This window comes from Delphinapterus leucas, unplaced genomic scaffold, assembly GCF_059928025.1.
Source record: "Delphinapterus leucas isolate spDelLeu-1000000601 "Yukka" unplaced genomic scaffold, BTC_Dleu_Yukka2 spDelLeu_asBTCV2_sq25, whole genome shotgun sequence".
Taxonomy (NCBI): domain Eukaryota; kingdom Metazoa; phylum Chordata; class Mammalia; order Artiodactyla; family Monodontidae; genus Delphinapterus; species Delphinapterus leucas.
In genome coordinates, this window is record NW_028322234.1 from 8,140,027 (window position 1) to 8,702,944 (window position 562,918).

General features: G+C 49.3%; 21 protein-coding genes, 1 non-coding gene and 5 pseudogenes across 54 annotated transcripts; 9 read left to right on the forward strand and 18 right to left on the reverse strand.

The window, feature by feature from the left end:
* Positions 1-2,370: 2,370 nt before the first annotated feature.
* MEF2B (myocyte enhancer factor 2B) lies at positions 2,371-25,941 on the reverse strand. Of its 2 annotated transcripts, XM_022558324.3 has the most exons (10): positions 25,866-25,941; positions 11,734-13,376; positions 6,807-6,889; positions 6,069-6,272; positions 4,716-4,850; positions 3,760-3,907; positions 3,455-3,588; positions 3,273-3,366; positions 3,002-3,113; positions 2,371-2,702 (listed from the first exon to the last, which is right to left on the reverse strand). In XM_022558324.3, exons 2-10 carry the CDS (start codon positions 12,095-12,097, stop codon positions 2,477-2,479), a joined length of 1,500 nt encoding a protein of 499 aa, XP_022414032.1. In that variant the 5' UTR covers positions 12,098-13,376; positions 25,866-25,941; the 3' UTR covers positions 2,371-2,476. The 2 variants fall into 2 exon arrangements, with proteins under 2 accessions (XP_022414032.1, XP_089761449.1); XM_089905323.1 differs by lacking the exons at positions 11,734-13,376; positions 25,866-25,941 and having other exon boundaries at positions 6,807-6,879.
* On the reverse strand, positions 25,038-36,767 carry BORCS8 (BLOC-1 related complex subunit 8). Of its 2 annotated transcripts, none has more exons than XM_022558332.2 (6): positions 36,639-36,767; positions 33,051-33,163; positions 32,524-32,588; positions 29,476-29,586; positions 27,916-27,991; positions 25,038-26,152 (listed from the first exon to the last, which is right to left on the reverse strand). In XM_022558332.2, the coding sequence occupies exons 1-5, from the start codon at positions 36,673-36,675 to the stop codon at positions 27,958-27,960; spliced, it is 360 nt and encodes a 119-aa protein (XP_022414040.1). In that variant the 5' UTR covers positions 36,676-36,767; the 3' UTR covers positions 25,038-26,152; positions 27,916-27,957. The 2 variants fall into 2 exon arrangements, with proteins under 2 accessions (XP_022414040.1, XP_022414039.1); XM_022558331.2 differs by having other exon boundaries at positions 25,038-26,025; positions 36,639-36,766.
* RFXANK (regulatory factor X associated ankyrin containing protein) lies at positions 36,768-42,627 on the forward strand. 4 transcript variants are annotated; one of them, XM_022558327.2, is made up of 10 exons: positions 36,768-36,870; positions 37,462-37,601; positions 38,118-38,311; positions 39,551-39,631; positions 39,772-39,837; positions 40,100-40,200; positions 40,381-40,506; positions 40,909-40,975; positions 41,387-41,467; positions 42,101-42,627. In XM_022558327.2, exons 3-10 carry the CDS (start codon positions 38,125-38,127, stop codon positions 42,169-42,171), a joined length of 780 nt encoding a protein of 259 aa, XP_022414035.1. In that variant the 5' UTR covers positions 36,768-36,870; positions 37,462-37,601; positions 38,118-38,124; the 3' UTR covers positions 42,172-42,627. The 4 variants fall into 4 exon arrangements, with proteins under 4 accessions (XP_022414035.1, XP_089761451.1, XP_089761452.1 ...); XM_089905325.1 differs by having other exon boundaries at positions 36,770-36,870; positions 39,548-39,631; positions 42,101-42,623; XM_089905326.1 differs by lacking the exon at positions 41,387-41,467 and having other exon boundaries at positions 36,771-36,870; positions 39,548-39,631; positions 42,101-42,623.
* On the reverse strand, positions 40,354-43,652 carry NR2C2AP (nuclear receptor 2C2 associated protein). The gene is made up of 5 exons (XM_089905324.1): positions 43,508-43,652; positions 43,224-43,314; positions 42,895-43,000; positions 42,754-42,822; positions 40,354-42,499 (listed from the first exon to the last, which is right to left on the reverse strand). The coding sequence occupies exons 1-5, from the start codon at positions 43,543-43,545 to the stop codon at positions 42,381-42,383; spliced, it is 423 nt and encodes a 140-aa protein (XP_089761450.1). The 5' UTR covers positions 43,546-43,652; the 3' UTR covers positions 40,354-42,380.
* A 9,940-nt stretch (positions 43,653-53,592) lies between these two features.
* Positions 53,593-72,306, forward strand: NCAN (neurocan). Its single transcript, XM_022558322.3, has 14 exons — positions 53,593-53,875; positions 54,743-55,150; positions 57,660-57,834; positions 57,945-58,072; positions 58,621-58,914; positions 59,812-60,408; positions 60,606-62,066; positions 66,165-66,281; positions 67,273-67,386; positions 68,724-68,882; positions 70,009-70,091; positions 70,818-70,962; positions 71,639-71,821; positions 72,074-72,306. The coding sequence occupies exons 1-14, from the start codon at positions 53,803-53,805 to the stop codon at positions 72,217-72,219; spliced, it is 4,083 nt and encodes a 1,360-aa protein (XP_022414030.1). The 5' UTR covers positions 53,593-53,802; the 3' UTR covers positions 72,220-72,306.
* Positions 72,307-77,829: 5,523 nt separating this feature from the next.
* Positions 77,830-85,193, reverse strand: HAPLN4 (hyaluronan and proteoglycan link protein 4). Its single transcript, XM_089905883.1, has 6 exons — positions 85,189-85,193; positions 84,666-84,778; positions 83,534-83,740; positions 82,894-83,256; positions 80,974-81,306; positions 77,830-80,585 (listed from the first exon to the last, which is right to left on the reverse strand). The coding sequence occupies exons 1-6, from the start codon at positions 85,191-85,193 to the stop codon at positions 80,194-80,196; spliced, it is 1,413 nt and encodes a 470-aa protein (XP_089762009.1). The 3' UTR covers positions 77,830-80,193.
* On the reverse strand, positions 84,678-95,287 carry TM6SF2 (transmembrane 6 superfamily member 2). The gene is made up of 10 exons (XM_022558661.2): positions 94,104-95,287; positions 92,370-92,473; positions 91,870-91,967; positions 91,697-91,800; positions 91,211-91,293; positions 90,444-90,568; positions 90,159-90,260; positions 89,736-89,828; positions 88,963-89,082; positions 84,678-86,424 (listed from the first exon to the last, which is right to left on the reverse strand). The coding sequence occupies exons 1-10, from the start codon at positions 94,196-94,198 to the stop codon at positions 86,218-86,220; spliced, it is 1,131 nt and encodes a 376-aa protein (XP_022414369.2). The 5' UTR covers positions 94,199-95,287; the 3' UTR covers positions 84,678-86,217.
* Positions 95,288-97,198: 1,911 nt separating this feature from the next.
* Positions 97,199-127,143, reverse strand: SUGP1 (SURP and G-patch domain containing 1). Of its 3 annotated transcripts, none has more exons than XM_022558497.2 (14): positions 127,036-127,143; positions 125,179-125,350; positions 121,088-121,188; positions 119,868-120,068; positions 117,441-117,552; positions 117,012-117,112; positions 115,932-116,055; positions 107,214-107,569; positions 100,813-100,919; positions 99,808-99,985; positions 99,318-99,424; positions 98,142-98,287; positions 97,667-97,796; positions 97,199-97,368 (listed from the first exon to the last, which is right to left on the reverse strand). In XM_022558497.2, the coding sequence occupies exons 1-14, from the start codon at positions 127,067-127,069 to the stop codon at positions 97,342-97,344; spliced, it is 1,896 nt and encodes a 631-aa protein (XP_022414205.1). In that variant the 5' UTR covers positions 127,070-127,143; the 3' UTR covers positions 97,199-97,341. The 3 variants fall into 3 exon arrangements, with proteins under 3 accessions (XP_022414205.1, XP_022414204.1, XP_022414206.2); XM_022558496.2 differs by having other exon boundaries at positions 117,441-117,564; XM_022558498.2 differs by lacking the exons at positions 121,088-121,188; positions 125,179-125,350; positions 127,036-127,143 and having other exon boundaries at positions 117,441-117,760; positions 119,868-120,011.
* Positions 127,144-127,429: 286 nt separating this feature from the next.
* MAU2 (MAU2 sister chromatid cohesion factor) lies at positions 127,430-161,720 on the forward strand. Of its 4 annotated transcripts, none has more exons than XM_022558367.3 (19): positions 127,431-127,726; positions 141,475-141,492; positions 142,077-142,142; positions 142,783-142,878; positions 144,381-144,475; positions 146,594-146,621; positions 146,990-147,145; positions 148,248-148,394; positions 148,482-148,572; positions 149,691-149,794; positions 150,386-150,463; positions 150,769-150,834; positions 152,182-152,268; positions 153,643-153,692; positions 153,893-153,970; positions 154,184-154,295; positions 157,175-157,265; positions 158,144-158,271; positions 158,649-161,720. In XM_022558367.3, exons 1-19 carry the CDS (start codon positions 127,448-127,450, stop codon positions 158,721-158,723), a joined length of 1,845 nt encoding a protein of 614 aa, XP_022414075.1. In that variant the 5' UTR covers positions 127,431-127,447; the 3' UTR covers positions 158,724-161,720. The 4 variants fall into 4 exon arrangements, 3 of the variants coding, with proteins under 3 accessions (XP_089761454.1, XP_022414075.1, XP_022414076.1); XM_022558368.2 differs by having other exon boundaries at positions 152,182-152,265; XR_002642648.2 differs by lacking the exon at positions 158,649-161,720 and having other exon boundaries at positions 127,430-127,726; positions 152,182-152,272; positions 158,144-158,166.
* Positions 161,721-177,126: 15,406 nt separating this feature from the next.
* Positions 177,127-275,587, forward strand: GATAD2A (GATA zinc finger domain containing 2A). 9 transcript variants are annotated; one of them, XM_022558255.3, is made up of 13 exons: positions 177,127-177,456; positions 214,565-214,652; positions 238,162-238,430; positions 261,849-261,981; positions 262,084-262,215; positions 264,062-264,151; positions 265,168-265,299; positions 265,449-265,616; positions 267,665-267,944; positions 270,611-270,909; positions 271,576-271,758; positions 271,954-272,149; positions 274,623-275,587. In XM_022558255.3, exons 2-13 carry the CDS (start codon positions 214,638-214,640, stop codon positions 274,751-274,753), a joined length of 2,028 nt encoding a protein of 675 aa, XP_022413963.1. In that variant the 5' UTR covers positions 177,127-177,456; positions 214,565-214,637; the 3' UTR covers positions 274,754-275,587. The 9 variants fall into 9 exon arrangements, with proteins under 9 accessions (XP_022413963.1, XP_089761455.1, XP_089761457.1 ...); XM_089905329.1 differs by lacking the exon at positions 177,127-177,456 and adding an exon at positions 190,080-190,388 and having other exon boundaries at positions 265,452-265,616; XM_089905331.1 differs by lacking the exon at positions 177,127-177,456 and adding an exon at positions 190,082-190,388 and having other exon boundaries at positions 274,993-275,587.
* On the reverse strand, positions 263,802-263,874 carry TRNAW-CCA (transfer RNA tryptophan (anticodon CCA)). Its single transcript has one exon. It is a non-coding gene; the product is annotated as a tRNA-Trp (tRNA).
* A 2,742-nt stretch (positions 275,588-278,329) lies between the features above and the next one.
* Positions 278,330-282,364, reverse strand: TSSK6 (testis specific serine kinase 6). Its single transcript, XM_089905335.1, has one exon. It carries the CDS (start codon positions 282,159-282,161, stop codon positions 281,340-281,342), a length of 822 nt encoding a protein of 273 aa, XP_089761461.1. The 5' UTR covers positions 282,162-282,364; the 3' UTR covers positions 278,330-281,339.
* Positions 282,365-282,987: 623 nt separating this feature from the next.
* On the forward strand, positions 282,988-290,679 carry NDUFA13 (NADH:ubiquinone oxidoreductase subunit A13). 2 transcript variants are annotated; one of them, XM_022558565.3, is made up of 5 exons: positions 282,989-283,116; positions 288,296-288,374; positions 289,731-289,802; positions 290,199-290,268; positions 290,486-290,679. In XM_022558565.3, exons 1-5 carry the CDS (start codon positions 283,023-283,025, stop codon positions 290,603-290,605), a joined length of 435 nt encoding a protein of 144 aa, XP_022414273.2. In that variant the 5' UTR covers positions 282,989-283,022; the 3' UTR covers positions 290,606-290,679. The 2 variants fall into 2 exon arrangements, with proteins under 2 accessions (XP_030618168.1, XP_022414273.2); XM_030762308.2 differs by lacking the exon at positions 289,731-289,802 and having other exon boundaries at positions 282,988-283,116.
* A 77-nt stretch (positions 290,680-290,756) lies between these two features.
* On the forward strand, positions 290,757-299,878 carry YJEFN3 (YjeF N-terminal domain containing 3). The gene is given in 9 exon segments (XM_089905337.1): positions 290,757-291,311; positions 295,279-295,387; positions 297,466-297,576; positions 297,813-297,926; positions 298,006-298,419; positions 298,421-298,507; positions 298,509-298,562; positions 298,565-298,628; positions 299,628-299,878. Coding segments are annotated over 9 exon segments (1,275 nt in total). The 5' UTR covers positions 290,757-291,195; the 3' UTR covers positions 299,834-299,878.
* Positions 299,879-300,139: 261 nt separating this feature from the next.
* On the forward strand, positions 300,140-309,308 carry CILP2 (cartilage intermediate layer protein 2). The gene is made up of 8 exons (XM_089905336.1): positions 300,140-300,576; positions 301,557-301,655; positions 302,530-302,802; positions 303,335-303,490; positions 304,563-304,841; positions 305,429-305,537; positions 305,731-305,888; positions 306,137-309,308. Exons 1-8 carry the CDS (start codon positions 300,513-300,515, stop codon positions 308,470-308,472), a joined length of 3,474 nt encoding a protein of 1,157 aa, XP_089761462.1. The 5' UTR covers positions 300,140-300,512; the 3' UTR covers positions 308,473-309,308.
* Positions 309,309-318,110: 8,802 nt separating this feature from the next.
* LOC111166514 (cytochrome b-c1 complex subunit 10 pseudogene) lies at positions 318,111-318,507 on the reverse strand (annotated as a pseudogene).
* A 1,764-nt stretch (positions 318,508-320,271) lies between these two features.
* Positions 320,272-352,045, reverse strand: PBX4 (PBX homeobox 4). The gene is made up of 4 exons (XM_089905343.1): positions 350,862-352,045; positions 331,397-332,755; positions 328,639-328,720; positions 320,272-325,617 (listed from the first exon to the last, which is right to left on the reverse strand). Exons 2-4 carry the CDS (start codon positions 331,505-331,507, stop codon positions 325,535-325,537), a joined length of 276 nt encoding a protein of 91 aa, XP_089761469.1. The 5' UTR covers positions 331,508-332,755; positions 350,862-352,045; the 3' UTR covers positions 320,272-325,534.
* An 11,899-nt stretch (positions 352,046-363,944) lies between these two features.
* On the reverse strand, positions 363,945-368,389 carry LPAR2 (lysophosphatidic acid receptor 2). The gene is made up of 2 exons (XM_022558699.3): positions 367,648-368,389; positions 363,945-366,951 (listed from the first exon to the last, which is right to left on the reverse strand). Exons 1-2 carry the CDS (start codon positions 368,387-368,389, stop codon positions 366,638-366,640), a joined length of 1,056 nt encoding a protein of 351 aa, XP_022414407.1. The 3' UTR covers positions 363,945-366,637.
* A 1,781-nt stretch (positions 368,390-370,170) lies between these two features.
* Positions 370,171-379,596, reverse strand: GMIP (GEM interacting protein). Of its 6 annotated transcripts, none has more exons than XM_089905341.1 (21): positions 379,466-379,596; positions 378,404-378,542; positions 377,865-377,940; positions 377,696-377,753; positions 377,271-377,396; positions 377,115-377,179; positions 376,899-377,006; positions 376,374-376,454; positions 376,120-376,290; positions 375,893-376,030; positions 375,346-375,533; positions 375,012-375,118; positions 374,848-374,937; positions 374,452-374,529; positions 374,229-374,383; positions 373,819-374,007; positions 373,580-373,717; positions 373,281-373,477; positions 372,569-372,956; positions 371,114-371,180; positions 370,171-370,977 (listed from the first exon to the last, which is right to left on the reverse strand). In XM_089905341.1, the coding sequence occupies exons 1-21, from the start codon at positions 379,482-379,484 to the stop codon at positions 370,604-370,606; spliced, it is 2,952 nt and encodes a 983-aa protein (XP_089761467.1). In that variant the 5' UTR covers positions 379,485-379,596; the 3' UTR covers positions 370,171-370,603. The 6 variants fall into 6 exon arrangements, with proteins under 6 accessions (XP_089761467.1, XP_022414285.2, XP_022414288.2 ...); XM_022558577.2 differs by having other exon boundaries at positions 375,322-375,533; XM_022558580.3 differs by having other exon boundaries at positions 378,402-378,486; positions 379,466-379,595.
* A 1,584-nt stretch (positions 379,597-381,180) lies between these two features.
* Positions 381,181-397,003, reverse strand: ATP13A1 (ATPase 13A1). Of its 4 annotated transcripts, none has more exons than XM_022558543.3 (26): positions 396,590-397,003; positions 394,207-394,296; positions 393,921-394,111; positions 392,384-392,456; positions 392,039-392,194; positions 391,865-391,934; positions 391,680-391,786; positions 391,048-391,177; positions 390,868-390,923; positions 390,165-390,291; positions 389,938-390,075; positions 389,738-389,858; positions 389,226-389,383; positions 388,737-388,912; positions 388,553-388,663; positions 387,332-387,457; positions 386,363-386,471; positions 384,641-384,840; positions 384,464-384,560; positions 383,600-383,760; positions 383,415-383,529; positions 383,131-383,327; positions 382,140-382,282; positions 381,825-381,936; positions 381,596-381,739; positions 381,181-381,510 (listed from the first exon to the last, which is right to left on the reverse strand). In XM_022558543.3, the coding sequence occupies exons 1-26, from the start codon at positions 396,986-396,988 to the stop codon at positions 381,400-381,402; spliced, it is 3,618 nt and encodes a 1,205-aa protein (XP_022414251.1). In that variant the 5' UTR covers positions 396,989-397,003; the 3' UTR covers positions 381,181-381,399. The 4 variants fall into 4 exon arrangements, 3 of the variants coding, with proteins under 3 accessions (XP_022414251.1, XP_089761465.1, XP_089761464.1); XM_089905339.1 differs by having other exon boundaries at positions 390,866-390,923; positions 391,044-391,177; XM_089905338.1 differs by lacking the exon at positions 394,207-394,296.
* A 29,878-nt stretch (positions 397,004-426,881) lies between these two features.
* LOC149744066 (intraflagellar transport protein 20 homolog pseudogene) lies at positions 426,882-431,192 on the reverse strand (annotated as a pseudogene).
* A 20,366-nt stretch (positions 431,193-451,558) lies between these two features.
* LOC149744067 (olfactory receptor 2G6-like) lies at positions 451,559-454,471 on the reverse strand (annotated as a pseudogene).
* A 5,319-nt stretch (positions 454,472-459,790) lies between these two features.
* ZNF14 (zinc finger protein 14) lies at positions 459,791-461,310 on the reverse strand. Its single transcript, XM_089905346.1, has one exon. It carries the CDS (start codon positions 461,305-461,307, stop codon positions 459,835-459,837), a length of 1,473 nt encoding a protein of 490 aa, XP_089761472.1. The 5' UTR covers positions 461,308-461,310; the 3' UTR covers positions 459,791-459,834.
* A 997-nt stretch (positions 461,311-462,307) lies between these two features.
* LOC111166735 (zinc finger protein 124-like) lies at positions 462,308-486,011 on the reverse strand. Its single transcript, XM_030762310.2, has 2 exons — positions 485,973-486,011; positions 462,308-462,807 (listed from the first exon to the last, which is right to left on the reverse strand). The coding sequence occupies exons 1-2, from the start codon at positions 486,009-486,011 to the stop codon at positions 462,487-462,489; spliced, it is 360 nt and encodes a 119-aa protein (XP_030618170.2). The 3' UTR covers positions 462,308-462,486.
* Positions 486,012-506,563: 20,552 nt separating this feature from the next.
* On the forward strand, positions 506,564-508,135 carry LOC115803094 (heterogeneous nuclear ribonucleoproteins A2/B1 pseudogene; annotated as a pseudogene).
* A 13,676-nt stretch (positions 508,136-521,811) lies between these two features.
* On the forward strand, positions 521,812-523,732 carry LOC111166740 (olfactory receptor 7D2-like; annotated as a pseudogene).
* Positions 523,733-525,316: 1,584 nt separating this feature from the next.
* Positions 525,317-560,737, reverse strand: LOC111166736 (uncharacterized). Of its 6 annotated transcripts, XR_016391484.1 has the most exons (8): positions 541,797-557,386; positions 541,072-541,211; positions 540,477-540,603; positions 539,809-539,904; positions 539,238-539,320; positions 536,257-538,747; positions 531,128-531,201; positions 525,317-525,651 (listed from the first exon to the last, which is right to left on the reverse strand). XR_016391484.1 is itself a non-coding variant. In XM_022558756.3 (7 exons), the coding sequence occupies exons 2-7, from the start codon at positions 541,825-541,827 to the stop codon at positions 537,428-537,430; spliced, it is 1,797 nt and encodes a 598-aa protein (XP_022414464.1). In that variant the 5' UTR covers positions 541,828-541,922; positions 560,547-560,737; the 3' UTR covers positions 525,317-537,427. The 6 variants fall into 6 exon arrangements, 3 of the variants coding, with proteins under 3 accessions (XP_022414464.1, XP_089761470.1, XP_089761471.1); XR_016391483.1 differs by having other exon boundaries at positions 525,317-531,201; XR_016391482.1 differs by having other exon boundaries at positions 531,128-538,747.
* Positions 560,738-562,918: the final 2,181 nt, after the last annotated feature.

Below are 562,918 nucleotides of genomic sequence, written 5' to 3' on the forward strand. Positions count from 1 at the left end.
CTGGCCCACCTTCTTATCCACAATGTGGGTAAGATCCAGAGGCTGAAAAAGGGGCCCTTTCTGGACATGCCTCAGTTTCCCCCAGAGGACCTGCTGCCTTGGCCTCTCTCCTCCTCCCAAGTCCCTGGTCCTGCGTCTGGTTGTATGGGGAGCTGTGACTGCGACACTGCGGGGGACCACCAGGTTGACGGTTCATCCACCCCATGTGCCTGGCAGGGTCCTTGTGACCTGAGGAAGGGGATCCCCAGAAGGGTAACCCAGTTGGAGAAAGTTGCACCTGCGTGGTGACCGTGGTGCATGTGGCAATGGTGCTGCTGGGGTGGCAGGGGCTGTGTGTTCAGCTGGATCCCCAGAGGCTACTGTCATAGGCTGGGGTGGAGACAATGCCTCACCCCTCCTCTGAGGGTGGGAAGGGACAGAAGGCAGCAGGTGGGGAGGATTTAGAACCTGAATCTGAGTTGGGTGAGAGAGCTGTCCAGCCTAACTTAAACACTCCACAGAGGCCTTGAGCTCACCCTACACACTCTGTATTCTCCGCAAGTTTCCCCTAAGAGGGGGCTGCGAGTTGCCCATGAAACCCTTTACCCCACATCCGAGCCATCTGCAGGTCCTGGTAGCTCTACCTCCAAACACACCCTGGAGTGTCCCTCCACTGTCCCTCGGCCTCCTGCCTCTTTTGTTCCTGGACCCCACCTCCACCTCACGCCACAGAAGCCCCAGGAAGGGAGGCTTTCACAAACCTTGATCGTGCCATGTTTCTCCCCTGGAAACTAGGGCTCCAAAGCCCCAACTTCACGGGGGATGAAGGTGTCGAGGACCAGGAAGATTGGAGGACAAAGTCCAGGCTGGATCTGGCATAGGAATGGTGCTATATATATGGCTGTTCAAGCAAGTGCGCTCACGTCACAAAAAATGGTCTGGCACTGTACACATTTTCCCCTCTCTCCCTACCCGTCAAAGGAGTCCACCGAAAGTCTTGGCTGGGAAGGGGGACTATAGGAGAAAGGGAGGCGACTGTTTGCGAAGGCTGCACACATTTTTGCCTCTGTATCCACATCCAGGTCTGTGTGCGCTAATGGTGGAATGCAAGGCATTGAATTTTACTGAAAAAGTCCTCTGTGGAGGGCTGGGGTGACAGGGGACAAGGGTCTTGAAATTATTGGTCAAGCTGACTCGCCCACAGCCAAGCTGGAGCAATCAGCTTTGGACCTTTGTAGAATGATGGTGGGGTAGGGGCATACAAATCTTATAAACACTGATACCAACACCGTGTGTTTTTCACATTCTCGTCCAGATCGGTGATCTCCACTAAGCAGACCCTTTGAGAATTGTCAGAGCCATTTCTCAGCTTGGGGCAGTGAGAGGGCTTCCTGCAGGAGGGGTCATGGAGCTAGGCCTTGGAGGGTAGGAAGCAGTCTAAAAAGGAGGCCAGTTGGGGGTTGCAGGAGGTGGCCCAGGAGGAAGGACCAGCATGGCCCTAGCTTGGAAGAGCAAGTATTTCTAAGGGCCTCAGGGCAGGAGACAGAGTGGGTGAGGGCAGCTGAGGAGCTCAGGAAGGTCAGGGGACAGATCTGAGTGTTATAAAGATCCCACTGAGACCACCTGGGGGGTGGTTGGAGGGGAGGAACAAATGGAGCTCCCTCTGGCTCCCTCCTGGACCCCCAAGTCTGCCCTTACACAGGACAGGCCGAAGTGGACGGCGTTTGCACCACCCCAAAGTGGGTGGATAAACGCCTGGCTCCCTCCTCCCTCCGGTGGAAATCGTTGGGTCAAGAGATCAAGGGATATGCCCATTTAAAAGATGAAGAGTGCAGTGGCCGCTCCAGCGCTCCCATAGCCCAACATTCACGGTTCCCCACTGCCTCTTGCTGCAAGCGATTGCAACCCAGCCTGAGCCCTTGACCCAACACCCTCAGGAGCTGGAGCGTAAATAGCCCAGCCCATCACCACTGGGGTGGAACCACTCTAGGTGCCCACTCTATGCGGTGCCCTAGGGCCCCCAGCGGGCTGAGCACGGCGTCACCTGCTCGTTGGCGCCCCCTCCAGGGCTCCTCCCCTTACGTCCCCGTCCCCCCCAACTCCGACCCCGCTTCTCCCCCCCACCCCCTTTCCCAAGCAGCACTGGAGTCCTCCTCTCAGGGTCAGGTTCTGGAGTGGTTATCCAAGACACGACAAGGCAAGATTGAGGCCGCTGGGGAAGAGATGGGAGGACCCGGGAGGGGGTGTGGCTCTGAGCAGCGACGGTTTCGTTCACGGATGCCCCGTGTGTTTTATTGATGGATACACACACACGGGAAGGGGGAAAGGAGCACCCCAACCTTGGATCCGAACAAGGCTTTCCCCCCTCCAGGCCCCTGCCGCGGAGAGGGTCGTAACTGCTAGGTCTTCTCCAAGGACACAGGGAGGGAGGTTGGAACCCCACGTGCCCTCACCTCGCCTGGTGTGAGGGGCAGAATCGGTGCCACCCCCGGGCCTACTACCGGGGCCAGCCGTCGGTAGTGGGCAGCCGGCGCAGGGGGGGCCCAGGCCGTAGGGGCTCTGCCAGGGGCCGGGCCAGGAGCAAGGGGTAGGGGAAGGCCTTTGGAAAGTCGCCGGGGCCTCCAGGGGCCGGCGAGAGGCGCTCGGACTTGATGCTGACTGGTGGGGTGGGCGAGGAGGCGCCGCGGGCTGGAGGGCCTTCCTCGCCCAGGCTGCGGCCCCCACTGCAGGGAGAGAGAGAGAGAGGAGCGGTGCCGTGAGCTCAGCGAGGGAAGCCATGGAAGTGGCATGGCTTGGGCAAAGATTGGGCAGGAGGACCTTGGGAAAGGAGGGGGTGGCGATCCCTCTTGGGGCCTCCAAAATAGCCGCCCATCCCCACCAGGACCAGTAGGGAGGGGCTAAGTGCAGAACCGGGAGTGGCCACCAGGGGTCAGCAGTGGCTGGGGCTTGGAAGACTTGGGGGAGCCCCACCCGTGAACCCGGGGTGGGTGGGAGCGTGCAAGGAGGCAGTCGGGGCACTTACCTGGGCTGGGCGGGGGTGACCGGGGGCCCATCACCCCTGGAGGGCTGCCAGGGGGCCAGGGTGGGGGGCTGCAGCAAGCCTGGGGGCGGAGGGGGGTCTCCCAGGCCATATTCTGGGGGGGGGGCAGGAAGAGTAAACTGAGGCCCTGACCTCAGGGAGCCCCTTGCCCAAGCCTGACCCACCCCACAGGCCAGTTTTCAGTTCTGGAGGGCGGGGGAGTGTGGACCCCCGGCAGGCAGGTGTGTGGACACCTCCCACAGCGGGTGCATACCTGGGGGACCTGCAGGGAGGAAGGGGAAGCTCCCTAGTGGGGGTCCTGGGGTGGCAGTGGAGCACGGACTCTGCAGGCTACCATAGAGGCCTCTCTGTGGAGAGACAGGGGAAAGGGGAAACTGAGGCCCACACCCAGGCCACCCTGCCCCCACAGCCCTTCCACACCTTCCCCTCACTCACCGAGGTGCTCAGTCCCCCTCGGGCCCCAGCCAGGCCACCAGGCAGGTCTGGCCTCCTCCCATCCACTGCCAGGTACAGGGGCGGTGGTGTCTTGCTGCCAAGGTGGCTTGCTGAGAAGAGAGGGTGCGCAAGGCCTGGGGAGCAGGAGACCCCCAGAGAGAGGGCAGGTGGCCATGTCATCTAATGGAGTCTGAGGTCCAGAGTGATGCCCACAGCCAAGCAGGGCCAGAGCCAACATTCCCACCTTGCACAGCCCCCCTGGGACCACCACCCCTCCTCCCCCAGGGCCTATGCCCCATGCTCACCTGGGGGGCCAGCTTTAGGGGCTCCTGGACGGAAGGGGGATGGGCGGCTCTGGGCAGGCAGGGCCTCCCCAAGCCCACTGGGGTCGCAGCCTGGTGGGGGCAGGGCCCCATATGCCATGTCAGGGCTGGGCATAGTGGGAGCTGCTGGCTGAGGGCAGAGAGGACAGGATTGGCTGAGGAATGTGGAAATGAGGGCATCAAGTCCAAGACAGAAAATCCCAATGAGTTCAGTCGCCAGCCTCCACCTTCTGTAAGTCCTCACTACTCCTCCCTCTGGCCTAACGCCACATGGCTGGGGGAGCCTGTGTCTGCCTCTGTCGCTCCTTGACAGCTAGGCCCAGAGCTGAGGCTTCTTAATCAGCATAGGGTTGACCCTGAGGGGGCTTCCCAGGGTGTTTGATGAATCAAAGAAAGGAAGGAACTGGGACTTCCCTGGTGGTGCAGTGGTTAAGAATCCGCCTACTAGTGCAGGGGACACGGGTTCAAGCCCTGGTCCCCGAAGATCCCACATGCCACGGAGCAACTAAGCCCGTGTGCCGCAACTACTGAGTCTGCATGCTGCAACTACTGAAGCCTACGTGCCTAGAGCCTGAGCTCTGCCTCAAGAGAAGCCACTGCAATGAGAAGCCCATGCACCACAACGAAGAGTAGCTGCCGCTCACAACTAGAGAAAGCCCACGCACAGCAACGAAGACCCAATGCAGCCAAAAATTAAAATTAAAATTAAAAAAAAAAAAGGAAGGAACTGTCTGCCTGTTGAACTCTTTTCCATCCTTCAAAGCCCCTGCTATAATGCCCACTTCTCCAGGAAGCCTTCTCTGCCCACCCAGGCAGAAACCTGACCCCAAATTCTAGGATTCCTGGTCTTAAGTCTCTCTCTCAATCTCGGCCTCAGCCATTTGGACCTCAGAAGTGGGGGAAGGGCCCCATTCATGGCGGGGCAGGGAGTCACTTACGTAGAGCCGGGGCCGGGGCAAGGCTGGGTCACCCCCATCACCTGCCAGCCTCCGCAGCTTCTCTCCTGGCCCCTCAATCACCTCCTCTGGCTCCAGCTCTTGTCCATCAAGGCCCACGCCCCTCCGCTTCAGTGTCTGTGGAAGGGGGAGACAATAGGGTGACACTCCCCCCATCCTGGCCAAGGAACCTGGTTCTACGGGAGAGGGGAGGACCTATCCCATTCAGCTCTGTGGGCAGGCAGGGTGCAAGCACAGCCTGCTCCAGCCAAATCCTATTAACCAAAAACCCCAGTGAGTTATCACCTAGTAAGTTCCAACTGTGTGTGAGAGAGGGACTGTCCTGCCCTGGGACCAGAGAGGCCCGGGTCACACAGTAGAGGCCGAGATGCACCCAGGCCTGCTGGGATTATCCTAACACTGCTTCTGAGTGTGATTCAGTTCCTCCATTCTGCACCCATGTGCAGCCTCGGAGCCTGGCGTGCAGTAGGTGCTTAATAAATGTCAGCTGACTGAGCACCTGAGGACAACTTTATAGGTTCTCCTAAGCTGCCACCCACATAGGAGCAGTGACCAGCACACTCCTGAACCCCTGCCTCTCCTGTGCCAGCTTCTCCCCACCCTCTGCCACATTGGGGCTTCCTGGATGCAGTCCTAGCCCGCTGCTCTCTCCAGCCCAGTGGCTTTAGCTTCCCGCCCTGGGTAAAGATGCCCACATCCAAAGTGACAGTGATCTTGCCCATCCTGGGTCGTGGGTGTGAGGGCTGCCCAGCTAATGCAGGGGCTGCTCCTGCCTCTTTCTCCTGAGGATACAGCAGCTCAAGCAAAAACATTCCTGGGGCTTCCCTGGTGGCGCAGTGGTTGAGAGTCTGCCTGCCGACGCAGGGGACACGGGTTTGTGCCCCGGTCCGGGAAGATCCCACATGCCGTGGAGCGGCTAGGGCCCGTGAGCCATGGCTGCTGAGCCTGCGCGTCCGGAGCCTGTGCTCCGCAACGGGAGAGGCCACAGCAGTGAGAGGCCCGCGTACCACACAAAAAAAAACATTCCTGGACCTCAGTGAGGTCTGTTTGCTTTGTGGTACCTTTTCTTCTCTGTGTCTGTACTCACCAAATGGGTAACAGGAGCAAATGAGATGATGTGTGTGAGGGGCACATAGTGGGGCCCTCGATGTTTTTTATTTCCACTATCCAGGAAGTTGCCCCTAAAAGGGACACTCTATTACCCCAAACCTGCTTTGACTAGCAGCAAAGCCAAATTGCAACGCTCATCTTTTGTGCAAACCAAGAGTCCCTAGGCTCTGAGTGAGCAGAGTGTGCTGGGCTTCATGAGGCCAGGGAGGTGGGTCCCAGGGGTACCTCGAGGATGTCGGTGTTGGTGCGGCTCTCGTGAGGCTCACTGTACTCTGTGTACTTCAGTAGCACATGGTCCATGTCCGTGCTGGCGTACTGGAAGAGGCGGTTGGCGCTATTGAAGATGATGAGGGCGATCTCACAGTCGCAGAGTACACTTAGCTCATAGGCCTTCTTCATCAGCCCAAACTTCCGCTTGGTAAATGTCACCTGGACCCAGGACCCACAGGCGGGGCAGGAGAAGACAAAGATTTGGGATGGTGAGAGGGGAGGTGGAGGGGCCTAATTGTTGCCTGAACATGCCTCGTGATTCCATGCCTTTGCATGTGCTGTTCTTTCTGGCTATACTACTCCTTCTCACTTCTTAACATGGCAAACTCCTATCGATGCTTCAAAACCCAGCCCAAATGTCCTCTCCTTTGGTAAGTTTACCTTGGCCTCCAGGCAGAGCCCACACTCCCTCTCTGAGCTTCCCCAGTTCTGTGTCTCTCTCTGGTCCAGCGCTTTGAGTTGGGTGTATTTGTATTGAGTTCCATCTCCCCTGTGACTGGGGCTCCAGTCATCAAGGGGAATCAGTGAATTAATCATCATGAGAATGAGTAAAGGCTACATCTCAAACTCCTGACATTGCATCAAGTCTCCTTATTCCCTTGCAGTTCTCCCAGATGGCCAGACCTTTGCCCAGGCCATGTCCCCTGCCAGGAATGCCTTTCCCCGAACCACTGGCCCACCCACTGAACTCACCTGCCGATTCCTTTGGTCCAGAATGCGTGAGATCTGAATTTTCTTCCTCCCCATTGTCCCAGGCTGGGTGGAGTGTCCTTGGTCTGGGGGTTGGGGGGGGGAGGAGAAGAGGACAGAGTAGGTAGGTGGAGAGTGGGGACAGGCACCCCAGTCTACCCCCATCTTCCTCCTGCCCCTGCCAGGTGCTGAAAGGGAGATGATGGGGGAGATCAAGGCAGGCTGGGTCATCCCCACAGCCCACACCCTCGACCAGCCCAGGATGCAGCAAATGCTCATTGAACACCTTCAGACCAATGTTTTATAAGGAGAAGGCTGACCAAGGGGGAAAGATTGAGAAGTATGGGTGCCCCCACCTGAAGCTTTAAAGCAAAACAAGCTGGTAACTGTGGGACCTAGAGGGAGACTGACCCCGTGTCTGTGCAGCGGGGATAACAGTGTGGTGCATTGCCCAGTGCTGCTGGAGCATAAAATGAGCTAACCCACAAAGGGCATTCAGATCTGCCTTGCAGACGGCAGGTGCTGTGTATGCACTGCTGTTACAAATACTGGCGACAGCTTAAAAGTTCTCGATAGGCCAGGTTGGAGGGCCATCCAGTGCTGGTACCCAGCGGTGCTCAGTGATCCTGAGCCTCTGAAAGTAAGCCTGGTCCACACAGCAGACACTTTTGAACTCATTCAGTCCCACAATAGCCCTTCGATGAGCAAGGTTGAGGGCTGTGGTTACCAGAAAACATATATTAAAAATATATAAAACATATATTTAAAAACTGTATTGAGGGGCTTCCCTGGTGGCGCAGTGGTTGAGAGTCCCCCTGCCGATGCAGGGGACGCACGTGCCCCGGTCCGGGAAGATCCCACATGCCCCGGAGCGGCTGGGCCCGTGAGCCATGGTCACTGAGCCTGCGCGTCTGGAGCCTGTGCTCCGCAGCGGGAAAGGCCACAACAGTGAGAGGCCCGCGTACCGCAAAAACAACAACAAAAGAAAAACTGTACTGAGAGTGGAAAAAAGACTAGAAGGAAATGCTCAATCTGGGAGTCAACGCTGGGTGGAAATTTATGGGTGAGTTTTTTCCCGATTTTAAAAATTGAGATGCAATTCACATAACATAAAACTCGCCATTTTAACGTGTGCAATTCAGTGGCATTTAGAGCATCCACGACGTTGTACAACCATCACATCTATCTACTTCCAGAAAATTTTCATCCTCCCAAAAAGAGACCCCAGCCCCATTAGCAGCCACTCCCCATTCCCCTCCCCCCAGCCCCTGGCAACCACTAATCTATGTTCTCTCTCTATGGATTTGCCTGTTCTGGACACTTCTTATAAATGGAATCATACAATGTGTAGGCTTTTTGTCTTTTTTTTTTTCCTTTTTGATCTTTTGAATTTTCTAACGTTTCTCCCTCAGTGATTATAGATTTCTATTTTAAAAATGGTGTGTGTGGGGACTTCCCTGGTGGTCCAGTGGTTCAGACTCCACGCTTCCAGTGCAGCGGGCGCGGGTTCGATCCCTGGTCGGGAAACTAAGATCCCACATGCTGCGTGGCGTGGCCAAAAAATAAAAATAAAAATAAAATAAAAAGTTGGCGGGAAGCATAAGAGAAACCCTATCCCTGCCCCACCATCCAGCGGGAGGAGGGGGGAATGCCCTGGAAAGACTTAAGCTTGGAACCCTCAGACTGGGGGATGGGGTGGGCCCAGGCAAACTGGAGAGAAACTCTGGAATCCTCCTCATGGGGATCTTGGATCTCCCTGGTGGGGGCCCCAAGGGTGAGAATGGGCAGCTCAGTGAGGGCAGCATGTACCCAAGACACGGTCCAGGACTTTCCCAGCAGCCCTCATGCAGGACTCCTTGGAATCAAGGAATCATGTTGCCTGTTCAGCGGCACCCACCCCACTGTACAGACAGCCACTCCATGGCCCCCGAGATCCCCTCTGCCAACTCTATGACCACACTCCACTCCCCCCGGCCTCCCATGTCATAGGTGGTTGAGGCCTGCCCAGGGTGAAGTGGGCCTGCTCTCAGGTCTCAGCCAGCCCCTGAACAGAAGAGCGGTCTTTAGCAAGGGAGGCCTCTCCCTCGGCCTCAGTTTACTGTTCTGTGAATGGGGTGGGTATGAAATACAGCATACCTGGCACAAGGCCTGGGAATGAGCTCTTGGCAAGTATAGGGAAATGTAGGCCTGTCTCTGGGAGTAGCCATACCTGCTTCCCACACCCCAGCCCGAGGGGTCTGAGCAGGGTACCTCATCTTCCCACAGACCCAGGGCTGGAAGTATGAAATGCCCCAGTCTGTCATATGCGGCTCGCTGTGTGACCCCAGACACACCCTCCACCTTCTCTGGGTTGGGTCTCTGAGCGGTCACAGCTATGCAAATCCCAGGCCAACGAAAGCCCCCATCTCAGCCCCCCAGCTCCAGCTTGACTTGCTAAATTTAACCTCTGAGGCTAATTTTAATCGCCGGCTGGAATCAGGCTAGTTCCCACGGCTGGGGTGCGTTATCCCCGCCCTGACAGGTCCCTGGGGACAGAAGGAGGGCACTGGCCGGGAGGTCTCGGTGCCAAGATGATTCAGGAAATGCCCCCCACGCCTGGGGTCCCATGGGAACATGGGACTTGGACATGAGTCTCTGGGCCTGGAAGATCAACTCTGGCCTCTTCTCAATCTGTCCCCATTTTAGACAAGGACATCCTGGTTAGGGCAGGGTTCACATAATGGGGGAGCCCCAAGAGTCAGAAGGTCAGGGGGGGTTTCTCTGAACTGAGACCCAAGAACCAGACAGGAAGTAAGTTCCAGGCAGGAGTGGCAGGTGCAAAGGCCCTCAGGAGGGAGGAGATGCACCAGTAAGACTGGAGTGAGGGGAGGGTGGGAGGGAGGGAGACGCAAGAAGGAAGAGATATGGGAACATATGTATATGTATAACTGATTCACTTTGTTATAAAGCAGAAACTAACACACCACTGTAAAGCAATTATACCCCAATAAAGATGTTAAAAAAAATAAAAAAATTTAAAAAAACATGCTATCTGAACAAAAAAAAAATACTGGAGTGAGGAGGCCAGCAGGACAGGCTGCAGAGGCAGGGCCACTCCGGGTCCTCTGAGCTGCAGGGAGGCCTGTGGGTTTTGGTCTAAGAGCAGTATACAGCCGTGGGAGGGCTTTGAGCAAGAAGGCACACGACTTTTGGGGCTTCCCTGGTGGCGCAGTGGTTGAGAGTCTGCCTGCCGATGCAGGGGACACGGGTTCGTGCCCCGGTCCGGGAAGATCCCACATGCCGCGGAGCGGCTGGGCCCGTGAGCCATGGCCGCTGAGCCTGCGCGTCCGGAGCTGTGCTCCACAACGGGAGAGGCCACAACAGTGAGAGGCCCGCGTACCGCAAAAAAAAAAAAAAAAAGGCACAGGACTTTAAAAACTTGGCCATGGCTGCCATGGGGAGCAGGACAGTTGGGGGCAGGGGTAGAGATGACAGGAAACTACCGGGAGGCCAGGGCTGTGTCCATCTGGGCAGAGACTGGGGGTGAGGCCCCCTCTGTGCTATGCCTGAATCTTGCACTTTAAGTCACTGTACTCTAGGGCTCTTTGGGTCCTCTAGAAGCCACTAGGTCCTCTGCCATCTCTGGAGCCAGGCCGGACAGGTGAAGATGGACTTACACAGGGGTTTGAGTCTTCTGAACTTTGATGACCTTGGAGCCCCCAATCCTCACCCAGGAACCAAAGTCATCCCCTGCCCTGGTCCTTGAGGGATCTACCCAGCACAGAGCTGACCGCGTCCCTTCACTGTTCAAGCACTCCTCATGGCCCCTCACTGCCCTCAGGAAGAAGGAAGCTCCAGTCGTCAGCCTGCCATTCAAGGCCCTGCCCCAGGGGCTCCCCTGGTGGTCCAGCGCTTAAGACTTCGCGCTCCCCAGTGGTTAAGAATCCGCCTGCCAATGCAGGGGACAAGGGTTTGAGCCCTGGTCTGGAAGATCCCATGTGCCGTGGAGCAACTAAGCCTGTGCGCCACAACTACTGAGCCTGCGCTCTAGAGCCCGTGAGCCACAGCAACTGAGCCCGAGTGCTACACCTACTGAAGCCCACATACCTAGAGCCTGTGCTCCGCAACAAGAGAAGCCACTGCAATGAGAAGGTCGCGCACCGCAATGAAGAGTAGCCCCCGCTCGCCGCAACTAGAGAAGGCCCATGCGCGGCAATGAAGACCCCACACGGCCAAAAATAAATAAATAAAAAGAAAGAAAAATATTAAAAAAAAAAAAAAAAAAGACTCTGCGCTCCCAATGCAGGGGGCCTGGGTTCAATCCCTGGCCAGGGAATTAGATCTTGCACACTGAAACGAAGATCCCACATGCTGCAACTAAGACCCGGCGCAGCCAAATAAACAAAATAAATTTTTTAAAAAGTAAGAAAGGCCCTGCCCCAATCAGCTCCTGCCCATCGTCCTCTACCTTCAACAAAATATCTCTGCCTGAAAAGCCCTTGTTGCCCCTTCTGCACCTGGCCAACTCCGATTCACATTTCAGAAACCTAGCTCAAAAAAATCCATTCCTCTGTGAAGCCCTCCCTGCCCTCACTCTGGTCTCCCAGAGCCTCCATCCATCCCCTCCAGTTCTGACTCTGTGGGGCTAAGGGGGTCGTATATCCAGCTCTCTCCCTCTCCCCAAGACTGGAAGACCCTCAGGACAAGTCAGAGGGGTGACTGGGAAGATTTGGTGAAGGGAGCAGGTCAACAGGGACACATCTGAACTCCCCCCAGCTTCCCTCAACAACTTCCTCTCAGACTCCCCCAGCTGACTCCCTACCCAGAAATACACAGGCATGCAAATCCAGCCACTCAGCGTTGACCTGCCTCAGGCCCAGGTGTGAAGGGCCAGCCAAGGAATGCGGAGGCAGGCGGAAGGCCCAGGGTGTGCATATATATTTGTACTCACATGCAAATCCCCACCCCAAGCAGCAGACAGACCTGGCGGCCCCTTCTCCAGATGTTGGCGTGACCAGAACTGCTGGGGGGAGGTGGTGGTGCGTGCTGAATCTGCAGGGCACGAGGGGGGAGGCTGAGGTTAGGGGAGTACTCTTCTGTGCGCATGTCCCCCCCACCCCCACCAATGTCCAGCTAGAAAGCAGAGAGCTTATGGCATCTGCCCAGCAGAGAGGCACAGGTGGATTCATCGACCCAGGAAAGGGAAGAAGAGTCAGGAGAAATCCAAGAGGACGTCTCAAAGGAGGAAGCATGTAGTTGGGCCTCAGTGGAAGGGCTGGATGGGGCCCTGAGCAGATGGACAAGGGAGTGGGCATTTGAAGTCAAGAGTCCAATACCTCCCACCCCTTTCTTTGCCCCCCATACTTGGCATTTATCAAGTGCCAACCATTGTGATAAACTGACCTCAAAAGTAGAAAGCTTAAGTAGACCAATGACCACAGAAGATTAGAAAAGTGACTTGAGACCTACCATTAAAAGGACAACAGGCCCCGACAGTTTTATGGTTATTTTATCAAGTCTTAAAGGACAGGAAAGTGAAATGTTCTTTAAACTACCTCAGACTTTTGAAAACAATGGGAACTGCCCAAGTCATTTTATGAAGCTCTTGTAGGTCAGAACCTAAGTCTAAAAAGAGAGAAGTATTGACCACGAAAGGGGCAATGTTAGAAGCCAGGGATTTCAAGGAAGATCTCTCTGAAGAGGTGACATCTGAACTGAGACCCAAAGCCCAAGAAAGACACAGCCAAGCAAAGGAAGAGTCAGTTGTGGGGAGATCTGGTGCAAGGGTGTTCCTGGCAGGGGGAACTGCAAGGGCAAAGGCTCAGAGTGATCATGAGTTTGGCATTTTGAAAAAAAGCAAAGAAATCTCTATGACTGGACAGTGCGAGCAAGGGAGAGAGGGGAGGGGACTGGTGGTGGGGAGAGTTGCGGCGCTTGGATCACATAGGTCCTTGTGGGCCACAGTGATGAGTGTGGGTTTTACTCTGAGGGCATTAGGGAGCCACAGAGAGAGTCTGGAGGCAGGGGAGGGTCAGGATACGATTTTACAGTTTAAATAATCCCCTTGTACTTCCATGCATTGCTGGTGGAAAAAGAAAGAAGTAGAGCCACTCTGGAAAACTGTCTGGCACCTACTAAAGCTGAACACGCATCTACCCTTTGACCCAGCGATGCTTCTCTTCAACATTCACCTAAGAGAAAAGTGTCCATGTTTTACCAAAGGACACAGACAAGAATGTTCTCAGCAGCCTCATTTGTCATAGCCCCAAATTGGAAACCACTCAAATGCCCTCAATGGGAGAACTGGTAAATGATTTTTGGTAGATTCTATGCAAGACTACTATACAGCACAGAAAAAAGGATGCATTCCACCTCCATGCCACCACACAGGTGAATCTCCCAGACCATGTGCCAGTTCAGCAATACTGGGCTCCATAGAGAGGACACACCATGTGATTCCATTTATATGAAGTTCCAGAACAGGCAAAACTCACCTACAGTGATGGATATGAGCACAGTGGCCACCTGGAGCAGGGACTGTGACAGGACAGAGGGAGTCCGGGGACTGGGGTGTCCTGTTCCCCGGGCCAGGACCTGGATACATAGGTGTGTTCAGTTTGTGAAAATTTTTTAGCCCTACTCCAATGATTTTTGCATTTTTCTCTATGTGATTTATCTCAACCAAAAGATATTTTTAAAAACCTCGTCCCTGGGGACTTCCCTGACCGTCCAGCGGTTAAGACTCCATGTTTCCATTATAGGGGTCATGGGTTCGATCCCTGGTCTGGGAACTAAGATCTCACATGCTGTGCGGCGCGGCCAAAAAAACAAAAACCAAAACAAAACCCAAAACAAAACCCAAAACAAACCTTGTCCCTAGCCATGGCTGCCATGAGAAACAGCATCTGTCTGCGCAGGAGCAAGGTGGCCGGGAGAGGCTGGGGCAGGTGTCTAGGTGGGAGATGTGGGGCCTGAACTGGGACGGGGGCTGCAGGTAGGCAGAAGAGGATGGATTGTTTGGCGACCAAGGGGACAGGACGTGCTGGTGGCATATGCCTGGGGTTGGGAGGGGGCCTGGGGTCCCAGGCCTGAGCGTTGTTCTGGAGGGGGGAACTAGGGGTACAAAGGAAGATTTCATGAGTGCCTGGAGCATCGTAAACTCTCTAAGGTGATACCTGTGGTCACTAAGTCCATCAACAAACACCACTGCAGTCCTTCAGGCTATGACTGTCATCTCTCTCTACGAGGTCTCTTAGCCCCCTGGTGATGGAGATGGGGGTCTGGAAGGAATCCCACCCTCCCACTGACCCTTCACTGCTGGCCTCTCCCTGTGGAAGGACTCAGTTTTCTCACCTGTAAATGGGAGCGAGAATCCTTCTCCCAACAGCTGGGGAGGAGGGGGCAGTGGAGGGATCTATCAACCTTGGCTTCTGGCCTCCCAGAAGCCAGAAGGGAGAGGGGCCTTGGAACTGAGGATGCTGAGTCAGCGTGCCATCTTGCAAGACCACAGTGACACTTACTGTGACACGCTGGGCAACATCAGACCCCTACTTCCTCCCCCACAAAATGGGTCACAGAATCCTGATATAAAAGGCTTTGCAGTGAGGTTTGAGAAAAGATCAGGAAGAGTCAAGTTCCCCTTCTTGCCTCCCAGTGGGGCTTTAATGGAGGGACAAGTGGCAAAGTCACGCTGCCAGACCCTTGAGCTCAGAGGCCTCAGTCTGGTGGGGGACCCAGGCCGGCGAGGAAAGGAGAGGAGGAAAGGAGAAGTGAGAGGCAGGTGGGTGGCCTGGGGGAGATGAGGGCCCGCGGGACGCGGCGAAGCGGGGAGGGGGCGCTGCTCCTGGGCCCTGCAGCAAATCAGGCCGGTGGCCCCGACTCATGCAACCCAGGCGGTGGTTTCATCACCTGCTCCCCAAGTACCTCATTACAGGCGACAGGAAGAGCCCCTTGGAAAGTCGGGACCCCCCCTCCCCTCTCTTGAGGGCTCCAGCGGCTCCCACCCCAGCTGCTGGCGACACCCCTCCTCCCCGAGCCGGGGCCCTGGGCCGCCTTCTCCCCTGGGAGCCTGGGGAGATGGTGGCCCAGGTAGCGGCGGCGGGGCGGGGGGGGGGGGCGCACTGTGGGTGACCTAGGGGCTGGCTCAGCCCACAACAGCCCCTGGAGTCCCTCACCTGCCCTGGGGAGAAGGCGGGCTGTAGCAGTGACTACTGTGCAACTAAACTTCTCTGGGCCTCAGCTTCCTACCCCAGAAGATGGGGAGGGTCGGCGACACCTCCCTGAGTTGGGGGGCTCTCTGGAGATAATATCGCCCTCTTTCTCTATGCAGGCAGCTTTTGCCATCACTGGGCCTGACCCCTCCCAGAAGGCCTTGGGGTCACCTCTCCTCAGCCCTGGGGTGCCCAGCTCAGAGTGAGGGCCCCGGGCAGACCCAGGAAGGGTGCTGGGGACAGGGGGTCAGGGAGAAAGCTCTTTCCTCCTACGTACACATGGGGGGGTTGGGAGATTCCCCTCGCAGGGAGACCCCCCCAAACACATGCATCACCCCCAACACCCACATACATAAGTCCCCAAAACACATGCGGTCCACAATACATGCAGACCCCTCAGACACACACAGAGTCCCCCAACACCGGCCGATCCCTCGAATGTACACAAACCCCCAATATATGCAGATGCCCCCAAACACACGACCCCCAACATGCAACCCTCCTAGACACACACAGAGCTCCCCAAACACATGTAGACTCCCCAAATCCATGCTAGTCCCCCATTATAAGCAGGCCCCCAGACACAGATAGGGCCTCTATCCCCTGCAGGGGTATCGCCCACCCTCTGGCTTCCTGAGGCAGGGTGGGAGCACCCCCCAGGGGAGAGATGTGGGTTCGGGGCTGGGGGTTCTGAGGGTGGGGTGTGAAGATCTCAGGGATCGCACGTACGGACACTGCATGGGGAACACAAGCTATGCTGGTGCAGGTGGCAGGGGGTTGAGGGGATCTTCGGGGTATTCCTGGGGACTGTGGGGGCCTGAGGGTGGGGTGTGTTACCCACGTGTGGCTCTGAATCCCAGAAACCCAGAATGTTCCAGCTGGAGGAGGCCCTTTGCGGGGGTCCCTTTGTTTATAGACCTCTCTGGCACTCATGGGGAAATGGAGGCCCAGTGGGGGACCCTCAGACCCACCTCCACAGACCCCTCCCCAGGCCTGCTCCATGAGCTGAAAGGTATGATGGCCTGGCTGTGGCTATGGGCACAGCCAGATGGGGGTATCCACTCCACTGTACACTCATTGCCTGACATGCTCCAAGCCTCAGTTTCCCCATTTGTACAATGGGCCCTGGGGGCGCCTCAGGCACTCACCCACCTGTTCCTCTACTTTAGACAGGCCTCATCTACCAGCAGATTCCCAGCTCACCTTCCGCCTCTTTCCAGGCACCTGAAACACCAGCCCCAGACAGACCTGCCACTTTCCCATTGCCAGGCTTTTGCCCCCGCTGTGCCCTCTCCCTGGAACGCCCTTCTCAGACTCACCCAGGTCTGAGACGCTGCTACATGTCCTTCAAGCCTGGGCAGAAATCTCTCTTTCTAGAGGTGCTAATTTCCCCAGGCCAGATTTCTCTTTCCCTGTGTCACTTAGTCCTACCAGATATTTTTGGTGCTTCTTTGTTACTTTCTTTGATGATCCTGTTGCCCCACTAAGATGTCCGTTCCACGAGGGCAAGGATGGAGCCTTCCCAATGCCCGGCACACAGTAGGTCCGCAATCACCCTTCCTTGAATGAATGAGCAAACAACTGCTTAACAAACGGAAGAAACATCGGCAACGGGTTCCGTTTTCTTTTAAATACCTCATGGTTCACAAAACAAACTTGAGGTCCCATCTGGCCCACAGGCCGCCAGTTTGAGGGGGCCCCTGCTCCCCCACCCCTCTCTAAACAGCGCACAGCACGACAGCCCACCGGATGGTGCTCATGCTTCTCTCAGGCCAAGGGGCTGACCCTCTGAAGGTTCCAGTGCCCGCCGTGGAAGGAAACTATGTCCCGGGGTCATGCAGGACCTGGCTGCCCTCACTGTCCACTGAAGGTCCTGCCAGGAAGGCCATTTTCTCTGTCATGGCCACTGCAAATGGCCTCCCATGGGGCTTGGGACTCCTACCCCTGGCGCTGAGAGAGACCGTACATTCAGAACCCAACTCTGCTATCTCACACAGGTCAGAGCCCTCGGCCACTGAAGGCCCCCAACGATGTCCCCTAAGCTGCAGTGGCAGCTGCAGGAACGACCCAAGGCTTCTCTCTCTCTTTGTTCCAAAGAAAGATCTCCCCATAGGGCCCCAGAAATTCATCCCCAGAGGCCCAGGCCTCCCAGCTTGGGGAATTAGCACATCTGTCAGAGCTGAGAGGAAGACACTCAGCCCATAGCCCAGCAGACCCAAGACGCAGCAGGTGGGGAACCCAAGATAGGGCCTTTGAGGCATCCCTGGTCCCCACTTTCTTCCCCAAGAAATGTCTGGGAGCTGACCAAGGTGCCAGGGACGCAAGGGCAGGGAGTGGACAGACCCGTCTGACCTTTCCCATTGCCCAGTCTGGTGGGGGAGACGGCAGACACGTAAACTGTCAGGGACAGAGCCCTCACCAATGAAATTCTATAGGGCAGGGGTCCCCAACTCCCGGGCTGCGGACCGCTACCGTCTGCAGCCTCTTAGGAACCTTGCTGCACAGCAGGAGGAGAGTGGAGGGCGAACAAACGAAGCTTCATCTGCCGCTCCCCATCTCTCACATTACCACCTGAACCATCCCCCCTGCCCCCAGTCTGTGGAAAAACTGTCTTCCAGGAAACCGGCCCCTGATGCCAAAAAGGTTGGGGACCACAGCTATAGGGGGAGGCAGTGGGGGAGGTGGCAGGGGAGGGAGCTGCTTTGGAAAGATGGGCCAGAAGGGACTTTTTGAAAAGGGGACCTCAAGGACACCAGCCATGAAGGGGTGTGGGTGAGAGACTGCCTGGTGGAAGGAATGGCAGGTGCAAAGGCCCTGAGGTGGGAATGTGCTGGGTGGGTTCCAGGTGCAGGCGTGGCTGGTATTGCCAGGTATGGGTGAACAAGGGGCATCTGGAGACAGAAGAGGGCAGGGAGGCTGCAAGGGGCCTTGGGGATCAGGGTGAAAGAGTGGGCTGTACAGCAATGGAGAATCATGGAGGGTGTATGAACGGGGGTGGGGGGGGTGGCTGTGGTGCAATTCAGGATTTTCAGCAGACTCCGTGGCTGCTGTGGTGAGAAGTCCTTTGGGAGCAGGAGGCCAGGACAGCGTCCAGTGGGAGAGGGTCGGGGCTCTGATTGTGGAAACTGGACAGAGGCAGGCCTGTGCCCACAGCAGTGACTCATTATCACAACTTGCCTGGATTGTTCCCTTCCGAGGACCCCACCTCAACCTCTGGTGAACCTGAACCTGGAGGAGATCAGGACAGGAAAGCTGACAGGCCTGAGGCTTGCTTGGCCCCTGGTGGAGGGTGGGGTGAGGGTGGACCTGGATGGGGCTCACAGGCACGTCCACTCGGTCATAGTTCAGATGGCACCTCCTGTTACTGAGTGCCTGCTGTCTTCCCGGGCCCATGCTCCACCTCATTTACACACAGGACCAGCTTGACTCAGATAGCCCAGTGAAGCGGAGACGGCTGCCCTGTTTTATACAGGAGGAAGCAGGCTCCTTCCCAGGGCCACACGGTGGGACCCCAGATCCTCGCTCAAGCATGGGCTTATACCACAGGGTTGTTCGGCCGTGCCCCAAACTCACCCCCGCCGACCCAGTCTGGGAAGTGGGCCTGGGCACCAGTGGGATCTGAGACACTCATTCCTGAGTTCCCTGGGGCCAGTGGGCAGCCTCACAAGCCCCCCCAAGATGCAGACTCAGAGAGGACCTTTGGGAGGCTGAGAAATGGGACCCAACCACTGTGTACACCCCACTCGGATTCATGGGCCTGGGCTGGGGTGACCTCTCCAACCCCACATGGGATCCCAGGACTGTGATAAATACTCTCTGACAAATGACATCTGTCTCCAGGTGCATATGTGCCTCTAATATTCCAGAAGGTCAGACCCCCAACGTGTCTATACTCATTCCATCTGAGTTGGGGTGACAAATGATTTTAATTCCCTTTCTCCTCTAATTTGCATTTTCTAGATGTCTGCCTGGTTGGGTAATGATTTAATGAAATCAATCATTAGTTGGAGATGGGAAGTAAGATCGGGCTCAAATTGCTCAGGTCACAGGGTCAGAAAGGGGTAGCGATTTGTCTGAGGTCACACAGAGAGGAGAGAGGAAGCTGGGGCCCCTCACTCCTGGCTTTAGTTCTCCTAGGGGCTGAGGGGCAGCCTTGAGCCCGTCCTTTCTCTGAGGGGCCTGCGTGTTTCCACCTGGCCTCAGTCTTCCCTCCTGCAAAGTGGCAGCTTCAGACCAGATAGCGAGTTCCCAGCTCTCGCAGGTGAGACCCCAGGACTCTAAATGTCCCAAAATTCCATTCCCTGGAGGCCAAGATTCACTCCTGGACTCAGACAGGTAGTGGAAGGCAGGTATGGGGACAGGAGGGCGCAAGGCTGACTTCTCCCAAAGCTCCTTTGACCTTGGAAATCAAACCCCATACACTTGTCCTTCCAAGTCTAAATACTTTTTTGAACCCCGTTTCCTTCACCCCAAGAGCCTGAAAGTTCTCATCCCCGACGCCAAAGATCCAGAGGTCCTGACCTTTCCCAGTGAGGATTCTCAGCTGGTCAGGCAGAAGGCCTCAGCTATTTCTGACTTCTTGGGTCTGCAGCTTGGGGACTGGGAATAGCCAGGGACCCCAGTTGGCAACGTCTGCTGCCCTGGACCCTGAGAGGCAGAGGGTGGGGATCATGACCATGAAAGTAACGCAGCCACGGGCTTGTCATGTGCTGACAACCTCGGAGGGCTGTGACTATCCTTCCTATACCCATGGCCCAGATGGGACACTGAGGCACGGGGAGGAAGTGGCCCAGGCAGCTGTGGTGCCCCACTCAGGGCTCTGTGCCCACCATCCTGCCCTCAGCCACAAAGTCATCCTGTGGGCCCAGATGAGGCCCCACGTTCACTGCACGGGGTGGATGAGGGTCATGGCGGTCACAGGCACACGTGGATGTCATGCCACTTGCAGGTCTGGGGCCACGACACACAAGGGCACACCAACAGCAGGAAGGCATGGGGTCATGGTTGTGCACAGGGGGCTCCAGGATGCACAAAGGGATGTGACCCAGGAAAGGGGACCACTGTAACTCACAGTCGCATACCAGGGGCTCATGGCACTACAACTTTGGACTCACAATTCCCCAACTGACACAACCCTCAGACACATGCCCTTTGGACACACAACCCCTCAGACATGACACACATTCCTTCAGACATAACTCCTGGACATGCAACCCCTGGGACACTCACCCTTTCGGACACACAACCACTCAGAACCACAACCCTTGAAACACCCCCCCCCCGAACACAACCCTCAGACTCACACCCCTTGGACACATACCCTTTGGACACACAAACCCAGGACACATAACCTCTCAAACTCACAATCCTAGGACTGCACACCTCTTAGACAAAACTCTCCCTCGTACAGCAGGACATTCGGACTTTCAAACTCAACCCAGCCCACAGATGCCATTCAAAGGACACCGCAAAAACCTCGGCCCGACGCAACACGCACCTGCTACACCTGGGCCCTTGGACGCTCGCGCACCAACCTGGAGGAAGCGGCTCAGAACCCCGAGCGCCCGGCAGCCGCAGGGGCCTTCAGAGCGGGCGGCCCCGCCCCCGGGAGATGATTGGGCGGGGCGTAAATTTGCATAGAGGGCGTGTCCGCGGGCTGCGACGGGCGGGCACTCGGGCGTCGCCGGGTCCCGGGAGTTCTGGAGCCCGGGACTCGGACGCGGGAAGACTCTGAGGTGGGGAATAGTATAATGAGGGAGGGGGGCCCGGGAGGGAGCTGGATCAGACCTGCCAGGCTTCCCCCGATGTCAGTGGGCGACCCTGACCTGCTGAGCCTGACCCTAATTCGGACCCTGTCTGTAACCCCCTGCTATCTCCTACTCTGGACTAACTCCAACCTGAGTGAAATGTAACTCCGACCCGGGACCTGAGGCCCCAGGCACCGAGACTTTCTCGAAGCCAACCCTGACCCTTGCTCTCACCCAAATGGAGGGACTGAAGAGAGGGGCTCTGGGGTCGCTGAGGGACCTCGCAGCTGTGTGCCTCCTGCAGCTGAATGTGTGACCCACGTGCTTCGACAGGAGGGTAACAGACCCCTCGGTGGCTGGGCGCCCTCCTCCACTTCAAAGGTCAGCTTCCAGGACTGGACCCGCTCCCTGGGATCCCAGCACCACCCAGCACAGGTCCAGGCCCAGAGGGGGATCAGAGCAGGATTAATGAGTGAATCAAGGTGGAAAGAATTACAGGATGAAGATGACTTTTGACTGGGCAATCCTGGAGAAGCCCCCAGTCTGAAGGAGGCAGAGCTACCACATACTCCCTATCTCTGTGGGATCAGAACTGGGCCAGAGGTGTCAGGGAGGGCTTCCCCCAAAGAGGGGTGGAGCATTTATACTGGACCTTGAAGCATGAGTAGGAGTTTGCCACTGGAGAAGAAGAGGGAACAGGACTTGCAAAGGTTCAGAGAAAGAGTGCAGAACATTCTTTCGTGGGGGAAGATGAAGCCAGAGCAGGGAGTGGAAGTAGATTGAGCTGGGCACCCAAAGAGAGGCTTGGAGATAGGGGGAGGGGGTCCACTGGGGCAGATGAAAGGGGAGAGCAGGTGGGTTGCAATGGCTGCTTGGTGTCCACCTTCTAAGAAGACAACAGGAGGTGATTGGACCCGTGGACTCAGGGGGGAACATGTGGAGATATTAGTATGTGGGGGACACTGAGGAAGGGAACAGAGACCCTGCCTCTCCCCACACCTCAGTTTCCCCATCTGTGACATGGGCAGTTTGGACCCCCAGCCTGGGCATAGATTTCTCTTTGGACCAAAAAAACTAGGGTTCACACTGTCATAAAGGTGGGGATCAGGGTTCCTGCCTCTCCCACCCCGTCTTTGCTGCCCTTCAGTGTCCAACACCAGACACTCAGGTGTCCCAAGAACACACCAGGGCCTAGGCCAGGTTGGGGGCTTCTGCCTGGGCTCAAAGGCACAGAACAAGGCTTGGGGAGTGTGGAGGTGGCTGGGGAGCCCTGGGGCCCTCGAGAGCTGCTTTGTTTACCCAAGACCGCCTGCCTGCCTCTGATGCAACAAGCAGGCTCTGGTTATGTGAGGGCGGCAGCTGGAGCAGCTCTGGGAGCAGCCTGGACTGGGCCAGCTGGGGCTGCCCACTATGGGCCACACCTCTTGCCCCCTCACCACTGGGGCTTGCTCCTGTGTTCTTGCCCCTGCCACGTTGTCCCCTTCCACCACTCATGTTCCCAAACACCCTTCCCATTCCGGTCCATACCATCTTCTATCATTCACACCGTTTCCTATAATGGCTCCTTCTTTCTGCCTTTACCCCTGTTCCTGTCCTATACCCTCCCCCATCGCTGGCTGTGTTACCCCGTGTGGACCCACACCCCCCACTGGGCCAATCAAGAGTCTCGACCTCAGTCTTCTCAGATGAGGGGACACTCTTAGGTGCTGGAGTAAGAGGTTGGGGGGTTGAAAGGGAGATTTTGGGGGAGAAGGGAATGGAAAAGGCCAGAGAGGAAGATCTGGGAAAGGGGCCTGGAAGATGGGGAAGGTGGAGACAGGGATGGGAAGGTGAGGAGGTGTAGAAGCTGCTCGCCCCAAGTCTCCCTCTCCAGATCCTCTCCCAGAATGTCAGCAGGGGAAGCCTTTGAAGGATCCTCCATGGCAAGGACAGTGTGGTCCAGTGGGTAGGGCTTCAGGGTTCGAGGACCCTGGGTTCCCATTCCAGCTCTGACTCCCACTCGCTGTGTGACCTCAGGCCAGTCACTTCACCCCTCTGAGCCTGTTTGCTCATGTGAAAAGTGGGGACAATAGTAGTCTCTCCTCTGGCAGGGGAGAAGTGTTTCAAGGTCGGCCTCCAATGCCCCCTCCTCCTCCAAAAGCCTTACCTATCCCCCCTCCCATCTGGTGTTCTGACACCCCCATCCCTCCTTCTACCTGAGCGCTGACCCCATGGTTTAGAAATGTCTGTGTCCAGCTCTGTCTCCCGGAGCCTGGGCCGTGTGTTGTGGTAGCACAAAAGGGGTGTTTCCATGGGTTTCTTGAAGAACTGGAGTCCTGGAGAGGGTCTGAGTGGCATAGGAGCATGCGGACCAATCTTGGGGCATCCAGAGGCCTTGCTGGGGGATGAGGCAGGGGCCAGGAAGGGGCTTCCCAGGGGCAGGACCCTCAGAGTACAGAGCAGGCCTGAAATAAAAACTAGGACTTGGGGCTTCCCTGGTGGCACAGTGTTTGAGAGTCCGCCTGCCGATGCAGGGGACACGGGTTCGTGCCCCGGTCCGGGAAGATCCCACATGCCGCGGAGCGGCTGGGCCCGTGAGCCATGGCCACTAAGCCTGCACGTCCGGAGCCTGTACTCCGCAACGGGAGAGGCCACAACAGTGAGAGGCCCGCGTACCGCAAAAACAAAACAAAAACAAAAAACCAGGGGCTAAGAACAAAAAGCCAAAACTCAAGTCTGATTCCCATCCTGACCACTGTGGACCAACTGGAGACAAGTCACCGCCCTCCCGGGCCTCCTTTTACTCCATCCACAAATTTGAAGGAGACTGGTGGAGGGTGGGGGGGACAGTTCCAACGCTTAACCCAGGGAGCCCTTCCAGGTTACCCCCACCCGTGGGTGCTAGGCTCCCTACTTGAATGCCCCGTGGCACGGAGAGTTCCCTGTCACTCTCCTGGCTGCCCACCTATTTCTGGGAGCAAGTCTTAGTGAGCTAGATCTGGGCATGCCCACACCCTTCACTCCGGGCGGGCGGGGGGGGGGGGGGGGGGAAGGGGGTAAGTCGGCCAGAGCGTCGAGGCAGATGCGAGGTGTTGCTGGGTAATCTGGCCTTGCGGAGCCTTAGTTCGCTTTCTAGAAAATGGAAGCAAGAACGTATGAAGTGAAAAAGGGCGGAGGGTCACGATGCACCCTTCAGGATCGGCCAAGACTGGGGACTGGGGCTTGAATCAGGGGCTAAGAACAGCTTGGAGGCGGAGTGCCCGGCCAAAGCTTTGCCTCTTGCGCCCCCTTGCGGCCGGCAGGGGAGGACGTTCGCCAGGCATGAAAGGCGAGCCGGCCACGCAAAGAGCAAATAACCAGCACCTCCGTGAGCCCCAGGATTTGGGGTGGTGGGGCATCTAACAACCCACAGTCCTGCACAGACCTCTTTGAGAGTACTATTAATCCCTGGCTAAGGTCATGTTCAGGGGCCGTGGGTGACAGGGAGCCCTCGGAAGGTCTAGGGCACCTCATGACTGCCCCTCACTAGCTCACAGCAGCGCCTGAGCCATCCAAGGCTGCCTCTGGGATACATGCAGTTACCTCACTTAGCTGCCTGTCTGTCCAGCGGGTCTGAGCCCTGGAGCCAGGGTTGGTCTGTCTGGCTCACCAGGGCATCCCCTGGGCAGGCAGGGCCTAGCTCAGAGAGAACGGTCAATGTTTGATGGATACATGGCTGCATGGTAGAAGGAAAGATGGACGAGAGGTGCCTTCAGAGTGGGCGAAGAGAGGGAGAGTGACTCTGTGGGGGTTACACACCAGGCAGGGCCTAAAACACTGTGAACCTGAGGCTCTTCCCTCCCCCTCAACTGAGCTGGGGCAGGGGGAAGGCAGGATGGTGGCACACAGGCCCCCAGTACACCCTAGGAGAGGTGAGAGAGGGCTGACCCTGTTTCCTGGTGGTGGGAGGCAATTATTAATACCTCCTGTGTTCCTGAACCTCCTCACAGGCCCTCAGGCCCCTCCACAGCCCTGATACCCCACCAGGACCCTCTCTGTCTCCCCTAGGGCGCCCTTGGCCTTTGCCACCCCTCTCGCCCAACCACTTCTCTGGGCCAAGCTGGGGGATCCTCCCAGAGCAGTGAGCCTGGGACCCACCCTGGCTCTACCCTCGACAACTCAATTCTGCTCTTCCTTATACATTTTGCTGGGCATTTTGTTGGCACACAGCTGGCCTCCGAGGTGTACAAACCATGGGCCATGATGTCCCAGGCTTGGAATTCGCAGGGATCAGATCAGCGTGGGCTCTTCTCAAGTCAGCAGAAACAGACTCAAAGCAATTTTGGCAAATACAGTAATTTTAGGGACTCATGAAACTGAAGAATTGAGATTTTCTAGTGTCAGGTACAGCTGGATCCAGGGCCCCAGGCAATGTTCTCAGGTCCCCTGGTCCATCTGCCGAGCTCACCAACCCCAGAAGGAAGATGGTACTTTTCCAGCAAAATCCTCAGGGAAGACCTCTCGTTGGATCACATGCCCATCTCAAACCAATCACTGTGACCTGGGAGATGGGGAGCTCTGACTAGCCAGGCCAGGGTCCCACATCCACCCCTGGAGTTAGGGTGGCTTCTCCTTATGGTCTGAGCCTGAGGTGGGCATTTCTGCTCAAGGCAGAATGCAGTCCAGGCAGGCAGGTACACGACTGCCTGCCTCAGCCTGTAGAGAAGGTCCAGTCCAGCCTTCCTTGTTGAGATGGAGAAAGGCAGCACCAGGGAGGGTCGGTGCCAGACCCATGTCCCACAGCATGTCAGAGGCAGGGCTGGGACCAAACTAGGCCAGGGTCTACTCTTCTCTGTGTGATCGCACACAAATAATGCCACCTCTCAGAGCCTCTCTTTTCCCATCTGCATTTGGGTGACATCTGCCTGATAGGGCTGTCTGAGGATGAAAGATGACCCTTGTGAAGCCCCCAGCACAGATCTGGGCACACAGCAGGTGCATGGTCAGGACTGTCATGGTGGCAGTTACTGGTCCGAGGGGCCATGGCCGTGTCCATGGCCAGTGGGGGCGGGTAAGAATCCAGAGGCAGCAAAGCCTCGTCTCAGGGCATTCATGGCTGGCCCAGAGGTTCCAGGCAAGAGCAAGAGAAATGCGCCGGCCACACTTACTTGGTCTTCTGTCCCTGCCAAGTCCCACAAGGCTGTGTCCAAGGGTCCAAGCTTTGGTCGGGCTGGGGGGCAAGAGGTGAGTCAAGGCGAGGTCTGAGAGACCCCTAGGGCTGCAGGGTAGCCCTGATGAGGTGGCGTCTGAGGAAAATCCTGGGCGAGGCTGAGGGAAGAGGTGAAGCACTGGGAGTTAGAGGGTCTGGATGTGAATCCTGGCATTTCCGGTCACTCGCCTCTCTGAGCCTCAGTTTCCTCTTCTGTAAAATGAGGCTGTGTGTAGAACCCGGGGCCTGGAGAAGCAGGGGAGGCCAGGACTTGATCCTGTGAAAGTCACCTACAACCCTTGGGGGGGGCAGTCTGGGGAGAAGTGGGAGTGGAGGCTCCGAGGTAGGGAGTGGGGCGGCAATTCTGGGGAGCAGAGCAGGGTCTGTAGGTACACAGGTGGGATCGGGCGGAGGCACAGAGCAGTTTGTTCTGAGGGGGCGCGGCAGTAGCAGTAAAGGGACGGCAGATGACCCAGGATGTTCACACCTTGCCTGGAGGCTCCAGGCAGGAGCAGGAGAAACACACTGACTGTGGACGGGTGGAGAGGGCAGCATCTTCGAGGCTTGAGGGTGAGGCACCAGGGCACAGGGGATAGGATGGGGGAGATTTTGGGGTGTGGGTCCAGGCTGGTGGGCAACAATGGGTGGGGAAATGGGGTGGGTTGCTGACCCCCTTGGCAGCCCCTCTTGCTCCAGGCCCTCCCAGATGTCCCCCAAGTGACCCCACAGTCTGTGGGATTCCTCATCACCCCGATGCCCAGAGTTAAGCCCATCACATAGCAAGTGCCCGATAAGAACTCTGACTGCACACCCATGAACTCTGCTGCCTCTTGGCTCTCGGGGCTGCTGCTCTAGGAGCTGTGGGGGCCCTGTCCCCTCCCACGCCTCCCTTGACCCTCTGAGAAGACCTCCACAGCACAGAGCACAATCACAGCAAATGAGCAGGGGGTTGTGAGAGCTACACAAGCTGCGGGCACAGTCAGTCCCTTGGGTACCTCCAATCTGCCTGTGTCTGCCCTGCATGAGCACAGAATAACAAGACACCAGGCCTTTCTTGGTGCCACGCTCTCCTCAGATGGTCAACCACACCTTCCAGTACTGCAGTCCTCGCCCATCTGGTCCTGGTCACGTGACTGGCCTTGACCAATGGGACAGCCATAACTGAAGCAAGGGAAGGCTGGATGAACACGTGCACACCGGGCACCCAACCACCAGGAGAAGCTTGGGCTGTCCTGCTGGAGAGGCCACGTGGAGGACCAGACACCCCCCTCCCCACCAGCAGCAGACAGCACTGGTCAAGGGCCAGATGTGAGGCTACTTCTGACTCTCTGGCCCCATCAAGCTCCCACAAGAGCCACAAGTAGCACCCAGGTGAGCCCAGCAAAACTGCCCGGCTGAGTCCAACCCAAACTGCACGACCGTAAGCAGGCAAATGATTGGTGTCATAAGCCACTAAGTTTTGGGATAGTTTGTCATGCAGCAGTAGCTGACTGCTACAATGCACATCACTGTATGCAGATGCGCCTAATGAAGCACTCTGACAGAAGGGAAAAGCAGAGACCAGAGTGGGGAGGGACTTGCTCAGGGTCACACAGCAGGTCAGCAGTAGAATGAAGATTCCAGAGTTGGGTGGATAACAGTCCTGCTGGGCTCTGCCTGAGACAATGTGTTTGGGTAAAGCAAGCAGCTGGCATGTGGAAGGGTATGGAAAATGGGGCTCCCCTCTGTCTTGGGGGGCAGGGGTCCTTGGGATCAGGACAGGGCCTGTGGCCTGGATAAGGGGCAGGAAGATGACAGAGAAAGCACAAGGGAGATGGGCTGACAACGGCCCTGAGCAGCAGAGGGCACAGGTGCCCCTACCCTCTAGCCTCCCACGGATGAAACCATCCTACAAACCTAGGGAGAAAACTCGAGTGGTTAGTCAAGTAGGTCTGTCCTTGGATGCCGAGAACGTGGGTTAGTTCAGAGCAAGGAGCACAGAGAGGCTTATGGCCCCACTTGGCACTGACCTGAGTCAGAGGGGCCAAAGCACCTCCAAGTCTCTTCTGGGATCAGGCTGAAGAGGGCAGGGGCGGTTCCTCGGGGCTGGAACAAAACATGTGCAGCGTCCATGAGGCTGAGGTCAGAGGCCATGAGGCCTGCTCGGCTAGGCTGGATTGTGCATTGGGGTCACACTCCAGTCCCCCAAGACCCCTGGCCTGAGCCTTCAGGGCATCCTCTGTAAAAATGGGACCAGCCACCCACTTCAGAGGTCATGCCTGGGTCTCACGTAGGACTGGGAGCTTCAAACCCCCAGGGCTTGCAAAGAGATGCAATAGCAGGTGAGTAGCTACTACGCAAGCTGCTACTGGTGCCTTTCAGAAGCACGGTGCATTTTCGCAACAGCAGGCAGAAGCAGGGCTTCTGGAAGCAGCTGGGAAACTGAGTTAAAAGTAAAAGCTATGGTTTTTGAGGCCCTACTGTGTGTATGGCACTGTGGAAGGCTTGATGCAGTGAACTCGAGTCCCAATGGCTGTCACCCACCCGGGGCAGAGCAGCCAGAGCCAGATGGTTATTTAGTGCAGGTGAACCATCATGAACCCCTCCCACGCTACCCTCAGAGGGCAGGTTGCTGCACATCCCTTCTTACACATTTGCAAGGCCTTTTTGGTTTTTGTTGTTGTTTTTTGTTTTTAAGGCTTTTTTGGTTTTGACAGTTCTTTTGTCTCAATTATCACAGGAAGCAACACAGTTTTTTTTTCTTTCTAAGTGCCTGGTCGAGGACAGGCATACCAGAACCCCATACTGCAGGAGCCAGACACATCCCAAGGTTGAGCCATGGCTTATAGCACGTATGCATGTGTTTACATGTGTGTTTATTAAGTTATAATGAAAACCAAAACAAAAAGAGCTACTTCTCCAAAAACTCTCTCCCCGGTATGTAAGAACTGTAAGTAGTTTTCATTTTTAGACCATCTGGTCATTGGCTCAAAGCCTCTTTCAGCTCCGGGCGCCCTCCCAGCTGCCCTCGAGGCCCCTGCCCACCCCCTGAACCCGTCTCCCTTTCGCTCACCCACTGCAGCCACACCCGCCTCAGATGTTCCTCCAATACACCCAGCTCACCAGGCCCCGGGCCTCTGCCCTGCCACCGACGTGCCTGGAGCACTGACTCCGGGTCATCTCTGTCTGCAGGTTGTTCAAGCCTCTGCTCACACCTCTGTCGTCTCCCCAGAGAGGCCCCCCACAGTCCTTTTCCTCCTTCACATGTGTCTGAAACGTTCTTGTGTGTTCCGTGTTTACCTGGTTGCTGTGTGTCTCCCCGTGAGGCCATGAGCACACCTGTCTTGGTCACTACCGTGTCCCCAGCACCCAGCCCAGGGCCAGGCACACAGCAGAGCTCAGGAGCTGGGTGCTGAGTGACTGAACTCTCCCACTACAGACGCCAAAGGATGAAAGGAAGTCACCGGCCACCATGAGATGAAGAGAGGGAGTTGTCTAAGGAGCGAGAAGTGGCAGTTCCTGGCTGAGCAGCGAAGGTCCTTACAGCAAGGAGGCTGAGAGCAGCAGGGGCGGGCGGTCCCGGGAACTACCTGTGGCCCTGGGCTGTGGCGTTCATGTGGTCTCGGATGCTGATGGCCTGTTTGAGGAGGCCTTCCACGCTGCGGAAGTAGACGCTGCTGTCGACAAGGTTCTTCACGGCGCTGAAATGGGAGGATGGAGCCAGTCAGCGGCACCACGCTCTTTTCGCCCCCCAACCAGAGCTCAGCGGATGCCTGTGCGGGCCAGCACTCATCAGGCACCTGGAGGATTCCATGGGCCTCCCTGAGGGCTCACTGTGGGCTTAAAGTTTAGATTTCCCTATGCAACAGAGCACTGGATGGCAACATGCAACTTTCGCTTAACGGCTGCTAGACTATCTAATGCTTTGAAGGAGCTATAAGCATGCAAAAGTGACCTCAAAAATATCTTTCTTTCCTCTTAGGTAACCTATTCCTGCCTCTGAAGGAAGCTTGTCAACTGGACTGTGAAAAGCTCTAGAGGTGAGTTTAGACTCATCGCCATTAGAGGGCACTACTGCAAAGCTGTGCTAAGCTCTGGTGTTGAAGCCACATTGCTGGATGTCTAATGAAAATGTCCCTTCCAACAGCACTACAGGAACATATTCACCAAGCTGCGTGGGGCCTTGCTAATGCCAGAAAGTTGCCTGTGCAACGACACCTGCAGTAAAAATAAGAGGGTCGTTTTAAAGTCCTTCTGTTAAAGACAAAGAAACCACTCCCATTTATTATCAGCCAGGGACCTGCTTATGGCTATGAGATCAAAAGGTGGGAGCATTGGCTGTTGCCCGCTCCGTTAACTTGCTCATCTGACACCACCAAATGTAGTCAGCTTTCCTAGTGCCCGTCCACCTTGATAAAAAGCTATCTAGGGCTTCCCTGGTGGCGCAGTGGTTGAGAGTCCGCCTGCCGATGTGGGGGACGCGGGTTCGTGCCCCGGTCCGGGAGGATCCCACATGCCGCGGAGTGGCTGGGCCCGTGAGCCATGGCCGCTGGGCCTGCGCGTCCGGGGCCTGTGCTCCGCAGCAGGAGAGGCCGCAGCAGTGAGAGGCCCGCGTACCGCAAAAAAAAAAAAAAAAAAAGCTATCTAGGGCTTCCCTGGTGGTGCAGTGGTTGAGAGTCCGCCTGCCGATGCAGGTGACACGGGTTTGTGCCCCAGTCCGGGAGCATCCCACATGCCGCGGAACGGCTGGGCCCGTGAGCCATGGCCGCTGAGCCTGTGCTCCGCAACGGGAGAGGCCACAACAGTGAGAGGCCCGCATACCGCAAAAAAAAAAAACAGAAAAAAAGAAAAAAAAAAAAGCTATCTAACATAAGCTCACTACTGAATAGTTTACCCCAACCAATATACCATTTTAATATCTTTCAGTTTTACACCAACCGTTAACGCTGCCTAAAGCATTTTGACAACTAAAAGGGCACTTTCATGTCCATAAAGGAAACAGTCTTTCAGCATTAGAGAAATTCACATCTCACTAAAGAGAAGTGCTCAGAGCTCGGAGCAGACTGGCCCCCTGCCTAGCCTAGGGCTGCTAAGCACTTGAAATATGGTTCATGAGACTGGGGAGCTGAATCTTGCATTTTATTTCATTAAAATTTAAGTGTAAACAGCCACCTGGGATCCGGGCTCCTGCACTGGCTAGCACGGCTAGAGGAACTGGGAGAAAGTACAGACTGATTTGTTCTTCCTTGAACCTGGACCTTTCTGATGAACTCTGGGCTGTCTGGGAACTATTCAGCAGCTGCGAGAAAAACTCCCATTTCTTTTCCTGGGGCTGAGGAGGGTGTCTGTGACCACTATCCTCAGGAAGATGCCATCTGTCTGGGTCACCCTCCCGTCCCAGCGGAAGGGCCAAGGCTGGTGAAGGCAGAACTCCCAGCAGCACGACTTCCTGTCAAGGAACCTTCGACCACACAACAGAAACAGGCAGGCAAACCACACAGTGCCACGGATGAGAGCTGCTGGGGAGTATCCAGCCTCCACCAAAACAACCCACAGCCCAAGCCAGGGGCAAACAGCACTCCTAATTAAAGTCGCCAACTCCTAAAGCAAACGGAACAAGCCAGGTCATGAAATACAGTCATGGGGAACAGAACCAACAGGAGCACAGGAGGCAAGGCTGGCAAAGCTGCAACAATGGGAAGAAACACCTACTACTGCTTTTTATTCTCAGGCACTTCTTTCACTTGGGGTTAAAAAATCTGGATATTTAGAGAAAGTTAAACAAACAAAAATAATAAATGGTATATCCACGGTCACAGAAGCTTTATTCATAGTAGCCAAAACATGGAAGCAACCCAGATGTCCATCAACAGATGAATGGATAAACAAAATGTGGTCCATCCATATGGAATATTATTCAGCCCTGAAAAAGGAAGGAACTTCTGACACATGCTACAACTTGGATGAACCTTGAAGACATTACGGTAAGTGAAAGAAGTTGGTCTCAGAAAGACAAATACTGTATGATTCCACCTATGTGAGGTTCCTAGAATAGTCAGATTCTTAGACAGAAAGCAGAAGGGTGGGTGCCAGGAATGAGGGGCGGGGAATAGGGAGTGAGTGTTTCATGGGGACAGAGTTGCAGTTTTGCAAGATGAAAAGAGTTCTGGAGATGGATGGTGGGGACAGTTGCACGGCATTATGAGTGTATTTAATACCACTGAACTGTACACTTAAAAATGGTTAAGATGATGAATTTGCATCTTAACCACAAGATAAAAAATTGGAAAGAAATAAACATTAAAAAATAAACAGTCATGTTCATGTTTTGGCCCTCCCCCCCACCAGCCAGTCTGTGGTCCCAACCGTGGGTGGGAAACATTGGCCCCTTGAGGCACCTCCTGGAGTCCTTATCAGCCCCTCCTGTGACAGATGGGGAGGGGCTGAGGGCCAGGAAGAAGCCAGCAAATAGCGAGAAGCACAGGTCTGGGCTGGAATTTTGCCCTGTGGCCAGGTGAGTCCAGATCCGCATGCCTCTACTCAGGCAGGGCAAGGCTCATGGGCAGCCGGCTGAGATGCCCCTGAACACCCGGGGCATAACAGGGCGACCGTGGCAGCGCAGAGGCTGTGGCGCTCACCTGCAGGCGTACTCCACCGTGTAGATGGCTCCCTGGCTTTGCTCCTCCCACCGTTGCATGTCAGCCTGCAGGAGGTTGGGGGCTGTTAGCAGGGGTGGCTGCTACCTCCATCCTCCCAGCTCTCTGGGATGGAGCACCCGAACACCAATCCCCATGGCTGTAGAGAACAGCCCCCTCCAGCCCCTGATCTTTCCTCCTGCCACTCCCACCCCTCATCAGTCTGGGCTTTCTGTGAACACATGGCGACTATGGCTCAGGGCCTTTGAGCAGGCTGTTCTCTCTGCCTGGCATATCCTTCCCTCACATGGCTGCCTCCTTCTCACCACACAGGTCACAACTAATGCAGACCCTGCTGTCCCATTCTTCCAAATCTGCCCCAGATCTGTCCACCCAGCCCCTATCTGGGCTGGTGACCATGTGCCTCCTTGCTGGTGTCCCAGCCTTGACCCCTGCACCAACAGAGTAGGCCCCAGCTCACAAGGTGCAGACCCTGGGAGAGGTCGGTGGCTGGGGTGGGGACGGCTCACCTTATGCTGGGCCAGCTCGGGCAGAGAACGGCGCACGTGCTCCTGCAGCCGGTACAGGGCCACGGATGGCTCGTTGGCCAGGACGTAGACACTCTCAGTAAACTTGTCTGTTACTGGGTCCAGGATCGACAGTCGGCAAAGTGGGACGGGAGGGTAGGGTGGACAGGGGGTCAAGGAGACAAAGCATCAGACCCCTGGTTGCTCAACCCGTGAGTCCAGTCAGAGTAAAGAGGAGTATCCAGTGTCCCTCCCAGTGGCTGGGTCACCTGTGGCCCCGGTGATGGGTTGCAGGAGATGGTCACAGCAGGGCCGAACAACTCCATCTGGGAGTCACAAAAGGGCCTTAATCTTTTTTTTTTAAATAAATGCATGTATGTATGTATTTATGGCTGCGTTGGGTCTTCGTTGCTGCGTGCGGGCTTTCTCTAGTTGTGGTAAGCAGGGGCTACTCTTCGTTGTGGTGCGCGGGCTTCTCATTGAGGTGGCTTCTCTTGTTGTGGAGCACGGGCTCTAGGCGCACGGGCTTCAGTAGTTGTGGCACGTGGGCTCAGTAGTTGTGGCTCGTGGGCTCTAGAGCGCAGGGCTTCAATCTTGATGACATTAATGTGTCCAGTGAATTCATGATCTTTCCCTTCCCAAACCCACTTACAGTGGACACTGCTACCACCTGCTCAGATCTACTCACATTCCTTTTACCCCAGTGACAAAATCCAAGATTCTTCTTCAGATGCCCACTGGCTACCGGACCCAAAAGTGCCTGGAAGTTTACATGGATGGATGGCTCTCAGCCATGACTGACCACCGAGGGGTAGGAAAGCCCATGTCCTGTGCTGTGTGTCGAAACAACTCAGAGGTGTGACCCATCCCTGTGAGCTCCCCTGTGGGAACAGACTGTGGCTTCTTTCTGCAGGATTTTACCTGAGGTCACTCCTTGCTCAGCTTCCTCCCCGGCCCTGTCCTGTTTGCCCCCTCTCCTCTGTGGGGTTCTCTTGGTAAGTTGACTACACACAAATCCTCATCCCAGGGTCTGCTTCAACAAACAGCAGCCAGCTGGTTGTCCCTGACCTTCCTACCCCATCAATGAGCAGACCCTGCTTGTTCTGTCGCAAAACAAAACCCAGAACCCACCCATTCTTTTTTTTTTTTTCTGTAAGTGGGCCTCTCACTGTTGTGGCCTCTCCCATTGCGGAGCACAGGCTCTGGACGCGCAGGCTCAGTGGCCATGGCTCACGGGCCCAGCCGCTCCACGGCATGTGGGATCTTCCCGGACCAGGGCACGAACCCGTGTCCCCTGCATCGGCAGGCGGACTCTCAACCACTGAGCCCCCAGGGAAGCCCCAGAACTCACCCATTCTTAACACTGTACTGCCCTCACTGGTCCAGACATAGCTGTCTCCCACCTGGATGCCAAACTCAGCTGCTCTCTGGTCTCCCCGCGCCCACTCCTGCCAACAATCCAATCCCCACAAAACAGATGGCATGAACTCCTAAAGAACATATCAGATATGTCTTTCCCTTGGTTGAAACACTCCCATCAGCCAGAAATTAAATCTGCCTTCCTTAACATGGCCCTTAAGGCCCTGTATGTTCTACCTGCTGTTACCCGCCTCTGCCCTCCTCAGCCACTGCCCCAGGCACAATGGCCTCCTAGCTGGTCCTTGGACACTCTCGGCACTGTCGAAAAGAACTTTCTGTGATGATGGAAAGTTTCTATAGTCTATACTGCCCAATATGGTAGCCACTAGTCACATATGGCTACTGAGCACTTGAAATGTGACTGATGTGACTCAGAAACTGAATTTTAAATTTTATCTAACTTTAATTAATTTCAATATGCATAAGTACTGTGACCAGTAGCTACTGTATTGCAGCACAGCTCTGAATACTTTGCCACCTCAGGGCCTTCATACCTGTTGATCCCACCACTGACACTGCCTCCCTCCCCCCGCAACCATCATTTCTCTTAATCCCTCATGTCTCAGCTCAAATGTCACCTCCTGGGCAAGGCCTTCCCTAATCACCAAGCTTAATCAGATGTCCCTTCACCTTCATTCTCAGGCTCAGCACTTTGTTCATTTCCCTTATACTTAAAATCTCACTCTACTTTTTTCTTAAATTTTATATTAGAGTACAGTTGATTTACAATGTTGTGTTAGTTTCAGGTGTAAAAATTCTCATTCTTTATTAGGTTACATGTTTACCTAAAATTTGATTTGTGAGGGTGTGGGCTTCTCTGAGCCTGTTTCCTCATACGCAAAAATGGAATGATAAAGGTACCCACCTCAAGGTTTGTTACAGAGATGGACCCTATGTTATTGTGCAGGGCAGTGTAGTTTATGAGGGAGAGAACCCACGTGTGTCTGGGAGTCAAGGGAGGATGTCTATGAGTCTGTCCAGTTTGGGTTTGTCTAGCTCACCACGGTGTCCTGACTCAGGCAGAGCCCAGCCTGCCACCTCCAAACTATGTGTCCTCTTACCTTCTTAGGCCTCCTTGTTTTGAAAAGGAGCACAGCAGCTTACACCTCACAGTGCTAATATGAAGGATATGGAATTACATGTACTTGCGACTTCTAAATAATTAACTAGTGGGAGTTGCCTGGTAGCCTAGTGGTTAGATTCCGGGCTTTCACTGCTGTGGCCAGGGGTTCAATCCCTGGTGGGGGAACTGAGATTTCACAAACTGGGTAGCGCAGCCAAAAACAAACAAACTATAAACAAATAAATTTGTAAAAAAAAAAAAAGAAAAGAAAAAATTAACTAGTAATAACATATATAATAAAGTAACAAAGACATTTATACTTTAAAAATAACTTGTGGCATTTTGTAATTTGTAACTATGTGATTTACATATATTTGATAAGTCGATGTAAACGTATGCAAATGCATAAATACAAAAGAAACAATACGCACAGCAACTGCCACGCCCCAAGCGTTCTTCCAATGCTTTACAGATATCAGATTACTGGGGGCTTCCCTGGGGGGCTTCCCTGGTGGTGCAGTGGTTAAGAATCCCCCTGCCAATGCAGGAGACACGGGTCCCAGCCCTGGTCGGAGGAGATCCCACACGCCGCGGAGCAACTAAGCACGGGTTTTACAACTACTGAGCCTGCGCTCTACAGCCCGTGAGCCACAACTACTGAGCCTGTGTGCCACAACTACTGAAGCCCGCGCGCCTAGAGCCCGTGCTCCGCAACAAGAGAAGCCACCGCAGTGAGAAGCCTCCGCACCGCAAGTAAGAGTAGTCCCCACTCACCGCAACTAGAGAAAGCCCGCACAGCAACCAAGACACAACACAGACAAAAATAAATAAAATTTAAAAATATTTATCAAGTTACTGAATTATCACAACAATTTTACGGGGGGAGGGAGGGAGGGAGTCTATTATACTCTCCATTCTACAGATGACAAAATCGAGGCACAGAGACTTTCTAAAGGTTTCAAAACTAGTCAGCGGCCGAGCCGCGATTTCGTGGCAGTTCAATCACACCTCCCAAACGCTCCCTCCGCGCCTTGGCCCCCTCCCGCCCCCAGTCTGGTCGCCCTTTTGCGAGTTCCTGACCCCTCCGCCCGCCCGGGGCCCCACACCACCTTTCTTCCCCTTGAGCTGCATCTCCGGTTCCTCCATGGTGGCTGCGGCCCTATTTCGAGGACAGGAACCGGAAGTCTGGGGTGGAGACAGCTGCCTAAACCATCCCTGGGAAACTGGGGCACCGCATTTCTCCAGTTCCGCTACTCATTCATTGGCCTGCCCTCCTCGATCTTTAGTCTACCCAGACAGAAGGGCTGTGAGTTAGAGACTGGGGAAAGAGGCAATCGGCAGGTGGGTGAAGAGGGGCCGGGAACCCCTTGAAGCTCCAGGAGGGACACTCAGGCAGGGGAAGGGGAAGGGCGCCCCCCTTTACCGAACCCCTTTTCCGGGGGCATATTGGGGGAATACTCCACGCAGTGCCCACTTCGGGCCGTATAAACTCCCTTCTTGTACCCCTCTGCTGCCACCAAATCCCTGCACATACTCCTGAGCCCCCAGGACCGCACAGGAGACATTGTTATGGACCGGGACGCCGTCTGTCCGAAGGTGGAGCCACTTGGCTCCGTCTGGGAAAACCTGTGGGTGGTATTGGGAGTGAGGGAGGAGAAGGTCAGGGAACTCTTGAGAGCCCTCTGAGGCCCCGCCCACCCCTCCCGTTCCCACTAGGCTCCCTCCCGAGCGGCGGGGACGGGGAAGCGCAGGCGCAATTCCATAGCTCTTGCCCCAGCGGAAGCCACGCCCCCCAAGCCTTAAAGGGCCAGAAACAGCTCATACAGCTCCAGCCCTTCCGCACTTTCGGGGGGGCGGGGGCGCGCAGGCGCAGTGGAGGCACTCTGCGGTGTGGGTAGCGGTCGCGTATCAAGTTGCTCTCTGTCCCGGCAGAAGAAGCCAGGGCGCAGAGGGTCCAGGCTCCATTTTGCTACCCATTACATCAATTGGAAGAGAAAAGTTTGTGAGTTGGGCCCCCAAGTTTGGGGGGACCCGGGCTTGCGGTGTGGAGTGACAGAGGAGGCTCGTTGGAGGTGAGTGGACCTCCTGGATTGACTTGGGAGGGGCGGGTGGGATGCAACCAATCACATCTTTGTTGAGCCCTCACTCATTCTAGGGATTCCCCCCCCTCAAAAAAAAAAAAAACAAAAAAAACCACAGCGGACGTTTAAGATCTGCCCGTGTATCAGGCCTCCTGCTTAGATATTTACAGACATGATTTTTTTAGTCCTCCTTTCCCCCATTTTACTAATGAAGACACTGAGGTTTAGAGAAATTAAGTAATGTGCCCAAGTTTTCACAGCCTATAAGTGGAGGGATTCAAACCCAGATGGCTGACCCCAGAGCCAGGGCTTTTAAGCAATGCATATTGTATGTGCTCTGGTGTTGGGAAGGAGTGGGCCTGAGAAGCAGTTGGACTCTGGTTTTAATTTCCTGGCTGAGTCTTAGTTTACCCACCCTCACTGTGTGAGGCCAGGTATGCAGTCAGTGCCTATTTAATGAGTTGTCAATAATTATTGCCACCTCTCCCTGTTTGGCCTTTCCATCAGCTTCCCCATGGAGCCCACCCAGCCTGCAGAGGATCTCAGCCTGACCCAGCAGCCTTCTACCCCAGAATTTGGGGACCCCGAAGACCCCAGGGGTGAGGCCCCTGATGGCTCAGACACTGTGGTTCTCAGTCTCTTCCCCTGCACCCCGGAGCCTGGGAATCCTGAACCAGATTCTGGTACCTCCTCACCTCAAGGTAGGATACTTACCCTGGACTCCTGCTTCTGGGATGCAAGAATGGTGGAATGTCAGGCCCAAGATGGGACTTCTGTCTTTGTGTCCTTGGATGTGTCTTGCATCTCCACCCTGTGAGGGGTTGCTTATTATTTTTTTAAATTGTGGTAAAATTCACGTAACATAAAAGTTACCATTTTAACCAGAATTGCTTACAATTCAGTGGCAGTAAGGACATTCACAATGGTGTATAACTTCCACCTCTATGTAGTCCTAGAACATTTCCATCACCCCCAGAGGAAACCCCAGACCCATTAGCAGTCACTCCCCATTCCCTTCCTCCAGCCCTTGGGAAGCAAAAATCTGCTTTCTGTTTCTATGGATTTGCCTGTTCCGGACATTTCATATAAACGGGTTCATACAACACGTGGCCCTTCCCGTTCTGGCTCCTTTCACTCAGCAAGATGTTTTCAAGGTTCATCCACATTGTATGGTGTGTCAGTGCTTCATCCCTTTTATAGCTGAATGACATTCCACAGTATGGCTGGACCACATTTAGTTTATTCATTTATGCATTGATGGACATTTGGGTTGATCCCCTTTTAGTGACTGAATAGTGCTGTTGTGAACATGCGTGTACAAGTTTTTGTCTGAACACATGATTTCAACTCTTTGGGGTAGATACCTAGGAGTGGAATTGCTGGGTCAGATGATAATTCTGTTTGACTTATCAAGGACCCAAGGGTTTCTTTTGACTGGAATCCTTGAACATGTCTAACTCAGTTGCCCTGGGGCCTTTGTCCCTACCATTCCCTGTGTGAAATGCTCTTCCCACACCCTCCCCAAGTTTCTTCAACTGGCCAAGCTCTAGGCTGGTGTTACCTCCTTGGAGTGACGCTCCCTGACCATTTTCTTTAAAAGGGACTCACCCTCTGCCCTCCCTTCTTTCCACCCCCTTCCACCTGCTTTTCATTTCTCCTGAACACGTATTTTAACTTAAGCTCTCATTTTATTTCTCCATTTCTGTCTGACTCCCCAACTTGTCCATGGGCCCCTTGAGGGCAGGGACTGTCTCTTTTGTGCGGAATCTTGCCAGGGGCGGAGGAGAAATCCACACCCTGGGTATCTGGGAGGATGGAGTGAGTGAACAGTGGAGCCACGCACTGTCTCTGGTAGTTCCAAGCCCCCAGGGTCTGGTCTGAAGCCCAAGACATACTGGAGAATGAGGGGAAACTGAGGCCCTTTCTCTCTCTCCCAGCAGGCAGCTCCCTAAAGCACTCCACGACCCTCACCAACCGGCAGCGGGGGAATGAGGTATCAGCCCTGCCGGCCACCTTGGACTGTGAGTGGGACCCCGGTCCCCACGGGGGAGAGAAGTAGCGGGCTGGCAGGGGCTAAGAGGAGCAACTTTGGACAAGGAATAAACTGGGGCATGGAGCTCAGATGGGACAGGTGAGGACTCTACCTCTCTCTGCCCCCCAGCCCTGTCCATCCACCAGCTCGCGGCCCAGGGGGAGCTGAGCCAACTGAAGGAGCATCTGAGGAAAGGTGTGTGCCCACGCTCGTGTGCCGGTGTGTCCGTGCCTGTGTGACCTCACATGCTAGTGGGTGCATGTGGCTGCTGACATGACCTGAGTCTCCACGTGTGTACCTATGTCTGTACGTGTGTCTGAGCATGTCCGTGTGTGCATCCACATGTATGCTTCCCCGCCCCACATCTGACCCCAGCTGCCTGCCCTGCCCCCAATTCTGCAGCATTGGGGAGAGTGGGCAGGGGTGCATCCCAGTGGTACCACCCCCCTCCTGCCAGGAGACAACCTCATCAACAAGCCGGACGAGCGAGGCTTCACCCCCCTCATCTGGGCCTCCGCCTTTGGAGAGATTGAGACCGTCCGCTTCTTGCTTGAATGGGTGCGTCCCAGCCCGGCTGGGGGCTTCCTGGGGACTCGAGGGCGGGGCAGGGTCTCAGCTGAGTCTGCTGGTGCTGTGTCTGTAAGATGGAGCTAACATGGAGACCCCAAGATTGCAGGGGATGCACCCACTCCTCCTTTTGCCCCCCCTTCTGTCACTGTCCCCCTCTGTTCCCCCCAGGGTGCCGACCCCCACATCCTGGCCAAAGAGCGGGAGAGCGCCCTGTCACTGGCCAGCACAGGTGGCTACACAGACATTGTAGGGCTGCTGCTGGAGCGTGACGTGGACATCAACATCTATGACTGGGTAAGGTGCCACCCACTGGCCCTTGGGCACCTCACAGGGTACCAGGCTGGCTCTGGGCGCTAAGAACGCAAGACAGACCCATCCCCAAGCCTCATAGAGCTCCCAGTTTTTTTGGGGGGGGGTGGGGATAGCCGACACATAAACAGCTCAGGTATAGTGAATAACACTATGTTGGCAGATACACAGACAGCTAGCTGCAAGAGCCCAGAGGCTGCCTGTAGAGCCAAGGGAAGTCAGGATGGGCTTCCTGGAAGAAGGGGCATCTAAGCTGAGGCCCAAAGGAGAAACTAGATGGGCCTAGTGACAAGCAGAAGGAGGAACGATATTAAATTGGTGGGTGTGGGGTGTCGTGAGAATCTGGAAAAGATAGTGTTGCTTGCCCCCTACCCCTGTCCCTGACAGAATGGAGGGACACCACTTCTGTATGCCGTGCGTGGGAACCATGTGAAGTGCGTGGAGGCCTTGCTGGGTGAGTAGGAGTAGAGGCTAGCCTGAGGGGCCCTAGAGCCCCACGTGGCTCTGCAGGAATCCTGAGGGCCTGGGAAGGGTCTGAGCTCTGCTTGAACAGCTCTTGGGATGGGTGGCTGCTGCCTGCTTTGCCCAGAGGATTGATGTGGGGACAGGAAGTAGCAGGAATAGCACAGGGATCTGGCCGACTGGGTTGAGAACCCACACCCTGCGTGCCTCAGAGACCCTGGAGGTGGAGATTCTATTGGCCACATTCATCAGAGAGGCCAGGCTCTTGTCCAAGACCACACAGCAACCAGCAGACCTGTGGCTGCACAGTGGGTAGTCACTGGACCTCCCGAGTCCCCGTGCCCGACCCGGGCTCCCGTCCCCCAGGCCCAGCCCTCTCTGCAGTGTCTGCTCTGCTTTGCAGCCCGAGGAGCTGATCTCACCACTGAGGCAGACTCTGGCTACACCCCAATGGACCTCGCCGTGGCCCTGGGATATAGGAAAGGTCAGCCCGAGGCACATGGGGCTAGTGACAGGGGCCATAATGGGGGGACATGTAGGCACTGAGAGGCCCAAAGGAGGCCCTGGCAGGGTGAGGATACCAGGAGGGCCACAGTTCACATGGCCATGGAGCCTAGCCCCCTCCACGGCGAGAGGTGGGTGTGAGTAGGGGCTGTAGGCAGACCCCAGTTTGACTCCCCACTTCAGAAAATGGGGGGATCCTAACAGAACTGACCCCCTGGGGTCATGTGGGGGTGTGTGGGAAATATCCCACTCCTTCCTTGAAGGAGTTTTATTCCATTTGAGACAAGTAATTCCTCACAGTCCCTCTCATCTTTTCATAAAAGTTCCAATTTGACAATTTTGTTTGGTAAGGAATATTTTTATAATTCTGAAAAGCCTCCAAAAATGCATCTTTACAAACTCAGGGGAAATAGAGGCTCCTATGAGGGGGGCTTCTGTCTTCCCAGCTGTGCTCTGGCAAGGGCTTGGATTTCCCTGTGTATGAAATGGGTCCTCCATCCAGGTCCCAGGGCTGAGGCCCCTGTTCTTACCCTGAAGGGAAGGTACAGGTTGGCCTGTGCCTCTGCAGCCGCTGTTAAGTTCATGGCCCACCTTTTCCCTGTTCTGTTTCCAGTGCAACAGGTGATCGAGAACCACATCCTTAAACTCTTCCAGAGCAACCTGGTGCCCGCCACCCCTGAGTGAACACCGTCTGCCAGGGACTCAGACACTCAGGGAACAAAATGGTCGACCCAGAGCTGGGGGAACCCAGAACTGGCTTCAAAGGCAGCTCCTGGACAGACGGTGGGAGGGAGCCCTTTCCAAGAGGAACCAATAAACCTTCTGTGCAGAACTTGAAGGACTTCACTGTGCTTCCCAGAGAACTTCCTGGAGGAGGCAGCCACCCAGCGGCCTCATACCTTCTTCTCCCCTAGCACCCGCAGGTGGTAGATGACCACTCGGCCAAAGAAATCAGTGGCGTCCTCAAATGTCACTTTCAGCCGGTCCACCTCAGCAGATGGCACAGGGAAAGTGTAAGCAGGGCAGTCAAGGGAAACAGATGCCTTATCTTTTCCCACCCACCAGCCCCAGCTCAGGTACTACAAATGTGCTGGGTGACCCAGCACGCTGTGGGTCCCTCTGAAACTCTAACACAGAACAGATTATCAACAGCCCATTTCACAGGTGAAGCAATGGAGACCCAGAGGCCAGTTGCTCGAGGTCACATGCCAGGGCCCACAGCTTTCAGAGGCACAGACCGCCCCACCCAGAGGCTGAGGCAGGATATCTGAAGTGAGTTGTTGTCCTCAGGATAAAAGTCCACAATCTTGCTAAGAGCCTCACTCCCCTGAGAACCTGCAGCAGAGAAAGGAGCAGTGAGGCCAGCATACCCCCTCTAATCCCCCATCTTCCAGGGCCTTCCAGTACCTTCGAGGCGGCCCTGGCGACTGGAAAAGCCCCCCTGGAACTGGATCTGCAGCTGGGAGACACAGATGCGCTGGGGAAACTCCAGTATTACCCACTGGGAGGGGCCCTGGAAGCAGAGAAATAGAGGTCCATGGTCACTCCAGACTCAGAGCCCAGCTGTGCCTCTCTCAGTCACAGAGTCCATGGTGGGTGGGGAGCACAGTGAACACGGGTTCCCTCCCTGGCCAACCTAACTGCCCAGCTGGGGTGCACCCAAATTCTCAGGGTGCCCCAGACCCCTGATTCTGATTCACACTAGGGGTGGAGGATCCAGGGAGAGGGTGCCTCACCTGGTCCGAGTTCCAGCAGGTCTCCTCGTCCTGGTCAAACAGGTGCTTCTTTCCAAACTGCCGAGTGTTACGATTCAGCACCGAACTCACCCTAGAGGCAACCAGAATCGGCGTGTGGAGAGGTGCTGAGCCCTGCGGCGAGGGCCCGCCCACTACTGGGCCCACCCCTCCCTCGCCACCGGTTCCCCCATTTCTGTCCACTAGGGAGGGACTATACCAGGCCAACGGCCCCGTCCGCTACTGCCCGCCGCCATTCACACCCCACCCCCGCCCGGGGCTCTCACCTGCTCACTGTCTCTGGACAAACCAAAGAGTGGGTCATCTCGGTTCCACAAAGCCTCGCAGGACTAAGAGCTGAGCTCAGTCCGGGTTCAAATCCCGGCCGCCAAAGCGCGACCTTGTTCACGCTCAGAGTCTTCACGTCCTCACCTGTAGCACGGCACCAGAACAGTCACTGCCCCGTCACTCCAGTCCTAAATGTCGCCTTGACCACCCCCTTGCCAGAAAAATTTGGAGTTTCGGGGACACTGCCGATGACCCGAGGCCAAGCCTTTCACAGTGGGTCCAAGGAAGGGAAACGGGTTTCCTGTGGGTTTCGGGAGCAGTCGCTCCCTCTCGGTGCCTCAGTTTCTCTGCAAACAGCTTGGGAAGCCAACATCAGTACCCGGAACCGCGTGAACACCGCGCAGGCGCAGAGTGCCCCAGGCTCGCCCAGCCCCCGCTCCCGGGGCGCGGTTTAGTTTAAGCCCCGCCCCCTCAACGCCCGCCTCTTAAAAGGTCCTCGTCCAGTGATTGCCTATCCCTCGGAGCTGGAGGAAAAAGGCCGGCATCTAAAGCAATTGTATGTCCACTGTGTGCGGGGAGCTGTCCTTTGGTGCCCGCGGGTATAGAGCCCTAGTTTTGGTGTCCGAGAGCCTTCTTATAATGATGTCATCCTACCGGCAGAATGAACTCGGCCGAATTCATTCTCTGATTGCAGTTGCCGCCTGGGAACCCCTGCATTTCACTGCCTCCCAGAGGCCAAAGGAAGAGTTGAGGAAGAGGCTACGATGGTGCGAGTACTGTACTGGAAGTCTTTATCAGCCTCGCGTGTCCCCACTGGGACACAGGAGGCCCGGTTTCCAAATCTGTCTTCTTAGTAAGTGCTGCCTGGGACAGGCTTCTTGGAGGAGGGGTAATGTGAGGTGGGTTTTGAAGAATGAAGAGGAGTTTGTCAAACCGGATTATACAGAACCTCAGATACACAGCTAAAGGTTTGGTTCTCTGATTCACTAAACAACTGCCACTCCCTACTGCCCAACCCTGTGCTGAGTGATTCTGAGGACTGTGAGAGGCCTCAGTTCCAGCCCCATATCTGAAGATCTCCCAATCTGGGGAAGACAGAACTAGACACATACACTCAGAGACCCATGGGGCCAGGGCTGAGCCAGGGGGAGAGATAAGGCTAGGGAAGCAGGGGTTCTACCTGGAGGGAGGGCTTCCTGCGAGAGGGGATATTGTCCTGCACTTTAATGGGTGGGCAGGAATTCACCAGGGTGAGAAAAATTGGGGGGCGGGGGTGGCAGACAGGGTGAACAGCATAAGTAAAGGCCTAGTTGAATGAAAGACCATGAATTTGAATAAAATATGTGGAGCCAGATCCTGCTGGGCCTAAAGCAGTCACGGAAGGTGTTTGAGAAAGGGCAGCACACCCATCCAATTTGCATGAATGGAGCGTTCTGAGACACAGCAGCCACTGGCAGGAGGCTGCAGTTCCTGGCTTTAACTGAATGGTCTGGGATCCAGTCCCTTTCTTCAAGGGCTAGGGGAATGGTTCTCCTGGCATCCTACTAGTGTCTGCCCAAGTCCACACCAGGAGTGGAGGCTGGCTGGGAAACTGGGACACCAGCGGAAGGGCCGCCCCATCAGCCCCTGCCTGCCAGGACTTCCTGCATTCAGTCATGGCCTGGTGCCATCCAGACCTGGCTCTACTGGTCTAAGGGCTGGGGCTGGGGTGTCAAAAAACACCTCCCTACCCCTAAAGGAATTTAGGAAGAGCATGGACCCTGGAGGGCCCAGATCCTGTTCTAATCCTGGTTGGGCCACTCACTCATTGGCTGTGTGATCTTGGACAAATATGTTGACCTCTCTGAGCCTCAGTTTCCTCATCTGTGAAATGGAGGGAAATCTATAGGACTGCTGGAGAATTCAGTGGGCTCTTCAGGCTGACACATAACAACAGTGGCTGACATTTGTTGAGATCCTACCCTGTGTTTAACTTGAAGCCATGTTTGTCTCCATCCACAGGATCATTAAATCTGCTGTTCTGGTCTCTGTCACTCCCATTTTACAGCTGAGGATACGGCCACTCAGCCACTTGGCTGCCAAGGTTCCCCAGGGAGGATATGCATGGCCCCAGGGCCCCCCTTGCCACTCCTGGTCTTGGCATGGAGCCACCTTGCCCACTGGGATAAAGCCAGCTTGTACCCCCTTCCCGCCTCCTCACCCCACCGGTGCCTGGTCATGAAAGAGCCTCCTGTTTCTCCAGGGAATTAGCAACTCTAAGCTCCCAGCAGGGCAGCCAAAAGTGGTCCATTCATTTGCCTTAGTGAGAAGAGACTAGGCACTCCCTCCTCCCTCACCCCAGGGGATGGGGCAGAGGGAGGTCTAGAAGAGCCAGGAGCTGTAACTCTGGTTGGCTGAGGGAAACTGAAGCAAAGAAGTCATTTGGCTAAGGTCACCAAGGGGAACCGGGATACAAACCCCAGTCTGACTCTGGAGCTCTCTCCAGAGCTCACTCTCTCCACTGAGCTGAGCTCTGCATTTTTCAGGAGAGGACTTGGACGCTCAGAGAGGGTCAGGGATTTGCTGAAGTCACACAGCAAGTATGGGTCAGCAGGGACTCTCTCTGGGGAGGCAGCCACACTCATGGCAGAAAACAGGTCCCACTTCCCATGAGTTTGTCATCCCGGAGTAGGGCAGGGAAAAGCCCTCAGATTGCTTCAGGCCTCAGTTCCCCCTGGGGAATAAGTGTAATGGTTGCCCCAAGACTCCAGCCTGGAGGGTCTGTGGGGTGGGGGTGATGGAGTCCCCTGGGCTGGCAGCCCCTCTATGGGGCAGGTCCGGGTCTGATTTATCCACCGAGGCCTGCATGAGTACCACAGGGCCCAGCTCAGAGTAAACGGATGCTCACTTGTTTCCAACTGGACTTGTTGGTCCTGGCAGGGGGCAAGCCTGGGAGCCTGGAAGCCTGGGGAAGTGGAGATGACAATAGGCATGAGAGAGGTCGGCCAAGCATGAAGGGATTGAGCTGAGTTTACGTGAGAACACCTAGGGCCACGACTGGCCGACTGGCCGTGCTGAGCATTGAGTATGAGTGGCTGTGCTGTGAGCATGGCCCCGGGGGGACTGTCTCCCTGTTGGTAACTTGGTGTCAAGTGATCATGGTTGGGTGCTGGCTGTCTGTAGGTAATGCCATGGCTGTAAACATAGTAGGGTGTAAACAACATGGGGCAAATGTGGGCTGTTTGTGGCTGCCAGGAAGGCTAAGTTCCGATGGGTGTGCACAGCAATGGGTGTGTTTGAGTGTGAAGGGACTAGGTGCAGCTGGGCTCACAGCTGTGAGTTTGGTTGTGCAGCAGACATGACTTATGTATGGCCAGTGTGACTTATATGTGGCCTGGCTCGTTACGGTTGTATATGAGCTGCCTGTGCTGTCACTGTGTCTCTGGCATATGGCTTTGTATCAGTGGTTATTGGTAACATTGTATGTGACAGGAGTGAATATGGTTGCATGTGCCCTGTCAGTACGTCACCTTGGGTGTGTGAAAAGCACTTCGGGGGACACTGTCCACCCCTGATGCCCAGATGTCCTGGAGGGTCTTGCCTCCTTGCTCCGGTTCTGGCTCACAAGCCCCCTCCCCTGCTCCCTCCCCGCACTCGCAGCAGCCCCTGGCCCAGGCCCCAGTGTAGAGGAGACAGAGAGAGCACTCAAGGCTGGAGGAGGGGGGTGGTTGGCCCATTCCCAGTGCCGGCCTATAAATAGCTCTTTGAGCCCGGCAGATTCCCAGGCAAGGTTGCCTCATTCAAGCCCCCAGCAACAGCCTGCTCCCGGGCTCCAGGCCAGCCCCTCTAAGCTCAGCCCTGGCACCAGCCAGGGGAGCCAGGGGGTGGGGGAGTGAAAGGGTGGGGGGAGTCAGGATGGGGATCAACTTGGTTCTGAAGCCACAGACCTGGACTCCCACTTGGCCCCTACCCATACTCTGCAACCTCAAGTGCATGTCCTACCTCCCCGAGCCTCAGTTTTCCCATCTGGAAAATGGGCAGCAGTACGATAGCAGCCCCCAGCTTGTGTGTTTACTTCCCATTTCATTCTCCCAGCAACCCTGTAAGGTGGTTACTCTTTTTTTTTTTTTTTTTTTTTTTTTAAGGTGGTTACTCTTAATTGTCCCTGTTTTCGACACGGAAACTGAGGCACAGAAAGACGAAATGGCTGGCCCAGAGCTACACCACTGTTAGGAGTTGCAGAGAGGGTTCTGGTTTTTTGGGGTTTTTTGTTTGTTTGTTTTTGCCATGCCGCACGGCTTGCAGGATCTCAGTTCCCCAACCAGGGATTGAATCCTGGCCACAGCAGTGAAAGTGCCGAATCCTAATCACTAGACCCCCAGGGAACTCCCCAGAGAGGGGTTTTGAACTGTGGACTTGTGAGGCCAAGCTGCAGCTCCCACACATGTCACCCAGATCCCTGTCTCCACCGCCTGTCACCTGCAGACACTCATATCAGTGTGATCCCCGACCTCCATCCCTCCTCTGTGATGAGAAGTTGGACAGTGAGCATAGTTCCCCACTGTGTCACTTTGACCCCTAGGGCCACCACTAGCCCACCCCCGGAACAGCAGTCTGACACTTACAGACCTTCCAGGGCAACCTTGCTCCCCTGGGGTCTTCGTCCTTCACTCATTCTCACCCCTTTTTTGGTAACCTTGCCGAAATCATCTAGTTCCCTGTTTGTCTGTCCCCCCCCACCAGACTGAAACCCACCCTCAGAGATGCACACACACACATACACACAGATGCAGGACACTGGTGGAGTGAACAGACCCTCCAACCACCACAGCCCATTCTCAGTGCTGAGAAACTAAGACCCTGGGAAGGAAGGCCAGCTGGGTAGAGGGCTGATTTTTTTAAGTATCTGTTCTCCTTCATTTCCATTTTTCATTGTGGTAAAATACACGGGACATAAAATCTACCATTTGAAAGTGTGCGATTAGTGGCATTAACTATACTCACATTATCGTGCAGCCATCACCACTGTCTAGTTCTAGAACATTTCCATCACCCTAAAAGGAAACCCTGTACCCATTTGCAGTCACTCCCTGTTCCCCCTCCCCCAAGCCCCTGGTAATCACTAATTTACTCTCTGCCTCTGTATTTGTCTGTTCTGAACACTTCATGTAAATGGACTCATACTGTGACTTTTTGTGTCTGGCTTCTTTCATTCAGCAAAACGTTTTCAAAATTCATCTATGTTGTAACATATATTAGTACTTCATTCCTTTTAATGGCTGAATAATATTCTATTGTAGACCTTTTGAGATCAGGGGTCTCCCTGCAAAGACACGCACATGCTGCCTGCTCAAAGCAAAAGTATTTCTGTAACAACAGTACCCGGTCCACAGCAGGTGCTCCATAGAAGTTGACTAGATAAGGGAATGAATGAATTAATGAATGATAGTTCTAGGTGGCGCGGGCAGAAACAGCTCTGGGTGTGACACACCTGGGCTCTGACTCTGCAAGTCTCTTACCAGCTGTGTGAACCAGGGAGCTTTCTGTCCTCTCTGAGCCTCAGCTTCCTCTCTATACATGGTGTAAAACAGTAACTGTTAGCCAAAACTGCTTCCAGTGTGAACCTGCCGAGTCAGGCAGGCCAGGGTTGGAATCCCAGCTCAGTCCTTCCCCTCTGCGTGACCTTGGGAGAGACTTCATCTCCCTGGGGTCTCAGTTTCCCCATCTGTAAGATGGAGCAGGCCCCACTGCGGGGCGTCTGGGGACCCTTAACGTGGCACCTGGGGCGAAGTGAATGGGAGGAAGTCAGGAACAGTCTTCCCCGGGGTGGGGTGAGTGGTCGTAGGAATAGGGAGGGGGTTTTAGGCAGAGGGAACACCCTCCCTCGCGCAGTTGGAGGCGTCGGGCTGACGGGAGCGCATGCGCAGAGCAGCCCCGCAGCCCCTTTATAAGCGCTGAGGCGGCGCTGGGGCGAGCGGAGCACAGGGCTCAAGGGTGGACCCGGCGCGGATTGAGCGCAGCCACAGCGTCCTTTGTGCCGGTTGACCGCCCCGGGATGCGTCCGAGCTAGGAGCCAGGTGGGGGTCCGTCGTGGGGAGGGGGCCGCGTTGAGGGAGAGGTCCTTGAAAATAGAAACGGAGCCCGAGATTGGGGAGGGGGGATCAGAGAGAAGCCCCCAGAATGGGGAGGGGGTTTAGAGGGGGAGGGAAGCCCCGGGCTGGGGAGGGAACCCACACTGGGAGAAGGCTTGGGAATGTTAAGGGGATTCGGATTTGGGGGCAAGGTTGTCTGGGGAATTCGGAGACGACCCCGCGATGGGGAAGGGGCCGGGCTGGGGGTGGGTCTTAGAATTGGGGAGGCACTGGGAACCAAGGCTAGGGAAGGGGCACCCCGAGTTTAGGGAGAAAAGAGGGACATCCACACGTTGTGTGGGGGACTCTGGAACAGGGCACCCCGTGTCTGAGCTGAGACACCCCAAGATTTTAAGTGGGGATTCCCAATTTGCAGATGAATGCAGGATTCCAGGCTGGACTGCAGCGGGGAGGAGGCCCCCAGACCAGCCTGAGCCCAATGGACGGGGTCTGCCCTGAGAGTAAACCCCAACAGGGAAGGGGTGCCCTGCAGTCTCCCTGTCTTTTTGGCTCAAGTCTTGTCACCACATCTTGACTCAGGGAGGAGGCTCTGGGGGCTCCATCCCAAGGTGGTCCCTGTTGTTCCCTGGGACTTGGAGTTGGGGTGCTGTCCCTTCTCCCAGGGAGCACGTTGTGTCTCCGAGGTTAATGCTAGTTGAGAGCCTCTTAAAGCCCCCAGTTATGGATCCCACGGACCCGTAAAGAGCACCCAGTCTCTAGGGGGGAGCCACCCCAGTACTTCCACATCTGGCTACATTCTCACAGCTAGACACAGATCCTTGCCTCACGCCTTCCGTTCCATCTGGCCACATGGATGCATGTGGAAGTCCTGGCTTGGCTTGGGAGCACAGGCACTGGGAAGGAGGGGGCTGGGACCCCAGGCCCAGCCTCGGCAGGAGCAATCCCCATCCCTGTTCCTCTTTGTTCCTCTCAGCAGCATTAATGGGAGACAGCCAGGCTGAGGAGAGGGTTGGCGCTGGGCCCCAGCGGGGGATGTGGGGCAAGGGCCGGGAGTGAGGGCTGGGCAAACCATGGGACCCCAGACCCCAGCAGCCTCGTTGGCTTGTGGACATTTCCAAACAGAAGGCATCCCCCAGGAGGTAGGGACTCGCGTGTGTGTGTGTGTGTGTGTGTGTGTGTGTGTGTGTGTGTGTCTACCCCGTACTGGGAGAAGGCGTGTGCTTATGGGGGGACCCGGGGTCCTCTGTGACTCTAATGTGACCAAGGTTGTGTCTTTGTCAGGAAACTTGTGCTGGGGGCCACTTCACCAGGCAAAATGATGTGTGCCCACCAGTCACCAAAGCCACAATTTATCCAGCCTGGTCTGTGCCAGGGGCTGGCAGCTACGTGAGTGAGTGTGTGTGAGGAGCTATGTCTGACAGAGTGGCCTCATCGAGGGGTTTATGTGGGGAGCCTGAGACTGTGGGTGTGCGTCTTTGTGCAGAAGACGTGCTGCCTGGCTTGTAAGTGCCCATATTGTCTCTCTTTGTTAATGTCACTGTGAATCTGTGAGTGTGTGTGTCTCCTAGGCTCTGAGCCTAGAGTGTGTGGCTGTGTATGTGTCCCGTGTGTGCAGCAAGGGTCCTCTCCATGTGATTGGCAGCGTGGACCCTGAGTGGGTGAGTGTGAGATGTGGTCTGTGTACAGAGTTGGGGAGCTAATGGGAGAGACATTGACTGGGGTTCAGGTCTCCAAGGGACAACCTGGGATGATTTACGGAGCCCAGTTTCCTTTCTTCTCCAAGGAGCACACAAATACGCTCTGACTCCCAGGCCAGTAACACATACACACGTGTGCTCATAGCCCTTGCTGAGGGGTACTTGAACCCACATATCCAGAGACTACACTGGGTCCCCTACGCCCCACCCAGTGCATATTGCTGCTGTGGACCCTCGTACATGTTCACACACCACAGGGGGCAACCTCATGGACATCCTTGCCTGGACACACACCCAGGCACAAACACACAAAAATGCCTACTGGCAAACTCACCCTCACTCAGTGGCTTGAGACAGGAGGTGGATGTGAGGGAGGAGGAGACACACGCGTGCTCACGCGCACGCGCGCGCGCACACACACACACTCCTCTCTCTCTCTCTCTCTCTCTCTCTCTCTCTCTCTCTCTCCCCCCTCCTGGGCCACCCCTCCCACAAAGCCCCACAGGCCCCTACTTGCATATGTATGAGGCTCATGCATTATTAATGAGGGGACAAGCCCCAGACAGCTGTGTAAATGCTCACCTCTTGTGGCCCTGGGGAAGAGGTATTTTAAGAGAAGGGGTGTGGGTGTGTGAGGTGCAACTGGAGGGGATGGAGTGTGTGCGGGAGGGCATGGGGGGGAGTGCAACTGAACCTTTGTGTGTCACCTTGTCGGACCACCAGTGCATATTTGAGTGTGTACATCAGGCTTTGTGTATAAGAAGCTGTTGTTTAAGTGAACATTTCTTGGACTCGACAAGTCTTAGCTCATTCCATTCTCACAATAACACTCTGAAGTATGTGCTGGTTGATCCCCATTTTACAGGTGGGAAAACTGAGGCACGGAGTGATGAAGCAGCTGTCTAGGATCATGCAACATGTAGGGAGTAGAGGCAGGGTTTGAAGCCAAGTCATGTGGATATAGTCTGAGCTCTTAACCGTACAGAGTATGTGTGTGTGTGCACGTGCATGAGAATTCTCTGAACTTGCCCCCTCCTAAAACTCTCTTGGGGTAGGCGCAGCCCAGAGTCCTGCCCCACCCTCTAATACCCATCCAGGCCTTGGACAGCCATCAGGGGATCCTACCCCGCTCAGGGTTCCGAGGGGGAGAAATGAGGACAGCCCGGGATGGAGGCAGAGGTTGCTGAGGTTTACAGGTCGGTAGTTAGGGGCACCGTCCCAGAAGCTGGCCTCTGCCCTGCCGTGCAGTCCCAGGAAAACCGCTCACCCTCTCTGGACCCCGAGATGCTGCCCTAAGAAGGCAAGGAGACCAAGGGGGTGGGTAGTGCCACTGCGTTGCTGCCCCAGAGTTCAGCACCACGGACAGGTCCCTGGCCTGCCTCCCTAAGGTGGGGCCAGCTGTCCCCCACAGGACCCTATTCTGGACTCCATCCACACTGGCTATTCTTTTATCAGGAGGAGGGTGCAAGGGCTGGGTTTGTAGGTGATGTTCTAACTTCCCATCTGCCCCCACCTTCTGAGCCCCCCCGGGGGGGGAAGGGGAAGGGGGTTCCAGAGGGGTGGGACGCACCACCACCCCAGGGTTTCTAGTCTCTGGAAGAATGTGAGGTTTGGGAGGGCACTGCTGTATCCCAGTGTTTGGAATGGGCCTTGCTTACAGGTAGTGCTCACTATTTGTCCACTTTATGCTCGTGTGCCACAACCCCTATAGGAGTCTAGACCCACAACTGGAGTTTCTCTGTGGACCTAGAAGGCATCTTCGCCAGTCAGTATGAATTCAGGGGGAGGATGGGGTGGGCGAGGGCGAGGTCCCTTCCTCCAGCTGGGACTTGGCAGCTCTTCAAAAATCCCAGAAACCAGGAATAGAATCTTGGCGACAACCAAATCCTGGAATTGAAGCTGAGAATCGTGTCAGTCAGCAAACCCAGATTACAGGCTGGCTTGGAGTCCAGTCTGCTGCCAGAACTGGGGACCCCAGGCAGACTAGGACTGGCTGCTGCTCTCTAAGAGCCCCCAATTTGATTTGGGAGGCTGACTTGAAAAATGGGACTTTGATCTTGGCTATGTTAAAGTCAATAATAGTAATAGCAGCTGAAATTTACTCCTTCATGCCAGGCAGTTCTAAGCATTTTATATGTATTGACTATATTGACTCATCTATCCCTTCCAACTACCTCATATTATCCCCATCTGACCTGCAAAGAAACTGAGGCACAGAGAAGCTAAGCTACTTGCTCAAGGTCATCCAGCAAGGAACAGGCAAAAGACAACCCCAGGTTTGATTCCCTCCAGAACCCATGCTCTGACCATAGGACTTCACTGCTCGGATTCTGAAGTCAGTTGGTCCTGGGTTCGGATTCTGGCTCAGCTCTGGCTTGCTGACTGTGTGACCTTGAGTGACACACTGGCCTCTCTGAGCCCCAGTTTCCAGATCCGTAGAGTGGGAGGAATTGGTCCTTTCATGCCAAATGTCTAGGAGGGTTGTACTCACCCCTTCCTTCCTCTCCATCTTGTTTCAGGTCCAGGATGGGGGCCATGTCTGTCTGGGTCTCAGGCCTCCTGATTCTCCAGATGCTGCTCTTTGTGGCTGGGGAACAGGGTGAGTTGGCTTGTGGGTTGGGAGAGGTTGGGGTCTGGAGAATTGACAAGATGGGGCAGCTTTTTAACTTGAGAGCCTTCTCCTGCTGGTTCTCTGGCTTGGTCTGGAGAATAAAATGAGAATAGATGAAAAAAGTCTTTGAACAGTCAAAAGCGAACAAGACACCTGAGAGGTTATTTTTAGTCATTGCCAGAGGAGGCTAGAGTTTCCCGCCTCTCACTGTTTTGCTGAGATGAGCTGAAGAGAGAGAGAAAAAAAAGAGGGAGAGAGAATAGTATGAAGATTGATTAGTGATGCCTGCCATGGGTGGGACAAGAGAAATAAAGGTCTGTGTGCCTCTCCCTGGCATCTCCCCAGTAGCGGTCAAAAGCCCAGACTTTAGCAATGCCTCCTGATTTGCTCTGTGGCCTTACGCAATTATAATGATGTCTCTGAGCCTCAATTTCCTCAACTCCCCCAAAAGAGGATGAGACATGGCTACCTCTGCAGATGGTTATGAAAATCAAATGAGCTGATTGCTATTTATAAAGTGCCTGTTATATAGAAGGTACTCTCTTCCAATGGCTGCCTATCGCTTAACTTTTGGAGAAACCATGGCTCAGAGCAGAATAGTGACTTTCCCATGGACACACAGTGAGTCAGTGACACTGAGAGTTAAATCCCTGGCCTCCAGGGTCTGGACTTTGAGAGGAGGCAGAACTATGAAGGGATTCGGCCCCATTACCCCTCTTCTGCTCACAGATTGGGTTGCAGGTCACAGATCTGTGTACGACACTGTGATGTTGTGTAGGCAACCTAACCTCTCTGGCCTCAGTCAGAGGGTCCTTGCTTCTCAGCCAGGCCCTCTCTCCACCTTCTCCACCCCAGGCACACAGGACGCCACTGCTGCTGCCACTGCCGAGAAGGGGCTCCACATGCAGAAGGTGGGGTCTGGGTCGGTGCGGGCTGCGCTGGCAGAGCTGGTGGCCCTGCCCTGTCTCTTCACCCTGTGGCCACGGCCAGGTGCAGCCCGAGAAGCTCCTCGGATCAAGTGGACCAAGGTGCGGACTGCATCAGGCCAACGGCAGGACTTGCCCATCCTAGTGGCCAAGGACAATGTGGTTCGAGTGGCCAAGGGCTGGCAGGGACGCGTGTCACTACCTGCCTACCCCCGGCACCGGGTCAACGCCACGTTGCTACTGGGGCCACTGAGGGCCAGCGACTCCGGGCTCTACCGCTGCCAGGTGGTGAGGGGCATCGAGGATGAGCAGGACCTGGTGCCCCTGGAAGTGACGGGTCAGTTGGGGGAAGGGGAGGGGCCGAGGCTGGGATGGGGAAGCCCATCCACTGAATGTCACCTTAGAAATTACTCCCTGGGGAATTCCCTGGTGGTCCAGTGGTTAGGACTCTGCAGTTTTACTGCCGAGGGCCCAGGTTGGATCCCTGGTCAAGGAGCTAAGATCCCACAAGCAAAAAAATAAAATAAAATAAAGAAAAGAAAAGAAAAAAAAAGAAATCACTCCCTGAACAGTGATTTGCTTTCAGTTCTTCTGATGAAGTCAGGAACAAAGTCTCCATGGGTATACCTCTCTCTTTAACATCTCCCTCTTTCTCTTTTAGCTAAGAGAGAGCAGCCTCTGGCTCAGTCTCTTATGGACCACAGCATTTCATAGGATTTCATAACCTTGTTTTAAGTCCATTTCATGGTTACCTACTTTCACATAAGGCAAAGGATATTGGCTTTCTATTTAAAATAGGAATACAAATTTCCTTTTAAAATAAATATATGTTTTTAAAAAGTGAAGTTCTTTTTAAAAAGTGGATTGAAAATATAGATTAAGTAAATAAGTCATCAATGTAACCAATTCCTATATTAAATTGTTTCTGTTGAAATAGTCAGTGTAGTTTCTGTTTTCCTAACCAATCAAGATGAACAAGGCCAAAAAACAATTTTTTTTAAATTATTAAACAAAGTCCTAGGACAGGGCATGGCACACAGAAGATGATCAATTGATATTTGACGAATGAATCAATGAAAGGATTTGTGGGGTTTTTTGGCTGCGTTTTGGGTCTTCATTGCTGCGCGTGGGCTCTCTCTAGTTGCAGCGAGCGGGGGTTACTCTTAGTTGCAGTGTGCAGGCTTCTCATTGCAGTGGCCTCTCTTGTTGCAGAGCATGGGCTCCAGTAGTTGTGCCCGTGGGCTCAGTAGTTGTGGCTCGCAGGCTCCAGAGCACAGGCTCAGTAGTTGTGGCACACAGGCTTGGTTGCTCCAACGCATGTGGGATCTTCCTGCACCAGGGCTTGAACCCGTGTCCCCTCCATTGGCAGGCGTATTCTTAACCACTGCACCACCAGGGAAGCCCAACGAATGGATTGTTGTGTGGAGAATATCCTGTGGACTCCTACTGGGAAGTCAATTTCCCTTAACCTATGTTGGCCATGAGCAAAGTCCCTGCACCCTCTGTTCTGGAGCACAGTCTTTGCCCAGCCAACAGTGTCTCACTGCATATTTTATGGGGTCAACCAATCATCCCCTTTCCAAGGCATTGTTCTCAAAACTGATAAACCTCAAAGAAAACTGATAAGTCGTGAAAGAAGAGAATTCCACCTCTGGGTTTGGTTAGTTCGTTCATTCAGCCAAACATTTATTGAGTAGCTACCACATGCCAGCCTGGTGCTGGAGACACAGCCATGAGTGAGACACAGCTGCTGCCTTCTGGGAGCTCTCAGTTTGATAAAATGGAGCAAAATGTTTAATACCTTTGTTTTGCTCAGCCATTTCTCTCATCCCTAAATCAGAATTTGAGTCACAGTGAGCTTATTGATGCTTCATGTCCTGGCTTACATGTCACCTCCTCCAGGAAGCCTTCGGTGACTCCATTTCTAAGCTGAGCAAGAACCACATTTGGCGGCTTCCCTGGTGGCGCAGTGGTTAAGAATCTGCCTGCCAATGCAGGGGACACGGGTTTGAGCCCTGGTCTGGGAAGATCCCACATGCCACGGAGCAACTAAGCCTGTGTGCTACAATTACTGAGCCTGTGCTCTAGACCCCACGTGCCACAACTACTGAAGCCTGCGCACCTAGAGCCCATGCTCCACAACAACAGAAGCCACTGCAATGAGAAGCCCGTGCACCGCAACGAAGAGTAGCCCCTGCTCGCCACGGCTAGAGAAAGCCCGCGTACAGCAACGAAGACCCAATGCAGCCATAAATAAATAAATAAAAATTTTTTAAAAAACCCACCACATTTGATCACCCATTGCTGCCTTTGCTTCCCCTCTGTATGCATGTACTTAATTCCTAAGAGGCAGAATCTCTCACTCTTCTCCATGCCTCCTGTCACCTCCAGAGCCTAACCTTAGGCATGAAGAGTGCTATCTTTGGAGTCAGATCTTTCTGGATATAACTTCTGGCTCTCCCTTACACAGGTTATGTGGCCTTAGACCTGTCCCTCAACCTTTCTGAGCCTTAGTTTGCTCCTCTGGAAATGGGGATAATCATAGGGTTGTTGTAAGATTTCAATGAGATAATGCTTATAAATGCTTTTTACATAGCAAATATTTAACAAATTCTAGCCCTTTATGGCCATTGCTATCATTTCCTCGTCTGTAAAATGGGGGCATATCTGTCTCACCCCCCATCATCACCCTAGCACTATGCCTGTTGCTGAGTGAACAGACATGGTACAGGGCAGTGTAGGGCAGCAGGTCTGTTATTATCAGACTGGGGGGGGGCGCTATTCTGCAAGAGCGAGGTCTGTTCTTGAAGATTACAGCATAAATCATCCTGGATATTTCCCCATAGGTGTTGTGTTCCACTACCGAGCAGCCCAGGATCGCTACTCGCTGACCTTCGCTGAGGCCCAGGAGGCCTGCCGTCTCAACTCAGCCACCATTGCAGCTCCGCGGCACCTGCAGGCTGCCTTCGAGGATGGCTTTGACAACTGTGATGCCGGGTGGCTCTCTGACCGCACTGTTCGGTGAGGGGGTACACAGGGTAGGGAGATGGAGAGCTAGCCCCTGGAGAAAGATGGTCCTTGGGGGCCCCAGGAGCACACATCTGAGAGGGACCCCCACCTTGTCTTGTCAGGTATCCTATCACCCAGTCCCGTCCTGGTTGCTATGGTGACCGTAGCAGCCTTCCAGGGGTGAGGAACTATGGGAGGCGAGACCCACGGGAACTCTACGATGTGTATTGCTTTGCCCGTGAGCTGGGGGGTAAGTCTGGGGCTGGCAGAACACCCCCTTCCCTGAGCCCCATTACCCTCCCTAACCCCCATCCTTCCCTAAGTCCTTCCTAGCTCTCCTAAGTTTCATCCCTCTCTAAACCTGCAGCCAAGATCTGAGCCCACCGGTTCCCTGAGCCTTCCTCCACTCCTTGAGCCCCTCTCCTCTGTGCCCCTTCCCTCTCTCTGAGCCTCTTCCCTCTCTGAAGCCTTGTCCCCTTCTCTGAGTCTCTCCCCCTTCCTGCCCCCCCTCTTCCTACTTCCCTCCTCACTGAGCCCCCCCTCATCAAGGCCCTCCCTCTCTCTGAAGCTCAACTCGTTAAGGGGCCTGAGTTACCTCACTTGAAAAGGAAAGTGAAGCCCCCTCTTAGCACTGCATGAGAGGTAACGACAGTGATGTTCTGGCGATGGGGGCACGCAGCTGCGGCTGCTGCAACCCAGATCTAGCCAGATCAGGGCTATTTGGGGTGGGACCCCCTTCCCGGGCTCCGTGGGAGGGTTCTTGGGGCCCCTCTGACCTTCTCCCGCGCCTTCCCGCAGGCGAGGTCTTCTACGTAGGTCTGGCCCGCCGCCTGACACTGGCCGGTGCGCGTGCCCAGTGCCGCCGCCAGGGCGCTGTGCTGGCCTCGGTAGGACAGCTGCACCTGGCCTGGCATGAGGGCCTGGACCAGTGCGACCCGGGCTGGCTGGCCGACGGCAGCGTGCGCTATCCTATCCAGACGCCGCGCCGGCGCTGCGGGGGCCCAGTCCCGGGCGTGCGCACCGTCTATAGCTTCGCCAACCGCACCCGCTTCCCGTCGCCGGGAGAGCGCTACGACGCCTACTGCTTCCGAGGTGAGGCCACGCCCTTTGAGTGTGCGTCCCCGGGTGGCCACGCCCCAAGGGCATGCACCTTGATACCGGCCGCGCCCCCGGGAGTTTGGCTTTCTAGTAGAGGTGGAGACCAGGCAGGGGAGAGGCACAAGAAAACTTGCTGCGCGGTGAGCCGCGCCCCCAGGGAAAGGTCGTACCTCTGAGACAAGCTTTCCGTAGGAGCCCCGCCTTAGAGAAGGACGAGCCCCAGAGAAGACCAAGCTCTGGGGGGAAGTCCTGTTTAGTGGGTGGGCTATGTCTCCTGGGATCTCTGAGAGACACGCCGCTGGATGGAGCAGTTCTCACCTGGAGCCTTGCCCATGAGCACCCACTGGGGAGGAAGTGATGCCTCAACTAGCCATGATCCCTGAGCAAGGCCACACCCCCAGGGATGGGACCAGGGATGGCCTTCACCCTTGGGGTGGGACCACACCCTCAGAAGCTGCAAACCTCAAGTCCAAGGAGCTGAGTCATGTGTAAGCTGGGGGGGGGAAAGAATCTCTTCCTAGAAAGGCCATGCCCATTAGGCGCTTTCTTTTCCATGGGAGGAGCCACGGCCCAGGTCTGACCTGCCCCCCTGAGAGCTGGCCACTGCTCAGCTTCACCCACCAGCCAAGCTGTCTCTTGACCCTTTACTGTGACCAGTTGATTCTGACCTTGACAGTGGACCCCAGCCTGAACAGTGAGGATGATAACTTTGTGCCTCTGTCTCTCAGTCAGGGGGGATCCCAGAAACAACCCAGAGAGACAGAGGGGCTCAGAGAGACAGAGGTACATAGAAGATCTCTGCTGTAGCATGCTGGAATGTGGGTAGACTTCAGGCAGAACTTCCCAGCCAGCCCCTGGGCCTAACACAGCCTCTTCTGCTTTCTCCCACAGCTCATCACCCTACATCACAACATGGAAACCCAGAGACCCCGTCGTCTGGGGATGAGGGGGAGATTCTGTCAGCAGAAGGGCCCCCCGCCCAAGAACTGGAGCCCAGCCTGGAGGAGGAGGAGGTAGTCACCCCAGACTTCCAGGAGCCTCTGGTGTCCAGTGGGGAAGAAGAGCCTCTGATCTTGGCAGAGAAGCAGGAGTCTCGAGAGACCCCCAGTCCTGCCACTGGGGGCCTCACACTAGCCTCAAGGCCTGCTCTGGAGGCTGAGGAGGTGTGGCTGAGCACGGTGTCCCCCGCCCCCAGCAACGTGGAGGCAGGCACTGCGGTGGGCAGGCACACAGAGGCAACCCCAGCCAGCCCCATGCCCAGGAGGAGGGGGCGCTTTAAAGGGTTGAACGGGCGCCACTTCCAGCAACAGGAACCCCAGCGAGGGCTGAAGGGCGTGCTCCAGGCCAGCGTCAAGCCCCCCACCCCAGAGGTTGCTGGGAATTACGTGGAGCCTCCCCTGGCCACAGGAGCCACTGACGCCTTGGGGAGTGGCCGGAGCCAAAGCCCCTGGGCTGTGCTGACCAATGAGGTGGATGTGCCTGGAGCTGGTGAGTGGGGTCCAAGGGGGAGATGGGACCTGCCTGGGGATGCAAGGGGGACAGGGGAGGAGGCTCCGAATCACAGTTGGGTCCCCTGGCCTCACCAAGCCTCAGAAGACCCCTCTTCCTCAGGCCTGGAGCCAAGGAGACAATCAGCAGAAGAAGCTGCTGAGAGATAATTATAATTACTGTTGATATTGTTTCAGGTTCCCCTGGTGGCAGGAGCCCCCCAGAGCCCTGGCTGTGGCCCCCAACCATGGTCCCACCTATCACCCTTGGCCTGGAACTAGAGGAAGCCAAGGGCCCCAGTGTGAGGCCAGCCACCCCCGACCTGCCCTGGTCCTCCTCGGAGGCCACTGCCTTGGCTCCCAACCCCTTAAAGGGCCCCAGCACTGCCCGCTGGGAGGCTTCTCCCACAGTCATTTCTCCAGACCTCCCTGTCATGGCCATGCTTCGTGGCCCCAAACTGTGGCTCCTGTCACACCCTACGCCCCTCCCCACCGATGCCAGTGAGGTAAAGGGGTATAGTGAAGCCATGGCCGCTGCCCCACCCCCCCCTGCCTCAGAGATCGAGGCCAGCCCCCAGGATCCCATCCATCCAGAAGTATATTCCCTGCCCTCCTCCTCGGGCCTGATGGGACAAGGTGGAGAGGCCACATCCCTGGCACTCAGCAGCCATGGAGAAGGAAGTCCTACGGCTCCTTTGCAGGCAGCTACAGACACACAAGCTGGAGCCGGTCCTAACTCCTTCAGAGCAGACTTCGGAAAAACTGGGGGGACCAGCCCTACTGGGCTCAGCTTTGCTGAGCCCCCCAGATCCAACCCACAGGCTTCTGTGGATGGGAATGTGGTGGCAGCCGTCACTCCCACTGAGACTGCCACTGAGCCCATGGTAGCCAGAGGCGTCTTGGGGTCTGAGTCTGCGGTCTTCAACACAGCAGAGACCCCCACTTCCAGCTTGCAGGCCAACATGGATGAGGCACAGGGCATGTGGCTGTCACTGCACAGTGAAGGGCTAGACCCCCATTCCCCATCTGTGCCCTTGGGGGTCCCTAGGGTCTCCTTGATGCTCAAGGTCACCCCGCGTTTGGAGCCTTCGGCTGCTACAGATGGAGGAGCCACAGTGGCTCCCATGAATTCCATGGTCACACTAGACACCAGTGGTGCTGGTGGGAATTGGGAACCTGGATCCCACGTGGTTGAGGGAGCTGAAAGCCCCACCTTGAACCCTCAAATGGCTGTGGATACAAGTGTGGTGATGTCCCTCATGTCCCTGGACCTGGGGGACAAGGTTGGGGTCCTGGCCATGTCCACAATGGCCTCCTCAAACTCCCAACCCCATCCAGAGCCGGAGGGCCAGATGGTGACCCAGGGCACCCTGAGAGGCTTGGAGCCTCCACATGAGGGCAGCCCCTCAGGGGAGCCCGCTCTTCCTCCTTGGACACCGACAGCAGCCAGCAAGGACAAGCCCATTTCAGTTTCCTCGGGGGAGCCTATAGTGCCGTGGGACTCCCCCAGCACCCTGCTGCCTGCCTCCCTGGGCCCAGAGGAGTTTGAGCTGGAGGTCCTGGCGGGGAGCCCAGGTGTGGAGAGCTTCTGGGCGGAGGCAGCAAGTGGAGAGGAGCCAGCCCTGCCAGGAACCCCTGCAAATGGGAGTGCAGAGGAGGGTGAGTTGGAAGCTCGTGGTCTCATCCAGGTCACTGTGTTTGTGCTCAGGAACCAGGGGCTGGGGTAGGCCAGAGCTGGGAGGAAGGATTGTTCTTGGGTGCCTGGGAAGGTTTCTAGCAGGGGATGATGTTGAAGGCGGGAGCTCATTAGGCAGAGTTGAATTACAGAAAGCGTATTCCTGGCAGAGGCACTAGCCTGGGCAAAGGCCAGGAGGTGAAGCTGCATTTGATGTGTTTTGTGCACAGCGAGTAATGAGGCAATGATGAGGTGTGGGGCGGAGTTTGGTTTTGGGGATGAGTACAATCAGCAAATCATGTTCATGACCGCTCTCAGCTGACAGTGTTGTGTGATGCTGGGGTCCTGCCTTCAGCGATGCCTCAGTCTGAGGAAGACAGAGCTGGTTACAGGCAACCCCCCTGGGGTGGGGCCGGAGGGAGGAGGCCTTCCTGGACAAGTGTTGAATCGCAGCTGGAATTCAGTGGTGCAAAACGTGGGGGGCCTCAAGCCACAGATAAAGTGGGTGCTGGGAAGGGGTGGGAGTGGTGGGCATCACCCCCATTTAATAGACAGCAAACTGAGGCTCAGGGAGGTATGTCGCTACCAGCTAGTCAGTGGTCAAACCTCAACTGGCACCCAAATCCACATGTGCCTTGGTTGCTCTATGCCCAGCGGAGTCCAGAGAAAGCCATCACCCTGTTCTCCTGGGGCCAGGTCTGCCCGTTATGGGCAGCCTGCAAATTCCAGCCCTTTAGTTTTTAGGTCCTGCCATATTGAGCTATTCTTTCGGTCAAGTGAGCGTTAAAAAAAACAAAAACAAAAACAAAGAAGAAGAAGAAGCTAATTAAAAGGCACACTTTTTCCGAGTTGCAAAACACTCTTATTAACACGATTGGTTTTACAATCAATCAATAACACTTGCTCCTTTTTTTGAAGGCAAAGTGTCGTGGTGATGGAAACAGCGGATGCAGGGTTTTATCACCCACCCTGTCATCTCTGGGTTGTGTCTGGGGCTGCATCTTCTTTTCTTAGATGCCCAGGAGGCAGGTGGACCCTGGGAAGGGGCACTTGCATCAATAAAGGCTTATGCTTATTGGTGACTGCCTTTGTGCTTGGGTTGGTCTGAGCACTTTACTGGAATCATCTTGGTTAATCTTTTTAATATCCTTGAGGAACAAGTTCTAGTACGATCCTAACTTTACAGATGGGGATACTGAGGCACAGGGAAGTCAAGTGACTTGTGCAGAGTCATGCAGCTGGGGAGTGTCAAGGATAAGTTTGAATCCAGGCTGTCTGACAACAGTCTCTGTCTCAATCACTGGGCTCTAAGATGCTTATTTCATTGACATAAAACAAAATAAAACGCCCTGAGGTCTTGGGGGGGGGGTAAGCTTGCCCAAGGCCAAAGGAACTAGAGAAGGAATGGTCAGGTGGGAGGGAAACCACGAAGAAGTGTGCTAAGGAAAGTGTGTTGAGAGGAGCCCCCAGGGCCACGGCTGGATCTGTCTTGGACTTTGTTGGTTTTTCGGCTCCAGACTCAAGCCATGGGCAGCCGGGGTGGAGGGAGGCAGCCAGTGCTGGGGGAGACCTGGGCGCCTACTCACCTACTGCTTGCAGCAGAAATGCTAATGAAGCCAAAAATAAATGCAGCACCAGCAAGCGACTGAGTCACCGCCAGTCCGTGGGCAGGTGTCAGCAGCTTGGGGCACCTGGTGGGGCTTACACGTCCTGGCGCCTGGCAGCCCCACGCATGTGCCCGCACGTGCCAGGGTGGCACCAGGCACAGAAATAGCCACAGGCCTCTCTGGCCATCCGTGGTGGTACACGCCACTGCCCCAGGGACCGGCTTCAGTCACTGCGGGCAGGCCAGCAGCTACCTTTATGCAGTTAGCAAGCAACAATTGAGTGCTTGCTGTATTCCAGGCACCATGTTGAGACCGAGTCCCTTGTCCTCTGGCAGCTGACATTCTAGAACAATGCTCTAGAACTTTCCCAGTGATGGAAATGTTCTCGAGCTACGCAGTCTAATACAATAGCTACGAGCCACTGGTGGCTACTGGGCCCTTGAAATGTGGCTAGTGTGACTGAGGAACTGCGTTTTAACTTTTATTCCATTTTAATTAATTTAAACTTAAATAGCTGTGCGTGGCTGCCATGTGGAACATCACCGCTCTGGGGGGAGGCATGGATAAGAAATGATGGTCCTAATAAATTATATTGGAGGTTAGAAAGTAATAAAGACAAAAGAGAAAAGTAAAGCAAGGGATGAGGGATGCCAGTGGGTGGGTTTTGGCTTTGGAAGGGGGGTTAGGATGAATTTGAGCAAGCCTGAAGGAGGTGAGAGTGGAGCCAGGCAGAGATCTGGGGGAAAAGCAGTTCAGGCAGGTGGAATAACCTGTACAAAGGCCCTGAGGCAGGACCGTGTTTGGTGTGTAGGAGGAACAGCAGGGTCAGTGTGGCTGGAGCGGAGTAAGTGAAGGAGGGAGAGGAAGATCAGGCAGGGAGATATTGGGGAAGATTGCACCGGGCCCTGTGGGCTGAGGTAAGGATTTTGGCTTTTCCTATGAGGGCAATGGGGAGCCATGGAGGATTCTAGGCAGAGGAGGGACATGACCTGACTCAGGTTTACATGGGCTCCCTCTGGCAGCTATGGGGAGAACAACCTGTTAAGGGTGAAGGCGGAGTCCAGAAGATCAGGGAGGAGGTGACTGCTTGTCATCGTCTCAGTTTCTTGTGGGCCTCCAGACCAGGACAAAACAGAAACAAATTCTAGGTTATAGGGCCTGGAGAGAGGGCCTTAAACGGCTTCCAGATCCCCGTAGGCCAGTTTTGGCTCTTGTACTGTCCTGCTGAGTGGCCTTGAGCTAGACCCTGCCCTCCTCTGGGTCTCATTTCTGGTATCTTGCAGTGGAAGACTTGACACTGTCCTGACAAGGGATAGGGGTCATCTGGGGTATATGGGGGTTCTTGCTCTGCACCTCCAAGACTCCAGGGTGGTCCAGAGACCACTCACCAAGGCCTCTGAGGCCCTGAGATGGGGAGGGGTGACCCTCCTGCCTCCAGAGAAACCCAGCTGAGGGATGAGAGAGGTGGACAGGGCCTCACATTCAACTCCCCCTGGATGCCCTGTCCATGTTAAGCAATGTTGAGACCCCTCAAGAGGCCCCAGGCTGATATACAGAGAGCCAGTCATGGCATTATGGTCAGGACTGGGAGAGCAGGATGAGCTACTTTTTTTTTTTTTTTTTTTTTTTTTTGCGGTACTTGGGCCTCTCACTGTTGTGGCTTCTCCCGTTGCGGAGCACAGGCTCCCGACGCGCAGGCTCAGCGACCATGGCTCACGGGCCCAGTCGCTCCACAGCATGTGGGATCTTCCTGGACCGGGGCACGAACCCATGTCCCCTGCATCGGCAGGCGTACTCTCAACCACTGCGCCACCACGGAAGCCCAGGATGAGCTATTTTTATTTTCATTTTGTAAATGAGGCAACTGAAATTCACAGAAGTAATTTGCCCAGGGTTCCCTAGTGAGTGGCAGAGGCAGGAATTGAACCAGCCTCTCTGACTGCACAGCCTATGGTTATTACTGCTATAATCCACCACTTCTCCACACTGTAACCACTGAGGTTGCATCAGAAGAGGTTGAGCCACAAGGACGAAGGAAGTGATGGCTCCCACTGGTCCCAGTGCCGTTCATACCCCATCTAGAACCTATGTCCACGTCTTTGCTCCAAAGTATGAGAAGCACAATGACCAGTTGGGTATTTCTAGAAAAATGGGGATAAGTCAAGGAGGGCACTTAAACCATGTTCTATGAGAAGACTTCCTAAGAGAAGCTGCAGGGATCCCATTCTAGTTCAGTCCAAGGAAGGACTTTGCCATAGCCAGGGCATCCCACAGGTGCTTTGGCCAGTTCCTGGAAGGAGTAAGCTCATCACAGGGACATGTGAGAGGAAGTTGGCAATCAATTATTGGGAAGTTATAGAGGGGACTCCACAGAGAGGGGTGGAACGAGAGGGCCTTTAGGGGTCTGAGGTCTGGATTCCCTGGGAGGCAGACTTGGTGGTCTGACTCCTTCCTGTACTCCTGTCCATCCTGCAGTTCCCTCGGATCCCTGTGAGAACAACCCTTGCCTGCATGGGGGCACGTGTAAAGCCAATGGCACCATGTATGGCTGTAGCTGTGACCAGGGCTTTGCTGGAGAGAACTGTGAGATCGGTGAGTACGCCAGACTCAGGATCTGAACACAGACTTGTCTGACTCAGAGCCCTGGGGTCTATCCCAGCAGCCATCCCCATGAGGATCAGGGATCACAAAATGCTGGCTTCAGATGCTCCCTTCCCCTCCCTCACTCCTTGGTTCCAGTAAATCAGCCTCAGCAACAACCATCTGAGGTTTTATCCTCAGGGCTGAGGCTCTGGTGTGCTGCCTCCCATTACTACCAGGCAGGGGTGGGGAAGGGGAAGATAAAAGGATGGTGAGGCTCATACTCCCACCAGCAAAGGGCCCCAGGGGATCGCCTACCCTCTCCTGGGTAGGCAGGGGTATAGGCACCACCACCAGAACTGTTGGAAGCTAGCTCCAAAGCCCAACACAAGACATATGAAAAAATTATGAAATTATAACAATAATTATAAATGATATAATTTCTTGAGCTCTTCCATTGACTCTACTCACAACCACTGCTGTGGAGGTGCTATTGTTATCACCACTTTGCAAAAAAAAGAAACTGAGTCTCAGAGAGGGCAAGTGACTTGCCTGGCATCGTACATGCTTCAGGCACTATCTACACAGGGATTGGGAGAAGAGGTGCTCAACTGATTGCTCCCTGTACCTACAAACAACTTCGTGATTCTGTGCAAATCCTTTTAAGTGCTCCACATTCTGAAGACCCTTCAGCTTCGACATCCTATGTGTCTGTTTACCAGACCCACCTTCACTGTTCTGGAGTCAGGGGGAACGTCCTGCACACTCTGGCTTTCAGCCAGCCCAGTGGCATCTCCTCTCATTGATGCTAATTCACATCAGTTGTGTGAGGTTCCACCCCCTTGACCTCCAGAGTCATTGGGCCATCAGTGCAGACCATCGCTGTTGTACTCAGGTCTGGGATAGATGGTAGGGTCATGAACGCATCTTCTGCCTGGTTCTCCGTGGGGACTGGGAGCCACAGGGAAGCTGACCTCTGACTCAGCCCCACCTTCCCCTCCAGATATAGATGACTGCATCTCCAGCCCCTGTGAGAATGGAGGCACCTGCATCGACGAGGTCAACGCCTTTGTCTGCCTTTGCCTCCCCAGCTATGGGGGCAGCCTCTGTGAGAAAGGTGAGTCTCTGCCGAGACCCCAGAAACAGTACCAGGAACAGGGTTGGGTGCTGGACCACAAGCTTCCCACACATGGAGCTCCAGGTCTTTGCCTCTGGTTCCATGGCCGTGAGTCAGACAGGCAGGAGGCGAATAATTTTCTTGAGATAAAATTCACATAACGTAGAATTAACCTTTTTAGAGTGAACAATTCAGTGGCATTCAGTACAGTCACAGTGTTGTGCAACAACCACCTCTGTCTAGTTCCAGAACATTTCCATCAGCCCCAAAGGAAATCCTGTCCCCATGAGCCATCACTCCCCATTCCTCCCCTCCAGCCCCTGGCAACCACTCATCTACTTTCTGTCTCTATGGATTTGCCTGTTTTATATGTTTCATATAAATGTAGTCATACGCTCTGTGTCTTTTTCTGTCTGGCTTCTTTCACTCAGCATGATGTTTTTCAGGGTTCATCCACATTGTAGGACGTGTCAGTGCTTCATTCCTTTTTATGGCTGAATCGTATTCCATTGAACGGTCCACATTTTGTTTATCCGTTCATCACTTGATGGACCTTCGGGTTGTTTCCCCCTTGTGGCTAATGTGAATAGTGCGGCTATGAATGTTCATGTACACGTTTTTGTTTCAATACCTGTTTTGCATTCTTTTTGATGTTTCCCCCATTCTTTTTGGTGTACCCAGGAGTAGAATGGCTGGGTCATATGGTAATTCCGTGTTTAACTTTTTGAGGAGCTGCCAGACTGTTTTCCACAGGGGCTACACCATTTTACATTCCCCCCAGCAATGCAAGATGGTTCCAATTTCTCCATATCCTTGCCAGCGCTTATTATTTTCCTTTAAAAAAAAATTATAGCCATCCTAGTGGGTATGAGGTGGTATCCCATTGTGATTCTGATTTGTTTTTCCTAATGATTCACGTTGTTGAGCATCTTTTCATGTGCTTGTAGGCCATTTGTATATCTTTTTGGGAGAAATGTCTATTTGAGTTTTTTCCCAGGAGGGAAATTTTAGGCCTTCCTGAGACCATTTCCTGAGGTCCCAGGATGCGGCCAGATCAGAGAATGAGACATGAGAGTTGGGATAAGAGGGAATGTGTGTAATGGTCTTCCAGTTGAATCTCTTCCTGCAACAGAGAAAAGAAGTGAATATGGGAGGAGGGAGGTGAAAAGGTGGGGGGACAGAGTGGGGGCTGGGGGATGGGCCCAGGGAGAGGGTTGATTTAGCCCCACAGTGACCTTGGATTGGGCCCTCTATCTGGTGGGCTGGTGTGCTCACGGCTGGCAAGGCAGGCCTCGGCTTGAGGCCAGCCCCCTTCATGCTCCCTTTCCACCTCCCAGACACAGAGGGCTGTGACCATGGCTGGCACAAGTTTCAGGGCCACTGCTACCGCTACTTCGCCCATCGGCGGGCATGGGAGGATGCCGAGAGGGACTGCCGCCGTCGAGCCGGCCACCTGACCAGCATCCACTCACCCGAAGAACACGGCTTCATTAACAGTAGGGACTCTGGGGTGGGCAGGGGTGGCCTTTACAGTCCCTTTGTCAGGGGATCCCCCCAGGGTCCTGAAGACGCTACCTTTCTGAAGCTATGTTCATTAATGCAAGCCCTGACCACTTATTAATTCAAGTGTCTATTCACTTGTCAGTTCATTCATTCACTTCATTCATTCTCTGACTATTTACTGAGCACCTGCTATGTGCCAGGCACTGTTCCAGGCACAGAGACACACATTGTCCTGTCCTTAGGGAGTGACGTTCTTGAAGAGCATATAGTCAAACAAGTAAATATCTAATTAAATAAGTCTATCCTAAAATTTAGCTGGTTCTCAGAGCACTGATGACAGTTAAAACAGGGCCAGGGGACAGAGGGTGATGGAGAAGCATCTGTGGTGCGGGGGATGAAATGAGGGAGGAGCAGAGATTTAGAGAAAGAGGGGTGTCCCATAAATTAAATCCAGCATTTATTGATTTACTCATTATTCCTTCTACCCTTTTTCATCCATTTATTTATTCACATTTTCCCCATCCCATCCCCTGTTAATTCTTTAATTTGTTCATTCCCTGGTTCACTGGCTTTTTTCCTCTATGTAATCAAACACACATGCATCCAGCTGCTTCCTCCTCAGTGACTGATTGGCTCATTTAGATTCACCTGCCTGCCCTGTCAGCCTTGCTCGCTGGCTCTCTTAGCCCGTGCTCTCTCATTTCTGCAAAGATCTGACTTGTTTTTATCGTTTTCTCTGGCCTTTTGTTTAAGCCACAAATTGTGACAAGGCCAGGAGCCTAATTCCAGCCCTTTCCATGCCCCAACCCCACTCCCCAAGTATGAGGCCAGCCAGAGCCTCATCCTGCTAGGAAATGGGGGGACGTGGCCTCCAGCCCATGCCCCCCAGGCTGGCAGAGGGGCTGGGGTCCTCCCCTCCAGCTCAAACCCAAAACTGGGGGAGGGGCTCTGGGTACCCCCCCTCCATTCTCATCTTCATCCACTTCCCCTTCCAGCCCACCTTCAGGCTGGGGAGGGGGCTGAGTCTCCCCTCCCACACCCCCCACCTGGCCTCCAGCCAGCAACCTAGGCTGGGGGAGGTGCAAGTACCCAGCCCTCACGACACCCCACACCCCACAGGTTTTGGGCGTGAAAACACGTGGATCGGCCTAAACGACAGGATCGTGGAGAGGGATTTCCAGTGGACGGACAACACGGGGCTGGTGAGTGGTGGCAGCCTGAGGGCCTGGGTCCCTGCAGTCAGACTGTTGACTTGGGCCCTGCCTAGAATGGAGAGTTCTGGGTAAGCTACAATGACCCGGCCCCCTGGCTTCACTTTAGTAAACCTTATATTATATCTTTTTCACCACAATTAGAAAAGAAATCCACCTCCTCTCCTCTGCCATGAGAACTGGCCCCGGCCCACTCTCTGACTACACTTGAACTGGATCAAGCAGCCCCGGCCCTCCTGGCCTCTGTTCTGTTCCTCAGACAGGACAAGCTCAGTCCTGCCTCAGGGCCTTTGCATTAGCTATTCCCTCTGCTTAGAACTCTGTTCCCTGCCTGCGTTGTTCTTATCCTTGAGTCTTCCTTCAGCTCTCCTGTTGCCTCCTCAGGGAAGCTCTCCTGGACCTCCAGTCTGAGGTCACCTTTTGTTCAACTATTTATCTAACAATGAGTGACCCATGTGGAAAACAGACTGTCAGGGAGTGAGCCGGGGCAGGAGGACCAGGGAAGAGGGCACCACAGCCTCGCAGCTAGAGGAGGGTTGACTTGGACTGTAGTGGCAGCCACCCTCAGGGCAGGCAGAACAGTGCTCATTGTAGAGATGGAAGCACTGAGTCCCTAAGAGTTTGAGTGGTCTGGCCAGGGGAATCCCACAGTACCAGTGCCAGAGCCTGGGACAGGCTGCATGTCCCCTGAGCACCCCCTGCTCCCCATTCTTACAGCAATATGAGAACTGGAGGGAGAACCAGCCCGACAATTTCTTCGCGGGTGGGGAGGACTGTGTGGTGATGGTGTCACATGAGAGTGGGCACTGGAATGATGTCCCCTGCAACTACAACCTCCCCTATGTCTGTAAGAAGGGCACAGGTATGCTGCTACTCTCCCTCCCACCCCTTCTCCCCCAACCTTCCCTCCTGCCTGTCACTGGCTCGTTGTTTTATTTAAGTTTGTAAATGTAGGAGTCAGTCCAGCCCAGTTTTCACTCTTTAGAACTATGTGAGGGTACCCATTTTTCCCCCACCCTTGCCAACTCTGTGTTACCAAACTTTTTGTTCTTTGTTCATCTAAGTCCTGAAAAACAGTGTCTCATTGTTATCATAGTTTGCACGTCTTCGAGGATGAGAATAACCAGCTCTTCATATGTTGATAAGCTGTTTATACGTATTTGATTTCCTGTGACCTACCAGTTCATTTCCTTTGCCTAATTTTCTATCGGTTCATTGGTCTTATTGATTTGTAAGAGCTCTTTACATATTAAGGAAACATATATATGTATAGGTATATTCTCAAGTCCACCTTTCTTATACTTTTCTTCATTCTTGCTTCTGTTTCTTTGCCAATTTTCATATCCTTTTTGCCATTCATTTGCTCAGATTATTCTTGCCTCCCATCTCCTTCATTCCCATCATGCACAAGAATTAGGGGGTGGGAGGTCACAGCTGGATAAAGGTGGGACCAGCTGAGGGTTCATCTCAACAAGAGATGAAACCAGTTCAGCCCCAGTCCCATCCACTTCTTTAACTGGAGGTTCCTCTGTCCTCAGTGCTGTGTGGTCCCCCTCCAGCAGTGGAGAACGCCTTGCCCATCGGTGCCCGCAAGGCCAAGTATAATGTCCACGCCACTGTACGCTACCAGTGCGACGAAGGATTTGCCCAGCACCACGTGGCCATCATCCGATGCCGGAGCAATGGCAAATGGGACCGGCCCCAAATCGTCTGCACCAAACGTAAGTGGCTTCCGCCAGACACCCCAACAAAAGTTTCCAGCTACTGGTAGTCTCCAATTAAGCATCTCATGACTACACACATTGATCTGGTTGAATGTCTGCCTGATAATATGGCCTGGCAGATAAGTGAGAACTTACTAGCTTGCCTGGTGTTCCCTCCATTTCCCCCTCCCCCGAGGAAGCCTGTTCCAGCAGGCCACCCACCTCTCATCAGCTTTTGCCACGTCCCTGTCGTCCCTCACTTCCCCGCAGCCAGACGATCCCATCGGATGCGGCGACACCATCACCACCACCAACACCACCACCAGCATCACCACCACAAATCGCGCAAGGAGCGCAGAAAACACAAGAAACACCCAGCAGAGGACTGGGAGAAGGAAGAAGGGAATTTCTGCTGAAGAACCAGGCAAAAGAAAGCACAATCCCCTTCCCACACCTCCCCTGGAGCCTTCACCTGGGGAGGCAGAGCCCAGAGAGAAACAAGAGGGTCCGGAAGCCCCTGAGTCCCAAACCGCATCCCCCCATACATAACCATTTGTAAAAAGCTCCTCTCTCCTTTTTCTTACATATACAAGGTCCTCCTGGCAGGTGTAGCCATGTGTCTGAAAAGTCAGCTCTAGTCAGGCTGAACTCTGGGAGCATCTCTCAGTGGAGGGAAGCACAATCGGCAAAGATTATTCTTTGCACTGGTTTAGTCTTTTGTTGGCAAGGCTGACTGCCAGTTGTGGAAATAAGCCTGTGATAAGGGTGCAAGAATGTGTGTTTGGATTCGCACTAAGGAATTGCTTTTACCACCAGAGATTCAGATTTAGTAAACTGTCGGATGTCCTAAATGCAGGCTGAAGCCTATAGTGAAGGTCACTGACTTTGGGAGTAGAAACTTACATGGACACACACGGCTTGAACTTGATGACAGCTCTTCCTTCACCTTGGACTTCAGCCTACGTCAGTCCTTAGTCTTGGTGGATGAACTGAGTGTGGAATTCCTATGTATTGAATTTTCGGAATGTTTTTAGAACAACATCCCTCTGTGCCCTCAGAGTTAGGGGTCAGAATAGTCAGAGGAATTTGTGGGCAATGAGGGGAAGCTGTGTTGCTTGCCCTCCCAGGTCTAGTCCAGTGCTGAGATTTGGTGGTTCTGCATGTGTGGTGAATTTTATACACACACACACACACACGCACACACACACGCACACACACACACACACACGCACACACACACAGATGAGAGGATGTTTAGGGCTCAACGAACCCAGATTTCTTCCCCCTCCATCTCTCAGGGAGACAAAAGAACCTCCTTCCTGGGCCAAGGAGGTGCCAAGTTTTCTAGCTCGTTGCCCATATCCATCCCTCAAGCAGACATTGGTAGTGCCCCTGCCATGGGTCCCACCCCTACCCCTACTCTATTCCTGTCTCCTCCATTCATCGCCTGGTGGACTAGAAATGCTTAAAACTTGAAGTAGTGACATCTACCTGCGGTCACGTAGAGAGCTGTGCAGAGTTAAAACTGAAACACACACACACACACACACACATTTTTCTCTTAGTTTTTAAATTTTTTAAGCAGTAAAGAACTCACCTTGCCTTCCTCCCCAGAATCTGAAACCTGTAAAAACTTTCCCCAAGCCAGAAGTCGGGATTCAGCTTCCTGATCTCTGGCAGGAAAGATCCACAGCTTTTCCTCCATGTCCTTTGTCCACTCTCAACCTCTCTAGTCTGGGTAACATCTGTGGACTAGTGTTAAAAACCACAGTGGAGAATGGCCCTCTGCAGGAAAGAAAAATAAGCAAATATACAGTCCATCTAAGGGTTCAGTAGAGAAAGAAATGTGTTGGCTGAGCCTATATCCCTCCTGGGAAGTACTAATCATAATTGACAACTATGGAGTAGGTACCATGCTAAGGACTTACACACACTGCCTCCGTGAATCTTCTCAACAGCCCAGTGACTTAGGAACCATTACTTTCCCATTTTACACAAGACAAAACTGAGGCTCAGATAAGAGAAAGGCACTGGCTTGCAAGACAGGAATAAGGATTCGGTCCTGCCTCTGGCTGACTCCTAACCCTGCTCTCTATTTTGGGGGGAAGGAATTGAAACATAATCATGCTCTAACACACAGGAAGATTTAGGAAAAGATTGAGAAGTGCAAACTAGACCTGCATCCTTGACCATGGTCTTTAGTGTCCCCTGCTATAGACATTATCCACTGTCCCATGTTATGGTTATTGTTGAGAAAACCCAGGGATATAGGTTTGCCTTCTAGGTTTGATAATTCCTCTTGGTTTAAGAAATATAAAAACAATAACACATCTTCAGTCATCCATGTCACAAAAGAATTTTCCTTTGTTTGGAGTGGGGGGCTCTGGGGATGCAACTTTTTTGGGGGTGTCTTGGTTTATGCTCCTTACCCTTGACCACCTCAGCCCCTTGCCCTGCCCCCACCCCAGCTCCGTGGTGGGAGGGGGCTCTGATATTTTCTAAGGTGGGTGGTTTTTCTCTTGGTCTTTCCCTTTGAGATGTGCGTGTGTGTTTGCGTGTGCCGCGTGTGTGGCATGCGTGTGAGTGTGTGTGCGCGTGAACAGCTTTGGATTCTGTTGGTTATGCTGTCAGCTGCAGTGTTCCGTGGGTCTGTGGTATCTGACACTATGGACATTAATGTACTCCTTGGACATTTTAATAAAATTTTTTAACAGTTCAACCTGCCTCCTGACACCTTCCTTCATTCATTTACTCAGCAAGGACTTACTGGGCAGCTATTATATGCCGTGTACTGTGCTGGGTGCTGGGGAGATAGTGGTGGACAGAACAGATGTGACCCCTGGGAGGTGGTCAGGGGAGGCTTCTTAGAGGAGGTGAATGGAATCTAAAGGATGAATAGCATTAACTAGGCAAAGAAGGGAAGAAAGGAAGAGAGTTTCAGGGAGAGGGAAGAGTAAAAGTGAAAATCTTCTTGCAGAAGGGAACATGGTTCATTTGAGAAACAGCAAAGAGTCCATAGCGGCTGGAGCGGAGTGACAGAGGTAGACAGTGGAGGGAGATGAGGTCAGAGAGGCAGAGGATGGATCACTCAGGGCAATATGGGCTGTAATGAGAAGTTTGGGCTTTATTCTAAAGCAATAGTGGCAACAAACAACATAAACAAGGACAAAAGGTGAATGCCAAGCTTGGAAACAATTCTTCAAATCAGAGATAAAGGAATTTTGCCACTTTATTTATAATATATAAAGAGCTCCTACAAATCAATACGAAAAAACCCCAATAATCCAATAGCCAAATGGGCACAGGATATGAACAAAAAGCTCAAAGAAAAGGAAATACAGATGGCTCTTAAACTACAACATATGCTCAGCAAAATAATACACAATTTTCAGATCACCAAGATACACAAATAAGGACATATAAATAAAAGGGAATAAACAAATAAATCTCACAAGAGAGGGGCCTTGCATATTTCAATGATGACAATGTACCTGGACTCAGAATGATTTATGATTTACTCAACTTCCTGCATCTAAAGTCAAAGTGGAGGATAGTCAGCTTCATATAACAGGTGAATTGCAAGTGACAACCACAATGAGATATTATTTTTCACCTATCAGGTTGGCTAAGGTAACAAGTGATAACACATGATGCTACTGAGGACATATGGAAATAGGTAAGTACATCTGTTACTGATGGGCTATAAATTGGCCTCACCTCTAAGAAGAGTTGGAGATCACTAACAAAACGGCAAGTTTTGACCCCTTGATCAAACAATTCCTGCTATCATCCTCCAGTTATACTTGCACTTATGTGATGACCATGGTACTTGTTACTAACAGCAAAATATGGGAAACAATGTAAATGTCCACCATTAGGAGACTGATTACGAAGATTATGGTGCATCCAAACAGGGACTACTTTGCCAACCTTCAAAAGAATGCTGGTTGGGCTTCCCTGATGGCGCAGTGGTTGAGAGTCCGCCTGCCGTTGCAGGGGACACGGGTTCGTGCCCTGGTCCGGGAGGATCCCACGTGCCGTGGAGCGGCTGGGCCCGTGAGCCATGGCCGCTGAGCCTGTGCGTCTGGAGCCTGTGCTCCGCAACGGGAGAGGCCACAACAGGGAGAGGCCCGCGTAACGCACAAAAAAAAAAAAAAAAGAATGCTGGTGGGGGAAGGGGGTGGATTTTTACATGCTGAAGGAAACCAGTCCCCAAATATATTGTTAGATAAGAGTTACTTCAAAAGTGTATATGAGGGCTTCCCTGGTGGCGCAGTGCTTAAGAATCCACCTGCCAATGCAGGAGACACGGGTTCGAGCCCTGGTCCGGGAAGATCTCGCATGCCACGGAGCAACTAAGCCTGTGCGCCACAACTACTGAGCCTGCGCTCTAGAGACCGCAAGCCACAACTACTGAAGCCCGTGCACCTAGAGCCCACGCTCCCCAACAAGAGAAGCCACTGCAATGAGAAGCCCGCGCACCGCAACAAGAGTAGCCCCCGCTCACCACAACTAGAGAAAAGCCCGAGCGCAGCAACGAAGACCCAATGCAGCCAAAAATAAATAAATAAATTTATAAAATAAAGTATATATGGCACACAAATGTTCATAGCAGCATTATTCACAATAGCCAAAAGGTGGAAACAACCCAAACGTCCATTAACTGATAAAAGAATAAACAAAATGTGATATATATACATATATATGAACATTATTCAGCCATAAATATTATACTGAGTGAAAGAAGCTAGACACAAAAGGACACATACTGTAGGATTCCACTTATACAAAATGTCAAGACGAGGCAAATCCACAGAGATGAGAAGTAGATTAACAGTTTTCAGGGCATGGAGTGGGGAGGGAGGAATGGAGAGTGATTGCTTAATGAGTATGAGATTTTCTTTGGGGTGATGAAAATGATAGGGGTGATGGTTGAACAACACTGGGAATGTACTAAATGCCACTAAATTGAAGACTTTAAAATGTTTACAATGGTGAATTTCATATTATGTGAAGTTTTACAACATAAAAAATATATGTTGCATATTTTCATTTGTGTAGAAGTGGGGGGAAAACAATATATGCATGTTTGATTGAATGAATATAAAACATCTTTTGAAGGACATGTAAGAAATTTTAGATGTCTCTGAGAAGTGCACTGGGTGCTGGAAGACAGGAGTGAGACATTTTTCTGAATAACTAGCTTCAGGAGTGGCTCTACCCTGGTTGCCATCCTTAGGTCTCCTCCAGGTGGACCCTCAGAGACCTGCAATCCAACAGTGCAGAGACCCAGCAGAAAGAGGGTTCCCTTGGTCCTATTGGTCCGTCAAAATCCCAGGCAGTCTCATTGGTCTGCCTGGGTCCATGTCCACCCCTGGACCAATTAGGGTTGCTCAGGAAGATGAGCCACAGCACTCGTTGCCCAGTGGAGTCAGCCCCTCTGACTCACAGAATGAGAGGAGGGAAACTTACATACCCGAGGCAAAATCAGGATGCTGGAACCCATGGAAGGGAGAAAGGATGTCAGCAGGGAAAAGGCAGAATGAAAGAAATCTCATGCACTCATCTCCAGAAAAATGCCCCTACCATTCCTCTAGTCAAGGAAGCTAAGGCACAGCTGGAGTCCAAGGCAGTCTAACCAAGGGACTGGACCCTGGCTTCAGATGAGTGGTTGGAATCTCTAGGAGTTCTGTCCCATCTGACATTGAAGCATGAGCAGTTAACGACCACCCCACTTCTACAACCATATCAGACATTTATACTTTTTTCCTCTTCTCTCTTTCTTTGTATGCCCGAAACAAAACTTTCAATACTCCTCGGCCCACACTCTCCCTACCCCCACCTCCACACCCACCCCAGGGAAAATTTGCAACTTCTCTGCCTTCCTGATGCAGGAACTCAACACCCAGTTTCACACACTTCATTCCCAGGGGACTGAGAGGAATCGCTGGATTGGTTAGTGACCCAATTAGGACAGGGCTGAGAAGGGCCAGACCCATGGGAGGTGGCTCAAGAGACAGAGTGAGGGAACGACGATGGGGCGGGGGGGAAGGGAGGGGAGAGAGATTGGGGATAGGGAATGGTCCTGAGGAATGAGAGGAGACGCTTCCCAACTGAATCATCACCAAGCACCCCCAGCTGAAAAACATTTTGTCCACCAAAGTGCATTTTTGAAGTAACTACCCATGAGCTGTCTCATTTTCTCATTCATCAAAAAAAAAAAATTTATTGAGCCCCTGCTGTACACTTCACACTCACTGGGATCTTAGAACAGCCTTGATACAGAGGAGGAAATAGGATCAGGGGTTTTGTCACTTGGTCATAGAGGCAGGATTCGAACCCAGGCACACCTGGTTCCAAAACCCACAGATGGGTTTCCTGGAGATGGATGTGACAATATGGAGGGCTCCAGGAGGGACCCCAGTGCCACTCCAGGCAAGACCTCGAAACTGGGGTCTCCAAAAGCTGGGGTGGCCTTGTTCATGGACAGTCTCCCTGAGCTAGCTGTTAACACAGGGGAGTTTGGGTCCTGACTTCTTAGCACAAATTACCCTTTAGAACATGGAGCTCAGAGAGGATTTTGAGGTTTAAAGACAATTCAACCTCTCCTGGACCTCTAAGAAGGAAAATGTGGGGGGAGGGAGGTTAGAAAAGGAGAGAGGAACTCAGTGAGAATGGGGATGTGGTCTCAGAGAGGAAGCAGGAGCCTAGTGCTTGCATCGCACAAAGGGTAGGGGCACGCCAGAGCCTCAGTTTGTTCATCTGGGTGCTGCAAGGGTGTCTCGTGAACAGCTGTTGTCTGGGATATAGTTAGCGTGCAAACGGAGGATATCCAGCAGCTCCAGAAGTCCACCTGGGTCTGAGATGCTGCCTGGAGCTGGGCCCATCTGGTGAAGGGGCAGCCATTAAGCCCTATGGGGCACACAGTTCGGGCCCATGGTAAGAAGTTCCTGAGAACTGGGAAGTCAGTTGTCCTGGGGACGACGTTGACAGTCTCTATGGTGACAGTTTGGAGGGGCGGGCCCTACCGACAAGGGAAAGCCTAGGGGGACAGGTGTTCTGTAACCTCAGACACTGGAGTGTGGTCTCCATGGCAACAGCTGCCGGGGGCGGGGGGGTGGGTCCAAGCCGCTTGGGGGCGGAGCTTGGAGGGTAGCAAGGACCTGGGGCACCCCGCGGAAAGGAGCAGCCTGTTTCCATGGTGAGAGCTGGAGAACCGAATGTTGGGTCACTCTCAGGACAGTTAGGGGAGGGGGTGGTCTCCATGGCTGTTGGTCAGGGTGAGGACAGTGGGAGTGAAGTTGTAGGTCTCTGGGGTGAATGTGGGTGAGATAGTAAACGTGCGGTGTCCATGGTTACAGCTGGAGGAGGGAGGTACTAACTCCATGGGTGTGACTGATGAAGGAAGGGCTGTGTGACTCTAGGTGACAGGTAGAAGCTGGGCTGGTCGCCTTGGTAACAATGGGAAGTGGGGCAGCTTCTCTCTGTAGTGAATGACATAGATTTTATGGGTCTCTGGGCCTGGGAGATGGTCTCTTAGGCGACAGCCAGGAAAGGGGCCGTCAGGTGAAGACGAATTTGCTCCCTCAGAGAGATACCTAAGGGATGGGCCACGCCTGCCAGTAATGCGAGCCAGCTGGGGCGTGTCGATCTGTCTTAACAGTGACAGACAAGGGTGGTGTCCCCTGAAACTGGAGGGGTGGAGCTGTTCTCCACAGTGACCTGGGGACACGGCCTGTTACTATGGAAACTGGGGGACTCTTGGGAGAAGGGGGGAGAATGGGAGTAACCAATCTCCAGGTCACCCTAGAGGAGAGGACAGGAGCCCACAGTCTTCATGTGACCATGGTGGCATGGTCAACTGACGAACTCTGAGGTTTCTGGTTTCTCTACAGGTGATAGGGAGGAGGGTTCAGTGTCCCGGTGACCTTAGGGGACCAGTCTTCAGTCTCCAGGGAGATGCATAGGACGTGTGCCCAGTCTCCTGATAATCCCAGGGGTCCAGCCTCCAGGCGACCTTGGGGGTAGTTCCAGAAGACCTCGCGAGACGTTTCCAGTGTTCAGGAGACCTCGGGTTCTGTTGGTCTCCAGTGGTTCTCAGAGGGTGTGCCCTGTCTCCTGGAGAAAGTTGGGAGAGGAGAGGAATCCACTGTCCAGGAGAGGCGGGGCTTGGTCGATTTCCAGGGGACTCCAGGGGACTTGGCTTCCGGGACTGGCCAGACTCTGGGGACCTCAGAGGGTGTGGCCAGGGTTTAAGGACCGCAGGAGGCCTGGTCAACTTGCAGGGCACCGCAGGGTGCATGGCCAGTCTCCAGGGGTGTGGTCCATCTCCAAGTGGCCGTAGGGCACTCGGCCAGCCGACAAGCGCCCCAGTGGTCCACGGCCCGGGCCTAGACGCGCAGCGGGGTCCAGGCGGCGGGGTCTCGCGCGCCTCCAGCCCACCCGCCGCCTCCGGCCCAGCCCCAGCCCCAGCCACCAGGTGCGGGGTCCGGTGCACCAGGCGCGCGGTAGCAGTAGACGCCGAAGAGGCGGCGCGTGGCGTCAGGAAAGCCGAGGCTGCGCACACCTGGCCGGCGGCCGCCGCAGCGCGCGCGCGGGTTCACGATGGGGTAGCGTGCGCTCCCGTCCGCCAGCCAGCCTGCGGTGCAGCGGTCCAGCAGCTGCAGCTTCCACGCAGCGAACAACTGCCCCACCTTGGCCACGGCCGCTCCGCGCGCCGCGCAGGCGCGCGCTGCTCCCGCGAAGGGCACGGGCCGCAGCGGCTTCAGGAAGAACACGCGGCCTGCAGGGGGGTGGGGAGGAGTGGTTAGGGCCGCTCTTGGGACCCGGCTTCCTCGGGATTCAGGACACCCTCCCGCTTGCAGCCTAGGACCTCAGCCTCAGGGCTCAGATACACCCCCTCCCCTGAAGCCCGGGACCACAGCCTCGGCTAGAGCAGTGCTGGTGCCAGGCGATGTTTGATTGCCGTGCCTAGGCAGTACTAGGGAAGGGATCTCCTGGTTCGGACCCCCGAGGGCGGGTGTGGAGAGGAAGGACAGGGAGGGAGACCTGGGCGGAGTGGTAAAGACTGAGAGGGAGGGGTACCTGTGTGTGGGTGGGGTCTCATGCGCGGGGCGGGGCCCGGGCCAGCGGAGGGCAGGACCATCCTCCCAGGGGTGGAGCCTACGCACCCGGGAGGTTGGATGTGAAGCAGAAGGCGTCGTAGAGTTCCTCGGCGTTCTGGCGGTAGCCGTAGTTGCGCACACCCCCCGAGGCTCCGCCGCCAGCCCCGGCGCTCCCGGCCCCGCCCAGGCCGCCGCAGGGCTCCCGGGGCTGGCTCACCGGGTACTGCACCGAGCCGTCGCGCAGCCAGCCCGCGTTGCACCAGTCCAGGCCGTCGCGCCAGGCCGCGTGCAGCTGCTCAGCCGACGCCAAGATGCCGTCCTGTTCAGCGCACGCGCGTTGCGCCTCCGTGAAGGTCAGCTTGTAGCGGCCTCCACGCGGGTGGTAAGGGAAGACTACGCCTGAGACGATACACGAGGGTCAGCTCGGACCCCCCAACTCTCACCCACCTACCTGACATCTGTGGTGCCGTGTGACTCTTCAACCTAGACCTTTCAGGCCATCCCTCACTATGGCCTCAGAGCTGACCATGCCTTTCCCCAGTTCACACCCCTCATACTCGCTGTGCCTTAAGCTTAGGATTCACTTGACCCTCCCCCTTGACATCCTTAATCATGTCCACCTCCTTTCCACCACTGGAGACCTTTGTTCATGTTCTTTCCACCTTTCCACCTGTCGAACTACTATTCATCCTTCAAAACCCAGCTCCCACAACCCTCCTCCATTCAGTTCTACGTGCTTCTGACATTCTTCCAGCATTGGGACCTTCCTTCTTGTCAAATCCTGAGCCCACAAAACTGACTCCCTCACACTGGGAGCCCACGAAAGTTTGACCCGGGGCAAAGACCTCTTTGATCTCCAGCATTGTCCAGGACAATTCCCATTGGTTTCCCTTCTACCTTCAGTTCTTATAACTTGTCCCTCATCAGAATCACAGTCATCTCAGCTCGCTAGCGTTCTGTGTGTCTGTGTTTGTGGGCTGGACCTTGGGGGTGCAGGTGCAAATGCTTCTCTCAGCAGATGCAGGAAGGATCAAACAGGAGCCAGAGAGAAGAGCTGGAGCCTGACAGACTAGAGTTCCAGTCCTGGCTCTGCCACTCACTGGTATGTGCCCTGGTCAAGGCTCTAACCTCTCTGAGCCAGTTGCCCCTCTGTGAGTAATACCGTCTCCCTCAGCGTTTTTGGGAAAATTAAATGAAAGCTCAGAGAGCTCTTCAGCCAAGCTCCTGGCACATAGAAAACACCCAATAAAGGAGAGCTGCTTCTATTATTGTTGTTGTTTTTCCCTATTGTTGAGAAGTTCAGCGAGTGAGGGCTCTGAAATCTCTCTAGCATCTTCTGAGGTGGAGTGAAGAAGGCAAACCACATGGGAGGGAATTCTTCAGAGAAACCCTACTTCCCAGCTTCACAGTCAGCCAATCAGAGCATCCCATCTCCCAGGCACAGTGATTGGCCCATGGATAGGCAAATGACTCAAGCTGGGCCAATGAAGGACAACTCTGGGACTCTAGCTAGCACTCCTAGGAAATCAATTGCCAAGCTGGGACGGTGGAAGCCTGGCACTACTTTTTGGTTCCATCAGGGGAAACTTGTCCAAGGAAAGCCCACCCAGGGAAACAGAGCTGAAGGAAGGATTTCTGACATGATGTGAATGTCTGGATCTCACTGTGCTTGGATCCTACCAAAGGGTTTCCCGGTGTCTTCACTATGACATTTTGGACTGGATTATTCTTTGCTGTGGGGAGACTGTCCTGTGTGTTGTGGGCTGTTTACAGCATCCGTGGTCTCTACCCACTATATCACCACAACCTACTTCTAGATCTTGCCAATATCCCCGGGTAGCAAAATCACCCCAGATCAGAACCATTATCCTACCCCACCAAGCCGCTGAATTCCTTCAGGCCAACTTGATTTGATTTCTGTCCTTTGCAATACCCTCCTCTCTTCTCCCTTAGAAATGAGCCTCATCCTGCCCACAGGCTAGTCACCTTCCAGGTCCAGCTTGACCATGCCAGTGTCATCCTCCAGCTCGTTGGTGACCTCGCACTCATAGCGCCCATAATCCTGCAGCGTGACGTTTCGGAGAACCAGGGAGGCATCCCCGGGCCCATCGCCCTGCAGCTCAGCCCGCCCGCGGTAGCTGCCAAACGCCCGGTGCTGGGCACCCAGCGCCACGAAGACATCGGCAAAGGCCAGCGGGTCCACCACCTTGGTCCACTTGAGGCGGACGCTGTCGTGGCCGTGGGCGGCTGCCTCGTAGTGGTAGCGGCAGGGCAAGACGATGGTGCCACCCCGGTGGCTGACCACCTGTCCCGGCGCTGTCTGCACCACCACCGAGCCCGACTCCCCTTCTATGGGCAACCAAAGAGGGTTAAGAAGAGGTTCTAGGGGCGGGGCAGGGGAATCTGGGGAGGGGGACCCAGGGAAAGGGATGTGGGAAGAAAACTTGGGTGCGGATCAGGAGATCAGAAGGGTAAAGGGGCTCCGTAAGGGGACCAGGGAGGGGGCGGAGACTGTGGCCATCAGGACCGCCCAGCACCCTCCGTCCTCCCCGCTCCATGCACCCTGGTGATCCTACTTGGCCACGGCTTCTGCGGGGCAAGATCCGCTTCCACGGCCCTGACTCACCCAGCACGTGCACGACCTTCTTCCGGCCGTGCTCCGCTTCCGCGGCGCCGGTGAGCAGCAGGACTCCCCATGCAGCTGCCCAGAGCGCCCCGCGACCGAGGGCCGCCGCCGGAGCACACACCTGGGGGCACGGTGCGCTCAGTGCAGCCTCCTGGCCTTTGTCTTTCAGAAGACTAACTCCCTGGCCTTCCTTTCCCGCGGCGAGGACTTCTTACATGCCCAGGTCCCCAGCCCAGCCAGGATCCCAGAGGACTCCCCCAAGGAGAAGGCTAGAAGACCCTCCCACCCACAGACCCTCCCACTCTCCCAGGATCTCACACACTTGCCCTTGGGCAAAGCGCACGCCCCTGGACTCACTCTCCCTTAGTTCTGCACGGGCAACCCACCTGACCCCCTGACCCCAACACCAGAGCCTCGGAGCCCCGCACCCTTCTCTCTCTCTTTTCTGGCCCAGGCCAAGGATTGGGGAGGAGGGAGGAGGGAGGAGGGAGGAGGGGCTGGAGCAGCGGCAGCAGCAAGGTTATCCGTGCGCCAGGAGACTGCAGCAAACCCGTGCAGGTGGGGGTGGTAGAGGCAGAGAGGGGGAGACACACAGAAAGAAGGTGAGAACGGGGAAAGAGACTGAGACAGAGAGAAAGGCAGGGAGAGATGGAGACAGAAGGAAAGTGTCACAGACAGAGGAAGGAAAGATGGAGAGGGACAGAGATACAAAGGGAGAGAGAGAAGAGAGTGCCAGAGGGAGACACGGAGAAGAGTAAGGAAAGATGGAGAGAGACAGAGATAGAGAGGGAGAGACAGAGACTGAAAGAGAGAAAGGAGAGAGAGCAACAGGGAAAGAGACACAAAGAAGAGGGAGATGGGGGGGGTAGGGAAAGACAGAGAGACTCAGAGAGAGGGAGAGTAAAGGGACCCCCCCCAAAAAAAGGAAAGAAAAGTAGGAAGAGACATAGAATAAGAGAAGGAGAAGCAGAGAGGGAGAGAGTGGGAGGGAAAGAGATACAGGTGAGAGACAGAGAGATGGGAGAGGTGAGAAGGAGAGAGGGACTGAAGAGAGAAACACTGAGGGATGTAGATCAGAGACACAGAGACAGAATCCCAGAGAAGGACCTACCGAACCCACAGCCCCACTCACCATTCTGCCGGTGCGGCCCCCGACCAGCGGCCCCTATGTGCCGGGACTGCGCTCCCTGCACACGCAGGAAGGACTGGGCAGGTCCCTGCAGGCGGCGCAATCCCGGCGTCTGCCTGCAAGGGGAGGAGGGAGGTGGATTGGGGGGGGCGTTAAAGGGGACGTGGTGGCGCCTGCTGGGGGAGAGGTGATGATGGGCACAGACGGAGGAAGGACTGCCCTGAACAGTGAGTTCAGAGCCAGGTACCAGCCTCCCTGCTGGCTGACTTTGGGCCACTGGAGGAAACTTTCTGGGTCTCAGTTTAACGCTCTTTAAAATGGAGGAGGGGGGAGCCTGATGATGCCCTGCGTGGGCAGGGGGGCTGACTCACCTGGGAAAGGGGCTTGGCTTGCACGCCTCAGTTTTCCCATCTGTCACTGGGTGACCATCAAAGGGTCCTGGGCCCCAGCAGCCAAAGGGTGCTCACTCTGCGGGATGCGGGCCCTACAACAATCACACACTCTGCAGAGGGACTCTGCCCCTCACTCCATGCCTCGGTTTCCACATCTGAGATATGGAGTGCTGGGTCTTTCGTGAAGATCTAATGGCTAGACATAGGTGCCTAATAAGTGTTGGTAAGGGCAGGGAGCAGGGGGATCAACCCCCTGACCCAGAGTGGTCTGGGCAGGAGTTACCCCTGAACCTGAACCTGCACTCAAGTTCAAAAATCAAACCAGGAGGCAATGAGCCCTTCTCCCAGCTTCTTGGCTGCCTCCCCAGCTTCAGTTTCCCCCAAATATAAGCCCGTCAGCCAGCAGAGGCAGGGTTATGGGCTCTGTGGTTGAAGGGGCTGGGGCTCGTTGCCTAACTCAGCTGCATCCAGGAGGCGTGACTTGGGACCAGGACATTCACCTCCTGCAGGCTCAGTTTCCCCATCTGGAATATGCGGTGAGATCCAGCATGTAGCATGTGAGGTTAGCCATTGGCCTGGTATATGGTAGGTGCTTAATAACTGTGCCACACTGTTCGTTATTATAATTTATTGGTGGAGCTTAGACTTTGGACCCTTCTCTCCTGATTGTGCCCTCAGGCAGGTCTCTGGTCCTCTTTGAGCCTCAGTTTTCCCTACCTGGAAGATGGGGCTGGGCACACCAACCAGAGGTAGACTTCTGCTGTCCGGCACCTCCAGCTCCTGATGACTATTCTGGCAGTGATGAGTGGGCCCTCGTGGGTTCGGAGGAGAGGGTCCCTTGCCCCTGCCCCCTGAAACACTCAGAGCAACATTTTATGCATCAAAAGGAATTTTACTGAAAGGATCCATGGGGGGATGATGGATAAATTCCAGGAGGGTGCCAGTGTGGAGTCTGGGTGAGGTGACAGCTGAGCATGGCCGTGGCCTTCTCTGCTGGAACACCTGGACCTTGGGCCCCCCCACCATCCCACCCTGAAATCACCATAGCCAGGACTGAAGGCACCCAGAGACACACCTCTTGCCTCTAAAAAACCCAACCCCCCCTTCCAGGGGCAGGGCCAGCTGGGTATGTAAACAGGATCTTGGGGAGTCCCACAGCCCCCTCAGTGCTGCTTCTCATGGTGAGCTGGGGGGCCAGGAAGCGGGCGTAGGAAGAAGGCAGGGCTCCACAGGCAGCGGTAGGCCAGCAAGTGAGGCCCCAGAGCATACAGTAGGTTGCACACGAAGAAGCTGGCCCAGGCATCCTCAGGCACACGGTAGGTGAAGGGCGTGCGCAGGTGTATGGAAGCACCCATGTGTGAGAACTGTGCCTGGTGGCCAAAAAGGGAGGATGGATGTCACAGACCAGAAGAGAACAAGTCCCAGCATCACCAGCATCCCATCCTGGGGAGCTCAAAATGTCCGCATCCCTATCTCGCTGGCTCTGCTGACCTACCTGTCTCCCCTCTTCAATCCATCTGTCTCTAAATAGCCCTGTCCCCACATGTCCTGTCTATCCTCATCCATCTATCTGTAATCCTCTCCCCAGCTGTCTCACTAGAACGATCTTCAGGGTCTGCTGGACCCTGAACCCTATTTCTCTGCCCTGAGTCCAGCTCCTCCCCCTGGTCTTCCCCACCCCAGGCAGCCTTGATACAAATCCTCTCAATTCTACCCCTAATTGATAAAATAATAATATATCTAATGGATGTCCTCCTGGTCCCACTGCCCTGGCCAGGACCCAGCCTTTATCACTTCCCATCAGAAACCCAGAAACATGCCCCCAGCTCTGACTGGGCCCTCCACTGCTCAGACACCTTCTACAGCTCCCCATTGTACTCAGCACAAGCCCCCAAGCCCAGAGTTCAAAGCCCTTAGCGTCTAGCTGTCAATTTATCTTGTCTCTGCCTTTACCCACGTTATGGGACTCTAAATCACTGTCCCCCTCTGTGCATATCCTTATGCTGTTACCATTCCTGGAATGCCCTTCCCTGCCTGAAGAACTCATACCCATACATCAAAGCCTATGCCCCCGGGGGTGTGTGTGATGAATTGGGAGATTGGGATTGACATTTATACACTAATATGTACAAAATGGATAACTAATAAGAACTTACTGTATAACAAAATAAATAAAATAAAATTCAAAAAAAAAAAAGTAATATATTTCCAGAGCTCAAAAAAAAAAAAAAAAAAAGAAACATTTATTTGAAAAAAAAAGAAATGGAAAATTACAAAAAGAGTAAGTGGAAAAATTACTGAAAATGGTTTGGCAAGGTGGGTTAGACAATGTATGTACATTTTGTGGTTTGGCAGGATCACATTTTCTTGAGCGAAGACTCAGCATGAGGGCTGGGGTCATCTTTATGGACACAAACTACAACCTAGTTCAAGTGGAAGCCAAATTGAAGTTTGGTCAACTCTCTTAGCACAGTGTTAGCCAAGCCCTTTTTTTTTTTTTTTTTTGCGGTACGCGGGCCTCTCACTGTTGTGGCCTCTCCCGTTGCGGAGCACAGGTTCCGGACGCGCAGGCTCAGCGGCCATGGCTCACGGGCCCAGCCGCTCCGCGGCATGTGGGATCTTCCCGGACCGGGGCACGAACCCGTGTCCCCTGCATTGGCAGGCGGACTCTCAACCACTGCGCCACCAGGGAAGCCCAGCCAAGCCCTTTTTTCTGTATAGGGGTTTAGAGTTCAGAAACCTCATGAAACCCAAAACATTCCTTCATGGAAATTTTCTTTGCTTCAGAAATTCTGAACAGTCCTAACTGGCTTGCTACCTAAAACTATGCAAAAAGTAAAATCTATGTTTAAAAGGAGTAAAGAAATTTTCTACACAAAGCCTTGAATATGCTTGAATGACTATTCTCCCTTAATAATAACCCTTTATAATTAGATAGTAATACACAAAATAAAAACAGAGAGTAGGATGATAGCTGGGGCTCAGCAAGATCAATCCAGTCCTTCTGGTTTACAATTTTAGAAGATTTCCCTCCTCCTGAAATAAGGTTTCCAATTTCTTGAACTTGTCAAGTTATATACTTCCAACTTCTTTAATACCTCGGATACTGAGTATCATTGAGTATCATAAGGAGAAACATATAATTTTCAGATTCTTCCTTCACATCACATAGAAAAATAAATTACAGATGGAATAAAGAGGCAAATATTGTGTGTAAGAATTTTTAAAGCCTATGCATGAGAAAGCTTTTGAAATAGCAAAAATATCTCCAAAGCTTGACTTTAAATGTTGGTAATCAGAGCCTTCGGACTCAGAACACAGCTTCCAAAGCAAAATAGAGAGAAGAAAGAAACCAAGTTAAGAGTAGTTCTTCTGCCTTTAAAGAGCTGGATGGAAATGAGACGTTCTTAGCAATTTTGATAGATGGCTGAGATTTTTACAGCACTCTTCTGTACAACAAAATTATTTTTGGCAGTCATCGTTAATGAAACAACTAATAATAATAACAATGATAATAATATCCAGAAGAGAAATAGACAATGAGTATTCTTTTATTGTACTTTGAATATACAATCATGACGCAACAAAGCAAAAAATAAATAGTAAAGTACAATAGAGAAAAAAAAAAAAAAGCCTATGCCCCCTTTTCTAAGAAATCTGCCCCCTCTGGAATCCCTCTCAGACTCTCTACCTCCCTCTATTCAGTTCTAACGTCATGGGGTTTGGGGTGTCTGTGTCTGGCTCTTTCTCCCCCACATTAGGGAATCCTGGGGTACTGAGCTGGGGGTGGAGCCTGTCAGGGGCCTAGTATCACCCTGCTCAGGGTGAGCACAAAAGCAATTGATGAGCAGGCAGAAACTTTCTTCCCTATGCACTGGCCCACCCCACCCCATTCCACCCCACCTCACCTGGCCAATGGCTCCAGCAAATACCAAGGTCCAGTCAGGCAGCCAGGAGCAGCCAGGAAAGATGAGGGCATAGATGGCCAGGCCATAGAAGGGCAGCACGTAGAACATATTCACCAGCATCTGGGGGGCACACAGCTGATGGATTGAGCGGCTGCCCCAGTTGAGTCTCCTGATACCCCTCAGGTGGTGGACCCAAGGAGAATCTGGCCAGCCTCAGACCCCACCCAAGACTGGGGCTCTCTGCACATCCTACCCTGTGCAAATTGCTCCTTTATTTCCCTTGGGTTTCCCCACCCATCCCACTCCCACACACTGAGCCCCCCCACCTTACTCCAGAAATAGCATGTGACCCTGGCCTGGCCAATCAGAACACCATAGTAATCAGCTATGAGCATGTGATTTAAACTTGGCCAATCAGAGCCTGCCTGAGACTTATACTTAAGCTGAGGAATTAAGGGCTCACACTCCTCTGTGGTGGCTAAGTAGAAAGAATGGAAGCCTAGAGCTACCCAAGGCTGTCTCTGCCATACCACAAAGGCACTACCTGGGAGTGGAGCACATGTAAAGAAAACACAGTCTAGAGACAGAGCTATCCTTGAGCTCCTGGATCCAGCCATACCTGAAGAGAATGTCTATACTTTTTTGGTAGGAGAGTAAATTCCATTTGTGCTTCCACCAGTTTGACTTGTGTTTTTGGCACCTGCTTCAAAGGGGCCCAGTAGACCCCTAACCACGGCAGGACTGCGGCCCTCTCCTCCCATCTGCCCTCTCACCTGCACCTTCGGATAGGCCACGGGGTCCCTCAGGTATGGCTCATACTGATAGATGTAGACAAAGCAGGCATCCATGGGGCAGTCAAGCACCACCTGGGGCCCAGAGACAAACCAACAGCCTCAAATATCCCTCCCAGAGGAAGCCTTCCCTGGCCTCCCAGGAGGGGCCCATACCCCTTGCTCTGGCCTGCCCCAGCTTTGGTTCTCTCCTCTGGCTGAGAATCCACAGATATTTGAGCTGGGGAGAAGGCTACAGGGAATGGGGCTTTGTGATGGAACACTCAGGTTAGACTCGATGAACTTCCCTGGATGATCAGATAGGAGAGCAGTGGGCTTTTTGCACTGGATAATGAAGATAAAGGAGGGAGGGATGGGCTGGGGACGGGGAGTTGGAGGCAGGTAGGCTGGCCAGTGCAGACTCACCAGGCCCCGAAAGAGGGTGAAGAACGCAGCAAAGATGAGGTAGATGATGAGGGCCAGGTCAACTGGGCGCCGCAGAAGGCCCTTTCTTTGTTCCTCCTCCGCCTGCCCCATGAGAAACAGCATGAGAAGTCTGGTATCCAACAGGCACTCAATGAAGGCTCATCCCTTCTTCCCTAATGACCAAGGAGATCTTTCCAAGGAGATAACATCTTTGACCAGAAGCAACTCAAATGGGGGACATTCAGGCATTTGGCACAGGGCCTATCTGGGGGGCAAGGGACTCACCATGTTGGGAGTGCAGCAGCTTGGTGCCTGGGTCTGGTTGAAGACCCTCAAGCCAGCCCAGCAGGGGACCAGCAAGTAGGGGATGGTGAGGAAAAAGGAAGGCCTGATCTCTGAGTTGTATTTGCCTGCCATGGTAGGAGAGACAGGGTGTCACGCAGCGAGGATCCCCCAGGCCCGGCCAGACCCTTTAGCTGGGCCATGTCAGAGCACCTGGCTGGAAGCTGTGATTCACAAATGCCATCCTAGCTCAGCCCTAACACGTCTGACTCCCGAGTGCCCATAAGGTGATGTCCATGCTCCTCAGCCTGGCCTGCCTCAATTTACCTTCTGGACATGGCTCTTACACTTCAGCTGTTCTTTGCTCCCCCTAGAAACACTCTGGATATTCCTCTTGCACAGCCATCCCCACATCCCTGGCTGCCTTCTCTGCTCCGCCTCCTAAGACCTACCTACAAAGGTTTCACTCTGCCCTCTGGATCCACCTTAAAATTCCCTTCTTGTGTCAAGAGCATGCTGGGCCAAGCCCCTGGGGTCAGGAACCAGCTAGCTGGGGAGGAAATGGAATGTGCTTCCGCTCCTCCAAGAGGAAAATGGGGGGGAGGTGGGGAAAGGCTGCTGGCTTAGGCTCTGAATGGAGAGGCATGTGGTGGGGAGGAGGATGCCCTCTGCAGACATTGGAGAGGGTATGCAGGATCCACTGGGAACTTCCAGACACAGGGCAGTGACCCAGCCCAGGGAGACACAACTCCTCAGAGCCAAGTCCTTACCAAGGATGTTTCCTGGGAGGAACACCAGGATGCTCATGACGAAGGATCCCAGCCAGTAGAGTGCAAGGTTCCGGTACCTCTTCCTGGGCAGGGGATGGAGGGGTGACAAGTAGATCCCTGTCCCCCAGTCTCAGAGCCCCCAACAGGGTCCAGAGACCAATCTGGGATCCCCAGCTCTGGATCCCTTCAGTGTCACCCAGAACAGAAGGGACAACAGGAAGTTGAATGAGGGAATGAACAGTCAGATGCTCTGTCCAAGGACAGTAGTGTCTGCCCAGGCACAGGGTGGGAGAGAAGAGAACCGACCATCACTCACACCTGTGATGTTCCCTGGATCCTTCTCCTGGCCACTCCTGTCTAGAGCCCTAGAGAGGCTTCCTGATTTCCCCTACAGATACTTCTGGCTTCATCCTGACCTGGGACCTCCCACCTAAGGACTCCACCTCCTTCCCAGGGTCCAGGTGCCACCCTGCCCACCCCACGCACCTTTTACGGATGGCACCAGCCATGGCCAGGTAGAGGAGGTAGTGAACAGTGCCATCCCAGTAGCAGATGAAGACCCCGTGTGCCGTGCGCAGGTACGGTTCACCCTGCAGGGGCAGGTGCAGGGCTCAGACGGGCAGTAGGGCTGCGGGCATCCCAGACAGCTCCCTACATACCTCCTTGGTGTAGAACGCCATGAAGCTCCCCATGTAGCCATCTTCCCCGAGAGCGATAAGGAGGTCCACCACGGAGGTGAAAGAGAAGACTGCGAACACTACAGGGAGAGTAGCAGGGCATGGGCAGGGTGTGGGCGGGGCACAGACCACGTGTGGGCGGGGCCTGAGACTGCAGGTCGGTGACTGGCCACCCAGTTTCCGGGCAAAGCCTCTGCACAAACCTGCTCCCAGGCCCCACCCCACAAGTCACATGACCCACAGCCCGCCTCAGAGGGAGGCACAGTCCCTGCCTTTAGGGGTCCCCAGGCTGATGGGAAGGCGCTGTCCCTGCACTCAGGAGTCCCAAGTCAGAAGGGGGAGGCCCCTTGAGGTTCCCCAATCAGTAGGGGTTCTCCAGTCTCTGAGGTTCTCCAGTCTGATGAAGGCCCTTCAAGGGCTGCCAGTCTGATGGAGGAGGCCCTTGCCCAGTTCTCTTCCCTAAGACCCTCCCACCAACTCACCGGCAAAGAGTGGGTCATAGTAGATGTCACTTCGGGACAAGCTGTATATAGCCAAGAAGAGCAGACCCAGGATCAGGGCGCTCATCCACACCACACCCAGGGGGCTGTGGAGAGGAAAACCAAGTCAGGGAGGCCAGGCCCATTCTGAGGTCCTGCCCCACCCTAGGGCAAGAGCAGACTCCAGGAAGCTCCAGGTGAGGAGGCTGAAGCATCTGTCCATCCAGGAAAGCCATTCCCTGAAACTCCCCTTTCCTAGCACCAGGCTCTTGCCCCAGCTGTTTCCCTCTTCTGGAAACTCCTTCCAAAAGTCTCCTTTCCACTTGACAAACTCCTACTCATCCTTCATGGCCCATCTACATTGCTCCTCCTCCAGGGAAGCCCTCCCTGACTCCTCAGAAAGGATCATTGCCTGACTTGGGCCAGGCATAGAGAGAGCATCTGTCAACACTTCTGACTATATGATTTATCCAGTCACTTGCTGATGTGTGTGACAGTTTGCTTGCTTTGTCATTCAACAGCTCCAAGACCCTCTGTGGCCAGTCCCAGTGCCCACACCTGCCAGAGGGTCTCTAGTGCTCAGCTCTGTACACATCATGGTCTGAAGCTCCTGACTCCTCAGGTAAAGTCCAAATATTTCCATCAACTCCACCCCACCCCTGCCCTGATCTGTTCCCATCAACCTGATAAGGCAAGTCAACCAGCTGCAGAGATAACAGAAGCCAGGTCTCTGGGCAGCCCCCAACTCTTGGCAAACCAAGGCCAAGGGGGGGAGGGTGGGAGACATATCCAAGGTCACACATTCCCCCCCACACTCTCTCCAGGCCCCGACCTTCTCCTGAACCCCTCTAACCCCTAGGATCCCCATTCCTAGCCCCACCTAACCAACATGACAATTATAGTAATCACATGAGACCACACCAGCGTCTTGGCACACAATTTGTAATCCCAAACTGTAACTATGGGATGAGCTCTAGAATTACGTTCATTACACAGTGAAGAAACTGAGGCTCCCGGGGCAACCTGGCTCACTCAGGGTCCAGGGGGATGGAGCCAGGAATTTGTACCCAAGGAACCAACTCCACAGTCAAGACTCCCTCTACCCCATGTCTTGGGTTGCACTGGGTTTGGGAGTGTGAGGGGCTTGTGGTTGCCTGGTACCCAGTAGCTGGATCCAGAGGGTTGAGGCCTAGGGTTAGGAGATAGGGACAGGGGAGGTCGAGGTACATAGGGGAAACTGAGGCTAGGGACAGGGTGGGCCAGCCCTGAAGAGAAGAAAGTCCCAGGCCTGAGACAGGCAATGGAGGGACAGTCTGGCAGGGGTGGTGCAGCAGAGCGTGTGTGTGGCAAGAGCCGGGTCACTGGGGCATTATCTGGGGCAATACTTTGACCCTTGGGGACTCTGGAACCTGTGCTGGGCACATCCCTGGGAAAACACCAGAAACCCTCCAAAACCCTGCCTTGTTAGGGGCTCTGCTTCTCAAAGTCCCTCCTCCCCAGGCCCCAAACGTCCCAGGAGCGCCCCCAGCTCCACCACACAGCTCCGGGCCTGCTGGAAGGCGATTTCCGGTCGGAGGTGGGGGGGTTCTTCTGACCCAGCCCCTGTCCTCGCGGGCCGGAGCGGCGCGGGGCCGCTGGGCTCGGGGGAGCCCGCGCATCCTCCATCCCGCCCCCTCCACACCCCAGCCCAGCCCCGCAACCCCCGAGGAGGCCGCCCCGGCCCCTCCCCGCACGCACTACGAGATCGCCGAGACGTGGTTGAGGGCGTAGGACAACGGGAGAGCGCCCAGCGACAGAACTGCGACCTTGCCCGCCAGCGGCGGGATGTCCATAGCGGCGGTGCCGGGACCCCGGCTTGGTTTCTGCGCGGCGATGCCTCCGGGCGCGGAGTTGCCAGGGACCCAGCCCGGCTCTGCCCCGCCTTGCGCAAAGGTCGCCCCCGCGCTGTGACTGCCCTGCGAGGCCCCCCCTGTCGCAGTGGCCCCTCCCCGCCTTGATAGCCTCGCCGGACTCTGCGCTGTCCCCAGTGGCAGTCCCCGTCGCCCAGCCTCTCTACTAATGCTAGAATACGATGCCTCAAGGATACTTCCGCTTCTGCGTCCTGGAGGCCACTTCAGTCTAAGGGAATTCGTTCCCCGGGCCTCGTTCTGCACTTCTTTCTTCACCCTAAGGCACAGGCATCCTAGCCTCGACCTCGACCCCGAAGGGGGACCCTTTTAACTCTTCACATTCCACAGACCTCCCTCCAGCCCAGGATCAAGTGGGCATTGTATGTGCGCGCTTGGCAGAGGAACCTCATCCGCTTGGGTGCAGTTCCCTTTAGTGCCCTTGGATTTGAGTTTTCATGCGGTGGCCACAGACAAATTTAAATGTGTCCAGGTGTGAAGTTTTAACTGGTCCCGGGGGCCAACTCAAGGCAGACGGTCATGGACCAGGGTTGGGGACACCTTGAAGGACTCCATGATTCTCTGCTGTGTTCCTTCCGTGTAGCCTGAACCCCTTCTCACGTGGGTGAGGTCCAAGGGATGGGGTCCAAGGGGTGGCTGAGATTATAAAGTGGGGATGGAGTCAGTTTGGTGAGGAGTTTCGTAATGGTGCTCCTGGCAGGAAAAAATAGCTCAAGCTTGGGGATGAGCAGCAGAACGGAGGCACTGAAGGCTGGGGTTGGTGGTGGGGTCATGCAGCAAGGTGGGGTGGGCTTGGGAGCGCTCTGAACAGCCTGGAGGAGGCTGGGCTCCATTCGGGGGCATATGCAAGGGGGCAGGGCTGGACCAGGGAGGGGGCTGCAGGGTGGAGAATTAGGCGGCAACTTTTTGTCAACCCCTCCAAGGAGCCTCGGATTCTTGCCCACATGGTACTTGTGGGTGCAGGAAACAGGGTGAGCGGTGCCCACCTGTTTCCTGCCCTAGGGGGCCCAGTTTTTTTTTCTGGCCGTGCCACGTGGCTTGCGGGATCTTAGTTCCGGGGATTGAACCTGGGCCACAGCACTGGACCACCAGGGAATCCCCTGGGGGGAAATTCTAACCCTCACATCCCCCCAGGGCCCAGCCACCGCCTTCTCCATGGGGCAGTTGGGTCCCATCTCTGAGCCTGGGTGACAAGATGATCTTCTGGCCACTGACCTGAGAGTCTCCTTCCCCAGGTGCCTGTTGCTCATGTGTGAAGCTCAGGTTTCTCTGGGCTGATCTGAATCTCCAGCCTCATTTCTTGACTTTTCTCAATTCTTGTGGTGCCAATACGCTACATGCCTCTCTCCTATCTGCAATATGGACCCTCTCGTATTTCCTCACCCCTTAAAGCAGGCCCCAGTGTCCCCTCCTCCAGGGAGGTCTCCCTGCCACTCCAGCCCCACTTCTCCCCCTGGAGGGCCAGGGGTGTTTGGTGCAGCTCTGTCTACGGGTCTGGCCTCGCATCTTGTATCTGGGAGATACCTGCACACCCACACAGCATTTGGAAGCCTCCTCTTCCAACTGTCCCCGTGGCTGGGGCTAAAGTCCGTCGTCTGAGTCTGGCGAGCCTTCTGGTCACTGAGAATTAAATGGAGGGGTGACCTTGACTTAGTGAGGTGTTTGGGACCGAGGCCCAGGGTCCCCATCACTGGGACCTCTGGCTGCCCAGACCTATACACTTGTGCTCAGGACTCTGGCTCCCCAGGGCAGGCTCCACCTCACCCCCTTGCCCTGCCCTGGGTACAGCGTCCATGGTGGGGAAACAGGGTAGTACGTGTCATGCCAGCCAGGGGTTTGCTGCTGAGACTTCCAGACCCTGAACTCCCTCACTGAGACACCCCCCAGGCCACCTCCACCATAGGTCCCACTTCCTCTTTATGGCATTTATCAGTCTCAGATTGTTAGGGGTTAATGGCCACAGCCCCAGCAGACTGTGGGTGCCCAGGGGCAAATCCCATCCTTGTGATTCACAGTCAGTGCTCAGTGTTTGCTGAATGACTGTGTGAACTGCGGGCTGGCCCAGGAGCCTGACGCCAGCTTGAGTCCTCAGACCCCATAAGCTCACAGGGGTTGAGCAGGACCTACTGGGTACGTGTATGAGGCAGGGGGATGAGAGGTAGGGGCTCCTCAGTTTGCCAGGCCCTGATACTCCAAGCATGGCTCGCAGATTCCCGAGACCCTGCCCAATCTGCGCACTCAGCAGCTGAAGTTGCACAAGACCCCCAGGTGGTTCCTGCACAAGTGTGGCGCACAGGCTCTGGAGACGGGGCAAGCTCTCCTTGGTCTGGGCTACCCACTAGGCTCCCCTCCTCCAGGAGGCGTGTGATGTCTCAGTACAGTGTATCCGTCCTTGAAGCTGTCCCCCAAAGGCACGAGCCCTAGGGACTCGTGTGTCCACTATACCTGTAGGACCCAGGGCAGCTAGGGTAGCCTGGGCTGCAGCCATCACTAGCCAGGTTTGTTGTGCGTGTGTGTGTGTGGGGCCCTGTCAATGCCACCTGTCAAGAGAGGTTGAGGGGCACAGGTGTGCCCTGGGTCCACCTGCCTTGTGGGTCTGAGGGAGGAATGGGCCCTGCCTGGAGACCCCTCCCCAGCCTCCTTCTGCAGTGCAGTGCGCTAGGCTAGGAGGGGAGTCCCTGATGCCCCTGGCCCAGGTGCAGCCAGGTCTTGGCCAGCTGGCCGCCCCTCCCCTCTCCAAAGGTCCTCCTCTCAACTCCAACCCAGGCCGATGGGGTACCCCACGAGCAGACAAAAGGTCCAGGTGGTTTTCCAGGATTCCTTGGTGCTGGGCAGCCTTCAGAGCAGCATCCTGTCCCCACCTGTCCAGCCTGGCCCTGCTAAGGAACAGGAGGGGTTTCTGGTGATGGCAAGACCAGGCTGCCGTGGCAGGCAAGCACCGGGATTTTAATACACAGCACGACACTCGCAACAATGGGAAGGACGGGCAGAAAAGCAGGCCGGAACATTCCACAGTCCAGGAATGGTCGGTCTTTTGGAAAGTACATTTGTGCATTTTTCCAGAATACTCAGTAGTAAGGCCGTCTGGGGTTGTTCTGTGGGAAGCAAGAAAGATAAAAGGGGAGGTGGTTATGCTGTGCTAAAGGGAGCTAGCAGTTCCTCCCGTCTAGAACCTAGCGGGGGCAGCTAGCCCACATCCTCTAGAAGGGAGGGCAGGCTTTGGGGAGGCGAGGCAGGCTCGAACAAGGTGGAGAGGTGGGGTGGGTCTGCTGGAGAGCCTAGCCGGACTGCGGAAGGAGGGACACTTCTGTGACCAGCACCACCACCCGCCTACAGCGGAGGAACTGCGGCAGCCCGGCCACGAGCAATATAGGGGGATAGGGACACACGCACCAGGGGGTTGGGCCGGAAGCGGTAGGCCAGCATCATCCTCTTGCGGAAGGCCTCGTACTCGTCATCTTCCTTGGAGAGCTCGGCTGGCCGGTCAATGCCAAAGCCAGCACCATCTACCGTGGTGGTGCCCCTGCATTGGGGCAACGGGTGGTGTGAGCCGGGGAGCAGGCTGGTGCCGGCAAGAGGGGGGGTGAGGGACCTGAGCTTGGGGCAGGGAGGCTTCACCCGCCCTGGCTGGGCTCAGCAGCAGCACCCCAATGCAGCTCAATGTGGGGGCTATGCTGGGCTGGGTGACATCTGTCTGGGACACTCCTGGCACTGTGGGAAGGTGGAGAGCCGAAGACGGCCCAGCCACCAGAGTCCAAATCCCTGACCCCCAGCCCAGTGACAGGGCTGGACCCAGGCCCTGGGCCTATGTCTCCGTGTGGGACTTCTCCTCTCCCCCCTCCCCCCTGGCATTGGAGGCCACACTCACTTATTGACTGGGTTCTTGATGCCCTGGCCTTCTGAGCCCAGGCCATCGCCCTCCTTCCAGCCCATCTTCATCAGCATCTGGTAGCCGATGTTCTCTATTGTCAGCTTGAACTCCTTGTACTCTGAGTAGTCAGGCTCACGGCCCTCCTGCAGTGGGAGGAGGTAGCCGTCATCCACCAGGGCTGCAGCCATCCCCAGTCCCAGCTCTGGCCTGAAACCCCACCCCCACATGGCTTCATTGGCCGCTGGGACCACCTGCCCACCTGCCTCCCCACCACTAAGTCAGACTCCTCGAGAAGAGATCAAGCTGCCCCTTCTCAGAGGCCCCAGGGCCAGAAGCAGTACTGAGCTCCCTGGTGGCCAAGTCAAAGAGGGCAAGGTGACAGGTCACACAGGCCTTGTCTACCATGAGAAAGATTAATGGTTCACCAGTGAAGAAAAATCCCATGTTCCAAGAGCAATTTGTTACACAGAGTGCTAAAAAGAGTCCTGTGGTCACATGAGGTGACCATCACATTGGTGAGATTATGTGGTACAAAGCAGTTTTAAAAAAACCCTCAAGGGGCTTCCCTGGTGGCGCAGTGGTTGAGAGTCCGCCTGCCGATGCAGGGGACGCGGGTTCGTGCCCCGGTCCGGGAAGACCCCACATGCCGCGGAGCGGCTGGGCCCGTGAGCCATGGCTGCTGAGCCTGCGCGTCCGGAGCCTGTGCTCCGCAACGGGAGAGGCCACAAAAGTGAGAAAAAAAAAAAAAAAAACCCTCAAAAGACTATGTGGAATGTTCTGTCAGCCCTCTCCTCTTGAGCATGAAAGCAGCATGGGAAGAACAATTTCACTCTGGAGAGCCCAACACATGGGGGCGTCTGCCTGAGAAATGCTTTGCCTGTAAACTGCATTTAATTGGCTCCACTGGAAGCAGAATTTCCCTAAAGCCCCAGCAAATGTCTCTAAAGCGGCAGTTGAGATGCTATTTGCTAATTCCCTACACAGATGGCACCTGTCATAAGCAGGTGCCACCCGTGGCAAGAGGGTCCTACCCCTCTTGTGAGCGAGCGGGCCCAAGGCCACCGCAGGTGCCTGCCACCTGAGGAGGCTGCAGGAGGGGCTGGGACACTGTGCAGGCTGCCTGCTAGACAGGCTCAGAGCAGGGGCTGGTGTCTGGGGCCTCTCCCAGCCTACCTTCAGGGCCTTGAAGGTCTCCATGAACTTCTCCAGCTCATCGGGTGGCAGGAAGTCTCCGATGAAGTGTTTGCCCCGGCCCATCTTCGTCAGCTGCTCCGCCCATTCTGCCCAGAGATGGGGTAAAGGTGAGAGGAGGAAGGAGGGTGTGGCAGCCCCACAGCAGAAGTATGAGTCCTGGGGGGAGTCTGGGGCCATGGGGAACGAGGTAGCTGGTTGAGACCTCGAGCCCTGCTCTCCCATGCAGCCCTTGTGTACCGTGTTCAAACGCCAGTGAACACTCAGCGGACCATCCTTTTGCCACTGAAGAAACAGGCACAAAGAGGCCAAGTCTCTTGCTCAAGGCCTTACAGGCTGGATAGGTGGCTTAAGACCCCAATGTGGTGTCTCCAGGCACTTCCTGGGCCGGTGAGTGGGCTTCCTGAGCCCACAGCACCCTGAAGAAAAGGGCACCCTCCACCCCACCCCTGTAACTTGCTCCTTGGCCCACCCCGAGTCTTGTCCATCTCCATGCGCCGCAGCTGGTGCTCCCAGGTGCCCAGCTCGCTGTCCACCTCCTCGTCGCTGTCGTAGCCATGCTGGTGCTGCTGCAGCGCCTTCTCCCACAGCAGCTGCATGTCCTGCATTGCTCGCTTGTGCTGCATGATCATGTCGTACATCTGTTGCATCTGTGGGCGGCACACGCCAGTGAGCAAGGCCGTGCACTGTGCGTGCAGGAAGCTAGCCCCCTCGCCTCCCCTGTGCATGCTGGGCACCCCTTTTCCCCCCTCCCTGGAGCAGGCACAAGAGCAGGGCTCAGAGCAAGTGTTCAGGAAGGCACCGAGTCCTGTGTCAGGACATGCCCTGGGTTCCCTGAATCTCTGTTTTGAGCAGGGAGGACCCCGGCCTGGAATCTGGAATATCCTGGGCACCATCACTGTGGACCAAATGAGGGCGACGTGGGCTCCTGACCACTGGGAGGGTCGAGGGTGATGTGATGGGGCTGCCAGCCTGGAGGAGGTGGCCCAGGTAAGCTGTCCCAGCTGTCCATACCCTGGCCACAGAGCTCCCTGCTGAGCCAGCCCTCACTCCCAAACTGCCCAACACCAACTGAACAGCTGTCGCATCGTTCAGGGCACCCAGTGCCAGACAGGCTTATCCTGTACTGAGTGCTGCAGGGAACTGTAAGGAAAACTTAAATGGAGACTATCCAGTCAGGACCAGCCCACGAGCGCAGTGGGAAGTAGCTGCGGAGCATCAGCTGAGAAGGCTGCCCAGGCAGCATGAGAAGGCCTGGGCTCTGGGCCCAACTGTGGGCTTGGGAGGGCCCTCAGGGGGTGGCTTGCCATTGATGGGGGACCCACCTGCCCAAGAGCCTCTCCCCTGACTGTGGGATTCACCCGGCACCGGGAGGCTCAGAAAGAATACACCGTGACCACTGCACCACAGGGCAGGGTGGGAGACGATACTGCACCAGCCCCTTGGAGCCTGCCTGCCCTGCCCCCCAGGGCCTTACCTCCTGCTGCTCCTTCAGCTGCTTCTTCTGGGCATCCGAAAGCTCTGTGACACCCACCAGACCCACGGGCTTCCCCTTCTCGTAGCCTAGACCCTTGAGGTCCTGAACTAGAAACAAGACACAGGCTGGTCAGCAACAGACACGTGGGCTTAGCCATGCATCTGTGTCCCAGGCAGGGTCCCTGTGCTGACGACACCTGACGCACTTGGCCCATGTGGCAGGACACATAAGTCGGAACAGTTAGTACGCATGCCACTTGATGACCTCCGGGGGCTTTGCTCCGCTCTCTCGTGTGTACTCAGTTCCATCCCCACATGACTGCTCCAGGCAGGCTCTATGACCCCACACTGCAAATGCTGACACCAAAACTCAGGAGGTCTGGGGCCTCGCTCAAGGTCACACAGCTAATGGGTGACAAGGCAGGGAATCTGCAAAGCCAGAAATGCTTGCACACAGGCTCTTGGAAGTAAGCCCCACGGTGAGCAGATACCTTATGTAGACACACAGGTCTGGAGTCTGGCAGAAGACTCAGCTGCGTGGTTCTGTTAGCTCCTTCTGGGGAAGCAGCCAACCATCTTTAAAGCAACTGACATTTAAGCTGGCATCCCCTTTGGAGCTTGGCTGGAGCCTGCAACGCTAACTCACATCAAGATGCTGCAATGGCCCCATCTGGGTGGTGGAAACAACCACCCCTCAGGTGGTGGCTTCCTGGGGAAGAAGCCAGGCAGAACGGGGTGCAGAGGCCCCTCTGGGGGGATGGAAAGAGCCAGGTCTTCCCAGCTCAACGGGGCTGGGTCGTTGCCTGCAAGAACCACCCGCAGGTGCTCCTGGACCCTAAGATTGCACACCAATCCCTCCTCGGTCTATGGGGGCTCTGAAAGATGTTGGAGAGCCCCATGGAGAGAGCAAGGGAGCCAAGGTCTGAGCAGCCTGCTGTGTGCCTGGATCACGTCCACAGTCCCTTTCCTCCTTGGGCGACTTCACCAGTGAGCAGGCAGGTGGGGGCTGCCCACGCTCCCCTGGGGACAATGTGGGCCAGTGGGGCTTGAATCTGAACCTGAGACTTCGGAGCCTGTACTTGTCCCCTAGAATGTGAAGGACCTGGCAGCTGGGGCTGGACCTTGCGGACATGATCTCAGAGGCGGGGGTGTGCGTGCGTCAGAAGAGCCCTCACATCTGAGCACCCTCCTTTACAGCGGGCACCAGGTTTGGCACTTGAGCAGCAATCCGACCCTAGGCACCCTCAACCCTGGGTAGAAGTGCTATCTAGAGCCCCAGGGAGTACCAGACTTTTCAGTCAGTAGCTTTTCTCTTTGGCCAAGGGAGGCACTCAGCCAGAGACCACTCTCAGAGCTGGGCGGGCAGGGCCAACAGGCCAGGCCGGCCCTGTGACCTGGGGGAGATGCCTTCCCCCTCAGCCCGTCCTGGTGTGGCAAATGTGGGTGTTGGCGCCAGGGCATGTATGGCTCTTCTTTGTGCCTGTGTGTCCAGCTCCAGTGAAGTCAGGGGTGAGGGAGGTTGAGAGAGCTCTGCCCACGGCGCAGGCTGCGTGGTGAGGGAGTCAGACAGACGACATGAGACGGCCAATTAACAGTCACCAACATCTGCAACATGTGATGACAACAGACCCCCACCCTTATGGGTTTGTGGCAGAAAACGAGAACTGAGGCCACACGTTGGCTGTCCCTGAAGCTGCTGTCAAGGAGGGAGAAGCTGGAGATCACTGTGCAAAATTGACCGTAGCAATAATTGTTCTTATCACTGTGCGTGTCCTGAGCTTTCTATGACAAAACTGAATCCAAGTACTTTAAAGCTTAAGGGAGAAAACGGGACTATCTATATGCTGTCTGTAAGAGACTTACTTTAGATACAAAGACACAAGTAGGTTGAAAGTCAAAGGAAGGAAAAAGAAATTTCAAGCAAAGAGTAACCAAGACAGAGCTGCACTAGCCATACTAGTATCAGACAAAATATACTTTAAATCAAAAAAGGTTTATGAGAGACAAAGAAGGATGTTATATATTTACAAAGATTTGATACAGAAAGAAGATATAACAATTAAATATATACACAGACTTAACAACAGAGCCCCAAATGAAGCAAAAATTGACAAAACTGAAGGGAGAAATAAACAGTTCCATAGTAATTGTTAGAGATTTCAATACCCTATTTTAAATAAGGGACAGAAAATCAGTGAGGATATAGAGGACTGAACAACACTATAAACCAACCAGACCTAATAGATATCTATAGAACATGCAATCCAACAACACCAGAATACACAGTATTCTCAAGTACACATGCAACATTCTCCAGGATAGATCATTTGTTAGGCTACAAAACAAATTTTAATAAATTTTAAAAGACAAATCATACCAGGTGTCTTTTCTGATCACAATGGAATAAAGCCAGAAATCAGTAATAGAAGGAAAACTGGAAAACTCACAAACGTGGATATTAAACACTCTCCTAAACAACAAATGGGTCAAAGAAGAAATCACAGGAGATCAGAAAATGCTTAGAGATGAATGAACACAACAGCGCAGCACACACCAAAACTTCTGGGGTGTAGCAAAAGCAGTGCCAAGAGGGAAATGTATAGCTGTAGATGCTCACGTTAAAGAAGAAGATAGGGCTTCCCTGGTGGTGCAGTGGCTAAGAATCCGCCTGCCAATGCAGGGGACACGGGTTCGAGACCTGCTCTGGGAAGACCCCACAGGCTGCGGAGCAACTAAGCCCGTGCACACAACCACTGAACCTGTGCTCTAGAGCCCAGGTGCCACAACTACTGAGCCCGTGTGCTACAACTACTGAAGCTCGCATGCCTAGAGCCCGAGGTCCAGGACAAGAGAAGCCACCGCAATGAGAAGCCCGTGCACCGCAACAAAGAGTAGCCCCAGCTCGCCGCAACTAAAGAAAGCCCGCGTGCAGCAACGAAAACCCAATGCAGCCATAAATAAATAAATAGATAGATAGTTAAATAAATAAATAAAGACCTCTGATCAATACCTAACTGTACATCTTAAGGAACTAGAAAAAGAAGAGCAAACTAATTCCAGAGTTAGCAGAATGAAGGAAATAACGATTAGAATGGAGATAAAAGAAACAGGAAACACAAAATACGAGAGAAAAATCAATGAAACCAAAAGTTGGTTTCTTGAAAAGACCAACGAAATGGACAAATCTTTAGTTAGACTGCCTAAGAAAAAAACAGAAAAGACTCAACTACTAAAACAACAGGAGGATACAGCAGTCCTCTTTATCTGCAGGGGATACATTCCAAGATCCCTCTAGTAGAAGCCTGAAACCACACATAGTACTGAACCCCATGTATACTATATATACATACATACGTATGATAAAGTTTAATTTATAAGTTAGGCACAGTAAGAAATTAATGACAATAGCTAATAATAAAATAGAACAGTTATAACAACATACTATTATAAAAGTTATGTGAATGTGGTTTTTCTCTCCCTCTCAAAATATCTTATCGCAAATGTAATGCCTTTTCCATTTTAACTAAGTACTCAGCACACACTGTGGCCATAACTTTCGCAGTTTGAGGTACGACAGCAAAACTAGCACAAACTTCTTTTTCCTTCTTCACAATTTCATGGATAGATGATTTGTTCTTACCATAGATCTTGGAGACCTCAGCTTAAGTCAAGAACTTTTACCCTTTCACTTAAAGGAAATACTTGACGGCTTCTCTTTGGAATGTCTACATTGCCAGCATCACCACTCTGTGCTGTGAGGCCATTATTAAGTAAAATAATAAAATAAGGATTATTTGAACATAAACACTGCAATACCATGACAGTCAACCTGATAACCGAGTGACTACTGGTGACTAATGGGTGGGATATGCTGGTCAAAGGGATGATTCACATCCCAGGCAGGGTGGAACAGACAGCACAAGATTTCATCACAATACTCAGAATGGCACAAACTGGATCACCTAGAACGGCACAAACTACCAAAACTAACTCAAGAAGTAACAGAAAACTTGAATTGACCTATAACAAGTAAGGGGACTGAATCAATAATCAACTCTCCCCTCCAGCCCACCAAAGAAAAGCCCAGAACCAGATAAATGCACTGGTAAATTCTACCCAAGATTTAAAAGAAGAGTTAACACCAATTCTTCTCAAATTCCTCCAAAAAGTTAAAGCAGGACACACTTCCTAACTCATTCTATGAGGTCAGCATTATCCTGATACCAAAAGCAGACAAAGACAATACAAGAAAACTACAGACCAATAATCCTTATGAGTATAAATGCAGACAGAAATCTGCAACAAAATATTAGCAAACCAAATCCATCAGCATGTAAATAATTAGTAAACTAATTATTTACTACAACAGAGGGGGATTTATTCCAGGAATGCAAGGGTGGTTTCATCATACAAAAATCAATCAATGTAATACTCCACATTAATAGAATGAAGGGAAAAACCCACATGATCATTTCAATTGATGTAGAAAAAGCACTTGACAAAATGTAACACTTTTTCATGATAAAAACACTCAAACTAGGAACAGAAGGGAACTTCTTCAACATGACAAAGGTCATCTATTAAAAACATACAACATCATACTCAATGGTGAAAGAACAAAAGCTTTCCCCCTAAGATCAGGAACAAGGCAGGGATGCCTGCTTTCACCACTTCTGTTCAGCACAGTACTGCAAATCCTAGCCAGAGCAATTAGGCAAGAAAAAGAAATAAGAGGCATCCAAGTTGGAAAGGAAGAAGTAAAACTATCCTTATCTGCAGATGACATGATCTTATGTGTAGAAAACCCTAAAGACTGTTACCCTAATAAATGAATTTAGCAAAAGATAAAAGATACATAATCAACACACAAAAAATCAGTTGTATTTCTTATACTAACAACAAATAATCCAAAAAGGAAATTAAAAAAAAATTCCATTTGCAACAGCATCATAAAGAGTAAATCACTTAGGAATAAACTTAACAGAGGTATAAGACTTGTACAACAGAAAGACAAAACACATTGAAAGAAATTAAAGAAAACCCAAGTAAATGGAAAGCTATCCAATGTTCTCAGATTGGAAGACTTAAAATGTTAACATGTCAATACCTCCCAAAGCAATCTATAGATGAATACAATCCCTATCAAAACCCAACAATGATTTCTGCAGAAATGGAAAAGCCCATCTGAAAATTCATACAAAATTTCAAAGGACCTCGAATAGCCAAAGCGTGAGAAAGATGAACAAAGTTGGAAGACTGACACTCCCGATTTCAAAATTTCCCACAGAGCTACAGTAATCAAAACAGTGTGCTACTGGCATGAGGACAGATATATAAACCAGTGTAATAGAGCAGACAGCCCCAAAATAAACTTTTACATCTATGGGATTTTTGACAAGGGTGTCAAGAGACCATTCAATGGAGAAAGAACAATAGTCTCTTCAACAAATGGTGCTGGGAAAATTGGATCTCCACATTTAAAGAAATGAAGTTGGACGCTTACCTTATAACATATAAAAATTAATTCAATTTAAGAGCTAAAACTATAAAACTCTTAGAAGAAAACATAGGGGCATATCTTCAAGACTTTGGATGTGGCTATGGTTTCTTAAGACCAAAATCACAGGCAACAAAAGAAAAAATAAATTGCACTTCATTAAAATTTAAAACTTCTGTGTATCAAAGGACATTAAGGGGATGAAAATACAGCCCATAAAACTAGAGAAAATTTTTGCAAATCATGTATCTGAATGGGGGTTAATATCTAAAACATTTAGAGAACTCCTACAACTCAATAACAAAAAGACATACAACCCAATTAAAAAATGGGTAAAGGGCTAAAACAGACATTTCTCCAACTAAACTATACACTGACCAATAACACATGAAAAGATGCTCAACACCATTAGTCATTAGGGAAATGCAAATCAAAACCACAATTTGATTTCACTTTACACTTATTAGAATAGCTATATAAGGCGAGAATGAGAGGAAACTGGAACCCTTGTGCACTGCTGACAGGAATGTAAAATGGTGCAGCTGCTGCAGGATGCAGTTTGGCAATTCCTCAATAAGTGAAAACAGAATTACCGTAAGACCCAGTGATTCCACTCCTAGGTATATACAAAAAAGAATCAAAATCAGGGGTCCGAGCGGTATTTGTAGGCCAGTGTTCACAGCAGCACTACTCACAATCGCCAAAAAGTGAAAACAACCCAAGCTTCTCAACAACTGATGAATGGATAAACAAAATGCTGTCTATCCGTACACTGGAATTCTATTCAGCTGTGGAAATAAATGAAATTCTGACATGTGCTTCAACACAGATGAACCTTGAAAACATTACGCTCAGTGAAAGATGCCAGACCCTCCCCCGGAGGCTGAGGGAGGGGGTCGGCCCACCTGACAGAGGTGAGGGAGAAGCATCCACGTCCCTCTGCACCAGCTCGGCAGGCGGGAGCTCCACCTTGTCCTCTTCAGGACCCCACCGGCTCTTTCGCTTCCTCTTCATGTTGGCTGTGGTGGCCGGCTTCCCTGGGGCAGCTGAAGATGGGTTGACATTGGGCAAGGGGGCAGATGAGGTAGGGCAGGCAGTGGCGGTGGGCATGGACCCCAACGGGGTCTCAGGAGGAGATCTGCGCTTCAGTCCGAGGTCAGGTGCCATGGGGGTGCCCGTGGGACCAGCCTTGGCTTTCCTGAACTCCTCCAGCTTCTGGCGGTAGTACTTGTACCCTTGGCTGTTGGGTTCATACAGAAAGCTGCAAAAGAGAGTGGGGGGCACACCGTCATTGGGCCTCAGCCCCCTACCCCTGATTTAGGGCAGAAGAAGCTCGGGCCTTGTGTAGGCACACTGGGGCCAGCTAGGTCACTTCAGGGTCATGTCAAGATGGAGGTCTCTATCGTGACCCTGCCCTGCCAGGCCTCAGTGGCTGCTGGTGCTGGTGGCCCAAACTAGAGGAACAGTGTGACATGGCCACAGCCTGTCATGATGCTGTTCCTGTGAGCTGAGGGCCACTGCAAGCCCCTACCCCATCTTTACTGGATGCCCGTCACAATATCACTGATCCCCTGCTTCGAAGGAAAAGGTGCGGGCTCTCTCAGACCTTCCCCAGGCTCTGCCAGGCTTCTTCCCCTGCTGTCCTAGATGAGTGCACCAGTGCCTACAAACCAAGAAATCCTGAGTTGCGAGAGACACTTGGTGCCAAAAGGGGCAGGATTTGTCCCAAACCTGACAGCTGGGCGTATTTGTGCTCCTTTCTGATGCACCCTTGAGAGGCATCAACAGTGGACAGAGACAAAACAAAGACACTAAACATCAGAACAGACAGGGAGCTCACTAGCAGCCTTGCTGGTACCTGTTGGTCCCCAAGTGCAGAGCAGGAGGTGCTGGGTTCAGAGCCAGCAGAGGCTGCAGCTCCTTCTGCACCTGCCCAGCATCTCTCAGACTATGCATGTACTGAGCCAACAGTCCCACTTCTAGAGTCCACACCAGAGGGAAGAGTCACAGCCCAGTTCCACATAGCAAAACCTGTGCACAGCAGAGATTACAAAGCCCTTGACAAGAAGGGGCTAGACTTGCACTCATGAACCTGGAAAGACAGTCACGGCACGATGCTGTAATACAAAAGCAAAATGCAGGCTCGAGGATGCTGTAAATTCCTTTTGTATAAAAGGAAGTTAGCAGAAAACAAATCCACATACTATTTCTACATGTCTACGCCAGAGATGGGAGAGGGATGGAGGACTCCCAATCCCGCTAACATCCTAGGGTGGGATGGGGAGACTGTGTCATTTTCTTTGTATTCCTGGGTCATGGTACAAGCATGTACACCCCTTCAGAAAACCCAGTGTGGAACATTTGTAAAAGTTAAAAGAAACAAAGATCAACAAAATCGTTAAGCCTCTAGCCAAGCTAAGAAAAAAAGAGAGAGGACACCAACTACTAACAACAGAAAAGAAAGAGGGGACATCACTACAGATCCCACGGACGTTAAAATTACTACAGATTACTATGAACAACTCTATGCCCACAAATTTGATAACCCAGATGAAAGGGGCCAATTCTTTGAAAGGTACAATCTGCCAAAACTCACACAAGAAGAACTAGACAATCTGAACAGGCCTGTTTTTATTAAATAAATTGAATCAGTAATTAATAACCTTCCAAAAGTTCACTGGTGAATTTCACCAAACATTTAGGGTAGAAATTATACCAATTCTGTACAATCCCTTTCAGAGAATAGAAGCAGAGAGAATACTTCCTAACTTACTCAGTTACCCTCATACCAAAACCAGACAAAAACATTACAAGAAAAGAAAACTATAGACCAACATCTCTCATGAACACAGATGTAAAAATCCTCAACAAAATATTAGCAAACCTAATCCACTAATGTATAAAAAGAATAGACACCACAACCAAGTGGGATTCATTCTAGGCAGGCAAGACTGGTTCAACATTTGAAAATCAAGTAATGTGGGCTTCCCTGGTGGCGCAGTGGTTAAGAATCCGCCTGCCAATGCAGGGAACGTGGGTTCGAGCCCTGGTCCGGGAAGATCCCACATGCCGCGGAGCAATTAAGCCCGTGCGCCACAACTACTGAGCCTGCGCTCTAGAGTCTGCGAGCCACAACTACTGAAGCCCATGTGCCACAACTACTGAAGCCCGCGTGCCTAGAGCCTGTGCTCCGCAACAAGAGCAGCCACTGCAATGAGAAGCCCGCATACTGCAACGAAGAGTAGCCCCTGCTCGCCGCAACTAAAGAAAGCCCACGTGCTGCAGTGAAGATCCAATGCAGCCAAAAACTATAAACAAATGAATAAAAGAAAAGAAAAGAAAATCAAGTAATGTAATCCATCAGGTCAGCAGGCTAAAAAAGAAAAATCACATGATCATATCAATCACTGTGGAAAAAGCGTTTAATGAAATCTAATACCCATTCATGAGAAAAACTCTCAGTAAACTAGGAGTACAGGGGAACTTCCTCCACTTGATAAAGAATATCTACAAAGAACCTACAGCTAACATCATACTTAATGATGAGAAACCTCAAGCTTTTCCACTAAGAACAGAAACAAGCCAAGAATAATATCCCACCTCCCCAATGCTTTTCATCATCATTCTGGAAGTTCTAACTAATGAAATAAGATGAGAAAAGGAAGTAGAAGGTATACTGAGAAGAAGGAAATATAACATGATCGTTTTACATAGAAAAAACAGATGAAGGACTTCCCTGGTGGTCCAGTGGTTAGGACTCTGCACTCTCACTGCTGAGAGCCCAGGTTCAATCCCTGATTGGGGAACTAAGATCCTGCAAGCCACGCGGCGCGACAAAAAATAAAAATAAAAAACACAGATGGGAGAATAGACCAAAAAACCCTGGAACTTAATAAGGTATTATAGCAAGGTTGCAGGATACAAGGTTAAAATACAGAAGTCAATCACTCTCCTATATACCACCAATGAACAAGTAGAACTTGAAACTAAAAACACAATACCATTTACATTAGCATTCCCCCATATAAAATACTTAGGTAAAGGGTAACAAAATATGTACAAGATCTATATGAGGAAAACTAAAAAACTCTGATGAATGAATTCAAAGAAGAACTAAATAAATGAAGAGCTATTCCTTGTTCAAAGATAGGAAGGCTCAATGTTATCAAGATGTCAGTTATTCCCAACTTGATTTCTAGATTCAATGCAATTCCAGTCAAAATCATTTATTCTGTGGATACTGACAAACTCATTCTAGAGCTTATATAAAGAGACAAACAACCCACAATAGCCAACACAATACTGAAGAACAAAGTTGGAGGACTGATACTACCTGACTTCGGGACTTACTGTAAAGCTACAGTAATCAAGGCAGTGGGGTATTAGTGAAAGAATGGACAAAGAGATCAACAGAACAGAACAAAGAGCCCAGAAACAGATCCACATACATATAGTCTGTTCTTTGACAAAGGAGCAAAAGCAATACAATGGAGCAAAGACAGTCTTTTCAACAAATGGTGCTGAAACTGGACATCCACATGCAAAAAAAACACAAACAAACAAAGAATCTCGAAACAGACCTCATAACCTTCACAAAAATTAACTAAAAATGTATCACTGACCTAAACGTAAAACATAAAACTATAAAACATAGGAGAATACCTACATAACCTTGGGTATGGCAATAACTTTTTAGATACAACACCAAAGGCATGATCCATGAAAGCAACTGATAAGCTGGACTTCATTAAAATGAAAAACTTCTGCTCTGCAAAGGACAACATCAAGAGAATGAGGAGAAAAAGCCACAGACTGGGAGAAATATTTGCAAAAGACACATCTGATAAAGACTGTTATCCAAAATATACAAAGGAGACTTCCCTGGTGGTGCTGTGTTTAAAAATCCGCCTGCCAATGCAGGGGACACGGGTTTGATCCCTGGTCCGGGAAGATCCCACGTGCCATGGAGCAACTAAGCCCGTGCGCCACAACTACTGAGCCCATGCACTGCAACTACTGAAGCCCGCAGGCTTAGAGCCCATGTCCCGCAGCAAGAGAAGCCACTGCAATGAGAAGCCCACGTACTGCAATGAAGAGTAGCCCCCGCTTACCACAACTAGAGAAAGTCCACGCGCAGCAATGAAGACCCAACACAGCCAGAAAAAAACAAACAAAAAAAAAAACAAAAAAATCCAAAATATACAAAGAACTCTTAACACCCAACAATAAAAAAAAACAAGCCAATTAAAAAATGGGGGCTTCCCTGGTGGTGCAGTGGTTGGGAGTCCACCTGCTGATGCAGGGGACACGGGTTTGTGCCCCGGTCAGGGAAGATCCCACATGCCGTGGAGTGGCTGGGCCCGTGAGCCACGGCCACTGAGCCTGCGCGTCTGGAGCCTGTGCTCCGCAACGGGAGAGACCACAACAGTGAGAGGCCCATGTACCACCAAAAAAAAAAAAATGGGCCAATGACCTTAACACATGAGACTCACCAAAGATTTACAGATGGCAAGTAAGCATTATGAAAAGATACTTCCCTTCATGTCATCAGGAAAATGCAAATCAAAACAATGAATATCACTACACATCTATAAGAACGGCCAAAATCCAAAACACTGACAACATCAAATGTTGATACAGAGCTACTGAAACTCTCATTCGTTGCTGCGGGGAATGCAGATGGTACAAGCCATTTTGGAAGACAGTTAGGCTGTTTCTTACAAAACTAAATATACCATACAATCCAGCAATCACACTTCTTGGTATAAAAGAGTTGAAAATTTATGTCCACACAAAGACCCTGCACACTGATGTTTACAACAACTTTGTTCATAATTGCCAAAACTTGGGAGCGACCGAGATGTCCTGCAGGAGGTGAATAGGTAAATAAACTGCGGTACATCCAGACAATGGAAAATTATTAAGTGCTAAAAAGAAATGAGCTATCAAGCCAAAAAAAGACTCAGAGGGCTTCCCTGGTGGCGCAGTGGTTGAGAGTCCGCCTGCCGATGCAGGGGAAATGGGTTTGTGCCCCGGTCTGGAAAGATCCCACATGCTGTGGAGTGGCTGGGCCCGTGAGCCATGGCCACTGAGCCTGTGCGTCCGGAGCCTGTGCTCCACGACGGGAGAGGCCACAACAGTGAGAGGCCCGCGTACCGCAAAACAAAACAAAACAAAAACAAAAACAAAAAGACTCAGAGCAACCCTAAATACGTATTACTAAGTGGAGGAAGCTAATCTGAAAAAGCAACATACTATGATTCCAATTATATGACATTCTGGAAAAGACAAAACTACGTGGTTGCCAGGGGTTAGGGAGGAAAAAGGGATGAACAGGCAGAACACAGGGAATATTAGGGCAGTGAGAATACTCTGTATGATATCATAATGATGGATACATGTCATTACGCATTTGTCCAAACCCATAGAATACGCAACACCAAGAGTGAACCCTAACTATAGACTTTGCGTGATCATGATGTGTCAACGTAGGTTCATCAATTGTAACAAATATACTATTCTGGTGGGCGATGTTGATAATGGGGGAGGCTGTGCATGTTTCGGGGAAGGGGGCACATGGGAAGTCTCTGTAGCTTCCCCTCAATTCTGCTGCGAACCTAAAACTGCTCAAAAAATAACATCTGAAAAAAAATTAAGAGACGAAAGCAAGAAGTCGTTCAAAGAGGGAAGGGAGCAGATGGCTGAATTTAAAAAAGACTTGTAGCAACCAGGACATGGATTTAAAGTGATTTGGTTCCTCCAAGAAAAGCAGACTGGGGAATTCGCCCACTGGGGCAGGGGGGCAGCTCCTAACGGGGTGGGTCTCCTCTAGGCTCACAAGCTTGCCTCTTCCTGGCCTCAGCTGCTGATTCATGCTGATTCTCCTCCGAGATGCTCTGAGAGGCAGCACCCAGGAGCCCCCCATGGGTATGCCTGTCTGCGAGGAGCATAACAGCTCACTATGGGCCCCGGGCACAGGTGCAGGGGATTCTACAACGAAGACCCCCTCTGACTGGTGTAATCCCACCCACAGAGTTAACCAAAGTTATCACTTTAGTGTCTTTTCCTTCCAGACTTTTCCCACTGCAGATTTATTTGAACAGAGCTGTGATTCTATTTTCCATATCCTGATATTTTAAGAATTTCTTAACCCGGCAACATAAGGCTTTCCTGTCAGAATGCAGTGTAGCATGGTGGTGAAGGCATCTCCACCAACTGGCCTCCTTGCCTTGCTCACCTGTTAAAGGCCAACACACCAGGCTGTTGTAAAGAACAACATGGTTCACCCGGGTGATGTGTTAGAGTCACACGTGGCTTGAGGTGTGCTGGCTGCTACCACCTTCAACAACTTGCCTTCCGATGGCCACGATTCCACTGGGGAGATGCAGTTATAGGAGTTTAGCCCACTGGGGCTGGACTTTCATTGTGTTACTAATTTTTCAAGACTATGACAGTGCTATATATATAACATTATTTCTGGGGATGGCATCTCAGAAGTAGAATGACTGGTCAAAGGGACAGACATTTCCAGCTTCTTTACAGATGAGCACAGCTATTACAATTGTTTCCCAAAACTCATAGCTGCTGGGAAATCAGAAGGGAAGGGCCCAGAGCGGCAGGAACACGGGTGGCTGTTAGATTTGGGGTGAGAGGAGCTGCCTTGCACCTGACCCCATGTGAAGATGAAAGTCTGCTTGGTATGAACCTGCATGCCTTGCCCAGGTCCAATGTGTGGAGTGCCAACTGTAGTTCAGCTCTGGTGTTGAAATGAGCTCCCCCAGACCACGCTGGTCACCTTCAGCTACTTCTCTGCCAGACACCCCCAGGCTCTGTCCTCATCCGTGGCAGTCACCCTCTAGCCTCCATCAAAGCCACACCCAACAAGCTGGATGCCTGCCAGTAATGCCCCCACAAGGCACAAGAGCTGCAGGGAGGGCCTGGAGTCACTTGTGGTGATAATGTCTCTTCGCTTTGACCCCAGGGAAAAGGCTCGGCTGGAGCTGCTGAGCCCTGGAACCCTGTGACCAGGGAGAGCCACCTGCGCTGGGGGTTTTGTACAGAGTTCCACTACCTCGCCCACTTCGCCTGAGATAGATTTTTTGTCAGCTCTTGTCACGCTAAGTGACAGTACACTAAGTTTCCTGTTTAAATAAACTTACTTAGGTAAATGAAGAAGAAAAAAAAAAGACGTAGTGACTTATACCGTAACACTGCAACACTGGTTTGGGTAGTGCAGAGTGGTGGCCAATATCACTACTTTGTGAGGAGATCCTGGGTCTTCTGCACTCTAGACCCAAACACCCCACAGCCCCCATGAAAGCTCCTAGCTGCCCAGGTACCAGACACAGGGACACCTGAAACCCTCAGCAGCCCTTCCCCACCCCCGGCCCCACGCGATGGTTCCCTTCTGCCCCCATGTGCCTCAACCTGGTGTGCCTGACCACCCTTCACAACTGTGGCCAGATGATCCTGGAAGAACAGTTGACCCTGTCACTCCCTATGCAGACCCTCCAAAGGCTCTCAGTGGATACCTGAGCCCTCTGGGACCCAGCCCGGCCGGGCTCCAAGGCCCATCTGCACTGCGTCAACGCTCACCCTGCTCCCCCGCCACGGTGGCACAGCGCCCGCCATCTCTGCCACTTCACTCCTGTGTGGCAGTCCCTCCAGACGCCCTTCACTTTGTTCCATGTCTAGCTCACGCTGGCTCACATGTAGTAGATGCGACTGGCTGCCTGCCCAGCATCCACACCTTCTTCTTTCTTCCTGAGTCCCTGATGGTGTCTAGAGCTGCAGAATCGACCAGCCCAGATGGCTGCTGCTCTAGCACATTCGTTAAAAGCGCCATCGCATCTCCTCACTGACTGAATGGGGACTTGTGTTACTCGTGGCCAAGCGTCCTCATGGGTGCATCACCTCCACAACAGGTTCAGCGTCCACCTCACAAACCTCTGCCGGCCCCCGCCCTGCAGCAGTGACCACCCCCCCCCACACCAACATCCAGCCCCCCGACCCGCCTTCCCCCACAAAGAGCTGGGGCTGAACCCACCCAACGAATGACAGAGCGGGGGGAGCACAGACCCAGCCTGAGGGAGTGGTGTGTGACTTTGTGGCTGGGGACAGCAGGGAGGCCAGGATGCTTGTCCCACCCACTCTGTGGAACCTGCACACAGGCTGTGGGTTCCCCCTCCCCAGAGCCTGAGGTATTACATTCCCTGCTTTCCTGCCATTTCCCTTGTCGTAAAGATGAGACCCTCAGGATGCAAACAGTGAACAACAATTCTGTGAGTTTCTGCTCGAGAGCCTGGCCTATTCTGTTACAAGGGAGCAAGGCAAGTGCTAGAGACTTTCTCCATGAGGCACCTGGAAAACACAAGGCCCCAAAGGTCCCCACACACCTGCCTCAGAGATGATTCAGGGCACCGATGTGCACTTGGGGAATGCCTATGCGGTGGCACGCCTAAACTCTGTGGTCAGAAACTCCTGGACCTGAGTCCTGGCCCTGCCAACTTCTTGCCATGGGACCCTAGCAGGTCTCAATACCACACCAAGCCCATTTTCTCAGCGGGGGAGCTGTGACTAGGGTGAGAGGTTACCTCTCCAGTGGGTTCCCCCCCACCGCTTACCTGAATGCCTGGTTCTCGCGGTTGTTCTGGAGGGCAATGGTTTCCACCTCGGGACCCCCATCCGCTATGAACCTGGCCAACTTTTCTGCGAGGTTCTTGACCTCTTCATCCTCTGGGGGTGAAACTTTAAGCAGGCTGTCAGTACTGAGCTCAACTCACCACACCCAACAGCCTAATTTCTGCTAAGAACCCCGGGCAACAAGAGGGGTTTATTTTAGGAACAATACAAAGAAAAACAGGCAAATGGGAATCAGATTACTGCACTGGAACCAAACACCTGAATTAATATAATAATATATCTTGAGCTTCTGCCCCCCACACCCGACCCCTTCCCACCCCATATGTCTGGGGGTTTTGGACCCACACTGGGACATGGGAACAGAATGTGAGGGAGAGTCTGGGTCCAGGCTGGAGGAGAGATAGGAATCCCCACGTCAGTCTTTCTGCTGGCAGCTGTCCCCCCAGGTCACATGGGGGGATGGGCCTGGCCCACCTCTCCTGGGAAGAAGGTCAGGGCACAGGACTGCGAGTGACAGACATGATGAACCAACGTCTGTGGCCCACATTTGGCTTAAACATCAATCCCCCTGCTGCCAACCAGTACCTGGCTGGGGTTTCACTTCATTACAGCTGGAGACCAGGCAGCATCTCACCCTCCCGACACTCATCCCACCAGCTGACCGTTTTTGTCTCCTGGCCCCCCTCGACAAGTGTCAGTCACTGCATTTGTCTCTAGGTGTCCTCAGTGCCCAGCACGCATCAGGTGCTCATTAGCACTTGTGAAAACGACCATGAACCAAGGGGCAAATGTTCCTCCCCTGTGCCCCATTAACATGCACAGGGCTGAGCTCCTGGACATGACCTTGACCTTTACCTTGACCCTTAGATTTCGTCTCAGAGCACTGGCAGGGAGGGCAGTGCTGGTCCCAGCATGACCCCAGCTCCCTGGGAGGGCATAGACCTGCACTGTCAACGCCACCCCACACCACGACGGGTTCCAGGTAAGGAACCCCGATTCCACCTGGGGCGTGGTTTGTCCACACGCCTCCCTAGAACCTCCCACCCCCTTCAGCCACCTACCTTTCTGAGAGGCTGCCTGCAACTTCTGTGCTTCCTTTCTTATCTCAGCCACCTTCTTTCTGTAGTAGAGGAATTCCCTGCTATTCTTATCATGCAAAAACCTGGAGAGTTTTGTAAAACAAAGAGTGGAAAATGAGCAACGGGGATGGGTGGACCCATGCAGCTTCTGAAGACATACTGTGCAAAAGCAAGCTGGTGAGCAGAGACACCTCGATGGGGCCCAAAAATAAGTCTCCACACCACACTGGGGCCCCTTGCTACCTCTGGTGTGAATTAGAAAGCTCTCAGAACAGTATCTGGCCCACACAAGTAAGCACCCAGCCCCGGCCAGCTTCAGTCACCACCAGGGTTTTACAAGAACATTTGCATGTACTAACATGTGGCAAGAACATCAAGTAGCAGTGGCCTTCCCCTCCCAGAAGTACTTACGAAAATGCTGGGTTATCCTTGTAGTTCTCCATAGCTACTTTTTCTAACTCGGGGCCTCCTTCTGCCACAAAGCGGGCCAATTTCTCTATCACTTTCCGAGTCTCGGCTCCCTCTGGGGGTGAAACTTTAAGGAGGCTGTCAGTACTGGGGTTCAACTCACACACCCCACAGTCAACAGGCACACTCTCTCTACGGACCACAAGGACAGAGGGGTCGGGGGAGAAGAGGGTGAAATGCGGGAGGTTGTCGGGCGTCCCGGGTCCATGCACAAAGCACCATGATGAGGGGTGAGTCGGTCTAGACAGCCTTTGCGAGACATGCTGGAGGGAGAAAAGTGTGTGAGCCTCCCAAAGGCCAAGCCAGTCCCCAGGCTGGCAGGGAGATGTTGGAAAACATAGCCACCCTCCCCCTCCTTTTGCGGAATGCTCAATCCCTTTCTTTACCAGTGTTCAGTACAATAAATCAAGTCCCTTTCATCCTTCAAAGACAAATTCTTTTTTTTAAAATATCATTACAAACTCTGATTTTAAGATGTCAGTGGGTTTCAATCCAACACAATTAATATCATCACAGAAGCTCAATCACCCCCTCTGTGGCCAGTGGAGCCTCTTCAAGCTGACTCCCGAAGCCTTTGGACATGACCCCAGTCTCTGATGGCCTCCTCGATACCTGCTGGGACAGGGCACTTCAGGATCATCTCAGACGCTTCCTGCCCAGACCTAGAGCCAGCCATTTCTCCAAGAAGTCCTGGTTTCCATGAGTGAGAACATGTGCTTCCAGACCAACATCTGGGAGCTAGGGACACTCATTGCAACGGGTTTAATTGTTACCTCAGAGCACTTTCAGTGAACACCACTAAAAAATGTATTTTGGGGGCTTCCCTGGTGGCGCAGTGGTTGAGAGTCCGCCTGCCAATGCAGGGGACACGGGTTCGTGCCCCGGTCCGGGAAGATCCCACATGCTGCGGAGCGGCTGGGCCCGTGAGCCATGGCCGCTGAGCCTGCACGTCCGGAGCCTGTGCTCCGCAACGGGAGAGGCCACAACAGTGGGAGGCCCGCGTACCGACAAAAAAAACAAAACAAACAAAACATATATATGTATATATATACACACACACACATATATATTTATATATATATATTTTTGTATTAGCCTCCACTTTGAGCCACATGGAACTTGCTTTTGTATTTACTGCTGGCCTGTTTCTGAGACTGTCAGCCACCATACAGCTCACATCCCTCACATGAAAACTCCCAGAAGAAATTTCTTGATGTCAGTCAGTGCTTAGGAATGTTTGCTCCTCCTGGCAATGGGGCCAGACACTGAGCCTGTGGCCACTCTTATTCCCCCTGCTGCTTGTACTGCCAGGAAGCTCGCAGGGTTGGGGTGGCGGGGTACAACATGTGGCCTAAGGAGGACCTATAAGAGGTCTCAGAGACATTCTGTGTCTACCTTTTCCCTAAGCCTCATCCTCCTCCCACATGCCTGGCAACAACCCTGACCTGATCACTTTACAAGCACAGGTGCTTTTCTGAGGTTGTATCAACAGCAGGCCATAAAAGCCTCAAGGGCCTTGAGACACCCACTGCCCCTCATAAAGTAGCAGTTCCCAGCAGGGTACCATTGAACTGCCAGGGCCCCTCTCTGAGGGAACACCACACTCACTGACTCCATTCTGACTAATGCTCCAAGCTTCGAGGTTTGCCCCTGATGTGTTTAGATGCACGGCCTGAAGCCGGCACCCTCATCCAGAACAAGAGGCCTAGAGGCTGTCATGGCATGATTATATGGTCGCTTCAGTCTGTCCTGTCAGGGAGACATGACTGTGCTAGCCATCCTGGAGCAGAGGTGGCCTAGGGCCAGGACTTCACACAGCTTGTTCTCCACACAGCACCGACGTCTCGTTCTGAATATGGTCATGGCTGGATGCACTAGGAGTGCCACCATCATCACCCTCCTCCGCCCTCCTCCACCATGGGGCTGGAACTGGCTCACCCAAGGCCAATGACTGTCCTTCCCTGGGCAGGAGAGCACGCCCTCCAACCGGCACGCTCATACCTCTGGCCCAAACTCGTGGAGACAAGTACCCGCACTGAGGAGCTCCTCTTCTAGTACTGGATGAGGAGGGCACAAGTGAATGCTCCCCTGAGAACGCCCCCCCGGAGGCCAGCCCCCACACAAGTGGACAGTGGGTCCCACAGCTCCCAGGATGAAGCCCACACTCTGCGGCCCCTCCATGCTCCCCATGCTCTGCTCCCCACCCCTTCCTTCACCTCGCTCATCCTGAAGGCTCAGCCTGGAGGCACCCCCTGACCACAGCCCCAAGCACCCCACAGCCCTGGCTGCGCTGTCCCTGGTGCCCGTGGACCCTGCTGGAGCAGCTGGAGGGGCAGCCGTGGAAGGGGGGCAGCAGCCCCGGCCCCTCACCTTTGATCTCCAGCCACTGTTCATAGTCCTCCTCGTCGTCCTCGTCAGGAGACTGGAAGACGCTCGGGCGGCTGGCCACGGGCAGCTGCTTGGCGTGCACGTAGTTCTTCATCTGGCCCGGCGGGCTACTGATGAGGGGGGGCCTCTTCCCGGTGCGCGGGAGTACACGAGGCGGGGCAGCGGGCGCGCTCGGGCGGGCATCTTGGGATACAAGGAAGGATACCCACACTCAAGGTCTGTGGTGCAGGTTTCCTATCTTCCTGCCTAACCTGCACACCCTGAGCCCCAGGTGGCTGGGTTCTTAACTTCTCGCATAGCACTGGTAGGCAGTGGGTGACCAGAAATGCTCAGGGAGGACGCCACCCCCATTTTACAGATGAGGACCCCTGAGGCGCAGAGAAGAACCTACTGTGGTCACCCTGCTCGGGTCTCTGCAGGCGGCAACTCTGGCAGTAGGTGCCTCTGATGCCTATATCCATAGACTAGGGATGCTGCAGCTCTTCCGGATGAGACCTGAACCCCCACGTCCAGCTTACACTCACTGCCTCTGCTTGTCAGTAGAGGGCTGGAGCCAGTCTATTTGGGACTTTTCAAACACGACTCATGGCATGAGACCCTGCAGTGAAGAGCTCATATAGCCCTTTCTCCCTCTCTGTGGGAAAACTTGGCCTTGGGTTAACTGTCTTCACTGTTACCTGGGAAACCTGACAAAGGTTGAAGGTCAGCTGTTTCACCAGTAACTTTCTTACAGTAAAAATGAGACTGGTAAACTGCACAACCACAGATACAGGTGGGCTTCCCACAGGTGGTGATTCTCACACCTGGCGTGTCCCATGGGGCTCCTGTGGGCCAAGCGCACCCGTCCCCCGCCCCCGCCCGAAGAGGGTCCTGTTCCTTGCACCTGGGCTGCCACTCTGACTCAAGCCTCAGTCCCACAACCCTGGGGCATGCTTAGTCCTGGCCCCTACCCCCTGGATCAAAACCTGGCTTCTTTGTCTCCACTTCTTGCGGGTAAGCATCTAGAGGGCAAGGTCTGCACTCTCCCCTTGGGCGTTTAGCGTGAGGACGAGTAGAATGAGGGCGCTCAATGAACGAGGGGTGAGAGGAACAAGTCTAAGGTAGGACCTGCCATTTCTGAGGTGTTGAGGGACCCTTGGGAGAGAAAGCCAGCAGAGGGAGCTCTAGGAGGAGGTGAGATGGGAGGGGGAGACTGCACTCACCTGTGCTGGTCTGTGCCTTCTGCAACTTCAGAAACTGCTGCAAGAAGCTGCCGTCGTTGGCAAACTTGTTGGAAACATTAGAGTTGTGTGCATTTGCAATTCTAGACCCGAGACAGAGGACAGACAGGGTAAGCCTTGAGAAGAGGGGAGGGAGCACGCCTTGCCGGCCTCAGTCCCACCCCCACCCCTGTGTTCTCACCTAAGGGGACCCAAAACAGGCCCCCAAAGATGCCAGGGAACAACTGAGTGCACAGAGCAGTCTTCAGAGTAGTAAGATGGAACAATCTTGTTCTAGTCAAAGCAATCCCATCTGTGCTGGTGTTCTCTCTACCCGCATGTTGACCTTCCAGGTCCAAAGGGCCTCCCCAAGAAGATGGCTCAGAACCACCTGCCATACTTATTGTTAACAAATCATCTGGGTTATCACTGACTCTTACGTCTGTTTTCCCAGCTAGACTGCAGAGTTCTCAAAGGCAGGGCCTATGTCTGTACCTGCGTGTGACCGCAGTTCCATGCCTGGGTCAGCCAGCGCTTCTGTGGGTTTCACATGTTCAGAGGAAAATACCCAAAGCAATTTCTTGGTGGGAGAATTACAGGGGAATTTTATATTTTTATTACTTTCTCTTTTTGAAAAGAATATGTTTTATTTTGAAATAAGAAAAATTTATTTTTAACGAACACAAAAGCAAACCCAGGGGCCTAAATGTTTAATTCAAATTCATCTTTCCTTATCAAAAAAGTGATAGAGGCTCATTATGAGCAAATGGGAATGTGGAAAAAAACAGAAATGTAGAAAGCAAGGAGAAAACCCTAAAAAAGTCTCCTCACCTCACAAGAGCCACAATTAATACTTTGATATACTTCTTTGATTTGCCCCTTAGATTAGAAATAGAGGAAATAAGGCTGTGATCATAGCATATATTCTACTTCTTTCATCTTTTCCTACAGCATACTATCTTGCTCTAACCTCAGAAACTCCTCGTATGTGCTGCTTTTAGGGGCACATCCATCATACAGACACACCCAATAACTGAAAAAGCTCAGGGAGCCCACAGGTCTGAACTTTTTCCTTTAAAGTAAAGTTTTATCTTCCTAGAAATCCGTTCTAATGAAGTAAAAGTGGAAAAAAACCTAAGTAGTCAACAAGGGGCACTGGTTAAATAAATTACGAGACATCCATAAGGCAGATGGAGTGGCCCTGAAAAGTTAAATTCTTATGAATAAAGCAACCAAGCACAACGTTAAATGAAAAACAAAAAGGCAGGATATAAAACAGTATCTACAGGGTGGTCCTACTTATGTAAAAATATATTTGACTGAAAAATTGTTACAAAAATCCATCAAATGCAACCAGCACTTGCCTCTGGGTTGCAGGATTACAAGTGATTTTATTTCTTCCTCATTTTCTTCTCCTCTACTTCCCAGGTTTTCTACCACATATATGAATTATCTTTAAAGTTAAAAAACAAAAGAGAGAGAGAAGGCAGTAAAAGTTATTTTATATGAAAGAGAAAGTTCTGCTGATAACCAGCCTTGGCATTAAACAAGCAGGGCCTTCTAGTGACCCTGGCCCTGTCCTCATGCTGTGTGCACCTCCCTCAGGAGGGACAGAAAGAAGGCAGGGACAATGAAGGACAAGAAAATACTTCGGGGGGAATTCTCTGGCGGTCCAGTGATTAGGACTCCGCACTTTCACTGCCAAGGGCCTGGGTTCAATCCCTGGTCAGGGAACTAAGACCCCGCAAGCCATACGGTGCGGCCAAAAAAAAACCCCCAAAAAACACTTCGGGTCAGCAGCATGTCAGCACACGAATCCCACTTGAAAACCACCCATAACAAATGGCAGAGGCTTCCCTGGTGGTGCAGTGGTTAAGAATCCGCATGCCAACACAGGGGACATGGGGCCCTGGTCCGGGAAGATCCCACATGCCGCGGAGCAACGAAGCCCATGCGCCACAACTACTGAGCCTGTGCTCTGGAGCCCGGCCACAACTAATGAAGCCTGCGCCTGGAGCCTATGCTCTGCAACAAGAGAAGCCACTGCAATAAGAAGCCCTCAGCAACTAGAGAGAGCCCACGCACAGCCACGGAAGACCCAATGCAGCCAATAAATAAGTAAATAAATAAATAAAATCTATTTTTTAAAAAATGGCAGGGGTTATCACACAGCTGTTAAATGATGGCTTTTGATGAACAGATAAACAAAACATGGTCCATCCACACAATGGAATATTATTCAGCCACCAAAAAAAGGAATGAAGTACTGACACATGCTACAAAGTGATGAACCTTGAAAACATCACGTCCAGTGAAAAGAGCCAGACAGAAAAGGCCGCGTATTACATGAAATATCTAGAGTAGGTAAATCCACACAGACAGAAAGTAGATTAGTCGTTGTCAGGGGCTGAGGGAAGAGGGAATGGGGAGTGATTGCTAATGGGCAAGGGGTTTCTTTCTGGAGTGACAAAATGTTCTGGAATTAGTGGTAATAGTTGCACAATGCTGTGAATATACTGAAAACCACTAGGTTGTATAGTTTAAAAAGTCAATTTTATGGCATGTAAGTCATATCTTAATATGAATAAATAAAACTTTAACACTGTAGCGGTTCTAAAGAGTTGTAACGCGGGGGTTGGGGGGAAGCTTTTCCTTTAAAAAGTGGGGGGCGGGGCGGGGCTTCCCTGGTGGCGCAGTGGTTGAGAGTCTGCCTGCCGATGCAGGGGACGCGGGTTCGTGCCCCGGTCCGGGAGGACCCCGCATGCCGCGGAGCCGCTGGGCCCGTGAGCCATGGCCGCTGAGCCTGCACGTCCGGAGCCTGTGCTCCTCAGCGGGAGAGGCCACAACAGTGAGAGGCCCGCGTATCACAAAAAAAAAAAAAAGTGGGGGGTGGGGGAAGCGACATATGAAACTGACCACAATTTAGTGAAACAAAGCAATGACATGGGAAGGGAATATATCAAAATGGTTCTCTTGAGGCAACCTGAATGTTTCTTATTTCTGCAGCACGAAATTCTGAGGTGTTCTAAGCTTTTACAATGGGGAAAACAACCTTATTTTCAGAGCTACCTGTACTCTGCACCCACCCACCTGATGTTCCTTTTTGGCTGCCTGATCCTGGCGCTGAGATCCAGCAGCCTCCAGGGGTCCCTCTTGGAAGCAGTCCTACAGGCCTTTCCCATCTTTGTGCAAGTCCTTCCATAACCCCAGGGGTGACAGTCCACAAGCCCACCCACAGATCATTCAACATCCAGTCCCCACGTTCCTGAACACCCTGGAGGTTCCAACAAGAATAAAGTCTAAGTTCCGCCCTCAAGGAGAAGCCACAGACTCTTAGAAAAGGTGGGAGCTGGAACAGAGCCTTAGTGGAGGGCTAACATGCTCCACACTTCAGACCGCAGAGGAAGGGGCTTGTCTCTGTCAACCTCCAGCCTGAAATTCTTGGATCTTGTCACCCTGATCACACCACCCCTGCTCAAAACTCTTGGGTACCCTCATGATCACACCACCCCTGCTCAAAACTCTTGGGTGCCCTCAGAGCCTCTCAGGACAGTCAGGAGGAAACCCTCTCTCCTGGCTCAGAAACAGCCCCTTTGGTGCAGCAGCTCGAGCTGCCTGACACACAGGGGCTCGCCTCCCTTCTGCCCTTTGCAGTCCTTTCCTGCTTCCTCAAAGGGCTGGCTCTGCCTGGGGCCTTCAGAACGCAGAGCCTCTTCTGCATCCCTACGGCAGCTGCTGCATCTGGGAGCACACTGCCTCATGTTACCTACCAGAGCATCCCTTCACAAGTAGACTGTGAGCCCCATAAAGGCAGAGATGGAATCTGGGTTTTTGCTCCGTGCTGTATTCTTGGCCCCTGGCCCACAACAGGTCAGCAGTAAATAACCACTGAGTGAAAGAGTTGGCAGCCATCCTCTGGGCTCCCATACACCCCTTGTTTCTCTCCTGCCACACAGCCTCCTGGAAGTGCACCTGCGTTCCTCCTTGCACCATCAGGCTGTGGCTAGATGCAGAAACACCTCAACTACTCTCGCAAGCAAAACCCTCTGTTGGTGACCCTCGAAGACCCTAATCCAGCCTCAGGGTAGACTTACTCGCCAGGATGCCGGGGCTGAGGGCTGGCCACCTGATTCTGCTTGGCTTTCTGCTCCATTTTGGCTTCAATTTCCCGTTTCTTCTGAGCAATGAGCTCCTCCTGGTGAAGGATGTTCATGTTCATTTTTCCAGACTTGGGAGGAGCAACCCCAAACCACCGGTTAGCCTTTCCTGGGGAGGAAAAAGAAGTACAACAGAAATCACCTTTGCTCCAAAAACATGCCCAGCAGCTGCTATGGGAGCAGCCCAGATGCTGCTGCCCGCAGCAACTGACATTCAGATGGACATTCACACATCTGTTCCTTCATTTATTTAGCAAACATTTACTGAGTTATGCACCAGATGCTGTACTTGGTGCTAATCAAGACAGAAGGGGCCTCTGCCCATGTGGGATTCACCTCTGGCTGAGGAGACAAAAGACTTGTAACAAAAAAGTAGTTGCAAAATCATGATAAGAGCTCTCTGCTGGAAACAAAAAAAGAGATGAGAAAGCATAACAGAGGACCACCTATACAGCCAGCCAGAAAATAACCTTTAAAAAAGGGGACATTTAAGCTAAAACCAGAAAGATAAAGAGGTGGCTTTCTGAAAAGCCACATGGGGAGTGATCTGGGCAGAGTAAGAAGCAGAGGTCCAATGTAGTCAGAGCAGGCGGTTCCAGGGGTGGGGCTAGCGGGGGTAGGGCAAGATAGGGAGTCTGAGTTTTACTTAAAGGGTTTTAGGAAGTGACTGGGGAGTATTAAGCTGATAAGATCTAACTGGTATTTTTATTTTTAAGATCACTCTGTCTACTGATTGGACAGAGTGCATAGGCAGCAAGGAGACCAACGAGGAGGCTTACTGGCTCCAAGCAAAAGATGATGGTGTCTTCAGACAAGGGTGGTAGTTGTGGAGATGGAGAAGACGCCTCGAACGTTCCCCACGGGACTCAAAATAAAATCCAAATTCTGAAAGCCGATTTTCAAGACGCTGCCAGAGATGGCTCCCCTCCCCACTTCCACTTCATCCCTGACATTCTTCAAAATGACAAGCTCTCAAGGCCTTTGCACTTGCTGTCCCCCTCTGCATAGAAGGCTCTGCCTTCCAGGCCTTCCAATAGTTGGCATCTTCTCATCTCAAATATCTTCTGCTCAAAAAGGCTTTCCTTGACCACCCAATATCAGCAACCTGCACCTCCACTCTCTCATATCATTATAACTCACTCTCTGTAAAGATTTCCTTTTTTGTGCATTGTGATGCCCCAGTAGAAAGTAGCCTTCAGGAAGGCATGGCCCCGTTTTGGTTACACTAACATGCTCAGCAACTAGCACAGTGCCTAGCACACAATGAATATTTCTTCCACGTATCCCAGTCTGGGTGGAGGGCTAGGGCTGGGGTGGGGGAAGAATAAGGCTTGTGCTAAAGTAGGGGCTCTAAAGACCCAGGAAAATGTGTACAGGGAGGCCAAGTGCAGTTCGGAAAAACAGCTTTTCCAGAAAGCGGGATACAGGCCAGTCAGGAGCTGCCACGAAGAGAGGCGCAGGACAGCCCAAGGTTGCCACTGGCTCGGGGAGCGGAGCTCTGAGCAGCCCTGAAGGCGGTTATTTCGGAAAGCAGGCGCAGGGCAGATCCCGGTGGCGGCCTTTAAGGAAAGCCTGGCGTCCTCAGCAAACCAGCGGTTGGGGGGGGTGGGCGGGGACGGGGTAACTGGGTCTGGGGTCTCGGGAGACGGGGGTGGTGCAGAAGCCGCCTCTTCCAGCCACCGAGAAGCTGAGGCTAAGGGCCGGCGGGTTGCGGTAGGCCCGACGGTAGGGCTAAGCAAAGACTCATAGCCCGAACACCCAGGCAGACGCTTGCGGGGAGGCGGGGGCTGTTACCTGCAACATCCCGGTTGTCCATCTTGAGACTCATCCAATCCCACAATGCTCCGGCGCCACCGGGGGCGGAGGGGTGGTGGTGGCGGGGGGCGCTTGTTATAGTACGCATGGCCTGATGGGAGATGTAGTCCGCATCGCCAAGCCACGCCCTGCCATTGCTTGGACACCTGGGGTCTTCACCCTAGGAATGCAAACCTCAGCCCATCGGAAATCTCCGGTCACAGTCCCGCGGACCAGAGGGTGTCGCCTTTTCTCAGACCTTCCCGGAGCCGCGGCCACTCCAAATACAAACTACATGTTCCAGGATGCTTTGTACAGAAGCTCTCGCGAGAAACGCGAGGCGCTCCCGGCCCCGCCCCGTGCGCCTGCTTCCGCCTCCCTGTGGCTGCAGCTTGTTGTTGGGGAGGCCAAAATGGCGGCTCAGGCGGCGGCGGCGGCGGCTCAGGCGGCGGCGGCCCAGGCAGCGCAGGCCGAGGCGGCTGAGTCGTGGTACCTGGCGCTCCTGGGCTTTGCCGAACACTTCCGCACTTCCAGCCCGCCCAAGATCCGCCTGTGTGTGCACTGCTTGCAGGCCGTGTTCCCCTTCAAGCCGCCGCAGCGCATTGAGGCCCGAACACACCTGCAGCTCGGTTCCGTGCTCTACCACCACACCAAGAACAGCGAGCAGGCGCGCAGCCACCTGGAGAAGGCGGTGAGCGCGGGCCGGGCCGCAAGGGTGGAGGTGCAGGCTCTTTTCCGAGCTTGGGCTGAGGGGTCGCGACCCTGGCGGGCGGGGGCCGCCGGCGCCGCTCCTCCGGGACCTGGGGCGTGACTTCCGCACCAGCAGCAAGACCCCGAAGACGCGAGCCTCTCAGGGGACCCGAGGAAACTCGCCCCGTACCGTACTTAATGTTTCTGGTGACAGGCAGAGGCCTAGGACTCCGGTCCGGGTACTCCGACAGTTGCGTCTTTCAGGAGCAGCAGGGTTGTGCCCCCATCAGTGATGAGGGGAGTCATAGGTGAGAGACAGAGGCCCAGAGCCTAGAGGCAGTCGTTTTAAGTCCTGTAAAAGGCAGAACTGGGCGGGGGGTGGGGGGGTGTCTGGATTCCAGGGCTTAGGGCTCCTGCTTTCTCCGTATCTACCTGTGACTTCTCTTCCTCCCACCATCCACTCAACCGTCCCCTTCAGAGGGCAGGCCCTATCTTCCCATGTTGACCTGTGGGATCTTGGTGCCTCAAAAAATGTGGGAAAGTGGCCATCATTCTTCCCTTTCTGGCTGTGCAGTTGTTTCTACTAAGAGCAACACTGCGCTCCTGTCATACGGTGTCTCCATTTGCCGTTTACCCAGCTTTATTCTGCTTAGAGGAGGGATTTCTTTTTTTTTCTTTTTTTTTTTAATGGTTACTTTCTTCCTGCCAGAGGTATGAGGTGAGTTTTTTTCTTGTTTTTTTTTTTTTTTGATGTTGGGAGTAGGAGTTTATTAATTTATTCATGTATTTTTGCTATGTTGGGTCTTCGTTTCTGTGCGAGGGCTTTCTCTAGCTGTGGCAAGTGGGGGCCACTCACTATCGCGGCTTCTCGTTGCAGAGCACAGGCTCCAGACGCGCAGGCTCAGTAGTTGTGGCTCACGGGCCTAGTTGCTCCGCGGCATGTGGGATCCTCCCAGACCGGGGCTCGAACCCATGTCCCCTGCATTAGCAGGCAGATTCTCAACCACTGCGCCACCAGGGAAGCCCAAGACTTCTTGAATACAGTCAACTTCGATTTTAAAAATGTGTTGATCCTGGGCTTCCCTGGTGGCGCAGTGGTTGGGAGTCCGCCTGCCGATGCAGGGGACACGGGTTCGTGCCCCGGTCTGGGAGGATCCCGCGTGCCGCGGAGCGGCTGGGCCTGCGCGTCCAGAGCCTGTGCTCCGCGGCGGGAGAGGCCACAGCGGTGAGAGGCCTGCGTAATGCAAAAAAAAAAAAAAAAAAAAAAGTGTTGATCCTGTGGTAAATCTGAACCCACCGGTGGCTAGTAACAAATTGCCTTTGGTAGGATAATCAGATCTTTGTTTTGCAGACTGTAAAGAGTTGGAAGGGGACTTTAGTTCTTTCTTGATCCACTTCCTTGTTTCACGAATGAGGCAGTATGGGCCCAAAGAGGTAAAGTGATTTGCCCAAAGCCGCACAGCAACTATTAACAAAATTGAGCTCAAACCTAGGCTCAAGGGCTTCTTTGGTGGCGCTGTGGTTAAGAATCCGTCTGCCAATGCAGGGGACACGGGTTCAAGCCCTGGTCCGGGAAGATCCCACGTGCCGCGGAGCACCGAAGCCGGTGCGCCACAACTACTGAGCCTGCGCTCTAGAGCTCCCGTGCCACAACTACTGAAGCCCGTGCACCTAGAGCCCGTGCTCCGCAATGAGAAGCCACTGCAATGAGAAGCCCGCGCACCGCAACAAAGAGTAGCCCCCTCTCGCCGCGACCAGAGAAATCCCGTGCACAGCAATGAAGACCCAACGCAACCAAAAATTAAAAATAAATAAATAAATAAATTTACAACAACAACAAAAAATCTAAGGTCAAGATCGCCAGGGTCCATGCCAAGACGATAAGTCATGGGTTGTTGTTGTTTTTTTTAATTAATTAATTTATTTATTTATTTTTGGCTGTGTTGGGCCTTCATTGCTGCCGCGGGCTTTCTCTAGGAGCAGTGTGCGGGGGCTACTCTTCGTTACGGTGCATGGGCTTCTCGTTGCAGTGTCTTTTTTTTTTTTTTTTTTTTTTGCGGAATGCGGGCCTCTTACTGTTGTGGCCTCTCCCATTGCGGAGCACAGGCTCCAACGCGCAGGGTCAGCGGCCATGGCTCACAGGCCCAGCTGTTCCGTGGCATGTGGGATCTTCCCGGACCGGGGCACGAACCCGTGTCCCCTGCATCGGCAGGTGGACTCTCAACCACTGCGCCACCAGGGAAGCCCCGCAATGTCTTCTCTTGTTGTGGAGCACAGGCTCTAGGCGCGTGGGTTTCAGTAGCTGTAGCACGTGGGCTCAGTAGTTGTGGCTCACAGGCTCTAGAGCGCAGGCTCAGTAGTTGTGGCGCACGGGCTTCATTGCTCTGCAGCATGTGGGATCTCTCTGGACCAGGGCTTGAACCCGCGTCCCCTGCGCTGGCAGGCAGATTCTTAACCGCTGCGCCACCGGGGAAGTCCAAGTCGTTGTTTTTGTGAAGTTCTTTTCTTTCATTCATTCAGCAGATATTTAATCAGCTCACACTGGGTGCCAAGACCTATTCTAGGTGCTGGGGATCAACAGTGACTAAAGCAGTCCCTGCCCACAGAAGCTTATGTTTTTGTAAGGGAGACAAACAATGAATATATAGTAAAAGGTTAGGCAGCGTTAGAAGAAACATGAAAACCAGGGTGAGGGTTGGAGTTGACAGGGAGCTATTTTTAGCAAAGGTAATGAGGGAGTCTCTATTTGTGGGAGTCACATTTGAACAGAGTCCTGAATGAGGTGGGGGAGCAAGCCTTGAGAAGCGCTCAGAGTTTCAGGTCAATCCCTAGGAGTGCCTGAGCTGTTGGTGACTGGTTGATATCAGGGTCTCTCCTGAGCAGTGATGAGGCTGAGATCAAACGAAGTGTCAAGCTTCCTTGGGTGTGGGAAGGGTGGAGGCTGTGACTGCCCGGGCCTGACTCCCAGTGCCTTTAGTGGATGTGCTGGTTCTGAAGCTCTCTCTTCTCTCAGTTAACAAGAAATCCTGCCACCTCCTTTGCCTTGTCTTCAGGCCATTCAGCCTGTTTCTTTTTAGTTTTCTTTTTTTAATTTGAAATATTGTAGGGTTTTTTAAAATTTTTATTTAATTAATTAATTTATTTTTGGCTGCATTGGGTCTTTGTTGCTGTGCGCGGGCTTTCTCTAGTTGTGGCAAGCGGGGGCTACTATCGTTGCAGTGCATGGGCTTCTCATTGCGGTGGCTTCTCTTGTTGTGGAGCACAGGCTCAGTAGTTGTCATGCACGGGCTTAGTTGCTCCACGGCATGTGGGATCTTCCGGACCAGGGCTCGAACCTGTGTCCCCTGCATTAGCAGGCGGATTCTTAACCACTGCATCACCAGGGAAGCCTTATGGTAGTTCTATTTTTAATTTTTTGAGGAACCTCCATACTGTTTTCCATAGTGGCTGCACCAATTTACAGTCCAACAGGGCACAAGGGCCCCCTTTTCAGGGCTTCCCTGGTGGCACAGTGGTTAAGAATCCGCCTGCCAATGCAGGGGACATGGGTTCGAGCCCTGGTCCGGGAAGATCCCACATGCCACGGAGCAACTAAGCCCGTGTGCCACAACTACTGAGCCCACAAGCCACAACCAGTGAAGCCCACGTGCCTAGAGTCCATGCACCACAACGAAGAGTAGCCCCCGCTTGCCACGACTAGAAAAAGCTCATGTGCAGCAACGAAGACCCAACACAGCCAAAAATAAAATAAATGAAATAAATAAAATTATTTTTTTTAAAAAAAGGGACTTGAACTTAAATAGACGTTTCTCCAAAGAAGATAGCCAATAGGCACATGAAAAGATGCTCAGCATTGCTAGTTATTAGAGAAATGCAAATCAGAACTACATTGAGGTATCACCTCACACCGGTCAGAATGGCCATCATCAAAAAGTCTACAAATAATAAATGCTAGAGAGTGTGTAAAGGAAAGGAAACCCTCCTGCACTGTTGGTGGGAATGTAAATTGGTGCAGCCACTATGGGGAACAGTATGGAGGTTCCTTAAAATAGAGTTGTTGGGCTTCCCTGGTGATGCAGTGGCTAAGAATTCACCCACCAATGCAGGGGACACGGGTTGGAGCCCTGGTCCGGGAGGATCCCACATGCCTCGGAGCAACTAAGCCCTTGCGCCACAACTGCTGAGCCTGTGCTCTAGAGCCCGCGAGACACAACTGTTGATCCCACGCGCCACAACTACTGAAGCCTGTGTGCCTAGAACCCATGCTCTGCAACAAGAGAAGGCACCGCAATGAGAAGCCCGCACACTGCAACAAAGAGTAGCCCCCACCTGCTGCACCTAGAGAAAGCCCATGGGCAGCAACGGAGACCCAGTGCAGCCAAAAATAAAATAAATAAAATAAATAAAAATTTTTTTTAAATCTAAAAAAAAAAACCAAAAGATGCCGGCAGCAATGTATATATTAAACAACAAAAAAAAGTGGAGTTGTCATATGATCCAGCAATCCCACTCCTGGACATATATCGGGAAAAGATGAAAACTCATTCAAAAAGCTACATGTGCTGAAATGTTCATAGCAGCACTGTTTATAATAGCCACAACATGGAAGCAACTTAAATGTCCATCAATGGATGAATGGATAAAGAAATGTGGTATATGTATACATAATAGACTACTTATCCATAAAAAAGAATGAAATAATGCCATTTGCAGCAACATGGATGGACCTAGAGATTATCATACTAAGTGAAGTAAGTCAGACAGAGAAAGACAAATAGCATATGAGATCACTTATATGTGGAATTTAAAATATGATACAAATGAACTTATTTTAAACAGAAAACAGACTCACAGACATAGAAGACAATCTTATAGTTACCAGGGGGAAAAGCGGTAGGGGAAGGATAAATTAGGAGTTTGGGATTATCAGATACAAAGTACTATATATGAAACAGATAAACAACAAGGTATAGCACAGGGAATTACATTCAGTATCTTGAAATAAGCCATAATGAAAAAGAATATGAAAAAGTATATGTATGAATATATGTAACTTAATCACTTTGATGTACACCAGAAACTAACACAGCAGTGTAAATGAACTATACTTCAGTTAAAAGATAAAAATATATAAGCGCTTGAGCATTTGTGGATTTTGGCATCCTCAAGGGCTCCTGGAACCAATCCCCTGAGGATACTGAGGGACAATTGTCTCTTCTCCCATTCTCTCCATTCTGCCTTTTTTGTTTTGTTAATAGTTTCCTTCCTGTGCAAAAGCTTTTTAGCTGGGTGTAGTCCCATTTGTTTATTTATTTTTTAAATTTATTTATTTAATTTTGGTTGCATTGGGTCTTCGTTGCTGCGTGGGCTTTCTCTAGTTGCGGCAAGCGGGGGCTACTCTTCATTGCGGTGCGCAGGCTTCTCATTGCGGTTGCTTCTCTTGTTATGGAGCACAGGCTCTAGGTGCGCGGGCTTCAATAGTTGTGGCTCGCAGGCTCTAGAGCGCAGGCTCAGTAGTTGTGGCACACGGGCTTAGTTGATCCGCGGCATGTGGTATCTTCCCGGACCAGGGCTTGAACCTGTGTCCCCTGCATTGGCAGGCGGATTCTTAACCACTGCGGCACCAGGGAAGCCCCCATTTGTTTATTTTTGCTTTTGTTTCCCTTGCCTGAGGAAACATCCAGAAAAATATTGCTAAGGTTGATATCAAAGAGTACACTGCTCATGTTTTCTTCTAGGAGCTTTATGGTTTCAGGTCTTTAAGTCTTTCATCCATTTTAAGTTTATTTTTTTATATAGAGTGAGAAAGTAATCCAGTTTGATTCTTTTGCATGTGGCTGTCCAGTTTTCCCAGCACCATTTTTAAAAAATATTTATTTATTTATTTTTGGCTTAGTTGGGTCTTCATTGCAGCACGCGGGATCTTTCATTGCAGTGTGTGGGCTTCTCTCTATCTGTGGTGCGTGGGCTCAGTTGCCCCACAACATGTGGGATCTTAGTTCCCCGGCCAGGGATCGAACCCACGTACCCTGCATTGGAAGGCTGATTCTTAACCACTGGACCACCAGGGAAGTGCCCCAACACCATTTATTGAAGAGGCTGTCTTTTCCCCATTATGTATTCTTGCCTCTTTTGTCGTAGATTAATTGGCTGTATAAGTATGGGTTTATTTCTGGGCTGTCTATTCTCCATTGATCTATGTGTCTGTTTTTGTGCCATTACCATACTGTTTTTATTGCTGTAGGTTTGTAGCATAGTTTGAAATCAGGAAACATGATACCTCCGGCTTTGTTCTTTTTTCTCAAGATTGCTTTGGCTACTCACGGTCCTTTGTGTTTTCATAAAATTTTTAGAATTATTTGTTCTAGTTCTGTGAAAAATACTATTGGTATTTTGAGAGGGATTGCATTGGATCTGCAGATTGCCTTGTGTAGTATGGTCATTTTAACAATATTAATTCTCCCAATCCATGAGCACAGTACAGCTTCCATTCGTTTCTGTAGTCTTCATTTTCTTTCATTGATGTCTTAGAGTTTTCAGAGTATAAGACTTTTACTTCCTTGGTTAGATTTATTCTTAGCTACTTTACTCTTTTTGATACAGTTGTCAATGGGATTGTTTTCTTAATTTTTTTTCCTGATAGTTCATTATTAGTGTATGGAAACACAACAGATTTCTGTATATTCTGTATCCTGCAACTTTATTGAATTCATTTATAAATTATATTTTTTGGTGACATCTCTAGGATTTTCTGTATATGGTATCATGTCATGTGCAAACAGTGATAGTTTTACTTTTTCCTTTCCATTCAGCCTGTTTCTAGCAGTGGTTCATAGTCACTGTATATATATATATATTTTTTTTTTATAAACTTATTTAATTATCTTTGGCTGCGTTGGGTTTTCATTGCTGTACGCAGGCTTTCTCTAGTTGTGGTGAGCGGGGGCTCCTCTTCGTTGCAGTGCATGGGCTTCTCATTACAGTGGCTTCTCTTGTTGCGGAGCACGGGCTCTTGGTATGCAGGCTTCAGTAGTTGTGGCTCACAGGCTCAGTAGTTGTGGCCTATGGGCTTAGTTGCTCTGAGGCATGTGGGATCTTCCCGGACCAGAGCTCGAACCTGTGTCCCCTGCATTGGCAGGTGGATTCTTAACCACTTCGCCACCGGGGAAGTCCAGTCACTGTGTATATTGTCCTTATCATATTTTGCCCACTCAGTGCTGTCAAGGAGAAGCAGCCATGCCTCAGATTGCTTCCTTGTAGCTGCTTGGCTTTTGGACCCATAATTTAAATCCTTATCATCGTGGAGAGTTTTCCCTCGATTTTACAGAACCCTAAATCTTGTGGGGTCTTCCATAGAGCCACAGGGTACCCTCTGTAGGTCACATTGTCGGTACACCTGGAAATACCTTTCTTTCTGTCAGGTGCATCCCCACGTGAAAGTTTGTCCAGATTTCAGTTAAAGTGCCATTCTTTGTAATGTTTTCCTTCTTTGGTTGTTTCTGATCTCCTTTTGCGTTGCAATGCAAGCATGCTTTTTTTAAACTTCATTCTTTATTAGCTGTGCATTTTTTCCAAATCACGGAGCTGTCAACTTTTATTCTTTCCTTTCCTTTCCTTTCATTCTTTACTAGGTAAAGAATCATATAAGTGCTATAGATAAAACTTTTAATTGACTTCTGAACTTAGTATATTACATTCATCTTCCTTAACTGTTATTTTCATCATCTTTTGCTTTCCCTATGAGAGATCCTAACCTCGTTTGTAATCACTTTTTTATATATATAAGGGTAGATTATTATTTCTGTTTCCTCAACTGTATTTGTAAGCTTTCCAGAAGGAATGTGTAATATACTCACCCATCTGCTTCATCAGTTCATTTGTTAAGGGTTCCCATCAGAGGGACGGAGGGTATTTCTCCCTTTCCTCAGCAGCTTTATCCAAGTTGCAGCCATTGGTCTCTCAGTCATACCTGCCTCTGCAGGCCTTCGGAGTACCTGCTGGCTGCCTCATTCCCTGGATCTGTTCAGCAGGTCCTGTAACTATTACAGTGCATGACAAGACACTTCACCAGAGAGCCTTCTCTTTTTGCTTATGGTTTTGGCAGGGATGGGGATGTATCTACAGAATTCTTTTTTTTTTTTTAATTTATTTATTTTTGATTGTGTCAGGTCTTCATTGCTACACACGGGCTTTCTCTCGTTACGGCAAGCAGAGGCTACTCTTTGTTGCGGTGCAAGGGCTTCTCACTGCGGTGGCTTGTCTTGTGGAGCACAGGCTCTAGGCATGTGGGCTCAGTAGTTGTGGCTCACGGGCTCTAGAGCGCAGGCTCAGTAGTCGTGGCGCACGGCCTTAGTTGCTCCACGGCATGTGGGATCTTCCCGGACCAAGACTGGAACCCGTGTCCCTTGCATTGCACGCAGATTCTTAATCACTGCACCACCAGGGAAGTCCCCTCAACAGAATTCTTGACTCCTTTGGGACTCTGACTAAATCATTCATGATTATAAGGAATGTCACTTTACATCAAAATCTCTTGGCTAGATACTTTGTGAAGCTATTTCTACAGGTTTTGTCAGATTGTGCTCTTTTTCATTTCATTTTTGCCTTGTTTTCTTTCCTCTTGCTACATACTATTCCTGTGTAAATTTTCAGTCTTCTCTTATATTTTACTGTTTTTCAAACAGTTCCATTTCAGTCATTTGTGCTTCCACTGTGGAACTGAGAATCTTTATATCTGTACTTAGATGTGTATTTATTTCCCCCTTAACTTTCTTAATTTATCTGGAAAGTGCATCATCATCCTTAGATTTTGCTGATTTGAAAGCCACAGAGGAATAAATGCTACTTCTCTGGAATGGATTGTTCGTTATTTGCTATAATCCAGGCAGTCATTCTTTGGACAGTGGTCTTTAGTGACTGCAGCACCTGTGTTGATGCCATGTTTGCTTTCTCTGTGTGTTTGCAATGGGGCTACTTTTTAGTGGTTGTTCGTCTGACTTAGAAAGCAGCTCCAAACTGCCAGTCAGATACTCCTTAATTGTGCTTCCAGGTTTAGCCCGAGAGTCTATGGCTACCTTCCCAGCAAGTGATTAAAAGCTTCCCTTTCTTATTTTAAGGCCTAAAAGGGCTCAATTCTGGGCCTTTCATCATCAGGCACAGATGGAGCATATCTTTCATCCTTTAGGATCATGGCTGTGTCCTGGTAAATTCCATGCCACATCAGCTGGGAGCAGAACGTGGTACAGAAGCTGCATTTGCAGAACTTGCTGTCAAGCATTTTCATGGAAGAATATCTGTGCTTCCTCCTGTTCGCATTTCCATTTTCTTCACTCATTCTCTGAGTCTCCCCTGACTTCAGGAATTGAAATGTGTTTAGGAACCTTTACTTCATGATGCTACCAACTTGCCCCCTGTCTCCCCTGCAACCCCTACTTCTTCCGGTTCCTGCCTAGGAATTATTACAGTATTCTTGGTGCTTTCCACATGCCAGGCCCTGCGTTCACGGTTCTTGGAGCATTGTCTCTTTGGATCCTCACCAAACCCACAAGGTAGAGACCACTTCCGACTTGCCGATGGCAGTACTGACCGGGATGCTTGTAGCCGTGGTCACATGGCAGAGAGAGGCAAGGCTGGCTCCTAAATGTTGTGCTTCCATCCCAGAGGAGTTGCAGTTGATAACTATTTCTACACATTTTGGTGACTTAAAAAAACCTGATTTTTAAGAAAAACTTACCTTGGTTATGAGGTACAAGAAGCCTTGAAACACTCAGCCCTGAACTGAATGCCCTAGGAATGAGAAGTGTGCTGATCCCAGCCCTTCCACCCCTCAGGGTGCATGCTAGCCCTGTGGTGACCCTTGCTTTTCCTGAGAACCCCAAGGTGACCCCAGAGGCTTCTGGTAGGGTCATTCACATCTCTGCCTCACACCTGCAGGCTTCCTGGCAGTGACGGGACTCTCACTTTGGCTGCTTTCGCATGACAGGAAGAAGACATAAAAGTTATATTTTAGTGTTACAAAGTAAAACATAGGTTGAGGTAGCAACCTTGGATAATTTGTGAGATGGACGTATTTTCTAATATCTAGATTTCTGATTATGAATTTATGTTGCAAGTTAAAAAAGGTACAAAAGCAAAGTGATTTGATTGGCTTCTGACTGACAATCCTGGGGAAGTGACTGGCTCTCCATGACATGGAGCTAGTCCTACAGCTTCAGAAATGGGTCATCTTGGGGACGGCTCAGGTGTCACTGACACTGATGCCTGAGCAAGAAACAGTGACGTTTAAAGACAAGGAGATGTCTGATGCCACTTAGGAATTAGAATTTGTGTTTAAAAGGCATAAGCCTGGGCTTCCCTGGTGGCGCAGTGGTTGAGAATCCTCCTGCCAATGCAGGGGACACGGGTTCTATCCCTGGTCTGGGAAGATCGCACATGCCACAGAGCAACTAAGCCTGTGCGCCACAACTACTGAGCCCACATGCTGCAACTGCTGAAGCCCGAGCGCCTAGAGTCCGTGCTCTGCAACAAGAGAAACCACCACAATGAGAAGCCCACACATCACAAGGAAGAGTAGCCCCCACTTGCTGCAACTAGAGAAAGCCCTCGCGCAGCAACGAAGACCCAATGCAGCCAAAAAAAAAGGGCATAAGCCTCAGTTCTGTGGCCATTTGTGCATGAGGAAGCCCTCATTTCCTTGTGATGATAAAGTCATCATTCATGCAACAAATGTTTCCTGAGAGCCTCCCGTGTGTCAGCCCCTTCTAGGCACTGGGGACACAGAATCATGATGAGGCACATTTTGGGGCTTTATCCAACATCCCCAGTTTGTGTGTGTGTTGAGGGCTGGTGGCTCACAGTGCATGCATGAGAGAATGGTGGCAGATCATGGCTCTGGGAAATGGATGCTAAGGACCACTAGGATCCAGCTCCTCCAGGAGTTGGAGTGTTGCTAACTCCCATGTGGGTCCACACCTCAAACTTTGTCCGCTGGCCCCTAGAGCAGCGCTCCTGACAGCCTCTCACACTGACAGACAAGGCCTTCCAGAAGGTTTGAGTCTTCAAACTTTACACATTACTTTTCAGCTCTCCCCGTGGTCACGAAAGGCCCCAGGGGGATGTGATGCTCTTTCTCCAGCCCGCAGGTCAGAAAACAGAACTGTCAGAGATAGAAACTGATCATTAACAGACACATCTGACTTATAGAAAAGAGATGTTAGTGGGGTCCAGCCCAAATGTCTACTGAATAGATGTTAACCACATAAAATCCCCAAATGAAGAGACATTTGATGGGCCCATGTGGGCCTGGGCCCAGCAGCACAGGCCAAGGCGCTGGAGAAGTCGGCATAGTGGGGCCCTCCCCAGGCAGTAGGCAAATGGCTGTGTCCCCTCACAGTCTGCCCACCATGGACATACTTCTGTGGACTGTCCTCACGTGAATTTGGAGTATGCCTTGTGCAGTGGGGAGAGCATCCCTGGGGCACAGACTCATAAGGAAGGCTTCTTCGCCCCACTGGAGGAGTTTCACCTCTTGTTGCCTTCTTCACCTCTGTTGGGGAACAGTGACACACAGATGTAGTCAGCTTTACGCCAGGTCCTGAGGCATGGCCAAGCTTGACTTGGAAACTCAGCTGTAGGTGGTGGCTTTACTGAGCCCACTCCGCCCTGGCTGCCAGGCTGGGTTGTTGAGAGCAAGCCACACGGCGTTCCGAGTGGAAGGCAAATGCTTCTCATGTGTGTCTGTATCCATCCTGTACTCTCTCTAAAGGGCTCCCCTTGAGTATGGAGGCCTTGCCTGAGATATGTCTTGCATGTGGAGATTAAGTTATGGAATTACAGAATCTTGAGGTGGGACCAGGTCTTACCGTGTCCCTAACCAAGCTTTTTAGTCACAGAGTTTCCTACACGGTGTCTTTGTCCCTCCTCCCAGTTGGTGGCCTTCAGGAGTGTCTCTAGCTCGACTGCCCTTCCCAGTGAGGAGGAGTGGCTTCTGTAGAAAGCTGTGTTTACCAGCTTCATGATGTCACACAAGGCTGGAGCTAGGCCTGTCCCCACTGTCCATGTAGGTGGTATTCAGCCAAGGAGCCTCACTTGGGGCCACACTCCTGGCAGCAGGCACTGGCCGTGTCCCTCTTGGGACCCTGAGCTCCTCCTGACCCTGTTGCAGGGGAGCCTTGGGAGGGGACACCCGGGCTGGCTGCGGAGTGCCTTTTGCCTGGGCTCTATGTGCACGTGCACTTGTATGTGTGTGTGACAGACACAGGAGCCTGGTGGCTCTCCATGTTCCCTCTTTCTCTCTGTTCTGTCCCTCTCCTCTACTCCCATAGCTCCCTCTCCTGGCCCACCTGTGTCTCTGAGGCAGCTGGTCTCCAGACCAGCTCCAAGTCTTGCCGAGCCTCTTTGGTGACTTCCCTGGCCACCACTCAGCCTCAGAGACATCTCGAGCTCCAAGGCTGTCCCGCTGGCGTCACTGGCCTTTCTCCCTGGCGGCCAGCAGACCCATGGGCCTTCAGCCTCTTTCCTCTTTCTCCTCCTCCCTCTGCGTCCTTTACTGCATCTAAGATGCTCTTAAAACTTGGATCTGATTGGGTGCTTTTGTTTTATGCGTCTGACTGGGTCAGGCTCCAGGGGTGACATCAGGGCATTCTTACCCACAGTCACATGAGTGGCACAGAGACCAAATGGGCCTTCCAGCCTCACCTCCCTGGCCCTCTGCTCTTCTTTGCCTGGAGCACCTCCCCTTCCTTCTTTGCCTGGTAACACCCATACTTACATCCTCATCCTTCAAGGCCCAGCCCCAGACACCCCAACCCCCACCACCTCCCTCCACATGCGCGCGCGTGCACACACACACACCACACACCATACACACACACCACACACACGTACACACCACACACACTGTTCTCCCACAGAGCATGGCAAGTAAGAGTCTTCTGTTGGGCTCTGGATCTGCCTTCCAGCAACTTCTGAGGCTCTGAGAATGTTTGCAGGATGAGTGGGTCAGCAGGAACAGCGTCAGGTATATGCTTGAGTCCTTGATAGTCTGACAGACTGTGGTCAGTGTGGTGGTGTGGCGGACTGTCCTGGGACCTCACCGCCTCCTGTTGGAATGTGAAACTCCAGGACACAGTTATGGCCAAGTGGGAGCATGTCGTTATCTGAACCACGTCCCAGCCTGTGTACTAGCAGAGAGGGATGGTGAGCTCAGAACTCAGAATCATCCCTGCTACCCCTGGCCAGGTGCTGCCCACACCAGTCCTTCCTGGAGTACTCTTCCCTCCCCTCTGAGGCTAACTTTGCTCATTTCCAAACATCTTTTAAATGTCACTTCTCCAGGAAGGACTGACACCCACAGACCGACTCTCTAATTGTAATTAATTCCTCACGTCATGATTTGCTCTTGGCGTACTACAGTGAGTGTCATGTGGTGGCCCCTCTGTGCTCCTTCCCCTTGTGAAGCATTGCTGCTGTAGTGAGAGAGGGCTCCAATTCTGACTCCGGAGCCTGGCAGGATGGGAAGCCCGTGAGTGGGGGAGCAAGTTCATGTTCCCTTTCCCCCAGACACGCCCTGGTTGCTGGACTAGAGGAAAAGCAAGCCCACCCTCTTAGGCTGAGCAGTCCATCTTCCCACTTAACCGAACACCTGCAGCCTTTGGTGACAAGACAACCTGTGTAAACCCCAAAGTGGAGCCAGTTAAGCAGGTGCAAAGAGTATGGTTGAGAATTAATGCTTTTTTCTTTCTCTTTCAGTGGTTGATATCACAGCAAGTATCCTTTTCTTGGTACTGTTCCCTTTAAGGAAAACTCTTTCTAAATAAAAAAAATGTGTTATAAACTTGAATCCTACCTATAATGCACACCTTGGGTTTGGGCTTTGCCCCACAGATTACCTGGAGCATCCCTTCAGACCAGTAGCTTCTCCCTGGGTGCTGTGCTCCTCTTCATGCCCCAGCCTCTAGCTCCACACCCAGCCAGCAGCAAGCTCAGGGATTACTGGGGGAATATGTGAACTAGGGGTTTTAGAGCGGGTGGGGATATGCCCGTCCGGCCAGTCTCTGCAGTGCAAGAACGCTGAGCTGTGGCCCTTTTTTTTTTTTTTTGCGGTATGCGGGCCTCTCACTGTTGTGGCCTCTCCCGTTGCGGAGCCCAGGCTCCGGACGCGCAGGCTCAGCGGCCATGGCTCACGGGCGCAGCCGCTCCGTGGCATGTGGGATCCTCCCGGACCGGGGCACGAACCCGTGTCCCTGCATCGGCAGGCGGACTCCCAACCGCTGCGCCACCAGGGAAGCCCTGTGGCCCTTTTAAACTGACCATTTTGCAGTGTCTCTACTTCCTTAACTGGACATCATTAGATCCCGCAGTTTGAAGATGTTAAATTTGAAGCAGCAAGTCTTTTGTCTGAATTATACTGTCAAGAGGTAAGAACATATGAAGGTTTCTGAAAGCAAACTCTCTCTCCCTGTAGCAAAGCACAGTGGCAAACTGGGACTCTCAGGAGTGGATTCCCTTCCGGCTTTTAAGACTTCTCATAATTTTCTTATCTCCCACGCCTGGCATGGGGCAGCCATGGGTGATCACTTGCTAACAAAGGCTAGCAGAATCTTTTTCTACCGAGGACTGTTGGAAAACAGCCTTGTTCCTAGGCTAAAGGTGATTAGTTCCTGAACAAGTTTATATAGTTTACCTTAAGCTGGTTCCTGATGTCAGATGTAGCTGAAAATTGCCCTTCCCACCGTTGAGCAGTGACCCCTTTTCATGCCCCTGACCCCTCTCTCTGGTTGCAGAACAGGAAAGACAGCAATTGTTATCAATTTGACTGTTCAGGATTTTGAACTAAAGCTAGTTTCCGTTTAGTTGAGTGGGGAGTTATTTTAAGGTCAATACAAAAACTTCCCAGCCAGTGAGTCTAATAAAATATCTTTTCTTCTTTAATCAAGCACATTGGCAACCCACAAATCCTTTGGTAAGTGTGAACAGGAATGGCCTTCTGGCTCCGCAGCTGCTGCATAAGGAATCCAGCTTGCTTTTTCCTCCCCAAACTTCACTGTTTCCTTTCAGAATTCCGTTGATGCAGCAAAGCCACTGCTGCGGAAAGCAATCCAGATCTCACAGCAGACCCCGTACTGGCACTGCCGCCTGCTCTTCCAGCTTGCTGTGAGTACTGCGGGCCTGGCCGAGATGCGTGGGTGCCTGTTGGGGGCCGTGACCTTGGGGCACAGCTGCCTCAAGTACAAATAAGCAGACTCTGGGACACACGGGTCTTCCTCAGGCTGCGGTACTGAGCGGATGGGGACACAGGAACGTTTCTTTGACCTGCTCACAAGTCCCCTCCAGACTGTTGCCAGGAGGCGGTACTCCCAGGGTGGGCCTCTCACTCAGCAGCACCTGGGGTGATTGGTGGGAGTGTCCTTCCCCTGGAGCTGACTTGGGGCCTAGTCTTCATGTTTCTCTCCCTCCTGTTGCTCCCTTTGGCCTGCATTCATCAAAATTTAGGGAGCATTTCTTGCCAGAGGTCAACTCTGTTTTCTGAGAGCTGTGCAGAGATTCCAAGGGACTGCCTATTGAGCAAGAAACGCTGGAGTCAAGCCTTTTCTCCTAGAGCCCACTTTTGGGGCCTGCTGGGGTATAGCCTCACCCTGGTCTCCACACAGCCCCTCTGCCCTCAGCCTCCCTTAAGCTCCTCAGATGTAGGTGGTGCCTGGTCCCTGCACTCTGAGATGCTCAGCTGGTGAGGGGCTCTCTACGCTGGGCTTTCCTGGCTACAGTGGAGGAGTCTGCAGGCCGGGGGCTGGGTAGACTCCTTCATGAAGAGTGCCTCTTCATCCTGGGGTCTGCCCACACTTCCCCAGCACTGGCCATCCTCTATCCTCTCCTGACCTTGACACAGCCTACCCACCAGGCCATCTCTCGCCCACCCTTCACGATAAAGCTCCATCACCTGCCTGAACACACAGTGGGTGCTGGGCTGCAAGTGTCCCCTGCTCCCTGGGGGAGCATTAATGCCAGGAGGATTTGGCTCAGAGGGTCCCCTGCTGAGAAGAGCTCACCTAGCCTGGGCCCCTGCCTTCCCTCCAGGCTTTTTTCTGCCCTGCACGTGCACTGTCCTCCTTTTATCCTCCATGTGCTTTTGTGCCTGCTGGCAGAGGAGGAAGCAGGCCAGGCGGTGAGTCACCTGCCTCAGGTCACAGTATTGGTTTGTGCTGTGAGCATGGATCCCAAGATCTCAACCAAGGCCCCACAGGTGTCCCTGCCTTTCAGCCTATCAAAGCTTCTGGGTTTGAAACTCCCATAGGTACTTACCCCTGAAAGAGTCCCTCCTTGTTTGAGGCTCCTCTGGCTGCTCCCCTAGTGACCACCCCCTGAAGGTGACCTGGGAAGCATTCAAACATACTCGCACAGCCTTGGAGGGGTCTGCACCTGTGAGTGTTAACTGCTGGCTGTATGCACCATTAAGCTTAGATGATGTACACTATAAACAAAGTGGAGTTCTGTACCCAAACACTGTTGATGAGATAATATGCTTAGTTTAGCTGAAAACTGACACTGAGGCAATTTCGTTGATGTAGGGAGGTTCAGTTTAACTCGCCAGCCATAAGGTCAGGTACTGTAAAGCAAGTGGTTTGGAAATGAGGGTCATTGTTCTTTCTTCTTTTCAGCAACTGCACACACTTGAGAAGGACCTGGTGTCAGCCTGTGACCTCCTGGGTGTGGGAGCCGAGTACGCCCGGGTGGTGGGATCTGAGTACACACGGTAGGCACCCTCTCCCTGGGCCCCTCCTCCTCTTACTTGGAAAGAATTTGGCCACCTTGATCCTGGACAACAAATAGAAATGGCATTTCAGCATGAAACGATGGCCACCCTTATACATAGTAAGAGACATGCAAATTAAGGCAGCACCGAGATGCTGTTGCCCCATCGATTCATGAAGTAAGGAGTTGTTGAGTTGACCGTGAGGGTGAGGGGCAGCTGGCATTCTCAGTACCATCAGCACTTGCACGTTTCTAGGATCTCTTGAAATAAAAAGGGCTCGTATGATTTTCTGGGTTGATCCCCTTCCTGGTGCAGTGCGAGAGTGGTGCTTGTAGAGAGTGTGGGCAGCATGCTTGGCAACCAGTGTCCCCACTCAGGGGACACCCAGGAGTTTTTAGATACATAACAGGAGACAGAGTAAGTGGACATTTGTGTAAAAGAAGGGACATAGGTTCATGTTATGCGTGAAACTGCTTAGACTACCTGGAGGCTAATGCCCTGGGGTTGGGGTCAGGGGTCAGAGGCCACCAGTGCTTCACTGTGTGCCCTCTAAGAGAGCCTCCAGTCTGTCTCTTTTTCCCCTAAAGAGAAGAATCCTCTGTAGTAGGATTCCAGACTCCAGGTAGCAGCGCTCTTATTCTGTTGTGTGCATTGGGATTCTGGAAACACAAAATCTAAGCTTGTCCCATGGGGTTATTGGGACAGAACAGTCCCTAACTCCATTCTCTAAGCTCTGGACTTGCAAGTGCTCACAGCGGTCCACACAGTTCCCCACAGGCTGTCATCCCTCAACCAACCTGCCCTGGGATGGACACTGTCACACAGTCTGGTCTGTGTTCCTGGCCCATCTTATCCTCCTCGTGCTGTGGCCATCACTGGATTCTGGGTGACACTCATGCCTTGCAGGGCATGGGGATGGCCACACACTGCACATGTTCAGTCACAAGTGTCCTCTAACAGGTCTCTGTACCACTGTGGGCGGGGGACCTGGGTGGGCCTCACTAGGGCATGATGCCTACAGGTCGCCTGCCACAGAACTTCTGATCTCGGGCATATGGCCTAGTGATGTGACAATATGGGAACCTTGACGTGAAGTTCGAGGCCTTAGATTTCAGCAGTCAGACAGTAGACCTTAGAGTGTCCACACCGTGAGGTAACAACAAGGAATGGCGAGGTGGCTGGGAGTATAGACATCTCTCACTGTGTGACTGGGACCCCCCTCCACCTCAGTCTACTCACCTGGAATGATGCCCATTTGATGGGGTGTCAGCTGCAGCACATGGGGACTCTGCACAGACTGGCGGGACAAAGACTTAGATGTTAAACAAACTGTGACGACAGCCCAACAGCCGATCCTAAAAGCCTGTCCCAACGCCAGTGCCGTGAGCAGCCCCTAGGCACTGGGGTGAGGCTGGGCTGCCCTCCTCTGTCTTTTGGCAGTCTCATAAACCTTTTAATGTGTTCATTTTATTATTTTTCTTGCTGATGACAGCAGTACGTGCTTGTTTATTAGAAAGTGCAGAAAGATTTAAGAGAGACAGTAGAAATCTCCTGGCCACGCCACCCTTGAGGGTGGGGACAGCGGGCAGCGAAGCTGCTGACATGCCTAGGCTTCCTGAGTTTCATCCCCTTAACCCTCAGGAGAGCCCAAGGGGGCTTGGCTGGTTATAGGCAAGGAAGCGGGGGGCACAGAGGGGCCACGGTGAGGTGCAGATTTCGGTTCGGACACCTGAGGCTGATTACTTACCCCCCTTCTCTCCTTGCCTCACCCTGTGCTGTCCCCAGACATGGAACCTGTGATCTGCTGTGTCAGCGAGAGTAAGGTTATGGTGGATGTGCTGTCCTGTACCCTGCCCCTCTGTGCTTTCTGAGCACATGTTTCTGCTTTCTGAGCTTTTGAACCACATGAGTGTCTAAACAGGAAAAAGCTAAAGACAAATAGAATAGAACAAAATAGAGCTCTCTTATAAATAAAACAGACCTAATTGGCCAGGGTCCATTGTCATCCATTTAACTGTCCCAGAGGTGGCTCGTTAGGTTCCTGTGAATGTTGAGATGGCACAGTCATCCCAAGGGGTGCCTGAGTCTCCCAGACCTGACTACCCCTCTCTTTTCCAGGGCACTGTTCCTGCTCAGCAAAGGGATGGTAAGTGGAGCCTGGATGGGATGGGACTGGTATGGTGGACGTGAGGCCGGGTCCCCACGAGGTCTGCCAAAGCCTCGCCTGCTTGCCATGTTGTGGCCCCTCAGGCGCCCAGACCCTCACGCATGGCAGGCAGACACGAGGGGCAGGCCCATGTCCCCCAGCTGGATTCAGAGGTAAAACTCAGGTTCCAGGTTGTGGGATCTGTGCTGATGGAAGAGCAGCCTGGGTTGGAGCTGCCTAGACCTGGGTTCCAGCCCGGCTATGCACCCTCCCTTCGTGGTGCCAGCAGTCCCACAGCGCGTGGGCAGGTGGGTGGCAGTCCTCTGTACCAGGAGGGTCTCCCAGCACGTGCATCTCTCCCTCCCCAGCTATTGTTGATGGAGCGCAAGTTGCAGGAAGTCCACCCACTACTGACCCTCTGTGGACAGATAGTTGAGAACTGGCAAGGGAACCCCATCCAGAAAGAGTCTCTGCGTGTCTTCTTCCTGGTGCTCCAGGTGACCCACTACTTGGATGCTGGGCAGGTATGTAGTGCCTCTCACCTGAGGGCTGCTGGGGAGGAGGCAGGTGGTGGGTGGGCCTGTAAGCTAAGACATCTGCTCTGTGATTTCCTCCTGTCCCTCACCACTGGGCACGTCTGTCATTCGGGGCTCGATTCCCCCACAGCCCTGTCGTACTCTGGCATGAGTACTGTGCCTTTGTGGACAGAGGGCACTCCAGGAATGGGTCTGTCCCATTTCTGCCCTTATAGCGGGAATAGCTGTGGCCTCACACACATCTACTCAGTGTGTGAATGGTCAAATGACCTTGAGGGCAGTTTGGGGAATCCAAGAAAATACACTGGGGATTCTGGCATGGTGCCTGGCATACAGCAGGTGCTCAAGCAGTGTCCATCCCCCACCCCGCCCCCAGTTAATGACAGCTTTGTGGGAGTTGAGTAGGGACTAACAAAATCAGCTGTGTTTGAGGCACATACACAAAATGCCCATAACCCTCATATGGTTGAGGAGCAGCTGTACCTGTACGTGGGGGAACGTCTCAGCCTTTTGGACAGGTGCTGCTCCACACACCCTCCCCACCCTGTCACGCTTCCTCGGTTCCCCCACGTGCATCCACCTTTGCTTGTTGGGCCGAGCACTTCAGTCAACACATAGGAGCACAGTGCAAATTCTCACAGGGTGCTGATGGCTGTGGAGATGGCCTGTAGGGCCTCGGGATGGGGCTTCCTGGTGCAGAAAGGCCAGTCTGTATAAACCACAGCACCTGCAGGACTCCGAGTGGCCACTTCACACCCCCCAGGATAACCAGCCGTGTCCTCCTCTCTTGGGGTCACTGCAGGAAGGAGAAAATGTGGCTGGAGCAGGGTCTTTGAACAGGCCTTTCCCAGGCCTTGGTGTTGGGCCCTGCGCTGGGTGGTGGTGGAGCCTCAGTGCCACAGATGACCCTCCTGGCCCTGCCCTGTGCCTTGAAAGCTGGCTGACCCATCTGTGGGGATGGGCTTCCTGCAAGTGGTAGGTGTGGTAGGAGTTCCCGGGAAGGAAGGGCTGAGGGGCCGATGGGCAGGCAGTTGGCACCTGATAGGAGCAGACGGGTGCTCAGGTGTGCATTGCTGTCTGCCTGCTGCAGGTAAAGAGCGTGAAGCCATGCCTGAAGCAGCTGCAGCAGTGCATCCAGACCATCTCCACACTGCACGATGATGAGATCCTGCCCAGCAACCCCGCTGACCTCTTCCACTGGCTGCCCAAGGAGCACATGTGCGTGCTTGTCTACCTGGTGAGTCCCTGGAGGGGCCGGGGCCTGGTGGCCCAGGTGAGAGAGGAGAGGGCCCCAGTGACCACCACCATCTGATCTTGTCACCAGGTGACTGTGATGCACTCCATGCAAGCCGGCTACCTAGAGAAGGCACAGAAGTACACAGACAAGGCCCTCATGCAGCTGGAGAAGCTCAAGAGTAAGTCAGGCTCTGTGGGGCTCAGTGGGTCAAGTAGCCCCCGGTGGGTGGCCCGATCACCACCTCCTATGCTGGGCCTGAAGGACCTTTAAAGACTGCAACACGGGTCCCTGCCCCATGGGTCTTGTTACCCCAGTTGGCAGATGAGGACGATCCAGGTTCGGGCAGAGCAGGCCAGGCCTGGACTGGATCCTTGATCCCCAAGGGGTTGTGTTGTGGGATGGTTGTGCCGTCTCTGTCCTGTCCCCCTCACTGCGCAAGATAGCTATGAGGGTTAGCGGGACTCCACTGGGGGCTGCTGGGGCGGCAGTGCTCAGTTGAAACAGGTGTTGGCTGCTTTTGCTGTCTATTATCAGTATCGTGATGTGGATTGTGTTCAGGGTGAGGTTGGGATTGGAACTGACTGACAGCAGGTCCTCTGGAGGCCCTGGGTTCTTCCTGGATGCTTGACTAATCCATCCTGTGAGATCAAGGACCTTTGACTAGTAGGAACCCAGGGCCCCACACATCCCTGGCTGGCTTGTGCGCCTGTTAACCTCATTCATTCCCTGTGCCCTTGTCAGTGCTGCTGGGGAAGAGCCTTAGAGCCAGAGAACCAACGACGCCCGCGGGGGCTGCGGTTCTTTCCCTTCAGATGAGTTGGGAAAGTGCTGTCTGGTTCCAATGTGAGGACAGCTGCTTGGGGCAGCCAGAAGCTAGGGTCCCCCCACTGTTGCCTGAGGCCTATCACGTCGTCTCAGTCTCCCAGACAACTTCAGCATTTCTAGAATGTGTTGTGTCCAGAGTGCCCTTGAGCACTCAGCTGGGTCGGGGTGTGGTGAGGATGAAAGACAGATCCCTCCAGAATTTCTTGCTCTTACAATACTCTGGTCACCAAAGCCTGCTATGAGCCTGTTTCCTCACCTAGACAGGGAGATGCAGCCCCTCGCTTGAGGGTGCTGTGGACAACGAGCAAGGTGACAGACTGGGTGCTGGGCCAGTGTCCAGCGGAGCAAGTGGGCTCAGACCCAGGTAGCTATGGGGCCGGTGTGGCCGGAGGGCTCGAAGCCCCTAGGAGGCAGGGGTCAGCGCCTCCTCCGCCCATGCTTCGAATGCTCACCCCTGCCTCTCGCCCCCAGTGCTCGACTGCAGCCCCATTCTGTCCTCCTTCCAAGTAATCCTGCTCGAGCACATCATCATGTGCAGGCTCGTCACAGGACACAAGGCCACAGCGCTGCAGGAGGTGAGGCCACTGGGGGCTGCACACACACAGGGTGGGAAGGCTGAGGGGTAGAGTGGTTTGAGTTTGCTGGGTCTCGGAGGGTGTCATGTGGGAGAATGTAAATGTGTCGCCAGTGCGTGTCAGCAGGACGTCATCTGTCATATGAATATAACTTGGCAGTCCATGACCCTGCGTGGACACAACTGATCAGAGGCTTTTACCTAAAAGTTGGCATGCCCAAGGAACATGGGGTCTGGGGTTTTAGGGTCCCCTGACGGCAGTTCTAGCACTCCTCCTGCCCTGTGATCTGTAATCCCTTATGCCCACCTTCCTGAAAGGGCACGGGGGCCTTGATAAGGGTGAAGGTACTGTACAGCTGAGACACAAGTTGGAAAGGGAGAAAGTGGGTAATGGACAAGGGTCACCATCCTCAAAGAGGTCAAGGCTGTGCCTAATCCTCACAATGGGCACATCCGCTGGGACTTTGTGCCCAAGTTAAAGTGGGCACGACATGGGCACACCCACTGGCTTTGGGGTCTCTCCTCAATGCTGCCAGGACACTGGGTTCCACATTACAGGCCAAGTGATGTCAGACATGCTCTCTCCCGGCAGATCTCCCAGGTCTGTCAGCTGTGCCAGCAATCCCCCCGGCTCTTCTCCAACCACGCAGCACAGCTGCATACACTGCTGGTGAGTGCATGAGGGCTGCCCGCCTCCAGCCCCACCCCTGCGAGTAACCCCCTGACCACCACCCCCGGCAGAATTCAGAACCTTCCCTGTGGACTTCACTCTGACAAGCATGTCATCAAGTCCAAGTTGACTTAGGTCCCGGGAGGCAGGAATAATTAAGCATGCCATCTTTCTCCCTGTTTGTCAGGGTAAAGCTCAGATATAGCTAGCTCAGTAGAGTCACTTGTCAGGCTCGCCTGGGTGCAGCTGTGCAGCCCCGGGCAAGCTGCATGTGGCTCTGAGCCCTCAGCAACTTCTTCTTCCAGGGCCTGTATTGTGTCTCTGTCAACTGCATGGACAACGCTGAAGCCCAGTTCACCACAGCTTTGCGGGTAAGGTGCCGGCCCTCGCTTTATGGGGCAGGCAGTGCTTCTCAGTAAGGAGTCAGGCGTGGTCTGTGATGAGGACAACAGCCATACAAAACCATGGTCAGCGGGTGACTCCACCAGCATTCAGCCTGATGCCAGTGGTGACAGTGATACACCACTTATCCAGGGCTTTCTGTGTCACGTCTTGTGCTGCTCAGCTGCAGACAAGGCCAGCACCCACAGCACAGCTTAATGAGGGATAGCTGTGGGCAAGGGGGCTACTGGCTAGCCTGTAGTGGGGCTTCCCCAGCTAACTCAGGGCTGGTGCCATGGCCTGTTCAGCCACTTTCGCTCACGATTCCCAGTCTTCCTGATAGCCTGCCAGGTGGCGTTGACTTGTGTCACAGCTACTTTGGGCCCTGGTCGGCTGGTGCTGCTCACTACGGTGGTGCCAGGACCACCCCACCTTGCCCGTGGCCCTATGGAGGTCTCTTGGACCCTCCTTCCCCATCTTAGTTCCTACACAAGTGGCTGCTGCTTGTTTGGTTCAACATCAAAATTCCCAACGGATGGTGTGTTGTCCCAGGAAGTCCTCCCCACTGGCTGGGGGAGGGGGGGTGCAGCCAGGACTTGGGCCCAAACCCTGCGTGACCCTCAACCACACGCTGTTTCTGCGGTCCCATGACAAACATATTGGAGCATCTTTGCTCAGATCAGATGACCCTCTGGACCTCCTTGGCACCTGCCAGGGGCCTCCAGGTGGAGTTTGTGCTTCCCAGGCACCCTTGGCCTCCTTCACAGCTGCGCTCCCTCAGCCCCATTGGGAATGCTCAGCCCGCTCAGCTTGGTCCCTCTCGTGGCCGTTCTTGTCCCCCCAGAAGAACTGGGGATCAGGATCTGTCCACCACCAGCCGTTAGAAGCATTTCTGGTCTCTAACAGCTTCGGCTTCTTCCAGGCAGGACCCCTGCCTCCCCGAGGATCAGCGTACTCCTCTGCTGTGTCAGCGCACGGGTCCTGGGGTCACCACCTGTGGCGTAGAGGGAGGGCCCAGCCAGGCCTCAGACCGAGAGACAGCAGAGAATAGACCAAGCTGTGCTGTGTTCTGAGGGCAGGGTCAGGGTGGCTGGCTTTTCTTTTCTGTTTCCGGAATTTCCCATAACGTGGGTGATCGTTTTATAATGAAAAGAACTAACAGTTTTGTTGTCCTTGGGTTTAGGAGGCAAGGGGGGTGTGTTTGAATGAAAATAATAAGGAGATTCCGAGGTAGCCACTGTGGAGCGTTTTGGGTGGCTCTGATGCCACCAAGCGGCCCCTATGTGACATGACTGTGCCCAGCCCAGCCCCCTAATGCCCTGTGTCTCCCATTCCAGCTCACCAATCACCAGGAGCTGTGGGCCTTCATCGTGACCAATCTGGCGAGTGTGTATATACGGGAAGGAAATAGACACCAAGAGGTAGTAGGTGACATGCTTCATGTTTGGTATCCTTTGTTTCAACTCTTACTTGGAGGGGGGCATGGGGGGAGTGTTGTCCTGGGCACCAGCAAATCTCAGCAGCCCTGGCGTATTTGCCCTCCAACAAGGTGTCCCACGCAGCGGAGCGTAGGCATGGCTGGGGGAAGGCCAAGTCTAGGACAGAAACGTTCCCATAGCCAGTCAGCACTTTCCCCTACTGAAAATGAGCCAAGCTTTACTGAATCCCTCAGGAAAAAAACCCAATTTCTTCTACCCTGAGATGTCTGTTCTAGAACATTGGTGAGGCCTCATGGCTCAGTTATGAGGAGCAACAGCTTGGGCAGCTGTCTGCACTAGGCCCCTAGGTTGTTCTGGTGCCCCAACCTGCTGAGGCGGGGAGGTGGGCCAGAGCTTGACCTCGCAGGATAAGTCCCTCCCACTAGGTTCCCCTTGCAACACCCCCTTATCCCTGCAACCCCCCCCAGCCCTGACCCCTCTAGAGTATCTCAGATTCAGCCACTTGTCTCCACCCCTGTGGCCTTCATTTCTTAGTTCAGGCCACTATCACCTCTTGGCTACAAAAAGCCTAGCTGACTTCCCAGGTGATTAGTTAGCTTGAATGCTCTGGGTAGAAAGCCCAGTGCAGGACTTCCCTGGTGGCACAGTGGTTGAGAATCCGCCTGCCGATGCAGGGGACATGGGTTCAATCCCTGGTCTGGGAAGATCCCACACGCCACAGAGCAACTGAGCCCATGTGCCACAACTACTGAGCCCACCCGCCTAGAGCCCATGCTCCGCAACAAGAGAAGCCACAGCAATGAGAAGCCAACGCACCACAACGAAGAGTAGGCCCCACTCGACACAACTAGAGAAAGCCCACGTGCAGCACCGAAGACGCAACGCAGCCAAAAAAATAATTAATTAATTTTTTTAAGACACCTCATTTATTAAAAAAAGAAAGAAAGCCCAGTGCAGTTGCTCCAGTAGTCAGGAAGCACAGTGGGCAGCGTCATGAGGGCCTAGTGTGGTCTTGGTGGTCTCAGAGGAGTTTGATTCCCTTGTGTCTCCTCCCCACCCCCACCCCATTGTCTGCCTCCTGAAGGGACTGTGTGGGTACTGGGTGAAGCCTCAGCCCACTTCAGCCCTCATCCACCAGCACACCCTCCATATGACAGCCAAAGGGCACCTAAGATGTCAGTGATGTTGCAGGTCCTGCCCCTTCTCCCGGCAGGTTGCTTACAGGCATGGGATTTGGGGTACGGGCACATTCCTCAGGAAGTTGCAGGCAGCCCTAGTCAATTTACTAGCATATCTGGGGCCGAGTTCTCATATTTAGAAATGTGGAATTATCCTAACTTGCAGACATTTCTTTCACAGCTGTACAGTTTGTTGGAGAGGATCAATCCGGACCACAGCTTCCCTGTCAGGTAGGCTGCCCCAGGCCCTGAGTTCTACTTTACTAGCTATCTTATGTTTTCTCTGCTCTTTGGGGTGGTGTGAGCACCTGTGGGGCCCTAGACTGCCCCATGTACCCCAACACCTCATACACCCCCACCCACTCCCCTTTTGTAAATCTGCTGCTTTCACGAAAACCCCACCAAGGTGTGACGCTCCGCTCTCCCCTCAGCTCGCACTGCCTCCGAGCAGCAGCTTTCTACGTGCGTGGGCTCTTCTCCTTCTTCCAGGGACGCTACAACGAGGCCAAGTGAGTACTGGGAGAGGGCAGGTGGCCTCGTGCCCGGCACCTCCCGGTGTTCCTCTTCCCCCAGCAGCATGTGCCCAGGTCCCCTGTCCCTGCCCTTCCCACCCACTGCCCGATGGGGTGGGTGGCCCTCTGCTCAGGACCTCAAGGCCACTGCTGCTGTTTCTTCCCCAGAGGCCTCCCGACGGGGCCTCATCACCTGTTCTTCTCATGAAGGCGATTTCTGCGGGAGACCCTGAAGATGTCCAATGCAGAGGACCTGAACCGGCTTACAGCCTGCTCCCTTGTGCTCCTGGGCCACATCTTCTATGTGTTGGGAAACCATAGGGTGAGTGTCAGGGCTCAGGCTGAGGGGCATGGGGCCAGGGTGGTGCTTAGTGGGGGGAACCTAGCAAGGAGGTGCCTCCCATTCTGTGCCCCACAGTGATCGCGTCTCACTGACCCACCATTGCTCCGTGAGGCTCAGCCAGCCTGGGCAGGCAGGGCTGGGGGAGCTTTGGATCCCTCGAGGATGCATCTGTGGGGCAGACAGGGCCAGTGTTGGTCATGGGCAGTCGTCAGGCAAAGCCCCAGGGCTCAGTGGAGCTAGAGCTGGTCAGGCTGCCCAAAACTGGCAAGGCTGAGGGCAGGTTCCCTTTCCTGTTAATACTTGGAGAGAAGGAGTGTGTCCTCTCAGTCACAATCCCAAGGATTCCATCTCTGCCCATCACACATGGTGTCTTCAGTGCACTCTGTGTTTTTACCCTCACCAACAGTGTCCCCCTAGGCCTGGTCCCCACCCATGCCAGCTGGTCTCTGGTGGGATCAGTTGGCTCCGAGTCTCCCCATCTGGGGGTGTATGTATATCTCACCTGCTCTAACCCATCGACCATACAGCGTCTTTAAGTTTTTAAAGAAAATATTTGTCGATATAAAATACGGCATGTATTTTATTTCTCATAGAAAGTCTGAGAAGCAAAGGAGAAAGTCGTCGCATGTCTTGTGTCTTCCAGCTCTTTCCATTGCCTGCCTCTGCCCATGCATAGGTTTTGTTTATCAGGCTGTTTTATAATTTTATGTCTGGTCTTTCTGTGCACCACTGTGTTGGAGCTTTTTTCTAATGGCAGTGAGAATTTTTAAGCTGCATCAACTCCGTAGTTTAGCCAAATGCACTTCAGCTGTTTTTTGGGGACAGATAGTGCAGGGTACTTGTCTTGGCCCATAAAGTTCTATCTGATCAAGCCCCGGGGCTTCTGAAGGGTGAGTGCTTTTAAGGAGCCTGGTGCATCCCCTTCCCCACAGTCATGTGGTAAGCATTTGCCAGGCCAACATGCCCTGTAGCTGTGGCCTGAACCCTGTGGGGTATCATCACCCTGAAAGGAGGAGGACCAGTACTAAGTTCTCCCTTCTGAGTGTAGCTCCACTCCTCCTACAATACCTGTCACACTACTCACTGAGCACAGTGAGGGCAGTGGCCTCAGTGTGTATCTGGGGGTTAGGCAGGGACAAGGTGCTCAACGTGAGGCTCCACTGAGTGTAGGCCAGGTGCCTTGTGTCCTGCTGCAGTGGCTGTGATTACCTCGTTGCCAGATGGGGAGACTGAAGGCACACAGCCCCAAATTTTAAAAAAATAATAAAAATTTTTAAAAAGGGACTTCCCTGGCAGTCCAGTGGTTAAGACTCCGCTCTTCCACTGCAGGGGGCACAGGTTCAGTCCCTAGTTGGGGAACTAAGATCCCGAACGCCGCACGGCGTGGCCAAAAAATAAATAAAGTTTAAAAAAAAAAAAAGTGACACAGCCCCAAACTGCAAACCTAGGCTTAGAACCCAGACCTTGTTGGCTCTTGTTTGTCCAGAAGCCACCTTTAGGATTGGCAGAGCAGCTCTTCAGCTGCAGCTTCTGGTTCATGTTTGGGACAGTCCCGGAGGAAATTATAGAGCTTATTTGGGAACCTCTGCTGCTCCCTTTGTGCCTGGGCCCACATGGGGTAACATGGGGCCACCAAGAGTCCTCAAACCCAGGTCCCGCCTCAAGCAGCTCCAGGTCTGGGGGAGACACTGCCTGCCCCGGGCCTGCCAGGCCAGAGTGTCCTTGGGCATTACAAGTTTGCGGGTGGTGTCATACAGGACTGCTCTCAGGATCACACCACTCTTCAAACCCAGGTTTTGTGGGGCAGCCCCAAGCTGTCATGGGGGAACCTGAGCCAAGGGGGACTCTCCCTCCTGGAAGCTCCCTCCCAGCCCCAGGCCTAGAGAGGAGAGTAGTTTTTCCTGTTCTGCTGTGCATTCTGAGGTCTCGGAAGGGCTTGGTTCAATTTTGAAAAGCTTTGAGACCCACCTGGAGCTTATCTTCAAGGTGCTGGCCACAGGGCAGCATAAAGTCACTGGGCTTTTGTGTCTGTGTGGTGGCATGTCCTGCACAACTGTGGCCATGTTGAATCTGGGCCTCAGGAGTTGGTTTTGAGGATTTGTACGTCTCTGGGCTACATGCCAAGTGTCCCCCAGGCTGCAAGGTATTGCCGCATTGGGAGTTTTCCCAGTGTCACCCTGAACCCAACATTCAGGCCAGCAGGCTGTGGTCTCTGGACTGGGTGGAGTCAGGGCAGTGCTGCTGGTCACTGTGGGGTCAAGGATGGGTGTTTACAGCCCCCAGCGGCTCTCACTCAGCTCCTCCTGGGGATTAGGGGCTGGGGGCGCTGTTGCAGTCACGTGGTGGAGTCAGGGTTGGAGGGTTCAAACGTCCTGCTGCCTCAACAGCCCTGTGTGTCCCAGGTGGCATCGCACAAGAGCAGGCTCGTACGTAGAAGAGAAACTTCTCTTCCTCTCTCTTCTGTCCGTTCAGCCCTTGTTGCTCCTGCCAGGACAGACTGCTGCCTTTGCCCAGCCCTGGGACCCCTGAATCTGTATTTCTAATCAGCTTCTGATATGGGTCCAGGGCTGACTGCCACCAGTGCCTTTTCCTCTGGCTAGAAAGACAAAGGCACAGAGAGTTGCCCATGGCCGTACCCCAGGGAGGAGGCACATGCAGAGCTGAGGCGTGGGGGCAGTTTATTTTTCCAAGGTGGTTGAGGAGTACTTCGGAGAGGGTCATTTGAGATAGGCTCTGAAGTAGCAGTGGGTATATGCCAAGCAGTAGGAGGTCACAGGTGGGGCCCACGCTGTCCCTGCCACCAGCCCTTTCTACCACCAACCCCCACCCTTGACTCCTCTACTGCTCTCGATCGACAGGAGAGTAACAACATGGTGGTGCCAGCCATGCAGCTAGCCAGCAAGATCCCAGACATGTCAGTGCAGCTGTGGTCATCGGCCCTGCTAAGAGGTGAGTAAGAGATTGGGGCTTCTGAGCAGAGCCAAAGGCTAGAGGATCCTAGGTAAGCCTTGCTAAGCCTCTGCTTCAGACTGGGCCTCTGCAGGCCATAGCCCCAGTTCTAGCACATTCTCAGGCTTCTCAGGAGGCCCTGTTTGAGGGCAGTGGGCTCGTTCACATAGTGAGATCTATGCAGAATCTGATTCTGTCTCTCTGGGACCCACAAGGCTAGTTCTTGGCATCTGAGTGAAGAATTGAGCTATGAGCCCTGGCATTTGGCCTCAGTTTCTTTCCCATGAATGGGGATGGCAGTCATTTCTGTCAGGCAGGACGAGCCAGGGTGCTCAGCAGGTGTCATTGTTGTTACTGCTGCTCTCCCATTTACAGGTTGTGAAACTGAGGTCCATAGACTCACCCAGGGACCTGGGGAGGAGGTAGAGGGCAGTGGACTATCCTATCTGCAGTGGACTTCATGCACCCATTCAGTCCTCCTGCCTCAGAAGTGAGCATTGGGTGCCTTGCTCCCGGTTGGCTCCTGGGTGCCCAAGAGCTAGCTGGCCGGGAAATCCCTGGGAGTGCTGAGTGCTGCATCCACAGGGAGCCCCAGGGACTTTCAGTGCCCTACTAGCCCTTATATCTGCCCCTATGGGCCTTGTTGCTCATCCACCTCCAAGGACAAAGGACTCAGGAACATAGGAGGGCACATGTGAGGGCTGCTGGCAAGTGGGCTTTGCTGACCTTGACACAGGGCTCAGGGCAGGTGATGTGCCAGGCACACAGCAACCCACTGGCAGAGCTGGGGTTTGACTTTAGGGCTCCACCCAAGGGGAGGATGTGGGGGCAGTGGCAGGCCAAAGCAGGCCCATCCTTTGTGCGTATGCCACCCTCAGACCTGAACAAAGCCTGCGGGAATGCCATGGATGCCCATGAAGCCGCCCAGATGCACCAGAACTTCTCGCAGCAGCTGCTCCAGGACCACATCGAGGCATGCAGCCTCCCTGAGCACAACCTCATTACGGTACGGGCATAGGGTGGGAGAGACAAAATGAGGGTGCTGGTTTGCTCCTTGGGGCCAGCTCACCTGGTCTGTAGCCCCTGGGGGACACGCTTCCTGAGGAGGGAAGTACACACTTGGCTACCATTTCCTTCCATCTCTCCAACAATCCCTAACTCAGCCTGGCCTCAGGAGCCCCCTTGGATGGGCAAGATAGCACCAACCCAAGTGGGTGATGCAGGCTGCTTCCTGGGGGCCCATCTGACTCAAGTGTGGAAGATGCAGGGTCCTCGCTGGTGACCAGCCCGAGGAGGGCAGCATTCCAGGTGCAGACATGTGGCCCAGCACACCCCTGCTTCTCTCTAAGAAGGACCTCACTTGTGTGTCCTCTTCCCCAACAGTGGACAGACGGCCCGCCTCCTGTGCAGTTCCAAGCTCAGAATGGACCCAACACCAGCCTGGCCAGCCTCCTGTGAGACCCCTGGACAGGGCCACTCAGCTTCTTTGGGCCTCTGTGGGGCCTGGTTTGTCCCCGACTTCCACCCAGATGGCACTTGAGCTTTCCTTAGAGACGTGCTGGCGTGGCTGTCCCCAGGCTTCTTTCCCAACTGTCTCCAGAGCTTCCAAGTCCCTGGGGAGTGTGGAGGGCCAATTCCCATCTTCCCAGGAAGGGCCGGCTGGCCGTTCTTGCCGAGTACCAGGAGTCCAGGTGCTGAGGCTCACAGGTGGGATTTTGGAGCCAACTTTCCAGAGCCATCCTTCAAAGTGGACTTGAGCTGCCAGTCCTGCTTCCACGACTGAGTCACATCTTCAAGAGAGTGTGTCTGGGCGGGGAGTGGAGTGCCAGCCACCGGCCAGCTCCTGATCCTGCATGCAGGGGTGGTCCTTACCACCGAGGTGCCACATGACTTCCATCTCCTGGGCCTCTGTGCTGCGCTGGAGTGTTTCCTCTGCTCATGGCAGCTTCCAGTGCCCAGAGGCAAGACACCAGTTTCTGGCCCAAAATTAGAGGGAAGAAGTCATTGCTCATGTCAGGGACAAAAAATGTACATCCTGCCACAATGCTTTTCTCAGCTTGCCTTTCTGTCCAGCATCCATCCTTTTGGCAGCTGGGGCCTCTAGCTAGGGGCCCTGGGGGACCCAGGAACTTGGCTTCCAAACATCTGCGCCTTGACTGGATTCACTGTCCAGCCGTGGGGGTGCACGTGTGTGCGTGCGCGTGTGTGCGTGTGTGTGTGTGTGTGTGTGTGTGTGTGGCTTCACAGAGCTGGCGCCCAGAGCAGAAACTCCTGTGTTTGCACCAGCCACCCTCCCCCTGTCAGCGTCCATAGTGCGGGGCAAGAAGCAGGGGAGAGGGACCTTCCTCAGCCCAACTCAGGGTGCCGGATCATAGGGGCTTGCTTTCTGGCAGCTCTGCAGCCTCCTTTGCGGAGAATGTTTGCAGACACCTGAAGCTCCACCAGCCTGCAGGCAGCCACTCCCTTGGCCCCCTGCCCTGTTTTCAGAGGGAGGGAGGAGGAAACCTACCTGCCTTGGCTCTCAGAACAGCATTGAAAACTTTTCCGGAGCTGGACCCCAGGAGGCTCTGCCAGGCCCAGCCAGCCGTTCTCGGCTCTGTGCTCCTCTTGGATAGTTGAGGAGGTGCCCCAGGTGACGGTGACGTTGGGGGTAGTCAAAGCCGCTGCCGTCTTTAGCTCCCAGCACCTGGGGTCATTTCCCTGATGAGGGGTGGTGAGTGGTTTTGCTAGTCACACCTGCTTGCTGGTTCACGTCTAGTCACCCAGCACCGTGAAGGCTGTTTCTAGAAGCCTCGGTGTCCGTGAAGGAAGGAATGTTGGGATCGCTCAGGTCAGCTGCCTGGGCCCTGAGGCCTGGGTGTGCCTTAGCCATAAGCAGGCCTGTCAGCAGACCTCCCTGCTGTGGGCCACTGCCCTCTTGGGGGCCCGCAACAGGCATGCAGGTGAGCTGCTGGTTGAAGGGACAGGCTGGTTGAAGGGACGGGCTGGCAGAGTTTTGTCCTAAGAGGACCCGTCCTCTCTGTGTCATCCTGGGTCACTCGAAAGAGTCTGGTCCTCTCCCATGCTCCCTGGGGCTGCCCCCTTGATGACACCACTGGGCCTGTGAGGTCTGCAAATGTGGGTCTGACATCTGGTCATGAGCTGTCCACATCCTGTCTTCCTCCCCCCTCAAGGGTGCTCCCCAGGTCCTCCCCTCCACCCGAGGGACAGAGCACCTGTCTTGCTACAAGCTGCGCCTGCAGGCCAGGACTCCACACTGTCGAACCTCTCCAGACCCACATTTCTTCAATCACACTTTACATCATGCTTGTCTCTGTGTATTTATTTAAACCTTTCTTTGCTTCTAGGACATTTTGTATGTAGAGTAGTTGAAATAAGAACCTCAAGACTTAACATCTGTCCTGATGTTAAAGTGCTTTTAGTGACCACTTTGTTATCTATGTATATGTAAAGTTAAGGTTAAGTTCTTAAGTTTACAGTTAAGAATTCAGTACTCGATGTTTAATATTCCACTCTAGCTTTATGGAAGCCAACCCGCCTGTACTGCTTGAGTGCGTGTGTGTGAGCTTTGAATGTCCCCTTCACTGCAGCACCTTTCAATTACATAAAGCTGTCATAAATACCTTCCTGTGAGTCCAAATTCAGTGCCTCACAGTTTCTCAATCATAAGAATTTAAGACAGTGCAAACAAGCCCCCAGGGAGACATTACAGCTAGTGTCGTATAGCTAAGTGTTCAGGAAAAAACAGATAAATAAAACTCCAGGACTTCCCTGGTGGCGCAGTGGTTGAGAGTCCGCCTGTCGATGCAGGGGTCACGGGTTCGTGCCCCAGTCCGGGAAGATCCCACATGCCACGGAGCGGCTAGGCCCGTGAGCCATGGCCCCTGAGCCTGCGCATCCGGCGCCTGTGCTCCGCAACGGGAGAGGCCACAACAGTGAGAGGCACGCGTACCGCAAAAAAAAAAAAAAAGGCTGGTCAGACCCCTTGTGTGCGCCTCTCACTTCCTCCTGTGAGCAGTGGTGGCCCTCAGGGCCTACGGTTCTGGGGACATTGGTCCAGGAGGTGCCAGCTGCCTTCCCCTGTTGGATCCCCCCAGTCGCCCGTGGGTGAGGCCAGGGTCCTCCCCCTTGGGTAAGCACTCCCCGTCCCATTTATTGGGAGCACAGGCAGGGAAATCGGAAAGGGCTGCCTGGCACAGTTGGTAAATTTGTTGGTTGCATTGTCTTTGTTTCCTTAAAGGGTTTTCAGTAAGTATGTTTGGCATACGGTCTTTTAATGGGTTTGCAGTGTCTTATGTTTTTAGCAGCCTGTATCTTCAACTGGTGCTTTTAATCAGGAAAAACAATTCTGTAAATACAAGAATTGTTTAAAAGACATAACCGTAGAACATAGCTTCTCATTTGTAAATTTCTTTTCCTATATATTCAAAGTAAAATAACTTGCGGGAGCCATCACTCACTGTGTCTTTGTTGTGCCGTCTGCCCCTCACATGTGCCATCCCAAAGACTAACCTTCCCCGCCCAGCCAGTGGGGCCACAGAGACTTCTGCTATAAACTACAGAGTGTGAGGATGGAGAACCCGATGTCCTGGACTGGAGGACCTGGTGGAAACCTGCATCTTTTCCCCTCTAATGATGATGTTCCTCAGTCCAGCCCTGCCTAGAGGGGAGAAAACCCCTGAGACATGGCATGCGAGGCCCACAGCACTGTCTGTCCTGGCCCTCGCCACAGACAGACTTTCTTGCTTGCCTGGTGTTCTATTCCCTGTGTTCTTAGAAAACTCATGGGTCAGCCTTCATGTGCCTAGGTTGTTTTTTTTTTCTTCCTTTTTGAGGTGAAAGTCACATAACATAAAATTAACATTTAAACATCTACAATTCAGTGGCACTAAATACATTTACTATGTACAGTCAGCACCTCTGTCTAGTTCCAGAACATTTTCATCACCCCAGAAGGAGACCCCATCTCCATTAGCAGTCACTCCCCATTCCCATTACCCCAGCCCCAGAAAACCACTAATCTACTTTCTGTCACTCTTGGATTTACCTCTTCTGGGTATTTCATATAAATGGAATCATGTATCATGTGTCCTTTTGTGTCTGGTTTCTTTCACTCATCCTGACGTCTTCAAGGTTTTCCCACGTTGTAGCGTGTATCAGTGCTTCATTTTTATGGCTAAATAATGTTCTGTTGGATAATGGATGGACCACATTTTATCTAGTCATCCATTGACGGGCTTTGGGTTGCTTCTCCCTTGTGGCTATCGTGAGTAGTGCTGTTATGGATGTGCCTGTGCATTTTGTTTGAACACGTGTTTTCAATTCTCTTGGGTTGTGCCGTGCTTTTAAGGTGCACGTATCGTGCCAGGTTGCCACTCATGCTGCATCAAGGCCCTCGTGTTGCTCTTGTCCCTGTGCCCCGAGATGATGCCCATGTAGCCTTGACTGCTCCCTTCCAGGGGCACTTCTGAAGGCTCCTTTGGGCCGTCATCCCAGGGCAGAACTGCTGGCCACTGGATGTGTGAGCGATTCCACACAGTGACACAGTGCAGAGAACATACTTGGGAAGTAGATGACAGGAACTTAGCCAGGAGGCAGCCACAGGACTGAGGGGAAGACAGGAATGGGCCTCACAGAGGCTAGCAGGTGGCCAGGACAGCTGGCCCGAGCATCAAATGCTTGGGGAAGGGGTTGTTACTAGCCTTTGACACCTACATCCCCAATCCTCAGAAATCCTGCCGGTCACTCTGCCTATTCCTGGCCATCTTCTCCGTCTGTCTGAGGCCCAGTCATGTCTCCCACTTGGCTGCTGCCCAGCCTCCTCCCTGAACGGTCTCAGAACATTCTGTGCTCACTCCCACCTGTCCCCCTGCCAGGGGCACTCTCCTTGTGGCTGCTGGGTTTCACTGGGGAAACGTCCTGGCCCAAGCCTGACATAGGGTGTGTAGGTCCATGGGGCATCCCAGAGGGAAGAGCGCATGGGCCAACCCCAGACAGGTCCAGCAGATGCCACTGTGGACACCTGCCCACAATGTGCCTGTGTCAGAACACCCAGTCCCACCCCTCCGCCACCAAAATGCCAACAGCGGGTCCCTGCTGTCCTGCAGGGGAGCCTGGACCCTACACCCCCAGGCTGATGGGCTCCTGGGGGCCTGGGAATTTAAAGTATTCCCCATGTGTATTGGCTTCCCCCTTGGCTTCCTTGAGCTCTTTGGGTTTACAATTCCCCACAAAGAAAGCTATTCAGGGAGATTCCTGCCATGTTTAGTCTGTGCAGCACCTCGCATCGCTTCTTCCATTTGAACCACGGTGGCTTCTTCCCCTAATAAAATCCCAGTCAGCTCAGAGGTGCCCAGTGGAGGCTGACCCCAGGTCAAAGGAGGCCCCTCCCCCCCAACCCTCTCCACTCCCCACCGCCCTCTCTACTGGTCCTCAGAGGGTCTGAGAGGGGAAGGGGGGATTGCTGACAATTTAAAAAGTATTTTACCACAAATTCATGCTCACTTGGTGAGATTACAATGCAGTTCGTTGGGGAAAAAAAGGAAACGATTTGTTTCTATGTGAATTTGATTTTCTTAGCACTTTGATATTTTTTGATACTTTTTTCAAGGGATATTTTTTGATACTTTTTTCAAGGACTCGAAAATAAAGGGACTATTACAGTCCCTTTGTGAAAAATATGATACTCTCAATGCATTATGGCTGCTACAACAAATGTCTTTTTTTTTTTATTGGGGGCTTGATGTTTTTAAATTAATTTATATATTTATTTTTGGCTGCGTTGGGTCTTCGTTGCTGCACGCAGGCTTTCTCTAGTTGAAGCGAGCGGGGGCTGCTCTTCGTTGTGGTGCGCAGGCTGTAGAGTGCAGGCTCAGTAGTTGTGGCTCACGGGCTTAGTTGCTCCGCGGCATGTGGGATCTTCCTGGGTCAGGGCCCGAACCCGTGTCCCCTGCATCGACAGGAGGATTCTTAACCACTGCACCACCAGGGAAGTCCAACAAATGTCATTTTAAAAATCACAACATTCTTACCCTAAATTAGGAGTTTGTGGGAGAGATCAGCACTCGTTCGTCCTATCCCTGTTGTGTATGCAGAAAAGCTCTCTAAGGCGGATCCTTAGAAGAAGACCACTTTGTCAACATGTGTTTGTTTTGCTTTGCGTGTTGTTTCTAACCACAATTCTGAGCATCATGTGTCCGTGCAGCTTGGAGTTCAGGCTCCATCTGCAGTTAGGCATGCTCCGCCCAGAGCGAGTGTCTCTGTGGCCCTTGGAGGATGTCCTGCTACTGCAGGGTTCTGAACACAAACGCTCCCCTAAAGGGTTAAGTACAAACTGCTCAGAAGTAACGTGAACCGGAAGTAAATCTCCCACTCTGTCATCTGTGTGTCACCAGCGGCTGCCGGTGGCCCAGCCTGCTCCTCAGCCGCCAGGGGGCGCGGACACCCTGGGCAGTGTCCCCATCAGGCAGGGCAAGCAGGCTGGGAGGGCTGGACTGGATGTCACCAGACCCCAGTGTACCCTGGCTCTGTCCTTATCTGCAAGTATGTGGGCTGACCTTTACCTCAGGGCCTCTCAATTCCCCTCCCGTAACATGTAGGTCAGAGACGCTGATCCCCATGGTTCTCTAGGTGTCAGGGCTGCACCATTCATTCCCTCATTTACTTGCCAGACATTTATTTGGCACGTACTGGGTACTGGGAACACAGCAGGAACCACACCAGATAAAGTCCCTGCCCTCAGGGAGTGGACATTGTACCAGGAGCTCTATGATGGACCTCAAATAGGAGTGAGTGCTGTCCTGCCTGTGAGAGAGGAGTAGTGCACTGTAGGATGGGACAACCAGGGGACCTGGGGGGTGGGGGAGATCTGTGACAGGACAGAGGGGAGAACTCCCTCAGCCAAGCCAGTCAAAGCTGGGCAGCTAGACGGCGTTTCCAACTTCTGCTTATGTGGCCACCAAGACTGTGGGAAGGGAATGGGCAGCCCTCATGTCTGGCCACCCCAGAGAGGATGCTGGATGGGCATCTGGGCTGCCTGTGGCATTCTGGAGGGCAGGGGCTGCCACCTGTGCCCACCACCACCTCAAGCACAGCTGACACCTGGGTCATGTCCAGGAGGACATTGATGGATGGGAAAAGTGACTGAGCCCCCTTGTCCAGGGGAAGGATCAAAGTCTCCCGGTCTCCTCAGGTTCTTCTCCCCCTACCACACTTAGGCCTACATCCCAGAAGTGAACTCGGGTGGCGGTGATGCAGGCAGGGCTGAAGTGAGGCAAGGGCACGGGTCAGAAGGTGACAATGACAGAGGTGGGGTCACTAACCCCCTTGGATAACATGGACTCCAACAGCAGGTGACCAAGGGCCAGATCCCTCCTGACACCACCACGAACTAACCAGAGTAGATCCCTCAGAGCTGGGTCCCCAGTCCTAGTACTGTACCCCTAACACCCTGCCCAGCAGCCACCACGATGTTTCCTGAGGCGCCCCCACCCCAGGAAAAGGGACTTCATCTCTCCAAGAAGTCCTTCCTGCCTCCAGAAAGTTCTGTCTTCTGGCGCCAACAGAAGGAAGTCCCCGCAGGACCAGGGCCACACCTGAAACCCTCATTCACAGGATCTGTTTTTCTCACAGCATCTAGCTTTCCTGAGACCCAAAACCTTGACTTAGGAAGGTTGTTTTCCAGGGATTATTTGCCCCTGCCTGACTGTGTTCTGGAAAGGCCAAAGGCCATGCCCGGGGTTGCCCTGTGGAAACACCCACATGCCTTGTCTGCAGAGTACAGGGCCAGGTGGGCTTTGCACACCGACAGACCCCATGGCAGTGTCAACTCAGTCCCCGTGATGGGACGAGGAGCCCATGGCCACATCATCTCTCTCTGGATCCTTCCAACGTTCAAATTTTACCTCAGGTCTCTCACAGCCACACCCTCGGTGAGGATAATGGGTGAGTGCCGAACACGTTACCCTCTCTTCTCATAATTCTCATGAAAGAGGCCAGAACCTATATCTGGCCACCCAAATAACCTCCCCACACAACACAATACATGTTTGTGATGCAGGGGACGTCGAAAAGGCATTTTAATCAATGCCATGTGAGCATCTAACAGGAGTTGGGGCACCCAAAGGAATCGCCAGTTCAAGGTCACAATTTGGGGCCAAGGTGGATTTTTGAAGCCGGTTAATCTCTCTCTCCCAAGTCACACCAGACTCTAGCCTCATGTCTGACCAGTTCCTCCGAAGGCAGTAGGCTGTGGGGTTGTGTGAAGAAAATCGTTCAAAGCTGAGCTGACTCCTAGTGGGGCCGTGGCACATGGAAGATACTCTGACGCTGTGGGATAGGCTTATACTACATGAGAATTGGTCATTAATATGAAATTCACCCTAACTGGGCATCCTAGGTTTTCTTTTTGTTAATAAATTTTATTTTATTTATTTTATTTTTGGCTGAGTTGGGTCTTCATTGCTGCGCATGGGCTTTCCCTAGTGCAGCGAGCGGGGGCTACTCCTTGTTGTGGTGCACAGGCTTCTCATTGCAGTGGCTTCTTGTTGCGGAGCACGGACTCTAGGCACGAGGGCTTCAGTAGTTGTGGCACGCAGGCTCAGTAGTTGTGGTTCGCGGGCTCTAGAACGCAGGCTCAGTAGTTGTGGCGCGCGGGCTTAGTTGCTCCGCAGCATGTGGGATCTTCCCAGCCCAGGGCTCAAACCCGTTTCCCCTGCATTGGCAGGCGGATTCTTAACCACTGCGCCACCGGGGAAGCCCCATCCTTTGTTTTCATTTGCTAAATCTGGCCACCCTGGAGGCTCAATAACATCTTTGAATAAAAGAACACAGGCATGAAACCAGAGAGCTGGAAGATTACCGAATCCAAACAAGGAATTTTACCAGTGGGAAACAGAGCTCACAGAGCTTTGTAGCGTGCTTACCTCTTCCCATTAGAATAAAATCCAGCTTCCTCCCAGGCCTGCAACATCAGCTCTCCCACTTCATCCTTGCCCACCAGCTCTCCAGTTGCTCTCTGCCCCATGGTCAGTGCCCTCAGGGCTGTGGCATCCACTGCTCCCCTCTGCCCAGAATGCTCATTCCCAGGCCGAGTCCTTGTTAAGATTCAGTTCTCTCCTCAAATCCACCTGCTCACAAGCTGCCAACTCCTGCCCTGGCCGGAGTCCTTTCCAGTCACTGTGTCACATCCCTGGTTACTTTTCTTCATCAACATCACCAGGGGTTGAAATCACCTTGTTCACTTTGTTGTCAGTCTGTCCCTCCCCATTCGACTTGCTCACCACAGCATCCAGAACGGTCACTATGACCACAGGTCTCTGACGGCTCCAGTGGAGAACCTGGGCCCTTGCACTGAAATTCCCGCGACAGCCCCATCTCCCCCTAAGCTGCAGGCCCCTAGCTCTCAGCATCATTTGGAGCAGGAGTGAAGGTTTCCAGACCCAGGGGCACTAGTGACTCCTGCACTAGGAAGAAGATAAGTCAGTTTCCAGATCTAAGCAAAAGTAGCGATTCAGCCTTTCCTAACCCAAGACACGTAGAAATATGCCTACTCCAAGGATCCAAGGACCTTTTCCCCTCAGGCCCCAATGCAGGTGTTTCTAGGGCTTTCTATACCAAACAGCCATGTTGGGCTAAGGGTGCTCCATTCTTAGGAACATTCTAGAACAGTCCCGGTCACTGATTGTGGGTGGCAACTTGCCTCCATGGTGAGAATTGCCCACCAGAACATTTGCTTTCAGTTTAAAAGATCAGAGCACGTGCGCCATGACGCTGTGTGTGCACAAAATCAAAGTGGACCCCATGCATCTGCACATGGAATAGAACCTCTCTGGAGGGACATTTGAGAGTCTGGTGATGGTGGCTGCCTGTGGGGAAGGGAACAGCAGACCTGAGGGTCAAGGTGAGAGAGAGATGCCTCATCCCCGGCACCTTCGCCAGCGGCGCTCTACCCCACAGTGCCCAGCCCTCCTTAGAGGCCCATTAAATATTTGTGGAATAAATGAATATATCAATGAATGAGGGAAGTTTTGAAAGTTTACTCGTACAAAAGAACAAAATAAGATGGAAGCACTAAGTATCCTCTTTCATTCCATCCTCACCACTCACCCTGCTACCCACCCAGTGCCAGCCCCATGCCCACCACAGGGGAGGAAGAAGGGAGAATGATGCTGATCAGACACATTTCTATAGTTTCTATATGTCTGGGGGGATGTCTTTCTCTCCTGGCTCGCTTGTCTATGCTTTGGCAACAATCCAGGAGAAAATTCTCATAAAGAGGACCAGGGTCTTGGTGAGCAGATGTGTGAGAGGTTGAACAGCAGCAGGAAGGACGAGCCTGGTCTGGTCTGGGTGGAAGGCAAAGGCAGAGAGCCCTGATGGCTGCTTCCCCACAGACTGGCCTGGAGGCCTTAACATGGAGGCAGGAAGCATCTGGGCAGTGACAAGGAAACTGCCCTCACAAAGGCACACGAGTGACCCACGGGGCGCGGCCCGTGACTGCCCAGAGCTCCCTGGGGACTCCTGAATTCCACTCAAGACAGGAGACAGGATGCCGCCTGCTCTGCCACTGGGGTTTAACAACCACGAAAGTGCAATGAGTCTCTGTGGCCTTTGAGATTCGGGCTGGCTTTGCCAACAGACCAGCTCGGCTCTCGCCTTGATGCTGGGCTTGCTCAGTCACACCCTCTCTGCATTTGGGAAATGCTGAAGATGGACTAGCTGATTGCTTAACTTCCTCTCGCTTCTGACAGTCCTTAACACGCTATTATCTAAAAGAAGAGGGGATGTGAAGGGGAGAGATGAGCAGGCATTCAGAAAAGGCGGACGACCCAGGCATTTATGGTTTAAATGTAGTCCGCTGTGTATATATTGAATGTGTGTGTGTATCTACTATTTGTATATTGAAGAATGCAGTTCTATCCTCTGGGAGTGTATTATCTAGTGGAGGGACAGGGGAGGAAGGGAGGGAGAAAGGAAGGAAGGAAGAAAGTAAGAAAAGACGGAAGGAAGGGAAAGAAAGAAAGAGAGGAAAGAAAGAAAGAAAGGAAGGAAGGAAGGAAGAGAAAGAAAGAAAAAGAAAGAAAAGGAAGAGAAGGAGGGAGGGAGGAAGAGGGAAAGGAAAGGAGGAAGGGAAGAAGGGAAGAAGGAAAGAAAAACAATGCAGCCTACCCACTTTGTGTGGTGACTTAAGACAAAATGCACAAAAATGAGGATTATAAACAGAAAATGTTAGTTACCAACATGCTCGTGGGCCCAGCAGGTGGAAAGGCTGTACGGGAGTCGGATTTTGTTCAGAATTGGAATTGAAACCTAGGTTCTGGTTTTATTCATTTGTGACCCTAGCTGAATAAAACACCCTGAGCCTCGACTGTCTCCCCTCCAAAATGGGGCAATGTACCTTGATCTCATAGAACTCCCGAGAGAGGGAGATGCAATAAGGGAGGCAGAAGCTGGCTTAGACAAGGGCAACATGCCAAGCCAGCCCCAATCAAGCCATGAACCACATTCTACTGAATGTGAGTTCACCAGGGTTTTTTCTTTTTAACTAATTTTTATTGGAATACAATTGCTTTACAATGTTGTGTTAGTTTCCACTGTACAGCAAAGTGAATCAGTTTTATGTATACATATATCCCCTCTTTTTTGGATTTCCTTCCCATTTAGGTCACCACAGAGAATTGAGTAGAGTTCCCTGTGCTATACAGTAGTGCCAGGATATTGATGGGTGTTCTTAGAAAAAAAGGAGACATCATGTGCTCGAGGGAGGGGGATTGTAATATTACATAACAACATGTATTATCAATATTAAAGGTTTAGCAAAATCTTCTGGTTGAAAACTTTTTTTTTTGGCCATGCCATGTGGCATGTGGGATCTTAGTTTCCTGACCAGGGATCGAAACTGCACCCCCTGCACTGGAAGTACGGAGTCTTAACCACTGGACCACCAGGGAAGTCCTGAAAAACAATTTTTTTAAGCAGGGAAACTCATCACAGAATCTCTACTGATATCTTGAGTCATTCTGATGCCTTGTGGAATTCAGTGTAGGAAATTTTGCACTAATCAACATAAGGTATCATTCCTGAAGAAAGCATCCCAGGAAGAAACTGTAGCGAAGGGAGGGGCAAGGAGAAGGCTTCAAACGTTAGGCCAAGATTCAGTCTTTACATTTTGGTGATGGAATTCTTTTTTTTTTTTTTCTTCCTGATTACAAAAGCAATACAATACAGCCTCCATAAAAATTGAAGTTTTTTGTGTAGGGGTGTCACATTGTCCATGATTTAAGAGAAATCAGTCTGATATTTGCACATAATAGTCCAGGCATGGGTGGTAGCAATGGAAATTGAAAAGAGTAGATAGAAAAGTGAGCAGGCGAATCACAGCATTTAGCAACTAAGTTTGAGCTTGAAGAATGATGTTAAAACTTCCAAAGATTTAAGAGCTTTCATCCTGGAACATTGGGAAAGTGACATTGGTGCAAGAAAAAAAATAAAAGAAAGAAAGAAAATGACAAAGAGCAGCTAGTTTAAAGAATGGGAGATGGATCAAAGAGAGAGCTACCAAATTTGGTCCGATATTTGGTCAGGTTTGAGTCACATCTTCGTGGAGCCATCTGGAGGCAAAGGAGACCCTGGATAAGGAACTCCAGAAGACTGGAAATACAGATCTTAGAGTTCTTATATAGTCCCACTCCACAAAGGGATTTATTCTCTGATGACACATAGAGGGCAAAGAGTGGCAAGAGATGAGCAGCCTGGCAGAATTTCCGGGTAGAAGTTGCACAGAGACTGAACAGGATACCAGAAAAGTCAAGTTCCCTGAAAGCCAATGGAAGATATTTCAAGGAGGAGGGAGTGTCCTCTAGATGCTAGAGGTTAGAGAAAATACACACCAAGAAGAGTTCCTGGAATGGGAATCGTTAAGTTCTCAGAGAGAACTTAAGTTGAGAGAGAGATTTTAGTGGCAGGATTAGACACCAGCCTGACGAGGAGGAGAGAATGGTGAGGGAATGAAAGCAGTGGGCTGTGACCACAGGCATGACACACATGCCACTTGGAGTCACTTAAGTGTCTGGGCACAGGGCCGTTGTCTCAAGGCAGAGAAAGATCGAGGGAAGGATACGAAATGCAGCAGGATGAAAGCCCTGACCTGGGTTTTAGGCTCAGGTGTAAATGCATGTCTGGGATGCTAAAGGCCTTCAGATCCAACAGAATCTCAAGGTGAATTCTCTGAAGGCAGCAGTAAGTCTGCGTTCAGCTCCTCCTTTCTGCATACAGAGTGTCTAAGATGAACTCTCTCCTATTCAGAAATGCTTTCCTTCCTGGTTGGGGAAGTCACCGTTTTGATTTAGAAGTCTTCTAGGCTGTAGGCATGTAGGTGTAGATAACACTTTTTGTCTCAGAAAAGGGTTATCACTAATTTCACTTAATTGTGTCAGTACAAACTGGGTAAGATTTGTTACTAGAGTCCAGCTTTTTGACCCAGAGATCTATAAAAAAAAGTCTGCCTGAAAGGACTCCTGAACTCCATCTGGACTTGATTCTAGACTTTCTAGCCAACCAACACCAATAAAGCTACACCCTGGATAATTCAGGTGTTATATGAGGACATTATATGAGGACGTATAGGCCAACCTCCTGATTTGGTGGTGTCTATTTCTCTCTGGAAACGGGCACTGAATTTTTTTTTTTTAATTGAAGTATAGTTGATTTACAATGTTGTGTTAGTTTCAGGTATACAGGAAAGTTATCAAAGTGATTCAGTTATACATACATATATATCAGGTTTTTTTCAGATTCTTTTCCCTTAAAGGTTATTACTATATACATATATTTAAATATTTAAATACTTATTTATTTATTTGGCTGCACTGGGTCTTAGTTGCGGCATGTGGGATGTTTAGTTGTGGCATGTGGGATCTAGTTCCCCGACCAGGGATCGAACCCGGACCCCGTGCATTGGGAGTGGAGTCTTAGCCACTGGACCGCCAGGGAAGCCCCCACAAAATATTGAGTATAGTTCCCTGTGCTATACAGTAAGTCCTTGTTATTTATCTATTTTATATATAGTAGTGTTAAATTAGGAGTTTGGGATTAACATACTCCTAATTTATCCCTCCCCCCAGGCACTGAGCTTTTACCACTGACAAAGGATGCAAATTTCAGTAGGCTAGCAATTCACATATGTGAACCTCACAGTGCTTGTCAAACACAAATGAATTAGGCAGTCCAAGAATCTCAGGAGGCAATGATGGAGGGGCACTTTACTGTTTGTACCTGAACTTCAACTATCATTGAGTGACACTAGTGGGCTTTAATATTTGTGCTTAGTATCCTTTCCACTGGTATTAACAAGCTGTCATTCTTCATTGTCAGTGGGCACTCTTCCTTGTCCGAAGCCAAAACACCAAGAGAATGTCTCTGCAGGCTAGCACCCACCAGGTCATCATTTTTCTAACTACTGTTGAGGCCCTGCCTTCCTTGCTGCCTGTGCATTCACCTGGCTCAGTTCCCATTTCCCTATTTGGATGTGAATGTCACTTAGCCAGTTTGCCCACATGATTTCCCAGACCAGGAAGGGACATGCCTTGATGCAGAAAGATGCAATCGCTGCTACCACCATGGAAAGGGAAGCCCATCCTTGGAATGGGTCATGTGCTCTTCTTTCCTTTTGTTTCTTTTTTTTTTTTAATGTCAGAAGCTGTGCTCCTGTCATCCATTTTGGTGGGGTATTTCACTCTCTCTGACAAATGCCCATTTGCCTTTGATTCTTCAAGGATACAATTTTCCAGCCAAATGGGACTTCTGTTTATGCTTAGGATTCCAGACTTCATGGACATCGCTTAATCCAACATCTCTGCCTCCAGGCAATGCTTTTTTTCCAGAGAATCAGAGAAATTCTGTGCATTCTTAAAATAAAAAGTGAGGTCTAATTATAGGTCCTGACATTTCCAGGGATCAGTCTGGAAATTACATAGAGTAGCTCTGAAATAACCTCACTTCATTTGCAATTTCCCTTTGATAAAGTTAATTTAGGTGGCCTTGACCCTGGTCAGGGACCCCACTTGCCCTTTGCTCTTGAGTTTGGGGACTCTATTAGAGCTGTATCCAGAACCTTCTCCCAGCTTGCCTGAAAGAGACATAAGTAAGGCTCAGGGAATTTGGGGTTCTTACATGACTCTGCTCTGCATGACTCAAGGGCACAGGTCTCCTTCCTTCTTATCTTTCCTGCACAGAGGCCAAAAGTGAGATTAAGACAATGCAAGTTTAGGATCCAGCCATAAAGTAGCAGTAGGATGTGAACAAGTCACAGTTGCCCTCTGGGCCCCTCAGTTTCTCATGTATAAAATGAAGGGGTTGGACAACAAGCTGCTCTTTGATCCCAGTCCAATTCAGAACTATAAAAGCACTGAGGGATTACTTAAATGAATAAGGCTGGATTCTTTTTTTTTTTTTTTTTTTTTTTGCGGTACACGGGCCTCTCACTGTCGCGGCCTCTCCCGCTGCGGAGCACAGGCTCCGGACGTGCAGGCTCAGCGGCCATGGCTCACGGGCCCAGCCGCTCCGTGGCATGTGGGATCTTCCCGGACCGGGGCACGAACCCGTGTCCCCTGCATCGGCAGGTGGACTCTCAACCACTGCGCCACCAGGGAAGCCCTAAGGCTGGATTCTTGCTCTCAGAAAGCAACCTAGTTAGTGACTGGAATGAAACTAAAAACTCCTGAGTCCTAATGTGTACCAGGTACCATGCAAGGCACTTTGAGCTCACAATCCTCAGTGCAACCTTTAGAGACTGGTGCTCTCACTCCTGATATGGCTAAGGAAAGTAACTGGCCTAGTTAGGGAGTGGCAGGCATGTGTTTGATCCCAGTTCTGCCAGTCACCAAAAGTCCAAGGGTTTATTGTCCACCCAGACTGCCTCAGACACTTGCAGAATGTGGTAAGTGCTACAACAGAGGTACAAACAAGGCACTCTGGGAACACAGTGTCTTTATGTTTCCAGCGGCTTCTTTCCCTATCCAAGGACTCCGTGAGCCTTGCCACTTGGGTCTGGGCTGAGCTCACTCAGGGAGTCAGGCCCCACAGGGCTCTCTGCCAACCTCCCATCACTCTGACTCTCAGAATTTATTTTTTACTTTTCTTCCAGGAATGTCAGCCCACTTGTAACAATAACAATAATCCTTTCTACACAGGAACACTGCTTCAAGGTTTATGAAGCACCATCACATCCATTACCTCAATTAAAAAAAAATATTTATTTATATTTTTGGCTGCGTCGGGTCTGTTGCTGCACGCGGGTTTTCTCTAGTTGCGGCAAATGGGGGCTACTCTTCGTTGCGGTGCACAGGCTTCTCATCGTGGTGGCTTCTCTTGTGGAGCACGGGTTTTAGAGTACAGGCTCAGTAGCAGTGGCTCACGGGCTCTAGAGCGTAGGCTCAGTAGTTGTGGCACACGGGCTTAGTTGCTCCGTGGCATGGGGGATCTTCCTGGACCAGGGCTCGAACCCGTGTCCCCTGCATTGGCAGGCGGATTCTTAACCACTGCACCACCAGGGAAGCCCGCATCCATTATTTCATTTAATCACTTCCTCCTCTACATTCCTACAACATATTTTGGGTATCTCTTTAGTATAACAGTCTGCCTTGTCTAATAGGCCTATTTCCCTTTATTGTGTTCATCTTGGTTCACAAGTTCCATCCTATAATTCAGGTATCTCAGCAACTTGCACACTTCTGTGCACAAAGTGGGGGGAGATAAAAGTTTGCCATATTGAATCCTCAGAGTGTTATGGCTCTTTCTCATTGCTGCCTTCTTCACGCCTTCAATTCAGTGGATGTCTGGTTGCCTGTGAAGGGTATAACTGGGTTCTTCGCGGGTAAATCATGGGAGCAGTTCAGACCAGCTGGGGGAAGACAGAGGTGAAAGCCTCTGATGCCTGGTAGGCCATGGTGGATGCTACAGCAGAGTTTGGTGACTACTTAGTTTTGTCTCGGGACAGGTGGGAAGCAGGGCTGCTTCTTGGAAGGGCCCCACTCAGAGAAGAAAAGTGGGACTGAAGAGCCCAACAGGGGACAGAATTAGGAAGGGCCACGGATTTGACCCTTGGGAAAGAGTGGACAGCTGCTTGGAAAAATTCTCCTCAAAACAAACAAACAAACAAAAAACAAAAACAAGGAAGGAGAGCTAAATGGGTAACTTTTCTGGGGCACAGGAGTTAAATGGTTGCCGTTCTTAGGAAAAGAGGAACTCTTCCTGCAACACTCAAACACTGCTTAGAAAAAGCGCAGGGAGCGTAACTCCCTGGCAGTTCTTGACTAAGAAGGGTGAGGGGCCATCAGTTTCCTGCAATTCCTCTCTGGAGAGAGGAGAGGTGCTTTATTGTTTTTTTGGGGGTTTTTTTTGTTTTTTTTTTGGAGAGGTGCTTTAAATCCCAAATTTCTCCTCTGGTTGGAGGAGGTACATGCAACTTAGAAATTTCCCAAGTTATCTTTAGAAATGAAGGCTAGGGCTTCCCTGGTGGCACAGTGGTTAAGAATCCGCCTGCCAATGCAGGGCACACGGGTTTGAGCCCTGGTGGGGGAAGATCCCACATGCCGCGGAGCAGCTAAGCCCGTGCGCCGCCACTACTGAGCCTGCGCTCTAGAGCCCGCGAGCCACAATTACTGAGCCTGTGAAGCCCGTGCTCCTAGACCCCGTGCTCTGCAACGAGAAGCCACCGCAGTGAGAAGCCCGTGCACCCGCAAGGAAGAGTAGCCCCTGCTCGCTGCAATTAGAGAAAGCCCACGCCGCAAGGAAGACCCAACGCAAACAAAAATTAATTAAATAAATAAATATTTTAAAAAAAAAGAAACATAGGCCGGGGACATGCAGCCCCCACTGCCCCCCAGATCAGGGAGGAACAAGGCCAGTGGCTCCCACTAGGGCTCAGAAAACAGGCAGGGTATGTTCTCTAAATACTCTCCAGGAAAGGCAGTGGACCCTGAGCTCCCCAAATTCTCCTTAGTAAAGCGGACAGGGGCCCGAATCCCGTCAAGTCTTCTTTGAACAGAGAGCGGTGGTGGAGGGTGGTCCTGAACATACAAAATCATTCTTTTCCTGGCAATTCTCAGAAAAGTGGGCAGGGCAAGAATAGCTAAAACTCTTCTCAGAAGAGGGGTCAGGGGCAAGATTCCTCAAGGTTTTCCTTAGAACGGGGGCCGGAGGCAAGAAACCCAAGATTCTCCTCAGAAGAGAGTCGAACCCGTGACTCTAGTCAGAAGAGAGCCCAGGGCCAACGAAACCCCTCGGAAACAAGGCCGCGCCGCAGCTCGCCCAGTGTCCTTAGAGCGCGCCTCATCAGGCCCCGCCCACTGCCCGGCGTAACCGCCCCACGCCCGCCGGGCCCAGGCCACCTCCGATGCATTGTGGGTGGGGCGCCCCTGCTGAGCACTGCGGGGAACCCCCTGCCCATCCAGTTGTTGGCCGCCGGGCAGCCCGGCGTAACCCCCCGCCAATGTCCGAGCGAGCCGGCCACGGATTAACGCGTCCTCATGCCCCACCCCTCGCGGTGTTCCTGCCCTGAAGCTAAAGCCCCGCCCCCACAGCACCCTGACTGGACCTGAGGCCCGCTACACTCTCCCATTGGCAGGCCGTCTGTCAGTCACCTCATCCCGCCTCCTTGGGCCCGCCCAGGCCCTCAGCCTGATCCCGAGGGCCAGCCGGCCAGCGCGCTCATTGGCCTCCGGCTGCTGTCCGTCATGAGTCTGGCCACGCCCTCTTCGGGGCGCGGATCCCGGGAACCCTGGCTGGACCTCATTGGCCTGCGGCGCCGCCACTCAGTGAGACGCGCCTCAACCCGGAAGTGTGCGAGGCGAAATCTGCCTAGCAACCGGGGAAGCCGGGCTGCGAAGCGGGCAATTTCAGTGTGAGACGGAGCGACGAGACCGAGCGGCGGCTTCGAGCGCTGTGCGGCGGCTCCTCCCGCCCGGGGTCAGCGCCCCAGCGCGCGCACGCGCACCCCCGCCGCCCGAACGCGCTCCGCGCCACCCGCTCAGTTAGTCCGTCGATAGTCCGTCGTCCTGTCGCCGCGCCGCCGCCACCGCGGGCGCCACCTGAAGGAGCTGCCGCCGCGGAACCCGAGCGGACTGGATACGACCCTGCCACCCGAGGCCGCCCAGGGCCCAACAGCCGCCCGCGGAGGCGCCGAGCAACTTCGGTGAGTGAGGGGCGGGCGCCGCTGGTGGCGGGTCCCCGGCTTCCGGTGTCCCGGGCTTCTCTGGGGCTTCCGCTTCTCTGAGGGGGCCGCTTCCATGCGTGGACCCCCTTGTCTGAGGAGACCTGCTTCCCTAAACCCCGCCTCTCTGATAGGAGCCTCCCTTCCCTGAGGGTGCCCCATCTCTTTGAGGGACCGCCTGCCTCCCTGAGGGGCGCCTTCTCCGAGGGCCCCCGTCTCTTTGAGACTACCCCTCCCAACTTCTCTAAGGGGATCCCTGCTTCTCCGAGGGATTGCTTTTTGAGGGATCCCCTGCGTTTCTGGGACCCCCATGTCTTCCCTGAGGGACCCCAACTTCTCTCAGGGAGATATCCCTGCTTCTAGGGCACCCCTCCCCTCACTTCTCTGGGGGACCCCCACCTCTGCGAGGAGATCCCTGCTTCTCTGAGCTGTTGTCCCACTGTTCTGTGTTCCTTTTTGGCCCTTGCCTTTTTAAGGTGTCCCCCCCTTTTCACAGGTCTCCCTTTCCCCCTACCTTTCTGCGTTGCTCTCCCTGCTTTTCTGTCCCCACTTCTTTGGGTGACTTCCTCCTTTTCCCAAGTGTCCCCCAACTAATCTGAGGTGTTCCTGCTTCTGTCAGAATCCTTGTTGGAGGTGTTCCCCACTTTTCTGATTTGACCCCACTTTTGATGGGACCCGCTACTTTTTGATGAGTACCTCCATTTTACTGAGGGGGCCCACTACTCTGAAATGCCCATACGTCTGACTGGATCCTTATTTACTTGAGGAAATGTTCCCCACTTTTCCAAAAAAGTTCCCATTCTGGGGGGGACTCCTACTAATCTGTGGATGCTGCAGTGTTTGGAGGGGTCCCTGGCTTCTCCAGAGGTCCTCCCCGTAATACGTGATGTCCCACTTCTGTTAGGCTCCTCACATCTCTGAAATGTGCCTGCACTCTTTCAAGATACCTCCTCTTTGATGGAGGACACAGTGGATTTCTTCACTTCTCTAAAGGGTCCCCCTGAATTCCCAGGGGTTCCCCTTCCACTTGCCTGAGGACATGCCCCCTTTCCTGAGGTTTCCCTCCTGATTTGCTAAGGGAGAAACTCTTCCCTCATTTTTCCTTCGAGCCCTCAACTTCAGGGTTCCCGTATTTCTGTTTGTGGTACCCACTTCTCTCTATTCTGGAAGGAGAGATCAGAAATATACCCCTCCCATCTTCAGTCTTCTTTCTTGCCGGATTAGGAGTATTCTCTGAACTTTTACCTCAGCTTCCAGGGACCTGGAGGAATTTATGATTGGAAGGGAAATTGGGAGACAGGCAAAAATAATGCTGTTTTCTTTCATCCTTTAAGACCTGCTAGATTTGGGGGAGCAGGAGCTGTTGTCGAAGGACAGTCTTGGTTGCTCCATTTTTGAGTCATGGGGCCACCACAGTGTTGTCAGGCCAGTGCAGAGGCAGGAGGGACAGGGCTGGAGCATTGTACCCCATTATCACACTTTCAGCTTCCTGTCCCATCCCTCAGTCCTCCCTCTGCATAGTATAACTCACCCCCCAAAAAAAAGAAAAAAAAAAAAAGAGAAGAAAAATGCTCTTTCAGTTCTTCCAGCTGTGTTTTCTCTCCCTAGGCCCTCTGATTTACCCCTTGATCTCCAGTGGATCCTCAATTTGTGGGCCACTCAGGTTTGAAAGGCACAGCAAGAAGCAGGAAATGGGTCACCTTAGATCCAGGAAGGGTGGAAGGGAGGCAAGGAACAGGGGATTTGAATTCATTTCTCTAAGTTTTAGGTGACTTCAGCTTGGCTCAAAGGAAGTTTTTACGTGGCTTTTACAAATCTCATGTGTACCTTTTTTTTTTAATGGCCCACCCTGGATTCCAAGTTCACTCCAGTAGCTAATTTTATCTGTTTTGCCAAACGCAGAGCTCTCTGGAGCCCAAGTAGATGAATGCTGGCATTGAGAGATGGTCCAAAGGACAGGAATGAACTCAGTTTGAAACCTGAGTAACTTGTAACCACTTCGTGTCCATGCACAAGTCTCAGGCTAAAAATGTGGGGAAAATGTTCCTGAAGTGGAGTTCTGAAATATAGGCTGAACTTGGTTGGTTTAGCATTTCAACCAGTTCTTCCCTCTGATTCTGCTAGAACTGCAGTTCACTTTACAAGTTTGACTTAAGACCGTCTCTCTCCTGTTCATTTCCATCTGGGTCTTGCTTAATTTGAGTCCTTTGTGAAGACTCCTGCCGAGGCTATAATTTGAGTTCTAAATCTGTCGGTGGACCATGTGGACACAAGTTTCAACTCGAGCTATTTTCTTCTGTGGAGAAGCGCTTGGAGAGTTTCCTGGGCCCTCTGCTCCTGGGGTAGTCAAGTCCAGGCAGGAAGCTGCTACAGACCTGGTTGCTCCTCTACTGCCTCTTCCTGGTCAGCTTGCCCTGAGGGGAAGAGGAAATTTGGTGGGGAGCTCGGGGCTTAAGGTGTCCTGAGACAGGGCAGAGAAGTGCTGGCACATGTTTATTATTTGAAAATGAAGCCCATAGGACCAGCAAGGTGAGGTGTTAGGGAAGAGGGAACTTTGAAGTCAGAAGGACCTGATTCAGATTCTGGGTCTGTCCTTCCTAGCTGTGTGGCCTCGGATAAGTTATGGCACAAGATCAGCACGTTACTAAATATTTGAGGGGGTCACATCTCTGTGAATGTGTGTAAAGGCGCCTACAAATGGGAAGTGCTTCCTAGATGTGTGAATGAATGAATCTGAGATAACAAACAGGAGGCAGCCAGCACAGCGCCTAGCACATGGTTGTTGTGCAATAGGTTGGTTGTTGTGCTCAGGAGATTATGGTTCTGGTCTGGACTCCCAGACAGGAAGCACTTGACATTTTGCCAAGGCCAAATATGCCCACGGAGCAAAGAGAAAGAAACTCGGAGTGTCTCGTGCAAAACCCACTGCCCATCTGGGTCTAGTAGCGTTTTTCTGTGTTCAGATAGCAGACGTGAGATGGATTTGCTGTGTGACAGGGGTTTGTGTTTGCCTTCGCCTTGCTTTCTCCCTCTGTAAAATGGGGTAATTTGTGAGTTAAGGCCATGGAGATGTATTACTATAATTAGACCACAGGCAAGATAGAAGATTATTACTAGCTTGAATTGTGGGAAGAAAAAGAAGGTGAACCATAAAGGATCACGGCCATATTTTGGGACTGCTTGACTGAGTGATATGCAGCAGTTACCTGATGAGTGATCTCTTCTTACACGTTAGAACCTTGGAAGAAGAACCGTTCTTTTAGGGTAATGGATCAGATTTGGGGACAAAAGACTGGAAAAGTGATGTACAAAGGCATTTATTGGCACACAAGAATAGTACATTGAGTGTGTGGCTTAGTGCCCGTGAGGAGATCAGGATTCACCTTGAGTTCCCAAGGATTCAGAGAGCTGTGAAGATGCTAACTCAAACTCTGGGGATGGAGGCTGGGGTGGGCAGGACACTTTTTTTTTTTTTTTTGAGAGGGTTTTGTCTTAGCAATTAGTGAAAGCCTTAAAATCATGGCTGCTGAGTTGGGTCCAGCCTTTTTCACTTATTCATGTGAGGACAGATGGCACTTGCCCTTGATAGCTAAAACCCGGGTTGCGGGTGAATAGTGGGTGAAAAATCTGAGCTAGGCCCCCACTGCACCGCTTCCAAGTTTGAAGAAAAGGGTTTTTTCCCCTCTCTTGAAATATCCCCTTTCCCTCCCACTGCCCCCATCCCCCCCCCCACAGAGTGAATTTACTATTGAAGCCAGGAAATATCTGCCAGTCTTAAATTTCTCTTAATTCTTTTAAGGATATTTATTCCATTATATGGGAAAGGAGCAAAGTTTATTATTTTTAAAATATAAAACATAGGGTAAACAACTTTAAGGGGATTATTATCCCTTTTGAAATTATGATGTCCCTTGTGTGCCACAGACTTCACTCTGGTGGATGGTGGCGCCACCACCAAGTCCCTTTTATCTAACGGGAAGTTTTTTAAACTGTTTTTTGAATTGAAAGATCCTTACAGCAATAAAAAACCCTCGGATAGTTAGAAACGATATTGATCTAGGTACATTTATTAGATGTAATGTAACGTGGTTATCCGTTGGTGGGCAGCTCTAAAAGGTATGTGGGTCGCAACACTGCCTAGCTTCTAACTGGACAATAAACTGTTGATTTATGTAACTGAAATAGCTGGGGAAGTCAGGGTTTCCTTCCTGTTGGAGACAGCACTGGGGGCATTAAATCCCTGTGGGATTTTGATGATAAGAAAGAAGCTGACCTCCCTCGGAATTGGGGAATAACTACCGTATGGAGTCGTTCCATCTAAATGAATGGATGTTGTTATTTTGAATTTCTAGTATTAATTTTGGCTTTATCCTCTCTGCAACCTGGCTGCCTTTGTTTACACTGGTGCATTGTTTGAATATGAATTTATCCCTCCAAACTGTCCTATAAGGGACGTTTAAACACTCAAGTAAGGGCTTAACTTGGCACAAGTTTTCCTGTGTGGCCATAAGGTAGGGATTTTTTGTTTTTTAATACAACTAAAATTGGATTGAAAAATAGAAAGTGTTAGATTTTCTGGCTCATGTAACTTCCTATGCCAGCAAATAATTCAGCAATAAATGTGTGCCAGTGATGTGCTAGGCATACCATGCTGGGTGCTGGGGGCCTAGCAGTGAGCTGGGCCCCCAGGGACAGATGCAGTCAGCCCTCAAGGATCTTAACATCCCAGTCACAGACAAGTAAACAAATGAATGAAAGAATATCTCAGGGCTTCTTTGGGCATATTCCTGGATGTTGGGAGTTTGGGGTGGAGTTTCTTGGAGGTTTGGAAGTGAAACCTTACTACCCTTCTAATTTCCTCACTGGACTCCTTGCTTCTGTTTCCTCCTTCTGAAAGGAAGCAGAAATTATGGTGTTTTCCCGGTTGATTGTTGGCTTTTGGCACTAGTTGATCCAGGATGACTGTGGCTGTAGTCTTGGAGAAACAAAAGAGAGTCTGGAATGGTTATTGCCAGGAGCATTTTCAGCTTTACTTTTCTTGAAGTTGGTAGCAGTATGTTTTTGGAATCCTGTGGCATTTCTTCATGGCAGTGCATATTATGCAAAGAGGTAAACAGCTATTAAAGCCCTTCTTGCCTTGTTTTAAATCTTAAAAAAAAAAAAAATCAGACAAGGGTAGTGCTTGGCTGTTGTTTATGGCATAGGAAAAGTGAGATTTCAAATAGGTGGACTGCTTTGTCATGTATTAGTAGGTTCTTGGTGCACAGAGTTCCCTCTGCCCTAGGGTTCCCTCTTGTATTGGGACTGGGGAAGCACTATTTTGATCTTCCTATGTTGTGGCCCGGATTTGATGTTAGTCCACATAGATCAATTATGTGACAGGTGCTTTTCTTAAGTAGGTGTATTTTTGAGGGGTGGAGCCAGAGAGCCGGGGTGGATATTCATTCAGGGCCCAGGGCCCAGCAGGGGAGAGAGAGCATATTACAAGGAGAGTTTCTGGTAGTCTGTCTTCTTTTCCTTTCCCTTCACCCAAGTACTGACTCATGAGGTGAAGAGGAAGGCCCAGGCCGGAAGTGGGCGTGGACAAGCAATGCAACTGTGCACATGACCAGACTCCCACCTCTGGGCTCTGTTGCCCTTGGGAAGTGGATGCTTGCTCTCTCTTCATTTCCTGTTCCCCACACTCCAGGCTGAGTTCTTGGGCTCCAATTTGAGCGTAGAAAACGTGTTCAGGTTATCACTTTTTGCTCAGTAAGCTGCTTTGTCAGAACTGGGAGCCACCAGTGGACCTGCACCTAGCAGTTCTAGGGGCTCAGCTAATGTACCCACAAACTCAGGACTATCTGGCAGGGTGGTTAACAGGATGGTTTCCTATTGCATTATCACAGTGTTCCCTGCAGGAGCTTGCCTGCAGAGGGCTGCTCTGGAGATGTGTATAGAACTAAAGGAAGCAGACAGTAGATAGATCCTTCTGCAAGAGTGTGCTCTTGAAGAATTAATTTGTCTTTGTTGCTTTGTAAAAGTGCCCTGTGTGCAGTAGAAACTTTGGAGCCAGAAAGCCAGATTCTGCCACTTGCTGGCTCTGTGACCTCAGGAAGGTGGCCTAACTGCAAGTGGCCTAACCTCTTTGAGCCTCAGTTTCTTCATTTGTTGGGTGGGGATGGTAAGCACGAAGCAAGCAGCTGGATTGTTGTAGGTGCCTAGTAAAGGTAGTTGTTAGCAGAATCATACCAAGGCTGACTATTCCTCTTGAGGTTGGCCCCCAAGTTTGGATAGCTATCTATGGCAGTTAATACTGCCCAAGAGCAAACCAGTCCATGTTGGGGCCACAGGCTGCTGCGTATGACTGAGGGCTGATGATCTAGAGGTTCCTGGATTGGCTGATTTTTGACAGTGGGTTCCCTTAGTTCATCATAGCCTTACACTGCTGCTGCTGCCGCCGCCACCGCACCACCTTGGTGTACCATATGGACTTGCAGTGCCTCCTGAAGCATGACAGGGTAACTAGGAAAAAGGCTCAAACCTAGACTCTATGTGGCTATAGTATGTTGTAGGAAAAGCCTTACTTTTGAGTGTGATGGAAATATTCATTTAACTTGCTAAGAGTCAGGCACCTGGCTGGACACAGGAGCTCATATGCTACTAGGAAAAAACAAGTTCATGAACTGATAACTGCAGCAAAATGCTGCAGTTGGATTGTGGAAGGAGAGCCTGCAAAGGAAGGGGCGATGGGGAGGGCTGCTTTTTAGGTGGCTACTCATTCCCAGGAGAGGAACAGCATGGGCACCGTCAGGGACCTGGAGGTAAAGAAACAATCTGGTGAGTTCCCTTGACCTGAGGAGGTTATGCTCATCTAAAAATCAGAGTTTGAACTGATCACCTTTGGCAAGAAAAGCCCAGAGTTACCTTCAAAGGTAGAGAGTCTTATAAAATGTGCCATAGTAGGATTCAAGATTGAACTCTAAAATAATATTTAAATTGAGCTCTGAATAAGTATTTTCAATCAGAAACCAATGATGGCCAGTGAAATCAGACCATGCAGACTCTATTTATAATAGTATGCAGTCTACATGGAGTTTCAGGAGGACAGATAATGGGGGCTGCTTCTGAATTTTTTTCCTTTGAGAATTGTCATTTAAGCTGGTCTAAAACTCAATACAGCAGAACAGTTTTGTTTTGGCTGCGTTGGGTCTTCGTTGCTGCGCACAGGCTTTCTTTGCTCTCTGTGGCAAGTGGGGGCTACTCTTCGTTGCAGTGCACGGGCTTCTTATTGCGGTGGCTTCTCTTGTTGCAGAGCATGGGCTCTAGGCGCGTGGGCTTCAGTAGTTGCAGCACGCGAGCTCAGTAGTTGTGGTGCACGGGCTTAGTTGCTCCGCGGCATATGTGATCTTCCCGGGCCAGGGATCGAACCCGTGTCCCCTGCATTGGCAGGCGGATTCTTAACCACTGTGCCACTAGGGAAGTCCCCAGAACAGTTTTTTAACTTGCATGACATTTTCAAGGTTTAGGCTTTATATTTATACTTAACCTCTTAAAGTATCTCTATTGAAGGTTGATTTTTGACCCAAATTTGAAAAAAAGATTTTACTGCTCCCAAACCAGGAGTTGGTAAAATTATAGGCCTGACTAGGTCAACATGCAAGAGGACATGGTGTTTGTTATCAAGCTGTGAAGGAAAAAACTAGAAAGACCCGCCTCCTGAATTTCCTATAGAGAAATGCTGGGCACCAGTGGAGGAGGGGAGTATTCATCCTATTAGGAAAACTTTGGGGAGGAATGTTTTCCTCTTTCCTATGTTAGGTTGGAAGATCTGCCACTTAATAACTGGGGAGGGGGGTGTGAACTGGATACCAAGTTTTTAAAACATGTTTTTCTTCATGTCTAAACCAAGGATGTTTATTAGCAGGCCACTGATGTGATTAATACTCTTTCTTTGTTAAGCAGGTTTGAATAGGTTGATCTCTAGACTTAAGACTGTCATATAGCATTTTTTTTTTTCTGGTAGTTTTCTGATTTTTTTTCCTGTTAATTCTTTAATTCATAGAAAACATGGTTCACTTACTAACTTTTCAAAGACTTAAAATTGACCTAAATTAGATATGCTTTTTTTTTTTTGTAAGCCATATATAGACACAAAAGAGATATTCCTTGCCAACTGGTGACACATGCAGATGAAGACAGAGTGGGAGATACACTTCCGGTTCACAATGATACTTCTGAGCAGTTTGTATTTAACCCTTTAGGGAAGCATTTGTGCTCAGAGCCCTGTAACAGTGGGATATCGTCAGGGCCACACAGAGACTAACTGCAGATGGAGCCTGAACTCCATGTTGCATCTACACTAAGCGTTCAGAATTGTGGTTAGAAACGACACTCAAAACAAACACATGTTGACAAAGTGGCTCATCTCTAGAGAGCTGTGCTTCAGAGAGCTTTTCTGCATACACGACAGGGATGGGGCAGATGGGTGCTTATCTGTCTCCCACAAACTCCTAATCTAGTGTAAAAGTGTTGTGATTTAAAAAATGACATTTGTTGTAGAAGCTGTAATGTGTTGGGAGTATTGTATTTTTCATAAAGCATAGTCCCTTTAACTATTTTCTGGTCCTTGAAAAAAGTACCAAAAATATCAAAGTACTAGGGAAATCAAATTCACATAGAAATGAATCTTTTCCTTTCCTTTCCCAACCAATTGCTTTGCAATCTCACCATCTGAGAGTGAATTTGGGGTGAAATAAGAAACTTTAAAATAATCCTCTTAGAGATTGTGGTTATATTGTCCCTAAACTCAATGAAAATAGTTTTAGACTTTAGAGTACTAAAAGTGCAAAGTGTGGAAAGTAGTGCTCTTTTTCATAAAGGTACTTTTTTTTTAAACTTGGTACACTTTTGTAAATTAATTAATTAATTTATATTTTAAATTTTTGGCTGCACTGGGTCTTTGTTGCTGTGCGCGGGCTTTCTCTAGCTGCGGTGCACGGGCTTCTCATTGTGGTGGCTTCTCTTGTTGAGGAGCACGGGCTCTAGGTGCACGGGCTTCAGCAGTTGTGGCTTGTGAGCTCTAGAGCGCAGGCTCAGTAGTTGTGGCACACAGGCATAGTTCCTCCGCGGCACGTGGGAATCTTCCCGGGCCAGCGCTCGAACCCATGTCCCCTGCATTGGCATGCGGATTCTTAACCACTGTGCCAGCAGGGAAGTCCGAAACTTGGTACACTTTTGAATGAACAACCTGTTTATTCTTTGGAAAGCTTCTCAGAAAACAAGAGGGAGCCTAGTGTCACTGTTTGATAGCAGTAATCTAAAAATTGGTTAAAGTCTACATAACTAGGTCTGCTTAGCTTGTGAATTGAAGTGGTCCACAGTTCATTCCGTGTTCTGAGAGAGAAAGCCACCTAGAAAGTTTAAAGGTTAATGAATCCATCCCTTTGCAGCCCTGTCTGCCCCAAAGCCCTCACACTCCAGGAGTAGCCAGCTCTGGCCCTTGCCTGTGCTGTTCTGGATGCCTGGGATGTTCATCCATTAAGAGCTAGCTCAAATGTCACATCCATAAAGATCTCCCAGACCCCTCTCCAGGGAGGGGAGCAGCCTCTTCCTTTGTGATTCCTGTCTTTTCTATGAATGCAGTTTCTGCATTGAAAGCATTCTATGTCTTTCTGTGCCACCAGCCTGTGAACTTCTGGAGCTGGTGCCTACAGGCTCCCCAGCCTACAAAACCCTTGTGATGAGAGGTCTCTTAGATGGTTCTTGTTGACCGGTGTTTATAATGTAGGATATCTTAAATTTTGTCCACCAGGAACTTTAAAGACATTTTCTGATTAAAACCCCAAAAGTACAGTACCTTAAACATTTAGTAGGTGATGCTATTCCTTTTCAGTCGGTTTCACACTACTGTTGAGCCTTTGACCAATTTCTACTTTATAAAAGGGGACACGAACATGGATTTGGCCCAAATTTCTTTTCTTCAGTCCCTTTGTTGTACAGGAATTAGCTCAGTTGGTTTTTGGAAGTTTATCTAATAGTACATTAGAAAGATAATTAGAATATTTCTGCAGTGGTTAGGGTGGAAGGAGGCTTGGCTATTATTAGCAAGGATCTGGTCTGAAGGATATGAAGTGAATTCGGCAGAAATTTTTGTTTAACTTAATAACAGAAGTGTTTTTAGAGTATCATGTTAACTGGTACCCATAACTATTAATTGACTGCCTTGTTCTTAGGGCAGAGGGGAAAAACTTCAGGAGAAACATGGTTCTAGCCCTAGTTGTCTCTTAAATTAGGGTTTCTTCAGTTTTAGAATGGCATCTGAAGGTGATTGCATCATATTTCATAATCACCCAGCTGAACTATTTGCTGTTTAGTCCAGTACTATAGGCACAAGGTCTTTAGGCCAAGCAGTCTCAGCATTCACCCGCCTGAGCATCTGGTACCCCAAACAGGTCTGGATTCACTATCACTTTTTCCATCTACACACTTGGCCCTTTCTTCCTATCACAGAAGTAAACTCTATTTCACCCTTTCCCAGCTGGAGAAGTTGGCACTGTCCCCTGGAGCAGCCCACCTGTCAGCAGTGCACACCTCAGTCCATAGGGGTGTGTCATTAATATGTCACAGCTGATGCCTCCCTCTTTATTTTTTTTAATAAATTTATTTATTTATTTTTGGCTGCGTTGGGTCTTAATTGCTACGCGCGGGCTTTCTCTAGTTGTGAAGAGTGGTGGCTTCTCTTGTTGCGGAGTGCGGGCTTCTCACTGTGGTGGCTTCTCTTGTTGCAGAGCATGGGCTCTAGGGGAGCTGGCTTCAGTAGTTGTGGCGTGCGGGCTCAGTAGTCATGGCTTGCGGGCTCTAGAGCACAGGCTCACATGTGGCGCATGGGCTTAGTTGCTCTGCGGCATGTGGGATCTTCCCGGACCAGGGCTCGAACCCGTGTCCCCTGCATTGGCAGGCAGATTCTTAACCACTGCACCACCAGGGAAGTCCCCTGCCTCCCTCTTTAAAACAGGATGGTTGTCACCTTGGTGACTCGTACGGGGGTTTGCCAGCTCAGATTCTGGAATCCCTGTGTCAATCTCAAGTCTTGGGTCTCCCACCTGACCACACTTTGCTCTGTTTATAGTTAATTAAGTTGGCATTAATCAAGAGCCAGGTGAGGAGCAGTGAGGTAATATTTTGCTTATATTGCTTTAATATGCATCATCTGATTAATCGTTGAGTAAAGCAGTTCTCAAAATAAACAGCTGCCGAATTAGAGTGAAAATCATTTGCTTTAAACTATCTTTGCATATGGGATTAGGGAGTTTCCTGCATTCCTATACCAAGTTACCTGTTTAAGAATAAACTGTTTTTGTTTGGTTTTTGAATTTGAACATTCGAATTTCTTAGTAGCAAAGCAAAGTGCTGACAAATCTGGGTCAGGGAAGGTGTTTGGGGGTCAACAACTTGTATTTTGTATCATTTTTAGTTTAAGGAATGCTTCTTTTTTGGCCCTGGGGAAGTTGTGCCAGACGTTGGCATTAAGCCCTTGGAAGATTTTGGGGGTAGGATTGATTGGGGGTGGAATCAGCAACAAAAAGTTGCCAATTAGGTGAGGAACTCAACACAATTAAAATGGGCTTTTTTTAACTTCTTATTGTGGTGGGGGCACATAGCAGAAAATTTTACTTGTAAAACTTATTCTGCATTAAGTGTTTTTAAAGTTTGGGGTCAAGACTAACAGTGGGTTAGAATTACATTGATTCTTTTTAAAAAATGAAATAGAAAATATCAGTACATTGCAAGGTATGTTTGGTGAAACTTTTGTTTCACTTGTATTAGGATATGTTATCTAGGTGTCTCATCATGAATTATTTGTTTTAACGCTGTAAAAAGAACATGGAAAGGGCCTTTTCTGGTGATTCTTCAGAACCTAATCTTGATATTGAGAGCTTCTTGTGATACTAGATATTTTATTTTCCCTATTAAAACTGTGTTTGTTTTATGTAGTCGAACATCTCCAAAGCCCATCCTCTCTCAGGTTAGACTGTTTCCCGTGTTTCCTCCAAGTCACTGGAGAGGGAAGGGTGCAGATTTGCTTTCTTGGGGGGTTTCACCTTCTCCCAGAGGTACGGGGGCAGATTGGGAGGTAACTGGAGAGGGAGAGCAGTCATCCCTGAAGTGTCTTTGAAGTGGGTGGGTCTGGAGCTTACTTTGTAGAACTCTCTTTACTGCGCTGTAAGAATTACGGTTTCGCCTATCCCCTGGAGGGGAACTTCTGTGTGACGACCCCGCCGGGGGTGGCATTCTAACCTTGGTTTTCAGAAGCAGTTGCCTGAGGTCTCGCAGCTCAGTTGGAGCGAGGTCAGCAGTGAGCGCCTCGTGAGTCAGCCCTGGGCGCGGCCCGCCCGGCTCTGCCGCGGGTGAGCTGGCGACGACCCCCCTAACCCTGAGGCAGGAGCCCGCCCGAGCCCTCGTGGGAAACCGGCGCGCGGGGCCGGGCGTCCAGTGGAGTGCGGCCAGGAGGGGCGGTGCTTCCGGGGCGGTGTCGGTCTGCCTGACCCCGCCCACCACTATCAGGCCCCGCCCCAACCGACTGGCCCCGCCCATCCGGGCGCGGGCGGGCGGCGTCGCCTTTAAGAGCTCCCCGGTGTTTTGGGGGCCGCGGGCCGGGCGCGCTGACCTGGTGCGCATGTCCCGGGCGGTGACGCCGGCGCCGGGCTCCATGTGTGCGGCCGAGGGGCGCATTATCTGGCCGGCGGCGCGGGCGGGCGGGCGGACCGGCGGAGCGAGCGCCGCGGGCCCGGGCGGCCCCACAGGCGGAGCGAGCGCGCGCGGCCCGGCGCCCCCAGCCCCTCGGCCGCCCGGCCCCGCAGGCGACCCCGACCCCGGCCCCGCGGCCCCTTGAACCTGCGCGCTGTCCTAGGGCCCGGCCGGCCCGCGGCCCGGTAAGTTCCGGACCAAACTTGGCGGGGGGCGGGGGCTGGGGTCGGGGCTGAGGTCTTGCGAGGGAGACTGGAGCGGCAGGGGCGGTGTGGGTTGGTCAGGGTCGGAGGGTCGGGGGGCTGTGAGGGACCCCCTGTGTGAGCATGGAAAAGTGAGAGCGAGCGAGTACTGCTTTTATTCTGGGAGCGTCTTTCTTGCGCTGCCCTGGAAAGTTCCGCGCTCTGACGCCGCCCGGGCACGTGGGGGCCGGGCCGGGCGGGGGTCCTGGAAAGTCGCGTCGTCGCCCCTCTTCCTCCTGCGCTTCCTCTGGGGTCGGGGGAGGGGTCGGGCCGAGAGGCGCAGCTTCCCAGAGGCCGGGACGGGCTGGGGGGCGGTGGCACGTGGGCGCGCCGGGCGAGGGTCCCGGGCGGGGGTCGCGGGCTGGCCGGGCCGCGGCGCTGAACCCCGCGGCGACGGCGACGGCGGCTGCGGATCCCGTGTCAGAATAAGAGTCCCCGCGCGCCCACGCCTGCAGGGCTGGCCCTCCCCCCGCTCGCGCCCTTCCTGCCTGACCCCCCGGGAGCCGCGGGACCCTTCCCCCTCTGTGGGTTCCGGCCTTTCACAGGGCTTTATACTTTAAATTTGCCTCCCCATCTAGGCGTTGGCTGTACTGATTTCTTTTTTCCCACCTGGAAAGGGTCGGCATCAGTGACTAGACAGCAGCAGCTGGCCTTTTAAAGGGATTATTGCCAAGAATCGGAATTGATCACTTCAACAAGGAAGAGCTTATGGGCAGGGCCCTAGCCTAGAGCGTGATTGACACTTGGTGTGTGCGCAAACACTGGGACCCAGAAATGAATGGGGATCCCTCCCTTAGGAACTCAATGACACATTGGGTGCACGTTTCTGCCCTGCCCTGGGAATTTTGCAGGGACTGCTTAATTTTGTGTATCTGATCCTATGCCTTTAGGTGTGTAGTTCATCCTTATCCTTAGAGCTTTGGATTTTTTAGATCAAAGTCCGAGTGAGTCACTTGCGACTTTAATTTCCTCTTCCTTACCCTTTTACTTCTTTCAGTTTTCTTGGAGTGCACAGTACTGGTTAAGTCTCTGGTTCCGTATGTCCATTTCACACAGTGACACCTTCTGGCTGTGGTAGCGCAGAGAAACTGAGGGACAGACAGCCTTCTGTGCAGTTGCTTTAGTCTTGGACCCACTGTCCTGTTGATGTTTTTATTTCTTCTGGTAGTGGTTACAAGTTTTCTTTTAAGATAGATTATGTGCAGTGTTTGCTGGCACCAGATCAGTATGCTGAGTAGCGTGTTAGACCTGACAGCAAGCTGTGGAGGAAGGCTAAAAGATCACACCGGCCCCGATTTGAATGCCCACTGTGTGCTAAGCTCAGTGCACAGACATATTTCAGTGCCCTTAACAATCCGATGGAGGAAGAGAGAGTATGGTCCCCACTTTACAGGTGAGGAAACTGGGGCTTCTGGAGGTCAGGCTGCTTGCCCAAGACTGCTTAGTAGAGAGGCAGAGCTGGGCTTGCGCCTGCCCTGTGGGGCACCAGAGCCTAGGAGCTCCTGTTTGCAAGCCCAGTATGTGAGTATTTTCTGGGAGCTCCTAAAACACAAGGCCATTTATTTGTCCAGGCTCCAGTACACCTCTGCTTGGAGTTGGGGGATGACCTGGTGACACCATTTCTAGCCCTGCTTTGTCCTCGGAGAGCAGAGTTACCAGCTGGCTTTTAAGAACCAAGCCACAGAGTCACCCCTTTGCCTTGCTTCCATAGCCTGTAACTCAGAAAAGTTGGTCCTTTTCTAGAGGAAGCAGTTTAGGTTGGGGATTTTGAGAGTAATTTGCTAGACCCTTTCCTCAGTTACTCCCCCACCCTTCATCTTTCATCCCCTATTTCTCCCCTAAAATTCTGAAGCTGGGTTTTGCAGAGGATTGCCTCTCATCTTGGATGTGGTGTAGAGAATGGGATTAATGTATTAATGATTTGAATGCATTGTTATTTTCATTCAGATGACATCATTTTTTTTTTTAATGTCAAGTCATCTCTATTAATGCAGTATCATTTGGCGGATCCTACAATTTTATATTTTGATAGAGAGGAAAGAAATAATGCTGCTTTTGGTAAAAACAAAAAAAAAAGTCCTGGAAGGATTTGTACCAAGATTAGGGGTAGCAGTAGTTTGTTTGTTTTCTTCACTTTTTGATACTTGTGTTTTATGATTTTTTTTTTTAAAAGAAGGAACATTTTATTTATTTATTTTTGCAGTACGAGGGCCTCTCACTGTTGCGGCCTCTCCCGTTGCGGAGCACAGGCTCCGGACGCGCAGGCTCAGCGGCCATGGCTCACGGGCCCAGCCGCTCCGTGGTATGTGGGATCTTCCCGGGCCGGGGCACGAACCCGTGTCCCCTGCATCGGCAGGCAGACTGTCAACCACTGCACCACCAGGGAAGCCCAAAAGAAGGAACATTTTAAATTTAAGTAAAAAATGACTCCAATTCTCAACTGTTTAGTAGTTCTCACTTGTTTTGTATCACTTATTTTGTGACTTTGTGGCACTGCGAGTAGTGATTTCTGTATTGATTTATTCAATAAATATCAATGTGCTTACTGTGCCTCCGGCACCATGCTAGGAATCCCTGCTCAGTGGAGTTTACTGTGAGATTAATGGGAGAGAAATCGTAACTAATCTCATAAACTTGGGGAAACTTACAAGGGCCAAGGAGAGAAGGATGCTGTGACATGGTGAGCAAGACTTGAGAGGGTCTTTTTTCAGCTGGGATCAGAGGACATGTAGGAGCTAAATAGGTAAAGTGAAAAAGGGAGAGCATTTCTGGCAGAGAGAGTGCTTGGGACTGAAGGAAGATCAGTATGGTTGGAGCAGAGAGAGACAAATGCGCAGGCTCCAGGGCTGAGGCATCTGGAATTTACCTTGAGAACAGTAGGACCTCACTGAAGAGGATAATACAGGGACCCATGTGTTGAGGGTGCATTGGGCCTTAGATAGCAGAAGACTGGAAGGTGGCGCCTGAAGGACATGAGGGGGAGAGTAGCGAAGCCATTCTGAAATGTTGGCATTTTCTTGTGTTCTGTTGGGAGAAAATCAAGAATGACCTTCAGAGTCTTGAATGTGTCTGTTTCCAAGAGACAGAAATGTAATGCCCTTACCACTGAATCCAGTTAAGGACTCTTGGTGTGGGTGTGTTAACCTCTGAAAGCATAGGCAACTCAGATGCTTACCTGGAGAACTACCTGTTTGGACTTGGTAGTGCAAACTACCAAGTTTGGACTTTGGGTGTTTCTGTGCCATCAAATGGAATGGAAAAGATTATTTTCCCTAGGCTTATTTTTTTCTCCCTGATGATTGAGTTAATTTATGCTCATTGTAGAAAACTAGGAGGATTATGAAACAGGTGAGTAGGTGAGGTCTTCATGAGCAGTCGTCCTGGGGTAATAGAGTATCATTGGGATTTCCTTGTAATAGTTGTCGGGTTAGGAAGTGCAGCAGAACCAGAAGAACGAGTTGGCAGTGTCATAGATTGAGGCTTACAGAACTGTGCAGCCTGCCAAGTGTGGTTGTTTGTTAGAATGGATGCTCTTGAGTTATTTGAACTGTTTTAGGAGGTGAGTTGGACAGCCTGGCCTCAGATTGCTTTTCTTTCAGGTAATGAAACTTACTTTATGTGCTAACTGTGCAAAGCTACATCTTTGCCTTGAATTAGGAAGGCAACGTGTTAAGAAGGTTGACGTAAAAAAATACAGGGGACCTGAAGTGGTGGCAGTGAGATGGAAGTAGTGAGACTGGTGTTATGAGAAACAAAAGTACCAGCTGGGGACAGATCTTACATACTTGTGGATTCCGGCAAACAGGATCCAGGACTTCTTAGTCAAGAGGAATGTTAGACCACGGCCTTCTTGCCCCTCCTCTTGCTTTCTAGGCTGTATTTATGACCTCTTTTTGTGTGTGATGAGAATGTAGGTTAGTCTTTTAGAAGACAGAGAAACTTACTCTAATTGAATACCTGAAAGTAGCCGTAGGAAGTGACTTGAAATCCTCTGGAACCCTCCAGGGTATGTGGGAAAGGGTCTTTGCGGCTTCAGTGCACTGCACTCTCTCTCTCTTGATTTTCACAGAGGTACTTGAATCCTTCAGCCATTCCTTCTGCATCTCCATCTCTAGCCTTGAAACCACTTGACCTGCCTTGCTAGTCAGGTCTTTTGGTTTGAACCTTCAAAGCTAATTCATCCTAAATGAGGTAATGCCTTTGAGTACACTTTTAATAAATAGTGTTGCATTATAGTGGCCAGCCAGATCCTCCTGGTGCCAGGGAGGTTGTTCCACATCCAGTACCGCCTGCTCTTTACCATGTGAGGCCGTGGGCCTGTTCCCAGGTAGCAGGTCCCTGTAATGGTGTCATGGGTCAGCCCTGGCTTTGCCTTAGGTTGTGTGTGAGCTCCACCCGGCCACTTCCCTGTGGCTTGACCTTGGTGAACCTTGTCCTCTGTTTCCCATTTCTAAAAAGGGGGTACTAATGTCTGCCTTAAATGGCTGAGTTGGGAGTGAGATAATAAATGCCAGTGGCATAGCACAGCACCTAGTATGTGTACCTGCTCAATAAATTGGAGTTCAGTGAGTGTACCATCATGACTAGAGCAGATGAGGCAGAGCCCCAAAGCATTAATGACTGTTCTGCTTCTCATGTGTGGAGCACCTCTATGTTTGTGGGACAAACCATCAACTGTCTCTGCCCCTTGGAACCACAACCTTGTTCCCACATTTCAGATGGAAGAAGGTGAAGTCCCTACAGAGGGTGATACTTGCCAGAGTCACCTTGCTGATTTTTCTACAGCTGGGACTGGGCCCCAACCTTTCCGATTTCAGACTATGAATGTTTTTCCCACCAGCCTTAGTGCCTCCCTGGTGATACAGAATGGCTAGGTTGGTGGTGCCTCATCAGGGCAAAGGAGACACAGCCCCTTTTCCTGATCCCGAGCTTGCTGAACCCCACATTCTGATTTTCAGGGTCAGCCCTTCCATTTGTAAGGTGTTTGCCAGGCAGATTCTCATGGGGTCCTGCCTTTGAGAACCCAGAGGCGCCCCTGTACCTCTGGCCTTATCACTGAGTGGACTCTGCTCAGGGATGAGAAGTAGGTTGCTTGATGGTGCTTGCAGTGGCAAACAGGAGAGTTTGTTCCCGAATCCTGTCCTCCTTCCGCACTTACAGCTCTCTAGCCAGTTTGGGAATTTGACAGATCTGACTACAGCTTACCACTCTTCAGCATTGGGCAGGTTTTCTGGCCACCTGGCCTCAGCTTTCCCATCCATAGACAGGGACTATATCTTAATCTCATGGGATGGCTGTGAGGGCAATTGGGAAATGTTTAAAAGTAGTCAGGGATATCCTAGCCCTTGATCCTCCATTTACCTCTGAGACAGAAATCCTTCTCTGGGGAAATTCCCTGGCAGTCTAGTGGTTAAGACTCCTAGCTTCCACTGCAGGGGGCACAGTTCGATCCCTGGTCGAGGAACTAAGATCCCGCGTGTCTCTAGGTGGGGCCAAAAAAAGAAAAGTAACCAAAAAACAAAATGCTTCTCTGCCCAGAGGACAGCTACATGATGATCCCCCTGGGTCTTACATCTCAGTTATCACACACAATGAAACACTCAGATTGAGGAGCTAGATTTTCTTTATAACAAAATTCCACCACAACCTAACAGTTTGGAGGTCTTCAGAACTTATTGTAAGGAGATCTCACCTAAAAGGTCAGTCAGGTTATCCGGAAGGGAAGTGAAAAAACCTTGTGGTCTTAAATCTGCATATAATCCCAATATAACATTTCCTACAATCGCAGTTGTTCTGTGCAATTAGCCTTTGAGTCAGTAGCTGTTAAACTTGACTCAACACATTCTTACCTTAGAGGCAGCTGCTCCCCATGACCTTGGAGGTGAGCAGGTTTCAGGCCAGTATCTTCGTCACTTGCGTTTCCATTTGGTGGACTTTGTGGCAGTGACAGCATATTTTTAGCTTTCTTGTGTGTTTTTGGCAGGCTCACTCTGCCAGCCAGTTCTGAAAACTTTGCTGCTACAATCTTCATTCATCCACGGAGGAAACACATTTTTTTCGCAATTGCTCAGTGGTGTGGGGAAAGTAGGAGCATGGCAAACTGAATCCTTGGTTTGAAGGTGTTGATTGAATTGGTTGAGTCACTCCAGACCTGTGATATTCTCAGGGCTTGCATATCATTGACAACACCTGAACCTCATTTTGTCTTCTCTCCTGCGTGTAAAGGGTTAATGCCCACCCCCTTCAATGGCGGGCAGTTCTTTCAGAGGATTCTGGAGTCAGATCCCTCCCTGGGACTCTCTTACACCCACCTGAACCTGGGGAGATTTCGAGGGTTTGATTAGTATTTTCTTTAACACTTTTGTTTGATTAGCTGACCTCAGCAGTTTGTATGTTGGTCATCTGTCTCTTGCCTCTCTCCGCAAACCTTTAAAGTTTTTATTATTGAGGCTTTTTGTTTGTTTCAACCTTACAAGTGACATTTCCTGATGCCAAAGACTGGGGAGGTGGTGGGAGCCTCAGGTGTCAGTAGTAGGCGTTTGAAGTTTTTGAAGTTTGCTTTTGAAGTTTTCTTGGTTAAGGATATTAAGGGGCTGAGTCTGGATTAAAATGTAATTGTAGCCTTACTGTCAATTTATATTTGTCAGGCAGAGCATTAGAAATGTAACTATTTTTGGTCCTTGGGCAGCAGACAAATGTAACATTCACCTGGGACTAGCTTGCTTCTGTGTGTTGTTTTGCTGAACCCAGCAAGGCAGCATACAGACTTCCAGACGAACAGGACAGCCCTTGATGTTGCAAACTGGAAACTGAGGCCTGAGAGGAGGAGTGGCCTGCCCTGGGTTGACTTGCAGAAGAGAGAACATAGATCTCTGTTCCCTTCTAGTGCTTCCTGGTCTGATCTCTGTTATCCTTATTTCTTTATGGCCTGGTTAGTTTAGAATTTTTTGTTTTGTTTTAGGTTTCTCTTTTATTTATGTAGTGTAGGTCCATTGGCAGGTTTCCTTCCTCAGGGCTTTGTTTTTTGAGGTCATCATGGTATATCTGGTGTGAGGATGGGACAGGACCCAGGGAAGAAGAACTCAGGGCTGCTTCTGGAGTCTCAGGGCTGCCTTCAAAACAAAACAAAACAAAATAAAAACTCTAGCTGTGTTTCCTGTTCTGGAATTGAGTGGTTGATGGCTTTCAATTTTAAGAGCATTAAACTGCTTTTCCCCATCTATTAATAAAAAGTAATGACACTTATTATTTAGTCATCCTTCGGGTGATCCATTTTGGGTGTCCATTTCAAGATTCAAAAAAGCTAGCCATCAGATCCTATACGAGGCTCTGATGGTCAGCTGTGCTAGTCTGGGGCAAGAGTGAAGGACCTTAACACTCCGATAAGGATGAGTCTAGGATAGCACAAGCTGGCTGCTAAAAAGCTTCGAGGGAGGTTATTTTTTGCATATCCTTTATATTTGGGGAAGTCCATTCTGCCTGCTGAAGTAGTCTTTAAACCATTTCATAGGAGAACTGGTTAGAGGGATTGATCATGTTCTTGGAAGGGAGAAGATTGGGTGGGGGGGGGTGGCGAGGGGTTCCAGGAGACCCATTGGTGAGTTGGGATCTCAGCTCAGGATTGGACAGTTGGCCTTTCCTGCTGTTGGTGCCATCAGGTACCCACTCACCCCCCTCAGGGAGGATGGAAGGGGTTCCTCTTACTTTCCAGAGATGAGATCAGGTGACCCTGACACAAAAGGCAGCAAGAGTGGACAGGTCGCCACCTGGGGAAGGTACTTAGCATTGGGTGAGCAGATGAGAAACATGCACCTTCTGTGAAGTTTAAGATGGTGGGAGCATGCCCACTTCGTTACCTTGGTTTCTTGCAGAAGGGAGAAATTAACTTAAATTGCTTAGAAAAATTAGGGTCACTTTGAACCAGTTTAACCAGTCTTCTAAGTCTATGAACTAGGGTTGGCTAATTTTTCTTTTAAGTTATTTTAAAAAGTTAACCCATTGACATAGAAGAGCCTAAGCTACTCCAGTAGGTGGCCTATGGAGTGAAATGCAGTACAGGTGTCTCAGGCCCTGAGATAGTGGGTCTTCGGTTTTAGGGGTGCTGAGTATGAGCAAAGGTGAGGTGAGCTGGGCCCTAGAGAAGGGTGGTCTGAGATCGTGTTTACTGCCTGGGAGAAGGTGGGCATTGGTGAGACCCAGGGCGCAGCCTGTGACCCTGGATGGCCACTTTCTGCTTCACTAGGAGAACGTAGTGTGTTGAGGTGTGGCGGTCCTGTGTGACCATCAGGGCTCAGGACCCTCATGAACAGGAGGCACGTGTCTTTGACCCTGACAGATCTCGGCTGGCTCTGGGGGCTGGGTACGGAACTTGATTTGTCCTTGTGTCTCTTCCTCCCCAAAGAAATAGTGCTTTGTGTTAGATGAAAGTGTGATAAATAATGGGTGAAAGAATAAAATATCTGAGGGACTGTCTTGTATATACTAGTTTGTTCTGCTCTGTTCCCAAGAGTGAAGTAGTGATGGATAGGTGGAAATTAGAAGGACGTGGCCCTTAACTTAGCCTGAAAAAGAGCTTTGTAGCAATTAGAGGGACCAGGAAGAGGCTCCATGTGATTCCTGTGCCCTAGGAGCTGGCTGGTAATCAGCATTTTTTTTTTTTTTTTGATGTGGACCATTTTTAAAGTCTGTATTCGATTTGTTACAGTATTGCTTCTGTTTTATGTTTTGGTTTTTTGGCCCTGAGGTATGTGGGATCTTAGCTCCCTGACCAGGGATCGAACCCACACCCCCTGCATTGGAAGGCGAAGTCAACCACTGGGCCACCAGGGAAGTCCCGGTAATCAGCATTTTCTGGATTCTGAGAATTTTCCAGCTTGAGGTTTTGGACACTTTTCCAAACAGACCTAGGGCGATTAAGACACTTCTCTGAAACATCACATGAATTTTTCCAACAGCTGCGGCTTCCTAGTTTGAGAATGTTTCCCTGTTTCATGCATTGCTCAAATGTTTCCAAATCCTGACTCTTCTTGTAGAGTTCAGGGGAGAAGACAGGTGGGTGTCTTACCCAATGACAATACTGGTTTTGAGAGTAGGGAGAGGGGTTGTGGACACAGGAAGGAAAGGGGCCGTGGGGACCTGGCACTTGGAAAAAAAATGACTTGGGTCTGAGAGTGACATCTGCCTGATGATGACCAAGACACCATCAGGGTCCTGATTTTGAGGTCATGGGTGGGAGTGAGGAATCAGGTGAGTTGGGTGAGGGCAGCAGCCTGGTGCCTCATATGCAGAGCTGGGAGGGCCAGCACATGGCCCTGGCCACCACCCACCTTAGGAAGCGCTCCCACAGGGCCTGGGCTGTCCCCCAGCTCCATGTCCCTTGGCCATGTGTCTTCTGCTGTCCTTGCACTCTCCTTGCTGTCTTTGGCCAGAGGACCTGTCTCCTTCCCAACGGTCTGTGTCTGCTCTGTTCCCTACCTCATGCGTGAGTGCTGTGCTGTTCTGATGGAAGGAAAGAAGATAATTCTGCATATCTGTTCCTTGCCAGGGACCCCTGGTCTGCTCTGTGGAGTGCTAAGAGTGGTTGGCTTGTGTGTACATCTCACACAATGGAAAAGAAGATGAAGAGGTCCTAGTTTATGACCTAGGCTGGCAGTGGTTTTTTTTTCCCTTAGTTTTTTGCTGCGCCCCACAGCATGAGGGATCTTCATTTCCAACCAGCATCAAACCCACGCCCCCGACAGTGGAAGTGCAGAGTCTTAACCACTGGACTACCAGGGAAGTCCCTGGTAGTGTTGATCAAGTCCTTTAAGCCCCTTCCCTTGGCTTGTATGTACCCTAGCAGGTAGGGGCTCAGAAATATGTGCTTCGTCAACCTCTGAGGGTTTTAGTGCCTTTTGCAGAAGGTGAAGATGCACACGAGTTACTGAATTTGCTGTATGGTCCATGGAACAAGGGTTTGCACAACAAGGCTCATTCCTCCAGGAGGTTTCTAGCAATTCAGTAAAGGGCTAAGTTAGTGTGCTCTTGTAGAGGGAATCGAGGGTGTGCTGATTTTTGCTTTAGGAAGTCTTCCCGTAGCCTTGGGAAGGATCCAGCCTTAGGATGGCCTTAGGAGTCCGACTTCCCTCGAAGGTGTGGTGGTTCAGATTTGAGCCTGGGTCTGGGAGATGGCTGACCTGCATCTGGATCCCCATTTAACTTCTTAATCCTGTGACCCTGGCCAATCACCTTGACTTATCTTAGCCTCTGTTTTTTTCACCTGTCAAGTGTGGGCATCAATGGCAGTCCCCTTTGTGAAGTGTGGGTGACAGTGACAGTCTCCCAGTGTGAAGTGTGGTTAGTGTTGGTAGTACCTCATCTGTGGTTATGAGGATTAAATGAAATCAGGTATGTAAAGTACTGGCACCATGCCTGGCACCAGATAAAGAATTTAATAATCATTATCCACTGTTACACTTTTCTTTTCCTCCTTTAGTAACAAAATCTCTTGTCAACGTGTTAAAGGTGATTCTTTGGATGTTCCTGCCTTTGTCAGCAGTGAGCTTTTTTTTCTGCAGCAGTTTGAATCTGTGTGCCCAATGGTAGCTTTCTCAGTGGAGAATCAGGCCCTCCCCTTTCTGTGCCACCAAAGTCCGATGAACACTGATGAGTCCTGGACCATGGGGGACAGTGGAGCCCCCACTCTAGCAGTAGCGTGACTGGGGTCTTGGGGACAGACCTGCAGTGCCTGGGGCTCAGGCTGGATCTTGGTGCTGGATGGTTAGGTAGGACCTAGGTCTGTGTGAGGTGGCTGGTGACAGAGCATGGCAGTGGGATAGGCCTCGGAGGAGGACAGAGGGTCCCTGCAAGGCTGGCCCAGTAAAGGTGAGGTGAGTGAACACCCCTACCCTTGCCCCTGTGGCACTACTCCTCTCTCCTCCTCGCCCCTTTTGGTCTGGGAGGGCTAGGGCTGGGACTCGAGGCGACTTCCCAGGGGATTTCTTGCTTTGGGTTGGGTTGTATTGGCAGGACTGTGCTTTGAGAATATTGGAATGAGGTGGACTTTGTGGGCTACTTGGGAGCCTGACCCTACTTAGGACAGTGTTTCTCTGGCATGTGTGGTCTACGTTCTCAACAACTGACAGCTTAGAAGTATACCTTTGCCTGGAAGATAAAGTGTGTGCTGGCCTCGTGTGTGCCCATGTGGTGTCCTGTATATATTGGTTTTGTGTGCACCCTTGTGTGTGCTTGTGCACATGTGCTTATGCACGTGTGTGATGGCTCTATATGTGCTTGTGCGTGTGTGTATGTGTGCAAATGGAGGAAAGACATTTCAGTCCGTGTTGGACATGGGCTCCGTGTGGCAGAGTCCTGCCTTTTGTGGGGTCCCCAGCCCACTCTGGGGTGAGTCTCAGGTAGAGACAAAGTCCCACTGAGGGCACAGCCCACAGGTTTCTTTGGGCTTCTTATTTTAAGTCAGAGATTCACATGACATTCGCATTGTACCTCATAGCACATCAGGTTTAGTACTAAAATCTGCTACCAGCAAGGAAATCTCCAACTTGCAGCGGAAGCCAAAACAAAGTGTATTTCAAAATTCTGGTGTCCTCGCCGTTGCACCCCAGGAAGCAGGCCTTTCACTCTTCTAAAGCTTTGGTAGGGCCCGGGGATTTGGTCTTTGCTGCCTCTCTCCTCCAGTAGCGGGCTTCTCTATGTGTCTGACTGTCTAGCACGGTTTCCTTCCTGCTTGCTCCCTAGATGCTGGCTCTTCGGCTGAGTCAAGCAGAACTCTTCCCAGCCAGCAAGGCCCTGTGTCTGCCCAGCACCTCTTCTCCCCAGTGGGCCTTCTGTGAGGATAGAGTGATGGGAAGTGTCTGTGCAAGGTGCTGGGAAGCTCTGATGGCCAAGAGAAGCCTGGTGTAGCCCACCCTCCCCTCTTCCCTACCTCCTCTGAGACCTTGGGAAGGCTCTGCTTCTTCCATCTTGGGCTCATTTTACCTTATAAGGGCTGGGGGCAGTGAGGACAGTCCGATGGTTCTCTGAAACACCCTCCCTGAGGAGCCCCTCTGTTCCTGACCTCCTCTGATCATACTTTTATCGTTGGGTACGTTGTCAGGAAGATGTGGTGTCTGTTCATGTCATTTCTCAATTTGTTCTTTTCTTTTTTTTTAAAAAAAAAATTTATTTATTTGGCTGCACCGGGTCTTAGTTGAGGCACATGGGATCTTCGTCGTGGCATGCAGGATCTTTTTTTAGTTGAGGCATGCGAACTCTTAGTTGTGGCATGTGGTATCTAGTTCCCTGACCAGGGATCGAACCTGGGCCCCTACATTGGGAACGTGGAGTCTTAGCCACTGAATCACCACGGAAGTCCCTCTTAATTTGTTCTTAATTGGCTTATGTAGTGTAAGCCACAATTTACTGATAAGTGTTGCCATCGTTGTAGTTTCTTCCTTGGAACTTTGCAGCATTTTAATCATTCATGCAGTTTTTGTGATCCTTGTGATACATCATCAGAGTTTGTGGCAATGATGAAGTGTCTGGGGCTGGGAACTGGCTTGTTGGCCTGGACCTTGCCATGAGGCCTCGGGACTCCTGGGCTGAACACGTGGCCTCAGTCACGGCCATCAGTGCTGTGATGTGGTTGTTGGATGGCTCCAGCCACGTGTCAGAAGTTACTAGATGGTTTTGACTGTTTGACCTGGTTCCTGACAGATAGAGAAACTGAATTCTGCCTCTTAGGAAAGCTTGGTTGCTCAGATGGTTGTAGCTTGTTTTGTATTTGAAGACCCAGCATCAGACTGGATTTCCAGAATTCTACCAAGGCCACCCTTCTGTCCAAAACTCAGCTAGGGGGCATCTGGAGGTTTGTGTGTGAACGATGCTGACCTTGCCGTCTGCCTGGGTACTCACTAGCTGCTCTGGATTTGGATCTAGGCGGACCCTTTGGTGTTCTGGAAAGTACCACCTTACATAGACCTCAGTCACTTGTTCTCAGTCTCCTGTTGCCTGCCTGGAGGATGGGACCCTTCATGAGGATCAAGGTGGCAGAGGCCAGCTGAGGCTCCAGGTCCGTCCAGCAGTAGTGGGACAGCTGGTGGGTGCTTTCCTTGGTAGTGAGCAGACAGTAGCCCTGCCTCCCAGGAAGTGCCCAAGTGCCACAGGGGCCCTTCTGGGCAGGGGTGAGGGGATGGGGGAGTAGGGGAGTGCGTTTTAGAAGTGAAAACTGGAGGTCCTCTCCTGGACTGTGTGGTCTGCCAAATTTACATTTCTTTTTTTATTTTCTTAATTATTTTATTTTTGGCTGTGTTGGGTCTTCGTTGCTGCACACAGGCTTTCTCTAGTTGCGGCGAGCGAGGGCTACTCGTGGGATTCTCATTGCAGTGGTTTCTCTTGTTGTGGAGCACGGGGTCTAGGCACGTGGGCTTCAGTAGTTGTGGCACTCAGGCTCAGTAGTTGTGGCTCGCAGGCTCTAGAGCGCAGGCTCAGTACTTGTGGCACACGGACTTAGTTGCTCCTCGGCATGTGGGATCTTCCCGGACCAGGGCTTGAACCCGTGTCCCCTGCATTGGCAGGCAGATTCTTAACCACTGCACCACCAGAGAAGTCCCCCCAGTTTACATTTCTTTGGTGATATTTCTGCCATCCTACCTGCTGCTACCTGACCAAAATAGTCTTATCTTGGACCTTACAGGGATAAGCTTTGTGAACTACTTTTAGATTTTGTTTGGATTTCAAGACCATGAAGTTTTTTCCTTTAGGCCCAGGTAGGTCTTCATTTATATACAGTGGGGCCAGCGCAGAACACTGCTCCCTCCGTGCTCTTGAACAGGTTTTCCCTTCTCTATTCCAGTTCTGGAAAGTGAGATACCGGTTCTTAAACTTGTGGGGAGCACCTGCCCTAGTTACCAGCTTGCGCCAGATTGCTGCTTGTTCACCAAGACTGCCTGTTTGAAGATGGCCGGTGAGGAAGTATAAACTCTGGGCTCAGCCTATGGCCTTCATGTTGCTCCTCAGAGAGACTTGGGGTGATGTGCAGGTCTTTGCCCTGTCCATGAATATGCAGGTCATGGTTGGTGCCCGTATCATCACAGAGTTGGGGCCTGTCTTTACGGCATGGAGAAGGTGCTCAGCTGGTGGCTTCTTTGCTTCTGCTTTCTCAGCACACACAGGCCCACGGCCACAGGACCTGGGTTGAGGTAGCACATGGCGCCTGTGGCCAGGGCCGGGACCCCTCAGAGGCAGTGGAGGACACCTAGTCCTCCACTTGGTGAAAAAAGGATTCTTGCTTTTCCGGGAGATTGTGTGATAAATAAGGTGTTGCTTCTTTAAAAACAAACTCAAGAAAACTTGCCACAAGAATGGAATGGCTGGAGGTTTTATTTCTTGACATGAAAATAAATACTGATACAGCTGGTTGACATGCTGTGTGACGTGGAGGCCACCTGGATGGTGCCTTCTTGGCAGTGAGGCCCACTGCTTTGGGAACCTCCTGTTCAGGCCACCTGCTGTAATGGAGATCTTCTGTGGTTGGGGCTCTTTGTGATCCTCACTCTCAAATTTTTCTGTTCCGAGTGGTCCTGGAGACTCAGTTACCTCCTCAGCCTCCCCCTTGTTAGTCGTCCCAGGAGGACACTATATTTTGCAGTCACAGGCCACACAGGGACATGTCTGTTTGGAAAGGAGACTGCCTGCTTGCCCAAGCCAAACGAGGTGGGGAACCCCAGAAAATCATTTTTGCCCTTCTTATTCTGGAGCAGTTAACCAAAGTGATAATTGAGGTGCTATGGGCGTTTCTATCTGAAATTATTGGTAATGAACCAAATGTCCTCCTCCTGTTGGAGTTGGGTACCTCATGTGGGGTCATTTGGTGTCACTGTTTTCCCACATATCATCCATGGACTTGGCCAGTGTGGTGACTGACTCCCCTGGGCCTGGCTTTGTGTCAGCCTCACAAGATAAGTGGGTTTGGTACTCAGACCTTCAGGAGGGGATGCAGCGTTTTCCTCTTCAGTGACATTGATTGCTGAGTGCATTGTTGGGGCTAGTTGTCTGTGTCTCTGTTGTCTTGAGTTTGACGTGTCTGGAACTCAGGGCTCACACCGCCAGTGGGCCTGCGTAAGGGTTTCTGAGTCTGACTCAGGTGCTCCAAGGAATAGGTTTGGGTTGTGCTGTGATATCTCTGGCTTCCACATATAGGAAAAGATTGTGCCCAAGACGAGTTAGTTATCTTTATCATTCATCTAACAGGGATTTCTTGACTCCCTTGGTTCATGGCTGTGAGATGGGGCTGGAATAGGTGTGTCCTGGGGAGACAGAGTGCTCAGGAAGGCAGGAACTGGGGTGATGAGACTTGGCATACTTGAAGTCCATCTGAGGTATAACATTAGATGCTGCTTTCATCTCACTATTCTAAGTCTTTCCAGTATCTTTTTGTGCAATTTATTTGGGGAGGGGAGGGAAGGACTGGTTGATAGAACATGTCAGGGACATGGCTGGTCTGGGAAACAGGGTTCTAGAGCCATGCTTTTTGGCTGTGGGTGTACCAGACCCATGGGCCTTGTTCTGTACACACTAAGGCCTCGAAAGGTTAAAATGATTTGTTGTTCTACCTCAAAGAGACATTGTACTGAGTGAAATACGCCAGACAGAAAAGGACAAATACTGCATGATTCTATTTATATGAGGCACCTAGAGTAGTCAAATTCATAGAGACAGAAAGTAGGATGGTGGTTGCCTGGATGGGCATGGGAGGGAGGGAAAAATGGGTCGTTAGTGGGTAGTTAATGGGGACAGAGTTTCAGTTTTGCAAGGTGAAAAAGTTCTGGAGGTGGATGATGGTGATGGCTGTACAACAGTGTGAATGTACTTAATGGCACTGAACTGTACACTTAAAAATGACTAAGACCAAAATATGGTTAAGACAGTAAATTTTATGTTATGTGTATTTTAGCACAGTAAAAAAAAAAGAAAAAAACCCAGAACCTTTCTGAATTCAGAAATAGCCTGCATCCTTATGAGAGCATGCATGCATTTTTAAAAATAAATAAATTTATTTATTTATTTATGGCTGCATTGGGTCTTCGTTGCTGCATGCGGGCTTCTCATTGTGGTGGCTTCTCTTGTTGCAGAGCACGGGCTCTAGACACGTGGGCTGCACTAGTTGTGGCATGCAGGCTCAGCAGTTGTGGCCCACAGGCTCTAGAGTGCAGGCTCAGTGGTTGTGGTGCATGGGTTTAGTTGCTCCGCGGTATGTGGGATCCTCCCTGACCAGGGATCGAACCCGTGTCCCCTGCATTGGCAGGTGGACTCCCAAGCACTGCACCACCAGGGAAGCCTAGAGCATGCATTTTTATCCTCCAAGAGTTAGCTTAGGGAGAAATGAACAGAGACACTCACATTTTGATGGTCTACCTTATGCCAGATACTAGGGGCTTTTAAAAAAAAAAAAAGATATACATGGTTCTAGAAGGCTCATTTTAACATCATCTTGGGAGCGTGATTCCATGGGTGTTCTTTGGTCCCTAGAGCAGTGGGGCCTGGATGCACTTCCTCCCCTCAGTAGAGTCACACAGAACTGGAGTCTGCAGGAGATTTAGGAGGACAGTCGAGGAACATTTGAGATCTTCTCTCCTCCAGTGCTCAGCACAGAGATTGAAGGTGTTCCTTGGTTTTCTGTGGCTCTTTGTTAGAGAATTCCCTTAGTGTGGCACATATTAATGTGTATGCACAGAAGGGGAGACTCTAGTTCGTAGTTACTCGTTACTAACACAGAAGTTATTTCCTCTTTTGTTCTTGTGACATTTTCTTCAGGGTATCATTTAATATCATAATGCCCTAATGCTAGACATTTCAAACACCTACCAAAGTCTCAGACTTGTCTAGATGTGAACATTTGATCCCTGGGCTTTTTAAAATTTTATTTTTTTTATTTTATTCATTTATTTTGTTTTATTTTATTTATTTATTATTTTTGGCTGTGTTGGGTCAGTTGTGGCACGTGGGATCTTTGATGAGGCATGCAGGATCTTTCGTTGCGGTACGCGTGCTTCTCTCTGGTTGTGGCGTGCGGGTTTTCTCTTCTCTAATTGTTGTGTGCCTGCTCCAGAGTGCGTTGGCTCTATAGTTTGAGGCATGCGGGCTCTGTTGTTGAGGCGCACGAGCTCAGTAGTTGTGGCGCACGGGCTTAGTTGCCCTGTGGGATCTTAGTTCCCTGACCAGGGATCAAACCCGCGTTCCCTGCATTGGAGGGCGGATTCTTTACCACTGGGCCACCAGGGAAGTTCCTGATCCCTGGGCATTTTAAGTATGGGGGTTTATCTGAAGTTCTGAACTGCCGAGTGGACTGCCTGGGCAGCTGCTAGGGAGCGAGGGTGGAAACACTGAAAGGAACCTTATTATAAGGAATCAAAATATTTTGAGGAACAACATTAATCATAGTAGTCAAAGTAAGAACTGGTTGCTTCTCTTTGAGAGCCTTCCTGGAGCCAGGGCCTGCCACTTGGTCCTCAGGATGGTCTTGAGTCCTAAGGGGCTAGGTGGGCTCCCAGGGACACAGTTGGATTTGGCCCCAGGCTGGACAGACTGTTTAATTATCAGGAGGGTTGTGGCTGGGCAGCTAGCTGTATGATTCATCAGTAGGATTCTGTTCATTATTATCAGGATGGTCTGGTAGTGTGAAAGGGAGGGATGCTCAGAAGAAAGGGTCGTGTTGGAGTTAGGTCTTCGAGAGGGCAGGGCCTTCTGTTGGAAGGATTGTTGATGGGTCTTTTAGGGAGGGATATGGAATCTTGGCAATAGAAATGGGGAGGGGAGTGCAGGGTGTGGGTGAATGGGTGCTGGGGTAGGTCACACTTCTTAATGGTGATAGGGGAGGCCCTTCCAGACACAAGGCCATTGAGGCCTGTGGGAATCTCCAGGCGTCTTTCTCCAAACAGCCATGTGAGGGAGTTGGGGAGAGCTCCCCCCACCCCAAGAAGCTCTGGGCTCCGCAGGGGCTGTGGCGACGCTGTGGCCTTGCCTATCTCCATATTGTTTATTCCTGATGTTATATTTATATTGTTATGTTTTTGCATCAAGTTGGTGGTGAAAACATAGTGATTGAGTATTTATAACTCACAGAGGATGCCATTTTGTCATTTCTTCTCCATGCCTCCTTGGGCCTTGGATAAAGAGATGAGCAAGCGCCCTTTCTCTTGTGGAGTGTAGAGCGTTTGGGGGAGAGAACCTAGTGGGATGCTTGATGTCAGATGTCAAGATCAGCCGTGCCACGTGATGGGGCTGTAGTTCTCGGGGATGGAAGCAAGGAGAGGGTGCCTGAGTAACACATGTTTTGAGTTTGAAAGGTGAGTGGGGGGAAGGAAGGACTTTCATGGCGGTGAGAACAGCATGTGCAAAGGCCCAGTGGTGGAGGAAGGCAGATATGATGGGTAAGATGAATCGAAACAAGGCCTGTGTGGTTGGAGCCAGGAGCATGGTGTGTGTACACGTACTGTGTGCGTCCCAGATGACTTCATAGGGTCACCTGCGCCTAAACAGTCAGGGCCTTAAAGGCTGTGGTGAGGTGTTGGGGGGTTTTAACGAGCTTTAGGAACAGCTGCATTGGCATAGTGTGGGGAGTGGACAGTCTGTCTCTTGGTGAGGCCATGGTTACTGTGGCTGAGGGAGGAGAGTCAGGGGCAGACTGGGGGTCTGGAGGGCACATACTGGTTGTTACCTTGGTAGATGCTTTGGCTTGACAGTGGAGACCGGCCAGCTCTGGTTGCCAAGGATAGGCTTGTGCAGCTGGCCTCACTGTCGGCTCCTTGGCCCTCATGGGGTTGGTTCTTTGCCTCTCGAGTCTGCCTAGTCATACTCTCCCTCACTCTGTGGGGATATAGGATTAATGAGGCTCTTTGCCTTGGGGAGAGCAGGTACTGCTTGGTCCCCTGGGGCTGACGTGGAGCTGAAGCACCCCCTTGCTGTGCCTCTGCCTTGACTTCTTGTCTTAGGCATGCTGCTCTGCCTGAGTCATCTCTGTCCCTTTAATGCTCAGCAGAGCCTGTTAGGGCCATGGTTCCCTCCTGCTCTCAAGGATCAGGTAGTCGGTATTTTCCACCATTACTGTCTTTGTCATTACTACTCAGCTCTGCCCTGTAGGTGAAAGCAGCTGGAGACAGTGCAAACTTGAGTGGGCGTGGCTGTGTCCCAGGAAAGCCATTCGCCAGAACAGGCCCAGGCAGTAGTTTGCCGACCCTTGGATTAGGGAATTGACTCTGACCCAAGTTAATCTTTCCCTAACCAGCCAGCGCATGTTGGAGCAGTGTGACCTCTGGGCTTCCTTGAGATGATCCACTGTTGCCCTGCCTCAGTTTCTCCCTTTCTCATAGAGCTAGCTGGGGACTTCCTCTCCTTGACAGTTAGCAGTACAGTCGCTAAGACTGTTGGCAGAGAGGGTCTGGGTGGGGTGCTCATTTTGTGTGGAACAAGTGGACTTTGTGGACCTAGGGGTAGGAGAAGGTGAATAGTATTATTGCTGGGTTTCATCTTGGAGGTTTTTTGGCTTAATATGTTCCCGGGATTGGATTAGAGCCAGAGTGGTAAAACACTGGGCAAGCGTTTGGTGAGTGCAGACGGTGGTAGGAGGATATCAGAAGTGTGCAGCTTCCATAGGGCCAGGCCTCGGAAGGGATGATGGGGCCCTCTGGGGGGCACCTCGGAGAGCCCAGGCTTCCCCATCAGGTGCCCATGGCCTCTGAGAGCTGTCCCTGGGCTGGCCATGGGCATTGCAGCTGAAGCGTCTCTAAGGAACTGGAGCTCCCTAGACAGCAGCCCGTGTCTGGCCGGGGGCTCCTCCCCTCAAGTTAAAAGGGAGTGGACCTCTCTTGCCTGAGCTGGAGAGGATGAAGTGGCAACAGTGGACTTTCGTTGCCCAAAGTGCAGTGACTTGATTTCATGTAAACCACCAATCACTGCCTCCTTACCAAGTGTGATCTCCTTCAGATTGGGAAATTGTTGTTTGGGTAGGTCGAAGATTCGGGGTGTTGTGTGTGTATGCATGTAAGTGGAGTACCCAGGTGCAGGGTCAAAGCCAAACCATAATGATTTATCAAGGGAGTGGAAGAGTCTCTTATGAGTTGGTAATTGTGTACTTAAGGGTTACTTGATACTGTTTTAAATATATGGGTTGGAAATAAAAACAGTAAAAGCTGTCTAAACCCAGCCAGTGTGGGGTAGATGGCACAGCAACCGAAATGATATACCAGTGGAAAGTGATTACAGTTTATTTTAGAGAAATGCTCCCAATCCTGATGGTGCTAAGTGGTCTCTGCTTGGTTTCTGCTCCTTTGTGAATTTTGCTCTAATTGTATCAAGGGGTTGTTGGTGTGTGAACTCTTCAGATTGGTTCTTTCTCCCTCAATGTTAAACCATCTGCTCATTCATTCTATAAATATTTATTGAGCACCGGACACTGTTGGAGGTGCTTGAAATGATATCAGGCACCAGGCAGACACCCTTTTCCTTGTGGCATTTATGTTCTTGCCAGGTGAGAAAGTCCATAGATACAGTAGCTGTGTTGTGTGGAGTTTGAGGAGGGGCCAGGGCTGTGGCAGAGAAAGGGCAGGGTGAGCAGGGTGGGCCTCTTTGAGGGAGACATTTGAGCAGTGACTTGGGGGTACACGGAGGAGACAGCCATGGTGGGGGAGAGTGATGGAGGCAGAGAGCAGCTAGCACAAATGCTAGCACAAAGGCTAGCAACTACTGTTAGAACAGGCTGTGTACAGACGTTTTTGGGAAATTGTGTGAAGCTGAATATGAACTGGGCATTTGTTGACATTTAGAGATTATTGTATGGTAGTTATGTTTTCAAAGGTCATTTTCAACTTGGGATGCAAATTGAAGAATCGATTGTTAAAATTACAAAGTATCGGGGATTTTGTTGAAAACCTTGAAGAACCCCAAGGTGGGAGGGTGCCTGGTGTGTTGGAGGCCAGCATGGCTGGAGGAGGGTGGACATGTCAAGAGAGGATGGGGCTTCACTCTGAGCGATTGCAGGGCCTTTGGAAGGTTTCGAGCTGAGGAATGAAAGCAGGGGGTCCAGTTTGCAGACCTCTGTCGTATTAAGGGAGGATAGTGTGGCAAGTGGAGGTGTGAGAAGTGGTGGGACCCCAGATGTGTTTGATGGCAAAATCAGTAGGATTTCCTGGCAGACTGGATGATGGGTAGTCCTATCAAGAAGGCAAGTGCAGCCAAAAAAAAAAGGGACTTTCCGGCGGTCCAGTGGTTAAGACTTCTCGCTCCCAATGCAGGGGGCACAGGTTTGATCCCTGATCGGGGAACTAAGATCCCGCATGCCTCATGGCGCACACAAAATAGAAAAAAAAAGGCAACTCCAGATTTTAATCTGAGCATCTTGAAAGACTGAATTTACCATGAGCTGAGGTGGGGAAAGCTGTGGTGGAGGGTGAAAGTCTGAGGTGACCTTAAAACTTCTTGTATGTTGCATACTGCCCCATGATGCACTGTATGCATTATGATAACAGATTAAGGTCACCTTCCTCGCAGGTTAACCCTTCAGGAGAATGTCCAGTGTGTCTTGTGGTCTCACGGAATTAGGGTACTTGGATCTTTGTTGAAAATCATTTGTCCACATGTGCATGGGTGTTTTCTGTTCCATCTGTCTACTTGTCTGTCTTTATGTTCATATCATACTCTCTTGGCTACTGTTAACTTTACATACAGTATGTCTTGAAGTCAGGTTAGGTAAGTCTTCCAAATTTGTTTCTCTTTTTCAGTATTTCACTAGTCTAAGTCCTTTGCATTTCCATATAAATTTTGGAATCAGTCTGTTTTTTCCGGCAAAACATGCCTGCAGGTTTTTTTCTTAATAAATAAATTTATTTTTGGCTGCGTTGGGTCATCGTTGCTGCACATGGGCTTTCTCTAATTGTGGCAAGTGGGGGCTACTCTTTGATGTGGTGCGCAGGCTTCTCATTGTGGTGGTTTCTCTTGTTGTGGAGCAAGGGCTCTACACGCGTGGGCTTCAGTATTTGTGGCACGTGGGCTCAGCAGTTGTGGCTCGCGGCTCTAGAGCGCAGGCTCAGTGGTTGTGGCGCACGGGCTTAGTTGCTCCGCGGCATGTGGGATCTTCCCGGACCAGGGCTCGAACCTGTGTCCCCTGCATTGTCAGGCAGAGTCTTAACCACTGCACCACCAGGGAAGTCCCATGCTGGCAATTTTTGATTGGGGCTTTGAATCTATGAATCAATTTAGGGGAGAATTGACACCTTCTGACCCATGGAAAAGTCATATCTCTCTGTTTATTTAGGTTTTCTTTCATTTCTCTTAGCGACGTCTTACTGTAGTTTCAGCTTACAGGTCTTGCACATTTTTTTAAAAGATCAGATTTATCCTTAAGTAGTTCACATTTATGGTAGTATTAATTGATTTTTTTTTTAAGAGCTTTGAGTTTTGGTTGGTTGTTGCCATTGTGTGGAAATACCACTGACTTTTGTATATTGCCCTTGATCCTGAAGAGAGTAGGTGCTTGGAAAAGCCCAGGACCCCTACTTTCTGAGGTTTCCCCCTCCATGGCAGAGAGAGGCCTTGGCTTGGGAGGTAAAAGAACTCTGATTGCAACTTCCCTGGTGGTCCAGTGGGTAAGACTCTGTGCTCCCAATGCAGGGGGCCTGGGTTTGATCCCTGGTTGGGGAATTAGATCTGACACGCATGCCGCAACTAAGAGCCCGCGTGCTGCAGCTAAACGTGCTGCAATGAAGATCCCATGTGCTGCAACTGAGACCCGGCGCAGCCTTACTAAGTAAATATTAAAAAAAAAAAAAAAGAGAGAGAGAGAGAGAACTAAGATTCATGGCATCTACTGCATTTCCCAGCCTGAATGGGGCCAAAAAGAGTGGCAGAAAGGGCCCCTCTCCCTAGGAGATAGCCCTGGTGATGGCTGTAGCAGCCCTGGCCCTCACTGAGGAGGATGCTGTGTGCTCCTTGGTTCCCAAAGGTCTTTGCATAGGGTTCACTGATATTTGCTTATTTTGCAAGTTCTCCTGTGGGAGTGTTTCTCGCCATCCATGAGCTGTGAATTGCTGTGAACCCAGCTTAAAAATAAAGTTTTCATATCAGAGCAAGCTCCTGGTAGTCATGTGGGTGCAAAGAATGACAACAGAGGTGATATTGACAATATTTGGCAAGCTACAACTGACAACTGCCTGGGAGTCTGAGATTTGGCTGGTTCACTGGGTTCAGTCTCTGTGCCCAGAGGCCTGGACATCTGATGTCACAAAGGAGGGGAAGTTCTGGGACCATGCTATCTCTGGGACCTTGGGAGAGTTCCTAAACATTCTTGAGCCTTAGTTTTCCTATCTGTGAAACAGGCAGACTCTTTCTGCCTGGGCAGTGTAAGACCTTTGGAGTTGATCCCTGGGTGAAACTTCTAGTTGCCCTATGGCGGTGAAGCCGCCTCCATGTGGGAGATGAATTTTGTCCATCCCTGGGCACCTCATGCCCTCAGCTTCTTGAGGGCAAACTCTGTACTGCCTGTAATGGTGGGTGGTTTCCTTGGGGTCTATGTTGGGGAGTGGGCACTGGGGAGGGGAGAGGTCATCTCTGGAGAGGGAGACCTGGGTGGCCCTGGGCAAGTTCCTGAATATCAGACATGTCAGATCCCTTATGTGTAAAATGAGGGTGATTGTGTAACTTATCCCTAAGATTGTCCTGGGGATTCAAAGAGATGCTGAATCGTATCATAGTACCTGGAACTCACTACTAAACATCTATTAAATGCTAGTATTTCTATTTCTGCTGTTAATGTCATTACCATTATCATCAAAACCTTGAAGTGTTTTCTATGTGTTCAGTATGTTGGCTTGTGGTTGTGTACCACCTCTTCATCCATATTGCTAAAGATGAGATCTGTAGTGTTTGAGATGTTAGTATTTATTGGTTAGTGCACCTTATTGGGTCATACATCAGAGACTGATAGAAATTGATTTCCTCAGCTTGCCCTCCCTTGGAAGGTAGCAGACACAGAGCTCTGTTTGAAATCTAGAATTTTGCAATTCCAGGGATTGGAGACATTTAAAACTGTCTGTACATTCCAGAAATTTTCCTTGGAAACTCAGTGTTTCTTCCTCTGTTCTTTGCTTTAGGTTGGCCAGCACGTTGACGGAGTTGCCTTTTGACATAGCTCCCACCATGGCCGGCTGGTAGGACCACCGTCCCATGCCCAGAAGCCAGGTGAGTATGTAGTATCTAGTATCTGTGGAATGGAGGCACTAACTTACCCAATAGGCCTTATTCAGGTCCTTGGACATTTGAAACAGAACACTGCTTTAAAAGCTGATGGCCACCTCCTAGAGGAGGAGGAGGAAGACAGGTACCTCTGGGATTGCACATTGGGCCATCTCCACAGGGCTGCCCAGGCCCTGCCTCCTCCAGGATGGCCGTTTGCTCTCCTGTTGCATCTCAGGGGTCGCTCGTTTGAAAAGGCCAGGCCCAAGTAGGATGAACTGTCCTCCGTGAGCATCAGGGGCAGAGGATAATCCTGGCCAAGTGACCTTTGCCCTCTGGCCATTCCTGTGATTTCCCAATGCTGACAGAAACCGTTAGAATTTATCCTTAACCATCAGTGCTTGGAGCTCATTGCCCTTACCGCACCCCGTGCCTATGGGGAAACTGAGCCATCCCCTACTGCTTAGGGCTCTCAGGTGGAGACTCTGTCCAGGGCTTTCGGGACCCAGCATGACAGAGCCCAAAACCCAGGTGGGATTTTGTCTGTTACTATCAGGCCAGTGATGTTTTGGGCCAGGGCTGCCTACCTGGAGAAGAATGTAGGACTGAGAGACGTCTTAGAATACGGAGATAGCTTAGAGACCTCCTGGGTTGGTTAGCTGCTTCCTCTTATAGGCCAGCTGGCTGGTTACTTTCCAAGGGGTGTATGCCCTTCAAACAGTGTCACAGCTGCACAGGGTAAGAACTGGCTGCTGGGCTGAGCAAGGTATGTGACAAGGGTTGGGGGTCGGTTTGTGAGGTTTCAGCTCTTATCTGCATTTAGCGAGATGATAGTATGGGCATGGTCAGGTAATCCTGGTGTCAGGAAAACATTTCCAGAATGTTTACCCAGCAAAAACAAACTTTACTGGTATTAAAAAAAATAATAATTTTTTTTTTAATTGAGATAATTTGCATACCATATAATTCACCCATTTGTAGTATACAGTTTAGTGATGTTTTTGTATATTCAGGAGTTGTACAAATATCACGTCTATCTAGTTCCAGAACACTTTCATCACCTTCAAAAGAAACCCCACACCCATTAGCAGTCCCTCTCCAATCTCCCTTCCTTAGCCCCTGGCAACCACTAATCTACTTTCTATCTCTATGGATTTGCCTGTTCTGGACATTTCATATCAATGGAATCACATAATATCTATGACCTTGTGTGTTTAACTTCTCATACTCAGCAAGTTTTCAGGGTTCATCCACTCTGTAGCATGAGTCAGTGCTTCATCCATTTTTGTGGCTGAGTATATTCCATCGAATGGATAGACCACATTTTGTTTATCCATTCATCTGGGATAGATTTGGGCTATTCCCACCTTTCGGTAATTATGAATAGTGCTGTGAACATTTATGTACACAAATTTGTGTGGACTTGTTTTCACTTCCTTTGGATATATACCTAGGAGTGGAATGGTTGGGTCATGAGTCTTTAATATTCTGAGGAACTGCCAGACTGTTGTTATTGTGGCTGCACCATTTTACATCCCCCCCCAGCCCTGCCCCAGGCCCCCAGAGCTCTCTGGAGACAAAAAATGACTCAAAGTCTGTGCCGGTTTCCTAGGCTAGTTGAGGATCATCGGTGTTGACAGTGCTCGTTACCTGGTGCTGGTGGCAGCATGCAGTGAGCCAGCCACCTAGAAAGTGGGTTTGGCGCTTGGTTGTCAACAGGCTCTCTTTGGACGTTAGTGTTGGAAAATTGTGGTACTTTACGTCTTGACAAGGTCTTACCTGCAGCACAGAGGGGTGAGTGATCATCCCTTATCCTATAGCCCAGGGCATTGTCTGAAGGCCGCGGGCTGGCTTAGGGTTCTCTGAGGTCCTCGGCTGGGTGACCCCACCTCTGCCGGGCCCTTTGTTAACTAGGAAGTACATAGTCCGAGCAGTAAGTACTTGCTGAGTGAATGAATGAATGAATGAAAGAAAACTGCTCCTTTCCTATCACAGGGTCAACAAGGAAGACACAGCCAGAGCATTACAAAGCAGTTAGTTTGGTGATTCCGGAGGGAATTTCTGGAAGCCCCCTCAGGTGTTCCCTCTGGCCCTGCCTCTCTGTACCCGGTGAGTGAAGGGGCTTGACGGGAAAGGATGGTCTGTGAATGGTTGTGGCAGATGGTGATCGATGTCAAACAGGCAAAAACACCCTTGAGCAATTTTTTTTTTTTGGCTGCGTTGTGGGATCTCAGTTCCCTGACCAGGGGTCGAACCTGGGCTCTTGGCAGTGAGAGCACAGAGTCATAACCCCTGGACCACCAGGAAATTCCCTGAGCAGTTATTTTTAAGAGATGTATAAATATGTCAGCTTGTGTACTTTTTGTTGTGGGTGTAAGTCAGCTCAGCAGATTGATTGTTCCACTTTCAGTTGAACCATGGCCTAAAGTCAGCTGAGGCCTCCCCATTCCTGCTGCCCAGGACTCCCGGCACAGAGGAAGAGCAAGGCAGGAGGAGGGCTGGGTCCTGGGGAGTCTTGAGGCGCATACACAGCCCCCACACGATGCCCTCACAGTGTATGTGGCTGTCAGTGTGAATACTGAGGGTCAGGCTGCCTGCTTGGGCTAATGGAATTGGTGTCCACCCTTGAATTTTGCTTGTTGGGTCCTGTTCGTTCAGCAGCTACGTATACTGCTCGCGTGCTGAGAGACTGGCCTTGTGCTTGGTGTTAAGGATCAAAAATGGGTGTGACTTACAGAAAAACGAACAGGAAAAGCAAATGCAGATGACCCTTAACCAAGGCATAAAAGATACTCAGTCTTTTCTGATACTAAGAATAATGCTCTTTGGAGCTTCCCTAAGATATTTCTGACCCTTTGTCTTGAAAGGTGGACACCATTCTCTTGGTGGGAATCACGCAGCACCATATGTTGCTTTTGGAGGTTCACAACTCCTCGGAGGGGGATTTGCTTACCCTTTGCTCCAGCAAGTCCACTTCTAGAAATGTATGCCAAAGATAGACTGTCAAAAATAAGGATTGTGACAAGACTGTTCATTATAACATTCTGAAGTATAAAACTGGAAATAACTTAGATGTTTGTCATTTGGGCCTGGGACTGATGGGGCTGGATCGCCAGTGGGGTGGAGCCGAGCCCCTGAGCAGAGGAAGGAGGGGTGTCTTCTTGTCATGGTGATGGGATTTCTAGGGTGAAATGAGTAGAAAAAATTATAAGGTGAAGGATAAAGAGATGTACTGCACTCACTTTTATCCCTCATAAGGAACGGTGGGAGTGGGATATAGATATATGTATTTGTTTATATTTTATTTTATTATTATTTTTAAATTTATTTTATTTATTTTTGGCTGTGTTGGGTCTTCGTTACTGCGCGCAGGCTTTCTCTAGTTGTGGCGAGTTGTGGCTTTCTCTAGTTGTGGCGAGTGGGAGCTACTCTTCGTTGAGGTGTGCGGGCTTCTCATTGCAGTGGCTTCTCTTGTTGCGGAGCACAGGCTCTAGGCACACAGGCTTCAGTAGTTGTAGCATGCGGGGTCAGTAGTTGTGGCATGTGGGCTCAGTAGTTGTGGCACGTGGGCTTAGTTGCTCCGTGGCACGTGGGTTCTTCCCGGACCAGGGCCTCGAACCCTTGTACCCTGCATTGGCAGGTGGATTCTTAAGCACTGCGCCACCAGGGAAGCCCTATATTTTATTTTTATTTTTCCTTTTCTTTGGGGGGCCATGCCATGTGGCATGTGGGATCTTAGTTCCTCGACCAGGGATTGAACCCAGGCCCTTGGCAGTGAGATTGCAGAGTCCTAACCACTGGACCACCAGGGAATTCCCTAAATCATAGTAGTTTGATTGTAAGCTATGAGATATGCCATAAAGGCAAAAATTAGAAAAAAATCTTTAACTGTTTTTAGGAATCATATTTTTGGTTTCAGGTCAACAATGCCCATAGTCTTACTGTTATATATTGTAGGAGAAAACAAGTAATTGATGTCTTTAAGAACCAAAATTGGGAATTCCTTGGTGGTCCACTGGTTAGGACTCCACGCTTCCACTGCTGGGGGCCTGGGTTTGATCCTTGGTTGGGGAACTATGCCCCCCCCCCAAAAAAGAACCAAAATTTTTAGGATGAAAGACATATGCAAATAGAAGATCAAAATACTTAAGTGAAAATGTTTTAATTCTAAATCTGCATTGGGAATGTCCCAGTTGTATAAGATGGTACCAGAGTTGTGTCAGAAGGAATCCCCCCTCCACCCCACCAAGGGTGGGGCAGGTAAATGTGAATGAGAATTAGTCCCTGAGTTGGAGCATCAAATGTATTAAAAAATCCAGGGTTCCTATTGGTGCTCATAGGAAAGGAAGAAACTCACTGGTGCCCTTTGGAAGGTGTTAGGGAATCAACTCATTTTGAAAATTGGTAGATAGAAGGAAAGAAGCAAGCATTTATCCTGCCTCTACTCTATGGACTGTATTTGCAAGGAACAAAAAAGGGGGTAAGAGCTAGTTTCCTTCGAAGATAGATCAGTGCTGCCAGAATTTTCCGGAATCCTCTACTCGCACTGTCCAGTGTGGTACCTGGAATATCGTGATTGAGGAAGTCAAGTTTTAATTTTATTTGATTTAAATCTTTTTAAATAGCCACATGTGGCTAATGGACCGTGTAGCTATTAACATTCTGGCTAATTAATATGAAACGATGGGATTATAAATTCATACATTTGCAGGCATCTGATGAAATGGTGGGTCTAGACAGTGGACCTCAGTGGCTTCCAGCCCCCAAGGAAGGGTGCACATGCTTCCAGAGGGATGTGTGCTTGGTTGGACCTCAAAATCTAGTTTTGGGACATTGGGGTTGTGTTACATTATACCACAGGGATGCCAACTGGCAAAACCCAATTGTGGGAAACAGGACAAATGGCCTGATTTCTTCAACATATGATTGGAAAGAAAGTGGCAGGGGAACCTGTAGGTTTCAGCCAAGCATGACTTCAACAAAGATTGAGGAATAATTGTTTAATTGTTGATGGTGTGATCATGGGATTGTGGTTTTGTGTCCTTGTAGTGATAAACGCTGAACTGTTCATAAATGCATGTTGTATGGCATTTGCTTCTTACAGGCTAAGTGGGCGTGAGGCGTGTGAAAGACCAAGGTGGTCGTCTGACAACCATGGAAGCTGGGTGGTGGGCATGAGCAGTTAATTGTGCTGTTCTCGCTGCTTCTTTGGGTATGTTTGCAATTTTCCGTAACGAAAAGTTTGGAAGGTGGTGTTTGACCCAGGCATTCCCTCAGGGAGCTTTATGATTCATGTCACCCAGGGCAGGGGAAACACTCGTTTACAAAAGTGAGGATGGTGGCCGCTTGTGGTTAAAATTCAAGCAGAAAACCTTCAGCAGAGATTCTGGAATTGCTGTGAGGGGCTGTGGCCAGTAGCCTGTCAAGTGGGACAACCTCTTGTTAACAGCATTCTCATTTTCTGTAATAACAACCCTTACAGTACCTTCATGGAGCCCTTGAAGAACCTTAGTGATAAAGTGGGCGCTGTTATCATTTCACAGGTGAGGAAGCTGAGGTGTGCAGAGATGAACCAGGCATTCTGGTTTTGACCTAATGCAGTGTGATGCTGATGGCACCTTCTGTTCTGGGAGCACTCCGCCCACCTCCCCCAGTACCCAGAGTGCATTTTATCACCACAGTGCATCAACACCCTGATGCTGTAATGTCCCATATGTTGTTTTCTGACATAAATTAATATATTATTCATTAGAAATCAATCTCACCTCTCTATTGGTGTGGTCTGTACATAGCAGCCATAGCCAATTAAGACTGGATAAAGTAGGTAGTTAGCTGGTCTTCAGTATGACTTTGTCTTATAAAAAGCACTGCTTTGCAGATTTGATCCTTATGTGTGATCTAGGGATTATTGCAACTCCCAGTGTGCGAGGGACCTCAGCCCCATGTCTCAGCCTGCTCTGTCCACTGCCTACCCCACACATCTGTGTGTGTCCCCCCAGTGGCCTACTGGGGCTATACTGCTATGGGTGGGAGGCCTTTTGTTGAAACCCCAAGGGTGTCCCTGGGGCCCAGTTAGCTCCTGCTCCCTGGTAGAAACTAAGCAGGTGTTTGGGTGAATGCGTGAGTGAAATGTCTGCGAGACTGAGGCGTCTGGCACAATCCCAGTGTGAAGCCTGTGACGGACCTGACTTGAATCCAGATCTGCGGTGCTGGCCCGTGTGACCCCTGCCATCAGAGGTCTTGCCCTCTCTCCAAGTTGGCTCCCTGTTGGTAAATTGTCCCATTTGTGTCCCACGTGGTCGCACTCCCATCTATACCGTGGGCTTGCTGTGGCCCCCTTGGTTGCTGTGAGAAGCTGACGGTTGTTGCTCGTGGAAGGACTGCATCCCAGTGGACAATGGCTCTTCGATTGTTTGGGATCTTGTTACACAAAGGAGTCTTTCCTTGAGGACCCTATTCGGTGCTCTTGGGGGTCATAGTAAACCTGCTTTTGCGTTTTAGTAGTTTAGCAGCCGTAGAGGGGTTGTGGCTCTTGAGGTTAAGATTATTTTGTTTTTTGTTTTCCTGCTTAAAAAATAATAAAGTAAAATTCACACATTTAAAGTGTACATTGGCATTTACTACGGTCACAACGTTGTGCAGCCATCACCTCTAGTTCTAGAACATTTTCATCATCCCAAAGTGAAATTTGTATGTATTAGCCTGTACTCCTGCATTCCCCTACCTCTGTGCCACCCAGTCCCTAGCAACCATTAATCTATCGATACTTTCTGTCTCTATAGATTCGCGTGGCTCTGGGCATCTCAGATAGATGGAATCATATACTGTATGGCCTTCTGTGTCTGGCCTGTCTCACTTAGCATGTTTTCATAGTTCATCTGCATTGTGACATGAATCAGAAATTTATTGCTTTTTAAAAATTTATTTATTTATTTATTTATTTTTGGCTGTGTTGGGTCTTCGTTGCTGTGCGCGGGCTTTCTCTAGTTGCGGCGAGTGGGGGCTACTCTTCGTTGTGGTGCGTGGACTTCTCATTGCGGTGGCTTCTCTTGTTGCGGAGCACGGGCTCTAGGCGCATGGGCTTCAGTAGTTGTTTCATGCAGGCTCAGTAGTTGTGGCTCGCGGGCTGTAGAGCACAGGCTCAGTAGTTACGGCGCACGGGCTTAGTTGCTCCGTGGCGTGTGGGGTCTTCCGGGACCAGGGCTCGAACCCGTGTCCCCTGTATTGGCAGGCAGATTCTTAACCATGGTGCCACCAGGGAAGCCCGATTCCTTTTTATGGCTGAAAAATATTTCATTGTATGGATATACGACATTTTGTTTATCCATTCACCCATTGATGAACATTTGGGTTGTTCTTACTTGTTGGCTGTTGTGAATAGTGCTGCTTTTTAACATTTATGTACAAGTTTTTGTTTGAATAAATGCACATCTCTTGGGTATATATCTAGAAGTAGAATTGTTGGGTCATATGGTAATTCTGTATTTAACTTTTTGAGGAACTGCCAGACTGTTTCTCACATTACTGCACCATTTTACCATTTTACATTCCCACCAGCAATATGTGGTGGTTCCAATGTCTCCACATCCTCAACAACGCTTATTTTCCTTTTTTTTTAATAGTCATCCTGGTGGGTGAGAGGTGGTATCTCATTGTGGTTTTGATTTGCATTTCCCTAATGACTAATGATGCTGAACATCTTTTCATGTGCTTATTGGCCATTTGTCTGTCTTTGGAGAAATGTCTTTTCAAGTCTTTTGCCTGTTTTGTTGAATTGGGTTTGTTGCGAAGTTTTAAGAGTTCTTTATATATTCTGACACCAGACCCTTATTAGAGATATGATTTCTAATGTCTTTCCCGCTCTGTTGATCTTTTCACTCTCTTTTGCACAAAAGAATTTAGTTTTGATGAAGTCTAATTTATCTTTTTTCTTTTGTTGATATTGAGCTTTTGGTGTCATATCTAAGAATCTCTTGCCAAATCGAAGGTCATGATTTACCTTTACGCACTCTTCTTCTAAGAGTTTTGTAGGTTTGGCTTTTAGTATTTAGGTCTTTGACCCATTTTGAGTTGATTGTCATATATGGTATGAAGTAAGGGTTTTGTTTGGTTTTGATCATTACGTTTTCTATTGACATGAAGACTTTTTGGCTTATGTAACGAGGAAGGGGAGTGCCATAGCTGGAAGTTCTGAAAGTACTTTTTCTCATCTGTTTAACAAATATGTATTGAACACCTGTTCTGTCCTGGGCCCTGGGATGGTAGCACTGAACAAAGAGATATATATTCTCTCTTCTTGTGGGGGATGGGGTGGGGGGGACAAACACGTAAACGGAGAGATGAGTAAATAGAATGTCAAGTGGTGATGAAGTGGGAAAGGGATAGAGACCCACCGAAGTGCATGGAGGGGAGATACATGTAACTTTGCTGTTTCGGCTGAAGAAGAGAGTGGTATACAGAGACGTGGGGGAGGACCTTCCAGGTAGGGGGAGCAGGAAGTACAAAAGCTCTGAGGTGGGAGTAAACTTGGTTTTCAGAGGAGCAGCTGGGATGTCAGAGTGGCTGGAGCTGAGAGAATAGGGTCGAGGGGTAGCGGGGACGTGTGGGGGACAGCAGTAGACAGGTCAGAGAGGCCGGCAGGGCCTTGGCTGGGGTGAGGCCTTGCTTTTACCTTTGAGTAGCATGTTTTACAAAATGACCACTAATGTGATATGCTCTAGGTCAGCTTGGCTATTTCCTGGAGGTTGTTGTAGGTGTCTATACCCAGAACAACCCCCTGCCCAGGGGGAAGATTTCCACTTACAGGGTGGAGGAGAGAAGTAGGATTTCTGTTCCAGCTCTCACAGCTGTGCAGGAAGTGCTGCAAGAACTGTGCATCAGTAGAAACTGTTTCTTAGGCCCATGGGCTTCTTTGAGACCAGAAACTTATTTAGTCCTAGACGTAGGTTTCCCTGCTGGCTCTGAGCCTTTTGGGGCGGCCTCCGGCCCTGCCTGCTGCAGGATGTGTGCAGGGAGGAGCTGACAAAGGAGCCCAGGCAGTGCTTCCAGGCAGTGGCGTCACCACATTGCTGGGTGTCCTGTTGAAAATGATGAAAGATGCACATTTGGTTCTCCCACTTTCCACTCACATTTCCTCCCAAGACTGGAGAAGGCTTTTCTGGCCCTTCCTGGAATTTTCTGTGTAAAACCTCCTGCCATTTCCAGCTCGATGAAGCTGGTGGTCAGGGCTGCGTTCTTGGCCAGGCCCTGAGGGAGTCAGCCCTGGAAGGGTTAAGGCCTCCCATTTTTGATGTGACGCCCGATTGGCACATTGCAGGTGGCATGGAAATGGCAGGCGTAACCCTTTGTGGGCCGAGGAGGCTCAGCCTAGGAGGCAGCTGGGAGGGACAGAGGACTGGTCCTTTCCCGTGGGAGGGAAGCTCACCCAGACATCCCTCACAGTGACGTCCTACACCAGAGGACTCCTGGTCACCATTTCCCTGTGGACATTTCATATTTTTCAGATTCCCCTCACAGGTGGCACCTTTATTTCTGTGTCGCGTTCTCTGGCACCATTTGTTTCTCTCTCTCCGGGGCTGCAGGGGTTGGGCTTCAGGCACAGGCCCCCGCTGTCAGAGGCTCAGACACCCATGTGGGGTCAGTTCCAGGTGGGCAGTGTTGGGTGCTTACTGAGCACTTCTGAGAGTGTAAACACAAAATCCAAGTCCTCATGTGGGGGTGAGCCTGGGGGTGCTATCAACAGTTTTAAAAACACTCGCTACCCATCTCTCTCCTCCCCTCTTAAAACGTGATCAGTTTAGGTGTACTTTGTCCTACTGTGTGCTTTGACTAGGAGGTGTAGACAGGCTTTCATCTCATGTCCCTGGGAAGGGGCACTCAGAGGCCAAGGCATGAGGCTGAGGGGTAGACAGAGCTCAGTGGAATCTGCGTGGCCTGTCTGGTTAGTGGTGTTCCCTGTTTTCAGAAGTTTTTAGGAGATTGTCTATGTCTGGGGGAAGATAAAAACATACTCCCTACTTACACCATCTTCCCCAACAGGATCTGTGCTTTCTTTAGCTGCCCCTCCCTGATGACTCCAGGGAGGGAGGATGGTTGTTGAGGTCAGGGGACTCGGCTGTTCCAGGCCAGGCCCTGCATGTCCCCAGGTGAGTTTGAGTGGCCGGGCATGCTACCAGAGGGCTGGCTGTTACTGTGGCATGAGCCTCATTGAAGGCAGCGACCACTGATTTTTCTGGAGATGACTTGTCCCAAAACCTGCTCTGTTCCCACAAGCGGTACTGGGGTGAGGTGCTTCCAAGCGCCTTTCTCCACAGTGCATGTCTACATGGGATTTTCCTTTAGGAATCTGAAGACCATTCAGGCTTTATTTTTTATTTATTTATTTTTTTGCTGTATGCGGGCCTCTCACTGTTGTGGCCTCTCCGGTTGCGGAGCACAGGCTCCGGACGCGCAGGCTCAGCGGCCATGGCTCACGGGCCCAGCCGCTCTGCGGCATGTGGGATCTTCCTGGACCGGGGCACGAACCCGTGTCCCCTGCACCGGCAGGCTGACTCTCAACCACTGCGCCACCAGGGAAGCCCCCCAGGCTTTATTTTTAAAATGTTGGGTGGTTACTACTTGAGTACATTAAAGTTTCTGCTTTCTAGGTTAATTTTATTAAATATATCCCAAGAAAGCATTATTTCAGAGGCTGTATTTACATGTCCTCCACCTTAAAAAAAAAAATCAGATTGTAAATGTGTGTTTATTTGTAAATGTAAAAGCCTGAGGTTCTGTGTGTGTGGTTTTTTTATTTTTTATTTTTTTACTCTTTTCAGTCTTAACAATCTATATACCTACATATCTGGGTGGTTCTTGAACCAAGGACTGAGGTGACTTTCATAGGATGGCTGATTTGGTCTGACTTTATCTTGCATGACTCCTCTGGGTGGTGATGGCCTTTTAGATGGGTCATTAGCATTTCAGATGGAGTGTGGTGTTTGGGCACACCGGGCATGATAGAAGTGCCCTGTTAGGAGGAGGTCGAGATGCTCCTGAACTTAACCTTCCCCTTTGACTTCTGTGTCTGAGCTGAGCGCTGCGTTTGCAAATGGTGTCTCTTCCCTGAAGGGTTAGGTAGAGCGCACCTCTGGGGGCTGAGGGCAGAGAGCTCGCTGCGGAGAGCGCCAGTGCTCAGATTGATTTGTTTGATGGAGTGACTGGAAGCACTTCATTTAAGTTGTGTGCGTGCATGTGTCTTTTTGCAGCATACTCTGTGCCATTTCACAGGTCTCAGCACTCCCCTCCTCTGTCCTTCAGGACCTAATTAAAGGTTCCAGCTCTCCTCACTCTCACAGGCTGAAGGCGGGCTGGTCAGGGCCCCTACCCCACCCCCAGTCCCTACACTCCTGCAGGGCACCCTGAGTCAGAGAAGTCTCTGGGAGGCCCGATCATCACTGTTTAGCCTCTTAAACTGAATATAAGTGGCCACACTGTAATGGGGGAATGTTTTTTCCTTTTTTTTTTTTTTTTTTTTTTGCAGTACGCGGGCCTCTCACTGTTGTGGCCTCTCCCGTTGCAGAGCATAGGCTCCGGACGCGCAGGCTCAGCGGCCATGGCTCACGGGCCCAGCCGCTCCGCGGCATGTGGGATCTTCCCGGACCAGGGCACGAACCCATGTCCCCTGCATCGGCAGGCAGACTCTCAACCACTGCGCCACCAGGGAAGCCCTGTTTTTTCCTTTTAAGCAACCTCATTCCATTTTAAAAAGTTGTTAAAAGTTTTGATCTCCTTTTATTTGGTTTCATCTACTTACTTTGGAGATGGGTTTTCATGCGCCTGTGTATTTCTGCCACTTCACCTTTTGTGCTACCATTTCTTTCTCCCTCTTCCATCTCTATCTACAACTCCAGATTCTACTCTTGGGGCCTAGCTCAAATGAAGCTAGATCCTTAGCCTCCTCCTCTGGTCGGGCAGGGTGGATTTCTTTTCCAGTGTTGATTTGTAACAAAATGGTGATTGACACACATATCTCATAGCCCTTACTGGGTCTGTGCTCCCATGAAGGCGGGGATCCCCCCAAGCTACTCTTCCTGCCCTCCACAAAGGTGGTACCTGCAGGTCACTGGCTCCTTGGAGGTCACTGTCTGGTGCAGAATCAGTATTTGGAGTCTGTCGGCGTCCACGTCCTGGGCCAGATGGGCTGTGAACTAGGAGAAGGGTGTCCCTGGTCGTTAGTAACTGACCAGGCTCCTCCGTGCTGCAGAAGTTCCCTTCTGGGTTCAGGCATCACTCAGATAAACAACAGTAGACAAAAGTCAGCTCTTTGCCTTCTCTGGAAACTTAAATTACTGTGTACACAAAGTAGTAGAAATGAGCATGGTTGCAGTGCTAGTGATTTTAAAATGATCAGCTGTTCCACCCAGGTGCGAAATTATTTGTCTTGGAGGAATTGTGGGTTGATGTGGCGGAGGTGTGCACAAGGCCCTGCAGGTCTCTCTGCAAGGCCCTCTGGGCTCCTTCACTTGCTTTAGAAGTTGGTGATCCTGGACCCTTTGTCTAATCTTATTTCCATACTTAATAGTTTTGCTTCTTCTTGAGATAGTTGGACACTGATCACCCATAAGAACTGCTGTTCTTTTGCTCATAAATGAATAGAGAAGACCCTTTGTAAGGTAATTGGAGAAGGTTTGGAGGTGGGAGGAGGGGATGAAAACTGTGCACACGTATGTGTGTGGTGTTCATGTGTACGTGGGCGCATGTGTTTGTGTTTGCACGAGTGTGGGTACACACACACGTGTGTATTTGTGTTTGTGACGCAAGGTTGCTTGGTGTTCAACTAGCCTGGTGTGCTGCATTTTGGGGAGCAGGGAGGTGTCTGCCGATACCCTGGTTTCCTGCGTCCGTCCTCTGCCAGTAGGGTGTCCATCAAGTGGGGTCAGATGCTCCCAAATCTGGAGCACCCTGTGTTCCCCATCCCTTTTACTCCCTTCTCATTGCCTCAGCCTACCCAGAGCCTAGGCACCACTGGCCACCTTTGGAGGCTAGCAGTGAGAGTGCCCACCTTATGAGAAGCCTTTGAAAGAGCAAGTGAGCCCCTTCAGCAGGACAGAAGAATTTGTTGGTCAAGTCTTTTATTTTTGTTACGTGGCTGTTTATCTGGCGAGCCAGCGTCGGCTTCTCTTAACGCTAGGAAGAAGGCTCAGAAAACTTGCAACAAGTCCCCAGGTCCAGGGAGCTCCTGTGTGGGATGGACACGACGCCACAAGGCTGGGGGTGAGGTGATGTGCCTACCAGTCAGGCCTAGCGTTCACATAAAGGTCAGGAGAATTGAAGGACCAAGGTGCTGACCAGGTGGAGGCTGAGTCTAACTGCTGTTCCCGAGGCTCTCCTGGTGTCCCCAGGCTGGGGCTGAGCTGTGGAGCTACAGTTGCAGGCAGAATGCACTGAGGTTCATTAAGGATGCAAGGTGCATGGCTGTGATGGCACTGGAGTGGGACAGTTGGGTGCAGTATGGTGTGAACCCGTGTCCTCCCAGATCCCAACCCCTCCAACCAGGTAGAGTGCGCTTCTTAGGGTTTCTCTAGCACAGATGACCCCCCTGTCCCCAGCCCTCAAGGGCAAAGGTGATTTCTGGCTACCTGGAGAAGCCTGGCCCTATGGCTCTTCCCAGGACCCCCAGGTCTCCAGCGACTCAGCCCTAGTATGCTTGATTCACACTTTCCTTCCTGGCTTAACCCCTGCACCCCGCCCCCTCCCCAATCAGGTCGTTCTCAGCTCCTGTGCTTTTCCTTAGAGCTTTGGTCTGATGCTCAGGCACGTGTGCTTAGGAACTGCTTGTTTCTGTAACTGGGTTAAAGTTTCATCCACTGCAGCAATTGAGTTTATAGCATGTAATTTCCCTCTACGAGGGACCTATTTATCTTGAGAGTGTGTAGGGCTTTTAGGATGGTATAAAATAGACCCACGTAGTGGGACAGACTGACCCTGAAGTAAGCAGTCTGCATTCGACACTTTTTGAAACTGACTTTCTTCTCACTTGTCAAAAGGGTTAACCTTGAGTTCTGGGCTTGGATTGAATTTACACATTCAGGTCCTTTTTTTGAAATCGATTTTTCTCTGTTGTCAGTTCTGCTGTGAGGCTTGTTTGGAAAAGCGGGTTTGTTCCAACACTATTAATATATTGGGCACACCGTTTGGTTATGTGCGATTTTGTCCAGGAGAAATGCTAGGTCTAGGGGTTGGGAAGCTATGGCCCACAGGCTGCTGGCCTGTTTGGGTAAATAATGTTTGATTGGGACACAGCCGTGCCCCTTCAAGAACGAACTGTCACAGTTGCAGAGCTTGAGTTATCAGGACAGAGACTGAATGACCTGCAGAGCTGAAAATATTTACTGTGTCCCTTTAAGAAAAAGTTTGCAGACTCCTGTACTATAGGAATCCGGAAAACTGCTCCTAGCTAAAAGAGCGCCTGCTGGTACCCTAAAGGAAAATGCACACGCCTCACATGCACATCTTGCCCCCCTCTGGGCCACACACATCCCCTTCTGGGGTCAGACAACCTCCTTCCAGCATGTCACAGTAACTCAGAAACTGCATCTCACCCACTGTCACAGCAAACACCAGATCTTCCCTCAGGTGAGGCATAAGGCTTCAGGCAGCATTTGTGTATTTCTTAGCTGTTTAATGTGCTGCCATTAAAAAATCAGGTTCCTGTCTTTTTTTTATGGCGCTAATGAAATTTTAGGGTATTGTGCCCTAACCCCATTGTTCCTACAAGCCCTGTGTTTTTTGTTTGTTTGTTTGTTTTAATTAATTTATTTTTGGCTGCATTGGGTCTTCGCTGCACAGGGGCTTTCTTTAGTTGCCGCGAGCGGGGGCTACTCTTCATTGCGGTGCACAGGCTTCTCATTGTGGAGGCTTCTCTTGTTGCGGAGCATGGGCTCTAGGTGCGCGGGCTTCAGTAGTTGTGGCACGCAGGCTCAGTAGCTGTGGCTCGCGGGTTCTAGAGCACAGGCTCAGTAGTTGTGGCGCACGGGCTTAGTTGCTCCGCCTCATGTGGGATCTTCCCAGACCAGGGCTCGAGCCTGTGTCCCCTCCGTTGACAGGTGGATTCTTAACCACTGCATCACCAGGGAAGTCCAGCCCTGTGTTTTTATTGCATGATTTTGCACCATGTGGCAAGTTTTGGGAATGCATATGTTGAGCTCCAGCAGAACTTACTGTACTCTGAAAGCAAACAGCAAAAGGTGTGCTCTCACTCATAACACTCAATAAAATTGTAAACATTTAATATCTCGTCTGGACCCCATTGGGCCAGAGCGAAACTTCCTGCTTGTGAGGAGCTCCCTGTGTCCTTTGGAAACCACGCCTGACTCTAGGTAGTTGATGGGGGTGTTTCAGTGGGCACTGTCTGGAGGAGCATGGGCTTCAGTTCCCAGCACTGTCCCACCCACTTGCTGTGTGACCTTCACCTGCCTCAGTTTCCCTACCTGTAAAACAGAGGCTGATGATAGCATTCACCTTGCATCTGAGATGATCCATGTGGGGTAAATACTCAGTCGGTGTAAGGTGTTCTGTCTGTAAAGGAAGACCCCACATTTCTGTTAACAACAGAGGAGCATTAAACTTGGGTTGAGATCCGAGAATCCCAGTGGTGAAAGGGAGCCCGTGCTTACCAACCCCTCACCCCACCCCCCAGTCCCTGAGCTCCTCTCTGTAAAACCTACGTTTGTTCATTCGTTAAATGTTTGAAGTGCACCTACTATGTGGCTGGCACTCTTCTGGAGCTGGGGATACACCAGGAACATTGATGACAGGGGGCTTGTACCTTTTGGTTGCAGGGGTCTTCCCTGCCCAGGCCTTCCCATGAGTGCTTCCGCAGCCCCTGGCAGGGCAAGTCTTAATTTTCTGAGGTGAGGCCGCCGTGGAGGCATTTGAGGACAGCTGTTCTGTCCTGCTCCTCACTGGCAAGCGTCATTTAAGCCCTACCATGTGCTTGTCTCTCCAGGTGAAAACAAACAATTTAAACATGATTAACAAAAGGGCTTTAGAGTGTATAGTGGAACGTTCCACAGTGGGCAGCTTGTAGGAATGCCAGGTAGAAAGAAGAGTGTTGGACCTGGGTTCCAGACCCACTAGACTTGGATTTCTCCACCTTGTGGGATGACAGGCTGGTCTTCTACCCCCAGAGGCTCTGGGTATATGGCACCTGTCCCCCTGCCGCCACATGTATGGGTGTGGCCTGTCCCCACGTGGATCACAGGACCGTTGCAGGGAGAGTCTGTCCTCCTCATCTTCTCAGTTCAGGTCTTTGAAGGCCCAAGGAGCTCCTAGACAGGCAGCTGGGCCAGGGGCCCTTCCGATGATGTACAAGAGAGAAAACACCTGTATTCTGGAGTGTCTTAAGTTTTCAGACAACTAAGGGTTCAGAACCCAGCTTCAATCAGTGAGGAAGACTTAGTTCTCTTTTTCAGGAAACCTTTAGCACAGGACTCAACTGTGGCCTCCCTTCCTTTGCCTGAGACTCACAGCTCAGTGGCTTGGCCCATGCTGTTCCTCTGCCTGGACCATCTCCCTGGATTCCTGTTCCTGCCTTGGCCTCAACCTGTGAGGCTCCATCTCAGTACACTCACCTCCCAGAAAGTCAGAATGCAGGGTTTTTTTTGCTTTTGGCTGCATTGGGTCTTCGTTGCTGTGTGTGGGCTTTCTCTAGTTGCAGTGAGTGGGGGATACTCTTCGTCGTGGTGTGTGGGCTTCTCATTGCGGTGGCTTCTTGTTGCAGAGCACGGGCTCTAGGCTCACGGGCTTCTGTAGTTGTGGTGCGCAGGCTTCAGTAGTTGTGGTGCACAGGCTTAGTTGCTCCACGGCATGTGGGATCTTCCCAGATCAGGGCTCGAACCTGTGTCCCCTGCATTGGCAGGCGGGTTCTAAACCACTGCGCCACCAGGGAAATCCCAGGACTTTTTAATGAAAGCACTTGACTTGCTTGCTACATTTTGCCTTGTAGGGCAACCCCAGGAATCATACACTTTGTGAGGCTAATTTACAGAAATGTAGGTTTAACTCAGTAGCACATTCTGAACCCGTACTGTTTGCTCCACACTGAAAATGGAGATGAATGGGAAAAATCTTCTGCCGTGGAAGAGTTTAACGTTGAGATGAAGCCGTCAAGCTGTATGGGCGTTGTTGCTGTGGGCAGCCCTAGTGAGGAACAGTGTGGGCCGTGGGCCCTCTCAGAATGAGCCCACACTGATGCTGTGGCCTGATGTCCACTTGGGACAGCTATTGGCCCAGGTAGAAGATGGGCTGTGGGGATGAGCTAAGGGGTTTGGGTTTACTGCTTAGAGCCCAGGAGTCACTGTAGCAAGTGATATAAAGGTGGACTGTTAAGCTGCCAACAACAAATGGGAAAGTGGCAGCGGCATCCCCTTTCAGCCCACTGAAGGTCACGGTTCATCTTGGGTTCTTTGTTCTGCCTGTTGAAGGAGCTGGCTGGGGGGTCCTCCCTCCAGTGCAGGGCCTTCTTCCCTCACCCCCACCCAATACCACTTGTTCTTTCAATTCTCAGCCTTTGTAGGTGGGAGTGTTATTTTATCTAACTCTCCTTTTTATCTTTGTTTTCTTTGAATACAAAGAAACTGATAAATAGTCCCTGTTAAGAGAAATAATTTAATCCAGAAATGCTTAATACAGACAGTGAAAGTTTCTGAGATGAGTGTTGTGGATTTTAGTCCAATTTCTTTCAGTTTCAATCTTAGTGAACTTTCTTTCAGTATTTTTTTCTGCAGGTTGTAAGCATTTTAAAACTGTGAATGGTATCATATCATTCTGCAACTTGATTTTCTCATTCAAGTTTTTACTAATGTCACTCTGTGCCTCTTCACATAGCGCATCTATGAGGTATGGATGGGGAAGCTGAGGCTCAGAGAGTGACAAGCTCCCCTGGCCAGTTGCTCCCTGAGGTCCATCCTCTGTTCTCTGCAGTGTCTAGTGGTGGGGGCTGGCTGTTGCGATCAACTTTCTGTTTCCCAAGTTAAATTTCATCCGTTCTACTTGGCCTTAACGAGGTTTGACATTATTTAGAACTCGGGAGCTGGTGTTTTGGGTGTGATTTCCTTCCAGAACACAGCTGCTCTATCCCTGCCACTGTCACTCAAAGATATGTATCAGGAAGTAGCTCAGGCAGAGAGCAGAGTGAGGTCTCTGGTCTGGAAGGGAAGACATATGCCTGTCAGCCAGGGGCTGTGGAGAGTGTGGAGCTTGGCCAGTGGCTAGTGAGGCTGGCATTTGGAACCTGTCATTACTCAACTGCATCGGTTGCTGCATAGGCCCAGGCCCTTGTTTCCACACGGCCCTGAGGACAGTGGCTATCTCGTGTGCGTGTGTGCAGGCCTCCGCCTGTCAGCAGACACTCCTCAGCCTCTCTGCATGCCGGACAATCCCACTCGCAACATTCTTCCCCCAGATCTGCTCCTTCCCCATATCAGAAAATCAAATCCATCTTTTTCCGGTTGCTCAGGCAAAAAAACAAACAAAAAAACCCAAAGCAACCCTCTCTCGCCTAGCGTCCAACTGTTGGTATGTTGTGTTGTCTAAATCCTCTAAAGTACACCCAGCATTGGTCATGTCTCCCTGCTGCTCTATTCCCTTTCCATCCTGAACCACGAGATACAGAACCCCCCTGACTGTTCCCCCTGCCACCTCCCTGCCTCAGTCTGTCCCCAAATCCTTTAGAACAAATTGGATCCCACTCCCCCTCCCCCTCCCTCCAACACACCCACTGCCCTCTGTGCTCCACCTGAGGTCAGTCTAGACTCAGCACCCTCCTTTTGACACCTCATCGAGCTCACTCCCTTCTTTGGGCTCTGGAAAAAGCACCCCACATCATCTCCTTTTCAGAGCATCAGCTCTGTCACTTCTCCCAAACACATGTTCTTAAGCCTCATTTTCCTCATGCCTGAAACAGGAGTATTACTAGTAGTGTTCCTGCTGTTATTTTGTAGCAGTGTGGTATAAATAACATTTCCTAGTACAGAGTATTAATGATAACCTCAGAGTTATGGCTGTATGACTTATGCCTATCTAATCCCCCCTCTCAACCAACACCCCCCCCCGCCCCACCCCCTGTGCAGAGTCAGTGTTAGTCTTCTGAGTCCTGTTTAAAAATATTGGTTCCTGGGACTTCCCAGGTGAAGTAGTTAAGAATCCGCCTGCCAATGCAGGGATCACGGCTTCGATCCCTGATCTGGGAAGATCCCACATGCTGTGGATCATCTAAGCCCATGCGCCACAACTACTGAAGCCCACATTCCCTACAGCCTGTGCGCCACAACTACTGAGCCCACACGCTGCAACTACTGAAACCCGTGCACTCTACGGCCCATGTGCCGCAACTACTGAGCCCACATGCTGCAACTACTGAAGCCTGCACTCCTAGAGCCTGTGCTCTGCAACAAGAGAAGCCACTACAATAAGAATCCCGCGTACCACAACAAAGAGTAGCCCCCGCTCGCTGCAACTAGAGAAAGCCCGTGTGCAGCAACGAAGACCCAAGCACAGCCAAAAAAAAAAAATACTGGTTCCTGCTACAGCACAATTCACCGTTTTGGAGTTGTCTTAGAACAGATTTTCCACCTGAGGTCCTCAGACCAGTTGGAAGGTGACATTTTAATAAAAGAAAGCATCTTTTGGTAGAAGCAATTGAAATTCGCGTCCAACCCAAAGCCGTGTGTCAGCATTCCGCCTGGGACTTGGTAGCCCACTCATCCTGGGATTGGTCTGTGCTGTGTGCTTGTGAAGCCTCTAGTATGGCTGGAGCCTGCCCTTCTTTGGCCTGAGGAAGACTTGGGTTGCATCCTGCCTGTCCAGCCAGGTTATGTTTGGAGAGAGTGAGGAGGGGCTGAGGCCACCTGGGTTCCAGCCCTGCTCCCCATGTGCAGCCTGTGTCTCAGGCAGCCTTTGCAGCCCTGGTGGCCGCATCTTTACGGTGGGCTTGCTGCTGTTGGGATCTGTCCCTGCAGACAGCAGCCAGCACTGGATCCTGCCTTGATTAGAGGGGGCTGCTCTCTGTGGGCCAGCAGTTCTCCCCGGGCCTGTGGTGGAACTTATGCTGTTGTGGCTGCTATCCCTCCCTCACTCACCAGGAGCTTTGAAGCAGATCCTAATTTGTCAGTTGCAGTAATCCAACCTCTTCACCTGCTCTTTAGAAAGTATTCTAATGCACCTCCTCACTGCATTTTGCAGAAATTGTCGGTCATGCTTCATTCCTAGGTCGCACTTCGTTCCTCAAGGCTGGTTTCTTCCTGACAACTTTTTTTTTTTTTTTTGCTGTCCCTGCCTCTGTGCCTGCAGGGCGGTGGCTGCCAGCCCTGATTTGCTAGGTTGGGGCACTGGTCCTTCCTGCTGAGAGGAGGGAGAGGCCACTCCTTACTAACACCTGCCCTCCCCAGGAGCAATTGCCTGGTGGTGTTGGTGTCCAGGATTGGCCAGTGGCAGGCCCCATGTGGGCACTAAGGCAACCGCCTTCCCAGTGGAGGAGGCTCCACCCAAGGAGGGGGAGGTCCGAGCCTGAGGCTCCATCCCCCATGGCTGGCCCCACCCCCTCCAGCTGTGCTCACCCTTTATGTGGTGGGGGAGGGGGCCAAGGCTGCTGCACCCCTCCCCCACTCAGCAGCCTGCCAGAGGCACAGGGTGTGCCTGGGGTTGGCAGAGTTCCAGCCCCTCAGCTTCTGAGTGAGCTGCCCTGACACTGCACACAGAACACAAGCAGATGGTCTCCCAGGTCCTCTGCTGGGGACCCCGACCAGAACTGTGGCCTAACATGGTCTCTGGGGCTGGTGGGAGCAGCCCCATGGGTGTGAGGCTCTACTCTGGCCCCTTGTGACCGCTTGTCCTTCACCAGTGACAATGAAGTGAGTTCACTGGGGCACCACCTTGCTGGTCTGGTGACCTGATGCACAGCGACCTCCTCGTCAGCCTCTCCTCCCACCCCAGTCCATGTGGGCAGTTGGGAGGAAGGAGGGACTTCATGCAGGGTCTGGGGTTCAGATGAGCTTCATGGATTGGAGCCTGGGGTTTACAAGGCCAGAGGCTGTGCTGGGGGTGGGGGCCCTGCAGGCTGGGCTGGAGCAGAGGCGAAGTGAGGAAGTATTGGGGGCGGTTCTGAGTTCAGGATTGGGGGGTGCATTCTCCCTGTTCACTTCGGACCTCCCCTCCCCCAGTGGCACCAGGCCAGCCTGGGAGCTTCTCCCTTAGGGACAGAATTTCCTTTGACTCCAGTGGGGGCCCTCCGTGCCTAAGGTCCTGGACTCCCTTCATCTTTTACCCCCAATAGGCTCCTCTCTGATCCTGGGAGCACAGGTACCCACTATCCAACGTGGCCGCTGAAATCATTCCTCTCATGCAATTCCCCATACGTTTGAGCAGTTCCTGTTGTTTAGGCAGTGCCCCAAAGGAAAGTGACCCATCCCTCCCACAGTGAGGGAGAGGAGGGGAGGGTGACTGACATTCAATTCAGGGCAGTGACCTGTCTAGACGCAGCTCATGGGGAGACAGGACAGACAGACTCAGTGAGCAGGCTGACAGCATTTGTGGTGAAAGCATGTTGGAGAAGGACAGAAACTAGAACTTTAGGCTGAGAGGGACATGGGAGCATCCCTTGCTTCCCTCTGGGGTGGTGAGGAGATGACCTCTACAGGTGAAGGAGGGGATGGGGAGATCTGGGTGAGAGCAGAGGGACGGAGTGTGGCTGAGGGCTGAGATGGCACGGGGTGGGCAGCAGGTGCAGGCTGGGATGCCAGGAGGGGTTGGAGGCAGATGGAGGCCAAGTTGATAGGCTGTGCCCTTGAGCTTCAGACTTCTCAAGCCCTGCCTGGAATGGGGAGCACCCCAGGGGCGGGGGTGACATGGCCACGGGGAAACCTGCTTGATTCAACCCTTTTGGACTGCCTGTGGGAGCAGATGTCTGAGGGTCCAGGCCGGGGCACGCTGGCCTAACACGTGTCAGACGGACGCTCGGCCTCCTGTGCCAGGAGCACAAAGCAGCTGTCACTTTCCTTCCTTTCAGTTTGAGTCCAAGGCAGGGCCCTGCAGTGTTGCTCATTTGTGAAATCAGCTCCTTTAAGGAGGTTGCAAATGAGTCAGCTCAGGAGTGTGTCCCAAATACAGTGATGGGACCCCTTCAATGCCCTGTGCTTTCCCCACCCCCACCAAGTCTCCAGAAGGTGGGCTGCTTTGGGACTGGTTCTGCTTGGCCATACCCAGGATAGGCCTCCCAGGGTGTTTGCTGGTGAGGACACTGAGGTGCTGGGTGTCCTGCCTGCTTGGACACAGGTCCAGGAGGTCTTCATCGTAGGCGCACTGCAGGTGTGAATTGGGATTCTTTGAGGGGCTCATACAGTGTGCTCCTCCCCAGGCCCCCACGTTGGCAGATGTGGGCATTGACTGTCCTGTGGAGAACTGGTACTTCAGGAGCCTGGCAGCTAAATTCTTTTTTTGTCCTGTGATGAACTCTTGAATGGCTTTTTAGACCCTGACTGTTGAAGTCTGGTTTCCCATGTCCTGCCCTGCTGGGACATCAAGGCTGGGCTCTGAGCGGCCCCTTTAAGAGCGAGTACTCGTGTCCCAGACTCGGTTGTGGAATGCCAGCAGTCTCCCTGTAAACAGACATCACTGCCGTCTTCCCTCCTGTCTCTGTGAGGGTTAACAACACTTCAGCTTGTTGTCTGGAACCGGTTCAGACTGGTTTTCTGGAAAGTGCTTTGTCTCTCAGACTGAATCCTGGGAAGGGTCATGTGGAGCCCAGTGATGTCATGGGATCAAAAACTGACTCAGCTGTTTTTTTTCTTCTTTTCTTTCTTCTTTCAATCAAGATATGTGTATGCTGCAGGTACAGGGTGCCGGCATGGTGATGGGCCAGGCCTCACCCCACTCAAAGTTCGCCTCATCGTCAGTCAAAGGGTTAAATGTGACCCCCCCACTCCTCACCCCCCTGAGGTGAGCAGGGAGTGAGAAGGCTGCCCCTCACTGAAGCAGGAGTAGAAGGGTCAACCCTCATCAGTGCAGTGCAGGGCTGGAGTTGGGCTGTGACCCTGCTTCTGAGACTGCATGGTCCCTCCTTCTTGGATTCCAGATACCTCCAATCCCATGTAGGTGCTCAGGATCCCATAGGCAGGGAATTCAGATCTAGAACAGTTTCCTCTATTTGCTCTTGAGTCTGGAGTGCAGAGATTTCCCCCTTCTTTCTGATAAGCAGCTACCTTCCGTTGTTCCTGCCCAGGTCCCTGCAGGTTTCTGGCCCTGGATGGGGCGATGCATAGCTTGGCTTCCCAGATGCTCTGTTGCTCCTGCCCTCGCCTTCCCCAAGGCAGTGAAGAAATGTCCTGGGCACGCTTTGTGGGCCCTTCATTTGTTGTACCTACTTCTGCCATTGTCACATGGTGAGAAAAACACTCCATGCTGACATTGTGAAAAGTCTGAGAAGACAGCCACTTCGTTGTGCCAAGTTTAAATGTCATGTTTTCTCCATCCCCTAAAGTTCAGAATGACTGAAGAAGCATGCCGAACACGGAGTCAGAAACGAGCGCTTGACCGGGACGCAGCAGAGGACGATGTGGAGAGCAAGAAAATAAAAATGGAGAGAGGAATATTGGCTTCAGAGTTAAACGCTGACGGAGACATGAGAGTGACGCCTGAGCCGGGAGCAGGCCCAGCCCAAGGGTTGCTGAGAGGCGCAGAGGCGATGGCCATGGGCAGAGGCGAAGGGCAGGTGGGCGATGGGCCCGTGGACATGCGAACCACACACAGGTGAGCAGGAGGGTCCAGGAACCAGGGACAGGCCTGGGCGTGAGGAGGTCTGTGGGGGTGAAGCCGCCGTCAGGCCTACAGGAAGCAGCTTTCGGTGGCTTATCATGGAGATGGCTGTGGGCTCCAGCCCTGGCACCTCCCCCACTGTCCTGGCCAAGGGACCTCCCTCTTGGGGCCCTGGGGCCCAGACATCTGTAGCATGGGGCGTGGGTCTCACAGGATGGGGGAATGGTAGCCTCTGTTGGCTCCCCTGCTTGACAGCAGGCCTTCACTAAACTTGTACCTGCTGTCTAGCTCTGTGCTTCTGGTTTATAGGAAAACTTTTTCATTTGGTCCAGCTTCCCTGCTTTTCAGATCTGGGGCATGGGAGGCCAGGGATGATGCTACACCCTGCTTGGGTCACTTGGCCAGGGGCAGAGTCGGGAGCGCAGCCCTCTCACGTGCGTCACCACTCCTCCTAGGCCGTGCATCAGGGAGGAGGGGCCCGAGGGGCCCCTGTGTTCGGGACTCCTGTGATGTGCTCTTTCGGTTTCTCCTTCATCGATACTGATTGCTTCAAGAGTAACTTTCGCAATCCTCAGCTTTTAAGGAAAAAGCTTGAAAGAAATAAGACTCAGTGTACCACCCCATGTCTTCACTAAGAAACCCTCTTTTCTCCCTGTAAAGAGAATTGCAGGCCTAGCTCCAGCTCCTGCTTTACCCCTCCCTTCACACCCTGATGTCCCATGAGCCAGCAGCCGGTGGCCATGGCCTCCTGAGAAGCCCCGCGGCCCCTCTGTGTGTGGCCCCTCTGTGGTTTATCCCTTGTCTCCCTCAGTGCCTCCTCTGCAGACTCCCTTCCATGTCTGTTTGCCCAGGGTGGGGTGAGGGGCAGTAAGTGCAGATCTGGAGAACCTGGTGCTCTTTGCCTCCTTGTGTTGACTGACCCCGCAGAGGGACCCCAACCTGCAGTCTTTGCATTAAATTCATTTGGGCCCCACACTGTTGGCGTCCTAAGGACTTCAGAGATTGTCTGACTCAGTATTTCTCAGCTTTAAAAATTCTTACCGCCTTGAGATAAATGGGAAAATCTAACCCCCTCCTACTGGGGAAGCGTATTAGTCTGGGGTGGTGTGCTTTGTGTTCTTGCTACCCAGAAAGGCCTTTTTTATCTGGCTCTGCTTTCTGCAGTCCCTGTTCTAAAACCAGAGGCCTCTTTTAAAGTTCTAGAAATAAAATTTTAAGTTTGGGTCTGCTTTCCCTTTCCTTTCCTTTCAGAATGTCACAGGTGGGTGAAGAGAAGGAGGAGCCCACACTTGCAGAGATTTACTGGGTCCCTCTTGTGTTCCTGGGCTCCTGGTCTACATTTTTTCCTGTAATCACCTGTAGGGCAGGCCAGTGAATTGTGAGGGAGAGGTTAAGTGTTGAAGGAGCATAAAAGAATGTAAGAGAGCAAGAGACAGAGACTAACCCAGGCACACAGAGCAGGGGTCCTCCTGTGGGACTAGGGAGACCCCAGGGCATTCTTGAAGCAGTGTGAGATTATGGAAGGAGCCCAGCTTTGGCAGAGTGGGGCTCAGATCACACTCTCTGACTGACCTTGGGCAGATGATACTGGCCCGTGCTTCTTCATTTGTGAAATGGATGATAATCTGTGCTCTGCATCTCTGGGTGACAGATGCGTGCCCAGAATTGACCCTGGTGCATGGCATGTGGTGAGGGAAGTAAGTGCTGGTAACAACTACCCTTCAGTCTCCCAGCTTCACTTAAAATACAACGTCACATATAGAGCTAGTGTCTCCTTGAGTGCTCACATAGAGTGTTCTGTCTAGTTTGTTGAAGTATAGTTGTGAATTTTGACAGAATAATAGGATCAAGTCCAGCCCAGAGCCATTCTAAAACTGTAATCTTTTTTTGGAGTGAGTGGCCATGGTTTCTGTGTTAGAAGCAGGCAGTCTTTGGATCCTCATTGAGAGTGTCTGGCTCATCCCTTGGGAACCTCCATATAGAGAATTTTATTTAATTGAGGTATAGCATACATAATGAAAAGTACACATGTGTGACTTGGTACATTTCACAAACTGAGCACATCCTTGTAGCTCAAATCAAGAAAAAGAACGTTACTAGCGCCCTCATGCCCACTACCCTCCGAGTAACCACTTTCTTGACTTCAAACAGCGCAGGTTAGTTTTTCCTGTTTTTGAACTTTAAGTAATTGGAATTATATAGTCTGTACCCTTTGCTTGCTTTCATTCAACGTAATGTTTGTGAAATTTACTTATGTTGTTGAATGTAGGAATAGTTACCCTTTTCATTGCTGTATAGTATTTTTCTAGAATTTGTTTGGCTCTTTTTAAAAACTGCTTTCTTTCATGCTGTGCTATTCTTATGACCCAGTTTAGGCATATTGAAGGCTAGAGGGGGGTTTCTGGTGGCTTCTAGCAGAGAGAATTTCCTTTTTCTTTAAGGAAGTGCTGGTGAATTAAAATCACCAAGATACAACTTTTTTTTTTTTTTTTTAAGCGACATTGGGGAGATTTAGAGTATGCGGATATCGATAAAATGGTAGGATCAGTTCTCTCCTTCTCTGCAGTTCCCCTCTTCATCTCTCTTTGGCATTTTTTCTGACTTAGTCTCCCAATGTGTGTGTGTTTTATTTTCAAAATAAATCAGGGCTGGAGGGCAGCTTCCAGCAGTGATTGAATGAGGAGAAACTGTCAAATCCTTTCCCCAAAAAAACAACTACGAAGCAGCACAGAATTGACCCCCCAAAATCAGCCATTTCAACACTCTGGAAATTGACCAGAAGCACACAACAATCTGCGAAGTGTTTGTGCTTAAGAAACTGCTGAACTCTGGGTAAAAATGGTGAGAATATGTGGCATTTGACCTGGGGCTCCTCTCATGCCCTCTCCCCAGCTCTCTTGGTAGGGAAGTTCTGCCTAGCCAGTGCAGGCTGTAAGGACCAACAGCTTCTCTGCAGGGGTGAGAAGGGGCTCACTCAATTTAGAGTGGTGGGCAACAGCCCTGCCCATGGCCTTGTTGGTTAAAGTGACAGTTTTGGAGATGGGTAGGTGGGGAGGGACAGTGGCTGTATTAGCCCAAGGTTGCAGACATGTTTGGGGTCAAGACAGAAAAACAATTTGAAGAAAGAATGGCCAAACATGTATTTGAGCAGAAGCTTATCCAAGAAGCTTAACAAATCTCAAGTAGCATAAATACAAAGAGATCTATACCTAGACACATCAGAGTCAAACTGTTACAACCCAGAGAAAAAGGGAAAATCTTGAAAGTAGCAAGAGAAAAACAACTCATCACATACAGGGGAAGCATTAATATAATTAACAGCTGACTTCTCACCTGAGACATTCAAATGGAAACCAAAAGGGAACTGAATGGCATTCAAAGTACTCAAAGAAGAAAATTGTCAACCCAGAATTCTCAGTGCATCAGAACTCTCCTTCAGAAACGAAAGCAAAAAGATTCTCAGATAAACAAAGACTGAGAGGATTTGTTGCTGGCAGACCTGCTGGTTCTTCAGGCTGAAAGGAAGTGACATGTTGGTAACGTACATTCACAGGAAGAAATAAAGAGCACTGGAAATGGTAAATATGTGGGCTAATAGAAAAGACATTTTTTTCTCATTTCTTCTTAGTTAAAAGACATAACATCATATGAAGCATTAACCATAACACTGGATAGAATTGACAAAAACAACCATAGCTCTTTGGCAGTTGACCAAAGGCATATAACAATCTGTCGTATTTATAACATATATAGACACGTGATATACGGGTCAACAACAGTACAAAACAGGAGGAATGAAATGGAGCTGTATTGGAGTAGAGTTTCTATATTTTACCGGGATCAGGTTAGTGTTAATCTGAAGCAGACTGTATTGTTAATAAAATGCTTATTGTAATCCCTAGAGCAACTATTAAGAAAATAACTTTAAAATATAGTTTTAAAAAATCAACAGAAGAATTGTGGTACATTAAATATTTAACACAAAAGAAAGCAGTCAATGAGGAACAGAAGAACAAAAAAGAAGGAAGACATGTAGAAAACAGCTAAGTGATAAATGTAAATCCAACCAGATCAATAATTGCATCTAATGTGAGTAGTCTAAACACCCCAATCAAAAGGCAGAGATTGTCAGAGCAGATAAAAAAGTCAAGATCCAGCCTAATTATATATATATATATTTTTTTTTTTTTTCTTTTTTTTCTTTTTTGCGGTACGCAGGCCTCTCACTGTTGTGGTCTCTCCCGTTGCGGAGCACAGGCTCCAGACGCGCAGGCTCAGCAGCCATGGCTCACGGGCCCAGCCGCCATTGGCAGGTGGACTCTCAACCATTGCGCCACCAGGGAAGCCCCCCTAATTATATATTGTCTATAAGAGACAACCATTAGATCCTTAGGTAAAAGGATGAGGAAAGATATACCATAAGTAACCATAAGAAAACTAGAATGACTATATTAATATCAGATAAAATTGACTTTAAGACAAAAAAATATTCCTAGAGCCAAAGAGGGACATTTTTTAACAGTACATGGGAAGATATACCAGTAACAAATGTGTATGTACCTAACAACAGAATCCCAAAATATCTGAGGCATAAACTGATAGAATTGCTAAGAGAAGTAGACAGTTCATAAATTATAGTTAAGAGATTTCAGGGGCTTCCCTGGTGGCACAGTGGTTGAGAGTCCGCCTGCCAACGCAGGGGACACGGGTTTGTGCCCCGGTCTGGGAAGATCCCACATGCCGCGGAGCGGCTAGGCCCGTGAGCCATGGCTGCTGAGCCTGCACGTCCAAAACCTGTGCTCCACAACGGGAGAGGCCACAACAGTGAGAGGCCCGCGTACCGCAAAAAAAAAAAAAAGAAAGAGAGATTTCAGTACTCCTCTCTCAATAATTGGTAGAGCAACTAAACAGAAAATTGGCAAGATTCTAGAAGACTCGAAGAGCACTATTGATCTGTTTGGCTAAAGGGCATCTATAGAATACATCTCATGTGCACATGGAACATTCTCCAGAGAGGACCATATGCTAGGCCGTAAAACAAGTCTCAGGAGTAGCTGTAATAAAAAAGACAAAGGACTTCCCTGGTGGTCCGGTGGTTTAGACTCCACGCTTCCACTGCAGAGGGCATGGGTTTGATCCCTGGTCAGGGAACCAAGATCCCGCATGCCGTACAGCACGGCCAAATAAATAAATAAAAGCTCTTAAAAAAAAAAAAGGACGATAACAAGTGTTGGCGAGGACGTGGAGAGACTGGAACCCTGATACATTGCTGGTGGGAATGTAAAATGGCATAAACAGTTTGTCAGTTTCTTAGAAAGTTAGACATGAACTTACCACATGACCCAGCAGTCTGTCCAAGGAATGTACCTGAGAGAAATGAAAGCGTGTCCACATAAAGACAGGTACATGGGTGTCCATAGCAGCATGATTCACAATAGGCAGAAAGGTGGAAACAATCCAGAAGGCCACGGATAAACAAAATGTGCTGTATCCATGCAGTGGATTACTAATCAGCGACTTTAAAGAAGCGAGTTGCCAATTTGTGCTGCACCATGGATGAGGCTCAGGCTCACCGTGCCGAGGGGGAGGCACCAGACCCAGAGACTATGTATTGTATAATTTCATCTACAGGGAGTGTCCGAAAAAGCAAACTTACAGAGACAGAGAGCATTCAGATGGTGGTCTGAGGCAGGGGTTGGGGGTGGGTGAGGGCAGTGATTAACTGTTCACAGGCACAAGAGAACGTTTTGGGGTGATGGAAGTGTTCTAAAATTGGATTGTAGGGATGGTTGCACAACTCTAAATTTACTAAAAAATCACTGAATTATACTCTTAAAATGGATGAATTTTGTGGTATGTAAATTATACCTCAATATGGATGTTAAAAAATATAAATGAGGTTAAAATAGTTTGGTTTCCGTTCTGGCATCCGTCAGTGTGCTCATGGAAAAACAAAACCCCGCAGAGCTGGAGGTTGATCTTGTTGGTCTTGTGAGGCCAACCCAAAGCTCATGAGCATGTGCTGCCCTCCCTGTACCCCAAGTCTGGACTGCTGGATGAGGTCTGGAGCTGGGACAGGCAGAAGAAGCTGTTTTGGGTTCTCTGTTTTGTTTCTGAGATAAATAGATTCCACTCCTGCACTTTCCTATAGAGGAGACTCTCTCTCTGTCACAAATTGTTGATCTTCAAAAATAGTCTAGGCCACACACAGGTGAAAAGAGCTTTGTTTTTCCCCTCTTGGGTAGAGGAACATTTAACTGAGTAAAACATGAGCCTGTTCTCCAGAGGTTCTGCACCTGAAAGGTTAGGGCTGGGTCCCTTGGTTGCCCTGGGCCTGTGTGGGGTGGGAACTTCATGATTAGCCACCCCCATACTTCACTGAAAATGTTTTTTTGTGTGCCTTTTTCTGAGGCGCCAACTCTCCCTGGATTGTCTGTGGCAGATACCATGCTCGTCCCTGGGGGCAGAAATGATGGGACAGGATCTGACTTAGCTGTTTTTAGGGTACTGGATCTTGAAAGAATATGCAGAGGTGTTGGGGAGCCTCGACTTTAGGGGTGTGGCTCACTAGGGATGGAAGTCACTGGATGCCTAAGCAGTCCATCTCTATTTCCTCATTTTACCTGGGAGGAAACAAGGCTGGGCTCCCAGGGTCTCACGGGCAGGGCAGGGGCAGACTTGGAGCCCCGTTTCTGCTGCTCGACAGCCAGCCATGTGGGTCTTGTGTGGATGTGTGGGGCAGGTGTCATGGTGACTGTGTCTCCCTGGCTTCCATTGGTGTGCGTGGTCTTCAGGCAGCTGTCTGACACCTCTTCCTTCCCTGCTTTGCATCGTGTGTCTCTTTTGCTGTGGGGCAGGGCTTTACTTGGACCAATGCTCTGCCCCATGGTGTGGGTGGGAAGGACTCTGATGTGTGTTCTTATCCCTACTGAGGGGGCCTGTGGCCTATTGGGAGCTGGCAGTAGCACCTGAGCCATTAGAGCTGTTCTTGGCTTTAGTTTTTCTGGCTTTCTGCCTTCTTGCAAGGTTTAACAGACTGTAAAATGCACCAGAAGTACACCCTCTGTTTACCAAGGCTGCAAAAGCAGGGCACCTTTGTTGAAGCCGGTATCCTTGATGACAGAATCACTGCCCCATCTTTCTTTTCGGACTTTGGTAGTGGAGGGCGACACTCTGTATAGAAGTTAGGATTCTCAATGGCAGATCATTTGCTATTAAGACAGGGCTTGGCCACCCACAGTGGTGAGTGTGGTGAGTGGGGCATGTCATCCACACCCATGTTAATGCCCGAGTCCTCTTCCAAAGTGAAAATGAACCTGAAAGTAACATGATAGTGCTTCCGCCTGTCATCTGTAATGTTGGATTGTGTGGATGGCCTTGTTTTGTTCTGTTGTGTGTAGAAATGGAGTCCACAGGAAAAGGTATGTGCATCACTTAACGTTTCCAAGATGACTCCACAAGTTATAGAGTCCTTGTTTGGGTGGACATGCTTTACAAGCGGCCTTTGGGAGAAGAAGGATACAGTAAACCCGGGGTTGCATTGCCCTGCCAGGAAGTACTGCTGGTGCCTGCCGTGTATGCCTCTCTTGCTGCGGTTTTCACACATGTATCCACCTGTGTAGTTCAAAGCCTTATCGAGATACAGAACCTTATCACCCCAGAAAGTGCCCTGGAGCCATCCATACATTTCCTGCACTCTCTGACTGGGTGTATTCTCCCACTCTCCACCAATCTTGCCTCTTCTCAAACTTCCTAGAAATGGAATCATAGAGTATGTGCTTGGTGGGGTCTGGCTTCTCTCACTCCACGTGATTGGGATTCATCTCTGTTGTGTGTATCAGCATTTTGCTGAGGGACTCCCGCGTGGATATGCATAGTCGTCCACTCGCCTGTCCACCAATACTGGGCAGTCTCCAGTTTGGGGTGCTGTGATCATTCCTGTAGAAGTCTTTCGCGTGGACATCGATCATCATTTCTCTTGCTAAATACCTAGGGGTCAAATTGCTGGGGTCACAGGGTAGGTGGGTATTGAGCTGTTTTAAAGAAACTGCCGTGCCTTTCCCCCAAAATGTCTGGGTGGTTTTACTCTCACAGGCGTGGAGGTCCAGCTAACTTAATCCTCACTTGGTGTTGTCAGGCTTTACAGTTTTAGCCATGGAGTCTTCAGAGAGGTCTGAGTCCAGGTCCTGGCCTGCTTGTGTGACCATCAGCCCTCTCCCTTCCATGACAGAGGGTGAGGCCAGCGATGTGCAGACGCGAGCCCCCCTCCTACCCTGTTCTCCCCACCATGCTCCACTGCAGCTGTGCCTGACCCACCGGCCAGCTGTCTGCTGGAATGTGCGTCCTTGAGTGATTCAGGGGAATGTTACACAACTGTGGGCGTGATGGCTCTGGAAAGGGCTCTGGTTCTCTCACAGCCTGAGTGAGTGTGATTGTGGCCCTCACCCTGGCTCCTCCTATAGTCGCCAGCGATTGACAGCCCCCCCCCCACCCAGTGTGAGAGCTTCGGAAGTCACGCAGCCAGGAGCCTGTTCCTTCTGTGTGATGATTACTTCCCTCAGTGTGTTGGGGGGGGCTCTGGCACTCTGTGGGAGGCTCTTGGGGAGCCCAGCCCCTCCCCAGCACCTGTTGTGGGCTGGCCTTTCACTTGCTAGTTCTCTGTCTGCGGCTGGGTGGCTTCCAGGAGGGGCCAAGCAGCCTTGGGGAGCAGCTCCATCAGTTCCAACTAGAAATCCATAGCCTGCTTGCATTTCAGCACGTAAGAGCTGAACTGAGAGGTACGTTCCTTCAGAAATCGGTTCTTCGTTCTGGATTCCCCTGCCTCAGCTGCCACCTCTCCAAACCTCTGTGACTTCTCTCCATCTCCTCATTCGCTGCCTCTCCCCTTCCCTTGGGGCTCCTCATCCCGGTTCTCCTCTGTCCACCTGTCTTTATTCTGGGCCGTTATCTTATCCCAGGTTTGTAATAATTGTACTTTGAGGGGTTCACCTGTACTTCTGAAAATCATTAGATTATTTTTGGATGGCAGAGTGACAGACTCTGGGTGCCCTGTTTCTAACTCTTAGAGTGACCTAGTTCACATGGGGCATATTGTGAGCCAGCCTGGTGACAGGTAAGGAGCTCCACAGTTTTGCCACTTCCCTGTTGCCCTTACGGCGCCCTCCTCTGGCCTTGGAGGGGATGGTTTCTCACTGGATAGTGCCAGCCTTCTGGGGATATTACTGTGTGGCTGCCCTGACGGGAACCAGCAAGCCACCGTCTACAGTCATCAGGATAGTAGCTGTAAGCACTTGTTTGTTTAACAGTCAGGAACTCTTCTCTTCACACATGTGTGAGTTAAGCAGATTGGCAGATTAAGCAGATCATTTCCTTATTTTGAAATTATTCAGTATAATTCTGCAATTGCAGTTTCTGATATCCTCTTATGGTATGTATTCCTGCTGGTGCTTTGCCACATGCTGACAGGCAATGCCCTCACTGCTGTAGTGGGTCTAAACATTCTACCTATAGTGGTGCATGAGGGAGGGTCTCTGGCCATGGAGGCTCTGCTTTTATATACACTGCTTTTTATCTTACAGTTTCTCTGACATGAGGAGAGCAGGTGTACCGGAACGATAACCAACGCTGGGGGTGGGGATGGCGAGTGCACTGGCCTGAGGGATCCCATCCTGTCCCTCATGGCCACCTAACCTGGTGGAGAAGAAGGATGAAGGGAGCTCTGTTTGTAGAACAGGTAGAAGCAGGAGTGAATACCCAGCACTTCCCACACATACCGTGTGTCACCCCAGGTGGGGCAAGCAGGATTTATACCAGGAGAGGAGTATTTTCTCAGTTAGCAGAATGTGCCCTGGAGGAAAAAGAGAGCTGGCCTGATTGCAAGAGATTTCTGGGTTTTTTCCTCAAGAAGATGAGCACTCGAATTGTAATTTGTGAGCCTGAAAGGGAGTGAGGGATAGCAGGTGGTTAAAAAAAGAATGTGGGGTCTGACGGCTCAATTTCACTCACACCCCTGTGTAGCCCAGGACAGTTCACCCCACCCTTGGAGCCCACCATCTCCTCTGAAGTGAGGCATAGTCCAGTAAGGTTTGTCACAGCGCTGATGGAAAGGAGACTTGGGACTCACAGGTGTCCAAGAATGAGGGAGAGGGGAGCTGAGTTCCCTGCGGCTGATCCAGCTCTGTGGATGGGCCCGCCTGGGGGAGGCGGGGAGTGCGAAGGAGGTGGGGAGCGTCTGATGGGTGGAGAGATGGGAGACATACCAGACGTTACTGTGTGTCCCCTTCCTTGGATCCCAAGCCATAAGAGTGCTTATTTTTAGAGCTTAAATCTTAAAAATAGTTGTGATGTAATCACATTGAAAAGCTTCAGGTCTTAGGGGGCACTGAAATCTGGTGACATGCAGAGTTCCTTAAAGCAGGCCCTTGATAGCTTTCAAAAGCAGCTTTAACACAACAGTGCTTTAAAGAGAACAACCAATCCAGGCACGTGTGGTATCTGTGGGCACTGTGGGAAAGAGCAGTCCAGGTGGCATGTCCTGGGGAGCTCACGGCCCAGAAATAGGGGTGCTCGGGCATCCAGCTAGCTCCCTGGAGCCATTGTGCTTGCCTGGAGTCAGGGCCTGAGAAGACCCATGGCGGTGGGAGCAGAGCCGGATGTCAGGCTGGGAAATGCAGCCCATGGACCACCCTCTGGAGCAGGGAGAGTTGATGCTCTGGATGTGGGTGGAGCTTGGAAGTTTGCTGGATGCCTGCATGTGAGAACAGAGGTAGACATGCTGGAGGAGGGAGGAGATGCCTTTGCCTGCAGTGCGGCATAAGGGGGGAGTGGGGCATGAGATGCAGGATAGTTTCCTGGCGTTGGGGGCCTGGGGTGCCTGACCTGCCTCTACGGGAAGTCTGTGCTTGGCCTGCCCATCTGCAGATGCAGGGTGTCCAAGCTGCCCTGGGCAGTGGCAAGTTCTCTGTGAACTGGGTAACTGTGGGGCCTGTACAGTTGCCGCTTTTTAAGGCCACAGGAACAGGGTTACCAAATTTTGTTGTCTTATAATTGAATAGGTTTTATAGGGAAATTACGGTGTATATGTGTGGTGAGTCCTATTAAATTTTTAGTACGTCTTGCTTTTCAAAACACAACTTTGGCAGCATGAAAAAACCACGTGGATTGCGGTATGTCAGGAGGACTGCACTTGGGAACCTTTGCTCAGACTGGCATCTGTGATGGGGACAGGAAACCCTTTGCCGAAAGCACTGGTGCAGCCCCTTTTCCATCTCTGGACCCCAGAGAACCTTTGGTCGTGTGGAAAATATGTTGACATTTACTGTGTTAGAAAATCTGAAAATAACTTATTTATTTAAAGTTGACGATAATAAACCCATTACATGTTAACATAAAGAACATTGCTTATAAAAAAAATAACTGTTTTGCAGATCTCTTTAATAAGTAGACACCTGGATTCTCATATCTGCTTCTTCATCCAGTCTCTTGTGATAAGTTTTTAGGGATGAAGCATGTGAAGAAAATCCAGCCTGACACAGAGAAGCAGTTTGAGCAGGGAGGAGTATTTGGTTAGTCTTGGATAATTGTGTGTTTCTTCCTTTAATACGACACCAAAACACAGAGTGGCCATTCCTAATGGTTAGTTGCACTGTAGACTCTGAAACCTCGATTATCAGTGAAGTTTTTGTACTCAGTTACATTAAAATCTGTCAGTCTCTCTTGCACCTTGAACAGAACAATTTTTTTTTAAGTATCATTTTAACTTTATTTATTTTAATTAATTTATCTTTGGCTGCATTGGGTCTTCATTGCTGCACGTGGGCTTTCTCTAGTTGCGGCGAGCGGGGGCTACTCTTTGTTGAGGTGTGCGGGCTTCTCACTGCGGTGGCTTCTCGTTGTGGAGCACGGGCTCTAGGTGTGCGGGTTTCAGTAGTTGTGGCACACAGGCTCAGTAGTTGGCTGGCGGGCTCTAGAGCTCAGGCCCAGTGGTTATGGCGGGCTTAGTTACTCCGTGGCATGTGGGATCTTCCCGGACCAGGGCTCGACCCCGTGTCCCCTGCATTGGCAGGCAGACTCTTAACCACTGCGCCACCAGGGAAGTCCCTGAACAGAAGAATTTAAAAAAAAATTTTAGGATTGTTTTAGATTTACAGAAAGTTTGCGAAGATCGTTCCTGCACACCCTTTCCCAGTCTCCCTCATTGTTAACAGATTACTGTGGAACATTTGTCACGAGTAATTACTATTAACCAAAGTCTATATTGTCTATTCAGATTTCCTGTTTTTTTACATACCTTTTCTGTTCCAGGATCCCACATGACATTTTGTCGTTATGTCTCTAGGCTTCTCTGGGCTGAGACAGTTTCTCAGACTTTCTTGGTTTTGACGACCTTGACAGTTTGGAGTTAGGTGTTCTGTCGAATGGCCCTCAGTTGGAATTGTCTGGTGTTTTTCTCATGGTTGGACTGGGTTTTGGAGAGGAGGACCTCAGGGGGAAGTGCTCTTCTCATCACACATGTGTCCAGGGCACGTGCCATCAGTGTGACTTGTCACACCTTGATCACCTGGGTGTATGTCAGGTGTCTTCACTGTAAAGTTACTTTCCTTCTCCCTTTCCATGCTGTGCCCTTTGGAAGGAAGTCAGCTCACACCTAAGGAAAGGGATGCGGAGTCATGCTCCACCTTGAGAGTGGAGCGTCTACACAAATTATTTTGGGTTCTTCTGCCTAGATTTGTTTTTTCTCTCCCTGAATGATCTTTTACTCATGTTTGAGTTTGTAATACCATCGAACATTAGAAAATATTAGTTTACTGAGTTACAGAGATCTTTCAAATACTGATATATTTCATTTTACAGTATCGCGGAATCAGATTAGTTAACTATCCGATCTGTTGGGAAGCTCTTGGGCTCACAAATTTTCCAAAATTCTACATTTTGCTTGTTGGAAGCTCAGACATTATCATTAGTGACATATTATCGGATGTTTTCCTTGAAGTGAACAGGCTTTGCTTTGACCATTTTGGGGAAAGTGTGTGCCAGACACCCAAGTCTGAATAACCACAGTATGTCTGTCCGACCTTCCTTCAAGCATCATGAACGCTCAAACGTGTGATTTTTTTCCTGCTTATCTGTTCTGCTTCTGTATGCAACAGGAGTGCTTTATCTTGTCACAGAATATTAAAAAGACATGTTCTCAAATGCTTGAGTTTTAATAAAATCAATAGCTTGTACTTCATGCAGGGCGTTGCCTACAGCGTGATGACACCGTGAGTCTTGGCACAGTTTGGTGCAGCTCTCCTGACTTGGTGAAAAAGGCAAATGTCATCTTGATGTTACAGCAGCCTGGCAGAGCCCCTGAAGGGGTCCTGAGGACCACTCTGGGAGGACCGCAGGCAGGCTGTCCACAGTGGGCACAAGCAGGGATGCCTGGCAGGACTCTGAGCTCACATCTCAGGCAGGACAGTGGTTAATGGCCTGATGGGGTCAGACAGTGAGAGGAAGAGAAGCCCTCAGCCTGGGATCTTGTCCCCAGAGACCTCGGATTGCAGGGAAGGTGGCCAGATGAATCAATTCAGAGCTAAATTATAGCAGAAAAGGTGATGGGGGCTGCCCTGAGTGTGCACATTACTATGTTCTGCAAAGATGGGGAAGAGAGGTGGGGTCATCATCCGTTGACTAGATGCACTTTCTGTGCCCTTTACCATTCACAGCATCCTCTCATGGTCAGTGACATCCCATTCTGCAGATGAAGAAACTGAAGCTCTTTGAGGTTTGGTGACTGGGCCAGGTCCCAGGAGCCACTGACGAGTGCCCAGCCCCCCAGAGTCCTCATGGCTGACCTGGGCGGAGTCTCACAGCTGCTTTGCTTAGAGCAGCTGGAGCAGGTCAGGTGGGGTGGGTGGGGGACACCTGAGCCGTGCTGGGAGGACATCCCCTGGGATTTGCCAGGGCGTGGAGGGGCAGGACCCAGCAGTTTGAAACACAGATATTTAAGAGGGGGCCAGAAAGTTCCAGGCAAATAGAGCACTTTCTGTTTATCACAAGAGTTTGTGGTCATTGCAAGCTGGAAAACAGTGTTTGTTTCTCGAGTGTGGTTTCATCTGCACACAGCTGACTTGCTGTGAGTCGGTGAGGAAGCTGGCATCCCAGGAGGTGTGTTTGGGTTCATCTGGTGTAGGGAGTCCCTTCGTGCTGCAGCGTGCTCCTGAGTTTCTCCCTGGAGGAACGTTGGCCTGGCATGCGGGTACGGTGACAGAGCAAATAGGCGATGCTAGCGATAGTGCTGTGACCAGCAGAGGGGTCCCACACTCCTTTTACCTTAATTCCCCAGGCCCAGGCCCTTTGGAAGCCTGAATTCCCGAGTGCTGAAACCCCACGCAGCTTCCTCAAGCAGGTAGCGGTCCATGTGTAGTAAGAGTTGTTTCCCAGTCAAGTCCAAGGACCACATCCATGTCCTCGCACTGTCATCTCTTTATCACCTCAGAGACTTGGCATGCAGATGCTGGTGGCTATCCAGCATCCTTCAAGTATAAATAAAAATATTTTCCCCTTTTTAACCTAGTCCAAAAATGGTATTTGATAACCCGAGTTAGAGGCCTCAGTTGACAGTTACGTGAGACCTACCCTTTCCTGCCCTGCACCTCCTTTTTGGGATGCCATTTAGCCCCCTTCAGGCTATGGGTGCCCAGCTGGTCTGACTAGGACAGGAGGCCCAGGTCCCAGTGCACTGTGGAGTACACCTGGCAGACCTTGGCGTGCCAGAGTTGACCAGGCCTGCCAGGGGTCCATAGGAGGCTGGGCCTGCTGTGGGCCCAGGTTATCCGCAGGCCATGGGTTTGTGACCTCAGGAAATCACTCTCTTAAGACTCTTTCCGCACCTGTGGATGTGGGTGACAGTTGAGCAGTTGAGACGATCACATGGAAGCATGCATCTTGGTGGTTGGCACAGGGATGGCCATCAAAAAGGGTCAGCAAATGTCCTGGGTGATTTTCCCAAATCTGACATAAGTCAGCACTTCAGTTCTGACTATGGTCATTTCTAATAAGTGCCCCTTTCCAAATTTCTGAGCAGAGAGCGTGCTGAATCGGATTTAGCCTTCCTGGTGGTGACCTGACTGGAACATGTTGCCTGCTGGCAGGGTCATGCTGCAGTGACCTCCTTGGGTGGGTGCTGGCCCTGCAGGCTGTCCCATTGCCATTTGATGTCAGGGTCTTTTTGTGGGGCCACTGCCAGTTGCTGGCCCAGGGGACACTCCCTTCTGCCCATTCTTGGCATGTTTCTCCATCGACTCTGCATGCCCCCAAAACTGGCCCCTATCCCTGCTTCCAGTCCCAGTGAGGTCCTCTAGGTCTCCCTAGCCAGGCTGTGTGACTTCTAGGGGCTCCTGTGTTCCTAGAAGGATCCCCAGCAGGACAGGCTGGATGCCTCCTGGCCTTGCTGATGGCACAGTGCTCTTCCACTGCAGCTGCCTCTGCCCTGGGACTGCCCGCCTCTGTGCTGGGGGCCCTGGTTGGGGGATGGGCTCTCGGGACCAGACCCTGGTCACACTTGCTCTCTTCCTTTCTTCCGAGATGTTCGGCTGTTGCCATGGCAGGGTGGGTCATAATGGAGTCCCAGAGAGATAGCCGGACCTGGAGTCTCCAGGAAGAACTATGGCTGGGTTTCAAAAATCCTGTCCCAGCTGCTCACCTCCACGGCCTCTGTGGCCTAGAAGCAAAATGTATTCTGACTTCCTGGCCCCCACAAAGCAGGCTCTGGGCTTTTGTCTTGACATCCCAGCCAACAGGGTGTCAAGTTACAGTGCTGGGAGAAGTGGTAATGGATGCCAAGAAGGGAGTCGAGGGGGAATTGGGGGAATTGCGCAGGGGAGCCCAGGGAGCCGAGGGAGCTGAGGGGCTGGGGCTGGTGGGAAGCAGGTGGGCTCTGGGGGGCGCGGCAGGGACCAGGCACCCGTCAGTGCCTACCAACCCCAAGGGCAAGCAAGTGTTCGGCTTTAGGGCGCACCTGTGTCTGCATGCAGCGGTTCCTAATCACATCGGGTGTGTCTGAATGGATGGGGCCCCTTGGGAAAGGAGGGTGGGGTGTCATGGGTTCCCAGTGAGCAGCTCCCATGCCCAAACGGCTGTAAAAGATCCCAGTGGTGTGTGTCTGCGGAGATGCCCAATATGCAACTGGGAACTGCCAGTGAAATGTTACCAGGTAGTAGGACTAACCTGGGAACTGGTGATAAACGTCTTATTTTTCTCTCTTTAGGACTTTTCTAGAAGTGTTTCTGAAATGGGAGTGCTCATTGGATTAAGTATATGGAATTGCTTTCCAGCGTTGACTCAGACACCACTCCCGGTAGTGCCTGAAGCCGCCGGTAGTGGCTCCCAGACCTGAGGATGGCCCCCTCCTCTCCTGTGGGACCTTCTATATATATACCCCCTTTTCTTTGTCGGGCAGCTCTGTGCTCCTGCTGGGCAGTCTTAGAGCTATGCTCCAATCCCTTCCCAAGTCTGCATCTGCCCCGGGCAGCCTCTGTGTGCAGAGAAGTACTGCTGGTCCTTTTGGGGGGATTTGAGGTTCAGCAGGGATGGTTACTTGAGTAAACCTTTTCTTTCCCACCTTCTCTCTCCCAGGGTACTGTAGCCTCTAGAGTAGGTGGCCTTGTTGAGTCTGAGGGAGGCCATGGCATTATAGTGGCGTAGGCCAGCTCGCTGGGGGCAGAGCTGGGCTGCCGGCCCCATTAGTTTAGTGGTTTAAAGTAACTGTATTGGTGTAGCATCATCTGTCAGGTCTGCTGGTTCCAGCTGGGTGCAGCTTCTTGGGTTCTCATCTTTGTAGTCCCACGTCAGCTGGATTGGGTGTCCCCAGTGGCTTGGTTACTCATGTGGGATGGCTGGGCCCATCTCTGTGTCTGTGTCTGTGACCCTCTTTGCAAGCAGCTAGTTTGGCATCCTACTCTGGGGTGGTCTCTCAGAGCAAATGTTCCAAGGGCCCAAGCACAAGCTTTTTTAAAATTATTATTTTTTAATTAATTAGTTTTTATTTATTTATTTATTTTTGGCTGCGTTGGGTCTTTTTGTTGCTGCGCGTGGGCTTTCTCTAGCTGCGGTGAGCAGGGGCTACTCTTCGTTGTGGTGAGCAGGCTTCTCATTGCAGTGGCTTCTCTTGTTGCGGAGCACAGGCTCTAGGTGTGCGGGCTCAGCAGTTGTGGCGTGCGGGCTCTAGAGCGCAGGCTCAGTAGTTGTGGCGCACGGGCTTAGTTGCTCCGCAGCATGCGGGACCTTCCCGGACCAGGGCTTGAACCTGTGTCTCCTGCACTGGCAGGCGGATTCTTAACCACTGTGCCACCAGGGAAGTCCCAAGCACAAGCTTTTGAGGCTGTGACCTTGCTTCAAAAGCTCGCATCGTTGCTTCCTCTGTGTTCCTCACTCCTGGCCTCAGAGAGTGAGCCACAGAACTAACCCAGATCCCGGGGATAGGACCGGACACGAGGACGTGAGCATGGGGAGGCATGGATCACTTGGAATGAGCTACCTCCACGGTGCTCTTCAGGACTGAATGGATGGCCTCGTAAGGGTGTAGTGCGGTGGTCCTCTGTACAGGGTTTTGTCAACCAGGTGTATTAGGACTCCTCAACATCCACCTGAGTCCTGGACTCATAGGCTAGGAGTTGGACTTCCAGGGCCTAGTGCTTGACAAGACATAATGACACAGAATTCAGAAATCCTTTTTTTTTTTTTTTTTTTTTTGCGGCACGCGGGCCTCTCACTGCTGTGGCCTCTCCCGCCGCGGAGCACAGGCTCTGGACGCGCAGGCTCAGCGGCCATGGCTTACGGGCCCAGCCGCTCCACGGCATGTGGGATCCTCCCGGACCGGGGCACAAACCCGTGTTCCCCGCATTGGCAGGCAGACTCTCAACCACTGCGCCACCAGGGAAGCCCCAGAAATCCTTTTAAGTGAATTTGCACATCCTTTACCAGTGCAGCATCTGTGTGCGTGTGGAAAGAGCTGCTCACATGTGCAAGGTGATCGGTCAGTCTACAGGCGTTGCAGATTCCTTGTGAACTCATAGGTGCCATCCTGGAACTAGGTGCAGGGAAGAGGAGGAGGTAGGTGCACACCAGCTGTGTCATCTGAGCACCCACAGAGCAGGCCCAATCTCTGTCTTCACCGGGTTTGAGAATATTCACGTGTTACCCAGTTGACTGCTGTGTGCCGAGTTGACCTTCACAACAAGCAGCCCCTTACTGCCTCAGGAGAGGTTGGGGCCCGAACTGCCCTGATGGCCTCCTACAGCATCTGAGCCTCCTTGGCACTGAGGTCTCACCTCACACAGTAAACCCCACCCAGTGGGGCAGGAATTACTGTCCCCATCCTTGTAGGGGGGCACAGAGGGGGAAGTGTCCTACCCTGGGCTTCTCACTTGCAAGAGGCAGAACCAAGTGAGAGGTTTTGTAAGGGTGTGACTCTCCCCCTCCCCTCAGTGTGTGTAGGCCTGGTGCACAGTGCCTGCTCTGGGAGGAAGCCCTGTGGCCTGTCCACCACCCAGCATGGCACTAGGAGGAGGGTCCTGTCCCTCTGGCTCTGGGGAGGTGGGGAGCCCTTTGCTTCTCAGGCCACCTTAGGAGCATCCTGGCCCTCACCGGGAGCTGTAGGGCCCCAGCATTGTGGAGATGGCTCCAGGTGGGACCATGGCTCCCTGGCTGCTATGCCTGTGGTGACCTCTGGCCCCAGCCCTGGGTGGGGGAACCCGCCTATCAAATGCGCAATGACAGCATTACCCTGGGAGGCTGTGGGAGGGTGAACTGAGCCAGCGCAGGGCTGCCATAATGGCACCTTGTAGGAGGGCAAGGCACTTTCTTGGATAGTTTGCTGAGGTGAGGGTGAGTGAGCTGGTCTCTGTCAGGGGAGTGCCTCTGCTCGGGCTTGTGCTGCCCTTGAGTGGAAGCTCCCAGAGTTTTGCCCTAAGCTTCCTGCCTCCAAGATGGACAGTTAGAGGCAGGGCGAAGAAGGCTGCCCCAGACATGCACGCTGTTGGGGGGGGGCGGGTCCCGTGAGCACAGTGGGGTAGTGCTGACCACGGTCCCAGGGCAGGGCTTGGCCAGCTGGGGCCTTTACTGAGGGCACAGGTGGTTTGAAGCGCATCTTGAAGTGTGAGTTGGGCCTCACAAGGGAGATGAGAAATATGACGGAGGAACATTCCTTGGAGTGGATGGTGGTGAAGGTGGGAGGAGCTCACGACAGGACGTACATGTGAGCAGCAACTTGGAGTTCAGGGTCTGAGGGCTGGAGAGGCTGTGGGCCTGGGAGGGCCGAATGGGCTCTAGAGGGAGGAATGCCCTGGGGGAGGGTCTAGTGGGGCCAAGACTAATGTTTGCTGAAACTGGCGCTGGGTCTGGAAAAGCCTCTCCCCCGCACCTGCCATACCCAGCAAACAGCAACCACCTGCCCCTCCCTGCCCAGCCAGGCCCAAAAGATGAGGGGAAGAGGGAGGGTTCTATCAGGGAGTAGTTGGCCACCAGCGCTGCTTGTCTCCCCTGGGTTAGCCCTGAGGAGCAGTTTGTTGTCCCCAGGACTCATTTGGACCACCCTCGTCCCCGGCTTCCCTAGTGTGTGCAGGCATCTTAGGGATCTTATAAAAGTGCAGGCTTTGATCAAGCAGGTCTGGGGTAGTAACGTGCCTTGGTGAAGCTGCTCTGCTGCTCAGTGGGCTGAGGCAGGTGGTGGTCCACTCCCATCTGCCCCTCCCCCTCCTGGTTTTGTGTCTGCCCATCCTGGTCGACCCTAAGGATGGAACTGCTTTTATCCAGGGGTTTCTCCCCACTACCTGACACAGCACCTGCTTCTTAGGTTGGCTTTCAGCAAATTGGAGTGAGTGAGTAAATGAATGAGTGTGGATCAAGTGTGCCTTCCCCAGACATCAGGCAGGCCCATATTGAGAACAACAAAGGTCAGAGCTGCATTCCCTTGATGAGACTGCTTCCCCTGGCACAGGCCAGTGAGACACTAAATATTAACTTCACACTGACCGCTAATTGGTTAGCAGCTGGGATGGTAGTCTGGTGCTGTGAATGGAGGGATCTTGTCATGAGTTAAGTTTATAATCCCTGCCTTCCCTTTAGGAAACTTGGTGAAAGTTCTGGGCAGGTAACAGAACTCTGTTTAGCCACGACCAGTATACAGGGGAGGAGGTAGTGAGACCATTTTTGCTAACAGCCTAGCCTGCTTCCAGGGATTTTTGTCGGTCATGTAAAATCTCTTCTGATCATAATTTTTTTAAATTTGGCTGAGCCAGGTCTCAGTTGCAGCATGTGGGATCTTTAGTTGCAGCATGTGGGATCTAGTTCCCTAACCAGGGATTGAACCTGGCCCGCCTGCATTGGTAGCGTGGAGTCTTAGCCACTGGACCACCAGGGAAGTCCCCTGATCATGATATTTTATATAAGGGTTCCCAAGATGGGCAGGATAGGCTTAATGAATTTGCCCTGAAATCATACAGCTTCTAAATAAACTTGGTGCCCAGGCAGCTGCCCTGGATTGAGGCAGTACACCTGGCCACTACAACTGTTCCCCTGGCATGTTCGGCTAGATTTCCTCTGCTTTGTTCTCCTGGCCTAAATGGTTTTATAATTTAAAATACGTTTTAAAAAAAGAATGCCCACAATAATTTTGAGCCTTTGTCAAATGCGTGTTCTGTTCCCTGAATTAAAAGAACCCTCTGGGAAAGTAATGAGAGACTTGAAGCACCTTTGCTTTAAAATTGAACTTAGGAAAGTTTTTCATCTTGGAAACTAGCGGGGCTGGTGACCCTTCTGTGTTTGGAAGAGGTGACTCAGGTCCCTGTAACAATCGAACGGGCCGGCACCACACAGGAAATGCCTGCAGCCCGGCAGCCCCAGGGTGAGCTGGTGCCTCCATTTCCTGACAGCACCTGAACCCTACCTCACTTCTCAAAATGAAGCCTGCGTGTCACAAACTGGTTAGAACTGGCTGTTGCCATGGTTTTCACGTTGGAAGGCACAGTTAAAGGGTCACATGACCAAAGAGGGAAATGCCTTTGTCACATGACTTTTTGGTGGCCTGATTAGCATACAGGAAGTTCACTCCCTGCTGGCTGCTGGGATGCTGAGTGATCATTGATGGGAGGTGATGTCATCTCTTGGATGAGTTATTGATTAGTCTCAGTCCAAGATGGGACCTGGGAGTGCTGTGGTCAGAGTGGCCATCTCAGGGAGCTTCAGCTTCAACATGGTCCCAGTCCCTAACCCTACCCTCTTCCCTCAGGCAAATTTGAGCTTTATTAGACATCTCACCTTTGGAAGGCGTGCACATCCTCATTGAGGTGATAAAAAGTGATAAATCCCTGCAAGTTACCGTTGTCTCAGAGCGCTCTTGCTCAGGAAGCGCCTGTAGTTTGTAACTCCAGACGTGGTTCTGCCTGGGCTGCTCCTCTGCCTGTGTGTAGCCAGCTGCCTGGGAACCCACCTGGGCTGGGACCAGTGGCTGCACTCCTGTGCTGGAGCCTCGTGTCTGCTTAGTGCCTGTGTGCGTGTCCACAGAACCCGGAATTGGAGCCCCGAGGTCTTTTCTTTCTTTCTTTTTTTTAATATTTTTGGCTGCATCGGGTCTTCGTTGCTGTGCGCAGGCTTTCTCCAGTTGCGGCGAGCGGGGGCTACGTTGTGGCACATGGGCTTAGTTGCTCCGCGGCACGTGGGAACTTGCTGGACCGGGGCTCGAACCCGTGTCCCCTGCATTGGCAGGCTGATTCTTAACCACTGCGCCACCAGGGAAGTCCCCCGAGGTCATCTTTAAAGTAGATCTTGGGCAGAGTTGGCAGTCAGCAGGGAGACACGGAGACTTGAAAGTGTGGTGGTTCCTGAATTGCATTGGTTTTTAGTTTGATGAGGCTCTAGTGAGACATCCCGGGTTACTTTATAGATGGCCAGCCAATTTCTGGACTTGAGAACGTGGGCTGCTAACCACAGTGAGGGGATTCTGTACCTTGAAATGGAAGCCTTTTTTTGTTCACTCTCCTGGTCTCTTTTCTGGAAGACCATCCAGCAGCTGTGCTGGTTAAATCAGATCAGGTCTGGGATTGTTGAGGTGCAGCAGCCATGCTGCTCTAGGAGGTGGGATTAGGAGGGGCCTGGGGAAGCACACTGCGGGTTGAGGGGCTACGGGAGTTAGGGAATGCAGTATCTGGTCCTCTGTGCCCATCCTTCCCTGAAGACACAGTTCACTCTGGGAGTCGAAAGGGCAGTTGAGTGGGCTGTTAAAACACCAGTCCTCCATCTATAACTCTGTCCCCGCTCAGCCGGCAGGAATGGGACAACTTTGAGGTGTTGCTCCCAGTTAACTTCATCGAGTTTGTTCTTTGGGCCACATTGCCACCTAGTGGACACATTCAGTCCTTGGATTTGATTCCTTCGACACAAATGCTGAGGCCATATCTCAAGGGAAAGTTTACGTTGTGCCCTCAGCAAACAGAGCTGCTTGGTTCGGGACTAAGCACCGTCTCTGGGACCTGTTGGTCCTTATGTGTGGGGTCAGCAATGCCAGAGCAGAAGTCCAGCATCACTAGATGTGCATATATGTCCTAGGGGACTTGGCTGGTAGGGTTGGCGTAAGAGGGCAGAGGGTAATGGGCAGAGGTGGCTGGGAACTAGTTTGTGAGCGGATCAGGTGGGTGGAAAGTACCCAGATCTGTGAGAGAAAATGTGTTCCATGTTCCAGTCGGTTTCAAAACATGCAGCCACTACTGCCACGTTGCCACTGGCAGGGTGAAGAGGCCACGTGTAGCCCAGGAAGGACTATCTAGCAGGCAGCCTTGGCCACCTTGTGAGGTGGTGGCACCCCATGCTGGGGAGCTAGAATGTAGGCCGGCAACATGTGCATCAGCCCCTCTGTCTCCTGGGACGGGCGTGAGGGCTGTTAGCAAGTCTGGGTTTAGCAAAGAAAGGCTGATTTGCGTGGGAGCTGGACGCCCCATCAGGTGGCTTCCAACACGGGCAGGTAGGAGCCCTAGCAAGAGGCCCAAGATTCAGGACCCAGTATTTTTATTCAGTACTGAGCTACATGGTAGAGATAGGAGCCGTGGTGTTTTTCAAAATGACTGTGTCACCTTCAGACACGTAGGCGTCCTCAGCCCGGGGGACACAGAAGTGGTTACCAAGAACAGTCCCGGCTTTTGAAGGGCTCAGCCGCAAACTGAAAGATTTGAGTGCCCCGTGGTGAGTGCGGTGAGAGAAGGCAGCCTGGGTGGGCAGGTGGTGGGGAGGTCTGCTGAGGCAGCCCTGCTTGCTGCCACCTTGTTGTGTCTGCGTCTGAATCCAGGCATCTGCGGGGTGTGGGGGTTGGGGCTCTAGGGGACGCCGTCCAGCGCAGTCGGGACGCTCTGGTAGTAACCTGTGACTGTTCCTGTTCCACAGTGACATGAAGTCCGAGAGGAGAGCCCCTTCGCCCGACGTGATCGTACTCTCTGACAATGAGCAGCCTGCGAGCCCGAGGGTGAATGGGCTGACCGAGGATGCCTTGAAGGAGACCAGCACTGAGGCCCTCATGGTGAGCCTTGTCCCCATGCTGGGGAACCATCTCGCAGTGGAACAGCCTGTGTTCGCCGGCCCCCAGCTCTCCCCCTCAACCCTTGTTCTCTTGCCCTTGTAGAAAAGCAGTCCTGAAGAACGAGAAAGGATGATTAAGCAACTAAAAGAAGAGTTAAGATTAGAAGAAGCAAAACTCGTTTTATTGAAAAAGTTGCGGCAGAGTCAAATACAAAAGGAAACTACCACCCAGAAGGTATGTGCGCGTCTGTTCCCTCCTCAGTGGTCAGTGAGAGCCGTTTAGAACCAGGGACAGAAAGCCATGGTCATTTCCTTGGCCCACTGCTGCCCCAGGAGCCAGAAAGACTGGTCATGAGGGGTCAGGTTTCCTTAGGGGCATAGGGACAGGGTCTGAATTGGAAATTTGCAGACTCAAGTTCATGTTTTGGATTTAGCTTAGAGGATATCAGAGTACGTTTTGGTCTAGTATGTTCTGGATCTGAGTATGTAAACCTCATTCCCTGTAGACTCCATCAAGGAAATGGAGAGCAGGCATCTTTGACCATGCTGGAAGCACAGCTCTGTCTCAGACCCCTTTTCAGAAAGGCCTTCGGCCCTGTGGATGAATGTTCTGGCCAGCAGGGGCCGCTGTGGTTTTGTGGACAGATTGCTGAATGCCACAGGGTGCACCATAGCCCGGCCCCAGAGCTTCTACTCCTGTTAACCTCCCCTGATGCCTCAGGCTCCTTGTGCTGCTTCTAAATGCACCTTACCATGTAAGGCAAGGTCAAGTTTGTTTTGTCCTTTTTTGGTGTCTCATTCCGGGAAGCTTCCTGGTCGGTGACAAAACTACCCTTCCTTATATTCTAACCACTCTCTTAGTGAACCAGAAAGTAAATGCACTTCAGGCAGTACAGTGTGTAGAACATGTGTCCCCTTAAGGGAGCAGGACAGGGGGACGCTCACTGGTCTGACTTGGGATTTGCTTGAGCCCCCACCCCCACCTGGTAAACAAGTGGACCAAGCCTGCCATCTGTTAATATCCCGATGGACAGAGCCTGCTCATTACTTGTTTCCTTGTTGATTGCTTAAGAATTGATGATGTGAGCCAAGTCTGTCAGTGTCCCTTCTCTGGTGGAATATGTGACTTTAAGAAGTGGCTGGGGACTTCCCCAGTGGTCCAGTGGTGAAGAATCCTCCTTGCAATGCAGGGGACGTGGGTTTGATCCCTGGTCAGGGAACTAAGATCCCACATGCAGCGGGGCAACTAGGCCCGTGCACCACAACTGCTGAGCTCGCGTGCCTCAACCCTGCGTGCTGCGAACCACAGAGCGCACGCGCTCTGGACCCCATGTGCCACAACTAGAGAAGAGAAAACGTACATGCCACAACTAGAGAGAAGCCCCCGGGCCGTAATGAAAGACCCCGCATGCCTCAGCGAAGATCCTGCATGCCGCAGCTAAGACCCAATGCAGCCAAAAATAAATAAATAAATCTTTTTTGAAAAAAAGAATTAAAAAAGTGCCAGGACCCAACATTTTCTCACCAGGGTTGGGATTAACCTAAGCCCGGGGTCCTTCACCTCAGCCTCCACCACCAGCCTTTTTTGTCCCCTGAAGGGCAGAGATGGCACCTGAACCACAGTGATGCCGAGCACCCCCAGGGTGGGGGGGTAAAGGGTGCTGGAAAATCTGTCCTTTGTTTGTTTGTTTATTTTTATTTATTTATTTACCTACCTGCCTACCTATCTATCTATCTATCTGGCTGTGCTGGGTCTTAGTTGCGGCACGCAGGATCTTCATTGTGGCATGTGGGCTCTTAGGTGCGGCATGCGAGATCTTGTTCCCTGACCAGGGATCGAACCTGGGCCCCCTGCATTGGGAGCCTGGAGTCTTAACCACTGGACCACCAGGGAAATCCCCTTTATCTGTTTCAAACATGTCCGTTCCTGCTGCAAGGAACGTGGCAGGCGGGAAGCAGAACGTTTGAGAGCCTGATGCCTTTTGAAGAGGAAGAAGAGCAGTGCTCTTCTGTCAGAATTACGTGTGAGAGGAGCAGGGTTGGTGGCCCTCTCATCTCCTGCATGTCCTGCTCTCTTGCAGCCCGCAGGCTCCACTGGGAGCTCTGTGACCACCCCTCCCCCGCTTGTACGGGGCACCCAGAACATTCCTTCCGGCAAGCCATCACTTCAGGTCAGTGTTCCCTCTGCGTCATGCTCCTGAGCAGCCCTGATCCAGTTTCTGCAAAAGCCCGCTCGTTTCTTCTGATTAGAGGCCTTCTGGTGGGAGCCCCAAAAATAAAACATGCTTGTGTTCCCATACCCAACCCAGGCCCCTGTTGACATCATAAACAAATCACACAGACTCTCGGAGGGCCCCTCCCATGACCACCCCTAGAGAGACTGGAGTGAGGACCAAGGTTCTAGGCAGACTGGGCTCCCTTCTGCCTGACTCTCTGAGGGCAGTTGGAGGGCCCAGTGGGGCCTTGTCCCAGCCCGGCTCACAGCCTCCTCTGCCCACAGGGTGAGATGGGCAGGTCTCCCACTTCCAGCCATAGGACAGAGAGGCCAGGGGCCCACCTCCCCTCAAACAGGCCTGAGCCCCCAGCTCAGACCAGCAGGCGGGTGGTACTGGTCCCAGTTAGCTGGACTCTTGCTGTTGTGGGGCCCGAGTCCTGAGTAAGCCTGAGTGAGCCCAGGTTGGCGTGGCTCTTGTCAGAGTCTGTTCCTGGTTCTTTTGTGTTTTGAATAAATAGGCATTTTAGCTTTTATTTTCTCTGCCACCACCCTTTTTTTTTTGACATTTTAATTTTTCTTTTAATCTTTTTTTAAAAACATCTTTATTGGAGTATAATTGCTTTACAATGCTGTTACTTCCTGCTGTATAACAGAGTGAATCAGCTATATGTATACATATATCCTCATATCCCCTCCCTCTTGTGTCTCCCTCCCACTCTCCCTATCCCACCCCTCTAGGTGGTCACAGAGCCCTGAGCTGATCTCCCTGTGCTATGCGGCCGCTTCCCACTAGCTATCTGTTTTACATTTGGTAGTGCATATATGTCCATGCCACTTTCTCACTTCGTCCAAGCTTGCCCTTCCTTCTCCGCCACCACCTTTTTCTGGGTAATGAGTATGTGCTTTTACAAAAACAGCAAACCTGTTTGTTTAAAAAGTCACGTAAGATCTGAGGGTTGGTGTTGTTGACAGACCTCTTCAACTCGGATGCCTGGCAGTGTCATCCCACCACCCCTGGTCCGTGGCGGGCAGCAGACGTCCTCGAAGTTAGGGCCACAGGCGAGCTCACAGGTCGTCATGCCCCCACTCGTCAGGGGGGCCCAGGTAAGCAGAGTGAGGGCTTAAGGGAAGCCCCAGGCAGCCTCCACCTCTCGAGAATGAGCCTTCCTAGTTCTCAGGTTGGGGGCTCTTTCCCTGTGGCGCCCTCTGTCGTCCCTCTCGTTGACTTGTCTCCCCCCACTACACCCTAACAGCAGATCCACAACATCAGACAACATTCCAGCACAGGGCCGCCACCGCTCCTCCTGGCTCCCCGGGCATCTGTGCCCAGTGTGCAAATTCAGGGACAGAGGATCATCCAGCAGGGCCTCATCCGCGTCACCAACGTCCCCAACACTAGTCTGCTCGTCAACATCCCACAGGTGAGGGTCATATGTGTGCCCCGCAGCTGCCCCTCTGACGGCCCACAGTCCTGGGACGCAGTCATGTCTCCAGGGTGGCTTGGCGTGACTTGCCTGCTTCCTTGGAGCCAGGTGAGGTCTTGGATAATCCAGCCCCGCAGACGGTGTTACTGTAGCTCCTTGGAGCTAGTTGGTGCATGAAAGTCGTGGGCAGGAGTCTTACGTTGCCAACTGCCATCTAGCAGAGGTGGATAGCTGCCGAGAGTGGGAGGGGTGGAGATCTGAGCTGACATAGGGAAGGCTCAGGGTGGGGCACCAGAGCGCTCCGCACCCTCCCCCTCTATAGGCACAAACGTGTGGAGAAGGTCTGCAAATGTCCTTTCAGCACCAGGGTATCTATTCTTAGCCACGCATCCCTTCACCTCCATACAGAGCCTCTGAAATGGGGAGGGTTTGTCGCCACCCAACAGAGTGGGGAAGATGGGACCAGGGGCGGGCAGGCCGAAGCATGATCCTCACTGACAGATGAAATTACTGGGTTTGCAAGGGCTTTTGTTGATGTGCAAGTTAGCTTCTCTTCCTCCTTTGGCACGGTGCATCCTTGCCCACCTTGCTCAGATAAGATCATGGCCAGCAGGGCTCTGGGCAGCGTCCCTGCCTCTTCTAAAGTCAGGTTCAAGAACAGTCTTGCCACCCAAATGGGGACGTCCTGGGCAGGCAGTTTCATCTACACCATAAACTCGGATCAAATTACTACCGTGTGCCATACCCTGTTCTCGTGCCATGAGGATGGGAACCAGGCAGGCAGTGGTGGATGGATCCTGTGGCTGTGCTCCCTGTGGGGCCAGGGGAGCCTGCAAAAGGGGCAGGGAGGAACTGGCTGGTCAGAGGCTGGAGTAGACAGGCCAAGGTGCTGTGATGGCATCCTCTATGGTGGGGAGTTTTGCTCCGCTGTGGAGACCCCATGGGCGGGGTCTGGGCAACCATCCTGGGCTCCCTGAGCCCCATGATGTGTTACATACAAGTTGTCAGGTGTGTGCATTTTCCTGGAGATGGTGTACACAACTTTCCTTCTATTTCCAGAAGTGTCTTCAGTGCCACAAAGCTAAGGGCACTGGCGTGGTCAGCTCCAAGTTTGGGGGAGAGCATTTGATAATGTTGGGTGACAAGTGGTCTGGAGCAAGGAGATGGTGGAGGGTCAGCCACTGGGGTGCAGAAGATGATAAATGATGCAGGAGCAGTGAGGGTCAGGAAAGGTGAAGTGCAGGGGCACACAAAGATGCTCATGAGGGAAATGCCATTGATGCCACAGTGAGCCACCTTTGCAACCTTTTGAGGAAGGAGGCCACCCAGACCTGTGCTGGGAGGAGAGCCAGGCCATAGTGACAGGAGAGTTGCCATGCTGCCTGGGTGGGGGACAGTTGGCAAGGGGCTACCCACTGTCATGGTGATGGCTTCATGGGTGTCCTCAGGTGGCAAAGTGTAGCAAATTACAGGTTTTAAAGTTAATTGGATATCAGCTAAACCTCAACAAGTGTATTTATAAGATTGGTCATCTCATAGGGCAATTACTTTAATGGCGCTTTTCCTGTTGCTTGTTGATGTCAAGCAGCTCTGAGTTACTTTTTACTTAAAAAATTTTTTTAAATTTTTGGCTGCATTGGGTCTTCGTTGCTGCGCGCAGGCTTTCTCTAGTTGCAGCGAGCGGGGGCTTCTCATTGCGGTGGCTTCTTTTGTTGCGGAGCACGGGCTCTAGGTGCGCGGGCTTCAGTAGTTGTGGCTCATAGGCTCAGTTGCCCCGCGGCATGTGGGATCTTCCCGGACCAGGGCTCAAAGCTGTGTCCCCTGCATTGGCAGGCGGATTCTTAACCACTGCACCACCAGGGAAGTCCTGAGTTACTTTTATAAGGATTTGTTTTAGCATAGCTAATGGTGCTGATGACCTGGAGGTACTTTATTAAGGACTTAATGTAGCTAAATGGTGCCGGCCTGGGCTGTGGGTGCCGTGGTTGGGCTCTCCTCAGGGTGGACGCCTCAAGCACCCTGACCAGGTCATTGTCTCCCAAAAGCCCTCCGCAGCATCGCTGAAAGGAACGACAGCCACTTCTGCTCAGGCCAACTCCACCCCCACCAGTGTGGCCTCCGTGGTCACCTCTGCTGATTCTCCAGCCAGTCGGCAGGCAGCCGCCAAGCTTGCACTGCGCAAACAGCTGGAGAAGACGCTGCTTGAAATCCCCCCACCCAAGCCCCCCGCCCCTGAGATGAACTTCCTACCCAGCGCTGCCAACAATGAATTCATCTACCTGGTCGGCCTGGAGGAGGTGGTGCAGAACCTGCTGGAGACGCAAGGTAAGGAGGCCCTGGGCCTGGGGCCGTTTTTATCTCTTGCTGCTGAAGTTTCCATCATGCAAGTTGTTTTTCATGCATAGCACATGTTGGCATGTCTGCTGTGTACCCACAGCTGTGGGGCGCATTGTGGATGACATCTTGTCATTAGTTATTTGCTTGCTGTGAGGTTTAGATAATTTCTTTCTTTTTTCTTAAATTAATTTTTATTGGAGTGTAGTTGATTTACAGTGTTGTGTTTGTTTCAGGAGTATAGCAAAGTGAATCAGTTATACATATGCATATATCCACTCGTTTTTAGATTCTATTCCCATATAGGTCACTACAGAATATTGAGTAGAGTTCTCTGTGCTATGCAGTAGGTCCTTGTCAGTTATCTGTTTTATGTATAGTAGTGTTTACATGTCAGTCCCAATCTCCTGATTTCTCCCTCCTGCCCTAGATAATTTCTTAAACGTACCATAGGCGCCTTCTTTCTGATGGGGCCACTTCTGAGAGTTGGGCAAAGGTGGAACTCTGCAGAGCCTCAAGCACTCTTAGTCTCCAAAGTGGGAGAGGGACACCTATGCCCGGGCCAGGATCATTTTATTACCCTCCTTGGAAGTAGTTTGGAAAGCACACCTGCATGTTAGAGGGTTTTAGGAATAAAAGAGTATAAATAAGGTAGTGAGCAAAAACGATACTGAAAGGTGAGAGGTCAGGTTGGCCCTTTGGGAGCCTCCAGCAGATGCTAAACTGAGGACTTTCTGCTCTTAGATTGAGCTCGTGGTGGCATTTATTAGGCAGCCAGCCTGAATCCCCGCCCCACGTGATCTCGTCAGATGCTCAGAGCTGAGGAGGAGGCAGAGCTGTAACCTCTTCAGGGCAGGGGATGACCAGGTGGACTCCACCTGAGGGACTGTGGGGCACCAGAGCCAGGCCCAGTGGGGAGACACACCCAGCCTGGATGTGTCTGGATCCCTTCAGTGACTCCTTTATGATGAGGTTAAGTTGGCAAAAAAGCTGCTATAAGGCCAATGCAGTGCGGCAGGCAGGAGGCCTGAGTCAGGAGGCGGTGCCTGCCCGTCCTACGCTTGCTTGTGCTGGGCACCCGCTCTCCCAGACCAGTCTGTCTCCGCTTGTTCTCATCAGGGGTCTGTCTCCCTCTCCTGTTGTCAAAAAACAGGACCTAACTGTGGGAGGAGGCTCTTGAGTCCTGCTTGAGGTGTCTCTTGACACTTCGCAGAGCCACAGGTGGACACTGAGTACAGCCCTGCACTGGTGTGTCTGTTCTGGCACTGGTCACGCAGGCTGCAGCTGCCTGGGAAGCAGGTACCCCATCCTCTGGGGTTGGATGTGTGGAAGCAAAAGTGCCCTTGTTACCAGAGCGTGTTAGCTGTAGGCTGGGGGCTGGAGCTGGGGGCGCAGTGTAGACCCCTGAGCCTTGGGCAGCTTGGGCAGGCAACATCCCATCTGCTCCGTGGAGTGACAGGTCTCCCCACTAGAGTCAGATCCTGCACAGCCCCTCAGCAGTTAGGGGCAGCTTGGCCAGGCCCAAGGCAGGATGGGGAGGCTAAGGGTCTCTCGGCATCATGGTCCATAATGCCAAGAGGCAACTAAACTGAGGAGTGCTGGACACAGAAAAGATAGGAACAGAGTGCAAAAGGTACCCCTTACTGCACATTGGATGGCAAACATATATACACTGAAGAAAGTATCGAGGGCTTCCCTGGTGGCGTAGTGGTTGAGAGTCTGCCTGCCGACGCAGGGGACACGGGTTCGTGCCCCGGTCCGGGAAGATCCCACATGCCGTGGAGCGGCTGGGCCTGTAAGCCATGGCCGCTGAGCCTGCGCGTCCGGAGCCTGTGCTCCGCAATGGGAGAGGCCACAACAGTGAGGCCCGCATACCGCAAAAAAAAAAAAAAAAAAAAAAGGTATCGACCCCACACCTCAGCAGGTGCTTTTTGTGGCTTCCCCAGTCACCCCTCCTGTAGCTGATCAAGGAGCCACCAAGTTCCCATTTCCCAGGGCAGCCGGGTATGTGTCCTGGCCCTGCCACTGACCAGCTGTGCACAGGTCACTTCAGCTCCTTGGCCTCAGTTTCTTCCTCAGAACAGTGGGGTGGGGGGGTGCCCCTTAGAAGTTTGTTGTGAGAATTGGACACCCTGATACCCACAAGGCACCAGGCACAGTGCCTGTTAGCATAAGCACTCGCCTAGATGACTGGTCCTCTGTTAACTCACCCATTAGCAAGGGTGCCAGTCACCACAAGGTGGGGACCTCGAGTGGTCACCATCTCCTCTCCACTGGTGACGCAGTACGGGAGGGTTGGAAATGTCTGCACTGTGGGTAGGAAAGATGACTGGGAGAAGCCAAGCTGACAGCACTGATGTCTTTGAGAGTTGGTATCAAGGGTGCCTAACTCACAGTGTTTTCTTAAGTGCTTCAACTTTGCTTCTGCCAGCAAAGCCTCCCGAGGCTGGCCCAGTGCCCACACACAGTTGGCATCCAATATGTGTTTGCCTAACGAACACTGACTGAGGCTTTGGTGTCCTGATGCCAGTTGGGCCACATGGCCCAGGGTGCTGCCTCTGCTCTGCCCTCATCCATATCCCACCTGGGGGTAGTCCGGGCTCCTACTGTGGTGTTCCTGTTCCTCTGACGTGCGGCACACCCATCTCTCCCTGCAGCGGGCAGGATGTCAGCCGCCGTTGTGCTGTCTCGGGAGCCCTACATGTGTGCACAGTGCAAGACGGACTTCACGTGCCGCTGGCGGGAGGAGAAGGGCGGCGCCATCATGTGCGAGAACTGCATGGCATCCAACCAGAAGAAGGCACTCAAGGTGGAGCATACGAGCCGCCTGAAGGCCGCCTTCGTGAAGGCGCTACAGCAGGAGCAGGAGATCGAGCAGCGCCTCCTACAGCAGGGCGCCGCCCCCGCGCAGGCCAAGGCCGAGCCTGCTGCTGCCCCACACCCTGCGCTGAAGCAGGTGAGAGTCCTGGTATGGGAGCCAGAGCTATGGCCTGGGAGCATGGGCTGGGTGGCCTCGCCTTCCAGGAGAGGGGCCTCGTTCCCTTGGCAGGGAGTTGTCGCTAGCAGGCAGGATGCTCAGACATTCTCTCCCACACTCGGCGATCATCTGCCTGGTTGTTAACTGTGCGTCTAAATTGCATTTAATGGTGGTGTTTGGTGGTGAAAATACTAATTTGCAGTTTCTTTAGATTTTGTAGCTTTCACTTGCAGTGTGCCGGCTGACAAGCACTTCTTGTTTAAAAGGACTTTTCTGAAAGCCACATTGAGATACAAAAGGGGCGTTTGGAAGAAATGTTCTAGCTAAATTAAGGAGAGAAGCAAGTTTGAAATCAAGTTTTTTTGGCTGCTTTTTTTTTTTTTAATGCTTTGCTTTCCCACCCCCTATAGACCCAAAGCTCCCTGTTGGCAATTTTTTGTGTCCTTGGAAGTCATTTGTAATTCACTAATAAACACATCTTCTCAAGATCCCTACGTAGTGGGTGGCTGCGCTGCCCTCAGGAAATGCCTATCCTGTGGGGACTGGGCCTCAAGCGGCCATAGCTGCTGCCCTTTGGTCACTCTAGGTCACCCTTGGCCAGACTCTGGACAGTGCTGACCTCGATTTCAACCCCCATTTGTGTAGGTCATAAAACCCCGGCGTAAGTTGGCGTTCCGCTCAGGAGAGGCCCGCGACTGGAGTAACGGGGCTGTGCTACAGGTCAGAACTGCGGTGCCGGGAGCCCCCTGCACCGAACCACCAACCGGCCCTCACATCCCAGACCGTGACCACGTCAGTCGCCGACTGTCACACTGCCTGTGTCTGTCTGTGTGTGTCTCTCTCTCTTTCCCTTCCTCCTACCCTCCCGCCTCGGTGTAACTTACCTAGTCTCCTGATTTTGGACTTCAGGGATCCCGTGTGGGTGGGAAGAGGTCAGCCAGAGCAAGGAGCGGCTGCGCTGAGCATCTTGCCCTCTGTTGCCCCCTTCCCCACACAAGCTGTTGCACCCTCTCTCCACTGTAGGCCTCCAGCCAGCTGTCCCGGGGCTCGGCCACAACGCCCCGAGGCATCCTGCACACGTTCAGCCAGTCACCCAAACTGCAGAATGCAGCCTCGGCCACAGCCCTCGTTAGCAGGACCGGCAGACATTCCGAGAGAGCCGTGAGCGCTGGCAAGGGCAACGCCACCTCCAACTGGAAGAAGGCGCCCCTGAGTACAGGTGGGCAGACCCCGTGGGGCTCGGAGTAGGGACCTCGCTGGGGTTGGGTCCATCCCTTCCTTATTTTTAACAAAGACGTGCACACGCACAGGTAGTGGCACAAAAGGGCCCTGAACCTGCAGATGTGCTGCCTCAGACTCTTCAGCTTCATCCCTTCTGTTCACTAAATAGGATGCCCTGAACAAGTGATAGCCCTGGATAAATACTAATCACCCTCGGTGTCTCCACCCTCTATACCCAAACTCTCAGCTCTTGACCCAAAATGGGGGACAGAACCCGTTCAGGCAGTGCCCCCGCGCCGTCAGTGGACCCTGTGAGCATAGATGCTCATTTTGCCAACTCACCCCCTCTCCCTTCCAGCCATAGAGAATGTCTGATTCTGCTGTTACAGTGTATTGATACCTTTCGCGGCACACTGACTTCATTTCTTGCTCACCCAGTGTCCTTCATTCCCTGCTCTCTGGGCACCCTCTTCCCAGCCCCTCTGGCTTAGACAGGTCAGATGGTACAAAGTGCAAAACAGAATGAGAAAGCAGGCAGGAGGAGGGGGACCCTTGGGCGGGGGCTGAGATTTCAACTGAGGTAGGCAACAAAGGCCTCTGAGGAGATGGCATTTGAGAAACAACCGGGGGAGGTGGAGACCCTCAGGTGGTCACTCCCCAGTCTGCCACAGCCCCACCTTCCCTGGGTTGTCCTTGGGTCATCCCCCATACCATTTGTCCTGTTTTTTATTATTTATGTGCCGGCCTTAGGATGAAAGTTAAATGTGTCTTGTGTCCGTCAGTAATTGGACAGTGAAATGTAGGCACAAAGAGCTGAGAGGAGGAGATGGGTGAGAGGTCTCATTGGACCAAGTGTCCCGTCTCCCTCCTCACCCCCACGCCGGGGTTGCTCTAGGAAGAAGAGGCACCATCATGAGATCCGTCTCACTAGTCAGAACTGGGAAGTCTGGGTTGTTGGTGGAAACAAAACACAGAAGCCGGCTGTGCATGCAGCTGACCATGAGTTATAAACATGCCCAAATGTCAGAGCCTTCTAGAGGAGAGTGAGCTCAGGGGAGTTCATCCAACTGCAGAAGAATCTGGCCCTCCTGGAGAGCAGAGAGCATTTGTAAACAAACCAGAGATACTTTTGTTCAGCATGTTTAAGATTACAGCTAAGAACTCATAGACTGGTCAGAAGTTCCTTTTCTGGGAAATTTGAAAGTACATGAGATAAGTGGGGAAAGTCAAATATGAGAGTACGCGTGTATGCACAGTGATAGTACCATGTAAAAACTTCGTATTAAGGGTGACATTCGAAAGAGAATCTGAAGGAATAAATAGTTGCTGTGTTCAACGATTTGTGGGATTAGACATGAAAGTGTCATGGCTTGAAGAGCAGCATTTCTCAGAAGAGTTCTGCTTGGACTCCTGGTTGCCCTGGGTTTCTGGATGGTGGCTTTCTGGGCAGGACCTAGCAGCAGGTTTCTGGAGTGCTGGCCTTGGATGCACAGGGAGGGTTCTGTGGTGCATTTGACTTTGAAACATTTATTCCACAAAATATATTAACCCACCAAAAATACTTCTGGGTAACACAGCGACTCTGGTCCCTGCTGCAGCTGAGACTCCAGGGCAGTCCTTTCCCGCAGGCCAGCCCAAAACCTAAGTGTGCCGGTTGGAGGCGGGTGGGGCGGTGGGGGGCAGGGTGGGTGTGGGTGTGTGATACTTGGGGAATTCCCTGGCTGTCCAGTGGTTAGGACTCGGCGCTTTCACTGCTGGGGCCTGGGTTCAGTCCCTGGTCGGGGAACTAAGATCCTGCAAGCCGTGCAGTACACTGCCCTCCCCCCACCCCACCCCCCCAAAAAAGAAGTGATACTTGTTCATTGTGGAAATTTGGAGAATACAAAAAGAGAAGATAATGGCAGTGGCCATTGTCAACCCCAGGAGAACAAATGCTGCACTTCAGGAGTTTCTCCTCCCCACCCCCCCTCCACCTCTTCACTCACATGTCACACATGTGTAAATGCCAGCACATATATAATAAAAAATAGGAAGTACCTTACAGAGGGATCATGCTGTATTTAGCATTCTGTGTCCCTCTTAATGTTTTAATGAGAGAATGTTACCATATCATTAAAAACTTTGAGGACAGGATCAGTTGTAATGACTGCATAGTATTGCATCATACTGGATCGCTCAGTTGCACAGCTCAGTCATTTGCAGTTTTTCAGTGTTCTGTGTAGTACTGTAGTAAACAACTCAGTTTTCATAGTTCCGATAGATGACAGAATCTCTGATTATTGCCCCACGTGTAAGGTTACCGTGGCAGAGGCTGGGAACATTGTAAAAGCAATTGAGTTATTAAATTCTCTTCAGCTTCAAGGCTGGTATTTGAACCACCTTTGCTCAGTGGGCCCAGCTGAGGCTGGGGTCCTCCCAGGAGCCTCCCCCTGACTGGGGCTGTTGTGGCCTGTTGCTCTGTTCTGTTGCAGGCGGGGCCCTTGCATTTGTCAGCCCGAGCTTGGCGGTGCACAAGACCTCCTCAGCTGTGGACCGCCAGCGGGAGTACCTCCTGGACATGATCCCGCCACGCTCCATCCCCCAGTCGGCCACGTGGAAATAGTGCGAGCCGGGCCCAGTGGAGAACAGGCTCCCTCCTCCCTCCCACCTGGCCCCACCACCCTCCACTCGGGAAGACACCCTGCTCCCCGAGAGGGCGAGTAAGCGCCGGCCGCGCTGCGGAAGTGAGAGTTCCGATCTTGGCTGCAAAGTCTCATCGACGTGGGGGGACCACTTCATAGGTGGACCAGGATTATTACTGGGGACCTTTCCCATGGGCTTTCTTCCTTTCTTTGCCTTTAGTTTGCCCAACACCAGCAGAAAAGCGGACCTTGGGGGCTGGTTCTGCTCCTCGCCCTCTCCTTCGGCCCCCTGAAGGGCACATGGACGGCTCACCCTAGACACTGTGACACACTCGGGCAATGGCGCCCGGGGCTTCTGAAGTTGAGCGGAGCATTCTGTTTTGTTTTTGCTTTTCCCTCTGTCTTAGCCTCCTAATCTTTGACTGCCTTCCTTCATGGCAATCTCTAGGTTGACAGATTTTTTTTTAAATCACCTCACGATGATGGAGTTTAATGTAAACCGTGCAGACCTTCCTGCCAAGCACGGCCCCCATGCCCTGGAGGGTGGGCCTCTGACCACCCAGCCCTTGCTCCAGCAGAAGGCCTCTGCTGCTGCTCGTCCCAGAGACCCCCGACCTTCCACACTTAAGCAGAAGAACAAACTGCAACCCGGACCCAGCCAGAGAGCCCGGGATCCTGGAAGCCGAGAACCGTCAACAGAGTAGGGAGGAGAGAATCGGCAGCAACATCCAGAGCCTGAGCGGGAAGTTGGAGGGGCTGGCTGTTGTGTTTTTTTGTTGTGGTGGTTTATTTTATTAAATTCTTTTCTTTTCCTACTTACTTTGATGGACAACATCCTAAGCCCTGGCCTGTGCTTCTGTCAGGTGTGTCTGGGTGGGGAGGCGCCCCTGCACCCCCATCCCAGACTTCAGGGTTCATGTTTGGGTCTAGTTTAGAACCTTCCCTTAAAGCAGGGCCATGCTGCCAGGGTTTGCCTTCAGACTTTTTTTTTTTTTTTTTTAAGCCCCCCGCTAGAGTCTACAGAAATGTCTTACAAAGGATCAGGTCTGCTTTTAGTTGTGTTGTGTTTTGGTTTCTCCCACTCCTTAAAAATCGGTCCATGAGGAAAGGCAGAAGCTGTTGTGTGTGTGCTGCACATGGGCCAGCTCTGTGCAGGTGTGAGGGTGTCATGTGTATGCGCACACGCGTGTGTAGATGGGGTATGCTGCTCCTCACTTCAGCCCCAGCCCTGGTTTTACTATCCATGCAGTTAGGGACTTAATTTAAAATCCTTATTTTGTAGGGCCACCTTCTTCGAATACACTGCTGCAACATTCTAATAAAGGCTCATTTAACCGCCGCCGCGCCCCCCCCCCCATGTTGTGTGACTATCAGTGTTTAGAGGACATTTTTGACATGCCGTAGAACTAGTTTTCCAAAGCATTCTAATTTTTTGTTGTGTAAAATCCTAAATTTTTCATTGATTTTTGTTTTGAGTACATAATGTAGATGGGCTGAAGGAGGGGAGGGCAGGAGAAGGGTGGCTTTCATTCCAAGATCCAGGGATTTGGGGGAAAGGGGAAATTGACCTTCAGGAGGGGTGGGGGAGCGGGGAAGGGTGTGTTTTTACACCAAAAAATCAAGAGTATGCAAGCATTTCTATTCCTCTCATTTTTCTGTGTGCCTGGCAAATAAATACCTGTCTTATACTACTCTGAGCTGTTAGCTCTCTCTGTTCAATGACATGGGCCAAATTTTCCAAATCCTCCAAGAAGGAGTGCCCGCTGGCCTCCCCTGCAAACTGACCTCAGTCCTATGCAGCAACTCAGGCGTCTGGGCCAAGGTCACCTCTGCACTGGGGGTGCACCATCGTTGTTGCACCCCCGCGGGGGCTGACTGGGTCTGTGACTCCAGGGCTCAAACTGAGCCACTTGCATTGGCCCCGAGCCCCGTCCCCATCAGAACCTCACTCTCCACTATGCTCAGGAACCACCTCTCCTCACCTCACCTGGCCAGACTTCTCCAGGCTGTTGAATAGGCCTCGTGAGTTCAGTACAAACTGACCACCACAGGCGGAGGATGGGATGGCCGGGCCCTGACCCTGTCTCTGCCTCCTGCAGCCCAGCATTTGCAGGAACATTCCCATAGTAGGACATACTGTGACATAAATGTAGCTTTTTAAAAGGGGGTCAAGAACGTGAGATGCCTTAATCTTCATTTCTACTGTCTCAAAGCTTCTATCTCCCCCCTTTTTTCCTTTAATTTCCCCTTTGCAGTGTAACTTCTATAAGCCTCAAGTGCATGGTTCTGTGATGAAATTTATAATGTTGCAAGAAAAGGCATTAAATACCTCTCTGAATACGGGAAGGATATTAACATTAAGGGTATTCTCCCAGCCCCAAAGCCCACGCCTCAAAATTGGCTACAGTTCTGGGAGTTTGTAGGCTGAGAGGATCTGGTTCCCAGGAGAACCAGAGAATGTGGGAGCCTCCAGTCCCAAATGACAATTGTAACTGCCCGGGAATCTGTGACAGGAACCCCCGATGGCAACTGGAAACTATTCAAAACGTCAGCTGTTCTGTGGACTCGGGTGTGGGGTTCACCAAGCTCACTTCCCCATCTGAAGTGGCTGCCTGTGTGGGCCCGAGTGTGCACGTGGATGCTTTCACAGATAACTGTGCGTCCACTTGGAGCTGCCCACGGCTGTGGCCATCCTGACCATGTCATGGGGACTCCAGTCCTCAATGTCCCATGTGTACTGTTGGGACCCACACCTTTGACAAGGTCAACAGTGGCCTCTCCCCGGGAGGTGGGGAGTGGGGGCGGGGGGTGGGGCAGGGCGCGGCTCTGGTCCTGTCTGTACTATAAGATCTTCAGGAAGCAAAAGCTCACTCCAGTGCAGAGGGAATGAAAGAGGTGACAGTACACCCCTGCTGCATCCTGTGGCTCCTGTGTCCCACAAATCACTCTCCTGTGGGCGGAGAGACACGGGGAGGAGTTTTCTATATAAATAATACATTATATCACAGGGGTGTAAATAATGGGAAAGACAGTCCTTGCTGCTCTGCCATAGGGTTTTTCTTTGATGCCTAGTTATGCTGCACATGGCGTTTGCCTAAAGAACTTGGACTGAGCTTTTTTTTTTTCTTAAAGGACAGCTAAAGTTTTATAATCCTTAACAAAGAAAAGTATAATAGTCACACTAGTGTAGGGTATTTGGGAGATGGTTTGTTTTGGTTGGGGGGAGGAGATTGTCACTTGTATTTATTGTGACTCTAAGTCTTTGATAATAAATGTTTAAAAAAATAATCTCCCACCAAACCGGAACAGAAGTTCCAGTAAACAAAGACGCTGGAATCAATGGCTATACATTGTGTCATGAGGAAGTTTTAGAATCTGAAGGACAATAAAGAAATGGATGTTGTGTTGGCTGTATTTTTTTTTTTGTCCCCTCAGCCCTGGTATCCCACGTTTTTGTCGCGGCTTTGGGGCAGCTTGGAAACTTGGGAAGGGACAGCAGGGTGACCCTTGGTTGACGGGGAGGCAAAGGAAAGGAGAGGACACCTTCTTGGGCTTCTTTCAGGCCTCACTTGTCATGGGTATTTAGTTTTTCCCCCAACTGGGTTCCGCACCCTTGCTTCTGGGCCTCCATTTCCACCAGAACCTGGGGCTTTGTGGCCCGTTTACCCACAGCGCTGGGGGAGTGCAGTGAGAATGTAGTGGGTTTTGCCCATCGGCCTGTCTCCTAGCTAGCCATCACCAGCCGCCACCCCAGAGTGGTGGGCTTTTCTGGATTGGCACGGCATTGGGTGTCTGCTGCAGGACATGATGTTGCAGGTGTAGATTCTAAGCACAGAGGGTGGGAGCCACCCGGCTGGCTCCGAAATGAACAATTTCTGGTGAAAATTTGTTTTCAGAGGTTGACACACTTTCAAAATTTTATTCACAAAAATGAGACTTGTAAGCACTTTGGTGAATTCCAATGCGCAGTAAATGTCACCCTGTTTTCCTAGGTGCTTTTATTTACTTATATATTTTCTTTCTTTTTTTTTTTCTTTTCTTTTTTTGTGGTACGCGGGCCTCTCACTGCTGTGGCCTCTCCCGCCGCGGAGCACAGGCTCCGGATGCGCAGGCCCAGCGGCCACGGCCCACGAGCCCAGCCGCTCCGCGGCACGTGGGATCCTCCCAGACCGGGGCACGAACCCGCGTCCCCTGCATCGGCAGGCAGACTCAACCACTGCGCCACCAGGGAAGCCCTACTTATATATTTTGCTGTTTCTTGTTATTGGGGCATCTCTGCCTTCAGCCTCCCCAGTGGCCATGACTAGCCTGGGCAAGGCATAGAACTGGTACAAGACATGACTGAAATTAAACGCAACCCTGTCCTGCTCCACCCGTGACACATAATGACTGGTGCCTCACACCCCGACACTGGCTGAGAGAAGCCCACTTCCGGGGTTCCACGGCCAGCCTTCAAGTGAGTCTTTGCTGGATTAGGCACAAGCTCCTCCGTGGACAGAGGGCAAGTCTCATGCATCTTCTCCAGCTAACAAATGGGACACCAGCCCTGGTCCCTGAGACCTTGTCCCCTCTGAACTGAGTTGTGGGTGTGGCCGTGAGGCAGGAGGACCCCAGGCCCATTGCTTACACAGATCAATCAGTGGACAGAAAAAGGCATGTGCCATGCCCCAGGCATTGGGATCACACCTTGAGACAAGGGTGAGGAGGGAAAGAATGGGGTATCACGGGAGGTGACCTTTTTAGGCCAAGTCTCGCGTGAAGGGAGGGGAAAAGTGGTGCAGGGAGTGGGAGCAGCCTGTGCAAAGCCTCAGAGGTGAGACCAAGCAAGGCAGGTTGAGGACAAAGGAGAGTAGTGTGGCTGGACCTTGGGGGCAAGGGGAGAAGGATGTGGGTTTTATTGAGTGAGCAAGTCATTTCCCCTTTCTTAGCCTGTTTCTTCCTCTGCAAAATGAGGGGGTTGGGGCCACAGCCTATTTGAAGGGAGTGAGGGGAGAGGTGGCACATAATCCCCAGGGCACCTGAGAGCTATGGAGGGTAAGGGAGCAAGGGGTGGGGTATGGTCAGACCCATAAATGACCACCCTCCTCAGGTACTGTGGGGCTCTGGTGGAGGCAGGTAGGATAAGGGCCTAAGGAGGTGTTTCCCATACACCCCAAATGACAACAGCCACTGTCACCAAACCCAGTAACCTCATCACAGGCAAAATAACCCCCAATCTCCCCCAGGCCCTGTGGGGTCCCTCTCCAGACACACACCTTTTACCTCTCCACCTCCTTTCCCCCTCCATTCCAGCTACAGGAGTTCCTAGCAGTACTCAAACACACCAGCTCCATCTTGTCTTGGGAACACTTGGAACACTCCTTTTGCTGTTTCCAGTGTTTGATTCCTTCCCGGCTCAGCTCAAATGGCGTTCCCTTCAGTCCCTCCTTGCTCACCCCCACCTCGCATTTAGCAACAACTTACAATTATTTTATTTTCACGCCATTCTTTTATTTTACTTTTCACTTGCTCCCTTCACTGACAGCAGGGATGAATCCAAGCCATTTGGCTGAGTCCCAGAGCCTGGCACACAGCAGGCGCTCAAAAAAAATGCATGAATGAACAGAGTAAAGAATGAACCCTCAGACAAATGCCCCACCCTCGACTCTTCCCCGCAGCTCTTAACCCTCACCAAGGAAGGGACCCTCACTAAGGAGAGCTTCCACCACCTCCCCACCCCACTTCAGACATATCTGGGTGCAAATCCTGGCTGTTCTTGGGCAAGTGATACCGGTGTGGGCATCAATTTTCTCTTTTGCAAATGCTGTTTCTGTAGGGACAGGCGACCCCCGCCCCTTGCTGTACCATCCTTAAACACCATAAGGGTGCTGGGGTTCTTGCTCCCTAGTCCAGCACCTCCATTCCCAGGAGCATTACGACGCCGGGGACGACTCCAAAGCCCCTTCGAGTCTGCCCAAGATGGGGAGCCCGAAAGGTCTGGGTTCGAATCCTTCCAACTCCCTTTTCAGACCTGTAGCAAGAACCTCTACAAGCCTTTCTCTAAAATGGGGCGCCCGCGCCTGCCTTCTCCCAGGGAGCGATCCCCTCCCCCCAGCTTCGTAAAAGGGGGCCGTCGCTAGAGCCAGGTGCGAGAAAGAGCGAGTTTATTGCAAGTTCCAAGGGGGGCAGCGCCTGGAGCGCGCCGTCCCTCACCAGCATGCGCGGCTGGCTGTGGACAGACGCCCTCCGCGCGCGTCCGCTCGCCAGCAGCTTCTCCAAGCAGCCACTGCCCGCCGCGTAGCGGTCGCTCATTCCGCACGGGGGCAACGTTTCCCTCTCCTCTCGTCCAGCCCCTTCCCGGGGGCCTTCTCTCGGGGAACCGAGGAAGCTTCTTCTCTTGGGATCGTGGCGGAGGAACTGAATTCCAAACGGGGTCGACTGCCGCCCACGGCGTCGAAGTGGGAAAGAGGAAAGGGCGGGTGCGCAGTGTTGCGCGGCGGCTTCGCGGAACTCCGGAAGCGCGCTTCTTGCGCGTGCGCTGCGCTTGCGCAGTGCTCGGGGCGGCGGGAATGGTGGGAACTCCGGCTTCTAGCCGGAGTCCTCCGAACGCAGCCAGCAGTTGCGCGCTACTTGGCTCGCGGAGGGCCTGGCCGCCGGGCTGAACTGCAGCAACTCGGCTATTAGGGCCTTGCAGCGCTCAGACAGCTCGAGGCCATCGGGGTAGAGAACGCCGCGCTTCTGACGCCGGGGCAGACCGGCGATGTCGGAGTCGTCGAAGGGCATACACCCGGTGACCATGACGTAGAGCACAACACCCAGGCTCCATATGTCGTACTTCTTGGGGTCGTAGGGGATGCCGAGGAGTACCTCGGGCGACGCGTAGGCGGCCGAGCCGCAGTAGGTGGTGCTCAGGTCGGGGTAGCCATGCGCCTGACGGCCGAAGCCGAAGTCGGTGAGCTTGACGCGGCGTTCATCAGGGCTCAGCAGCACGTTTTCGCACTTGAGGTCGCGGTGCACCAGGTGGTGGTCGTGCAGGTAGCGCACAGCACCGGCGATCTGCGCGAAGAGGTCGCGCGCCTGCCCCCCGGGGATGCGCCCGTTCCGCTGCACGGCCTGCAGTAGGTCGGTGGCAGCCGCCTCCATCACGATGTACAGCTTCCCGTTGCACACCTCGATGAACTCGAAGACGTGCACGATGTGCGGGTGCCGCACGCCCCGAAGGATGGACAACTCGCGTGGCAGGAACTTGTTGACGAAGTCTGGCGGCGCGCGCCGCCGGTCTACCACCTTGATGGCCACCGTTCCCTTGTATTTCTTGGACGTAGCCACCTTCACCTTGGAGTAACTGCCCTCGCCTATCGTGCGGCCCAGTTTATAGCCGAGTTCGCTCAGAAGCTTGTCGCCCGACATGGTGGCGCCTGAAGCGCGTGGGGAGCAGGAGGCGGCTGCTGTCGGTGGGCGGCCGGACTCCTATCTCGGGCCTAACCCATGGCACTTGGCACCTGCACACCCCCACCCCCATGTGCCCACTCCCGGGCCCCCACCGCCGCGGTGCCCTTTATTGCCTAGGTAACAATTTCTGCCTTGTGAAGTGACCGCGGGCGTCACCCCGCCTCGGGGTGGGGGGGTGGGGCCCCAGACCCCGCCCCGTGGTGCCCCCCAAGGCCCTAGCTAGGGCTTTGTGACTCATGATCACGCTGAATGGTCCAGTTCCCGATGAGAGGACACTAGCAAGGAGTCCCGACCACCACGGGGAGTGGAATCCGTGCCTGGGATTGGGGCGGCTCCTCATGAGTCCGAATCTGAGTAGCAGCCGTCCCCCAACTTCTGTACTCAGCCCTGACCCTGTGGAGCCCTGGGCTGCCCACAGGGCCCCCCGAGGGGGAGAAAATGGGGAAGAGACCTGAGGGTTTCTAACTGGCCTGCACATCGCCCCAGAGGGAAGGTGAATGGGTGGTCCTTTGGTGCAAGGACCCTGGCGACCCGACGGGCTGCAGGCTTTGACACCGACTAAGCCACGCCCCATGTGGGAGAAGAGAAAATAAGGACTCTACGGCCGCAGCTGGGGCGTGCAGTCGATCCCGGGCCCGGCTATCCGAGCTCTCCCACGCACTGGGGTAGGCAGGTGCACCGGGGTAGGTAGGTGCACCAGCGCCCTAGGTTTCGCAGCCGTGTCCGAGACCGGCGCGGCAGCTTCCGCCACACTCATCATGGCGTTGGTCGCCGTTGCGTAACTTCCTCCCGCGACCGGAAGTGCAGGGTCCTGTAAGTATGGCGGCGTCGAAGGTGAAGCAGGACATGCCCCCGCTGGGGGGCTACGGCCTTATCGACTACAAGCGGAACCTTCCGCGTCGGGGACTGTCGGGTCAGTGTCGCCCTGCGCCGGGGTGTCAGGGTCTGGGCCTTCTGGGTGCCTCGGCGGGGTCGGGACGCCGGGGAGTCTAGCGGGCCTCAGTTTCCCTCTCCGTATGACGGGAAGCGGAGTTCCAGGATCCCCAACAGCTTCAGTACTAACAATAACGACAACTGCTGCAGTTTGTCGAGCATTTACTAAGCCCTTTGCCTCCTCGGAACAGCCCAAGAGGTCGGTCCCGTTAATTATTCCCATTTTACAATTGATGAAACTGAGGTTAATTTAGCCCGCGCCGCGATCCTTCCGCCACGTTCCGGTTTCACAGGTGGGGAAACTGAGGCCCGAGAGAGGATGCGACCTCCCCACGGGGCCACCCAGAGCAAAGCTGGGGCCGAAACCCGGAATACCGAGGGAATTTAAAAGATGTTCTGAAAAAAAAAAAAGAAGATGTTACGTGCAGTGGTTCCTCTCTGGTGGCCGCCAACTTCAGGCTATCCCAGAATTATGTGTTCTTAAAATTGTCAAGGGTTCTAAGTGACGTTTTAAAATTTTTTATTGGGTTCAACACAAAAAAATGTAAGCGAGAAAGTAAAAGGCGCCCATACTCTGCACCCAAGGATAACAGAGAAATACAAAAAATGTAAAACGAGTTAAGAATGAATACTTTGTTGCAAGTCATTGAACTTTACATTTAACCGTGCGCATGTTGTGCAAATTATGCCTCAATTAAAAAGCAAAAAAATTCATGGGCATGGTTTCAAAAAAAAAAGTTATAATTCAGACAGTAGAAAAGTTACTGTCAGGTGAAAACTCAGGTCTTCCCCTGCCCCTTCTTGGCTTTTTTCTAATCCAGAACAAAGGTTGGCAAACTTTTTCCGTAAAGAGCCAGATAAATAGTTCGTGCTTTCTCTGCCAGATGGTCTTTATCCACTATTGCTGCTTCTTTTTACAGCTTTGCAAACCTAAAAGTGCTCTTAGCCCGAGGGACATACAAAAACAGGTTACAGACTAGATTTGGCACCACATGGGCACTCGACTCTAGACTCATTCCTAGATTCAACAAATATAAAGCGATCTTTGAGTCTCTTCTTGACACCCAGGTCAGTGCACTCCTTGGGTGTGTGACATGAGGTCTTTTACACATGGATAGTTCTGTGACCAGGCTGCAGAAGGACCCTAGCCCTTGGGTCTCCCTGGGCTTCCCACAGTCAGCATCTCTTTCATTTTTAAGCGACAAATGTGGCCCATATCCCGGTCCTCTTCCAGTTAATAATACAGCAGTGCCTCCCGTGTGCCTCAGATACCACCAGTTGGGGTTGGGTCTCCCATCACAGCCCTTGACACCAACTTTCATTGCAGCACATACAGACCCACCCCAGTCTTTCCTGGTTGCAGAGGGGTGAGGAATATAAGACCACATTCCTTTCTGGGATGTGGTCTTCGTTTATGTACCTGCATTTAGTAATTGTTGAGTGCATCCGTGGTGCTGGACTGTGTCCTGAGGAGTTCACTGTTTAGCTGAGGAGACAGACACATCACTCCATAATTTCCCATTATGGTCAGTGCCGAGGCCTAGGATAACTGGGGCTTGCTTTAGCCAGAATGGGCGAAAGGACCTCTCTGAAAAGGATTTCCCCAGGCAGAGGGAACAGTAAATGCAAAGGCCCTACAGTCTGTCTTGCACCCTGCCCTCGTCCTCTGTCCTCCAGCCTTATCCACAGCTGCCCTCTCCCAATCAGTCTTGCTCTTGTCAAGGCACTGTGGCCCCAAGCCTGGCACCGACTCCCCTTTTCTCTGCGTGGCCCACTCAGCGCCAACATCCCAGAACATGCCAAGCTGGCTCAGGCCGCCTTTAATCCATGCTGCTACCGAAGTGACTGCTACCTCCACCTTTTCTCTTTATCTCTCACCCCCAGCTCTCCTCTCTCCACTCCCACCTGCACCCAGTGAGTGGCCCTTTCTTTTTTTCTGGTATCTTTAACATTTTTATTGAGATTCACATGCCATACCATACAGTTCACCCATTTCATGTGTACAGATCACCAATTTTGAGTCTATTCACAGTTATGCAACCATCACCATGATCTAAATTTACAACATTTTCATCACCCCAAAAAGAAATGCTCTACCCGTTAGCAGTCACTCCACATTCTCTCCCAGCCCGACAAGCTAGTGCTTTCTGTCTCTGTGGATTTGCCTCTCATATAAATGGCATCATTCACTCTGTGTCCTTTTTGTGTGACTTTTCGCAGCACGTTTTTAATGCTTATGTTGTAGTGTTTCAGTGCTTCATTCTTTTTTATGGCTGAATAATACTCTTGTATGGATGGACCACATTTTGTGTGTCCATTTACCACTTGTTGGACATTTGAGTTGTCTCCACCTTTTGGCTGTTACGAACAGTGCTGCTGTGAACATTCCTGTACAGGTTTCTGTGTGAACATATGTTTCCTTTCTCTGAGGTGGAGTGGAATTGCTGGGTCATATGGTAACTCCCTATTTAACATTGTGAGGAACTGCCAGACTGTTCCCAAATTGGCTGTACCATTTTACGTTCCCACCTGCAATGTACGGGAGTTCGAATTTCTCTGCATCTGGACAACACTAATTACTTTCCATTTAAAAAACTTTTAGCCATCCTAGTAGGTGTGAGGTGGTATCTAGTGTGGCTTTGATTCGCATTTCCCTAGGGACTAACAATGTTGAACATCTTTTCATGTGTTTATTGGCCATTTGTATAGCTTCCTTGAAGAAATTTCTATTCAAATCCTTTATGCATTTTTAATTGGGTGGTTAGTCATTTTATTATTGAGTTTTAAGAGTTCTTTATATATTTTGGATACCATTCCCTTATCAGGTATATGATCTGCAAATACTTTCTTCCAGTCTGTGGGTTGTCTTTTCAGCTCATTGATGGTGTCATTTGCAGCACAAAAGTTTTAAATTTCAACGAAGTCCAGTTCTGTTTTTTCTTTTGTCACTTGTGCTTCTGGTGTCGTATCTAAGAAACCATTGCCTTATCCAGGGTCACAGAGAATGACTTCTCTGTTTTCTAAGAGTTTTATGTTTTAGCTCTTAGTACATTGAGGTCTTTGATCCATTTTGAGCTAATTTTTGTGTATGGAGGGAGGAAGGAGCACACTTCTTTTGCATGTAGCTATCCAGTGGTCCAATTTGCTGAAAAGACTGTTCTGTCCCCATTGAATTATCTTGGCACCCTCGTCCAAAATCAATTGACCATAAATGTGAGGGTTTATTTCTGGACTCTCAGCTCTGTTCCATCAATGTACATGTCTATCCTTATGCCAGGGCACACTGTCTTGTACACACAGCTGCGTGATAAGTTTGAAGAGTCCTCCAACCTTGTTCTTCTTTTTCAGAATTGTTTCAGCTATTCTGGTCCCTTGCATTTCCATATGAATTTCACGATCTGCTTGTCAATTTCTGTGGGACTGGGGGCGGGAAGGTTGGGATTCTGATGGGGACTGTTGAATCTGTACCTCAGTTTGGAGAGTGCTGCCATCTGAACAATGTTAAGTTCCGATCCATGAACACAGGATGCGTTTCTATTCATTCAGGTCTTCTTTACACGTGGCCCGCACCCCCTTCTGGGCATGCCCCTCGTTGGCCTCTCCCACCAGACTGGCAGCTCTGGAGGCACAGACACCCCCTGAAGGCCTGGGGCCTCGGCCTCACCACTGTCAATGAGGAATAGATGAGTTAGAGCTGCATCATCTTAAAGGCCACCTTACCTTAGTCTTGGAATTTATCTTACAGATGGGCCCACACATGGGTGCCCAATGTTGAGGGCAAGAGGTCCTCACAAAGACAGTCTCTCAGTCTTTTCCCTGGGGCTGGGTCGGAAGAAGCAGCCCCGGGCCTCTCTGCAGCTGTTGCAAATAACGGGCAGCTCTGATGAAACACTCGCACCCAATGGAAAGAACGTTGAGTGCCCAGCACAGGTGGTCAGCCATTGTGGGAGAGCCACGAGTGCACTACGGACTGGTCCTGGGCACTCGGCCCTCTCAGGAGAGGTCCTACTTCTGAGCACAGGAACCACGGTGCCCTCGCTACCTTGTCCCCCAGAACATGGAAGTGCCTTACCCTGAGCTCATGTTTTTAACAGGTTGAACTAAAGGGATTAAAAAATTGAGCCAGTTTTTCATTTATCTCTGGGTCCAACAGAGGTGCCAGAGGAGCGTTGTGCTGGAGACAAGCTGAAGAAGAAAGAGCCCCCACTTTGTCCCCCCACGAGTCCCAGGAAGTGGCTTTACCCACCATTTGCCGGTCCTTTACTGGGTGTTAAATGGAGCTCGGTCTGGCTGAGCTTGTCAATTCATCCCAGCAACCACGAGTTCTGTCCAGAGGAGAGCCTGAGGCTTGAAAGATGAGGTGGTGCAGGACGAGCCAGCCCCAGCCAGGCCCCAAGCGTCCAGACCTCCCTGAAGACCCCAGCAGGCCCACGGCCTGTCAGTCAGAATTACAGCACAGGTGCCCACGGGTTCTCAGTAAATATTCATTTCAGCCTCTGTCTCCTGGGGTCCCGGGAAGGGGCTCCACCCCACTGGGCCGGGAGGAAGCAGCACCTGGGAGCCCAGGGGGTGGCTGGGCAGCCCCTGCAGGGCACTGCCTGCCTCCAGCAGCCCCATCCAGCCCCCTGTGGGCAGCACACAGGGAGGTGGCCCAGGCAGCTGGGACCCAGCATGGACACCGTCCTTCCCCACGGGGACCAGCTGGCTGAAGGGAACCAAACAACCTTCTAGTCAGTGGCGGGGCCAGGGCCACCCAGCCATAAACATTTAGGCCCTCAGGCCCTTTCATAGTCTCTGCCCGTCCTGTACCTTCCAGGAACCCTGGCATGGGGGCAGAGGTGTAGCAGCCTCGCAGCCTGGTGCCCCTGCCCGCAGAGTGGATGAATGGGATAAAGAGTGGGCTGCAGCTGTGGGGGGGGGGTGTCCAAGGGAGGGGGGCCAGTGGACTTTCCACAGAGACAAAAAAAAGTAGTCTGAAAAAATAGGTATTAGAGATGGTACCGGCCATCTCTGGCAGGGGGTTCGTGAGGGCTTTTGCCTTCTCCCTCATTCATGTTACTGGAGTATTTGCACAGTGAGTGGGTTATGCTTCAGGAGAAGAAAGGACAAGGTGGCCTGTCCCACGTGCAGGTGCTGAGCAGCGCCCCCTCTCCCCACAGGCTACAGCATGTTCGCCGTGGGCATCGGGACCTTGCTGTTTGGGTACTGGAGCATGATGAAGTGGAACCGCGAACGCAGGTAGGCCCTGCGCTGGTGAGGATGGGAGGGTGGGGACGTGTGCCTGTGGACTTAGTGTACCTCGGGGCCCCTTGTCAACTCCTCAGGCCTCAGGGGGTGCAGGCCCTGACACAGCAAGTCGATTTCTGGGCTTTACCCTCAAGGAATGACTGACTAGTAAGCAAGAAGCTCGCCGCCAGATGTTTACTGGGTGCCCTTGACCTCCACCACTGGGTACCCGAGGGTCCACGTTAGCATAGCAGAGGTGGAGGTGGAGGGACAGGCCCGTGATGCACTCTCTTAGTGGGTTTTTGTCTTTTTGTGGGTGGTGACCGGGCAATGGTGATATAAAGGCTTAAAAAGCAGATCATGCAAGATAGTGGCCGGGCCAGCCGTACAGGGCCTGAGGGACCCAGGTCTGCAACGGCCTTGGCTGGGACTCTGGCCGCCTCTGAGCTTGCCGGACACCCCGCCACGTGGCTCCTTCTCAGTGGCTCCCAACGAGCTAGGCCCCTCCACCCTCTCCCACTCTGTGTCCTGTGTCCTTAGCACCCACCTTGAGCTTGCTCACCCCCAGCACAGGTGGTGCTGGAGGAGGCCTAGCAAGTGGAGGGAGCTCAACATTGTTGAGTGAACTCAGGAGCACCTGGTGGGTGCTGGACGCTAGGGCCGCCACACTGGACAGGCAAGACCAGGCCCAGTCTCCCAGAGGGACCCAGTAGTAACCACGGTGTGTGACTGTGGTGAGGGCAGCAGCCTGGAGCGGGGCTGCTACCCTGGGTCCTGGGGGATGGGGAGGGGGTGGGAGGGTTGAGGTGGGGGCTGAAGTTCACCCAGACCCTTCCTTGTGCTGCTGTGAGATTTCTGGTGATGAGGGGACAGGGCAGGAGGCCACTCCCTGGGCCACATCATTGGGCATCGCTCTCCCCACACCTCCCAGCACAGATGGGGCTGGTGGCTTGGAGATGCCAAAAAGCAGGGAGAAGAAAGGAGCTGCCCATGATGCTTGCTCCCCCACGGGTTTCTTGCGGTGAAAGTGATGTGATTTTGTAAAGTCCAAAACCCCATGATGAACGTTCCCCACAGTTCACTGCAATCATCAGGCCCGGGCTATTTTTAGGATTTAAAAAAAAGTTTTGAACTGAAAAGAAAGTGTGAAGCCAGCAGTCTTGTGGACTGACGCCGCCTGTGTCAACTGCATGCCCCCCTCATCCCCCATCTCAGGCTGCCGGTGGGCAGAGCCCACTGCCCAAGCCCTTCCCTCTTGCTTGCCTCTCCCCCAAACCCCTTTCCAGGGTAATGCATGTCCAAGGGCCTCATCATCCACCCCCCATCCCACCATGGTCTGGTCTGAGTGTTGGTTTCGGGGTTTCACAGGCGCCTGCAGATCGAGGACTTCGAGGCCCGCATTGCACTGATGCCTCTGTTGCAGGCAGAGAAGGACCGGAGGTGTGCTGCTGGGGCCAGGGTCGGGAGGTTACAGGCCTGAGTGCTGCAGCCTGCAGCGTGGGATAAGGCCAGAACACACATGGGGACCGACAGCCATGACCTTGTACGTGGCTCCAGGGGATGCCCTCGTCCTTGGAGAGGGCCCCAAACTTGATTTGCAGCAGAGACCCAAGAGAGAATGGAAGGGCTTCTGGGGGAGGGGGCATTGGGGCTGGGCAGGAGGACGGTAAGAGTCTGCCAGTGGAAGAAAGGAAAGAAGAGGGGTCAGCATGCGCAGGGTTGAAAGCTGCAGGAGACGATGGGGAGGTGGGGCAGGGACACGTTTGGCAGGTTTGTTCGGCAGGGGCCCCTCAGGGTGGTCAGGCCTGTCCCCCACCTCCCACCCTGTCCCTGCAGGGTTCTCCAGATGCTTCGGGAGAACTTGGAGGAGGAGGCGATCGTCATGAAGGACGTGCCAGATTGGAAGGTGGGTCCTCAGCAGGGAGGGCGGGGGTCTAGGCCACTGCAGAAACGCAGCCTCCCACAGAAAACCTGGGGCTGAGGGGTAGTGGGTGTCAAGTGCCAGAAGGGGAAGGCAGTTTTGGGTGTAGGCACAGTGGCTGCCAGGCCTGGTGGGGTCCCAGCAGGCTGCATGGGCCTAAGGGGTTAGCTGCATCGCCACCCATACCCTTCTGTCCCCTCAGGTAGGCGAGTCTGTGTTCCACACAACGCGCTGGGTGACCCCCATGATGGGCGAGCTCTACGGGCTGCGCACGAACGAGGAGATTCTCCGCGCCACCTATGGCTTCATGTGGTACACGTAGGCACCTGTGCCCTTCAGACCACTGGACCCCTACTCCCTCCCTACCAGGAGAGAATAAACGCTCTGGAGACTGGCCTGCCTGTGTCCTAGGGACTGAGTGATTGGGGGTTGGGGGCTACGGGGTGTCACAGGAGGTGCAGGGACTAAGCAGAAGTTGCCAATGGGGTGGCCCCTGGATCACCCTTTAGCATCGGCTACCAAATATGCCTGGACTTTTCCCTACCTTTTTTGAAACCCTGCTTGTCAGCAGCCAACCCCTTCGGACTGGGGGGCTTCTCCACCTGGGTACGGGGTGGGTGGGTGACCTGCAAAGGAGAGCACCGGGGTGGAGAGGGGCGCAGCACAGGCGGGTCCCCTCGCTCCTAAGCCAGGATCCCATAGCAGGGGTAACCGGCCCATCGCTGCCCCTCCAGACTTTGTTTTCTTGCCAATATTCGCAACTCTGGGATTCCCGCCATCCTCTGGGGCAGCAGTGGGGTTAAGTCCACTTGCACCTACCGACCAACGGCTGTGCACAGCGCCTTCGCGGCGTCTCCTGATTGGCGGACACACGGTGGGCGGGAGGAGAGAGGACGCCCCCTCTGCCCAGGGATGCACTTAAAAGGCTGTGGTGGTGGTGGCTGCCTGCGCGCCCAGATCACCTCCGCCATGAGCAGCGCGGCTGGCCCGGACCTAGCGGAGGCACCCGAGGAGCGGTGTTTCCTCAGGTCAGCCGGGGGGGAGAGGGACGGGAGGCTGGGGCATGGCTGGAAGAGGGCCTGGGGGACCAGGGGCTGTAGATCAGAGGCAAAGGCATGGCCGGGATGGGGAGGCAGGGAGAATCCCACGCCCATCCGCATTTCACTGGAGAGACAGCCTGCAGCTGCCGACACCTCCAAAGCTGCGTTACCAGGGAAACGGCATCTGCAGCGGCCCATCAGCACCGCTGGTCGCTCCCCCGTTACCCACAGCCTAAGCAGGGCCCGCCGCCCTTTTCCATCTTCCCCAGGGACCCTGGAGCCCATGCCCCTTGTCTCCCATCCGGGAAGAGCTGAGCTCTTTTAGCTCCTCAAATGCTCACACCCTCCTTGATAGTGCGCCTGCTACTAACCCCTCGTTCGGAGAAGAAAACTGAAGGCTGGGGAGGGAAGCCACTGGCTGAGCTAGGGCTAAAGTGATTTTTAAATACATGGGGCCACTTGCCAGTGGGCTGATGAATTTGGGGTCTGGAGCTGGCAGCTCTGGTTGTGCCCTCCACCTTGTCCTAAGTCATCCTCTTGTGTCCTCTAAGCGCTTGTGACATGGGACCCCAAGCAGGGCTGTAGACCTCACTGTAAACCAGACCCCACAGTCCTTTGTGCGGCCACCTGCCCACTGTCCACTCAGCCCCTCTTCTCAAGGCAGATCCTGTGCAGCGACTGGCTGATGTCCAGACTCAGCGAGAGACCCAGCACATGCTAGGCAGGGGGAAGAAAGTGTTTTAGAAGCTGGAGCTGTGACTTCACCTGGTGTGGGGGATGGGGGGGCCTCAGATGCCAACTAAGGAGTGATGGGGTGCTGTGTGTTGGGTGGGAGTGGAACACGGGGAGAGGAGGCTGGGATGAGAGACATAATGGGGGGCATGTAAGTAAGGTGAGGAATTTGAATATTCTCTGAACACTGGGGACCCATAAGAAGGTTTGGGACAGGGGGTGGTGAAATCTGGTGTTCAAGTTTTCAAAGCCCCCTCGGCTTGTGTTGAGTTTGGGGGGATGTGACTGCAGTAGGCAGCCAGGTGAGCAATGATGAAGGGCTGGTGGGCAGAGACACGAGGGTGGAGAGAAGCAGATGGAGCTGAGAAAGCAGGGAGTGTGTGGCACAGGCACCCTAGCCTCAGAGCTTCATCTCTAAAAAGCCCCCTCCTGGAGCATTTTGCCCCTTCTGGGGCTGGTGGGCAAATCCCGGGACCTCACAGCTCCTCTCATCTGGGGGCTGAGGTTGGGAGAAGCAAGAGGCACCCTCATAAACTGAGCACCGTCCCCCAGTCCCATAACAGTTCTGCCCTATCCCCTTCCCTGCCCAGAGCAGCTGCTGCCCCTACCCTCAGGCTCCTAAGCCTGGACTGCCCTCTGCCTGTGGAGTCCCGGTTATCTCTCCAGTGACCGGCTAGGCAGGAAGATAAGGTTCCAAGTGGAGGCCAGAGGCCAAAGCTTTGGAACAGAGAAAGAAGAAGAGGAATGCATGATCCTCCCTCAGCCCTCCTGCGGGGGCAACAGAGCTGTCACAAGGTGAAGATAGAGGAATGAGCCATATTCTGCCTGCCTGCCTGCCTGTGCTGGGTCTTTGTTGCTGCTCGAGGGCTTTCTCTAGTTGCGGCGAGCGGGGCTACTCTTCGTGGAGGTGTGTGGGCTTCTCATTGCGGTGGCTTCTCGTTGCGGAGCACGGGCTCTAGGCACGCGGATTTCAGTAGTTGTGGCGCGCGGGCTCTAGAGCTCAGGCTCAGTAGTGTGGCACATGGGCTTAGTTGCTCCGCGGCATGTGGGATCTTCCCGGACCAGGGCTCGAACCTGTGTCCCCTGCACTGGCAGGGGGATTCTTAACCACTGCACCACCAGGGAAGCCCCGCCACATTCTTAAAGCGCCTTCGACATTCTTTCTCGGGAGCTGGGCTGGCCTGTCCTGGGGGCGCTCTTCATCTGGCCCCACCATGAGGTCTGTTTCCCCACCCAGTCCTTCAACCTCCTGCAGCATCAGCCACAGACAACCTGGGAGTTGCATCTGGCTCTGCTCGCTGGGGTGACAAGGCATGTCACCTTGCCCTAAGCCTCCATCTTCCCCATCTGTGTGGGACCCTGAAGTATCTTTCTGACCAAGTTTCTCAGCCTCGCTCTCTCTGCCTCTCTTCTGTCCCTTGAACCTGCCAAGTTCATTTCCACCACAGGGCCTCGGCCCTCACTGTTCTTGCCACCTAGATTACCTCCCACAGCACTCCAGGCCAGCTCCTCCAGGAAGCCCTCCCTGACTCCCCATCGCATAGCAATGCTTGCTTCCCACCTCCACCCCTCCTGCTGCCTGGCCTGGTCACACTGTACAATTGGCTAGAAGGTTGTGGTCTCCTGCTCACGGCATCAAAAAAAGGAACCTCAGGATTCATCCCAACAAACCTCTACCCATCTGTAGGTCTCCCTCTGCTTTGCTCACACCCCATCCGTGGCTCTGGAGACAGACACCAAGGGTAGAAGGCTCAGTTTTCCAACTTGCTTCCTACATGACTCTGGGCAAACCATTTTATTTATCTGAGTTGTTATATGTTCTTCCAACTCTTCTGGGCCTGGTCCTTTTACGATAATAATAATAATGATAATACCCTAATAACAATTATTATTATTATCATTACACTCTAGGGTGTGCTGAGCTGGGGGCAAGTGCAGTTCCCCAGCTGGAAGGGGTCCTGGCTATGGGAAGCTGGTGTCAGGCTATAGACCCTGCCCAGCTGCTCCAGCCCCTGATTCTGGAGTGAAGAACGTCTTCCAGTCCTCAATGCCAGCCAGCTCTTCCTCTCTGTAGCCACCAAGCCCAGACCAAGACCAGCTTGGGCCCTGCTCTTAGAAGGACCCAACACTTGGTTTAATGCTCTGCCGTCACCATCTTAAAACTCTTAATAATTATTGATCAAGGGGCCCCACATTTGCATTTTGCACTGGACGTTGAAAATTATTAGCCTGTCCTGCCTTCTCTTTTGCAAGGCTCAGAGAGATGAGACGGACCTCAGTCACTCACTGAGCTGGGGGCTGAGCTTCACCTCAAGCACTTTGGCTCCATTTCTCTGGCCACAATTATTGAATTTTATCACTGTCCCTGAAAGAGGGATCACCAATGAGTCTCATAGCTGCAGGCGCCACATCCACCTCCCCATGTGAGCCATCAAACTCTGCTGCCTTGGACTTCCCTGGTGGCGCAGTGGTTAAGAATCCGCCTGCCAATGCAGGGGACACGGATTCTTGCCCTGGTCCGGGAAGATCCCACATGCCGCGGAGCAACTAAGCCCATGCGCCACAACTACTGAAGCCCCCGCGCCTAGAGCCCGCGCTAGGCAACAAGAGAAGCCACCACAATGAGAAGGCTGCACGCCGCAATGAAGAGTAGCCCCTGCTCGCCGCAACTAGAGAAAGCCCGCGCGCAGCAACGAACACCCAAGGTGGCCAAAAAAACAAAACAAAACAAAACTCTGCTGCCTTTAACACCCTCCTCCCCACAGGCACCCCCAGTCCAGTTGACCTCCAGTGTCCTAGAATCCTTTCAGTGGTTTTCACTGCCTGAAATCCACGCGTCACCTCCAACAACTAAGTCCTTCATGCTCTATTCCCCCCTCTGGGTTCCTCTTGCCTTGGGGACTGGGGGCATCTGGGTGAGGCTCTATATCCCATGCTTTGGGGCAATAGAACCAACATGCACGGCCATGCACTTCTTCTACCACCAGAGGGCTCCCGCGCCTCAGGCTTGTGCTCAAAACTCCCGCAGCCTTCCAGGCTTCAGTTCAACGGTGTGCACGATGGATGAGGAAACTGAGGGTCTTCGGCTCTGGGCACGGGGTGGGGGTGGCATCCGGGCCTGGCTCAGAGCATTGGTGGCACATTTCTGGCTCCAGCTGAGTCTCTGTCTCTAAGTCTTTCCGTCTCTCTGTGTCTGAGCATTTCTCCCCACTCTGACCCCCAGCACAGCCGAGGCAGCTGCCCTGGAGCGGGAGTTGCTGGAAGATTATCGCTTCGGGCGGCAGCAGCTGGTGGAGTGGTGCGGCCATGCTAGTGCCGTGGCTGTGACCAAGGTACCTGACCCCTGATCCTCAACCTTGACCCCAACCAGATGGCCAGCCCACCAGAGTGGAGGCCTAGCTGCATGACCCCCACGGCCAGGATGGTCATTTCTGCCCTCAAGAAGCCCCTCTTTGCTTGGGGCCACCCCAGCCCATCACTCAGATGGGGAAACTGAGGTCCAAAGAAGATCATCACTGGCCCAGGCCAGTGTGTTAATGAGCGTCAGGACAGAGACGGGGGTCACCACAGATGTGGAGGCAACCACAGAGATGGGTCTGGGGCCCTTGACTGCCTGCCTCTGCCACCTCCTGGGTCTTGAGCAGAGGGGACGTCAGTTCCTGAAGTCTGAGCACCCGCAAACAACTCCCAGCCACAGGTGGGGGAACTGAGGCCCAGAGGTGGGGAGGGGTCTGCACAGGGCCCTGGGGGGTTGGAAGTAGAGCTATGTTTGGCTCTGGAGCAAACCCCCAGGCCTCGAGGTGCCTGCAAGAGATGCAAGAATAATAGCAATGACGATACTACTGTCCAGTGTTTCGTGTCATGTTGCCAAACCACGCTGGGCCTCAGTTTCCTCCTCTGAAAAAGGGTAATAAACTGACACCAATTAATAAACACAAATGCCTTAAGAAAGTGCCTGATTGAGTCAGGGCTCCAGCACGTAACCCTTTTCCTCTTCCTCCCCTTCTTCCTCCTCTTCTTATTACCGCTGTGTACTTTTTTTTTTTTTTTTTTTTGTGGTACGCGGGCCTCTCACTGTTGTGGCCTCTCCCGCTGCGGAGCACAGGCTTCGGACGCGCAGGCTCGGCGGCCATGGCTCACTGGCCCAGCCGCTCCACGGCACGTGGGATCTTCCTGGACTGGGGCACAAACCCATGTCCCCTTCATCGGCAGGCGGACTCTCGACCACTGCACCACCAGGGAAGCCCACCACTGTATACTTTTAAAAAAACTTAATATCTTTATGGGGCCTCAATTGTCTTTTAACTTAAATGTTGCTAGTTCCAAGTGAAACAGATCCTGAGTGAGATGCTCAGAGGAAAAGAGAACAATGAAAATCAAAGCCACAAAAGCAAACCCAGTGTAGTAAACTCACGCCTGGCCATTGATGACCAACCGTCCAGTTTTTGCGCTGAAAGCTCTGTGTTTGTCCAGAGGCCCCTTGGTCCTAGCCAGCTGGATGTTATCACTCTCCCTGACTTGGTTGCGGGTCTGGGGCTCTGGGCATGGCGTGGTGGGGTCATAGGTAGGACCAGGTTGGGTCAGGACCTTGCTGAGGCCCTGGGGAGGAGACTCAAAAAGGAAATAACTTTCCCTCTGTGTGGTTGGAGGTTAGAGTATAGTTGGGCCCCCTGGAGCCACCCTGGGCCTGGTAGAGACCCCACAAGCATGTCGGAGCCATTGTTACTCCCATTCGATAGAGGCTGGGGAAGGAGAGTGAGCTGAGGCCAAGCAGAGAGTCAGGGTAAGGCTGAGACTCTTCTGCGTTAAAGAGAGGGAGATACACAGAGACAGAGAGGAGAGTCTGAGAGATACAGAGATGGAGAGAAAGAGAGACACAGAGGCGAAGACAGAAATGAGAGAAACAGATGAGGAGAGACACGTAGAGAGTCTGAGAGATACAGAGAGAAAGACAGGGAGGTGAAGACAGAGGCCAACACAGAGGGACAGACGGAGAGAGACAGGGTATGGCGCGTTGGAAAAATACCCCCCTCCCCTACTCCCTCCAGCTTTGGGGCCTCCGGGAGGGACGGAGGCCTGGAAACATGAGCGGTGGGAGGGGCAGCCACTGCAGTGGAAAAAGGTGGAAGAATGTCTGCAACTCAGGCCGAGAATAAACAAACCGCACTCTGGGCTCGGGTGGTGGCAGGAGGCACGTTTTTCTGCTTGGGCTTGGCAGAGCCTGAGGCAAGGACTCTGGGTCTCCAACAAGGAAACTGAGGCCCCCAGAGGCCCCAGCCCCTCTCCTCCCGTCCTGTCCTCTTGCCTCCAGGGCTGAGCCCTATCCCATCCTCTACTCCAGGCCTCAGTTTCCCCACTGGAGTAAGACGTTCCGAACGCCATGCCTTTGCCTTTGCTGTGCCCCTGCCAGGTGTTCCCTTTGCCTGCCCACTCCCGGAAGCAGAGGACGGTGCTAGTCGTGTGCGGCCCGGAGCAGAATGGGGCAGTGGGGCTGGTCTGTGCCCGGCACCTGCGGGTGTTTGTGAGTAGCAAGAATTTCCTTGGCCTCTCAGGGTCACACTCCCAACCCATCCTTGAAAAAAAATTGCTTCCTCCTCTTATTAGTGTCCCAGGGGGAGGATGAGGCATGTCAGGTTACAGAATATGCCCAGTGCTTGTGCCAGGCAGTGTCTGCTGCCTGGTACCCAGATCTGGGGACAGAGGCCCAGTGGGGAGCCTGGGAGGGCCCCAGTGCTGACCCCTTCCCACTCCCCACAGGAGTACGAACCAACCATCTTCTACCCCACACGCTCACTGGACCCGCTGCACCGGGACCTGACTACCCAGTGTGAGAAGATGGACATCCCCTTCCTGTCCTATCTGCCCACGGAGGTCAGCTCGGGTGGCAACTGAGGGGGTTGGTGGGGGACAGTGCCCCAAGATCGCCCCCTGACCCTGCCTGCCCTCCCAGGTCCAGCTCATCAACAACGCCTACAGACTGGCGGTGGACGCCGTGCTGGGCCCCGGTGTGGAGCCGGGCAAGGCCGGGGGCCCCTGCATGCGTGCACTGGCCACGCTCAAGCTACTGTCCATCCCCCTCGTGAGCCTGGACATTCCCTCAGGCATGTCAGGTGGAGTGGGGGGCATGAGGATCTGGAGGGCTTGGGTGGAGGTCCCTGTACCCTGGCTTCTGGTGGTCCCAGCCTGTCTGCCCACTCTGAGCCTCAGTTTCCCCAGCATGGATGGATCCTGCACTCTGGGTGAGGCTGAGGGTCATGTCCATCCCTCGGATGGGGAGTACCCAGGCTGGTGCCCGTGTGACCCTGGGTCCCCTCCCCCCTACACCCAGCACAGTGTGCCCGCTGCCCACCCTGGCCCAGTCACCCGGGGCAGACGTGAGCTCACTCGGCAAAGGCCCCGCTCATCCTGGCCACGGCCCCAGGCCTGTTGGAGCCATTAGGCAATGGGCAGAACGGAACAAACAGCTGCTGGCAAGCCAGACCCTCCATGGGGGTGGCCAGACTCAGGGGGACATCACCCGGCTTACAAGACCCCAGGGTCATACCAGCAGGATGCCACAGAGCTGGGGGTGGTGTCTAAGGGAGGAGGTGGTCTGAGGGGACAGGCTGCAAGCTCTTGTCTGAACAGATAGCCTTGGACAGAGAGGGTCTCCCTGTTAGGTCAGAAGGGCTTATTAGTGGCCCCTAGTCTGAGGGTGGAGGCTCATTTGAGGGATGGCAGAGGCTACAACCCAGTGAGGGAGGGGGCAGGGTCCTGCCAAGTCAAAAGGCAAGATCTAGTCTGAAGGTGAAGGCAGGGATGTCAGGTCAGAGGGGAGAGTCTCTAGTCAGAGGCAGGAGGCTGGCTGCTCAAGTTGGGAGGGGCGGGGGGCACATCTTGTCAGAGGCAAGAACCTGGGGCAAAGAGACAGGTCTGATGGGGTAGGCTTGCCTGAGGATGGTGGCAAGTCTGTCCCCTGAGTAGAGAGTGGGGATCTGGGAGGAGGCTGGGAGGTCTGGGTGGAAAGAGACTTTAGTTTAAGTAGGGGAGCTCAGGGTTGACAGGCCGGGAGGTATAGAGACGGCAGACGCAGAGGTCTGATTGGGAAAGGGCAGCACGTATAAATGAGGTCGTCTGAAGGCAGAAGCTCTGGTCAGAGGAGGAGGGAAACATCTCCGGGGAGCGGGGAGAAACTGGCCTGAGGGCAGAGGCTCAGTTTTTTGGGGTTTTTTTTCCGGTACGCGGGCCTCTCACTGTTGTGGCCTTTCCCGTTGCGGGGCACAGGTTCCGGACGCACACGCTCAGCGGCCATGGCTCACGGGCCCAGCCGCTCCGCGGCATGTGGGATCTTCCCGGACCGGGGCACGAACCCGTGTCCCCTGCCTCGGCAGGCGGACTCTCAACCACTGCGCCACCAGGGAAGCCCCCAGAGGCTCAGTTTTATGGGAGGCAGGTCTGACCAAACTCATGGGTCAGAGCAGAGGCTGTGTCTGATGGGGAAGGGGAAGTGGGTGATGGGGCGGCAGGTCTCTTGTCTGAGAGCCAGCACCCCTCCCAGCTCCTGATCCCCGCCTCCCATCCTTCCTCCCTCAGGCTGGGACCCAGAGACCGGCGGCGACGCCGAGGACGGGCTACGACCCGACGTGCTCGTATCGCTGGCGGCGCCCAAGCAATGCGCCGGCCGCTTCTCCGGGCGCCACCACTTCGTGGCCGGCAGGTTCGTGCCCGACGACGTGCGCCGAAAGTTCGCTCTGCGCCTGCCGGGGTACACGGGCACCGACTGCATCGCGGCGCTTTGACAGCCACCCGTGCCCACGCGGCTTGGGCCCGCGCCAATAAACACACGTACCACCGCCACCTCGCCTGGGCCTCCTCTGTGCGCGGGGTCTGGCGCGGGGGTGGGGAAGCTCAGGGAGGAACTTCCCACCGGTCCCCTGGTGGCCCCAAGGCGGGAGGGATGGAGGGCAGACGTAAATGGACTTCTTGCTGGCCTCGGAGAAAACTGGAGCCAGAAGAGTGGAGGGTAGATTCAAGGTGGGATTTCCAGGCTGCTCAGGGTGGCCTAAAGCCAATAGAATCGAAGTTAGACCCGATGGAGGATTTCTAGCCGCCTAAAGGGCGGCTTAAACATTGAAGGTTCAGACAGCTTCAGGCTCGATTCCAGGAGGCACTTCCCGACGTGGAGAACAGAGGGTGGGCTAAGGAGGGGACTTCCAGCCGGCGACGAGGGGACGCAGGCCAGCCCGAGGGCGGAGGTACAGCCAGACGCACCGAGGGGGGCGACCCAAAGAGGTTGTCTGCGCACCGAAGTCACCTCAGGCCCGGGAGCGTTGCTTGGACGGGGAGTGGCCTGGACGGGGCGTGGCCTGCGGTCGCGTCCCTCCCCCATCCACAGCCCCAGCGGCCGCCAGACCCGCGGGAGTCCGACCCGAGTGCACAGCGGAGCTGGGACCCTCCCTCCGACTTTCGGACCTGGCCATGGCGTCACTGCAGATACTGCTCTGCCTCTGTGTCGCCGCCGCGCACCTGGCGGGGACCCGAGGTGAGGCGCCCCCAGACCCCAGACCAGCCCCCTAGGCGCCGGACGTCTGACAGAGGGCGTGGCAAGCAGCCGGAGCCTGGAGACAGAACCAAGGGACCCACTTGCTTCCCCAGGCCTGCATTCCCTTTGCCAGCCTCGGGGGTGGAGTGAGGGGGCAACGAAGAGATGGAGCTCTGGGACCACCTGGGGCAGGAGGGGATCTCGTCCACTGTCTTCCCTCCTCCAAGGGACGATAGGGGCACCAGGAGTGTGGCTATGAACTTCAGGCTCCTCTGGATTCTCAGGACTGCAGGGTACCCATCTCAGCCACAGCATTTGGACCCTGAATCATCCAGTCTTGGTCTCACTATGAAGGGGCCAGAGCTGTCCCCTCTCACCTAACTCCTTCCCTCTTCCACACACACACAGCACTCAGAAAAGAAATTCCCATCTCTGGAACACTCAGTGGAGTGGGGAACTGGGCCCATTTCTCAGATGGGGAGACTGAGACTCCAAGAGGGAAGGGACTTGTCTGAAGTCACTGCCCAGACCAGTTATCTCAGACAACTCGCGGCTGGAGAAGCCAGGCTAGATTCCAAGGACTTCCCACCGGCAGCTTGGGCCCCAAGTGCAGGGATGAAAGGTAGACTGAGGGAGGGACTTCCAGTCAGCAAATGGATGAAAGAAAATTCAGATCAATATGACAGCAGGGAGGGGCACAGCCAACTGAACTCATGGCCACTGAGCACAGTGGGAGAACTGGGTCTGGGAAGCAGAGTGGATACAGACTTCCCTAACCTAAGGGGCTGTGTCAGAGTGAGGGATGGGGCTGTGGGAGACTGGGGGTGGGGAGGTCATGGGGAGGCTTCCTGGAGGAGGGGGTGCTGCAATTCTCCCCTGGATTCCGGCTTCTCCCCTGTGAAATGGGGATGATCGTGGGAGCACTTTGCATACCAGGAGTTCACAGAAGTCCTTCCCCCTACCCCTCACCCCTTTGACAGGCACCACCACCCCTGAGGAGCCCATGGTGACTGCGTGGGGCCTTGAAGGTTCACTGCTGCACCCTGGCCAGCCCTCACCAGCCCTGGAGGACTGGGAAGGTGAGCCAGCTTGGGTCTGAGTCCTCGTTCTGCTGTGGACTCTGTGTGAGCTCTGGCTGGTAGGGTCTTGTGAGGAGGGGACACAAGCTGGGTGAAGAGCCCAGGACTGTCCTGGTCCCTGGGCACGGCAGCCCCTGGAAGTGGTGCCCCAAGAGGTCTAAGTTTTAGGAGCAAGGAGATGAGAGCCCAGGCTGTTTGTCCAGGAGGAAACCAGGGTGGGGTGGGGCGGGGCGGTGAGACAAGCTCAGTTCAGTCAGGGAAACAGGAGTTCTGGAACCCAAGTCTCTAGCTTCCCAGCTAGGAAGGTTCTATTTGACTTGCTCTTGAATGAGGAAAGGAGTGAGCGCCCCTTGGGGAGTTGATGGAAACAGAAGCTAACCTGTGAGAGGCCAGACCCTTCCCACCTCTGGCTTCTGTGAAAGGGAGGGTTGCCTGATAGGTTCAGTGGGCAGCAAACAAGGTCCCAGCTGGCACTGATGCGAGGCTGCTAGGCAGTGGAACAGCTGGTCTCAGGCCTGGCTCCTCGTGCTGCCTTTATATCTCCTTACACCTCAACGGTTCTGAATTCTGAGAGTGGGGGCTGGTGAGACAGTGGCAAGATCTCAGCGTGCACTCATGGGCCAGCTCAGATACTGAGCAGCAGAACTAGGGCCGGGGCAAGCGCAATCCAACCTCCCCTGATCCTTCTACAGCTCCTTCTGCCCTCGAGGGCTCTGGATCTGGGCAGGCTGGGCTCGCCCATGCACTTTTGTGGGGAGGGGGACCTGGCTTAAACACGCAGATGGGGGTGGGCAGGCCGCAGCCCAGGCTCCTGCCTGAACTGATGGGGCCCGACCGGCTAAGGCCCGGGTCCCAGCGCGTGCGGTGTCCGCAGAGGCCAGCGAGTGGACGTCCTGGTTCAACGTCGACCACCCGGGAGGCGACGGTGACTTCGAGAGCTTGGCTGCGATCCGCTTCTATTACGGGCCGGCGCGCGTGTGCCCGCGGCCGCTGGCGCTGGAGGCGCGCACCACAGACTGGGCCCTGCCGTCAGACGTCGGCGAGCGCGTACACTTGAACCCCACGCGAGGTTTCTGGTGCCTCAACCGCGAGCAGCCCCGAGGCCGCCGCTGCTCCAACTACCTCGTGCGCTTCCGCTGCCCGCTCGGTGAGGGCGGGGCTAAGGGAGCGGCGGGGATCGGCCATAGGTGGATGAGGCCTGAAAGGATGGTGTCGTGTGGGGTGGGGGGAGGGTGAGGGTGCAGGGCGTGGCTAGGAAGACGCGGGGCCTTTTAGGAGCAAGGCCGCAGGAGACGGCCGGACCGGATAGGAGAGGAGCTTTGGAAGGGAGGGGCTAAGAATGGCCGGGGCCCAGGTCGGGGTCCGGAAGGGGCCCCCAGGAACATAGCTCCCTCTCACTGCCCTCTTTTGCTCATCTAGAACTAGGGCCGTTCTGTGGAAGTGTGTTTTGAGCCCCAGATGTGGGTGAGACGCAGGGAGAACAGCAGGGCTTATCTTGGCGGGGGCGGGAAGGTACCTCAACTGCACATTCGACTGGTGCGCCTGGGGGAGCACCGATTGAGGCAGTGGGCAGGACTTCTCTCTGACTCGGATGCGCGTGACGAGAGCACTCTCCAGTCCCACACTGTCAACAGAGTTCCAGGTTCCATCTGACGCCCCCATCCCTGCCCTCTCCCCAGAGGCCACGTGGGGTGCGTGGGGCCCGTGGGGTCCTTGTTCGGGGAGCTGCGGGCCAGGCCGTCGCTTGCGCCGCCGCCGCTGCCCAAGCCCTGCTGCGGATGCGTGTCCTGGGCGTCCCCTGGAGGCGCAGAAGTGTGTGAGGCCTACATGTCCAGGTAGGAGGGGCGGGGCCTGGAGGAGATAGTTGGGTTAGAGGCGGGGCCTGAGTGTAGGGGCGGGGCCAGTTGAGGGAAGTACCTAGAGGGGCTAGTTGGGGTGGAGCCTGATGGGGCGGTGCCTGGAGGGAGGAGGCGGAGCCTGAGTGTAGGGGCGGAGCCTGGACGACCAGAACTTGGACCACTTGGAGACTGGCTTTTCCTTCCCTTCCGGGCCCCCGAAGAGCATTGGTAAATGTGTACATCTGGACGGGTGGACGCCATGGGGGTCGTGTCCAGTCATGGGCAGATCTGAGGAGGCACTTCCTCTGTGTGCCTGTTGGAGTGTGCGGATGTCCTGGTGGATGTGGATACACACAGAAGCTGGCTCACACACTCGTGGTGCACACGCGCGTGGCATTCGCAGGCCACGCCCGTCCCCCACACCCACGTGGACATGCGCTCACACCCTGGCAGACATGATGCCCAGGCCCTCCCTGGTCCAGACACCAGGCCAGCCAGGAGGCGACTGGAAATTCCAATCAGGCCTGGTCTCCACAAACATGGTCTGGAGACTGCCCCAGCAGAGCACGCAGCAGGGTGGGGGAGCACAGTAGCCAATGGGGTGGTGGGATTCCCCACCCTACTCTGCTTGGCTCTGCCTTCTCCGTGCCTCTGCCCTGAAGTTTCCAGTGGAATTTTCCATTTTATGGAGAAACCGCAGGATTGTGACAGGAGGGAGATGTTCTAGGCCCAAGACCCATCCCCTCACTGGGCCCCCAGCCCCTGCCTGAACATTTTCTCTCATGCTAGAAGGAGCCTCTCTGCCCTGTAAGAGTCACCTATCCTGTCCTCTCCTCCAGGGCATCTCTTTCACACCAGGATCCCAGGTCCCTCCCCTTGGCCCAGCCCTGACCACTGAGCCCCATGTCCTTCACACCAAGGGCTGCTGCAAGCAGGTCCATGCTGAGGACTCTCTGAGGGGAACAAGGTGGGGAGGGTGTCTGGGTACCTTTGCTGAGTGACTGATAGAGAGGAAAGCCCTCCCCAGGAAGGGGTCAAGAGTCTTCTCTGCCTTCTGTGCCCCCCCCAGGGTGTGGTCTCAACACCTGTGGGTGCCCTGACCACATCCTTCTGGGCTCGGTGGTCACCCCATCTGGGTGTCCGCTGCCAGGAGCCAGGGTCTCCTTGCGAGACTGGCCTGGCACCATGGCTACTAGCCATGCCCACAGAACCTTCTGGGTGCCTGGAGTCTGTGCCAGCAGCCGAGCCAATGTCAGTGCCCGAATGGATGGCTTCTCTGCAGGCATGGCCCAGGCCCAGGCCAACAGCTCCATCTCTGCTGTGGTCACTCTTGTCCTTAATAAGTTGGGTAAGTGCCTCATGGTAAGAGGGATGAGGGGGCTGAGGAACTGGGGAGGAAATTCTGGGTGACGCCAAGCACTTGGGATGATGTGATGTACAGTGAGGCCAATGGAGCAAGAAATAAGATGTAACGGTCATTGGAGAAGATGTGAGGTGAGAGGTGGAGTTGCAAAGGGAAGCATTAAGATTAAGCATTGGGCTTCCCTGCGTGGTGCAGTGGTTGACAGTCCGCCTGCCGATGCAGGGGACACGGGTTCGTGCCTCGGTCCAGGAAGATCCCACATGCCGTGGAGCGGCTAGGCCTGTGAGCCATGGCCGCTGAGCCTGCGCGTCCGGAGCCTGTGCTCTGTGATGGGAGAGGCCACAGCAGTGAGAGGCCCGCGTACCGCAAAAAAAAAAAACAAAAAAAACCCTTTAAGGGCACAGTCTCCAGCAGATGTGAGGTGAACCTGAGTGGGGGGAGGGTCATTAGAAAAGGCCCAAGTGAAACAGGGCATCACTGTAAGGGAAAGGATGGGGCCCTGCTCTTGGGAAGGGTCATTGGGAGAAGCTGGGGTGGGGCAGAGCCCTGACCTTTGCTGCCTCTGCCCCCAGAGAAGCCCTATCTGGTGAAGCACCCTGAGTCCCGAGTTCGAGAGGCTGGCCAGAATGTGACCTTCTGCTGCAAAGCCTTGGGCACCCCCATGCCCAAGAAATACTCCTGGTGAGTGCCTTGCCCCATGCTCAAGGGTCTCGTGCCCAGATTTGGGGTTGGAATGGGCTTCCCATGATATGTGGTGCCTCAGAGACCCAGAGGAAGCTGCTCTGCAACCTCCCTGTGCTCCATGTGGGGCGGGACAGATGCAGCCCCTCCCCCGTGCCAAGGGCATTCATGGTGCTGCTCACCCGCCACCCAGGTTCCACAACGGGACCCTGCTGGACAGGCGAACGCACAGGTACGGGACCCACCTGGAGCTGCATGGGCTTCACCCAGACCAGGCAGGCACCTATCACTGCAAAGCGTGGAATGATGCCGGGGCCGTGCGATCGGGCACTGCCCAACTCACCGTGCTTGGTGAGTGTCCTCAGCAACCCTACCCACAGCCCTGAGCGAGCCCTGACACCAAACTGAGCCCCAACCCCAGTGAAAACGCAACTTCAAACGGAACCCCAACTTCAGACTGATCTCTGACCTTGCTCAGTCGGATCCCAGGCTCCCACTGAGCCCCCGGGTTGAGCCTCTGATCCCAATCTAGGCCCCCAACCTTGGCCTCCATGGAGTGCCCCCCCTTACCCTGATCTGGCTGATTTCTTGCTCCACAGCCCCAGGCCAGCCAGCCTGTGACCCCCAGCCCCGAGAACACCTGATCAAGCTTCCAGACGACTGTGGTCAGCCAGGCAGCGGCCCCATCTACCTGGACGTAGGCCTTTGCCCTGACACCCTCTGCCCCAGCCCTGCGGGCTCGAGCCCCCGATGTGGGGATGCAGGCTCCCGCTGCTGCTCGGTGCACCGGCTGGAGAGCAGGAAGATCCACTGCTCTGGCTACATCCTCCCAGTAAAGATAGTGGCTGAATGTGGCTGCCGGAAATGTCTGCCCCCTCGGGGGCTGATCCGGGGACGTGTGGTGGCCGCTGAGTCTAGGGAGCCCTTGCGCTTTGCTCGGATCCTCCTGGGCCGGGAGCCCATTGGCTTCACATCCTACCAGGGTGACTTCACCATTGAGGTGGCACCTTCCACTCAGCGGCTGGTGATTACTTTCGTGGACCCCAGTGGCCAGTTCGTGGACACTGTCAGGGTCCTGCCTTTTGACCCTCAAGGTGCGGGCGTGTACCATGAGGTCAAGGCCATGCGCAAGAAAGCCCCTGTCATCTTAGATGCCAGCCAGAGCAACACGATATCCCTCGGGGAGCTGGAGGACGAAGCCCCCTTAGGTGAGCTGGTCATCCCGCCGAAAGCCTTCCGCAGAGCTGATGGTGAACCCTATGCAGGGGCTGTGGAGGCCCGGGTGACATTTGTTGACCCCCGAAATGTCACCTCGGCGGCTGCGGCCCCCAGTGACCTGCGATTTGTGGACAGTGACGGGGAGTTGGCTCCACTGCGCACCTACGGCATGTTCTCGGTGGACCTCCGTGCTGCCGGCTCCGCAGAGCAGCTGCAGACCGGGCCGGTGGCCGTGCGTGTGGCCGCCAGCCAGATCCGAATGGCCGGCCACGTGGAGGCCCTGAAGCTGTGGTCGCTGAACCCTGACACGGGCTTGTGGGAAGAGGAGAGCGGCTTCCAGCGTGAGAAGTCGGCGGCCTCACGGGTCCGCCGGGAGGAGCGGGTCTTCCTGGTGGGCAACGTGGAGATCCGGGAGCGGCGTCTGTTCAACCTGGACGTGCCTGAGCGCCGCCGCTGCTTGGTGAAGGTGCGCGCCTACGCCAACGACAAGTTCAACCCCAACGAGCAGGTGGAGGGCGTGGTGGTCACGCTGGTCAACCTGGAGCCTGCCCCCGGCTTCTCGGCCAACCCCCGCGCCTGGGGCCGCTTCGACAGCGCCGTCACTGGTCCCAACGGGGCCTGCCTCCCCGCCTTCTGCGATGCTGACCGGCCAGACGCCTACACCGCCCTGGTCACGGCCACCCTGGGCGGGGAGGAGCTGGAGCCCGCCCCGTCCCGGCCCCGCCCACGCCCGGCCACCGTGGGCGTGGCCCAGCCCTACCTAGACAAGCTGGGTTACCGCCGCACCGACCACGATGACCCCTCCCTCAAACGCAATGGCTTCCGCATCAACCTCGCCAAACCCAGGTCCGGCGACCCCGCCGAGGCCAACGGCCCCGTGTACCCGTGGCGCAACCTGCGGGAGTGTCAGGAGGCCCCGGTGACCGCCAGCCACTTCCGCTTTGCTCGCGTGGAGGTGGACAAATACGAGTATAACGTGGTCCCCTTCCGCGAGGGCGTGCCGGCATCCTGGACTGGAGATCTCCTGGCCTGGTGGCCCAACCCGCAGGAGTTCAGAGCCTGCTTCCTCAAGGTGAAGATCCAGGGTCCCCAGGAATACATGGTCCGCTCCCACAATTCGGGGGGCAGCCACCCTCGGACCCGAGGCCAGCTCTACGGTCTGCGGGATGACCGGAGTGTCCGAGACCCCCAGCGCCCTAGCACATCCGCGGCCTGCGTGGAGTTCAAGTGCAGCGGGATGCTGTTCGACCAGCGTCAGGTGGACAGGACGCTGGTGACCATCATGCCCCAGGGCAGCTGCCGGCGCGTGGCGGTCAACGGACTCCTGCAGGATTACTTGACCCGGCACCCCCCTGCTGCACCTGCTGATGACCTGGCTGTCTTCTCCATGCTGGCCCCGCTGGACCCTCTGGGTCACAACTATGGTGTCTATACAGTCACTGACCAGAGCCCAAGGCTGGCCAAGGAGATTGCCATTGGCCGCTGCTTCGATGGCTCCTCTGATGGCTTCTCCAGGGAGATGAAGGCCGATGCTGGCACAGCCGTCACCTTTCAGTGCCGGGAGACACCAGAAGGCCGGCCGAGCCTCTTCCAGAGGCTGCTGGAGTCCCCATCGGCAGCTCTTGGTGACATCCGCAGGGAGATGGGTGAGGTGGGCCGGGCACAGGCACGAGCCTCAGGGCCCCTCCGCACCCGCCGTGGCAGGGTCCAGCAGTGACCCTGGGCCCCAGCCTCGCTCCTCTGCCCTGCTCCAGACTCCTCTGTCCTTGGCAAGTCTCTTCAGGTTTCTGGGCACTTCCCTCCCCAGCCCAGAATTCAGTCAGGTCCGATGGTGCAAATGCAGGCAGATAATTGTTGCTGTGTGACGTGAAATGGAGTTTGTCCTGACTGTGGGAGCCAGCATCCTGGGATGATGGTCGGGGCTGGTGACCGGCTGAGGCCCAGAGGGGATCATTCCCAGCTCACATGCCAGCTCTGATTTCATTTCATATTTTGACCCGGATTTCAGATAATCCTCCCTTTCAGATTTCTGTGCTGAGCTGGATGCTTTATTGGGTCCTCTACCCTGAGTTTTGTTCTTGGGGTTATTTATTGAATAAATAATAACAGGTGTGAGTGTGGGGTCCGGACGTGGCCCATTGAAGGTCTGGGGAAGAGGCTTCTTGGCTCTGGGACTGAGGAGCACAATTCTCATACGTTTGGTGCTTGGAGATTCCCCAGGGGGTCGGAGCAGGGATTCCATTAAAGATGCTTCATTTCCAACTCCTGGTGTCAGTCTTGGGGAGAGAAGGATGGAGGCTGGGGCTGCTGGATCCAGGTGCACCTTGGCAGGCAGAAACAGGCCTGAAGCACATACGGACATGGGTGTGCAAGCGGCTTGCAGGCCCCCGTGCGGCCCTGGACACTCCTCAGGCAGGCACGTGGGCCCCAACCGATGCCCACAGAAGTGTATCTGCGACATGTGTGTGCAGAGCTGACTCATAAGCAGCCCAGGCTTGTGCAGCCCTGACTGCAAAGCACAGTAGCAGCTGCTGCCCTGGCCTTATCCTCCTTGCCTGGCTGTGGTCAGTGGCTCCTATCTGGCCACATGCCCAGGGGCTACAGTGGGCAGGGAGGGGCCCTGGCAGGGCCGCTTGCCCCAGGAGGCAGGAACTGAGGCTTCCCTGGACTTCTTCCACCGGGACCACAGCTGCCCCGCCCTGGGTCACACCCGGCTGAGGCCTGGCCATGCCTTGACCACGTGGTGATTTGGCTGCCCAAGGCCATGGTCCTGAGCCATCACCGGGACTCTCAGTCTGGAGGTGCAGCACCATCACTTGCTTGCGCGCTGTGTGCGCGCGGCCAGGCAAGTTGTCCTGACGCCCCATGGGGCAGGCGCTGTTCCGACCACACCCCCACTTTCCAGACAGAGAAACTGAGGTCCCAAAAAGGAGAGGCAAAGGGCTGCTTGGGCCCCAGAGTGAATCCCGGCAGGAGCGGGGGGCTCCCTGGATGGCCCAGCAGTCCCCTCAAGGACACGCGTGAGACTCCCTTGGCCTGTAGACGTCGGTCCCTGGAAGGCATCAATGTGGCGTTTCTGGGGGCCTGGAATGGGGAGCATTGTGCCTGGCTGATTGCCCCCAGAAAGGGTGGCGGCAGGGAGTTGGAGTGCGGGGTATTATTCCCTTATTCTAGGGCCTGCTCAGGCCTTCTGCACACCCACCCACTTACCCACTCAACTGCCCACTTCCCCTCTATCACCCACCCACCCGCTCGCCCACCTGTCCACCCCTGCCCCTCCAGTCCCTCTTACCATCTGCCTGTCTAGCATGTAGAGGTGTCACCTCTGTGCCAACAATGGGGGCCCGGAGAGGGCCTGGCCTTGGCGGGGAGAGAGGTTCACGCACACCCCGACACACCTGTGGAGTCAGTGCTCAGCCTACATGGCCCGCTGGCTCTTGTCCATCTGAAGAACTCTCCATCGGACAACCCCCAGCCTCTCCAGCCCTCCCTCACACTTTTGCTCAGCCCATGCCTTTCATGGGAACATCTTCCCCTGCCCAGGGGCCAGACTTAGGGGCCTGGAGGGTCTGGGAGAATCTGGCAAACCCGAGGGTATCAGCCCCAGTCTCTGAGGGTGGGCCCCAGGGCTGTGCTTGGAGACAAGGTTTGGAGGCCCCGGTGCCAGCACCCCAGCCTCTCCTTGGATAGGCTGTGATGGACGAGAGAGGGGAGATGCTTTGAGGCCCCTGGGAGCCAGGGGCATGTGCATTTATCCAGACTTACTGTGTCTACACCCTCAGCTGAGAGGGAAGCTCAGAGGGGTAGGCCACCGCCCAAGGCAACGCAGACTCTGGGCCTGCCTGTCGGGGTCCTGGGGGGCAGCAGGAGTTGGGGGGGTTCCCCCTGCAGCTGGCAGGAGAAGCTGGCTTCCAGGCTGGGTGTGATGAGGTGTCAGACATCACTGCCAAATACCTTTCATTGAGAAAGTGTTGGGGCTGCGGCCACTGCCAGGCCTGGGGCAGCTGAGTTTGGGGCTGGCAGCTGGCCCCCCTTCCCTAGGGTGGGGCAGGGGTGAGTGGGCGTCATCCTGGGGCCCCCTCCCCAGCTGCTGCGGCTGGGCCAGGAGTGAGCAGGGGCTCCTAGAGGGAAGCGGGCCAGGGAGACTGTCCCAGGCAGAGGGCAGAGCCCAAGAAAATGCTTGGCACAGGACGGTGGCTGAAGCCCCAGTGCCTCCTCATCCCTGCTAACAGCTCTTCAAGAGGCCAGCACTTGGCCCCAATATTCAGATGAGAAAACTGAGGCTCCAAGAGAAGGAAGCCATGGCTCTGAGCTGACAGCCCTGTGCTTCGTTTTTTGGGGTTTTTTTGCGGTACGCGGGCCTCTCGCTGTTGCGGCCTCTCCCGTTGCGGAGCACAGGCTCCGGACGCGCAGGCTCAGCGGCCATGGCTCACGGGCGCAGCCGCTCCGCGGCATGTGGGATCTTCCAGGACCGGGGCACGAACCCGTGTCCCCTGCATCGGCAGGCAGACTCTCAACCACTGCGCCACCAGGGAAGCCCAGCCCTGTGCTTTTTGACGCTGTCTTGTGACCCCATTCTAGCCTCGGAGCCAGGAGTCTCCACGCCCCCGCTCCTGGAATGTTTGCTATCCGCCTCCTGGTAAATCCATTGCTCTCCCCCTAAAACTGGGGCTGCCAGACCACACCCCGTCAGCTTGGGGTGTGGGGGGCATAAAGTCCACCCTAGAGACCCCAGCTCCAGCCACCCTGGCGTCAGCTCAGGGCACAAGGAGGCCCTTGGTCCCGCCCACGGCATTTTAGACTTATAATTTTAGAACCAGGGGTTCTTAAAATTCCTAGTATTGCGAGTGGGAGAAAAATCTTGGAACAGTGCTTAAAACAAGAGAGTCTTAAACCTGTAGAATCCAAGAGGAGGAAGATAAAAATGAACACACATTGAGCAGTGACTGGATACAAGCCCTCCCTGTCCCCAAAGCCCTAACTCACTTTGAGAGCATTTAATGTATATTTATTGCCTTGGGCCTCAAAATATGCTTTTAGGGAGGGTGGTTTTTCACACACGTACCCCCATTTCACAGCTGAAGGGACTTGCCCCGGGTCATACAGCAAATGGGGACACCATAGGCTGAAGGGAAGGGCAATGTTTCTCAGAGAAAAGGACACAGGCAGTGGGTCTTGAAGGATGTCTAGGAGTTTGCCAGGTGGGCAAGGCAGGAAGGGCATACCAGGCAGCTGGAAAGGTACATGTGAAGGCTGAGGAGGGAAACCTCAGGCGGGCATGGAGAAGGGAGACACACAGGGGTGGCGTACAGAGCCTTGAATGCCACACACCTGTGGAGTCAGTGCTCAGCCTACATGGCCCGCTGGCTCTTGTCCATCTGGAGAACTCTCCATCGGACAACCCCCAGCCTCTCCAGCCCTCACTCACACTTTTGCTCAGCCCATGCTTTTCATGGGAACATCTTCCCCTGCCCAGGGGCCAGACTTAGGGGCCTGGAGGGTCTGGGAGAATCTGGCAAACCCAAGGGTATCAGCCCCAGTCTCTGAGGGTGGGCCCCAGGGCTGTGCTTGGAGACAGGGTTTGGAGGCCCCGGTGCCAGCACCCCGGCTCCTGCCAAGCAAGGAGCTGGAGAGTCTCAGGTGGGTGATGGGGAGCCACAGAAGGTGCTGGGGCTGGGAAAGATCACACAGTTTCTCATAACAAAGACTCCTCTAGACCTGGGGCAGCATTCAGCGTGTTGAAAAGTGTTTCCTTTATGGAACTGGGTCTGCCCCCTCCCACGTGGCAGACCTTCAGGGTCCAAACCTGCAGCCCAGCGCCCCTTCCCCTCCAGCTGCCTCCTGTTTTGGCTGAACACTGCTGGCTCCTCCACTTGGGCCTCGTGTCCCTGGCATGGCTACCCACCACTTCCCCAGCCCTGTCTGTCTCCCTCATCAGCCCTCAGAGTTGGGTATGACCCAGTCGCAGACCCCAAAGACTGGAGCCAGCCTGGCGGGGAGAACTGGCTTCAGTCAGGTGGGAGGAATGCTTGCATTTTAATGGTGGAAACAGAGGCAGGAGGCCAGCAGAGAAGGAACAGTTCAGCTGAGCGCCAATGTCCTGCCCAACCCCTCCCAGGGCAGGAGCTGAGGCCAGACCCCAGGGCCTGGGGTGGGGGATCTGGACAGGCAGGAGGGAGGAGAGCCCAGGGATCAGGGGAGCAACAGACACGGACATTTGGTGATGGATGCAGGGAAACATCCACCGCCCTACCCAGGGTCACAGGTGCCGTGCCAAACAGCGGATGTGGCGCGTGGAGTCAAGCTTCTTTATCATCAGTCCTGAGGTCACGCCGTCCTGGTTACTCGCTGTCCCTGTCCTCCCCAGTCAGACACTCCCTCCCACACCACTAGGCCCCCTTCTTGTCACTCATTCAGCTACACCGTCACTCTTAACTGCAGCCCCACACGCAGTCATCCCCCCCCCCCCCCCCGCCAAAGTGCACACGGCTGGATTTGCCGGTTGTTTTGGGTGTGACAGCCTAGCTGGCCACTGTGCCAACCCTCACAGCAGCCCGGGCGGATGAACCCTGACACAGAGGCTTACAAGGCAGGGTCCTGCGAGGGTGCTGGCAGCCAAGAGCACCTGTGTACAGTGGAACATCAACACCCACAGTTGCCCTTTGTCACCCTGCACTTGGGGACACTCAACCCTCAGACGCCCTGATCGCCCAAGTCAGGGCTGATCCTGACCCGCCACGAACCCCCGCAGTTCAGTCCCTCAAAGCACAGCGGGCGCAGCCTGGTGCACATGGCACCTCCCACCGTCCGGTGGCCCTGGGGAGGCCGTGGGCTGGGGGCTGGGGGCGCCTCGAAGTCCCAGATGCTTTTCCTAGGAAGTCCCGAGTCCCTTCCTGCTGACTCAGCCCTGGGGACTGGCTGCCAAACCTCAGGTATGTCCTCGAAGGCTGCCTGGCGGGGCCTCCATCAAGGCGATCGGGGGAGCCCACTCAGGACTCAGCCCTCCCCCGGGCCCCAGCCCCTCCTTTGCCCCAGATGGAGATTGAGCTTTAACGATGGGTCATAAGGCAGGCTACTGGCATGGTGGAGGAGGCTGAGGTCGGCTGCTCACACCTCCAGTTCTTCCAGGCTGAGGGTCGGTAGACAAATGAGCTCCAAGCCAGGTCAGGCTCCCTCATAAAGGGGCCCTGCTCAGCTCACGCTCCTTGCCTTGTAAAGATGCCTCTGTCTTGGGTGGTCTGGGGAGATTTGCCTTGGCTGCCCCTCCTGGGGCCCGGCACGGGGACAGCGACACACACACACACACACACACACACACACATGCATGTGCACACATGTGCTCTCACGTGATGTCTACATGCAGACCTGTGGGTACAGATATGCTTGATCATGCCCAGACTCAGCCCTGGACTGGCCTTTCCAGAGCCCCATTCTGAAGAGGGAGGCAGAGCCAGGCACAGGTACCTCAGCCTGTGGGGGTCAGATTTAGGCCAGCAGGAGGGCCAGGGGCTGGAAAAAAACAGAGAAGGGCCGAAGGAAGGCTTTCTGGAGGAGAGGGCATTTGCTATGGGCTTTGAAGAGAGAATAGGAGTTTGCCAAACCAAGATCACATGTCCAAAGGTCTTGAAAGCTGGTTTTAGAGTTTACCTTTTTTCTGTGAGGATTTTGAGCAGGGGAGGGACACAGTTAGATGAACCGCAATTCACTACCTCCTCTTGAAGACCCAGCCTCTCCCCTCAGGGGGCTTTCAGTCAGATGGGAGAGGCAGAGCCAGGCCCAATCTGGAGGCATAGAAGAGTCCTCAGGTTTGTGAAGCACCTGCTAGGCATTGGGTTGGATCTTGTCAACAACCTTTTAAGGTAGGTATTATCTCTAGTTTTCAGCCGAGGAAAGCAAGGCTGAGAGAGGGAGGTACCTTTCACAGGGTCCCACACGGAGGCAGGGCTGTTCACACACAACCCTGGCTTCTGACTTGCAGTTGTGTCTGCTGACCTGGTCCCAAGCTGACCCTAAAGTTCGAAAGGCAGGGCAGTGGGGCTCCAATAAGTCAGCTTTGCCAAGGGTCATGTTTTTGCATCTTGGGTCCTGGCCTGTGGGGGAGGCCCCTGCTCACGGGACACACAAGCTCCCCCTGGGCCTCAGCATGATTGTCCCTCTCCCACATCCCTTGTCATCGGCTGCTGAGTGGCTTTAATGAGCAGCCTCTAGGCAGAGGGATGTCTGAGTAGGAGGCTGGTGGTGCTTTTCCAGGCCTCCTGGGAGGCCAAGGCCACAGGCCCGACGTCTGGCCCAGGTGAACACAAGCACTTGGAAATGGCTGACCCGACGGAATCTAGGCTGTGGCTGAAGAAGCCACTGGAAAAACACGCAGTCCACGCGGCCAGATCCAGCTTACGTCTCACCAGACAGGAGTGGCCTGCCCAGTGCCTGGAGCTGAGGAATGTTCGTTCCCTAGCTCTTTGGAACCTGCTGTCTCTGACCGGGGAATCCAGCCGCCGGGCGGTGCCACCCTCGGTCTCCTGTGGTCAGGCTGTGACCCGCCTCCTAATGTGTCCTTGGAGATTTAGGCCTCTTGTCTTGTCCCCTGGCCCAGATGCTGTTGGAGACCATTTGCTTGCTTGCATGCCCCTGACAATAGGAAGATCACTCCTTTACAGCTGTCGTACCTGGCAGCCAGGAGCCTGTAACTGGACCAGTTTCCTACAGGAAGCTCTGGCTCCTTTGACCACGTGGAGGGGAGGTCACTGCAGCCTGAGCACCCCACACCTCACACCCCCTCTGTGGGTGCAGCCCCCTCCTGGGCCTCAAGACTTCCCCCATGCTCTTTGCATTCAGCGTGTCCTAAGGAGACCCAAGTGTCTCACCCCAGAATGTGCTCCTTGCCCCATGGCCATGCTTTAGCACTAATTTCTCTGTCCGCCTTCCTGAGCCACGGCCTGGGCAAGTGGACCACACATCCATTGAGCACCTACTGGATGCTGAAGCGCTTTACTTGCATCTCTTCACTGACCCCTCCCAGTGAGGCTGTTCCTATAATTGCTCTACTTTACAGATGGCAAAACTGAGGCTCAGAGGGTTTACTTGGCATCCTGGGGTAGCAGGGGCAGATTCTGGAAGTAGGAGCCATTCCCCTGCTGGAACCAGGATAGGGACCTGGTGGCCTTGTCTTTTGGGCTGGGGCGGCCCCTGGAGGCCAAAGGGGGAGCCGCAGCCTGAGCCACACTCTTGGGCCTGAGAGCCCCCGGCTTCCCATAGGCTCTGGCCTTTCCCCTACACACAAATCCTCCATGGCTCTGACGGTCCCTGTCAGTAAGAGCAGGAGCTCTGGGTGAACTCTTGCTGGCTCACCACGGAGACGCCTAAGCACAAAATCCAGCCTCTTGTATCAAACCCAGGCTGGAACCAGGGATGGGGAGGGACCAAATGAGGGGAGGAGCCAGAGTCAGGGTCTGAATGCGGGTGACACACCGAGGTTCCAGGGAGGGGGTGGTTCAGATGAGGGGTGGGGTCCAGATGGACTGAGAACAAGTGCTGCCCGGTCTCCCAATTCTACCCTGCCCCAGGAGACACTGTGAAATTAAACTAGGAGCTTCGGGGGGCCTTTGACGAATGACCAACGTGGGGTGAGTGGGATCGCAGACCTCCCCTCCACACAGACCACAGCTCTCCTCACGTCTCAACCCTCCCCAGGACTCGCTTTGGTCCGGAAAATCCCCATCGACCAGGACCAGAGGGAGTTCCCTGGCGGTCCAGTGGTTAGGACTCCGCGCTTTCACTGCCAAGAGCATCGGTTCAATATCTGGTCGGGGAACTAAGATCCCGCAAGCCGCGAGGCCAAAGAGAAAAAAAAAAAAATTGAGGACCAGAGAGGGGTAGATCCTCCCTGGGGACATACAGCCCAGCCCCCGTCCTGTCCCCGGTGGCTGGGCGGCGATTGGGTGGGGTGGGTGGGTGATGGGCCCAGAGCGAGATTAACCGGAGCCACGCCCACAGCTGCGGAGTTGCCCCATCACCTCTTTTTTTTTCTGGCCGCGCCACCATGCTTTCGGTATCTTAGTTCCCCAACCCGGGCCAGGGAATTCCCTTTTTTTTTTTTTTTTTTTTTCTGGAGTTGCCCCATCCCTATCCCAGGGGAGAACGCGGATCCAGCAGGAGAAACCAAAACGCCCTGGCTCCTGAGGTGCCCCCAGCCCCTGGACGCTGGCTGGCTGGCGAGGACGGGGCGGCTAGGGGGAGAAGAAAGCTGGGGAGGGGGCGGTAGTGAGTCAGGGACCCTGAGGGGTCAGGTCCTGGGGAGAGGGTCTGTGGGAGTCAGGCTGGGAGCAGAGGAGAGGGGTGGGGTTTGGGGGAGGGGTAGAACAATTCGCCGGGCATAGAAGGGAAAAGAGGGTGCTCCGGCAGAGGGAACGGCCAGTGCAAAAGCCCTGGGGTGGGAACACGTTTATGGGATGGGTAGCCAGGGGGCCAGTGAAGAGGGAAATGACGTCAAAGACACACCTTGTAGGGCCTGGAGGGGGAGAAAAAGGGAATTGGAGTCTGAGAGGGAAGGGAAACCAGTGCCTGGATCCACTTCCCGTTGTAAGATTGCCCCCTGGCGGCCCAGTGAAGAACAGGTAGGGAGACGGTGGGGTCCGTCCATCCTCAAATCTACCCTCTGGCCCTCACAGGCCTTCACAGAAATTGTGGCAGCCTCAGCTAGGCTGCCCTTGGTCAAACCACCGCCCTCCTGTCTTCCTGTGTCAGTGTCCCCCTCGGCCGAACGGGGACAAGGTAACCCCAGACTCTCCAAGAGCATGGACACCATGCTCGGTGCTTTGGGTCCTCAGTGCTCATGTGATTCCCACCAAGCCTACTGGGGCAGGAGCTACTTCTGTTTCCAGTTCACAGCGGGGAAAACTGAGGCTCAGGGAAGGCAGCACATGCAGGGTCTCCTCACACCAGGGATACCTGTCAGGAGAGACTGGACCCCACCAGGGGCCAGCCCAGTCGGCCAGAACACAAGTTCAAGTTCTGCCTGTGCATATCTCCCCAGTTCTTCAGTTGAGGGAGGCTAGCAAGAATAGCACTAATTCGTTCTTCAAACTTTCTCTTGCTGATGCTGGTGTCCATTGGCGATTCTTCTTCTTCTTTTTTTTTTTCCAGAGCAAAGTTTCACGCTGTGTGCCTTCGCACACCAAAACTCTCTCCACCAACATGGGAAGTCTAACTCGTGCTGTGTATTTCCTCAAGGGCCTGGGCCTTTCCAGATGCAGATGGAAGGAGGCAGCACCACCAGACACCAGAGGGATCTGAGTTCAGGGGTGGGGGGAGGGGGGTGTCGGTTTAATTAATTGTCGTTTTTTTTGGGCCACACTGCGTGTGGGTTCTTAGCTCCCCAACCGGGGATCAAACCCGTGCCCCCTACAGTGGAAGTGCCGAGTCTTAACCACTGGACTGCCGGGGAAGTCCTAATCATCCATCTTAAACTTGCCGTTGATGTAGGGCACCCAGTCCAGAATCAGCCACCAGTCGGTGGCCCACACCAGTCCCATGGTGCCCACGGTGCCCCACATGCCCACCGTGGGAATCCAGTTTCTGGCCAGCTCGCGGCAGTGCGGGCCCAGGAACCTGCTCAGCATCCTGGGACCCGCTGGTGATTCTTGCGTGAATCAGTGCCATCATGGGCCAGTGGGAGACCCTTCAATGCTGCTCCTGTGTCTGTGATTTACTCTAAAATTCAGGTCCTCTGGCTCTCTGACCTCAGGCTCCTACGCATTTGGATGTATGTTTTGAGATTGAAAGTGCTACTCCTCATGCCTGAAGAAGGTCCCTCATCACCTGGTTCTACAAGGATTGGCTCATTAGCCACTACAGTTGCTCACCTTCAACACACCTTGAAAGGAGTTCAGGGCGGAGATCAGGAATGAGGCTCTAAGTGCTCTGGGAAAACTGGCAGAACAGGTCTTCAGATAGGTAGGTATCTTCAGGAGGACATTTTTTTTTTTAATGACTTTATTTATTTATTATTTATTTATTTTTGGTGGTGTTGGGTCTTCGTTGCTGCGCACCGGCTTTCTCTAGCTGTGGTGAGCAGGGGCTTCTCACTGCGGTGGCTTCTCTTGTTGCAGAGCACGGGCTCTAGGCGTGCGGGCTTCAGTAGTTGTGGCTCACAGGCTCTAGAGCGCAGGCTCAGCAGCTGTGGTGCACGGGCTTAGTTGCTTCTCTGCGTGTGGGATCTTCCCAGGCCAGGGCTCGAACCCGTGCCCCCTGCATTGGCTGGCGGATTCTTAACCACTGCCACCAGGGAAGTCCCAGGAGAAAATTTTTATGAACCAAATTTCTTGCATCTTCCCATATGTAGAAAAGCACTAAAATCATTAGCCGAGACATCTGCTCTTTGTGACTAGCAGCAACCTTCTACTGAGATGTGTGCTTGATTGCACATCCCCTTTTCCAAAATCACATATATGCTGACCTCCTTCACACCGCTTCGGAGCAGTTTCTCAGAGCTCTCTGAGAAGCTCTCTCCAGGGCTATAGTCCTCAGTATGGCCCCAAATAAAACTGAAACTCACAGCTCTCATGTTGTGCATTTTATTTCATTCAACATTCTCTTTCCAATTTATCGCTATTCCAAAATAAGGAAACTAAGGATCTGACACCCCAGCAGCACTCTGTCTCAGCCAGCCCCGAGGGAGTGCTGTCGTGTGCAGGGCCCACACCCAGGCAGGGGCCATTACCCCAGTCAGGATCACACATTCCAGGTAACGGGCCACCACTTGCAAAGCTCTAACCTAAAGCCAGTCTTTTTTTTTTTTTAATCACCAGTCAATCCTAGACAATTTGCTAATTAATTAGCATGATGAATATTAGAGGACTGGGGTTAAGATGTGCGGATCAGCTAAAAAAAAAAAAAAAAAAGGTTCTGAAGAACCTGGGGGCAGGACAGGAATGAAGACGCAGATGTAGAGAATGGACTTGAGGACACGGGGAGGGGGAAGGGTAAGCTGGGACGAAGTAAGAGAGTGGCATGGACATATATACACTACCAAATGTAAAATAGATAACTAGTGGGAAGCAGCCGCATAGCACAGGGAGATCAGCTCGGTGCTTTGTGACCACCTAGGGGGGTGGGATAGGGAGTGTGGGAGGGAGATGCAAGAGGGAGGAGATATGGGGATATATGTATGTGTATAGCTGATTCACTTTGTTATAAAGCAGGAACTAACACACCATTGTAAAGCAATTATACTCCAATAAAGATGTTAAAAAAAAAACCATTAAAACACTAAAAAAAAAAAGTGTGAATCAGGGAGAATATTAGCGGCTCTCCCCCTCCCAGACATCTGGCCAGAGTTCCAGCCTTATCTGGGAGATGGTAAAAATGCAGATTCCCAGGCCTGGCCCAGAACTGATGAACCAGAGCCTGCATTTAAACCCATCTCTGGCCTAAACCCCTCAGAGTAGCCCCCTTGACTCGAGACTCTGAATTGGTCTTGTGTCCAGCTGCTTGGAACCCTACCCAGGTTACAGTGGCTTTTGCCTCAGTGGCTCCGTGGAGCTCTAAGCAGATAGAGTGTGCCTTTCTGGGGCTCCTGACCAGGTGGTGGAGATGTGATTTCGTGGAACCTGGGGAAGGTGGCTACTCATCTCTCAGAGGCAGCCCAGGACACGGATCCTCAGTCTCTGCCTCCCACCAAACTGGCTCACAGAAGCAAGACAAATCTCTGAAAAGCTACACAAATGGTACGCAAAGAATATGCAAATCCCACACATCTTTAATTCAAATAAAGCAAGTCGTGCATATTATATGCAAGTAACAAACACATATGCAAATGTCATGAGAGTAAGGGTGCCCGGCTCAGGGGTGAGGGTTGTCAGACACATTTCAAGGAACACACTGAGTATAATAGTAATGGTGGGGCTTCCCTGGTGGCGCAGTGGTTGAGAATCTGCCTGCTAATGCAGGGGACACGGGTTCAAGCCCTGGTCTGGGAGGATCCCACATGCCGTGGAGCAACTAGGCCCGTGAGCCACAACTACTGAGCCTGCACGTCTGGAGCCCGTGCTCCGCAACAAGAGAGGCTGCGATAGTGAGAGGCCCGCGCACCGCGATGAAGAGTGGCCCCCGCTTGCCACAACTAGAGAAAGCCCTCGCACAGAAACGAAGACCCAACACAGCAAAAATAAATAAATTAATTAATAAACTCCTACCAACAACATCTTCTTTAAAAAAAAAAAAAAAGTAATGGTGGAGGTCTCATTTCCTGCCCTGAGCCCGGCCCTTCACAAGAATCAGCCCTTGGACCCGACAGCTACAAGTTGAGGGGGTCTTACATCCCTGGGTCTCCAGCCCAGGAGTGGTAGGTCTCCAGCCTCTAGCTCTGTACTCGCTGCAGGGCCACAGCGGCCTCTGGTGGATGGTGATGGGACACAGCAGCTGGACCTCTCACTCCACCTCCACTTTCTTCTCCCTGTGTGGTGGTTTCCAGATCCCCCTCCCGTGGGGTCCTGATCATGAACTTCCAAGCCACAGATTAGTGGGGTAGGGGGAGAGGAGGGAGGGCGAGGGGGAGGGGGAGGGGAGGGGGAGGGGGGAGAGTGGAATAATGAGTAATGAGCAGGACTGGCTGAGGGGAGTGGTCAGTGTTCCAAGGGCTCCTGCTGCTCTCCCAGCACAAGCCTCAGGGATTTCTAAACTGCAGACTGCCCAAGGGTATACAGAGAAATGAGAGATCGCTTCCCTGTCAACTACCGGATCCTTGGTTCCTTCCCCAGTGGCCACGGCTGTGACCTGCGTCTCCTTCCAGAGATACTTGGATACCCCCACCCCCCAATTTCAAAAATGGACACAAATGGTTATCCTTCCTACTTTTTACATTAATGCGTTGTGGAGACAAGCTACTTCAGTCTTTTGAACGGTTGTATGCTATTCCACTGCAGGGCTGAACAGCGTGATTTAAACAGTGCCCAAAGGACAGACATTTATTTTCATTTTTTTGCAATTACAAAAAAATGTGGCAGGAAATGCATCATTTTGCATTCATTTGCATGTACCTGTAGAAAAATTCTTAGAAGGAAAACTGATGAGGGAGAGGGTGTGTGCATTTTTAATATTAATAGATTCTAGAAAATTGCCATCTTGAGCAGCCATACTGATGAGCTGTCTCCCCAGAACTGCCTTCGGGCTCACAGCCTTGGCTCTGCCTGTCTCTCTCCTAAATGGGAGCCTGGGGCACAGGTCACGAAGCCTCTGTGCCTCAGTGTCCCCACCTGTTGCATGGAGGTGCCATCAGCACCCACTCTGCCAGCAGGGTGGTCTCAGGGCGTGCCAGGTGACTCCTCTGCGCTCTTGTAGTCCTTAATAGCTCGATTAGTGTCATGGGGCCACATTTTAGGCATTTTTTTGAATAATGCAGTATGAAATGCTGGTAAAGTGTGACTTTACGCGCAGAATTTGACCTAGGGAGTTTCCTCAAATTACAACCCTCCAAGAGGGACTTCCCTGGCGGTCCAGTGGTTAAGACTAGGCACTTCCACTGCAGGGGGCCCAGGTTCGATCCCTGGTTAGGGAACTGAGATCCCACATGCCGCGCAGTGCCGCCAGAAAACCGAAACAAACAAGCAAACCAAACCTCCAAGAGACTCAGCCAGAAGCTGGCGGCCGAGCCAACCACGAGCCGCATTCACGCCACAGCCACGAGAGAGCGCAAGTGAGCGGGAGGCTCCAGGGCCACCTGGGACCCGCAAATTGCTGCTTTGTCTATTTCCTCTGGGACCGCGCTCTCCACCTCCTCTCCAGTGTCCACACGACCTGCCGTGGCACATCCCACCCTCTTGCTCCCACAGGACCTACCCGGCAGCTCTCCGCGGCACTGCCTCAGTTTCTCCGCACGGCCTCTGGCGACCTCTTTGCCGCGAGTCTCCTGGAGAGCTGACTGTGCTCTCTGATCCTCTGAGTCGCTGATTGTCTCTTGAACTAATCGGTGGCCCCATCGCTCCACTGAACCCAGGCTGCTCAGTCTGGCAGTCATTTTTCCATGTTGGTGGACCTTCACTTTCTGCTCCTGAAATCTGTCCTGGCTCCCATGACATCCTGTCTTGGTTTTTGTCCCATATTCTGGCCTCTCTCAACTTCCAAATTTCTATCCTGAACAAGACTCCGATGTCTAGTTGCGTGCACACCCCAAGCCTGTCAGTCCGGAGCTGAGCTACCTCCCCTCCGTGATGCCCCCGTCCGGTCTTCCTGTGGCTCAGCCCACCCCATTTCTACTCAGCAGCAGGTCCTGCAGGTCTACCTTCACCCACGTCCCCCGGCCCTAACCGCTCCTGCCTGCACTTGACCGCCACCTGGAGGTCGCGGGTCCTCCCCTCCCCTGCGGTCTGTTCTCGATGCAGCAGCGGATCCTGAAGATGTGAGTCCCACTGGGGTGCCCCCTGCTCACACCAGGCCTGGCCCCTTCCAAGGGCCGGCACCTCTCGCCCTCCCACTGGTGTGGGTACCTCGGGCAGCGCCCACCCTGCACCTCGGCATGCTCTCTCAATCACCTCCCTAAGGCCTTGTCTTAAGGCACAGTCCCCAATGGGATGTTGGCCGTCAAAAGGAATGAAGCACTGACACATGCTATATATAAAATGGTGAACCTTGAAAACATGCCGAGTGTAAGAAGCCAGACACAGAAGGCCGCATGTATGATTCTATGTATATGAAATGTCCGGAACAGGCAAATCCACAGAGACAGAAGGTAGATGAGTGGTTGTCAGGGGCTGGGGAGGGGAAATGGGGAGGGACTGCTCACGGGGACGGGGTCGCCTTTTGGGTGGGCTCTACAACAGCCTCGACTGACTGAGACGCCCCCAGGCTGTGGGTTTGGGGTTGCCCAGCATCCTAACAGCTCCTGCTGGCAGGGATAGGGTGAAGAGCAGCTGGGAGGGCTCAGTGGACAGGTCACAGATGCAGGGGGAGGTCCTGATGGCTGTCCCCCGCCCGCCCTGAATGTTTGCAAGGCAGTGAGGGGAAGAAAAGAAGCGCCAACCGTGCAGAGAGCCAGGCTGGGGGCGGGCTCGCAGAACAGCACCAAAGAGACTCGAGCTTTGGGGCGTCGCGGGCACAGGGCTTTAAACATGGGAGCTACCTAAAATATCCAGCACTGGGGCTGAGGGGCTCCGGCCGTGGCAGTTCATTCCCTGGAGGAAGATCCTCCCAGACACAGAGGCAGTGGCCAGTGCAAGATGCATCGTGTAGAGAGAAGCATGGTGTGCCAAGTGGGGGCTCGTCTGCAGGGACACACCCAGACCGCCGCGGACCGTCTTGGCAGGTCACCCTGAGGACTAGCGTGCCGTGGGTGCCGGTGGAGAAGGGGCCAGGACCCGGACACGGTTGGCTGAGGTTGTATCACCCGCCTTAGATTTCCATTTCTTGGTTCTTGAAAGCAACAGAAATGGAGACGTGGAGGGCAGTGTGGTGACAGGCCAGGTGAGAGCAGCCGGCTGCTGCCCAGAGGCCCGTGGGTGTGATGGGTTGGGATGGGCAGATGTGCGGGGGGGATGGAAGCCAGAAGGGTGGGGGCAGAGGTCCTTTGATCCCAGGAGACCACCATGCTCAGTCTTTCGGGGTGCAGGCCGGGACCCCGCTGTGCTGCATGGCTGTGACCCAGCGGACCCTCACTCCTGCACCTCGTTTCCTGTCTGCAACCCTCACTAGGGTGTCGGCGCCACGGTGGTGACACCCGCGGGGGTTGGAGACAGGACAGAGGGATCTCTCGGGCATGGGGGCCCAAGAACCGGGAGAACGGTGATGCATCCAGCTGGCCAGGATCTGGGCGGAGCTGGTGCGGAGGTGCACGGGAGTCAGAACACTCTGTGTCCAGAGATGAAACACTCTGGACAGAAGCTCAGATGCTGGTCATGGTGGCAGCTGACAGTGCGGGGTTAGGGCCGCGGTGACACTGACTGACGGGCAGATACAGTGCACCTGCTCAGGGCCCCCGAGCTGTCCTGAGCCCAGGTTCATTTAATTCTCCCAACAGCCCAGCTCTAGCATCTTCATTCCCGGTGAGGGGAAGAGAGGAGGAGACAGAGGGAAGGTCCCACCCGAAGGCTGAAGCAGAGGAGGAACTGGGCGAGGAGACAGAGAGGGGCATCCAGGAGCCGGGGGACTTGCAGCGCCAAGCCTTGGGCCAGCAGGACTTCAAGAGCACGGATGCAGGAAAGTGCTTGGGAAGTTTATCGTCTTTAACGACATTTCAGCTGAAAATGGTAGAACCTGTATTAACGGGAAAAGGTGCCAAACCAATTCCCAGTAAAATTCTGAGCTCACAACAGACTTAAATCAAAACCGCGTGAAACGACACAGCAGAAGAGAGTGTGGAAGGCAGTGTCTGGGCGAGTTGGCACACGGATGGACAAACGAGCAAACAGAGTAACAACCCGCCCAACTGCGCAGCTGCAGCCCTGCACCTGCGTGGTCAGCCATCAGCAGGAACAAATCTGGGAGTGAACGACATCGAAATTAAAATCGGTCCAAAACTGTAATGGGAGAATTTGTGCCAAGTCCTAGAAGAAACAATTCAGCCTTAACCATAGAATTACAGTAAAAAACACCAAACGGAGTTGGCAGAACGAGCAGTGTCTCAGCCCATTTCAAACCCCAGCTGACAAGCAAAAGATGGTACCGGTGTCGCCTGCCGTCAGCTCAGGGAGCGCTGTCTGCTGTCAGTTCTGGGTCTTCTGAGGAAACATGAATTCCAGGGAACCAAGGCAGGTCACACCGTCCTCTTTTCTGCTCATCCCAACACTTAATTAGATGTGTCTGAGGTGACCCTGCCGGGGTCTCCAATAGGTGAAGCGGTCGACATTCGCCTCACCTGCCAGCCGCCCCTGGCCTGAAAAGACAGAGACAGAGAGTCAGAGGGGGGCCGTGGGACAGATGACCCATCCGGCCCCCGCATCCCTGAGGCGGCCTAGAACATGCCGAGAACCGTGAGAGGAGCCAGGAGATGGGGCAGGGACAGAGGGGTCAGTCCTGGGTCACAGCTGGCCTTGCACACGAGTGTGCCTCCTTGGCAGGAACTGGCCTCCACTGGCCGGGCTCTGGCAAAGGACTGGCAGGGCACCGCGGCACACACTCTGAGGGTGAGGGAGACCCAGGCAGGCCCGGAGCTGACAGTGGTCCCACAAACATCGTGGTGAGACGTGGTGAGCAGGAAGAGGCTCAGGAACCCAGCAGGACGCGGGCCTGGCTGGGAGTCAGGAGGGCAGCGCCCATGGCTGCGGGCGTGTGGGCTCTGTCCGCAGGGCGGGGATATATCGGGCACATGTGACCCTGGGATGTTTGTCCACAGGAGTCCCCCACAATGGAAACCACTACTATTGGTAGTGGTTTGCAGCTCACGAGAGCAGGGCCTGCAACTCACAAGCTTCCCTTCACCTTCCTCATTCTTTTTTATTTTATTTTATTTTAATGATATATTTATTTGGCTGCGTTGGGTCTTCGATGCTGTGCGTGGGCTTTCTCTAGTTGTCGCGAGCGGGGGCTACTCTGTTGCACCATGCGGGCTTCTCACTGCAGTGGCTTCTCTTGCTGTGGAGCATGGGCTCTAGGTGTGCAGGCTTCAGTAGCTATGTCTCGCAGGCTCAGTAGTTGTGGCGCACGGGCTCAGTAGTTGTGGCGTGCGGGCTCTAGAGCGCAGGCTCAGTAGTTGTGGCACACGGGCTTAGTTGCTCCGCGGCATGTGGGATCTTCCCGGACCAGGGCTCGAACCCGTGTCCCCTGCCTCGGCAGATGCATTCTTAACCACTGTGTCACCAGGGAAGTCCCATTCACCTTCCTCATTCTTGAACTTTCCTTAACAGGCTGAACCCTCCTGCCTGCACCCTCTACCCCTTCCGACCCCACAAGGCCCAAGACCCTGCTCCTCACCCACCCATCCCGTTCCCCCCTCCCCCGCCTCAGCTATTACCTCCCATGTGCTCCAAGGATCTGCCACAGAGGACAGTGCTGGGCAAACAAATCAAGAGAATGCCTTCAAGGGCTGCCTCATCATGTGACACAGGGACACTGAGAGGCCAGCGTTGCTCCATCCACCCTCAGTCTGAAAGCAACTGGGACAAGGACACTGGCCTCAGGGGGACACATTCTGCCCTTGCATGGACACCCATAGGCCTATGGTCCCAGAAGGAGAACATGAGTGGTGAAGGGAGGGGTCCACTCGCAGGACTGGGAGGTGACAGGCTGGGGCCCAGTGTGGGACTGGGAGCCAAAGGGCAGCTCAGGGCCAAGGAGATGGCTCCCAGCTGGGGTGACCTCAGCCCCTGAGACCTGCTCTCTGGAAGAGCATCTGTGCCTGTCCAGGGCAGGGGCCCACGGCACAGGTGGGTGTCCACACCACAACCCCAACCTTCCTGCTTACTATGTGGGGTTGACAGGACACCATGTCACAGTCCACGGAACCCTCACCCCGATTCACTCTCACACGCTCACCCCTACTGTGCTCGAGGTGCTGAGCCCTGGGCAAGGGCAGAGCCGGACAGGTCTGGCTACTTGGTGGTGTCAGAGCATTTACTCTGCTCAGGTGCTCATTATGGGCTGTGGGGTTGCCACAGTGATGGGATGCGCACTGCCTGGCACCGGGAGGCATCCATTCCCTGAACCTTTAAGAGGGGCTGGGGGTAAACGGGTGGGGGGTCAACCCCGAAGGAAACAGGTGGACTGTGTATGGCCCTGCCCACTCCCGCATGGCCTTGTCACACCTGCACCTGCGCAGCCTCTTCAGGACAACCCTGCGCGGGGGTGAGGCCCCTGTGGCTGTCGGTGGGAGGCCGAGAGGCCCCAGGGACTGCGAGAGGGATGATGCCCTCTGATCCTGGCTGGCCTGGCACCTTGCCCCGAACCCTGAGAAAGTTCCTGAGGGCACATCCCGAGACAGCTGAGATCCATGGCTCATTTTCTTCCCAGATCTTCACTCTGGCCCAGCTCGCACGGGCCAAGGGGGCAGCCAGGATGGTGAGGCCATGGCATGAACGTGTTGAAGGGTCTGAGTCCAGTGGGGCTGTACCTTCAGACCGTCAGGGCCTCGTCTGCCCACCCTTGCCTTCTCCTGATGGGTACAGACACCATCGGGGAGGGAGGGCTCCTTCCCACTAGGCAAAGCCCTCAGCAGTCATCGAGTCCTGTGAGGCGTGAAGGTCTTTGCCAAGTGGGGCGCCACAGAGCTGGACTCCCTGAGGTGGCTCTGCCAGCCCACATTCATCCCCATGATGGACTGAGACACGGTCGAGATAGCCGGTTCCGAGGACCCGCCACCCACCTGGGCTCCACGTCAGCCCTATCACAGAGTCTGGGAGCCCACAGGTGTCCTTGGGATTGTGCTGGAGACTCACCTGGCCCAGAAGGCTGCCTTCCCCAGGGGCGGGCCGGAGGGAGGCCAGCGTCTGCAGGGTGATAAGTGTGTCGCTGGTGCTGGTCCTCGGAAAGGGACCAGAGGACCAGGAGGTCCTGGAGGGGTGGGAGGGGTCAGGACCAGTGGGACCTACCAGACCCCCGGCCAGGAAGAGGCTGCGGAGGTGACTCCTACGGCTCCCTGCCCCTCCAGCAGCCCTGCGTGGGTGGGGAAACCAGACTTTTGGTAGGAACTTTCTGTCCCCACAGCATCTGCCCAGCCTGCCGGGATGTGTTGACTTCACCGGGGTAATCACTAATGGGAACAGAAACCTCACAGTGTAAATAGAGAAAAGAGGCATACGCAGGGACCAGTCTGCTTCCCCAGATGCAGCTCAGTGGGCCCGGCCACATGGGAGCGACTGACCCTGGGCTGGGCAGCCTTACTGACTGGAGCTGGGCCTCAAAGGGCAGCTGGCCTGGCTGCCCGGGCCCCTGACATCGGTGATGTCCTCTGCCATCTTACCTGTGTAAATGGTAGCCCCTTCTTGAAACTTCCCCATGTTCTTTTTATACCGGATTCTTTTGTTGCCGAACCAGTTGGAGACCTGTGGACAGGCAGAGATGGAAGTCACTGGAAAAAACTGACCTAGCGATGAGACGCGATGTGGACAGACAGCCGGGGGGGAACATCACTGAGTGACACCGCGTGGCCCTGGGGCTGGGTGAGAGGCCGGGACTGAGAAGGTGGCGCTAATGAACTGTGGGCCCAGGGAAACGTCTGCAGTGTGTTGGTGACATCCTGGACCTGGTGTGGCTTACAGGAGAGGGGAGAGCTGGAAGGAAAACAGGCATCTGTGTGACACACTCAGAGAGACGAGTGTCTGCTCACTGCGGCGGCAGGCAACAGACTGAATACTGATGTGGGAGACGCATCAGTAACCACATTTCCGGGAATGCAATTTAAGCAAAGAACACAGTCGAATCCAAAACTTATCAAAGGATAAGGACCACTTGACAGGGCAGGGGAAGGAGCTGAGCACTGAGCTGAGGGCCTGTTTTTAGTCCCCAAAGCCAGTTAGGAGGGAGCTGCAGTCACATGCATCCTGTAAGCAAGGGGCCGGCCCAGGGCCTAGAGGTCTGAGCCCAGCTCTGACTCCAAACCTGCACCGAGACCTCCAGGGCAGGGCTTCTCCCTGTGGGTCACTCTCTGGGGGGCGTCCTGGGCACTGAGGGTGCTGAGCAGCACCCCTGGCCTCCACCCACCAGATGCCAGTAGTGTCCTCCCCTCCCCCCCGAGAGTTGTGATAATGAAAATGTCCCCTGGGGGCAGAATCGTCTGGGTGAGACCCTGGGCAGTGCCTTCCTAAGAGCATGGAGACATATCCCAATGTAAGGCACCAGGCCCTGCAGTGAAAGGTATGTATTTTAATGAACAGAAATAAACAGTTAAGTTACGTGGCAGTACTGTGGATGGAGGACTTTTCTCCTCTAAAAACCTGTTTCTTTCTTTTTTTTTTTTTGTGGTATGCGGGCCTCTCACTGTTGTGGCCTCTCCCGTTGCGGAGCACAGGCTCCGGACGCGCAGGCTCAACGGCCACGGCTCACGGGCCCAGCCGCTCCGCGGCATGCGGGATCCTCCCGGACCAGGGCACGAACCCGTGTCCCCTGCATCAGCAGGCGGACTCTCATCCACTGCGCCACCAGGGAAGCCCAAAACCTGGACTAAGTTTGCAGAAGAATGGCAGTGAGCAGTTTTCCATGTTGAATTCAACTGGCATTTTAGAGGGACAAAGAGCAAACTTCCCGTGTGGGTGACGGAGGGCGGCTGCCGGGGAGCTGGTCCGGGCCAGGGTCCACCCTCTCCACGGGGTGTGTCCCGACACCTCGTACAGGAGTGGGATGCCCTCTCCGCCAGCTGTAGCTCGGAGCCACCGGCCACTCCCTGCCCAGTCACTCTGGTCCCTTTGGCTCACACAGCTGCAGCCTCCTGCGTTTCTGCCCATCGCCCTGTCCATGGGCTCAGCTCTCCCGCCCTTTCCCCCTCGGGCCTCCTCACCCTGGAGTTGCAGCTGATCCTGTCCTGAAAACGTCTGTTGCCTCATCTGCAACACCCTTTGCCCTAATGGTGCTCTCCCTCCCCCGCTACTTCCTCCTTAGGCGAACCGCACAGCCTACACGACATCTGTGTCCCAAATTCCGAGCCCTTCCTCAGCTGTCAGACATTCCCAGCTGGAGGACCTGCCCGAGTGGGGAGGGGCTCCCAGCACAGAATTCTGCTGCTGGTGGGCGGGGTCTCAGGGCCCGCCCACAGAGCAGGAGTCACTGGAATGTGGCCGGTGCTTTTCAAACTTTTGTTTGCAACGAACCCTCTCCTGAGATAAAGTTGAGACCCAAGACCCATGTGCTCTCGGGGGGTGCCAGGGCTTGAAGTGAATCTGGCCGTTTTCAGACAACTGCTCACGGTGACAAACAAGCTGCCGTGCCTCCCACTTCTTTCGGGCCTCGAAGCCCCAGAGGTGCAGCCCTCACTTCAGCTCCAGCCAAGGTGCTGAGGACACCGCAGCAGTTCCAGGGTGAGTGAGGTCTCATGTGACCGGGACACCTGTGAGGCTTTGCTGCCTGTGTGACCCTGCGGGGTTCCTGAGTGCTCTTGTCCCCAAGTCGCTTCTGGACTGGGCAGGGACCAGAGCAGAGGGTGGTGACGGAGGGCACAGGCTGACTCGGCTGGAAACTCAGCCCCTCCAACTGCACAGTGGGAGCAGCTCTCCCTGCAGCCGGGGGCGGGGTGCCGTGCCCTGACCCCCACGCTGCCCCACGGGCGTGGCCTGGTCCTGCCTCTTGCTTGTGGGCTGCCTGCACTTACCATTCTCACTTTAAAGCCTTTGGAAATATTTCTTGGGTTCTCATCTTAGCCCCGCCACCTTACCCCAATTCCAGTGAGGACAGTGGTGGTCCCGACTACCAAGGTTGCCTAAGGTTGTCCAGGTCCCTTCTCTGATCTGCACCACCATTCCCCCTCTGGAGCCAGATGTCGTCTGTCTTGTACCCCCAGACACACACACTGGACTGTTTGAGAAACAAGAAGGCAATGCGCGCCTGAATTTATCCCAGGATAACTGAATCGGTACTTAAGCACAAGAGCTGGTCTATCACTTCAAGTCCTAATTTTCCTCCAAGTTCTTCTTCTTCTCCCAAGCTCATACCCCACCCCTCTTGCGCAACACAGCACATCCCTCTGTTAGGAGAATATTAAATCCTAACGACTACAATCCACTGAGTACCTCATGATACACTCTGTGGTGTCGCCTCTGGGACCGCACACTCCACACCAGTCGCCTCAGCGAGTCCCCACACCTGGTGGGTGTGGCTTCCCGCCTGAGGCCCACGTTCATAGCCCAGACCCGGGACCTAAGCCCAGTCAGGCCGACTGGGAGCCTGCATACCCGGCTCCCGCCCCACACATTTCACCAACTTCCCTGGGTGTCCTCCTCACTGGGCTGAACTTTCCCTCCCTTCTGGGTTCAGGGAGGTGTGGCAGGAAAGGACTGTCACCTGGGAGACGGTGATGCCACCCTTCCTGGCCAGCTCTTCTTTGGTTTCTTCACTGGGGTAAGGGTTGCTCACATGGGAATAAAAATATTCATTCAGCACTTCCGTGGCTTGCTTGCCGAAGTTCTGCGGCTTACGCCTGTGAAGACAGACAGCCTCAGCTGGGGATCGTACATGGGGCCTCGTCCTCGTCTCTGATTCCCTACAGTTGTAACAGCAGCAGCCAGCACTTCAGTCGCCTTCCAAGAGGCTGTGTGAGGGCTACGCCTGCAGCTGTGGCCACAGCCCCTGCACAGGCTTGGAGGCCCCCAGAACTGAGACCCAAGCCAGCACTGACTTAGGTTCCTCTTCCTAAGAGCTGACCCTGGCGTCACAGGCCGGGGGTAGGTAGGGCCTGACCTGGCATCGAGGAACCTCGAGCACAGGGTCATCACGCTCTCGCAGGTGCTCTCCTTCAGCTGTATCGGGACGCTGTTGAACTTGCCGTGGAGGATGCCCACCATGTGCTCGATCTCCTTGGGCGAGACAGGCCTTATCCTGCTCTGCTCCTGGAGAAGGCTGGTGACATGCGTGGGGTGGGGAGACAAATGCCAGCCGGTGACTACCCGGCAGGCTGTCCCGGGGGCTCCATGTGGGACCAGCCACCTGCCCCCCGAGGCTCCCACACAGGCTGGCTACGGAGAAGTGAGGGCAAAAGGCTTCTGGTAAAATCGGCCACCTTTGCTGTGAGACCAAGTGTGTGGACCCCCTGCTCTGGGCCACCAAAGGCAGGCAGTTAGCGCTCCACGTTTCGCTTTGACAAATGCGCATTCACATGACAGAAACTCTTCCATGCAGAAAGATCCCCTGTTCCTATTTCTCTAGCTCAGAGTGGTAAATCTGTCGGATCTGGGACAGCTTGGCCCTGTAGTCAGAGCGCTCAGGGCCATTGTCATTTGGACAGCCACCTGGTGTTGCTGTGCCGGCCGCCGCCTGGGCTCCTCTTCGGTGCTTCTCCGGCCTGCACATGCCCTCGGCCAGCAGCATGTTATCCAGCTTTTGGAGCTGAGCGTCGGGGGGACCCTCTTCCGGAATGCCACGAATGTTCAACCCTGGGTAAGAGAGGAGACACTGAATCAGTGTCTGTTGTCGGAATAAAAACAACCACGACAGAGTGTTAGCACTGTCTTCGTGTCTGAACACTTTTCACGGAACCCTTGAGGGGAAAGAAAGGCTTCATCTGATAACAGACATTGAGTAACCCCCGTGACGCTGGTCCAGGTGCCGTGCTTAGAAGCCCAGCCCGGGTGGCGGGAATGCAGGGGGCACACCGATCACAGCTCACAGCCCACAGTTGGGTGTGTGTGGGGGCCTGCAGGGCAGGGGCGGGGTGGCACTGGGTGCTGGAAAGCCTGAAGCCCTGAACCTTGTCTTCAGATGGGAGAGGAAGCACGTTCCAGACACACACACTAGCACAGGCAGGGATACGAAGGCTAGTGGCCGCCTGGCTTCAGGCAAGGCCGTGCTGCTCTGCGTCTGAAACGGAGCCCCCCCCAACCGAGTTCCCTTACTGAGTTTGACTAGTTTCTCTATCTAAAACTTTATTCCCTTTCTTGTCCCCTTTGACCTCAGTCCTGTGCTAACTGAACACTAATCAATCAGTCAGATGACTAAAATTGCTGTTGTTGATAACATCGTTAACGTGCCAAAATTGCTATTATAGATATCGTCATTAATGTACAAACTCAGGTTATGTCTCCAGGGCAAGGTGAGCTAACAGACCCCTAAGCCACGGACCCACCTGGTCAGCGACTCATAAACCAGAGACGTCCTGACTCCCGAAACTACGATTACGAAATGTCACAAGATGATGATTAATTCCAGCCTCTCTGTTCTTCCCCTTAAAAAAAAACAAACCAAAAAACCCTCACTCAAAGACCAAGGTGGAGTAGATCTGAGGCTTGTCTCCCACTCCCTTGCTTGGCACCCTGCAATAAACACTGTACTTTCCTTCACCACCACCCGGTGTCAGGAGAGTGACTTTGCTTTTCAGAAGACTGAACTTTGGTTTGGTAACACATCTGTTAGGTCTGTTTGTGTTTCCTGTGTGTGTGTTGGGGGGGAGGGTTGTTGCTATAAAGTAAAGAGGAAAAGACTGATCCAGAGGTGCCAGAGAAGATGAACTAACCCACCGAGAGATCTTTTTTAAAAAATACATTTATATATTTATTTATTTATTTATGGCTGCATTGGGTCTTCGTTGCTGTGCGCAGGCTTTCTCTGGTTGTGGCCAGTGGGGGCTACTCTTCGTTGCAGTGTGCGGTCTTCTCATTGCGGTGGCTTCTCTTGTTGCGGAGCATGGGCTCTAGGCGTGTGGGCTTCAGTAGTTGTGGCTTGCAGGCTCTAGAGCGCAGGCTCAGTAGTTGTGGCGCACGGGCTTAGTTGCTCCGCAGCCTGTGGGATCTTCCCGGACCAGGGCTTGAACCCCTGTCCACTGCATCGGCAGGCGTATTCTTAACCTCTGTGACACCAGGGAAGTCCCCCACGGAGAGACTTTAAGCAGAGAAACAAGATGATTGGCTTTACAACATGGAGAAGCCACCGCAGCTGGACTGAGAGGGTGACATGCTCGAGGGCAGGACTGGACGGGCAGTGGACGGGCAGGGGAGGCAGTGGGGGGGAGCTGTTGCTGTCCGAGGGGATGCAGGTCAGCTACAGGGCAGCCAGAGGGCGAGGCCCCAGAGTCTGTGACCACCAGATGTGGGCGTGAGAGAAAGGAAGAGGCTGTGACCATTCCCACATTCGCCCAGGAAGGTGCCATTTTTTCCCAAGTACAGCACACAAAGCAGCAGGCAGGCATGTGAAAAAAATGGCATCAGCCTGGTCCCTGATCCAGCTGAGCATGAACGTCCAGGTGGCTGCGAGGCAGCTGCTTCCTGGGAGCTGGGGCTGAGCTGACCAGTTTGGGTGGGAAACAGGTATTCATGAGTCATCGGCGTGTGGTGTGTGGGAAATCCGTACATATCCACCTGTACCTGCAGCTACACCTATGAGAAGGCCGTGCCCCTGAATACTAGAAAACCAGCATTTCAAGAACAGGCAAAGGAGGAGATGGAAAGAGTTTTCGGGTAGGTGGAGGAAAAACCAGAAGTAGTCACAGAGGGGTAAAAACATGGGCTTGGTCATTAGGCGAACGCTGTTAACCCTGAAAAAGCAGGGTAAGGTGGGGTACAGCCTGACTAGCAAGGTCCGGAGGAGCATGGGAGACAGGCAGTACAGGGAAGAGGCTGCTGCAGGGGTTACAGAGCGAGCTCGGGTCTGAGGAGGGTGGTCTTGCAGGACCTGTGTCTTCTTTGCTTTTTCAGTGACAGAAGAAACATCTGTGGCTACAGAGGAAAGAAGATTGGGGGGTGGTTCCTGATGGAAGGCAGGGAACGGAGAAGGAGGTAATGATACAGGATATCCATCTAGCTCTGACTTTCTGGAAAAACAAAGTTTAAAGTGTTTTCTTGGAAACAGGCTCTCAATACTATCAGCTACTAACTGACTCAAGTGCTCAAATAAAAATTGAGTTTAGGGAATTCCCTGGTGGTCCAGTGGTTAGGGCTCAGCGCTTTCACTGCTGTGGCCTGGGTTCAATCCCTGGTCGGGGAACTAAGATCCTGCAAGCTACGTGGTGCAGCCAAAAAAAAAAAAATTGAGTTTAATCCTATCATATGGATATTTACTCATTAATCACGTGCCCCTTTCTTGTTCCCTATGTAACAGGTTAACCTTTTCTGTCAAAAACTCACCAGTGAAAATTGAAGGCGCTCAAGAGAGATCCTTGCAGGAATTTTCTTCACATGCAGGGAGCTTTACCTCCTTACGTTTGGGGACCCTCAACTCACCCAAAGGAACCCCTGCCACTTAACTCATTCCCACTGGGTTATAATGTGGCTTTTTCTGAAAGAACTAAAGGAAAAGTGCCCCTTTTATCAGTTGCTGGCCTTCCAGTTCAGAGACCCAATTCTCTAACAACCTTACTTGGTCTTCAAGAAGCACCAGATGTAAACGCTGGGCACCCCTGGACAGAGCTGACCTGTGCTGCCTGACCCCCATAAAGGCCCACACCCTCCTAGCCACTCCTAACCCAGAGTAGATAATGGACGTCCTCCTCCTCAGGCCCTCTGTTTGCAAATCCTATTGATTCAAACTCCATGATCAACCCACCATCCATCCCCTCCCTTAATGCCACTGCTGGAACCCTGCTGCGCTGACCCCTCTCCTGCCCTCCATGACCTGTGAGGAAACGCCTCCCCTCTGATCCACTGTGCACACCGGTAAGCCAACCACCTTCAAACACTGTGCTCATCATGCCAGTCTTTTGTTCAAAGACTTCAACCAGGGCCTGCACCCACCTAAATTAAAGCCTAGACTCTGACACCTCATACTCAGGGTCTTTCGTGACAGCCTTCCAAACCCACCTTCATGAACCTTCCCTCTGCTGGGCCCTTCATGGCCCTTTGCAGCACAGCAGATGCTCTGCGACCGTCTCAGGCTTACTCAGCAGCTCGTCCCTGAGCACCCGTGGTTGCGGCTGGGGCTCAGGAGTGACTTGAGAGGGACACACAGCACCCCGTCCTGCCCCAGAGGGCCCCCAGCACACCCTGACTCCCGGGCTGGAGAGGCCACCTCCACAGCTTCCATCACAGCTTCCGTCATTACAATTAGGGGCAGGAGTGGTCCAGGCTGGACATGCGGTGGTGGGGGCATGTGCACACCTGTGTGTGTTCATGCGTGTGTGACTCTGGGCTGCTCAGGGGTGCGTGGCAGTCTTTCATTCTTTTTTCTTGGCCGTGCCACATGGCTTGTGGGATCTCAGTTCCCCGACCAGGGATTGAACCCGGGTCACAGCAGTGAAAGCGCCGAATCCTAACCACTAGACCACTAGGGAACTCCCCTTTCGTTCTTTTATTTATCCAACAGTAAGCATCTGAGAGTCTATCACAAGCCACGTACCCAACCAGGTGCTGGAGATTTTAAAAAATACACCAAAAAACCACGGGACTTACTGTCCTCAAACGAAAGCTCTCAAATTACAAAGAGAACACCATTTTCTCATGTCTCTTTACGGGGTATGTGCTGGTGTGGCCTTTCTTGGAGGGGAGGTTTGAAATGCCGATTAACACAGAAAAAGCACATATCCTTTGATCTTGATCAGAACTCTCTTCTGCGAATTTACCCTACAGGAACACTGACCCCTGTAGATGCTGTACTTACAGGATACTCATGACCACCCCGTAACTGTGAAAAACCAAAACCGCCCAAATGCCCATGAATAAGGAGACAATATGCCTGTCATACCCCAGGCCCTGTGGTGTTAACAGTGCGTATGTTATGACCAGCATTCATGAGCTACAAGCTTTGCTTCTTTAAAGCTGTATATTTTAGCGAATGTATGTGTATGAGGAGAAGCAAAACTTAAAAAAAGTTACCCTGTGCCTTAGTCACCAGGACCGGTCCCAGCTGTGGACACGGCCATGCCGAGCGCCTTTGCCTTCTGTCAGCGAGTGGCCCCTTGCATGCGGCCCTGCCTCTCCCTCAGCACCGCGCATCTGTCTCCCAGCACACTGTCCCTGCCTGATTATGGTCATTAGACACTCGTTACCGTTAATTACAACAAGCTCATTTCTGGTCCCAGGGGTGCTCCTCAGCTCCCCCAGAGCCCTCGACTGGCAGGTGGGAGGCTTTGGAGACCAGCAGCTCAGCTCAGGGACACTGTCAGTTGGAGACACTCAGATGAGGTGGTGGGATCTAAAACAGAGGCACTTCCACCCAACCACCAAATTTCCTTATGTTCCCAATTTACTGTGGGTAAAAAACTCCAGTAAACCAAACAAGGAAGTAAAATAAAATTATGAATATCAACACATTATGTTTTTTCTAAGAAACAATATGGAACTGCTATGGACTGAATTGTGTCCCCCCAAATTCACATGTGGAACCCTCAATGTCTATGTGGAATAGGGCCTGTGAGGATGCAATTAAAGTCCAATGAGGGGCTTCCCTGGTGGCTCAGTGGTTAAGAATCCGCCTGCCAATGCAGGGGACACGGGCTCGATCCCAGGCCTGGTAAGATCCCACATGCCATGGAGTAACTAAGCCCGTGCACCACAACTGCTGAGCCTGCTCTCTAGAGCCCGCGAGCTGCAACTACTGAAGCCTGCATGCCTAGACCCCATGTACCGCAACGAGAGAAGCCACCGCAATGAGAAGCTCACGCACCGCAAGGAAGAGTAGCCCCTGCTCGCTGCAACGAGAGAGAGCCTGCGCACAGCAACAAAGACCCAACACAGCCAAAAAAAAAAAAAAAAGTTCAGTGAGGTCATAGGGGTGGGGCCCTAATCCATAAGACTGTGGCCTTCTAAGCAGAGGAAGAGAGACCTCTTCCTTATTCCATTCCCCTTGTGAGGACACAGCGAGAAGTCATCTGTCTGGAAGCCAGGAAAAGAGCCCTTACTGGGAACTGAACCAGCCCCAGAAAATAGTAAACCAATGAGCAGCTGTGTTCCAATAAAACTTTATTTACCAACACTGTGATCTGCAACCCTGCTCCACAGTATGCATGTCACAGAGCCTAACATGGGTCTGAGGAAGAACCTACATGCATGCAGGTCCGGGTAGGTCAGCACACCTCCGAATCACTGCCTTCAGGTTCCCCCCCTTCCTTGGAATCCCCTCTGGATCCTGCCCCTTCTCTTGACAGTTTTCCTTCTGTGGGTGCAGTATGAAGGATGAGATTTTTGCTTGTTTTGTTCAGTCCTAATCTAGATCAGGACTCCTTGAAAGGTAGTGTCTGGTTTGCCCTCCGTCTATGGAAAGGCCAACACAGACAGAGAGGTTGCACATAGAAACCTTTATAGCAATGTGACAGAGTAATTTCATGTCTGTTGAATCTAATGAGACTTTTGGGCTTTTTATTTGGCTGCTCTCTGTCTTAGTTGCGGCATGCGGGCTTTTAGTTGTGGCATGAGGGCTCTTAGCTGTGGCATGTGAGATCTAGTTCCCTGACCAGGGATCGAACCTGGGCTCCCTGCGTTGGGAGCACAGAGTTTTAACCACTGGACCACCAGGCAAGTCCTGGGCTTATTCTTTTGTATGCTTGCTTCATTTTTCCTTTCCATGTCCTAGTTCATCTTGCTTGTATTTCGCACTGGTACTGGGCGGTGGTGAGCCAAAACCCTGTGGCCTGAGCAGACTGTGGCTGGGTCACTGCCGGAGGCTGTGGGTATGTCCTGGAGATGCCCAGGCCCCAGGTGTGAGCTCTGGGTGTGGGACAGTCCAGAAGTGACCCTCCTGACACATTTGTAGGATGCCTGCCTCCCTGTGCATCACTACAGTCATCAGTCGTGGGACGGAGACAGAGCTGCCACCTGGAAAGAGCCTGTGAGGGTGTCCTGAGTTCCAGAGATGAGATGCTGAGGGAAAGCCCTGTGCACAGGAAAAAGGCTCACTGCAGGCGCTCCCATCGAGTGGACACAGAGATGCTAAGTGAGGAGGAAGGGGCCAGGACCGGGTTGTAAAGGAAGAGCAATCCATTCTCATGGGAAGATCTATTTAGTGAGGAAGCAAGGCCCCTGAAACCCCGAGGACGCCAGCTTGGTGGCATCACAAATGTGGCAGGAACCCAGACTGTGGGCGCTTCCCTCACAGAGAAGCAGCCCAGTTTCCCCAGCCCAGGAGTGAACACCTTAGCCGAGGCAACAGCATGGGAACATACCCGCAGAGACCCACCTGCCCGCCCGCCCACCCCACCTCTACCCAGGGCCCTGAGGGCCACATCTGTCTCTCTACGGCTGTGTGGAACAACCCTCTTCCCTAGGGACCGTCGCTGTCTTGTTCACTGCCTTGGCTCTGGTTCCTGGAACGTGCCTGGCCTCACAGAATCATGGCCCAGAAATAGGAACTTGTGCTAAGAAACCTCTCCTCAAAGGCCACCAGGACATTTTATGGACCAGTGCTACCAGGCCCTCAAGGAAGAGAGAGCCCCTTTCTGCAACAAACTGTTTCGGAGAAGAGACACGGAAAAAGCCACCCACTCACCAGACGGAGAGCTCAGGGCAGGACCTCAAGGGGAAGTCACAGCCCAGCACATTCATGACCAGAGCCGAAAGGGCAAAACAAATGACCAGCAACCCGAAGTCAACAGCATCTGTGTGCATGTACATGCACAAACATATGAATCATAACCAAGAAGATTTATCTCTGAACATAGGTGCTTCCAAAATCTGTCAGTAAAAATCATCAACGCCAATGAAAATCAGTGTAAATGAATGTAAATGAAAACCTATCAACGTAAAGCATCACAGTAACCACAAGGAGAAAAACTATAGCTCAAAGGATGCAGAAAGAAACAAACTGAATGGGGCTTCCCTGGTGGCGCAATGGTTGAGAATCTGCCTGCTAATGCAGGGGACATGGGTTCGAGCCCTGGTCTGGGAGGATCCCACATGCCGCGGAGCAGCTAGGCCGTGAGCCACAACTGCTGAGTCTGCACGTCTGGAGCCTGTGCTCCGCAACAAGAGAGGCCGCGATAGTGAGAGGCCCGCGCACCGCGATGAAGAGTGGCCCCCGCTTGCCACAACTAGAGAAAGCCCTCACACAGAAACTAAGACCCAGCACAGCCAAAATAAAAAAAAAAAGAAAAGAAAAGAAACAAACTCATTCAAACAACACCCATTAATGATAAAAACCCTTAGCAAACCGGGAACAGAAAGAACCCTCCTTAACCTGACAAGGGGCATCTCCCTAAACCACACACACTTGGACTTACTGGAAACCCTTTAGAGGCACTGCTTCGAGTGAGACACGGGCAGGCTCTGTCCTGTAGGTGTTGGTCGAGCGGATGGGACCAGATACCGGGAAGGGACAGACGGGCAAGGTAAAGAGGGGAGATGTCACCCACTTGCAGGTTGAAGGGCATTCTTGCGTGACTGGAGTCACGCGGGGATCACCGATGTCACCGACAACTCCCCCCTCCCCCTCCCCCTTGCCCCTAAATTGGCCCCCAGGTGGGGTTGGTGCTGAGCAATGGCATTCTGACCAGCTGGCCACCTGCACTGTCAAGGGCCCTTTAAATGCTTGTTTCCGGGGGGTAACTTGGAACACAGCCTGTTGGTGTGGAGAACTGCCTGCATTTACCTTTGAGACGACGTCCCCCAGGTCAGTTTTTTAAGCAACATTCTAGATTGAAGCCATGTTTTAAGTCACTGGACTTTCTCAGTCCCACAGGACTTTACAAGGAATATCCCTTTAGCAAACTCTCATCGGTTTCTGAAATCACAGCTGACATGCACATTAGATATTCATCAGATGGCGGGAGTATAACACTATGCAAATTCCTATCAATTCTAATTAATCCTTAATTAAAACACATCACAACCTAAGTGCTGAAACCTCAACCAAATATGCAAATTAATTCTCATTTCAATATACTTTTGCATTTGTTAATTTAAGGCCTGCGATTCTGTCATAAACTACTGTATGAACTGCTGATGCTCTGTAAAAACGGCATGCAGTTTGCCTAGGTTTTTTTTTCCTGTGGCAACAGGGCAAAAGGAAAAGACAGCAAAATGCTGTAATAGAAAATGCAGCCAAGTAAAACGTCTAGAAAATTAGTCCACGCTCTCCTGTGAGGCTTTGGGAACATTTAAAAGCAACAGCTAAGAAAAACAGCACTTATGGATGGCTTCTGTCTACATTAAACAATCTTATTTCTCATCCAAAGAAATGCTTTAATTTCAACCGAACAATATCTAGAAGCTTCCGAAGCTGGGCTACCGTCACCCAAAGGTACGACCTTTATTTTGCCGAGTCCTGCACAGGGAGGTGACCAGACCAGCAACACGCACAACCATATCCTACCCATTCCCAGGCTGGAAATCAGACTTTTAGGCCCTCCAAGGCCCTAACTTCCCTAAGAGGGATTGTCCCAGGGACTGATGACAGTTCTAGGTGACAGTAAAAAGGAGCATTTTCTGTTAAGAGAGATCAGTCACTTTCACACCATCACCAAGTTTACTGATAGCTACTGTATGCCAAGCCCATAACAGGGTTGGGACACTCTGCAGGCACGCCTGTGCTTTTGCGGGTAACAGATGCTGCATGAAATTAACACGTAGGATAATTTCAGTGGATGGTTAAGCCCTAAGAAGAAATCTGAATAGGGTAACAGATGCTGCAAGAAAGTGCTGCTTCTCAAGAATCTGTGTGCTAAGGCCTTAAGCTATGGGCCCCCAACTGAAATCCTTCAGTCCTTGATTGGTTTTTGTAACAGCTTTATTGAGAAATAATTCATGCGACATACAACTCACCCATTTCTAGTGAATAACTCAGTGGGTTTCAGTACATTCACCAGGTTGTGCAACTACCACCTAACTTTTTCACTACCTCAAAAAGAGACCCTGTCCCTGTTAGCAGTCACTCCCCACTCCCCACCCCAGCCCCTGGCAACTGCTAATCTCTTTCTCCCTCTTCCGGACATTTCACATAAATGGAACCACACACTATTGTGGACTTTTGTGTCTGGCTTCTTTTATTCAGAATAAAGTTGTTTTTTTTTTTTAATTGAACTATGGCTGATTTACAATGTTTCAGGTATACAGCAAAGTGATTCCGTTGATCTATATCTGTATCTATATCTTTTTCAGATTCTTTTGCGTTATATGTTATTACAAGATATTGAATATGGTTCCCTGTGCTATACAGTAGGGCCTTATTGTTAGCATAAAGTTTTTTTTTCTTTTAAAAATTTTATTTATTTATTTATTTTTGGCTGCGTTGGGTCTTTGTTGCTGCGCATGGGCTTTCTCTAGTTGCGGTGAGTGGGTGGCTACTCTTTGTTGCAGTGCACAGGCTTCTCACTGCCGTGGCTTCTCTTGCTGAGGAGCACGGGCTCTAGGCACGCAGGCTGCAGTAGTTGTGGCACACGGGCTCAGTAGTTGTGGCTCGCAGGTTTAGTTGCTCCGCAGCAGGTGGGATCTTCCCGGACCAGGGCTCGGACCCGCGTCCTCTGCATTGGCAGGCGGATTCTTAACCACTGCACCACCAGGGAAGCCCTAGCATAAAGTTTTTAAGGTTCATCCATGTTGCAGTTTGTGTCAGAAAACTTCATTCCTTTTTATGGCTGAACAACAGGCCGTTGTACAGATGGACCACATCTTGTTTCTCTAGTCATCATCATGGACATTAGATTTTTTTCATAATCCTTGATTTTCTATTTGTCTATACTAATCCACCTGTCTGTCCAATAGAACTTTCCCAATGATGGAATGTTCTAGATCTGCACTAATATGGGAGCCACTAGCTACATGTGGCTACTGATTACTTGAGATGTGGCTAGTGTGGCTGAAGAATGCCTTATTTAATTATACTTGATTTTAATTAATTCAAATGCAAATCACCCCTGTGGGATGGGCCACAGTCAATAGCGGCAGAGGAGCTATGTAGGCTGATCAGAATCGGAGGCTTGATTCATGAGTCACCTGGAGCCTGTGGAGCCGAGAAAGGACACTCCAAGCAACCTGAAAAATAACCCTCCAGCTCTAGGAGATCCGCCGCCTGCGTGGCCACAGCGAAATACCGCACAGGGGTCTCAGCCCCAGGGCCAGCCAAACACAAAAGGGATCTGAATTCTGGAAGAAGTCACACATTGGCCCGAAGGGTAGTCGTTGGACAGACCCAACCAGAAAGCTGACGCTACTGATCAAGATGTTGCAACTGCAACAGACCTGAGTGGCAGAGGAGGAAGGGAAACGGAGGTAAAAAAAAAACGCTGGATTACTTATGCCTGAGAGCTCCCAGCCAGGCCCAGGAACAGTGGTGAGGAAATAGGAGGGCGGTCCTTTGTGTGAGAGTTATTACATCCACTTCCCCCACGGCAGCTGCCCGTGCTCCTTGGCCCGAGAGCAAGGCTGGTGGGGCTGGGACTTCTCGCTCCTCAGAAACAAAGTGAACCCAGGACTGACCAAAGTGAGAGACAGATGCGTACTTGAGGCCAGCAAAGGGGACAGTCACGGCTTGGAGAAGACGGAGCAGGTCCCTCGGTGTGAACTTCCCAGGACGCTTGGCAGCTCTTCAACGGGCTGCCCATCTGCAATCCAAGATCCAAAGGTCTTTACGCAAGTTGGCATTCAAGCGAATTTGGAGGCAAAGCCTGACCCACACCAGTGTGTGCGACCGTTCCTGTTCTGAGGCTAAGTCACTGAACGCAAGGCTCTGCCTCAGTTCTTGTCAACACCACATATGTAAAACCTAAACAATTCTGAGTTCTGTAATGCACCCAGCCCCAAGGGTTTCAGGAAAGGGACTGGGCCAGTATTGGGTCCTCCCAGCTAAATTCAAAGCTCTCTAAAAAGGGTTTATTTGTTCTCCTCAGGACAGCTTCTCCAGATACCAAGAAGGATGGCTGTTTCAAGGGAAGGATTCGGGAGGGGGGTGTACTCCTAGGGTATCCTTGGTCTTCAGAGACTGCGGCAGGCAGGACCACCCAGACACCACACAGAGGAGAGCACAGGTGGAGGGCCTGCGTATCGACCCTGGAAGGTGCACCCGTGTCCTTCCCACAGGCCGGAGGAGGCATCGGAAGGCAATTCCTGGAACTCGTGGGGTAGTGCTTCCAGGAACATTTGACAACATGGTTTACGTGGAGGATGGCTTTCTTTTCAAGATGATACGAATGATAAGCCTTGGGTTCTAAGTCAGGCCCCAGACACTCAGTCTTCCTGAACCCCGTAAGCTGTACAGGATAAAGGATTTCACTTAATAGGTATCAGTCACCAGAAACAGTTCTTCATTCAACAAAAATATAAGGTGTGTACACTGTGTGTCAGGTACCAGGGCAGTCCTAGGACACGGCTCGTCCTAGACCCTGCACTCACCATTGGAGACAGATTGCAGAGGCTAGGAGCCATCATGGGTGCAGTGAGAGCAGCAGATGCACAGACAGTGCCCGGGGCCTGTGGGTGCAGAGTTCCCTCCCTGCAGGGCCTGTGGGTGCAGAGTTCCCTCCCTGAGCCACAAAAGGGTGTGGAGGGGCAGCACGCAGCCTGGCTGTGGGTTACTGGGGTGCAACCCTCTCTCCGGAGCTTCACTCTGCTCATCTGTAAAACAGGAGTGAAGTAACTGTCCCGGGCCACTGGAAGTTTGGGGTAATGATGCCAGGACTCGCGGAGCTCTCTGGCTGTGGCCCACGCTCCATCAATACCTACTGGGCTTTTAAACACTCTGTGCAGGTTTAGTGTTTACCCTAAAGGCCTGTCGCAGACATTAGCTAGAGGGAAATGTGAGAAACGTGGGTTAAATCAAGAAGCCAACGTGTCATCTCCCAGTGTGGGCACCCCAGGAGGCTCAGCCTGCAGGACCGCTCATCGGGCAGAGGCCCATGGGAAGCTGGTGCAGGATCATGACCCTGAATAGTTTTCTTTGGCCCAAGACTTGGTCATTCCTGGTCATGGGGTTGGGGGAAGCTGAGGCAGCACTGAGATCTCATTTACTTTCCTCGTGGTCCATCCTGGAGACTGTAAGGCCTGCGGCCCATGTGCTGGAAACACAGTGCTGCCATGACTGCACTTCCTACTGATATGAAAAGACACCTGGCCACACTGAACTTGACATTTAGGCAGCTCTCGGCAATTGTGATGGCTAGTGCTTTTCAAGGCTGAGTGGTGCTGCCCCATCCCCGTGCTGCCATGCAGCCAAGTGTACCAGGCACCCCGATGTTTGAGCCAATCAGTGGAAAGGAAGCATGATTTTCTAAAGAAATGCCTAGATCTGATGCATGGCCTACGCTCTGAGCCCTACAGCCGCCTTGGGATTCAGCCTGGGTGGAGTCAGAAGCCCTGAGTGTAGCCCTTGCCACCTGGGAGGATGGGACAGGGCAGCGGCGTGGGCTAAAACGGACACCTCAGCCTGTCCTGATGGCAGTAGGTCTCAAGCCTGTCATTTTCTCCTGAAACTGCTGAGTTTGAAGCTGACTGACAGCTGTGTTCACATATGGAGATACAGAATCAGATGAAGCAAAAGGAGAAGTGCCCAGACAGCGCACACCCACAGCTCTCAAGAAGCAGTTTCCCCAACAGTCCCAGCATCATCTCACTAATGGGGAAAAGGTCGTCAAGAACTACAGCTTCCTGAGACAACAGCTGACTAAACTACTTTGAAAAACTGCTTTTCATTACTACTAAATTCCTTACTTTGCATAGCTAAGTTGTCGATAAAAACCTCAAGGGCCCACACACCCAAGGAGCTCTGATGACAGAGCCAACTGCTGAGGGCAGTGGGGACCACCCGCCCCAACCCCCAAGGGCTGTTTCTTTCCCCCTGGCGGCAGGTGGGAGCTGGCAGGGGGACAGCACACCTCAGAGAGAGGCACCAACACGGGAAGATTTTTATGACGGTGATCAACATCATACAATTCAACTGTCCTGAGGAGCATGTGACTGTAGCCAATGTCTCCAGGGGATGGACACACACTGGCGTGTCCCCCGTGGGCAGTTTCTTCCAGCTCACAGGACTCGCGGGTTGTGCTCGTTCAGTTGTAGGAATGCTGCTTATCTGGTTCACACAGGGCACTGAAGGGAGTGCTGCGAGGGGTTAAGGGCAAACTTGCTTAAACCCCCAAAAAGCCCAACCTTGTTTACTAGAAGTCATAATATCTGCTCCCCATAATTTAAATAAGGAACAGACAAGACGGGCCATTAGACATTCAAACACCTGTGAGAGGCACCTGAGCAGGAGCTTAGCGTGGGACCTACAGGGCAAGGGGTCGTCCGCAGAGGGTGACCTGGCTCTGGGCGTTGGAGCCTAAGGGAAGTGAGGAGGGCAGCCAGTGGGAGCTGGTGGGGGACCCGGCTCAGGGGCTGAGGTGGTGAAAAGGGATGCACGTGAGTGGGGGAGGGAACGACTGATTAAATAAGTAAAAGTACTGAGGATGATGGGAGCAGGGTTCTTATTGTCAGAGAAAGGAGAGAGACAATCTCCTTTACCAATCTAGAGAGAGAGAAAAATAGAATGAACCCAGTGGTGCTGAACCAGAATTAAAGACACTGAAATGAGGGAATTCCCTGGCAGTCCAGTGGTTAGGACTCAGCCCTTTCGCTGCCGGCGCCCGGGTTCGATCACTGGTCGGGGAACTAAGATCCCACAAGCTGCCCGATGCAGCCAAAACAAAGAAACAAAAAAAAGATACTGAAATGAGCTCATGGCTTTCAACATATGCAGATACAGTAAAAATAGACATGAATGAGTGTGTGTACACATATATATGCACCGCCCGCAAATACTCCTGAGCTCTGTGCCCTGAGAGTGACCAGAGCAGTACCACCTCAACAGTAACAAGCATACCCAGGACCAAGAACTACTCTAAATGGAGCCAGGGCTCCTGGAGAAATGGCTGATTCCGGCCCGGCAGGAGAGGGGAGAATACGAGCCTGGAACATGTTATGGCAGCAAGGAAGGGAATGCTCAAAGGCTGATGGAGACATGTCAGAAGGACATGAGCCAGCTTCAAGGGTCTCACACTAGCCAACGCTGGGACAATTTGAGCGTCGAAATGAGTGATAATAGTAACTGTGGTAAAATAAGACTCCATGCATTCCATGAATCTATACTGACACAAAATACGAAAATGAATAAAAGGGAAATTGAATGAGGGATAGTCTCAGAGTACCTCCTACAGAATACTTATTACAAAGGGAAAAGGAGCAACTTTAAAAAGGAGAAGTCTGGCAGACACTATCTCACTTGAGTGATCAAAGTTCAAGTCATCAATAGGGGACAGAGCAAATGTGGGCACCACTGAGCAGCCTCTGTGTGAGAAGAGGCGTTGCTTCATTTTGAGGATGTGTAGCAGAAATCTAATCATGAGGAAACACCAGATAAACCCAGATGGAGGGACTTGCCTGTGATCTTCCAGATGGTCAAGGTCATGAAAGTCAAGGAAAGACAGGGGCTTGTCACAGATGAAACAAGACCGAAGAGATGTGATAACTAAACGCAACAAGATTTTGACCTTTTTGTCCTTTTCTATAAAGGATTTTATTGGGACAACTGGCAGAGCCTGAATGAGATCTGCGGATTCCATGGTGGGTGGGGTATCAGTGTTCCCTTCCTGACCGTGACAGTTGTCCTGTGGGTAAAAAGGAGACTGTCCCTGTTTGTTGGAAACGCACTCAAGTGTGCAGGGGTCACGGGGCATCGTGGCAGCAACTTACTCTCTAATAGTTCGGGGAGAAAATGTATTTGCGTGTTCTTGGAACATTTATGTGAATCTGTGATTGTTTCAAAATAAAAAGTTAAACACACACAAACAAACCTATGAGAACAAACATAGACCACTCAAACTACAGTGGCTTTGTAAACCAAATGGGATATAAGCTTTTGGGTTACAGAGTGCATAGAGGGTAAAAGAATTAGCACAGAAATATACCACATGCTGGCTCTTATGAAAAAGGAAAGTGGTGGGAAAGATAACAGATAAAATGTTGACTTCTACCTGGGTTAAGGAGTGACACCATGAAGATCCACAATGAGATATTCCTTTGAAATAATATGATTCCCAAAATCTGCTGTCATCAAACAGAGTCTTTCAAATACAAACAAGTGTAAAAGGATATCATGTCCACTACAATGGGATACCACTTTGCACCCACTAGGATGGCTATTATAAAAACAAAACAAAACAAATGCAGAAAATAACAAGTGTTGAAGAAGATGTGGAGAAATTGGAACCCTTGTGCACTGCTGGTTAGAATGTAAAGTGGTGCAGCTGCAGTGGAAAACAGTCTGGCAGTTCTTAAATATACAATTACCATGTGATCCAGCAATTCCACTCTTGCGTATATACCCCAAACAACTGAAAGCAAGGCCTCAAACAGATATTTGCGCAGATATTAGCATCATTATTCACAATAGCCAAAAGGTGGAAACAACCAAATGTCCCACAATGAACGGATAAACAAAATGTGGTCCATCTATATGATGGAATATTATTCAGCCATAAAAAAGAAGCAAATTCTGACACATGCTACAACATGGGTGAACCTTGAAAACATTATATTAAGTGAAATAAGCCAGTCACAAATGGACAAATATTGTATAATTCCACTTATATGAGGTACTTAGAGCAGTCAAATTCATAAAGACAGAAAGTAGGATGGTGGTTACCAGAGGCCAGGGGAGTGGGGAATGGGGAGTTAGTGTTTAATGGGGAGTTAGTGTTCAGTTTAGGAAGATGAAAAAGTTCTGGAGATGGATGGTGGTGACGGTTGCACAATGATGTAAATGTACTTAATGCCACTGAACTGTACACTTAAAAATGGTAAAGTGGTAAATTTTATGTTATGTATGTTTTATCACAATAAAAAATGTTCCAACTGTGTGTGTGGGGAAATATCACATCATTACAGCATTTGGGTGAAACGAATGTAGGTTTAAAATTGAATTTCTCTTTCAGTCACCAGATAACTACTGGAGGCTGGCACCACACCCATAGCCTTATATGTAAGAACTCACACAGTCTTCAATAACCGTGGGCTAAGTGTTGTCACTGTCCCCAAGTCACAGAGAAGGACTGGGGACAGAGTAAGTTTCAGTCACATGCTAGGGTCATGGAGCCAGAGGTAAAGTGGAATTCAGACCCTTTCACTGCTCTCTGCCACCGTCCATGTCAAGTACACGTCAATCTTGCACCAAAACCGTGTTCAGAAAGAAACATACTTTTGTACCACATACGTGCTTTCCACAAGCCCCAGCATAACTCAAGTGCTATGCTCCAAAGTGACACACAACATTCAAATAATTGATCTCAAGAGACCAACTCACTCTGGACTTCCCTGGTGGAGCAGTGGTTAAGAATCCGCCTGTCAATGCAGGGAACACGGGTTTGAGCCCTGGTCCGGGAAGATCCCACATGCCGCGGGGCAAGTAAGCCCGTGAGCCACAACTACTGAGCCTGCGCTCTAGAGCCCGTGAGCCACAACTACTGAGCCCACGTGCCACAACTACTGAAGCCCTTGCACCTAGAGCCCGTGCTCCACAACAAGAGAAGCCACCGCAATGAGAAGCCCGCACACTGCAATGAAGAGTAGCCCCCCGCTCGCTGCAACTAGAGAAAGCCCGCCACAGCAACAAAGACCCAATGCAGCCAAAAACAAAAAGAGAGACACCAACTCACTCTAAGAAATCAAGTGACAACCCTTCTCTGATGATTTTGGTTTAAATGATGTCTTCACCATATTTGTGGCTTCTCTTGTAAACCATCTTCAAATTGCTATTAACCTTGACCAAGTGATCAAGGTCAGTGGCCCTATTAGTGATAGGACTTACTGACAGCACATACCTCCGACACAATGCACTGAGAAGGACACAACGTTGCTTCTGTGCGATTCCTGCCACAGATGCACAACCTCAGTCTAATTATGAAGAAACAACGGACGAACCACACTGAGGGACTCTATAAAATAACTGAGCAGGTCTCAGCAAAAGTATGAAAGCCATGGATGATGAGGAACAATGGAGGAAACTTCACAGATTGGTGGTGACTAAGGAGACACGATGACTAAATGCAGTGTGGGATCCTGGACCAGAAAAAGGGCATTTAGGACACAACCTGGGGAAATTCAAATGGGACCTGTTGCTCAGTTACAGAGCATTGTACCAACATCAATTTCCTGGTTTAATCACTGCACTGTGGTTCTGAAGGTGTTGCCATTAGAAGAAGCTGGGAGAAGGGTATACTCTCTGTACTAATTTTTCTTCCTTCTTTTTAAAAAATTAATTAATTAATTGAATAATTTTTGGCCGCGTTGGGTCTTTGTTGCTGCACGTGGGCTTTCTCTAGTTGCGGTGAGTGGGGGCTACTCTTCATTACGGTGCACGGGCTTCTCATTGCAGTGGCTTCTCTTGCTGTGGAGCACGGGCTCTAGGCGCGAGGGCTTCAGTAGTTGTGGCTCACGGGCTCTAGAGCGCAGGCTAGATTTTGATTATGATTCTACTTTCCTAATTCTGTCATCTCAGGTCCTTTTGTACAACAACTGAATGCCACAATGCCTCTGAGGTCTTGCACCTAGAGTGCAGCTGCTCATTACTCACTGGCAACAGTATTTCTCTAGTTACAAACTGCAAAATAAATGAGTGTGATACACCGGAAAGCAGGGCTCTGACAAAGCAGAAACGTACCAGCTGAACCATCGCTGCCAGAGAGGGATGTGACGAGCAAGATGGCCCACGACGCACGTTAGGGCTGAGCCAGGACCAGAGGTGCGAGGTTGTTGTGGTCCTGGTGCCACACAAGAAGTGTCTTCTCAGCGGCCTACCTGCCTTTTCCTTGATCTCACAGAGCACACTGAAGAGAGCAGGCTTCATCTGATGACAATTCAGAGCATGCTTTCTGAAAGAGAGGTGACAGAGGAGCAGGTGAGAAAGAGAAGAGTCATTCTGTGCATGAGAGTAATGATCCTCTACTGAGTCTGCCAGGTCTGTTGAAAAACCCTCTTATGAAAGGACAGAACCATAGCATTTCAAATGATCGAGTTTCAAAATTGTCCACACAGCTAAGAACTGGGTCAACAGGTTTTCCTTCTTCTAATCCACCATTGCTTATTCTATTCATGAAACGTTGAAAGTTTTCTACTGTGGTTATATTGTAGTTGTGTACTTCAAAAAGAACATCAGGATTAATGTTCCTCAAAGTATGTTCTGCTGCTTGAACTTTACTTAATCCTGCTTGATGAGGTTGGAAGAAAAGTCTATTCATATTGGCCAGCTCCACCTTGTCATAGTCAAAGAGTAGCAACTTACCAATGCCACATCTTGTCAGCATTTCAGCAGTCACACTGCCAACTCCACCAACACCTACTATTGCTACAGCAAAGGTACGGATTTTCTCATAGTAGCTTACAATTCCCATTCGTTTCAATGCCATCAGGCGGCGTCTCCACCGCTCCTGTGGGCCTCTCAGCCCAGACTGCATTTTAAAAAGATCACTGTGGCTGCTCTCTGGAGACTGGGCTGGAAGGCAAATATGGAGCCAAGGATACCAATCTGGAGGCTATTACAGCTGGAATAGTCCAGAAATGCTGTTGGCTTAGAGTTATGGTAGTAGACATAAAAAGTAGATAGATCTTTGGTTTGGGGAACAGAATCAACAGGACCTCCTGATAAACCGGTGTAGGGTTTTAGGGAAAGAGGAGGTTCTAGGATAACTACTAGCTTTAGGTCTGAGCAACTGCATGGATGGAAATATCATCAACTTCAACAGGGGAGACTGGAGGGCAGCAGGTTTGGGGGAGGAGGGTCTGGAAAGGAGGGTTGTACTTTGATCAGGTTTCACCTGAGATCCCTATGAGCTATCCAAGAGGAGGTATCAGGTAGGCAGCTGGCACATGGACATGGACTCAAGGCTGGAGATAAACAATATAAAGATGGAGTCCTGGGCATAGAGATGGCACTTTAAGCCACAAGACTTGAGGGAATCACTATAGGACAATGTAGACAGAGAGCGGCCCAGGCCCCAGGCTTAGGCATCTGTACTTGTAGAGGTCAAGCAGATGATAAAATCCTGCAGAAGAGACTGGGACCCAAACTGCCAGTGGGGAGGGACCAAAAACAGTTTCAAAGAGAGAAGAGTAATCTGTGAGAAATGCTTCTGAGAGGTGAAGTGGGAGAAGAGACCTTGGATTTAGCAACATGGAGGTCACTGGTGACTCAGCAGAGTGAGAAGGTTGGGAGAAGGTGGGTGGAGGTGGGAGAGGAAGTGGAAGTAGCAACCACAAACTCTTTGACACTTGATCCCGAAAGAAAGTAAAGAAATGTAGCAAGTGCTAAAAGAAAGGGTGTGTATTAATCATGTTTAAAATTTTATATCTTTTATGATGCTTTGACATCCTGGGGCAGGGAGAGACTGCCCTTCCCAGGGCTAACTAAATCCAGATATAGCAAACAACTTGCCTGAGAGTGTGCCTTTCATATGCAAACTCAAATCCAAAGGCCACACTCCCAATACCTCTTTTATCTAACTCTCAGCACCAGTCAACATGCCTACACACCCCCCCCACACCCCCACACCCCTGCCCCACTTCCCTGGTGGCACAGTGGTTAAGAATCCACCTGCCAATGCAGGGGTCACGGGTTCGAGTCCTGGTCCAGGAAGATCCCACATGCTGCGGAGCAACTAAACCTGTAAGCCACAACTACTGAGCCTGTGTGCCACAACTACTGAAGCCCGCGTGCCTAGAGCCCGTGCTCCTCAGCAAGAGAAGCCACGGCACTGAGAAGCCTGTGCACTGCAACAAAGAGTAGCCACCCACTCACCGCAACTAGAGAAAGCCCATGCGCAGCAACAAAGACCCAATGCAACCCAAAATAAATAATAAATAAAGAAATAAATTTAAAAAAGAATACAAGGAAAGAGAATGAAGTCGGCTGCTCTGCTTCTTAAAGGGATTCTAGGAATGATTATTCCCAGGTCAGTTTCCTGCCTATAAAACATCTTACTTTAGATACAGTATAAAGCACCTTTGAATGAACACAAAGTAACTTCACAGAATGTTTTTGTGGTTTATTATGAAAAGTAAACAAATGTCTAACCTTTAAGCATGTTCTTGGCCTAGAGGTGATCAAGCGGCTGACAGCAAACCATCAGTGATTACATAAAGTAGGACAGACTACATCATTCATCAAAGGGGATGAACTAATTTCTGTGACAGACACATCCTAAGGTGACCCCCACTGAGTATAATCCTGTCTCCTTGAGATTGGGCAGAATCTGTGACTTGCAAAGCAGCAAAAGTGATGGTATATAGTCTCGCCTGTGGTTATGTTACATTATGACTCCACCTTAGTGGACTGGGGAACGTCACCTGCTGCCCTTGAGGCCAGCTGCCATGTTGTGAGAGGGTCAGTAATGGGGAACCGCAGGCAGCCTATTGAAGCTGAGAGCAGACCCCCCAGCTGACAGCCAGCAAGAAAACAAGAACTTCAGTCCTGCAACTGCAAGCAACGGTTCTGCCAACAACCCTACGAGACTGGAAGATGATCCTGAGCTTCAGATAGGAACACAGATCAGCCAACACCTTGACCGAAGCCTTGTGAGACCCTGAGCAGAGGACCCAGCTCAGCTGTGCCCAGATTCCTGCCTGTGGAAACTGAGATCAGTTTTAACTGTTTTAAGCTGTTAGGTTTGTGGTAATTTGTTACATAGTGACAGATAGCTGAGATAACTGAACAGATTGTAAGGCAGTGAATGGGGACTGTGGGGAGAAAAAGAAGGTCTGTGCTCGCACCTTTGGCAAGTACATGACATGTTCTATGCAACCAAGTATCTGCATTAAAACAAAACAAAATGTTAATGTTTATGAAGAAGCAAAATTCCAATGAATGAGAAATCATAAATCTTTTAAATAAATAAAAGAAACTTCCGAGGATAATCTAAATTAAAAAACAAATCTGCGAATATCCTTTCAAAACCAATGCTAAACAAAACCAATCTGTAACAAAACTATTGAGAGTCACATAGAATCATGCCAGAAAATGAAAGCATACAGCTTTATCATCCTCCAACCCCACTTATTCAATATTTATAGGACAAACATTTATTGAGGCACTAGTATATACCGGTCACTGTATAAGGAGAAAGGAATGTGGGAATGAATAGAACGTAAGTCACATCCTGGCTTCTACCAACAGTGTACTGTAGCTTCTAATTTTAGCTGTAATTTACTTTTCCAAATTATGGAAAAATCTGCTTCCCTGAACAAGGTATTATTTTATTATATTTATTTATTTTGGAGGTATTTATTTATTTACTTATTTTTTACTGAAGTATAGTTGACTTACGTTACATTAGTTTCAGGTGTACACCATAGTAATTCAATATTTGTATAGCTTATACTCCAAACAAAGTTATTATAAAATATTGACTATATTCCCTGTGCTGTACATTACATCCTTGTAACTTATTTATTTTTTACCTAGTAGTTTGTACCTTTTAAGCCCCTTCACCTATTTAGCCTCTCCCCCAGCCCTCTCCCTCTGGCAACCACTAGTTTGTTCTCTGTATCTGTGAGAGATTTCTTTTCTGTTTGTTTGCTTGTTTCATTTTTTAGATTTCACGTATCAGTGAAAACATACACTATTTGTCTTTTTCTATCTGACTTATTTCCTGAGCAAGGTATCATTTTAAATTACTGAGGAATTTGATTTAGAGATATATTCAGAGATCTTATCCTTTAGAATAAGATACTTTTGAAAAAGCTTCCCTGAGAGCTACAATGATTCTAATACCTCAACAAAAGATGAAATCAAATCCCCTTAATTATTCTCATTTCTAGAAGGATTGTTTTAGCTGACAAATCCAGTCACCTCCTGGAGACAGACCTAGGAAAAGAAAAAAAATTAGAAGCCATGTTTCCAACCCTGAGGAAATCAAATCTTGATGGAAAACCTAGAAATTCACAGAGGATGCCAAGCTCCAGAAAGGAATGCAGCCCAGGAGACAGATGCCCTGGCATTTTAAAATAAGCTTCTTTGTAAAAGTAAAACTGGGGAGAATCAAACTGTTGTGGGTACCATCAGTCATCTGTAGAGTCATTCTAAAAGCAAACCTACAAACAATGAAACAAAAACAGCTAAGTAAATGGGGGTTGAGAATACGTACTGATACCCAAATTCAACCATAGAAATTATTACAGTTATTTTAGCAAAAGGAAGCCTTGGATCAGGAGGCAGTTTTGGCAACAGGAAACGAGGATAATTATTTAATACAACACAAGAAAAACTCTGCAGGACTTGAATGAAATGCAACCTTTAAATGGAATAAATTTAAGTCTGTGAAAATCTCATTATGATGTCCTTATTTCCTAATTTGCCCATGGATTGGTCACAATCAACACTATTGTTAAATTTCTTACTCAAAACCACAGAGAGATGAAAATCTCTCTCCTGAGCAAAAGGTGAAATGGCTTCTCACTGCCTGCTCCAAAAAACTCAAACCACTTAGCAAGACATTCGAGGCTCTTCACCAGAGTCCTGCTGACCTTCTCCCTCCTCCGGACTTGGGGAAGTCCTACTCCTCTGTCTAGTCCAAGACTCTAATGGGTTGGCCTGTCCTAGCCTGGATTTCTTACTCCCTCCTTTCTTCCGTTTAAAGCATTTACCACGCCTGGCCCGGGCATGATGAAGGCCTCAACTTACTCATTTCAGAAATTCCAGGCCAGCACCATACTTGGCACACTAACTGAGCAAAGATTTGTTGAACTGAACTGAAGGAAAGGTAGAGGCTAGAGATGTGACACTAGCAGAGTAGAAACGAAGAGTTTGAAAGCAGAGCTCTGACGTCTCTAGACTTAAGTGGGGCAAGTGGAGAATCAAAAACTAGGGTGAGAACTGCTAGGTTCCACAGCCAAAGAAGGGAGCAGAAGCCAGAGGCACACAGGGCTCGGCTGGGGTCCCCTCTTTTTGGTCTCGGTTCTAGGGCCGAGCCCACACGGGGCACTCATCCACTCTAGGAATGAAGGGAAAATATTAAGGGGTTTAATAGTGCATCATGACAAGAGAGACAATCAAAAGGGATTTTGGGCTTCCCTGGTGGCACAGTGGTTGAGAGTCCGCCTGCCGATGTACGGGACACGGGTTCGTGCCCTGGTCTGGGAAGATCCCACATGCTGCGGAGCAGCTGGGCCCATGAGCCATGGCCGCTGAGTCTGCGTGTCCGGAGCCTGTGCTCCACAATGGGAGAGGCCACAAGAGTGAGAGGCCCGTGTATAGCAAAAAAACAAGGGATTTTGCTGTGATCCTAGATAGCTTCAGGAAATTGTTTTAAAACCAACAAAATCGGGACTTCCCTGGTGGCGCAGTGGTTAAGAATCTGCCTGCCAATGCAGGGGAGATGGGTTCGATCCCTGGTCTGGGAAGATCCCACATGCTGTGGAGCAACTAAGCCTGTGAGCCACAACTGCTGAGCCCGCGTGCCACAACTACTGAAGCCCACGTGCCTAAAGCCTGTGCTCCGCAAGAGAAGCCACTGCAATGAGAAGACCGCGCACCGCAATGAAGAGTAGTCCCTGCTCAATGCAACTAGAGAAAGCCCGCATGCAGTAATGAAGACCCAATGCAGCAAAAAGTAAAGTAAAATAAAATAAAATAAAATCCAACTCTTAGGAAAAGCACACCAAGGACAGCAAGACTTTCCTTTGGCACTAGACAAAGCCAAGCTAAGCATGTTAACCCAGGAGCAGAGCTAAAACCTGCAAGCAGTCTAAGAACACAGACTGCCAGGCACCAAGTTCACTGGTATCTACAGAACCTCCTTAAGGGCGATGAAAAAGAAAATCTCAGCTCTGAAATTTTACTTCCCGGCTTTGGACTAATAGATCCTCTCATGCTAATGCTATCTGGCTTTAGGAAATTCCAAACCATAAATTCCTCTTCTGACCCCTTGCATTCTTTGATGGGCGTGCTGAAAGCTCAATGCTTTCTGACATGCATTAATATACATACTTCTAGAGGTCTGTGTTTCCATATTTAGTATCCCAGAGGTACCAAGACGAGGGGCACACCATTCACTTGACAGTACATGCCTTGCCATTTGAGTAAGTTTTAAGGATAGTCAAACTTATGTCATCATCTCCTTTTAATATTCAGAATTTAATCCATATTCCAGGTAAAGTCTGCAGAAATACTGGAGGAATGAAGAAAGTCATGCAAATTTTGACTAGTAGAAAATACCTAACAAGTCATATATGTAAAAATCAAATTTAAAAAAGTTCAGAGAAATCTTTTCTTCCTAAGGAAAGCTATGGAGGCCCTAATTACAGTATCTGTTATGTTGCCCAAAGGCCAACCTCTAAATATACTCTTTTTAGTTTCAGGTTCACCACTGCATATGCCATATAGCTTACTCTTAACACATGTATAATAGTGACCATTCTCCATCATATTTTTATTCATTATATGTAAAGTTTTTTTGCCCTAAAAACCTTATTACCATTCCCCAATGATCATTTTCTATTACACTCAAGTTCTACAAACTAACGCAAAGTTGAGCTATGGTTTTATAGACCATGTAAAGGAAATATAGAAACAACCCTGGGACTTCTAAAACTTGACTTCCTTAGACTGAAAATGTAAACAGATCCTGAAACAACAAGGTCCCATGGCTCCAGATCAAATGTTTCATCTAGAGAAAAAAAAATCAACTGTTTTCTGATTTTTATTTGTTCATTTCTAATTTTCTTTCTATATTAAATAGACAAAACAATGCTAATATGTGACCCTTGTGATTAATTTAAAATCCCTTATGCCCACAAACACAACTTAGGCTCAAAAATAATTTCCATTTGTCAGATTAACCATCTACTAGGTAAAATGATTCATGAAAATTGAAATAAATGACACGCTATCATCTCCACTCTTGAGAGTCTGACCTCTCCAAGTATGGTCTGAGATCAGTGGCATTGGCACCCTTGGGAGGTGGTTAGAAATGTGTACTCTTGGGCCCCACTGAGACCTGCTACATCAGAACCTGTGCAATAACATTTCTGCAGAGATCTGCTGCAGGTCCAGCTAAGAGAAGCATTGCTCTAGAACACTGCTGTCCAGAATTTTCTGCCATGATGGAAATGTTCTCTACCTGCATTAAGATGGTAGTCACATGGCTACTGAGTACTTGAGAGGTAGCTAGTGTGACTGAGGAACGAAATGTCTGATTTAATTTTATTTTTTAAAACATTTATTTATTTATTTATTTAGGCTGTGTCTTAGTTTGACCCGTCTTAGCTGCGGCATGCAGGATCTTCGTTGCGGCATGCAGGATCTTTAGTTGTGGAAAGCAGACTTCTTAGTTGCGCCATGCATGCAGGATCTAGTTCCCCGACCAGGGACTGAACCCGGGCCCCCTGCATTGGGAGTGCAGAGTCTTACCCACTGGACCACCAGGGAAGTCCCTGAATGTTTAATTTAGTTAATTTATTTATTTGTGGTTGCGTTGGGTCTTTGTTGCTGCACGCGGGCTTTCTCTAGTTGTGGTGAACAGGGTCTGCTCTTCGTTTTGGTGAGCGGGCTTCTCACTGCTGTGACTTCTTTCTTTTTTTTTTTGCGGTACGCGGGCCTCTCACTGTTGTGGCCTATCCCATTGTGGAGCATAGGCTCCGGACACGCAGGCTCAGCGGCCATGGCTGACGGGCCCAGCCGCTCCGCGGCATGCGGGATACTCCTGGACCGGGCCACGAACCTGCGTCCCCCGCATCGGCAGGCGGACTCCCAACGACTGCGCCACCAGGGAAGCCTGGTGTGACTTCTTTAGCTGCGGAGCACGGGCTCTAGGCGTGCGGGCTTCAGTAGTTGCAGCACACGGGCTCAGTAGTTTAGGCAAGTGGCCCTAGAGAGCACGGGCTTCAGTAGCGGTGCGTGGGCTCAGTTATTGCGGCGCGCAGGCTCTAGGGCATGTGGGCTTCAGTAGTTGTGGCTCGCGGGCTCTAGAGCGCAGGCTCAGTAGTTGTGGCGTACAGTCTTAGCCGCTCCGCAGCATGTGGGATTTTCCTGGACCAGGGATCAAACCCGTGTCCTCTGCATTGGCAGGCAGATTCTTAACCACTGCACCACCAAGGAAGTTCCCTGAATGTTTATTTTAATTCATTTTAATTTACAGAGACACATGGCAAGTGGCTACCTCATTGGACAGTGTAGCTCTCTAGAGCATCTTCATGCCCTTGCAAGCAAAAGGTCAAGAACTGACCACAACAGCTAAATCTGCCAATCTGGCAGCACAACCCACCTGTCGTTCCAACATGCAGAATGACTTGAAGGGCCAGTCCTCTTCAGCTGCCTCTTCCAGAACATCAGGTCTGGAGCCCAGGTCTCCAGGACGACATTGTTGACCATTCTGCTTCCTTTTAAAATCAGGTTTCCAAAACTCACCCCTCAGCCTTCCCAGCTCTAGAGTTTTCACACTGACTTGTTAGGAATCTCACGACTAGACAAAAAAGTGAGTCCACCACTGACGAGGGGCAGCTTCCAGGCCCCAGGACACCTGAGGCCTGAGGATTCTCAAAGGTGTGGTACACAAGCACACTGTCAGGGGGCATGGTTAGGAGGGGACCCAGAGATTGCACCAGATTTTCAAAGGGGCCGATGATTCAAACACTGGTTAACAACTCTGGGAGGGGGAAGAACTTTGGAACCTGAGAGTCCTGACAGAGGAGCCCTCAACCCTAGTCTGATAACCTTATAAACCCTTCATAAAGGTATTCAAAAGAAGCAAAGGAAACAAATCTACATAAACTTCAACATGTTGTCAAATTTATTATTATAAAAACTAAGGCTACACATGATAGAGTGACATACTCAGAAAATCCTTGGCAAACAAGAGAAAATTTCCTGCCTTCCCGGTCCCATATAAGAAATGAATGAGAACGTGATCAGTGGAAGATCCAACTCAGAAAACACAAAAACTGTCCCTCTCTAGGAAAAGCTCAGGGTGTCACCAAAGAAGTTCAGAAGATCATTCAAGAAGACTAGTTACCTATCACACAGGGAATTTCCAGCTGACGTGGGCTGAATTTCAACCAAGACAGTGCATTCCAAACTCCCCAGTGTCCCTCTACTATCTGTGTAGCCAGAAGGAAGAACAATACACAGTTCACTATTTGAAGACTATTTAGCTATAGTAACAAAATGAATTACACCCAAGTATGTGGAGCTGCCTTCCTAATAACGTAGAAAGGTGTAAGAAAGAATCCAGTAGGTGTGCTTCCCTTCTTTAAGCACACGGTGACAAAGCAGGTTGAGAAGGCCTCAAATCTGAGATGAAAAATTCTTTTCTTGCAAGCCAGTTGAGCTAAATTGACTCCAGGGGCTCTTAAGGGGTCGGCAGCGCACAGAGATGAAACCGTTCTCTCTTGTTTCAGAGAGAGGGCAGGGTCAGAAAGACCTCACCAGTTGAAGTGAAGCCAAAGGCCAGGGAAGCCAAAGGCCTCACCCAGTTGGCTGATCAGGAAAGACACAATCTGCTTCCCTGCCCAAGCTGATAATCTACCAGGCAGCAAGGCTTACTATGAGGAAAAGACCCACCCAAGCTGTGTTTTCTCCAGAGTGGAGTAAGTGGCCCGCCCACTTGAGGACTGAAGACTGGTGTCTGGACTTGGGTGACTTTTAGGGCCTTGAATTTATCTAAAGGCTACGCAAGGAGTGGGGCAGATGTGAAGTTTCCAAAGTCTCAAAATAAAAGCTCCAGGGATCTTTCTACCTCAGGAAGAAACCAGGAATCTGCTACCTAACAGCTACGTTGTAAGGGAAGTGTAATGACCCCCTGTTCAGTTTCTTAGCCTTGAAAGAAAAACAACTCTCTCTGAGAACAGCAAGAAGAGGTGACTGACTGCATTCCATTCTAAGCCTACCTAGGGGAGTCTAGAATCTCAAGAGATCGTTACAAGAAAAAAGTAGCAGCCTTGGGGCAGTGCAGGGTGACACACGCCTGAGGAAGGCCACATCTGAGCAGAGTTCGCTCCTTAAGCAGCTCCTGGCCTAGAACAGAAGGAACACAGGTAGCTCCACAAGCACCCAAAGCACTGCTTCTGTGGTTCCTGGGTGTGAAGAGCCCGTTTTCCCCCTTCCCTAGCTCCTACCAATCCTTCCAGAATCTAAGTGCCACAAAACTTTACTGAACACTAGGTGCCAGGCATTGTGCACAGCCCTGGGAATACAAAGGAAAGTACAACAATGCCCTTGCTCTCACACTGGCTTAGCGGAGAAGGCATCACAGAAGGGCACCCTCTCCCGGCCCAGCTCTTTTGTGCCAGGAATTATCTCTACTCAGCACACTCCTATTATGATGACTGTTTATGAGTTAAGTTTCCCACACACCTTCCTTCTGAATGAGCTCTGAAAGGGCAGAGAACATCTTAGCCATCTTGGTTTCTGTAGCACCTAGCACAATGCTCCAGTGGTGTGCGGTGGGGTTATGTGTGTGTGACACTCTTAACTTCCCAGATAGAGGCCATGAAAACTGTGGAAAGAGTCGACATTCCACAAGAAGCAAAGGCAAGAAAGTTTGAAGAATAAATGCCTGCCATATCCACCTTTTACTTGCCTCCTCCTTTCCTGGGGCTGCTGTTCACCTGGCTTTGTAACCCCTCCTCACTAGAAGGTTCTAGGCACTGCACAGCCCACACCACTACACCCTGGTCCCATCCACAGGGACCATCCCTTACCCCCAAACAAGTCCCATTCAACAAGACCTCATCCTCCAAAAGGATGTCATTCTGTGCTTTGCTACCTTCTAACAATTCAGGCAGGCCCCAAACACAATGGGCTGCCTTGTGAAGCACATTTTACCAATCCTGGCTCACTGACAAGTGGTGGGTGGAGGTTAAGTGGGACAGGTGGTCTTAAAACCACTGTGATTTTCCCACTGCAACTGAAATAAAATCCAAACTCTTTCCTGAGACTTGGCCCCATGTGATCCTGGTTCCAGACTCTCTCTGCTGTACTGGGGACTTTCAGTCCCTGGCTCTGCATTCTTCCTGCCCTTTCCCACCTTCGGGCCTCTAAAGGTGCTGTGCCCTCTCCTGGCTTCCCACAGCTTGCCATCTCTTTACTTACAGCTTTTAGCGCAACTTATACTTAGTTTTGCTACTTACTTTCTCTCCCTCAAACCATGAGCTTGAGATCAGTGACTATGTCAGCACCCACACATAGTGTCTAATAAACATTCGCCAAATTAATAAAAAAGGGGGTCCTCTGTCCCCCTCCAGCTCCCCCACTAACCTTTTTTTCTGGATGCTTCCCGAATCAAATCACACCATCTCTTCATTCCCGAGTCCCATTTCCCACAACTCATTCTCCATTACCTGCCCCCAGAACTTCCCATCCTCATACATACCACTGATCCATTTAGTTGTCCATCCTTCACAAATCCCGTGTGCACCCATCTCTCAGCCCTTACACCCCCCCAACACTCCTCTTCCCCCTTACATCCATAAACCCTGAAACCACCTTTCACCATAAACCTCTCCATCCACAAACTCCCCTTAAACCCATCCCTCTCACCCCAAGATGAGCTCCTAAAACCCAGCACCCACAGCTTAGCGCCATAAGCCCCCTTTCAATCCGTTCCATTTTAACCCCAAACATCCTTTCGGCCTCAGAACCCCCCTTCAGTCCTCCTCAAACCCCCCGCCCCCGATCTGCCCTCTCCCTCTCCGCCCAGACTCACCACCCCATCTCTCACCCTGCACCCTCCTCACCCCTCACGCCCCCAGCCGCCCCGGCCCTGGCCCCTCGGCCCGCCCCCTTCACTGAAGCGACTTTGGGTGGCCCCCGCCGAGTCCGCGCCAGCACCTGGCCTGCGCCTCGTCCAGGCTCTGGTCGGTGATGGCCATGATCTGCAGGACGTCGTCCGTGTCGGAGCCCGGTGGGGGCCGGGGCGGTGAGCGGCGCGGGTCAGCGGGGCGGCAGCACGGGGTGTCCATGAGCGGCGAGGCCTGGCGGGCGCTCAACCAAGGAGCAGCCGAGCCTGGAGAGCTCGCGCGGACGTCGTAGCCAACCGCCGCCGTCTGTGCGCGCACCACGCGCGCCCCCGGGCCCCGCCCCCCTCCGCCTACGGCCAACCGCCGCCAGCCAGGCGACCGCGCCCCGCCCAGGGACACGCCCTACTATCTCCGTCAGCCAACCGCCGCCGCGCGGGCCGCCGTGCCTCGCCCACAGGCAGGCCCCTAAAAGCCCCTCCTATCTGCCTAGGACTCTGTTGGGGGTTGCTGAGGCAACGGCGCTTTCTACCCCTACCCTCCTCCAGCCGGTGAGGGCAAGGCCGGCTTTGCTCTGCTTCAGAAACCCCATCTCCCACATCTCCACCTCCCTCAACCATTCCTACTCTGAGACACTTTACACCGCACACGTCCTTAGAGCGCTCCCTTCTCAGAGAGCCCGCACATCTCTTCAAGAGTCCCCACTCCTCAGGCACCTCACTTCACAGAGCCAATCCCCACCCCCAGCTCCCACTCTTCCTCATAGTCTCCCATGTCTCAGAGCATCCCACTCCTCGGGGACCTACACATCTCAGAGTCTTAACTTCTCAGAGCACTGCACTCTTCCTCCAAGCCACCCCTTGCTTCTCAGACCCTCCCTAGCCTCTCAGAACCCCATCAACACCCCTACCCCCATTCATCTCCAGAAGCCCGGAGCCCCAGACCCCTGCTCCCCTCAGCCTCAGTGCCAGCAGGTGGGTCACTTGGGCTCCCGGCCTCCCAGTTCCCCCTCCCCCCACCTCTAATATTCCATAGGGGGTACAGGTACGTGTGGTGATGGTGGTTGGAAGGTCAAAACTGAGTGATTTTCTCAGTTGCAGAAATCACTTCTATTCACCTTTCAAGGTCCAGCTTATTAAGAGTGACCTTGCTTTATTCATTCTTTTGCTTTACAGCATTCCGCTAGCACGTGAAGGATGCTTTCTGAGGACCTACTCTGTGATGCACCCCCAAATCAGAGCGAATCTTCACAGGCCTTTGTTTCTAGCTGCTAGGACTCCTGGCATCAGAGGGTTCTTGTGCGAGAGAAAAGGATTTATTCTCGGACATAAATCACTTCTCCAAAGTCATGGGACCTCCTAGAGCCTGTTTGCAATGGGGACAGACCCCAGACGAGGCTCATAAAGGGACCTCAACCTCCTGGGAACCCTTCAGGACAGGGCCCATCTTCTTCACATTGCTGCTGGAGAGGAAATGCAAACACCAACTGGTCTGATTAGATTCGGGCACTCCAAAGGGAATGGAAATGAATGATGTAGGCTAGTGTAAGAACAACCTGGAAAGCTCCTTGATGAAGGAAACCTGACACTTGGCCCCAGTAACAGGAAGTACTAGAACATGTGGGGACCATGGAGAGCTGGTACCCTGTACAAAAGGTCAGCCACTACTAGTGCAGCACCACACAGGAGGTCTGAAAAGTAGTGGGTAACTTTGGTATCCTTCAGAGAACAGTGGTGGGGAGATGGGTTGAGAGCTTCAGGGACCATCTGAGACAAAAACCTTAAGTCACCTGGTGGAGAGGAGAGACCTACAGAGAGGGAAAAACTGATGGGACAAGATCCCGAAGGAGACCAGAAGAGTGTGGGTTAGAACCTGGAAGATGCTGATGCAAGAGCAGCCAGCTCAGAGCAGGTGAAACAGAGCTACCTTTGGAGACCATCAGGGGTTCCCACCCCATAGGAATGGCTGGCTGCCTTTACCCAAAGTGATACTTTTGTCCAAAAGGCCTAGAGCTCCCTGGAGACAAGGACTATGTCCCCATCCACGTGGCTGGGTGCTGGCCTAGGTCATCACTTCTGAGATTCAGGCCCCAGGCTCAAGGAGCCACACTGCCTACCTTGGACCCTGGAGAAGTACCTGGCACCCCAGTTCGTTCTTGCCTCCTCACAGAGCTGTTGTAGGGCAGGGAGAATTTTCCCAAAGGGAAACTCAGCCCCAGTTAATGTAGAAGGATCTACACATTTTTGGTTCTTTGGCAATGCATGCTTTAGTAGTTTAAGAATTCAGCCTCTGATGGGAGGCCTGGGTTCAAAATCTGGCTAGGTGTGTAAGCAGAGAGAATCCAGATCCTGGTTTACGCCATGTCTAGCACAGTGCCTCTATGTATCTGAGAGGGGACTCATCATGGGTCTGGCACATCTGAGACCACAGGGTGAAGTGGGGAAAGCCAGGCTGAGCTTGTGACCAACTCCGGACTTTGTGGAAATCCGAAGTCCTTTCCTCAGGGGTCTCTCTAGTCCCTCGATGTATCTCTGTGCCCTTTTGAAACTATGTAACCATGGGCCAAATTTCGATCTCTCTGAGCCACTGTCCTCACATGAAAATATATATAATACCTATGCCACAAGATGCAGGTGGTGATTAAATAATGCACCTAAAACGCTTATCAGTGTGCCAGGCACATCAGAGAAGCTTGAGAAATGGCAACTCTAAAATCCTGCATTCTGGTCCATGGACCCCACTACCCCAAGCCCACAGGTGTGCACGTAGGTGATGGAGTGGGCAGTGGGATGGACACACCTGACTATTAACAATCTGGACTCAGACAAGGGGGCAGGCAGGTGAGAGAAGCCTCACACGGGCCACAGACTACTCTGGGCTCCAGAGAATGGAGACAGAGAGGCAGGTGGCAAGATGAAGGCAGGGAAAGAGGTGGAGGAGACAGAGGCAAAAGGGAACAACAAGAGAGACGGAGCAACAGCCATGCAGAGACCAAAGGGGAATGGGAACAGGGCCCAGGAGATGCCACGTTGAAGGATCCCAGCTCAGCCTGAGCTGAGGTGGACAATTCTGGGACACAGGGACAGACAGATAAGCTGACAACAGAAAAGGCTTTGGAGACCTCGGAGCGGAAAGGTTTACTCTTTACAGACCCCCTCCTTGTAGACCCCCTTAATTCTTGTGGGGATAGGCAAGACCACTGGAGGCTGCCAGAGGCCATAAACCTTTCCCAGCTCACGCTCAGCACTCCTCAGTCTGTGGCCCTAAACAATCAGCCTCAGGCAGATGGGGCGCCCATGGTCCATCCTTGTTACCCTGTTGCACTGGGCAGCGTGGCCTGAGGGGGCCCTAATCTCTCCCACCTTTATTACCCACGCCACCGTGGACGAGGAAGCCAGTCCACAGGGCTTGCCAGGCATGTGCAGTAAAAACAGAAAAGTGTCCGTTAAAAAGCCCTGCAACCTGAGATGACTGAAGAGCCAGATTCCTGCACCTCGTTCAACTCTCTCCCAGGTGCTTAGATGACCCCAACCTACAGGCCCTGAGATGGGCACAGTTGTCTGCCTGGGTAGGGCTGGCAGTGGTTTCATGCCAAGCCAGACTGAGGGTCTGCCTTTAAGTCTGGCCCGCAGATTGGGTAGAGCCGGGCGCACCCACAAGTGGCCAGGGGCAGAGCTCTGGCATTTGCTGTACCCTGCTGAAGTCCAAGGTTAGCTAAAGGGTGGAGTCCATCAGGGAATGGCCATTCTCAGGAAGCATGATGCGAGTGCTAGGGCCTGTCTGGGTGGAGGGTGTGTAGCGAACAGACTTGTGGGTGGACCGGCGAAGGCACAGACAGCAGAGGAGGTGGCGGAAGGTGCGGCGCATCTCAGCATCTCGGCATGAGTACACCACGGCGTTGACCAGCGAGTTGGCCTCGGCTAAGAGTAGGAAATATTTCTCCACAGCCAGGACGTTGCAGGACTTGCAGCCCAGACCATCCAGAAGCAGCACCACCTGGCCCGGTGTCCAGCAGACCACAAACGCCCCTGCGGGATGGAGCCTGATGTGAGCAGCGCCAGCTGTTGCAATGGCTCAGAACTGGAGGAGTCTCCAGAGCTTGGGCGACAGCTGTGCAGTTTGTAGGGAAGAGCTGCCTGTCTTGCTGCCTTTGTAGCATGATGGGGCAGAACTGCTAAGAGGGGAAACCTTTCTCTGATTGTCTGCCAGAGGAAAGCCCTTCCTAACTGGTACACGGTGGACAGGACCCTGGACATTTCTACATAGAGATTTGTTCTTTGGGGGAAAGGTCACTGTGGGACCGAACGATTACTCGGTGGCGGAACAGGAATGATTAGGAAGAGTTGCTCTTTGTTTTTTGGGGGTGGTGTGTGCACCTCCCCTGCTCAGACCATTCTACATTCAACCGCCAGACCTCATTACTCCTGGCTAAGAACTCTTAAGGGCTTCCCATGGAACAGAGAACAAAATATGACTCCTGTCTGTGCCTTTTGAGGCCGTGCTGACCTTCTCTTCCTGCGGACCAGTCGCGTGGGCCTTCTCCCCTCTTTGGAGACACTGGGCTGGTCCTGTTTGGGGCTGTCACCTTCTGTTCCCTCTGCCTGGAACTCTTGCCTTGCCTCTGCCCAGGTGGCACCTCCTTGGAGAACATTCCCCACCCAGATCATCCCCTCCCATCATGCTCTATCAGTCTCGCAGGAGTTGGGAAGTAGGGTGCCACTCACCCAGGATGATGACAACAGTCTTGACCAGGCTGAGCGTGGTTTCACGGTAGTGGGGGTGGCAGCTGACATGCTCTGCCATGCGCTGCACCCGCCGCCTCACATAGAAGAAAATGCGAGTGTAGACAGCCACCATGAGCAGGAAGACGAGCAGGCTGGACAGGGCCCAGACGGCCAGGTAGGAGCGGCTGAGCAGGGGGGCCATGCGCGAGCAGCGGTCCAGGGCGCAGAGGCAGTGCCAGGAGTGGGCGGGCAGCAGCCCCAGGCCCAGCGCGGCCACCCACACGCCCACGATGAGCATGATGACCCGGCCTCGGGGCAGGCGGCTGTGCAGCTGCACGGCCATCACACTGCGGTGCCGCTCCACGGCGATGGCCAGGAGTGTGGCCACGGACGCCGTCAGGCTCGTGTCCAACAGGCCCTGCCGCAAGAACCAGCCCTGAAGTGAGAGCCGGGCTGTGCGCGGGCCTGTGTGGAACATGAGGAAGAGGTAGGCTACACCGGCAAAGAGGTCAGCTGCGGCCAGGTTGCCAAGCAGGTAGTAAATGGGCTGGTGGAAGCGACGGTTGGAGGCGATGGCCGCGATGACCAGCAGGTTGGTCAGCAGCACCAGCACGCTGACAGTCAGCCCCAGTGCCACCACAACCACATCTTTGGGCCGCCAGTGGGAGCTGAGCTCCTTGCCGCTGTTGTTGTAGAAGAAGCCGATGGTCTCATTGTAGTAGCACTGGCCCATGGTGACCATCTGGGGGCACAGAGGGAAAGGTCAGTACAGAAGGTCCTTGTTGGAAGGACAGAGAAGGGAGCAGCAGCCAGAGGGAGGATTAGGACAGGAAGGGCAAGGGTCTCAAACTCAGATGCATGAGGGCAAAGTGGTAGTGGTAGGGGCCAGGGTGACCTGGAAAAGCAAGTCTGTGAGTTCGGGGGTGGGGTGGGGAAGTTGTTGCTTAATTACTAATAAGACTCTTAGAAGGGTATCTCCCAAATCAAACGACTGGGTGGTTTTGTTTTTAACCTAAAGAATCAAAACAAAACTCATTTGCCCACGCGGTGCCAACCTGGGACCAATCTGTGTGTGTGTGTGGCGGGGGGGTCGGTTAGGGCAGGTCAAAGAGGTGTGGGCTGTGAAAGCAGGCAAGGGAGGGTCAGTTTGGTGTTGGGGTCAGTGCAGGGAGCGGAGCCCATGGGGCGTGTGTGCGCAGGGTGGGGCCACTGCTAGGACCTTGCAGGAGGTCGGTGCTGGGACGTGGAAGTGACTCGGGCAATCAGATTGGGGGCAGTGAGGCAGCCCCACAAGTTGGGCGGCGGGCTCTGGGCGCGAGCGCTCCCGAAGCAGGCGGGGGATCGGGCCGTTTCGAGTGGGACAAAAGGGGCGGTCAGGAAGGCGGCAGCAGGCCGGGCCTCTGGGGGCCCCCAGGCTAGGGGAGGAAGAGGAGGAGGTAGGAGAGGAGGGGGCGGCGCCCGGGCCCCGCAGCACGTGCCGCGCCCTCCCCAGGCCCCGCGCCCACCCTCCCCCGTCCTCGCGGGTCTCACCTGAGCCGCCCGTCACGCCGCAGACAGGGTGGCCTCGCGCCCGAGACCCATGACCGGGGGACGAGGGCTGGAGCAGAAGAGCGTCTGGGTGCGCCTGGCGGGAGCGGCCAAGAGAGGACTGGAGGCGGGGTCCCGCCGCCCCGCCCCGCCCCCGCCGCAGCGCCCCGCCCCGCCCGGTCCCCACCACCTGGAGGAGCCTCTCTTCCGCTGCCGCGGCGGGGACAGGGTCGCCCGGAACCGCAGCTCCCCTCTTTCCTCTCCGCCTCGCGTCTCCTCGGTCGCCCCTCTCCACTTCCGGCGCGGGACCCCCACCCCGAGTCCCCGCACACCTCACGCGCCCGCAGTTTTGGGCCTTCGCGGGGCTGAGTCACTCGCTGCCCGAGATTTCCCGCCGTGACCTGGCGCCGCCCGGGCCCACCTCCGGGTGGTCTCAGGGTCTGCGCCCCTGTCCCGGCCCCACCCCGCCCGCTCCCTCGTGTCCAATCCGTCGCCGAGTTCTAAGCCACGCCCTGATCCGACCCGGCTCCCACCGCCGCGACCCCAGCCCCTCCTTGGCTTCGCCGGCTTAGAGCTACCGCGCGACGCAGCCTCCCTTGACCCGCAGACCTCTCTGGCCCCAGCTGACTCTCCGGCCGCACTCAGGTTTCTCGAAATCCAGCCCCCGGCAGCGCTGTTCCCTGCCCGGCCCACGCCTGTGGCGGCCCTGGACTCCCACGGCCCAGAGCACACAGCCCCATTGTCTCGGCTATCTGCACTTAGTTATGTTTGTTTGATTGTGCAGGACCGGATCGCACGCTGAGCTCCGGGAGGGCCGGCCCGGTGTGACTCAGCCAGGTGCCCAGGCCCAGCCTCTACTGCATGTAGGTGCTCGGGGTGTTCTGAGATGAAAGAAAGGGGGCTTTGGTTTCCCTGGTCGGTAAAATGGGGCGAAAAGATGCTGCCTCACCGACCTCTCCCCTGTCACCCTTCCCTGGCAAAGAAAGACACTCAAGGTTATAAAGGACACAGTTTATTCAGAGGCCACCAGACCCCAGGCAGGATGTTGAGTCTGGGTTGCCCACACCCTCCAATATCTGGTCACTTGGGATCAGCTAAGGAGGCAGACAGAGATGGGGGAGTGGCAACAACCAAAGTAGCAAAAAGCACCCCTATCCTAGGGGTCAGAGACTAGGGTGGACCTCAAGGACCCCATGATCTGTATTATTAACCCTGAGTGACCTCTGAACCTGAGTGGCCCTGTCGCTTGACATTGACCTGTGTCTAGTGCGGGGGGGATCCTGGTACATTGCTGCTGAAGGGTTTTAGTTCTCCCCTAGGCCATGTAGTCTTTCCCCATAGGAACTCTGCAGACACCCCAACATTGAACTCCTGGGATGTTGGGCCCATCTTCTCAGTCCTGGGCTTCTTGGTCAGAGTGCTGGGATAGTCAGAAATGGTCCTCAGCTTCCTCAGGCTGGGTGCCTGGGCAGCAGGTGGCCTTGGGCACAGACTCGTTGTGCAGCTTGGAGAGTAGCCGGGCCGTCTCCTGCGTGATCTCAAAATGCTTGGGCAGTGGGGTGCGGCGCAGAGGGCTGCCCTCACGGGAGGTGGCGGCAGGGCCGGGTCTTGGCCTCCGCAAGCTTCCTTGGGGCACTGATGTGACAGGGGTCTCCTCGCACAATTTGGAAGCCACCAGGGCCAAGCAGGACAGCTGGTGGGTGACAGGCCGTACACCCCCCCGGGGATACTTCACTGGCTGGCGGCTGAAGTGGCCACGGGACTGTGTCCCCAGGGGTGAGTCCTCAGGGCCTTGGCTGGACACTGTGGGATAGGGTGGTCAATGCTGAGCACCCCTAAGTCCTCTGGATACACCCCTCCCCCATTGTCATCACTCAGCCAAGCTACCCCAAGGCAGGGGCAACCCCAGAACCCCTGGGCTACCCCACAACACACTCACCTTCCTCTCCCTCATTTTTGGTGTCTTTGGTTACTTCCTCTTCCTGGTCCCTCTGCAGAGTTGGAATCTGCAAGAAGAAACCCAAGAATGAGACCTCCAGCAATAAAATGCCAGTTCTTTGAGACTCGTAGACATGCAAAAGTTCCCTTGCAGTTCTGGTATCTGGGGAGAGATGATGCCCTTGAGAGTGTACTGCTTGTCCTCCTGTGAAGAGCAGTGTCATTAATCTCAACTGTGGGCTCTGTGAGGGCAGGAATGCCTTTGTTCAACAGAGGACCAGCCCGGAAAGTGACAGCCTTCTCTGCATTAGGAATGGATGAACTACCGGTCTTCATCCTGCTCTACTTTCTGCAATTTCAGGCCTGCTTTTTAGCTTATCTGAATATCTTTTAGTTCATCCTTTCGCTAAATGCTAATAGCAGTTGGAATTCTTTCTCTGTGTCCGGAGCACTTTCTGAGGTATTCCAGTTCTCAGAGTCCCACACCTCACCAGCAGCAGCTTTCCCAGCTCTGGGGTGCTGCAGGGGAGATCCTAGCTCTCGGGAATGGTAAGTGTATCAGGATCTGAGGGTCAGAAAGCCTCCCCTAAGAGTCTCATCTGTAAATGGTTTTCATTAACAGTATTTACCTCTTAGGGCAATTACTATGCAAGCACCCCTGCATTGTAGGCGTGCAGTCTATGGAGGCTTGCACAGCCCTCTTTGGCCTCACTTCCTTCCACCTTCCCCTCACTCATTCATTACAGCATGGGGCTGTGCCCTGAATACACCAGGCATGGTCCCACCTCAGGGCCTTTGTACTGGCTGTTCCCTTTGCCTGGAACACCCTTCCCCTGATCTCCACCTGGCTTACTCCCCCCTCACATCCTTCCAGTCTTTGCTCAAACCCATCTTCTCCATGAGACCCACTCACAACATCCTATTTACTGCTACAAACTGCCCACCACCTCTCACCTTGATGTCCCTTGACATCCCTTGGTGCCCTTGATGTCCCCTACTTTACCCTACCCTTTCTTTTTTCTATAGTATTCATCACCTTGTAACATCCTGTATAACTGACTTTATATCATATTTCTTGTTTATTGTTGGTTTCTTTCCCACTAGAAGGTAGGCAACCAAGAGGATGGAGTCTTTGAATATTTTGCTAACTGATGCCTAGAACAATGCCTAGAGCAACGCTTGGCACATAGTAGGTGTTCAATAAATATTCTGTTGAAGGAATGAATGGTACTCATGTTAGTATCTCTGCAAGGCTCTACCCTGTTGTTACTCCATTATTTCCCACCACTCCATTCCTTACCTTTCCTTTCAGAATGAGTGCAGGGTAAATAAGGAAAGGAGAAAGGGAATGAAATAGAAAAATTTCAAGGGAAAGGAAGGAAGGAAGACAGGAGAGAGAGAGAATTAAATGGAGAGAAGGCTCTCCCCATGTCTGTGGGCCCAGCAGGTTCCTTACCTCTGTGGGCGTGGTCTCGGGATGCTTCTCCAGGGCACTAAGGGGCATGGTGTCTGGGTTGGGGTCCGAGGCTAGGGATATGGGCAGGGTGTCCAGGGCAGGTTGTGAGTATGGTGGCTGGGGGCTGGTTGGGAGGGTCGTAGGGGGTGGGCTGGGGTCTCGGGGCAGGGGCTCAGTGGCCAGGAAGAGGTCATCAATCCCGAAGATCTGCTCATAGTGTACAATGAGGAACTCGATGAGCTGGGCCTGGTGCACGGAGTCTAGCAGGCAGGTGACGGGGCCGGCGCTGGCTACCCCTGGACCGTCCGGCAGCCGCAACAGTGTCGGCCCAAACACAATGCCCAGGTTGTTGGCAGACATCTTGTTCTCCTCATACTGTGCAGCCACCCTGGGGACAGTGTGAGGAGAAGGGTCAGGGCACAGAGGCTATGGTTATTGGTCATCGGGTAGGATCTGCAAGCCAGGCTAGTGGCAGCTTGCCCAAGTCCTGGGTAAGTGGTCCCAGTCATTGTGTACGACCAGCAGCCACATGCCTGGCAATGGGGGTCAGGGGTCAGCATCCAAAGTCAGGAGTCATGTATTAAGTTTCAGAGCTCAGAAAACACATTCAAAGGTCAGAGGTCAGGGGTCAGTGGTCACATGTCCAAGGAAGGAGTCCTGGATCCGTGCCTCAGGTCAGAAGTCATGTGTCAAGGTCAAGGACAGTGCACACCTGAATAGATGGGCCACCAGGTGCCGCAGGGTGTTGTAGTTAGAGTCAGGCAGCTGCACCAAGAGGTTCTTCAGCGAGCGGATAACCTCAGGGCTGGGGCTGGGGGTCCCAGGGTCGTGCCCAGGGTCTGCATGCAGGGTCTTAGCCAGAGAGATGAAGGCGTCGTAGAGGTGGAAGGGGACCACGGGGTCAGTGAGCTGGGGGTGGAATGGCAGGGGGGACATGGGTGTGGGTGGGCTACAGAGGGTCCTCAGTCTGAGCCCACCCGGCCTCTGACTCCTGAGCTGCTAAGCACCCACCTCCTGGAGGAATCGCTTGAGAACACTCGAGACATCGTGAGGCGAGTTCCCTGACAGGTCAACCAATGCTCGGCCGTTCTCAAAAGCCTGGCACAGCCGTTCCACGCGGACCCGGGACCCGCTGACCCTATAAATGCCCTGAAGGGCAGGGGTGGGAAGTTGGACAGCTGGCTTGCAATCTGGCCATTGAGAGGGCTGGGTCACTCACTCTTGGGGGTGGTCAAGGGTCAAGGTGGCACCTGCACACTCAGGGCGCGCTGTTCTATCTCGGTGGTGCACCTGGTGATCACAAGGGGCACCTCCTCTGGGAAGTCCCTGGGCAGTTGCAGGAAGTTGACCCCAAAGAGGGGGGTCCGGGCTGGGAGCCGCTTATGTCCACAAAGGATCAGTAGAGTCTCCAGGCAGCGCTTGTGGCAGGTCAGAAAGCACTGAGGGAGAGGTCACAGGGTCAGGGAGGTCATTGGGGGTCAGTGGGGGAAGAGAAGGTCACAGGGATCCTCAGGGAGCAGGGGGCTCATAGGAGATCATCAGATCAGGGCAGGTCCCAGGGGTGGGAAGGTCTTAGGGATCTCAGGTCAGAGAGATGCCTGGGGTCAGAGAGGTCACTGGGGTTCAGCAGAGGTCATTAGGTCATCGGCTCAGGCCACACCTCCTCGCACTCAGTTCCGCTGACCATGAAAGCCTCGCACTCTCGGCACTTGGCTGGGCCCCGCAGCCGCCGCAGCCGGTGGGTCTGGGCCGCGTTGGACAGTGTCCACTTCTTGAACGGGGTGCCTGGCCCGTTCTCCAGCCCATCTCCCAGGTCTGCAGGGAGACAGGGTCAGGAGTGCCTAGTCCACCCCCACCCCACCCCTACCTGCTTCCAGCCTCACCAGGGTCTCGCTCCTCCAAGTCATCTGAAGATTCGGTGCCTGTGGACGAGACCTTCACCAGCCGCCTCGTGCCAGAGCCTGGAGTCAGAGGGTTACAGAGGTTGGGGGTCACAGAGGTCATGGGGAGGCTCCAAGGCTAAGGAAACATTCCTGGTTTTTGGCCTTCCAAAACCACCCACAGATGCCCTTGGGGAAAGGGTCAGAGGTCAGGAGGGGGTGGGTCAGACAGGTCAGGAGTTAGGGGTTGAAGAACCTGGGGGGTAGTTCAGAAGTTGGATCAAGAGAATGGGTCAGAGGTTGAGAAAATAGGTCAGGGTTGCAGGGTAGGTCAGAGGTCAAAGAAGGGGTTTGAGATTGAGGGTCAGAGCCTGGCCAGGGGCTGGAGGATGGTCCCACCTGGGCTGGAAGTGGGAGAGTCCTGGGACCGAGACTCGCTGCCACCACCCATGCTGTCCACATCACTGGCCAGAGTGGGGCCCAGAGTTCCTAGGAGGGGACAGGTCAGTTAGGTATGGCCTCCTGCCCCAGCACCACTCCTGCCTGCCCTTCACGGCACTCACCCTGCCAGCCTGTGCCAGTGTCCTCCCAAGGGCCTGGCTCAGCTGCACTCTCATCCAGCGGTGGAGGTGGGGCTCCAGAGAGCTTCTTTCTTGTGTCCAGAGGGGAACTGAAAGGAGAGGTTTGAGGGCTCTGATAACCAGGAAACTTGCCTGGGATGACATCACCCTGGCATCCCGTTTAGGCCCCAACTCCAAGTACTTGGGTCTGCAAGCCCTTATGGCCATGAGCATCGTGGCCCCCAGTGCAGTAGCCCCAAATTCCCAACTCTCCCACGACTGGGACAACCCCACCCACCTGCTTGGCTCCTACCTGACCCCGCTCCTGGGGACCCACCCGTGCGTGAACTCCTGGAAAGAGAAGGCTGGTGGCAGGGGCGGTGGGGCGTCGGGCCGCAGCGCCCTCACGAACTCCTGGTATCGCTGGCCCGGCTCAAAGGGCGCGCAGCACTCGGCCAGAGCGGCGAAGGCGCGGGGGCCGCGTTCTGCCTGAGCCCCTCGCAGCCCGAACAATCCCAGGGTCACCTGTGGGGCGGAGGCCTCAGGTGAGAGAGGGGCTGGGCCTGGGAGCCTGGGGCATGGCCTGACCCTGAGAGATACCAGCTCGGTCCAGGCTTGGGGGCGGGGCCGGGCAGTGGGAGGCGGCTTAGGGACAGGAGCGCGCAGCTGGGGTTGGGGGTGTGGTCAGAACCAGGGTGGGTCATCTTGGGTGTAGGACCCCCTGGGAGGGGGCCGAGGGGGAAGTGCAGTCAGGGTCTGGGGGGCCGGAACTGGCTGTCCAGCAAGAGGGAGCAGGTCCTGGTGCTCTGGAGGTGGTTTAGGGGCAGGAGGCGCCCAGCCGGGGCGAATGAGTGTGGTGGGCAGCCGTCGGGTTAGGGTCTCACCCGCCTCAGCACTTCGTCCCCCTGCAGCACCAGTTTGCGCACGTGTGATACGATCCGCTGCTTGGCGGCCTCCAGGTCCTGCTGCCGCGCATTGGCCTCGCGGACGCAGGCCTGGTACAGCGCCTCGGCCTCCTGCGCCTGGAGAGACCAAGGCAGGGAGTGTGTGTGGGACAGATAGTGGGACCGGGGGTGCCGAAGCACAGGGGGGCACGGGGCCGAATCCCCACCTTGGTCTGGGCCTCCTCTCGCGAGCGCCGCCGCCGCTCCTGCTGCTTGTTGGGTCCCGGCTGGGCCTGGGGGGCCGGGTCTTCGGGGGACGCCTGGGAGCGCACCCGCAGGTCCTCGCTGCGCTGCACATACTGGAGCTGGGCCCGCCGCAGTGCTTGTACTGCCTCGTTCTGTGGGCGGAGGAGGGACGCGGTCACTGCTTCTTCATCTGCTTCCCCAGTCCGCTTCCCCAGCCCCCCACCCTAGACCTTACCATCCGCTTCTGCTCTTTCATCCACTGCTCTTTAAACTCCTTCCGCCACTTCTCAATCTCAGTCCGTTTGGCAGCCAGGGGCTGGGAAGGATGGGGAATGGGGATGCTGCCTCAGGGCTACTCGATCATTGCATTCACTGGGGCCACATGTCTTTCATCCTTTGGACCCTTTTCTGGGTCTGCACTCTCTCTCCTGGGTCTTCTCACCCAGAAGACCTCTGCCCTCCCCTAGCCCAGTGTCTCCAGAAAGTCTCAGTGGTCACCTCCATCCTTTGTGCCTAGACCCAAAGATGCCAAGGCCCTCTTCCTGGGCACACTTGGCACCTCGCCCCGTGGCCCGCAGAAGAACAAAAGCACGGTTTCGCAATAGCACAGGGAGCCTTGTTCGAATCTCTGCTGGGTAACCTTGGGCAAGTTCCTCAGCATCCCCGGGTCTCAGCTTCCTCACCAGCAAATGGTACTGATGGTAACGGTGCCTTCCTCCAGGTGGTTGTGGAGGGAATAATGCATGAAGGGCCCCCTCACCTGGTAGTAGTCTCTTTTCTGCTGGGCCACTGTCTCCATGGCCAGGGCTCCCAGGCTGAGGTCGTGCTCCAGAAACAGGGTGTAGATGTACTGCAGTGGCATGTGGCTCTGAGGGTGGGGAGAGGCCGTCTGGTGTTGGAGGATGCTGAGGATCTAGGGGTATCTGGCTGGGGTTCTGGAGAGACTGGGCTCTGGGGGGGGGGTGCTCATGGCTACCTGCTGGTGGATGGACACCTTTCCCGCCTCAGCAATCTTCATGATGTTTTTGGCAAACTCCAGCTCTGGGGGCAGACAGCAGGGGTCTGAGTCAGGCAGGGTGTGAGCACTGCAGGGTCTGGGCAGGGCCTGGGACCCGGTAGAAGGGGCCCTCACCATGGCTGGCTCTCTTCTCAGTCCAGGCCAGCAGCTCCTTGGCGTAGCGGCTCCAGGTCTTAGCATACTCCAGGGCTGCATCCACACCCCCCTTGGTCCGAATGAGCCGCAAGTCCAGTTCCTCCCCTGGGGCAGACGGTTGGACCTCTGACCTCTGAACCCTCCCATGGAAGCCTTCCCTGAGCCCTCAAACCAGACCAGTGGACCCTGTTCTACACCCTATGGCTTCCCCAAACACCCCCTTGTTTTCATTTGTCCAGGTTGTTTTACACTGATTCTCCACTCCGACTGGGGGCTCCCTGAGTACAGGGGTTCAGATCTGTTGTGTGCACTGCCGTGTCCCTGGCGCGTGGAATAGGCAGTTGACGATGGAAGGACTCCTTTCTGCCCCTCCCCCACCTCGCTTGGCCTCAAAGCCCCCCTACCTGTAAGGGGTGCAGGATCCTCTGGGGAGGGACCACTCCAACGGTTGGTTTCACTCGCCTGAGGGGGAGGGAGACAGCATTCAGGAACAAGCAGGGCAGGGGCTCCACCTTCCTCAGACCCCTTCCTCCAAGGTCCCCTCCTCCCTGTCCCCTTGGTCCCATCCCTCACCAAAGTGGCTGTGGGGGTCTTGTCAGGTTCTGGGTCTCCTGAAAGCACAGGGTCTCCAGCCAGCATCTCAAGGGTCCTGGGAGGTAAGGGTGTCAGGATGCCACCCTCCACCCAGTCTGTCCCACCTAGGGGTGCTGGGGGCCCCAAGGCAGTTTGGGGATGGTCCTAGGTATCACCTCTGTGACGTCTATTGTATCTAGGAGTCCTGAGGGATGGGGCTTTAGAGGGGAAAGTAGGTAAGCTTTTTTTTATGGGACTTGAGATAGAATTTGAAGGATCCCAGGTAACTTTGGGGTTCAGAGTAGGATTATAAAGCTCTCAAGTGTTTTAAGGGGTCACAAGGGTCACAAGAAGGATACGTGGGGGCCCTAGGATCACTTTGGGGATTTCAGGTGGATTTGGGGGGTTGAATTTTGGGATATTCAGGTGTTTTGAGGATCCAGAAGTTGCAGGTTCCTAATGGGGTTTCAGGCACCTAAATGGTTAGGGATTTGGGGGGTCCTGGTGGAATTTGGGGTTACTCAGGCACAGACTCACACGTTCCCAAGTGAGATGTCGAGGTTGTCCAGGCTCCGGAAGATATCACTGTATCTCTTCCTGCTCTCAGGAGCTGAGGGTAGCCCTTGGGGAGGGGAGTATCACACATGGGCCAATGGAAGCCTCCCTCCACCCACCGCACTTTGGCAGGTTGTTTGGAGGATCGGGGTAGGGTGGGGGCGTGGGGGGGGGGAGAGAGAGAGAGAGAGAGAGAGGGAAAGGGAAGAGAGAGAGAGTTCTGTTCCCATGGGGAGTATAGGATGGCGTGGGTGTCTGAGCTGGGATGGAGGGAGCGTGGGCTTGGGTGGGGCCCGACTTGGGACAGGCAGATGGACTCAGGCACAACCCAACACAGAGACAGCTGCTTAGAGGAGCAGAGACACCCACACATGCATTGGCCCAGAAGCAAAGCGACAAAACAGAGGTCCTAGATACAGCCACACTGTCTCCCGGGACAGAGCCGGCTTGACAATGGAACCACATGGACCTCAGCCCAGACAGATGGAAATACACGTGGGACAGAACGGCACATGGCCTGCCACAGAAACACACACAGCCAGCCTGAAACCACAAGAGGCATAAAGACCAAATGACAATCAATATGCAAAGCAGAGACACAAAGACAGGCGGAAACGAAGTCGGACCTTGCCACATTTCTGTCGCAGGCACCACTTCTAGGGAGCCCAGATCAGCATGTCCCCCTCCCCGGGCAATGGAGTAGCCGGGTGGGGATCCTGCCGCGTTGCCCTCTCCATCAGCGGTCGTGACACCCTGCCCCCATCACAAATATCAGAAGCAGAAGCGGCCACTTCCCCTTCCTGGGCCCCCTCCCCCAGGCATCCGGGGTGAAGACTCCAAAGGGGGAGGGGGGATCAGGGACTGGTGTCCCGGGTCCCCCTCAGCTTGGGGGTTCCCACAGTGGAGCATGCCCGTGTCCTCCCCATTCAGGAACTCCTCTCCCGGCTCTCTGGACGGAGAGGGATAGGCGGGGCCCCTCATTGATTTAGGAAGTAGGATACTGTCGGGGGAGGCCCCTCTCTGATCCCGTATCCCGGACTGCCTACCCGGCTCTGTTGAGTCCATGGTCCGGCCCTAGGATCGCTCGGCTGGGACGGGGATTGGGATGGAATCGTGCGCCGGCGCCAGCGGGGCCCAGCCCCGATTTCCTGCTGCGGCCGCCGCTGCCCGGGTTCCTCGTCGCCCCGCCTCGCGGAGGCCCCGCCCCGAGGAGGCCCCGCCCCCAGCCACGCCTCTGCTGGTCGGCCGCACCCTCTAGGCAGGGGAGCGCGGACCACGCCCCCTGCCCGAGCAGCTGGATATGCGGCTGAGCCAGGACCTCCTGAGTGACCTGCGGAAATGACTCCATCCCGGCCAGGGTTCCCTCCCCATATCTTTGCGGGGTCCCCAAACCCCAGCACACTCCCCTTGCAGTGAGTCCACAGAGTCTGCCTGGCCTGAGGAGCCTGTCCCAAACCTTTCACGTTCTACGACCCAATGATGCCCCTGCCCAGGGGTCTCTTGGACCTCTGAGCTCATCCCAACCTGGCTGGGGCAATGGGAGCCCCCTGGCTGGAGGTGTGATGTCCTGCCTGATTCCAGTTGAAACTGAAGTCCCCTAACAACGCTGGGGCTGGAGATACAACTGGGGGACACCCAGTAATGCTCAGTGCTGGATCAGGTTCTTGAAGACCCAGTTACAGCAGAGCCGGAGCGCCCTTAGCACTTCTCTCAGTCATGGAGGACACAGAGACCCTCGCCCTGAGCCCCGGCAAGAATCATCCCCAGCAAATCACAAGTCCAGAGTGCTCCCCTTCTTGTTGCCTCAAATTGTCTCAAGGATTCCATGTGACCCCAGCAGCCCTTCTGCTGGATGGGGCCTGGCACCCGCGCCCCTCCAGAAACCTTGGCCAGTGTTCGGGGCCCACCTGATGCTCACAGCTGGTCCCAGCCCTTTTCCCACTTCGGCTCCCAGGGCCTTCCTTGGGCTGTGGGCCACACTCCTCCTGATGGGAAGCCAGGCAGGGGTGGGCTGCTGAGGATGACCAAGGGGCAAGGGCAGGAAAGGGTAGAGAGCTCCTCACTGAACATCGGTGGGGAGGAGGAAGTCGTCCAGAAGCCCGGGCCTGGGTTCCCTGGCCTGAGGTCGTCACATGCAGCTTGCCAAAGTTATAAAAATGCGCTCACACCCCACACTCTGTAATTTCTGACAGGAAATAGTTTTTCTAGTTTTTGGCTGTCAAGAAGGCAAGAAATCTCTGACTGTGGCTCTTAGCTTTCATGCTGTCTATTGCACAGTTCCTGAGCGGTAGTGAGCGAGCACCTTTTGAAAGGAAGGACAGTAACAGTATGAGAGCCAGGTTGCAGGTCAGACCCTGGCTATGACCTGTGTGGTGCTGAATCCCGAGTGTGACCCAAGTCAGTATTTGTAATGATTTGGATTGAACTTCCTCATATCTGACACTATGAGAGGAAGGCATGCTGGTATTTTGCATATTATTGAAAAGGGAAAAATGGCATCGATCTCAAAACTCCCTTCAGTGCCTGAGGTGTCAAAATGTGAAGCTGCGAGACCACAGAAACATGGGGGCGCTTGCAAAACTAGGAAATATGCAGAGCTCTCTGGGTTCCGAGCTTGGCCTGCCCAAGTGCTGAATGTGTTGCAGAGGGGGGTTAGAACCTCACACAGTCCATGAGGAGGGTGCCAGGACCTTCCTTGGGGACCACCCAGCCCCCAGCGACCCCTTCTGTGGTGCAGAGACAGAGGCAAGGCTTCTTCAAATCACTGATGCTGCTTTATTTACCAAAGACGCTGGCCCAGGGCTGGTTCTGCCAGCCAGGCCTCAGACAGCCGTAGGGGGTGGGGTGGGGGTGTCCCAGCTCAGTCTTGGTGGGCAAGGCCATGTCAGCCTCACCGTGGGGGCAGTGTTCCCTCCTGGGGCCCTCGCGGGGCTCCTGCCCAGCGGCAGCAGAGTGGGCAGTAGGTGCCAGCACTGCCATCTCAGGAAGGCACTTTCAACTTTGGGGTCCCCAGGAAGAACTGCAGGACGCGGTCGACCAGGAGTGCCAAGCAGAAGTCCAGGAGTAGGACCTGGGCGATGACCAGCTTGAACTGTGGGACAGGGAGTGCTGGTGAGTCAGGTGCCTGCAGACAGGTCCAGGCCAAGTCCTGGGACCGCATCTACAGGGCCCCTCACCTCCACAGGGATGTCCACGAGTCCAAACTGGCTGTTGAACTCAGGTGAGGAACCAAGGAGCAGGCCCACGATGGCCAGGAGTGACACGGCTAGGCTCCACACCAGAGGCCGGTTCTCAGGCAGGCTCTCCATGAAGGGTGGGCCCTGTGGGGATAGGGAGATGGGCAGCTGTGTGTCGTGGCAGCCCAGAGGGTGGGCAGGGTGTGCGGGGGCAGGGGCTGGGCCTCACCTTGTAGTTAATGGCGAAGGTGGCCATCTGCATGGCCATGGCCATGATGTACACTGTGCTGTTGACTAGGCTTGGCTCAAATTCTTTGTACAGGTCCACAAATTGCTCCTGCCTTCAGGGACACATGGGGGTCAGGGCCCCCTCATGATTCCTGCTGCTCCCCGCGGAACCAGGACTCTGCCTGGTGGACTCTGCTGTCCTGGCCCTGGTCACCCCAGGCCAACGTCTGCATGTTTCTCCTGCCACCCCCCAACCGCAGGGATGCTGCCTCCTCTGGGAGCACCCTGTCCACCCCCAGGCTGGGAGTGCACTCACTTCTCAGGGCTCCGGGCCTGGGCCTCGCTGTACAGGTAGACGAGACTCATGAAGTGCACGCAGAACTGGAGCATGACAGTGAGGATGGTGTATAAGTTGAAGATGTTGGGCAGGGGCCGTTCTCGGGAGAGGGTCTTGAGGGGCTGCAGGGGCAGAGTGGGGGTCAGGGCCCAGGCTCACCCTGGGGTCACCCACCTACCCTGCTTCCTGGCAGGCCTTGTGCAGAAAGCGGTCGCCAAATTCTGGGGTTTACAGGTCAGCACTAGTCCCCAGAGCCCTGTCCACCCCCCATCCCCTCAGTCCAGATGCCACCCCCGCCTTGCTCAATGCCCAGCCACAGCGGTCTTAAGATCCACCCCGCCCCCGCTCTAGAATAAACTTAAAGCCCTCCCTGTTGCTCATGGGGCATGTATGATCAACCCAGACCACCTCCCACCCCCTCTGGCCACCAGGGCCTCCTTGCATCAGCCCATGACCATCTGTGGCCTTTGTGCCTAGTTCCTCGCTGGTTCTCTTGTTCTTTATGCGTTGGCCTCAATGTCAGCATTACACGGACCTCCCTGACCGACCCTGAGGCCATTCCCCACAGCCTGTGTGACCTACTTGGTGTTTTTCTCAGCACTGCATACTGAGTGCTCTTGATAATCGTTTTCCCATCTGTCTCAATGGTGTGGCCCACCTGAGACCCCAGCCTGTGGACAGTGCTGGGCCTGAGCGGCGGCACTCTGAAGAGCCTCAGTGGGCACCCGCCCTGCCCCCTGATCCCCATCTGTAACCTGGGGATGACAGTTCCCATCCCAAGGGCTGCTGTGAGGATAAAACAGACATGTGGTGGCACCTTTAATAGCCTGCCCTGGCTGGCCCAAGCTTCGCCAGCCATCAATCCGAGAAGCCTCCCGGCACCTCTGGGGCAAGAACCATGGCTCAGAGAAGCAGAGGGCACCCTTGGGCTGGGGCGGGAGCCCCTGCTTTGCTCAGCGTCCTGGCCCACCTTGGAGCGGGAGATGAAGAGGAAACAGCCAGCCAGGAGCAGCCCCTGCAATGTAGCCTGGAAGTCACTGAACTTGACACCCTCCAAGTATAGGACACTCTGGCTGTAGGCCAGGATGAGGGCATTGAGCGCCAAGATCTTGAACATCTGCAGTGTGGTCACCAGCGTGCAGCGGCCCTGCTTGATCACGTGGCAAACTGCGGGGGAAGGCAGGCGTGGGCGTGGGTGCCAGGCAGGATGGGCCTAGGGATGGGGTAGGGGAGGATCACGGCAGCAGGACTCACTGCACTGGATGGAAGAGAGTTTGGAGGTGAAGGGCGCAGCGATGCTGGCATCCCCCAGCTTCACGATGGGCATGCTCTCGTCCTCGAGGTCCCGAAGCACCTGACTCAGGCGGTCCTATGAGGCAGGTAGCAAGGGGTGAGACCTGACAACAAGGGGGTGCTGGTGCCCCCCTTCTGAGACTTACCCGCTGGGAGGCCAGCTGCTCCTCAGAGGGTGGGAGCCCCGACCTCTGCTTGGCTGCCCTGGAGGTGGCCCTAACTCCACTGTTGCTCAGGACGGGGCTGTCCCGGGGCCGTCGCCGCCGCTCGATGATCCGCTCAGGGGCATTGGCCAGGAGGGCCACACCTGGTGGGAGTGTGTGTCAGAAGCCAGAGGGAGCCTGCCACCCCGGCACAGAGCACTGAGTGTCTGTTCAACACAGCTAATCCCGGGGCCAAACCTCCCCACATTTTACCTGATCACTCACCCCAAGGAGCGCCTCAGAGAGCATCTATCTTACTTTCTACAAACTACTTAAGGACAACAAAAAAACAATACCCAAATAAAGTACATAACGCTATGTAGGTCAAAACTAACTGATTTCCAAAGAAGTTTATTGCCAAGAATCATAATGAGGTAAATGATGGGTCATAAACATCGTAGTTGATAAACCAAATGAATATTTGAAAAGCACTGAAACTAGGTTAAATTGGTCTTTAAACATCAACTTGACATCTATGTTCTGTTGACACAGATCCGAGGCTATAAACTCTCCCTGGCCTCTGGCCTTGGCCCTTGGAGCCCATACAGTGCCTGGGGGCCTGAGAAAACCAAGTCATGTCTGCCCCATGGAGCTGCCCTGGACCCTCACCAGAGGTTGCTGGCGGTCTCCGCCATACTTTTCCTCAGACACTTGTATCTCTTCCTGGCCTTGGAGCCCTTCAGATCCCCAACCCCACCAGTCCCTGCCCCGTCCCTTCACTACTGCTTCCTCACAGAATTTGCTCAGTGGCGCGTCCCTGATGGTAAGCTGGTGTTGGCAGAACAGCCCCCAACCCCAGGGGCTCACCCACATCAGCGTGCTTCAGGGCACCCACGTCGTTGGTGCCATCCCCACACATGAGGGTCACGTAGCCCAGCTCCTTCAGGCTGGTGATGACAAACTCCTGTTTGGGGAGAGACGGACTGAGTGAGGGCTGCGCGCCCTCCCGAGGGCCCCGCCTGCCCTCCGCCACCCCGTACCCACCTTCTGTTTGGGGGCCACTCGGGCGAACACTTGCACGTGTGGGATGAGGCGAAGCAGCAGCTGGGGGTCCTCGGCCTGCAGGTGGGCCAGGCCATCGCCCGTGAGGCACAGTGCATGATCCAGGGCCAGTGCCTTCGGGGAGCCCTGGGCCAGGGGCAGCATGATGCTGCCGTCGATGGAATGCCACTCACACGGTCGACCTGCAGGGCCAGTGCCAGGGTCAGGGATGGGGCTCAGCTGCTCAGGTGGACCCTCTCACTTGGACCCCATGTATGCAGTCCTAGTCTCTCCTCTCTGGAGCACCTTCTTGGCCCCCACCCCAGGTCCATACCAACCTGTACCCCAGACACTAGGCACCCCCCAGAGACCATGCACAGAAACCTCCGATACAAAGGATCTGAAAACACAGGGCCTAAGCTACTGGCCTGAGATCATGTGATGGGCCAGATTCAAACCCAGGCAGCCTGACCTCAGACGCACCCCCCCTCCCCTCAACCCTGGGGGCCCGCCTGAAACTCTGCTCTCCTAGGGCCAGGGCACCCCGAATCACTTCCTCAGGCCAGACACTGCTTGCTATCCACTTCCCCTTTCTAGCTGGTTGGTCTAGGTGTGGGTGCTGAGCACCGAGGACAGCTGAGGGCAGCCCACCAGCCTTCTCAGCACTGGACGGCTGGCCCTGAGCTGTCAGAGCTTGAAAGGAAAATAATCTCCACCTCGTTCCTGTTGCAGCTGTTCTGTTAGAGCAGCTTCACTTGCTCATCAACAGTCTTGGCAGCCACCTCTGGGCCACCTGCCTACGATCCCCAGGCTCTGGAAGAGCCCAGTGCCTGGGACTGGGACAGAGACCTGGGCTCAACAGCACAGACGGAGAGAAGGGCTGGGAGGTTCTGGAAGCCCTCTTGGCCGGGCCATACCAGCACCCTCCTCTGGCCTGCAGCCCAGTGACATCACTGGTGCATGTTGCTCCCAAGCCAGGCCCTGCACCAGGTGCTGTCCTACGGCATCTGACAGACTCCACCCCATGAGCCAGAGGTGCTGGGGCTAGATTCGTCCCTTGATTTTTCTGATTCACAGGCACCACTTGCAACCAATTTGGTTACTCAGGAGAGACCAGAGACCATGAGTTCTGGAATCAGGACATCTGAGTTCAAATCCTTAGTCACAGTGTTTCCCAATGATCCAGGTGGATGGATTCACTTCTCTGTCTCCTTGTCTACAGAGCAGGGGCCCCAACAGCTGACCTGGTTGGCTTCCTCCTATGTGGTGTGGGAATGGCAAGCCCTCCCATGTGGGGCAAAGAGTCTGATAAATGCAAACCAAGCCCTCGGCCCCAGGTTCTGGCCACACCAAACACGAACACCAGCAGTCCCGGTGCTCGAGGGGAGCACTTGCCACGCACAGGCAGCCAGCCAGGCCCAAGGTGGGTGGGAGGCTATGAAACGTGGGCTGGTGTGACAACAACCAACCGCCTTAAGATTGTAAGGTGTTGCTGGCCCCAGAGCCGGTGACCGCCTGCATGCTGCCGCACAGGTCGGGTGTGGAGCTCCCCGGCCAGACAGCCCAAGTGTGCTCACGGGGCAGGGCTGTGATCCGCAGGCCTGTGTCACGGGTACTGGATGACGCTGGGCGTGCTCACTCAGGCCTGGCACAGAGGTGAGCCACCGGGCGGGAGCTGTTCTTGGACTCAAGGTCCCCCTAGCCCACGACCACATGGGGCCTCACCTTTCTCCGTGGGAGGCTGCAGGATCAGCGTGTGAGCCTTTTCAATGAAGTGCAGCTCCTGAGCCACGTGGCAGGCAGTGAGCGGGTTGTCACCTGTGATCATGACCACCTGGGGAGAGGGCGGAGGCTCAGTGGAGCAGGGCTCAGGGCATCAGAACTCCAGCCTGGAGACCTGGGGGCCAAGTCCCTTCTGAGGACAGCCATAGAGGAAGCGCTTGGCCCCCTAATGGGGACTGGGCTTCCAAGAGCCTCAACCTGCCTCACCTGGTGGAGTTTTCTGCGAATGATATGTGTATGTGTGTCTTTCTGAGAACACCCATAGCCTTTATTTGCAACACAAACTAAGAGCCAGCCCTTGGTGTGGACCCTCTTGGCTTGGTAGATGCTCCAGGCAGGAGATTGGGGGTGGTATGACACAAGCTCTAGCCTTCTGGCTTAGAGCCTGGTGATGGCAAGATGGGCCTTGACTGCTGAGGCCAGGTGAGGACTAATCATGTCACTACCCTCTGACACTGCCAGGCTCGCCTCCCACACCCTAAACTGAGTCCTGAACTAGAATACACAAACCACCAAGACTGACAGAGAAAAGCCACTGGGACACACACAGCCTGTCTGGGTGTTGTCTCCACATCCTCCAACCCAGCCTCGGCTTTTTCCTAAGATGGGGCGGAGTGGGGGGAATAGCCCTCATCTCCCAGTGATGCTGGGGGCCTGAGAAAGTGATGTGAGAAGGATGGGCACAGATTGAGTCCCAGAGCATCCTCAGGCATGAGGGATAGCGTGAGCGTCCAAGCCATGGTGGAGCTCAACCAAAAGCCATGGAACCTTTGCTTCCAAGACCCAGATACCCACTGCTGAATGCCCCACTGAGGATGAAACTGTCCTCTACTGTCATATCCCCCTCTCTGTAAGGAGTAGCCAAGACTGCCCACCCATGGGGCCTGGTGGGGAGGGGTCCAGTGGCTGTACCCGATGGGAGGCGTTCTGGATCTCGCGGATCACGGCCTTGGAGTCAGCCTTGAGTGGGCAGGAGACCACAATGAAGCCGACGAACTTCAGGTTGCACTCCAGGGCCTCCCGCTTGAGCTCCCGGGCCTGTGGATGGACATGGCAGTGCTCGCATGACTTGTCTCTCCCCCTCCCCCATTTCCTAAGCTCTGACAACACGCTGGGTGGGGAGAGGTCAGAGAAGGCCCCATCCTTGCAGGAGGGACACTGGAGCGTCAGAAGGTGAGAGGTGTGGGGAGGGTGAGAGGCGCCCTGGTGGTAGAGGGGCTCAGCAGTGGCTGGGTGGCCCTGGCCCCCCAATGGTGCCTCTACCCGCTACCATGGACAACAGCGTGACACAAAGTCCCTGTATTTCATCTTCTAGGACAGGAAAGTTGGGACTCTCCTTTGATAACCACTGAGCTAGAGCTCATGCTCTATCTCGTATCAGAAACTAAAAGATCTCTGCCCTCATGGAGCTTGCCTTCTACTGGAGAAGACATGTAATAAAGAAAGTCACAGAAATCAGAGCACTGAGTACCACAAGAGAGATGAAGCCAGGGGAATGGGGCAGAGAGGGTCGTGGGGTGGCACAGAGCCAGGTGGCTCTGAAAGGTCTGTGACTAGGCTCAGGAACGGGCCTTGAACGAGGCTCTGAACAGAGATGTGACCTGGTGTGCATTCTGGAAGGATCTCATGGCCACTGGGTGCAAGCAGATGAAAGCCACTTGGATGAGGGCCAAGGTGGAAACTGGTAAAGGAGCAGCATTGGTACTGGAGGTGGGAGGAGAGCCTAGAGCCAATGGGGGGTGACCGAGGGCTGGGGATACCCCAAGATCATGCAGTGACCAGGTGGTTGGGCAAGGCAGGGGTGGACCTGGGCTGGAGATAGGGAACCCAAGGTGCCCCAGGGTGTTCCCCAAGGGGGTGTGAGAGAACCCGTGGATGTGAGGATAGGAGGTGAGACCTGGGTGTGCTCTCTAGGGAGCAGCCCTGGGTTCTGGGGTGGGATGGGGTCCGTGGGGAATGGGGCATGCAGGGGAGGAGAAGAAAGTGAGGACTGAGTGCCACCTGGGGTCTCCAAAGGTAGAGACCAGGGAGGAGGAAGATGAAATTGTGCCCATTTCACAGGCGAAATGGACCACAGGGGACAGAAGGTGATGTGGACAAGGGGCTGGTAGGTGGGGGGGCTTGGGCCCTTACCTGCTGGTGAGTGAGGTGCCCCAGCTCCTTATACCCCAGCGCCAGGACACGGGCTCCTTCCCGGGAAATCTCCGTGTGGATGTGGTGGTAGTCAGGTGGGCACTGGGCGAACTGCAGGGAACGCAGGGGGATGTCACCAACCGCCCCGCACCCCCCTCCCCACCCTGGGCCGGGGCTGGCTCACCATGGAGTGCAGGGTTTCAGGGGCCCCCTTCACAGCCGCGATGTAGCAGAGATCGGTGGAGCCAAGCTTCTCGTAGGAGGCGAGCACGGACATTCGCTTTAGGGCACTGGCAAAATGAAAGCGCTGGTGAATTTTCAGCCCCTGAGTTTTAATACTTCGGGGGAATACTTTCTCATCTGGAAACAAATAAGTACGAGTCCTGAGGGCCTTCGCTCCAAAGAGGCAGCCAAGCCCCCACCTGCCCCCTCCGTGCCCTTCCTCCCTCCATCCTCTTCCTCCCCCCCACCTCCAGACCCGGGGCCTACAGGAACTCCTGGCTCTGGGAGGGGTCCGAGCTGGGAGATCTGGGTATGGAGGACCCTGCCCCAGGTCAGAGGTGAGCCTGTGCCCACGCACCTGCCTGAGTTGAACACACAGGTGCCTGAGCGGCACACCCCGCCTGCCCGGGGACGTAAGAGCTGTGGTATGGCCGAGGCTCCAGCCCCTCACCTTTGGTCAGTGTCCAGTCTACGGCCGTCAGCATGGCTTTCTCAAGCGGGTCACCCACAAGGGTGCCGTCATCCAGCTGCATGAGGGAATGGCATGAGGCCAGAGCCCGGTGTGTTTCTATGGGGATGTTGGACACAGGGGTCACCTCCTTCCCATCTCTGCAAGGAGGAAGAATAGCTGGTTACCAGGGTGGAGGTGACTGGGTAGAGGAACCCCTTGGGAATTGCTGGTCACAGTGGGGGGGCCGCAGGGTGTTGTCTTGGTCCCTGCGACACCTGCACGCGTCTCATGAATGCCCCCAGAGGTCACATGGCTGCCTGGAGCCCAAGCTGAGCCCCCTGCCACTGTCACTCACACTGAAGAATGCTTGGGGGGCCCCCTAGAATGGACCTCTGTGGTAGGGCCTGTGACAGGCCCTCACTTCGAAGGCTTGGGCTGGGCAGCTGTCTGTCCCTTGAGCTCCCAGAACGCCCCCGGCTTGGCGCCTCGCGATCCAGACTCCCCACGCTCACCGGAGCCCGGCCACACCGCGCACCACCAGGCTGTCGCTGGTCAAGGTCCCTGTCTTGTCAAAGCAGCACACCTCCACCTTGCCGGCGAAGGGGATCCGGAAGGGCTCCGTGCAGTACATGTCTGGGTGGTGGGAGCCAGTGTCAGGGGTGCTGCCGGGCCCCAGCCCACTCGGCACCTTGTCCCTGCCCCAGAGACTCACAGAGCTTGGCCAGAGCAATGAGGGAAGTGTTGACGGCCAGAGACAGCTCAATGGGCAGCTCGGGGGGCACGACAGAAGTGAGGATCAGCGTGCATTCCAGAAATAGCTTGTAGCGGTTCCGGCTGGGGTCCTTGGTACCTGCGAAGACAGGGCCTGCCAGCCTGGGGGCCACAGGCGCGGGGTCCAGCAGATGGGGGGGGGCGGAGGGGAGTGGTCACGGTGCTTACCTTCGATCCATACGTAGGCGGCTGCCGCAATGGCAAAGACCAGGAGGAAGAGGATGAAGATGAAGGTCTCCAGGTTGTTCGCTGTCACCCTCTTGACCCCAAAGAGGATCGTGCGCAGCAGCTTGCCCTAGAGGGACGGAGGGACAGAGATCTTCCCTGGGAGGGTGGCGGCCTTTCCTGCCTAAAAGCACCAGGGCCAGGTTCTCTCTGCTGCTGGGGAGTGCCTGCCTGGGCTGACTGAGCGCCACAGCTGACAACACAGCTGTTCCAGGAACTGCACAGCTATGTGGGTGGCTGCAACTCAGCCAACAGCTACAGAGTTACGGAGACCAGTGACTGAAGACTCGGGGTCAGGGAAGGAAGTGGCTGAGATTGGGGCGGAGGGATGAATTTTCTGGAAGGAGATCTGACCATCGTCTCTACCAAGGAATCCTCACGCCACTTTAGTGAAAAGTTTATGGCCCAGACTGTGATTCCCAAGTGTGCGGGACCAAAATCAGTCTACTGTCTGTGAGGCAGAACCTCAGCCGGGGAAAGCAGGCCTAGTCTGGGGCTTGTCTCAGCACTCTGGCCCCCAGCCCAGTACCTGGTATCAGAGTGAGCCTATGGGGTGGATGTTCTGGGGTCTGAAAGAGTTGCCATCTCAGCTGTCCACCATACGCCCCAGGGACCACCCTCCTCAGAACTGGGCAAGGTGCCACACCTGGGATGTGTTGAATCCGGTCCTCAGGACGTAGGCCACACACCCACTGTCCACCGCTGGGGAGAAAAAGGACCAGCGTCATTCATGTCTGCTCATCTCGACTCTCTCAGAGCCAAGCAGACTTTGAGGGTTTGGGGGTGGCAGGGCTAGGACACCCCCAGACACCCCTGAGGCACCTACGCTTCAGGCCTGTGGTGGCTTTCTGGGGAGGGATGTGCTGCACCACCTTGGTGCCCCCGAAGATGACGTGGAGCCGGGAGTCGGCCTGGAGGTCCAGTACTCGGTTGGGGCTGAGGTCTTCGATGGGTTCCTGGGAACGACAGTAAAGTCAATGGCTAGTCCCACCTTGGCCTCCTTCTCCATCCCCAGGCTGGAGAGCCGGACCCTGGGGCTGGGAGGAACCTGCCTGACCCTCACAGGGCTCCCCATCCAAGCCGGTGCACCTCACAGGGCTGGGGGCTCCACCCTGTCTTTCCACCTTTGTGTGCAGCAGACTCCCTGTAACCCTGTACCCGGCCTCACCCCGGATTCACAGCTTCCCGGTTTCTCGCATCCCACCTAAGCCTGAGATCCCAGGGTGCCTGACACCCCACCGATGCTCCTGGCCTCTCATCTCCTTCCCTCTCATCAGCACCTGGCTCCCCTTAGTCCAGGGCACTGACCTGCCAGGAAACCCAGGGTCTCCATCCAGATGCTATGCCTCCTCCAGTCTCCTGGCCCAGCCACCAGCCCTTCCCTGGCCTGTGTCCTCCTCAATGGATGGGACAGTGACGCGCCTGAGGACCCCCCTCCCTCCACTCCTGACCCAGCACCTTCATCTGGGGCACCGACTCCCCAGTGAGCATGGCCTCATCCACGATGCAGCGGCCCCGCAACAGCAGCACGTCGCATGGCACCAGGTTCTCCTGTGGGGAGCGGCCTGCAGGGCAGGGGCAGGAGGGTTGGACAGAGCCTGAGGCCTGGGCTCCCACCGGGAAGGAGCAGAACTGGGCCTCACCGATTGAGACGATGTCCCCGGGAACAATCTCATTGCTGGCAACGGGCCTCCACTTTCGGCTCCGGTAGACCTGGGAGGGGGTGGGGTTCCGTCAGCTCTGGGGATGTGCCCATGCCTCGCCCACGCCAAGACCACAGGGACCCTCCTACCCACCCGTCACGCTACTGGCCATACCTGGATCATGTGGGGCTTGTTGCCCATCTTCCGGATCTCTGACATGTTCCGCATCTGCTGCTGCACCAGGGAGGCCTCGAAGGCCACCAGCATGGAGAGTGTGAAGACACTGTAGTACCAGTACTCGTCCAGACACCAGAGTCCCACGCAGAACACCTATGGGACACGGGCCTGTCTGTTCCTGGGAACGCAGGGAGAATGCCTCCGGAGGACTGGATGGCACACGAGGGCCGTTGTGCCCACAGGCTCTGACCACGAGGACAGGGAGAGGTTTTCACGTTTGGAGATGGACCGTGAAAGCCCGAAGGAACAGGGTGGGGAGAAGGACCAGAGCTGCTGCTTTACCTGGAACACAAAGAAGGGCGCGGTGGCTCTCTCCTTGAACAGCTCTGAGAAGTCAGGCACCACCATCTCGGCCCTGAAAGAGACCAGATGCCACGCCCTGTTCCTGGTGGGAAGCCCCAGGGGCCCCACCCCTGAACACCTCCACTTCTGAGCACGGACGGCCTCCCTGGGCAACTAGGGGCCCTGGTGAGCTTCCAGACATTGGGATGCTCAACTATGGCTCTCCTCGAGCATGTGGCACTGAAGCAGGTACGCTGACTGCCCCCAGCCCTCTGCTCTGCAGAGCCCAGATGAAGCTTCCGAATCAGCACTGGGCTCTTCAGGCAGCCGCCCCCCTGAGCGGGGCCGGTGCAAGACGAGAACCTATCATCTGGCTGGGTGACAAGGCAAGGGGAGAGGAATGGCTGACCGTGGGACGGAAGCCTTGAAGCTGCACAGAGGAGGCCCGGCAGCTAGGTGCTGTGGAGTCCCCTGGGGCCTGAAATACAGTGCCTGAGCCCCACCCCACTATGGAGAGGGGGAGCCTGAGCTGGGATGTTCCAAAGACTCCCTAAATAAAAGCCCTGGAATTTGAGAAGCAGGGCCGAAAAGTGTGCCCTACAGCACTCTGTGTGGTGGCCCTGTCTGGCCATGGAACCAGCCAGGTCCACTATGGCTGTCCTTGTTTTGCCCTGCAGAACTGGAGTGATATCCAGGACATGGGATTTTAGAAAAAGAAACTGCACAGTGGCTGCATTGCAATAAAAACTGAGCCCCACCCTGGACTGTGTAGGGTACCTTTGCGTAAGCGAGGACGGTGTGAAAGTGGACATCCCAGGCTGCCACCATGGCTGACCTGGCTTGGGTAGGGGAGGATCAGTAAATGTTTCCTATAAACCTTCCTACTAGATCGCTGGTTGCAGTAACGTATTTGCAATTTTTTGAAAAGCAACTAGGTCAAGAAATAATTTCCTAGAGATTCTGAGCGTTTTTGAGTCAAGGACAATTATCACCATGGCCAGGATGGGGGCTCTGAAGCCCAGCTCTGACCCCTCCCAGCTCCCGTCAACACTGGTGGTTTTGGTGAAGGTTAAAGGAGAAAGTGCTGACAGAGCATCTGCATTCCACCTGGTACAAACAAGAGCTATCCTGCTCACCACCATCTTTTTTTATCACCACTCATAAAGTACTGGGATATGTATAAGAAGGATGACAAGAATTTACATTTATAGAAAAAATTTAAAATAAAGAAGAGAACACAAGTTACAAACACAAGACAAGGATGAACAGCCCTGGGCCAGGCTCCAAGCTGTGGGCCCTCCAGGGGGTTCCTATCAGCAGGCAAGTTTGAGGGAGACTAGACTAGAACACGTTTCTCGGAGGGTGCCCGCCACGTCCACCTGGGACGTTTTGTTGAAAAGGTGGATTCCTCCAAACCACAGGGCATATACAAGTGGGGAAGGAGCCACTAGCTGGGATAGAGACCCGGGCTGGTAACCACAGGCAGAGGCCCAGTCCTGTCTCAGCAGGGGCGATGCTTGGGGACGCTGGGACTCACCTGTTGCTCCCAAACTTCTTCTCGGCTGCACGGATCTCCGAGTCCTCCTGGAACCCTCTGTTGCTCTGGTAGAATGAGAACAGGTTTCCCACAGGAAAGGCCACAGGGAGGAAACGCTTCTTCTCCAGAGCATCGTAGGAATACTTGATCTTCTGGAATTCGAAGGACAGCACCTCCTGGCCATCTTCGCCCTGTGGGAGGTGTGTCTGTGGCAAAGTCCCCTGATCTGGGAATGTCAGGGCCTGGGGATCCCATCCAAGCCCATGCTGGAGCAGGTGGTCCCTACCTCATCACGGTGCAGGGCTACGAGCTCAGTGGAGCCGTTGTTGGGAGTCGGCACCACCTTCACGAAGGTTGCTTTGCTGGGGTCAAACTCCTGTGAGAGGCAAAGTGCTGCCACTGAGCCCTTCTCAAGCCCCAGCTCCGCGGCTTCCACTGGGGAGGTCACGGGGGCCGCAGCTCTGTGGACATGCTCTGGAACATGCCACTGGGCTCTGGGTGCTGACTGGCCACTCCCCAGTCTGTCACTGGGACAAGGGACAGCACTTCACTGGGCCTCTGGTCCCGCCCATATTATAAAGCCAGGGTCATGAACAGCGCTCAGCGCACAGAGCTCTGCTGACAAAGGTGAACTCAAACAGGAAGAATGCTGTCCGGCATGAGGTACACTCTCAGTCCACATGAGCCAAGGCCTGTTACAGCCCACCTGGCCTGCTGCTCCCCCTCTGCCCCCCGTCCCCATTACTATTCTCGCTGTGTCCTCGAGTGACAAGGGATGATGAGGCTCATCCTTGCCTCAGCTAAGGGCACGTGCTGTTTTCTCTGCCTGGAATGCGTGGTCACACAGCTGGCTTCAGGCCTGCGCTCAAATGTCACCTTCTCAGGACGCTGCCCCTGGATGCTCCATCTAAAGATCCCTCACAAAATCCTTATCCTGGTTTTCTTTCTTTAACATCGACTGCTGAGTTCTATCTCCCCCACTAACACCATGAAGACAATGTGTTTTGTCTCTTTTGTTCTTTCTCCAGCACCTAAAACATGGAGGCACTGAATGGAACTGCATTGGCACTCCCTGAATCCTGTGAGCTGCATCCATCCCACCTCTGCTCCACCAGAACCTGTGTTGCCATGTTTTTTGGCTTTTTTTTTGGGGGGGGGGGGGGTTGGGGGACATGGCAGTGACCCTGAGAAACAAGGCCCTGCCTCTCCAGAAGTTCACAGGCCCCAAAGCAGGCAAAAATAACAACAAAAGACAAAACTATGAACTCAGGAAACGCTGTAGAAAAGTGCAAAGCACTACATGCGGCCAGCCACACGCCGGGTGCTTTGCAGAGTTCATCTGTTTCTTCTTACAATGGCACCCTGAGGTAGGTGTTACAGTTCTCACTTTACACAAGGGGAAACTGAAACCCAGAGAGAAGAAGCACCCCTGTCTGAGATCTCTGATGCAAACCCAGATCTGCCTGTCCTAACCCCACAGCTGCTTAGTTCTTCTTTCTTCTCCATCCCTGGAGAGAAAGTTAATAGTCACACTTTTTGGCTGCAGGCCAATAGGCAGCTGGAAGTTTGGGGGTGTTACCCCCCAACTTCCCTCCATTCTTTTGTCCCTCACTGGGGTCCTTCATTGTACTGACTTGAAGCCACCAACCCCAGAAGTTTGAGAAGTTTGAGTCTCTCCCCTGGGATAAGAGAGATTTCACTTTCTCAAAAGAGAAAGAGAATTCAGTCCACGCTTAGAGTCAAAGAGGGGTGAGGGAGGGTGGTGGTGTGGTTTCTCTTTCTCTTTCTGCGGCCCTGGGTGCTGTTCCTTTTTTCTCTTCTTTTAACAAACCTGTGTGGGATCAGAGGGGAGGCTGACCTCAGTGCCCATGGCTCCATAACCTGCTGGTGTCATCCGAGGCCGGCCCAGAGGGCAGTGGCATAGTCACTGATATCAACTGCTAACCCAGGGCAGCTCTCATTCATCCAGATCTCACGACTAAGGGTCACATGCACTACCTCGCTGTTGTATTCTGAGGGCATCATTACCATCACCTCATCATTACCTCTTTACCATCACCCTTGCAGACAAACATAAAGAGACTCCAAGCAGCTAAGTCACTTGCTCACAAACACCCACTGCTCCTCTTAAACGCTGCAATTAACTGCATTTCAAGCTCATTTTGGTCGTCATGGGGTGGACATGGGTGGCTCTGAGCACTGGCCATCAGGACTGATGCTCAGTTCTCAAAGCAAGCTCCACAGACAGGGAAACCCATCCCACAGGTCTAACCTCACACTACGAACAACAAGGTAGGAGACAGACAACAAAGAAGGTAGGACCGTTTCCAGGAGAAACAACCGAGTACTCGCTAGTATGGGAGCTAGTAAATGGTGACATATGCCGGTCCCTGCGCTAAACTTTTTACAGGTATTACCTTATCGAATCTAAATGACCACACCAGAGAGGAATTCCAAAGAAGGGAAGTAACCTACGCCAGGGTTACACAGCCAAGTCAGAAGCGGGGCCAGAATTTAGCTAGCGCAAAAGGGTGGAGAGCGCCTCTAGGGACCCGGCTCCAGCAGATGCGGAGGCCCCGGCTGGGATGGGGACGGACATAAACTCAGTAGCTGGGATCCGCGGTGAGGCCGGACCATGCCGAGGGTCGGTCTCGGGTGCGCACACTTACCGGGGTGCAGGTGAGCGCGCAGTGCGCGTGCACGGACCAATGCCCCGAGAGGACGGTGAGCGCGTGCGCGAGGCAGATGGTGGCGAGCACAAGCAGCGCGGCTTCGGGGATCTGCGTCCAGCTGCTGCCCCAGCCCCAGCAGCCGGCAGCCGCGGCACCCAGCCAGGCTGGGTAGAGCAGCCCCACGAACGGCAGCACCGTGAGGCGCCGCAGCAGCGCCAGCCTCCGGTACGGCCACACGGCCGCTACCAGCTCGTCGCCGCTCTCTATAAGCGCCGTCCCGGCGGCAAGGAGTGTGCGCGGCAGCGGCCTGGGCTTGGGCTGCCCGGCGGGCTGGGCCCCGCAAGGCCGAGCCCCGCAAGGAACCGCATTGCCCGCCGCCGCCGCCGCCGCCGCCATCTTTCCCAGCGCCGCTCTCGCTTCAGGGCAGAGGCTACGGCTCACTTCCGATGTTGTACTTCCGGTAAACCCTGGGCGCCGCCATGGCAGCCAGGAGTGAGAAAAGCCAGGGCAATGTAGGGGTCTGGGTCCGGAAGTGGCTACTCAGGGCACCGCCATGATAGTCTGTGGCCGGAAGGAGAGTCAGGGCGCCGCCATGACACAGAGGGCTTGAAAGGGCTAAGGCAGCCTGCCTGCTTTGCCACGCCGGACTGAGACCGGAAAAGACGAGGCAAGGCGGGTTGGGCGCCACCATGACAACCTACATCGGAAGAGGCCAGTCCTCCTCGGAGACTGCACTGTCTGGGCCACGAGGGGCGGAGCCTGGACACTGCGGAGGTGGGGATAAATAAGCACTAGTGTTCAGGGGGTGGGATTTATCATGAGGGCGGGCCTTGTGCGCGTGCGGATTGGGTGAGGTGGGATGAGGTATCCCTACCTCCGGGCCTGGGTAGGGCTCGGGCCTGGTGGGCTTCGAGAGTCTAGACAGGACACAGCCACACCTGACAGGAGGCGTCATGTAATAGATAATAATTACACACCCACAAAGTTACTACTTTAACGTAAGAATATGAAAAATTGGTGTTTACTTATTGTTTATTATTTACTTTCCTGTTACATAAATGCTATTGTTTCAACAAAACCACAGAAGGACTAATTAACAGTGGCAATTAGTATTTCAGTACCTAGTAGTACTACTAATAGAAAACACATCCAACAATATGTTTGAGAAAAATGTGTATGATGTGTTTATAATGTTTCTGTCCTCTGATACAGCAATATTTGAACTACTTTTTAAACTCTTTACTGGACCTTAAATTTGTAGGTTATATTGTTGCCTATTCTTAAGATTCTTGAGGTATATACATGTAAGACTGCAAAAGGAGAACATAAATGCAATAGGACTTAGATAATATTCTATATTTAATAAAAATAACGTGACATTTCATTCTGTCCCATTTTACACAGTAGGATATTTTTACTTTGTTTTCTTTTCCAAAAATACTTCTTTGAATGGACTGCAACCTTTAGAACATCTTTCTCTTTTATGTGGTGATAAAACTAACACAAAGATGACATCACGTTGACTTGATTCCCTGCTCTTAGCGGGCCCACAATTACTCTGATTCTCTTTTTTAAAAAAAAATTTATTTATTTATTGGCCGCATCCTGTGGCTTGAGGGATCTTAGTTCCCGGACCAGGAACTGAACTCAGGCATGGAGTCCTAACCACTGGACTGCCAGGGAACTCCCTACTCTGATTATTGGTGTCATTCCAATGTGAAGATATCAAGGTAAATAGCCTCCCACCTAAAGCCTTTCAGCATGGATTTTACTAACTAGCAACAACAAGCTTTTTGACTTGTAGGGATTCGTATCTAGCTCTCCAAAACAGGTTTGTTTTGTAGACCAACTATTTGTCAATCAGGTCTTTGCATCTATAAATTTATATGCTGCTATCGGTGTCCAAGATGTTTTCATTTTTGAACATTCCCGAAGCACATTCCAATGTTAACTTATCATCATAAGTTAAAGCTCCCTTGCTCAGGGAGAATGGTTTTAAAGCATAAAGTTGTGAAATCACAGTTGGATTCCAAATAGTTACATGTTTAGGAAGGAAACAGAATGTCCCATTTAATTTGCCCCTTCCTGGTGACATGTTGAATTCCAAAGCAGTCTTATTTCAAAAAATGAGTCATTGTTTTGCTGTATGAGTTTTTGTCACAACTGTCTCCATAGTGTTTTCTTTTCCAGAATATCATATAGTTGGAATCATGCAATATGTAGCCTTTTCAGGCTGGCTTCTTCACTTAGTGCTGCATTTAAGGTTCCTCAATGTCTTTTCATGGCTTGATAGCTCATTTCTTCTTAGCACTGAATAATATTCCATTATCCAGAGGTACCGCAGTTTATCCATTCCCTACTCAAGGACATCTTGGTTGCTTCCAAGTTTTGCCAATTATGAATAAAGTTGCGTACACGTCCATGTACAGGTTTTTAAAATGGCAACATGGTGACATACATTTCTTTTTTTCTTCCTTTCTTTCAAGTGTTCCAGCTTTATTGAGACATAATAGACATACAACATTGTGTAAGTTTAAGGTGTACAACATGATTTGATACACATATATATTGCAAAATGATTACCACAATAAGTTAGTTAACACCTCCATCACCTCACATAGTTACCTATGTGTGTGTGTATGTGGTGAGAACATTTAAGATCTACTCTCTTAGCAACTTTCAAGTATACAGTACAGTACTGTTAACTATAGTCACCATGCTGTATGTTACATCCCCAGAACATATTCATCTTGTATCTGGAAGTTTGTACCCTTTGGCCAACATCTCTCCATTTCCTCCACCCCTCAGTCCTGGCAACCACCATTCTACTCTCTATGAGTTCCATGTTTTTAGGTTCCACATATAAATCATGTGATCATGCAGTATTTGTCTGTCTCTGTCTGACTCTTTCACTTACCATAATACCCTCAAGGTCCACCCATGTCTTCTCAAATGGCAGGATTTCCTTCTTTTTTTTATGGCTGAGTAATGTGTGTGTATATATCACATTTTACTGATATATGTATTTGTAATGTATATGTTTTATAAATATATTTTTATATATTTTTATATATAAAATTTATATTTATAATATGTATATATATATATATATGTATTTATAATATGTATATATCTCACATTTTCTTTATCCGTATATTGGTCAATGAACACTTTGGTTGTTTCCATGTCTTGCCTATTGTGAATAATGCTGCAATGCACATGGGAGTGCAGATATCTCTATGAGATACTGATTTCATTTCCTTAGAGATAGTGATTTCTTTTCCTTTGGATGTATACCCAGAAGTATGATTGCTGGATCATATGGTAGCTCTATTTTTAATTATTTGAGGAAACTCCATGCTGTTTTCCATAGTGGCTGCACCAGTTTACATTCCCACCAATAGTGCACAATTTTCTCCACATCCTCACCAGCCTTTGATATCTCGTGTCTTTTTTTTTTTTTTTTTCGGTACGCGGGCCTCTCACTGTTGTGGCCTCTCCCGTTGCGGAGCACAGGCTCCGGACGTGCAGGCTCAGCGGCCATGGCTCACGGGCCCAGCCGCTCCACGGCATGTGGGATCTTCCCGGACCGGGGCATGAACCCGCGTGCCCTGCATTGGCAGGCGGACGCTCAACCACTGCGCCACCAGGGAAGCCCCTCTCTTGTCTTTTTGGTAATAGCCATTCTAGGGGTGAGGTTATAACTCATTATGGTTTTGATTTGCATTTCGCTGATAATTAGTAATGTTGAACACCTTTTCATGTACCTGTTGGCCATTTATATGACTTTGCAAAAATGTCTATTCAGGTCTTCAGCTCATTTTTTTTTAAGATGCTAGCTATTTTTTTTAAATTAATTAATTAATTTTTGGCTGCATTGGATCTTCGTTGCTGCTCACGGGCTTTCTCTAGTTGCAGCAAGCGGGGGCGACTCTGTTGCGGTGCACAGACTTCTCATTGCGGTGGCTTCTCTTGTTGCGGAACACAGGCTCTAGGTGCACAGGCGTCAGTAGTTGTGGCACGCAGGCTCAGTAGTTGTGGCTCACAGGCTCAGTAGTTGTGGCGCACGGGCTCTAGAGCACAGGCTTCAGTAGTTGTGGCTCACAGGCTCAGTAGTTGTGGCTCACGGGCTCTAGAGCACAGGCTCAGTAGTTGTGGCGCACGGGCTTAGCTGCTCCACGTCATGTGGGATCTTCCCCGACCAGGGCTCAAACCCATGTGCCCTGCATTGGCAGGCAGATTCTTAACCACTGCGCCACCAGGGAAGTCCTATTTTTTTTCTGTTGTTTTTCTAATCTCTATTTCATTTATTTCTCCTCTGATCTTTGTTATTTCCTTCCTTCTGCTGACTTTGCACTTAGTTTGTTCTTCTTTTTCTAATTCCTTGAGGTGAAAAGTTAGGTCATTTATTTGAGATTTTTTAAAAATGTAGGCACTTATAGCTATATTAGTGCCTGACATTAAGCTTTTGATTGTCAAGGCATCCATTTCAAAAGACATCCATCTTGAATAAACATCTTGGCAGCTGTGTGACACAACTACTAGCAAAATAATCAGATAAGGAATTAGGCCAACCCCTTCCCATGAAGGTCCCTCTTTCAGAAAGCCCTGGGTAACCTGGATAACTGACCATTTGAGTGATCCTGCTTCTCCCTTCCTATGCCCTAATTCCTGCTCTTAAGCTTTATTTATTTATTGGCTGCACTGTGCGGCATGCGGGATTTTAGTTCACCCGACCAGGGATCCAATCTGTGCCCCTTGCTGTGGAAGTGCAGAGTCTTAACCACTGGACAGCCAGGAAAGCCCCTCTTTTTTTTTTTTTTTAACATCTTTATTGGAGTGTAATTGCTCTACAATGGTGTGTTAGTTTCTGCTGTATAACAAAGTGAATCAGCTATACATATACATATATCCCCATATCTCCTCCCCCTTGTGTCTCCCTCCCACCCTCCCTATCCCACCCCTCTAGGTGGACACAAAGCACCGAACTGATCTCCCTGTGCTATGTGGCTGCTTCCCACTAGCTATCTATTTTACATTTGGTAGTGTGTATATGTCCATGCCACGCTCTCACTTCATCCCAGTTTACCCTTCCCCCTCCTCGTGTCCTCAAGTCCATTCTCTATGTCTGCGTCTTTATTCCTTCCTGCCCCCAGCTTCTTCAGAACCACTTTTTTTTTTTTAGAAGGAATGTCCCTCTTAAGCTTTATAATAACCAATAACATGAACCTACAAAACTCTAGACACACCAATCTTGGATCCTAATAAAGACAGAGTCCTAGGTCTTTTCTCTCTCTCTTTCTTTCTTTCTACCTCTGAACTCACTGTGTAGCCCTGGGGTATGCTCTGTGTGCTCCAGGACCTGTGAGTAATAAATCTTGTTCCTCAAATTCCCTGACGGTTTTTTCCTGCAATCATAATAAGAACCAAGGGCTGCTCCAGCCACAACATTGGCTGGAGAAATGTGTGTGTGGCTCACTAAGGGTAATATGGGCCAGGGTGAGTGCCTCAGGTGTACCTAGCTGATAGCATCACTATCAGTAGGCTGGGACCAACACAACACAATGTAAACTTCTTTCTTAGCACTGCTTTTGCAACATCCTATAAGTTTTGGTATGTTGTGTTTCCGTTTTTGTTTGTTTCAAGATTTAAAAATTTTTTCCTTTTTTATTTCTTCTTTGACCTATTGGTTATTCAGGAGTGTGTTGTTGAGTTTCCCATATTTGTGAATTTCCAGTTTTTCTCTTGCTATTGATTTCTACTTTCATATCATTTGTGGTCAGAAATGATACTTGGTGTGATTTCACCCTTTTAAAATTTGCTGAGATTTGTTTTATGGTGTAACGTATGATCTATCCTGGAGAATGTTTCATGAGGGTTTGAGAAGAATGTGTATTCTGCTGCTCTTGCATGGAAAGTACTGTATATGTCTTTTAAGTCTGTTTGGCCTAAAATATAATTCAAGTCATGATTATGCAACCAATTTTGATGTGCAGGTTTTTTCCCCAACACCAAGTGTTTCTCTGACACCAGCTGTGTGTACTACAATTCAACTCAGTTCTGACACTGTCTACCTGGAGATAACATCAGATCTCACAGGATAAGGGCTTGGTCTTATAAGGCTGCCCACCTCCCACTTCAAATGCCAATCAAAAGTCTAGTTTGTTACCTGTGCTTCTGATTGATCAGCTATAGATCAGAGGTTCCTATGATTCCCCTCCTCAGGTTCAGTTAATTTTCTAGGGTGGCTCACAGAACTCAGAGAAACATTTAAATTAGTAGATTACCAGCTTATTATAAAAGGATATAACTAAAGAAGAGCCAGATGGAAGAGATGCATAGGTAAGTTATGGGGAAACGGCTTGGAGCTTCTGTGCTCTCTCCCAGTTTGCCACTCTCTCAGCACTTCCAAATGTTCACCAACCTGGAAGCTCTCCAAACCCATCCTTTTGGGTTTTGATGGAGGCTTCATTACATAGGAATGATTCATTAAATCATTGGCTGTTGGTGATCAATTCAACTTCCAGCTCCTCTCCCTTCCCTTGAGGTTAAGGAGGATGGGACTGAAAGTTCCAACCCTCCAATAACCTGGTTGGTTCCCTTGGCAACCATCCCTCATCCTTAGGTGTGGTCGAGAAGTCACCTCATTAACAGACTCAGGTGTGGTTGAATGGGTTTTTTTTTATGAATATTAACACACCTTTATGGCTCTTACAACTTAGAAAATTCCAAGGATTTTAGGAGCTCTGTGCCAGAAATAAGACAAAGGCCAACTTTACATTTCTTATTATAAAACACAATATCACAAAGTCCAGTGTTTCCTTATTGATTTTCTGTCTGGCTGATCTGTCCATTGTGAAAGTGGGGGTGTTGAAGTCCCCTACTGTTACTGAATTGTTGTCTATTTTTTCCTTCAGATCTGTTAGTATTTGTTTTAATATTTATTAAATATTTACTTAATATTTAATATTTAGGTGTTCCAATGTTGGGTGCATATATATTTACAGGTGTTATATCCTCTTGATAAATTGACCCCTTTATCATTATATAATGGCCTTCTTTGTCTCTTGTTACATTATTTGACTTAAAGGCTATTTTGTCTGATATAAGTGTAGCTACCCCTACTCACTTTTGGTCTCCATTTGCATGGAATATCTTGTCTCATCCCTTCACTTTGGGCCTATATGTGTTCTTAAAGCTAAAGTGAGTCTCTTGTAGGAAGCATATAGTTTGAATCTTTTTTTTTAAATTCATACTACCACTCTATGTCTTTTGATTGGAGAATTTAATCCATTTGTATTTAAAGTAATTATTGATAGGTGATGCCATCAATATGGCCTTACTAATGTCATTTTTTTTTTAAACAAGCAAAAGCAAGTTTATTTGGGAATAGTCATTGGAATTGCAATTCAGGAAATGCAAGCCATGGCAGACCATAGACTAATGCTGTCTTAATAACTGTTTTCTGGCTATTTGTAGTTTTTTCCCCTCTATTGCTGTTTTCCTTTGTGAATTGATGATTTTCTGTAGTAGTGTGCTTTGATTCCCTTCTCTTTATCTTGTGTGTATCTACTATAGGTTTTGTTTTATGTTTACCCTGTGGCTTCCTTGAAACATCTTACGTAACAGTCTATTTTAAGCCGATAACAACTTAACTTTGATTACAAACAAAAAATCTACCCTTTACTCTCCTCCGTTTTATGTTTTTGGTGTCACAATTTACATGTCTTTATATTGTGTATCCATTAATAACTTATTGTAGCAGTAGCTAGCTATTTCTTAGTACTTTTTTTCTTTAGCCTTCGTATTAGGGTTAAGTGGTTGACACACCATCACATTAGTTTTAGAGTATTCTGAATAAGACTATATACTTACCTTTATTGGTGTATTTTACATTTTCATATGTTTTTATATTACTAATTAACATCCTTTTGTTTCAGCTTGAAGAACTCATTTCAAAACTTTTGGTTAGAAAGGTCTAGTGCTCTGAACTCCTTCAGCTTTTCTTTGTTTGGGGAAGTCTTTATTTAGCTTTCATTTTTGAAGGACAACTTTTCTGGGCAAAATATTCTTGGTGGCAGTGTTTTTCTTTCAGTGCTTTGAATGTATCATCCCGTTTTATCCTGGCCTGCAAGGTTTCTACCGAGAAATCTGCTGATAGCCTAGGCAGTGGATAAGTTACCTTCTATGAGAGAAAATTCTCCTTTTCTGCTTTTTTTCTTTTTATTTATTTTTGGCTGCGTTGGGTCTTCATTGCTGTGCGCCAGCTTTCTCTAGTTGCGGCGAGCAGTGGCTACTCTTCGTTGCGGTGCACGGGCTTCTTATTGCGGTGGCTTCTCTTGTTGTGGAGCACAGGTTCTAGAGCACAGGCTCAGTAGTTGTGGCGCGGGCTCAGTAGCAGTGGCTCGTGGGCTCTAGAGCGCAGGATCAGTAGCTGTGGCACACGGGCTTAGTTGCTCCGTGGCATGGGGGATCTTCCCGGACCAGGGCTCAAACCCGTGTCCCCTGCATTTGCAGGTGGATTCTTAACCACTGCGCCACCAGGGAAGCCCTGTTACATTGTTTTTGATCTTGTGAAAGAATTTCAATCTAAAATAGAAACAGAGGATATAAAGTGGAGAATCTCACACACATGCCCTCAGGAAGACAAAACTTAAGGACTAAGAGACTGATTTCCAGTAAAATTCCTGATTTACAGAAAATTATAGCATTGGAATTTTCTCAGATGATGTAGGATTATCAGAGGTTGTCTCATATTGACTCTGGAAAGCTTTGTCAGAGGCGTGAATGGGAGATGACCCAGGAGATGTCAAGGTTGATCTCACAAAGTGGGCTAAATTGAGCTTTGTTTGTGTGACTGGATCGATTTTGTCTGCTTAGGAAATTTTCCTAAGGCTGGTGGTCTCTGGTTTTTATTTTAACTGACTAACTGAACTGTCCTCTCTTTACCTTCCCTGCCCATAAATACAACCTGCCCCAAACCCTGAATGGACTTGCCTGTAGCTTGCTACAGTTTGCTTGTCCTGAATTGCAGTTCCTCTAACTATTCCTGAATAAACTCGTCCTTTGGAACTTGCCTCAGTTTACCTCTTTGTTTAGGTCAGCAATCTCTAGCACTTACCTTTGGTTCTATCTTAGTATTTCCTTCTCTCTGCTTGCATTGACCGTCTTGCATGTTGTTGTTGACTGAAAAAAAATGCACAATCTAAAAGTTGAGAATTATGTTTCGTTCAGCAGACGTACTAAGGACTTAAGCCCAGGAGACAGCCTTTCAGAAAGCTCTGAGGGACTGTTCTGAAGAGGTAAGGAGGAGCCAGGATATGTAGGAGTTTTTGCAAAAAAAAATCCCATGTAGTCGGAACATCAAAAGATTACTCTTGTTTCTGTAAATCTAACACCTCTCTAAAAAAATAAAGTCTATTAATTTAAAAAAGATTACTGTTAATTAAAGAAAAGCAGACATTTCAAGTTAATGAATTTAGTGCTTTTGTATATGGGAAGGTACAAGAGTCTGGGATTATTAAAATTATTCCTTTGAATAATTAACTATCTATGGCCACCTTAACTATCTATGGCCAGTATCCTGTTTTTCTCGATCCTGAATCCCACTGGAGATGGCTGCAGAGGCTGAAGCCTTGATGGCCTCAGCATCCTTTGTTTACTGAAATGGCAGGCGACATTCTTTGTCCACACTATTTTATCTATCAAAGCCCTTGCTGCTGCACGGGCTTCCCTGGTGGCGCAGTGGTTGAGAGTCTGCCTGCCGATGCAGGGGACACAGGTTCGTGCCCCGGTCCGGGAAGGTCCCACATGCCGCGGAGTGGCTAGGCCCGTGAGCCATGGCCGCTGAGCCTGCGCATCCAGAGCCTGTGCTCCGCAACGGGAGAGGCCACAACAGTGAGAGGCCCGCGTACCGCAAAAAAAAAAAAAAAAAAAAAAGAGAAAAAAAAAGCCCTTACTGCATTTATCAGGGCTGTTTTAAATTCCTGGTCTGACAATTCCCACATTCCTGTCATGTCTGGTTCTGATACTTGCTCTGTCTCTTCCAACTGTGTTTTTTGCTTTTTAGTATATCTTGTAATTTTTTCTTTTCTTTTTTCTTGTCTGCGCCCACGCGGCCTGAGGAATCTTTGTTCCCGGACCAGAGATCAAACCCGCACCCCATGCAGTGGAAGCACAGAGTCTTAACGATTGGACCACCAGGGAAGTCCCTCTTGTAATTTTTTCTTAGCCAGACATAATGTACTGGGTAAAAGGGACTATGGTAGATAGGGCTTTAGTCATGTGGTGGTGAGATGTGGGGGGATGGGGAAGTATTTTATGGAGCTGAGAGTAGGTCTCAGTGTTTTAGTGAGTCTGAGCCTCTAGACTGTGAACTCCCTTAGGTGGGAGATAATGGCTAGAGCTGACTGGAGCTGGGTATTTCCCTTTACCCAGGTCAGTTAGACTGCTAATAACCCAGCAGGTTAGGCTTTGGTCAACTAGTTTCCCCTGATGGCAGGATTTGTGAAGAACAGAGTGCTCTGGCATTTATCAAATGGTTCCTTTTCCCTTCTCGCTGCCAGAAGCACAAGGAGATTTTTCTGATATTTTCTGTCAAGCTTCTGGAAGTGAATCTCCAAAAATTGTGGAGACTCCTCTATGACTGGGTTCCCTTGGAGTTTTAAATTGTCACACTTGTCCACACTGAGCCTCCAGCAGCTCATCAAGTACAGTTCAGGTTTTCCTATTTTGGCACTGGTTCCTGCAGCAGTTTCTGCCGATGAGTCTCTGCTCTGATAAGCTGTGACTCCCTGTACTCACCTGTTTGTCTCCCCAGGCTTGGGGGCAGTGGTTTGTCCTTCCAGATCCTAGAAGAGTTGTTGATGTTTCAGTCTGTTCATCTTTTTATTTGTTAGGACAGAGTGGTGACTTCCAAACTTACATGCAGAAACTGGAAGACCCAATGACAGCTTTATTAAGACATATTTCACATACTGTACAATTCCCCATTTAAAGTGACGAATCGATGGTTTTAGTACATTCATAGATGTGTGCAACCATCACTGCTTAGTGTAATGATTTCAAGGCTCACTTACATTGTAGCATGAATCAGTACTTCATTCCTTTTTATGGCTGAATAATATTCCATTGTATGGAGGGACTGCATTTAGTTTTTCCATTCATTAGTTGATGGACAGTTGGGCTGTTTTCATCTTTTGGCTATTATGAATGATAATTGTCCTTAGTTTCAGCTGTGGGCAGACCCAAGATACCCTCCTAGAGCCTCCCTGGTTGGGAGGGTGACCTAGAAAAATTTTTGTCTGACACAGGGCTGGGGATGAACCCAGAATGCCCTTCACCAGTTTCCCTCTTTAAAAACCTTTCTGGGAGATTCTCCACATATTCAGGCCCCATGCAAGACTATGGCCAGGCCTGGGACTCCCTTCTTAGGCTCTCCTGCATAACCTGGGCCAGTCCTAGCCTCCAGTGGGAGACTTAGAAAAATTTGGGGGAAGCCTATCCAGCAATTGGGCCCCACCTGCACTGCCACTAAGCCCAGGGCACCTTCCCAGGTTATCACAGGCTGGCCTGTGCTGGTTGCTGCTACTGGAGGGGGACTTAGAAATATTTTTTGGTGGCTCCTTTGACTATCAACGTCCATGTAGGACTGCAGCTGTGCCCAGGCGACTTCTCCACGACCCTCTGAGTGTGGCTGCATGTTCATTTTCACAATTACAATTACGGTCGTTTTCATTTGTTCTAATTTGATGTTAGTTTTGCATGATTGTGTGACTCTTCCTTTTCACAAATAATACATTGGTTCATCTTCATTTGTTCTAAGTCTCTAAGTCAAAATAATATTTTAGTTTTGTAGGCTCTTTATAACTCAGAGCATGTGTGATGCATAATTTTATGGGTCAACCTGGCTAGGCTACAATACCTAGATATTTGGTCAAACACTAGTTTAGACGTTGCTGTGAAGATATTTTTTAGATGTAATTAACATTAAGATCAGTGGACTTCAAGTAAAGTAGACTATCCTCCATAATGTGAGTGGGCCGCATCCAATCAGTTGAAGGACTTAAGAGAAAAAAGACTGACCTCCCCCAGGGAAGAAGGAATTCTGTCTCCAGACTGCCTTTGGACTCAAGCTACAACATCAACTCTTCCCTGAGTCTTCCGCCTGCCAGACTGCCCTGCAGATTTTGTACCTGTCAACCTCCACAATCATGTGAACTAATACATCAACATCAATCTCTCTCTCTCTCTGTTTATATGTATGTATGTATCATCTATGTAGATAGGTATGGATCTATCTTTACATGCATACATCTTATTGGTTTTCTTTCTCAAGAGAAGTCTAATACAGCACATTTTCTCAATGCATTGATTCTTCTGCATTTATTCTAAGCTGAAATAACACAATATTTTTTTTTGCACTATGTGACTCTGAGCTTGTTTCAGTGTTGCTTAGCTGCACTGTGATTTGCTCTAACCTGAAAGGAGAATTTTGTTTGGAGAGCACTGTTTAACTTAACACATTTCCATAAAAAATGCCTTGATCTTCGTGTGCTTAACTTGAAATAAGGCGTTACTCCTCAGAATGTGACTGTGAGCTAGTTTCTACAAATTCTACTGGAATAAAGTGTGTAATTTTTTTCTTTTAACCATTGACAGCCTTCAAACTCCCCTGTCCCCTTCTGCCTCACATATGTGCTTATTGATCAGGTAAACTGGCATGGTTTAATGGATATATTACTTTGCCAAGCACCCTGTAATGGGCTGAATGGTGCTCTCCCCATACTTCCACTAAGAGATATGTCCAAGTCCCAATCCCTGGAACCTGTGAATGTGACCTTATTTGGAAAAAGGGTCTTTGCAGATGTAATTAACACGAGGATCTTGAGATGAGATCACCTTGATCTTTAGGGTAGGCCCTAAATCCAATGACAAGTATTAGAGATACACAGAGAAGAGAAGAGGATTAGGCCATGTAAAGATGGAGGCAGAGTGATGCAGCCACAAGCCAAGGAATGCCAGCGAATACCAGAAGCTGGAAGAAACAAGGAAGGATTTTCCCTCGGAGCCTGTGTAGGGAGCACAGCCCTGTTGACAGCTTGGTTTCAGACTTCTGGCCTCCAGAACTGTGAAAGAATAAAGTTCTGTTCTTTTAAGCCACACAGTTTGTGGTAATTTTTTTTTCTTTTTATAAATTTATTTTTGGCTGTGTTGGGTCTTTGTTGCTGCGCGCGGGCTTTCTCTAGTTGTGGCGAGCAGGGGCGACTCTTCGTTGTGGTGAGTGGACTTCTCATTACGGTGGCTTCTGTTGTTGCGGAGCATGGGCTCTAGGCACACGGGCTTCAGTAGTTGTGGCATGCGGGCTCAGTAGTTGTGGTGCACGGGCTTAGTTGCTCCGTGGCATGTGGGATCTTCCCAGACCAGGGCTCGAACCTGTGTCCCCTGCATTGGCAGGCAGATTCTTAAACACTGCACCACGAGGGAAGTCCCTGTTTTTGTTTTTTTTTTAATATGCTTGGCTTCTTATTTATTTATTTTAAAAATATTTATTTATTTATTTGGTTGTGTTGAGTCTTAGTTGTGGCAGGCGGGCTTCTTAGTTGTGGCTCACCACCTGCTTAGTTGTGGCTCACCGGCTGCTTAGTTGCCGCTCACCGGCTCTTAGTTGTGGCACGTGGGCTCCTTAGTTGCGGCAGGTGGGCTCCTTTACTGGTGGCTCAAGGGCTCCCTAGTGGTGGCTTGCCAGCTCCTTAGTTGTGGCACATGGACTCCTTAGTTGTGGCAGGCTGGCTCCTTTAGTTGCGGTGTGAGGGCTCCTTAGCTGCAGCTTGCTGGCTCCTTAGTTGCGGCTCACTGGCTCCTTAGTTGTGGCACACAGGCTCCTTAGTTGTGGCACGCAAACTCTCAGTTGTGGCACACACGTGGGATCTAGTTCCCTGACCAGGGATCGAACCTGGGCCCCCTGCATTGGGAGCATGGAGTCTTAACCACTGTGCTACCAGGGAAGTCCCAGTTTGTGGTACTTTGTGATGGCAGCCATCCATCCAGTATATATATGTATACTGGCTCCTTCCCTACCTCTTTGGAGCAGTTTACTCAGAGCTATTGAGTGGCTGTCTCCTGGGTTATAGTCATCAGTCTCAGTCCTGTAGAAATTACTCAGTAATTTAAGCCCTGAATAAAACTTAAACTCACAAGTCTCATATTGTGCGTTTCTCTTGAAGTTGATATGACCTGGACAGCATCATATGGTCTCTAATTACAGGGCTGCATGGCCCCCTTCAACTGGTTCAGCAGCCACCATTAAAGAGGTGCTAGATGGCAAGAAGTGCTGCTTGTTCATGGGGTGCACACCAACACCCAGGGCTTTGCATTTCAAGGCAACAAACACTACTACTGAGGTCATCCCAGCTTTTTAGAATTTTTAAGGCTACCCACCTTCCCTACCACCACAGGAGTGTTGTGGTGCCCACTTGCTGGAGGTGCCCCTGAAAACATTTTCAAGTCTCTCTCCAATAGCCCTGAGAGGCCACACCAGGCTTGGCTGCAGTAAATTCCCCATGGGCTCCAGGTCATACGTTGACCACCCCCACTCCTGGGGGTTGATTGCAGTTATGTCCCTCCTTGGGGCTTTCAAGACAATCAGTGCCCTATAATAGATGCCTCTGATGGATGCTCTCTGCTTGGTGCCTCCAATGGATGCAGTGACTCTGTGCTCTCCTGGGCAGGGCCTAGGATGCCCCAGAGTATGTGGACATTGGGGCTGCTCTTCCTGCTATGCCTGAGGGCTGCACGCACCCCCTCCCACCACCCTATCCCTGCTTCTGCTCTCTCTGACGTGGCTTCAGTGAGTTAGAGTCATCCCTGACCCTTTGTGTCTCCTGTGCTCAGCCCTCCCTGGGGCAGGAGGATCATTCTGTTGTCACCTGCACTGCCCTTCACGGCCCCAGGAGCTCCAGGCCATCCATCAGGCGCCCTCACCCAGGGTCTTTCTTGCTCTCAGATCCCCGCTGTGTGGTGTGTGAGAGGAGGGCCCCACCCTGACAAGCGGCAGCAGGACCTCGAGAGCATGTCGCACTGTGAGAGGGGCTGCGGAGAGCACTGCGAGGTCACTATATCCAGTCTGGACGGTGAATGATCCTGTTGGGCTGAGCTAAGATGCTCGCCGGCTTAGAGTCCTGGTGCTGCTTGTAGTGAATATTTGCACCCCAAATTTCCAAGGGAGGCCAGGAGAGGGACCGGGCATGAGTCATATTTGTTGTTGTCCATGACATCCCTGCCGCTGCCGCATAAGACAACTCCCCAAGCCTGCATGAAGCATGGGGGGTTTGGCCTAGCTTGATGGATACAGCACATTTCATGCTTTGATGCCAGGAATTGCCTGACTTCCCCTACACTCTCTTCCCCCACCTCATCCCCCAAACTGGGCCCACCCAGGACTGCTTGGGACTTGGGTCCCCTCCGTGGCTGCCCTAGCCTATTCCCTGCAACCAGAGTGGAACTTTGAAAGATTTTGAGGAGTACCTCCTAAAATTGGGCACAATGCAGGCCTGAAACAGGGCTGGAAACAACCTCCCTGGCTGCCCTGTCCAAACCAGGCTGGTTCCTGCCACAGGAACGGGGTTTAGGGATATTCTGTGGGAGAACTTCCAATGATGGGCCCTATATGAGACTATAGCTGGACCAGGAATGCCCTCTCTAGACCTCCCAAGCTGGCCTGAGCCAGGTCCCTTCACTGGAGGGAGACTTTGAATGTTTCTGGGAGGTTCATCTGATGCCCAGTGCCCAAGCAATAGGTTGCCAAGCTCAGGACACTTTCCTGCCTCCTGACTGGGCAGGGCCAGGTCCCTCCTTCAGAATGGGATTTAGGAAGAGTTTTTGGTATTGCCTCCTACCGCTACGACCTGTGTGGGGCTGTGGCTGGAGCCAGAGGCACCCTCCTGGATTTCCCTCACTGGTTTGAGCTGATCCTCACTGTGGAAGGAGACGAAATATTTTGAGAGGTTTATCTGGTGACTGGGCCCCCACGGGACACTCCTTGGGCCTCAGTGTCTGGTTTGGGCTGGTCCAGGTCTCAGGAGAGAGACGTAGAAGACTTTTCAGGAGGTGTTCCCAATGACCAGGGGCCATGGGGAACAAAGGTTCGGCTCTGGACACATTCCTGGGCTCCTGGCCTGTGCTGATGTGCCCATTCTAGAGGTATGGAAGTAATCAAAGACCACCCAAATGAGAACAACAGAGGCTGCTTATTCAGAGCTTGCTAGAGTCAGGGGGTCAGCTGCCACTGCTGCATTTGGCAGAGACTCAAAGGCAGGCAGTGGAGAGGGAGAATTTTATTGTGAAGGGAAGACTCAGGTGTGCCCATTGGAGGCTGTTGGTTTGAGGAAGCCAGGGGTGGCTGATGACAAGCAGGTGTCCTATGTGATTGGTTGGGGGGCATATTTGGCTTTTGGGGGGCAAATATTAGGGAAGCTGCAGTCATCAACCAAGTCTTGACTCTCTGGACCAATTGCTGCAGAGTTTGTAAGTCAGAGATCCCTTGTCATGTATGGTCTGGCCTTTATGCTTTTTTTTTTTTTTTTTTTAAGATTTAATTTTAGGGCTTCCCTGGTGGCACAGTGGTTGAGAGTCCACCTGCCGATGCAGGGGACACGGGTTTGTGCCCTGGTCCGGGAGGACCCTGCATGCCACGGAGCGGCTGGGCCCGTGAGCCATGGCCGCTGAGCCTGCGCATCCAGAGCCTGTGCTCCACAACGGGAGAGGCCACAACAGAGAGAGGCCCGCGTACCGCAAAAAAAAAAAAAAAAAAAAAGATTTAATTTTATTTATTTTTGGCTGTGTTGGGTCTTTGTTGCTGCGCGTGGGCTTTCTCTAGTCGTGGTGAGCGGTGGCTACTCTTTGTTGTGGTGCACGGGCTTCTCATTGCGGTGGCTTCTCTTGTTGTGGAGTACGGGCTCTAGGCTCGCGGGCTTCAGAAGCTGCGGCATGTGGGCTGAGTAGTTGTGGCACGCGGGCTCTAGAGCGCAGGCTCAGTAGTTTTGGTGCGTGGGCTTAGTTGCTCTGCAGCATGTGGAATCTTCCCGGACCAGGGATCGAACCTGTGTCCCCTGCATTGGCAGGCGGATTCTTATCCACTGCGTCACCAAGGAAGTCCCTGGCCTTTATCCTTTTGTACAGTCCACCTTTCAAGAGTGATTTGAAAATCTTTTGGGAGGCATATCTAACAATTAGGACCTGCCTGGGACTTTGGTCAGGCCCAAGGCCTTCTCCCCAGACCTCTGTGACTGGCTGGTCCTCACCATGAAAGGGGGATTGAAAGGCATTTCTGTGAGGTGAACGTGATGAAAGGTGCTCATGTGGGGTCCCATATTGGCACAGGATGCCACCCTGGATGGCTCTGGATAGTTGCCTCCTCTGGAGGGAGACAGAAAAATTTGTGTGTGGGGCGTGCTTATTCAACAACTGGGCCCCATGGGGGATGCTGCCAGGCCCTGGGCACCTTCTCAGGGCATTCTCCCCATCCCAAGTCAGTGCCCTTCCTCTGGAGGGGGAATTGAAAATGTTTTGAAAAATATTTATTTATTTATTCAAAAATACACATAACATAAAATTTATAATCCTAATAATTTTAAAGTGTACAGTTCAGTGGTGTTAAGTATATGAAACAGGGCAATAGTTCTGCCTATGAGAGCTCTGGAATCCATAATTAACTGAGACTTGACCTGTGACTTATACCCTGATCCATGACAGCATATGTACAAAGACTGATTTTGCTGAGAAGGCTGAAAAAAATACTACTGTAATTTAACTGATTTATTTTGTAAGAATCTTTACTTATAGTGAACCACATTTTGGTGTAATACTGGTATAATTAATAAAGTAAATTTGATTTTACTATTAAACTGATATCAGTGATCAAATTTATTGGGAGAATGAATTAAAACCCCCACAGGCTGTTCTTCTGAGGAAAGCTGATTGGCTAGAGAAAGAACAGATTTTGTTAATAATCAGTTAACTGTTTCATTACATCAGTCTATCGACACTTTTCATAAAGTTCATATTTAATAATGAAAGGAGGTCAAAGAGTTGTCATGTTTTTTTTTTTTACATCTTTATTGGAGTATAATTGCTTTACAATGGTGTGTTAGTTTCTGCTTTATAACAAAATGAATCAGTTATACATATACATATGTTCCCATATATCTTCCTCTTGCATCTCCCTCCCTCCCACTCTCCCTATCCAGCCCCTCTAGGTGGTCACAAAGCACTGAGCTGATCTCCCTATGCTATGCGGCTGCTTCCCACTAGCTATCTATTTTACGTTGGTAGTGTATATATGTCCATGCCACTCTCTCACTTTGTCACAGCTTACTCTTCCCCCTCCCCATATCCTCAAGTCCATTCTCTAGTAGGTCTGTGTCATTATTCCTGTCTTACCGCTAGGTTCTTCATGACATTTTTTTTTCTTAAATTCCATATATATGTGTTAGCATACGGTATTTGTCTTTCTCTTTCTGACTTACTTCACTCTGTATGACAGACTCTAGGTCCATCCACCTCACTGCAAATAACTCAATTTCGTTTCTTTTTATGGCTGAGTAATATTCCATTGTATATATGTGCCACATCTTCTTTATCCATTCATCCGATGATGGACACTTAGGTTGTTTCCATCTCCTGGCTATTGTAAATAGAGCTGCAATGAACATTTTGGTACATGACTCTTTTTGAATTATGGTTTTCTCAGGGTATATGCCCAGTAGTGGGATTGCTGGGTCATATGGTAGTTCTCTTTGTAGTTTTTTAAGGAACCTCCATACTGTTCTCCATAGTGGCTGTACCAATTCACATTCCCACCAGCAGTGCAAGAGTGTTCCCTTTTCTCCACACCCTCTCCAGCATTTATTGTTTCTAGATTTTTTGATGATGGCCATTCTGACTGGTGTGAGATGATATCTCATTGTAGTTTTGATTTGCATTTCTCTAATGATTAATGATGTTGAGCATTCTTTCATGTGTTTGTTGGCAGTCTGTATATCTTCTTTGGAGAAATGTCTATTTAGGTCTTCGGCCCATTTTTGGATTGGGTTGTTTTTTTGTTATTGAGCTGCATGAGCTGCTTGTAAATTTTGGAGATTAATCCTTTGTCAGTTGCTTCATTTGCAAATATTTTCTCCCATTCTGAGGGTTGTCTTTTGGTCTTGTTTATGGTTTCCTTTGCTGTGCAAAAGCTTTGAAGTTTCATTAGGTCCCATTTGTTTATTTTTGTTTTTATTTCCATTTCTCTAGGAGCTGGGTCAAAAAGGATCCTGCTGTGATTTATGTCATAGAGTGTTCTGCCTAGGTTTTCCTCTAAGAGTTTGATAGTTTCTGGCCTTACATTTAGGTCTTTAATCCATTTTGAGCTTATTTTTGTGTATGGTGTTAGGGAGTGATCTAATCTCATACTTTTACATGTACCTGTCCAGTTTTCCCAGCATCACTTAATGAAGAGGCTGTCCTTTCTCCACTGTACATTCCTGCCTCCTTTATCAAAGATAAGGTGACCATATGTGCGTGGGTTTATCTCTGGGCTTTCTATCCTGTTCCATTGATCTATATTTCTGTTTTTGTGCCAGTACCACGCTGTCTTGATTACTGTAGCTTTGTAGTATGTCTGAGGTGAGGGAGCCTGATTCCTCCAGCTCCGTTTTTCGTTCTCAAGATTACTTTGGCTATTCGGGGTCTTTTGTGTTTCCATACAAATTGTGAAATTTTTTGTTCTAGTTCTGCGAAAAATGCCAGTGGTAGTTTGATAGGGATTGCATTGAATCTGTAGATTGCTTTGGGTAGTAGAGTCATTTTCACAATGTTGATTCTTCCAATCCAAGAACATGTTATATCTCTCCATCTATTTGTATCATCTTTAATTTCTTTCATCAGTGTCTTATAATATTCTGCATACAGGTCTTTTGTCTCCTTAGGTAGGTTTATTCCTAGATATTTTATTCTTTTTGTTGCAATGGTAAATGGGAGTGTTTTCTTAATTTCACTTTCAGATTTTTCATCATTAGTGTATAGGAATACCAGAGATTTCTGTGCATTAATTTTGTATCCTGCTACTTTACCAAATTCATTGATTGGCTCTAGTAGTTTTCTGGTAGTATCTTTAGGATTCTCTATGTATAGTATCATGTCATCTGCAAACAGTGACAGCTTTATTTCTTCTTTTCTGATTTGGATTCCTTTTCTTTCCTTTTCTTCTCTGATTACTGTAGCTAAAACTTCCAAAACTATGTTGAATAATAGTGTTGAGAGTGGGCAACCTTGTCTTGTTCCTGATCTTAGTGGAAATGGTTTCAGTTTTTCACCATTGAGGACAATGTTAGCTGTGGGTTTGTCATATATGGCCTTTATTATGTTGAGGAATGTTCCCTCTATGCCTACTTTCTGGATTTTTTTTTATCATAAATGGGTGTTGAATTTTGTCAAACGCTTCCTCTGCATCTATTGAGATGACCATATGGTTTTTCTCCTTCAATTTGTTAATATGGTGTATCACATTGATTGATTTGCGTATATTGAATAATCCTTGCGTTCCTGGAATAAACCCCACTTGATCATGGTGTATGATGCTATTAATGTGCTGTTGGATTCTGTTTGCTAGTATTTTGTTAAGGATTTTTGCATCTATGTTCATCAGTGATATTGGCCTGTAGTTTTCTTTCTTTGTGACATCCTTTTCTGGTTTTGGTATCAGGGTGATGGTGGCCTTGTAGAATGAGTTTGGGAGTGTTCCTCCCTCTGCTGTATTTTGGAAGAGTTTGAGAAGGATAGATGTTAGCTCTTCTCTAAATGTTTGATAGAATTCGCCTGTGAAGCCATCTGGTCCTGGGCTTTTGTTTGTTGGAAGATTTTTAATCACAGTTTCAATTTCATTGCTTGTGATTGGTCTGTTCATATTTTCTATTTCTTCCTGATTCAGTCTTAGCAGGTTGTGCATTTCTAATAATTTGTCCATTTCTTCCAGGTTGTCCATTTTATTGGCATAGAGTTGCTTGTAGTAATCTCTCACGATCTTTTGTATTTCTGCAGTGTCAGTTGTTATTTCTCCGTTTTCTTTTCTAATTCTATTGATTTGAGTCTTCTCCCTTTTTTTCTTGATGAGTCTGGCTAATGGTTTATCTGTTTTGTTTATCTTCTCAAAGAACCAGCTTTTACTTTTATTGATCTTTTCTATCATTTCCTTCATTTCTTTTTCATTTATTTCTGATCTGATTTTTATGATTTCTTGCCTTCTGCTAACTTTGGGGGTTTTTTGTTCTTATTTCTCTAATTGCTTTAGCTGCAAGGTTAGGTTGTTTATTCGAGATGTTTCCTGTTTCTTAATGTGGGCTTGTATTGCTATAAACTTCCCTCTTAGGACTGCTTTTGCTGCATCCCATAGGTTTTGGGTCATCGTGTCTCCATTGTCATTTGTTTCTAGGTATTTTTTAATTTCCTCTTTGATTTCTTCAGTGATCCCTTCGTTATTAAGTAGTGTATTGTTTAGCCTCCATGTGTTTGTATTTTTTTCAGATCTTTCCTGTAATTGATATCTAGTCTCATAGCGTTGTGGTCGGAAAAGATACTTGATACAATTTCAATTTTCTTAAATTTACCAAGGCTTGATTTGTGACCCAAGATATGATCTATCCTGGAGAATGTTCCATGAGCACTTGAGAAAAATGTGTATTCTGTTGTTTTTGGATGGAGTGTCCTATAAATATCAATTAAGTCCATCTTGTTTAATGTATCATTTAAAGCTTGTGTTTCCTTATTTATTTTCATTTTGGATGATCTGTCTATTGGTGAAAGTGGGGTGTTAAAGTCCCCTACTATGAATGTGTTACTGTCGATTTCCCCTTTTATGGCTGTTAGTATTTGCCTTATGTATTGAGGTGCTCCTATGTTGGGTGCATAAATATTTACAGTTGTTATATCTTCTTCTTGGATCAATCCCTTGATCATTATGTAGTGTCCTTCTTTGTCTCTTCTAATAGTCTTTATTTTAAAGTCTATTTTTTCTGATATGAGAATTGCTACTCCATCTTTCTTTTGGTTTCCATTTGCATGGAATATCTTTTTCCATCCCCTCACTTTCAGTCTGTATGTGTCCCTAGGTCTGAAGTGGCTCTCTTGTAGACAGCATATATATGGGTCTTGTTTTTGTATCCATTCAGCCAGTCTGTGTCTTTTGGTGGGAGCATTTAATCCATTTACATTTAAGGTAATTATCGATATGTATGTTACTATTCCCATTTTCTTAATTGTTTTGGGTTTGTTATTGTAGGTCTTTTCCTTCTCTTGTGTTTCTTGCCTAGAGAAGATCCTTTAGCATTTGTTATAAAGCTGGTTTGGTGGCACTGAACTCTCTCAGCTTTTGCTTGTCTGTAAAGGTTTTAATTTCTCCATCAAATCTGAATGAAATCCTTGCTGGGTAGAGTAATCTTGGTTGTAGGTTTTTCTCCTTCATTACTTTAAATATGTCCTGCCAGTCCCTTCTGGCTTGCAGAGTTTCTGCTGAAAGATCAGCTGTTAACCTTATGGGGATTCCCTTGTGTGTTATTTGTTGTTTGTCCCTTGCTGCTTTTAATATGTTTTCTTTGTATTTAATTTTTGACAGTTTGATTAATATGTGTCTTGGCGTGTTTCTCCTTGGATTTATCCTGTATGGGACTCTCTGTGCTTCCTGGAGTTGATTAACTATTTCCTTTCCCATATTAGGGAGGTTTTAAACTATAATCTCTTCAAATATTTTCTCAGTCCCTTTCTTTTTCTCTTCTTCTTCTGGAACCCCTATAATTCGAATGTTGGTGCGTTTAATGTTGTCCCAGAGGTCTCTGAGACTGTCCTCAGTTCTTTTCATTCTTTTTTCTTTATTCTGCTCTGCAGTAGTTATTTCCATTACTTTATCTTCCAGGTCACTTATCCGTTCTTCTGCCTTAGTTATTCTGCTATTGATCCCTTCTAGAGTATTTTTAATTTCATTTATTGTGTTGTTCATCGTTGCTTGTTTCATCTTTAGTTCTTCTAGGTCCTTGTTAAATGTTTCTTGCATTTTCTCTATTCTATTTCCAAGATTTTGGATCATCTTTACTATCATTATTCTGAATTCTTTTTCAGGTAGACTGCCTATTTCCTCTTCATTTGTTAGGTCTGGTGGGTTTTTATATTGCTCCTTCATCTGCTGTGTGTTTTTCTGTCTTTTCATTTTGCTTATCTTACTGTGTTTGGGGTCTCCTTTTTGCAGGCTGCAGGTTCATAGTTCCCGTTGTTTTTGGTATCTGTCCCCAGTGGCTAAAGTTGGTTCAGTGGGTTGTGTAGGCTTCCTGGTGGAGGGGGACTAGTGCTTGTGTTCTGGTGGATGAGGCTGGATCTTGTCTTTCTGGTGGGCAGGTCCACGTGTGGTGGTGTGTTTTGGGGTGTCTGTGGCCTTATTATGATTTTAGGCAGCCTCTCTGCTAATGTGTTCCTGTCTTGCTAGTTGTTTGGCATAGGGTGTCCAGCACTGTAGCTTGCTCGTCGTTGAGTGAAGCTGGGTGTTGGTGTTGAGGTGGAGATATCTGGGAGATTTTCGCAGTTTGATATTACTTGGAGCTGGGAGGTCTCTTGTGGACTAGTGTCCTGAAGTTGGCTCTCCCACCTCAGAGGCACAGCGCCGACTCCTGGCTGGAGCACCAAGGGCCTTTCATCCACACGGCTCAGAATAAAAGGGAGAAAAAGTAGAAAGAAAGAAAGAGGATAAAAGAAAAGAAAAGAAAGTAAGGTAAAATAAAATAAAGTAATTAAAATAAAAAAATAATTATTAATAAAATTTTTTTAAGTGAAAAAAAAAAAAAAGGAAGGATAGAACCCTAGGACAAATGGTGAAAGCAAAGCTATACAGACAAAATCTCACACAGAAGCATACACATACACACTCACAAAAAGAGGAAAAGGGGAAAAAATAATAAATCTTGCTCTCAAAGTCCACCTCCTCAATTTGGGATGATTCGTTGTCTATTCAGGTATTCCACAGATGCAGGGTACATCAAAGTGATTGTGGAGATTTAATCCGCTGCTCCTGAGGCTGCTGGGAGAGATTTCCCTTTCTCTTCTTTCCAGTTGTCATGTTTGTACTTGGTTATGAATAAGTCTGTGTTGCAATATTTGGTAAACTGAAATGTTTCTTTCAAGCAATATCTATCCTTCTTTGCAAGATACAAATAATTAGTAATATCCTTCTACTTCTTTTGTTTTATAAATGTTGAATGATTCAGAAGGAAGGATAATGAGTGGTTTGTAATTCAAAATGCTTGACTAACAGTCAGAGACTTGGACCATGTAAGTACAGGTCTAATCTCAGGTACTCTGTTTCAACCCTGGTTTATCTTTGAAACACCAGTGTCTTGGTTCTGACTCTTGGCAAAAATGGAATGAAATGTGGCTAGCTAGTGATTGATATAGATCTGTGCTAGGGTCTGCAGAACATGAGGGTGAAGCCTTAGCAGTTTATCAGTACTGGTTTTAGAAAACATACAGATTGATGGTTTGCAATTGGTTTCAGTTATGTTCTTTGATTTCTACTGTTGAGACCGGTTATGCAACCTGCCTTTGGTGGTGTGCTCAGAAAGGCATTACAAACTCTTCCTCAGATGAGGCTGTGGCTCCACTGAGACCAAGATGTCTCACACAATTTTGGTGATTCATGATCTGAAGATGAAATATGTTCTGTGAGACTGAGAAAGGACCCTGTGGGTTACTACTGGATGTCTCAGGTCTCTTTGATGTTGGTCTGTGCCTTATTTTTCCTGCTATAACATATAATGTCTTAAGTTTTTACCCATGTTTTAATGTGTGTCAGAATTTCATTAATTTTTAAGGCTGAATAATATTCCATTGTATGTCTGTACCACATTTGTTAATTCATTCATCAATCGCTTGGGTTGCTTCTCCTTTTTGGCTATTTTGAGCAATGCTGCTATGAATGTGGATGTACAAATATCTCTTTGAAACCTTGTATTTAATTCTTTTGGCCATATACACCAAGGGAAATTGCTGGCTCATATGGTAATTATATTTTTATTTTTCTGAGAAACTGCCAGACTGTTTTTCATAGTGGCTGCACTATTTTACCTTCCTACCAGCAGTACGGGAAGGTTCCAATATCTCTGTTTCCTCACGAACACTTGTTATTTTCTGTTTTTTTTTTTTTTTGATAGCAGCTATCCTAGTGGGTGTGCAGATATCTCATTGTGGTTTTGATTTGTATTTCCCTAATGATTAGTAATGTTGAGCTTCTTTTTATATGGTTGTTGGTCATTTGTAATATCATCTTTGGAGAAATGTCTATTCAAGTCTTTTGTCCATATTTAAATCAAGTTATTTGGGTTTTTGTGTTGTTGAGCTATAGGAGTTCTTTATATATTCTGGATATTAAAGTCATCAAATATATGATTTGAAACTATTTCTCTCTTTCTGTAGGTTGCATTTTCACTCCATTGATTATATTCGTTGATGCACAAAAGTTTAAAATTTTGATGTAGTCCAATTTACCTATTTTAATTTTTGTTGCTTATGTTTTGGTGTCATATCCAAGAAATCATTGCTAAATATAATGTCATGAACATTTTCAACTATGTTTTCTTCTAAGAGCTTAATAATTTTAGGTCTCCTGTAGGTCTCCTGTTTAGTTCTTTGATCCATTTTGAGTTAATTTTTGTATTTGGTGTTAGGTAAGGGTTCAACTTCATTCTTTTGCATGTGGAGATCTAGATTTTCTAGCACCATTTGTTGAAAAGACTATCCTTTTCACTATTGAATGGCCTTGGCACCCTTGTTAAAAGTCACTTGACCAAATATGTGAGAGTTTATCTCTGAGCTCTCTATTCTATTCCATTGGTCTACATGTCTTTTTAAATTCCAGTACCACGTTGTTTTGATGACTGTAGCTTTGTAATAAGTTTTAAAATCAGGAAATGTGAATTCTCCAAATGTTTGGCCCTGCTGTGGCTCCTCATGGGACTCAGTTGCTGGATGTGCTTCCTAAAATTTCTTCTAAGTTCCCCTTTGTGGAGATGGCCAGAGACCCAAGAAGAGTACCCCTAACACTGCCATGAGACCACATGGGGCATGGTTGCTACATGTACACGTTGAAATTTTTTCTAGTTCTCCCTTCAGAAGAGGTACTATCCCAAGTCAGCCACTTCAACCTTCCCAGGCCAAGATTATGAGAGGAATTGGGATGAGGCCAGGTAAGTGGCAGAGTTCTTGCCCCCACGCAAGGACCTGGAATAGGCCTATTCCTGCTCAAGATGGCTATTGGGAGTTGACTGGCTTTTGCCTTTATGTGGCTCCTCCAGACCTCTTGGTGTCCCTGGAATGGAATTGAATCTGGCCTTTATGGCATGAGTCAGAGTTTCAGGAGGCTGGCAATGATGGCAGGGTTGTTCTGCTATGCCCAATGTGGCAGGGGAAAACATTCGCCACATATTTACTTACACATAGGGGAGGGAGGCCACTGTCACTGTTCAGGTATTACCTGGGATAGTGCAGGTGGGTTGATTGGCATGTGGGGGACCCTCCCACCGGCTAAGACTGTCCCAGGAGACCAGGAGTAGGATGTATGGGATTGGGTCATCTGATGAGCTTCCTGAAAATGTTTCCAAGTCCTCTTCTGAAGGCCTGGACTGTACCCTCCTTGCCTGGGTCTGGAGTGGGGGCACATGGGGATCCAGGCCTTCCTGCCACTCCATATAAGGAGGTGACCAGATGGCCCACAGTGTTCTAGGTCTCAGTGATGAGGCTGTTGCGGGTCCCAGTGGCCAGGTTGAAGTTCCAGGAAGTCAGCCTGTGGTGTAGATATTGCATACTGATGTGGGTAGGGGTGCATTTTCTGACCTGGCAGCCAGATTGGGCCACCAGAATGGTGGTGATATGCTAATCTGTGGCTATTCAGAATAATGGGCTATAGACTTTCCACCATCCAAGATGACTCCTGCTTGAACTGCACATGTGCTGGCTTTCATCTGTCCACGTGTCCTGACCTCACTGCTACTTTTGGTCTGTGGCACCTGAGAGTGGCAGAGGTGGTGGTATAGGTTCTTTACCCAACACAGGATAAGAGTCTGAAAAGCATTGAGGCCAGGGTCAACCTGAGGTCAAATTCAAGGTGATATTCAAGGCCAAACTCAACTGTAGTAAAAATTTCAGGCAGTGATAGAAATTATGAGGATGGTAGTCAAGGACAGTATATGGGTCTTCAAAAGGTCAAGGTCAGGGTCAAATTATTAGTCAGTGATAGAAATATACATTGATGATGGTCAATGGCAGGGTTTGATCTGAAACAGAGTCAATGTAAAAGCCCAGATAAAGGTCACATAATCAGTCAGTAATAAAAATTGTCAGGATACAGGATATGGGTCTGAGAAGAGTCAAGGCCAAGTCCAGATCAAGTTCGAGGGAAAGAGCAAGGGCAAGAGCAAGGTTGAGGTTTAAGCCAAGGACAAATTATTGGTCAGTAATAGAGAAGATCAAGACAATTATAAGAGACAGGACATAGGTGGAAAGAGGAACATGGGTGAAAAAGGGCAAAGTCAAGTTCACAGTCAGGTCACAATGTCAGGCCAAGGTCAAATTATTGGTCACAGAGAGAGTAATTCAGGAAGACAGAGACACGATATATTCAACTAGTGTTTATATCAAGTTCAAGATTATGTCAATTTCAAAGTCAAGTCAACAAGATCAAGGTCAAATTCTCACTCATTATTAGAAATGGGGAGGATAATATTTCTACAGAGACTATAGTTCTGAAAAGGGTGAAGGTCAAAATTAGGCCATGGTCAAGTTCAGTATCATAAAAAGCCAAACTCAAGGTCATATTAAAAATTAGTGATAGAAAGGATCAGTACAGTAGATAGCAGACAGGATTTGTTTAAAATAAGGGTCAGGGCAAAGTTAAAGGTGTTAAGTTGAGGTCAAAGGAAAATTATTAGTCGTAGAGAATGCCAGGATGATAGGAATAGAGCACAAAACTGGAATAGATAAAGGTCAAGAAAAATGCCAGGTCAAGTTCATATTCAGGGTCAAATTCAAGTTTAAGTTTTCAGTCGGGGTAGAAATGAACATTGAAGATTGTGAAGGACAGGAGTTGGTCTGTATCAGTCAATATAAAGGTGAAGGTTAAGGTCAAATTAAAATAATCATTCAGTGATACAGAAAGTTGTCATGATAAGGACAGGATATGGGCCTGAAAGGGGTCAAGGTCAAGGTGAGGTCAAGGTCAAGGTAAAAATATAAGCCTGGTTCAAATAGTCAGTGTTAGAGATATGAAAATATAGTCTGATATAGGATATTAGTCTGAAAGGGTCAAGGTCAAGGAAAGGTGAAGGTGAAGGTCAAGAGAAATCAAATTATCAGTTATTAAGAAGACTATCAGGAAGATAGGGACATGTCTTAGTCTGTTCAGGCTGCTATAACAAAATACCACAGACAGGGTGGCTTATAAACAACATGAATTTATTTGGGCACCAGAAATCCAAGATAAGGGTGCTATGGTTGGGTTCTGGTGAGAACCCTCTTCCCTGTTGCAGAATTCTTATATCCTCACATGGTGGAAGGGGTGAGGGGGCTCTCTCAGGCCTCTTTTTTTTTTTTTTTTTTGGCTGTGCCACGCAGTTTGCGGATCTTAGTTCCCTGACCAGGATTGAACTTGTGCCCCCTGCAGTGGAAGTGCTGAGTCCTAACCACTGGACTGCCAGGGAATTCCCTTGGGCCTCTTTTATAAGGGCATTAATCTCATTCATTAGGGCTCTGCCCTCCTGACCTAATTATCTCCCAAAGGTCCCACATCCTAATACACATAAAATGGGCATTAGAATTTTAACATGAGTTTCAAGGGGACACAAATATTTGAAACATAGCAGGAGACAAGGATCTCTATCAAGTTCAAAATTATGTTAATGCCAAGATCAAGGTCAAATCCCCAATCAATGAAAGAAATGGTCATAATGATATTCTTTTTTTTAAAAAAAATGATATTCTTACAGTTCTAAAAAGGTTCAAGATTTGCAGTTAGTCACACCAAGTGTGAGATCAAGTTCAAGATCAAATTCAAGGTCAAGATTATATTATCAGTTGATGGTGAAGATGGGCAGGATGATAGAATCAAAATTAGGGATAGAAAATGTTCTAATGAAGGGTCAATATGAAAATGAAGGTAAAGGAAAAGGTAAAAATCATGGTCAACGGTTTCCCTGGTGGTGCAGTGGTTAAGATCCACCTGCCAATGTAGGAGACACAGGTTCGAGCCTTGGTCCAGGAAGATCCCACATGCTGCGGAGCAACTAAGCCCATGCGCCACAACTACTGAGCCTGCGCTCTACAGCCTGCAAGCTACAACTACTGAGCCCACGTGCCACAACTACTGGAGCCTGTGCGCCTAGAGCCCATACACCACAACAAGAGAAGCCACCACAATGAGAAGCCTGCGCACCGCAACGAAGAGTAGCCCCCGCTCACCACAACCAGAGAAAGCCCGCACGCAGCAACGAAGACCCAATGCAGCCAAAAATAAAATAATAATAATTTTAAAAAATCATGGTCAAGTTCAAATTTTCAGTTAGAGATAAAAGGGACAGGATGATAGACAAGGACAGGATTTGTTTGGAATCAAGTTCAAGATTTTAAAGGTAATATTCAAAGTTAAGCCAAGGTCAAGATCAGGGTCCAATTATCCATCAATGATAGAAATGTCAGGGAGAGAGACAAGGACAGGATATAGGGTAATTGGTGCAAACTCTAGTTCAAGGTAAGGTAATGGTCACCTTTAGGTAAATTAAAGGTTGTATTAAAGGACAGGTCAAGTTCAAATTGGATTTCAGTGGTGTAAACTGATAGGATGATAATCAAGGTTGGAATATATTGTGAATCAGTGTGAAGATCAAGTTAAAGGACAAAGGATATGGACAAAGGTCAAAGGAGATGTCAAGATTCAAATGCAAGGTTCGAAATAATCAATTTGTAACAGAAAAGCAAGAAACGAAAGGACAGAACAGAGATTAAAAATGGTCAGTGTCGGGCTTCCCTGGTGGCGCAGTGGTTGAGAGTCCGCCTGCTGATGCAGGGGACACGGGTTCGTGCCCCGGTTCGGGAAGATCCCACATGCTGCGGAGCAGCTGGGCCCGTGAGCCATGGCTGCTGAGCCTGCGTGTCCGGAGCCTGTGCTCTGCAACGGGAGAGGCCACAACAGTGAGAGGCCTGTGTACCGCAAAAAAAAAAAAAAAAAAAAATGGTCAGTGTCAACTTCAAGGTAAAAATCAAGATCAAATTATTGGTCAGTAAGGAATAAAGTTAGAGAGAAAGTTTCACACATGATATGCATCTGAAAAAGGTCAAGGTCATCTTCAAGATCAAGACCAAAACACCAAGGTCAGGACAAATTTCCATTAAGAAAGAGTCAATGGCAGTATTTCGACTCTCAGGGTCAAGGTAAAAGATTCAAGTTCAAGATCAAGGTAAAGTTCATGGTCCAAAACAACCCCACAGATATAGGAGATTAAGGTCATGGTCAAATTAAAAGTCAGTGATAGAGGGACTTCCCTGGTGGTCTAGTGGTTAAGAATCCACCTTCCAGTGCAGGGGACATGGGTTCGACCCCTGGTCGGGGAACTAAGATCCCACATGCCATGGGGCAACTATTGAGCCCGTGCACCACAACTAGAGACAAATGATCCCACATGCCACAGCGAAGATCCTATGTGCCGCAACTAAGACCAGATGCAGCCCAAAAAAAAAACAAAAAAAACCCTCAGTGATAGAAAAGGTCATATAGTAGAGACAGAATACAGGTCTGAAAGTACCATGATAATCAGGCAAGGCTCAATTTCAATGACAATATTAAGGTTAAAATCAAGGTCAACTTTTGAGGGTTAGGGTCAAGATAGAAATTTAAGACCTATAGAATGAGGGTCAAGGTTGGGGTTGAATAAGGATAAAGTCAGATTTAGGGTTATAATTTGGGGTAAATGTTATGGTTAGGATGAGGATTAGGGCAGGAATAAGGTCATGATTCAGTGTTGGAGTTGGGTCTGGTTTGTGTACGTGTTCATGTTTGTATTCATGTTGGTGTTTGTTGTTGGATTTAAATTCAGCCTTGGGCTCGGGCTAGGACTTGGGAGAGTGTATAACATGCACTACAGAGTGGGAATCACACTGTTCCACACAAAAACATGATACGGATTCATTCATGCAACTAGCAGTCTTGACATATTTTACACGTTTCCATAGGGAGTGTGTAATACGCAGCACAGAGTGGTGAACACATCTTACAGAAATAAGATTATCCTGATTCATTCATGCAACCAGTGCCATTAGAAATGTCTTCTTTTAAAAAAAATAATTTATTGCTTTTCCTTCCAAGGCTTTGTGAATTTACAAAAAAAAAAAAAAAAAAGTTTACAGGCTGCTCAGCTCAGACTGAGAATGCAAGAGGTGAGAACCTGGACCACAATGGCCACTGGGTGTTCGCCTGCAGATAGGCACTGACATCTGAAACAAGCTCCCCCAGATTTCTTTTATTGCCTTCAGAGTTGCTGCATTCCTCACACACCATCTCACACGACACACTTGGGTCATTAGTCAAGTCAGTGGAATGGTACAGAGGTTTTTTTGGTTTGGGGGTTGTAGTTTTTCTTTTCCTTTTTTGCCCTTCTTCTAGAAAATGAAATTTTCAGTTCATTTCTGAAAAAAAAATTGGTCAATAAATTCATTTTGTTCTGGTTCTACTTTACACAAAGCTTCATACTCAACCTGATACCTTCCAAGCTGCATTTTCTTTTCTGCTATTAGTGCCTGGAGTTGCTGCTGTTGGGCTTCTCTCTGTTTTTTTTTTTTTCTCTCTCTTTCTGTTTTGCTGTAAATTTGAGCAAGTTCTGAGCACCAATGGCCTTCATCCTCTCATTTTCTGCTGCTTTTGCAAGTTGGTCAACAAGCTCAATTAAACCACCAACTATTTTATGAAATTGGCCAATTTTGTCCACAAAGTCCTTGCACTCTTCCTTGAGCTCTATGATCTGCTGGGTAACCTCTGGGTCCAACACCCGCAGCTTGTTCAGCTCATCAAAGTGTGGCCCTGCTTCACCCAGGATGTCCTTGGCCATGGCTGTCCACCCCGCAGCAGCGGTGCCTGCAACCCAGGCTGACGGCGGTAGGCAGCTCCTCTCTCCGGTCGGCGGCAGCCGGAGCCCTGCCCACCAGCCTCGGCCGCTGCCAAGGCTACATGACCTGTTTACCCCTAACATCACTTTCCGACATCTTTAGCTCTTACACCGCAGAGCCTGCTGAGAAACAAGAATTATTTTTAAATACATCTTTATTGGAGTATAATTGCTTCACAATACTGTGTTAGTTTATGTTGTACACCAAAGTGAATCAGGGATATGGGGACATATACATACATATGTCCCCATATCCCCTCCCTCTTGAGCCTCCCTCCCATCCTCCTTATCCCACCCCTATAGGTCATCACAAAGCACCGAGCTGATCTCCCTGTGCTATGTGGCTGCTTCCCACTAGCTATCTATTTTACATTTGGTAGTGTATATGTGTTAATGCTACTCTCTCACTTCGTCCCAGCTTACCCTTCCCCCTCCCAGTGTCCTCAAAACCATTCTATGTCTACATCTTTATTCCTGCCCTGCAACTAGGTTCATCAGTACCATTTTTTTTTTTTAGATGCCATATATATGTGTTAAAATACGGTATTTGTTTTCTCTTTCTGATTTCCTCCACTCTGTATGACAGACTCTAGGTCCATCCACCTCACTCAAATAACTCAATTTTATTTCATTTTATGGCTGTGTAATATTCCATTATATATATGTGCCACATCTTCTTTATCCATTCATCTGTCAATGGACACTTAGGTTGCTTCCACGTCCTGGCTATCGTAAGTAGTGTGCAGTGAACATTGTGGTACATGACTCTTTTTGAATTATGGTTTTCTCAGGGTATATACCCAGTAGTGGGATTGCTGGGTCATATGGTAGTTCTATTTATAGTTTTTTAAGGATCCTCCATACTGTTCTCCAAGTGGCTGTACCAATTTACATTCCCACCAACAGTGCAAGAGGATTCCCTTTTCTCCACACCCTCTCCAGCATTTACTGTTTGGAGATTTTTTTATGATGGCCATTCTGACTGGTGTGAGGTGATACCTCATTATAGTTTTGATTTACATTTCTCTAATAATTAATGATGTTGAACATTCTTTCATGTGTTTGTTGGCAATCTGTATATCTTCTTTGGAGAAATGTCTATTTAGGTCTTCTGCCCATTTTTGGATTGGGTTATTTTTTTGATATTGAGCTGCATGAGCTGCTTGTAAATTTGGAGAGTAATCCTTTGTCAGTTGCTTCACCTGCAAATATTTTTCTCCTATTCTGAGTGTTGCTTTTTCATCTTGTTTATGGTTTCCTTTGCTGTGCAAAAGCTTTGAAGTTTCATTAGGTCCCATTTGTTTATTTTTGTTTTTATTTCCATTTCTCTAGGAGGTGGGTCAAAGAGGATCTTGCTGTGATTTATGTCATGGAGTGTTCTGCCTATGTTTTCCTCTAAGAGTTTTATAGTGTCTGCCCTTACGTTTAGGTCTTTAATCCATTTTGAGTGTATTTTTGTGTATGATGTTAGGGAGTCATCTAATCTCATACTTTTACATGTACCTGTCCAGTTTTCCAGCACCACTTATTGAAGAGGCTGTCTTTTCTCCATTGTATATTTTTGCCTCCTTTATCAAAAATAAGGTGACCATATGTGCATGGGTTTCTCTCTGGGCTTTCTATCCTGTTCCATTGATCTATATTTACGGTTTTGTGCCAGGACCATACTGTCTTGATTATTGTAGCTTTGTAGTATAGTCTGAAGTCAGGGAGCCTGATTCTTCCAGCTCCGTTTTTCTTTCTCAAGATTGCTTTGGCTATTCGGGTTCTTTTGTGTTTCCATACAAATTGTGAATTCTTTTGTTCTAGTTCTGTGAAAAATGTCATTGGTGATTTTATAGGGATTGCATGGAATCTGTAGATTGCTTTAGGTAGTATAGTCATTTTCACAATGTTGATTCTTCCAATCCAAGAACATGGTATATCTCTCCATCTGTTTGTATCATCTTTAATTTCTTTCATCAGGGTCTTATAGTGTTCTGCATACAGGTCTTTTGTCTCCTTAGATAGGTTTATTCCTAGGTATTTTATTCTTTTTGTTGCAGTGGTAAATGGGGTGTTTCCTTAATTTCTCTTTCAGATTTTTCATCATTAGTGTATAGGAATGTAAGAGATTCCTTTGCATTAATTTTGTATCCTGCTACTTTACCAAATTCATTGATTAGCTCTAGTGGTTTTCTGGTAGCATATTTAGGATTCTCTCTATATAGTATCATGTCATCTGCAAACAGTGAGAGTTTTACTTCTTCTTTTCCAATTTGGATTCCTTTTATTTGATTTTCTTCTCTGATTGCTGTGGCTAAAACTTCCAAAACTATGTTGAATAATAGTGGTGAGAGTGGGCATCCTTGTGTTGTTCCTGATCTTAGAGGAAATGGTTTCAGATTTTCACCATTGAGAACGATGTTGGCTGTGGGTTTGTCATACATGGCCTTTCTTATGTTGAGGTAGGTTCCCTCTATGCCTACTTTCTGGAGAGTTTTCATCATAAATATGTGTTTAATTTTGTCAAAATCTTTTTCTGCATCTATTGAGATGATCATATGGTTTTTATCCTTCAGTTTGTTAATATGGTGTATCACATTGAATGATTTGTTTATATTGAAGAATCCTTGCATTCCTGGGATAAACCCCACTTGATCATGGTGTACGATCCTTTTAATGTGCTGTTGGATTCTGTTTGCTAGTATTTTATTGAGGATTTTTGCGTCTATGTTCATCAGTGATATTGGTCTGTAGTTTTCTTTTTTTGTGATATCTTTGTCTGGTTTTGGTATCAGGGTGATGGTCGCCTCGTAGAATGAGTTTGGGAGTGTTCCTCCCTCTGCTACATTTTGGAAGTGTTTGAGAAGGATAGGCATTAACTCTTCTCTAAATGTTTGATAGAATTCCCCTGTGAAGACATGTGGTCCTGGGCTTTTGTTTGTTGGAAGATTTTTAGTCACAGTTTCAATTTCAGTGTTTGTGATTGGTCTATTTATATTTTCTATTTTTTCCTGCTTCAGTCTCAGAATGTTGTGCTTTTCTAATAATTTGTCCATTTCTTCCAGGTTGTCCATTTTATTGGCATAGAGTTGCTTGTAGTAATCTCTCATGATTGTTTGTATTTCTGCAGTGTCAGTTGTTACTTCTCCATTTTTATTTTTAATTCTATTGATTTGAGTCTTCTCCCTTTTTTTCTTGATGAGTCTGGCTAGTGGTTTATCAATTTTGTTTATCTTCTTAAAGAAACTTTTAGTTTTATTGATCTTTACTATTGTTGCCTTCATTTCTTTTTCATTTATTTCTGATCTGATCCTTATGATTTCTTTCTATTAACTTTGTTTTTTGTTTTTTTTTTTTCTACTTTCTCTATCATTTCTCTGAATTCTTTTTCAGGCAGATTGTGTATTTCCTTATTTGGTCTTGTAGATTTTTACCTTGTTCCTTTATCTGTGACATATTTTTTTGCCATCTCATTTTTTTCTTTTTGTAGGGTGGGATTTTTTTCCTGTCTTACTCATTGTTTGGCCTGAAGCTTCTAGCACTGGAGTTTGTAGGCTGTTGGATAGAGCTGGGTCTTGGTGCTGAGATTAGGACCTCTGAGGGACTTCACTCTGATGAATATTCCCTGGAGTCTGATGTTCTCTGTTAGTCCAGGGGTTTGTACTCAGAGCTCCCACTGCAGGAGCTTTGGCCTGACCCCTTGCTCATGAACCAAGATCCCGCCAGCTGCACAGGGTGACAAAGAAGAAAAAAAAGAAATAAAGGAGCAGAATAACAAAGATTAAAAAATAAAATTAGACTAGGAAACTAACAGATATGTTAGAAAGAATATAAAAATAAAAACATAGATGAAACAACAACCAGAATGTTAAACATAACCACAATAGTAAAAAAGAGGGGGAAAAAAAAAGAGGGGAAAAGGCCTTGGCTGTGGGTGTGGGGATTAGGCTGGGGTAGGGTTTAGGCAATGGGTGCAGCCTATGCTTAGGACCCACAGGGCTGCTAAAGGTCCTCGTGTGGAGTGGGGGGTGGGGCTTAGGGTCAAGCAACAGAAGGGTCCCAGGTGTGCCTCTAGTCTCGGTGGGTGTGGGACCCAGCCTGGGAGTCCAGCAGGCTTCCTGGGCCCGAGTGGGCAGAGCAAATGCCCTCTGCACCTCTCATGCTCCTCTGGTCCTGGAGGGCCCCTCCTGCCTTCCTCTGCTGTTCTCCCCTGGCCTCCCTCCTACGCCCCCAGGACCAATGCTGCCCTGAGGGGTCCTTGGAGGGCAGGGGACTCGGCCTGGGAGCCCCAGTCTTCCTGGGCCAATTGGGCAGGGGAAACGGTAGGTGACCTCCCCCCCTGATCCAAGCCCCTGAGGGTCCCTCCAGGCGTGGGAACCCCTTCCCCCTCCCAGTCACCCCTCAGGGGCATCGGTCCTGTCCAGGCTCCACTTCTCCTCCACACTCAGTCACCCCATATCCTACTTGGTCGCTTGTGGGTTCCTCCCATCTCCTTGGACATCGAGGTCCCCCAACAGTGTCTGGCAGGTGTCCTCGTTGTGGGGAGACATGAACTGCGTGTCTTCCCATGCTGCCATCCTGACTCTGTCCCACCCTATTTCTTTTGATTGGAACATTTAGTCTATTGACATTTAACTACTTATTGATAGATATGTACTTACTGCCATTTTTTTCTTACTGCCATTTTATTACTTGTTTTCCACTTGTTTTTGTAGTTCCTTTCTGCTTATTTCTTTTTGTTTCTTCCCTTGTGATTTGTTTCTTTGTTTAGAAGTATGCTGTGTTCCTTCATTTTTAGTTTTCATGCATCAATTATAGGTTTTTGATTATCCTGGGGCTCACATATGTTAACCTATAATTATATCTACTTTTTTTTTTTTTGCAGTATGCGGGCCTCTCACTGTTGTGGCCTCTCCCGTTGCAGAGCACAGGCTCCAGACGCGCAGGCTCAGTGGCCATGGCTCACAGGCCCAGCCACTCCGCGGCATGTGGGATCTTCCCGGACTGGGGCACGAACCCATGTCCCCTGCATTGGCAGGTGGACTCTCAACCACTGTGCCACCAGGGAAGCCCTATCTACTTGTTTTTAAACTGGTATTCCTTTAAGTTCAGACATGTTCTAAACTTTTTTTACTCTCCCTTCTCACGTTTTTACTCCCCCACCTCACATTTTCTGTTTCTGAAGTCATATTTTACATCTTTATGTTTGTCCCTTAACTGTGTATTGTAGTTATAGTTACGTTTATAATTTTTTGTCTTTTAAACTTTGTACTAGCTTATTTGAGTTGTTGATCCTCAGTTTTTAATATATATTTGCTTTCCTAATGGGACTTTCTCTCCCCTATAGATTCTTAATTTCTTTATGCTTAGAGAAGACCCTTCAACATTTCTTTTGGAGTAGGTTTATTGTTGTTGAACTCGTTTAGTTTTTGCTTGCCTGAGAACTTCTTTATCTCTCCTTATATTCTAAATGATAATCTTGCTGGGTAGAGTATCTTTGTTGCAGGTTTTTCCCTTTCAGAACTTTGAATATGTCATCCACTTCCTTCTGGCTTGCAAAGTTTTGGCAGAGAAATTAGTTGAAAGCTTTATGGGAATTCCCTTGTAAATGTCTGTTTTTCTCTTGTTGCCTTTAGAATTCTCTCTCTTTAACTTTTGCAATTTTAATTATGATATGTCTTGGTGTGGAATTACTGGGAGTGGAATTGCTGCCATATTAGTGCTCTGAGGTGGCCCATAGCCCCAAGCAGTGTGCTAAATTGTGCCTGTGGTTCCTTATCTTGTGGGTGCTGGGCAGTTTTCAGGTCTACAACTCCTCTAGCTCCTGCCAGATCTCCTTCTTCACCTTCTCTGGGTCGTGGACCAGGCCTGTGTGAGGCTTCACATTGCAGGGGTCCAGTCTCTCAGTCATGTCACCCATCCTCTGGATCTTCTCTTTTGACTTCTCTTAACCCTGGGCCAGTTATCAAAAATCCATCAAATTGGGGCTTCCCTGGTGGCGCAGTGGTTGAGAGTCCACCTGCCGATGCAGGGGACACGGGTTCATGCCCCGGTCTGGGAAGATCCCACATGCCGTGGAGTGGCTAGGCCTGTGAGCCATGGCCGCTGAGCCTGCATGTCCGGAGCCTTTGCTCCGCAACGGGAGAGGCCACAGCAGTGAGAGGCCCACGTACCGCAAAAAAAAAAAAAAAATTCCATCAAATTGGAGGAAGACCAGAGACATTATGGTGGAGCAGAAGGACTTCAGCTCACCTCCTCTCACGAAAACACCAAAATCTCAACTAACTGCCGAACAACCATCTACAAAAAGGCTGAAACCTACCAAAAAAGATAATATACATCCAAATACGAAGAAGTAGCCACAATGAGACAGTTAGGAAGGGAGCATTTGCAATACAATATAATCAAATCCCATTCCCACTGGGTAGGTGACCCACAAACTGGAAACTTGCAGAAGTTCCCCACAGGAGCAAAGTTCTGAGCCCCACATCAGGATCCCCAGTCTAGGGGTCTGGCATTGGGAAGAGGAGCTCCCAGAGCATTTGGCTTTGAAGATCATGAACTCCACAGGACTGGGAGAAACGGAAACTCCACTCTTGGAGGGTGCACACAAGGTCTCATGCACACTGGGACCCAGGGAAAAAGCAGTGACTTCATAGTAGCCTGGATCAGAACTACCTGCTGGTGTTGGAGGATCTCCTGGGGAGGTGGGGGGAGGCTGTGGCTCACTGTGGGGACAAGGACAGTGGTGGCAGAGGTACTGGAGAATATTCATCAGCTTGAGCTCTCCTGGATGTCACCATTTTGACACCAAGACCTGGTCACACCCAACAAAGTGTAGGCTCCAGTGCTGGGATGCCTCAGGCTGAAAAAGCAACAGGGCAGGAACACAGCCCCCCACCCCCACCCCATCAGCAGACAGGCTGCCTAAAGTCTTTCTGAGCCCATAGCCACCTCTAAAGACACCCACTGACATGGTGCTGCTCACCAGAGGGAAAAAACCCAGCTCCACCCACCAGAAGCCTCCACAGGCCTCTTAGACCAGCCTCACCCACCCACTAGGGGGCAGACACCAGAAGCAAGAAAAAATACGATCCTGCAACCTGTGGAACAGAGACCACAAACACAGAAAATTAGGCAAAATAATATGGCAGGGGAACATGTTCCAAACGAAGGAACAAGAAAAAACCCCAGAAGAACAACTAAGTGAAGTGGAGATAGGCAATCTATCCAAAAAACAATTCAGAGTAATGATAGTAAAGATGATTGAAGATCTCAGAAAGAGAATGGAGGCACAGACTGAGAAGATACAAGAAATGTTTAACAAAAAGATATAAAGAACAAACAAACAGGGTTGAACAATACAATAACTAAAATGAAAAATACACTAGAAAGAAACAATAGCAGAATAAATGAGGCAGAAGAACGGATAAATGAGCTGGAAGACATAATGGTGGATATCACTGCCATGGAACAGAATAAAGGAAAAAGAATTAAAAGAAATGAGGAGAGTCTCAGAAACCTCTGGGACAACATTAAACACACCAACATGTGCAAAATAAGGGTCCCAGAAGGAGAAGAGAGAGAGAAAGTGTCTGAGAAAATATTTGAAGAGATTACAATGAAAACTTCCTTAATATGAGAAAGGAAAAACTCACTCAAGTCCAGGAAGCACAGGGAGTCCCATATAAGATGAACCCAAGAAGGAACATGCTGAGAGACACATTATTCAAACTGACAAAAATTAAAGACAAAGAAGTATGTTAAAAGCAACAAGGGAAAGGCAACAAATAACATACAAGGGAATCTCCATAATATTTTCAGCTGACTTTTCAACAGAAACTCTGCAGGACAAAGGGGAGTGGCATGATATATTTAAAGTGATGAAAGGGGAAAAGCTGCAACCAAGAATACTCTACCCAGCAAGGCTCTAGTTCAGATTCTATGGAGAAATCAAAAGCTTTACAGACAAGAAAAGTTAAGAGAATTCAGCATCATCATGCCAGCTTTACAACATTTGCTAAAGAAACTTGTTTAGCTGGAAAAGGAAAGGCCACAACTAGAAACAAGAAAATTACGAATGGGGAAGCTCACCAGTAAAGGCAACCATGCAGTAAGGGTAGGAAATTATCCACACACAAATATGATACAAAACCAGCAACTGTGAGAAGAGGAGAGTACAAATGCAGGATATTGGAAATGCATTTGAAATTAAGAGACCAGCAACTTAAAACAATCCTGCATATGTAGACTGCTGTATCAAAACCTCATGGTAACAAGAAACCAAAAATCTAAAATAGATACACACACAAAACAGAAAAAGGAATCCAAACACAATACTAAAGATAGTCATCAAATCACAAGAGAAGAGAACAAAAGAGAAAGGGAAGAAAAAAGACTAGGAAAAAAAACCCCACCAATAACTGAAAACAACAAAATGGCAATAAGAACACACATATCAGCAATTACCTTAAATGTAAATGGATTAAATGCCCAATCAAAAGAAAAGAAGGGCTGAGTGGATACAAAAATAAGACCCATATATTTGCTGTCTACAAGAGACCCACTTCAGATTTAGGTACATATACAGACAGAAGGTGAGAGGATGGAAAGCAACATTAAACGCACCAACATTCAAATTATAGGGGTCCCAGAAGCAGAAGAGAAAAAGAAAGGAACTGAGAAAATATTTGAAGAGATTATGGTTGAAAACTTCCCTAATATGGGAAATGAAATAGTCAATCAAGTCCAGGAAGCACAGAGGGTCCCATACAGGATAAATCCAAGGAGAAACATGCCAAGACACATATTAATCAAACTATCAAAAATTAAATACAAAGAAAAAATATTAAAAGCAGCAAGGGAAAAACTACAAATAATATACAAGGGAATCTCCATAAGGTTAAGAGCTGATCTTTCAGCAGAAACTCTGCAAGCCAGAAGGGACTGGCAGGACATATTTAAAGTGATGAAAGGGAAAAATCTACCACCTAGATTACTCTACCCAGCAAGGATCTCATTCAGATCCGACAGAGAAATTAAAACGTTTACAGACAAGCAAAAGCTAAGAGAATTCAGCACCACCAAACCAGCTTTACAACAAATGCTAAAGGAACCTCTCTAGGCAGGAAACAGAAGAGAATGAAAAGACCTACAATAACAAACCCAAAACAATTAAGAAAATGGTAATAGGAACATACATATCGATAATTACCTTAAATGTAAATGAATTAAATGCTCCAACCAAAAGACATAGACTGGCTGAATGGGTACAAAAAGAAGACCATATATATGCTGTCTACAAGAGACCCACTTCAGACCTAGGGACACATACAGACTGAAAGTGAGGGGATGGAAAAAGATATTCCATGCAAATGGAAATCAAAAGAGAGCTGGACTAGCAATTCTCATATCAGAAAAAATAGTCTTTAAAATAAAGACTATAACAAGAGACAAAGAAGGACATTACATAATGATCAAGGGATCAATCCAAGAAGAAGATAAAACAATTGTAAATATTTATGCACCCAACATAGGAGCATCTCAATACACAAGACAAATGCTAACAGCCATAAAAGGGGAAACTGACAGTAACACAATCATAATAGGGGACTTTAACACCCCACTTTCACCAATGGACAGATCATCCAAAATGAAAATAAATAAGGACACAGACGATTTGAATGATACAGTAAATGAGATGGACTTAATTGATATTTATAGGACATTCCATCCAAATACAACAGAATACACTTTCTTCTCAAGTCCTCATGGAACATTCTCCAGGATAGATCATAACTTGGGTCACAAATCAAGCCTTGGTATTTTTAACAAAATTGAAATCGTATTAAGTATCTTTTCCGACCACAATGCTTTGATACTGGATATCAATTACAGGAACAAAACTGTAAAAAATACAAACACATGGAGACGAAACGATACACTACTAAATAACCAAGAGTTCACTGACGAAATCAAAGAGGAAATCAAAAAACACCTAGAAACAAATGACAGTGAAAACACGAGGACCCAAAACTTATGGGATGCAGCAAGAGCAGTTCTAAGAGGGAAGGTTATAGCAATACAATGCTACCTCAAGAAACAAGAAATAAACAAATAAACAACCTAGCCTTACACCTAAAGCAATTAGAGATGGAAGAACAAAAAAACCTCCAAAGTTAGCAGAAAGAAAAAAATAATAAAGAACAGGTCAGAAATGAATGAAAAAGAAATGAAGGAAACAATAGCAAATATCAATAAAACTAAATCTGGTTCTTTGAGAAGATAAACAAAATTGATAAACCATTAGCCAGACTCATCAAGGAAAAAAGGGAGAAGACTCAAATCAATAGAATTAGAAATGAAAATGAAGTAACAACTGACACTGCAGAAGTACAAAGGAACATGAAAGATTACTACAAGGAACTCTATGCCAATAAAATGGACAACCTGGAAGAAATGGACAAATTCTTAGAAAAGCACAACCTTCCAAGACTGAACCAGGAAGAAATAGAAAATATAAACAGACCAATCACAAGCACTGAACTTGAAACTGTGATTAAACATCTTCCAACAAACAAAAGCTCAGGACCAGATGGCTTCACAGGCAAAGTCTATCAAACATTTAGAGAAGAGCTAACAGCTATCCTTCTCAACCTCTTCCAAAATATATCAGAGGGAGGAACACTTCCAAACTCATTCTACGAGGCCACCATCACCCCTGATACCAAAACCAGACAAAGATGTCACAAAGAAAGAAAACTACAGGCCAATATCATTGATGAACATAGATTCAAAAATCCTTAACAAAATACTAGCAAACAGAATCCAACAGCACATTAAAAGGATCATACACCATGATCAAGTGGGGTTTATTCCAGGAATGCAAGGATTCTTCAATACATGCAAATCAATCAATGTGATACACCATATTAACAAATTGAAGAATAAAAACCCATATGATCATCTCAATAGATGCAGAAAAAGCTTTCAACAAATTCAATACCAATTTATGATAAAAACCCTCCAACAAGTAGGCATACAGGGAACTTACCTCAACATAAGAAAGGCCATATATGACAAACCCACAGCCAACATCGTCCTCAATGGTGAAAAACTGAAAGCATTTCCAGTACAATCAGGAAAAAGAAAAGGTTGCCCACTCTCAACACTATTATTCAACATTGTTTTGGCAGTTTTAGCCACAGCAATCAGAGAAGAAAAACAAATAAAAAGAACCCAAATCAGAAAAGAGGAATTAAAGCTGTCACTGTTTGCAGATGAGATGATACTACACATAGAGAATCCTAAAGATACTACCAGAAAACCACTAGAGCTAATCAATGAATTTGGTAAAGTAGCAGGATACAAAATTAATGCAAAGGAATCTCTTGCATTCCTATACACTAATGATGAAAAATCTGAAAGAGAAATTAAGAAAACACTCCCATTTACCATTGCAACAAAAAGAATAAAATATCTAGGAATAAACCTACCTAAAGAGACAAAAGACCTGTAGGCAGAAAATTATAAGACACTGATGAAAGAAATTAAAGATGATACAAATAGATTGAGAGATATACCATGTTCTTGGATTGGAAGAATGAACATTGTGAAAATGACTCTACTACCCAAAGCAATCTACAGATTCAGTGCAATCCCTATCAAACTACCACTGGCATTTTTCACAGACCTAGAACAAAAAATTTCACAATTTGTATGGAAACACAAAAGACCCCGAATAGCAAAAGCAATCTTGACAGTGAAAAACGGAGCTGGAGGAATCAGGCCCCCTGACTTCAGGGCCCCTTACTACAAAGCTACAGTAATCAAGACAGTATGGTCCTGGCACAAAACCATAAATATAGATCAATGGAACAGGATAGAAAGCCCAGAGATAAACCCACGAATATATGGTCACCTTCTTTTTGATAAAGGAGGCAAGAATATACAATGGAGAAAAGACAGCCTCTTCAATAAATGGTGCTGGGAAAACTGGACAGCTACATGTAAAAGAATGCCATTAGAACACTCCCTACACCATATACAAAAATAATCTCAAAATGGATTAAGGACCTAAATGTAAGGCCAGACACTATAAAACTCTTAGAGGAAAACATAGGTAGAACACTCCATGACATAAATCACAGCAAGATCCTCTTTGACCCACCTCCTAGAGAAATGGAAATAAAAACAAATATAAACAAATGGGACCTAATGAAACTTAAAAGCTTTTGCACAGCAAAGGAAACCATAAACAAGATGAAAAGACAGCCCTCAGAATGGGAGAAAAATATTTGCAAATGAAGCAACTGACAAAGGATTAATGTCCAAAATTTACAAGCAGCTCTTGCAGCTCAATATCAAAAAAATAAAAAACCCAGTCCAAAAATGGGCAGAAGACCTAAATAGACATTTCTCCAAAGAAGATATACAGATTGCCAACAAACACATTAAAGAATGCTCAACATCATTAATCATTAGAGAAATGTAAATCAAAACTACAATGAGGTATCACCTCACACCCATCTGAATGGCCATCATCAAAGAATCTCCAAACAATAAATGCTGGAGAGGGTGTGGAGAAAAGGGAACCCTCTTGCACTGTTAGTGGGAATGTAAATGGATACAGCCACTATGGAGAACAGCATGGAGTTTCCTTAAAAAACTAAAAATAGAACTACCATATGACCCAGCAATCCCACTACTGAGCATATACCCAGATAAAACCATAAATCAAAAAGACACATGCACCCCAATGTTCATTGCAGCACTGTTTACAATAGCCAGGTCATGGAAGCAACCTAAATGCCCATTGACAGAGGGATGGATAAAGAAGATGTGGTACATATATACAATGGAATATTACTCAGCCATAAAAAGAAACAATATTGGGTCATTTGTAGAGATGTGGATGAATGTAGAGACTGTAATACAGATGAAGTAAGTCAGAAAGAGAAAAACAAATATTGTACATTAACACATATATGTGGAACCTAGAAAAATGGTACAGATGAGCCAGTTTGCAGGGCAGAAATTGAGACACAGATGTATAGAACAAACGTATGGACACCAAGGGGGAAAAGCTGCGGGTTGGTGGTGGTGGTAGTGTGATGTGTTGGGAGATTAGGATTGGCATATATACACTAATATGTATAAAATGGATAACTAAGAAGACCCTGTTGTAAAAATAAACAAATAAAATAAAATTCAAAAAAGAAAAGAAAAACAAACACCTAGGAATAAACCTACCTAAGGAGGCAAAAGACCGGTACTCAGAAAACAGTAAAACACTGATGAAGGAAATCAAAGATGACAGAAACAGGGCTTCACTGGTGGCTGAGCGGTTAACAACCCAACTGCCAATGCAGGGGACATGGGTTAGAGCCCTGGTCCAGGAAGATCCCACATGCTGCGGAGCAATAAAGCCCGTGTGCCACAACTACTGAGCCTGCACTCTAGAGCCCGTGAGCCACAACTACTGAGCCTATGTGCCACAACTACTGAAACCCATGCACCTAGAGCCCGTGCTCTGCAACAAGAGAAGCCAATGCAATGACAAGCCTGCACAGCACAAGGAAGAGTAGTCCCCACTCGCTGCAACTAAAGAAAGCCTGCACACAGCAACGAAGACCCAACGCAGCCAAAAAATAAATAAATAAATAAAAAGGCAAAGATAACAGAAATAGATGGAGAGATATACCATGCTCCTTGATTGGAAGAATCAATATTGTGAAAATGACTATACTACCCAAAGCAATCCACAGGTTCAATGCAATACCTATCAAATTACCAATGGCATTGTCCCCAGAGCTAGTACAAGAAATTTTACAATTTTTATGGAAACACAAAATACCCTGAACAGCCAAAGCAATCTTAAGAAAGAAAAACGGAGCTGGAGGAATCAGGCTGACTTCAGACCATACTACAAAGCTACAGTAATCAAGACAGTATGGTACTGGCATAAAAACAGAAATATAGATCAATGGAACAGGATAGAAAGCCCAGAGAGAAACCCAAACATATATGGTCACCTTATTTTTGACAAAGGAGGCAAGAATATACAATGGAAAAAGACAGCCTCTTCGATAAGTTGTGCTGGGAAAAATGGACAGATATATGTAAAAGAATGAAATTACAACACACCCTAATACCATACACAAAAATGAACTCAGGCTTCCCTGGTGGCAGAGTGGTTGGGGGTCCGCCTGCCGATGCAGGGGACACGGGTTCGTGCCCCGGTCCGGGAGGATCCCACATGCCGTGGAGCGGCTGGACCCGTGAGAAATGGCTGCTGAGCCTGCGCGTCCAGGGCCTGTGCTCCACAATGGGAGAGGTCACAGCAGTGAGAGGTCCGCGTACCGCAAAAAAAAAAAAAAAAAAAAAAAAAGATGCTCAACATCACTAGTCATTAGAGAAATGCAACTCAAAATCACAATGAGGTATCACCTCACACTGGTCAAAATGGCCATTTTCAAAAAATCTACAAACAGTAAATGCTGGAGAGGGTGTGGAGAAAAGGGAACCCTCCCGCACTGTCGGTGGGAATGTAAATGGATACAGCCACTGTGGAGAACAGTATGGAGGTTCCTTAAAAAACTATAAACAGAACTACCATATGACCCAGCAACCTCACTACTGGGCATATACCCTGAGAAAACCATAATTGAAAAAGAGTCATGTACCACAATGTTTATTGCAGCACTATTTACAATAGCCAGGAGATGGAAGCAACCTAAATGTCCATCAATAGATGAATGGATAAAGAAGATGTGGCACATATACACAATGCAATATTACTCAGCCATAAAAAGGAACAAAACTGAGTTATTTGTAGTAAGGTGGATGAACTTAGGATGTCACATAGAGTGAAGTAAGTCAGAAAGAGAAAAATACTGTATGCTAACACATATATATGGGATTTTAAAAAGCGGTACTGATGAACCTAGTGGCAGGACAGGAGCAAAGACGCAGAGTAGAGAACAGACTTGAGGGCACAGGGGGCGAAGGGGAAGCTGGGATGAAGTGAGAGAGTGGCATTGACATATATACGCTACCAAATGTAAAATGGATGGCTAGTGGGAAGCTGCTGCATAGCACAAGGAGATCAACTCGATGCTTTGTGATGACCTAGAGGGATGGGATATAGAGGATGGGAGGGAGGCTCAAGAAGGAGGGGGATATGGGGATATATGTATACATATAGCTGATTCACTTTGTTGTACAACAGAAACTAACACAACATTATAAAGCATTTATACTCCAATAAAGATGTGAAAAAAAAGTCTGTCCAAAAAAAAGAAACAAACAAACAAAAAAGAATTTCTCACCCCATAACTTTAGTTAGGTAAAATTCTAAAAGTGCATTAATAATTTTTCCTTTGATTATTTCTTAAACCATCTAGTTCAGGGAACATAGTGAGATAAAAGGCAAAGCTTCTTGAATAAAACATGTTTGAGAGTTGCATGTGGATAGGGCACTCTTTTACCTTTTTTACAATGATTATCAAAAATTCATACTTAGGATCATTTGGATGTCCCTCTCGGTCCTCAGGACAGGCTGCCCCAAGATAGGCTACAATGGTATATTGAATATAGTAAACTAAATTTCCTTGAGAAACCGCTGATGAAACAAAATTATATTTACAAGCACTCTCTGCTCCCCCTCTGCTGGAAGAGGAAAGAAATCAAATCTCCCATGTGAAGGTACTGTCAGTATAACAGGATAATAGAAAGCATCCTTATCACCAGATTTGGGAATTCTAGGCTAAGGAAGCTATGTAAACAAAGTTTGTTACTTCTTCATAAGTTTGCTGCCCGAAGCACAAACCCCTCTGTTTTGTTAAATCTTCACAAATAATTGTTTCTTTCTCTAAAAATGATATATGAGTGGCTGCTTTAGTCTCTTCAAAAGTCTCATTTCTATGAGACCTCTGTTCATATAAATTAAATTTGTTTATTTCTTTGTTAATCTGTCTGGTGTTAATTTAATTGTTAAACCATCTGAAAGAACTAAGAAGGGGTGAGGGCAACTTTTCCTCCTTCTCAACAGTTGTTTTAGTTGCCAGGATACAAGCTGGACCCACTCTCTTCCCCTTAGGGCTACAGAATTGAGAGGTACTGTGACCACAAACTTAAGCTGGCAGAAGGTAAAAGTTGTTAACAGATTAGCCTTCTGGATCTCTGCCTGGAAATGCCAGTGGAAGTGAAACTGATAAAAGTCATTTTTCTCTATAAACTTGGATTAGCAGGAGAAAATATGTGTGGAACTTTCTCCTTTGTCATAGCAACTCAAATAAAAATATGGTAAATGAGTGATCTTCATTTTTATTGGTCATTTCCTCCCAGAAAATGTCTCTGCTTTTCTTTGTCTCTGTGTGTTGTGTCATTTGTCCTAAGGAGGAAGAACCATAGGGCAGAATAGCAGGCATAGGTTCTTTATAAAATTGCTGTTCAAGCCAGCCTCACAAACTGGTGAGTTCATGGTTGTCACCCACTAGTGTTTGTTTAGACAAATGTTGCTGTGGGTCCCTCATGGAAAAAACAGAAGAGTTTATTCCTTCCATCTTGGTCTATATTGTGAGAGCTTGACTTTATGACCAGTGAGAATATTCTATCTGGTCACTGCATTCTGAAATGTGCACTTATGGGGGTGGATCTATTTGGTGGCCAAATAGACTGGGGCATGAGACAGGAAATCACAAGCATCTCTCTCTTCATGTGGCAATGCCAGATTTCACAGGTACTTGTCATAAGGGGTCCTAGTCTATAGAGGCATTTCTTGTCTCAACATTCATTGCTTTGTGCTGAGAAAGTCTCATTCCAGTAGCACTGCCTGGTGCCAAAGATGAGTAGATTTATGACTGGAGGCATCTCACATTGTCATGACAGAACAGAGACAACATTTGATTACACCATCCTTACCACATGTGCAACAGAAGTCTTTACTGTCTTAGACTATATTGGGAGTAGACCTTTGGATTATGGGGGATACATCTGCACCCACATTAGGGATGCCTGTTTTATACATGGTAAAGATTTATTCTAAGTCTAAAAAGTTACCTCTGTGTCTTTCCATAAGAAGTCTTACTGGATCGAGTCATTATTGAAATAAACATACTAGTGGAAATCCCATTCGTCAGTGACAGGATAATGAATCGTTTTAACTGGAAAACTTGTTTGAAAATCTTTTCTTTTTACACAGTTTTATTGGAGTATAATTGCTTTACAATTTTGTGTTAGTTTCTGCTGTACAACAAAGTGAATCAGCTGTATGTATACATATATCCCCATATCCCCTCCCTCTTGAGCCTCCCTCCCACCCTCCGAATCCCACCCCTCTAGGTTGTCACAAAGCACCGAGCTGATCTCCTGAGCTTTGCAGCTACTTCCCACTAGCTATCTATTTTACATTTGGTAGTATATATATGTCAATGCTAGTCTTTCACTACATCCCCCTCATCATAAACAACTGTCATACTGGTATTTACAGGAAGATCTAATTGAAAAGAGAACACAAAATGGTATGATGCTATTCTTAGGGAATCCTTTAATAAAATGAATTAACAGAAGCCAGACTTAGAAAAATTAAAAAAAAATCTGAAGTAAATTCCCCTTCTCTTCCCTTTTATACTCCTCTTCAGTCCCAACTCCCTGCACCTAGCCTCCATAAGATCATTTGGACCTCTGGGATCCTGGTATGACCTATCCCTCAAAACCCAGCTCTATCACCTCACCCAGTTCTCCTAAATCTTAAAACTCCTGCAACCTTCCCATAAAGCACTCACCTGGTTGTTTTGATTTCTCTTTTTAAAAAGATTTTTTGGAGAGCACATTGGCTTGACCTCTAGTCCTGGGGAATACAGATTATTTTGTAAATGCTGACAGTCAGAAGTGAACTCAGCTGAGTACTTGAGAAGCACAATAAAGCTCACTTTGCAGTCCCTTATAAATCCTAATTTCCAGGTCTTGCTAACCAGCCTCTGCCAGCTTCAGGCATTCCTATGCAATGTCCTTTGTAGAAGTATACTGTACCCCATCCCCAAAATTTCAGATCCCTTGTAAAACATCAGATCTTTAAATTATAAAACGTTTTACCTCCAGTCTCAGAAGACCCAATCAGTTCAGGGCAGAATTAGAAAGATTAGTTGTTATTCACAACCCCAATCATAGGGACCTTAATTGACTGCTAGAGGGTTTTCTTCCAGCCCACAATTATACCGTATCTATTAGGTAGGCCAGATGACACTCTGGGTAAACAAAACCCCTTCAGAGAGGAACAGAGAGGCCAGCACCTCTCCCAGTCAACCGAAGTAGAAATGACCTAAATAAAAGCTAATATTCAAGGTTCGATAGGAAAAATATTAAAGGCCTTTGCCCATAAATTTAGTTGGTCTAAGGTTGAATTATGTATTCAAAAAAAAAAAAAAGGAAAGAATCCAGAAGCTTTTGTTGAATGTTTTATACAAAATTTTTAGCAGAAAACTGCATTGAAAACAGAAGCCCAGAGCACAGGAAACACTAATATCTGCTCCAGTGAGAATTTTTCACCCTGATACTGGACGGCAAATTCAAAATAACTGCAAGTGTGGTAATTGAGGATACAACTCAATTCTTTGAAAGTAGCTTCTAGGAATGTAGGAAAAAAGTTTAATGGCCACAATTCTTGCTTTACAACTTGAATATTTAGAGAAACAAAAACATAAATCTGAGAATAATTTGAAGCCCTCTTCCTATTTGCCTCCAGACAACTGCAGATATTGTAAGAAATCAGGAGGTTGTAAGAGAAATTGTCCTGCAGTTAAGAGAAAGGTTTAAGAAGCAATCCCTTTGTGCCCCAGGACTGCCAGTAGGTTCATTTTTCTCCTTCTGAGGGACAGTTCCCCCCCAAATGACAGGGTCAGCTGTTCCTCTGTTGCGCCCCATAGCTTGTCATTAAACCTAAAATACAGAATCAGGCACTGGATTCTTAATTGACACTGGTGCAACGTCCTCTACCATCTGCTCAGTGGAGTTGCCTCTACCTGTGATTTTGTTCAAGCAGTTGGAAACTCTGGGTAGACTATTTCACTGCCAATATTTCAGTCCACCCCAATATCTTTAGCTCCCCCCCCCACATAACATGCACTGGGCCATTCTAGTTTCCACCTGTTCACCAGTAAACTTCTTGGTGGAGATTTTAATGTAAATTTAATGCCGCTATAAAATGTAATGGGAGGGGCTTTTATTTCCCTGCCCTCAGATAAAGCCTCACACTGTTACCGAATGCAAGTTCATGTGCCCAATGCACAGTGAGGCCAAACAAACCGAAACTCTCTGGAAGGTTTCAACAAAGCACTTTTAAAAGCAAGGTGAAAAAAAAAAAAAAGCAAGGTGAGGTAGGGGTGTGTTTGGTTGTGGCAAACTTCTTGGTGTTGAACTCTTTTGTTCTTGCAGCTGTCCATGTAAGTCAGGTCATGATGTTCCTGTAACCCCCCAACAAGACAAATGCTATTCTCTGTTCTGCAACTTTTTATCTCTGTATGAATGGACTCTTAAAGGTTAGAGCCCTGAGAATAGACTATCCTGTATACTTAAGGCTATAGGCAACATTCAAAAAGTGCAGAGCCAGCATGACTAAGCACAGGCAACAAGGCACAAAGTTTAAAGTAAAGAGGAACAGATCTAATATGGAGTCAGAGTTGTTCTTCCCTGTTCCAACACCTCCTGCTTTCCTTACTGGAAAGTCAGCCTGATTTAAATCCTTCTGAATTGGATGGACCTTTAATAGATGTCCCAATAAATGTCTGGGCCACACAGGCAAACGAATTTGCATTGCTACTATTGATATATGAAGTGACTGTATATGTTATATGGAAGAAAAATTAACTTTTCCATCAGTAGACTAACATGGTGTACATATTAAAAAACAAACAAACAAACAACCTTTTTCTGAATAATGAACACATTACCCATATTTATTAATCATGTATTAGAAAACTGCCTGGAGAGTACTTGTCTCTCACTGTCCTACTTCACTCTCTAGGTCTCCACTACAGACTATTTTTTTTTTAACATCTTTATTGGGGTATAATTGCTTTACAATGGTGTGTTAGTTTCTGCTTTATAACAAAGTGAATCAGTTATACATATACATATGTTCCCATATCTCTTCCCTCTTGCGTCTCCCTCCCTCCCACCCTCCCTATCCCACCCCTCCAGGTGGTCACAGAGCACCGCGCTGATATCCCTGTGCTATGCGGCTGCTTCCCACTAGCTATCTACCTTACGTTTGTTAGTGTATATATGTCCATGCCTCGCTCTCGCTTTGTCACAGCTCACCCTTCCCCCTCCCCATATCCTCAAGTCCGTTCTCCAGTAGGTCTGTGTCTTTATTCCTGTCTTACCCCTAGGTTCTTCATGACATTTTTTTTTCTTAAATTCCATATATATGTTAGCATACGGTATTTGTCTTTCTCTTTCTGACTTACTTCACTCTGTATGACAGACCCTAGGTCTATCCACCTCATTACAAGTAGCTCAATTTCGTTTCTTTTTATGGCTGAGTAATATTCCATTGTGCCACATCTTCTTTATCCATTCATCTGATGATGGGCACTTAGGTTGTTTCCATCTCCAGGTCCACTATAGACTCTTTTTCAAACTGTGTGTTGCTCTTATTAACCCTTACTTTTTCAGCATGCTGAGCACAAACCAAACGCTCCCTTATGCCTGTTTACTAAACACTGGTCAGGTTAACTAATCAATCTGACTATTGGTTATATCAAATCTAGATAGAGCAAAAGAACCAGAACTGGTCTTCATTCCTGCTGATTGAACACCTGGTGGACTAAAGTAGAAAATATGGATGAATGACAAGCTATGGTATCCAAGACTGAAAAATAATCACTGCATTATTTTCTTCTGGTGAGTTATTTGGGACCCAGACCACCTGTATAGAAGTTCAAGGACCAGCCCTTGACCAGATAAAGACAATTAATGAAAAATGTTCTCTTTGCGTTGAAAACAAACATGACCTTGGAACTTCTCTTGGTGACATACTAGGAAAATGTTGTAACAAACTCTGTAGATTCCACAAGTGGCAACTTCAAACCTCTCTGGGAGATTGTAAATGACTCTAGCACTACCCTTTTTGGTACAGATGTCTGCCAAATCACCAAATGATTTGGATCCTGCACAAGCCACTCTTTGTACACTCTGTACAGTGGGTATTTTAAAAAATAATTAATTAATTGATTAATTAATTATATTATTTTTGGCTGCGTTGGGTCTTCATTGCTGCACGCGGGCTTTCTATAGCTGTGGCGAGTGGGGGCTACTCTTCGTTGCGGTGCGTGGGCTTCTCATTGCGGTGGCTTCTCTTGTCGTGGAGCACGGGCTCCAGGTGTGTGGGCTTTAGTAGTTGTGGCTCATGGGCTCTAGAGCGCAGGCTCAGTAGTTGTGGCGTGAGGGCTTAGTTGCTCCGCGGCATGTGGGATCTTCCCGGACCAGGGCTCGAACTCGTGTCCCCTGCATTGGCAGGCGGATTATTAGCCACTGTGCCACCAGGGAAGCCCTGTACAGTGGGTATTTTAACTGTTCCCCTGAATAAGCTACCAAATACCACAAACTATTGTTGATGGATTTGTCCTTTTGTCAATATATAATCTCCTAGTTTGTCTTATTTAAGAAATTCACCTGAGTTTCTATGTTGTCTGAGATTAGGATTGCCACCTCAGCGTTCTTTTGTTTACTATTTATATAGAAGCTATTTCCATCCTCTCATTTTTATCCTACTTGTGTCTTGGATCTAAAGTGTGTTTCTTGTAGATGATATGTAGTTAAATTACGTTTTTTTAAAAAATTATTGTCTCTCTCTGCCTTTTAATTGGAAATTAATTGTTTTTATTTTGGTAGTGTACCATTTAATTCTCTTCTCACTTATTTTAGTTATTTTCTTAATGGCTACCCTGAGGGTCAAAACTAACACCTTAAACTTAGAATAATCTAGTTTGAATTAATATCAACATAGTTTCTATAGTATAAGAAACTATGTAATACTACCAAAGGTAAAATAGATAGCTAGTGGGAAGCAGCCGCATAGCACAGGATCAGCTCGGTGCTTTGTGATTGTGACCGCCTAGAGGGGTGGGAAAAGGAGGGTGGGAGGGAGACGCAAGAGGGAGGGGATATGGGGATATATGTATACGTATAGCTGATTCATTTTGTTATACAGCATAAACACAACATTGTAAAGCAATTATACTCCAATAAAGATGTTTAAAAAAACCCTATGTATTAAACATATGTCCTTTATATTTTTACTGTCACAACTCTATATACTTGTGTCTATTAACATAGATTTATGTTAAAGTTTTACTCATTTGACTTTTAAATAATATAGGAAAAAAAGAGAACCTACGAACCTAAATACAATCATACTGGCTTTTATATTTATCTACATAGTTTCCTTTACCAGCATTTATTCTTCATGACACTGAGTAGTTCTCAAGTGACATTTTTTTCAGCTTGCAGGGTTCCCTTTAGCATTTCTTGTCAGTCAGATCTGCTAATGATTATCTCCCTCAACTTTTGCTTATCTTTGGAACATCTTTATCATTCATATTTAAAGATAGTTTTACTAGATGTAGAGCCCGGTTTGACATATTTTTTTCTCTTAGTACTTTAAATATGGCATTTAAATCAGGCTTTTCAGTGCATCCTGTCCTTTATCATTGCTAATGAGAAATAAGCTGCTAATCTTATTGATGAACTATTATACGTGACAATTAGTTTTTCACTTGCTGCTTCAAGATTCTGCTTTTGTCTTTGTATTTTGACTGTTTGATGATAATATGTCCTGGCTTTGATTTCCTAGTTTATCCTAATTAGAGTCCATTGACCCTTTAGGTATGGAGATTCATATCTTTTACCAAATTAGAACATTTTCAGCCGTTATTACTGCAAGTATTATTTTTCTCCTTTCTCCTCTCTTTTAGGCTGAAAATACATGAACATGATGGTTCTAGGGAACAGTAAGATGACCCTCAGGTGGGATGCACAAGTTCCAGTGTTTATTTGCCAGCAGAGGGCATTCCCACAACATACATGGTTGTTCAGGCATAGGAAGTAATGATGATGCAGGCTAGAATAGTAAGGATATTCAATGAGTGATCAGTGAGTGATTAACATAACATCTTCAATTCAGTTGGATCAGTGTCCACAAGGAGCTTGATAATGACCAGGACATCAAAAAGAAAATAATCCACACAGCAGTGGTCACATAGAGGCCAAACAATGGACAGTGAAGCCTGAAGGAGAGAGTTGGCAAGCCCTGTAAACAAGGACATGGCTGCAAGAAGGTGACAGATCTGTTGGTGCATGATTGTAGCAGAGTGGAGGGACCAGCAGATGACAACATAATGGTCAACAACCAATACAGTAAAAAGCACACACTCCATGGAGCCAAAAGCCAAAGCCACAGAATACTGAACAATGCAGCTTATGTAGCTGATATTCTTAACTTCTCCACAAGCTTACCATTATTTGAGGAACAACGCAGTTAGTAAAATGCATGTCCAAAATTGAGAGGTTTGGGAAGAAGAAGTACATTGGGGTGTGGAGCCTGCTATCCAGGAGGGAAATTAAGATGATGGCTGCGTTGCCTGTGAGGGTCATCACGTAGAACCCAGAAACAAAGAAAGGATGAACTCAACCTGGGGATACTCTGAGAAGTCAACTAAGATAATGTCTTCCCCTGAGCTGACATTATTTTCACCATCTTCTTATTTCATAGCAACTGAAATAAAATCAAGTATTCTCTCTATATTGCCAAAACAGATGGACAAAAATTAGTCAATTTTTACATAATAGTCCCTACTAATTCATAGGTTTTTCTAACAATTCCAAACAATGAGAACTCAAATTTCCTGATGTATAAAATAATTTAAATGATTTAAATGTAAATCCAAAGTCACAAAGAATGCAAAAACTTGATGGAAGTAGCCTAAAATTACATTAAGGTCTTTTAGGTGCTTCACTTGATCCCATTAATTAAATATTTATCTAGGAAGCCTATAGTTTCTATTTCACCTAGATATCCACTCTTAATTGGTACACTCTTGATTAGTGTAGGAACAATGAGAGAAAAAATCAAGTGATAATAAAAATGAAACGAAAACTGGGATATGGTAGTTGATGTGATAAATTAATTCGCCCTGGCAATGAGTATGATACAATAGTGACTGTGATATTAAAATAAGCAGTGAGTGTTGGACCAAACTGACACAGCCACAATGATAAAATTTTTGTATATAGTTTCAATTGGTTTCATGAAACCAATAAGGTAATTTATTCTTGTTTCCCTCACAAATACTAGTTTGCTTTATATTCTGTTGACATAAAACAAATAGATGACTAGCTGTTTCTTTAGCAAACATGAGGTTATTCAAGATCAAGAAGTAACTACATTTCCAGATTTGCAACCATGGTGAGACATGTGCATGTCCCCCACAAAAAATGGAGAGAACTGTTTTAAATAGGGGCAAATGAAGTTGAGATAGCTCTAGTAAACAGAGTCCACTGGAAAAATTAAGAGTTTGAAGTACAGTAGCTTTTCATTGGGTAAGTTGTGACAGTTTCTTATTGGCTGAGCTCTTGAAGGAAGGAAGAGGAAGTCTTTTTCGTTTTGGGCTCTGTTATTGTTATAGGTGTGAAAAGCTTCCCTGTCTGACATCCAGACTATCTTAAGTGAGACTTCCTTTTATTGCTTCTTGACAATTTCTCCCTTTTGATCAAGATTGTTCTCTGAAAGCATCACTGATTGAGAGTCAGGTTTTCTGGTTCCAGTGACTTTTTATCCCTCAATGCCAAGAAGGACATTCCTGGATGTGCTGTCCTACATCAAATGGAAATTGCACAGATTTGAAACCTATTGACGTTCACATCTGAATCACAGGGAGTTGTAAGAAGGAGAACGCTGAAGTACTTATTATGTGAAGTCCCTAAGTTAACAAGATTACAGAGATTGGTGATCATCTTTAGCATTGTGTCATCATCAAAGAGGAACTTCCAACAGACCTGGTCTATATATCTTGGGAAAGCTATCTCATCAGATGTCAGCTGCTTCAGCTCTGGGAAATCTTTACTTTCAGGTCGACAGATGGCTGTCAGTTTGAGTTAAAGTTTCGTGCTTCCTTTAGGTGTGTTTGTGAATCCAAGAGTCTATTTCCTGAAATTTGGTGACACAAAGGTTGGTTATCAGTACCTGATAGAGGCCTTACAAGCGAGTTTGAAGATAGTCCTTCTGGAGCAGCTGTCCCCAACTTTTTTGGCACCAGGGACCGTTTCATGGAAGACAATTTTTCCACAGACGGATCGGGGGCAGGGGGATGGTTCAGGCGGTAACGCGAGTGATGGGGAGAGGCAGATGAAGCTTCGCTTGCTCGCCCACCCGCCACTCACCTCCTGCTGTTTGGCCTGGTTCCTAACAGGCTGCGGACCGGTACTGGTCTGTGGCCCGGGGGTTGCGCACCCCTGCTCTGGAGATTTCATTTCTAAAATCCCCAAATATCCAGATTGCAAGTGTGAGGCTTAAGACCTTTGTCTCCCATGAGTGCACCGTGAAAAGATCGCTTTACGAAAACATGCTTACTTTTAGTAGAAGAAATTAGGACTTCACAATATTGGAGTACCTCTCCATTTAGCAGTTGTGGGTCAAAAGAGGCAAGAGTCAAGTGCATTGGGTATCCTGTGGCTATCTCAAACAATGAGCATTTATGAGTTCCAAGAGGGTGGATGTGATGTCTAGGAGAATTTATAGCAATGCTTTTGGCCAAGTTATTTGGAGGGCCTCTACAATTTTTTCCAATTGGGACTTCATGCCTTCACCTAAACCAGAGGAATGAGGGTGGTAAGTGCAGTGACAGTTTTGTAAAACTGACCAAACAGCACAAATGTGTTGAAGTACTTGACCACTAAAAAGGATTCTTTGACCTTTATGCAGTTAGAGAAGAGTTTCCCAGGTGGGGACAATCTTTTCCTAATGGTTTTAAGCCACAAAAGAGGGAGTAACCTGTCTGCAAGGGAAGGCTTCAGTTCAGTGTTGAACAGGCCATGACTAAAACATATTTATATCCACAAGACTGGGGAAGTTGTATGAAATTCATGTGCCAGACCTCAAATGGTTAATTAATCAGTTTAAAAAATCAGGAAACAGTATGAACAAGCTTCCCTGGGTTGAGCTTTGGACAAGTGGATCAACTGAGTTAGGCATTTTTGCAGGATTTTAAATAATTCCCCACAAATACTGATTCATGAACATTGTTATCTTGTCAATAAACCTATGGTTTAATGCAGGCACAGGGGTGAGGAATGAGAATTTTAGAGTGTTAGACTCTTTTATCAAACCAACAGTTGTTGAATTTCCATCTTGCTTTTCCTTTTCTGAGGATCACTGCTGGGCTTCTCTAGTGAGATTTTCTGTGTTATAATTTAGAGAAATATCCCTTTGGACCATGAGAGTTTTGGCTGCTGTTGGGTCCTTAAAGGGCAGCATTCCTTGTGGAAATGTCAGCAAGGTGATTTCCCTAGCTTTCAGAGAGTCAAGTTTAGGATGACCTGAAATATTAATAATAGCTGAAGTGTCAGTTTGAAGCGCTGCATCCAATAATTCCTGAACATAGGGGCCATTTTAAAATTTTATTTTCCCTGGAAGTAAGGAGCCACACTGCTTCTAAAACTTTCCAAAATCATGAGCCACTCCAAAAGCTTATGTACTATCAATATAGACATTGGCAGTTTTGTCCTTGGCTGAAGTACAAAACCATATCAGAGTACATAATTCAACCTCTTTGGGAAAAGTAGTCATAGGTAAAGGTGCTGCCTCAACAGTATCAATGGAAGTTGCTGTAGCATAGGGAGAACAATATTTGCCATTACTGCCTTTTAAATAATCTTTGGTGAGCCATGAGAAATTGACTTCATTGGTGATGGAGGTGAGAAGACTAGCAGGGTTAAAGTGATTAAAACATCAACAAGAAAAATATGGTAGACACCTATTTTCTCACCCAGGGTTTGAGTGTCCTGGTAGGGTCATTGCTCTTGCCCTTTGGCAGCTTGGCTGCTAGTCAGATCGAGGATGAAGCAGAACAGTTCTTTAGAAGTGACCACACAAACAACTGGGCAGTTTTGGCATGTACATCCCAATTCTGGTTTAATTATCAACATGTTACAAATATTCTATATGTTTATAGAACTATTAAGAGGCTACGTATTCCTGACAGGACAAGAAAAAGAAGATGGAAACACTTGGGGTGGAAGATTGAAGATTTAAATGGTGGTCAAGACAAGATGGTGGAGTAGAGGAACCTTGAGCTCACCTCCTCTCATGAGAACACCAAAATCACAACTAATGGTGGAACAACCATCAATAAAAAAGACCAGAACCTACCAAAAAGATATTCTACATCCAAAGACAAAGAAGAAACCACAGTGAGATGGTAGGAGGGGCACACTTGCAATATAATCAAGTCCCAAACCCCACAAGTGTGCAACCAACAAACTGGAGAATAATTATATTGCAGAAGTTCTCCCATAGGAGTGAGGGTTCTGAGCTCCATGTCAGGCTCCCGGCCTGAGTGTCTGGCAATGGGAGGAGGAGCACCCAGAGCATTTAGCTTTTGAAGGCCAGTGGGTCTTGATGGCTGAGGCTCCACAGGACTCCACTCTTGAAGGGCACACACAAGGTCTTGCACGCACAAGGACACAGGGCAAAAGCAGTGACTTCATAGGAGGCTGGACCAGACCTAGTTGGTATTGGAGGGTCTCCTGGGGAGATAGGGGCCAGCTGTGGCTCTCTCTGGGGTCATAAAAGCTGGTGGTAGACATAGCAGGGAGCATTCATCTATGTGAATTCTGGCTGGAGGCAGACATCTTTGGTACTTGGCACCAAGACCTGGTCCCTCCATCAGTCTGTAGGCTCCAGTGTTGGGATGCCTTAGGCCAAACAGAAAAAGGGTGCAAACACAACCCCACCCATCAGCAGACAGGCTGCCTAAAGACTTCCTAAGCCCACAGCCACCTCTAGACATGCTGCTTGACATGGCCCTGTCCACCAGATGGCCAAGAACCAGCTCCAACTATCAGTGGACAGGCACCAGCCACTTCCACCAGGAAGCCTGCACAAGCCTCTAGACCAGCCTCACTCATCGGGGGACAGATACCAGAAGCAAGAAAACTATAGTCCTGCAGCCTGTGGAACTGAGTCCACAAACAGTTCAGAACCAATCTTGGGACCAGATGGTCCCTGGACCTTGGGTGATGAGAAGGTAGTGTACTGCTGGATATATATGACATCCCCTACAGAGGACCACTTCTCCAAGGTTGAGAAGCATAACTAACCTTCCACATACATAAACATACAAGTAGAAATTTAGACAAAATGAGAGAGCACAGGAATGTGTTCCAGACAAAGGAACAAGATAAAACCCTGAAGAAAAACGAAGTGACATGTAGATAAGCACTCTACCTGAGAAAGTGTCAGAGTAATGATCGTAAAGATGATCCAAGAACTTGGGAGAAGAATGGATGCACAGAGTGACAAGTTACAAGAAGTTTTCAACAAAGAGAAAACATAAAGAACAATCAGAGTTGAAGAATGTAAGAACTGAAACGAAAAATACACTAGAAGGAATCGACAGCAGAATTAATGAGGTAGAAGGACAGATAAGTGAGCTGGAAGACAGAGTGGTGGAAATCACTGCCATGGAACAGAATAAAGAAAAAAGAATGCAAAGAAATGAGGACAGTTTAAGAGACTTCTGAGACAATGTCAAACACCAACATTCACATTATAGTGGTCCCAGAAGGAGAAGAGAGACAGATAGGGTCTGAGAAAATACTTGAAGAGATAATAGCTGAAAACTTCCCTAACACAGGAAAGGAAACAGTCACCCAAGTTCAGGAAGCACAGAGAGTCCCATACAGGATTAACCCAGGGAGGAACATGCTGAGACACATAGCAATCAAATTGACAAAAAGTAAAAATAAAGTGAAAATATTAAAAGCAACAAGAGAAAAGCAACAAATGACATACAAGAGTATTCCCATAAAATTATCAGCTGATTTTTCAGCAGAAACTCTGCAGGACAGAAAGGAGTGGCATGATGTATTTAAAGTGATGAAAGGGAAGAACCTACAACCAAGAATACTCTACCCAGCAAGGCTCTCATTCAGATTTGACAGAGAAATCAAAAGTTTTAGAGACAAGCAAAAGCTAAAGAATTCAGTAACACCAAATCAGTTTTACAACAAATGCTAAAGGAACTTCTCTAAGAGGAAAGGAAAAGGCCATAACTAGAAACAAGGAAATTATGAAATGGGAAAGCTCTCCAGTAAAGGCAAACATAGAATAAAAGTAGGAAGTCATCCACACACAAATATGAAATCTAAACCAGTAATCATGAGAGGAGGAGAGTACAAATGCAGGATATTTGAAATGCATTTGAAATTGAGATCAGCAACTTAAAACATATATATGTATACATATACACATATATATACATGCTACATACATATATACAGCACTATATATATATGTGTGTGTATATATATATATATATATATATAGACTACTATATCAAAACCTCAAAATCTATAATAGATATACAAACAAGAAAGAAAATAGAATCCAAACACAACACTAATGATAGTCATCAAATCACAAGAGAAGAGAATAAAAGAGGGAAGGAAGAAAAAAGACCTACAAAAACAAATCCAAAACATTTAACAAAATGGCAATAAGGACATACATACCGATAATTAACCTTAAATGTAAATGGATTAAATACTCCAACCGAAAGGCATAGATTGGCTGAATAGATACAAAAACGACCCATATATATGCTGTCTACAAGAGACCCACTTCAGATCTAGGGACACATACAGACTGAAAAAGTACCCCGCAAAGATCCACCTTGTTGACTATCAAGTAAAATAAAAGAACATATTCTAGAGGAAATAATACCCATTGGACCAAAAAAAATGCTGCCAGAAAGCCTGCTCTTCTAGGGGAAAGTGCAGTGAAACACAGTATGTTTGTAATAGACGTTCTGTTCCCCTGCACAGAGGTGCTTGCTATACACCTATCACACTCTAAAGAAATATTAGAATGCTTTAGTAAGACATATACAAAGTTTCAAATAAATACATTAAGTGCAAAAAAAGTTGTTGATATTTACTCAAACGTGGGTGTTTCAATATTCATTTATGTAACAAATTGCCGGCCACAGGTGTTAGTTTCTGCAAAAATCCCCTGGTCAATAATGTGTTAATGCAAACTCTTTATTATTCAAATCCTAGCCGGAAGGAATGACAAAGAGCAAAGGGCAAAACATAGAAATTCACATGAGACTATATACACTATGATATTTACAAATTTATGCCATCTTTTACTAGCAAGGAAAATGAAATAAGGCTCTTCTAGCCAAAACAAGAGTAGATTTTCTCATAAGAAGGATGGACTATATATGGGTAAGGAATATCCACTACCTGGCACTACAGGAGGCCAGTACGAAAATCCCAACAAATACCAAAATGTCATTTATCAATAGCCCCACACAAAACAATCAAAACATAAAAATTAAGCCAACCTGCATATTAGAAATACATGTCAATTCAACCATGGAACAAACAGGCTTCAAAATGAAAAGAGAAAAATGTTAATTGACTTAAGGACAAAACAATACCTGTTAATCATTATGTAGTATTGCTTACAGAGTACTTACAGAATTCTCTCACTTCAGTGTTCATTTTTGAACGTGTAAGTAGTAAATACCCAGTCGAGAGATCCCCTTTAAGAATGAGGCACTGATAAAGACAATATAACTCTAAAAATTATTCTTTCATGTTATTTTTTTTTGGAACATTATACATGGATTAATTTGTATCAGGCTTTCTCAGATTTCTTACACATACAGGGTTTCTTTCCAGTGGGAGTTTTCACATGTAAGAATGAAGGCCAACTGATGTTTTCCCCACATTGCTTACATTCAAGAGAGGTTTCTATTAAGTATGAGATCTTTCATGCCTTCGAAAGGAATTGGGTCGACTGAAGGCTTTCCCACATTCTCTACATTTGTAGGGTTTCTCACCAGTGTGTATTCTCATGTGCCCTCGAAAGGTAGTGCGATAAATGAAGGCTTTCCCACATTCTGTACATTCGTAAGGTTTCTCTCCAGTGTGAGTTTTTTCATGTGTTCGAAAGGATGTGTAACAACTGAAGGCTCTGCCACATTGCTTACATTCGTAGGGTTTCTCTCCTGTGTGAGTTCTTTGATGTATTCGAAATGAACTGGGAAAATTGAACGCTTTCCCACATTCCTTACACTTATAAGGTCCATCTCCAGTGTGCATTATCATGTGTGTTCGAACACTTGAGGGAGAAATGAAGGCTTTCCCACATTCTTTACATTTATAGGGTTTCTCTCCAGTGTGCTTTCTCACATGTCCTTGAAAGGTTGTGCGATAAATGAAGGTTTTCCCACATTCTGCACATTCATAGGGTTTCTCTCCAGTGTGAGTTCTTTCGTGTATTCGAAAGGAACTGGGCCAACTGAAAGTTTTACCACACTGTTTACATTCATATGGTTTTTCTCCAGTGTGAGTCCTTTCATGTGATCGAAACGAACTGGGACAAATGAAGGCTTTCCCACATTCCTTACATTTATAAGGTCCATCTCCAGTGTGTGTTATCATGTGTGTACGAATGCTTGAAAGAGATATGAAGGCTTTACCACATTCCTTACATTCATAGGGTTTCTCTCCAGTGTGAATTCTTTCATGTATTCGCAAACCTAGAGGAGAACTGAAGGTTTTCTCACATTGTTTACATTCATATTGTTTCTCTGCAGTGTGAATCCTTTCATGTCTTCGAAAGGAACTGGGACAACTGAGGGCTTTACCACACTGCTTACATTCATAGGGTTTTTCTCCAGTGTGACTTCTTTCATGTATTCGCAAACCTAGAGGAGACCTGAGGGATTTACCACACCGTTTACATATGAAGGGTTTCTCTCCAGTGTGAGTTCTTTCATGTGCTCGAAATGAAGTGGAACAACTAAAGGCTTTTCCACATTCCTTACATTTATAGGGTCCTTCTCCAGTGTGTGTTATCATGTGTCTTCGAAAGGTTGTGAGCCATGTGAAGGCTTTACCACATTCCTTACATTCATAGGGTTTCTCTCCAGTGTGAGTCCTTTCATGTCTGTGAACAGATTTGCGGTAACTGAAGGCTTTCCCACATTCCTTGCATTTATATGGCTTCTCCTCATCTTCATGATACTCATATGGTTTGTGTCCACTGTGAGATCTGATGTGTCTATTAAGGAATGAATGACGCATGAAGACTTTCCCACACACATTACATTCACATGGTTTTACTCCCGAAAGAGTTTCCTCATTCAGATTAAGATTTGGAATCTGGCTGACAGTTTCTCTATCTTGATTACCTTCTTTGCTTTCACAGAGTTTTTCTACCATATGACTTCTGTAAAAAATGAGAAATTATTAATGATTTCTTTACCAATTTCACATTTATTAGTAGGGTATTAGAATTATATTTTTATATTTTATAGCAAAGTGAAGGTTTTTTGCCCTTTCTGAATTTTTTCAGGGTGATTTATACTGAAAGCTCTGTAAGAGGACTTGACATAGCTATTATGAAAACAGTAATATTAATATATTGGGTTTCTTAATATTGTTTCCAAAAACACTGGACATCTATGTCATGTTTAAGTAACTGTTTTCGGTGAAAAAAATTTAAGGATAACTTTGAAGCTGGGGTTCTTTTTTTGTTTATTTTAAAAAGTTTATGACATACCAGGATTCTCATGTGGCACACTGCTATCTACTGTGTGTGACTCACCTTAGTCTTCTCCCTTGGGTTTTGTACCAATCTTCAATGTTATGATTGTCCCATTTTTTTCCTAAAATGCAGACCCAGAAAAATAATGCAAATTATTTGAAATTATAGAAAAATATTAGATTCTAGGTCCACGATGAGCTGTGACCATGCTTAGTTTATTTACCAATGTACAGCAGTCCCCCCTTACCCACAGTTTTGCTTTCTGTGGTGTCAGTTACCTACGGTCAATTGCAGTCTGAAAATATTAAACTGTGCACCCTTCCAAGTAGTATGATGAAATCTTGCAGCGTCCTGCTCTGTCCTGTCCAGGATGTGAATCATCCCTTTGTTCAGTGTATCCATGCTGTATATGCTACCTGCCCATCAGTCACTTAGTAGCCATCTCAGTTTTCAGATCACTGTGGTGGTACTGCAGTGCTTGTGTTCAAGTAATCCTTATTTTAATTAATTATGGCCCCAAAGCGCAAGAATAATGATATTGGTAATTAGGATATGCCAAAGAAACGTTATAAAGTACTCCCTTTAAGTGAAAAGATGAAAGTTCTTGATTTAAGGGAAGAAAAAAATCATACACTGATGTTGCTAAGATCTATAGGAAAGATGAAACTTCTATCATGAAATTTTGAAGAAGGAAAAAGAAATTGATCTTAGTTTTGCTGTCTCATCTCAAACTGCAAAAGTTATGGACACTTAACACTTATGCATGTTAAGTTCATGTCTATTATACGTGTTCTGTTCTTAGTTATCGTTATCAATCTCTTACTGCGCACCAAATTTCTAAATTAAATTTATTATCATAGGTAGGTATGTATAGGATTCAGTACTATCTGCAGTTTCAGGCATCCACTGGTGGTCTTGGAATGTATCCCCTGCAGATAAGGGGGGACTACTGTATTCCTTTTCCATATTCCACATCTTGGAACAGTGTTGATGGGCGAGAAATACTTGTTCTCTAACTGAAGAAGTGAAGGAATGTCGTCATGCTTACCTATTGAGGCCAGGTTCCTCAAGGTTTCCTGCATCACATCTCTGTAAAGTTTCTTCTGCGAAGGATTCAGTAAAGCCCACTCCTCCTGGGTGAAGTTCACAGCCACATCCTCGAAGGTCACTGAGTCCTAAAACATCCCAAATATGTTTCCAGTAAGATGTGTGAATCTGACAGAACTGGGGATTTATACTCAATTTATAGGAAGATTACATATGATTCTGTCACCTTCAAACATTTATTTTATGTCTTGGTCATCAGAAACTGACTCTATGTCCTTACTTACTTCTTCATGAATTTAACAGCATAATGAACACGTGCAAATTATTTATTCATTTTCACTGTGATCACTTTAAATGTTATTGCTCTCTGATGTCAGGGTCTAGAGCACCTTGGAGAAATGAGAGAAACGCTACACAAATGAATCAAATATCATTTTAAACACATCAATCTCTTGTGAAAAAAAACTCATCTCCTTGTTATTACACACCATTTAACTCTGTACACTCCACTGATGTATGAGGTCAAATATGCAGGAGTTTTTAAGGAATAAGACACAGTGAAGAACTGGAAGCTTTTTCTTCTATTCCCATCACCAAACATGACAGTCCAGGAGGCCTGTGGAAATCCAACTTGTGAAAAGGATCAGTTTGTCATACTGGCCTGAGAATTACTCCAGGTGATTAGAAATAGCCAGGTGCAATTGGCTAGATTAAAATATTCTTGTAAAGAAGTAGTACTTTTAGCTTGTGTAAAATTTATTGCAGACTCAGTTTCTCCATTCTCTCTCTGTCCCATTCATGGAGCTAGGAAGTTATTCAGAAGTTAAGGCTCAGACAACTTCACATGATATGACATGCTAAAAAGACAAAACTACTTAGACCTCAACAAAACCACTTAGACCTCAACAAAACCCTATACACAAGGAGCCTCAGACCTCAACAAAACCCTATACACAATGAGCCTCAGAGCTGCTTCTCGCCAGTTTTCAGCACACATAATGAAATGATAAAGTGCCAAAAGATTTCTTTTTGGTCAAAGCCCTTGCTAAATAACCTTGAGGAACAGGTTAAGAGCTGCATTTTGCACAGGAATTCACTACACTCCATAAAGGTCTGATGGTGAATCTGCCCATGATTATATAATGCATAAAGGATTCACAGCGCTTTCCTCCGAAGAATGTAAAACCTCCATTCTCTAATTTCAGGTGGAAGTTTCCTGGCCAGCCACTCCAGAGGCAATCCTCCCAACATGTCTCATTTCTGAGCTCCCATGTGGTGCACAGAAGCATAACGGCCCAGCGCTAAATATAGGAATATGTAAATTGATGACACCACACACTGCCAATAGTGTACAAAAGGGTTTATTACTTCCATAATTGAGGTCTCTGAGGAGTAAGGCAGGCCTCTCAAGAAGGCATGAAATGGCTTGAGAGCGCAAGGAAAAGTACATGAACTTAATTTTTAGTTGAGGTTGTGGGTGGACTGAAGAGAGAGTTCACATACAAGGGCAGGAGCAGGCATGAATTGAATCTCTTGTCACTGCCAAAGGAAGGAAACTAAGGCTTTCCTATCATCATGGATACATGTGGGTCACAAGAGGAGGAAGGAGGGATGAGGCTTCAAAGCTGTCAGCAGTTAAACATAAAAAACTGGAGACAGAGACTTCTCTTTTCTTGTTCATTGTATAATGAACTTAGAAACTATCATTCCTAACCTCACAAGAAAAAAAACAAAGAACTGAAGACACAGAGCAAACCAGTTTCCAAAATTGGAAAGACAGAAAGAAGCTATTTTGAAGCAGCTATTCTTTTTTTTTGCTGTACATGGGCCTCTCACTGTTGTGGCCTCTCCCGTTGCGGACCACAGGCTCCGGACGCACAGGCTCAGTGGCCATGGCTCACGGGCCCAGCCGCTCCGCTGCATGTGGGATCTTCCTGGACCGGGGCACGAGCCCATGTCCCCTACATCAGCAGGTGAACTCTCAACCACTGTGCCACCAGGGAAGCCCCGAAACAGCTATTCTTAACAAGGCCTATCCTCAGAAGAGACTATTTCACCAGGGCCTAATGCAAAGACAAAAAAGAATACAACACCTAAGAACTTTGGGACAATGACAGCAGGTGTAAAATACACACAATGAGAATACCTGATAGAAAAGCAGAAACAAAAAAATAAGTGAAGCAATCATCACTGAGATTTTCCTAACATTAGTGATAGTCAGCAAACTGCAGATCCAGGAAACTAAGAAAAACACAAAACATGAAAAACAAAAAAAGAACACCAAAAACTTCACTGCCAAGCACAATATTTTCAACTGGAGAAAAATCAAAGACAAAGGGAACATTCTGAAAGAAGGCAGAGGGAAAAAACAAACCTTAGTTTTACTTAAGGATAAGAATTAAATCAGACCTCTTTTCAAAAACTATGCAAGCAAGAAATATCATGTAACTGGAATCAAACTGTATTTATCCTTTGGAATCTGGGTTCTTTCACTTAGCAATAAATATATATATAAGATTTATCCATGTTGTTGCATATATTAATAGTTCATTACTTTTTATTGCTGAGTAGGATTGCATTGTACAGATGTACTATAATTTATTCATTCACCAGATGACATTTGAGTTGTTTCCAGGTTTTGGTGATTATGAATAAAGCTGCTGTAAACATTCACATACCAAAAAACAAAACAACAACAACAAAAAACCCCCAACTATGCAAGCAAGAGAATGGAATGAAATATTTAAAGTGCACAGTGTAAAAAAACACCATACTACAACTCTGTGTCAAGCAAAATTATTCTTCAAAAGTGAGGGAGAATATTTTGTAATAACCTATATGGGAAAAGAATCTGGAAAATAATTATATACATAAATTAAATAACTGAATATATATATAATAACTGAATAACTTTGCCATATACCTGAAGTGAACACACACTATAAATCAACTATACTTCAATAAAAAAATATAAAAAAGCCGATAAGCCTTTGTAATAAAAAAAAATCTCTAGGACTGCTGCATCTCAGGAAAAAAATGTGACGGAGAAATACTTTCTGAGAAAAATTGAGGGACTCTGATATCAATACACCTGGTTTTACAAGAAACAGTAAAAGAAATTCATTAGAAGGCACAGGCATACCTTGGAGACACTGAGGGTTCAGTTCCAGACTACCACAATAAAGCAAATCACATGAATTTTTTGGTTTGCCAGTGCATGTAAAGTTATGTTTATACTATTCTGTACTCTGTTAAGTGTGCACTAGCGTTATGTATAAAAATACAATGTACATACCTTAATTTAAAAATACTTTATTGCTAAAAAATGCTAACCATCATCAGAGCCTTCAGCAAGTGATGGCAGTAACATCAAAGATTACTGATCACACACCACCATAACAAATGTAACAAAAATTTGAAATATTGTGAGAATTACCAAAATGTGACAGACACACAAAGTGAGCAAATGCTATTGAAAAAAAGGTGCCAATAGATTTGCTTCACACAGGGTTACAACCAACCTTCAACTTGCAAAAAATGCATTACCTGTAAAGTGCAATAAAGTGAATTGCAATAAAATAAGCTATGTCTGAAAATGATATAAACAGGTGAAACATTAGAAAAGAGGACCCTTTAAGAACTGTTCTCAGTTCACTATAGCCTTGTTGGTCTCATGGACACAAGCCCCACTGGTTTTCAAAGCTAGATGTTTTGGGACTTCCCTGGTAGTCCAGTGGTTATAAGATTCTGCCCTTCCACTGCAGGGGGCATGGGTTCCATCCCTGATCAGGGAACTAAGATCCCACATGCTGTGCGGCTAGATGTTTGGGGGGCTTGTCTTCATGTGTGACTCTTAAAAGCTGGGGTGCCAAGTGTGGGGTCTAAACCCTTTGCTCCTCAAGGAGAAGCTTAGAGTTTTGACTGCCTTCCTGAAGGTGGGGTGCCATGTGTGTGGGGGGGTTGGTTATGGTAAGATTGTGTCTCAGCTTCTACCCACTTTTATGTGGGTGTTCTCATTTGCCCTGTGCATAGGGAATCGCCAGTTATGGGCAACGAGAGATGAGCTGCTGCATGTTCCTGTATGCATGACAATGTCTGCTGCTGCCCTGCTGGATCACACCCCAGGCTCTCAGGCTGTCTCTGCACAGCTAGACTGAGTCCTCTCCCAGGGCCTGTCTGCCCGGGATTCCTGGGGTGCTGCCCTGTGTGCGCAAGGACAATGGTTGCTTCCAGCCGCACACCCAAGACCCTTGGTCTTTGTGTCCAGACCAAGTTTTTCCCTAGGGCCCAGTTGGCCCAGATCTCCCACCAGGCTGTGGCGTGGAGTGTGCAGGGCCAGGGTATTTGCCCAATTCAGACTGGGGAGTGGCGAGGCTCTCTCTGCCCTGATCGTTGACAGGCCAGCATGTGCACAATCCTTGCGAGTAGTGTCTTGGCCTCTCCAGCCCTTCTGACTGTCCTAGTGCTTCTCCAAGCAGCCAAGGGAGCTAGTCTCCTCTCTGCAGGATGCCAGGACTGGGACACAGACTGTGGCTCCACCTGCTTGCTCCCCAAGGTGAGGGGCTGCCCGTGAGGACCTTCTCTTCCTTTCAGATCCCTCCCAGGGGCACAGATCCCAACCTGATGTCTTTTTTTCTGTCCTACCCAGTTACATGGAGATCTTTCTTGCAGCTTTGGTTGTACAGAAGTTCTTCTGGGGACCTCCCTAGTGGTCCAGTGGTTAAGACTGCGCTTCCACTGTAGGGGGCGTGGGTTCGATTCCTGGTTGGGGAACTAAGTTCAAGCTGTGTGGTGTGGGCCAAAAAGAAAAAAGTTCTACCAGGTTCCATTTAATTTTCTGTGAGAACTGCAGAAGTTTTTTTGATGTGTTTGTAGGGGTAGGTGAGTTCCACATCCTCCTACCCTATCATCTTGATTCCCCTTTCTCCTTTCAAATTATTAAATTATTATACTATTTGTTATGGTGATCTGTGATCCATGATCTTTGATGTTACTACAATGACTCACTGAAGGCTCAGACAATGATTGGTACTTTTTAGCTCTAAAGTATTTTAAAAGTAAGGTATGTACACTTTTTATACATAATACTATTATACACTTAATAGACCTTGATATAAGGTAAACATAGATTTATATACACTAGGAAACCAAAATTCATGTGATAATTGCTTCATTGTGATAACTGCTTTATTGCAGTGGACTGAACCTGCAATATCTCTGAGGTATGCCTGTGGTAGATACACAAAAGATAAAGATAAGGAATCTAAGCATACCAAAAAAGACAGGAATCTAAGCAAGCGAAGAAGACAGGAAAATAGGAATTACAAAACAGCCAGAAGACAGTGAACAAAATAGCAATAAGGACATACCTATCAATAATTACTTTAAATGTAAAAGAAATAATAAATTCTCCCATCAAAACACAGAGTGGCTGAATGGATTTAAAAAAGAAAAGACTCACCTATATACTGCCTACAAAAACCTCACCTGAGATAAAAGTGCACACAAAGACTGAAAGAATGGAAAAAAAATATTCCATGCAAATGGAAACCAGAAGAAAGCTGGGGTAGCTATACTTGTAACAGTCAAAATAGACTTAAGACAAAGACTGTTATAAGGAACAAAAAAGGTCATTATATAATGATAAAGGGGTAAATCCAAAAAGAGAATATAACATTTGTAAACACTTAGGCACTCAAAATAGAAACATCTGAATATATAAAACAAAATTTAACAGATCTAAAGGGAGAAGTAGAAAGCCGTACAATAACAGAAAGGGACTTTAATACCCCAATTTCATCAGTGGATACATCATTCAGACAGAAAATCAATAAAGAAACACTTGCCTTCAGTGACATATTAGGCCAGTCATTCTGTCCAAAAGCAACAAAATACACAATCTTCTCAAGGGCACATGGAACATTCTCCAGGAGAGAGCCTATGTTAGGCCACAAAACAAGTCTTAATAAATTTAAGATTAAAGTCACATTAAGCATCTTTCCCGATCACAATGCAATACAACTAGAAATCGATTATGAGAAGAAAACTGGAAAATTCACATGTGGAGATTAAACATGATACTGAACAACCAATAGGTTAAAGAAATCAAAAGAGAAATTTAAAAAAGTACCTTGAGACAAATGAATTGGAAATATAGTAGAACCCCATTATCTGTGAGGGATACATTCCAAGACACTGAGTGGATGCCTGAAACCATGAAGAGTACTTAACCCCACAAATATAATGTTTTTTCCTATACATACACATGCACACACAGTGTGCATACAACGAACAAAGGGATGATTCATATCCCAGGCAACATGGAGCAGGATGGCACAAAGTTTTATCACACTCCTCAGGACAATGCACAATTCAAAACTTTATTTTAAAAAATGTTTAATGTATTTTTAAATGTTTATTTCTGTAATTTTCCATTTAATATTTTCAGAGCACAGTTGACTGCAGGTAACTGAAACTGTAAAAAGCAAAACTGCAGATAAAGGGGGACTATTGTGCAACATACTGAAACTTACAGGATGCAGCAAAAGCACTTCCAAGAGGGAAGTTCATAGTGACAGTGATAAATCGAGAAACAAAAAAGATCTCAAAAAACCTAAATTTACACCTCAAGGAACTAGAAAAAAAGAAAAAACAAATGCCAAAGTTGATAAAATGAAGGAAATAACAAAGATCACAGTGGAAATAAATGAAAAAGACTGAGAATAAAAAAAAAAATCAGTGAAACTAAGAGCTTTTAAAATATAAGACAGATATCCAGTAGAGACAGTGGAGGAATAAGACGTGGAGATCACCTTCCTCCACACAAATACACCAAAAATACATCTACATGTGGAACAACTTCTACAGAACACCTACTAAATGCTGGCAGAAGACCTCAGACTTTCCAGAGGGCAAGAAACTCCCCATGTACCTGGCCGGGTGGCTGACAGGGTCTTGGTGCTCCGGCCTGGTGCCAGGCCTGAGCCTCTGAGGTGGGAGAGCCGAGTTCAGTACACTGGACCACCAGAGACCTCCTGGCTCCATGTAATATCAATCAGCGAGAACTCTTCCAGAGATCTCTGTCTCAACCCTAAGACCCAGCTCCACTCAACGGCCAGCAAGCTCCAGTGCTGGACACCCCATGCCAAACAACTAGCAAGACAGGAACACAACCCGACCTATTAGCAGAAAGACTGCCTAAAATCATACTCAGTTTACAAACACCCCATAACACACCACTGGACACAGCCCTGCCCACCAGAAAGACAAGATACAGCCCCGCCCGCCAGAACACAGGCACCAGTCTTCTCTACCAGGAAGCCTACACAAGCCCCTGAACCAACCTTACCCACTGGGGGCAGACACCAAAAACAACATGAACTACGAACCTGTAGCCTGCAAAAGAGAGACACCAAACACAGTAAGTTAAACAAACTGAGAAGAGAGAGAAATATGCAGCAGATGAAGAAGCAAGGTAAAAACACACCAGACCAAACAAATTAAGAGGAAATAGGCAGCCTACCTGAAAAAGAATTCAGAGTAATGAAAGAAAAGATGATCCAAAAATCTTGGACACAGAATGAAGAAAATACAAGAAATGTTTAACAAGGACCTAGAAGGACTAAAGAGCAAACAAACAATGATGAACACCACAATAAATGAAATCAAGAATTCTCTGGAAAGAATCAACAGCAGAATAAATGAGGCAGAAGAAAGGGTAAGTGACCTGGAAGATAAAATAGTGTAAACAACTGCTGCAGAGCAGAATAAAGAAAAAAGAATGAGAAGAATTCAGGACAGTCTCAGAGACCTCTGGGACAACATTAAATGTATCAACATTCAAATTACAGAGGTCCCAGAAGAAGAGGAGAAAAAGAAAGGGACTGAGAAAATATTTGAAGACATTATAGTTGAAAACTTCCCTAACAAGGGAAAGGAAATAGTCAATCAAGTCCAGGAAGCAGAGAGAGTCCCATGCAAGAGAAATCCAAGGATAAACACGCCAAGACACATATTAATCAAACTGTCAAAAAATAAATACAAAGAAAAAATATTAAAAGCAGCAAGGGAAAAACAACAAATAACATACAAGGGAATCCCCATAAGGTTAACAGCTGATCTTTCAGCAGAAACTCTGCAAGCCAGAAGGAAGTGGCAGGACGTATTTAAAGTGATGAAAGGGAGAAACCTACAACCAAGATTACTCAACCAAGCAAGGATCTCATTCAGATTAGACAGAGAAATTAAAACCTTTACAGACAACAAAAACTAAGAGAATTCAGCACCACCAAACCAGTTTTACAACAAATGTTAAAGGAACTTCTCTAGGAAGGAAACACAAGAGAAGGAAAAGACCTACAATAACAAACCCAAAACAATTAAGAAAATGGTAATAGGAACATACATATCGATAACTACGTTAAATGTAAATGGATTAAATGCTCCAACCAAAAGACACAGGCTGGCTGAATGGATACGAAAACAAGACCCGTTTATATGCTGTCTACAAGAGAGCCACTTCAGACCTAGGGACACATACAGACGGAAAGTGAGGGGATGGAAAAAGATATTCCATGCAAAGGGAAACCAAAAGAAAGCTGGCGTAGCAATTCTCATATCAGACAAAAAAGACTTTAAAATAAAGACTATTACAAAAGACAAAGAAGGACACTACATAATGATCAAGGGATCACTCCAAGAAGAAGATATAACAATTGTAAATATTTACACACCCAACACAGGAGCACCTCAATACATAAGGCAAATACTAACAGCCATAAAAGGAGAAATCGACAGTAACAGAATCATAGTAGGGGATTTAACACCCCACTTTCACCAATGGACAGATCATCCAAAATGAAAATAAGGAAACACAAGCTTCAAATGATACATTAAACAAGATGGACTTAATTGACATTTATAGGACATTCCATCCAAAAACAACAGAATACACTTTCTTCTCAAGTGCTCATGGAACATTCTCCAGGACAGATCATAGCTTGGATCACAAATCAAGCCTTGGTAAATACAGGAAAACTGAAATCATACCAAGTGTCTTTTCCGACCACAATGCTATGAGACTAGATATCAATTACAGGAAAAAATCTGTAAAAAAATACAAACACATGGAGGTGAAACAATACACTACTTAATAACCAAGAGATCTCTGCAGAAATCAAAGAGAAAATCTAAAAATACCTAGAAACAAATGACAATGAAAACACAACAACCCAAAACCTATGGGATGCAGAAAAAACAATTCTAAGAGGGAAGTTTATAGCAATACAATCCTACCTCAAGAAAAAAGAAACAAGCAATACAATCCTACCTCAAATAAACAACCTAACCTTACACCTTAAGCAATTCGAGAAAGAAGAACAAAAAACCCCAAAGTTAGCAGAAGGAAAGAAATCATAAAGATTAGATCAGAAATAAATGAAAAAGAAATGAAGGAACAATAGCAAAGCTCAATAAAACTAAAAGCTGGTTCTTTGAGAAGATAAACAAAATTGATAAACCATTAGCCAGACTCATCAAGAAAAAAAGGGAAAAAACTCAAATTAACAGCATTAGAAATGAAAAAGGAGAAGAAACAACTGACACTGCAGAAATACAAAGGATTATGAGAGACTACTACAAGCAACTATATGCGAATAAAATGGACGATCTGGAAGAAATGGACAAATTCTAGAAAAGCACAACCTTCCAAGACTGAACCAGGAAGAAGTAGAAAATATAAACAGGCCACTCACAAGCACTGAAATTGAAATTGTGACTAAAAATCTTCCAACAAACAAAAGCCCAGGACCAGATGGAGTCACAGGCGAATTCTATCAAATATTTAGCAAAGAGCTAACACCTATCCTTCTCCAACTCTTCCAAAACATAGTAGAGGGGAGGACCCCTGGTAGCAAAACCAGACAAAGATGTCACAAAAAAAGAAAACTAAAGGCCAATATCACTGATGACCATAGAAGGAAAAATCCTCAACAAAATACCAGCAAACAGAATCCAAAAGCACTTTAAAAGGATCACACACCATGATCAAGTGGGGTTTATCCCAGGAATGCAAGGATTCTTGACTATACGCAAATCAATCAATGTGATACACCATATTAACAAACCGAAGGATAAAAACCATATGATAATCTCAATAGATGCAGAAAAAGCTTTCAGCAAAATTCATTTATGATAAAATCTATCCATTTATGATAAAATATCTCCAGAAAGTAGGCATCGAGGGAACTTACCTCAACATAATAAAGGCAATATATGACAAACACACAGCCAACATCGTTTTCAATGGTGAAAAACTGAATCCACTTCCTCTAAGATCAGGAACAAGACAAGGTTGCCCACTCCCACCGCTATTATTCAACATAGATTTGGAAGTTTTAGCCACAGCAGTAAGAGAAAAGAAAGAAATAAAAGGAATCCAAATCAGAAAAGAAGAAGTAAAACTGACCCTGGTTGCAGATGACATGATACTATACATAGAGAATCCTAAAGATGCTACCAGAAAACTATTAGAGCTAATCAGTGAATTTGGTAAAGTAGCAGGATGCAAAATCAATACACAGAAACCTCTGGCATTCCTATATACTAACGATGAAAAATGTGGAAAAAAAATTAAGGAAACACTCCCATTTACCACTGCAACAAAAAGAGTAAAATACCTAGGAATAAACCTACCAAAGGAGACAAAAGACCTGTATGCAGAAAACTATAAGACACTGATGAAATAAATTAAAAATGATACAAACAGATGGATATATATGTGTGTGTGTATGTGTATATATATATACACATACACACACACACATACACACCATGTTCTTGGATTTGAAGAATCAACATTTTGAAAATGACTATACTACCCAAAGAAACCTTCAGATTCAATGCAATCTCCATCAAACTACCAGTGGCATTTTTCACAGAACTAGAACAAAAAATTTTACAATTACTATGGAAACACAAAAGACCCCGAATAGACAAAGCAATCTTGAGAAAGAAAAATGAAGCTGAGGAATCAGGCTCCCTGACTTCAGACTACACTACAAAGCTATAGTAATCAAGACAATATGGTACTGACACAAAAACAGAAATATAGATCAATGGAACAGGATAGAAAGCCCAGAGATAAACCCACGCACCTATGGTCACCCTATCTTTGATAAAAGAGGCAAGATTATACAATGGAGAAAAGACAGCCCTCTCAATAAGTGGAGCGAGGAAAACTGGACAGCTACCTGTAAAAGTATGAAATAGAACACTCCCTAACACCATACACAAAAATAAGCTCAAAATGGATTAAAGACCTAAATGTAAGGCCAAACACTATAAAACTCTTAGAGGGAAACATAGGCAGAACACTCTATGACATAAATCACAGCAAGATCCTTTTTGACCCACCTAGAGAAATGGAATTAAAAACAAAATGAAACAAATGGGACCTAATGAAACTTAAAAACCTTTGCACAACAAAGGAAACCATAAACAAGATGAAAACACACCCTCAGAATGGGAGAAAATATTTCCAAACAAAGTAATGGAGAAAGGATTTATTTCCAAAATATACAAGCAGCTCATGCAGCTCAATATCAATAAAACAAACAACCCAATCCAAAAATGGGCAGAAGACCTAAATAGACATTTCTCCAAAGAAGATACACAGATTCCTAACAAACACATGAAAGGATGCTCAACATCATTAATTGTTAGACAAATGCACATCAGAAGTACAACGAGGGCTTCCCTGGTGGCGCAGTGGTTGAGAATCTGCCTGCCAATGCAGGGGACACGGGTTCAAGCCCTGATCTGGGAAGATCCCACATGCCGTGGAGCAACTGGGCCCGTGAGCCAAAACTACTGAGCCTGCGCGTCTGGAGCCTGTGCTCCACAACAAGAGAGGCCGCGCACTGCGATGAAGAGTGGCCCCTGCTCTCTACAACTAGAGGAAGCCCATGCATAGAAACGAAGACCCAACACAACCAAAAATAAATAAATTTTGAAAAAAAAAAGTACAATGAAGTATCACCTCACACCGTTCAGGATAGCCATCATCAAAAAACCTACAAACAATAAATGCTGAAGAGGGTGTGGAGAAAAGGGAACCCTCTTGCACTGTTGGTGGGAATGTAAATTGATACAGCCACTGTGGAGAACAGTATGGAAGATCCTTAAAAAAATAAAAATAGAGCTGTCATATGACCCAGCAATCCCACTACTGGGCATATACCCTGAGAAAATCATAATTCAAAAAGAGTCATGTACCACAATGTTTACTGCAGCACTATTTACAATAGCCAGGACATGGAAGCAACCTAAGTGTCCATCGACAGATGAATGGATAAAGAAGATATGGCACATATATACAATGGAATATTACTCAGCCATAAAAAGAAATGAAATTGAGTTATTTGTCATGAGGTAGATGAACCTAGAGTTTGTCATACAGAGTGAAGTAAATCAGAAAGAGAAAAACAAATACTGTATGCTAACACACATGTATGAAATCTAAAAAAAAAAAAGGATCTGATGAACCTAGGGGCAGGACAGGAATAAAAAAGCAGACATAGAGAATGGACTTGAGGACACGGGGAGGGGGCAGGGTAAGCTGGGATGAAGTGAGAGAGTGGCACTGACATATATACACTACGAAATGTAAAGCAGATAGCTAGTGGGAAGCAACCACATAGCACAGGGAGATCAGCTCCATGCTTTGTGTCCACCTAGAGGGGTGGGATAGGGAGGGTGGGAGGGAGACGCAAGAGGGAGGGGATATGGGAATATATGTATACGTATAGCTGATTCACTTTGTTATACAGCAGAAACTAACATAACATTGTAAAGCAATTATACTCCAATAAAGATGTTAAAGAAATAAAAGATAGGGGCTTCCCTGGTGGCGCAGTGGTTGAGAGTCCGCCTGCCGATGCAGGGAACACGGGTTCATGCCCCGGTCTGGGAAGATCCCACATGCCGTGGAGCGGCTGGGCCCATGAGCCATGGCCGCTGAGCCTGCTCATCCGGAGCCTGTGCTCCGCAACGGGAGAGGCCACAACAGTGAGAGGCCCACGTATCGCAAAAAAAAAAAAAGAAATAAAAGATAAACTGAAAAACCTTTAGCTAGACTCATGAAGACAAAAAAGAGAAGATCCAAATAAATAAAATCAGAAATGAGAAATGTTACAACAGGTACCACAGAAATACAAAGGATCAGAAGAGATTTCTATGAACAATTACACGCCCCCAAAATTGGACAACCTATAAGAAATTCCTAGAAACATACAACCTCCCAAGACTGAATCATGAAGAAATAGGAAATCTGAAAAGGCCAATTACTAGTAAGGTGATTCAATCAGTAATCTAAAACCTCCCATCAAAGAAAAGTCTAGGGCCAGCTAGCTTTACTGGTGAATTCTAACAAACATTTAGAGAAAACTAATATCAATCCTTTGCAAACTCTTCCAAAAAATAGGACAGAACACTTCGAAACTCATTTTACAAGGCCAACATTCTGCTCATACCAAAACCAGACAAGGACTCCACAAGAAAATTACAGGCCAGGAAGAAAGTAAATATAAGAATCCTGAAGAAACTATTATTATACAAAGTTCAACAACAAATTATAGGGATCACACACCATGTTCATGTGGGATTTATTCCAAGGATGCAAGGATGGTTCAACAGCTGTGTATCAATCAATGTGACACACCACATTAACAAAATGAAGGATAATAACCACACGGTCATCTTGATAGATGCAGAAAAAGCATTTGACAAAATTCAACATCCATTTATGATAAAAATTCTCAATGAAGTGCGTATAGAGGGAATGTACCTCAATATTATAAAGACCATATATTACAAGCCCACAGTTAACATCATATTCATCAGTGAAAAGCTGAAAGTATTCCCTCTAAGATCAGGAACAAGGCAAGGATGCCCACCCTTGCCACTTTTATTCAACATAGTATTGGAAGTCCTAGCCATAGCAATCAGAGAGAGAGAGAGAGAGAGAGAACCTAAATTGGAAAGGAAGAAGTAAAATTGTCACTCTTTGCAGATGACATAACACTATGCACAGAAAATCCTAGTGACACCAAAAAACTACTCGGGCTCATTAATAAATTTGGTACAGTTGCAGGATACAAAATTAATATACAGAAAAGCTGAAAGCTTTTCTTCTAAGATCAGGAACAAGACAAAGATGCCCACTACATAGTATTGGATAAGCTAAAACAATTAGGCAAGAAAAAGAAACAAAAGGCATCCAAATTGGAAAGAAAGAAGTAAAACCGTCACTATTTACAGATGACATGACATTATATATAGAAAGCTCTAAAGACTCCATCATATCTGTTGGAACCAATAAACAAATTCAGTAAAGCTGCAGGATACAATATCAATATACAAAAATCTATCTCTATACACTAACAATGAATTACCAAAAATAGAAATTAAGAAAATAATACTAATTAGGAGTTTGGTATTAACAGTTACACACTACTATATATAAAACAGATATAAATAAGGACCTATTATTTAGCACAAGGAGCTATATTCAGTATCTTGTAATAACCTATGATGGAAAATAATCTGAAAAAGGATTATATATAACTGAATCACTTTTACTGTATACCTGAAACTAACACAACATTGTAAATCAAGTATACTTCAATTTTTAAAAAAAGCCAATTAGTAATTAGCAAATCAGATCATATTCTAATTAGATCAAACTCTTGAAAACCAGGAATTTCAGTCTGAGAGAAAAGAGATACTAGACAGACTAAAATCCTGTAGTCCTGTGGAAACATCAGTCTAAACTTAAATTTTACCTTTTGTAAAAAAACAAAAAATTCTCTACTTCAGTGACAAAAAAAAGGAGAAAACAATCCTATTTACAACTGCATTAAAAAGAATAAAATACCTGAGAATAAATTTAACCAAGGACGTGAAAGACTTGTATACTGAAATTTATAAGGTGCTGATGAAAGAAATTGAAGATACAAATAAATGGAAAGATATTTTGCCCTCATGGATTGGAAATATGTCCATTCTACCCAAGGCAATGAACAATTCAATGCAATCCCTATCCAAATTTCAATGGCATTTTCCACAAAATAGAACAAACAATACTAAAATTTGTATGGAACCACAAAGACCCTGAATAGCCAAAGTAATCTTGAGAAAGAACAATACTGGTAGCATAATGCTTCCTGATTTCAAACTATATTACAAAGCTAAAAACAAAACAGTATGGTATTGGCATAAAACAGACATATATAGATCAGTGAAACAGGATAAAGAGTCTAAGGAAAAAACCCCATGCGTATATGGTCAATTAATCTTTGGCAAAGAAACCCAGAATATACAATGGGGAAAGGACAGTTTCTTCAGTAAATGGTTTGGGAAAACTGGACAGCTATATGCAAAGGAATGAAACTGGACCACTATCTTACACCATATACAAAAATCAATTCAAAATGAATTAACTAAATTGGAAGATTGGGATAGACATACACACACTAATATATAAAAAACAGAGGACTTCCATGGTGGTGCAGTGGTTAAGAATCTGCCTGCCAATGCAGGGGACACAGGTTCCATCCCTGGTCTGGGAAGATCCCACATGCCGCGGAGCAACTAAGCCCATGCGCCACAACTACTGAGCCTGTGCTCTAGAGCCCATGTGCCACAACTACTGAGCCCACGTGCCACAACTACTGAAGCCTGCACGCCTAGAGCCCATGCTCCGCAATGAGAAGCCACCGCAATGAGAAACCCGTGCACCACAATGAAGAGTAGCCCCCGCTCTTTGCAGCTAGAGAAAGTCTGCATGCAGCAACGAAGACCCAACACAGCCAAAAATAAATAAATAAATAAATTCAAAAAAAAGATAGTAAGGACCTACTGTATGTATAGCACAGGGAACTCTACTCAATACTCTGAAATGACGTATATGGGAAAAGAATCTAAAAAAGAGTGGATATGTGTATAACTGATTTACTTTGCTGTACACCTGAAACTAACACAACATTGTAAATCAACAATACTCCAATAAAAAAATTTTTTTAAATGGCATAAGACTTGACATAAGCCTCGATACCATAAGAATCCTAGAAGAAAACACAGGCAGTAACCTCTTTGATATCAGTCTTGGAGATGATTTTTTTTGTTTTGACACCAAAAACAAAAGCAAGAAAAGCAAAAGTGAACAAGTGGGACTACATCAAACTAAAAAGCTTCTGCACAGCCATGGAAACCATCAACAAAATGAAAAGGCAAACTACTGAGTGGGAGAAAATACTTGCAATCAAATGTGATAAGGAATTACTATCCAAAATATATAAAGAACTCATACAACTCAACAGCACAAAAACAATCTGATTTTAAAAAAATGAACAGAGGATCTGAACTGATACTTATCCAGAGACATACAGATGGCCAGTAGGTACACGAAATGTGCTCAACATTACTACCACAATGAGATATCACCTCACACCTGTTAGAATGACTATTATCAAAAAGACAAAAACAAGTGCTGGTGGCAACTCTTGCACATTGTTGGTGGGGATGTAAATTGATGAAGCCACTATGGAAACCAGTGTGGAGGTTCCTCAAAAAATTTAAAAATCCAAACAAATTTTTTGGCCAACCCAATATTTGCACCCCCATGTTCTCTGCACCACTATTTACAATAGCCAAGACATGGAAACAACCTAAGTGCCCAATGATGGATGAATGGATTTTAAAAATGTGTACACAGGGGCTTCCCTGGTGGCGCAGTTGTTGAGAGTCCGCCTGCCGATGCAGGGGACACAGGTTCGTGCCCCGGTCCGGGAAGATCCCACATGCCGCGGAGCGGCTGGGCCCGTGAGCCATGGCCGCTGAGCCTGTGCGTCTGGAACCTGTGCTCCGTGACAGGAGAGGCCACAGCAATGAGAGGCCCGCGTACCGCAAAAAAAAAAAAAAAAAAAAATGTGTACACACACACACACACATATATATATATATATAATGGAATATTAGTCAGTCATAAAAAGGAAATCTTGCCATTTGTGACATGGATGGACCTTAAGGGTATTATGCTAAGTGAAATAAGTCAGAGAGAAAAATACCATATGATCTCACCTATATATGGAATCTGAAGCAAAGAACGAAAACCCTGAGTATTCCCTGGCAGTCCAGTGATTGGGATGTGGTGCTTTCACGGCCGTGGGCCTGGGTTCAATCCCTGTTCAGGGAACTAAGATCCTGCAAGCCATGCAGCAAAACAAACAAACAAACAAAAAACCCCAAGTTCACAGATATGGAGAATAGACTAGTAGCTGCCAGAGGTGGGATGTGAAGGTGTGTGTGTGGGGGGGTGTTGAGGGGTGGGCGAAATAGGTGAAGGCAGATCAAAAATTACAAACTTTCAGTTATAAAATAAGTCAGGGGATATAATGTGCAGCATTGTGACTATAATTAATAATACTTTATTGCATATTGGAAAGTTGCTGAGAGGAAATTTCAAAAATTTTCATCACAAGAAAAAAAACTGTAACTGTGTGATGATGTTACACTAGTTTAACTAGACTTATTGTGGTAATACTTCACAATGTATACAAATATCAAATCATTATGTTGTACACTTGAAATATATCAATTATATCTCAATAAAAATAAGTTAAATGACCAAAAAAAGAAATGATTAAGGAAGACATAAAAATTGCAGGAATAGAGACTATCGACAAAACCAAAAGCTGGTGTGCTTTGAAATAATCAGTAAAATTGATAAAGGTCTAGTCAAGCTAACTGAGTAAAAAGGGTAGACAGAAGTTAGTAATAGCAGGAATGAAAGGAGTGTAAATAAAATGGAAAAGCATTTGATAGAATCTAACATCCACTTATGATAACACACTAGGAATAGAGGGGAGTTCAGGCTCTTGAGATAGAACATCTTCATGAAACTTGTAGGCAACATCACAATGGTGAGAAACTAGATGCTTTTTTTTTTGTAAGGTAAGAAACTAGGTAAGGAAGTCTCCTCTCACCACTCCTATTCAACGCTGTACTGGAAGACCTAGCTAATGCAATAAGGCAAGAAAAGGAAATAAAATGTATACAGATTGGGAAGAAAGAAATAAAACTGTCTTTGTTGTGTATGACATGATTTTCTATGTAAAATATCTGAAAGAAACCATAACACCAGAGATCCCTCCAGGAATTAATGAGAGTATAGAAAGACTGAGAATACAGAAGTCAACTGCTTTCTTATAGACCCAGAGAAATATAGCCAACTGATCTTTGATAAAGGACTAAAAGGCAATTCAATGGAAAAAAGAAAGTCTTTTCAACAAACAGTACTGGAAATAGTGGATATCCACATGCAAAAAACAAGTAAACCTAGACACAGACCTTACACAAAACTTAAAATAGACCATAGCTCTAAATGTAAAATGCAAAAGTAAAAAACTTCTAGAAGATAACATAGGAGAAAATCAAGGTGATCTTGTGTTAATTGATGAATTTTAAGATACAACACCAAAAGCAAGATCCAAGAAAGAAAACAATAAGCTTCACTTCATTAAAATCCCCTGTGCTACAAAAGACAGTGGTAAGAGAATATAAAGACAGTCACAGATTGGGGAAAAAAATCTTTGCAGAACACTTATCTGACAAAGGACTGGTATCCAACATGTCTAAAGAACTCTTAAAATGCAACAGTAAGATGACAAACAATCCAGTTAAAAAATGGGCAAAATTCGGGACACTTCCCTGGTGGTCCAGTGGTTAAGACTCCACGCTTCCAATGCAGGGGGCGCGGGTTTGATCCCTGGTTGGGGAACTAAGATCCCACATGCTGTGTGGCACAGCCAAAAAAAAAAGGGCAAAATTGAAAATAAGCAAGAATCCCTGGGGAAAAAAATAAAGTCCCAAACATGGGGGAAAAAATGGGAAAAAATTTGCACACACATCAATAAAGAAGATATACAGATGTTAAATAAGCATATGAAAAGAAGCTCAACATCAAATATCATTAGGAAATTGCAAATAAAACAAATAGATACCACTAAACGGTTATTACAACGGGTAAAATACAAAACACTCAGAATACCAAATATTGATGAAGATGTAAAGCTAGAGGAATCCTTACTCATTGCTGATGCGAATGGAAAATGGTATGCCTACTTTGGAAGACAGGCGGTTTTTTCACAAAACTGAACATACCCTTATCATAGAATCTAGCTCCTAGATTATACTCCTTGTATATTTATATTTACCCAAATGAGTTGAAAACTTGTCTTCACACAGAAATATGCAAATCAGTGTTTATAGGTGTTTTATGCATAATTGCCAAGACTTAGAGTTAAGCAAGAATACTTCAATAGTTGAATAAACAACCAGTGGTATATCCATATGATGAAATATTGTTCAGTGATAAAAAGAAATGAGCTATCAAGCTATCAACAGAAAGGAGGAAGCTGCTGTGTACTGGTTTGTTATAATTTCAAATTAATGCATTTATGGCTTCAGTGAAGTTGTTTTGATCTACTTGTTTATGGCTCAAGTAAAGATGTTTTGGTCCAAGAGTGAATTTGTTTACTTTGGGAGGCCATGTCAGGATGACGCCATCAAAATTGTGCTTACCATTATGAACATATGGAGGAGTGACAATCATGTGACGGACATTTAAACTTTAAACACCAAGAATCTGTGAGGACTTAAGTTGAGTGTTCAGTCTGGGTAAGGCTACTCTTTGCTAATCTAAAAAGCTCTCAGAAGACCATGAGACACTTGCTCCTGCTGTGGCCAGGTTACTCTTGGATAGCAATGGTGTTAAGCCAAGCAGAAGTCTCAGGAAGAGAAGGGACATATTTGTTTCTGCCTTGGCGAGCCTACTCCTCATAAGCAGTGGTGCAAGCCATGAAATGGTCCCTGGACCAAGCAGCCTACCTTGCCTGCCAACACTAGTGCCTTTGCCCAGCAGGGAAGGATCTAAGCGGGCATCTGATACCCAGCTTTTAGTTGGAAGGACTGACGCTATCACGAACCAATTCATATAAAGGTGCAACTCAACTAAATTTGGACTTTATTTCTTTCATCTTCCCTTTGGCTGGAACAACAGTGTAATTAAACTATCATTGGTTTGGGGTACGTTATGTCTTTACTGGCTTATTAAGAGACATTATCCTATTTGCTATTGGCTTGTGAAATATTATAAATTATAATTCCCGCAGTTGAACCTGTGTTAAATAAATTACTGGCAAAGACAATCTCAGTCTCTGAGCATAATTTGCCTGAACGAAACAGGAAACTTAGAAGCATAACGCTAAGTGAAAGAAGACACTCTGACAAGGCTACATACTGTATGATTCCTACTGTTTAGGACATTCTGGAAGAGATAAAACTATGAGCCAGTAAAAAGATCTTTGCTTGGGAAGGATTTGGGGGTTTGAGGGAGGGATGAATGGACCGGTGAAGCACAGGGGATCCTTAGCAAAGTTAAACTATTCTATAGAAATGATGGACACATGTCATTATACATTTGCCAAAATCCCTACATTGTATAACACAAAGAGTCAAGGCTAATATAAACAGTGGACTTTATAGCATCGATATTGATCCATCAATTGTAACAAATATACCATAATAATATGAGATGTAAAAAAATAGTACAAACTGTGTGGATGCAGAGGGGTCAAGTGGAAACTCTCTGTACTTTCTGATCAATTTTTCTGTAAGCCTAAAAATGTTCAAAAAAAACAGATATCTCACTGTTTCATACCTTACTATTTTTTAAATCCTTTACAAACATTATTTAAAATTAAGAGAAATTTATATACACCGTACTTTGCTACCTAGTAGTCTGTTTTTAATTAACTGTTGCTACTTTAAATTTATTTTTAAATTAATTTTAATTTTTCTACATAGGAAATCATTCTAAATTTAATTCTTTAAACACTATTGGGTATAAAACTGCAAACTGTAGAAAGTGAAAAACTTCAAATGTCTTTCTAACTAAAAGGACAAACCACATCATAGTTTGTCCCTCCACTATATTTCACACTCAGGATATGGTCAGGAATGAGTAGCATATTATAATGCATTAGAGGTTTGCACTTAATCCATGAAGAAACCTACTAGGATTTTCAAAGACTTTCCTAAGTTTGAGTAGTTTTTCTCATATCAATTAAAACAGAAATTCAACAGTTTTTTTCACTCATCAACACAAGTAGAAATTCACTTGCCTTAAGAATTGTACAGCCTTTTAAATATCAAAGTTCTCTAGGGACAAGCACATACAAAAACTGATCTAAAAATGAAAAATGTGCCTGAGAACCTAAACATACCCATCTCACAGCTTAAGATTCTGTTGCCTAAAAGGCACAGAAATTCTGTTTGGTTCCAGGATTTTCTTGCCTTAACACATATTTTTCAATCAACTTATATTTTTCAAAGCCTAAGAAATCAAAAATCATATACACTCACCAAGGAAATAAAATTGCAAACTGCTAAGGGAAACTAGAGTTAAAGGACTGAAATATCCAATAGATAAAGGCATCTAAAGAAAAGAAACACAAATATTCAAATCAGCTCAGGTAAGAAGTCTGCTTGCCCACAGTTAAGAACGAAAACCCACATTCAGAAAGTTAAACACATTCCCAAGCTTGGGGTCTAGATACCCAGGTTGAGATACAACCCCTAAGGTGGGTCAGTCCCTGGTGAAGGAGGGTAGGGACACCTGAACAGTCACCGGGGAGAACTCTCCTCACATTCTCACAAGTGAGGAAATTCTCAGGTAGATTCAGTTTAAGATCCGACTTAAACTCCCAAATTCATAACTTTTTGTCCAGAGACAGAACTCCTGACCACAGACTTTTTTAATACACAAAATACACTCTGAGTGCACCTATATCATGGATGCAGAACTCAAACATAAAACATCTAGGCCAAAGAAACCCCCCCCCCACTGCCGGCTCCAGATGGGAACTTTAGTTTGGAGTCACTGGCCTCAGGCCTCTGCTCCAGTCACAATACTTTGGATCACCGATGATAATTTAAATGACATAAACCCAGTGATTCAACAGTCCAGAAAAATCACTCAACCCAGTATTTATGTGTAAAGGAAGAGAGAAGACTGTAAGGCAATTTTATTTTTTCAACAGGAAAATCCCAAAACACCTATTCCTGTCGGAAAATGAAGATGTCAATGAATTAATTCCAAAAAAAGAAACTGACTTGTAAACAATCGTATTGGAACACTTCTAGATTTTGCAAGTCTAAGTCCTGATATGCCATTGGAAATCACCCAAAAGACCTCAGAATATTACTACATCCACTCAGGGTGGGGGAAAAAAAAAAAGGAAACAAAAATTTTAACACACAGAATGTAATAATGAAATATTTTTCTGAAATTCACCTTTCTTGCCTCTTTGGAAAAACTTTATACTGTCTCCCCAGGTCTACTGAATAAATAAAATTTACACTTATTGAAAAACTGAGTCTCAAATAAGTGAATAAATCTTTTCAAAGAGAGAAACTCAGGAACGGAGGCAGTGCTGAAAAAAGATCACCCAGGAAAGTTTCTCAAGAGGACCCTCCACCCAAAGGTCTTCCCATAGGATGTCCGTGACCAAGAAAGATTTTGAGAGGAGAGGCACAAGCATTCCATATAACATATTCCAGGCAGTCGTTCTCTGCTTTCCTCTCAAGTAAAACAGCTGTAACAATAAATCTTCAAAAAGAGCCATCCATGGCTCCGTTGATAAATGATTAACAATTAAAATACTGCATCCGTTTGCAACGCACCACGGAGAAAAACAGTTATTAGTGATACTATGAACTGCAGAGGGGAAGATGGCATTTGGGAATGCGGGGAAACATCTGTAAATTTAGGGATTTATTGCCAGCCCTAGGAAGAGCTAGGCTGGGGGGACAGGGTCGTGGATTTGACATCCTGTTCCTCAAACATTTTAAAAAGTGAGAGTAAAATGATTCCCCTGGAGAGAAAGGGGGAACCGGACACCCCCAGACCACAGCTGCTCCCACACGTGTACCCCAGAGACCGAGTCACGATTGCCCCGAGTCCCTCCCTATGGCCACCGCGCCGTGTGGGGGAGACTCGGGTTCGCAGGGACAGGACAGGACACCCGAGGGTCCCCGCTGTCGACCCAGCCCCTAAGGCTGTGTGGCACGCCACCGGCTGACTCGGGTCCGCAGACTCTGGAGATGGCCGCACGGGAGGCCCGGTTCCATCAGTCCCACCGCCTCCCTCTCCCAACACCCGACCCTGCACACTCACCGTTTTTCGGTTTCTGGAGTTTCCGGCTGTCCACCCCATGACCGCCGCGGCAAGTGCCGGTCACAGCGACACAGAATGCGGCATAACCACCTGGAGCCTTTAAGGGCAGCAGGAGCTGATACGGCCACTGTCAGAACAAGCGGCACTGAGCACGCACGCAGTCCACGCCTCCGGCGTTATCGTAGCAGCACCGCCACGTAAAATAATCGGCGACTCCCCTGATTGGACAGTTCACAGGGCCCCGCCCCCCCATGCCTGAGTGACAGGAGGGCGGAGGTCGCATCTTTGAGCCAACCTTGTCCTGGCAGTGGGTGGGAAATGTTCTCTCCAAGGACACATCGTCAAACCGTAAGGCCACTGAGGCCTGGCACAGAACTGTGACCCTTCACAAACATGGACACTTCTGTGTCCTCACTATTCGGTAATAATGAGGCTGTTCCAGGAATTCCCTGGCCGTCCACTGGTTAGGGCTCCGTGCTTCCACTGCAGGGGGCACGGGTTGGATCCCTGGTCTGGAAACCAAGGTCCCACAAGCCCCACAGAGCAGCTCCCACCCTCCCCCCCCCCAAAAAAAAAGACTCTGTTCCACTTTCATCTTTAACCATTTCCTTTAGGAGAATTCTGTCTCCCCTCCCCACCCCCACTCATCTGGTACTTTAAGTCCCCTGGCTTCAGGGGCACTTGGCTCTGGTGGGAGATGAACCCCACAGTCCTAGACCAGCCCTGAAGCCTCAAACACTAGCATGTGTGAAACACAGGCAGAGAAACCACCTTTTCAATGGAATTCCATCAATACTCGTTTGTCGAAAGGTCAAAGGAGGTAAAACTGAAAGAACACTGCTGAGTGAAAAATATTTAGATGGTAAGGGTATGTAGATAAACAAACCAGGACAGTGGTCATGAATGGGGCAGGATGGAGATAAGTCAGGGATGGGAACATCAGGACACCTCACCACTGCCCACAGGTCATTTAAGAATCTTCATGATGATTCCAAGGATGTGTATATTATTACTAAATCTTACCACAAAACATTTTGTACATTTTTTCCCTGAATAATGGAAAACATTATTCCCTGAATAATGTTATGATAAAAATTTTAAGAAGAAATTCAGTTTGGAAAATAACATAAATTTGTATATGTTTTTTTGCCCTGTAAGGTGGCAATCTGAGTTTTCATTCATGGTTTTGGCAGCAAAAATTAGTAATATCGACTGAAAAAAATGCACTATATAAAAGTTGAGAATTATGTTTTATGTGGCAGACTTCCTGAGGACTCAAGCCTGGGAGGCTGTCTCTCAGGTAGCTCTGAGGGGCTCCAAAAAGGTAAGGGAGAAGCCAGGATATATAGGAGTTTTGAGATAAAAACAAGGTAGTGGAACATCAAAAGATTATTGTTAATTAAAGAAAACCAGATATCTCAAGTTAATGAATTAGCGCTTTTCTACATGTGGGAAGATGCGAGAGTCTGGGCTCACTGAAAACATTCCTTTGATATGCACCTTAACTATCTAGGGCCAGTATCTTTTTTTCCACCCTGAATCCCCTCAGGGTGCACAGTTGGGGATGGCTTGATAGCTGATGACTTGATGGCTGCAACATCCTTTGTTTATCGATATGGCAGGCAGCATTTTTCATCCACAGTAACAAGCCATGTATCTATTGGGTTGGTCAAAAAGTTCGTTTGGGTTTTTCCACCTTATGGAAAAACCCAAATGAACATTTTGGCCAACCCGATATTTAGAAAAAATGGATTACATAAATCATCATCATTTGTACCTTTTAAAAATAAAGGGTGGCGTGCATTGATACGTAAAAATCTGGAGTATTTATCAATAGAACAATTAAGCAAAGTGTATTGATAAAGATACTGAGAAATAAAATATTGCCTGCCATATCAGTAAGCAAATGATGTCACAGTCATCAGGGATTGCAGCGCCGAAAAGGTGAGCCGGTGACCCCGGAGGAAACTCAGGATGTGAAAACACAGGATACTGACCCCAGATAGGTGAGGTGCATATCAAAGGAATGATTTCAGTGAGCCCAGACTCTTGCATCTTCCCATACATAGAAAAGTGCTAAATTCCTTAACTTGAGATACAGTAAGTCCCTGCAAACAACCCTTCAAGTTGCGAACTTTCAAAGATGCAAATGAGTGTTCCATCAACGTTAGGCGTGAGTGAAACTGCAGCTTGCCCTCCACCTCCTACTGCTGAGGTCCTTCAGCTCTACCATCTCCCACCTCCTCCCTCTCCTCCAGTAACTCTTCTTGCCTGTTCACTCGATGCCAGCCCTGTATGCCAGCTGTTGTACTGTACTAGTGTACTTTTCAAGGGACTGTACTGTAAGATTAAAAGTGTTTTATTTATTCTTTGTTTTTTATGTATTATTTGTGTGAAAAGTATTATAAACCTATTTCAGTACAGTACCATATAGCCGATGGTGTTAGTTGGATACCTAGACTAACTTTGTTGGACTTTCAAACAAATCGGACTGATGAACGTGCTCTCAGAACCAGAACTCATTCTTATGTAGGGGACTTACTGTACCTAGTTTTCTTTTATTAACAGTAATCTTTTGTTCCTACTACCTGCCCTTTGTTGCAAAACTCCTATATATCCTAGCTCCCCTCTCGCCTCCTCAGAGCAGTTTTCTCAGGGTTACTTAAAATGCTGCCTCCGGACTTGAACTCCTCAGTATGTCCACTGAAGAAAACACAACTCTCAACTTTCAGGTTGTGAATATTTTTTTTCAGTTGACAATACCTTACCCCTTCTATAACTGTTATGGTAACCTACTGTGTTAGGGGGGGTCCCTACCCTAGGTTTGATTGACAACACATTACTGCCAGGAACGTATGAAAGAGTTTATTACTTCCATAATGGAAGTGTCTGGGGAGGGCAGGGAAGGCCTCTTAAGCAGGTGGGAAATGCCTTGACAGAACAAGGCAAGGAGCCTGGCCTGAGTTTTTTTCGTTTGTTTTTTTAATTTTTATTGGAGTATAGTTGATTTACAATGTTGTGTTAGTTTCTGCTGTACAGCAGAGAGAATCAATTATACATAAACATATATCCACTCTTTTTTAGATTCTTTTCCCATATAGGTCATTACAGAGGACTGAGTAGGGTTCCCTGTGCTATACAGTAGGTCTCTATTAGTTATCTATTTTATTTATTTTAATTTAAAAAAAATTTTTGGCCGCACCACGCAGCACATGGGTCTAGTTCCCAGACCAGGGATTGAACCTGTGCCTCCTGCATTGGAAGTGGAGAGTCTTAACCACTGGACACCAGGGAAGTCCCTCTATTTTATATATGTTAGTGTGTATATGTCAATCCCAATCTCCCAATTTAACCTTCCCCACCCCCCTTTCCCCCCAGTAACCATGTTTGCTTTTCACATCTGTGACTCTATTTCTGTTTTATAAATAAGTTCAGTTGTGCCATTTTTTTAGATTCCACATATAAGCGATATAATATGATATTTGTCTTTCTCTGTCTGACTTACTTCACTCAGTATGAGAATCTCTAGGTCCATCCATGTTGCTGCAAATTTTTGCCTGAGGGATTTTTTTATTTGTTTGTTTTAATTGAGATTAGGAGGTGGACTAGTGTGAGATTTTGAACATAAAGGCAGAGGCTACCAAGGATTTAATCTCTTACCAGCACCAAAGAAGTAAGCACTCAGGGCTTCTTGTCATCTTGTACAGATGTGGGGCACCAGGAGAAGGAAGGATGAGGCTTTAAAAGTTGTCAGCAGTCAAACATAAAAAAATGGAGTCAGACTTCTAGATTCTCATCTGGCATGTAAAGAGCTTAGAAGGGGACATTCCTATAATCCTCACCAGAAAAAAGCAAACAAACTTAAAATTAACGACTCAGATCTATCAAACCATTAATCACAGGGCCGACTGCTGTCTCCAAAATTGGAGAGACAGTAAAATAGCAATTTTGAAATATGCCCACAATATTCTGCTCTTAACAATGCCTGTCCTCAAAAGATTCTGTTTTGCCAGTGCCTAACTGACATGGTGGGAGGTTGAAGTAGGAGATAGATGGGCCCCTGGGCCAGACAGCTGGTGTTTGTCAAGTGGAGCAAAACTGAAGTTTTGTCCTCAGCCAGACAAGAATGATGCCCGTTTCCCTTCCTCCACTGATATGGAGGGAATGAACTAGCAGTGGGGAATTTGTTGCAGCAAAAATAGAAATGAAGTTTTTCCTCTCCTGAGAACAAGGAAAGTTAAGGGAACAGTGATCAGGCTAGAGAAGAAACAAACAGGCCTGAAAGAGTTAATCACTCCTAGCTATATTTTAACTGGTACTAATCTGTAGTGTCTGTAACTAGATTAGTCCTTCACAAAGCTAACCTATCACTACCTGACACTATGTGAATTACATCCTGCACCTATCACCCCCTAATTCTGTGTGATGTAAATTACATCCTGCACCTGGTGTTTAAGCTCCCTGCACTCCCTTGTTACAAGTCACCCCTTGTCGCTTTTTGCATTTCAGAAAGAAGGTCACAGGCCAATAAACCAGAGACAAACAGGCCCAGTTACCGGGATGGGCTGCCTGACTCCAGCTGTGACTGTTTTGAAATAATGCAAGAAGAAGAAAAATGCAAGACCTTCATGACTTCGATCCTTATCATACACCCCCGGACTTCGAGCCCCACCTATAAGATCTCCTCTGACTCCTCAGGAAGTGAGGGCACAGTTCTTGAGGTGCTAGCCTGCTGCGTTTTCCCCTTTGCCTGGCAAAGAATTAAAAGCTATCTTTCTTTTCCTCCAAAAACTCTGTCTCCATATTTCTGTTCAACATCAGTGCACAGAGAGCCAAGGTTTTTTTGGCAATAGGGGAAATTTGCTAACTTGAGTCCCCTCTAGCCTTTCTGCCTGACCTAAGTTGAGAGAGAGAGAGACCTCAGAAAGACTTGTGAGGTTGAGAGTTTTGTTTTGTTTAAACCCCAACAGCAAACACGTGGTGTGTTTTCTGAAACCACTTCACCAGCTCTCCAATTCCAACTGGGTGTCTTACAACTCAATTCTACCACTAACCAAAGTTAACATCAAATTCCACAGTTGAAGGGCCCAGTCCTGTTGTTGGGGGAACCTCTGACCGAAACTGCCCACCCTGGCCAGACACGATAGTAACCACTTGCAATGAGTTATCTTACAACAGGAGGTTCTGGTAAGGAATGAACTAACAGCTACCACCAACCATAAGAATTCGGCAAAGGTCAATAGGAGAAAAGAGATGCCAGTCCGTATATCTTACCAACCTCCCAGAATCCTTCTCACTGGACTCCATCTTGGCTGAGCGATGGGCGTGCCACCAGGAAGGACCCTGAGTCAGAATGATCGGCCAGAGACAACCCAGAAACGAACCCCATTACTATAAAACGTGAGACTTTGAGCCATGTGGCAGAGCAGTTCTTCTGGGTTCCCCTACCCTGCTGCTCTCCACCCGGGCGCCCCTTCCCAGTGAAATCTCTCGCTTTGTCAGCATGTGTGTCTCCTTGGACAATTCATTTCTGAGTGTTAGACAAGAGCCCATTCTCAGGCCCTGGAAGGGGTTCCCCTTCCTGCAACACCACAAGACGGCCCCCGTGTCAGATGCCAGCATCAAATGCAAGGCCCAGGCCACACACGTTTCTGGATGGTTGACTACAAATTCGGAAGTTCCCTATAACCCCTCATGTCTGTTAATTTGATAGAATGACTATTAGAACTAAGAAAAATGCTTTACTTATTATTATCAGTTTATCTGAAAAGATACAAGTCAGGGGGCTTCCCTGGTGGCGCAGTGGTTGAGAGTCCACCTGCCGATGCAGGGGACACGGGTTCGTGCCCCGGTCCGGGAAGATCCCACATGCCGCGCACTGGCTAGGCCCGTGAGCCGTGGCCGCTGGGCCTGCGCGTCCAGAGCCTGTGCTCCGCAATGGGAGAGGCCACAACAGTGAGAGGTCCGCGTACCGAAAAAAAAAAAAAAAATATATATATATATATATATATATTAGGTGTTAGGATTAAATGAGATCTGGGTAAGGTGTTTGCACAGTCCCTGATATATGGTGAGCATTAAATAATTTTTATTTCCATTAATAATACTATTGATTTTATTATTAAATAAATGAACGCATAAATTTTCCTCCCTGGAAAAAAGCATACCGCGTCTGTTTGACATGCACCACGGAGGACAAATAGTTGATAATGATGCTGTGAATTAGAGACGCAGGGCTTTGGGAAGGCGGGGAGGGACCTGGAATTTATGGATTTAATGCCAGCCCTAGGAAGAGCTAGGCTGGGGCGACAGGTTCGTGGATTTGAGATTCTGCTTCCCCAAACATTTGGAGAACTCAGGAGAAAACGGGTCCTCTTGGGGAGAAAGGTGGCACTGGGGTCCCCACAGACTAAAGCTCCACCCACACTTAAAGACCAGACACAGAGTCTGAAGACTCTACCCGAGGTCAATGCACAATCTGAGGAGAGACGGGTTGCGGGGTGCAGAGCTGCCCAGAGAGGCTCTGGGCCAAAGTCACCACGCACAGCGATGGGACAGGACGCCCGAAGTCTCGGCTGCTGGCCCAGCCCCCGCGCTGAGAGCTGGAGGGGACTTAGGTCTGAGCTGAGCCCCAGGCGGACTTGGGTCTGCAGACTCCGGAGTTGACCGCAGCAGGGTACGGGTCCCACAGTGGCAGGTTCCGACTCAACCCCTCCTCCCTGTCCTGGGACACCTGGCCCCTCAACTCACCATTTCCTGGCTTCTGGGGTCCCCCTGGGGTCCTCCCTTCCACTCCTGCCGCCTCTGCAGTTCACAGCATCATATACGCTGCAGACAGACACCTGGGACCCGGGAGAGCCGATGAAACGCTACGCTGAGCACCTACAGGTGCCTCTAAGCGGTCGGCTAAGTGTTGCCCCACCCACCTTCCCGTGCTGTGCCCCTGATTGGACAAGTCATGAGACCCCACCCCCTTTCCCTGAGTGACAACAGGGCAGAAGGTCATGAAGTGGTTGAACTTAATGAGTTTCAGCCAGTGGGCTGGAACTTGTCCCCTCCAGGGAAGTTTGCTTTTAAACAAGACTTTTTCATAGGTGTTCCTAACCAATATTGTGCATAATCACACAGTGAAAGCCACAGAGCTTATGGGAAAAATGGGATTGGGTGGGGTTCAACACTCAAAACTTGTCACTGACATTTAAAGAAAAAAAAAAGGGGGCTTCCCTGGTGGTGCAGTGGTTGAGAGTCCGCCTGCCGATGCAGGGGACACGAGTTCGTGCCCCGGTCCGGGAAGATCCCACATGCCGCGGAGCGGCTGGGCCCGTGAGCCATGGCCGCTGGGCCTGCGCGTCCGGAGCCTGTGCTCCGCAACGGGAGAGGCCACAACAGTGAGAGGCCCGCGTACCGCAAAAAAAAAAAAAAAAAAAAGGAATCTAATAAAACAGCATTTTACATATATTGAATGGTTAAGAAATACAAAAGCACTACAAGAAACAGAGCACTTTACCTTGAAAGAGGCCTGTCCTTTGCTTGTAGAAGTGATCATCAGAAGGATTGACACTTGTGAGTTATAATGAAGAGGTGGAAGGAGAGTTAACTAAAATCAGAGAGAAAGTCAGAGCCCAGATGGATATGGGGACCCCTCATAACACCTGAGAGGCACTGAATGCGCTGGCAGTGTCTTGAGCTGTGCGCATGTGTTTTGTGTATTTCTGAGCAGCTAGGTTCACCTGGGTGCCGTTTTCTGCAGTTAACTCCTATTTCTCTTGTGTGCCTTGCAGATGAAATTGCACATAAGCAAACATGAAATTAACATTATGCTCAAATTGTTTCCAAATTTATCAATACCCAGAAAAATATCATGTTTTCAAAACAAGCATTATAGCAGAACTGACTGCATTTAGATGTAGATATAATTTTTTTCTGAACCATTTGAAAGTTGAAAATATCATGACACTTCACCATTAAATATTTCAGCATGAATCACCCAGAATCAGGACATTGTCCTGTGTAACCATAATACCAATACCACGCTTCAAAAGTTAAGACTATTTTGGTATAATCTAATATTCAGTCCATATCAAACCAAGCAGAACCTGTGGGGACTTTACAGGGGACAGACCCCAGTATCCCCCACCTGATACTTATATTGTAGAAAATCTTTAGCCTCCTAGGCCTTCCCGGAGTTCCAAAGAGCAAATTTAATAAGAGAAGGGGGAGAATGCTGAAACAAAGGAAGAGGGTCAAGAAAGACAAAATAATAATAGTTTAGCCAGAAAACAAATTCAAGGACCGAGTTCCTCCTCAAGGGTATATATAATAATCTGAGCTGTATCTTTGAATTGTTTTTCTGATAATAAAACTCCCACCAGGTGGAAGATGTTAACTGCATGCTGACCACAAACACATGGACCCCAGAGTGGCTGGAACCAGAAAGTTGATGCTGTTAACTCCTGAAATACCACCCTGTTACCTCACCATCCACACCGGTCAGAGAATTGTGCAGCATGACCCTCTTCCTCACTTTGTCTATAAAACACTTCCCTTAAAGCCACTGGGGGAGTCCAATTTGTTGATAAGTCCAACAAAGTTAGCCTAGGTACCCAACTAACACAATCGGCTATATAGTACTGTACTGTAATAGATTTATAATACTTTTCACACAAATAATACATAAAAAACATCTTTTTGCCTCCACTCTCTCAATTATTTTCACTTTTTTTTCCATTGTTATCCCCTGGTGCTTCTTCACTGTACCAGCTACGTCACCGCTGCTTTTACACCTGCTTCCAGACATCCCGGGCTTGAAATAAAGATCCTGTGCTACTGTACTCTATAGGTACTGTACAGTAAAGTACACAAAAGCACAACCACTTGTAGAGGATGCACGCACGTGCCAATGTATGCCAGACACGTGAACTCACTTACATGATTGGACATGCGAACCCATGTTCGCATCTTTGAAAGTTCGCAACCTCAAGGTTCATGTGTAGGGGATTTACCGTATTCCAACTGTCTTCAAATATTTCCTTTTTTGTAGGAGGCTTTTTTCAAACTACGATTCAATCCACCTTCCTATATCAATTAGGTTATTGACTTTTTAGTGTCTTTTGATTTAGTCCTACTCAGAACCTCACCTCCCCCCCCCGCTCTTTTTTATTATGACATTGACTCTTAATGACGCCAGAACAGAATCTGGCTTTGTCTGCTTGCTTTAAATATACTCTTGAATAAAACTATACTTGAAAGGAATTATTCATAAAGTAAGTCTTATTAAATGAGAAAATTGGGTAAATTGGAAAAAAATGTTAGTGGGCAAATTGCTCCTCAGGCAAGTTCTCAAATGAGGCATTGAAGGATAAACGTGCCCAGGAGTGTCCTCAAAGTTGCCCTGGTAGGAGGAAGAAACGGGCTCAAGCCAAGACTAGTTGTTCTTCCTGATTACCTATCTCTCATATGTTCCTATGCCAATCCAACCCAGCATAAGGGTTTTGAAAGATTTCAGGGTTGAGCAAGAAAAAAGATATGACCACACACAAGGTGGCAGTAGCACACACAAGCTTTACTAGGCAACACGTGGACAAGTATGCATGCGGGGGAGGTATCTGGGAGCATGACATTTTGAAGAGGTCATGGCACGGAAATCACTACTCAGAAGGGTAGAAGGGCAAGGGAACTCTCACTAGAGAGAGGGGAGGTGGTCAGTGAGGAAACTTACATGTCTAGTTGATATCACTCAGCAGCCTCGCGGGGATCTCTGGCTTAGACCACTCTAAAGGACAGCAGGGATTAAGGCATTTTACAGCCACAGGGTTTATCTTTTTTATGGTATCACATGTTGTGTGCAGTTTCACAGGGTGTGCAAAGCAGGCAGATTCTAAACGAAATGGCAACTTTATCAAACAGTAAGCCTCTATATTAACAAGGGATTGATTCTAGAGCCTCTGTATTCTTATTCAATATTTTGGTTTTTTCCTCTGATAATGAACTCTGGATATTATTTTGGTATATTACTATTTTCCATATTCTCTCTCATGTTCCCCCACCCCAAATGTCTTAGTTCTCCTTTAAAAATTCCCTTCCTTGTGAATTTGAGAATCTACATCTTTACTTTCTAAAAATTACATTATGGTTTTAACTATATTATATTAAATCAAATACTTTGGGCAAAAATCAGCTATTTCCAATACTGTAACCATTGATAAAGATGGTACATATCTACTTAATCAGGGCTTTTATTTCCTGCCATATTACTTCATCATAATGTGTTTCCTTTTCTCTATTGTATTTGTTAATTTATTTTAAAAATATTTATTTATTTGGTTGCTGGGTCTTAGTTGCGGCAGGTGGGCTCCTTAGTTGCAGAGGTGGGCTCCTTAGTTGAGGCTCCAGGGCTCCTTAGTTGAGGCTCCAGGGCTCCTTAGTTGCAGCTCCAAGGGTCCTTAGTTGCAGCACATGGGCTCCCCAGTTGTGGCATGCAAACTCTTAGTTGTGGCATCCATGTGGGATCTAGTTCCCTGACCAGGGATTGAACCTGGGCTCCCTGCATTGGGATTGCGGAGTCTTTATCCACTGCACCACCAGGGAAGTCCCTATCGTGTTTAAAATTCATTGATTTGTCATTATTTTTATGATTACCTTCCTTCCAATCCTCCAAATTTACTCTTCTCTTCTTTTTAAAATCTCCTGAGGCGGGAGCTCAGATTATTGATTTCAGACATTTCTTCTCGTCTAACATAAGCATATAGTGCAATGAGTTTCACTCTCGGCACTATTTTATTTCCATTCTACAAACTTTGAAGTGCTGTATTTTCATGTTCATTACTTTTGTCTATTTAAAAAAATTTTTTGACGGGTTTCAATTTTTACCATAGGTTAATTTATAAGTATGTTGAATAATTTCCAATTATTTGGAGATTTTCCAGTCATTTTTATGTTATTGATTTTTTTTTTTTTTTTTTTTTGTGGTACGTGGGCTTCTCACTGTTGTGGCCTCTCCCGTTGCGGAGCACAGGCTCTGGACGCGCAGGCTCAGTGGCCATGGCTCACAGGCCCAGCCGCTCCGTGGCATGTGGGATCCTCCCGGACCGGGGCACGAACCCGTGTCCCCTGCATCGGCAGGCAGACTCTCAACCACTGCACCACCAGGGAAGCCCGATGTTATTGATTTTGAAATTGGTTCCATCATGGTCAGTGAACATCCTCTGTATGATTTCAATTCTTTTATATTTCTTGAGTGTTTTTTTAATGGCCCAGAATATGTCCTATTTTGGTGGATGTTTTATGGGGGCTTGACAGTAACGTGTATTCTGATGTTGTTGAATGGAGTGTACTATAAATTTCAACCCAGTGTTCTATAAATGTCAACATGATACTGATGTTTGATGGTTGCTCAGTTTTTCTATATTCTTGCTGACTTTTTGTTGAGTAACACTATCAATTCCTGAGAGGAGCTACTGAAGTCCCCAGTTATAATTTTGGATTACTCTATTTTTACTTTCAGTTATGTCAGTTATTTTTTTAGATTTTGATTTTATCGTGAATATTTTCAAAAGTACAGAAGACCTTAAAGAATTTTAGGTGAACACCTGCATACTCACAACATAGATTTTACCATTTTTTATACTTGCTTTGTCTCATAGCTATGAACAATATATCAATGAACCCATGTTATGTTTTGATATGTCTCACTCTTTTTTCCCAGCTTTATTAAGGTATGATTGACAAATTAAAATTATATTACTTAGGTTGTACAATGTGGTTTCTCTTCTTTTTAAGATGCAAAATATCATGATATATCAAGTTTTTGTTTCATGTATTGGGTTGGCCAAAAGGTTCGTTCGGGTTTTTCCAAAAGAGCGTACAGAAACCCGAAGGAAATTTTTGGCCAACCCAATACTCTGATTCTCTGTTGTAATCACTATGTTCTTGGTGGATTGACATTTTATCATCAGGTAATGTGCTTTTTTGTCCCTAGTAAATTTTTTGATACAAAATATACTTTATTTCACGGATACAGATACTCGGGATTTTATTATTACTATTGGGTTGACCAAAAAGTGACTTTGGTCTTTAAGTAAAAATAAAAGACACATTTTTCATTTTCACCAAGGACTTTATTGAACAATGTATTCACCTTTTTGCTCCACTACCCTCCCTCTGCCATTTTCAGGCAACTTCATAATTCCATCTTCCCAAAACTTTTTATCTTTTTGAGCAAAGTACTGTTCCAGGTGCCTTTTACAGTCTTCCAGGGAATTGAAATTTTTTCCATTAAGAGAATTTTGTAAATATCGAAATAAATGGAAATCCAAAGGTGCAATATCTGGTGAATATGGTGAATGAATCAGAACTTCCCAGCCAAGCTGTAACAGTTTTTGCCTGGTCATCAAAGAAACATGCGGTCTTGTGCTATCCTGATAGAAGATTTTGCGTTTTCTGTTGTCTAATTCTGGACAATTTTCGACGAGTGCTGCTTTAAGCTGGTCTACTTGGGAGCAGTACTTGTTGGAATTAATCGTTTGGTTTTCCAGAAGGAGCTTATAATAGCGGACTCCCTTACAATCCCACCATATGCACAGCATCACCTTTGGATGAAGACCGGCTTTTGGTGTGGTTGGTTCATTTCGCTTGCTCCATGATCTCTTCCATTCCATGTTATTGTATAGTATCCACTTTTCATCACCTGTCACAATTTGTTTTAAAAACGGAACGTTTTCATTATGTTTAAGTAGAGAGTCGCATGTGGAAATACGGTCAAGAAGGTTTTTTTCGATTAACTTATGTGGAACCCAAACATCAAAGTGATTAACATAACCATGCTGGTGCAAATGATTTTCAACGCTTGATTTGGATATTTTGAGTATGTCGGCTATCTCCTGCGTGGTATAACATTGATTGTTCTCAATTAATGTCTTGATTTGATAGCTGTCAACTTCAACCGGTCTACCTGGCCGTGGAGCATCATCCAGCGAGAAATCTCCAGCACGAAACTTTGCAAACCACTTTTCACATGTTCGATCAGTCACAGAAACTTCTCCATACACTGCACAAATCTTTCTCTCTTTTTTTGCATTTCAGTTGCTTTTTTACCTTTCTTGAAATATTAAAGCATAATACGCTGAAAATGTTGCTTTTTTTCTTCCATCTTCAATATTAAAATGGTTACACAAAAATTCACCAATTTTGATGTTTTTTTTGAATGCACACTTATATAACAGCTGTCACAATACAATCTAACAAAATTGTTTCGAATGAGGTTAAAGACAACCAAGTGCTACTGGAGCCATCTTATGGAAAAAACAGAATGAACATTTTGGCCAATCCAATGTTATTATTGTTTACATGTTATAACTTTTCCAATACATACAGTAAATTTACACTTGTTAAAATTGAAATTAGGTTTAAAGAAAACCACATTCCATTTATTTTTTGAGGGGTATCCCACTGTAGTAACGGGTCCTGTTGATTATCCATTCATGCAGTGAAGGATGTTGGAGTACCATCCAGGTTTTGGCAATTATAAATTGACCTTCTAAGAAGCATTTCTACCTGCAGGTTTCATGAATATAAGTTTTTATTCCTGAAAAGCAACTATCTTGAGTGGGAAAGTTGCATCAATTGTTGTGTGATATAATAGTATAAAAGAAAATACTGCACCGATATCTCAAGCAATTGTACTATTTTGCACTCCCACCAGCAATGGATGAGAGATCCAGTTGTTCCACGGCTTAAACAGCCTTTAGTATCATCAGCAATTTTCATTGTGGCCATTTTTATGGGTCTGTATTATGCAATTAATGTGCTTCTAGTATGGAAGTTTGAAGGCATAAATAATATAATGATTCCATCCAGCAATCCCACTCCTGGGCATATATCTGGACAAAACTATAATTCCAAAAGACACATGTACCCCAATGATCATAGCAGCACTATTCACAATAGCCAAGACATGGAAGTAACCTAAATGTCCATTCACGGACAAATGGATAAAGAGGATGTAGTATATATATAAAATGGAATACTCCTCAGCCATAAAAAGGAATGAAATAATGCCATGTGCAGCAACATGGATGGACCTAGAGATTATCATACAAAGTGAAGTCAGTCAGAAAGAGAAAGACAAATACCATATGATATCACGTATATGTGGAATCTAAAATATGACACAAATGAACTTATCTAGGAAACAGAAACAGACTCACAGACATAGAGAACAGACTTTCAGACTTGTGGTTGCCGAGAGGAAGTGGGGGTGGGGGAGGGATGGATTGGGAGTTGCGGATTAGCAGGTGCAAACTATCATACAGAGAATGGATAAACAATAAGGTCCTACTGTATAACACAGGGAACTACTGAATATATTCAACATCCTGTAATAAAGCATAAGGAAAAGAATATGAAAAAGAATATGTATATGTATAACTGAACCACTTTGCTGTACAGCAGAAATTAACACAATATTGTAAATCAACTGTACTTCAATAAAATAAATTAAAAAGAACATAATGATTCTACATAAAAAAGGGAGATAGGATAATATATTTTGAATATTTTAATTTGTGAACAGCAAGCAACTTGGAAATGTGTAAAACTGTCAGAAATTCCTAAAATTTAAAAACTGCAATGAAGGCATTGTATTGTCTTCTGACGAATGGCTGTAACACCACATATGAGTGTATATAGCTAAAACCCCCAAACTGAACATGAGCCTCTAATTTCAACAATGACTTTCATGAGATGGTGAATGGCAGAGGAAAAAGGTAAATGGGTGGCAAAGACCAAAACCCAAACTACAGTAAACTTTGCAAGACACCTTGATTCCTTCAATTAATAATTCACACATTGGTGCACACCCACACAGGTATCACAGTTGTACTCCAAGAAGTATGAACTACAGACATTAAAAATAACTTCAGAAACAGATCAGCCAATTGCAAGATATGGGTTTTAATAAAATCCTGACTCAAATGTTGATGAAATGTAAACTCAAGAAACAACGTTGAAAAACTAGAACCTCTGTATACTGACTAGATGATTGATTACGGAAACAACTTATTTTTATTTTTGTGTACGATAATGTTGTTGTGCTTGTGTTCCAAAGGTTCTCAACTGGAAGAGAAACTGAAATATTTCAGTGAAATATTGCTGATGTGCTCTCAGCAATAAGCAGCTGGTTAATTATTGGGAAGTGGATGTAAGGATAAACAAGGCCAGACTGTTGATTAGTTGACAATATTTGAAGGAAGTGGTGGGCTCACAGAAGTTAGTTTTCTATACGATCAGATTTGGAGCGTTTTGAAAATTGTTCAGAATGAAATTTTAATAAAATATTATACTAACTGTTCACATTACAATACTAAAAAACTGAAACATTGCAAATATAAAGGAATTCTTTAATTTCCTGACCTAGTGAAGCTATCTCTCTGTCTGGCTTCTGTGAATTAAGAAGCCACCAATTATTCATTTATCACATGTTTACTGAGTAAACATTTATTGAATAAACATGCTTATTTTGTGTTCTATGCTGTGAGCCAAGTCAATGAATTTCCTTGACTCTGGATCTAGTGTGGCAGTGAAGGCAATGAGATTCCTGTCAAGGTTCTCCAAGTGGAAAACACTCCTCCTTGGAGTATGATCATTGTTAAGGTTCCAAAATCAAAGCTACAAAAGTTGGTCCGGGAAATTATTCCAGTAACTGACCTCTGGAATATGCAGCTCGTCAGCCTTCCTGGGTGTCTAGAACACAAACCATGTTTTTCTGCTTTGCCTCAGTTTCATGGTCTTCTTGTATCCTCTGTGAGGTTGGGGCATTTTTTTTTGAGCTTTCTAAAAATAACATAAAATGTGAAATTTGAGCAAAATCGGAAAAAAGTCTGCCATCCATGGAGAACGTTCTTAGCTCATTTGGATATTCTGCCCTTCTTCTCTCCCTGGAGAAATGTGTCTCAAAGGAGAGAGTGTATCACAATCATCTAGAGGGTTTTTAAACCTCAGATTACTGGACCTCAACTCAAATAGGTCTGGGGTGGGAATGGAGAATTTTCATTTCTAAGAGATTCCCAGGTGATGTTGAAGCCTCTGATACAGGCACCACACGTTGAGACCAGGATTTTGGGACATTATGAAGCGGATGTGAGACAAGGACAGAAAGATAAAGGTCATAAGCCAGTGTCTGGTCAAATCCAGACAGATTTATGTAATAAATTATTCAAAGACTAAAATTTACTTTCTCAAAGATTTAAAAATCCATCTGCTACCTATATTTATGCAAAGATGTCATCTTTTCAGTGATACACTAAAATAAGTTGGCAAGTAGAGCTTAAGATTCCAAATTCTCTCTCCACATAATCCAATTATAAGATTCTAGTCTCAATCATCTGTTTAAAATATAAAATTGATCACTTCAACAAAAATTTTCATATATATCTGGTAATTTATTACATGGATTTGGTCACAGGGTTATGAGGTGGAGAAGTCCCAGAAACTGCCATCTCCAAGCTGGAGAACCAGAAAAGCTGGTGGTATAATTGAGTCTAAGTCTGAAGTCATGAGAACTAGGAAATCTGATTTCCAAGGTCAGGAAAAGATGGATGTCCTAGCTAAGGAAGAGTGAATGGATTCACCCTTCCTTCACCTTTTTTGTTCCATTTGGGCCCTCAGCAAACTGGATGAAACACACCCATATTGGACAGGGTGGATCTGTTTATTCAGTCTACCCAATCAAATGCTAACCTCTTCCAGAAAACCCTCAAGAACACCCCCAAAATAATGCTTAATTACCTAACTGGGTATCCCTTAGCACAGTTACAAAATACTGACCATCACACATGGCTTTATCCAGCCAACACCAATAGAAACATAACAAGGTGACCTACGTAGTTTAAAATATTATAGAACCCACGTGAAAGAATATAAACATAAGCAGAGGAAATATAAACATAAGCAGAGGAAACTAGTTCTTATAACATTTGTATTTAACAAAAAATATTGATATATCAGCATTTCAAAATGTACTCCACATCAGAACGAAGAACAAGATACGTTATATCCCTTTCTTCTTTCTGAGCCTTGAAATATAGTGTTTTATGCTTACAGCACATGTCAATTTAAAAGTTAAATTTAACCCTGTTTTATTTGATCTCTATGGAGATTTCATATGATTTACAGTTGTAAGAGAACATTCACACAGAGTATTAGTTTATCCTCTTTTATGGAGTACTTATTATAGAGTTTGACCTATTTTTCCAGGGGGTTTTCAGTAGTGTGTTTCATTTGACAGAACTACTGTATTTACGTTATTTGACTTCATGTATATTACCAGATGTATGTAACGCTTATCTCTCTCCCCACACAGGGTTTCCACCCCCTATGTCCTTCTTGTGAATTTTGATAAATACTGATTCCTAATATATCTTAATATGATCTAAGTTACAATTTTCCCCTATGTATTTGAGTTTTATTGTATTAAAGGGAATATATTTTCTCCTCATTACAAAACTTATCTTTTTCAAAACTTAATGCTGGGTATAGTGTTTTTGTTAGAACTAAAATTAAGAATTTAGTAATTAAGAAGGTATTGATTCCAGCGATAGACCAGATTACTAAACTGCAAGACAGTTCAAGAGCAAATATGCCAGCAAAAGCCAAGAATGAACAATATAGGAAAACTAAGAACAGAGCTAAAAGAGAAGTGGGATGTGATTAAAAGGGGAATAGAGAGAAAGTGGGGGAGGAACAGATATCAGAGGTGAAAATACATGAGCATGCCTCAAACTGATGAAAGACATCAACCCATGGAGGCAACTGACTCAACATTCCCTGAGTCAAGTAAATACACAAGAATTGATGTGCTACACTATGGTCTAAAAAACAACATTAATGTAAAAGATTTGAGAGAATACAGAGAACAAACAAGCACAAAAAAGGCTAACTGGTGATGTCTAAACATAAATAAAAATTTGATATCCACAGGGCACCATTTTTGAAGTGCCAAAAAAACTCCTGACAAACCAGAATTCTATACCCAGCATCAATATTGCCCCAAATAAAGATGTCTTAGAAAATGTAAAATGAAACACTTCGTTGTTAGCAGCACTGTATTAGACAAAATACTAGAGTGAGTTATTAAGTCCACAGGAAAATAATCCCAGACTGAAAACCAGGAATTCAGGAAGAAATGAAGAGGAAAGAAAGGATCATTTACAAATAAATATGAATAATTTTTGTTTTATAAAGCAATTCTAGATACATCTCATGGACATTAAAATACTTGTGGCATTAAAATGCAAGACAACAGTAATAGAAATTCAGGAAAATTTAAATAGTGTTGAAAGTGTTCTATGGTATTAGCATTTGGGAAAGGTGCTAAAAGTAATTATCTGTATTAGATTATTAAGGGAAGGATTCATCATTTAATCACTAATATAACTACACAATGATGTGTATATAATTTCGACTAACAAGTTTCAAGAGAAAAAATGGATTAATAAAAGAGTCAAACCCTAGTCAATGAAGTAAAGGGAGTAAAGAGACTATTTAGGTCAAATGGTAAGGAAAGAGTAAAGTAGTTGAATTCATGCCAAATTTACCAGGAATTAGTTGAAAGGTAAATGCACAAAACATTATTATTTTTTTTTTTAGAATGGCTGTGTGATATAGACATTACAGACTTGTCAACATACATTTTGGATATTCTATTATTGATAAACATTTAAACAGTCTTTTTTTTTTTTTTTTGCTATTAAAACATCCGTTTCTGGAAAGCTTTGTATATAGAACTTCCATTCCTATTTTTGTTGACTGTGTCCATAGTGGGAGAAAAAGGAAATGTTAATACATTGATAGAAACTGCAAATACCACCCCATATACAGATGTATTACATTTTTTCACCTAGGATACTTTCTGACAGTGTTAATAACCCCATATTTTTGCATTCGTGTATAAAGATTGAGGAATCTCTCCTATCCCTTTGATATGAGATAGGGCGTGTCTCTGAATTACCCACGTACTGGATTACCCATTCGCTCTATAAAAGGGCAATCAGAGGCAGAAGTCATTGCTTTTGTCTGCAAGCCACAGGCTGTCTGCATCTCAGGAGTGGGTCACAGGACAGCTCTTGGAACTGGGGGAACCAGCATCGACCTCTTTCACAAATCAGCCTGTTCTGGTGAGAGTGTGCCATCTGTATTGAGGCAAGAATGTTCATTTGCATTTTTTTTTTTTTTTGGTAAAATCTATTTAAGTTAGTGCTTAAAAGAAGTTGTTATTGAAAGTTATATCCTAAGTATTAATATTACAAAATATTCAAGGTTTTGTATATTTTTGTATTTGAAGCTTTTTTGGAATAACAGGAGAGATTTAAAAAAATATATTGACATCACTAGGAAGTGGAAGTATATTTGTCTCTGCTCTGTTGTTCTCTGAAAAATTCTTTACCCACACTGTGCTTGATCTGTTTTCTTTCTTTCTTTTTTAAAAAATTAAGTTTTCTGCTCAAATACGTCCTCAGTTAGGCTTTCCCTAAGCTTTTCATCATCAGTAATTTTACTTAATTTCTTCCTCCCTTTATCCCTTCTTATTTCACTTCCCCCATATTTCCCTCATTCTCTGTCTCAATGTGGACCTTACTATTTTATCACAACATTTCTTATACCTAACACTAGATTAGACATTCATTAGTATATTACCCCTCTCCTCTCACCAAGATCCAAATACACTGGGGCAATGACTTTGTTAAGTGAAATTCTGAACCCTGGCTTTTTGTACACAACTTCGTGTATATTAGGTGCTCTATCATTAGGAGGATCAAGTAATTTTCCCTGAAAACTGGGATATCTTGAGTAATGAAAAGGATAGTATTAATAATTATGGTAGAAGAAAAGGAATGAACGGATTTCCCCTTTAAGAAATATCTTTGAGGACAGATAAGAGACTTAAGAGGAAAGGTGTACTGATAGATGTAAATTTTAAACATATTATTTAGATTATAGAGTCTTATGGATTAGACAGAGAAAGGATTTGGAATCCTAATGACAATTGATTGCAGTCTACCACAAAAGAGATTATATCACTACATGATTGTAGTTAAGTGAATTTATTTGTAAAATTTAGAAAAATCCTTTTTGTAGTCTGAATAGTTTCTTTCAAAAAAGATATCTGAACTCATTGTAAGGGCAAAGCAATAGGTAAGCATTTTGGTGTAAAACTTTAAAGTCCACATTAGTGATCTCTTCATTGAATATCCAATTTAGTGAGGAAAACTGTATCAAAAATAGATAACAAAGCAGAGAAAATTAAAAGTTCGGAAAAAATCAATGTAGAGGAAATGTAATAAGAAGTTTGATTACTGGATCAGGAAAGGTCACTCGGTTCAAAATGACGTTTTGCAGAAAAACGGAAAGTTGCTCAAGATTGGTTCAAGGGTGGCAGCGGCTCCAGAGCAGTAGCAGCATCACCAGGTCCCCGGTGGAGGTGCTCCTACAGGTGTTGTTGCTGGAGCAGCAGAGGTTCTGTTCTCAGCGCAGGGCCGGGACCCTCCGGTTCATGATAGTCTTCGGAGGTCTCCCTTATCCCCCTCAGCTTCAGGAAAATGGCTCAAGCGAGTAAGCCTGCGATGAAGAGAACTTCAACATCGGTTCCTTTGGAGAGGAATAAGAAAGAAAAGGAACAATTCTGTAAACTCTTTATTGGTGGCTTAAGCTCTGAAACGACGGAAGAAAGTCTGAGGAACTACTACAAGCAACGGGGAAACCTTACAGACTGTGTGTTAATAAGGCATCCTGCCAGCCAAAAACCAGGAAGATTTGGTTTTGTCACGTTTTCATACATGGCTGAGGTGGATGTTGCCATGGCTGCCAGACCTCATTCCATTGATGGGAAAACGGTTGCCCCCAAACGTGCTGTCCCAAGAGAGGACTATGGAAAGCCGGGGGCTCTTGTCACCGTGAAGAAGCTGTTTGTTGGTGGAATTGAAGGAGATACTGAGGAGCATCATCTTAGAGATTACTTTGAGAAATATGGAAAAATCGATGCCATTGAGATAATTACTGATAGGGAGTCTGGAAAGAAAAGAGGCTTTGGATTTGTTACTTTTGATGACCATGATCCTGTGGGTAAGCTTGTGTTGCAGAAAGACCATAGCATCAATGGTCATCATGCAGAAGTAAGAAAGGCCTTGTCTTGACCTAAAATGCAGGAAATCCACAGTTCTAGAGGTGGAAGAGGAGACAATGTTGGTTTTGGAGACTCTCCTGATGGTGGTAGAAATGCTGGAGCAGGGCCAGGACGAGGAAGGAAATTTGGAGGACGATCTGATGGATTCAGGAGTGGTCGGTGGGCTTGGTCATGGCTCTAGTAGGTGCGGTGGAGGACCTGGATCTGGCAACCAGGGTGGAGGCTCCGGGGGTTGGTATGGCATCTATGGAGGAGGAAAGTGTGCAAGTGGAAATGACAATGATTTTCAGAAATCATAACCAGCAACCTTCTAACTAAGCTTAGCAAAGGGTGGAAACTTTGGCTGCAGGAACAAGGATTACACCATGGAGGAAAGTATGGTCCAGGAGGCAGTGGAGGAAGTGGGCGTTATGGAGGGACCATCCGATACTGAGCTTCTATTTGCTGTGGGCAAGCGTGAAAGCCCAGAGGCAGCAGAACATCTTCAGGTCATGGAAACTCTTCCCTCAGTCATGCAGAAATATGCAGTGATACGGCAGAAGACATCGGAGCAGATGCGGAGAGCCATTTGTGAACGGGTTGGATTATTTAAGAACATTACCTTACTATGGAGGAAAGATTGTGGAAAAAAATGCTTCTGAGACAGTTTCTTAGCTTTCTAATTGTTTCTTTCTACTGGTATTTGTAAGAGTGTAGAAGCATACCGTCTTTGATAATGTTGAAATATGTGTCGGGTGACATATGAAACAATTTTCAAGAATTTTCTCACAAGGTTTTGAAAAGCTGTTATCCAGGACCATGGTGTAATGAGACATAATGTTACAATGTATTCCTTTAAAAAACTGAAGTGTCTGTGTAGACTTAAGAAGCTATTGTACACTTATGATTTAATAAAGACTTCTAAAGGAAAAACAACTGTTGGTTGTCCTCTTTCATTGGTCATTTTTTACATTTTTATTTTTTATCTTTTAAATAAATATTTCTTAGTTTTATGAGATCACTGACATACAGCCCCATATAAGTTTAAATGCATCAAGTGCGGGTCTCGCTCAACCGAGGAGTTAGGCTCTGTTTCTGTCCTGGAAAGTGGAGTCTGCACCCCAGCCTTTCTGTCTCAGTCTAAGATTGGGGAGCCCCCTACATCATCTCTGTGACCCTGTGCGCCTGCATCCTGACCATCGCGTAGAACACCCTGGAAGGGGCAGGGCCTGGGCGCGGGGATACTCACGGTGTCACACACGGAGTAAGCTGCCAGCACGTGGAACGGGCTTTCTGCCTGGGGAAGGGGACACAGGGGTGCTTGTTTCATGCTGATGCTCTTAGTTTCATATTGTCTGACAAACCCTCATGACAAAACAGGTGTGTTTAAGAAATAAGGCAAAAAAGCAGTGAACTCTTCAGGACACCTCAGTGTGAAACATTTTTCAGGGGTAAAGTGTACATGTAAGGAAACGCATAGATCCCAGGTACACCGTGTGACGAGCTTTGACTTTCTTTATTTTTTCAGTTTGCACACAGAACAGCTCAGTCTCTGGGATGCACGGCCCGTGGGTTTTCACACAAGGGTGGGGCCGCCGCATCCGCACTCCAGCGTCAGCCCCCGGCCTCGCAACCCCGGCAGCCACTGCTCCTTATCCTCCCAGGGTTGCGCCTTTTCCAGAACGTCCTGTGAATGGAGTCATACGTGGGTCTGGATTCTTTCACTTAGCAAAACAAGTCTAAGACTCACCCGTGCTTTGAGTGAATCAATAGCTGGTTCCCTTGTGTCCCTGAATCGTAGTCCGTTTCATGGAATCCCACGGTTTTTCCATTCCCTCTTTGAAGATCATCTTGGTTGCTTCCAGTTGTTAACGATCATGAGCAGAGCAGTGAAGATTGCATGCAGGTTTTACGTGGATGTATGTTTTCAAGTCCTTTGGGTAAATCCAAAGGAGCATGATTGCTGGGCACATGGTGAGCACATGTGTGCGGTTTTGTAAGAAACAGTCAAGCTGTCTCCCACGGTGGCTGCGCCATATGCATCTCCACCGGCGCTGGACGGGAGTTCCTGTTGCTTCACGTCCTCGCCAGCACTTTGCTTCTTATTCTGCACGAGTCTTTCATTAGGTATATGATTAGCAAATCTTTTCTCCCAGTCTGTAGCATTTTCATTCTCTTAACTGTGTCTTTTGCAGAATGACAGTTTTACATTTAGATACGGTTGTACTTGTCGCTGCTTTCCATCATGCTTTTACTAAAGTTCCTTACTCATGGAACTCATGAGGTTCTGATGTTTTTCTGATCTGGCAAATGCACACGGGCCAACGGAGGGCTCCAAGCTCATGCTCTTCCCACCTGTAGAGGATGCTGTCTGTCACCTCCACGCTCTTAGCTTTAACAGTGTGTTCATGGTACCTGATGACCCCCAACCAGAACCCTCTGAGATTCCTCGACCTTCCCTCATAGCTGTGACCTCGCTGCTGAGGTGAGGCAGACACGGTGACATTGATTTGGTGCCAATGTGCACATCTCTTAGGAGCGAGGTGAAAAAGCATATTATATCATTCCTTCCTTTTTTTTGTGAACTCTCCCTTCTTATCATTTCTCATATTTTTGCCTTGTAAGAAATTGATTTGTAGAAAGTTCTCACCCATTAAGGGCATTAGAACTGTAAATATTTTTCCCCAGTTTCATAGTTTCTTTGAGTTTGATTCGGGATTTTCCCCCATGCAGATACTTGATTTTCATGTGGTTGAATCGGCCACTTTTTAAAGTGGAATCTAGGATTTTGTCTGACTTAGAAAGGCTTTTGGTAATTACAGTAGCATTAGTGTAACCTTTATCTATGTGTTGTAGCTGGCGTGCCTAGTCCCTCTTTCACGCGTTTACAGGGTTTTCCCAGCAGTTCTCGCTTAGTTGCTCTGCATGTGAACTTTCGAATCAGCTCCTCTAAGCCCAGAAACAGCTGGCACGACATCTTGGGGCTCCTCCATGTCGTCGACTCAGGTCGCGCACGTCCTCAGGGCACGGCACCCCGTGTGGTCTCTGACTCCCCCCCACCCCCGCGGCCCGGTCGTGGTGAGGGGTCGGCAGGCTGGGCACGTGGTCAAGTTCCTGCAAGGAGGGCCCTCGGGGGTCTGTAACCTCTCAGAACTAAGACCCCACTAAAGCACAGCAACGTGAATAAGGCCCTGCGTGGGCACCACACCAGCCTCCCTGTGCTGTCGGCCTGGTTCCACCACGTCACCTGGCGCAGGTGTCCCCCTCCAGCTCTGGCTCCCGAGGAGGCCTGTGCGTGCCTGGGGTGGGGTGGGGGGCGTCCCACTCCTCCTCTGCACCCAGAGGAGCTGGAGCAGATGGGTGCTCCCCAGATTTGCACCCCAACTCCGTCTAGGAGTGGCTGGGGGTACAGACTGAGGGGCGGGGGCACGGGCTCCAGGACTGCCCAGAAGGGCAGGAATCAGCAGACTTTCCCATCCGTCACCCCTGCCTTCCGTCCTCATGACAGGAAGGGCCGGAGCCCAAGCCAGCGGGACTGGGTGGACCCTCCGTACCAGGCGCCCCTGACCAGTCCCAGCGGTCGAGGTGTTTGGGGACCGGAGACGTGAACCCACCACTCGCTGTCAGCTTCTGCCCCGCAGTCAGTGTGTCAGGTGGGGCCTAGAGGACAGGAAACAAGACAGAATTGTAAATGACTGTGGACTTGGCCGGTTCTGGCCCACAGCCCTCCCCCTGCGCAGCCCCCGACCCACAGGGACGGGACGGGCAGCGACAGCCCAGGCCCTCACTCCCCAGGGGCAGGGACGAGGGCCGGCACCCCCAGGGCCCTGACCCTGCTCAACCGGCCCTCTCCTGCTTCCAGCCCTTGAATCCTGGCCCCAGCACAGCAGCCACCCTGGCCTGGAGACCCCACAAGCCACGCCCCCGTCCATCCTGTCCCACCCCTGGGCGTCTAATCCTCCTCCCCGGAGGGAAGGACGGAGAGCCCCGCCCACTTGACCTGCCCCCACTCCCCTGCTCCAGTTTTCTCTTGAGCACTTAACACAGTGAAGCACCTGAAAACATTTTACTGATTCCCACTGTTTCCTGAAGTTCACGTGGGCAGGGTGGCATCTGTTCTAGTCTCTGTGCCCTGCACAGCTCCTGGACACATAGCAGAAGCTCCAGAATGAAAATAAGTTTAAAAATGCGTGACATGGGCTTCCCTGGTGGCTCAGCGGTTGAGAGTCCGCCTGCCGATGCAGGGGACACGGGTTCGCGCCCCGGTCCGGGAAGATCCCACGTGCCGCGGAGCGGCTGGGCCCGTGAGCCATGGCCGCTGGGCCTGCGCGTCCGAAGCCTGTGCTCCGCAGCGGGAGAGGCCACAACAGTGAGAGGCCCGCGTACTGCAAAACAAAACAAAACAAAACAAAAAAATGCGTGACAGGTAACTTTTAAAAATTGTGAATCACTATGCTGTACACCTGAAATGAATATAATATTGCGAATCAACTATATATCAATAAAAAAGAAAGTTCAAACTAAAAATAAAGACGTGTGTATGACTGGAAAACATCAGTTCTAGAGGCACCTGTGGTTAACAACACTGCGCTGTGTACTTCAAATGTTCCAAGGGTAGAGCTCATGTGTTCATAGTACAAAGAAAAGGAAAAGCAAGGTGAACACCATGCAATGATTGTAAGTGAAATGAAATAAGTTCTCTCTAAAAGCAGTTATGAGCAACACTCCTAAGTGTGAGGACGGGAGTGCGGTAGGGTTGGAGGAGGCTGTGCTGGTGGGGAATCTGGGGGCAGCCTTGGGGGCTGACAGCATCAGGGACACGCTGTCTGGAGACGCGGTTCCAGGGGAAGGGATAGGACCCAGACTGTGTTCCTCTCACAGCCTCAAAAGACAGACACGAAAACCGATGGAACCTGAGAGGGACAAGATGCCTGAATGTCCTGCGTGTCGTAACCAACGAGTCTTATAGAGATGAGCAAATTCACAGAAGCCTCGATGAACAGCTGCTGAGTGTGATCAAGGGGACACACATGGAACTAGGGGGCTGCCTGTGCTTCTGGAGCGTACGTGCAAAGGTAGGAAGACTGATCATATACCAGGGAGAAAGCAAATCTCAACAAGTACCAAAGAAGCTGTACTGGGACTTCCCTAGTGGCATATTGGTTAAGAATCCGCCTGCCAATGCAGGGGACATGGTTTCAAGCCCTGGTCCGGGAAGATCTCACATGCCGCGGAGCAATGAATCTTGTGCGCCACAGCTACCGAGCCTGCGTGCCACAACTAATGAAGCTCCCACCCCTAGAGACCGGACTCCACACCAAGAGAAGCCACAGCAAGAAGCCAGCACACCACAATGAAGTATAGCCCCTGCTCGCCACAACTAGAGAAAGCCTGTGCGCAGCAGCAAAGACACAACACAGCCAAAAATAAAAAAATCAAAAGAAAAAGAAAAAAGCAGCAGTATCATAAGGAACATTTTCTAATCACAATGCCATTAAGTCAGGAATCAACAATGAAATGATCCTTTTAAGCCCAGGGAGCTGTTCCCGTTCTCCCACTCCGGCCACATCTAGGAATGGACCTAGAAGCCCACCATGGCTTCTACAGTCTGGCCCGCTTACAGCCCAATCTCAACACAGCAGCTAGAGCAAACTTAGAAATCAGAAAAGGACATCACATCACATCATTTTTGCTACAAAGCCTTCCAGTGGCTTCCCATCTCTCTTACATTAAAACCCTAATTCCTCACATGGGTCTATAAAGCCCTGAATGACCAGGACCCTGAGTTTTGACCACACCCACCTCACACTATTTTCCACGTTGCCTTCTGAAACACGGGCCTGTGATCCAAATATGTCAAACCAGTTCCTGCTTCAGGGCCTTTGCATGCGTGATTTCCTCTCCCACGAGTGCGAGGTATACTTTTCCACTCCCCTTCTGCTTGGTTGGCCTTTTCTCAACATTTCTGTCTTATATCCAAATGTCACCTCCTCTGAGAAGCCCCCAGGCTTGCTTCAGCACATAGCCCTATTTTATTTTGATCATATGCATCATTATCTTTACCTGTTTATTTATCCTTTGTCCCTTTGCATAACCTCACCCACAACTAGAAGGAAATCCCATGAGGGGAGGGTCCTTATCTGACCTGTTTATCACTCGATCAAAAATGTAAGGTGCTCAAAAAGGGCTTACATGTTGAATGAACAAGGGGACATCTGCTAGGCTGACTGCAAAGCAGATTAGCAAAGGGCTCTGTGAAGGTCCTGACATCCGCATCATTCAGGTACTCCTGACCTCAGGCTCATTCCAACACTCACGGTCAAGGTACCTCATGCCCATTAGGGCCTGGGCATTGCCTTGTCACTCAGGTGACTCTTTGGAAAGCTTGCCCTCCTCTCCACTGCTTTGATATTTGTTCCAAAGCAAGGTCCACAGGTGTCCCAGGGATCTAGAGCAAGACTTGACAAAAGATATTTCTTAATCTAGACTTGTAAAAAAAATGGAGATGCAGTAAGATGTTCCCTAAGGGAAGCTGGGTACCCTGGAGGCCACAACCAAGAGGAGAAGAAGTGGTTTAGGAAGAAAAGGGCGTAATGAGGGCTGAGGTGTGGGGCTGGAGGATGTGGAGATGAGGTGAGGGCAGATCCCACAGGTGGCTCCAACGCTGCTCCCAGTGGGTAGACGTGGCAGAGCAGATCACTCCCCTGACCCTCGAGGGGGAAACTCTCTTGAAACAGTCAAAACAGCAAATTATTTAATGGGAAGTGAGGGGATTCAGCCCCAGATAATCCTCTTATTTTCTTCTCCTCTGGCTCACCTATCCCATACCAGGAGGAAACGCCCTTGTGCCACACCAGGTATCAGTCTGGCCCTGAGTCCCAGACTCAGCTCTTTGTCTCTGATCTCTGTCATTTGTCCTCCATCGGGAGAAGCAAAGATCATAGAGCCCAGACCTTCAGAAATTCCATTGTGAGGACCTCGTGTTGCTTAGAAACTGCTGTGGCAAAGAGGTAAGAAGGAGGCAAATCTTTTCCTTGCATGCTTTCCTGGCATAAAGGCAGGGATGTAGGGGGAAGAAAAGCCCACCAAAACCAAGAAAAAGTCCCCAGCCCTGGAAAGGGCTCTCCAAGCCCCAGTCTACACTCTTATGTTCTTTTACCTCTATCTCTAGGTCAGCTCTCCTTTCGTTGTCCCTCAATTCTGGGCTTCCCCCTCATAACCCACTCTACACCCACTTGAATATCCTTCCCCCCATTTTTTTCTTCAGGGGGACATTTCTCCATCTACAGAGCTTCTCCCCTATGCCTAACACCGAGCTAGGTACTGCACATAAAGAGGGAAGTATAATGTATTGCTCTCCTGGGAGGATGCAAAACCAAGAAATGAAACACGTGCATGCAGCGTGATAGCTTGTCCCAGGTGTGGTCCAGTTTCCACAAGGTATGGGGAGGTCCAAAGAGAGTGTGTTCATCACTGCCTGGGGATGGCAATGAAGATTTCAGGACCGAGTATGGAAGGGGGCATAGGACTTTTCCAGGTGAGAGAGGACTCATCCAGTGAGAGCGACTGGTAAGTGCAAAGGTCCAGAGCTACGAAATTGTACAGGATGTTCCTAGAATTATAAGATGTCGAGTAGTTGAGTATCTAATGTCAAAGTATTAGATTCCAATAGATAAAAATGTGACTCTCCTACAAATACATAGTGAGCGTACGTCAAGGACATTTATTAATGAGGGAGCCAGGTGAGTAAAGCTAGTTTGCAGAGCATTTGAGGAACAGGATTTATTTTGTCAGGAATGATGGATTTAGTTTTTCAAGTTAGATGCAAAAATACAGAAAAATAAAACCTTAGCCCTTGGAGTTATCTTTTCTATCAGATAGAGAAGTCTCACAGGGCAATAAAACATAACCTTTGGGGTAATATTTTTAGATGAACAGAAATAATTTGCATTCCACTGGACAGAAACTGCTCGCAACTTAGTAATCTCCTATGAGTTAACACTAACTTCACAGAGTCTAGGTACGGAACAAAGGAACAATTGCCCCCAAAATGAGAGAAGTAGGCAGGCCTATCAGACAATACTTCAGCATGATATTGAAAAGAAATGTAGGCATCCTTTTGCGTTACTGAAAAGTTTTGGGTAATTTTCCCCTTAATTCAAAGGATGGATTGGAATACATGATGAGGGTGGGAGTGTGGAAGACAAACCTGGAGTAATAAGACAGGGACCAGATCGTGGAGGACATTGGGATTTGGGCTTTCTCCTGGAGGATATAGAGCCACTGAATGATTTTTTAAACGCATAAAATGATGACACTGAACTATTCTGACATCCCCTGCAGGATGAACTTAGAAGGACGCCAGTCTGCAGCCCAGTGGAGAGGTTATGCGGACCTGAATTAAAGCAGCACTGGTGAGTGAACAAAGTGTCCAGTGGCCGTTTCTGTTGACATCTGGATACCAAAGGCAGTCAGACTCTCCCTAAACAGCAATCTTCGTATGTCCATGTGCTTTATTAATCAGTATTGTAGCAATAGCCTTCCTCACTCAGTCCTGGCTTCATATCCTACTGCATGTCTGAGTCTCAGATGTTCCCACTGACAAAGTTCCTCTCGCTTGTCTGCCTATGATCCATGGAGTCCTGAAGCAATAAACCTGCATCTGTCACGTAGTCTGATTATATTCCTCCCATACAGATCTTTTATTCTGTATGCTGTATACATATCACTACCACCACCACCAAGTATTCAAAATCAAAGCAAATATCTCCAATTCTCTGCTAGAGTCATCAGCAATGTCTGCCTCCCATTACTGGATGTTACCCAGTTTGCAATCCCTCATTATCATTGCAGCCAGGTGGAGATCTTTTAGTTCTGCAGGCTGTTACCTCTGAAATGAACACACCAATTATAACCTATACAATTCTGTGATGGTAAACATTTGGTCAAACATTATTCAGGGTGTGTCCATGATGTTTCTGGATGAGATTAACATTTGAATCTGTAAACTGAGGAAAGCAGATTGCCCTCCCTAATGTGGGTGGGCCTCATCTGATCAGTTGAAGGCATGAATAGAACAAAAAGGCTGAGTAAGAGAGAATTCCTTCTCCCTGATGGCCTTCAGCCTGTAACTTCTTTTCTTTTTTTTCCCCAGCTTTCAGGCTGGAACTAAAATATCTTCCTGGGTCTCAAACCTGCCAGCTTTCAGACTGGAACTATACCATCAGCTCTCCTGGTTCCTAGGCCTTTGGGCTCAGGCAACTATACCTTAGTTCTCCTGGGTCTCTAGCCTGCCAACTGCAGACCTTGGGACTTGTCAGCCTCCATAATTGTGTGAGTTAATTCCTTATAATAATCTCTTTAACACACACACAGACACACACACATCCCCTGCTGGTTCTGTTTCTCTGGAGAATCCTGACTTATTATATAGTTTCTTCATCTTTTCTTTTTTTAAAAACATTTATTTATTTTTGGCTGCGTTGGGTCTTCGTTGCTGTGCACGGGCTTTCTCTAGTTGCGGCGAGCAGGGGCTACTCTTCGTTGTGGTGTATGGGCTTCTCATTGCAGTGGCTTCTCTTGTTGCGGAACACGGGCTCTGGGCGTGCAGCCTTCAGTAGTTGTGGCACGTGGGCTCAGTAGTTGTGGCTTGCAAGCTCTAGAGCGCAGGCTCAGTAGTTGTGGTGCACGAGCTTAGCTGCTTCACAGCATGTGGGATCTTCCCGGACCAGGGCACAAACCCGTGTCTCCTGCGTTGGCAGTCGGATTCTTAACCATTGTGCCACCAGGGAAGTCCCTTCACCTTATTTTCATCTTTATATTTTTATTTTACTCCTGCTTTCCCTTTTCTTTCCTCTTCCAACCACTATTCCCTCTCAGCCTAGAATAATGGCTTATGATAAATTATCTTTTGTTAAGGGGGCTATACCTGACCTACCCCATGGGAACAGGGAGAATTGAAAGACCATCCTGAAATTTGTTCCAAGATATGAATATAGTTCTCTATAAATAACTTTTTCTGATCACAAAGTATCAATAATATATTCTCATTGTGGAAAATCAAGAAAATGTAGGGACTTCCCTGGTAGTCCAGTGGTTAAGACTCTGTGCTTCCACTGCAGGGAGCGTGGGTTCAATCCCTGGTTGCAGAACTAAGATCCGGCATGCCATGTGGGGCAGCCAAAAAATAAAATAATTTTTTTAAAATGTATAATAGGAAGAAAAAAAATCCAAAGAAAGTAGGCACCCATAATCCCATAGATATAATCAATGTGGACATTCTGGTGAATTTCTTTCTAGTCACAGAGTTCATCTCCAAATTGCTATTGTTCTAAATGAATGGCTTTCTGTCCTATTCTCCCCACTTACGATTATAACATGGACTCTTTGCCATGTTAGTGTTCTCAACCGTCCCATTGTGTTTGTTCAAAAATCTCCACTCTATAAACATTATACGCTAACAGCAATACTCCAAACAGTATTCAGATAGTCCCTGACTTACAGTGGTTTAACTTTACTATTTTTGACTTTATAATGAAGTGAAAGCGATTAGCATTCAGTAGTCTCATGATGCTGGACAGTGGCAGCCACCGCAGCTCCCAGTCAGCCAGAGCAATCAGGAGTAAACAACCGATGATGCACTTACAACCATTCTGTACCCATACAGCCATTCTGTTGTTCACTTCCAGTACAGTATTCCATAAATTGCATGAGTGAGTCAACATTTTATTATAAAACAGGCTTTGTGGGAACTATACTCAATATCTTGTAATATCCTCTAATGGAAAAGAATATATTCTTTACATATAGATATAACTGAATCACTTGGCTGTACACTTGAAACTAACACAACATTGTAAATTAACTATACTTCAATTTAAAAATGGGTTTTGTGTTAGATGATTTTGCCCAACTGTAGGCTAATGTAAGTGTTCCGAGCACGTTTAAGGTAGGCTAGGCTAAGCTATGATGTTGGGTAGGTTAGGTGTATTAAATGCGTTTTCAACTTAATGATATTTTCAATTTACAATGGGTTTATCAGGACATAACCCCTTTATAAGTCAAGAAAGATCTGTACTCTAACAGTAATGTTCTATAAACATTATACAAGGCCGACCCCTGAGATATTGCGAGTTTGGTTCCAGACCACCACAACAAAGCGAATAGCACAATAGTGAGTCACACGAATTTTTTTTGGTTTCCCAGTGCATGTAAGCTGTTTACATTAGACTGTAGTATATTAAGTGTGCAATAGCATTATGTCTAAAATAACAGTGTGTATAACCTTAATTAAAAAATACTTTATTGCTAAAAAATGCTAACCGTCATCTGAGCCTTCAGTGAGTAATAGTAGTAACATCAAAGATCACTGATAATAAACAAGTATAACATAAGTAAAGTATAATATAACAAGTATAATAAAGAAAAAGTTTGAGACATTGTGAGAATTATCAAAATGTAACAGAGACATGAAGTGAGCAAATGTTGTTGGTAATACGGCATCAATAGACTTAGTTGACAATTCGTAAAAAATGCAGTATCTGTGAAGCACAGTAAAGTGAAGGGTATGCCTGTACGGTAACAGCAATACTCCACAGTACATTCTAAAATACCATAATGGATGTCCCTGGTGGTCTAGTGGTTAAGACTCCACACTCCCAATGCAGGGGGCATGGGTTCGATTCCTGGTTGGGGAACTAAGATCCCACATGCCACACGGCATGGCCAAAAAGAAAATCATTCATTCATCCATTCTGTTCAATAAAATAAAAGTACCATAACATAAGAAGTAATGTTGCAACAGTCTCATACCTAAATCTTTTGGGACCAATCTAATAACCTATTTTCTTAGAATTAAAATAGAGGGCTCCCAGTGTATATATACATTTGCAGGGTTCCAAATACTTACTAACCTGATCTCTAGAATAGCTTAGCCGAAAGGTGTCTTTTCAAACACAGTCATGCCATTTCACTTATTATGACCAACATTTGATAGTCTCATTAAATCTGGTGCTGGTTTTGTTTTGTTTGCTATTTCTTTAAATGGAAACATAGTCTTGCCATATTACCCAGAAGTTGTGTTCCTAGTATTGACCCAAGTGAGTTGTAAACTCATGTCCACACAAAAACTTATACAAATTTTATGTAGCTTTATTCATAAGTGACCAAAATCGGAAGGAACCAAGATGTTCTTCAGTAAACAAACTGTGGTTACATCCAGACAATTAAATATTATTTAGGAATAGTAGGGAGTGAGCTATGAAGCCATCAAAGGACATGGAAGAACTGTAAATGCATATGTAAGTAAAAGAAATCAGTCTTAAAAGGTTACATGATTCAAACCATATGCCATCCTAGAAAAGACAAAACTATAGAGACAGTAAGATCAGTGGTTGCCGGTGGTTGGAGAGGGGAAGGATTACATGGAGCACAGGGGATTTTTAGGGTACTCTGTAGGATACTATAATGGTGGATAAATAATATTATGTATTTGACAAAACCCATAAAACAGTACAACACCAAGAGTTAACTCTAAAGTAAACTATGGACTTTAGTTAATAATAATGTATGAATAATGGTTCATTAATGATAACAAATGTATCACAACAATGCAAAATGTTAATAATAGGTAAAACCAAGGTCCAGCAGGGAGAGCAGTAATAAATGGGAACTCCACTTTCTGCTCAATTTTTCTGTAAACTAAAACTACTCTAAAACTAAAGTCTACAAAAATAGCATCTAATTGTTCCTTTACTTTGGTTTTCATTGATATATTTATGGAACTTGAGCATTTTTTCATGTTTTTATACACTTGTATTTAGCCTTTTATTTTTTTCTACTTGTTTTTTTCTTACTGTTTTTACGAGCTTTCTAATATGTTGTTATTGCACTTTTATATTTTCTTATAAATCCTCCCTACCTCATGTCACTTGGTATTATTGATAAACACATGATTTATTGAATGTATTTATTTATTTGGCTGCGTCGGGTCTTAGTTGCAGCATGTGTGATCTTCATTGCAGCATTCGGGATCTTTCGTTGCGGTGCGCAGGCTACCCTCTAGTTGTGGCACGCAGGCTTAGTTGCCCCATGGCATGCGGGATCTTAGTTCCCAGACCAGGGATCAAACCCGTGTCCCCTGCATTGGAAGGTGGATTCTTAACCTCTGGACCACCAGGGAAGTCCCTACTGAATGTTTTTTAAACTACTCATCTAATCCTTTGTGATTCCTTTCACTGCTCTTCTACTTAGGAAGCTTGAACACTTCATGAAGTCATATAAATACATTATTTGTATCCATTTCTAATAGTGTTCTGATTTCAGTTTTGCCACTCTCTTTTCTATCAGGTATTTATTTTGAGGTATTTTTCAAATGTTTTCTAGTTTTCTAAACACCATTTATCATATCATTTATCTTTTATGGGTTGTGATATATCTATATTACAAACCAAATTCTCATATTGGCTAATATCTGTTTCATGACTGTCCAGTCTGTCCCACTGATATTTCTGTATTTATGTCCATTGCACTGTTTTAAAAGTTGCCTGTCCTCATTCATCTCCTTTTACAAACTTTCTTGAATTTTCAACTAAGTTAATATTCCTTAAGTATGACCAGGTAATACTACTAATCACTTTCCTTGAGTGGATGGATCATAAGAGTCTTAATCAGAATAATTACCTCAGAGGAGTCAAAGGCAGCAACATTACCATAACACTCGACGCTACAGGAAAGCAGAGCCCATGCCTCTTACCTTTCTATACTTAGTTCTAACCCACTGCCTGGCATACGGTAGGCACTCAAATAATTGTGGAATAAATAGAAGATGAGGAGATGCAGAGAATCATTTAGATGTCTACAAATATCTAAATATTATAACGACAAAGAGAAATGATCTTCAGAGAGAGGAACTAAAACCATGTAAGTTATAAAAAGACACATTTCAACTCAAAGGAAGGAACTTTTTCTTAAATGTATATGAAATTGAGGATAACTGTCTCTTAGTTTAGAAATTCCCTCCTGTGGTAGAGACGTAATATTCAAACAGAAATTAAGACTTTTTTTTTTAATTTTAAGGAGGGACATAAAAGGTAGAAGGCTCTCATTCTCTTTATTTTCAATTGAAAAGGCTTCATGATAAGTGGTCTCTTTGTTCTTGGTTAAAAGATTTTATGATAGGGACTTCCCTGGTGGTGCAGTGGTTAAGAATCCGCTTGCCAATGCAGGGGACATGGTTCGATCCCTGGTCTGGGAAGATCCCACATGCCGTGGAGCAACTAAGCCCACGAGCCATAACTACTGAGCCCACGTGCCACAACTACTGAAGCCTGCGTGCCTAGAGCCTGTGCTCTGCAACGAGAAGCCACCGCAATGAGAAGAACACGCACCACAACGAAGAGCAGCCCCCACTTGCTGCAACTAGAGAAAGCTCGTGTGCAGAAACGAAGACCCAATGCAGCCAAAAATTAATTAATTAATTTAAAAAAAGATTTTATGATAGGGAATTGCCTCTACAAACCCTGACAATTTCTGTCATTCATTCAACAAATATTTATAGAGCACCTATTATATACCAAGTACTGTACTAAGCGCTTAGGTTACAAAATTAACATGAAACAGAAAAGGCATAGTCCTCTCAACCTAAAGAAATTTAAAGAACTGCAACACGAGCATGCAGGGCACCATTAGAATGTATGGTGGGAGTTCTGATTTGGTCTTTGGAATTGGGGTGTATTATGCTACACTGATCATTACGACAACGACAGAGGGACAAATTGGGAGAGTAATGGAGAAGTTACTATATGATAATGGAGGAATTATCTATAAAATCTTTGCACGATATCCTTCTCCGAGTCAAACCTGAGACAGAGAATGGTCTGCTTCAAGATATTATTTCAAGGCAAATGGCATGAGGGTAATAAAACATCATTAAATTCTGCAACTCCCAATGATCTCTTTCTCTCTACGTTTCCCTGGAACTTGAAGAGACCACAATGGCAAGGCAGAAAGGAGTTGTTACCGAGGTTGGTACTTTCGCAGGAATTATACAGCAAAGGAATAGTCATGAGTCAGGGAAGATGCAAGACACCCCTGCATGGTGTGGGACATTCATTTTTAAAGAGGTGTTCCTGGTAGTAGTGGTCGAAGCAGGGAAGGGAGGGTATTATTGAGGAGATCTTGGTCTAGAAAATGCTAGATAAAACGTAAGACTTCGTAAGTGAATGAGTTTCAAATGTATGGCACATTCCTGTTTTGTCATTGTTTGAACATTATTCTTGCCTCTTTCCAGGCAATTTCCATAAGTTATATGGAAACAGGGAACCAAACAGCTATTTCAAAATTCATCCTTCTGAGCCTTTCGGAAGATATGGACCTGCAGCCCCTCCTCTTTGGGCTGTTCCTGTCCATGTACCTGGTCTGTGTTATAGGGAACCTGCTCACCATCCTGGCCATCATCTCAGACTCCCACCACTACTCCCCCATGTACTTCTTCCTCTCCAACCTGTCCTTCACTGACATCTGTTTCAGCACCACCACAGTCCCCAAGATGTTAGTGAACATCCAGACGCAGAACAAAGGCATCACGTATGAAGGCTGCCTTACCCAGATGTATTTTTTCATGATCTTTGCTGAGCTAGATAATTTGCCACTGACAGTGATGGCCTATGACCGGTTCGTGGCCATCTGTCACCCCCTATACTACATGGTCATCATGAACCCTCGCCTTTGTGGTCTCCTGCTTTTGCTTTCTTGGTTGATCTGCCTGACATATTCTTTGTTGCAAAGCTTGGTTTTGAGGGTGTCCTTCTGCAAAGAGGCAGAAATCCCCCACTTTTTCTGTGAACTTGCTCAGATTCTCAAGCTCACCTGCTCTGACGCCCTTGTTAATGATATCCTGCTGTATTTTGTAACTGGCCTGCTGGCTGTTATTCCCCTGACTGGGATCCTTTTCTCTTATTCTTATCTCCTCCATAATGGGCATTTCATCTACTGGTGGGAAGTATAAAGTCTTTTCCACCTGTGGGTCTCACCTCTCAGCCATCTCCTTGTTCTATGGTGCAGGCCTTGGGGTCTCCCTCACTTCCGGAACAGCCCATCCCTCCAGAAAGGATTCAGTAGCCTCGGGGATGTACACGGTAGTCACCCCCATGCTGAATCCCTTCATCTACAGTCTGAGGAACTGAAGGGGGCTCTGAGGAGACTTTTCACTAGAGGAACGTACTCTCAGTGAGATAATGGAAGTTAAGGGCAGGCAACAGAGATCCCAAGTGCTGATAACTGGTGTTCCTGAATATGTTACCTGAAGACATAGAAAAGAAATACCATTTATGACATACTAGAAGAAAATATTCCTGAGCCAAAGACAAACTTGAAGCAGCACACCAGAATGTTCACTGTCCACCAAGAAAGAATGGCCAACTCTATATAGGAAAAAAATCTAAAAAAGACTGGATATATGTATAACTAATTCACTTTGCTGTACACCTGAAACCAACACAACATTGTAAATCAACTATACTCCAATAAAAAGTTTTTTAAAAAATGGCCAACCAATAACAAAACTTCTCATGAAAACAAACTATTTCAAGGATATAGATTCCTACAAGCATCATGGGAGGAGAAATCAAGTCAAGGAATGCAGATGGGGAGGAGAGAGGACAAAAGTGACAACAAAAGTTTACACACTGGCTCATCTTTTAACCCTCTCGGGTTATTCTAGCTCCATGCCTACTGGACCATGTTCTTCCCTGGTCTTGGTCTGAAAACCATTACTTGGACCGTCTCATACCAACCTCCCTCACTCCATAAGATTTTACTTACTGATTCTTGCTTTGGTGTTGGCTACTGACCTATACTGAGGATAATAAGAAACTTCTTTAGGAAAATCATTGTAGTGTCTACTTTAAGAGAAGGGAAATTCTGGTCTTTGTCAATCCATTTGATCTGGAATAAAGGTCCAAAGCAATCTACTCGCTGTCTTCCTTGGCTGGCCCATGCTTCCCCAGATCTTCACACACCTGTTTCCTTTTCACAAGTTGGGCTTCAAATCAAAACTGTCAGCTCTTCCGAGAGCCCCACCCTGACCACCATCCTCCTATTCATTCGTTTCCATAGCACTTATCATATTTTGAGGGATGGCAGAACATAGAGGCTAAGAGGGCCCTGGGTTAATATTGCCATCATTCACTACGAGTGCAACCTCATGCAAGTTATTTAACTTCTCTGTGCCTCTATGCCCCATAATATATTTCCTGAAGAGTTCTGGTGGGGATTAAATGGTACACATAAGAGAGACCAGAACAGTGTCTGGTATAAGCACTCAGTAATTGTTTTTCTTTGTTTGTTTTGCGGTACGCGGGCCTCTCACTGTTGTGGCCTCTCCCGTTGTGGAGCACAGGCTCTGGACGTGGAGGCTCAGCGGCCATGGCTCATGGGCCCAGCCGCTCCGCGGCATGTGGGATCTTCCCGGACCGGGGCACGAAACCGTGACCCCTGCATCAGCAGGCGGACTCTCAACCACTGCGCCACCAGGGAAGCCCAAGCACTCAATAATTGTTATCCATCAAAAGATCCACGAGAGCTGTCTGGGTCCATGTTCACCACGCGAAGGTACAAAGGGATCCATTATCAGCAGAACAGGTAGAAAAGCTGACTAGAGAGGGTTGATCAGGCTATGGATTTAGATGAGGCTGAATGAATCCCCAGAGCTCTGACTTAGGGCACTGAGGACGTCATGTAGGAGGGGGCCCTGTGCAAGGCTCAGCCCTCTGAATTGCCCCAGGAGCACCATGTGCTGGAAATCAGATCTGTAGAGTCCAGGAGAGAACTTTCCTGGATCTAGAGACTAAGGATTGGACCAGGAAATGGCCCCAAACAAGGACTCCCTACAACAGGGAACTGGGAGGGCAGAGCATCCTTTATACTGGTTCAGCTCCATGGGGAGATTCTCTTGAAATGAGAGCAAAGAATTAAAACCTTTCTTGGGTTGACTTGAGGAACGAGGAACCCTCTTGCTGAATACACGATTTGGACGCAGGCAGATTCCAATGTTTGAATCCTAACTTTATCATTTACTCTCTGTCTCTAAGCAGCCTCAGATTCTTCATTTGTAAATAACTGCTGGGGTGATTACAGAAAATCAGTGTTAAGTATCAAATGTACACATTTTGAAAAAGCAGTGGATACCATATTCATGAACACAATATTTATTTATTTGTGCCCCCATCTTGTGCCCAAAAGAGGTATATCTATTGGCAGGATCCTGCACCCCACAAAGCTCTGCCCAGCTGCGTTCTTCTCCAGGAGAGGTCTGAGTGTGAGATAAAAAATGATTGCTGGGCTTCCCTGGTGGCGCAGTAGTTGAGAGTCCGCCTGCCGATGCAGGGGACACGGGTTCGTGCCCTGGTCCGGGAAGATCCCACATGCCATGGAGCGGCTAGGCCCGTGAGCCATGGCCGTTGAGCCTGCACATCCGGAGCCTGTGCTCCGCGATGGGAGAGGCCACAACAGTGAGAGGCCCGTGTACTGCAAAAAAAAAAAAAACTGATTGCTACTGGAAAAAAAAAAAAATCACTTTATTCAGTGCAATGTCTTAGCTTACAACCATTCTATGGGACCTCTGGCCCTGGTGACCTGGGGCACTGGAGTAAGATGAAGCCAAGATAGGACCATACTAATAAGCCTGAACAGTACCTGACTGTCCTCCATCTTTCAATTAGTTGCAGGTATAGAAATTATTATTCTACCACAGGGTTTTTCAACCTCGGTACTGTTAAAATTTGGGGCCACATAATTCTTGGAGGTGGGGACGGGTACTGCCCTATGCATGGTAGGATGTTTAGCAGCATCTGTGGCCTTATCCACTAGATGCCAGCACCTTCCGCCACTCTTACATCCCATTCAAAAAAGTAAAAAGGGCTTCCCTGGTGGTGCAGTGGTTAAGAATCCGCCTGCCAATGCAGGGGACAAGGGTACGAACCCTTGTCCGGGAATATCCCACATGCCGTGGAGCAACTAAGCTGGTGTGCCACAACTACTGAGCCTGCACTCTAGAGCCTGCATGCCACAACTACTGAAGCCCGCACGCCTAGAGGCTGTGCTCTGCAACAACAGAAGCCACCACAATGAGAAGCCTGTGCACCACAACGAAGAGTAGCCCCTACTCACCACAACTAGATTTCTCTAGTTGCGTGCAGCAACAAAGACCCAACGCAGCCAAAAATAAATTAAGAAAAAAAAAGCAAAAAAATAGGGAATTCCCTGGCGGTCCAGTGGTTAGGACTAGACCCCTGGTCAAGGAACTAAGATCCTGAAAACTGCGCAGTGCAGCCAAGAAAAAAAAAAAAAACTCCAGATATTGCCAAATATCCCTTAGGGACAAAATCACTCTTTAATGAGAACCACTTATTTACCACGACTCAGAACAATCAATGAAAGGAAAATCAAGGGAAAAAAAAAGTAAGGGTTAGACCCTAGTTTTCCTAAGGCCCAAAAGAGAACGGACCTAAAATACTGGTCTCTAGACAGAAGAGTCCTTGCATGGAGAAGGAGGCCATAGGTCTGGAACAGACCATCAACGGACATTTGTTGAATAAACAGATGAACAAATCTTAGTGACCGAAGCGCCAGAGAACAAGAATCTTATCTGTTCATTGGTTGCCTGGGTAATGATGGGGAAGGATTACAAAGGGACATGAGGAAACTTTTGGGGGATCACCACCTTGACTGTGACAATGGTTTCACAAGTGTACATATAGGTCAAAACTTATCAAATTGTATATGTTAAGAATGTGCAGCTTCTTATATGTCAATTGTATCTATATAAAGCTATTCTCCCTCATTTGAAATTCTCGCAATATAAACACTGGCCTTGTGGCAACTGTAAAAATAGGTACCATTTCTTCCCTTTCCTGTACCCATGTCCCTTCTGTGTAATTCTGAGGACCCTTCCACACTGGGCTGGCTCATGTGACTGCACTGGGCAACGGGGTGCAGGCAAACATGACACATGCAGGGGCTTGAAAAGCACCCTGCAGAGTGGAGCTTGCGCTCTTCTGGAACCCTCTGGCATCATGTGTACAGGCCCCATCTAGACTACTGGGGGATGAGACCGGAGTGAAGGGCAAGTAACCAAACCAGCAGCCAACTGCAAGCACATGGTAAGCCCAGCTAAGAACAGCCCAAATTGTCAAGCAACAGCATTGTAAACGAAGTAAATGGTGGTTGTTTTAAACCGCGGTGTTTGAGGTAGTTTATTATGCAGCAAATATGAACAGGCCCCCTTCATTCCATTCTACTAAGGAGCATACACAGGCTACCTTTCTTCCTACGCAGCAAATCGCATCAAATGCCAATGGATTTCCATCAACTTCAACTAACATTTAAATTGAGATTGATAAATTCCTGATGTACATGTGTAAGTGTTATATAATGTCCCATGTTATCTCTTCAGCTTTATCTCCTACTTCAAAGATTGTCCTTTTACATGTCAGAGAATGTTATATGTGTTTTTCTGTGCCTTTGCACTCAGATTGACATGCTGATTCAAATCTGATCCTGAACACTATAAATAAGCCTTCTACACGTAGCTTGCATCATCTCTTCAATATGGCTTTCCTTGAACTCCCAAAGTTCAGCATCCCTCCTTGGGGCCTCGTTAATGGATTACCAGGCCATACTAACTATCTCATTTGTTGTTTATATCTGTCTCTCCTCCTAGACCTTTACTCCTTTAAGGACAGTACCATGCCTTTTTTTCCAAAGCCTAGTCCAGTGTAAGGCACTTAACTGATATTCACTGGTTGCCTAGAGAGGAAAAACTCCTGAGTGGAGTGGAGTTACCCAAACATTACATAAGACAGAGCTGCTTCCTGCTGGAGAGGCCCCAACAACTGAAAGCCACAGTGAGACAAGAAGACCGGGTAGGAGTATAATTACAAGAACTCTCCAGAGAGACTGTGTAAGGTATCACATCTGTCCCAAGAACTGGCAGAACAGTGCAACGAGATGCAAGAGCTCTGAGCCACTTAGGTGGCGATGGGAATTCAGTTTCCTTCTGCCCTGTTACTTGACATGATGGAGGAACTGGGTTGAGGGAGTAGCTGTGTTGGATTCCCAGGGCTCCTAATTAAAGAAAGAGTCATATTTTACTCAATGCTGAGAGAAAGTGCTCTTCTCCCCTTGGGCTTGGCCTCTAGGGTACATTTTTTTTTCAAATGTAGGCAAGAGCCAGTCAATAATTGCTATTTCTTCACTAATGAGCTGAGGAAAACTTTTGATCTGCAGAACACTCACCACCTTCACTCACAGATGTGCAACTGCCCCCCACCAAGCACCCAAAGACCTGCATGGAGCACTGCAAGTGGACAGGGTGCAGGGACTTCAGGAAGACAAACGGAAGATGGAAGCCCTGTGACCTGCCCCCCTGACATAATGCACTATAAGCCCAACTGATCAGGTAGTGCCAGCATGAAAGGTACTGCAGTTGAGAGATGAAGTGAGGCTGAACAGACAGCACTCAATAAATGGTCCCAGTTTCCAGCTGATAAGTTGACTTATTTCACCTGTGTCTTCTCAGGTGAATGACTAACTTGCAGTGGTGTGTAGAAGACGGCAGTTAATCTATGTTACAATATTCAAATCTGCCTTCTTCTTGGGTAAGGTAGAGAAACTTTTTTAGTTATCACAAATATTAAGTCAGAAGAATTGTCAAAGGCCTGAGGCTGGAACTTGTCTTTAGGAAGCAGATTTATTTATCTACTTAGATTCTCAAGGCGTAACTGAGTACTTTTTAAAAAAATCAGCTTTTATTCTGAATTCATAAAAGTAGCAGTGGGCTAAAGACAAATATAAAGGAACGCACGTAGCTTAAACTGAAGGGAAAGGATTTTCCTGGGCTCGTGTAGAACAAAGGACTACAGTTTAAAGAATTGCTAGTCTTAAGCTCCTATTTAAAGAGTCTCTAGGGAGTTCCCTGGTGGCCTAGTGGTTAGGATTCCAGGCTTTCACTCCTGCAGCCCGGGGTTCAATCCCTGGTTGGGGAACTGAGATCCCATAAGCTGCACAGCATGGCCAAAAGATAAAAATTAAAATTAAACAAACCCAAATAAATTTCAGAGGCTGCAAAAATAAGTAAATAAATAAAAATTTAAAAAAGAGTCTCTAGAAGAACCCAAGAACAGGGAAGATAAAAATAAGGACACTGGAGGATACTTTAGCCTCTGACACAATAGCTACAGCAACCAGCAAACATAGGCTATCTTCTAGCTAGAAAAATATTAAGCACATTAAAGGACTATCTACTGCGGTTCACTTTACCCAACACATCATGTCAAGATTTCAACAAAAAAACTGCAAGCCGTAGTAAAAGGCAAGGAAAAAAGAAAAGAAACAGTCTAAAATAAGAAAGCAAGCATCAGAACCAGACTCAGTTATGGCAGAGATTTTGGAATTACCAGACTGGGAATTTTAATTAACTGTGGTTAATATGGTATGGGTTCTAATGGATAAAGGGAATATGTTAAGAACAAATGGGTAACGTAAGCAGAGAAATGGAAACTTTAAGAAAGAATCAAGGAGTTCCCTGGTGGCTCAGTGGTTAAGAATCTGCCTGCCAATGCAGGGGACACGGGTGCAAGCCCTGGTCCGGGAAGATCCCACATGCCGTGGAACATCTAAGCCCATGCTCCACAACTACTGAGCCTGCACTCTAGAGCCTGTGCAACTACTGAGCCTGTGTGCCACAACTACTGAAGCCCGCGCACCTAGAGCCCGTGCTCCGCAGCAAGAGAAGCCACCGCAGTGAGAAGCCCGTGCACTGCAACAAAGAGTAGCCCCCGCTCGCCGTAACTAGAGAAAGCCCGCGCACAGCAACGAAGACCCAATGCAGCCAAAAATAAATAAATTAAAATTTAAATTAAAAAAAAAGAATCAAAGGAAATGCTAAAAATAAAAAACACTATATCAGAAATGAAGAATGCTATCAAAGGATGGGCTCAATAGACTGGATGTGGCTGAAGAAAGAATGATCAGTGAGCTTGAAGATACAGCAGTGAAACTTTCAAAACTGAAATGCAAAGAAAAATATGAAAAGAAAAACAATATCCAAGAACTGCAGGACAATTTACAAAAGGTGTAAATGCATATAATGGGAATACCAGAAGAAGAATGAGAGAAAAGAACAGAATATTTGAAGTAATAACGGATGAGAATTTTCCAAAATTAATGACAGATAGCAAACCACCACAGATACAGGAAACTAAGAGATCATCAATACAAATGGGATCAATAGAAAAAAGGAAAAAAAAAAAGCCTAGATCTAGGCATATCATATTCAAATTGCAGAATAATCAACATAAAATAAACCTAGACTTTACTAACAAAAAGAAGAAGGGCTCTTGTACCTGGATACTTTTTTTTTTTTTTTTTGTGGTACGCGGGCCTCTCACTGCTGTGGCCTCTCCCGTTGCGGAGCACAGGCTCTGGACACGCAGGCTCAGCGGCCACGGTTCACGGGCCCAGTCGCTCCGCGGCACGTGGGATCCTCCCGGACCGGGGCACGAACCCGTGTCCCCTGCATCGGCAGGCAGACTCTCAACCACTGCACCACCAGGGAAGCCCTGTACCTGGATATTTAAAAACCTTATTAACTCCTAAGTGAAAGTAAAAATACAAACTGAAATTACAGAACTGTAAAGAAATGATGATAATCAAAACTACATATTAGAATCTATGGGATGCATTCAAATCAGTGAGCAGAGGAAAATTCACTGCACAAAACACTTGTGAATGAAATGAAAGATTAAGAATAAATTAATTACTAGTTAAGAAAAAAGAAACCTAGAAAAAGAAAAATAAACCAAAAGAAAGCATAAGGAAGTAGTGGAGATAAAAGCAGAAATTAATGAGGAAGAGACTTCCCTGGTGGTCCAGTGGGTAAGATTCCACGCTCCCAATGCAGGGGGCCCAGGTTCGATCCCTGGTCAGGGAACTAAGATCTCACCTGCATGCCGCAACTAAGAAGTCCGCATGTCACAACTAAAGATCCTGCATGCTGCAACTAAGACCCGGTACAGCCTAAATAAATAAATAATAAGAAAAAATTAATTCCATTTTTTTCAAGAAAACAAATAAACCACTAGCTTATTTGATGCACAAAATGAGAAAGCAAATATACAAAAAATAAGAGGTGATGACCATTGAATCAAAAAATATTTTTAAAATCATATAACCACTTTGCTGACCTCTATGTTAGATGAAATGAACAATTTCCTAGGAAAATACAGATTACCAGTGCTGACTCCATTCAGGTTAGAAAGCTTAAAACAGACTAATTTCCATTAAAGAAATAAAGTTCCTAAGAAAACAAACCACTAAAAAGCACTCCACCCTGATGGTTTCACAAAGAATTCTACCAAATCTTCTAAAAACCACATAGTCTTAATGCTGTACAAATTATTCCAGAGCATTGAAAAGGAGGCAAAAATTCCTAATTCCTCTCATGAAGCAGCCATAATACTAATACCCAAACCAGACAGACAGTACTAAGAAACCACACATCAATTATTCATGAATACCAATGCAAAATTCTAAACAAAATACTAGCAAACAGAATCCAACAACACATTAAGAAAATAATATACCATGGCCAATAAAATTCATTCTAGGGATACAAAATCTGTTGAGTATTGAGAAATTTATTAATATCATATACTATATTGATAAATCAGAGGAAGAGAATCACAATCCTCCTCATTGATCTTCAGAAAAACTTGCACAAAATACAATACCCATTCATGTAAAACATTCAAGAACACAGGATACCTTGTCAATATGATAAAATATACAGTTGACCCCTGAACAACATAGGTTTGAACTGCATGGGTCCACTTATACATGGATTTTTTTTTTTCAAAAATTATGTACTACAATACTATACAATCTGCAACTGAATCCTTGGATGTGGAACCATGGATATGGAGGGCAAACAGTAAAGTTATACATGGATTTTCTGTGTGGAGGGTCAGTGTCCCTAACCCCCACGTTGTTCAAGGGTCAACTGTACACCTTAGTTCTAAAGAACATTTATCTTAATGAATGGAAAAACAATAGGGGCATTACCTCTAGAACAAGGCAAAAATGCCCTCTATTATCATACTAGAGGTACTAGCCAATGCAATCAGACAATCAAAAACAATAAGAGGCATAAGAGTTGATAAACAAGCAAAGCTCACTCAGTTTGCAGATGATACGGTAGTATACCTGGAAAATCCCAGAAAATAAATAATAAAATGAACTCAAAAAATGAAATAATTCAGTGAAGTATCAAATTATAAAATCAAGATACAAAATTAATAGCTCTCATATACAGAAACTGTGAAAAGAAGACATAATGGTAGAGAAAATTTAATTTACAATGTAATATTAAATACTTAGGGAAAACCTAACAAGAATGTAGAAAACTTTTACAAAGCAAATTCTTAAACATTCCTGACATACACTAAAGTAGACTTGAACTAATTGGAAGACATCCCCTATTCTTGGATAAGATGACAACATTATAGAGATACTAACTCCCCCAAGTTAATTTATAAGTTATAAATTCAAGGCAAAGCCAATAAAAATACCAACAAGCTAATTTTATGGAGTTGGACAAGATAATAGACAAGTACATATACCTCCCTCCCCGCACACACACAGGCATACAAGAATACCTAAAAAACACTTAAAAAGAAAAACCATGAGGGGGGAACTAGTCCATCCAGACATTGAAACTTATTATAAAGCCTCTGATTTATAATTTAAACACTGTGGCATGGTGTGTGAACAAACAGACCAATAGAATAAAGTCCAAAATTAGACCCAACACAATATGGAATTCAGTATATGACAAAGGTGAAAAATCCCTAGGGTAAAGATGTACTTTTAAAATAAATGATGCTGGGTTAATATGGAAAAGAAAAAAAACTTAATCCTCCCTCACACAATAACACAAAAAATCAATTCCAAGGGGTAGATCTAAATGTGTATACTAAAACAATAAAACCTATAGAAAAAAATGTGAAACATCTTCTTGCCTTCAGGGTAGGTAAATGTTTCTTACACAGGAACAGAAGAATGATGCCCATAAAGATTAGATGACATTCGGTATGTCTGGTGTTGTGTTGTGCATTTGCTTTGTGTCTGTGTGGGAAATGGTGAGGTATTATTAATATTATGGTCCCCTACCTCCAAGATCAATTCCAAAAATAATTTTATTAATCCTAAGAATGCAACTGTGGAAATAAAATGGCTTTTCAGTCCTGTGTTGCCAAAAAAAAAAAAAATTAGGTGACATTAAAATTAAGAACTCATTTCATCAGAAGACACCAATTAAAACACTGAAGAGACAAGCCAGAGTGGGAAAAATTACTTGCAAAACGTATCCAGCCATAGGGCCCACATCTGGAATATATAAATCAGTAAGAAAAAGGCAGGCAACTTTAGTATCATCTGATCCAACTCCATAAAATAGCCTGTTGAAAAACAAATTTGTACAACCACTTTGGAAAATTGGCATCATCTATGAAATATGCATCCCATGTGATCCAGTGATTTCAGTCCAGGGTATACACCCAAGAGAAATATATGCACTTATGCACTATCAGAAATACTAAAATATGCTCACAGCAGCATTATTTACAATAGCCCCAAGCTGAAAAGACAAATGTCCATCAACACAAACTGCTTAAATAAATGGAATATTCAAACAATGGAACCCAATAAAATGTATTACTATCTAGAGGTCCTCACAAAAATACTGGGCAAATTAAGACAGACACTAAAGAACGTATACTGTGTGGCTCCATTTGCATAGGGTTCAAAAACAAAAATCCAAGCCATGTTGTCAGAGTTAGAATATTAGTCACTTGTGAGGGGTAAGGAAAGGTTTGTTATGTGGACAAAGCGAGAAGGGGTTATCAGAAATGAGAGTAAAACATTTTTCTTGCCTGTTTACACGGATGTGTTCATGTGATAATTTAGCTGTATGAGTTAAGCACTTTTCTGCATTTCAGTAAAACCTGTTTTAAATGTTACCACACAGGTATCATTACACAAACACTGCAGAAACAACTGTGGCATTAAGATAAAATGAACATGCACAGACTTTACAACCCAGCAATTTCACACTCCTGGAATAACTCAGCAACACTCCAGAAGGCATGTACACAATTTCTTAAAGCAGCATTGTTCCTAACTGGGAAAAGTGGAAATAGTCCAGCAACTAACTGTACCTCAGCACTAGTTAAACGAATTGTGGGATGAAAATACAAAAGAAACTACAGCCACATTCAACAAGACTCTCAAAACACCCCTACTACTAATAATCTGGACCCTGTTACATTTAACTTGAACTTTGCAATGACCTTCTAACAGGTTTCTGTTTGCATCTTGTCCCTCTATTTAGCCTATCAACCCATAAGCCACTATGTTCCTCTAAAAACAGAAATTGAATGGCTGTCACTTCTCCGTCCAAAATCCTCCACTGACTTTCCACACTGAGAAAGAAAGGCAAAGTCCTTCCAGTTAACCCACAAGATGCTGCAGTGAACAGGACCTTAATCCAGCTCTGACCTCAACACCTTCTGCAACTCCCAAGCTTGCCTAACTCCAGTCACACTGGCCCCTCTGTCCCAAGCAAAATTCTTTTTCATGACCTTTGAACTGCCGAGGGTGCTCTTCCCCACATTACAACATGGTGCACACTGGCAGTGAATTTACATCTCTACTCAAATGTCCCCTTAAACGAAAGGCTTTCACTATCCATCCAATAGTTCCACTGAACCCCCGCATCCCTCTCATCATCACCATGCTTAAATTTCCCGGCACTGAACTGACCACCATCTGATATACAATATATTTACTCATTTGTTTATCACGTGCCTTAATCCCAAGTAGAATGTGATCACCATGAAGGCAAAAATCCTGACTCACTGCTATAGATTCAGGGCACCAAACAGGGCCTGACATAAGAGAGTATGGACTCAAAACACAGACACTACTACTTGTTAATGAGCTGACCTCACACAAGCACCCTTAAACTTCCTTGCCTCAGACTGCCCATATGCAAAAAGGAGTTACTGGTGGTACCTACTTCTTAGAGCTTTTGTGAAAACTAATACACTTATTTCAACACAAGTCGAGAAGTAATGTTTAAGTACATCAGGGATTTGAAATACAATTTAAAAACATGTTTTAAGGATTTTTAAAACCCATATCCACCAATTAAAAGTATAAGTAGATTATACCCACACATGTAGCAGCTCTCCAACCTCACTAATGACCAGATGTATGGGTTACAGATAGCATCCAGCTGGGTACAGCGGAACCCTCCCGCCACCAATAAAACAATTATTAAATAGATTAAACAATCAAATATCCAAAGTAGTTTAAACCAATAACCAGTTTTCTTTTTTCTCATGTAACAGGAAGTCTGGAAACAACAAATCCAGGACTACTGAAGACACTCAAAGAAGCCACGGGGGAAGCCAGGATCATTGTGATTTTTCTGCGGTTATCTCCCCCTTCAGCCTGTGGCTTGCATCCTCACGGTCATAAGATGCACCTTTAACACAAGATACTGAATCTCTTTTCAAGGTGAGAAGTAATGAGAAGAGCAAGGAAAAAAAAATGTAGAGAAGAATCTAGGCAAGAATGACTCTTTTTCAAAAGCTTTTTTACAGCCCATACAGTGATATCTGCTTATTTGTCAATGGCCAGGCTGTGGACATGGACCGTACTAGCTGCAGGAAAACCTATAAGAGATTTTTAAAAATAGCACACCTTACTAATCAGACAAAACTTGGACTTTCTTGATATAAAAGAATATGAGATACTGAAGGAGCAACTATATGTTACTCTTGGCTGGATGGGAGGCCAAAAACATTCCAAAGGATCAATCTGATGAAGACATCCTGCTCTGATCACAACTGCATTTGAATTAGATACTTGTAACAAACAGGTACTAAAAATACCCACATGTTACACAGCATGTAACACTATTCTAAAAAATTCCATCGGTCAAGTAAGTTGTCCAAAAGGAAATGAACACATATCGAGAAAGAAATTCTAGTAAAAATACTATATACAAACCTTCTGTGATGAGGCATGAGGGTTATTTGGAAGAGCATAATCTTAAAATTAAAGACTTAAAAATTCATGAGCTGGGGTCCACTTTCATGATGAAAGACTGATAAGTGCAATTCCACATTTACTAAGAAATCCCACTGGGGAGTGAATTCTCATATGCACAAGTGACAGGGCTGTGGATGAAATTATCTCCACATAGGGATTGTCTGCAGTGTGGGTTCTCATGTGTTTCCTGAAAGAATCACACTGATTATAATTTTGAAGTTTTAAATAGAAATTTCTCCTACTGTGAGTACCCACATGTTTCATAAAAAATGGAGGGATTGTTGGCTAAGGTTTCTCAACCTCAACAATACTGACATTTTGGGGCACATAATTTCTCTCTCTTGGGGGAAGCCTCCTGTCCACTGCAGGATATTTAACAGCATCCCCGATGTTTCCCAAAACATGCCAGTGGCACCTCCCCAGCTTTGACAACCAAAAATGTCTCCAGACATTGCCAAGTGTCTCCCGGGGAGCAAAGTTATCCCCAGTTGAGAACCACTGCTGTAGACCAAGGACTCGCAATTTTTTTCTGTAAAGGGACAGACAGTATTTTAGACTTTGTCGGGCACACATGGTCTCTGGCACATATTTTTCTTCTTAAAAATGCAACAAATACTCTCAGCTTGCCAGCTGTATAAAAACAGACAGCTGGCCATAGTTTGCCCACCCGTTACCGACTTTCCCATGTTCCTTATTTCATAGGTTTTTCTCTTCAGTGTGATTTCTCTCATGAGGAATACAGTGAGACCAGGAAAGGTCTGTCCAGTCTTGGAATTTACAGAGATCCTCCCTGGTGGACTTACTCTTGTGCCAAGGAAGTACAAGGTGATGCTAAAGTCATTTTGACATTAAATATCAGACTAGGGTTTCTCCCCCTAAGTTCTCATTTGTTGAGAGCTAAACATACACTGACGGCTTCTTCACACCACAAACACATGTTTTCTCAACTATCTTGAGTTCTCACACTATCTCCAAAGTGAGATAGTCTTTCCACAGTTATTACACAAATTGGATTTCTCCCAAGTTAACACATATTCTTTTGTGCCCAGTGAGATGAGTTCATCAAGGCTTCCTGCCTTCCTTACACCTGCCAGGTCTGCGCTCTCATGTTTCTCTTTAAAGAGATGTGTCACTGGAGCCTTTTCCACACTGATGATGTGAAGAGCTTCTCTCCCCGGTGCGTCTTCACATGACTCCTGAGGGACGAGTGATCACTGAAGGCTTTCCCGCAGACCAGGCACTCATAGGGCTTCTCCCCAGTGTGTATCCTCCGGTGCACATTAAGGTTCGAGCAGATGCTAAAGGCTTTCCCACAGTGATCACACTCATAAGGCTTCTCTCCTGTGTGACTCCTCATGTGTGTCTTAAGGGTCGACTGGTTTCTGAAGGCTCTCCCACACTGTCTGCATTCGACATGCTTCTTTACGAGATGAATGCTCATGTGCCTCCTCCGCGATAAATAATCACCAAAGACCTTACCGCAGGTGGCACACTCGTAGCGCCTCTCTTGAGTGTGTATTTTTCTGTGCGCAGTTAGGTTGGAGCTTGCACTGAAGGCTTTCCCACAGAGATCGCACCCATACGGTTTCTCTCCAGTGTGGGAATTCATGTGCGTCTTAAGGATGGACTGGTTTCTGAAGGCTTTCCCACACTGTCTACATTCAACAGGTTTCTTTACAATGTGAATTCTCATGTGTTTTCTCCGTGAGAGGAGGTCCCCAAAGGATTTCCCGCACTCTTTACACTCATATGTTTTCTCTACCATGTGGTTCTTCTTGTGCAAGTTAAAGTTGGACTTCCATCGGAAGGCTTTTCCACACTGTGTGCATTCGTAGGGTTTCTCTCCAGTGTGGTTCCTGACGTGCTCTTTGAGATGTGAGGGATGCTGGAAAGCTTTCCCACAGTCGTGACATTCGTAGGGTCTCTCTCCAGTGTGTGTTCTTCTGTGTGCAATGAGATGGCAGCTCCTGCCATATGCCTTCCCACATTCATCACACTTGTAAGGTCTCTCCCCAGTGTGAACTCTCATGTGTATCTTCAGTGAGGAGAGGGTTCGGAATGCATTTCCACACTGACTGCAGTCAAAGGGCTTCTCTGTGAGGTGAGTTCTTGCATGACTCCTAAGAGCTGAGGGGTCATTGAAAGCTTTCCCACAGGCATTGCACTCATAGGGTTTCTCCCCAGTATGTATTCTCCTGTGTCGTGTAAGGGAAGCACTCGTGGTGAAGGCTTTTTGGCACTGATGACATTCATGCATTTTCCTCCCATTGTAAATGTTCACATGTTGGGTTACATGGGATCTGTTCTTGAAAGTCACCCCACAGTCCCGGCGGTGATAAGGCCTCTTGCTAGTGTGCCTTCCCATTTGCTGAGTAAGATGAGCACCCATGCTGAAGACGTCAAACAGGTTAGCATATTCACTGGATTTCTCTCCAAGCCGACTGCTTTCCTGTTGATGAAGAGGGAGGGTTGACTCAGGCATTTCCCATATTCATTAAGTTCCTAAGACTATCCCTACATAAACTGGCATAAATAGAAGCGCATCATTATGACTAATGATGTCATAATTTGCAGTGCAAAAGTACTGCTCCTGCCTCATTTGGACTCCATCAAAGAAAACAAGTGAATGCTATGCTCTGAGGCTCCATGTGTATAACTTTCACAAAGCTTTTTGCATATACTTTGTTAACTGTTTAAAACTCAATTAAGCCCCAACACTCAACATCTGAGCCACAGTTATAGAAATATTTACTCACTGGAACTTTAAGTGAAGAGGTTTGGGGTCAGGTTTTAGGGCTTTCCCCAAATCGGTAATATTCAGTGTCTCTGACACTGTTTCCTCTTGGGGACCTGCCTGGTTTTGAGCTGCTTTTCTAACTCAGGCTGCCCCTGTCCTCTCCCAATATGGAAGATCCAGAATTATCCCAAGGAAATCTTACCATTGTCACACCATGAGATGTTTCCTTCCCAAAAATATCTTCCATAAGAATTGACCATTTGGTTTTAGATGGAGTCTCCCAATCTGAAACAAATTGAGAAAATATTAACTTGCTAGAGAAAGAAAATGGTGGGATGATGGTGACAAAAACAGAGGTGGCTTTCTTTGCAAATATTAACCCTAAAGAAGGAAAGGGAATATGAAAGCAGAGAACACACATGAGTAAAAATGACTGAAAAATCTGGTTATGTGAGATATTTGGCAATGACAAGGGTAGAAATTTAACCTGACTCACTAAGAAGCACCTCTTCAAAGAATGGCATTGATAAAGACATTACGAGTGAGATCAGGAATGTAGAGTAGGAAAGAATGGGACAAAGAACCCATTTGGACACATGTCGAATTTAAAGAAGGGACATGGAGACCAAAAGAATTGTGAGAGGATGGAGGGACAGTGAAAGAGAAAGAGCATTTTCAGATTTCCCTGGGTGACGTTTCCTCATGGATCTCTGTCATCCCAATCACTGGAGAGAGCAGATTCTCAAAAGCACTTGTGTCTGCCTAGTGCTTACCGGGACAAGGGCCTTGGTGAAGTTCCTGCTCCTCTGTCCCCAGCTCCTCTTCTTGCTCCAAGTGGGAGATGAGGCTGGGTTTGCTCACCTGACACCCTACTCACGGGGAAAGACACATGTTGAGGGAGGATCGTGCAGAGGACAACCCCTTCCATTAGTCTGGGGTCAGTGTTTTGGTCTTCAGTGCTCTGAAGATGGACAAGTCTGACTTAGGAGCAGCAAAATGATGGTGCCACATTTCTAAGGAACACAGTGAAAGGCTTTCATAAAACACAAAACCACAAATACCCACACATTTTGCCCTTCAAAAGAATGAGGATTTTTTTTTTCTTTTTGGCCGTGGCGCATGGCTTGTAGGATCTTACTTCTCCGACCAGGGGTTGAACCCGTGCCCTTGGCAGTGAAAGCTCAGAGTTCTAACCACTGGACTGCCAGGGTTGAGGACGTCTTAACTCAGAAAGCTATGCCCAAGCTCAGACACACTTGACAACCTCCAAGGGCAATGCAACGGACAGGTCTCAACAGCCAAGGTACCATCAAGGCAGGCACCAGGTCGGCTTGTTCATAACTGTGTTCTGAATCCCCACAGTTCCTGGGTCACAGCAAGTACTTACAACAAAAATATTTCATTCATGAACGAATAAATGAAGAAATGCTGCCAGCCTTACCCACTGAGGCAAGGTTGCTATAGTTCTCCAGCATCACATCTTTGTACAGTTTTCTCTGAGAAGAATCCAGCAAGGGCCACTCCTTCTCAGTGAAGTCCACGGCAACATCCTGGAAAGTCACTGATTTCTGAAACACCACACACATTTGGGGTCGGTGAGAACCCAGCCTGTATGTGTTCAAAGATGGCTGAGGCTAAAGATTACACAGGAGAGACTCTAAACACAGGATTTTCAATACGGGCATCTGGGGTCTAAACATTTACTCTAGAAGTCACTCCTCAGATGTCTTCTCTTCCAATGAGAAATCTCATTGCTTCAAACGCAACTCTGACATGGGATCAAACCTACTTCCACTACAAACCTGGCCTGAGAGCTTTGAGCTATACTATGAGAGAAACACCTGTTATATAAGTCATTTCGCCTAACATCCCTGATACCAGGACAGCCTCACCAACTTCTCCCGCTCTTCCTCTTGCACCCTGATCATGCATTGATCAGCCTGGATAAAGATCTAAAAGAATCCTAACATGTGATGTTGTGGGCATTCTAGGGACGTGCCTCCTCCACCCTCAGGGGCCTTGAGATCTTGGTGTACCTGGGAACCAACACTGGTTGATGTATGAGGCTCCAGGCCATTGTATGCAAACAGCTCCACATCCTGGGGACAGGAATGGTCTTTTGAAGAAAGAGGAATTTCTGACTCATGGACATAGGCAGGCTCCTGGTTGGACATAGCTAGAGAAGAGAGGACCCATGAGGATTAAAGCCCATCTGACATTCGCAGATCAGGAAACAGTCTCACACTAACGATATGTGTGCAGTGCACATGCCCCAATCTCACATTCCCTCACACACTCACTCACACGCACTGTTGTGCAACAAGCCGGAGAAGCCCTGCTCTACTCAAGGACAGGAAAAAGGGTGGTGGGCCTACATAGCCATAAAGATAATGATATATATTCTCAATTTATGGGTAAAGAAATAGAAGCTCTGAGATAGAGCTGTTACTTCATCCAGACTTATCAAAATAATAAATGGGATGCCGCAGGGTTACCAATGACCAGTATCCCTCCTTACACAGCAACTACAAACACTCCCTGCCTCATCCAAACTCACAAAGACCCTGAATCAGACACAGTCACCTGGGGAGCTCTCAGGACTTCGCTCACTCCCACCCCCGTTCAGTTCATGTATCCTCCTCCACTTCTAACCTGGCAGCCCTCCCACTAGCTGTGCACATCCTTGCCCTCAGTGAAGGGGCAGGGGCCACTGGCCACTGAAGCTTGATTTCTGAGGGCATTCATCACCCGAAGAACTTACCACATGTGGGAGACAGACCAACAGCTGCCATCCTCCGAGAATGATAGTAAATTTGCCTGAATGAAAGCAGGGCACTGGCACCAGAAAGCTACTCTCTCGCTCTCATGGGACTCTTGGAGCAGGCATCTGTAGTAAATGAGAAAAAGACTACTAGGTGTAGCCAAAGGCTTTCTGTCTCTCCCACTAACAGGACAATTCTGACTTTTGTTTTTCAGTGTTTCCTCTTTGGAGCAGCCTGTCTCAGCTTGGGCCTTAACCCTGCTTAGGTAAAACCTCCAGGCAATGTGGTGGAGGTCCCTGACCTACCTCAAGTAAGATTCAGATTCACTCTCTCAAGTAATTTGTCCCCAGTTACAATTCTGTTAAACTCTGTCACTCATTGAACACTTGGGCCCCAGACTTCTTCAACTTCAAGGCATAGTCCTCCTGGCTTAGGATGGCTCCAGCTTCCATGAGGACTGGTCCATCTGGACCATGTGTTCTGATCGCCAATGCCTTTTGGCCCCCCACTCCACACCAATATACACACCTGTGGGCCACAGCCCAGGCCTTGTCATCACCAGAATCAGATTCACTTCACAATGACTCAGAAATTTGCCCTCTAGACAAAACCTCCTACACAACATGCTTCTCACATAAACTCTACTACTTAGAGGGGATTCCAGGCCACCCAGGCTTCTACCACCTTGCTCCCTAACAGCAAATTCTTCTTCACTGCCCCACCTATTCAGCTGAGAGATCCATCATGTTCCATCACTTCTACAAATTTCTGTCCAAATTCCTTTAATCCTCTACCTAGTATACCCCCAATGAGCAGAAGACCAGTCTGGGATGATTCCAACCATCTGTTTCCTCCCTGAAGGTACTTGGAAAGACCAGTCTGCACACACCCAGTCACACTAGCAGCTTTCAAAACACAGTCACTAACCTTGAAGGAGCATCTATACTAAAGAAAAGCATAAGTGGTAATCCAATCTCCCCAAAACCATGTAAAAATCTCACCAGTTTTTCTAAACCCAAAACTGTCTTACATGACCCTTGCTTTCAGCAAATAATCTTGCATTTCATTTCACAGTAATCACAACTAAAAAAACATAACTCAGCAAAGAACTGGAAAATGAAACTTAAAAAATACTTTCATTTATAACAGCATAAAACATATAAAGCATATAGGAATAAACCAAATAAAAGCTGTGAAACCATGCTGGAAGAAATAAAAAACCTAAATAAGTGAGGAGCTATATCACTTTCATGGGCTGCAAGAGTCAATATTATTAAGGTATTCACTCTCCCCAAATTCATCTGCAGATACAACGCAGTCATCACCAAAATCTCAGCAGGTTATGTTCTAGACATTGACAAACCAAATCTGAAATGGGTACCAAAATGCAGAAGATCTAGAAGAGCCAGAACAATGTTAAGAAAGAAAAATAAACTTGGAAGATTCCTATTACTAACTTTACTACAGTAATGAAGAGCTGTTGGAATAAGTATTGACAAAAAGGTCAATGGAGGGCTTCCCTGGTGGCGCAGTGGTTGAGAGTCCGCCTGCCAATGCAGGGGACACGGGTTCGTGCCCCGGTCCGGGAGGATCCCACATGCCGCGGAGCGGCTGGGCCCCTGAGCCATGGCCGCTTAGCCTGCGCGTCCGGAGCCTGTGCTCCGCAACGGGAGAGGCCATACAGTGAGAGGCCCACGTACCGAAAAAAAAAAAAAAAAAAAAAGTCAATGGAACAAAACAGAAATAGACCTATATGTGCATAGTCAAATGATTTTCAATAAGGGAATAAAGAAATTCATTAGGGAAAGTGGTCTTTTTAATAAATAGTGCTGAGACAGCACCCTTCTATAGTTGATAGATGGGATGCTGCCCAATTCATAAATCGCCTAAGAAAGCCAATTAGATCTTCAAATTAGGAAAAAAACAAGTGCTGCAAGAACTTAATGGACAAAAAGGAACTTTGACCTCCATTATCACTGCATACACAAAAATTTGAATTAAAACAAACCTTTTTGAGATAACTCAGACACCAAAAAGTAAAATCCAGAGAACACTTTAACAACATTGAGTTACACAACATTTTAGAATAGACACAAATGGAACTAAACATTAAAAAAAATCAATAATTAGACTTTACCAAAATTAAAAATTTTTAGTCATCAAATGACATTATTAAGAAAATAGGGGCTTCCCTGGTGGCACAGTGGTTAAGAATCCGCCTGCCAATGCAGGGAACTTGGGTTTTAGCCCTAGTCCAGGAAGATCCCACATGCTGCGGAGCAACTAAGCCCGTGTGCCACAACTACTGAGCCTGAGCTCTACAGCCCACAAGCCACACTACTGAGCCCACGTGCCACAACTACCGAAGCCTACATACGTAGAGCCCATGCTCCGCAACAAGAGAAGCCACGACAATGAGAAGCCTGGGCAACACCGCCGCAACTAGAGAAAGCCCGCGCAAAGCAACGAAGACCCAAAAACAGCCAAAAATAAATAAATAAATAAGTTTATTTTTTAAAAAAAAGAAAGAAAATAAATAGGCAAGCCACAGATTGGGGAAAAAAGATATTTGCAGTACGTACACCTGACAAAGAATTCACATTCAGACTACATAAAGAACTCCTACAAAACAATAATAATAAAAAAATAAAACAAAACTCAACAAGGGCTACAGTTAGACACTTCACAAAATTTAATGAGTGAGGAACAATAAGCATGACAAGTTACTCAAAATCATTAGTCATCAGATGGATGCAAATTAAAACTAATGGTATAATATTTTAACCCACCAGAGCAGCCAAAATTAAAAGACTATAAACACTAAATGGTGGCAAGGATACAGCATACCCAAAACTCTCACATACTAAAGGTGGGGGTGTGAAATGGTTCAATCACTTTGGAAAACAATGCGCCAGTTTCTTAAAAAGTATACCTATCATTTGACTTAGCAATTCCACTCCTAGATATTTACCCAAGAGAAAAAATTTAAAACATGTCCACAAAGATTCATATAAAAATGGTCATAGCAATCTGATTCTTAATAGCCCCAAAGTGTAAGCAATCTAAATATCCATCAACAAAAGAATGAATAAGCAAACTGTGGTATGCAGAGTGGAATACTACTCATCAACGAAAAGAAACTACTGAGACACACAACATGGATGAACTTCTATAATGCTGACCAACAGAAGCGAGACAAAAAAAAAAGCTCTATAACTCCAATTCCACAAATAGGTAAAATTTATTAAGGTCAATAGTAAAATGTGTTTATTTAAGTCAATAGAAGGAAAAAAGTTGGTTGCCTCCTTGCAGGAATATGATATGGTGGTAGAATGAGAAGCAAGAGGGAACTTTCTGGGGCAACTGAAATATTTTATTATTTTTTTCAGTTAGTGGCTATACAATGTACACCGTGTCAAAAAATTCATCAAACTGATCATCTGAGATATGTGCATTTTCTTGAACGTAAATTATACTCTACTTTAAAAAAGTTAAGTGGAGTCTTTCTTACTTTCATGTCTCCAGTTACACAAAAATTCCTCCCACAACTGACCTATGACTCCTATTACCAGTAAGATGTCTGCCCTCCCTCCCTTCTAAAGCCAACCTCTTCAGATCTGCCTCGGCTACACTTAGTCCTCCCTCCAGAGCAAAAGCTTATAAAGACAGTCCACACTATCTCCCTAATTCAGTGTACCTAATGTCAATTGCCATCATCTCCATCTTCACAGAAAATACAATTACTCCTGTGTCCTGTGTCAGTGTAATCCAGTAAGTGCATTTCAGTCTTAGATCCTCAGCAAAATTTGGTGTCTATTTTCTTCGAGAATCATTCTCTTTCTAGGCTTCTATATAACTCTCTCCCTGGTTCTCTCTCTACTTCTCTTGATACTCTGTCAAGGTTTTTTCAGAAGGTCTCCTTCTACCATTAAAGGCTGGATTTGCTCAAGAATCATCCCTTACCCTATTGCTCTTCATACTCTGTGCTTTGCCAAGGCTTCCCTTAATGTCCCTTAATTTTCATCTCTAACACTCAAGGTCCAATATGAATTCAAAATCATATTCTCACTGCCTACTAACAGCCACCAAAGAACATCTCATACAAAAGCCTGTTGAGCCTGTGTTTCTGGGCTCAACGAAGAGAATCAGTAGCCAGCCCTCTGGCCACAAGAGGGAGGTGAGGTATGGGAATATATGTATGCATATAGCCGATTCACTTTGTTATACAGCAGAAACCAACACAACATTGTAAAGCAATTATATTCCAATAAAGATGAGGGGAAAAAAAAGCTACAACTTAACTGCTCCATTCCATGGCTCTAATCACTTACAAACTAAAGAAAAATCCACACAACCTTCTTCACATTAAAAATTTATTATCTTCATATGAAAAAACTTGGCTTTCTCTGTTAGCTGACTCTCTTTCTCCTACAAAACCTGTCACAATGTATTTTTATGTTTTTACTCCCTTGTTTTTATTTCCTTGTTTTATACTGTTTCCTAAACTATATAGTAAACTAGAAGAGTGCACCACTGTACTCAGGTCCTAATCCACTACCCGATATTAAACAGAAAATGAAGGGGGGTGGGGGCAGAAAAGGTCAAAGAACAGAGAACAGACTGGCGGTTGCCAAGGGGGAGGGGTTTGGGGGAGGGATCGAGTGGGAGTTTGGGGTTAGCAAATGTAACCTTTTATATACAGAATGGATAAACAACAAGGTTCCACTGTATAGCACAGAGAACTATATTCAATACCCTATGATAAACCATAATGGAAAAGAATGATAAAGTATATACATGTATAACTGAATCACTTTGCTGTACAGCAGTAATAAACACAAAATGATAAATTAATTATACTTCAATAATAAAATAAGTAGATGTTTTAAAACTCTTGAAAAAAAAAGTCAATGAATTCTACCTCTTACACCACATGTCTCCAAATCATTTAACTTTCTCCAATTCAACACCCAGCAATAGAGTCTGGATCATATATGCTGGACCATAAAAAAGTCTCAAATTTAAAAAGACAGCAAATGTACTAGATTTGAAATTAATAACAGTAAGATATCTAGAAAATACTCAAATATTTGGAAGTTAAAGACAAATAATTTTATGTAGAGGATGAAACAAAGGAAATGTAATAAATATTTTATACTACATGAAAATACAACAAATAAAAACTTGTGAAATGAGGTTAAAATCATTCTTAGAATGAAATGTATACAGTTAAATGTCTACATTAAAAAGTGGACAAGCTCAGTGAAAATCAATGAACTACACTTACGAAAAAAAAGAAAATTAGGGTTTTCCAGGATAAACCATAAATTAGGCCAAACACAATTCTCAACCAATTTTAAGACAAATAATAGCAAAATATATTCTCCAACCACAATGGAATGAACCTAAAAAACAATGATAGAGGGAAAACTGGAAAATTTACAAATACATGGAAATGAAACAACACATTCTCACACAACCAACAGGACAAAGAAGAAATCACTGGGGAAATTAGAAAAAACTTTCAGACAAATGAAAACGGAAATGTAACACAGCAAAATTGATGGGATGCAATGAAAGCAGTGCTCAGAGGGAAATTTATAGCAGTTAATACCTACATTAAAGAAGAAAGATCTCAAACAACCTAACTTTACACCTTAAGCCACAAGATAAGCGCAAACTAAACCTAAAGGCAGCAAAAGAATTAGAACAGAGATAAATGAAATGGAGAGCAGAAAAACTAGAATCAACAGAAGTTGGTTCTTTCAAAAGATCAACAAGATAACGAAAATCAGAAGTAAAAATGGGGACATTACTACCAACCTTACAGAAATTAAAAAGACTCTAAAAGGGTGTTCCCTAGTGGCCTAGTGGTTAGGACGCCAGGCTTTCACTGCCAGGGCCAGGTTCAATCCCTGGTCATCGAACATCCTGCAAGCCGTGAGGCATGGCCAAAAAAAAAAAAAAAAAAATCCACAACATTATAGAAATAGAAAAGGTATTTTAAAAAATAAAAATAAATAGAATACCATGAACAACTGTACACCAACAAATTAGGTAATCTAGATAAAATGGACAAATTCCCAGAAACATACACTTTTCCAAAATGGACTAGAGAAGAAATAGAAAATCAACAGACCCATAACAAATAAACAGGCGCAATCAGTCATCAAATTCTCCCAACAAGGAGAAGTCCAGGACCAGATGACTTCACTGGTGAATTCTACCGAACACTTAAAAGAAGAATTAACACCAATCCTATTCAAACTTTTCCAAAAGTAGAAGAGGTAACATTTTTCTAACACAATCTTTACGGCCAGCATTACCCTGATACCAAAACCAAGACAGCACAATCTCAAACACCTCTGGACTCCTAAAGAGACCAAGCTACCTGGAGACCAAGCTACCTGTATACATGTTAAGCCTGGGGTGGTGTTTAGACTCTATGTCGCTGATAGGTTGTCTGGTTCTCAGTCAATGTCACATTATTCTCTATGAGACTCAAAGAAGTGAACAAAGCAGGCAGCTTTTACACCTTTCAGACAAAGAAACAATACATTTTTGAAGAACTGACATGACAAAGTTTGGGCCTGAGGTAGTAAATTGGGAAAGAAGTAACAAATTTTGTTTATACAACCTTCTCAGCCCTGAACTTCATATCTATCTCTGGAGATAAGGATGTCTCTTTGCCTTCTGGTACAGGGAAGGTGCCTTTCACACGGGAGATTTATTTCCTACTTTCAGGGTAGCAAAAAAGGGTCAGAGTGTCCTTCTCACGCCAACTGTTTCTTATGTAACTTTAATTCAAAATAATCAATATGCCAAAGTGGCATATTTTGGGGCATCTTGCCCTGACCTCCATCACTGCTAATCCATATGTCATAGTTACCCCAGTCATTTATTGTTTGGCTGAATTAATCCTTTAGCAGTTTTGTTTTGTTTTTTCATATAGGTGATTATCAAATCTCATCTGAATTTATGCTGACTTGTTATACATATTAGCAATTTCTGACATACAGCAAAGTGATTCGGTTATACATTTGCCAAGCATAGTACCTCGCACATAGAAATTATTTTTAAAATATCGAATGAAGAAAAGGATATATGAATAGTAAAATCAAGTTCAAATGATAAAAGTTTAAAAAAATCATATTACTTTGGTATCTTCTGGTATCTAGGACGTGTCACTCATCAGTTTTTCTTTGTCAAAAATATTGGATATTCTCGAATATTTTCTTTTGCAGATGAAATTTAGAATCAGCTATACTATTTGTATAATGAATTTTCATTTTCATTAATGTTATGATATTTTAAGGTCTTATTTTAAGGTCTTCATAAGTGTTTCTAAATAGGCACATCAATTTATTGAAATGATCTTACGTTAAAATATTTAGAATATTTCCAATTTTTCACAAGTAGAAAAACAACACTTGGAAGAAATATTTGCAGCTAAATTTTTGCAGTTTTTTTCAAGTTTTTCCTTAGAACAAATTTCTAGATAGTGAAATGTTTAGTCAACATTTATGACTAAACATGTAGTAAGTGTTGCCAAAACTGCTTTATCTGCAGTCTCTTTAGCTACACACATATTTATCATACACTAGGAAAAAAACACTTGTTTGCCAAGGTGATGAATTATGTTCTTTTCAAATTAAAAACTGAGTAGGGATGTAAAATACTGTAGAACACAATTTTATAGCTTGTTAACTGGAAAATAAGGGGCAAGCTGTTTAATTCCTTGAGCTGTAATTAAATGTTACCAAGCACCCGTCTTATCTATTTTCTAGAAATGTGAACAAACCAGATGTAATAAAACACAATTAGAAAAATGTAATACTCTTGGGAACAACTTATGAAACTGGGTGAAGTAATAATAATAAAAGTAGTTGCATTTCTCTTTGAAAGGTTTACAAAGAGAGTGAACAGCACTGCACTGGTGGGAACCCAGGTCCCACCTCATGTTAAGCACGATCCAGTGTTGGGTTTACCTGAACCCCACAGAAAACCAATCAGATGAGCCTTATAGCACCATCAGAGGTGCGCAAACAGGCTCAGAGAGTTTAAGTAACTGCCAGAAAATTGCATAGCAGGTAGCAGGGGTAAGACCTGGGCCCTAATTTCTTTAACTGCAAAGCCTGAGTTCATTCCTCCCTTTGGAGGTGGCAGTGGGGGCATGGTTTTATTTGATAAGTACCACCTGTGTGAGAACAGTGAGGGTTCTCAGAGATTCAAGAACACTACATCAGCTGATGTAGTAGATTCTCAACAAATATTAGCTCCCTTCTCTTTCCCCTTTTGCAGTGAGGAAATACACAAATGTTAACCATCTTTCATTCATTTCTAGATACCATGGAACCTGCCTCCAAATGAGATCAGGTGCTGCCACCTTCTGGGTATAAAGAGGTATTGCAAGCCTCCTGAGGTCGAACTTGGAACAAACCTTTGCCTTTCTCAAGTAGAGGATTTGGGTTCCAACATCAGATTACTGAGAGACTCGTTAAATTAAAAAAAGAGGTTCAGAGTCACTGAAGAACAAGGTCTCCACCCTCACCTCCCACTTATTCCTCTATTCTCAATTTACAAATTTCTGCTCAAGTTTCTGTCCCCCAGCTTTTCTTGCCAACATCAATACCAATGCTACAAATAACAACATAAGCATGCTTACTATGTACAAAGTATCTCCTGAGTCTTTCCAGGGACTCTCATTTAATACTCACAACTTCCCCAGGAGGTAAGCAGTATCCTGAGGAAAAAGTGGGGCATGTACTGAAGGGTTAGGTCATGGGACGAAGGTCAAACAGGGGCTAATGAACCTGATTCCAGAGCCACACATGTCCCCTCTCAAGGTGACCTCTGCATGTGAACCCCCTGACACCAAATCAGGAAACAGCTTTTTCCTGATTCTTGTCTTGCTTGATCTCAATACATGATCCTGCCCACTACCAACCTCCCCTCTCTCCCTCTTCCCGGGGAACCTCTGCTCTTGGCCACTGTGCATCATATGCCAAGGTTGTCCTCCTCCCTCTCTCCCATCTCAATGGCAATGCTCTTTTTGAGACTCCTGCTCGTGGTCCTTCCTCCTTTGCCAGGATCCCTAAGGGCCAGGGTTCTGCTGGGCCTTCCTTTCCCCCATCCCACACATGTTCACACTCTGAAATCCCTCCTCCCTTGGGTACTGACATCCAGGTTCTGATTACACATCCATGAAGGTTGTTGTCTGTCTGTCCTTGAGACCTCAGGTGACCCCACCTTGCTGCAAGCCCAGCATTCTTGCCCATGGGGGCTCCATTCAAGAATGGGCTCACGGACTTCCCCGGCGGCGCAGTGGTTAAGAATCCACCTGCCAATGCAGGGTACACGGGTTCGAGGCCTGGTCTGGGAAGATCCCACATGCCGCGAAGCAACTAAGCCCATGCGCCACAACTACTGAGCCTGCGCTCTAGAGCCCACAAACCACAATTACTGAGCCCGAGCACCTAGAGCCCGCGCTCCGCAACAAGAGAAGCCACGGCAATGAGAAGCAAGCGCACCACAACAAGGAGTAGCCCCCGCTCGCTGCAACTAGAGAAAGCCTGCATGCGCAGCAACGAAGACACAACGCAGCCATAAATAAATAAATAAATGTATTTATTTTAAAAAAAAGAATGGGGGCTTCCCTGGTGGCGCAGTGGTTGAGAATCCGCCTGCCGATGCAGGCGACACGGGTTCGTGCCCCGGTCCTGGAAGATCCCACATGCTGAGGAGCGGCTGGGCCCGTGAGCCATGGCCGCTGAGCCTGCGCGTCCGGAGCCTGTGCTCCGCAACGGGAGAGGCCACAACAGTGAGAGGCCCACGTACTGTAAAAAAATAAAAAACAAAAAAAAGAATGGGTTCACTAAACTTGTTTTCTCATCTGGAAACTGGAGGTTATAACACTGGATTATGGGACTGTATGTGCTCGATAAATGTTCACTCTAAAACACTATTATTTTTATCATAAAACAAAATGGCCATTGGCGATTTAAACTGTAAACTGTTAATTTACAGGGGATGCCACTCTCCACTACTTGGTACTTGCCCCAGGCAGCATGAGCCAGAGAAATGGGTAGATGAGCGCTACGTGAACATTTCCCCTGCAATATCTAATAAGACCTCAAGGTAAACACCTAAGACTGAGCTCCTGCCAGCCTCCCCATCTCAATGGCAACTCCATGCTTCCAGGAGCTCCAGGCAAAAAGCCTTGAAGTCATCCTGGACTCTCCTTTTTCACACTTTAGATCCAAATCACCAGCAAATCCTATGGGCTTTACCTTGAAAACTTACCCAAAATCTGGCCACTCCTCACCACCTACTCTAATACTGCCTTGGTGCAAGGCACCACCTCTCTTCTAGATCATTCCAATAGCTTCCTAAAGTATCCCTGTTTCTGTCCTTTCGTTTATACGGCAAGTAGAACTTTGCCAGTAAAACGTAGGTCACATCACTCTGTTGCTCAAAACCTGCTGGCATCCCATCTCACTCAGCCAAAGCCCTACATTCCTGCTGCCTCATCCACAACCCCTCCTGGCTCCCGACCCCTGTGACCCTGCTCACACTGTCCTCCTCACTGGGCCTTATGCCTGTGCTAGGCATGTTCCCGCCTTGGGATCTTTGCACTTGCTGTTCTCTACACGGAAATGTGCTTCTCCACGTTCAAGTGTACCTGCTCCCTCTCCTGCTTCGGATCTTTAGTTAACTTTAAGTGTCTCAACATGGCATTTACTGGCCACTCTAGTCAAAATGCAAACCTCTGCCCGTCTATCCCTAAACCCCACTCCTTCTTCTATTTTTCTTCAAAGCGCTAACCTCCACTTAATATACCGTGTTAAGTCAGGGTAGGCTCTATTTTACTGCAAAAACAGACTTCAAATCTCAATGACTCGATGAAACGGAAGTTTATGTCTGGCTCATGTTACTTGTTCAACCTGGGCTGGTGGTGAAACTTTACCAGTTACACGGGGGCATGCCTCTTGTATCTGAGCCAACTGAAACCCGTGGTCATTCTGGCCATGGATGATTAGGGTGTGCCTAGAGAACTGTGCACCTTGACACACACGCTCTGGCCCTGAAGTGCTCATAGCTCATTGCCCAGAACTAGTCACAGGCCCCTGCTAGTTCCAGGGATCCTGGGAAGTGTAGGACAGCACACAGAATACCTAGTAAGCATTACTGTCTCTCCCACACATACTATGTATTTTACTTGTTTGGTTTTCTTCCCTTATGCCCAGCCAGACAATAAGCTCCAGGCAGATAGATTTTCCACTTCTTTGTTTCTTTCACTGTTGAGGTGTCTGGAACAGTTACCTCAGATCACAAACAGGATAACAGTGAGCAAAAGAATGAATGGATGACAAATAAGCTGATCTACATTTCTCTTCATGTTGAGAAGGCCCTCCCGAACCTGGGGGTCTTGGGAAGATCACAAAGGAGGGGGTCTATGGATCTTGGTGTATGTGTGGGGGGGGCTCCCCTTCAGGTCCTATGAGATGTATGTTGACCCAGCTGCTAGGACACAGCCGTAAAGCTTAGCTACACCTTGGCTCCTGAACTGCCCACAGTGTGGGGCAAGGTAAACAAACGGTTCAAGCCTGGATAGAGAGTGCACTCACATCAATTTCAAACCTGGGGGATATTTTCAAAGTCTCATGGTAATGCAAACTAGAGGCCAGAGGAAGGTTCTGGAGTGTTTCTCATCTGAGCAATTATACCACTTGTTGAGCTACACTCAGTGACCCTGAATACAGATGCAACAGGACTACCTCAGCATCTAAGTGACTGGAAGTGGAGCAGGGGAGTCTAGGAACAGTTATGGGATCTATTAAAGAAGTTTTGACTCCTGTTTCTACACAATACATGAAACAAAACCACGAGGATCAGACTGATATCAGCACAGATAAATGCGATGGAGAGAGAATTTTCAAAGAGGTACTGAGATTGTTTAATTTCTCTTTTAATTTCCTTTATAACACAGTGAAAACAGTTCCCTTTTTCTATTTCAATACATCTTAGCCCATTCTCATTGGGATCTGTTTTTCTCTGTGCCAGGATCAGCACTAGGGTGAGGTAAGAGAGGTTGCTGGAGTACAAAATTCAAACAGGTGCTTTCAGCACCATACAAGTGCAGGGTTAATGCCTCCACCCACATACCTCACCCTAATCTCACCCCTGCTCCCCACAATTACCGAAGATCTGCCTCCTACATCAGTTTTTTGGTCCAAAACACATTTTACCCTTTAAAATTGTTCTATTGTGACCTCTCCTTTTGTGGCCATAATTCTTCCAATATTTGATTTAAAATCCCCACATTCAATTTTACAATACTGCCCCAAGATATTCAGAATTTGCAGATGTAAATGCTAAAGATAGAATGATTCTTTTGTTACTTGTACGGAGTGATATTTCTGCCTCTGCTAGAGCCGTTTCTAACAGTGTTACTCTTGTACACACAGACAAAGTAACAATAGCAGTGAGGACACTGCATGCCACTTTTCTCATTCCAGAAATGTGTTACCTTTGTAAATTAATATCTCTATGTACTTCACTATCTGTAAGCTCTCAACCAGATGAAATGTACCAGGGTAAAAGGGCAGATTAACAGGCAATCTAGATATACTGATTAAACCTTCCACTCAAAACTATTTTAAGTGCAACACAAAATACAGACAGAGGGCTTCCCTGGTGGTGCAGTGGTTAAGAATCCGCCTGCCAATGCAGCGGACACGGGTTCGAGCCCCAGCCCGGGAAGATCCCACATGCCGCCGAGCAACTAAGCCTGTGCGCCACAACTACTGAGCCTGCAGTCTAGAGCCCACGAGCCACAACTACTGAGCCCACGTTCCACAACTACTGAAGCCTGTGCGCCTAGAGCCCGTGCTCCGCAACAAGAGAAGCCACCTCAATGAGAAGCCTGCGCACCGCAACGAAGAGTAGCCTCCGCTCACCGCAACTAGAGAAAGCCCGGGTGCAGCAATGAAGACCCAACACAGCCAAAAAATAAATTTAATTAATCAATTAATTTTTTAAAAACGACAGATATCTTTCAAAATCATTCACAAGCTGGCGATAAATACTCAGAAATTTTAAAATGTGTAATTTCTAAAACGACAATTACAATTGCTGAAATAAAGGTAAAATGGCAGGGACTAGGTAAACAGTTTTATCAGATTACACACAGCCCCCAAAAAATTGTTTTCTAGAGTATCACACAAAGTGTGGTCCCCCAGCCAGCTGCATAAACATCATCTAGAGAGCTTTAATAATTCTGATGCCCAGTTCATATCCAAGTCCAACTGAATGAGACTCTTTGGAGTAGACTGATGAATCTGTTTTAACAAGCATTATAGGTGGCTTTTATGCAGGCTTAAATTTAAAAACCACTTCTAGAGAATAAACATGAGGGCATACAGATAAAACGATGATAAGTATAAAGAGCCATGGGGGACAGAGGGAAAAGGGCTGAACTGATTCTAAATAGAATTCCAAAGGGAGAGAGAAGGAGCACAGGCAGTTATTGCAAAATATAGTAGCTGTGGATTTCTCATTTCAAAAAGCAAATATAAAGAGACTAAGATAAAAACAGATCACAGATACAACAACACTGAGCCAGAGAAACAGCAATGGCAAAAAGAATATTTTAACAGCAGCCAGGGGAAAAAGCATAGGTTACCTTTAAAGCAATGATTCCCAAACTTCAAGATGCATCTGAATCACCTGGACGGCTTGTTAAAACACACTGAAGGGCCTCCCTGGTGGCGCAGTGGTTGAGAGTCCGCCTGCCGATGCAGGGGACACGGGTTCGTGCTCCGGTCTGGGAAGATCCCACATGCCGCAGAGCGGCTAGGCCTGTGAGCCATGGCCCCTGAGCCTGCGCGTCCGGAGCCTGTGCTCCGCAACAGGAGAGGCCACAACAGTGAGAGGCCCGTGTACCGCAAAAACAAACAAACAAACAAACAAAAAAAAAACACTGGAAACATATTTTATAAAAACAAACCAAAAAACTCACATTGCTAGGCCGCATCCCCAGTTTCTGATTCATCAGAAACTGGGGATGCAAGAATATGCATTTCTAATAAGTTCCCAGGTGATGCTGATGTTGCACGCCTGAAGAGTACACTTTAAGAATCACTGCTTTAAAGAAATAAACATTAGCCTGACACCTGACTCCTCGCCAGCAACAATGGAAGCCAGAAGATAATGGAACATCTTCATGGCTCTGGAATAAAATATACAGTCCTTTAGCAACCAAAATGCCTACTAAGATGGCAAAATAATGGTATATTTGGGCTTGCCATTCAGAGAAAAGAGAAATTCTAAAATACGTTATTTTAGAGAGAAAGAAAAAATCAAGGAACCAAAGTAAAGAGTGTTAAGAACTTATATCAAAGAGTCCAAGAATCAAAGTTAGCATACAAAATGGAAAATGTGTGGGTAAAATGAAACTAAAAATGACTGTATACAATGATAATCTCTTCTGAGGTTTAAAAATAGATAGAATTAAAATGCATGATCACAAAACCATGTAAATCAGGAAAGTGATAACATATCAAAAATCTAGGGACTTCCCTGGTGGCACAGTGGTTAAGAATATGCCTGCCAATTCAGGGGACATGGGTTCGAGCCCTGGCCCGGGAAGATCCCACATACTGCAGAGCAACTAAGCCCGTGTGCCACAACTACAGAGCCTGTGCTCTAGAGCCCGTGAGCCACAACTACTGAGCCCACGTGCCACAACTACTGAAACATGTGCACCTAGAGCCCGTGCTCTGCAACAAGAGAAGCCACTGCAATGAGAAGCCCACGCACTGCAACGAAGACTGAACGCAGCCATGAATAAATTAATTAATTAAAAAAATCTAAATTTCATGAACGAGCATGAATAAGAATACTCCAAAATAACCACTAAAATAATAGACATAAATAAATTCAATATGCATATAAACATGTAGATAAATTCAAAATATGCAGAGAAAAATGTGGAATGAAAAAAGTACTCAAATCAAAGGAAGCTAGAGGAAAGAAAAAAGGATGTTAAGGGACAAAATGCTTCAACTAAAATATGTATATTCTCAAAATGGAGTAAGAACAATCCAGTTATATGTTGTTTACAAGAGAAAGGATATAGCAAGAATGGAAATTTTAAAAAGATATACAAGGCAAATACTTTTTTAAAAAAACCTGGTTTAAATATATTAATATCAGAATAAATTAAGGCAAAAAGGCTAATAGAGAAAACTGAGGAATTACAAAAAGAAGAGGTACAATCCAAGAAAAAGCTATATATATTTCATAATATAGCCTCAAAAATATATCCGTGGTAGGACTTCCCTGGTGGTGCAGTGGTTAAGAATCCGCCTGCCAATGCAGGAGACACGGGTTCAAGCCCTGGTCTGGGAAGATCCCACGTGCCGCGGAGCAACTAAGCCTGTGTGCCACAACTACTGAGCCTGCACTCTAGATCCCGCGAGCCACAGCTACTGAAGCCCGCACGCCTAGGGCCCATGCTCCTCAACAAGAGAAACCACCTCAATGAGAAGCCCGCGCACCACAACAAAGAGTAGCCCCCACCCCCCACCCCACCCCCTCACTGCAACTAGAGAAAGCCCGCGTGCAGCAAGGAAGACCCAACGCAGCCAAAGTTAAATAAATAAATTTATTTTAAAAAATATATATATATCAGGGGTGGGGGGCAGAACTCTAAGGAGATGGACAAAGCCACTACCAGAGCTCTCAATAATATGTTCAAGCAGATAATTCAATAACTATATGCAGATTGCACAAGATGAAACAGTATTTCCTAACTATAAACTCCAACCACACATGGGGCACAATGTGTGTCTCAGAAAATGTCATCAATCTCTGACTTATAGTGCAAGCAAGTTAGCAAACAAAACCAAAAGATAACCCGAAAAAGTCACAGAAATGGAAATTAAAAGAAAAAGGCCTAAATAATTCACATGCCAAAGAAGTCATAATATTTGATAATATTTAGAACTGAAGTATAATAAAATACTACCACTGTAATCCTTTCGGATGTGCAGGTTCCAATGTAAGAAACTGTAAAGAAACATGCCAAAAAGGTAAAAGGAAGACAATTATAAAGAACAGAAAGCTATGAAATAGAAAACATATACATTATAAAGTGGTTCTTCATGAAAAACAAAATTGACAGAATTCTGGCAGGATGTATTTTTTTTAAAAAAAGAATATATAAATACAAGAATGAAAACCTAGAAAACACTACACTTGCAGCAGCATTAAAAATATAATAAAAGCACATTATTAACAACTTTGACTATACAGTTTAGCCTTAGATGGAATGAATAAATTCCTAAAGAAATTTTACTTACCATAATGAAATAGAGAACTTGGATGCCCTATGACTCTTATAGAACTGAAACAACAGCTTTAAAATTTTCCGCAAAGAAAATTCAGACCCCAATGGTTTTTCCTGGTAAAACTCCCTTTTAAGGAACAAGTTATTCTACTCTTAGGCAAAATATTCCAGAGTTTAGAAAAAAAAAGGGAACACTCCCACCCCACTTTATGAGGCTGGAATAAACCTGAAACAGAAAAGGAAAATTACAAGCCAATTTCACTCAAACATAGATGCAAATCATAAAAAGATAAAAAATTTAAAAAAAAAATACTAGCAACCAGAAACCAAAAATGATAAAATAGTACATATCCTTTCCAATTTAGTTATTTTACCAAAGCAAATTTAATGTAACATTAGAAAATCAATTGGTTTAATTCACCACATTATCAGGTAAATGAGAAAGTCTTAGTTTTCACTTATTCATTCAAAGCACAAACAGAACTAGAACCTATCACAGACCTATCAGTTTTCAAAAGGTGATTGAAACCATCAACATATCAAAGAAGTTGCTGGGGGGGGGGAAATCACTTGTTAAAAGCTTACAGCTGTCCATGACAAAAACTCTTAAATTAGGAAATAGGAGACTTCTTTTACCTAATAAACACTTTCAAAAAAAAAAAAAAGCCTCCAGCAAACTTTCTAGTTAACTTCCCTTAAAGTCAGAAAGAAAACGGGACTGCTTCAAGATTGCTATCCAACTCCATTCAATGCTACTCAAAGTCCTCAGCCTGTCTAGCAAAGAAAGTAAATGATAAAAAATGTGTGTGATGCAAAAGGAAAGTATACACTTTCCTAGGAATAAATCTAACAACAACAACAAACCAAACCCTTAAATCGTTTTTGCTGATCCTCATAAACCTTTATTGAAAGGCATTATACAAGATATAACTGGGACTTCCCTGGTGGCACAGTGGTCGAGAATCTGCCTGTCAATGCAGGGGACACAGGTTCGAGTCCTGGTCTGGAAAGATCCCACATGCCGTGGAGCAACTAAGACCGCGAGCCACAACTACTGAGCCCGCGTGCCACAACTACTGAAGCCCGCTGGCCTAGAACCTGAGCTCCGCAACAAGAGAAGCCACCACAGTGAGAAGCTCGTGCACCACAATGAAGAGTAGCCCCCACTCGCAGCAACTAGAGAAAGCCCGCACGCAGCAACAAAGACCCAGGGCAGCCAGAAATAAATTTATTAAAAAAAAAGATATAACTAATTAACTGTAAAATTCAATGGCATAATGATGCCAATATTCTCAAAATCCATATATATATTCAACACAACTTGAAAACAAAACCCCGGTATGTGGAACTTCGTAAACTAAAATTTGAGTCACAAAATACCTGAAAAAGAATGGGTAGGTAGGTGCATGTAATCTTCTACAAGATATTTGGAAATATCTAAATTAAAATGGGTACTTCCATCAATATGGAAAGAGGGTGTCTCTGAAAATACTTTAGTGTAAGTCCACCTACAAGTAATTACCAAAATTAGTAAATACATTTTTGAGAAAACATATAAGCAGTAAAATCCAGGAAGAAAATCATGGGGAAAGAGAAAGACGCATTTTAGGAGAATACAGGTTTCCGAGGTTTCAAATACTTATTTTTCTTGGCCTGGTTTGCAGATTCACTTTATTTTTCTCTTAATTTTCTGTGTTTTCATATTTTTGTGGGACATATATGTCCTATATTCTGATAAAAGAATTATTTGAAGGGAAAAAAATAAACAGGAAGTACCAAATAAGATGGTAAAGATCAACGCAAAATATTAGTAATCACAATAAATATTAATGGACTAATTCTCAAATTAAACAACAATGTTGAAGTGCATTTTAAAATCTAGTTATAGGCTATTTACACGAGAGTCAACTAAAGTAAATAAAGATAAATAACTGAAAAGTTTAAGTGTAAAAAGTATTCAAGATAAATGGTAACAGAAAGAAAACCAGGTGTGCTCCTATTAATGTTAAACAAAGCTGACCACAAAGCAAAAGGTAGGTAGTTTATCCTTGCGGTCTCCAATTCCTGACACACACACACACACACACACACACCTCCCCCCGCCAAAAAAATAATGTCCTGAATTCACTTCGGCCGGGCTTTTCTGTCCCCATCCCAAGATGTCAGTTTTTTTGGACCAGATCACCAGTGCCTCCCCCTTATCGCTAAATACAGTGGTCCTAAACTTCATCACTAGCGTTTCATACCGCTTATCACAGGATCTAAAACACACTCTTCCTGGCTGCCTGGCTTCCCGGTCCCAGGTCCCTGTCCCCCGATACCCCTCCCTGCCTTATGGGCCTCTCTTGTCCTCAGGAAAGCGGGGAGTAAAGGGTTAAGTGAGGAAAGCGGGTCTTACATCACGGAGGGTAGAATCACGGGGAGCAGAGGTCACGGAAGCTGCTGCCGAAAGGACGAGAAACTCATTGAAAGGTACGGTCTGCCGCTGGGACCAACAGCTCGGAAGGGGCCGCGGTGGACCGCTCCTCTGCCCATGTGTACAGCAGCAATCGCCTCCGGAGAGTAATGGCTTCCGCTTCACTTCCGCCTTCTAAGTGTCGCGGGACTTCATAACCGGCCTCTAACCAGGAAGCACAGACGGAAAGGATTCTGGGAAATGTAGTTCTGGAGTTTAGACGGGCATGGCGGGGGTACCTCGGTGGAAACTGCGGATGGCGCTAATTTCCCCCCAACTTCTAATTGTTCAAGTGCCTCGGGACTCAGTTCTCAGGCCTCTTTTCGTCTTATAATCCCTGTGGTAGCACTGAATCTTACCTCTTTAAGTACTGTGTATACACTCAAGAGTCAAAATTCCATCCACAGTCCCACACCTGTACCGTGAATGCCAGACAGAATGAGATATTCTCTCTCCACTTGGGTTTTTTAGAGACACATTTAAAGTCCACAAATCAAACTCCTGACTCCACCTTATCAACTTCAAATAATAGCAACCCCATCTTTCCACATGTCCATTGTAAACCTTGGCAACATCATGGACCCTTCTTTGTCCCATTGATCCAACAGGCAACGCTCAGCTCTACCTTGACCATCAATCCAGAATCTGATTGCTTTGCCAGAAATGTTTTTCTTGTTTCTGAGTCATGAAAGGTCACAGCAGGACTTGAAACTGGCCCTCCTGGGCAAAAAACCCTTTCTGGGTCCCCCATTTCTTATTTGTAGGATGAAGGCTTCAGCCTCCTAGACTTTCCCTGAGTTCCAAATGGCAGATTCAAACAGCTGCTAATCAGGGAAACAGGGAATGCAGAAACAATGGAGGAATAGTCAAGAAACTATAGTGCAGCGATTAAAGCAAGATCCTGGTCCTCCTCAACGGATATACATAACAATATCTTTGAGTTCTTCTGAACGAACTAAGGTCCCCAGTAAGGCCCCCACCCAAGTGAACGATGGTAACTTCTGGCGGAGCACAAGATTCCTGTAACACCGCCCTGTTACCTCACCACCAACCAATCAGAAGAAAGTCACAAACCCTGCAGCCCTCACCCCCAAATTTTGCCTATAAAAACTTCTCCCAGGAAACCACCAGAGAGTTCAGAGTTTTCAAGCATAAACCACCCATTCTCCTTGCTTGGCCCTGCAATAAACCTGCCTCTGCTCCAAACTCCAATGTTTTGGTTTGTTTGGCCTCACTGTGCTTTAGGCACAAGAACTTGTGTTTGGCAACAATAGCCTTTCAGTAGCTCTGAAGGGACTGCTTCAAAGAGGTAGGGGGAGAAGCCAGTATATATATGATTTTTGGCTAGGGAATACATGCAGTTAAGCAAATATCTCGGTAAAAGATCATTACTACTCACAAGGAACAGATATCTCAGTTAATGATTTTAGTGCTTTTCTATGTATGGGAAGAGCCAAGAATCTGGGTTCATTAAATTTCTTCTTGAAATATACTATCTAAAGGGCCTGTTTTCAGGCTTCCCTGGTGGTGCAGTGGTTAAGAATCTGCCTGCCAATGCAGGGGACACGGGTTCGAGCCCTGGTCCGGGAAGATTCCACATGTCGCGGAGCAACTAAGCTCGTGCACCACAACTACTGAGTCTGTGCTCTAGAGCCCACAAGCCACAACTACTGAAGCCTGTGTGCCTAGAGCCCGTGCTCTGCAACAAGAGAAGCCACCGCAATGAGAAGCCTGCGCACCACAACAGAGAGTAGCCCCCGCTTGCTGCAACTAGAGAAAGCCTGCGCGCAGCAACAAAGACCCAACGCAGCCAAAAATAAATAAATAAATAAATTTAAACAAATAAAATAAAGGGCCTGTTTTCCTAAAGCACAGAGTGCCTCATCTTGTTTTTCATCCTGAATTCCTCTCAGGAGGCACTACTGTCCATCAGCAACTGCAGTGGCTAATGACTTAATCCTTGTAGCACTTGGATGGAGAGAAACATTCTTTGTTTTACAACAAACATACAGAAAGTCCACAAATAAATTTTTAAAGAGAATATACCTATGCGCAAATTATTAAAAATGTCCACAAAATGCACACGCCTGTGCACATACTACCCAGGTTTTTCAAAAAGAAAATTACCAATAACACAGAAGCTCCCTTCATGGCCCTCCTGGTCAGTACAATTCCTCATCCCCTAAGGGAAACCCTATTATTGAGGCAGGAGATAGATGGCCTCCAGGCTGAGCAGCTGGAGTTTGTCCCCTGTGGACAGATACTCCAAGACAAAGAAAATAGCAGGGTCAGAGAGGAGCAGAGTCCTGCCCAGA

Excerpts from the sequence above, each read along its gene's own strand:
- MEF2B (XM_022558324.3), bottom strand. The coding sequence starts at position 12,097 with ATGCCCACTCCCTTGTCCATCTGCTCAGGGCCCCATCCAGCCCTTCCA. Across the intron at positions 3,367-3,454 it reads GAGGGGGACTGAGCACCTCG|AGAGGCCTCTATGGTAGCCT; the intron begins GTGAGTGAGGGG and ends GTCTCTCCACAG. Across the intron at positions 3,114-3,272 it reads CCTCCCTGCAGGTCCCCCAG|AATATGGCCTGGGAGACCCC; the intron begins GTATGCACCCGC and ends CCCCCCCCCCAG.
- BORCS8 (XM_022558332.2), bottom strand. The coding sequence starts at position 36,675 with ATGGAGGAACCGGAGATGCAGCTCAAGGGGAAGAAAG. Across the intron at positions 32,589-33,050 it reads CCGAGCTGGCCCAGCATAAG|GCTGACATGCAACGGTGGGA; the intron begins GTGAGCCGTCCC and ends AACCTCCTGCAG. Across the intron at positions 29,587-32,523 it reads ACGGTGGAGTACGCCTGCAG|CGCCGTGAAGAACCTTGTCG; the intron begins GTGAGCGCCACA and ends CTCCCATTTCAG.
- RFXANK (XM_089905325.1), top strand. The coding sequence starts at position 38,125 with ATGGAGCCCACCCAGCCTGCAGAGGATCTCAGCCTGACCCAGCAGCCT. Across the intron at positions 39,838-40,099 it reads GAAGGAGCATCTGAGGAAAG|GAGACAACCTCATCAACAAG; the intron begins GTGTGTGCCCAC and ends CCCTCCTGCCAG. Across the intron at positions 41,468-42,100 it reads GGCCCTGGGATATAGGAAAG|TGCAACAGGTGATCGAGAAC; the intron begins GTCAGCCCGAGG and ends TTCTGTTTCCAG.
- NR2C2AP (XM_089905324.1), bottom strand. The coding sequence starts at position 43,545 with ATGACCCACTCTTTGGTTTGTCCAGAGACAGTGAGCAG. Across the intron at positions 43,001-43,223 it reads CCTGCTGGAACTCGGACCAG|GGCCCCTCCCAGTGGGTAAT; the intron begins GTGAGGCACCCT and ends CTCTGCTTCCAG. Across the intron at positions 42,823-42,894 it reads TCGCCAGGGCCGCCTCGAAG|GTTCTCAGGGGAGTGAGGCT; the intron begins GTACTGGAAGGC and ends TCTCTGCTGCAG.
- NCAN (XM_022558322.3), top strand. The coding sequence starts at position 53,803 with ATGGGGGCCATGTCTGTCTGGGTCTCAGGCCTCCTGATTCTCCAGATG. Across the intron at positions 58,073-58,620 it reads CTTTGCCCGTGAGCTGGGGG|GCGAGGTCTTCTACGTAGGT; the intron begins GTAAGTCTGGGG and ends GCCTTCCCGCAG. Across the intron at positions 66,282-67,272 it reads TGGAGAGAACTGTGAGATCG|ATATAGATGACTGCATCTCC; the intron begins GTGAGTACGCCA and ends CTTCCCCTCCAG.
- HAPLN4 (XM_089905883.1), bottom strand. Across the intron at positions 83,257-83,533 it reads GAAGGTCGTGCACGTGCTGG|AAGGGGAGTCGGGCTCGGTG; the intron begins GTGAGTCAGGGC and ends GGTTGCCCATAG. Across the intron at positions 80,586-80,973 it reads CTTCACATCCAACCTCCCGG|GCCGCGTGTTCTTCCTGAAG; the intron begins GTGCGTAGGCTC and ends ACCCCCCTGCAG.
- TM6SF2 (XM_022558661.2), bottom strand. The coding sequence starts at position 94,198 with ATGGACATCCCGCCGCTGGCGGGCAAGGTCGCAGTTCTGTCGCTGGGC. Across the intron at positions 91,801-91,869 it reads TGGCGTTCTACACCAAGGAG|GGTGAACCGTACCTGCGCAC; the intron begins GTATGTAGGGAG and ends CTGCCCCTGCAG. Across the intron at positions 86,425-88,962 it reads TTGCTGGAGCCATTGGCCAG|GCACAGTTCTCACACATGGG; the intron begins GTGAGGTGGGGT and ends TTTGGCCACCAG.
- SUGP1 (XM_022558496.2), bottom strand. The coding sequence starts at position 127,069 with ATGAGTCTCAAGATGGACAACCGGGATGTTGCAG. Across the intron at positions 120,069-121,087 it reads GAAGGCACAGACCAGCACAG|ATGCCCGCCCGAGCGCGCCC; the intron begins GTGAGTGCAGTC and ends TTGTATCCCAAG. Across the intron at positions 100,920-107,213 it reads TTCTCCCTCACCTCTGTCAG|TTCAGGACCTCAAGGGTCTA; the intron begins GTGGGCCGACCC and ends TCTTGTTTCTAG.
- MAU2 (XM_022558367.3), top strand. The coding sequence starts at position 127,448 with ATGGCGGCTCAGGCGGCGGCGGCGGCGGCTCAGGCGGCGGCGGCCCAG. Across the intron at positions 148,573-149,690 it reads GCAGCTGGAGAAGCTCAAGA|TGCTCGACTGCAGCCCCATT; the intron begins GTAAGTCAGGCT and ends TCTCGCCCCCAG. Across the intron at positions 157,266-158,143 it reads GTCATCGGCCCTGCTAAGAG|ACCTGAACAAAGCCTGCGGG; the intron begins GTGAGTAAGAGA and ends TGCCACCCTCAG.
- GATAD2A (XM_022558255.3), top strand. Across the intron at positions 238,431-261,848 it reads GACATGCGAACCACACACAG|TGACATGAAGTCCGAGAGGA; the intron begins GTGAGCAGGAGG and ends CCTGTTCCACAG. Across the intron at positions 272,150-274,622 it reads GAAGGCGCCCCTGAGTACAG|GCGGGGCCCTTGCATTTGTC; the intron begins GTGGGCAGACCC and ends GTTCTGTTGCAG.
- TSSK6 (XM_089905335.1), bottom strand. The coding sequence starts at position 282,161 with ATGTCGGGCGACAAGCTTCTGAGCGAACTCGGCTATAAACTGGGCCGC.
- NDUFA13 (XM_022558565.3), top strand. The coding sequence starts at position 283,023 with ATGGCGGCGTCGAAGGTGAAGCAGGACATGCCCCCGCTGGGGGGCTAC. Across the intron at positions 288,375-289,730 it reads AAGTGGAACCGCGAACGCAG|GCGCCTGCAGATCGAGGACT; the intron begins GTAGGCCCTGCG and ends GGGGTTTCACAG. Across the intron at positions 289,803-290,198 it reads CAGGCAGAGAAGGACCGGAG|GGTTCTCCAGATGCTTCGGG; the intron begins GTGTGCTGCTGG and ends CTGTCCCTGCAG.
- CILP2 (XM_089905336.1), top strand. The coding sequence starts at position 300,513 with ATGGCGTCACTGCAGATACTGCTCTGCCTCTGTGTCGCCGCCGCGCAC. Across the intron at positions 304,842-305,428 it reads TCTTGTCCTTAATAAGTTGG|AGAAGCCCTATCTGGTGAAG; the intron begins GTAAGTGCCTCA and ends CTCTGCCCCCAG. Across the intron at positions 305,889-306,136 it reads TGCCCAACTCACCGTGCTTG|CCCCAGGCCAGCCAGCCTGT; the intron begins GTGAGTGTCCTC and ends CTTGCTCCACAG.
- PBX4 (XM_089905343.1), bottom strand. The coding sequence starts at position 331,507 with ATGAACGTGGGCCTCAGGCGGGAAGCCACACCCACCAGGTGTGGGGAC. Across the intron at positions 328,721-331,396 it reads ACCACAGAGTGTATCATGAG|GTCTCCAACTGGTTCGGCAA; the intron begins GTACTCAGTGGA and ends GCCTGTCCACAG. Across the intron at positions 325,618-328,638 it reads AGGGGCTACCATTTACACAG|GCCAGGGGCGGCTGGCAGGT; the intron begins GTAAGATGGCAG and ends CTGTCTTTTCAG.
- LPAR2 (XM_022558699.3), bottom strand. The coding sequence starts at position 368,389 with ATGGTCACCATGGGCCAGTGCTACTACAATGAGACCATCGGCTTCTTC. Across the intron at positions 366,952-367,647 it reads GACTGTTGTCATCATCCTGG|GGGCGTTTGTGGTCTGCTGG; the intron begins GTGAGTGGCACC and ends TCCATCCCGCAG.
- GMIP (XM_022558577.2), bottom strand. Across the intron at positions 371,181-372,568 it reads CCGAGACCACGCCCACAGAG|ATTCCAACTCTGCAGAGGGA; the intron begins GTAAGGAACCTG and ends TTCTTCTTGCAG. Across the intron at positions 370,978-371,113 it reads CAAAAATGAGGGAGAGGAAG|TGTCCAGCCAAGGCCCTGAG; the intron begins GTGAGTGTGTTG and ends CCTATCCCACAG.
- ATP13A1 (XM_089905339.1), bottom strand. The coding sequence starts at position 396,988 with ATGGCGGCGGCGGCGGCGGCGGCGGGCAATGCGGTTCCTTGCGGGGCT. Across the intron at positions 392,457-393,920 it reads AAGAAGTTTGGGAGCAACAG|GGCCGAGATGGTGGTGCCTG; the intron begins GTGAGTCCCAGC and ends GGTCTCTTTCAG. Across the intron at positions 384,561-384,640 it reads GAGTGGCCCCCAAACAGAAG|GAGTTTGTCATCACCAGCCT; the intron begins GTGGGTACGGGG and ends CTCCCCAAACAG.
- ZNF14 (XM_089905346.1), bottom strand. The coding sequence starts at position 461,307 with ATGGTAGAAAAACTCTGTGAAAGCAAAGAAGGTAATCAAGATAGAGAA.
- LOC111166735 (XM_030762310.2), bottom strand. The coding sequence starts at position 486,011 with ATGGGGTGGACAGCCGGAAACTCCAGAAACCGAAAAACG. Across the intron at positions 462,808-485,972 it reads ACTCCAGAAACCGAAAAACG|GACTCAGTGACCTTCGAGGA; the intron begins GTGAGTGTGCAG and ends GGGATGTTTTAG.
- LOC111166736 (XM_022558756.3), bottom strand. The coding sequence starts at position 541,827 with ATGGCAGCTGTTGGTCTGTCTCCCACATGTG. Across the intron at positions 540,604-541,071 it reads CAACCAGTGTTGGTTCCCAG|AAATCAGTGACTTTCCAGGA; the intron begins GTACACCAAGAT and ends GTGGTGTTTCAG. Across the intron at positions 539,321-539,808 it reads TCACCAAGGCCCTTGTCCCG|ATTGGGAGACTCCATCTAAA; the intron begins GTAAGCACTAGG and ends AATTTGTTTCAG.